We start from the raw sequence: 576716 nt of genomic DNA, 5'->3' as shown, positions 1-576716 counted from the left end.
ACCTTTTGTCCATAAGGACCTATATTTCATTTTTGTCAGGTATTCCTTCTTATTATGAAGACTTATCTTCATATGCATGTCTTGTGATGACTTGATTAAGTTGTTTTGATCTTAATTGAGCATTTTCTAACACAATGTATCTCTTGCTCTGATCTTGCACCTATTGTCGGTCATCCCTCTTAGAACTATGCAATTCATTGTCTTTGGAAAATGCACTAGCCCTTGAGGATCAAAACTACACATTCCTTGAAGATAGGCAGCTCTTGAGCATAGAAACTGCGTTGACCCTTCTCTCTCAGGTAGAAACTGTGAAATTCACTGAGGCAGTCAACTGTGCAATACCTTGTTATTGGGAGTTGTGCAATCCTTTCTGCCAGGTGTGAATGGCTAGTTTCCTGGAAAAATCTAAGTTGTCATCCCTAGAAAATAGGGAATGCACAATTAATGTTTGACAAGTCGCACAAAGTTGCTTTTTTCGATCTTAAGACAAGTGTCAATTTTTCCTTGATTTTAACCATGCACATCATAAACCCTAACCCAACTAAATATATATAGTAGATGCCTCTAAATCTCATTTTCACATTCGATTTTAGAGCTCTCGCCTTCTCGGTGAGATCAAGGAGCTTTCAAGTTAGTTTGTGACGCTTTTCTGGGTAAGTTTTGCACGTGTCACTTTTTGTTGTTTTTGTCGCTTTTGCTTTTTTGAGTGTTATTTTTCCTGTTTCATTTCATAGTAGTTGGGATTTTAACTGTTATTAGCTTGTAAAATTGTTGTTTTGGTCCGCAACTCACATTTTACATGTGTCGCATCAAATTCTTTCTTTTTTCCTACTAGGAGTTGCACTGTTGGGTCATTTTGTGCATGTATGTTTTTCCTTTTGTGTTTTGTTTTTGGAACTTAGTGTTCACTAATATAACTTCCCATAAGGTCAATCTACATTCATTCTTTCCCCAACACTCAGATCTGATGATTTTCTCTCTCCTTCCCAGGCAGATCTGCGCAATCATGACCAACTGCTACCCCTTACCAAATACGAAATTTGCATTCTAAAGGCTCAAGATTCATAATTGGCATCTGAGATTTTGCAATGTGCAATCATTGGCTTGCCCAACTACCCATTGTGCAGTGTCAGGCCTCAAGCCTAAGGCTTGGCCACTGAGACTACGCAATGCACAGTCTCCTCTAGTTTGTCCAACTGAGACTGTGCATTATGCAGTCTCAAGCCTCAAACTCCTCCCTTATCTACTAATACTGCGTAATGTGCAATTGATGAGCCCAATCTACCTCGTTGGGCCCAGAAATTGTGCAGTCCTTCCCCCTAGTGACTGAGTTGCTGCTATATTCTTGATGAATGAATTGATTTGCTAGATTTGGTTTGTCTTTGCCATGAGTGCATATTATGACATAGGTATTGCAAATTTTTGAGCTTATCTCTCTTTTTTCAGTTTTCGTCATCATACCTTCAAAGAGATTAGCCTCAAAGGACACCACAAAGAGTAGCACCGATGAAGTAGTTGAGAGTACCCCTATCACCATGCCTATTTTATCAGATGCTCAACTCTTCGTTGAGAAAGATACAAATGTCACATGGAACAAAGTAAAAGATGCATTCATAGCCACCAATTACAAAGAAGATCTAGGAGATAGACATGTTTACAAAAATGTCTAGAAGTTAGGATTTCATAAGGTTACATACATGTGTCTAGCCTTCCCTTGAACAAATATCATCAAGTGGATCTTATTGCACATCAACACAAAGATCACGATCCTCAATAGTGTTAGTGGACAATAAATTACTTCATATCTGGCCCATGACATTCATCTCATGTACCAATTTCCCAAACTGGAAAAATACATGGATTCTCATTTCTATGTTGTCACGAGTTACTTGAGCACCAAGGCTGTTGTCAAATCCCGGGTGAAAGAGCCATCCAAGTTCTGCCAAACACCCAACAAGACGTACAATACCAAATCTCTGAGACCTTGATTTTACTTGATTGTTTTATGTTTCCGAATCTATGGTCAAAAGAGTATTAATACCTTTCCCAAAGGTTAGGCATATCTTTTGCATCAAATTGTCAATGAAGGAAAGATATTCAACTAGTTAGATTTGTTTGCCCAACAATTTTTTATCAACGTGACTAATGCAAAGAATCCTCCCAAGGAAAAGCAAGACAGATTCTGTATGTTTTCATACTTTTTGGACGGGATATGTGCTCAGAATTATTTCCCTGGCATGAGCTGGACTTGGACACAAAAGGAGCCTGTTGTGCATATTTATTGCAAGTTGCAGCTATAGAGGAGTCATGAAGAAGTTGATTGATAACTTCCTCATAGTATTGTACCAAATTATCTTCAAGGAAGAGCCACCTTACATATCTCGTGAGGCAATGGAAGTAATATGAGAACTTGTGGATTGGTTTTCTCAATTGATGACACCTACCTCAAGGTGTTTGGTTTTCAGAAGTCATTACATCTATTGTCGAGGTATGTCACTGAAAAATTGGTCATGCAGCGGGTCGCTTATCATTTTTCCATAGGCTTATCAAGAGTCTTGCAAAGGAAAAAGAAAGCACCTTAGCCCACTCTTCCTTTGCAGATCAAATCATACAAAATTATGAATCTGAAAGTTGCAAAGGTCGAATGTAATGAGTTGAATAACTTCGAGTTTGACCTTATGGAGTACCACACATATGATCCCAAAAGTGTTTGAAAGTAGCATTGTGCAAAGATACACTTTAATTGTCGAAGCGTGACTTATTCTAGGCTAGAGGAGGAAAAATCAAGAATTGTTATATTGCCTCTAAGCCTCGTGCACTAGTTAGCTTTGCAGGTCCATCGCATGTGACTCTAGAGTTGGAAGCTACTCCAGAAGCAAGACCATTAGAGAAGCACAACTTAATAAGCATGAATTATAAAAGGAAGGTTGCACACAATCCAACAGAGGATCAAAGCTGCATATTTAAAGCATATCTAGTTATCCTAAAATTGGCCATGGAAGCAAAGAGAAAGAGGAAATGGAAGAGGCAAGAGGAATAGTTAAGGCGGAAGGAAGAACAGGAGAAAAAAGAGAAAGAAGAGAGGAAGAGGGAAGAGGAATAAATAAGGAGAAAAGAAGAGGAAGAAACAATGTTGAAGCACACTGAAGAAGAAGATCAGAATCAAATACTAGAAGAAGAAAGAAAACAACAACAGGATAAAGGACTTGCCTTCGAAATTGAAGACTTGATAGTGATTCAAGACATGGAGATCGAGTCAAAGCAGTAGAATCAGGATGTCGATCTCTTGCCTTATACACAGAAGATCACCACTCAGTCTCCCCCTCCTCCTACAGAAGGGCAAGCCCCTCTTAATGAAGGTCCGGTTATGGATATTTTTAGTTTAACTTATGATGAGCTTTAGAAGAAAAATTTTCAAGCTAGAAAGAATCACTTTCCAGACGATCTCACACATCCTTCTTTTATCAAGGAGAAGGTGATCATAATGGACACCAGGAAGAATCTCAAATTTATTGTCATGGCCAACTTGAACTTCAAAGGAGCCTCTAAGTCAAACAAAAAATATTTGATGGCCAAGATTAGATAAATGGTGAAGAACTTAGAAGCTGCAAGGCAACAAATTGAATAACTCTAGGCAAAGGTTCAAAAATCAGCTGCCACACAATTGTACTTAGAAGAACATAAGGTAGTTATACTTGGTGAAGTATTGGCATTGGGAGAAACCATGAGGAACCTCTATGAGAAGTTAGTCACCGTGCACAAAGTAGTTTTCCCCTTGCACGACATGCAACAGAAATCAAGAGAAAATGCAAAATCTCTAAAGTTTGTTCACACATCTATCATCACAGTGAATGAGTGGGGAATGAAGTATAGAGGTGCACCACTTGAGTTGGTAAAGAATATAAGACAATAAGCTGGGTTGGAAAAAGCTGAAGTCTGGATGGTTATACAAAGAAACAAACAACTTGGCACCTTCATTACTGACATTTTGTCCTCTTATGCACAGTTATCCAGCAGTGTGGATTCCATGGTGAAATATCTCAAGATCCCTTCAGTTGGCACACTCACAGAAGCTAAAGGAAAGAATAAGGTCACACAGGAAGTTGAAGAATGCTTGGACCAGTTCAAGAAGGTTGCTACTAGAGGGGACTTGGAGGTCAACATACATGATATGAAAAAGTATATTGGTGGCCTTGCCAAGATCAACACATGTTTTTCTTGTTGAAGAAGGAAACAAAAAATGTCTCTAAGATAGTATACCCATATGCAATGGAGGCTAGAGTCCTCTTTCAGCCTGATCCCATCGCAAAGTTTGAGGGAATCATTGTACAGTACAAAACTTGGCATTAGTATGTGACCGAAGATCTACTTGTTGAAGTCGTTGAGTTAGAGTTTCCCAAAACTCAAACTTCGTTTGTTGTTTTGTCTTATTAGGCTTGTTTTATTAGACTCTACCCAAATTTTTCCTACATGGGTATTTGTACTTGTATTTGAAATAAATTTGTAAGTGGAATTCCAAGTGTCAATTGTGGAATATGAAACGTCACTAGTTAGGAAAAAGGCAAAATAAGTCAAAGAGTCATGAGGGAATTGCAAGGGTCACAAAGGAAGATGAATAGTCATCTCATATGTTATAAATATACCTTCATAACTCATGTAAAGGGCTTGTGGCTTAGGATCAAAAACTTTGGCGTATTTTTGAGAGCCTTGGATTCTCCTTTAACATACAAGGATTATCTTCCTTTGAAGAGGTAAGTGTTGGTTTCATGTTCCACTATTGGGGCTAGTGTCCTGTCAATTGTAAATGTATGTCTAGATCTTTCACTTTTAATAAAAGGTCAGAGTCGGCATGTCTTCACGTGTATGTCATGGATGTATTAAGAATGAATATTCTTGTTATGTTTGTGATATGTATTATTTCATTTACACTAACACTTATGACCTATTTCGTTTTCCTTAGTATGAATCTTTTTGAATGTGTGTTGTTGTGTTATTCCATTCATGGTTATCTTGTGAACTATTTTGCAGGTTAGATTATGATTCTTTTACCGCTTGTGTGTCCTATTTAAGCTAAGTACTATTACATGCTTCTAAGGGACCAATATTTTTCCCTTTGATATGATGTAACTTATCTTGCTTTACACTTGAAACTTCACAAAGTTTATATACTTGTTTCCGCCAAAGTCATGTATACATCATTCTATGCATTTATTGTAGCGAAGGAACACTATTAAAACCCAACATTTTGGAAATCGAACATATTCTGGTCAGGGCTCCTACTCCAAACAGTGTGGTGTCTAATCGGAACTTCACATAGAGGAGACCCACTGCCCAATTGACAGCTTCCAACACTGTCAATAGGAAGCTAAAGAATTCCTAAGAGAGACCTAGGAAGAAGTGAAGACCTAGGGCTTGATATATGGAGTGGTAATATATATTTCTTAGGTAAAGAATCTAGAAGATGAGATAAGACCTCTCAAGAAGCCTTATGTGATGATTTGACACTTTAAAAGGCTCTTCTCTCTTCTTAAGAGACCTAATAAGTACTTACACTAGACCTAGGGTTTAATGAATAAGTGTGGGAAGGAGTACTTCCAAATTATTCACTAGGTCAAGGCAAGGGAAAATAAAGGGTCTCTTGTATTTATTCCACTGAATAAAAATCTCACACAACCCTCAATAAAGCCACCTATACAAGGAAAAACTAGCTAGGTTTCCCTTATAGGGCACACCTAGGGCATAAGGATTTATGGATAAACCATATGAGAAATCAACCAAACTTGGAGATCCTCTATACAAGACTTCAAAGAAGAGTTCTATCTGGATGAAACCAAAAAATTCCTTCTCTAGAGGATTTAAATTGGTGCCCTATCTAGCCATCCTATGAAAGAGGGGCCAAAAATTTAAAGGATATAAAATATGGAGAGAAGAAGGATTGATCATAAAAATTCTTGGACCAATGCTTAGTCCCATGGGATATGGAGTCTAAGATGATTCAAAATTGGCCAAAACCATCCTTACTGGGGCTAAATATTGATGCCCTAGCAACTAACTTTTAACATTTACCCACTCAAGATCTATGGAGTTTCATGGAAGAAAAATGAAATCTCATCCACTGGGAACATTCATTAATTGTCATGCATTGAGTAACATATGTAATTGCCATCAAAGTATCTTTTGAAAATGATATTCAACAAAATTAGGGCACAAAATCATTAACTAGTTGCAACAATTCCATACATTAGACATTATTCCACAAAAAATATTCAACAAGTAGCACTTGCAAAATGACAATATGATATATCCCTCCACAAATCATGAATTAGCTCGAAAGAAGATCAAAATTCTAGCTCCAAATCACAAAATGCATCAAAATGTCTCCACTAGTGTCCAAGAGAAAAAGGTGCAAAGTATTTTTACAAGAGAATAATCCAAGTCATGATGACGAGTTCTCACAAATGAGACTCCTCTCTATTATATGAGTCTCTCCTAAATCAAATTAGCCTAATGATCCCTAAAATATTTAAAATAATGTGCTAGAAACAAGTCTCGGTCACAAGTCGACCAAGTAGCTATAATAAGTTATGAAAAAGCCATCCATAAGTGTGTTGAATTGAGGGCATCATGATGTAGAATGATTTTTGGAGGGCCTCGTTGAATCCTCTAAGTGCCATGACAAGAGATAGGGCTCCAATAATGATGAATAAGGGGATGGCCCCTAATTTTTGATGTAATTCATCATGTGGGGTCCCAAAGTGTGTTCGAGGCACATCTGTTGGTCTCGTGGGTCTCCAAGTGAAAGAATAGCCTGTATAATGCCCCAAATTAGAGATCTGATGATGGTGCATGCCCTCCCATGTATCAAGAGTGAGAAAAACCTCCTATGGGCCTTGGATTAGTTGCCCTAATCATGTTAATCCAACTGGGTCATGCTGGTCCAAGTGCATCATCTCATAAATAATGCAGGACAATGAATAAAATGTTGAAGGTGATGAGAATTCCCATGGCATGAAATGATTCTAATACACATGATGGAGTCCCATGGCTCTCAATGCATCCCCTAAAAATGTCAATATAATCCTTAGGTGGGCTTGGGCCCCAGTTAAGTTGCCCAACCCATGATGAAACCACCTACCAATTACATATAATATCCAATGAGATTTCTCACCATCAGGTACAATAATTCATTAGTGCATCTAAGTGTACCAAGCTTGTTAATCAAGGGCACAAATGAGACTTCATAATGGGTTTCCTTTCCAAATTTAGAGCTTTGAGCATGAAATAATGTTACATCCCTAGGTAGGAGTGGCTAATAAACAACCCTATTAGGTGTTCCTAGCCCCTAAGGGGAAAAACGGGTCTGAGCTACATCCTTCAAGTGATATGGATCATGTGAATAATGATGATGTGGATAGGGACACAGGGGTCTCAAAGGCCAAATGCCATGATTTCAAGGGTGGTAATGATGAGGGATTTCCACATACTTGGGTGTATAGATGGAGGGAGAAATTGTGGTACATGATTTAACCCGACCTTTGTTATTCCATCCTTCTTCATTTTCCTTTTTCCTATTCTTGATTTTTCTTTGTTATTACTGCTTAGGGCTCTAGGTGATGAGAGCATGTTGTGTAAGATATAAGCAATTATTACCCCCTTAAGGTGGGGTAGTTCATCACTCACTAGGGGCTGGGACATGCATGGGTTCCTTAATGATGTGAGGGAACTCATGGGGAGCCTAGGAACCAGGGTGATGGCCATAATAAAGGGGTGCAACTCATGTTTGACTTTTTCCCCTGCTCTAATATAATGTCTTGGCCATCTTTTGCATTTTATAATACCCTTTTTTTGTTTCTTGCTTGTGGCCATGATATGCTTTTAACCTTTTTTTTAGCTGCATCAACCTTCAGGGAAACATTTCCACGCCTGAAATAAACATGAGGACAAGGGGAGGTGGCGTACTAGAGCCTTGTGGACCCAAAGAGGGAAAATGATGAAATAGAGCTTGAAATGTGTGGAGGGAAGTGAAAAATATGAAACAGGAAAGTGGGATTGGGCTACCAAGATTAAGGTTTCCCATGTAGTGCCCTTCCTAAAGCTATAAACCAATAGAGGAGATACCACGAGACTAGGATTGAAGATTAAAATCCCATTTAAGGTGAGGGAACAAGACTACAGTCAGAACCATTCCTTCTTCCAAGTCACCCAATAATCCATGGCCAATGTGCCCAAGGAAAAACAAGCATAAGCACCTAATGTTGGAAATAATACTGAGAGGGGGGGGTGAATCGGTATTATCAGATCAATAATTTAATTTCCCAAATAGATTTGTATACACTAGTTCAGCTAAGTGAACTAGCATGTATACACAATTGTACTTAAACCAACCATCGTATATGAAGAGAACTTTTCATTTACCCAATTTATCATGCATTGAACTTTAACCAGTATATCAGAGATTTAGTAGATAATGCAGTAAAAGCAGAATAAAGCATCACACATAAGCAACACACATGAAAGCCAAGATATAAGGTGGAAACCCAATGTGGGTGAAAACCACCTGCTGCTGTCATCTCTGTCTTCTTTTAATAATAAGAAAATATGTTTACAATCTTGTACTAGTGCAGACTTATACCAATACGCAGGCTTCTACCTGCAGAAGATTACAACCTTCTCTCGTTCTCCATCTTCTACTAGAAGGGAGCTACAACCCCCTAACTCTTGTACTAGATGATATGTTTACTAGGACGTAGGCAACGACCTACAGAAGGCTACGACCTTCTATCTTCCTCCTAAGGACCACATTTCATAAATTTTTAGACTTGATCCATCAACAACATCATAACTGCAATTCAATCATCAAATACATCTGCATCAACCAATCACTGAGACTCAATCATCACTTTCTGAATCGACCACAACTGAATCAATCAATCACTTTGACAACCCATCAATCTAATCATTCAGAATATTGTCACCAGAATACATTAACCAGAACCTAGAACTCTGCAACAGCAAATAGAAACAATTGAAACATACTTTATAAGGTATACACTACTTCCATGTGTCGAACCTGTGTGTATATGCGCTTTTCTCTAAGCCAACCAGTGTATACATCTGCAAGTATTAATTAATAATTCTTTAGCTATTCCAGACTTTAGTTATACCCAAATCATAATATTTACAGAATGACACATGCGTTAGTATTCAGATCTAGAATATACATGATCAAACCACATAATGACAATTCATTAAGCCTTAAGATCTTGATCCATCATTAGACCTTATCCTTCATCAATCGTTAAAGTTCATCCTTGGTTCAGATCAAGCACAACACCATAAGCCAATAACCTGCATACTAGATTTCACACTTCATCAGATATTCGATACTTGCACACGTGGCCTAATGATATTCTCCTCCTTTTATAGTTTTAGGCCTTTCTCAATACCATGGACCAAAACCACTTAGGACCAATACCTTGGACCAAATACCTAAGGTCAATACCTCGGACCAGATACCTTGGACCAATATCATGGATCAAAATACCATGGACCAAATACCTCGAACCAAAAAATTATTTTTCCAAGGTATACGCGCTTTTCCTTCTGTGTAAGTGCATGTGTACATATACACTACTTGTGGTCAGTGAACTTGCGTGTATACGCAACTTGGTCAAGGTGAACTTGCGTATACCTCTCTTTCTTCATTCTGTGTAGTCTGATATGTAATTCTTTGTTGTTAACCTGATGTACTGTGATTTGTCATCTGAGTGAGTTGCCATCAAGGACAACACCTGTATCATAATGCCAACAATCTCCCCCTTTGGACTTGATGGCAACAACAACACCAAGTCACTCTTCCCCTTTGACATCAAGGGCAAAGGGTCATGCTCCCCCTTAGTACATGTTGAATTCTCTGATATGCTGAAGTGTACTGATTGAGCTCCCATGATTGAGTCCATGCTCCCCGTGAGCACAAGCAAAGTCTGCAAAAATATTTTCTAAAAAAATAATATGACTCTATACATACGTCACCAATGACCTTCTTATCACCAATGACTCATACATACATCCATCTCCCAACCAAGTGGGGATATACCAAATTTGACTCATCCACCCAACCAAGTGGGGATATACCAATTGTTTATACATGAAAAAAACAAGAAACATTACATCATCCATCCCATCTAAAGTCGGGATATAAATTACATCATTTGTCCAAGAGAACCCATTCAAATGTATGAGAAGACATATCACACCCTAGACTTTTACATGACTTGAGCAGCCAATGATATAAATATCTGAAGCCATAGCTGGACTCAGCAACCATAATGCCAACAATGTTGAATGTACGTGAAGGCTAATTCTCCAACTGAACCGGTGCTACCTGTGCATTGTTAAAAGGTCAAATATTAAGGTATATTTGTTAGTCAGATAAAATTAATGAACAGAGCATATCATCAATATCAGTCAGAGCACCCATATCAGAACCTGCCCCACTTTTTTTCTTTCCTGAAAACAAATACGCTCCTTGACCCACAGAAACTTGCGTGTGTACGCGACTTCACTTTAGGAAACACGCGTATAACCACCTTTCTCTGAAAAGTTTGATTTAACAACAGGATGATGCAACAACTACCAACTTTTGTCTGAGATATTCAAATGTCTCTCTGGGCAGTGGTTTAGTGAATATATCAGTGACCTGTTCTTTGGAGGGAACATATTCCAATTTGACCTTTTTTTCAAGCACTTGTTCAAGTAGAAAATGGTATTTGATGGGTATGTGCTTGGTCTTGGAGTGCATGACTGGATTCTTTGAAATACTAATAGCACTTGTATTATCACATAGAATGGAGATGGGTGGAGTGCATGTGATCTGAATGTTTTGCAATGTTTGCATCATCCAAAGAAGTTGTGTGCAGCAGGATGCAACAACCACATATTCTGCTTCAGCTGTATATAACACAATGGAACTTTGTTTCTTGCTGAACCAAGACACTAACCTGAAACCCATATAGAATGCACCACCACTAATTCTTTTTTTGTCATCAACACTTCCTGCCCAATCTGCATCTATATATGCATGAAGAGTAAGATCTGTATCTCTAGGATACCATAAACCAAAGTTCTGTGTTCCTTGAAGATATTTGAAAATCCTTTTGACTGCCTGAAGGTGTGATTCCTTTGGATCTGCTTGGAATCTTCCAACTATTCCTACTGCATGCATGATGTCAAGTCAGGTACCTTTTAGATAAAGTAGACTAGGGAAAATTTTAATAACCCCCCCAAATTTACATTTATAATAAATGGGTGAATCTCCATGGTATATAGGAAAAATGGAAGGCGATTTTATCAATAATATGATATGTATATATAATTTTTTGGCGAATCTCTCACCAGGCATGGCGAATATTTTACTCAATTATAAAATATTGTGTTTATTGAATACACAAATGAAATCATTGCATTTCTTTAAAATATATTTTGAAATCAAAATTACCGAAATTACATATCGATAACCTAGTGGGTGTAAGATAAAATTCAACCGTGCCATTCACAGAAAGCATGAGAAAAAACCTAATACTATATATAAAACCAAGAAAAATTCAAATTCATCACTTCTAGGGACCTCGTAACCACCCTGCCAATACACAAGTATGTTCCTATTTGCAATTAGAAAAATTACCCAAATTACAATCTGTTTACTCCAGCATATGTTGGAAAGTTATAGAAGGATTACTAGTACAATCAATCCATTCCTTTTAGCCCTAGATTTGTTTCAGTTTAAAATGGGGGATGAAATCTATTTATCCTTTTGAGCACTTGGTAGACCCAGAATTAAGATGGATCTAAGATGATAGAATTTCCCCTTTAAATAGTCTATGCTCACATGAATACCATGGTATTACCATGGGTCAATACCATGGGTTATCATAAACCTGGAGCTTAAAAATTACTATTAGTAATTTATAAAAATTAACAAAATTAATAGTTGATTTTTATTTTATTTTTTATTTTAATCAAGCTAAAATGCTTAACATACATTAAATTACAACATCCATTTTTACTCTTGATCGGATCAAATATTTTTCACTCTATGCTAGTTTGCATATCACGATATTTGATACCTCTCGGGGGTTAGTAGATCCAGAGTAAAGATGGATCTATGTTGGTTTAATTCCCCCATTTAAATAGGCTACATTCCAGGTGAATACCATGGGTCAATACCATGTGCCATTTTGGTGAATACCATGTGCCATTTTTATTTTTATTAATACTAATATTAGGGTTAATAATGTTTTTTTGCATGGTATTAATAACAATCTAGTCCATGGTATTTGTCCCATAGTATTTTGCCCATAGGTTTCACCTAAATATAACACATTTTTTTAGTGTTCGTAAATATAAGGTGACTTATGGAGTAAATATAAAAAAAATGTTTTATTTGTTTACCATACCTCTCATTTATTTATATTTTTATTAATTTACCATACCTCTTTTACAAATATGGTATTTGGCCCATAGGATTCACTTAAATAAAACCTCTTTCTTGAGCCTTCATAAATAGAATGAGAGTTATGGACTAAATATAAAAAGAAATTTATTTATTTACCATGCGTCTAGCTTATTTATATTTTTATTTATTTACCATACCTTTTGAGTAAGTATAAAAAGACGTTTTATTTATTTACCATACCTCCACTTTACTTATATTTTTATTTGTTTACACCCTTGCATGTATATAAGGTGACTTATGGAGTAAATATAAAAAACGTTTTATTTATTTACCATACCTCACATTTATTTATATTTTTATTAATTTACCATTGGGCCTTTGGCCCATAGGATTCACTTAAATAAAACCTATTCTTGAAAATGGGCGAATGGATTCACTTGAATAAAACCTATTCTTGAAAATGGGCGAATGGAAGGTTGTAACTCCTAATTTCAAGGGCTAAATTTACCTTTTTTACCCTCTCCCTTAAAATAAGGTGGGCTATTTGAGGTGATTTGTAAAAATGTACTATGATACAAAATATTCGCCCACTAAAAATTTAAAACCCCTTAATTTCGCCAAAGGGCGAACATTTGCCCCTAAAATTTTCTATGAAGCAGACTGCCAATCACGGATCTATAATTTGGTTGATGTACTGCTGCTGATTCATCATTTGAGCTGAGACTGCATCCTGTTACCATTGGGGTACATACAGGTTTAGAATCTTCCATGCCATACCTTTTCAAGATTTGTTTGAGATATTTGGTTTGGGAAAGAAAAATACCATCTTTATTTTGTTGAACTTGTAGACCAAGAAAATAGGTAAGTTCACCAAGCAATGACATTTCAAATTCTTGCTGCATTACTGAAGCAAAATTCTGACTCATGGATTCTTCATTGCTACCAAAAATGATATCATCAACATAAGCAAAAATTATTATCAATTTATCAGTGTCAATCTTTGTATATAGATTGCTATCTGCTGACCCTTTTGAGAAACCCTGTTGGTGTAGATATTTGTCAAGGAGGTAATACCAGACCCTTGGAGCCTGTTTTAGACCATAGAGAGCCTTTATGAGTCTGCATACAAGTTTTGCATCATTTCTAAGAATGAATCCTTCTGGTTGTTCAATATAGAATTCTTCTTCTAAATCTCCATTAAGGAAAGCATATTTTACATCCATTTGGTATACTTTGAATTTTTGAAAGCTAGAAAGAGAAAGAAACATCCTTATGGCTTCAAGCCTAGCAACAGGGGCAAAATTTTATTCAAAATCTATACCTTCTTGTTCAGCATACCCTTTACAAACAAGTCTAGACTTGTTTCTAATAACTTCTCCATTTTCATTCAGCTTGTTTTTGAATATCCATTTAGTTCCTATGATATTTTTATCATGAGGTCTAGGAACTAATTCCCAAGTATTATTCTTTTCAATTTGCTCAAGTTCTTCATTCATGGCCTTGACCCAACATTCATCTTTGCATGCTTCATTTACATTTTGAGGTTCGGTGGAGGATAGTAATGCTAGATAGCTTGAGGTTTCTGTAATAGTTCTTCTTGTCTATACACCTTTTCCCCAAAATTTGAGTTTTTGGATGATTTTTCTGAACATACCTGGACGGAGTCTTTTATTCTACCGTTATCTCTTCTTCTGGTGCTTCATTGGTTTCTTCTTCAGAATCATTGTGATTTGATGTCAGAAAATAATCCCCATCTTCTTCATTGTCATAATCTTCGATTTTTATTTGTTTTGGATTTTTGCATGCTTCATCAACTACAACATCAATACTTTCAACAATTTTCCCAAGTCTTTTATTATAACATTTATATCCTTTACTTCGGGAAGAGTAACCAAGAAGAATACCTTCATCTGCTCTGGGCTCAAACTTACCAAGTTTTTCATCAGTCCTTTTGATATAACATTTTCTTCCAAAAACTTTAAAGTATTTTACAGTAGGAGTCTTACCATACCAAAGTTCATGTGGAGTTTGAGTGCTGTTTACCCAAACATTTGCTTGGCTGAGAATAGTTACAGCGGCGAATGTAGCTTCACCCCATAAGGTTGTAGGAGTTCCAGATTCATCTAGCATAGCTCAAGCCATTTGTTGAATAGTTCTGTTCATTCTTTCTACCACTCCATTTTGTTGTGGAGTCCTTGTGGTGGATAACTGCCTTTTTATTCCATGTTGTTCACAAAAGTCAAAGAATTCATTCGAGGTAAATTCCCCTCCTCGATCAGATCTGAGGCATTTGATTTTTCGATCCAATTCATTTTCAATCAAGGCTTTGAAGGCTTTGAACTTTTCAAATGCTTCATCTTTATGCTTTAGAATACTTATCCAACACATTCTGAAAAAATCATCAATGAACAAAATAAAGTATTCTTCTCCATGAGGTGACTTTTTCTTTGATGGTCCACATAAATCAGTATGAACAAGTTCAAGAGGCTTATTAGCTTACCCTTATTTTTCAATGAAGTGAGATCTGGTTTGCTTACCAAATTGAAATGGTTTGCATATTGTATTTTCAGGAATGCTTATATCTGGAAGATCACGAACAACCTAGAATTTGCATGCTTTTCTTATTTGAGAAAAGCTTAGATGTCCCAATCTTCTATGCCATAGCTAGTTTTCATCATTTTTTCTTAGATAGCACTGTTGTTGTCCTCCCTTGAGTATGTATAAGTTTTTTTGAGTTCTTGTACCTCTGATCACAGTTTCTCCTGTATCAAGCTCACGAACAACACATTCATTTAATCGAAACACCACTTCATTTCCTTGATCACACATTTGATTGACACTCAACAGGTTATGCTTTAGACCATCTACATACATAACATTCCCATATTTAACCTTTTCTTTTAAGAAAATAGAGCCTTTACCTTTTATGACAACAAGAGTGTCATTTCCAAATGATACATTCTTTTCCTTTTCTAAGGCATTATATGAGTGAAGTTTTTCTTTGTCACCTGTCATGTGTTTTGAGCATCCACTGTCGATGTACCACTGATTTTCCTGTCCTTTTGCATAGAAGGCTATACCACATCTTTCTGTTTGAGTTTCTTTCCTTCTCCATATCTTGGGATTTAATGGAGTTTGCTCCTTTTGAGATGTTTGCCGAAATTTTCTCCTGCATTCAGATTCCTCATGGCCAAAGTTGTTACAGATTGAGCATTCTATTTCATTTTCAAGAAGAGAAAAGTTATTATAGGAACATTTCTTGATCCTTGTCACATTCTTTTGATTTCGTGCTTCTCTAGTCATGATGGTTTTGTAAGCAACACACTCAGCAGCTTTGTGCCCAAAATTATGACATGAGAAACATTGACCATTAAAGAAGTTCCTGCGATTATCGAATCTATTGACTTGGTGATTGTAGTTTCTATTGATATTCATCTTTGAAGCAAATTGAGTATGATTTACCTGAGGTTGGTTGTGGCTTATTTTCATCCTTGAAGCAAATTGAGCCTGATTTACCTGGTGATCTGCTTTATGCCTTTGCTGACAATTGTCATACTGTTCACTGTTCTTTGCTGCATCGAGATAGCTTTTAGTAGAGGTTGACGACTTCTGTGATTGAGATGCTTCTTTAGTATATCCAAGACCTATCTTTATCAGAGGAGAACGTTGCACTTTGATAATTTCATTTAAGGTTTATGGTCCTTTAGCAAATCTAATATTGATAGATTTTGTTTTCTCAAGATCCTTTCTTAGACCCACAATTTCACATTCTAGTTTTTCATTGTGTTTTTCTTTTTCAGCAAGTTGGTATGTCAAGGTATCTATAATCATATTCTTTTCTTCTAAACAGATTTTGAGTTTAGAGATTTCTTCATGAAGGTCATCTTCTTCTAAAGCATCCCAAAAATTATCATTGTCATAAGCCATTAGAAGTCTATAGTCATTACTATTTTCATCTTCATCATTATTTGATAAACCATTGCTATCTTCATGAGTATAGTAACTCTTTTTACTTACACTTTGTTTTCTATTCTATTTTGTAGATTCCTTCCCTTTATCATATTTATCTTTATGAGGACATTTGGCAGCACAATGACCGACTCTACCACGGGAAAAACATTTGAAGGGTAGTTTACCTCTAAATCTTACGGAACCTCATTGAAGCTTCTTGACAAAGTTTACTTCATCTTCTTCTTCTGAAATATGTCTTGATTCATTGAGTTCTTCCTTTCATTTTTCTGAAGCTTTAAATGTGGCTTCTCTCATATTCGATGGGCCTCCTTTTCTCATCTCAAAGGCAGTTAGGATTCCGCGTATCTTTGTCATAATGATAGCCTGTAGATCTTGTTTTTCTTCTATGGCAGATACTTTTGATTCAAATTTAGCAAACAAGGATCTTAAAACTTTCTCAACTAAGGTAACTTCCTTTATCTCTTCACCCAAATTCTTCATACAATTAAAAACCTCATCTATACGTAAGAAGTAACTAGCTATACTTTCATCATTGTGCATCTTAAGAGTTTCATATTGAATTCTGAGAGTTTGCAGTTTAGCATGTTTTAACTGAGAGTCTCCCTCATAGCTTAGAATGATTTTGTCCCATATTTCTTTGGCTAATTTGAGTTGCATAACTTTGAAAAACTCTAATTGTGACAGACTTCCCAATAATGTATTGACAGACCTAGAATTGGTCTCATAGTGCCCTTTACCTACCATATCTGTAGGAATTGCTGATGGAAATGTATATCCTCCTTCCACAATTTCCCAAACATCCATTCCAAGTGATTGTAGATAGGTTGTGGTTCTTATCTTCTAATAAACAAAATTGCTCCCATCAAAGATTGGTGGTCTGATGGATCCCACGCTTTCTTGATTATTCATGATGATGGATCTTCCTTCAAGTGATCAAGCTTCTTTTGAAGGACCTACTCTGATACCAATTGTTGGAAATAATACTGAGAGGGGGGGTGAATCAGTATTATCAGATCAATAATTTAATTTCCCAAATAGATTTGTATACACTACTTCATGTAATTGAACTAGCATGTATACGCGACTGTACTTAAAACAACCAGCATATATGAAGAGAACTTTTGATTTACCCAATTTATCATGCATTGAACTTTAACATGTATATCAGAGATTTATTAGACAGTGCAATTAAATCAGAATAAAGCATCACACATAAGCAACACACATGAACACCAAGATATAAGGTCGAAACCCAATGTGCGTGAAAACCACCTGTTGTTGTCGTCTCTATCTTCTTGTAATAATAAGAAAATTTGTTTACCATCTTGTATTGGTGCAGACTTATACCAGTATGCAGGCTTCTACCTGTAGAAGATTATAACCTTCTCTTGTTCTCCAACTTCTACTAGAAGGGAGATACAACCCCCTAAATTTTGTACTAGCCAATATGTTTACTAGTACGTAGGCAGTGACCTACAGAAGGCTACAACCTTCTTTATTCCTCCTAAGGACAACGTTTCATAAATTTTCAGACTGGATCCATCAACAACATCATAACTGCAATTCAATCATCAAACACATCTGCATCAACCAATCACTGAGACTCAATCATCACTTTTTGAATCAACCACAACTGAATCAATCAATCACTTTGACAACCCATCAATCTAATCATTCAGAATAATGTCACCAGAATACAGTAACCAAAACCCAAAGAAAAACCCAAAACTCTGCAACAACAAACAGAAACAACTGAAACATACTTTATAAGGTATACGCTACTTCCATGTGTAGAACTTGCATGTATACGTGCTTTTCTCTAAGCCAACCAACGTATACATCTGTAAATATTAATTAATAAGTCTGCAGCTATTCCAGACTTCAGTTATACCCAAATCATAATATTTACAGAATGAAACATGCGTCAGTATTCAGATCTAGAATATACATGATCAAACCACATAATGATAATTCATTTCAAGCCTTAAGATCCCAATCCATCATTAGATCTTATCCTTCATCAATCGCTAAAGTTCATCCTTGGTTTAGATCAAGCACAACACCATAAGCCAATAACCTACATACTAGATCTCACACTTAATCAGATATTCGATACTTGCATACCTAGCCTAATGATCTTCTCCTCCTTTTATAGTTTTAGGCCTTTCTCAATACCATGGACCAAAACCACTTAGGACCAATACCTTGGAACAAATACCTAGGGTCAATACCTCATACTAGATACCTTGGACCAATACCATGGATCAAAATGCCATGGACCAAATACCTCAGACCAAAAACTTATGTGTATACACAGCTTGGTCAAGGTGAACCTGCATATACCTCTCTTTCTTCATTCTGTGTAGTCTGATCTGTAATTCTTTGTTGTAAACATGTTGTACTGTGATTTGTCATCTAAGTGAGTTGACATCAAGGACAACACCTTTTTTTTTAGATACATCAACCTTTAGGGAAACATTTCCACACCTAAACTAAACATGTGGACAAGGGGAGGTGGCGTACCAGAGCCTTATGGACACAAAGAGGGAAAATGATGAAATAGGGCTTGAAATGTGCAGAGGGGAGTGAAAAATATGAAACGGGAAAGTGGGATTGGGATACCAAGATCAAGGTTTCCCATGTAGTGCCCTTCCTAAAGCTATAAACCAATAAAGGAGATACCACGAGACTAGGATTGAAGATTAAAATCCCATTTAAGTTGAGGGAACAAGACTACAGTCAGAACCCTTTCTTCTTCCAAGTCACCCAATAATCCATGGCCAATGTGCCCAAGGAAAAACAAGCATAAGCATCTAATTGCACAATGAAAAACACACCTTTAGGATTGGATGAACCACCTTTAAGTATACGCCCTCGACAGATGGGTGAGGGGACACATGACTGGCTGAGGGAGTGAATATCAAATGGCACAATATATCAACTACACTAGTGGATATTAGGGATTATTGGATGTTGGCTGGAGACAATTCTTGGAGAAAATTTCTCTTATGGGGTCACCCACTTTTGGTTGGTAACAAGGTTGAACAGGAAGATGAAAATCTCAAGAAAATTTGAAGAATAATGTAAATGAAAATAGCAAGCTCAGAAATAAAAATAGAGAATTGAAAAGTTTTCTTGAAAAATGAGATCAAGAACTTGTCTCCTTGAAGGTCCAACTTGAAGAAGCAAATAGAGTCGAGGAATTAATAAAGAAAAAAACTATGAAGAAAGAAGAAAATTGTAGGAAGTTGGAAGAGGAAATTATGACATTGAGGGTTGAAGTTGATAAACTCAAAAGGAACTTGAATATATTGCTAGTATTGGATAATATTCTCAAATGTTAAGGATCACCAGATAATAAAATAGGTCTTAGCTAGTGCATATTCAAGTAATGAGGACAAAATTCAAGGAAGAAACTAAAGGAATTCATGCTGATGATTCCAAGAACATCCATCACAAGGATCAGCAAAGGAATGAACCTCCTCCAAGGAAAAACAACTTCAAAAGATCATCCTACTCTCCCGAGTATGAAAATATATTTCTTGATCATTGTTATTCTCACGGAAATTTTTGGCATAAAGAAATTCATTGTAAAATAAATAAAATATGTGATTATGCAAGGAGCAGGAATGATTATGGATTCAGATTTAGAAATGTCCATGGATCTACCAACAAAAAATACAATCCATTTTAACCATTAATGAATCAAAACAATGTATGCTATAAGTGTAATAATATTGGTCACAAGACACAAGATTGCAATATTGTGAAAGAGAATTCTCTAGTGGTGCAAAAAGAGAAGCCACCTATGACACGGGAGAAGAGAAAGAAAGAAAATTTCAATCTAGAATTGATCATTGAAGATAAAGAAGATGAACGGTACATAAACAGTGGATGTTCAACACAAATGAGTAGAGATAAAAAAAATTGTCATCCTAAAAGGAAAAAGCAATAGTGTTGTGTTTGGAGATAACTATTTTGTCAAGATACTTGGAAAAGGTGTAGAAAGTCTTGGAAGTGAACATATGAAAGCTAAAAAAAATTCTAGTTAAGGATTTGAAGAACAATCCTCTTAGTGTTGGAAAGATGTGTGATAAAGGGTATAATCTCTTGTTTGATTCTTGGAAGTGTGAAATCAGAGAAGAAGAATAAGGAATATTGGTCGTTGCAGCCACAAGAAGACCAAACAACATATAGGTTCTCGGCAAAGAAGAGAAAAAGAAAATTTCAACTAAGAAAAGGAGCCGAAAGCACAACAAAGAAGGAAAGGACAAGAAGACAAAAGTAGTGTTGAGCTCCATATGTTCAAGGGGAGAAAGTCCAAAGAGATAAGTAACCCTTTTCCATTGATGTCAAAGGGGGAGAGAAAAGGAAGTGCAACATGGAGATGAAGGAAGTGAAGCATGAAGACAGGGGAGCATGATGACAAGGGGAGCATGAGTGTTGACATAAATGATAAAGGGGGGGATTGTTGGAAGAATTTTCATTAATGTCAAAGGGTGAATGGGCCAGCATTTGTTTAGTGATTTGCATTCACAAATTAGGGAATTTGGGTGCAAAGACCTTCTAGATTGGTAGCCTCTCACGCTTTTTCATTTGATAGGTGGGTCCCCTTGGTTGGAGAGATATTGATTTTCGAAGTTTGATTCCCCCGAGATGGGTTTAGCACCAACCCCTTTGCCCCAAAATTCTATGACCTTAACACTTCATTGCAACTCCTAAAAGAAGGTAGAAACTATGATTTGATTTAGCCCATGTCTATGTTTCCAAGTCAACCATGAAAGAGGGCACATTAAATACAAAAGAATTATATTTTAAAGTGGCTTAAGACTCCTTGTTCAAGTCAAATTTCCTCTCTTAGGTCGGCTCCAAAATAGACGTGGCTTTTCAAAATAAAAATAAAAAATATTTTGCTCAGGCCAACCCCAATATAGGGCCCCCTCCGAGTCAAAATATGATTTTATGCTTCAAATTGATGCTTGAATTCATCCACTTTGATGCTCAAAAAATAAATAAATAAATAATATGTATATGTATATGTATATGTATATGTATATGTATATGTATATATGTATATATAGATATACATATACATATTATTTATTTATTTATTTGTTGAGCATCAAAGTGGATGAATTCTGGCACCAATTTGAAGCATAAAAGCATCTTCTAATCGCCGAGTTGGTCTAAAGGCATAGAGCTTGTTGAATACTTGAAGAAGAAGGTCAAGCTACTAAAGTGTTTGAGTCAAATATTTTCATAGTTTTTGTGGGACTCTTGCTAAGAAAAATTTGAAGCTCATGAGGCAACTCGTATTTGAAGTTTGTCTAAGATTTAAGGCCATGTTTTCTAGGAAAAAAGAGGTCTGATTTGAGTTCTGTTTGTGGCAGAAAAGTTTAGCCTCCCTAAGGCCCCATCTGAGGCTCTTCTCGGCCTATCTGAGGCAAAAAAAATTGGCACCATTTGAGGCCTATTCAGCCATGCACCTAAGACCCAATTTGGATTTCTTGAGGTCCATTTTGGACATATACCTGAGGTAGAGTTCAAACTATGTCTTAGGGAAATTTTATGAGTTCAAAATAGACCTATTTAAAGACAAATTTTGGATGATTAACTCGTTGTACAATGCACTAATTTGAGACCTAGTTCCATTGATATGAGGCACACCTTCTTTGGATGATCCAAAATTTTATAAGGAAAAATTCAAGGTTTTGTGTAATATGTCCTATTCTAAGAAAGGTTAGAATATGTGAGGCATAGTAATCATAAGAAGGATTGAGGGATGTTTGTATCTTCTTTTGCTAGTTAAGTAAGTCCTATTGAAGCAAAGCCAAGGCTCCCTTTTTGTGACTTATTTCAAGCCTATCTGAAGTAACTTTTGGCCTTGGTTAGGGAAGTCCTGAAGCCACCTTTAGAGATCATCTTGAGATCATTCCTTGTGCTTGTATGAAGAATAATTTGTGGCAAATCAATTTACTGGTAAGGGAAAGTCATAGGCATCTCCTTGAATCAGGGATTGGTGCATGTCGTGATACTTGTAGAAGTCTTAAAGCAGAAGCCTTGAAGCAACCCTCTGATGAAGTTGTGGAGCAACGCTTCGAGCAAACCTTTAAGAACTTGTGAGGCAAATAAAAGGCAAAGTAAGGGAACTCGTATTGATGATATAATGTATGCATTTTATTGTTGAATTTTCTACAAAATGAGTTAATGCAACATGAAAGTTGGACACGGCAAAGGGGCAATACTAAAGTTGTAATATCTAGTGTTTGAATGTTTTTATAATTGGGTCATCATCCCTGTTACCAAAGCCCAAGAATTTTTTGTTTTATCTTTTATTCTATAGGGTGGCAAGGTGATGCTAGGCAAGGAAATTGTATGTTCCTTTAGGAGGTTGTTTCCTCCTTCTAGTGGGAGCTGGAAAACATAGCATTGTATCCATTTCAGCTGTAGCTGGTAAATCCAAAAGTTGTAGCTTCCCTTGCAACATAAATAAATTATTTATATATATCTTGTGTCTCTTTGATGTAATGTTATTCGTTAATGCTTTTGATACTAAATTGTAATAGAAAGTGAAATATTAATTCACCCCCCCTTTGAGTATTTCCAAGAGATTTTGCATACATATTTTAATTGGCATCTCTATTTGCTTTGTCATAAAGCTTCTAATAGTTTTTTTGTGGATGTTTTAATGAAGTGAAATTTAAGCATAATTTTTGCTTAGAAAACACTAGAAGACCACTATGAAAAGAGGAAAATTAGGGAAGCCTTAAAAATAATGAAGCATTCGCATAATCTGAACATATTTGATGGTGATATCAAAATTAGTAGAAATTGGTTTCCTCTAATTTGAAAGATTGGTGATTCTCCTTCCTCTCAAATACAACTCTCTTTCCCTAGCTTGAATTTATATAATGCTAGTTTACTATTTTTTCTAAGATACATTGTTGGGAATGGGTTCCCCCAAGAGCCAGTTTTGAGGCTAGAAGCCCACATGTTGGGGCAAAAGGCCCAAATTTTGTAATAAAGATGTAAAGTCTCCACATTTTGTGGTCGCGAAGCACTAAGATGTCAAAGGGTTGTCCACCCTTATTTTGTAAAATCTCATGTCAGCTGTAAAGATCTACCCATGGTCCGCGAACCATGGGATTGTATAAAAAGGGAGTCTTAGAAGAGTCTAAGAAGGGAATGGTAGTAGTGAAAAGAAGAGTTTTTAGGTAAGAAGTTCTACGTGTTCTCAGGTCTTATCGTAGGTAGAGGCTCTGTAGCTGAGTGCGCAGAGGCCTAGGGTGGAAGTTTGCAGATGAGTGCGCGAACCCCTGCAGCTGTGTGTGCAGGGTGGATAGAGTCTGTATTGAACTTGAGATATCAATAAAGAGAAGTATTATGCAAATCACTCTATATTTTGTCTCTGTTTAATGCATCTAATTATATTTTGATATGATATGTGTTTACATTATAATGCTTATTTAATGCACGGATGTATTCAATTATATCTGTTAATTGAACGCGAGCAATAATATAGGATTACGCGAAGATAAATATAAATGCATGGTAGATTAGGTAACACTTAAGATAACTTGGGAACTTATACAGTAACGTAGCCAAATAGTTGCGTAAGTGCATGGACCTCGGGTTAGGGCTGCACGAAGATCAGTTGGGTACCCTTGTGGAGGTACTGTAGGGTGGAAGAGAAGGAACATCGATAAGCTCTAAAAGCCTATCAATCTGCATGAAGGAAGGATTAGGAATTATAGATCAAAATCACGACCACCTCAGGGTGCGAAAACTTGGTTCCTACATCCCCCCATACTACTTCGGGTGAGACTTCAGTCCGCGCTCCGCGGGCTGATGCCGAAAGGGCCAGTAGTGTAGGGATTTGCTTGGCCGACTAACGTTGAACCTAGGTCAGGGCCCATCAAGACAACAAATGGTTTCATTGTCGGGATCGGGATCTGCATGAGAGATGTGTGATGTCGTATCATTGGAATCCAACTAAGAAAGAAATTGAAACCTGGTTGGATAGAAAGATCCACAAATTCACGGTGCAAGTAAACAAGAATCCATGATTGATGAAAGAACAGTGGTTGGATAGATACCTGTGTCGGTCCTTACAATCTCCTAGGATGAAAATGAAATCGAGAAGGGTAACCTCAAACCACTTCAGCTTAGTAGCTAGCCCTACTCAGCATGAGAGGGATCTCTCTAACTCTCTTATCAGTGATATGAATTTAAAGCAAATGAGTTTTAGGCTAGATATATGTATTTGTTTGTTTGTTTGTGAAAATTTCGGTTTTAGGGTTTGCTGAACTTAGGGTTTGGAGCCACAAATAGGTCTAGGTTGTAGGAGTGTAGGAGAAAATATGAGAAGGAGCTAGATATCAAAAGCCATGGTGTATTTAGAATATTATCAGAGTAGTATAGAAGATAAAGTGTAGAAGAAACTAATGAGCATAAGTAAACATGATTTCATTAGCTTAGGAAGACATAAACATAACTATGAAAACTAGATAACAAAGCTTGAGAAACAAAAATTCTGTATAGTTCATTGTAAGGCATCTATAGAAAGAAGAGATATCATGTAGAGAAAGATGTTTTAACCATTAGAAAACAAATAGAATGAAGAAAAAACACCATGAATTCACTGGGCTAGAGTTCCTTGAAAATACCTACAACCTGTCTCGGTATTAGCTAAAAAGATGATTACATGCAAGCCTCCTTCACAAACTCAAACACTGCATGGAGAGTTTGTTTAGGAGTTTGCTTCCTTTATGAAGCCTAATAAACATAAAAAATAACCTATGATGTACATTTATTCATGCCTACATCACCTGGCGTCGAAAATAGTGCCATTACATAGAGAATCTTGACTTTGACTGAGTCAAACTATAAACTAGAAATTTTACACAGTGAAATTTACAAATTAAAACACAAAAAGTGCACAAGCGCAACGTTGACTTTGAGCTGATTTGAGGTAACTTCCAGGGTTCAAAATACAAAACTGAGAGAATGGTCAACTAGACCTTCAAGTTGAGTTTCCAAAATAGTTTTAATTTTTGAATTTCGACCATGGGAAGGCCTTCAAAAAGCCATTCTCCCAAGGTCGCTCCATGTGCGCAGTGCCAGTCAAAAAAGGGTCCAGAATGCTAGTTTTTTGCCACTTTTTTGCATTTTTCTCCAAAACTAAGCCACCTATGAAAAATATGAGCAAATGGGTTTTTAGAGGATGGAAAGATCTTTCCAAAAATGTAGACCTTTCCTGAAATAGACGTCTAAGGAAAAAGCACAGCGCCAAGGCGTTGCGTTTCTGGAGCTGTTGATTTCTGAATTTCGCTCAAACATTTTCAAAAAACAAAAAGTGCTCAGAATTTACTCAAAATTGGTTGGAAGTTGTAATAATATGTTTTTTAAACCTTCATAGATGCTTCAACAAGCATCTCCAAATTTCCCTCATCCTTTTGGTCTTTTTTCGCTTCTTTGAGCTTGTTTTTAAGTTGCTTTACCTTGACATTGACGATCATGTTTTGAGCTTGATAGTGGTGTGCCATATGTCCAAGCAACTGATTATCTCTGTTTGCCTTCTCAAGGAGATTCTCCAAGTGTTCATTCACCCTGTTGAGCCAATAATTGTTGTCTTGACTGACCTCAAGAGCAATTCTATCCTCTAGGTCCATGTGTTCATTCAATAGGATGTGTTTTTCCTCTTCTTGCAAAGCTTTCTTCAGGCCCTTTCTTATTGGCCTTTTCCTCTTTCCTTTCCCTTTTGATCCTTAAGTATCGCTTGATTCTATGATTTCTTTTCCTTTGCCAACCTGTTGCAATAACTTGGCTTGTTCCTTTTTCATGATCAATTCCTTTGCTTTGAGCTGACTATTCTCCTGTTCAAGGAACGAAATGACATATTTTTCTCTTTCCATATTGATTGTAAGCTCCTTGATTTGATAGTCTTTATCTCTGATTGTCTATTGCATGCTTGAAGTTTGATGATTTTCCTATGAATCAACTAGCTCAAACTCATGCTCAACTGTGTCTTTATCTTTTGTTGCTGGTCCCTGCTTTGTCGATGAAGAAGGCTTGGCCCCTTTCTCTCCACGAGAAGAAAACATAAGCCTTTGTCCTCTCTTGTACACTTTAGTGACCTCAAGCTTAGGTACTTGAGTTTTCTCAACTGATTTTCTAGAGGACCCCACTTCCATTTGTTGTTTTGGTGTGTTAAAGGTTTGAGCTGCTACATTGGCCTCATGTCATTTTAGGGCAGTTTCCAAAAAGGTTTCCAAGTCATGCCTTTCTGTGCAAGCTGGTGAAGGACTATAGTCTTAATTAGACTATGATGAAGCAGGTTTGCGTAGTGCTCCTTGTTCTTAATTTGTATTTTCTCTGACATTTTGGAAATGCTCCTGAATAGTTAATTACACATGTTGAGTGGATTTTGAGAGGTGAAGTGCATTAGGAGATGGAAGTGATAAGCATACAACCTGGAGAATCTCCCTTCACATGTAAAGAACTTCATGATAATCTTCATCAAAGGGGCATATTTCTCCAATAAGTATCTGAAAGGCATAGTGTGATCATGTTTCTCCCTGTATTCTGTTTTTAAGAAAGGCTTGTAGTATTCAAGATCTAGGCTCATTCCCTTGAACCGATATTCACCATCGTTTGGTAGCCCTTTTGCAAGTGAGATGGAGGCCACTGAAAAATGAACTCAACCCCAGCGATGACAACACTTTCACCCTTCAATTGAGTTGCCACACAATTTGTTAACTGTTCCTGAAAACCCACCTCACTCGCCCTTTTTAAAAACTCCAAGCAATGTACATCTTTGAAGCACTGTTTGATGAAAGGATAGTAGTTGATTTCATTGCTTTTTGATGGCTCATATCTGAGGATCTTCCCTCCCTTATGATGTCTTTAAGTTCAGAGTTAAGTTAGCCAAACAAATTCCAGTACTACTGGCCCTTTTGGCAACAGTCCACGGAGCGCGGACTGAGGTCTCACCCGAAGTAGTATGGGAGGGTGCTAGAACCAGGTTTCTGCACCCTGGAGATGTCTGATGAGTTCAAGTGGTCTGCGGTTTGACCCTGCACGCAGGTTGCTTCACGCACTTTCCCGTACTTCGCAACCCGATATACTGCCTTCGCACAACCCTACCCAGGGGCTAAGTGTCGCGCTCTGCATTATTAACCAAGATCTTATTGGTATTCCAATGTTAGTTGATTATTTTAGCCTACTTGCGTGCTTTAAGTTATACTTAACATAAACCATTCATACAGGTGCGTGTAGTAAATAAACAATATATTTGCAAATTATATCAATCATTCATTAACCCAAGAACAGATACACAAAATGATAACAGACTTCTCTTCATTAATTCCTTCCTCGGTTAGAGACTTGACTCCACCTTGCACACTCAACTGCAAGGGTCCGCACACTCAGCTGCGGACTACTAGGCCTCTGCGCACTCAATTGTAGATCCTTCTCTACTCTATGACCTAAAGACACACTTCACTTAGCTACTTAGACTCTTCCTTCTCTACTCTCCTCTATCTACTTAGAGCCTCACTCTACTTATACAATCCCATGGTCCGCGGAACATGAGTAAGTCTATCAAGCTGACATTACATTACAAAACTAGGGCGGACAACCTTGTGACTCTATCATACTTTTGCGCCCCACGCCTACAATTCACGGAGATTTACAACAAGATTCGGTCAAAACTTGGGCTTTGAGCCCCAAAACATGCCTTGGGGGGGATTCCATTCCCAACAGGCCCCCAACACTAGCATCGTGACTTGCCCTCGAGTCATTCTATCAGCGCGATGATATTTGCATGGAGTCCCTCCAATTGTTCGCGAACTACACGGAGGTCAGCAGCACACTGAGCTGTTGCTTACTGGATCTGCTGCATACGTTGTTTCGAGACCTCTGTGTCCGAACTACTTCTCTACATCTATATCGGTATCTCCTACATATGTTTATAGTCCTGTGCCTTTGTCCGGATCCTTGGAGCACGAAGACTGTGCTTCTGTCGGTTAGTTAGATAGCCAGGCCACCCGTGTAGGGCTTCAAGTGACTGCCATTCACCTTGCCTGGGAAAGGCTCTCCATTTAGTTTGACTAGCTATACTGCGCCTCCATCTGTGACCTCCTTAACCACGTATTGTCCTAGCCAATGCATTATGAAATTTCCTGGGAATTTTTCAAACTTACTGTCATACAACAACATTAAGTCATTTACCTTGAAAGTGCGCAACTTAATATGGTGATTGTGCCATGCCTTTTCACGCTGCTTTTATACCTGCTAATGAAAACCAGCCAGGAACTGTTCCTCCTCAAGTTCTTCCAATTATGCGAGCCTTTCTTCCAGAGCTTCGCGGTTCGTGATACATGTGAGTGCTGCTATGCGCAGACTAGGTACAATATACCCCATCAACATGACAACTTCCATGCCAAAAACTAACCGGAAAGGTGTTTGTCCCATCATTTTATTGCACGTTGTCTGATATGCTGATAATACTGTGGGTACACACAGGTCCCAATCGCTTCGCTGCGCATTGCACACTTTGGTTAGCACAGTCTCTAGTATTTTGTTGAACGCTTCTACTATCCCATTGGCTTGTGGGTGATACGATGTGCTTTTCTGATGATACACCTGTAACTCTTCTGTGAACACGCTGATGGTTTCATTCAGGAAATGTGTACCGCGATAACTCATTAAAATTTTCATACAGCCAAATTGGGTCAACACGTGTTCAAACAAAAACTTTTCCACCGTAGAGGTTGTGCAGTCTTTGACCGGTTGCGCTTCTGCCCAGCGCGTCAGGTACTCCGTCGTAGTGATGATGTTTCGTGTGCCCATTTTTCCCTAGGGTTTGATAGGTCCCACAAATTTGATTGCCCACTTTTCGAAGGGCTGCAGCGTCATTTGTGGATTAAAAGGCATCTCATCCCTTTGTGATGGTTTACTAATCCTTTGACATATATCACAGGCCTTACAGTGTGCTTTTGAATCTTGATGAAGGGTTGGCCACCACAACCCTGCGCAGAGAATATTTTGTGCGGTTTCTTATCTTGCATAGTGTCCTCCTGCAGTGCCCCCATGTGCTTCCGTGAGGATCTAACTTCATTCAAATTCAGGTATGTACCTTCGCAATACCTCATCATTTCCCATTTTGTATAGGTGCCTCGCGATGACAAAAAAATCTGCCGCGCGCACCACCAATTCCTTCTTTTGTTGGATAGAGTATTCCTTCGGTACAGTCCCTATTGTCAGAAAGTGGATTATATCTTTGAAGTGTCCTTCCACGACGCGCACAGTAAAGAGTTGTGCGTCATGTAATACTTCCTCCAAACTAGTAGGTTCCTCACATGTCTCAATACGTGACAAGTGATCCGGTCCTGCGTTCAGCCATCTAGGCTTTACCACGACCTCAAAGTCATATTCTTGGAACAATAAGAGCCACCTACAGATGCGCCCCCCCAACACAGGCTTATTGACCAAGTATTTTAGCGTGGAATGGTTTGAATACATCTTGAAATGTCCTCCCAGTAAATAGTGCCGATATTTTTAGAGCGCGTACACCATAGCAAACCCCTAGCGTTTGGTTATGGAATAGTTCTTTTCCGCTTTGGACAACTTGCGACTTGCGAACGCGATAGGGTGATCCAGGCCCTCTCCACCCTCTTGTGTTAGCACCGCTCCCAACGCTATGCATGATGCGTCAACATGGACATGAAACTCCACATCCCATTTTGGGAAGACCAGGATTGGGGCGAAGGCCAATTTCCCCTTTAGGACATCCAGGCTCTTCATGCAATCATCGTTCCAACAGAATGTGACATCCTTTTTCAATAGTTTCTCCATCGACGCGGTGATCTGGGCATAGCTTTTGATGAACTTCCTGTAGTACCCTGTGTGTCCCAAGGTAGCGCGCAACTATTTAACACTTCGTGGTGCTTCCAAATTCAGAATTACTGCAATCTTTGTGGGGTCTACCATTAGTCCCTGTTTGCATACCACATGTCCTAGTAGGTTCCCAAAGGGAACGAGGAATGTACACTTCTTAAGGTTCAACGCAATCTGGTGTCATCGGCAAGTATCCAACATCAAGTGTAAGCTTTCTACGTGGTGCTTAACCAATCCAAAGACAGTGCAATCATCTAGATATACCTCTAGGAATTTGTGGATATATTCTTTGAAGGTGGCAACAACTATGCGCGAAAAGATGGCTAGTGCATTTTTTAACCCAAACAGCATGACGGTGTATTGAAAGTAGCCCCATTCAATGGCGAAGGTGGTCTTGCTCCTGTCATCCGGCGTGATTTTGATCTGGTGGTACCTTGAGAACCCATTGGTGAAATAATATGCTTCTTGCCCACCAACATTTTATAATACTTCATCTGTGAATGGGGTCGGGAACGGATCATGTACGCAGGCGTCATTCAACTTCTTGAGGTCCATGCATATTCTTATCTCGCCCTTCTGCTTTTTCTCCTGCACTACCATAGGGTTTACCCAGTCAGATTCTTCCACCGGTTCAATAATTCTGGTTGCGAGCATTTTGTCTAGTTCTACACGGACCTTTTCCTTATACTTCGGATTCAAGCGGTAAGATCTCTGCTTAAACGGTTTCGTGTCAGGTTTTAGGGTGATCTTCATCATCCCTAAATCGCCAACGATCTCCTTTAAGTCCGTAATTTTGGTCGGGAATAAGCCTTGGTACTCGCGGAGTAGCTCAACGACCTTATCCACCGTGGAATCATCCCAATAGTCACCGAGCATTGTAGACTTAGGTTCAGCCTCCATCCCAATGTTTACCTGCTTTGTTTTTAGCGGCACGGTGATGTCAGGATATTTAATCAATGGTCCTTGAACCTCGCAATAGCCTTCAGTTTCTAGAATATTAATTTTTCGTGGATCTTCATCATCCTCCTCAATGTTTACATTGTAACACTCCAGCGTGCAGCTCAACTGGGTCACCCATTCCAGCTGAAGCACTTTCACTGGCTCCTAAGGTATTTTGAAGATAGATGCTTTTACTGCTTGTAGCGCATCATCCACAGTAACCCACCAATGATATTTAAACGTGAAGGTTAACAAGAATCCTTCGTACAAGATATCCCATTCACTCGTGCCATGGCGGAGCTCCGTCTCAGTATACTAATTAATGGGTATGATATCCAAGGCATGACAGAATAGATGGACCCACTCAGGTTGTGGCTCTTCCCCGTAGACCTTGGTCCATTTCGCAAGGTGTGCACGTGGATCATCCCATACATCATACTTGTCTATTAGCCATATCTAAGGCTTTCCAAACCACATGTGCATCATCCTTCTGCATTTGCGCTAGTCCTCAAAATTCTGCTGGTGCGTACCCAACCACCTTACGAGTGTAGCGCGCAATACCCATTTCAGAGCATCGAACCGTTGTTGCTTCAGCACTTATTTTTCAAAATTTTTTAGGAAATCATCCACCTCACTCAACCCATCATACATAGGCAGACCTCTTACCTCTGTTGCCATGCAGCGCAGTGGCCTTGTCATCATGTTACAGTTGAGCAAGGTTACCTCGTGTAACCGATTTTGCCATCGCTCTATTTCCTCATCCGAATCTGAGGTGAAGCATCTTTCGCGCTCCCACGAGAGTCTTTTGTCCGCTGTTGGATTTACCCAGTCCTTCTCCCATGCAGTTATCTTGTAAATACAGTCTAGATCGTCGTCACTATTGTAGTCGCACACCGACTCTATGTAGTGCGATCCTTTCGTAGGGTCTAAAGGTACCACTACACACAGTGACTTTTTCTCAAAAATCATCTTGCACTTCTTTAGAGTTATCACTCCATTCATTTCAATGACCCAATCTATTCCCAATAGCACAGGATAGGGATTTTTGTCATCAACAATCTCTATCACTTCAAAATCTGCAAGCGTGCTCGCACCTTCGATATCTACCAGTATTCCCTGCAATATTCCCATATGTAGGATCTTTTGTTGGTTCGCCATTCGCAATTGAATAGGAGACCATTGCAACACAGGCCTGCCCATGCGCTCCCATGTTTGCTTTGGTAGGATGTTTGTGTCTGATCCTAGATCCAAAATCACTTGATCCATTTCACATTCCCCTATTTACGTGGTCAATCTCATCTCCCTTCCTGTTTGCGTTGTGTGCTTCCCGAGCTTCCAGACTATGCGCGGTTCTCCTGGCACGGTCCCAGCACATCTAGTGATGAGTTCTTGCAGTCCCTTCACAGCATTGTTGTCGCGCAACAGCTTCATGCATGTCTCCAAAAATGTAGTGAGCATTGATGGGTCCATTTCCAGTTCCAGTTTGTCTTTACTTCCTGAAGTAGAAGACTCAAGAAAGCTCTTCTTAGCTTCCATGAATGTCTCCTTAGCACACTCCAAAGAAAATTTTGGTGCCTTTGTTGGAGCCTTGCAAACCCAGGCACTCTCCTCGGGCTACTTTCCTTTGTCATCTCCTGTCGTAATACCACTTCGGAGCACGATATTTACATTCGGGTCTTCCTCACACGGCTAAGACCTCATCATTTGCAGGTTCTGAGTCGGGGGAGGTTGGAGTGCTCCTTTATCGCGTAACCTCGCTGTCGACATGGGACAGTCCTCTGTCTCATGATCAAACTAGGTACAATATAAGCATGATGCTCTCATTAGATTTGTACAATCGCAGGCATAATGCCCCGGTCCTCTGCAATTGTAACATATCAATTGTTCGCGTCCTCTTCCTGGTCCCATTCCATCTCTACCTCGTCCGCACCCCTGAAATCCAATGCACGCCATCCTTGCATTTTTATCAAGGGCCCGTTTTTCAGTCTAAACTCTGTAGGTAGGAGTGCAATCCATCATTAGTTCATAACTTCTACAGGTGCGCTCATCGTGGCCTACTAACCTGTAGAAATTACAGAGCAATAGTTGGGAACTCTGCGTATACCTGTAATAGATGGCAGTTATCTGTAGCATGCTTCCCTCCTATCTAACAAATCACACACCATAATTCAGGCATTGCGCTTGGTCCTGCTTGTGCCTCCGGTCTCAATGGCATTGGTACTCATCCCGCTAGGTAGTTCGTGAAGACTGGACAATGGTCCTTGTCATGTCCCTGGCCTTTGCACTTTATGCACCATACCTCCTCGCGCGATTTTAGGCGAGTTGTCCTGTCTTGTTTCAAACCCTGCATCTAAAGGCACAAGTTTTTCAACTGCACGTGGATCTGTTGAACTCCCAAGTTAGGATCTTGTATCGGGGTCTCGTGCAGTCTCATTGCAATCTCCAAGGCCTCGGCCTGAGTGGATAGCTTATGCTGTGACAACGTGTTCCTTAGATGTGGCGTTAGAAATGCTAAAAACCATGCACAGTGTTTCCCATCCGTCAAGGTCATGTTGGCTTCACGAATCATACACTTCAGTCTCTGATCCAGCTCCCAGGGGGTCTCGCCTGGAAGCATCACGATTTCCTTAAATCTGATGATCGTCTATGTCTCTGAGTTTGACCTGCTAAATTCCTTGTTTATCATATCTTGGATATCCTCTATCCCTGCATTCGGATTGTCATTCGAGTTCTTAATGTACCAAGTTAGTGTGCGATCCTGCAAAGCACTAAACAGTGTTGCTTTCTTTATATTGTCATCCATGAGTCCCTGCGCTTCCCATACACCTTTACCACGAACCAAAACTAGTCCAAATCTTCATTCCCTACTCCTTTGAACACCAACAATTTTATCGTGCTTACCATATTGAATTGTGGTGGTGGCAGAGCTGGTGTGGGCGAAGACGGGGGTGAAGATGGTGAAACTGGCAGTGGTGTAGGTGGAAGTGGTATGCGCGGAATTCACTACTTTATCAAACTGATCGCACTTCTTGGTGAGACCTTCACGAGTTCTTCCTCACTTTCTTGCAGAGGTGAAATCAAATGGCTAGTTTCTAGTTCTGCGCTACCTACATTTCTGTAGATCCTCCCACTTTGCATAGCCCAAAACATCAATTTATTCACATAACAACATTTTATTCCAAGTGTTCAAATATTTAATGTACTTACCTCGTGGTCCTTTGACGAAGCGTTGTTCCGCCTTGCTATAGCTGACTGAAGTATCTATGGCAAACTCGATGATAAATCCTCCTATAATTTGATCGAGTAGTGATCCACAACACACGCGAGCTTATCTTCTGATGCTTCCAGTCTGCACACCAACTCTGGAGTCCACACAATATATTTGTCGAGCCTACACCTTCCTTGACTGTCTGCTATCTTCACGATCCACTCATACAACTCAGAGGGAAAGGATGCAAAGAAAATTTTGTGGATTTCCGTATATAAGTAGCAATCTAACCACTCTTCCTTTGATAATCGCAGATTCCTATTTTCCTGCGTTGCGAATTTGTGAATCTTTCTGTCCAACCACTCTTCAATTCCTTTCTTTGTCGGATTCCAGTGATACGACATCAGACATCTCTTATGCAGAGCCTAGTCCCGACAACAGAACCATTTGTTGGCTTATTGGGGCCTAACCTAGGTTCATAGTTAAGTTAGCCAAACAAATCCCAATACTACTAGCCCTTTCGGCAATAGTCCACGGAGCACAGATTGAGGTCTCACCCGAAGTAGTATGGGAGGGTGCTAGAACTAGGTTTCTACACCCTGGATATGTCTGATGAGTTCAAGTGGTCCGTGGTTTGACCGTGCGCATAGGTTGCTTTGTGCACTTTCCCATACTTCGCAACCCAATATACTACCTTCACGCAACCCTACCTAGGGGCTTAGCTTCACGCTTTGTGTTATTACCCAAGGTCTTACTGGTATTCCAATGTTAGTTGATTATTTTAGCCTACTTGCGTGATTTAAGTTATACTTAACAACATAAACCATTCATACAGTTGCGCACAGTAAATAAACAATATATTTGCAAATTATACCAATCATTCATTAACCCAAGAATAGATACACAAAATGATAAAAAAATTCTCTTTATTAATTCCTTCCTTGGTTACAGACTCGACTCTGCCCTGCGCACTCAGTGGCAGGAGTCAGTGCACTCAGCTGCGGACTACTAGGCCTCTGCGCACTCAGCTACAAAGCCTTCTCCTACTCTACGACCTAAAGACACACTTCACTTAGTTACTTAGACTCTTCCTTCTCTACTCTCCTCTATCTACTTAGAGTCTCGCTCTATTTATGCAATCTCATGGTCCGCAGACCATGGGTAGGTCTATCCAGCTGACATTACATTACAAAACTAGGGCGGACAACCCTATGACTATCATACTTTCGCACCTTGCGCCCGCAATTCGCAGAGCTTTACAACAAGATTCGGTCAAAACTTGGGCTTTGAGCCCCAAAACATGCCTTGGGGGGGATTCCATGTCCAAAAAAAAACCCTAGCAGCAGGCAATGAAAAAAAGTGTGAGGTATGAATGAAAATGAAGTGATGTGAAGGTGGATTTTGACAAAATGATAGAGGAGGTTTGAAAGAGGTGGATATGAACTTTGGAAGCTGATGAAAATGAGTGAAGAAATAGTGGAAGAGTGATCTTCTTACAAGGAGGAAACACAGAGTTTGTAATGAAAAATGCCCAAAAACCTCTAGGAATGAGCTAGGGTTTTACTTTTGGAGAGGTAAAAATTTGCTTTTAGGTTGATTGAATAGTTAAAATGGTTTATTAAACGTGTATACATGTGTAGGGAAACATTTACATGTTTAGAAACCAAAAAATAAAAGTGGCCATTATCACTCTATCATTTCCCATGAAAAAGTTCACTACAAACCCTAATTTGAAGAATCATTGGCATGAGATGATTTTGAAAAGAAAATGAGGCAGAATTATGGTGTACTTACTTGTTACTTGGCTTAGAAATCAATGAAATTAAGTGCGCAAGCCCAAAAAATGGAATTTGGGAGAGATTTGGGCGTTTTCTGGACACTTTGTCCCATGTGCAACGCTTTGTTCCTGTGCGCAATGTCGACCCTATGTGTGTAGCACCTTGTTCTTGTAAGCAATGCCTCAAGGTTTTCTTCAAATTTTCCTAAGAAATTGAATTTTCCTCTCTTTTGGATGGGAGAGATCAATTCTCAAGAGTGAATAAGAGGAAAATGAACCAAGTTTGGGGGATTTTGAGTTTATATAGGCAAAATTATTTCTCTTTTTGAAAAAGAAATGGGACCCACAAACCTTTAAAAACTGTTTTTTTCACTTTTGAAAACAAAGTTACCTTTACAACTGAAACCTGAGCTACCTTTTCACTTTCCTGAGTGCTGGAACTTCTTTTATATGGAACTTTTTTACCATGAGAACATGATGAATGTGTGATAGCTCACAAATCAATACACAAGAGCTTTGTCATTCTCTATTCACTGCTGGATTTATTCATAAAAATGGTGGACCTTGGAAACCCTAGCGAACTAATGGATGACCTGAAACTAAATGGGATGATGTTGATGACTGACATGTTTTTATTATGACACCTCCATAAAAATGTGATAATTGACCAGCATGAGTGAATTTCCAAAAGATTGACCTCATTTCTAGACTGACCAAACAGTGACCAAATTTTGTTGCGTAAACCTAGTGACATAAAAATTTTGATTTTGATAATTTTGACAAGCATAGTAAAATCACATTTGATCCAGGTGGCAGGGTAACAAGACTGACACTAACATTGGCTCCAACTGGGGATGGTAGCTCCTTGGAGGTGTCAAGAACACCGTAGACCAAGTAGCCTTATCCATTGGTCAATGGAGTCAACATGCATGAAAACAGACTTTTGACTTAAAACTGATTGACCTTCTCGCATGACAAAGAATGAAAAGTGAAATAAAAAACAAAACAATAGTTGACCCAAGAATCCTTAGGGCCTTCACTTCGGGATTCAAACTCTTATGACAGCCACCTAAATTGCTGGAAATAAAATACACACCAGTATTTACAATGACGATGAATTTTCAAGACTTTTTTCAAACATAGTAGTGCTTGAGAAGCCTACCATTGATCACTCTTCCTGAATAATCTCCTCCATCCATTTCTTCGAATAAGAAAGCATTCTTCCCTCTAAAAAAAGAAATTTTGTAAGGTCCCTTCCATATGTTTTCAAACTTGCCATGTTTTCCATTTTCTTCATTTCTAGCATCCCACCGAAGAACCACATCCCTTAGATTGAAATTGTCTTATTTGGTCTTGCGATCATAAATCTTTTTAATCTTCTCCTAAAGTTTGGATATGTTCTTAAGAAGCTCTTCCCTTTTCTGCTATAAATGAATCATATGATTTATCCTTCTTTGCATGTCATTAGTCTCACTATCCAATTCCTGCAAAATTTTCATGATCGAGACAAAAAGAGATGAAGGAAACATTGTATCAATTCCATATACCAGCTGAAAAGGGGACATACCTATTTATTGTTTAGTGTTGACCCTGTCCGCCCATAAGGCATTGATGAGATTTTATGCCAGTTCATCTTGTTCACCTCTAGAACCTTCTTAATGATGTTAACCAAGGATTTATTAGAAGATTCAATAAGACCATTCCCTTGTGGATGTGTTTTGGGAAGTTTTAGTGTCTTTGGATAAACACCTAAACCCCTATACTAGTAGCTAAGTCTAGAACAACAATGCAAAGAATTCTCTACTTTTTCTATAAACAATAGATTAAATAAGACAATAAAGAAGCCTACCTGAAGCTTTTGCTTACTCCTTATCTCCCTTAACCAATTCTGTCACTCATTTCCGTACTTAATCCGCTTGAAAATTACATGCACACAGACAGAAGACAAAAACCGATCAAAGCATATGATAATGATCTATTGATTAAACATAAAATGGAATCAAGTACATAATACACATACGAAAGCATCAATAAACAATACAAACACATGGAAAAAACTTTGAACACTTTATTAGTAAAAGGAACAATTACAACCCAATTTGCTTGATTCAATGCCACTCCTCCAGTTCAATCCCATCCTCTCCTCATAACAAGTAAGACATTTTGACATCATTACAATACTTGAAACCAACTCAAGTCTCATACTAACAGCATCTCCCTATAATTCAATGATTTCCAGCCCCTGATCACTTAGATGAGTGGTGTTTTTATAGGTGAATGAAGGAAGTTATGCCATAAATGGTGACAATGAATGCCCTCCCAAACTTAGGATTTAGTTCGATGGAGGAAGGAATAAAGGGATAGATGTTCCTTAACTTCCTTCCTCATCCAATTTCGAGCCCAAAGGAGTGGATAGCCTTGGGAAACTTCTATAAGCATCCTATGGATAAGAATATTCCAAACTCTAATGAATATTTCTCTCAAATTTGCCCAGTGTAGGCCAAAGAGGGTTCAAGTGCACTGCAATGCACCCAGGCAGTGTACTGGACTGCACTACAGTGCACCCTGATAAAGGCTTTCCTGCGCTAATCTTCTTAGAGGCAGTTTTTGGATGATTTCAGTCATGGAATCTCTTGGGAAGGAGGCATTCTAATGGTTGAATTCATTAGGGCATGTAGCAACTAAATTAGGGTTTTATGGGCCCTAATAGTACTGATCTATAAGTCGGGGTTGATGTGCCCAAATGGATCTGTAACAGTTGCCCCCTAAAGCATGAAGTCGTAAATATGTATGTCGAGTGAAATACTTTACTATTTGGAGAGGAGGTTTCGAAGTGGAAGGTGACCTACATCAATTACAATACATATATCATGATAAATTGATTTTTTTCTCACGAATTTGCTGAGGGAAGGCATACCCATGCTCAGCTTATAAACTTTCACTACATGTACAAATATAGTCGTCTACAGATATAGACCCATGAATGGATGACCATGAATGTAAGGCCATTGTATATTTGATTAAGTACTCTTGAAAATATCGCAGCCCGGATGGATGAAACTAGATCCGGGGTTTTTAATCTCGTTCAATCTTTCACTCAAGTACAAGTCTAACCATGTGAATAGATGATCTGAAGTCGAACATCGGAAGACATCGTCTGATTACCAGTCAATGATGTAAGCCGTTAACAGATGCGAGAGGAATCACCGATAATGATAATGACCCCCAAGGTACTATAGTACGTTTCGCATGGTGTGAATAAATGATTTGACGTCAAACACCATACAAAGTCCTTCAGTCGAAGGCCAGTGGTGTCAACCTATTGCCAGAAGCGAGAAATCTGCCATTAATGTATGCAAGCCTCAAGGTACTAAAGGGGTGTTTCTAAGTCAACTTCTTGGATAATGTGCTGATGTCGACAAGAAGTGACTCGTCGCAAGAGGGCCTTGATGTATCCCATATCAATGACATGAAATAAGGTAAATGATTTTGGATATGAAAATCGACTAATGACAGAAGGTTCAGGAATGGTGGTCATGAAAATGAAGGTTTACGGTATTGCAAAGGATGAAGTTTGAACTTAATGACTTCTGTTGAACATGTCGGTGACACTAAAATGAATTGGTAGCATTGACCCAAAACAAAGTAATGGATGGTATGATAGACCAACGGTGTGATAACCATCAAGTTGAATGACCCAACCCACATAGTCATGGTGATGAGGTGAAAGTGTCATGTTCAAGAGCAACTTGCTACCATAAAGTGTTCTCCCCTTTTTCCAATTTTTCCCAGTCATTGCTTACCAAGACCTCTTTATTTTTATCAAGCTTGAGGAGGATAACATATTCTTGTTGTATAATTCCACCCTTCGGGCGAATCCATCACTATTCGATGTTTTAATGAGTCTAGTGAGGGTGAAACTCAGTCTTGTCTAGATGGACAAGTTTGTCGCTATTCGATGGTTTTGACGAGTTTAACGACAAAGATAACTCGGTCCTTTTCATGTTTAGAGAGTTTGAAAAGGTACAAAAGGAAAACTCCACAAGTTCCTTTTTGTAAATTAATCTCTCAAGCCCGAAAAAGCATAAAACTATACAAGGGATACATTGTTTCCAATCCCATAATGAGCTGAAAAGGACAAGTGCTTGACAATCTTTTCATATTTAGAGAGTCTGAAAATAGCTTAAAGAGAACTCCACTTTAAGGAACGAGTGGTTTCTAGGGTAGCAACTGGTTCCAGTGATGTGGGAACTTCTCAATACATGTTGATTTATGTGAAGAGGCTGGCTAATAAGACCACTCATTGCAACTGTTCCTCAAAAAGGGTAAAACAACCAAGTGAAAGCATATGATTGGCCAAAGGGATGGTGGCGATGGGATGAAAACAACCAAGGCTTACCTGATGAAAGAGGCTGATAGAATGGCAATCACGAGGGTTAAAAATGGAAATGGGTTCATTTTTACACAAGCTTGAACTATAGGGAACTATGCTCAGGTTCAGTTTCATGTTTACACAAGCTTGAAATGAAAAGCTATGCTTGGATTCAGTTTCATTTTTATACAAGCCTAAAATGAAAAACTATGCTTGGATTCAGTTTCATTTTTATACAAGCTCAAAACAAAAAACTATGCTTGGATTCAATTTCATTTTTACACAAGCTCGAAATGAAAAACTACGCTTGAGATTGGTTTACATGCCCCCAGCATGATGAAAGGGAGAGTCTCCAGTAACCAAATGGAAGTCGTTGTGGTGAAGCAGGATGGTTATCCAACACCTTTTTGGCTTTGTCCAGATAGGGACAAAGGTGAATGGGGTGATTCTCTTCACATAACCTATAGGAAAACCTAACTTTACCATTAGGTGCATGACCCCCAAGCTTCATTACATTCACCTAAGTAGACTACTCATGGCTATCAGGTGGATGGAATGAAGGTTCTTTTACGAGATCAAGGGAAAGACTCGATTGGGATTTTACGAGATCTACTCAAAGACTCGACTTGGAAATTTTCTCCAGGGGTCCTTGTTTCATTTGTTAACGAGCTTGACACAAGACAAGGAACTCTGCTCATACCCTTTGTTTCATTTTTTAACGAGGTTGACATAAAACTAGGAACTGTCCTCATATCCTTGGTTTCATTTTTTACCGAGGTTGACACAAGACAAGGAACTATCCTCATAGATCATTGTTTCATTTTTTAATGAGGTTGATACAAGACAAGGAACTATCCTCGTATTCCTTGTTTCATTTTTTAATGAGGTTAACATAGGACCAGGAGCTATCCTCATACTCCTTGAATCACAACTCATAAGAGGTCATGAAGGAGAGATATGGTTCCAATGCTCCTAGAACATGATGTACAACATCACTGAATTGATCGTCAGTTGATGTAGGTATGGAACAGGTTGCCACATAATTAACCCGTGGTGGGGATGATACCATTGTTACAAAAGGACCAATTAGGGAAGATGGTTGATTGGGAGCCATATTTGGATTGGGAAATGAAAGCTAGTCAACGGTGACAATTCTGCCTTCATGCAGGAAACAAATCACTCAAAAGAGGGTTGAAACAATAGCTCCCATGTCATAAACATAGCCGCACCCTAGAAGTAAATTGTAATCTAAATGGCATGGGACTACCATCACATTCAAATAAATGATTTTTCCTCCCAAAGTAATAGGTAACTGAGGGAGGATCCCTAATGATTGATTGGTTCCTCTGTTAAAACCAAATAGATTCTGTGTTACAGGCACAAGAGATGGCAAACCAAGTGCTTGCCAAGTAGTTGAGGAAAGGATACTCACTGACGCATCTTCATCTATAATAGTGCCAGATACAATCATATTACAAACTTGTACGATGGTCTGGAAAGGCACATAAGAAGGAAGGCGAAATACTACCAGTCGATTCCAATCAAAGGAAGTGACTAGACTACTTGGAGGGGGTACCGTAGAAACGAGAGAATTAACCCCTTGAGTTACGAGAACTGGAGGATTTTCCTCCTATCTTGATGGAACAGGAGGACTGCCCCCAAGCTCGTTAGAATCTGAAGATACAAAAAGAACTTGAGTGGTATCATGTTCACTCTCTTCGGGAAAGGTACGATTAACTGAAGGTGAAATCGGGTCAACTGTTACCTCGACCTATTGATTTGGGTCGGGTATAGACTCATAGGATTCACTTTCAGAGAGAGTGGTTTCGACTAGCGGTTGATTTTGGTTAGTCAATTAATCAACTAGTGAAAGATTTAGGGAGAGTTTCCTGTAGCTAGATGGAAGTCGCTGCGGTGAAGCAAGACGATTATCCAACACTTTTTTGGCTTTGTCTAGATAGGGACAAAGGTGAATGGGGTGATGCCCTTCACATAAACTACAAGGAAACTTAACTTTACCCTTCTTTCCATGAACTTTACTACCACTAGTTGATGGTGTGTCACCAACATGATCTCCAGAAGTTGATGACACAGGATGATGTGAACAAGAAGACCATTCTTCTAAGATCTGAGGAATATCGGGACAATTTCGAAAAAGATGGTCTCTTGCACAAAGTTTTCATGGATATCAAACTTTGTGAGGCTTTATGGATGGTTTCTCATCAGATGTTGCATTCAAAGAAATGGTTTCCTGGTTGCCCCTCTACTGAATTTGCTTCTTCTTCTTCTTCTTCTTCTCAGCCACCTAGTTACTGGTACCAATACTTTCACTAGGCAAATAGGAAGAAGGGGAGGAAGAAACAACCGAGGAAGAAGGCAAAGGGTCAACTTTAGGATCAACTGGAGGTTGATTTTGTCCAGTTGGAAGTATACTCAATTGCAGAGAAATCACGACATTTTGAACCAAGGAGGTTGAAAACAACCATACTAGTAATCCAATGGTAAATCCCAAAAGGCACAATGTAGCCATATAAGGAACACCAATATTTCCGAAAGGAGGAAAAGGACTAGGATTCCCATCAAAAGGAATTCCTTGATCGGTGGATTCCGGATTTGTCACCATATGTTTCAACCTAAGATCAATTAAGGAGCGAGCATGGAGGATGTTATCTGCGTTCAATTAATTTTATTTTAACCAAAATAACAAAACAAAAGAGGGATAATCTAGGTAAAAGGTTTACCAAGCAACTGTGAACTGCAGAATACCTCCTGGTGAACCAAGAAGTATGGGCAGGCAATCTCCCCGAATGTTGTGTTCGATGTATCATAGTGTACTAGGTGGCCGACTTGGTTACTAAAGGATGGATAGCAACCTAGTGTTGTCCTCCCATATATACCTGAAAGTACGTGGAGGCCCAATTCGTATAAGCATTGTCTAATGCAAAACCGCACAGTGAGAGCATTCCCATATACTTTACGTACTGTAACATTGCCCTATATACCCAAAGGTATGTGGATGAGCTATGATATACTCACATACGTGGAATGAGGTATCACACTTGGGATGTATTGTAGACAAGTTAGTGACAACTGCTTTGTTTTACGATGCCAAAACACGTCTCTGGCCTAGACCTCTAAATGTTTTTCGTTAGGTGACAATGCTCCATTAGGTAAATTCAGATAAATTTTAAGTTGATATTCTTTAGAATTTGCCTTGCAAGGTTCACAACGTGATGTATGTTTGCAATTCCTAAAATGAAACTAATATGATAATCATTCTTTCCATTCAATTTAACAATGAAAATCCTTAGCTAGTAGGGATAGAGCAATCAAATTCCTTTTTATCAAAGAGAAAAGAGCACAATCTAAATGCAATTTCCCTAGCTATTCCTTTCAAGCATTCACAAACTACAATAAAAATGATGCAATATGCATGTATTTCTTTTCGATTTCCCTTAATGTGAATGAAAAAAAGGAAAACTAATGCACAATCATTCAATAAACTCTTCATAAAAATGACGATTTTGCGACAATTTATTTTCAAGGAAAGGAAGACTTTACGACACTTTCATTTTCAAAGAAATGAGGAATTACGACACTTTCAACGAAAGGACTAATCATGTGCACACATCAATCAATCTATCTTTCATGAATGAAGACTTTATGACAATTCAATTTTCGAAGGAAAAGATGATTTTACAACACTTTCTTTCAACAAAAATAAATCGACCAAAAAACTAAATTTCAACTATAGATTGAAAATGACAAAGTAAATACATAGGAAACAATTATCAATCCTAGTCTAAGTAGGGCCAACTAAGGAGATGAAAAAATATTTTCAGAGACAAGACATCATTGACATTCAGCAAATCATTCAAACAGGAGAAAATTGGCAAAAAACTTCAGCTCCTAGATGGGAAACTGACCCTCAAGGGATCAACGCAGGCTGCAGTGAGAGACAGTGTGCTTTAGTGCACTGGCTCTATGCGGGAAGTGCATTGCAGTGCACTGTGTCCTTCACTGGGTTGCGCTAGTGACAATAAGCCATTTTTTAAGGCAATTTGACACAGTTTTGACTCAAGTTTTAATGAAATAAGACTGAAATTCAATCAACGACTACAATTACAATATGTAAAAATGTCTTAAGAGGTTGATAAGATACTAAGATGGATAATCGCTCCCCATCGGAGTCGCCAATTTGTTTTGGGAAGTTTTAGTGTCTTTGGACAAATGCCTAAACCCCTAGACTAGTAGCTAAGTCTAGAACAACAGTGCAAAGCATTCTCTACTTTTTCTATAACCAATAGATTAAATAAGATAGTAAAGAAGCCTACCTGAAGCTTTTCCTTACTCCTTATCTCCCTTGACCAATTCTATCGCTCCTTTCTGTACTTAATCCGCTTGAAAAGTACATGCACACAGACAGAAGAAAAAAACTAATCAAAGCATATGATAATGATCTATTGATTAAACATAAAATGGAATCAAGTACATAATACACATATGAAAGAATCAATAAACAATACAAACATATGGAAAAAGCTTTGAACACTTTATTAGTAAAAGGAAGAGTTACAACCCAATTTGCTTGATTCAGTGCCACTCCTCCAATTCAATCCCATCCTCTCCTCCTAACAAGCAAGACATTTTGACATCATTACAATACTTGAAACCAACTCAAGTCTCATACTAACAACATCTCACTATAATTCAATGATTTCCAACCCCTGATCACTTAGATGAGTGGTCTTTTTATAGGTGAATAAAAGAAGTTATGCCATAAATGGTGACAATGAATGCCCTCCCAAACTTAGGATTTAGTTCCATGGAGGAAGGAATAAAGGGATTGATGTTCCCTAACTTTCTCCCTCATCCAATTTCGAGCCTAGAGGAGTGGATAGCCTTGGGAAACTTCTAGAATCATCCTATGGATAAGAATATTGCAAAACCCAATGCATATTTTGCTCAAATTCACCCAGCGCAGGCTAAAGAGGGTTCAAGTGCGCTGCAATGCACCCTGGCAGTGTACTGGACTGCACTGCAGTGCACCCTAATAAAGGCCTGCCTGCGCTAATCTTCTTAGATACAGTTTTTGGATGGTTTCAATCATGGAATCTCTTGGGAAGGAGGAATTTTGATGGTTGACTTCATTAGGGCATGTAGCAACTGAATTAGGGTTTGATGGGCCCTAATAGTACTGATCTGTAAGTCGAGGTTGATGAGCCCAAATGGATCTGTACTAGGATGATAAGCAGTAGAATGTCCTAGCACAGTGTGGTATTTGGCACAAAAGTCCACCATTCTTTTTGACTTGAAAGCAGCAGCATTGTCAGTAATTATTTTCTGTGGGTAGCCAAATCTAGACAAAATATTAGACTCAATGAATTGAATGATGACAACATCAGTAGCTTGCCTAGCTGGGATTGCTTCAATCCACTTTGTGACGTAGTCGGTGGCTGTCAATATGCATTTATGCTGTGCTGAAGATGAAGGATGGATTTCGCCAATGAAATCAAGACCCCACTGCTAGAAAGGAGCTGAAATTAAAATGAGTTGTAATGGTAATGGAAAAAGCTTTCTCTTTCCTTGAAAAATCTGACATTCATGGCAGCTCATGATTGTTTTGTATACATCAAAAAAGAGGGTGGGCCAATAGAAGCCAACTCTTAAAATCTTGTTTGCTGTAGTTTTCCAAAAGTGATGACCACCACAGTCTCCTTTATGGAAATCCTTCATGACATCGTTAGCTTCATTTCCTACCAAACAATTCAGCAGCACACCACCAAGATCTTTCCAAAATAAAACACCATCTAGAATACAATATTTTGAAGCCTTTAGTTTCAGTGATCTAGCTTTACCTTTGGGGACTTCTAGTGGAGGATTCAAGTGTAGCAAAACATAGACAATATCGGAATACCAAGGTGAGGACATAAACATATCTTACACTTGTAGGAAATGATCGTCTTCTTCTGGTTCTTCAAAAAGTGAGGCAATCAAATCGATGTCTAGTGCATGTAGATTTGATTTAGCCAAGACTTTAGCTAAACCTTGTCCTTTTATGAGCTTTGTAGGCTTTATTTCCAAGTCATATTCTAGCATGGATACAATCCACTTTCCTCTTCTGCCTTTAGGATCTGTCTGCACAAGAATTTCTTTAACTGCTGCAGTAGGAACGTAAGCAATGGTGTGAGAATGAAAAATATAAACTCGGAAATCCTTAAGAGCCTTCACCAAAGCCAAGGCCTTATTTTCAATGATATTGTATCTTAGTGCTACATCTCTTATAGTGCAACTGAAAAACGCTATAGGCTGCTCATTTTTCTGATCTTTCTCATGCATTAGGACCACTACTAATGTATGCTCAGATGCAAAAGAAAAGATGATGAAATCTGAAGTGTAATCTGGACTAATCAAATTAGGAGCAGTAGATAATGAGAAATTCACTGCATGAAATGATTTCTTAGCCTCCAAAGACCACTTTACCTCACTGTCCTTCTTTGGCATGTTTGTCATTTCTTTTAAATGCTTCGCTAGATTAGGAATGAATCTTCTCAAAAAATTGATTTTGACATTGAAAGACTGAATCTCTTTCTTGTTCCTTGGGAGGTCTAATTGTTGAATGGCCTCCACTCTTGCAGGATCAATGCGGATGCCATATTTAGAGATGATGTGTCCCAATATCTTACCTTCTTCCATGGCGAACAAACTCTTCTTTGGGTTAAGTGAGATGCCAAATTTTTTGCATTTCTTAAAAACAATTCTTAAATGATGTAAATGATCTTCATCAGACTTTGAAAACACTCTAAGATCATCTAAATAGATAACCAGGAATACATATTTTTCATTTGCAAAAGATATGCCCATAGCCTACTAAAAATTAACACCTGCATTCTTCAACCCAAAAGGCATCTTGGCATACAAGAATGCACCCCATGGTGTTGTGAAGTATGTCTTGCGTTGATCATCCTTGTGTACCATAATTTGGTTGTATTTGGAGTATCTATCTAGCAATGACATCCTAGAGGACCCAACTACCCTCTGGAGTATGTGATCCATCTTGGGTAGGGGATAATTGTCTTTCAAGGACACCTTGTTCAGATTTCTGAAATCAATACATAGACGAATTTCCCCAGTCTTCTTTCTTACAGGCACTAGATTAGACATCCATTCAGAAAATCGAATAGGGACTATGATTCCAGACTTATAAAGCCTATTTACCTCTTTCTCAATCGATGGTAGCAACTTGGGATTGATCCTCCTTAATTTATGGCGAAATGGCTTCTGATCGGGCTTAATAGGAATGGTGTGCTGAATGATACTTTTGTCATAAACCTTCAGATCTGAATAGTCCCAAGAAAATACATCAGAAAATTCTTTCATTAAAGACATGTACTTAATTTTTGTTTAAGGAGATAAGGACTTTGATAACTTGACCATTTTAGGATTATCAACTGTGACAATGTTTACATCTTCAACTCCTTTTTCTGTAGGAACCATGGTGGGCTTCTTGTCGACATCATCTCAATCAAATAAATCTTCCAAAGGCACCAAGCCTCTTGGAATGTTGTTTTCCTTGAGCTATAATACTTTAGTCTCAGCTGAGTGGATGTCTGGATCATTCAAATTGGATGCATCATCAATGTGAGAATTCTGAAATTCTCCTTCCAATTGCAGAAAATTGTCTATTTGTTTATCATCTCCAAACACTTGCCAAATTCTCATGTTATCTAGAACAAATGGGCGATGTTTAACATGGATAGAGTACTTCTGACTAGGATGAATAGGAATCTTCACCATACTTGTTGCAGTGGCGAGTGAGTCAGCTATGACATTCTGAGCTCTAGGAATAAGAGATAAAGTGTATTCTGAAAAAGTCTTGAGGATGTCAAGTACAACATTGCAATAAGCTCTCATTCTTGGGTGCTTGGCCTAATATTCCCCTTTGACTTGTTTGATTACTAATTCGGAGTCACCATAAACATAAATATTTTTTGCTCCCAACTTTTCATAATTTTGAGACCAGCAATCAATGCCTCATACTCTGCTTCATTGTTTGAACACAAAAAAGCCAACTTGTAAGAACTCATTCTCACATTTCGAGGGATTTTATTTGACTGATGTAATGGACCATGTATCTAGACACGAATCCCTGCTCCTCTTCCCGATGCACCATTGAACTCCATGGTCCAAAGACCATTTTCTTCTTCTAGAAAAAGGATTTTTCAAGACTGAACTGTTTGCTCTTTAGGAATTTGACTAGCTATCTCAAAACTCTTTGTTTTTTGCACTATTCTTTCAATTTCCTCAATAGGATTTGCTGGCTACAAACACTCTTCACTAACCTCTTTACCTTCTGCTGTAATAACTTCATGCATGCTGCTCATGACCTTGGGAACTTCTGAAATTTCCACTAGCTGACTTTCATCATCAACAAAATTTATATCGCTAAATAAAATGAAAGAATCAAAATCAGTATGGACAATATGTATAGGATGATTGACTAGCTTCTCCTTATTGCTAATCATGAATTTCATTTTCTTTTCTCTATAAAGTTTCCAGAGCTGCCCAAAAATAGGGATAGTGACATATGAAAAGTCAAGTTGTAGAGTGCCTTTTAGTTTTTCTCCCCAAGATCTTGAAAGAAACATGCCAAACCTAAGAGGAATATCACCAACTACTACATCCATGAGTACATTTTTTGCCAGGATTTGGTCCAAGGATACTACCAAGTCTTTAATGAGGCTAAGGCATTTCACTCTCCCAGAATCAAAGGAATAAAGATCATGGTAGGGTCAGGTGATACTCAGTCCTAGTTTATCCATGATGGCTTTAGGCATAAGATTATGTGAGGCACCAGAATCTAGCATGGCATTATGAATGATAAAATCATGAAGTTTAAGACTCAGATAAAAAGGAGGGATTTCACTATCTTCAGGAGTTCCTTCTAAGGCTGGACCAAAAAGGATTGTTGGCTCATCATCAGCTACATTAATTGTATTAGACATCTGGTCAACCTTAAGCATCTTTTCAATCTGAAATTTTTATTTGTCATTCCTCACTAATTCAGTGAGGGGAATAGCAATCTTCAATTTAGAAATTTCATTTTCCAAACTAAAAAGATTAGATTGCTTTTCTACCTATTTTGCAGCGATCTCCTTCTTTTCTGTTTTCCCTTTAGCTTGTAACTCCTTCTTGTGGCTTTCAGTTTGCAACTCTTTGTACTTCCTCACATTGTTGGTAGAGGCTTCATTTTTTTTGTCCCAGTTTAGTATGACAATGTCCTTTTCTTTATTCTAACCTGCAGGAGCAGTTACCTTGCTTGGTGTGTCTTTTTGTACATTTTTCTTTTCTAAGTTAGAGTAATAAGTACATTTCTATTCCTCAAATTGTACTTCTTTTGAAGATGACTAAGGGCGTTTTGATATCCTCTTTGGTACTCTTCAGTTTGAACATCCCACAGATCGTCACTTGCAAGCTCAAATTGTTGATCACTTGGTATGAGAGAATCTTCGGAAAATTGATCTTCTTCTATTAGGAAAGTACTTAGTTCATCTTCTTGAAAGAAGGGATTTGCTTCTACAATCTCTTCTTCATCTTCTTCCTGGCCTTCAGTATAATTTTGTTGAAATGGAGCTCTTACTTGACCTTGAGGATCTTGGTTTCGCTACTCTTTCTGTCGATTCCTAAACTGTTGTTGTTGCTGACTGCGAAAGTTAGGATTCCTCACTGAAGGTTTTGCTTGTCAATTAGTTATGGATATTATATCCATCATCCTCTCCATAGTTTTTATCAGATTGTCAAGATTTACATTAAAAGATGATGTAAGCTCTTCTTTAAAGACAACTTTCTTCTCAGTCCTCTCTGGCTTTGATTTTGACTTCTTGACAATTAAATTGGCTTTGAAATTGACTGCATTCTGCTGCATCTCTTCAAGAGTAGTAGGATCTCTCTCTCTCAGCTGGTATGCCATGTTTGGATCGAAAGCATCAGGATAATGAAGAAGAGCCAGACCAGGAGGAGGCTTCATATCATCAGGTATGGAATTGTATACTGTGTTGAATCTCGCTGTAAATTCTTGAACTATTTCATTTGAGTTCCTTTTCATTGAATTATACTTGGCCAATATCTGCAATGGATTTTTCTTCTGTTCCCAACGAGCTAAGAATAATTCAATCAATCTTTGAGAACTATTAACAAAATTAGTAGCCATGCTTCGAAACCATTTCTTAACATCTCTCGAGAAACTTTGGGCTATAATCCTCATCTTGGCATTATCTTCATCAATTTCTTCTAAATCAATGAAATCTATTAACTTGTCAACATGTTGCTGAGCTGTAATTTCTACACTTCCATCAAAAAAAGGGAGCCTTTGATCATAATTGTCAGTCAAAGCAACAAGTTGAACAAGCAGTAAGAGAGGTGCAAATCGCGCCATGACTACTGGAGATAGTGGAGGTACTACATTGGGCTATGTAGGTAAGGATGATGATACTGATGGGGGTGGCGGAGCTACTACAATTGGTTGTACAGGCAAAGATGGAACAAATGGAGGTGGTATGAAAGATGATGACATTGAAGTCTTGGTAGATGTAACATATGTGTTTGGACGTGAAACAGAAGATGAAGCAGTGGCAAAGTATTCAAGTTAATATTGGACAAAAACTTTTTCAGTAGTGATCTAGAGTTGGTTAGCAAGGCTTTGAATCTTGTCAAAATTCAACCATAGTTCATGGTCAGTTTTAGCAGACAAAGATTATGAAGAAATAAAGTGAGTTTAAACCTTTAAAGGCTCTATTGTCACTTCAGAAATACAGGACTTAGACTTCGACCTAGAAAGACATAATTATATCTACTCATCAAAAGGAATTTGCTCAAAGGCAAACAGATTTTTAGGAAGAGAGGTTGTACTTTTAATTTCTCGAGCTGCACTTTTAGTGATGGGTAATATAATTTTTCTTAGTAGTATTTTTGGATTTTGAACAATAAAGGGTGGATTTGGGTCAGGGTTTGACCTGGTATGCCTTTTAGAAGCCAGAATGTATACACCCTAAACTGATGAAATTTATGAATTCAGCCTATCTTTGTTTACTGGAAGCTGTGAACTACGAAACCAGTTCTTTGAAAGCTCTTAGATATTTCCCAGGAATGATTTAAGAGTCGTTCCTCGGCAACGACGCCAAAAATGTTAGTCCTTATAATCTCCTAGGCTGAAAACGAAATCAAGAAGGGTAACCTCAAACCACTTTAGCTCAGTAGCTAGCCCTACTGAGCATGAGAGGGATCTCTCTTAGTCTCTTATTAGTGATATGACTTTAAATAAAATTAGTTTTAGGCTAGATATATGTATTTGTTTGTTTGTTTGTGAAATTTTCGTTTTTAGGGTTTATTGAACTTAGGGTTTGGAACCACAAATAGGTCTAGGCTATAGGAGTGCAAAAGAAAATATGAGAAGGATCTATATATCAAAATCCATGGTGTATTTAGAATATTGTCAATGTAGTGTAGAAGAAACTAATGAGCATAAGTAAACATGATTTCATTAGCTTAGGAAGACATAAACATAACTATGAAAACCAGATAACAGAGCTTGAGAAACAACAATTTTGTATATTTCACTGTAAGGCATCCATATAAAGAAGAGATATCATGTAGATAAAGATGTTTTAACCATTAGAAAGCAAATAGAATGACGAACAAGCACCATGAACTCACTCAGCTAGAGTTCCTTGAAAATAGCTGCAACCTGTCTCTGTATTAGCTGAAAAGATGATTACATGAAAGCCTCCTTCACAAAAAATTCAACCCTCTTCTTCTGAAGAGAAATGATACATATAGACTCTCCTAGACCACTTTCCCACCTTCAGGAGTTGAATTCCTTGCTGGAGAAACTGACTCCAAGATTCTCCCAACCAACAGGTGAGAGTGAGAAGGTGAAACTCAAACACTTCATGGAGAGTTTGCTTAGGAGTTTGCTTCCTTTATGAGGCCTAATAAACATAAAAACAACCTATGATGTAAATATATTCATGCCTACATCACCTAGCCTCGAAACTAGTGCCATTACATAGAGAATATTTACTTTTACTGAGTCAAACTAGAAACTAGAAACTTTACACAGTGAAATTTACAAATTAAAACACAGAAAAGTGCAGAAGCGCAGTGCCAAATTTGAGATGATTTTGAGGTGCCTTCTAGGGGTCAAAATGAAAAACTAAGAGAACGGTCAACTAGAGCTTCAAGGATATTTTGCACAACATTTTGAATTTTTGAATTTGGACCATGGGAAGGCCTTCAAAAATCCATTCTCCCAAGGTCACGCCCTGTGCGCAGCGCCTCTCAAAAAAGGGTCCAAAATGCTAGTTTTTCGCCACTTTTTTGCATTTTTCTCCAAAACTAAGCCACCTCTGCAAGATTTGAGAAAATGGGGTTTTAGAGGATGGAAAGAGATTTCCAAAAATGTAGACCTTTTCCTGAAATAGATGCCTAAGGAAAAAGTTGCTAATTTTCTGAATTTACCTCAAAAATACTCAAAAAACAAAAAGTGCTCAGAATTTGCTCAAAATTGGCTGGAAGTTGTAAGAAATATGTTTGTTAAGCCTTCATAGATTCTTCAGAAAGCATCTCCAAATTTCCCTCATCCTTTTGGTCTTTTTACACTTCCTTGAGCTTGTTTTTAAGTTGCTTTACCTTGACATTGGCGATAATTTTTTTAGCCTAAATAGTGGTGTGCCATATGTCTAAGCAACTGATTATCTCTGTTTACCTTCTCAAGGAGATTCTACAAGTGTTCATTCACCCTATTGAGCCAATACTCCTTGGCTTTACTAACCTTAAGAGCAATTCTATCCTCTAGGTCCATGTCTTCATTCAATAGGATGTGTTTTTCCTCTTCTTACAAAGCTTTCTTCAGGCCCTTTTTTCTTGGCCTTTTCCTCTTTCCTTTCCCTTTTGATCCTTCAGGCTCGCTTGATTCTATGATTTCTTTGCCTTTGCCAACGTGCTGCAATAACTTGGCTTGTTCTTTTTCTATGATCAATTCCTTTGCTTTGAGCTAACTATTCTCCTATTCAAGGAATGAAATGACATATTTTTCTCTTTCCATATTGATTGCAAACTCCTTGACTTAATAGTTTTTATCTCTGATTCTCTGTTACATGCTCGAAGTCTGATCCTCTGCCTCTAAATCAACTAGCTCAATCTCATGCTCAACCGTGTCTTTATCTTTCATTGTCGATCCCTGCTTTGTTGAATAAGTCTTAGCCCCTTTTTCTCCATGAGAAGAAAACACAAGCCTTTATCCTCTCTTGTACAAATTAGTCACCTCAGGATTAGGTACTTGAGTTTTCTCAACAGATTTGCTAGAGGACCCCACTTCCATTTGTTGTTTTGGTGTGTTAGAGGTTTGAGCTACTACATTGGCCTCATGCCATTTCAGGGCGGTTTCCAAAAAGGTTTCCCAAGTCATGCCTTTCTCTGCGAGCTGGTGAAGGACTATAGTCTTAATTAGACTATGATGAAATAGGCTTGGGTAGTGCTCCTTGTTCTTAATTTGTATTTTCTCTGACATTTTGGAAATGCTCCTGAATAGGTAGTTATACATGTTGAGTGGACCCTGAGAGGTGAAGTGCATTAGGAGGTGGAAATGATAAGCATACAACCTGGAGAATCTCCCTTCACATGTAAAGAACTTCATAATAATCTTCATCAAAGGGGCATATTTCTCCAATAAGTATCTAAAAAGCATAATGTGATCATGTTTCTCCCTGTATGGTGTTTTTAAGAAAGGCTTGTAGTATTCAAGATCTAGGCTCATTCCCTTGAACCAATATTCACCATTGTTTGGTATCCCTGTTGCAAGTGAGATGGAGGCCATTGAAAAAATGAACTCAACACTAGTGATGACAACACTTTCACCCTTCAATTGAGTTGCCACCCAATCTATTAACTGTTCCTGAAAACCCACCTCACTCACCCTTTTGTAAAACTCCAAGTATTGTACATCTTCGAAGCACTGTTTGATGAAAGGATAGGAGTTGATTTCATTACAATCTGATGGCTCATATGTGAAGATATTCCCTCCCTTATGATGTCTTTTCCTCTCTAGTGAAGATTCTTCCTCCATGATGACAAAAAACCCTAGCAATAGGCAATGAAAAAAAGTGTGAGGTATGAATGAAAATGAAGTGATGCGAAGGTGGATTTTGAAAAAATGATAGAGGAGGTTTGAAAGAGGTGGATATGAACTTTAGAAGCTGATGAAAATGAGTGAAGAAACAGTGGAAGAGTGATTTGCTTGCAAGGAGGAAAAATAGAGTTTGTAATGAAAAATGCCGAAAAACCTCTAGGAATGAGCTATGGTTTTAATTTTGGAGAGGTAAAACTTTGCTTTGAGGTTGATTGAATGGTTAAAATGGTTTATTAAACATGTATACAGGTGTAGGGAAACATTTTACATGTTTAGAAACCAAAAAATAAAAGGCCATTATCACTTTATCATTTCCCATGAAAAAGTTCACTACAAACCCTAATTTGAAGAATCATTGGCATGAGAAGATTTTGAAAAGAAAATGAGGGAGAATGACGGTGTACTTACTTGTTACTTGGCTTAGAAATCAATGAAATTAATTTTTCAAGCCAAAAAATGGAATTTGGGAGAGATTTGGGTGTTTTCTGGACACTTTGTCCCATGCACAACGCTTTGTTCCTATGTGCAGCGCAGTTTCTCTGTGCGCAGCGCCGACCCTATGTGCATAGCACCTTGTTCTTATGCGCACCGCCTCAAATTTTTCTTCAAATTTGCCTAAGAAATCGACCTTTCCTCCCGTTTGGATGGGAGATCTCGATTCTCAAGAGTAATAAGAGGCAAATGAACCAAGTTTGGGGGATTTTGAGTTTATATAGGAAAAATTATTTCTCTTTTTGAAAAAGAAATGAGACCCACAAACCTTTAAAAACTGATTTTTCACTTTTGAAAATAGAGTTACCTTTACAACTAAAACCTGAGTTTCCTTTTCACTTTCCTGAGTGCTCAAACTTCTTTTTCTGGAACTTTTTGACCATGAGAACATGATGAATGTGTGATAACTCACAAATCAATACACAAGAGCTTCTTGTCATGCTCTATTCACTGCTGGATTTATTCATGAAAATGATGGACCTTGGAAACCCTAGCGACCTAATGGATGACCTGAAACTAAATGGGATGATGTTGGTGACTGACATGTTTGTATTATGACACCTCCATAAAAATGTGATAGTTGATCAGCATGAGTGAATTTCCAAAAGATTGACCTCATTTCTAGACTGACCAAACAGTGACCAAATTTTTTTGTGTAAACCTAGTGACATAAAACATTTGATTTTGATATTCTTGACAAGCATTGTAAAAGCACACTTGATCCAGGTAACAGGCTAACAAGACTGACACTAACATTGGCTCCAACTAGGGATGAAAACTCCTTGGAGGTGTCAAGGACATCGTAGACCAAGTAACCTTATCCATTGGGCAATGGAGTCAACATGCATGAAAACAGGATTTTGACTTAAAACTCACTGGAATTATGACATGACAAAGACTGAAAAGTGAAATAAAAACCAAAATAGTAGCTAACCCAAGAAGCCTTAAGGCCTTCACTTTGAGCTTCAAACTCCTATGATAGCCACCTAAATTGTTGGAAATAAAATACACACTGGTATATACAATGATGATGAATTTTCAGGACTTTTTCAGACATAGTAGTGCTTGAGAAGCCTACCATTGATTGCTCCTCCTGAATAATCTCCTCCATCCATTTCTTCCAATAAGAAATCATTCTTCCCTCTGAAAGAAGAAATTTTGTAAGGTCCCTTCCATAATTTTTCAAACTTGCCATGTTTGCCCTTTTCTTCATTTCTAGCATCCCACCAAAGAACCACATCCCCTAGATTGAAATTGTCTTCCTTGGTCTTGCGATCATAAATATTTTTAATCTTCTCCTAGAGTTTGGATGTGTTCTGAAGAACCTCTTCCCTTGTCTGTTGTAAATGAATCATCTGATTTATCCTTCTTTGCATGTCATTAGTCTCACTATCCAATTCCTGCAGAATTTTCATGACCGGGACAACAAGAGATGAAGGAAACACTGTATCAATTCCATACACCAGCTGAAAAGGGGACATACCTATTGATTTTTTAGTGCTAACCCTGTCCACCCACAAGGCATTGATGAGCTTTTTATGCCAGTTCTTCTTGTTCACCTCTAGAACCTTCTTGATGATGTTAACCAAGGATTTATTGGAAGATTCAACAAGACCATTCCCTTGCGGATGATAAGCAGTAGAATGTCCTAGCACAATATGGTATTTGGCACAGAAGTCCACCATTATTTTTGACTTGAAAGCAGTAGCATTGTCAGTAATTATTTTCTGTGGGCAGCCAAATCTAGACAAAATATTAGACTCAATGAATTGAATGATGACAGAATCAGTAGCTTGCCTGGTTGGGATTGCTTCAATCCACTTTGTGAAGTAGTTGGTGGCTGTCAATATCCATTTATGTTGTGCTGAAGATGAAGGATGGATTTCGCCAATGAAATCAAGACCCCATTGCTGAAAAGGAGCTGAAATTAAAATGGGTTGTAATGGTAATGGAAAAAGATTTCTCTTTCCTTGAAAAATCTGACATTCATGGCAGCTCATGACTGTTTTGTATACATCAGAAAAGAGGGTGGGTCAATGGAAACCAACTCTTAAGATCTTGTTTGTTGTAGGTTTCCAAAAGTGATGACTGCCACAGTCTCCTTTATGCAAATCCTTCATGACATCCTTAGCTTCATTTTCTACCAAACAATTTAGCAGCACACCACCATGATCTTTCCAAAATAAAACACCATCTAGAATACAATATTTTGAAGCCTTCCGTTTCAGTAATATAGCTTTACCTTTGGGGACTTCCAGTCGAGGATTCAAGTGCTGCAAGACATAGACAATGTTGGAATACCAAGGTGAGGACATAAACATATCTGACACCTATAGGAAAGGATCATCTTCTTCTTGTTCTTTAGAAAGTGCAACAATCAAATTGATGTCTAGTGCATGTAGATTTGATTCAGCCATGAGTTTAGCTAAACCTTGTCCTTTTATGAGCTTTGTAGGCTTTATCTCCAAGTCATATGCTAGCAAGGCTACAAACCACTTTCCTCTTCTTCCTTCAGGATCTGTCCACACAAGAATTTGTTTCACTGCTGCAATAGGAACATAAGCAATAGTGTGAGAATGCAGAATATAAACTCAGAAATCCTTGAGAGCCTTCACCAAATCCAAGGCCTACTTTTCAATGATATTGTATCTTAGTGCTGCATCTCTTATAGTGCAACTGAAAAACGCTATGGGCTGCTCATTTTTGTGATCTTTCTTCTACATTAGGACCGTTGCTAATGTATGCTCAAATCCAAAACAAAAGATGATGAAATCTGAAGTGTAATCTGGACTAATCAAAATAGGAGCAGTAGATAATGCGAACTTCACTGCACGAAATGATTTCTTAGCCTCTAAATACCACTTTACCTCATTGTCCTTCTTCAGCATGTTTGTCATTTCTTTTAAATGCAAAGCTAGATTAGGAATGAATCTGCTCAGAAAATTGATTTTCCCATTGAAAGACTGAATCTCTTTCTTGTTCCTTGGGAAGTCTAATTGTTGAATGGCCTCCACTCTTGCATGATCAATGCAGATGCCATATTTAGAGATGAAGTGTCCCAATAGCTTACCTTCTTCCATGGCGAACAAACTCTTCTTTGGGTTAAGTGAGCTGCCAAATTTTCTGCATTTCTGAAAACAATTCTTAAATGATGAAATGATCTTCATCAGACTTTAAAAAAAATGTATGATCATCTAAATAGATAGCCAAAAATACATCTTTTTTGTTTGCAAAAGCTATGTCCATAGCTTGCTGAAAAGTAGCACCTGCATTCTTCAACCCAAAAGGCATCTTGGCATATAAGAATGGACCCCATGGCATTGTGAACGATGTCTTGAGATGATCAGCCTTATGTACCAGAATTTGGTTGTATCCTAAGTATCCATCTAGAAATGACATCCTAATGGACCAAACTACCCTCTGGAGTATGTGATCCATATTGGGCAGGGGATAATTGTCTTTCAAGGACACCTTGTTCAGATTTCTGAAATCAATACATAGACGAATTTCCCCAGTCTTCTTTCTTATAGGAACTAGATTAGACATCCATTCAGAAAATCGAATAGGGACTATGATTCCAGACTTATAAAACCTATTTACCTCTTTCTCAATCGATGGCAATAACTTGGGATTGATCCTCCTTAATTCCTAGCGAAATGGCTTCTTATTGGGCTTAATAGGAATGGTGTGCTAAATGATACTTTTGTCATAAACCTTCATATCTGAATAGTCCCAAGAAAATACATTAGCGAATTCTTTCATTAAAGACATGTACTTACTTTTTGTTTCGTACTTTGATAACTTGACCATTTTAGGATTATCAACTATGCCAATGTTTACATCTTCAACTCCTTTTTCTATAGGAACCATGGTGGGCTTCTTGTCAACATCATCTCGATCAAATAAATCTTCCAAAGGTACCAAGCCTCTTGGAATGTTGTTGTCCTTGAGCTGTAATATTTCAATCTCAGCTGAGTGGATGTTCGGATCATTCAAATTGGATGCATCATTAATGTGAGAATTTTGAAATTCTCCTTCCAATTGTAGAAAATTGTCTATATGTTTATATCCCAAAACACTTGCCAAAATCTCATGTTATCTGGAACATATGGGCGATGTTTGACATGGATAGAGTAATTCTGACTAGGATGAATAGGAATCTTCACCATACTTGTTGTAGTGGTGAGTGAGTCAGCTATGACATTCTGAGCTCTAGGAATAAGAGAAAAAGTGTATTCTGAAAAAGTCTTGAGGATATCAAGTACAACATTGCGATAAGTTCTCATTCTTGGGTGCTTGGCCTGGTATTCCCCTTTGACTTGTTTGGTTACTAATTCAAAGTCGCCATAAACATAAATATTTTTTGCTCCCAACTTTTTCATAATTTTGAGGCCAGCAATCAATGCCTCATACTCCACCTCATTGTTTGAACACTCAAAATCCAACTTGTAAGAACTCATTCTCACATTTTGAGGGATTTTATTTGACTAATGTAATGGACCATGTATCCAGACACCAATCCCTGCTCCTTCTCTTCCCGATGCACCATCAAACTCCATGGTCCAAAGACCATTTTCTTCATCCAGAAAAAGGATTTCTGAAGACTGAACTATTTTCTCTTTAGGAATTTGACCAACTATCTCAAAACTCTCTGTTTTATGCACTATTCTTTCAATTTCCTCAAGAGGATTTGTTGGCTACAAACACTCTTCACTAACCTCTTTAACTTCTGCTGTAATAACTTCATGGATGTTGCTCATGACCTTGGGAACTTCTGAAATTTCCACTAGCTAACTTTCATCATCAACAAAATTTATATCGCTAAATAAAATGCAAGAATCAAAATCAGTATGGACAACATGTATATGATGATTGACTGGATTCTCCTTACTGTTGATCATGAATTTCATTTTCTTTTCTCTATAAAGTTTCCAGCGCTGACAAAAATAGGGATAGTGGCATATGAAGAGTCAATTTGTAGAGTGCCTTTTAGTTTTTCTCCCCAAGAACTTGAAAGCAACATGCCAAACCTAGGAGGAATATTAACAACTACTACATCTATGAGTACATTTTTGGTAGGGATTTGGTCCAAGGATACTACCAAGTCTTTAATGAGGCTAAGGTATTTCACTCTCCCAGAATCAAAGGAATAAAGACCATGGTAGGTTCAGGTGATACTCAGTATTAGTTTATCCATGATGGCTTTAGGCATAAGATTATGTGAGGCACCAGAATCTAGCATGGCATTATGAAGGATAAAATCATGAAGTTTAAGACTCAAATAAAAAGGTGGGATTTCACTATCTTCAGGAGTTCCTTCTAAGGCTACACCAAAAAGGATTGCTAGCTCATCATCAGCTACATTAAATGTATCAGACATCTGGTCAACCTTAAGCATCTTTGCAATCTGAAATTTATGTTTGTCATTCCTCACTAACACATTGAGGGGAATAGCAATTTTCAATTTAGAAATTTCATTTTCCAAACTAAAAAGATTAGTTTTCTTTTCTACCTCTTTTGCAGCAATGTCCTTCTTTTCTGTTTTCTCTTTAGCTTGTGACTCCTTCTTGTGGATTTTTGTTTGCAACTCTTTGTCCTTCCTCACATTGCTGATATAGACTTCATTATTTTTGTCCCAATTTAGTATGACAATGTCTTTTTCTTTATTCTGACCTGCAGGAGCACTTTCCTTGCTTAGTGTGTCTTTTTGTTTCCTCAAATTGTACTGCTTTTGAAGATGACTAAGGGCATTTTGATATCCTCCTTGGTACTCTTCAATTTGAACACCCCACAGATCATCACTTGCAAGCACAAATTGTTGATCACTTGGTATGAGAGAATCTTCGGAAAACCGATCTTCTTCTGTTAGGAAAGTAGGTAGTTCATATTCTTGAAAGAAGTGATTTTCGTTTATAATCTCTTCTTCATCTTCTTCCAAGCCTTCAGTATAATTTTGCTGAAATGGAGCTCTTACTTGACCTTGAGGATCTTGGTTTCGCTGCTCTTTTTGTCGATTTCTGAACTGTTGTTGTTGCTGTCTGCAAAAGTTAGGATTCCTCACTGAAGGTTCTACTTGTCGATCAGTTATGGATATTCTATCCATCATCCTCTCCATAGTTTTTATTAGATTGTCAAGCTTTACATCAGAAGATGATGTAGGCTCTTCTTTAAAGACAACTTTCTTCTCAGTCCTCTCTAGCTTTTATTTTGACTTCTTGATGAGAAAATTGGCTTCGACATTGACTGCATTCCGCTGCATCTCTTCAAGAGTAGTAGGATCTCTCTCTCTTAGCTAGTATGCCATGTCTAGATCGAAAGCATCAGGATAATGAAGAAGAGCGAGGAGGAGGCTTCATATCATCAGGTATGGAATTGCACACTATGTTGAATCTCGCTGTAAATTCTTGAACTGTTTCATTTGAGTTCCTTTTCATTGAATTATAGTTGGCCAATATCTGCAATGGATTTTTCTTCTCTTGCCAACGAGCTAAGAATAATTCAATCAATCTTTGAGAACTGTTAATAGAATTAGTAGCCATACTTCAAAACCATTTCTTAACATCTCTTGAGAAACTTTGAGCTATAATCCTCATCTTGGCATTATCTTCATCAATTTCTTCTAAATCAATGAAATCTATTAACTTGTCAACATGTTGCTGAGCTATAATTTCTGCACTTCCATCAAAAAAAGGGAGTCTTTGACCATAATTCTGAGGCAAAGTAGCAAGTTGAGCAGGCAGTAAGAGAGGTGCAAATCGCGCCATGACTACTGGAGATAGTGGAGGTACTACAATGGGTTGTGTAGGTAAGGATGATGATACTAATGGGGGTGGCAAAGCTACTACAATTGGTTGTACATGAAAAGATGGAACAAATGGAGGTGGTATGAAAGATGATGAAACTAAAGTCTTGGGAGATGTAACAGATGTGCTTGGAGGTGAAACAAAAGATGAAGCAGTGGCTAGGTATTCAAGTTGATATTGGACAAAAGCTTTTTCAGTAGTGATCTGGAGTTGGTCAGCAAGGCTTTGAAGCTTGTCAAAATTCAACCATAGTTCATGATCAATTTTAGTAGACAAAGATTCTAAAGAAATAGAATGAGTTTCAACCTTTAAAGGCTCTAATGTCACTTCAAAAATACAAGACTCAAACTTCGACCTGGAAAGAGATAATTCTATCTACTCATCAAAAGGAATTTGCTCAAAGGCAAACATATTTTTAGGAAGAGAGGTTGTTCTTTTAATTTTTCAAACTACACTTTTAGTGATGGGTAATCTAAGTTTTCTGAGCAGTCTTTCTGGATTTTCAACAATGAAGGGTGGATTTGGGTCAGGGTTTGACCTGGTATGCCTTTTAGAAGCCAGAATGTATACACCCTAAACTGATGAAATTTATGAATTCAACCTATCCTTGAATAATTGAAGCTGTGAACTATAGAACCAGTTCTTTGAAAGCTCTTAGATATTTCCAAAGAACGATTTAACAGCCGTTCCCCGGCAACGACGCCAAAAATCTTAGTCCTTACAATCTCCTAGGTTGAAAAGGAAATCAAGTGTAACCTCAAACCACTTCAGCTCAGTGCCCTAATGAGCATGAGAGGGATCTCTCGAAGTCTCTTATCAGTGATATGACTTTAAAGCAAATGAGTTTTAGAATAGATATATGTATTTGTTTGTTTGTTTGTGAAAATTTCGATTTTAGGGTTTGCTAAACTTAGGGTTTGGAGCCAAAAATAGGTCTAGGCTGTAGGAGTGAAGCAGCAAATATGAGAAGGAGCTAGATATCAGAAGCCATGGTGTATTTACAATATTGTCAGTGTAGTATAGAAGAGAAAGTGTAGAAGAAACTAATAAGCATAAGTAAACATGCTTTCATTAGCTTAGGAAGACATAAACATAACTATGAAAACCAAATAACAGAGCTTGAGAAACGAGAATTCTTTATATTTCACTATAAGGCGTCCATAGAAAGAAGAGATATCATGTAGATAAAAATGTTTTAACCATTAGAAAACAAATAGAATGAAGAACAAACACCATGAACTCACTGGGCTAGGGTTCCTTGAAAATAGCTGCAATCTGTCTCTGTATTAGTTGAAAAGATGATTACATGCAAGCCTCCTTCACAAAAATTTCAACCCTCTTCTCCTAAAGAGAAATGATACATAAACATATCTGACAAATTCTGACCTGCAGGAGTCGAATTCCTTGGTGGAGGAACTGACTCCAAGATTCTCTCAACCAACAGGTGAGAGTGAGAAGGTGAAACTCAAATACTTCATGGACAGTTTGTTTAGGAGTTTTCTTCCTTTATGAGGCCTAATAAACATAAAAAAACAACCTATGATGTACATTTATTCATGCCTACATCACCTAGCCTTGAAACTAGTGCCATTACATAGAGAATCTTGACTTTCACTTAGTCAAACTAGAAACTAGAAATTTTACATTGTGAAATTTACAAATTAAAACACAGAAAAGTGCAGAAGGAGCTGATTTTGAGGTGCCTTCCAGGGGTCAAAATGCAAAACTAAGAAAACGGTCAACTAGTGCTTCAAGTCTAGTTTCCATAATAGTTTGAATTTTTGAATTTGGACTATGGGAAGGCCTTCAAAAATCCATTCTCCCAAGGTCGTGCCCTGTGCGAAGTGCCTCTCAAAAAAGGGTCCAAAATGCTATTTTTTGCCACTTTTTTGCATTTTTCTCCAAAACTAAGCCACCTCTTCAAAATCTAAGAAAATTGGTTTTTAGAGGATGGAAAGATTTCCAAAAATGTAGACCTTTCCTGAAATAGATGCCTGAGGAAAAAGCTGCTAATTTTCTGAATTTAGCTCAAAAATTCTCAAAAAACAAAAAGTGCTCCGAATTTGCTCAAAATTGGCTGGAAGTTGTAAAAAATATGTTTGTTAAACCTTCATAGATGCTTCAAAAAGCATCTCCAAATTTCCCTCATCATTTTGGTCTTTTTGCGCTTCCTTGAGCTTGTTTTTAAGCTACTTTACCTTGACATTAGCGATCATGTTTTGAGCCTAATAGTGGTGTGCCATATGTCTAAGCAATTGATTATCTCTGTTTGCCTTCTCAAGGAGCTTCTCCAAGTGTTAATTCATCTTGTTGAGCCAATACTCCTTGTCTTGACTGCCCTCAAGAGAAATTCTATCCTCTAGGTCCATGTCTTCATTCAATAAGATGTGTTTTTCATCTTCTTGCAAAGCTTTCTTAAGGCCCTTTGTTCTTGGCCTTTTCCTCTTTGCTTTCCCTTTTGATCCTTCAGGCTTGCTTGATTCTATGATTTCTTTGCCTTTGCCAACCTGCTGCAATAACTTGGCTTGTTCTTTTTCCATGATCAATTCCTTTTCTTTGAGCTGACTATTCTCCTGTTCAAGGAATGAAATGACATATTTTGCTCTTTCCATATTGATTGCAAGCTCCTTGATTTGATAGTCTTTATCTTTGATTGTCTGTTGCATGCTTGAATTCTGATCCTGTTAGGAAACCAACTCACTTAAATATAGAAACGAAAGATAAACGCATTATAATTCAGCGTCTTCGAGGGGGAAACCTCCTTTACATTACACAAATGAATAATTCTTGGATGATACAAATGGCAAGACCTCCTTTCTATACATAGGAGTCTATGGGGTCACACTATAATTAGAGCCGACATAATAATAATAATGTAAGGGCACAATAATAAAAATATTGGGATTCTATGGGGCACAATAATAATAATATGGGGACCACATGGGCACAACAATATAATAAGGGGGTTGTACTAATAATAATAAGTGGTTACACTAGTAGTATAGGTACCTAACATGCCCCTCCTTCAAAAAGTGTTGTCCTCAACACTTGAGTAGTTCTTCATGCTTCTGTATAAAATTCTTGTCCTCCCTTGATGAGATACTCTGAAATTGATCGATTCCATAGCTGTCGGGTTCCTGTTTCTGTGACTGGTCTAGATTCTAATGTGACTTTTCCTTCGTCGTCAAGTTTTGGCAATATTGTTTGAACTGGGATCTTTTGCAACTTTTGAATGAGTGGCCACACTTCTTCGTCCTTCTTCCATTCATCCCTTACTTCATTTATCCAATCTGGTTGGATAGAAATAGCACAAAACAATGCTTCCACATCCTCATCCTTTCTTGAGAGTGAATCTACAACAACATTTTTCTTGAAGTGTCTTCCCATTAGGTAAAGTCGCCATTTCTTAAGTGCATGTAGTATTTCCAACATTTCCTTCTCATAAATAGCTTGCTTGAGATGTAGCCGTAAAAATACCCAATCGCCTACATCAAAACTTCTTTCACTACGATGTTGATCTACCCGTTGTTTCATTCGATTCTGCACCAAAGTGGCATTATCCTTTAAAAGTTGGAGAACTTGTTGTTGATGTTTGATGTGATCTTTCAATGATTGAATCTTTTTCTTCTTGATATGTCCTTCTATCTTCAGAGTTTGAGGAGTCGTAATTTCTTCCAATGCATTACAAGATATGGTTGGATTCATTTCTTTATGCTCGATGTGATCTTTCACTTCTTAAACATTTTTCTTTTTGATATGTCCTTCTATCTTGATAGCTAGAGGAGTGGTAATTCCAGCCAATGCATTACAAAATATGGTCGGATTCATTTCTTCTTTCTCGATGTGATCTTTCACTTCTTTAACCTTTTTCTTCTTGATATGTCCTTCTATCTTGGGATTTTGAGGAGTGGTAATTCTTGCCAATTCTTTACAAGATATGGTCGGATTCATTTCTTCTTTCTTTGGGTTTGGTCCCTGGTGTATATCCTCTTCCTTTGATGTTTCTTAATCCTTTTCTTCCTCCTCTTCATAATCTATGTAAAATATTTTCTTCTCAACACACTTATGACCTTTAGTGTATTTGCTATCACAATTGTAACAAAGCCCTTTTTCTCTTTGTTAGCACTTGAAATTTCACCTCAGGCTGAAAAGGCAAATCTCAAAGCTACATCAAACCATTCAGCCTCGTAGCTAGCCCTACGGGGCAGGAGAAGGCTCTCTCCGGTCAATCTCGGTAGATTTTCAATAGGATGAGATGACCAACAATGTAACACTGATATTAGGCTAGTAAACTGGTTATAAAGGTTGATTTTGGGGGTTTTTGGGGTTTTTGGTGGCAAATTGAGGAGCTGCAATTTAGGGTGCGGGGATTGGACACAGTTTCTGCAGGGGGCGAGGTAGGAGCCTGTATTGATGTCTTTAGCTGAAATGAATGATTAGGAAAGAAAGATAAGAAGGCTAAAGAGAGCAAACAATGAATTTGAATTCTCTTTAGACAGAAGAAAACATTGAAATTAAACAAATTTAAAAGCAGAGCATGGCTAACATGAATTCATACTTTATCACTTCATTTGTTTAATGTGCAGCAGTAAAGAAAGGAAATGAATCACATAACAAAGCTTACAAGAACATGGAGAAACACACCATCAACACATGAGTCCACAAGAATCCCAAAGATGACTGCAAAACCCTGGTCTTCCTTAGCCAAAAATTGCAGAGATACAGTGAAAATATACAATGATAGCTGCTCCCTCAAGAGTCCAACCATGAAAATGAGCAAGAAAGTACATAATATAGATGATCTAACCTCTTTCCCTGCCTCCATGGGTCGACCTCACTATCCTAGGAGCTGTTTGAACCACTTCTAAACTAAGCACTAGAAAATAGGCAGTCAAAACAACTTGCCTCTATAAACTTGGAAACCAGTTCATACATTCAATTTTTACCCTTTACATGCAAGAATCTTCTAGAAGAGTTAAACAAGAGTAAAAATATCCAAAAAGTGTCACAATTACATCCAAGAGGACCACCATCCACCTCAAAAAGTCAAACTGGAGCCAAACTGCGTTTTCTGGGCTGAACTGGTCAAATCTGGCAAAGTTTCCTCAACGGGTCGCGCACATTTCCTCAACGGGTCGCGCACTTTGGAGCTATGTTTGGAGGCCTTCCCGGTGTCAGAATTAGGTGCAGGATAGCTCGTTGGAAAGGTCTCAGAGTCTAATTTCCAACCCAACTGGAATTTTTGGATTTGGAGGTCATTTGCCCAGTCAAAAGTCAATTCTCCCAAGACTGCTTCTGCAACTCAAAAAAGGGGCAGAAAGTCAAAATTTGCATGTATTTTGACCTTTTGGAGGCCCAAAACTCCATAAAAACTCAAGTCCATCCATAGGCATATGTAACTTTGCATGAAAAATCTAGAAATGTTGAGTTTTTGCAAAACGGAGCTACGATGACAAAGGGTCTCACCAGGGGTGAGACCCATTGAGGAGCCAAAACCTGTAAATTTCCAAAAAATGCCAAAATTACCCAAAATTCTCAAAAAATTTTGGGATTTGTGCTGTGGCTGAGCTAGTGAGTGCCATGATCTTTGAGGGATGCCTCAGCCAAGATATGGAGGGGATCGGGCCTCTTTCTCCCTTTTTGTGCCTTGGCCAACCGCCTTGGATCCGGCGATTGTAATTTTTACATTTCTCTAAAACCATGACACCTGTGCAAAAAGTGAAGGAGGTTTTTCTTCTTTGGCATGTTGTGGACAAAAACCTCTCTCAGTTTTCCAAAATTCATCTTTTATTGCTCTGGAACATCATTTGAGTGCGACTTGTCCCGATGTGTGAAACAAGGAATTTTGTCGAAATGGAGCGAAATGAAGGGGATAGGGGGCTTCTAAATTCTTGGGGAAATTTTTGGAAGTAGCGAGGGATGTTAGGAAGCAGGGGAAAGTGGAATCTCAGTGATTGAGTGAGGGGAAGGGGTCCAAAAGGGAAAAACACAGGCCCAACCTAGAAAATTGCCAGGTTGTAGCTAGAAACTGGGGTTTGTGCAAAAATGAGGAATTTGGCGGATCTAAGGGATGGGAAGTGTTTGATAAGGTACTTTAAGGATAGGGGAAGGTGTATGAACATCAGGAAACAAGTTTTGCCGATGATTTGACCGTCCAAGAGAAATTGGCTTTCAAAACCCTAGGAGAGGGAAATGACCTTGCCAAGGCACAACTGACGCATGAACAAGATGTAAAATGACTCATTAGACACTGACATGACAATGAAAACCCTATGAATGATGATAGACTCAGTTGAATGGTGACATGGGCCAACATTTTGACAACTTTAGAAGGAGTTAAGGCAAACCCTAGACCTAATGCCTAGTGACCAAATTTTGCTTGAAAACTCTTTGAAATGACAAAATTTGACTTGGAAACTCTGAGACCACTTTGTAAGAGCATATTTGATCATTGGAGGAAGGCTGGGAAGACTGACACTAACACTCTTTTTTCTTAAAATTGTTGTCGTGTAAACCTTGTAGGTTGTGGAAGGCTAGGAGAAAAAACACTTCCATAATTATAATCGTGAGTGGTGGGATTCCTTGTTTCCATAATTTCACTTTCAATTTTTCTTGCCCACCTGAAAGCCTTCTCCAATGAATCAGGTTCCCAAAGACGAACCTCATGTTGAATGTTATCCTTTAAATTCCCTATGAAGACATCAATCCTTTGCTTCCCTAGAATATCATTTACCCTTATATTCAAATTTTGAAAGTCCTCAATGTGCTCTGCCATTGAACCCTTTTGTTTGAGATTTATCAATTGGCTAAAGAAGGTGTTATTCTTTGTATCCTCATAATGTGCTATCATTTATTCATTGAAAATTGATAAAGTGACAAGTGATTTACAAGAACAAAGCCCTTTATACCATAAAAATTTATTTGGTTCTAAATGTAAAGATGCAATACGTACCTCTTGTAACAGTTGAACCTCATGTAGATCAAAATATTGCTCCATCTATGATATCCTATTTACCGGATCCTTGCCATCAAACTTCCTCATATCGCCTTTTCTTGATTTTAGGAACTTAATCTTGAAACGGTTGTAACTCGGCAATTTCAGATATCCAAGTTCTGAAATTGCATCCTGCAATAGCCCTCTGAGTCCTCTTTCTAACCCCACAAGTCTGATCAGAATTTGATTCTCCAAGAAAGAGTTATGCCCAATCTCCTAAGATGACCTAATTATATAATGTTTCAGTAGAGCAAACTTGTACGATGTGCCACATGTCACTATTTCGACCTTAGTACCTGAATATGAGATACAGAAAACTACAGGTTGTCGTCTTTCTGAAACTTCTTATGAAATTTCATTTGATGCTTAGAATATAAGTTATGAATATTTTCCCCAGGTCACCTGTTTGGAATGTAATTCTGGAGTCTGCAAAAACCCTAACTTCCTCAGATCATATCTCCGAAAATATAGCGAGACAAGCTCTAAAATTCAGACCCGAGCTTCACCAACATTTTGGCTCAAATGGGACCTAACATATCCTCTGCCTCTGAATCAAATAGCTCAAACTCATGCTCAACTGTGTCTTTATATTTCGCTGTCGGTCCCTGCTTTATCAATGAAGAAGGCTTGGCCCCTTTCTCTCCATGAGAAGAAAACACAAGCCTCTGTCCTCTCTTGTACACTTTAGTCACCTCAGGCTTATGTACTTGAGTTTTTTCAATTGATTTGCTAGAGGACCCCACTTCCATTTTTTGTTTTGGTGTGTTAGAGGTTTGAGCTGCTACATTTGCCTCATGCCATTTCAAGGCGGTTTCCAAAAAGGTTTCCCAAGTCATGCCTTTCTCTGCAAGATGGTGAAGGACTATAGTCTTAATTAGGCTATGATGAAACATGCTTGGGTAGTGATCCTTGTCCTTAATTTGTATTCTCTCTGACATTTTGGAAATGCTCCTAAATAGGTAGTTACACATGTTGAGTGATTTCTGAGAGGTGAAGTGCATTAGGAGGCAGAAATGATAAGCATACAACCTAGAGAATCTCCCTTCACATGTAAAGAACTTCATGATAATCTTCATCAAAGGGGCTTATTTCTCCAATAAGTATCTGAAAGGCATAGTGTGATCATGTTTCTCCCTGTATGGTGTTTTAAGAAAGGCTTGTAGTATTCAAGATCTAGACTCATTCCCTTGAACCAATATTCACCATTGTTCGATAGCCCTGTTGCAAGTGAGATGGAGACCACTGAAAAAATGAACTCAACACTATCGATGACAACACTTTCACCCTTCAACTGAGTTGCCACCCAATCTATTAACTGTTCCTAAAAACCCACCTCACTCACCCTTTTGCAAAACTCCAAGCAATGTACATCTTTGAAGCACTGTTTAATGAAAGGATAGGAGTTGATTTCATTACAATTTTATGGTTCATATCTGAGGATATTCCATCCCTTATGATTTCTTTTCCTCTCTGGTGAAGATTCTACCTCCATGATGACAAAAAACCCTAGCAACAGGCAATGAAAAAAAGTGTGAGGTGTGAATGAAAATGAAGTGATGTGAAGATGGATTTTGAAAAAATGATAGAGGAGGTTTGAAAGAGGTGGATATGAAATTTGGAAACTGATGAAAATAAGTGAATAAACAGTGGAAGAGCGATCTACTTGCACGGAGGAAAAATAGAGTTTGTAATGAAAAATGACCAAAAACCTCTAGGAATTAGCTATAGTTTTACTTTTGGAGAGGTAAAACTTTGCTTTGAGGTTGATTGAATGGTTAAAATGGTTTATTAAACATGTATACAAGTGTAGGGCAACATTTTACATGTTTAGAAACCAAAAAATAAAAATGATCAATATCACTCTATCATTTCCCATGAAAAATTTCACTACAAACCCTAATTTGAAGAATCATTGGCATGAGATGATTTCGAAAAGAAAATGAGGGAGAATGATGGTGTACTTACTTGTTACTTGGCTTAGAAATCAATGAAATTAAGTTTGCAAGCCAAGAAATGGAATTTGGGAGAGATTTGGGCATTTTTTGGACACTCTGTCCCGTGCGCAGTGCTTTGTTCTTGTGTGCAACGCAGTTTCTCTGTGCGCAACACCGACCCTCTATGCGTAGTAGCACCTTGTTCCTGTGTGCAGCGCCTCAAGGTTTTTTCAAATTTTCCTAAGAAATCGACTTTTCCTCTCTTTTGGATGGAAGAGCTTGATTCTCAAGAGTGAATAAGAGGCAAATGAACCAAGTTTGGGGGATTTTGGATTTATATAGGCAAAATTATTTCTCTTTTTGAAAAGGAAATAGGACCCACAAACCTTTAAAAACTAATTTTTCACTTTTGAAAATAGAGTTATCTTTACAACTGAAAACTGAGCTGCCTTTTCACTTTCCTGAGTGCTGAAACTTCTTTTTCTGGAACATTTTGACCATGAGAACATGATGAATGTGTGATAACTCACAAATCAATACACAAGACCTTCTTGTCATGATCTATTCACTGCTGGATTTATTCATGAAAATGGTGGACCTTGGCAATCCTAATTACCTAATGGATGACCTAAAACTAAATGGGATGATGTTGATGACTGCCATGTTTTTATTATGACACCTCCATAAAAATGTGATAGTTGACTAGCATGAGTGAATTTCCAAAAGACTAACCTCATTTCTAGACTGACCAAATAGCGACCAAATTTTGTTGTGTAAACCTAGTGACATAAAAAAATTGATTTTGATAATCTTGACAAGCATAGTAAAATCACATTTGATCCAGGTGACAAGCTAACAAGACCGACACTAACAACCTGTACACAGAAATACACAAAATCTTCTTATGTTCCTTCCCGATTGAGTTATACGAGTGGATCGTGAAGTTGGCAGACGGTCAAGGAAGGTGGAGGCTTGACACGCTGATTGTTTGGACACTGGAGCTAGTAAGGAGGTTGGAAGCTTCTAAATATAAGATCGCATGCACTGTCAACTATTGGCTCGACCGCATCATAGGAGGATTTGTGACAATGTTCGCGATTGATACCTCTGTTAGTTAGAGCGAAGCAGAGTGCCGCTTCTTCAAAGGACCGCGATGTAAGTATTTAAAATCACTAAATACTTGGATTAAGATGCTCTTGTGTGAACAACGGGTTATGTGGTTACCTTGATGTTTGGAGCTACAAGAAGTGGAAAACCTTTCAGGAACAGAGGAAGAAAAGGTCTTGAGTATAGCCCACTAATCAGACCTCCTTTAAGTGATGACAAAGGAACACCGCAAATTTATCCCTTGAGCGCTAGTAAGTTGATAAGACAAGGGTTCCCGCGAATACCTACACCTCCTCCACCCTCATCACATCCATCCACACCACCTCCATCCTCGCCTACATTGCTCACCCCATCACCCACACCATCGCCACTATTCAATATGGTGAAATCCGTAAAACTACCTTTATTCAAGGGTGTAGGGAATGAGGACCCGGACCAATTTTGGTTCATCATAAAGACTGTATGGGAATTTCAGGGCGTTCCAGATGATCACATGAAGAAGGCGACATTGGTTAGTTCTTTACAGGATCGCGTGCTAACCTGGTATATAAAGTACTCTAATGATAACCAAGCAGCTATGCTGGCAGAGATCCAGACCGCGCTGAATAAAGAATTCATTAGGCCTAATTCTGAAGCGCAGTCGATTGTGGGATTCGAGGAAATCATGATGAAACCAGGTGAGACCCCTTGGGAGTTAGATTAGAGATTGAAGTGTAAAATCCACAAAGCTAATATGAATGTGACAGATGGGTAGCACCGCGAAGGGTTTGTGGCTTTGCTCCTACCTCACCTAAGGGTTACGCTATCACAACAAAGGATTACAACTCAGGCAGAAGCCTTGGAGATTGCAATGAGACTGCATGAAACGCCGATGCAAGATCCGAATCTGGGGGTTCAGTAGATTCATGCACAGTTGCAAAACCTTTGTTCCGAAATGTAAAGTTTAAAGCAGGATAGAAATGCTCGACCAGAGGCGCGCGAAGAAGTTTGGTGCGTAAAATGCAAGGGTCAAGGGCATGACAAGGATCACTGCCCAATTTTTGCAAACTATGTTGCAACAGGAGGACCAATGCCACTACGACCGAAAGCCGCGACAGGTCCAAGTGCAGGGCCTGCACTATGGTGTGCTATATGTTAGGTAAAAAGGAAACACACGACTGATAATTGCCATTTGCTACAAAAATCTGTACAAACACCGCAACAACTATTATGCAATTTCTGTCAATCGGTAGGCCATGACGAGTGCAATTGTTAAAGTTATGAATTGATGATGGATAGGACACTTGCATACAGAGTGCAGACAGAAGCACAGCCTCCAGACCAAAGCTTTGGGGGAATGTGAGGTGAGTATCAAGGGCGCGACCGAGGCTGAGGTGGAGGAGGGCCTGGGAGAGGCCAAGGACAACTAATTTGTTACAATTGCAGAGGCCAGGGACATTATGCGAGGGACTGCCCGAATCCGATGCAATTATCATGTCGCTACTATACTCAGTTCGACCATGTGACTGAAGATTTTCCCAATATTGTTGGCTAATATTTGCGAAAAGGGGGTGCAGCTGACGCAGAACCTCTAGATGATGAGGGTTGAGCCTCACGAGGAAGACCTTAAGGTAAACATTATGTTGTGGAGTGGAACCACGACTGGGGAGGATAAAGGGAAGCAACCTGCAGAAGGTGAATGGGTCCGCAAAGCACCAAAAAAGGAGACTGGGTTTGATTTTGAGTGCGCAAAAGAAACATTTATGGAAGCAAAGAAAAGCTTCGCTGAGGCCTCTACCTCCGGAAGTCAGGAGAAACTAGTTGAAGAAATGGACCCATCCATGATTACCACATTCTTGGAGACTTGCATGAAGCTACTTCATGACAGTAAGGCTATGAAGGGCCAGCAGGAACTGATCAATCGGTGCGCTAGTAAGGATGGCGCTACTGGTGAACCGTGCATGGTTAGCAAGATTGGCAAGCACAAGGCAAGGACCGGGTGGAAGATGAGACTCACCGTGCAGATAGGGGAATACGAGATAGACCAAGTTATCCTAGATCTGGGGTCTGACGCAAATGTTTTGCCAAAACATACCTAGGAAAGAATGGGGAGAATTGTGCTCCAGTGGTCTCCGATACAGTTAAGAATGGTGAATCAACAGAAAATTTTCCCCATGGGGAGGCTGCAAGGAGTCACAATTGACATCGAGGGTGCAAGTGCACTGATGAATTTTGAGGTAATAGAGATTGTGGATGATAGCAATCCCTACCTTGCGCTCCTTGGAATCGATTGGGCCACTGACATGAATGGGGTAATCAACCTAAAGAAGCGAAAGATGATATTTGAAAACAAGTCGCTCTACGTAGTGGTACCACTGGATCCCGCGGAGGGACCGCGCTATACAGAACCAGTCCGAGATTATGAAAGCAATGACGATCTGGACCAGATTTACAAGATAACGACACGATACCAAGATTGGGTGAATCCAACAACGGACAGACGCATTGCATGGGATAACGAAAGCTCCTGCATGTCAGACTCAGATGAAGAATTAGAGCATTGGCAGAATTGACCACATGAAGTTTCGACGCTGCATTATAATATGATGACCAAGTCATTGTGCTGTGTGTCATCCGAAGTCAGGGATCTGCCTCATTATGATGGGCTAAATGATGTTGATTGCTTTTTGGATGCATTTGAAAGAGAAGTACCAAAGACACATTGCTTCCAAGCCTTGGACTGGGTACTGCACACTACGCTTGCAAGATGGTGGAGTACGCACAAAGATAGTTTCAGTGATTGGCGCGACTATAGGAGGATGATGAGAATACGTTTTGGGCAGCCAAAAGTGAGGATGATAGATAAGTATGATGGAAGAGACGACCTGCGCAATCAATTGGCTAAATGGAATAAGGCTTATGGCGCGAAGCCCCAGCATGAATGGGTGCATCTGTTTTTTCATACCCTAGGCATCATACCAATGAATTGGTATTTGGAAATCGAGATCCGCCGTGGCATTGAAGAATGGGACATCCTGCGCCAGGGATTCTTAATGAAATTCAACTTTGAGGATGGGTTTGATTATATTGACGTGGTGCTAGAGGAGGTTAAAGAACGATATTTAGGATACCACGAGATCCTTTGGACCTGATCCAACAATATTGGACTACCCAATTGAGCCATGCATTGGAATGCCATAACATGACCATTGAAGAAGAATATGAGGATCCCTGAAAAGTTAATATTCTAGAAACTGAAGGTCACCGTGAGGTTGAAGGTTTGCAAATAGAGGATCCTGATGTAACCGCGCCACTGAAAACTAGGCAGGTCAACATTGGCACAGAGGCGGAACCAAAATTTGCAAATATTGGGGACTATTGGGATGATGCGACAGTAGACAAGGTCATTGAGCTCCTCTGCGAATATCAAGATTTGTTCCCCACAATTTTTTCTGATCTAAAAGGGATAATAGGAGACCTGGGTGTCATGAAGATCACCCTAAAACCGAACGTGAAGCCTGTAAAACAAAGACCTTACCACCTTAATCCTAAGTATAAGGAAAGGGTTCGCGCTAAGTTGGATAAGATGCTCGCGGCAGGAATTATTGAACCAGTAGAAGAATCTAATTGGGTAAGCCCGATAGTGGTTCAGGAAAAGAAACAAAAAGAAGAAATAAGGATATGCATGGATCTCCAGAAGCTGAATGATGCTTGCGTGCATGACCCCTTCCCGACCCTGTTCACTAATGAAGTCCTGGATAATGTAGGTGGCCAAGAAGCATACTCTTTCACTGATGGGTTCTCTAGGTATCATCAGATCAAAATTGCGGCTGAAGATAGAAGCAAGATGACCTGTGTGACGGAGTGAGGATGTTTTCAGTATATTATAATGCTTTTTGGGTTGAAGAATGCGCCAGCAATATTTTCGCTCATAGTCATTGTGGCATTCAAAGACTTCATTCATAAGTTCCTGAAGGTGTACTTTGACGATTGGACAATGTTTGGATTGGTCAAGCATCATGTGGCAAGTCTGTGCTTAATGTTAGATATGTGTCAAAGATACCAAATCACGCTCAATCTAAAGAAGTGTCTGTTTTGTGTCCCTTTTGGGATCCTGCTAGGGCATGTGGTGTGCAGACAGGGATTGATGGTAGACCCCGCGAAGATCGCGGTGATAATCAACTTGGAGGCACCAAGGAATGTGAAACAGCGCCACGCAACCCTGGGGAATACCAGATACTATAGGAAGTTCATCAAGAGCTATGCCTAGATCATCGCACCCATGGAGAAGTTGTTGAAAAAGGATGCTACGTTTTGTTGGAGTGATGAATGCTAGAAGAGCTTGGACATGCTGAAAGAGAAAATGGTCACCACGCCAATCCTAGTCTTTTCAGACTGGAAGAAGGAATTTCATGTGCACGTGGATGCCTCATGTATCGCGTTGGGTGTTGTGCTAACATAGGCGAGCGAGGGGGAATTGGACCATCCTATAGCATTCGCGAGTAGGAAGTTGTCCAAGGCTGAGAATAACTATTCCACTACAGAGCGCGAAGGACTAGACATGGTATACACGCTCCAAAAGTTCAAGCACTATTTGTTGGGTGGACATTTTAAGACGTCTACAAATCATTTTGCATTAAATTACCTGGTTAATAAGCCTGTGTTAGGGGGGAAGATCTGCAGGTGGTTGTTATTATTCCAGCAGTAGGATTTTGAAGTTATTGTGAAGCCCGGACGATTGAACGTGGGACCAGATCATCAGTCGTGCATCGAAATCGGAGAGGAGCCCACTAATTTGGAGGAAGGAGTCCCTGACACGCAGCTCTTTGCAGTACGCGTCGTGGACAATCACTTTGAAGATATCATACAATTCTTGACAACAGGGGCTGCTCCAGAAGGGTATACAAGCTAGCAGGAGGAATTAGTAGTGCACGTAGCAGACTTCTCCATCATTGCAGGAGATTTGTACAAAATGTGGTCGAATGAAATATTGCAACACTGTGTACTTGACTTTGAGCAAAGCAGCATCCTCGCGGAGGTTCATTAAGGAGCTACAGGAGGGCATTATGCAAGTAAAATGATAGTGCAGAAGGTTCTGCGTGTTGGATTGTGGTGGCAAACTCTGTATAAGGACGCGAAAGCATATTGTAGGGCTTGTGACTCATGTCAACATACTAGAAGGCCATCACAGAGGGATGAACTGCCATTGATACCGCATGTGACATTACAATTGTTCAAGAAATGGATGATTGACTTTGTGGGACCAATTCAGCCTTTGACTGCGATATAGTACTTGACCAAGTGGGTAAAGGCGTAGCCTGTGAAGCACTGTACTGGAGAGATAGCAGCGAAGTTTCTTTTTGAATACATATTGACGAGATTTGGATGTCCAAAGGTCTTGATTAGCGATCGCGGTATGCACTTCCTTAATGAAACAATCAATGCGTTGACAAAAGAATTTCAGGTGTATCATCAGAAGAGAACGCCTTATCACCAGCCGGGCAATGGGACGGTGGAAGCATTCAATAAAATACTAGATAACACACTAACAAAGGTTTGCAATGCTCAGAGAAGTGACTGGGATGTGTGCGTACTAGCAGTGCTATGGGCCTACAGAAAAACTTGCAAGAAGTTGATTGGGAAAATGCCTTTCAGACTTGTGTACGGCGTAGAAGCTGTGATGCTAATGGAATACATTGTACCTAGTCTGCACATAGCGACACTCACAAGAATGGCAGACTGCAGAGCCTTGGAAGAGAGGCTTGCGCAACTAGTAGAGCTTGAGGAGGACCGATTTCTAGCTGGATTTCATCAACAAGTTCAAAAGGAGCACGAAAAGGCATGGCATGATCGGCACATTAAACTGCGCACCTTCAAGGTAAATGATCTGGTTTTTCTATATGATAGCAAGTTTGATAAATTTCTAGGGAAATTTAGGATGCACTGACTGGGGCCCTATGTCATCAAAGAGATTATCGACGGTGGAGCAGTTCAGTTGATTAAGTTAAATGGGGAGACCTTCCCAGGAAAGGTGAATGGTAGCCGATTGAAGCCATACACTGGTGATCCGGCTAGGTGACTATATGAAGGAAGCATAGTCTTAGCACTTCGGATAGCTGAAAGGAGGCACGGGACTATAATCTACACTGCCCGGGTTGGGGAACTGCGCGGAATGTGGAGATGTCACAGAGACCACACAAGCACGCAAAAGGCTGCGCTACCTGGGATAAAACTGCATAGGTCAGCCGGAAAGTGACCGTTAAAGTCATTGTTCATGATTTTATGATGAAAAAATGGCCAAATGGAGCGGGGGGGACATTTAAGAAGAAATTTATGGGCGAGAGCCTTGAAAATCTGCTGCTAATCTAGCATTAATGAACTGATTTTGGGGGGAACGATCCGATTTGAATTCAAAATGGCATATAAATTACATGTGGCTGCCCAACAAAGAACACTTGGCATTTTGAGCTTTGAGTTGTCGAGCTCTCATATGTGTATGAACCATGAATTCTTTGAAGCTCTGGTAGCGAGTTCAGCGTTTGAGCAATTGCCAAACGAGACACAAGAAATGTTGAATAGCGTTATGTTGACACCGACAGAAACCGTAGATATTGGGGAAGCAGTGACAATCGAAGGGGCTGTGCCAGAGGTTGCTATGGAAGCAGAGGGAACTACTCTGGAGGTTGCAGAGATACCCACGTTGCCACTGTCGCCTAGACCAACACCTACCTAGACCCAAGAAGGCATGAAAGGCAAGAAAGGAAAGTAGGCCGCGACACCACCGGTGCGCACGTCACCTAGGAGAAACCCACCGAAGGACAAGCCCACTGCTCAAGAAAAGGGAAAAACCATTAACCTAGACTAGAGGAGGAAGAAATTGTGGATATCCGAATGGATGATGAGGATCTTGGGATATAAACGGATGATGTTGAAGTTGAGGGGTCTGATCCCATTATTAAATTGCCTGAGTACGTCCCTCCGCGTAGGGGCAAGGCCAAGGTGCCTAAGGACATTGATGAGAGCAGGGTCACCTTGTACATGCCTCTTCTGCCGGACAAGATTGTTTTTGAAGGACCGCACTTAGGGCGGATTCCAATGTTGAAATTGGAGGACTAGGACTTAGCTGACACCGAGCGATTCCCTCACTTGGCGACAGACCAACGGATGCACTGTGTCCTCCATAAGACCACCGGAGTGCCTCAAAGGAGTGGATAAGGCAGGCATTCTCAACCTGCTATGGGTGCCACACTACAATCGCACACCCATTACCTTGCTGGTAATCAAGCTGTTGTTGTGCTTGGTACATGATGGGTGTTTGTGGCTGGATGAGCCAATACCCATCATTGATATACTAATCCATAGGATCATGAGGCTACCATATTCAGGGGAGAATCCATCTATGATGTTTGGTGGAAATGCGGGTGAGCTGGCCCTCGCGGAGGCCATGAAGAAGTTTGGATTAGTAAAGAAGTTGCATGGCTATGCGATTACAAGTATTTCCGACCCTGCGGTCAAAGTGGCCACACAGATATTTGCAGGGAAGGTCATGCGGAAGTGTCGCTACGATGAAGTATTGGTGCCTGTCGTGGCTCTAGTGGCCCAATGTGCAGAGGGGGTTCAGTTTAATTGGGCGCGCTACCTCTACAGTGAGTTCCTCACGAACTGCCGCGAGGCATAGGATCTCAACAATACCTTCCAGTATGTGTGGCTCTTGTTGTCCATCATGCTGGTAGCCTGGGAGCTACCTGAAGACAGCCAATTTCCCTCGGTCGTGTTGGACCTTCCTGAGGCCGTGAGATATGCTTCGCTATGGGCGACTAAGGATCCTCAGTGGATTAAGGACAACAAGATCTTTTGGATCTTGATGGAGATGAACCTGCACATGAACATCAACCGCAAGTTGCAGTTGTCGCCTATTGTCTTTGATAAATTATAGCCGTACACGGAATTGAAGGTTGATTTCCACCATGTATCCATAAGGGCGCGGAAGGACCCTGAGCAGAAGTGGCATGACTTTCCCTACTTGGCGACAGATGATGCCATTCAAGTGGTTATTGACAGTTGGCCGAAAGAATGGCACACTGCCTCGGACTTAATGGTGGGATCCAGCAAGACAACCGGGCAACAGAAGAAGGATGAAGCCAAGCTCAAGATGGAAAAGTTGGTTGAGAAAAGGAGAAAGGAGGTTGAGGATAAGGCTAAGGCAAACCGCACTGCCACACAAGAGACAGACGGACAGACAGGAAGAGAGGAGCGCAGCTCCAACAAAGAGAAGTTTCCCTCCCCAGAAGAAGAGGAAGAAGAGGATGATTAAATAGAGTAAGGAGGAGCGGACCCAAAAACGCCTCCATTCTGTATCAAGCATCCAAGGGGACAAGGAAAAGTACGGTCGCAGAAGAAGTCCAAGGCCAGCAAGATGTCCATGGACCCGATCACCCTAACAAAGGGGGATCTAAACGACATTGGAGATACAGTGCGGGATGCCACCTTGGAATTGTTGCAGCAGTTTGAGTAGCAGCAGTAGTAGCAGGCGTTAGGGGCCATTCAGGCGATTCTGCGAGAGCTGTAGATTCGGGCATCACAAACCGGCATGACATCCACTAGTTTGGCCATTGGTACTTCAAAAGCCGTCAGGATGCTTTGTGCGAAGGACTCCCAAACCATAGTGCTGCCAGATGGAGCATTGATGACAGAGACCAACGCTGACAGGCCCGCTGTTAGCGCACTCAAGGGAGTAGGGCTGAACTTGGTAGTGCTTCCTAGCAAGGCACTCCACCTGTTGTAGGATGGGGTGATCGTGGAACTAAGGGCCCACGAATAGCGCGATTTGCAGATGATGTAGAAATTTTGAATAATATGACACTTATTCACAGAGATTATCCCGATTATACACTATTACAGAATACATATATAATACATAACCTCCTCTACGTTGATCATCAATTTAGCAGCATTAAAAACAATGAAACATCAATCGCATGCACACATTAACACAATATGTAACCTGGGGAAAGCTTACAGCTGAAAACCCCACACTATCTATATATTAATGATTGAGAACGTGTAACAATACATAATACAATACTCCTCACAAGTACTCAGTACTATCTCCACCTGTTACACACAAAACTAGCTCAGATCCGAACAAGTCACAGGTTCAAATCTCCTCCGCTGCTTTGACTGCCTCCACTGCACAATGCTTGAGAATCACTCACTCTGGAAATCACGTGAGCATAGGATATAATACTTCATATTGGCCGCATTGCGCAGTACTCATTGGCATAACTCAATCCCTATGATTGTGCAAGATCTCATGCACAACTATAGTCACAACTGATAGCAATCTCAACCTCTGATACCTGTCTCCACTGAACTGTACATGCAATGACATGCAACTGAGTTAACTGATGTATTATTTAGTTGCTTTATGATTTAATAATTAGTGAAACAACTCATCATTATTCTATTTGTAGTTAGACTAATTACAACTAGTTTAACCAAGTCAAACTGAACACAACTCCACATCCAACTCCACCAAACTCAACTGCTTGAGTTCTAACTGAAGTCCTGCATGCAATAGCTCAATTGACCCACAAAGAAAGCGTATTTCCTTCTGACAGTTGCATGTGCCACATCTGTAGCTCAAACTGAAGTGCTCCAAGAGAATAAGATAATGTTTAGAGTCCAAATATTACTAAGGGCTAATAATATTTAATTGTTTCTATTTTTAGCCTGGTAGTCTAAAACTAGATTCTGATCCCTCCGCTGTGAACCAAAAATAGAAGTCACTCTATTTTTCCCAACATGACCAATCATCCATAAACAACATCCTGCAACTCATAGACCATGATCCATATGTCTAAAAATAGACATAGTCTAAAAATAGACTTTGCGCCAAAAATAGCCTGCGGGCCCACTTAGTGAAGGCGACTCCTTTTCACTAAGCTCCATCATCTTGTTGCATTATCAACACTCCCTCTCAACAAGATATGGATTATCTGCAACCCCTATCCTGCCTCTAGAACATTATGCATGCAACACATTTGCCCGGTCCACTTTGCTCCAACAACACTTGGAACAAAAACACTCCCAATTGACCACTCTGTTGGGCTAGGAACATACTTTGATGCTGAAGCTCTACCTGCTGCTGAAAAGTGCTTCCTCTATGACATCTGCGCTACTGCAACATCTCCATGCATCTCGCACCATTGCACACTTCTCTGTGCCACCTAGCACTATGCAAAACACTTGTGCCTCTCGCATTGCTGCAGCCTGCTAGATATGCGTTGTCCTGGGATTCCCTACACTGTCGCTCTCTCTGCTACTCCATCTGCATCTGTCTCTACCCAATCAGTCAGTTCCTGCTACTCCACATCGGGGCTCCCGTAGCAAGGTCTCATCCATGAGTTTGGGCACCTCAAGGATCCTCCCCCTCCTCCTTGGGACAATCAATCCACATCACCCCACCTCCTACCTGGAGGTATGGCTGCATGTGATCCCTCTACCCACCTGGCTCGAAGTTTCCCCTACTGGAGGTCTCTGCATGAGTAGATGTCTCTACTTGATCTCCTCTCAGCTTCCCATGTTGTGGCTACTCCACAACCTCCTGAAGCTGTTGCACCAATCGTGGCTCCTCCACAATCGTCTGAGACTTCTTCTGGCTCTGTATGTTGAGAGGTAATATACGCTCCCTCTCAACCACCAAGTCTCCACCAGTTGCCTCGCTGCTCAAGGCTTTGCATGCATCTTGAACCTCAAGAGCATACAGGTTCTTGACCCATGAACCAATCTGCTTCACCTGTCTAGTGATGATGTGTCTAAGGAAAACATTTCCCTTACTGAAGACTACATCATAGACTTTGTCTTCCAGCGTTGCAATCGACACCAAGTTTCTCTTCAGTCCTGGTACACACTTGACATTGGTCAAGGTAAGGCAAGCTCCATGCTCCCTTTGAAAAATAACCATGCCTACACCTGAGACACTATACTTCTCATCATTACCCATCACTATGAGTATCTGGAGATCTTTCTCCTCCAAAGTACTGAACAAACTCTTGTCACCGGTCATGTGGAAAGAAGCTCCACTGTCAAGAAACCAACCACTTCCCACCATGGATGAAACCATGCATGCAAAGAGTGTGAAATCCAACTCAAACTATGAAGCAAGTGCCTCACCTTTAGATCCTTCCCCGAATCCCTTCTTGGATTTCTTCTTTGGGCAATTAGTAGCATAATGGCCCAACTCATGACAACGAAAGCATCACACTTTCGATTTGTCAACCTTCTTCCCATCATTGGAAGAACTGGATTTGGAAAGAGAACCCTTCTCCTTCCCCTTCTTCACCTTACTCGCTAAGGCACAGTTCTCCTCATCATGTATGGATGAAGAACTGACTCTGGTGCTTCGTCTGATCTCCTCCTGCACAAAATCTGACCAAAGTCTCTCCCATCCTGGCAATTTCTCCCGACCATTGACGGATTCCTGATGGGAATGCCAACTCTTCGGAAGACCAAGGAGAGCCAAGCTCACCAATTCCTCATCATCGACAGTCACTCCCACACTTTCCAGCTCATCCCGACATTGGGTGAACCTCATGAGATACTCGGGCATACTATCTCCATTCTCACACTTAATGTTTCTGAGTTTATCCTTGAGCGCCAACTTCCTCTGGTCGCTCTTGCTTCGGAATAGATCTGTCAATGCTTTCCACATCAAGTATGGAGAAAACTTTCCATGCAGGCTGGACACAATGTGATCCTTCACGCCCTCCAATAGAATCCTTCGACACTTTGCTTTCTTCTTTTGCCAAGCATCAACTTGCGCAGTATCCGTAGGCTTTGGGACCTCAGCCTATATGAACTCCTTTAGCCCATTATCATCTAACACTGCCTCCATCCTGTCCTTCCATGCAATATAGTTCGAGCTGCCCTCAAGAGCATACTCCAATTGCAATCCGTTGAAAGACATTGCCTCGTTGATACCAATAAGACACTGTTGCAAATTCGAATTCCACCAGCTCCAAACTCAACCGCCTTCGATCTAAAATTCGTGAGAACAAAGTATTTCTCGTACATAGATTAACTGTATGGGCTTTTACTCGATATCTCACCTTCCAAAGGAAGGATGAATCCAGAGGCTACCTGGCCCGATTACAGACTCTGCCTGAAGAAATAGAATGTAAACACTTTCTGAATAATAGATCTGATGATCAACAGCTCTGATACCATGTAGAAATTTTGAATAATATGACACTTGTTCACAGAGATTATCCTGATTATACACTATTGCGGAATACATGCATAATACATAACCTCCTCTATGTTGATCATCAATTTAGCAGCATTAAAAACAATGAAACATCAATCGCATGCACACATTAACACAGTATGTAACCCGGGGAAAGCTTACAGCTGAAAACCCCACACTATCTATATATTAATGATTGAGAACATGTAACAATACATAGTACAATACTCCTCACAAGTAATCAGTACTATCTCCACCTGTTACACACAAAACTAGCTCAGATCCGAACAAGTCACAGGTTCAAATCTCCTCTGCTGCTTTGCCTGCCTCCACTGCATAATGCTTGAGAATCACTCACTCTGGAAATCACGTGAGCATAGGCTATAATACTTGGTATTGGCCACATTGCGCAGTACTCATTGGCATAACTCAATCCCTATGATTGTGCAAGATCTCATGCACAACTATAGTCACAACTGATAGCAATCTCAACCTCTAACACCTGTCTCCACTGAACTGTACATGCACTAACATGCAATTGAGTTAACTGACATATTCTTTAGTTGCTTTATGAGTTAATAATTAGTGAAACAACTCATCATTAGTCTATTTGCAATTAGACTAGTTACAACTAGTTTAACCAAGTCAAACTGAACACAACTCCATCAACTCCACATCCAACTCCACCAAACTCAACTGCTTGAGTTCTAAATGAAGTCCTGCATGCAATAGCTCAATTGACCCACAAAGAAAGCATATTTCCTTCTGACAGCTACATGTGCCACATCTGTAGCTCAAACTGAAGTGCTCCAAGAGAATAAGATAATGTTTAGAGTCCAAATATTACTAAGGGCTAATAATATTTGACTCTGATCACTCCGCTGTGAATCAAAAATAGAAGTCCATCTATTTTTCCCAATCATCCATAAACAACATCCTGCAACTCATAGACCATGATCCATATGTCTAAAAATAGGCTTTGCGCCAAAAATAGCCTGCGGGCCCACTTAGTGAAGGCGACTCCTTTTCATTAAGCTCCATCATCTTGTTGCATTCTCAACAGATGATCAGCGAGTAGAAGATCACAATACTCATATGGGTATATAGCGAGACTTCGCCATCGCCTCCATGATGACACTCATTGACACGAATCAGCGCATGATTAAGGCCGTGGAAGAAGCATGCCGAATGGTCTCGGAGTTGGCCATTTCGACGGATGAGCAAGTAGATGTGCGCGTTCGCAAACTCGCTATGGGGGTGCGCGACACCCGCAAGTGGAAACATACCTAAGGCAGAGTTCAAACCATGTCTTAGGGAAATTTTATGAGTTCAAAACAGACCTATTTAAAGACAAATTTTGGATGATTAACTCGTTGTACAATGCACTAATTTGAGACCTAGTTCCATTCATATGAGGCACACCTTCTTTGGATCCAAAATTTTCTAAGGCAAAATTCAAGGTTTTGTGTAATATGTCATATTCTAAGAAAGGTTAGACTCTGTGAGGCATACTAATAATATGAAGGATTGAGGTGTGTTTGTATCTTCCTTTTCTAGCTAAGTAAGTCCTACTAAAGCAAAGCGAAGGCTCCCTTTATGTGACTTATTTCAAGCCTATATGAAGTAACTTTTGGCCTTGGTTCCACCTTTAGAGATCATATTGAGATCATTCCTTGTGCTTGTATGAAGAATACTTTATGGCAAATCAATTTACTAGTAAGGGAAAGTCATAGGAATCTCCTTGAATCAGGGATTGGTGCATGTCTTGATACTTGTAGAAGTCTTAAAGCAGAAGCCTTGAAGCAACCCTTTGATGAAGTTGTGGAGCAATTCTTTGAGAAAACCTTGAAGAACTTGTGAGGCAAATAAAAGGCAAAGTAAGGGAACTTGTATTGATGATATGATGTATGCATTTTATTGTTGAATTGTCTACATAATGATTTAATGCAACATGAAAGTTGGACATGGCAAAGGGGAAATACTAAAGTTGTAAATAACTAGTGTTTGAATGTTGTTATAATTGGGTCATTATCCCTGTTACCGAAGCCCAAGAATTTTTGGTTTTATCTTTTATTCTATAGGGTGGCAAGGTGATGCTAGGCAAGGAAATTGTATCTTCCTTTAGGAGGTTGTTTCCTCCTTCTAGTGGGAGTTGGAAAACATAGCATTGTATCCATTTTAGTTGTAGTTGGTAAATCCAAAAGTTGTAGCTTCCCTTGTAACATAAATAAATTATTTATATATATCTTGTGTTCCTTTGATGTAATGTTATTCGTTAATGATTTTGATACTAAATTATAATAAAAAGTGGAATAGTGATTCACCCCCCCTTTGAGTATTTCCAAGAGATTTTGCATACATATTTTAATTGGCATCTCTATTTGCTTTATCAAAAGCTTCAACTAGTTTTTTTGTGGATGTTTTTTAATGAAGTGAAATTTAAGCATCATTTTTTCTTAGAAAACACTAAAATCATCACTAGAGAAGACCACTATGAAAAGAGGAAAATTAGGGAAGCCTTAATAATAATGAAGCATTCGCATAATCTGAACATATTTGATGGTGGTATAAAAATTAGTAGCAATTGGTTTCCTCTAATTCGAAAGATTGGTGATTCTCCTTCCTCTCAGATACAACTCTCTTTCCCTAGCTTGAATTTATATAATGCTAGTTTACTATTTTTTTCTAAGATACATTGTTGGGAACAGGTTCCCCCAAGAGCCAATTTTGGAGCTAAAAGCCCATGTTTTGGGGCAAAAGACCAAAATTTTGTAATAAAGATGTAAAGTCTCCAAATTTTGTGGTCGTGAAGCGCAAATATGTCAAAGAGTTGCCACCCTTGTTTTGTAAAGTCTTATGTTGGTTGTAAATATCTACTTATGGTCCATAGACCATGGGATTGTATAAAAAGGGAGTCTTAGAAGAGTCTAAGAGGGGAATGGTACTAGTGAAAAGAAGAGTTTTTGGGTAAGTTCTAAGTGTTCTTGAGTCTTAGTGTAGGTAAAGGCTCTGCAACTAAGTGCGCAGAGGCCTAGGGTGGAAGTCTACAGCTGAGTGCGTGGACCCCTGCAGCTGTGTGCACAGGGTGGATAGAGTTTGTATTGAACTTGAGATATCAATAAAGAGAAGTATTCTACAAATCGTTGTGTATTTTGCCTTTGTTTAATGCATCTGATTATATTATGATATGACCTGGGTTTACATTATAATACTTATTTAATGCACAAATGTATTTGATTATATCTGTTAATTGAACATGAGCAAGAATATAGGATTACGTGAAGATAACTATAAATGCATGGTAGATTAGGTAACACTTAAGATAACTTGGGAAATTATACAGTAACGTAGCCACAGAGGCACATAAATGCTTGGACCTTGGGTTAGGGTTGCGTGAAGATCAGTTGGGTACCCTCGCAGAGGTACTGAAGGGAAAAAGAGAAGGAACATTGATAAGCCCTAAAAGCTTATCGATATGCATAAAGACAAGATCAGGAAGTATAGATTGACATCACAACCACCTTAGGGTGCGAAAACTTGGTTCCTACGTCCCCCCATACTGCTTTGGGTGAGACTTCGATCCGCACTCCACGGGCTGATGCCGAAAGGGCCAGTAGTGTAGGGATGTGCTTGGCTGACTAATGTTGAACCTGGGTCAGGGCCCATCAAGCCAATATACATTAATCTTAATAATAATTGTAACATTATTTGTTATAATTAATTTACCATAATCATAACCATAAAATTATTTTAATAAATGTTATTCCTTATATTATTAAGTGACATTATTTATAATTAATATACCTTGATTTTAATAATTAACATTATGTATTATAATTAAGATTCCTTAATCATAACCATGATATATTAGATTATTCTAATTAATTATTTAATTTAATTGATTGATTTAATTAATTAATATGTTACTTATTAATTTACCTTAATATTAATAGGTAACATTATTAATTAATAATGTATTATATTATTCTAATTAATTAATTATTCTTTACTCATATCGTTAATCATTAATATATTATTTATAATTTACATTATATCATGATATTATATATTATAAAATATATTTTTATTAATATATTTATTAGCTTAATATTAAAAATATATAATGAATCTTAATATTCAAATTATTAATTCTTTTTATAGGTATTTGATTATTATCTTATTCATTAGGATTTATTTATTTTGTTTTTCTAGTCGACTTTTTAGGTTTGAGTGATTTCTTCCTTTTGTTTATTTGTTTATTTATTTCCTTGCTTGCATTATTTTTCTTCAATCTTTGCCCTGAAGATGGATCTACTTATGGATTTGAAACGTCAACAACCCTTCAATATCTTTCTGGTAAATCTGAAATCTCTATCTACAAAAACAAACCACAAGAGTCTAAAATCTGCCAAGTCAAATTTTGTTTTTCCATAAATTTGGACACTAAATACTTAAATGAGAGAAACCAAGAACTTAGAAAATATTAGTTTTAATAGTCTATTTTCATACTTAACATGATGTTTTAAATTAGTGGAAATGTTATCCTAGTTGCATGTCGAATGGTACTTGTCTCTTGTTCATAATTGTAAACCAAAAAATTAAACATGTTATTTTTTCTTTGGAATAGATTTCTAGGTAAAGGAGAGAAACCCTTAGAAAATATTGTTACAACTTGGATTGCGTGAGCCATTCAAGGGTTATGAGGGTAATGTGAATTAGAGTCAAGTTATAGCTTAGTAATGGACTAAGTTATTTGGACTCATAGGTATCACTAGGTGTTAAGGATGAATTTGTATTTATCTTCAAATTGTTGAAGGAAAACTTGGTTATGGCACAAAATACGATGAAACAATAAGCATATCAACATCACATGGAAAGGGAATTTGAAGTGGGGCATTGCGTATTTCTGAGACTACAACCATATAAATAGATGTCCCTAAAGCAACAAAAGATGGACAATAAATTATCTCCAAACTATTATGGCCCCTATAAGGTGTTACAGAGGATTGGAAGTATGGCCTACAAATTAGAGTTGCTTCCATATTCACATGTACATCCAATATTCGATGTTTTTTACTTAAATAAGGTCATGGGTGATAAGATACCAATCCAAACTCTTCTACCATATATTAATGAAAAAAGAGAAAATAATGCTAGAACCAAAGATTTTTTGGAAACAAGGACTAAATAGCTGAGAAATCGAGCAATTACTGAGTACCTAAACAAATGGAAGACCCTACCAATAGAGAAGTGAAATAGGAAGAGGAGTGTTTCATGCAAAAACATCCACAGATAGTCAAGTGTTGAGGACAACACTTCTTTGAAGGGGTGAGGCATGTTGAGCCGTATATAAGCCCCATATTAACCCAAAAGTCCCTTATTAAGCCCTAAATATTGAGTGATTACATTTCTAATGCTATATTGTTATGTAGGCTAGAACCCCTTATTGTCCCATTTTATTATAATTGTATCCTTTGTCTATATATATATATATATATATATATATATATATATATATATATATATATATATATATATATATATATATATATATATATATATATATATATATATATATATATATATATATATATATATAGATATATATATATATATATAGATATATATATATATATACACACACACACACACACACACACACACACACACACACATAATAAAGAGACCTAGTCTTAATATCATCAAATATTGTCTTGTTCATTGTATTATTTGTAAAAGGAGGTTCCCCCCCAAAGTGGACTGCAATTATTGGTTTATTATCATTTCCAAGGTGCAAGTATCATAACATGATTACATTAAATATAACATTGTGAGAATGTCACTTCCCCCTTAGTCTCTATAAAATAAATGACTCGATGTAGACTAAGATCATAACTTGGGAAGGGTCAAGTGACCAATGACACGAAAAATGTTCTCATCATGGTAAACCTTTCATCAAAGCTATATGCCTACTTATGACCCTTTGAAGCTGAATTCATATATGTATTTGTGAGATATATGTTTATGTGGTGTGATACATTGCGACCAACTTTCTAGGGCATGCAATATGAGGAAATGTGCCCATGGGTTAATTTTGCATTAATCAAAGTTGGGAGGACACAAAACACTCTCATTGGTTGAAAATTCTAGGTAAAGTGATGTATCACATCAAATTTTTTAATCAACGTGATACATCACATACTAATAAAACAAATTAATGTGATAAACGTTCAACCTTGTTGAAATGTTTCCAAGTGACAACATATTGCAAGATGTAAAAGTGGCACATGTGGCGAAATTATTGCAAGGGTAAAATGTCTAAATTTGATAAGTATCATAGAAACATTGGGATGCGATAAGCACATTCACATATAATGAAAAGTTGGAAAGATGCAACATGAGGGAAAAGGGGGATATCACACAAAAGAAATAAAAGGCAAGGATAAAACAATAAAAATATGGAGACAAGGAAGAATGAAGATGAGGAAGAAGAGGTGTTTTATGAAGGCAACAAATCACAAGAAAAATATTTTGTTGTTAAATACCAAAAGTAAGGAAGTTTTAGTTGATTGTGAAATGGGAGAATACCACCATTGCAAAATGAATATTTTGGAGGTGTAATGAAGAAAGGAAGAGACATATGACAATCCAAGAAGTTTTCCCAGATATGATATGTCACATAAAAGGTATATTGGGATGATAAATGATGCTAAAAATGAAGTTTGTATAGATATGCTAAGGAGAGAGGGACACATTTTTTCAAAGATAAGAGTCTTCCACTTGTGATAGGGTGTGGAGATAAGAAGTCTGAACACAATATAATGTTCCAAGGCATGATAAGCAAAGGTAAATATAAATTGCTTCAGTAAGTGCGAAATCTAAGGGGTGACCATACAAGATATGATATAGAACTATAAGAACACCACATAGGTAAGGATAACATGTCACTTGTATAGAAAATGATGTAACATGAGAGAGAAAGGTGATTCTTAAACCTTTAACAACTATATATTTAGGCTCATACTTCAAAATCAAGCATGAGTATAGTCATTGGAAAGCACTCAATGAGTGTAATGCATCTGTGACTTTAGATGTAACCTTAAAATAATATTTTAGAGGAAACATTTCAAAATATCCCACCTCCTTAATAGTAAATAAGGGGTTGGATATGTTACATTTTAATTTACTAGTATTTTTGTTTATATGTGCACTTTTAGCATATGATTTAAGGGTTGGACCTTTTTAATGAGGTAGCATATCTCTAACTTCATTATTTTTTCATTTTTTACTTTCATGCTCTTCAGCTTTGTTGAAAAATGTGTAACTAGGTTTGGTCTTCATAAATATGAACTATACTTTTGATTCTTGTATTTTGTAAAATGAAAGAAAAAATATTATTGTTATTGGAGCATGGGTTTCATGTTCAAGGTCTTTTATTTTAGAGGTCAACCACCCATTCAGTGCTTCTAGGATTTTTCCTAGGTCAAGAAGTCAAAAGACTCATTGTCATAAGTTGAAGAACCAATCGGGCACATTGTAACTTGTAAAGAAAATTATTTTTGTAATTAAATGTGTCAAAATACCCTTCAAGACCAAGTCGGCCTGGCAGTTGAGAAGTCAACCTAATTTGAGGAGCCATGTCACCCTTGAGAAGCCTATATAAAGGATGGAACTCGACCTCCTTGAGATACATTTACCTCACATCTCATTCAAGTTAAGGGGGGGAATAAAATGGCTAGCGAAGAAGGAAGAGGATGAAGGAAGAAGTTTATGGGCTAATTCTATCTCACACGTGTGAATAAGGAATGTTAGGGTTCGTTGCTTCAAGGTCGAGATTCTCTATCTGTTGACAGAGGGTCAAAATTGCTGGAAGAAAGACCTACTAGGTCACATTCTAGCCCTAAACAAGGAAGCAAAGAAAGCGAAGCTGATGGGAGGCCTTGGAAGGCTAAATTGAGCTCACATGTGTGGATGTAATAGTAGTTGTTGGGGGCTGAAAATTTCAGACTTGCAGTAGAGGCCAAAATTCTGAAGCTGTGGGGTCGAAGTTGTGTTGCTAGAATAGATTTGACTGGGTTTGACTTGGACAAAGGAAGAACATTATCAAGAGAGGTTGGAATTGGTCTTGAAGGGTATTGGTCTTGGTCTAGAGGTCTTGGAATTTTTGAATTAAAGATTCTATCAAAAGAGAATAGATTTACAGATTTTCCTCTCAAATTGAGAGGTTTTGGCCTTAGATTGCAACCTATATTTGTTGTACTTGTGTACTATTGTTCTTCCTGGTTTTGGTAGTATTTTTATGATAAACAAACTTAACAATAAGAGAAGAAGTTAATAAGTAAGAAAGAGTGAAAAGATATCACAAGAAATTATCAGATAAAGAGAAATCATCCTATCTACTACCCTATATATTTATCAACATGGTATCAGAGCTAAGGTTGGTTAAGGGCATAATGAATATCTCCTCTACACTAAAGAAGTTCCTAAAAAAGTGTACGAAGGTGACAAGTCAACTCAAGAAGGGCATCAAAGAAGTATGGGATCTCCTTTTTTCTTCTAAGAAGGAAGTGGCCAGGACATCTGCAAAGGATGAAAGTCTATTCTCAGCACTCACTTGCACATTTCAAGATGAGAGTATTTGGGTGATCAACAATGAAGCATCAAGACATATGACTGGTCATCACAAGCAATTAAAGACATTATCAAAAGGAAAATCCTCTTACTTTGTAGAGCTTGGTGACAATAAAAGCTACCCTATGAGAAGAATTGGATCAACTTCACTTGAGCTAAAGAATGGAGGAAACATTCATCTCAAAAATATCTTATTTGTTCTAGGTTTACACAAGAATCTACTCTCCATTTCAAGTCTAGATTACAAGGGTGATAGAGTTGCTTTCATTGATGGAAATTTTGTAGTATGGGGTAAAAACTAAAGCATATAGGATGCAATAATTATTGGGATTTGTGAAGGAAGACTTTACAGATTATTAACTCCCTCACTCAAGCTTTGGTTTACATCTATGTGAACTTTGGCATAGAAGATTCAGTCATCTTCACTACAAAATCCTACCAACCATAAGTTCAATAGTAAATGGAATCCCTAATCTAAAACAAGATCATGAAGGAGTATGCAAGGGGTGTGCATTGGGTAAGAAAAACAACAGACCATTTGGAAGCAGTGCTTCAGTGTCAAAAGAAATATTGGATCTTGTTAAAATTGGAAACTAGGGCCAAACTTCATGTGGGTCATCTTATTCATGGTTGATAATATTTTTATTAGATTCCTCTCGTCGAGAGGTGTAGGATTGATATAAAGATCATCTGATTCTGATAAGTATTCATGGAGATATGAATTTATTTTGATTATGGATTTATTATCAAGCCGACCTACAACTCATGTAGGCTCAGAAGCCCAACAGTCACATCTATTCAAACACCAACGTTGTGTATAAATAGAAGATGACTTTTCCTCATTTGGACTCACTCATCTCATCACATCTCTCTCTCTCTACTGCGCAGAAAAGAGTCTCTTTTCTACTGTGTAGAAAAGGGTCTCTCCCTCACACATGTGAAGTCAGAAGCTGCTGAAACTGAGCTGCAACTGCAGAAGTAAAGATTGACCTACGTGGACTAGAAGATATCCTCATCTGAACCTCATCTGAAAGCCACAACTTTTGGTGGTGGAATCAAGTCAATCCGACGGACGGCTTGCAAGATATCAACTGCCCTAGTTTGAAGACAGAAGCCGCTGGAACTGAAACTGCAACTGCAGAAGTAAAGTTTGACATGCATGGACTGGAAGATCTCGTGATCTGAACTGGGCTGTAGGTTCATTTGAACCTCCTCTGGAAGCCACAACTTTTGGTGGTGGAATCAAACCGATCCGACGGTCGGTTTGTGAGATATCGTCTGCCCTAGTTTGATGATGAAGCCACTAATGCTGATGTTGCTGATCTAGGGTTTGCTACTGCTGATATGAATCAGATTTATTGTACTATTTCTCTCTGCTGAATTATTGAAAATAAAAGAAGATTTGATCAAAGGGTTTCCCCACACATTGTGGGGTTTGTCCCTAGCTAGCCGCCACATCTTGTGTCTCTTGTCTTGGCTTGTTTTATGTCGATCGTTTAATGTTATACCTACACTTTATGTACATGTGATTGCTAATCTATGGAATATAATAAGGAAAAGAAGTAAATTGTTATAACCATAGAACATACCATAACTTAACAGATCTTATTCATTTTGATGTTTGTGTTCCTATGACTCCAAACTCACTTGGAGTTCATCTATATTATGTCACATTCATAGATGATCATTCAAGGAAAACTTGGGTTTACTTAATGAAATCCAAGGATGAAGTATTTATCAAATTTCAAGAATTCAAGAATCAAGATATTAAGATCTGATAATGGAGGAGAAAACACATCCAAGGAAATTATAGCCTTTTGTAAGGAGTCTAGGATTAAGAGGGAGTCGATTGTCCCATACAATCTCAAACAAAATGGAGTTGAAGAATGAAAGAATTGGTCCATTGAAGAAAGTGTAAATTCTATGTTACATGATCAAGATTTGCCAAAATTTATGTGGGGTGAAGCTACGAAGACAGTTGTATACATACAAAATCGAAGTCCCCATAGGTCACTAAATAAATTGACCGAAGAAACCAAGTGTCGATCATCTCCAAATTTATGGTTGTTATGTCTATATTCATATACCAAAGGACAACAGATAGAATTTGGATCCATCCTATGGACTCCAATGATGAATAACTTACAGTATTTGAAGAGGAAGTTGCTAGGGAGGAAGAAGAATCAAATCATGAAGATGAAGGTCCCAGTGAACCTATACAACCTGTGGTAATCCCCGAAACTAGAAAGAGACCTAACTGATTGAAATATACACTATTAGATGCAAAAGATCATGGAGCAGCTAAAGGCACACTTTGAGAAAGAAAGAAGCCCAAAAGATATTCAAGGTATGCAACATATATGACAAAGTTAATAGAAGCAGAGCCATCCACCTTTGAAGAGGCTATCAAACATCAAGAATGGAAGGATGCCATGAATGAATAATATCAATCAATAATGAAAAATGGAGTTTGGGAGATCATACCTAGGCCTGAAGACAAATATGTGGTAACTTCCAAGTGGCTTTACAAGATTAAACATGCGGCAGATGGAAGTATTGACAAGTATAAGGTAAGATTTGTGTCTAGGGGCTTCTCTCAACAAGAAGGCATCGATTATGAAGAGACATTTGCTCCAACAACAAGGTATACAACTATACGTTCACTAGTCTCTTTGGCAACATTGATGGGATGGAATATACATCAAATGGATATCAATACTGCATTCCTGAATGACACAAATGATGAGGAAGTCTATATAGAGCAACCCTTGGGATTTGAAGTCAAATATAAAGAGACTTATGTTTGCATGTTAAAGAAGGCATTATATGGCCTTAAGCAAGAACCTAGGGCATGGTATGATAGGATGGATGCATACCTACAAAGATTGGGCTTCACAAAGATTTATGTTGATTTAAATCTCCACATCAAGGTTGTAAAAGGTGAGCCTATGATTATTCTCCTATATGTGGATGACTTTCTCTTGACAGGTGTGGAAGGTCAAATACAAGAATGCAAGAAGCAACTAGCAACATAATTCAATATGAAGGATCTTGGATTGATACACTACTATTTGGGACTAGAAGTCTGGTAGGGACTAGATAAGATCTATCTAGGTCAAGGGAAGTATGTGATCGAGATGTTGAAAAGGTTTTACATGATGGATTGCAAACTAATGATAGGTTTCGACTAGGGAGGTGGTGAGCGAGATGGAAGGAGCACTACAGGAGGATGTTTTAGTTTGGGATCCTCCATTGTCTCATGGATGAGCAGAAAGAAATAATTTGTTGCTTTAAGTAGTGTTGAGGCTGAATATATTACAGTTTGTGAAGTAAGTAGAGAAGTTTTCTGGTTGAGGAAGTAGTTTTCCGACTCGTTTGAAGGACCAATGGACCCTATAGTGATACATTGTGATAACACCGATTGTGTAATATTTTTTGAAGACCCAATATTTCAGGGAAAGACAAAGCATATAAACAATAAGTATCACTACATTCAAAAGCTATTACAAGATGGTGTGTTGCAACTACAATATATCTCCACCGATGAGTAGGTAGCTGACATATTGACAACATATATTCCTAATAAGAAGCTTGTATATTTGAGAGACAAGCTTGGTCTAGTTGATAAATCCTCCCTAGTTGAGAGGGAGAGATAGACACATCATTTTTGTCTTCACTTGGGAAGACAGAATGGAGGATTGGGTAAACATTTGTCATATGATACTCTTTGAGGATGAGGTAGGGCAGGAAAGATAAGATTAGTTAAGGACCGATATTCTTTGAGGACTGGTTATCCAAGATAAGATAGTCCAAGAAGGCATACTCTGTGAACACCTAGGTGGAGTATGATCCTTGAGAGACAATGATGATGGTGTCTATAAATCATTGGGATCACCAACATTATGCTCTAATATTGTGGAGAGATAGAGCTATTAGTCAAGGCCTTGTTATTTGACAATGTTCGTTGCTATGATGCTAAATAGATGGGTTACCAATCTGACTCTTCTTATGAGATATCTTTAGATTGAGAATGTCCATGTACCATTTATGAATACCTCCCTTGTTAAGAGGGAGTGTTGAAAAATGTGTAACTAGGTTCGGTCTTCATAAATATGAAATGTACTTTTGATTCTTGTATTTTGTAAAATGAAAGAAAAATTATTATTGTGATTGGAGCATGGGTTTCATGCTCAAGGTCTTTTATTCTAGAGGTCAATCACCCAATGAGTGCTTCTAGGGTTTGTCCTAGGTCAAGAAGTCAAAAGATTCATTGTCATAAGTTGAAGATCCCATCAGGCACATTGTAACTTGTAAAGAAAATTATTTTGTAATTCAATGTGTCAAAATACCCTTCAAGGCCAAGTTAGTCTGGTAGCTCATAAGTCACCCTATTTTGAGGAGCCATGTCCACCTTGAGAAGCCTATATAAAGGAGGCAACTCGACCTCCTTGAGACACATTCATCTCACATCTCATTCAAGCAAAGGAGGAGCATAACAGGGCTAGTGAATAAGGAAGAGGATGAAGGAAGAAGTTTTTGGGCTAATTCTATCTCACACGTGCGAAGAAGGAAGGCTAGGGTTTGCTGCTTCAAGGTCGAGATTCTCTATCTATTGAAACAGGGTCAAAATTGTTGGAAGGACCTACTAGGTCACATTCTATCCCTAAACAAGGAATCAAAGCAAGACAAATTTTTGGGAGGCCTTGGAAGGCTAAATCGAGCTCACACATGTGGATGCAATAACAGTTGCTAGGGGTCGAAAATTTTAGACCTGTAGTAGAGGTCGAAATTCTAAAGCTGGGGGGGTTGAAGTTTTACTGCTAGAAGAGATTTGATTGGGTTTGACTTGGACAAAGGAAGCACATCATCAGGAGAGGTTGGACTTGGTCTTGAAAGGTATTGTTATTGGTCTAGAGGTCTTGGAATTTTTCAATTGAAGAATCTATAAGAAGAGAAGAGATTTACAGGTTTTCCTCTCAAGTGGAGAGGTTTTGGCCCTGGCTTGTAGCCTATATGGGGTGTACTTGTGTACTATTGTTCTTCTTGGTTTTAGTAGTTGTTTGATGACAAACAAACTTAACAATAAGAGAATAATTCAATAAGTAATAAAAAGTAAAAATATATCACAAGCAGTTATCATATAAAGAGAAATCATCATATCCACTGCCCTATAGGTTTCTCAACAACCTCTAGGCATTTTTGGCTTTATTTGACTTTGGTTTACATTGTTCTTCAAATTTCTTAAGCAGGCCTTGTTGGATGGCATGTGATAAGTCAAATATGAGTAGGATTAATATTTTTTTATGAAAAGGGATGTGAGTGAAAGGGAAATATGGGAATTGTTAAGTATGGTTAGGATATGTAATCCACTAACCCAACTAGATTTCCATTATTACGTCTTTTCCTAAGACTCAACAACACTTATATGAGACAATTATTTCCTTGATAGTAAAATGAGGTTAAATAATAAAATATTTATTGTTAAGACATGTTATTAGATCATGCCCATAATCTGCTACATTCAAAACTTAATAAAGAAATTTTCATCACCATGTTGAAGTAGAACACTGACATATGAGAACATAACACATCAACCTAAATGAAGATCATGCGTAAAATGTTGAGAAATCTAGGGCATCAAGATTAAGTAATTTCTCTACTTTAGATAACTACTTGTGAATGCTTTTTACTTCTTATATTAGGATCTTATTTTACTTAAGTTAGTATAGTGTTATTCTTCATCAAACAACTGCCAATGCATAAACCATAAAGAGACAAGAGACACACAATACAAGCTATCATCCAGGGCCAAAACCTTTCCCACTTGAGAGAAAAACCCGAACAAATTCTTCTTCTTATAGAGACTTCAATTAACGAATAGCAAGACAAATACCCTTGATCTACTTGCCACTAGAAGACCAAGACATAAGGTTTCCTTAATGAGATCCTTATTCAACTATTCTTTTGCTCCTTCCTCCTTCTCAACTTCTTCTTCAACCTCAGCCTCCTAGTTCAGACCTTCGGCCTCCTTGAATTAGGCATGCAATCCTAATTAAAAAACCCTAGCTCATGCACAAGACCTTATCTTATGCCTTGATTTAAGTCGCATTGAATAAGGTCTTCTTCTAGCTTGACTCGGCTTCCTTCTTGACTTGACCTTCTTCCAACTTGGCTACCCAAGAGGACTAAAATTCCTCTCGGATTCTTCTGTTGCAATTGATCTCTTGCTTCCTCACACATGTAGAGAAAATCAACCCAAAAATAGACCAGAAAAGAGTTCCGTTTATACTCTTCCCTCCTTCGCTTGATAATAGGCTTCCTTAATGAACTTCACACCTCTTATTGCAGAATTGATGTTGACCGAAATTCTGATCCTGAATGAGGTCGAGCTGCCCTATTTATAGTTGTTTCCCCATCAAATAAGTCGACTTGTTGGAGTGTGAGTTGACGTGTCATTTGGAGGAGATCATTTATTCTATTTTGAAGCTAACTTGATAGGAGATGCTTGTGCTTATTTTGGAAAGTATTTTTAATCTTTCAATGACTTATAAAAATATGTAACATGCCCAAGAAGGGTCCTTCTTACATGACATAGATTCAATTTGACTTTTATGACTAGATGACAAATCCTAAAGGCTCGCAATGGGAGCCAATAAAATTCCTTGCTCATGAAACCCATGAGACAAGCATTACAATAATAATTTTATTTTTTCTTATTTTCATCAATTACAAAAAGTCACAATTACACATGTCATTATGAAGACCGAACCTAGTTACACTTTTCAACACTCCCTCTTAACTAGGGAGGTATTCATAATAGTACTTGTTCATTCTCAATCTGAAGAATTTTCATAAGAAGAGTCGGATTTGTAACCCATCTATATGGCATCATATCAAACAAAATTGTCACATAGCAAAGCCTTGACTAACAATTCAATCTCTCCATAATATTAGAGCAAAATGCTGGTGAAATCAATGATGTATAGACACCCACATCATTGTCTCTCTTGGAATATACCCCACCCGGGTTCTCAGGGTGTGTTCCACTAGGACTATTCTTATCTTGGATTCCCAATCCTCAAAGAATATCATTCCTCTACGACTACTCTTTATCTTGGATGCCCTAAGTCATCCTCAAAGAGCATTAGATGCCATATGTTTACCCAATCCTCCATTCTGTCTTCCCAAGTGAAGACAATAATGATGTGTCTGTCTCTCCCTCTTAATTAGGGAGGACATATCTTTTCCAATAAAGGAATGTACCTAAGCTCTGTCTTGGCTTAGGAATTTTTGCTTCCAAGTTTCTTCCAAGTAAGAAACTTGTTTCCAGGCTCCCTCTTAATCAGGGACCTACAACAGCTCCTCAGGCGGAGATGATGGGACAATCAACTGCTTGAAGAACTCCTCCTCACGATGTCATGAAATTCTTTTCATGTATTTAGGAATCTTCATGTTTGGGACTTCTTCATAGGACATAGACCATCCATCACTTTCATCCATGAGTCATTCATGTCATCATCGGAAAGTGATCAATCAGTTCATATTTGGCCTTCCTTCATGCCATGTTGCCTTCTTCATGCCATGTTTTCTCAAGGATATTTCATCCTACTACATGGGCATCAGTGGTGAAAGCTATTCATAGTTCTTCCCTCGGTAGTCCTGCATAAACCCACCCAATTATTTGTTCAAAAAATAAGAAATTAATACTTAAATCAAAATTACCTTTGTGATGGTATTTCATCATGACATCTTCTAGTTTGCATCAGCATCCTGCATACATATCGACACATCTCCCAAAGATATATATGTTGTCAAGGGTCTCTTTTTTTTTTCAGACTCCATTAGAGTCTTCATATCTTTCATGGAGACATCTTAGTCAAATCTTCTTGGTATTTGTATGTTGATTTCCTTTTCCATGGTTGCATATCCCACGATCTCTTCCTTCCTTTCTTCACACATTTCATTCCCAGTTACTTCTAATCAAAGTTCCTATAATTAATGTCAACCACCTCATATTTCATATGAGGACATATTATATTGGTTTCATCTAGTGAATGTGCGACCCATGCATTCCTGCATCCCTTCAAAGGAGGAGATCCTTTTTTTTTTATCATGCTCTCAATATAGAGCATTGATCCATGTTACCTGCAGCCATATCACATGACTCTTCAATATTGAATATAAGCATACATACATCATTTTCCTTTGGGTCATCCAAACTTCCTACAACAACTTCCTTGATTGAAAGAGATTCAATCCCTTGATTTGATTCACCTTTTTTGTCATCATACCATCATCCCATTAAATCCACAAGTTTGGAATTCTTGGTGAAACACTTGCTTTCCCTCTTGATCGATGAACCTTTCAATGAAGATTCCATCAAAGAATCTTGAGGATCTAAAGTATCCCATCAACAGATATTTCCTTCTGACAGATGTATGATGAACCTTGTACTAGATGACCCTTTTCTTTATTTTCCACAAGTTCCACTTATGTTTCTAATGAGGTTCCCAAGAGCTATATCCTTCATTTTTAACTTCCGTAGATTCCAACCATATTTCATGATTCTATATGATGATGTCTTGAGATCTTTCTTTCAATGCTTATGTGATGCCTTGATGCATCCCATTATTTTACTTAGTGAATCATGATATCCATATCTTACAAGATAAGACTTAGGAACTTGAAAATAACTTATGTGAGGAAGACTATCTTAGTTATAATAGAGATATCTTACTTCTTTCTTGGAGTTCTTCTTTTCAGCTTCCTCTACTTCTTCGGTGATATGGGCATCTTCTCTTCATCTTTTGTTATTGTCCTTCTTGATCTTAGGAAAATATCTTTTGTAGTGCCCATATTCTTGACACCCATAACATTGAATCTTAGCCATGTCCTTCTTCTTTTTCCGAGAGCCAGAATTCCCAAATTTTCCCTTTCTTCTTGTCATTGTAGCATAAGCTTGATTTTTCTCACCTGCTCCCACATTAGATTTGGCCTTTAGTCTAGATTTTTCAATCTTTCACAATGACCATAGCTCTTGGAATGGAGTACCTTCTTTCTTCCCATACACATTTAGTACAACTATAGTCATTTCTCTATCAGACATGACTTCTCATAGATCTTGTAGTTGATCCCGAATTTCAGATATCCTCATAAAGTATGAGGTTATTCCATCTTCCCTTGACATATTCATCTTGCAGAGTTCTTTCCTTAAGAGATGACTTCTCCAACAGTGCTAACAGAATACAACTTTACCAGTTTGTCATAGATTTCTTTTGAAGTTTCGGATTTGGATACATATGGGATGAGGGGATCCTTGATGGATTCTATGAGAATCCTTTCAGCCCTAACTTCCCCTTTCATATACTTTGAAAGAGCTTGAGCATTTTCCTTTCCTGGTTTAGTGATAGATCCTTTGACATGTTCCATAACCTCATTTTCAATGAGATTCAGATCTGTCCTTTTCTTCCATACAAGATAGTTTGAAGCCCCAACCAATTTGTTGCTTTCCTTACAAAAGGACATTTTCACAGATTTAGATGTGGACATAAACATACTTACTTGATAGGATACCCCTTATCCTTGTTGCTTCCTTGATGTTGATGATGATATAGAGACTAGAAAACTTCTCCTTGATGAAGATAGTTTTCTTCAATAATGATCCTTGATCTCACAGAGAGTGAGATCTCTTTCAATCCTTTGATGGTGATTTCTTTGTTGATGAATATCAATGATGACTTCTTGGTGATGTCTTCAATGGTAAGGTCCTTGCTTCAATGAGAGAGAGATTGCCTTAGACTCTTGATGACAACGTTCTTGGTCTTGCTTGATGTAAAAGTCCTTTAACTTGATAAGGGTATTTGAGGTCTCTTGAGATGACTTGAGGGTTCCAAAACTTCTTTGTAGACTTATTTTTTTTAATCTAGGGTAAGAGGCTTCCTCTGTAGATCTTGACTTCAAGATGATCTTTGCTTTGATGCCTTCCTTGATATTTTATCCTTGAGTGTCCCTTGATAAGATTCCCTTCTTTGACTTAGTCACCTTAGCTCTGATACCATGTTAAGAAATCTAGGGTATCGAGATTAAGTAATTTCTCTAATTTAGATAATTGCTTGTGAATTCTTTTTACTTCTTAGATTAGGATCTTCTTTTAATTAATTTAGTATAGTGTTATTCTTGATCAAACAACTACCAATGCATAAACCATAAAGAGATAAGAGACACATAATATAGGCTATTAGCTAGGGCCAAAACCTCTCCCACTTGAGAAGAACACCCAAACAAATTCTTCTACTTATAGAGACTTCAATTGACGAATACCAAGACCAAGACCCTTGACCTACTTGCCAATCCAACACCAAGACACAAGGTTTCTTTGATGAGATCCTTAGTCAACTATTCTTTTGCACCTTCCTATTCAACTATTCTTGAAAGCATCATCTGCAACATTGAGAATGGGACTCAAGGCCTTTCATCAAACAATAAAGAGATATTAAGACAGGAATGTTCTATAGCTATGTTGAGGTCTAAGCGCCCGAAGAGTAACTTGAATAAAGAGGAGCGAGAGGCTCTTAGATCTCTCCGAAACAATGATAAGATAGTTGTTCTTAAAGATGATAAAGGAGGGGCCACTGTTGTGTTAAATAAGGAAGATTACATTCATAAAATGAATGAGCATTTAAATTGTGGGAGTTATAGAAGAGTCAACTCCAACCCTATTCCCAAGGTGATAAAACAAGTCAAGAAAGCCATCATGGAAACTAACCTGGAAGATAAAATAAAAAAGAAGCTGATTCCCTCCTGTGAGGTTATTCCTAGAATCTATGGATTACCAAAAATCCATAAGGAAGGGGTCCCTCTTAGACCAATTGTTAACACCATTGATTCCCCTACCTATGAATTGGCTAAGTATGTAGCTAAGATCCTAAAACCTCTGGTTGGTAACACGAACTCTTTTATAAAAGACTCAAATGATTTTGTAAAGCTTATTAAGAATAAAAAGGTGGATAAAGATGATATTCTAGTAAGTTTTGATGTGGTTTCTTTGTTTACAAAGATTCCTCTAGATGAAGCTATTCATGTTATAAAGATGGCCACCGATCCTGAAACAGCAAAGCTTGCAGAGATTTGTTTAAGGTCCACTTTTTTCATTTTTCAAGATCACTATTATGAACAAATATCTGGAGTCGCCATGGGTTCCCCACTCTCACCTATTGTCGCCAACTTATACATGGAGTACTTCAAAAGAAAAGCCCTTGACTCATACCCTTTGAAGCCAGCGTGGTGGAAAAGATTTGTTGACGACACTAACCTGAATTGGACTCATGGTAAGGCGGAACTGGAGAGGTTTTTCAATCATCTTAACTCTATATCTTCCGAAATCAAATTTACTATGGAGCTTGAAGAGAACGGTAAGATCCCCTTTCTTGATGTTCTGATCAGTAGAAAAGAGGATGGTACTTTGGGAACCAGGTCTATAGAAAGAAAACTCATACTGATAGCTATCTTCATGCTGACTCTTACCATCATCCTTCCCAAAAATCTGGCGTCTTAAACACTCAAGCTGTTAGGGCTTTCAGAATTTCTGACCCGGATCACCTAAAAGAAGAGATTGAACACTTAACCTCTATCTTCAAAAGCCTTGGATACAAGGAGTGGAGTATCAAGAAAGCTATAAGAAGAGCTCAAGATAAGGTCCTCTCTAAGCGTCCTCCTGAAGACAAGAAAGAAAATCATGGGAAAGTTTACCTTCCATTCATCCAAGGGATTACAGATAAGATTGCAAAATTTTTAAGGAAGAATAACATAAACACTTTATTTACAACATGTGGAACTATAAGGCAAATGATGAGGTCGGTTAAGGATAACATTGATCGTCAACAACTCAAGGGTGTGTACAAGATTGATTGCTCTTGTGGAAAGAGTTATATTGGGGAAACAGGTCGGTCTCTGAAGATAAGACTAAAAGAGCACGCAGCTAATATAAAGAATGAGAGGTCCCGTACATCAGCCCTTGCAGAACACTCGTCCAAAACCAAACATCATATGTGTTTGGAAGATGCTAAAATTATTGCAAGAGAGGATAATTATCATAAAAGAAAAATCAGAGAGGCCATCGAAATCATGAAATTTCCTCAGAACCTCAACAGGGACAATGGGAGTGAAATCAGTGGAAATTGGCTTCCCCCAATCAGACAAATAAACCCCTCCATGGAGTATCAGGGGTTTTCTTATTAATAAATTTATTGAATTAATTTAATTAATTAAATCAAAATTAATTAAATTAAATTAAGATTAAATTAATTAAATCAAAATTAATTAAATTAAATTAAAATTAAATTAATTTTAATTTCATTAATTATATTAATTTTAATTAATTCTAAATAAAAATAGAAATTAAATAAAATTACTCAAATAAATAATAATAACCTAGAAAATTAACTGAAATAAAATTAATTAATTAATTGATTGATTAATTAGACAATTAGGGCTTTATAAGTTAAACAATGAAAAATGATAAATAACAATAACAAAATAAAAATTAAATAAAATTAATTAATTAATCAATTAAATTTTAAATTAATTAATAAAAAGAAAACAATAGAAAGAATTATAAATTTATTACTTAATTAATTTTAAAATAAAAATAAAAAATTTAATTTAATTTAATTAGATTAATTAAATCAAAATTAATTTAATTAATTTAATTATTTAATTATATTGATTTTAATTAATTCTAAATAAAAATTAATAAAATTAGTCAATTTATAAACTAAAACAATTAATAAATACCAAAGATTAACATTTGATTAATAAATAAATAAAAGATTAATAAATTAATTAAAAATTAGGGCTAGATAGAAAAATTGGTAAATAACAATAAATAAAGTTAATAATAAAGAAATTTGGATAGAATTAATTAAAATTAAATTAATTAATTAATCAATTAATTTCAAATTAATTAAATAAAAAGAATTATAAAATAAATAAATTAAACCTATTTATGAATTAAACTTATCAATTAAAATATTCTTAGGTTCTAGGTAAAACAATAGGAATAAATAAATTAATTAATAAAATTTTTATAGAACTATTATATAAAAATAAAATAATAATAAATAAAAATAAAATAAATAAGAAATCATATATAAATGTCTGCTTCTTTATAAAAATTAGGGATCTAGGTTTATTTATACCTAGGTCAGAAGACTCTTCTCTCAATAAGCTTTCATTCATATTTTATCTAATTTGGTCCTGATGATGGACCCCCTTTGGGGTTTGAAACGTCGACAGAATGAGCACCAAACTGTGGATAATCCGGATCATGCCACTGCAAAAAACTACCACAGAAGCTTAAAATCTAACATACCTTCCTCCTTCTTGGCTTCTTCTTCAACCTCAGCCTCCTTCTACTTCAGACCTTCGGCCTACTTGAATTAGGTCTACAATATTAATTCAGAAACCCTAGCTCATGCACAAAACCTTATCTTATGCCTTGATTTCCTTCGCTTTGAATAGGGTCGTCTTCTAGCTTGACCCGGCTTCCTGCTTGACTTGACCTTCTTCCAACTTAACTACCCAAGAGGATTGCAATTCCTCTCAACTTGTTTTGTTGCAACTGGTCTCTTACTTCCTCACACATGTAGAGAAACTCAACCCAGAAACAGACCAAAAAAGAGCTTGATTTATACTCTTCCCTCCTTCGCTTGATAATAAGCTTCCTTTATGAACTTCACACCTCTTATTGTAGACTTGATGATGACCGAAATTTTGATCCTAAAATGAGGTCGAGCTACCCTATTTATAGTTGTTTCCCCATCAAATAAGCCAACTTGTTGGAGGGTGAGACGTCATGTCATTTGGAGGAGATCCAAAAAACATCATCACACCCACATGAGAGTTTCTCTGGAAGTTGTTACCATGGAGGGGAAATACACTCAGTTCATTTCAAGTCAAGTGAGTGTGACTTAGATAATTGAGCCTTTCAATTAGAAGGCATGCAATGATTGTAGCATTCATCACCAAGTTAGTGTGTGGGTGATCATGTGACTTGAAGTTTCTTCAATAAGTTCAAAGGTCCAATAATAGGTTTTAGAAAAGGAGTCAAATGGAAGACTTGACCCTAGTGAGGAATTGATTTTGGAGAAAGCATTTAAGTGGAAAATTCTAAGTGGTGGAAGTATGTAAGGGGGATGAATGGCTAAGGTAGAATTGGCATGTCATAGGGCATATCATTCCAATAGAGAAGTGGGGGATTTTTAGGATAAACAACAATTTTGTCGACTAAAGGCTTGCTTGAAGGAGGTCGAGGCTACAATTGGCAAGCTCACAAGTTTTGCAAGGGTAATTTATAGTGGAGTGGCCACAAGTCCTTTCTTAAAGGAGATTGAAACTACAATTGGCAATCTCACATGCTTTGCAAGGGTAATCTTGTAGTATCGTGGCCATAGGTCCACAAGGGACTTGTGCCATTTGCATGTATGTAGAATCATGGTGGTTGGAAAAAGTCACCTTTGTAAAGACTTGGTTGTATCATCTTCTATTAAAAGTTTAAGGTGATTGGCTTAGGGATCGCCTAGATGTTAATGTATTGATGTGTTGCATTTATGTGATGGATCTGGAAGAGATATCTTTGAATAACTCTACTCACAAAATCCTCCATTAAAATAATGTGGAACATGTACTATTAATAGGGTTTAGCAATTCATCTAATTTGTTTTTCTATAGAAAAATGGGAAAAATGCAATCAAGGTTATGAAAGTTCCCCTTGACCAAATGATGTACACAAGGGAATTTAATTGGAAAACAATTATTGTGAACAAGAAGTTATATCAAAGAACTTATTATGTTGCTTTAATAAATTTAAAATGTAGGTAATCTTTTTCAACTTCCAATTATGTTGAACTTCACATCCATTCAGTTGTCCATAATGCATTCATTTTAAGTTGAAGTTGAACTTTCATTTCTAGAAAAGTGCTCAATATTTATATAGGATGAAATACATCCTCAATTGAAAAACTAAAATTATATTAGCATACAATTTTGCTAGAATTATTAGTGGTTTGGTGCACAAATGTTATTATGCCACTTTGGATAGCATGTTTTAGGGCAAAATCTGTGACAACTTTAGAATAATCTTTCCAATCTTCCAAGTTAGACATTTTAGAACGAGACAACAAATCGTATGTGTCACAATATGTATCCTACAAAAACAAAAAAACATATATTCAGTATCTTGTTATGCAATCTAAGCAACCCAAGTTGAAGGCCCTAAGAAAAAAAATGATAATTTACTAAAATAATTCTTACCAAACGTAGAGTGAACAACTCTTGCAATTCTTCACGACTAAAATGTTGACCACCTTTCTTACTTAGGAACCTAGCTTCACCATGCCCTTCAATAGTAGCTGCAAATTCTCCTTTCATTACTTGGCGCTGATATATTTTCTCTTCAATGCTAAAAGTAAGAATTTTAAATGTCAAAAAGATATAAAATAGAAAATCACCCATGTAGATTTCCCACTACATGTAGTTCCACTTGATTATTACAAATTCACACATTTCAAACAATGAATTGTTAAGAAAATCTTGACAAATTTAAAAAATAATAAAATATTCAATCTTTTTCATTTGAGAAAAAAATTGAAGCAAAACCCTCCCTCTAACTCTTTTATAGAAAAGGGAATGGTGAGTAATCTCGTGTTTTCTTCTTCATAATGAGAAAAAATCATCCCCAACAAATAAAAGACCTAACCCAACTATTTTTTCCATTATATTTGCAATATTTCAATTATATATAGCGATATTTTCATACCCCACACAATATTACAGTCTTTTAAATGAATGAGATCAATGACCTAAAAAAAACTCGCAATATATTGTTAATAATTGCATCTATGCTTGCAACAACCATTACAGTTTAATTCACACTACTATTGAACTTTGTATTTAGCTTTGGAGGATCCTATAGTTGTAGAGATATTATTATAATGTATATTCTACACCTAAAATTGTTTTCTTGTTTTAAGAGGCCACTGCCTTAATTTGTTTACAATGGTATGTCCCACACACTTGATATGATATATACCATGTTTCATACTCTTCTACCACTAGAACTATTCAAAATTTTCTATCACTACGCATGTTTTACATAGTCATATTCATTTGATATTGATATAATATTTATATTTAGCTAGTGCACACACTCTTTTCATATGATAGTATTATAAAAAAAGTTGGGAATTGAAATGCATGCCATGCCCTAATATGTGACTTAACTCGTAGAAACCAACCAAGGAAATATTTTTGAAATGATGGAAAAAAACAAATTTTGTAAAATGCACCAAGTGTCATCTTAATTGTGTTGAAAATGTAATGATCATGGTTGAAAATTGGCAGCTCAGGGAGGAATTTCCTTAAATAAAATATCATTTTTGACAATTATGGAGTGACTTTTTAAAAATAGAAATTCATGTTTAGCATCTCAATTATGGCTTTCCAAAAATAGTAAATCACCTTGCATCAATTGGTAATCAAGTATAGATAAAGGAAAATCACTTAACTTATCATTAATCAATCCTAATAGTTCAATTTTGACTTAATCATCAATATTATTATTATTATTATTATTATTATTATTATACTTGATGATATTATGACATTATTATTAAAATGAATTACAAGTCACCTTACCTTCATCACCTCAATCATGTTGTACCTCTCTCCTTGGTGACTCACATGGTACTACGTAACTCTCTCTATCTCTTAATGACACGGTACACTCTCTTTTACGCACAAATTAAAGACAAGGCATATTCCTATTACACTCATTAAAGGCATGTCATAAAAGATTTATCTTACGCTCTCTTTAATGCATATGTTACACTCTCCTTAACTAAGGCATGTGTACCTCTGTTAATGGCATAAGTTACTAAGGCATGTGTTCCTCTCTTAATGGCATAAGTTACTTAGGCATGCATACATCTCCCTAATGGCATAAGTTTCTAAGGCATGTTTTCTGTCCTTAATGGCATGAGTTACACTCCCCTAAATGGCATATATTACTCTTCCTCAAGGCATGCGTATTACTCCTCCTTTATGACAAGAATTCATTTCTCCTCCTATATATGTGTCTCGTGTATTCTCAGCTGACTACTACTACTTTGTGCATTGTGAAAGAATAATTTGAACTTGAGAGAGAGAGTTGAAGAGACTTAGAAGAAGATTGTGAGAGAGAGACTTGGAGAGTAAGAGAAAAACTTGGTGAGCCAAGGTTGATTCAGTGCTTCAGTGTTGATTCAGTTGAAGGAAAGGTTGATTTAGTGTTTGTATCACCCACTGCTACTAGTGATCTTCATGCTACAACTTGTTTGGATTTGGGTGAATTTACTCATTCTCTTGATCTCTCATTGTACTTCGTATCTATGTTGAACAATTGATATCTAATAGAAGAAGAATTTGGTTGGGTTTTCCCCTTGTGGGTTTTCCCTGGTCAATGGACCTAAATTCTCTATGTCTCATTTTTGTCTTGTCTATCTTCTATTGTGCATTTGGTTTATGTTCTATCTACAGTTGCTTAACTAATGTTGTAGCAAAAATAAGTTTCTGGAATAAGTAATTGTTTCAACATAGAACATCACAATTTCAACATGGTATTAGAGTGTTGGTGAAGACAAGCCCAAGAATATAAGAGCTTTCACTCCTTTGCATAAATTTTACTTCAAAGAGATCTTACTTGCTGTTGAATTTTTTTTTGACCTACTCAAGATGTCTTCTTCTTACTTTAAGAATGAAGAGAAGATGAATGACGCTTAGAATTTTGGTCCATGGAAGGCAAGATTGGATATTACTCTTTAATAACATGATGTACTGGAATCTGTGGAAAGCAAAGTAGCAGAACCACCAAAAAATTCGAATGTTGTTCTGTAGGCCAGATTCAAGAATGGAGAAGTCAAGACTAAGAAGATTACCCTTGATTCTCTTGGAGACCATCTCATCACCTATGTCTCCAAGTTGAAGAAATCTAAGGAAATGTATGACAAGCTAATTAAAATGTATCAAGCAAACAACTTGATTCAAATCATTGTTTTGAAGAATCAACTCAAGGACATTAAGATGAATAGAGGAGACCATTCAAGCATATTTCATGAGGATATCAAAAATCAAGGATCGACTGTTAACTGTTGGTGAAATTGTATCTAATAAAAAGATGGTGTTGATTACGCTTGGAGATCTTTCTCCAACTTGGGGACCTTTTATTACTACCATCAACAACAATGATAAGTTTCCCACATTTGATGACCTCCTGAGAAAGCTCAGTCAAGAAGAGACCAGAATGATTTCCAAAGGAAGAATTCCTAAGCATGAAGAGGGATAACTTATTGCCTTTGTTGTCCAAGGAAAGAAGCAGAAAGGAAAAAGCGATCATCACTTTTTAAGAAAGTTTTCTCCTAGATACAAAAATACCTATATATGGAACATGGACTTATCAAAATTTCAATGCTACAATTGCCATCAACATGGCCACTTTGCTGGCGATTGTCGAGAAAATAGAAGAGCGCCAAGATCCAACTACAACGATCATAGCGACAACTTCAAATTTTATTATAGAAGAAGGGAAGCTCATGTTGTTCATAAAGAAAGATATTGTTCTTGTTAAAATTGGCAACCAGGGAAAAACTTCATGTGGGTCATCTTATTCATGGTTGATAATATTTTTATTAGATTCCTCTCGTCAGGAGGTGTAGGATTGATATAAAGATCATCCGATTCCGATAAGTATTCATGGAGATATGAATTTATTTTGATTATGGAATTATTATCAAGCCGACCTACAACTCATGTAAGCTCAGAAGCCCAACAGTCGCATCTATTCAAACACCAACGTTGTGTATAAATATAAGAGGACTTTTCCTCATTTTCACTCACACTTCTCATCACATCTCTCTCTCTCTCTACTGTGTAGAAATGAGTCTCTTCTCTACTGCACAGAAATGGGTCTCTCTCTCACACATGTGAAGCCGGACGCTGTTGAACCTGAAGCTGCAACTGCAGATCCAAAGATTGACCTTTGTGGCCTAGAAGATCTCCTCTTTGGAACTACGCTATAGGTCTATCTAGATCTCCTCTGAAAGCCGCAACTTTTGGTGGTGGAATGAAGTCAATCCGACGAACGATTTGCAAGATATCGACTACCCTAGTTTGAAGCCGAAAACTGCTGAAACTGAAGCTGCAGCTGCAAAAGTAAAGATTGACCTGTGTGGCCTAGAAGATCTCCTCATTGAAACTGTGTTATAGGTTCATCTAAACCTCCTCTAAAAGCCACAACTTTTGGTGGTGGAATGAAGTCAATCTAACGAACGGTTTGCAAGATATCGACTGCCCTAGTTTGAAGCCAGAAGCTGCCGGAACTGAAACTGCAACTGCAGAAGTAAAGTTTGGCCTGCGTGGACCAGAAGATCTCCTCATCTGAACTGGGCTGTAGGTTCATCTGAACCTCCTCTGGAAGCCACAACTTTTGGTGGTGGAATCAAACCGATCCGACGGTCGGTTTGTGAGATATCGTCTGCCCTAGTTTGATGATGAAGCCACTAATGCTGATGTTGCTGATCTAGGGTTTGCTACCGCTGATATGAATCAGATTTATTGTACTATTTCTCTTTGCTGAATTATTGAAGATAAAAGAAGATTTGATCAAAGGGTTTCCGCACACATTGTGGGGTTTGTCCCTGGCTAGCCGCCACATCTTGTGTCTCTTGTCTTGGCTTGTTTTCTGTCGATTATTTAATGTTCTATCTGCACTTTACGTTATGTACATGTGATTGCTAATCTGTGGAATATAATAAGAAAAAGAAGTAAACTGTTATATGCATAGAACATACCATAACTTAACATGGTATCAGAGCTGAGGTGAAGACAAAGCCCGAACAAGAGCAAGAGCAATCACTGAAGAGAAGATTGGCAAGGCTATCCTACAAGAACTATGGGGTTCTCAACACTCTTTCCTGCCAAAGACAAGCTCCGTGAGAAAGATGACTATCACGAATGGAAGATGTCTATCGATCTAACCCTAGAAGATCAAGGAGTGCTGGACCATGTAAGAGGCAATATTGTTGAGCCTCCATCAAATGCATTCGTTGTTGTCTGGGACAAATGGAAAAATGGAGAAATCAAAACAAAGAAGATCATCCGGGACTCTATCGACAAGCACTTGGTGGCCTGCATCTCTAAACTGGACACCTCCAAGGAAGCCTACGATAGACTGGTGAGTTTATTTAAAGTAAATGATGCAAATCAAGTTTTGTTTCTTAGAAATAAGCTGAAGGAAATTAAGAAGGGTAAAGATGAGAATATGCAAGCATACTTCTTAAAGATCACCAAAATCAGGAACGATCTCCTATCTATTGGGGAGGCTATCACTGACAGGGGAATGGCACTGACAACTCTTGGAGGATTACCATCTGAACGGTACGTGTTCAGGACTACTCTTCTGAACAATAATCTAATTCCTGGTTTCGAGGAGTTAATGGCTAGATGCATTCAAGAAGAAACAAGGGTAGAAGAGCAAGAAATGCCCATGCCTAAAGGTCCTCCTGCTGCCTTTTCTTCTCATGCTAAGAAAAGAAATAATTCCGGGACTAAATCAAAAGGAAAGGCTGGACCTAAGGGTGTAAGAAAAGGACGATGTTACATCTGCGATAAAGCAGGTCACTATGCAAGGGAGTGCCCTGATAGAAAGGACTCACACCGAGACGATGATCAAAATCCCTTTGATGGAAAATCAAAGGAATGAAAAATTCAACAGCAAAGGTAAGAGGAGAGTTGGGGATCGAGGAAGAGGACAACCATTCAAGAAGGCTAGAAAGTCCAGGTTGTATTAAATGCCCCTGACCTCAAAAAGAACCTAGTGTCCATCTCGGCAATGGAAGACAAAGGCTACAAGGTAACCTTCAGCAATGGCAAGGTATGTATATGGAAAAATAATGTTAAAGATGCCTTTACTCTTGGGTTTAGTATTGATTCATTATATCAGGTCGATGGAAGTCCGCTAGGTGTCATGTCTTGTGACACAACTCTTCAGTCTGAACTTTGGCATCGGAGGTTTGCCCACCTTCATTACAAAGCTCTACTCGATGTAAGAAAAATGGTAATAGGGATGCCCGAATTCCAAGTAGAGAAAGGTGTATGTCTGGGATGTACCGAAGGAAAGCTCAAAAGGGGACCATTCCCCTCAAGCCAAAGCAAGACCTCTGATATATTACAGTTGGTTCACTCAGGCATATCTGAGGCTGGCATTAAGAGGGAGACTACTACACCACGTACTCCTGAGCAGAATGGTGTGGCGGGAAGGAAGAACCGCATGATTGTGGAAGCTGTCTGGGCCATGCTACATGATCAAAGACTTCCGAAGTTTCTATGGGCTGAAACTACAAACACTGTTGTATATGTACAAAATCGATGCCCTCATCAAGCATTGGGTTCCAAGACTCTTGAAGAAAAGTTCACCGGTAAGAAACCTGACGTTTCTCATTTTAGAATTTTTGGAAGCCCTGTATATTTTCATGTGCCGAAAGAGAAAAGAAATAAATTGGGTGCATCTGGAAAGAAGGGAATTTTCATGGGCTATGGTGAAAATAATAAAGGCTATAAAATCTATGTAGCTGGTCAAAGGGAAGTCATAATTAGTCATGATGTCACCTTTGACGAAGATATGGCTCCCAACAAGGTGAACAATCTTCCAACTTTGAGGAGCTCTCAAGAAGCCGACACCAGGGAACCGAAAGAAAAGGATGATGAATCAATGCCTGATGTAGAAGAACTCATGGATCCGATTGATCATCCTCCACATGAGCCTTCCTCTTCTAGGAAGAAGCCTTCATGGCTTAGGGGGCTACTTGATGATGCTGAAGGACATGCTGCACTTCGAGGAACCTTCCGTGAAAGTAAGAAACCTAACAGGTATCAGGGATACCTGACCATCATGAGCACGATCATACAAAATGAGCCTCCATCATTCTCAGATGTCGTCAAGCATCAAGTATGGAAGGATGCTATGACCAAAGAATATGAGTCTATTATGGAGAATGATGTCTGGGAAGTAGTTCCCAGACCCCAGGACAAGACAATTTTTACTTCTAAATGGCTTTACAAAATAAAACATGCAGCAAATGAAAGTACGGAAAAGTATAAGGCTCGTTTTGTTGCTCGTGGTTTCTCCCAGAAGGAAGGTATAGACTATGATGTGATATTTGCACCTATTGCCAGATATACGACCATCTGCTCGATCATAGCCGTTGCGGCTTCACAAGGATGGAACCTACATTAGATGGATGTCAAGACTACGTTCTTGCACGGTTCTATCAAAGAAGAGGTCTACGTGGAGTAACCCGAAGGATTTGAGATTTATGATTGAAAATCTCATGTATGCAGGTTGAAGAAGGCTCTCTATGGGCTGAAGCATGGTATGAGAGGATTAACAGCTACTTGATGAAGCTGGGATTCACTAGGAGTGAAGCCAATCCTAAACTTTACTTTAAGGTTGAAGATGACAAGCCTCTCATACTGGTACTGTATGTGGATGACCTCTTTCTAACAGGTGCAGACCCTCTCATTCACAAATGTAAGAGGGAGTTGGCTTCTGAATTTGAAATGAAGGACCAAGGACTTGAAGTATGGCAGAAGCCAAGGGAAATTTTCCTATCTCAAGGAAAATATGTGGTAAAGATATTGGAAAGATTTGGTATGATGGACTGCAAGTCTATGACTACCTCGAGGATCTTAACTTTTAGAAGTTATATGGTAGTGATGTCGGACCAAATTTGGGAAATGCCTCTGAGTTTCAAAAACTCATTCGCATTGATGTTCTTAGTGAACCTCTGTCTGAACATATGTTTTGCAGTTAGCACTGTGAGCTCATATTTGGTTGAGCCTCACTGCATTGATACCAAGAATCTTCTAAGATATCTTCATGGCACAATTACTAATGGATTGAGATACACTACCAGAAATATGAAACTGCATGATTATTCAAATGCTGATTAGGCAGGTAGTGTGGAGGATCATTGGAGCACTTTTTAGTGTTGTTTCTCTTTAGATTCTGCTTCGATATAATGGATGCGCAGGAAGCAGAAGTCAGTTGCCATAAGCACCACTGAGACCGGATACATATCTACGAGTATGATCTCTGTTAAAATTGGCAACCAGGGCAAAACTTCATGTGGGTCATCTTATTCATGGCTAATAATATTTTTATTAGATTCCTCTCGTCGAGAGGTGTAGGATTGATATAAAGATCATCCAATTCCGATAAGTATTCATGAAGATATGAATTTATTTTGATTATGGAATTATTATCAAGCCGACCTACAACTCATGTAGGCTCAGAAGCCCAACAGTCGCATCTATTCACCCACCAATGTTGTGTATAAATATAAGAGGACTTTTCCTCATTTGGACTCACTCATATCATCACATCTCTCTCTCTCTACTGCACAGATATGAGTCTCTTCTCTACTGCGCTGAAATGGGTCTCTCTCTCTCACACATGTGAAGCCGGAAGCTGTTGAATTTGAAGCTGCAACTGCAGAAGTAAAGATTGACTTGCGTGGCCTAGAAGATCTCATCTTTGGAATTGCGTTGTAGGTTCATCTGAACCTCCTTTGAAAGCCACAACTTTTGGTGGTGGAATGAAGTCAATCCGACGAACGATTTGCAAGATATCGACTGCCCTAGTTTGAAGCCGGAAACTGCTGAAACTGAAGCTGCAACTGCAGAAGTAAAGATTGACTTGCGTGGCCTAGAAGATCTCCTCTTTGGAACTGCGCTGTAGGTTCATCTGAACCTCCTTTGAAAGCCACAACTTTTGGTGGTGGAATGAAGTCAATTCGACGAACGGTTTGCAAGATATCGACTGCCCTAGTTTGAAGCCGGAAACTGCTGAAACTGAAGCTGCAACTGCAGAAGTAAAGATTGACTTGCATGGCCTAGAAGATCTCCTCATCTGAACTGCGCTGTAGGTTCATCTGAACCTCCTCTGGAAGCCGAAACTTTTGGTGGTGGAATGAAGTCAATCCGACTGTCGGTTTGTGAGATATGGTCTGCCCTAGTTTGATAATGAAGCCGCTAATGATGATGCTACTGATCTAGGGTTTGCTACTGCTGATATGAATCAGATTTATTGTACTATTTCTCTCTGCTGAATTATTGAAGATAAAAGAAGATTTGATCAAAGGGTTTCCCCACACATTGTGGGGTTTGTCCCGGCTAGCCGCCACATCTTGTGTCTCGTCTTGGCTTGTTTTCTGTCGATCGTTTAATGTTCTATCTGCACTTTACTTTATGTACATGTGATTGCTAATCGGTGGAATATAATAAGAAAAAGAAGTAAATTGTTATAAGCATAGAACATACCATAACTTAACATGGCATCAGAGCTGAGGTGAAGACAAAGCCCGAGCAAGAGCAAGAGCAATCATTGAAGAGAAGATTGGCAAGGCTATCCTAAAAGAACTATGGGGTCCTCAACACTCTTTCCTGCCGAAGACAAGCTCTGTGAGAAAGCTGACTATCACGGATGGAAGATGTCTATCGATCTAACCCTTGAAGATCAAGGAGTGTTGGACCATGTAAGAGGCAATATTGTTGAGCCTTCATCAAATGCATCTGCTACTGCCTGGAACAAATGGAAAAATGGAGAAGTCAAAACAAAGAAGATCATCCAGGACTCTATCGACAAGCGCTTGGTGGCCTACATCTCTGATCTAGACACCTCCAAGGAAATCTACGACAGATTGGTGAGTTTATTTAAAGTTAATGATGCAAATCAAGTTTTGTTTCTTAGAAATAAGTTGAGGGAAATCAAGAAGGGTAAAGATGAAAGTATGCAAGCATACTTCTTAAGAATCACCGAGATCAAGAATGATCTCCTATCTATTGGGGAAACCATTACTGACAAAGAAATGGCACTCACAACTCTCGGAGGATTACCATCTGAATGGTATGTGTTCAGGACTACTCTTCTGAACAATAATGGAATTCCTAGTTTCAAGGAATTAATGGCTAGATGCATTCAAGAACAAACAAGGGTAGAAGAGCAGGAAATGCCCTTGCCTAAAGGTCCTCCTGCTGTTTTTTCTTCTCATGCAGAGAAAAGAAATAATTCCGAGACTAAATCAAAAGGAAAGGCTGGACCTAAGGCTAGAAGAAAATGACGATGTTACAAAGCAAGTCACTATGTATGAGGTCATGAGCATCATGGTAAATGAGATCATGGACATAAAGGGCAACATGAGATCATGGACATATAGGATAGCATGATGATGATGCACACTAGTTTGAGCAGCATTGTGATGGATAAAATCATGGACATGGGCAGCATGATGATAATCATGATTAGAGAAGCATGGTACAATATGCAGTGGTGCAACTCGAAATCCTTCTGATGGCAATCAAAGGAATGACAAATTCAACAGCAAAGGTAAGAGGAGAGCTGGGAATCAAGGAAGAGGACAAGCATTCAAGAAGGCTAGAAATTCCAGGATGTATGAAATGCACCTAACCTCAAAAAGAACCTAGTGTCCATCTCCGCAACGGAAGACAAAGGCTACAAGGTAACCTTCAGCGATGGCAAGGTACGTATATGGAAAAATAATGTTAAATATGCCTTTACACTTGGGTTTAGTTTTGATTCATTATATCAAGTTGAAAGAAGTCTACTAGGTGTCATGTCTTATGATACATCTCTTCAGTCCGAACTTTGGCATCGGAGGTTTACCCACCTTCATTACAAAGCTCTACCTGATGTAAGACAGATGGTAACAGGGATGTCCGAATTCCAAGTAGAGAAAGAAGGTGTATGTACGGGATGTGCCAAAGGAAAGCTCAAAAGGGGACCATTCCCCTCAAGCCAAAGCAAGACCTCCGATATATTACAATTGGTTTACTCAGGCATACCTGAGGTTGGCATTAAGAGGGAGACTACTACACCACATACTCCTGAGCAGAATGGTGTGGTGCGAAGGAAGAACCACACGATGATGGAAGCTGTCCGGGCCATGCTACATGCTCAAAGACTTCCAAAGTTTCTGTGGGCTGAAACTACAATCACCGCCGTATATGTACAAAATCGATGCCCTCATCAAGCATTGGGTTCCTAAACTCCTGAAGAAATGTTCACCACCGGTCAAAGGGAAGTCGTGATTAGTGATGATGTCACCTTTGACAAAGATATGGCTCTCAGCAAGGTGGACAATCTGCTGACTTTGAGTAGCTCTCAAGAAGTCGACACCAAGGAACTGAAAGAAAAGGATGATGAATCAATGCCTGATGTAGAAGAACCCATGGATCCGATTGATCCTCATCCACATGGGCCTTCCTCTTCTAGGAAGAGGCCTTCATGGCTTAGGGGGATACTTGATGATGCTGAAGGACATGCTGCACCCTGAGGAACCTTCCATCAAAGTAAGAAACTTAACAGGTATCAGGGATACCTGACCATCATGAGCACGATCATACAAAATGAACCTTCATCATTCTCAAATGTCATCAAGCATTAACTATGGAAGGATGCTATGACCATAGAATATGAGTCTATTATGGAGAATGATGTCTGGGAAGTAGTTCCCAGACCCTGGACAAGACAATTGTTACTTCAAAATGGCTTTACAAGATAAAGCATGCAGCAAATGGAAGTATGGAAAAGTATAAGGTTCATTTTGTTCCTCGTGGTTTATCCTAGAAGGGAGGTGTAGACTATGATATTTGCACCTGTTGCCAGATATACGACCATCCGCTTGATCATAGCCCTTGTGGCTTCACAAGGATAGAACCTACATCAGATGGATGTTAAGACCGCGTTCTTGCATGGTTCTATCAAAGAAGAGGTCTATGTGGAGCAACCTGAAGGATTTGAGATTTATGATTGAAAATCTCATGTATGCAGGTTGAAGAAGGCTCTCTATGGGCTGAAGCAAGCATCCCGAGCATGGTATGAGAGGATCGATAGCTACTTGATGAAGCTGGGATTCACTAGGAGTGAAGCTGATCCTAACCTTTACTTTAAGGTTGAAGATGACAAGCTGATGAGCCCCAAAAATGGATAATTATTTGGGCTCATTCAACCTCCTAATTCGACTTAATCCACCATTCTCATTAGTTTATTGCATGTTTTTTATTATATTTATGCTAATAGGGTGAATTGGGTTAGTCATTATGCCAACAAGTCTAATGGGTGCTTTGTGTAGCCTTTTTGGTCAATTTGGAGACAAAATTGAAGGTCTTAATGAGCACTTGGCAGCCAAATTCGTGGGAGAACAAGGGAGAGGATTTGTAGGAAGGTGTCCCCTTCATTTATGGGCCCTTACCTCGAATTCTCCACCATCAGCTCGGAGTTCAAGGGCCACCAAATCAATTAGCACAAGGGCAGCCAAACAAGTAAAGTAGGACTGCTGTTAACTACAAGTTTTGGGCAGCCGAGTCCCTAAAGTTTAGGAGGACTATTGGGGTCCTCAATTTGTATAAATAAGAAGGCTTAGGGCCTCATTTGGGTTAGCTGGTAGTTAGCCAATGGCTAGTCATTTTGTAGGCAGAAGTTAGCTAGTTTGTATTTCGATTTTGAGGCAATAGATTAGCTTTGCTTTCAACTCATTTTCAAGTTCTTCTTGTGGACAGTTTTGATGTAACTCTTCTTTTCTTGCTCAATAAAGATGAATCCAGCTTTGCACCAGCTCTAAATCTCTCTAAGGAGGCTATAGCTCTTGGGGTTGGGCCCATCTCAAGCGCCCAATACCTCCTTTGTTTATCTTTATGTGTTTTTGCTGCATTCCTAGAATAAAATCTGCCTTTCAGATTTAAATATTGTGTTGTTATTTAGGTTGCTTTCGATGATTAAAAAGGTTCTTCATGTTCAGATTTACTTGATAGGTTAATCACATGGAGTATATTCAGAAAAAGGCTACCAAGTACTTTGGATCTCACCTCCCCTTCAGTGGAATCATGAGCTGGGACCAATGTAACCTTGCTGCCCACAAAACCACATTCTTTGCTTCACCATGCAATTATTAGTATTCGAATCTCATTTGCAGAACTTGATATCAGTTTTGGATGCATGTTTAGGTTTATGATTGCTTAGTTGCATAGTTGTTTCACATGGTTTCATTGCAAATAAACTTCTGTCCATTTCCTTTGCTGTTATCTAGGTCAGATTAGGTCAAAGTAATTAGGTTCTTGATTTTCCAAGTCTTCATTTGTCAAATGTGAAAAACCACTTGCAGAGTACCTGTTATCCTTCCTTACCTGCTCATACTCCATCCAACCTACCTGCTTCACCCTTCACTTAGAACCCTTACCTTACATTTGCCTCATTCGCTTACTTTGCCATGATTCTCATATTCTTGTGCAACATCGTTTCATCCCTCCTTGAACAGATCTCACCATCTATGCCACTCCTCAACTCCATCCTCCAAGTCTTGAACTCCCCTACACCCCTATTTCACCTCCATACTCATTCCTCCACCTTTTTTTCCTCCATCCATGCTTCAAAACCCCATTTCTAAACATCCTGTAGAAAAATTATAGAACATCCTGTAGAAATCCTAAACATCCTGTAGAATCCCTGCAGACTTCCTGTAAAAGCTCATGAATGAGGTTTCTTGATAGCCAAACTCTGTGAAACTCTCTGGAAGGGTGTTGGGGACTCCTTAGACCCTCTCTGAACCTTCCCGACCTCTTCCAAGCATTTCTCCTCCTCGATCCACCTCTGCACAGTCAAAAATAGTTAAAAGCACATGCATGATAATTCCAACAACTTAATCAAAAATACAAAAAGATGTTTTCTTCAGATAGAGGTAGTCTAGACACATGTATTTCACCTTCATAGAAGTAATGGCATCTCTTTCAGTAGTTTGCATGCTCTTCTTTGCGTCAGTAGGACTAGCTGGTAGAATTAGGGTTTGCTAGGGTTTGTGTTTCTTTTTGGCTTTCAGTTTCTTGTTGCAATTAGATTAGCTTCCTTCGAGTTAGCTTTCATCCATCAATTAAAAAGCTTCTTCTAAGAGCTCATAGAAGTTGGCTTAAGCTCCTAGTGGACTTGTGCCAGCTGACCAAGTGATAGCTGCGGCAAGAGCTAGTACTTGTGCATACAGCACCGTCGCTTCCAAGTTTGTTACGAACTACCGGGTTGATAAAATTAAAGAAGGGAGTTCCAGGAGTTGTAAGCATTATTGCTACAATACTGGAGCCCACCACAAGCCTCTCATACTGGTGTTGTATGTGGATGACCTCTTTCTAACAGGTGCAAATCCTCTCATTCACAAATGTAAGAAGGAGATGGCTTCTGAATTTGAAATGAAGGACCAAGGACTTGAAGTGTGGCAGAAGCTAAGGGAAACTTTCGTATCTCAAGGAAAATATGTGGTAAATATATTGGAAAGATTCGGTATGATGGACTGCAAGCCTGTGACTACCTCGAGGATCTTAACTTTTAGAAGTTATATGGTAGTTATGTCAGACCAGACTTGGGAAATGCCTCTGAGTTAAAAAAAAACTCATTTGCATTGATGTTCTTGGTGAACCTCCGTCCGAACATATGTTTTGCAGTTAGCATTGTAAGCTCATATTTGGTTGAGCCTCACTGGATTGAAGAATCTTCTGAGATGTCTTCAGGACACAATCTCTCATGGATTAAGATACACTGCCGGAGATGTGAGACTACTTGGATATACTGATGTTGATTGGGCAGACAGTGTGGTGGACCGTAAGAGCACTTCCGGTACTGTTTCACCTTGGGATCTGCTTCGATATCCTGGATGAGCAGGAAGCAGAAGTCGGTGGCTTTGAGCACCGCCGAAGCAGGATATATTGTTGCTAGCATAACGTTGTGTGAGGCAGTCTGGTTGCGAAAGCTCTTCAGTGAGCTGTTTGGATTTACATTGGATACCACTGTGATTCTCCGTAACAACCAGAGATGGGATTCGATTATTGAGGAATCCCGTATTTGTCAATTGCTCCAACAGATAGAAATCATCTGGGATATGGTAAGTCGATGAACACGGAAGCTCCATCACATTAAGATGATGTACAGGTCGATACACCTTGTCAAAGCCCCGAGGAAAGATCTAATCTGTGATTTTCCCAAACGACTTGGAGTCGGAAAGAAACCCTTGTACAAGGGTCCTGCATGTTGCATACATTGAGCTCTGGGAGCTCTAAGGGCTTGCAGTTCCTACTGGAGCAACATATGACCACAGGGTGACTCACCCTCCCCTGGTGGTGCACACTGGAACAAGATGATTCGCTCTCTTGTGGGACAAGATGATTCGCTCTCTTGTGGAACAGGATGATTCGCTCTCCTATGTAGCAGGATGATTAGTTCTCCTGTGAGGCTTGGATTGATGTGTTCTCCATGGCAGCCTGGATTGATGTGTTCTCCACGGCGATTGTAGCAGGATTGATGTGTTCTCCTGTGAGGCCTGGATTGATGTGTTCTCCATGGCAATTGTAGCAGGATTGATGTGTTCTCCTGTGAGGACAGGATTGATTAGTTCTCCTGTCGAGGCATCCTACCCATGCAGTCTGGGACTCATGGGAAGTACCTCTCATCTGATCAATGAGCAGGGAAATGAAGTTAGGGACCATAGTAATACCGATGGACGCATCGTTGTAACTACCGTACTCCCTACACTAGGATGACCTCCATTGATCTGGGATCAATGATACTGGTCTGGGACCAGTGGTAGGAGTTGTACCATATTATGACGCTGACTTCGGGTCGGTTGAGACTGGTCTGGGATCAGTGGTACATACTCTGAGACTGACTTTGAGTCAGTGGAGGATGATATTGGTCTGGGACCATTGGAGTTGTACTCACTATGACGCTGACTTTGGGTTGGTTGAGACTGGTCTGGGACCAGTGGTACATACTCTGAGACTGACTTTGAGTCAGTATGATACATCCTCGATCATTTCTTCTTCTTCATAATTCGGACAAAAGCAGAGCAGAACAGAACAATGCAAGAGCAGAGTAGAACAGAACAAAACAATACAGATCAGTGCAGGGCAGAACAAGACAAAGCAGAATAGGCAAAATAGAGCAGAGTAGGGCAAGGGTCAGGCTGTACAAGGCAGTGCATTTGATGGATGAATAGTAACGACCGATAGACAGATTGCAGATGAAGTTCTCCATGGTTGAGAGGGAGTGTTAAAATTGGCAACCAGGGCAAAACTTCATGTGGGTCATCTTATTCATGGCTAATAATATTTTTATTAGATTCCTCTCGTCGAGAGGTGTAAGATTGATATTAAGATCATCCAATTCTGATAAGTATTCATGAAGATATGAATTTATTTTGATTATGGAATTATTATCAAGCCGACCTACAACTCATGTAGGCTCAGAAGCACAACAGTCGCATCTATTCACCCACCAACGTTGTGTATAAATATAAGAGGACTTTTCCTCATTTGGACTCGCTCATCTCATCACATCTCTCTCTCTACTGTGCAGATATGAGTCTCTTCTCTACTGCGCTGAAATGGGTCTCTCTCTCTCACACATGTGAAGTCGGAAGCTGTTGAATTTGAAGCTGCAACTGCAGAAGTAAAGATTGACTTGCGTGGCCTAGAAGATCTCCTCTTTGGAACTGCGCTGTAGGTTCATCTGAACCTTCTTTGAAAGCCGCAACTTTTGGTGGTGGAATGAAGTCAATCTGACAAACGGTTTGCAAGATATCGACTGCCTAGTTTGAAGCCGGAAACAGCTGAAACTGAAGCTGCAACTGCAGAAGTAAAGATTGACTTGCGTGGCCTAGAAGATCTCCTCTTTGGAACTGCACTATAGGTTCATCTGAACCTCCTTTGAAAGCCGCAACTTTTGGTGGTGGAATGAAGTCAATCCGATGAACGGTTTGCAAGATATCGACTGCCCTAGTTTGAAGCCGGAAACTGCTGAAACTGAAGCTGCAACTGCAGAAGTAAAGATTGACTTGCGTGGCCTAGAAGATCTCCTCATCTGAACTGCGCTGTAGGTTCATCTGTACCTCCTCTGGAAGCCGAAACTTTTGGTGGTGGAATGAAGTCAATCCGACTGTCGGTTTGTGAGATATGGTCTGCCCTAGTTTGATAATGAAGCCGCTAATGCTGATGCTACTGATCTAGGGTTTGCTACTGCTGATATGAATCAGATTTATTGTACTATTTCTCTCTGCTGAATTATTGAAGATAAAAGAAGATTTGATCAAAGGGTTTCCCCACACATTGTGGGGTTTGTCCCTGGCTAGCCGCCACATCTTGTGTCTCTTGTCTTGGCTTGTTTTCTGTCGATCGTTTAATATTCTATCTGCACTTTACTTTATGTACATGTGATTGCTAATCGGTGGAATATAATAAGAAAAAGAAGTAAACTGTTATAAGCATAGAACATACCATAACTTAACAATCTCGTATGAAGCTGCCTGGTTGGGGAAGTTCTTCAGTGAGCTGTTTGAACACATACCATTGTGATTCTCTGTAACAACCAAAGGTGAGATTCGATTATTGAGGAAACCTGTATTCGTCGATTGCTCCAGTAGATAGACATCATCTGGGATATGGTAAGTTGATGAGCAAGGAGGCTCCATCGCATTAAGATGATGTACTGGTCGATACACCTTGTCAAAGCCCCGAGGAAAGATCCAATCTGTGATTTTCCCAAACGACTTGGAGTCATCAAGAAACCCTTGTACAAGGGTCCTGCATGCTGCATACATTGAGCTCTGGGAGCTCTAAGGGCTTGTAGTTCTTACTGGAGCAACATACGACCACAGGGTGACTCACCCTCCCCTGGTGGTGCGCACTGGAACAAGATGACTCATTCTCTTGTGGGACAATATGATTCGCTCTCTTGTGGAACAGGATGATTCGCTCTCCTGTGTAGCAGGATTGATGTGTTCTCCTGTGAGGCCTGGATTGATGTTTCTCCATGGTGGCCTGGATTGATGTGTTCTCCATGGCAATTGTAGCAAGATTGATGTGTTCTCCTGTGAGAACAGGATTGATTAGTTCTCCTGTCGAGGCATCCTACCCATGCAGTCTGGGACTCATGGGAAGTACCTCTCATCTGATCAATGAGCATGGAAATGAAGTTAGGGACCATAGTAGTACCGATGGACGCATCGCTGTATCTATAGTACTCCCTACGCTAGGATGACCTCCATTGATCTGGGATCAATGATACTGGTTTGGGACCAGTGGTAGGAGTTGTACCATACTATGATGCTGACTTCGGGTCGGTTGAGACTGGTCTGGGACCAGTGCTACATACTCCGAGACTGACTTCGTGTCAGTGTAGTACTGGTCTGGGACCAGTGAGAGTGGTACATACTATGATGCTGACTTCGGGTCGGTTGAGACTGGTCTGGGACCAATGGTACGCTCTCTGAGATTGGGATGCTGGTCTGGGACTAGTGGTAGGAGTGGTACTTACTATGAAGCTGACTTCGGGTCGGCTGAGACTTGTCTGGGACCAGTGGTACGCACTCTGAGACTGACTTTGAGTCAGTGGAGGATGATACTGGTCTAGGACCAGTGGAGTTGTACTCACTATGACGCTGACTTCGGGTTGGTTGAGACTAGTCTGGGACCAGTGGTACATACTCTGAGACTGACTTTGAGTCAGTATGATACATCCTCAATCATTTCTTCTTCTTCATAATTCGGACAAAAGCAGAGCAGAACAGAACAATGCAAGAGCAAAGCAGAACAGAGCAAAACAGTACCGATCAGTACAGGGCAGAATAAGACAAAGAAAAACAGGTAGAATAAAGTAGAGCAGGGCAAGGGTCAGGCTATACAGGGCAGTGCATTTGATGGATGAATAGTAACGACCGATAGACAGATTGCAGATGAAGTTCTCCTTGGTTGAGAGGGAGTGTTAAAATTGGCAACCAGGGAAAAACTTCATGTGGGTCATCTTATTCATGGCTGATAATATTTTTATTACATGCCTCTCGTCAAGAGGTGTAGGATTGATATAAAGATCATCCGATCCCGATAAGTATTCATGGAGATATGAATTTATTTTGATTATGGAATTATTATCAAGCTGACCTACAACTCATGTAGGCTCAGAAGCCCAACAGTTGCATCTATTCAAACACCAACGTTGTGTATAAATATAAGAGAACTTTTCCTCATTTGCACTTACAGTTCTCATCACATCTCTCTCTCTCTCTACTGCGTAGAAATGAGTCTCTTCTCTACTGCGCAAAAATGGGTCTCTCTCTCACACATATGAAGCAGAAGCTGTTGAACTTGAAGCTGCAACTGCAGATCCAAAGATTAACCTATGTGGCCTAGAAGATATCCTCTTTCGAACTGCGCTGTAGGTCCATCTAGATCTCCTCTGAAAGCTGCAACTTTTGGTGGTGGAATGAAGTCAATCGGACGAACGGTTTGCAAGATTTCGACTGCCCTAGTTTGAAGCCGGAAACTACTGAAACTGACGCTGCAACTGCAAAAGTAAAGATTGCCCTGCGTGGCCTAGAAGATCTCCTCATCTGAACTGTGCTGTAGGTTCATCTAAACCTCCTTTGAAAGCCGCAACTTTTGGTGGTGGAATGAAGTCAATCCGACGAACGATTTGCAAGATATCGACTGCCAGTTTGAAGCCAGAAACTGCTGAAACTAAAGCTGCAACTGCAGAAGTAAATATTGAACTGTGTGACCTAGAAGATCTCCTCATCTGAACTGAGCTGTAGGTTCATCTAAACCTCCTCTGGAAGCCACAACTTTTGGTGGTGGAATGAAGTCAATCCGACGATCGGTTTGTGAGATATCGTCTGCGCTAGTTTGATAATGACGCCGCTAATGCTAATGCTGCTGATCTACGGTTTGCTACTGCTGATATGAATCAGATTTATTGTATTATTTCTCTTCGTTGAATTATTGAAGATAAAAGAAGATTTGATCAAAGGGTTTCCCCACACATTGTGGAGTTTGTCCCTGGCTAGCCACCACATCTTGTGTCTCTTGTCTTGGCTTGTTTTCTGTCGATCATTTAATGTTCTATCTGCACTTTACTTTATGTACATGTGATTGCTAATCTGTGGAATATAATAAGAAAAAGAAGTACACTGTTATATGCATAGAACATACCATAACTTAACAGTTCTTAAAAGAGTTCAAGGAACCCAAGGTATGATAATAATGCAGTTGAAACACAATCACAGTAATTTCTTGTTTCTACTCTTTCTAGTTCCTCTCCTGTAGATTCTTGTGACAACTGGTTAGTTGATAGTGGTGCTTCAAGACACTTTACTGGTTATAAAGAAGTTCTCGCAAATTTGGTTGAGAGGGAGACGGATCTGAAAATCATTCTTAGAGATAACTCTACAAATCCTATAAAAGGATCTAGTTATGTTTATTTTCATTTCGATCAAGGTAAAACTATATCTCTTCAAGAATTTTTGTATGTACCTGGTTTGAAAAAGAATCTTGTATCTATAACTTCCTTAGAAGGCAAAGGAATGAAAGTTTCTTTCATTAATGGAAAACTTATCACTTGAACAATGAGATTTAGCATGAGATATGCATTCACTTTGGGATCGAGATTTGAAGGTCTTTATAAAGTCAATGGAAGACAAATCCATGCATTGATTCATGACAACAATCATCAATGTTAACTTTGGCATCAAAGGATATCTCACCTTCATTATAAAGCATTGCCTCATGTGAGAAAGATGGTTTCTGGAATGCCTGAAATTAGAATGGCTCATGATGGGGTCTTCCAAGGGTCTGGAGTAAAAACTCAAGCATAAAAAATGCTACAAGTAATTGGGATTCGTGAAGGAAGACTCTATAGGTTGTTATCCCGTCTTGCTCAAGCTTTAGTTTACATTTATATCAGCCCATGTGAACTTTGGCATAGGATATTTGGTCATATCCATTTCAAAATTCTTCCAACTCTAAGCTCTATAATAGATGGAGTCCCTGAACTAAAAGAAGATCATGAAGGAGAATGTGCATTGGGTAAGAACACCAAGAGATCATTTGGAAGCAGTGCTTCATAGTCAAAATAAATCTTGGATCTTATTCATTTTGATGTTTTTGGTCCTATGACTCCTAAATCACTTGGAGATCATCTATATTATGTCACATTTATAGATGATCATTCAAGGAAGACTTGGGTTTAATTAATGAAATCCAAGGATGAAGTACTTACAAAATTTCAAGAATTCAAAGCTAAATTAGAGAACCTTACAAAAAGAAGAATCAAGATATTAAGAATCAAGATCAGATAATGGAGGACAATATACATCCAAGGAAATCATAGCTTTTTATTAGGAATCTGGGATTAAGAGGGAGATGATAGTCCCATGTAATCCTAAACAAAATGGATTTGCATAACGAAAGAATCGATCCATTGAAGAAAGTGTAAAAGAAATGTTAGATGATCAAGACTTCCCGAACTTTCTTTGGGGTGATGCTACAAAGACAACTGTATACATACAAAATTGAAGTCCCCACAGTTCCATAGATAACAAGACTCTCGAAGGGGTTTTCCCTAGGAAGAATCCAACCATAGATCATCTAGTAATTTTTGGTTGTCCTATGTATATACATATTCCTAAGGACGAAAGAAGGAAGCTAGATCCATCTGGCATGAAGGGAACCTTTGTGGGCTACAATAATTATTCTAAGGCCTATAAGATCTACATAAAGGAAGGACACCAAATAGAAGTTTGTTGAGATGTGATATTTGACAAAAGTATTTCATTCAATAAATCAAAGGATCTCACTATGTACTCTGATGATGAAGAACTTTCGGTATTTGAAGAAGAAGTTACTAGGGAAGAAGAAGAATCAAACCATGAAAATGAAGGTCCCTGTGAACCAATACAACCTATGGTAATTCTCAAAACCAGAAAAATACCTAGCTGTTTGAAGTCTACACTTCTAGATGTAGAAGGTCATGGAGAAGCTCAAGGTACATTCAAGGAAAGCAAGAAGCCCAAACGATATTCTAAGTATGCAACCTACATGACAAAACTAATTGAAGCAGAGCCATCCACCTTTGTGTTGATTTGGGGTAGCATCGGATGTTCTCTAAGCCTCATATTTTGCAAGGAGGCTTGGGCAAATGTATTCCAAAGAACTCAGAAAGCATTCTGGGAAATTCCACCCAGAAACAATTTTATTAAAATAATTAATATTTTTTAATGGGCCCCTAAGTCTAAACATAGGAAAATTAAAAATATTAATTGGTATTAATCTAATTGTTGGTGTAATTTCTAGAAGAAGACGATGATCAAGCTAAAATGATCTTAGACATTGATTAGATTTTAATCTGGGTCATTGAATGTCAACGAGAAGATTATTTAAGGAAGCTTGAGGGTCATTTGGAAAATACACTGAGAGATCAAGAGATCGAACTTTTGAAGTGAGAAGTTCTTAGGAGGAAATTTTGATCGAGTAGATTTCTTGCAGTTGAGGGGCATAGATAGCATCCGGAGAGAGAGATTTTTTCAGCTGGAGAATCATCAACAGAGAGAGGTAGAGAGTGATCCAGCATCTCTCACACAGAGGCTGACGCAGGGCCATGTAGAGGCAGCGTAGAAGGTGAGAGAGAGTCTGAAATTATGCAATAGAATCAGTTTCAGAAGCCGGGAGCCGGGGTGTGAGACGGGAGGTTGAGAGCAGTGACTCTGGGCATTACATCGATCAATTGGCTGGGTGATGCAGTGCCTAGAGTGGTTGACGCAAGGACTGTGTGAGGATTGTGCAGAGGCAGCTCAAGGCCTGCTAGAGGCACCTTATCTAGTGACCGGATCAACTGGGATTTTTCTCAGTGATTATATGAGGTAATCTCACAAATATTTCTGCCAGTATTCTCTCTTTGTAACTAAATAAACCCTTGAGGTATTCAAATATGTATTCAAAATTTTCTACTGCATAATAATAATAAACCCTCAAATCTATTGCACCGGTTTTCCCGCATTGGGTTTTTTCGGGGACTTTTGTCCAAAAATAATGGTGTTATTGTGTTGTATTTTCTTTCTTGTTTAGTCTCTTATTTTTGCATATAAATTAATTAAGTGAAGGCTGCAGTGTATGTATTTCAATATTTGCCGTAGGAAACTGCAAATAACTTGTTCATGTAAATCTAACAAGTAGGAGAAATATCATCAGTTGCAGCAGTAGGGATTCTGGTTTAGGAATTTTCGCATGGTATCAAAGCTGCAGGTGGAACAAGAAGAGCAATGCCAGAGAACCCAACGTTGAGTAGAAGAGGGAGATCGAAAAGCTACAAGAGGCAACAACGCGAAACCCAGAGGGTTTGCGCAGTTCTTAGCCGGAGGGCTAAAATTTTGAGGCAGTCTCTCTCCGAGTGAGTCAACAAAGAGAAGGGCTTCCAGATCGAGCTTTTGTTGGGGCAGAGGGAGAAGCGCAAAAGCCTCAGCATGAGGACAGCTGGTGGGACACAGATTTTTCTATAAGCAGTTGCTAAGCAGAAAATCGTCATAAGAGATAGAAGAAACACGATTGTGGGAATTTCTTCCTCAAAGAATTGCTAACCAAGGAATTCAAACTCTCTAGAGCTGAGCAGCAGCAAGAGGCATCAGTTTTAATAGCTCCAGCAGGGAGTGCGTAAGCTAGCCCAACAAACAGCACAAAGGGAAGAGGATATTTTCGACATTTGTGGAAGAAATGGAAACCAGTGGCTTAAGGGATCAGGATAGGTTGGATGGGGCATCCAACTACGTCATTTGGAAGGCGAGAATGTTGTTCCTTCTAGATGAGCATGCCCTCAAGACATACATCTACAACGTGGTGGTTATCCCTACAGATGCAGATCCGTTGAAGAAATACAAGGCTAAGATGGCAAAGGCGAAAAGAATGATCCTAAATGGAGTGAAGGATCATGTGGTCTGTCATATCGCTAGCAGAGGGACTGCTAAGGAGATGTGGGACGCTTTGTCTACGTTATATCAGGGATCTTCCGAGCAACGAAAGATGTACCTTGAACAAAAGCTAAGATCTTCTCAGATGCAGAAGGGGGAGCGTGTGGATCCATTCCTTACGAAGCTTTAGGAGACCCGTGATGAATTATCTATTGTGGCGCATACACATCAAGATTCAGAGTTGGTTAGACTAGCCCTCAATTCCGTCTCAGATGAGTGGCAAGTCTTTGTCCAGAGTATCCTGGGCAGAGCAATATTGTCGAATTGGGATGAGATGTGGGCAGCTCTAAAACAAGAGGAGCTGAGGAGAGACTTAGTCAAGGTTAAACTTGATGGAAGTAGTAGCAGTGGGTCGAAGCCCAAGGAGGAGGATGAGAATGCAGCCCTTGCATTGAAGGGACAGTAGGAGCAATGGAGACGTAAGAAGGAAGTCTCGAAGATCAAGTGTTTTAGGTGTGGTGAGATGGGTCACTACGCTACTCAGTGTCCTTTGAAGAAGAAGGACAAGGATGAGAAGCATGATCCGAAAGTTGCGCTCGTGAAGATTGAAAAGGAGTAGTTCGCCATGACAACCAAGATACCTCCAGGAGGGAGGTGGGCTGATTTGGAACTGTAGTTCGAAAGAGCTACAAATGGGCAGGATCCTTGAGAATCCCACCTCTATGATCGTTTCCTTGCTACAGGAGCCCAGATCAGAAGTATCAAGATGGACTAGTGTCAGATGGTACCAAGGAGTGTCGAGAACGCAATTCCAGTGGCTAGGAGCACCATAGACTGAGCAAAGTAGTGCCATATGGGTAGCAGTGCAGATGGCAAAGAGCAGAGGTCAGTTGCAGCGCAGCAAATTCAGAGGGTCAGTGCAGAGACTGGCAGCAATCAGGCTCTAGCATCCACGTGGTATCATACTAAACACAGTTAGTTCAGTAATTATGGATGTCTTTCCGTTGTGATGGAGTAGCAACAAAAATTTGCAGTGCAATGGTAGTTGGCAGTGGCAGTGCTAGCAACAAAGATGCAGCACTTGAGAAGGAGTTGTAGTACAGATGCAGTGTTGACAGTGGCAGTGTTAACAACAGTGCAGTTGCAGTGACAACGTTGTAGTTGGTGGACAACATGTCAGACATCAACAGCGTAGAGGACGGTGCTTCAGAGTCGGAGCAGTATGCAGTAGCATATATTGCTAGAGCACATTCTTTGCTAAGAGGGAGTGTTGATTTGGGGTAGCATCAAATGCGCTCTCGGCCTCATATTTTGCAAGGAGGCTTTGGCACATTTATTCCAAAGAACCCATTTGGGAAATTCCACCCAGAAACAATTTTATTAAAATAATTAATATTTTTTAATGGGCCCCTAAGTCTAAACTTAGGAAATTAAGAATATTAATGGGTATTAATCTAATTGTGGGTGTAACTTCTAAAAGAAGATGAGGATCAAGCTAAAATGATCTTATCCATTGATTAACTTTTAATCTGGGTCGTTGAATATCAATGAGAAGATTATTTAAAGAATCTTAAGGGTCATTTGGAAGTGAGAAGTTCTCAAGAGGAAATTTTGATCAATTAGATTTCTTGTAGTTGAGGGGCAAAGATAGCATCAGGAGAGAGAGATTTTCTTAACCAAATAATCATCAGCAGAGAGAGGCAGAGAGTGATCCAGTAGATCTCATGCAGAGGCTGACGCAGGGCCATGCAGAGGCAGCACAAAGGGTGAGAGAGAATCCAGAATTTTGTAGCAGAGTTAGTTTCAGAAGCCGAGAGTCGAGGTGTGATACCGAGAGGTTGAGAGCAGTGACTTCGGGCATCAAATCAATCAATTGGCTGGGTGACACAGTGCCTAGAGTGGCTGATGTAGGGACTGCGTCAGGACTTCGTAGAGGCAACATAGGGCCTGCCATAGGCACCTCATCCAGTGATTGGATTAGCTGGGATTTTTCTCAATGATTGCGTGAGGTAATCTCACAAATATTTCTGCAAGTATTTCTCTCTCTGTAACTGAATAACCCTTGAGGTATTCAAAGATGTATTCAGAATTTTCTACTGCTTCATAATAATAAACCCTCAGATCTATTACACTGGTTTTCCCGCATTGGGTTTTTCTAGGGACATTTGCCCAAAAATAATGGTGTTATTATGTTGTATTTTCTTTCTTGCTCAGTCTCTTGTTTCTGCATATAAATTAATTAAGTGAAGGTTGCAGTGTATGTATTTCAATATTTTCCATAGGACACTGCAAATAACATGTTCATGTAAATCTAACAAGTAGGAGAAATATCATCGGTTGCTGCAATAGGGATTCTGGTTTAGGAATTTTCACACTTTGAAGAAGTTGTCAATTACCAAGAATGGAAGGATGCTATGAATGAATAATATCAATCTATAATGAAGAATGGAGTCTAGGAAATCGTACCTAAGCCTGAAGACAGAGATGTGGTAACTTACAAGTGGCTCTACAAGATCAAACATGCAACAGATGGAAGTATTGATAAATATAAGGCAACCTTTGGGGGTAGGGGCTTCTCTAAACAAGAAGGCATCGATTATGAAGAGACATTTGCTCCAACAACAAGGTATACAACTATTCATTCATTGCTCTCTTTGGCAGCATCAATGGATGGAGTGTCCACCAAATGGATGTCAAGACTACATTCCTAAATGGCACAATTGATGAAGAAGTCTATATAGAGGAACCCTTGGGATTTGAAGTTAAAGACAGTGTTGTAGCGGCTACAACCACCCTCCAAAATTTTTCCTTAGCCTGTTTTGGAGCCTGCCTACCAACCTTACATAGCACTTTGTCTTGCTTTGTCAAGTACTCAAGCTTCAGCATTTTCCTCACACAAAGGTAGTCTGTCGATCACAGTGGATCCATTCTCCTCATAGGCTCCTCACCCGGACTTGGTCCAGATGCAGGCTGAGCAACTTCCCCTTGAAAATTGCACATTTCTGGAGGGAAACCAGCCTTCCCTCCAGGAATTGCGCAATCCTCTCTAACAGCCTGCTGGGCTCCAGGATTGCACAATCTTGCCAGCCAACCCTCCCAGCAGGATTTGCGAAATTTTCCCAGCAGCAGGTTGTTCAGCTCAGGATTTGTGCAAATCTAGGCAGCAGTCAGTTGCTCTACCCAAAAAGTGCGCAAATCTCCTAGGCAGCGAGCCCAACTCTTAGCCAGAAATGCACATTTTTCTCCAGCAGTTGAGCAATGTCTTGCATGTGTAGCTAAGTTGATTGGTTTCCTCCGAGACTAAGCAAAATAGACTTACATGCATGGGCTGCTTCTCCCAAGGCAGCATGCAAAGGCATCCCTTGTTTCAGGGATCTATGTTTAGCAGTTGGAGGTTACATGCAAGGAACAATTCTGAAACCTCCCACCAAGTGTCACTTCCCCTAGATTCATGGCATCCGCGCCACAACCTCGATGGTATAAAAACTCATCAACCAATCGCTGGAAAGTTCATTCCTCACATCAACCTTGCAGCTCTGACATCCCACATCACATCTAGGAGCATTTGGCACATTTAGCTCAGTTGTTTTGGGGTAAGCCCGCTTCCCATGCCTTGTGTTGCATTTTTGTCACTTTTTGTGTTTTCTCTTGTGGGAGTACTGTTTGATTGATTTCTTTGAACGCTTGTTGTTGTTTACATATATACTAGCTTGTCCTATCTCTGTTTCAATTTTCGTTGCTATCTCACTATTGTCGCATGCATGAAAATGTTTTTGCACAGACGTTCGCCCAACCGGCGAACTGCCTCACCCACATGCATGTTGATATGTTTGTTGAATCTTTCATTCATGTTTTGCATGCATTGTTAATCACTTCTGTTATCACTTAGTGTCGCCATGCATTCACTGACTTACTTGCTTTCAGTTGCCCGTCGACGAGTCGAACCAACCTTGGCCTGGGCTCTGTCTTCACCAAGGCTGCATTGTGCAATCTGGGAAAGGAAAGCTCACCTTCATCTCTAGATTTGCGCATTCCTTCCCAGCATTGGGCTCCAGGACTGTTTTGCACATTTCTAGAGGACAGTGGCTGCTTGGCCCCAGAAATTACGCAAATTTGTCCCTAGGCCAGTAGTTCTTCCCAGCTGGAATTGTGCATTGCACAATCCCAGTAGTCAGCAGCCAGACTGGACTGTGCATTGTGCAGTTCCAGCAGTCAGTCAGTATCCCAGCAACCCAGACTATACCTTGTGCAATCATGGCAGTCGGTCTCTCGACCTCCCGGCTGAAATTGTGCAACCTTCACGATCATTCACCCAGGTATGTTGCAAGTCAATTCTCATGTTCATTTTGGTTTTTGACTGACAGATTGCTTGCCATGAGTGTTTCCATGTCTCCAGGTATCACAGGTGTTCATCTGCCTCTCGGCAATAAACGTACAATGGTTTCCAGGAGAGCAGAGACGAAGACAACATTCCTATTACACCTAGAGATGCAGTCGATCGAGTGTCTATGAGCTTGCCTACTTGTGAAGACATCAAATTGTTCGTAAACAAGGACATCAAGCATCAGCGTCATAGAAAGCAGCGTCATGAACAACAGCTGAAGGTAGCATACCGAATGCGGCGAATGCAGCGAACGCAACGAATGCAAGAGGAAGGTTTTTGACAACACAAAGGCGAAACAAAGTTGCAAGATGAAGATCCACTGATAATGAAAGAAACTTTGGAGACTCAGGCTATGAAGTGACGACGCAACATGAAGGTCGCGCGAAGATAGAGAATGGACGAAGAAGGAGTTGCATGTGCTGAAGCAGCAACTCAGGAAGAACATGAAGCTGCACAGATAGACGAATGAGTTGCAATATGAATAGGAATAGCAGCAGGCGCAACATGCAATCACGGAGGAAACTGTGCCTCTACAAGTTAAGGATCCATCCTAGCAGCTGACACAGAGCAGACATGGTAAGCAGTCTTGTTGATCGCATGCAAGGGATTCAGCAACATGCATATGGTTGAGCGCACGCATGCAATCCAACCCATTCAACACACTCACCAAGGTGAAGACAAGAAGCAAGTCCAACTGGAGCTGAACATGCACCTCGGCAAGTTGATGCGCATGATCACCAACACACACTTCAAGATCATCACAGACACTATGCATCAATGTGTTGCCGGTTCAACCATACCCAAGAAGACCATGCGCATGTTAGCAGATGAGTTGGATGAAGGGGTTGAACTAATGCACCATTGCAACAGAGGCAAGATTTCTCTTCAGCAAGATGTCACCATGAGGTACATGCACACCATCACGGACGACCAAGCTTGGCATCAGCTCACCAGTTTCACTGTCACAAGCATGTCAAAGATTTGGTCTCACCACAGCGGACCGAGTGTCAATGATGTCTTGCAAGGCTTACTCAAGCCATGTTGTCTCACACAAGTACATGTGCATTGTAATATTGAGTCATGTCAAGTGTAAGTCGAGTGTCAACAATTGGATGTAATAGTCATAGAGTAGGTGAAGAGTCATGAGGGTAGTTGAACTGTCACAAAGGGGGAATGTCAAGGGTCACCCCACCCTTTGCTATAAATAGTCCCTCATAACTCATTGTATGGGCTTTTGGTCAGCTAAGCTTCCACTTAGACTATTTTGAAGAAGGCTTGGACAGTATTGTAACGCGCCTTGGCTTTTCCACTGCACGAAGCTAGTACATCTCTTTGGAGGAGCAGACGGATGTGACTGTAATGTTCCATTGTTGGGGCTAGCAGGTTTACATGGATGTATTGTATGATTGTGACTTACACTTCTTATATAATAAGAGCCATCACATTTTCATGCATATGTTGTTACTGTAGTTGGACTGCTCCGGTTGCTTTAATGATATGTGTTGTTTAACATACGTACTTGTGTATGAATTGATTCACATGAAATTATATGAATCTTGTTGTTAATGTGTTGCATATTTTGTTAATGTTGTCACCGTCCGTGTCGACTACTCTGCTGGACATCAGACAAACCTTTCACTTCAACCTTGCTATAACAACCGTCACACTCGTCTCAGACTGATCGGTGAATGTTGTACGTGTTATCTTACCTTGTATGATGTGACTACCACATCTGAGTGGATTGCTCCGCCGGAAGCTATGCATGTCCTTTGTGTTGTGTATTCCTAGCCAAGTTGGGACTGATCCCTTTCAACTTGGAACTCACCTCACCTCCTTCCCCCCTTCAAAGTGTTGAAACCTCTCATACACCTTCCTTGCCTCACTACATTAGTCACACCCTTGCTGCTGACAGACTTATTCAACTTTCCTTTGTGTGACACCGCGGTCAATGCATTACCTTACGACCCACTGTTGGGACTCCTACACCAAATAGTCTAAGGTCTAATTGGGACTTCTTACCGAGGAGATTCCCTTGACATTTCGGCAGGTCCAGCACCGTCAACATACAAAAAGGCATATGTTTGCAGGTTGAAAAAGGCACTATACAGCCTCAAGCAAGCACCAAGGGCATGGTATGCTAGGATGGATGCATACCTTCAAAGATTAGGTTTCTTAAAGAGTTTTGTTGATCAAAACCTTTATATTAAGGTTGTGAAGGAAGAGCCATTAATCATTCTTTTGTATGTGGATGATCTTCTCATGACAGGTGTGGATGGTTAAATTGAAGAATGTAAGAAACATCTAGCAGCAGAATTTCACATGAAGGATCTAGGGTTGATGCACTACTATTTGGGACTGGAAGTCTGGCAAGGACCCGGTGAAATCTATCTAGGTCAAGGAAAGTATGTGATGAAGATGTTGAAGAGATTTGACATGATGGATTGCAAACCAATGACAACCCCAATGATCACAAAATTGAAAAGACTGAGTTCTAAATCAAGCCCTATGGAGAGATTGAGTTGTTAGTCAAGTCCTTTCTATATGACAATGTTGGTTCTTATCATGCTAAATAGATGGGTTACCAATCCGACTCTTCTTGTGAGATCTCTTCAAATTGAGAATGTCCATGTACCATTTATGAATACCTCCCTAGTTAAGAGGGAGTGTTGAAAAATGTGTAACTAGGTTTGGTCTTCATAAATAAGAAATGTACTTTTGATTCTTGTAAATTGTACAATGAAATAAAAATATTATTATTAATTTTGGAGCATGGGTTTCATGCTCAGGGCCTTTTATTTTATAGGTCAAGCACCCATTGAGTGCTTCTAGGGTTGTTCCTAGGTAAAGAAGTCAAAAGATTCATTGTCATAAGCTGAAGACCCCATCAGACACATTGTAACTTGTAAAGAAAATTATTTTTTCCTACAAGTGTCAATCCTTCAAGGCCAAGTCAAACTCGAAGCTGGCAAGTTGGCCTAATTTGATGGGCCACGTCCACCTTGAGAAGCCTATATAAAGGAGGAAACTCGACCTCTTTGAAGCACATTCATCACTCTCTCATCCAATAAAAGGAGGAACAAGAAGAAGGCAAACGAAGGAAGAGGACAAAGGAGACTTGTTTTGGGCTATTTCTCTCTCACACGTGTGAAAAAAGGCTAGGGTTTCTGTAGCAGATCTAGGGTTTTCTTCTACAAGTTCGATCTTGAAGAAGGGAAGGAAAGAAGGTTAGATGAAGGTTGCAAGAAGCAATCCTCAAGCTCGAAAAGGAAGAGAAATCCAAGAGAAGGTCTAAATGTTGACAGTGCTGGACCCGCCAACATGTCAAGGGATCTCCCCGGTAAGAAGTCCCAACTAGACCTCAAACCATTTGGTGTAGGAGTCCCAACAGTGGGTCGTACGATATAGCCTTGACCGTGGTTGTGCAAAAAGGCAAGTGAGATGTCCTTGTTGGTAGCAAGGGTGTGACATGTGCAGCAAGCCAAGGAATGTGCACGAATGGTTCTAATCACAAGGAAGGTGGAATGAGTGCGCCCCTTGGAAACCTGTGTGAACGCATAGCTTGGAAGGGAACACATGAGAAAAGATGCATCACAAGATGGAAGGAAGGTGAACCAACAATCCAAAGTGACGGTTAAACCAACAACACATTTCAGTAAGGTTCATACATACATATACAAAAAAAGTCTATACATACATACGTAAGCAAACAAATACATATATCGTTAGAGTAAAAGAGTTCACTGAAATATAATAACAACATATGCATGAAACGTGATGGCTCTGTTATATTAAGAAGTGAAAGTTCCAATCATACAGTACAACCATGACCAACCACTAGTCTTGATAACGGAACGTTATAGTCACCGCCGCTTGCTCCTCCAAAGAGATGTACTAGCGCTGCACTATGGAGAAGCCAAGGCTCGTTACAATACTCTTCAAGGTTTTTCTAAGATACTCCTATTGGAATCTTGGCTAACCAAAAACCTCTACAATGAGTTATGAGGTTCTATAAATAGCAAAGGGTGGAGTGACCCTTGACATTCCCCTTTGTCACTATTCACCTACCCTCATGACTCTTCAACTACTCTATGACTGTTACATTCAACTATCGACACTTGGACTTTCACTTTACAAGACGTTACATACAATCTGCACATGTAAGACAACTTGAGCAAGTCATGCAAGACATCACTAACACTTGGACAGTTGTGGTAATAACAACTCTTCGACATCCTTGTGATGATCGACGATGGCGAACTGATGCCAAGCCTAGTCGTTCGTGATGGTGTCTGTGCGCTCAATGGTGACATCCTGCTGAAAGCGAACTCTTGCTTTCATTGCGTCCGGGTACACTAATATGGCTCCTCTGTCCAACTCGTCTGATAACATGTGCATCATTGTCTTGAGTGTCGCTGGACCAACAACATACTGATGCATAGTGTCTGTGTTGATCTCCAAGTGTGTGTTGGTGACCATGCACATCAACTTGTCGAAATACATGTTCATCTCCAGTCGGATTTGCTTCTTGTCTTCGCCTTGATGAGTGTGAAAAATGGGTGGGATTGCATGCATGCGCACAATGACATCCATGCTCCAGGACACCCTTGCATGTGATCGACAACACTGCTCACCCAGTCTACTCCATGCCAGCTGTTGGACGGGTCTATAACCTATATGGGTGCAGTTTCATCAATCTGTGCATGTTGTGCCTCCTGTTGTACCTGTTCCCACTGCAACTCCTTCTCTTGTCTATGAAGCTCATGTTCTTCTTTGAGTTGTCACTTCAGCACCTACAACTCCTTCTCTGTTTCTCTCTTTGCCTTCATGCGATCCTCTCGTCACGTCACCGCCTCATGGCCACAATCTCCAAAGCTACTTTCATCACAAGTGGATCTGCTTGAGATTTCAACTTTGTTTCACCTCTGCGCTGTCAACAACCTTCCTATTGCATTTGTCACATGCATGTGTGCTACCTTCTGTTGCTGCTGATGGTGCTGCTTGTTGTGATGCCGCTACCATTCCATCTTGATATCCTTGTCCATGAACAACTTGATGTCTTCATAGATAGGCAAGTTCATAGACACTTGATCGATTGCATTCCCGATTGCGCTCTCAAAGGTGTCCTTGACTCTACTCTCCTGGAAGCCATTGTATCTGTGCCACTGAGAGGCAAACGAACACCTATGATACCTAGAGACATAACAACACTCATGAAAAGCAATATGTGTGACTGTTTGTGAAGATTTCACAATTTTCACGGGAGGTTGGGAGACTGACTGCGAAAACTGCGCAAGGCACAGTCTGGGCTATCAGGAGGCTGACTAACTGCTGCAACTGCGCAATGCATAGTCCAAACTAGCCTACTGAGGACTGAAACTGCGCAATGAGCAATTTCAATGAGTAGTGGCATACAAACCAGCAAACTACATTGCATAATTTTTGGGGCTAGCAAGGCACTACCTCCAAGAATTTTGCAATGCAAGCCTGGAGGTTAGTGTTGGACCAAACATGCACAATTTCTGGAGGGAAGGCATAGCCTTCACTTCTAGAAATCAAGGCAAGGTTTGAGCCAAGGCAACCCAAACCCGCCAATGGGCGACTGAAAACATGAGAAGTCTGAATGCATGGTGAAACTAAGTGTAAACAAGAGTGAATGGTCATGCATGCAAACAGTAAGTGCAGGATTCAGAGAATGAAAAAGCATGCATCTGTGTGAAGCGGGTCACCGCAACGACAACCGTCGGTGCAAAAACAGTGTCATGCATACGACAAGAGTGAGATGCAAATGAAAACTGAAACGGTGCTTCTACAAGATAACATACATCAAAATGATAGCAAGCGCTCATCAAAATCAAGAAACCAACACTCACACAAAGCGAAACACAAAAAGCGACAGAAACACAGTGCAAGACATGAAAAGCAGACTTATCCTAAAACAACTAAGTTGAAAGTGTCGAAGACTCCTGGATCCGATGTGGGATGTCGAAGCTACAAGATCAATGTGAGGAAGGAGCTCTGCAGCATCTGGTTCATAAGTTTTGACAAAATCAAGGTTATGACGCGCATGCCACAAATCTAGCAAAAATCGACACTTGGCGATAGGTTTCTAAAATGGTCTTTGCATGTAACCTCCAATTGCTAAAAACAGATTCCTCAGATCTAGGGATGCCTTTGCATGCTGTCTTTTTCTATTTCGGGAAAAGCAACCCATACATGCAAATCAGTTTTGCTCGGTCTGGGAGGGAACTGGTCAACCTGAAGGCAAATGCATCGGTCCGTGAGCCTGAGATGAAAATTTGCATAGTTTTTGAGCTGAGCTGGGCTGGTTGTCCCTGAGGGATTGTGCAATTTCTGGGGTTAGTAGGTGACTACTTCCCAGAATTGTGCAATTTCTGGGTTGAGCTGGGCTAGCTGTCCTAGAGGGATTGCGCAATTTCTGGGGTCAATAGGTGATTGCTTCCCAGAATTGCGCAATTTCTGGGCTGAGTTGCAGTGCTAGGCCATATTGCGCAGTTTTCTTAATGAAACCTGTCTGACTGCATTGTGCAATTTTTGAGCCCAATATATTTGCACAATTTCTAGAGGGAAGGGTGGTTCCCTCCAGAATTGCGCAAATTTCTGGGGGAGTGTCTCAGCCAGCAAATGATATAAGTTTGGAATGTCGGCCTGCAGGAGGGAGACAAACAAGCTGACATGCACAGGCCAACAAGCCACTAAAATTCAGCTGAAGCCTATGTACTTGACAGTGCAAGACATGCTACTAAGGATGGTTGGTAGGGAGGCTCCAAAACGAAGCTAAGGAAAAATTTTGGAGGGTGTTTGTAGTCGCTGCAACACTAAGGAAGCCTTGGAAGCCTAAACAAAACTCACATGTGTGGCAACAACAACTGCTGGAGGGCCGAAAATTTCAGGACTGTAGTGGAGGCCAAAATTCTACAGCTAGGGGTCGAAGTTGTGCTACTAGAAGAGATTTGACTGGGTTTGACTTGTTCAAGGAAAGCACATCATCTGGAAAGGTTGGACTTGGTCTTGGAGGGTATTGGTCTTGGTCTGGAGGTCTTTGAATTCGTCAATTGAAGAACCTATAAGGAAAATAAGAGATTTGCGGGTTTTCCTCTCAATTGGAGAGATTTTGGCCCTGACTTGCAACCTATATTCTGTGTTCTTGTTCTTCTTGTTTTGGTAGTTGTTTGATTATATACAAACATAATAATAAGTAAAGAAGTTAATAAGTAAGAAAAAGTTAAAATACATCACAAGTAGTTATCAAGGAAAGAGAAAACACTCTAATCATTTCCCTATAGATTTCTCAACACATATGATAGGGGTTAGAGAATATTTCTCTAGCTACAATGAGGAGTAGATGGATTTCTAGATTACAATGAGAAACATAACGAAATGTACTCCAGTAGGGAGAGGTACCATTGATTTTCAAAGGGATTTAGGAGCAAGTACCAGGGCTACAAATGTATTTCATGTGTCAAGATTGGGTATGACCTTGACTTTAGTATTCCAGCTACAAGATAAGGGATATGATGTCCACTTCGTATGGAAAAAGGTGTTTTTCAAACACCCAAGCTAGAAGAGGGTAAGATAGATTGGAGTTCAGAGCAACAGGTTATACAAGTTGCAGCGCGATTCTCCAATGGCACTAATAGGTAGTGACAGTAGTAGTGGGAAGGAACTGAATGAGCTATGGCATAGGAGAATGGGACATTTACATCATGGAGAACTCAAGATGCTCAGAGAAACAGTAATAGGGGTTCTAGAACTTGGCACAGAACATGATGATGTGTGCAGAGGGTGCGTGCTTTGGAAATATACTAAGGCAACGTTCCCAAGAAGTGACAGCAAAGTAGAGGGAATGTTAGGCTTTATACACTCAGATATTTGTGACCCGATGTCCACTACAGCTCTCAATGGGGCCAAATATTTCGTCACCTTTACTGATGACCATTCTAGGAAAACCTGGATCTACTTCTTGAAGACCAAGGATGAGGTCTTCGATCGTTTTAGAGAGTTTAAGGCTCTCATGGAGAATGCGACATGGAAAAAGATCAAGGTGCTTCGCTTAGATAATGGTGGAGAGTCTATTGATAAAGACCACAAATTTTTGTGCGAAGGAAGGCATCAGAAGAGAGTAGATAGTTCCATAAAATCCACAACAGAATGGAGTAGCGGAGTGGAAAAACAAAGCTATAGTCAGGGTTGAAAAAGCGATGTTATATGACTAGGATTTGCCCAGGTTTCTATGGGCAGAGGCATGTACCACAACAGCGTATATTCAAAACAGGACTCCTCATAAAGCATTGGGGAAGGAGTCTTCACAGGGAAGAAGCCAAACGTTAGTCACTTCAGGATCTTCAGCAGCATTGCTTATTGTCATGTGCCAGATGAGAAGCGCGCCAAATTGGATCAAACTGCAGAGAAGAGATTTCTTGTTGGGTATAGCGAAACCTCAAAGGCATATTGGGTCTACATTACTAGCAATAGAAAGATTGTAGTAGGATGAGACGTAAAGTTCATGGACGACCGAGCTTTCAAGAGATCTCGTAAGATGCCTGCAAGAGATTAGAATCAGCAAGCAAAAGCTCCAGTGGTCCAACAACAGGGGAAACCAGTGGGACTACTAGTAGGACAACCATAGGGATCTAGTACAGTGACTAGTACCATCATTTCTTTAGGTGTAGGAGATCCAGTGAATTCACAGTGGATGAAGTAGCAGAGGTAGGATGAGGAGGAGCTGGTTGAACCTCCCACCACTAGTGGTCGAGCCAACAAAGAGGTTTGTCGGACATTGAGACATGCAGAGGAGTTTATTGGAACTCCTAGGACAAATCAGAGAGAGCACAGAAAACCTAACAGATACCAAACATTGGTGGCTCAGGTTACAGAACCTTCTAGCTTTCAGAACGTCGCACAGTGTCAGGTGTGGGTAGATGCCATGGTGGAATAATAAAACTCTATCATGACAAATGATGTGTGGGAGGTGGTGCCAAGGCCTGAGGAAAAATCAGTTGTAAGTTCTCATTGGATCTACAAGATCAAATATGCTACAGACATTCGACTCAGTTGCCAGATCTAGTAGTTGAGAGAAGCCCACGCAGTAACTACGTCAGCTATCCAGGCTAGCGCAGAAGCAGAGAGGGGCAGATCAGGGTCACACAGAGCCATGTCATCTTTCTAAGCCTGGAAGGAGTGATGCAGTGGCCAAGAGGCGCTGATCTAGCTCACGCAGTGACTGCACAGAGCCTGAGGAGCTCGGATTCCTCAGTTGCTGGCGCAGAGGGAGAAATGCAAATCGAATCTGAGGTGTTGGTGCGACGTTGTTGTTGCTGGTGCAGAACAGTGTCTGAGGAGACTAAACCAAGGTAGGGGGAATCACTGACTTAACAAATTTCTTTCCAAAGAAATCTAAGTCCGGGTTGTTGAGCAGTAGCAAAGGAGGATTGGAGAAGGGGTGATTCAACACTATTTGGCGGGAGGATTCCCGTGAAGCAAATCAGGACTCAGAGGGAGTCTAGAAGGAACATGTTCCTTAGAGGATTTCTAGCACTGAAGAAATCCAGATCCAAGTCTTGCTGGCGCAGCAACGAGAGAGGGAGAAGAGAACTTATTCTATACTTGTTTAAGCAGAGATGGCAGTTAATGGACTAGGGGATTAGGACAGATTGGATGGAGCATCCAACTTTTTCATCTGGAAGGCCAAGATCTTGGCAAGCTTGGACAAGAATCGCATCAAGGATTATGCCTTGAAAGTGGTGGTTGTCCCGATCGATGTTGATCCTCTCAAGAAATACGAGCAGGCTCAAGCAAAGGCGAAATGCATGATCTTGGATAGGGTCAAGGATCATGTGGTCCCACATATTGCTGAAAAGGAAACATCAAGGGAGATGTGGAAGGCCTTGACCACCTTGTATGAGGGAACATCTGTCCAATGGAAGAAGTTGCTTGAGAACTAGCTAAGACAATATCAGATGCAGAAGGGAGAAGAAATTGATCCCTTCCTTCTTAGGTTGCAAGGGATTTGAGACCAGCTGACTTCTGTGGGATCTACACCAGATCCTGAGTTCATGGTTAGAACTGCCCTGAATGCAATCACTGAAGACTGGGAGACCTTTGTGTTGATTTGGGGTAGCATTGGATGTGTTCTAGCCATGAAAATTGGTGGAGAGGCTAAAGCACATGAGATCTCCAAGACCCATAAATGGTTTGGAAAGATTCTAACCAGTTTGGAAGATATTAAAATAATTAATAATTTTAATGGAGTTCCTAAGTCTAAACTTAGGAAAAATAAAATACTAATGGGTATTAATATAAAACTGGATTAGAAGGGTCCAAAAGTCATGGATCAAGACAAATATAATCTTAGCTATTGATTAGAGATTTAATCTCGGTCATTGATGGACCAACGAGAAAAGTATAAGAGGAGGCTTGAGGGTTAGTTGGAGGATACACCAAGAGAGATCAAGAATTCGATTTTCTGGGGCAGGGTTTGCTGAGGAAATCGAGTGAGTGATCTGAGTTGTAGCGGAGGGGCAGTGAATACATAACAGAGAGACAAAGTTAGTACTAGGAGGATCAACACAGAGCTGGGAGAGGTTGACACAGAGCCAGCTAGAGGCCTAGCAGAGGCAGCCAGGAGCTGCACAGAGCCAGAGAAGCCAACATGTGAGATGCAGAGGGTCTAGGGGTTTGACGCAGAGGCTCTAGAAGTTGACATAGAGGCTGACACAGGGCCTAGAGGCAGCACTAGAGGATTTCGTGGGACAGACTAGGAGCTAGAGATCCGGATAGGGTGACGCAATCCCTATCAGAGTGACGTAGAGCATTGTTGTTATGGGATCGCTCATCTGGTGATTTAGTCGGAATATCTGTCTCCGACTGAGAGGTACTACTACCGAGGGAATTCTCTATTGGGTGAGCCATTTCTGGCACCCAGGTTGTATTCTGAAACTGCATAATAATAAAACCCTCTGAATAGCTGCACCGGTTTTCCTGCATTGGGTTTTTCCGGAGACATTAGTCCAAAAACAACAGTGTCACTTGTGTGCTTGTTTACTTTCAGTTGACGATCTGTATGTGTTGATACTATACTTGTATTTATTTTCAGTATTTACATGGTAAATAATCTGTTAAGTAATTGAACAAGTAGGAAGAAATAAATCAGATAGTACATGAATAATTTCTAACGGGTTAAACTTAGAAATTCCAACACGGTATCAGATCGTGGTTGCAAATCACAGGATAACTGAAGGCATTAGCCGAGCAGAGCAGTAAATTGTAATAGCAGAAACAGTTGTCCCAAGTGATAGTTGTTCCTAGCAGAAAGTAGCAAGGAAGGGGTGACACAGAGGGTCTGCGTCATCAGTTCAAGCCAGGAGGAGGAGCAAACCTGACCTACGCAGTGCCCAGTCATCTTTCTCAGTCCGGAAGGATCGACTCTATGGCCAGGAGGTGCAGATTTTTCCGGTGTCGAGATTGCGCAGAGCCTAGAGGCTCAATCCTTCAAGTTGCTAGGGTATAGGAGGCTGCGGATAATTTGCGAAGCGAAGCTGGTGGGTTACTGTGGTCAGAACAATACCTAACAGAGAAAGACCAAGGAGGAGGGATTTCCATAAAGGAAATCGAGACTCAGAGGGAGTCGAACCGAGGACTTCTAGGAGGGAAGTAAAGAGACTCAGAAGAGTCGGAAGAAGAGCAACATAATGGCTGTGAATGGACTGAGAGATCAGGATAGGTTGGATGGAGCATCAAACTTCGTGGTCTAGAAGGCCAAGATCTTATCCATTCTAGACAGATATCACATCAAGGACTTTGTCTTGAAAATAATAGTGATCCCAGATGACCCAGCTGAAAATGAGAAGTACGAGGAGGCAATGGCTAGGGCGAAGTGCATCATCCTTGATGGGATCAAGGATCATGTGGTGTCGCATATTGCCGAGAAGTACACGAAAAATGAGATGTGGGATGCCCTAAAGAAATTGTACCAGCATACTTCCGTGCAGAGGAAGATGTTACTTGAAAATCAACTGCGTTCATACCAGATGCAGAAGGGAGAGCAAATAGATGTCTTCCTCGATGGATTGAAGGAGATCTGTGACCAGCTAACTTCCATAGGGGCCATGCCAGATCAGGAACAGATGGTGAGGACCGCATTGAACGCAGTATTAGAGGATTGGGAGGTATTTGTCCAAAGCATACTGGGCAGGTCGAGCCTTCCAGATTGGGAGGAACTGTGGGTGGCTCTTCCTCAAGAAGAGATCAGATGGGTGACCAAGGTAGGGAGTAGCAGAAAAGGGATCAGAATCAAGAAGGAGGAAGAAGAAGATACAGCTCTCACATTTGTGGGAAAGTAGGAGAAGAGAAAGAAGAAGGACCTCTCCAAGGTCAAGTGCTCCCATTATGGGGAACTAAGGCATTTTGCGAACCAGTGTCCTAGGAAGAAGAGTAAGGGAGAGGCTTCTGAGACCAAGGCAACGCCAGAGAGGGCGGAAAAAGAAATCGAGGAGGATGACGATTGTGCCATGAGTGCTCATGCGCCACGTGAGAGGAAGTGGGGTGACATCAAGCTGTAGTCAGATGGACTACAGGCGATGAGCGGCAGGATCCTTGAGGTATCCAACCTCTTGGATTATACCTTTCTACGGGAGCCTCGAAGAGGAGTAGCAGGACTGGCAGATGTTGGTGGAGATGGATGCAAATGGAGCGACAGAGAGTGCTACAGTGCAGGAGTCCTAGGAAGCAGGCTGCAACAGTGCGAGAAGCACGGGAGTGTTGCACCAGTGCAGGATGGCACGGACAGGTGGGAAACGGTGTGAGATGCATGAGTTGTTGCAGGAGCGCAGAGGTCAGTAGAGGGAGCACTTGTTAGTGGCAGAGGGAGCTTCAGCATCGGGAGAGTCTCTAGCCGGACAGGAATGTCAGAGTTGGGTGGATCAGTTACTTCCTTCTCAGTAATTGGGTTGCAGTGTAGCAGTTAGCAGTGGCTGTGCTATGGGCAACACGATGCAACACGAGGAGAAGAGGATGCAGTGTAGAGGCAGTGCTAGGTATATGGAACAACAGCAGCACAAATGCAGAAGGAACTGTCGTACGTATGTAGGAGTGGTAGTGGCAGGGTCATGCGCAGCAGTACATGATGCAGCAGTGCAGAGGATGTTGGGTGGGGAGGCTTAGCATCAGCACAGGGATCGATGTTGGATGATCAGGGTGGTACTCAGTGAGGAGCATTACTAGAGCAAAGTTCTCGCTAAGAGGGAGTGTTGATTTGGGGTAGCATCGAATGTGCTCTAGCCATGAAAATTGGTGGAGAGGCTAAAGCACATGAGATCTCCAAGACCTAGAAATGGTTTGGAAAGATTCTAACTGGTTTGGGGGATATTAAAATAATTAATATTTTTAATGGAGTTCCTAAGTCTAAACTTAGGAAAAATAAAATATTAACGGATATTAAAGTAATTAATATTTTTAATGGAGTTCCTAAGTCTAAACTTAGGAAAAATAAAATATTAATGGGTATTAATATAAAACTGGGTTAGAAGGGTCCAAAAGTCATGGATCAAGCCAAATCTAATCTTAGTTGTTGATTAGAGATTTAATCTCGACCGTTGATGGACCAATGAGAAAAGTAAAAGAGGAGGATTAAGGGTCAGTTGGAGGATATACCAAGAGAGATCAAGAATTCGATTTTCTGGGGCAGGGTTTGCTGAGGAAATCGAGTGAGTGATATGAGTTGCAGCTGAGGGACAATGAATACATAGCATATAAGTAGAGTTAGTACTAGGAGGATAAGCACAGAGCGGGAGAGGTTGATGCAGAGCCAACTAAAGGCCTCGCAAAGGTAGCCAGGAGCTGCGCAGAGCCAAAGAGGCCAGTGTGTGAGACGTAGAGGGTGTAGGGGCTGACGCAGAGGCTCTAGAAGCTGATGTAGAGGCTAGAGAGGCTGACGCAAGGCCTAGAGGCAGCGCTGGAGGATTTTGTGGGACAAACTGGGAAATGGAGAGACGGATAGGGTGATGTAGTCGCTATCAGAGTGGCATAGAACAGTAGAAGCTGCATTGTTGCTGTGGGATCGTTCATCTAGTGATTTAGCCGACATATATGTCTCCGACTGAGAGGTACTACTGCCGAGGGCATTCTCTATTGGGTGAGCCATTTCTGGCACCTAGGTTGTATTATGAAACTGCAAAATAATAAAACCCTCTGAATAGCTGCACCAGCGTTCCTACATTGGGTTTTTCTAGGGACATTAGTCCATAAACAACAGTGTCACTTGTGTGCTTGTTTACTTTCAGTTAATGATCTATATGTGTTGATACTGTACTTGTATTTATTTTCAGTATTTACATGGTAAATAACTTATTAAGTAATTGAACAAGTAGGAAGAAATAAATCAGATAGTACATGAAGAATTTCTAACGGGTTAAACTTATAAATTCCAACACTTTGTCTAGAGCATCTTGGGCAGGGCTTCTCTCCCCAGTTGGGAGGAGATGTGGGCAGCTCTTCGACATGAATAGATCAGGCGATTAATCAAGGCAAGAAGTAGTAGAAAAGGAGTCAGAGTCAAGAAAGAGGAAGAGGAGGATGCAAATCTTGCATCAGCGGGACAACCAGGGCAACATAAGAGGAAAAAGAAAGACATAACCAAAGTCAGATGCTTCAGATGTGGGGAACTGGGACATTTCTCCACTCAATGCCCTCGGAAGAAGGGCAAGGAAGATAAGTCTGACTCGAAGGCTGCTCCAGCAAAAGCTAACAAGGAGGACGATGACGAGGATTGTGCCATGAGTGCTTATGCACCTCTGGAGAAGAGGTGGGGTGATATTGAGTTGTAGTTGGGAGGACTACACAAAGGGGCAGGATCCTTAAGGTACCCAAACTCTTGGATCACATATGGCTACAGGAGCCGTTAACAAAAGTAGCAGATTGATGAGAGCCAGTTGGTGTGAGGGATGATGGAGCGACAGTGGCAGAGCTAGACTGCCAAAGTCTGAAGCAGCGCAGTAGAGTGTTGAGTAGTGCAAGAGGCACAAAGCAGATACAACAACAACGCAGTAGCATTAGAGGGTCAACACAGATTAGCAACAAAGGTAGCTTTAGCATCACAAGGTATCCAGATTGACCAACATGTCAGTTTTTTGGAGACTTATTTTAGTTGCTTAGTTCTCAACAGCTAAGTTGTAGTGCAGCAGTTAGTAGTGACAGTGCTATGGGCAACATGATGCAGCATATTGAGAGGGAGTTGCAGTACAGATGTAGCAGTGACAATGGCAATGTCATGGGCAGCAGTACAGGTTGCAGCAACGCAGTAGATGAGAGGCAGCAGGCCGAGCATCAACAGCGCAAAGGATCGGTATCATGGATCAGTGTGATGTTTCTATTGGGAAGTATTACTAGAACACATTCCTCGCTAAGAGGGAGTGTTGATTTTGGGTAGCATCGGATGTGATATAGCTCTGAAATTTTGTGGAGGGGCTAGAACACATGAGATCTCCAAGACCCATAAATCGTTTATAGAAATTCCACCCAGATTGTGAGTTATTAAAATAATTAATATTTTTAATGGGGTTCCTAAGTCTAAACTTAGGAAAATAAAAATATTAATGGGTATTAATAAAAATATGGGTGAGAAGCTTCTAAGCGGCGAGGATCAAGTCTGTTTTAATCTTAGCCATTGATTAGGGACTTAATCTCTGCTATTGACTCTCTTGCAGCGGCAGTGCAGGATATTCATCAGAAGTTTGAGATTTTGCTAGAGAAACGAGGTTCTGATTTGGGAGGGCTAAATAACAGTCTTCATCCAAAAAATCGATCCAGTAGAAGGGGTGACGCAGTCTCCTAGAGGCAAGACGCTAGCCCAAGCAGTGATTGCGCTGGGATTTCGCAGTGTTTGCCGAAGTCAGGACACTCAGTGGATCAATTGTGACTTAGAGAACGAGGTAAACCCTCATATGTATTTCTTGCTGCCGTGATTTCTCTGAAAGGTTAGCCGGTGTGAGAGGCAACCTGTTGTACTCAGATTTTGCTTGCTTAATACTACAAACCCTATATCTACTACATCTGTTTTCTCGCATTGGGGTTTTCCAGGGAAGTGTTGTCCAAAAATAATGGTATCCCTTGTGTGTTTGTCTCATCTATTGTTTCAGTCTATTATATGTATGTCAATGTAGTCTGCAGTAGTGTTTTTCATCACTATTTATAAATTAAATAACTTGTTGAATGAAATAACAAGTAGGAGAAGCTAAACCAATAACTGCAGTAGGATTTTTGTATCTAGATTTAGAAATTTTCACATGGTATCAGAGCATTGCGAATCATAGGGCATTGAAGCCATCAGTCGAGTGATTCAACAAATTTTTTGTAGAGAGGCAGTTGTCCCAAGTGACAACGTTGTTCGAGAGCCAGAGACACAAAAGGGAGAGTGACGTAGTGCATAAGAGGTTCACGCAGTACCTGCGTCAGCTTTCTGAGCCAGGTTAGGGTGATGCAGTAGCTTAGAGAAGCCGACGTAGTAACTACATTAGGTATCTAGGCCATCGCAAAAGAAGAGGGGTAGATCAGGCTCACGCAGAGCCACATCATCTTTCTGAGCCTAGAAGGAGTGACGCAGTGGCCAGGACGAGTTGATCTAGATCACGCAGTGACTGCACAAAGCCTGAGGAGCTCAAATTCTTCAATTGTTGGGGCAGAGGAAGCAGTGCAAATCGAATCTGAGCACTGTTGCTGCTAGTTCAGAACAGTGTCTGAGGACACTGAACCAAGGTAGGGGGAATTGCTTCCTTAACAGATTTCTTGCTAAAGAAATCTAGGCCTGGGTTGCTAAGCAGCAGCAAATGAGGATTGGAGGAGGGGTGATTCGACATTATTTGGCAGGAGGATTTCCGTGAAGGAAATCAGGACTCAGAGGGAGTCTAGAAGGAACCTGTTCCTTAGAGGATTTATAGCGCCAAAGAAATCCAGATCCAAATCTTGCTGGGGCAGCAGCGAGAGAGGGAGAAGAGAACCTATTCTATACTTGTTTGAGCAAAGATGGCAGTTAATGAACTAAGAGATCAAGACAGATTGGATGGAGCATCCAACTTTGTCATCTGGAAGGCCAGGATCCTGGGAGTCTTGGACAAGAATTGCATGAAGGATTATACCTTGAAAGTAGTGGTTGTACCGGTCGATGTTGATCCTCTCAAGAAATACGAGGAGGCGCAAGCAAAGGCAAAATGCATGATCTTGGACGGGGTCAAGGATCATGTGGTCCCACATATTGCTGAAAAGGAAACAACAAGGGAGATGTGGGAGGCCTTGATCACCTTGTATGTGGGAACTTCCGTCCAACGGAAGATGTTGCTTGAGGACCAGCTAAGACAGTATCAGATGCAGAAGGGAGAAGAAATTGATCCCTTCCTTCTCAGGTTGAAAGGGATTCGAGACCAACTAACTTTCGTGGGGTCTACACCAGATCCTGAGTTCATGGTTAGAACTACCCTAAATGCAATCAATGAAGACTGGGAGACCTTTGTCCAAAACATCTTGGGCAGGGCTTCTCTCCCCAGTTGGGAGGAGATGTGGGCGACTCTTCGACAAGAAGAGATTAGGCGGTTAACCAAGGAAAGAAGTAGCGGAAAAGGAATTAGAGTCAAGAAGGAGGAAGAGGAGGACGCAGCTCTCACATCAGCAGGACAGTTAGGGCAGCAGAAGAGGAAAAAGAAATACATAACCAAATTCAGATGCTTCAGATGTGGGGAACTGGGACATTACGCCACTCAGTGCTATCGAAAGAAGGGCAAGGAAGAGAAGTCTAACTCGAACGGTGCTCCAGTGAAAGCTGACAAGGAGGACGATGACGAGGATTGTGCCACGAGTGCTCATGCACCTCTAGAGAAGAGGTGGGATGATATTGAGCTGTACTCGGGAGACTACACAAAGGGGCAAGATCCTTGAGTTACCCAAATTCTTGGATCAGATACGGATAGGGAGCCCTTAATGATAGTAGTAGATTGACAGAAGCCATTTAGTACGAGGGATGATGGAGCGATAGTGGCAAAGCTAGAGTGCCAAAGCCTGAAGCAGCGAAGTAGAGTGTTGAGAAATGCGGGAGGCACATAGCAGATACAATAGTAGTGCAATAGCATCAGAGGGTCAGAACAAATTAGCAACAGAGGTAGCTTCAGCATCACAGGGTATCCATACTGACCAACATGTCAGTTTTTGGGTGACTTATTTCAGTTGCTTACTTCTCAATAGCTGATTTGTAGTGGAGCAGTTAGTAGTGACAGTGCTATGGCTAGCATGATGCAACATATTGAGAGGGAGTTGCAGTACAGATGTAGTAGTGACAATGGAAATGTCATGGGCAGCAGTACAGGTTGCAGCAGCGCAGTAGATGAGAGGCAACATGTTGAGCATCCCCAGCGTAGAGGACCGATGTCGTGGATCAGTGTGATGCTTCTATTGGGAAGTATTGCTAGAACACATTCCTCGCAAAGAGGGAGTGTTGATTTTGGTTAACATCGAATGTGCTCTAGCTCCGAAATTTTGTTGAGGGGCTAGAACACATGAGATTTCCAAGACCCAGAAATCGTTTGGAGAAATTCCACCCAGATTGTGAGTTATTAAAATAATTAATATTTTTAATTTTCTCAATTCTAAACTTAGGAAAATAAAACTATTAATGGGTATTAATAAAAATATGGGTGAGAAGCTTCTAAGAGGCGAGGATCAAGTCTGTTTTAATCTTAGCCGTTGATTAGGCACTTAATCTCGGCCGTTGATTCATCAACAAGAAAAGTATAAGAGGAAGCTTGAGGGTCAGTTGGAGATACAACAAGTGATCAATTAGTTCGATTTTTCTGGCGCGTGGTTTGCTGAGAAAATCGAATAGGTGATCTAAGTTGCAGTGAGGGGTAGAAGCATAGATTTGGATCAGAAAGGAGTTCTGAGCCAAAGAGTACCAGGTGGAGAGGCAACAATAGCATCAAAGAGGTAGCACAGAGGCCTACGCAGCCCTAAAAGGGACTCACGTAGTGTTGACGCAGGCCAAGAGGGTCTCTTGCAGTGACAGTGCAGGATATTCATTAGAAGTTTGAGATTTTGCTGGAGAAGTGAGGTTCTGAGCCGGGAGGGCTCAACAATAGTCTTCCTCCAGCAAATTGATCCAACAGAAGGGGTGACACAATCTCCTAGAGGCAAGACGCTGGCCCAAGCAGTGCTTGCGCTGGGATTTTGTAGTGTTTGCCAGAGTCAGGACACTCAATGGATCAGTTGTGACTTAGAGAACGAGGTAAACCCTCATATGTATTTCTTGCTATTGTGATTTCTCTGAAAGGTTAGCCGGTGTGAGAGGCAACCTGTTGTACCCAGATTCTGCTTACTTAACAATACAAACCCTCTATCTGTTGCATCGGTTTTCCTACATTGGGTTTTTCCGAGGACGCGTTGTCAAAAAATAATGGTGTCCCTTGTGTGTTTGTCTCATCTATTGTTTCAGTCTATGATCTGTATGTTAGTGTAGTCTGCAGTAGTGTTTTTCATCACTGTTTATAAATTAAATAACTTGTTGAATGAAATAACAAGTATGAGATGCTAAACTAGTAACTGCAGTAGGATTTATGTATATAGATTCAGAAATTTTCACAATGACTCTTTGCCGACCTCTGGAACTAAAGACGTCTCTCCCTCTCAACAAATAAAACTTTCCTCTAGAAGTTGTTGCGCTGCCCCTGCGTCAGCTTCTCTATGGCTCTTCTGCCTCTCTGCAAATGCACTCACTAGATGTGGAATCAGTGTTGCACGAAGCGCCCCCCCCCCCCCCCCCCGGTTCCAAGCCCCGAAGCGCGTCCCGTACGGAAGCGCCTAGGAAGCTTGGCCGGAAGCGCGCTTCCGGATTTTTTAGCCGCTTCCTGGAAATTTGGAAGCGCTGGCGCTTCCCAGACGCTTCCCAGACGCTTCCTAGGCGCTTCCCAGACGCTTCCCAAACGCTTCCCAGACGCTTCCGTACGCTTCCAGAAAAGCTTCCGAAAAAGCATTTAGAAAATTTTTTTTTTTTCAATTTTTTTTTAAATTTTAGGTGAGTTTGCTTGTTGGGGGTGGGTCCACCTTGGGTTAGGGTGACAAATGAAAGCAAAAAGAAATATAAATATAGCAGATGCTCCCTCATGGTAATGTTAAATTCTTAAAGTAAAAGTGACATTCTCCTTTATTTTTCATTTTCATCCTTTTACTTAAATTTTTAACATTACCATGAAATGACTCAGAATGTTTGAGAGTGGTTCCAGCCTCATTGGACTTCATATGGAGAAAATAGAATTTCATATCCTATTCAAAATTCAGCAGACTTAACAGTTTTCAGGTATTCAAGATCAATGGGATTGTGGCATTTCATTAGATTATATCAAGTATGAAGGTATGCGATTAGCATTTAATCAAGCGCACCAAGCCCTATATGTACCCTGGTGTTGGTGGTGTTAATTGTTGAACTCCTTTGTCACGCGGCACGCCCTTAGCAAAAAATTACCTTTCAATCAAGTCAAAATCATCGATCAAACGTGTTAAGCTTTTTCTACCATATTTTAAGTCTTGAATTAGGTAGTTTGATCAAAATTGGGCAATGTTGACTAATATCCCTAGACAATCGAGGTAGAGGCAAAGGCTAGACAAGAGGAGAAGAATCTAGATTCTAGATCATTAATGTACAATGGATGTTTATATCTATCTTGTTTTATGCAAAAATATGCATGTTTTCATGTCTTCTACAATTAATTTGGTATTTGGGATGTTTGTTTTGAGTATAAATGCAAAAAAATATAAATACATATATATATAGCAGACGCTTCCGCGGACGCTTCGCTTCCTAGATTTTTGGAAAATGACGCTTCGGCGTCCCTGCTTCCAAAAAACGCTTCCGCTTCACTCCCGCTTCGTGCAACATTGTGTGGAATACTTCCACCAACCTCAGTGTCTCTGCCCCTCTCACACCACTTTGATCTCTAGCTCTCATTGGCAACTGACTACTACTACTCTCGAAATAGATCTATCAATAAATCAAACTGCTCAAGTGTCACAAGTGATTTCTCCATCACCACATTGACCTCCTCTTATAATCCTTTGTTGGAGCACCAACCACCAAGATTAAAACTTAATCAATGGCTAGGATCATCTCTGGATCGATCCATGTGAGTTTCTATATGATTCTCGACTTGACTTAATTAATATTGATTAATTAACGATATTCCCTAAGTTTAGACTTAGGAAATATTTAAAAATTGGTTCATAATCTAATTAAGTCATTTCTAGGTGGAATTTCCATAAACCATTTCTAGGTTTTGGAGATCTCTTGTATTCTAGCCTCTCCACCAAATTTCGTGGCTAGAGCACATCCGATGATACAAAAACTAACACTCGCTCTTAGCGAGGAACGTGTTCTAGTGCTGCACATCCTGCCACAACACCCTGTCTCTACATCATCTCCTGTCATGCTGCTGATGTCTAGCTGCTGCTGCCAACCAATCATTGCACAACTCTGATATACGCTACATCTGTGTTGTTGTTGACCCTGTTGTACTGCTGCCAGCACTGCATTTGCACTACAACTCCCTCTCATCTATTGTTGCTACAACTGAAAAGTATCCAAAATACTGAATCAATTTTGTGCAGTATGATGCATTTGTCTCCCGAGTCTCTGACTTCTACTAGCATCTACACTGTCACTGAAAGATCTGCGTTGCTGCCAACTCTACACTGAGACACCTACTCTGTTGTCAACACTGCACTGTCACTGAAAGATTTGCGTTGTTGCCAACTCTGCACTGAGACACCTACTCTATTATCAACACTGCACTAAACTCCCTAGTATCTGACTGCAACTAGTCTACAACTATCACTATGGAACTGAGTACACCCACTACCACTAATCCAACCTGTTACCAAATACTCTGGGCCCCTGTAGCAAGGTATTGATCCATGAGGTGGACTCCTCAAGGGCCCTGCCCAATCTTTGTAGCTCTCTAGGGCTACAACACCAAAATCCCCACCTCACTCCTGGAGGTATATCTGCAAACATAGCGAAGTCTTCCTCAGGTTTGGAGGAAAGCTTATCAATCTCTGTTGAATCTGCCTGCTAGTCCTAATTCTCCTCCTTGTCCTTCTTCCTAAGAAGGTATTGGGTATTGTAGTGATCGAGCTCACCACACCTGAATCACTTAACCTTTTATAGGTCCTTCTTCTTCTTTCTCTGCTCCCCCTATCCCTGACTGGGACCCTTTGATGCGAGGGCCACATTCTCCTCCTCCTTCACCGTCTTCGATTTGATGCTACCACTAATGGAACTCTTTACCAAAGCTCGTCTCAACTCCTCGTACTGCAAATGAGCCCACATTATATCGCCATCTGGTAGCCTATCTCTACCCAATATGCTTTGTACAAAGACCTGCCATTCCTCTGAGACACTGTTGAGTGCCAATCGCACTAGCTCTGTGGGTTGAGGCGCTGCCCCAACAACTGACAATTGGTCTCGAACATCCTAAATCCTGGTAAGGGATCCACCCTGATATAACGTGGAGAGAGCATCCCACATCTGCTTGGCAGTATCTTTGCCAGCTATATGTGAGACAACATGATCACTGACTCCATCTAAGATCAACCGCTTTACCTGCACCATCTCTTTTTTGTATTCTTTTTTCTAATCTACATTATGAGGAACCGCGACTACGTCATCAATATAGGCTTTCGGGCCATATTGATCTAGAAGAAAGGACATCCTTGTCTTCTAGATGACGTAGTTGGAAGCTCCATCCAACCTGTCCTAATCACGAAGCCCTGCAGTGGCCATCTCAACGAACTGTCGAAAAATTTCTCTTCCTTCTGCTCGGTTGCTACTTTGCTACTTGCACTCCCTTCTGGAGTGAGAAGATTTGCTCACAACTACTGCCAATCTGCAAGGAAAATAAAACTTCTTGAGACTAGAAGTTCCCTGAGGAAAATTTTCCCTATGTGTGCGCTCTTCTCTCTTCCACCCCGACGCTCGCTCTACTCTAGCAAACTACTGCAAAAACCTTTGCATCCATCTAGAGATATGCCCAATGAAAAAAAAAATATGAGTTGCTCCCTTTGCCTCTAGAATCACTCAATCTACAAGGGTCAAATTTTTCTACCCCTCTCAGAAAAATCGGTTTTCCTCAAGCAACTCAGCCTCCTGGCAAAAAATTGCGCTGGTCTTGGGAATTTTGGCCTGCTACCCACACAAAGCAATGAAATTCCTTCTTTTCGCCTCTGAGCTCTCCGGTTGATCAATTGCACTCTAATACCATGTGAAAATTCTGAAAACCAAAATCCTATTGCAACAACTGATATTATTTCTCATAATTGTTAATTAATTAACAATTTATTTGCTACGACAAATATCGAAATAAATGCATTGCAACCTTCACAAATAAAATTCTATGGAAAAATAAAATGTTGGAAGCTGAGAAATGCTAGCACACACACATAAAATTAACACAATTATTTTTGGACAAATGTCCCCAAAAAACTTGATGCGGAAAAACCGGTGCAACAACTAAGGGTTTTATTAGTAAACAACAGTGAGAAATTCTGAGTACAACTAGATGTCAAAATCTAGCAATCCTACAGAGAAAAATAATGGCAAAAATCTAGTGAGGAATTTTCTCACCCCACTGGCAATCCTTAGCACAACTTGCCTTCAGAAACTCGACCCTTTGACCCTCTAAGTCAGCCTATGCACAATCTGCTTGATGTCAAGCCTCTGACTGGTCTCTGATGAATTTGTTCTGCCTTCTGTTGACTGGAAAGATGCTTCTTCAACACTCTGGGACTCCTTCTTGGCCTTTGGAACTGAAGATGTCTTTCCCTCTTAACAAATCGAACTTGCCTATAGAAGTTGTTGTGTTGCCCTTGCATCAACTTCTCTATGGATCTTTTGTCTCTCTACAAATGCACTCACTAGATCTGGAATATTTCCTCCAACCTCATTTTCTTTGCCCCTCACACTGCTTCGATCTCTATCTCTCTCCAACAACTGACTGCTGCTATTCTGGAAATCGATCTGCCAAGAATTCGAACTACTCAAGTGTCACAAGTGATTTCTCCATCACCACATCGACCTCCTCTTATAGTCCTTTGTTGGAGCACCAACGACCAAAGATTAAAACTTAATCAATGGCTAGGATCATCCGTGGAACGATCTGTGTAAGTTTCTAGATGATTCTCACCTTGACTTAATTAATATTGATTAATTAACCATATTCCCTAAGTTTAGACTTGGGAAATATTTAAAAACTGGTTAATAATCTAATTAAGTCATTTCTAGGCAGAATTTACAAAAATTATTTCTAGGTTTTGGAGACCTCATGTATTCTAGCCTTTCCACCAAATTTCGTGGCTAGAACACATCCGATGCTACAAAAACTAACAACTATTTGATGGTAGAGGATGAGCAACTCATCCTAGTATTATATGTGGATGATCTCTTCTTGACAGGGTCATCAGGGCTCATAGAGGACTGTAAGAGGAACTTGGCAGCAAAGTTTGATATGAAGGACTTGGGGTTGATGCACTATTTCCTAGGATTGGAAGTGTGGCAAAAGGAAGGGGAGATCTTCCTTGGTCAAGGAAGATATGCTACAGATATTCTGAAGAGGTTCAGAATGCAAGATTGTAGACCCATGTCTATGCCCATGATCACCAACTAGAAGAAGATAGATGCGTCAGACGACAAGGATGTTGAACCCACCTTGTATAGATAGCTCATCAGTTCTCTCATGTATCTAGTCAACACTAGGCCCAATATCTGCTTCACAGTCAATACCCTCAGTCAGTTTATGGTGGAACCGAAGAGCGTACATTGGACAACAATGAGGCACATTTTGAGGTATGTGCGTGCATAATTAAGTATGGATTGAGATATACCCGGAGAGATGACGTCATACTATGTGGGTTCACAGATGCAGAATGGGCAGGCAGTTCAGTGGACAGGAAAAGTACCTCTAGGTACTGCTTCAGCGTTGGATTAGGGATGATCTCTTGGTACAGCAGGAAGCAGAAGTCAATAGCACTGAGCTCTATAAAAGCAGAGTATATGGCACCAAGCACAGCTATGTGTGAAGCTATATGGCTCTGGAAGCTGCTAGTAAGCTTGTTCATGCAAAGGATGTAAGCGACCAGTGTCTACTATGATAATCAAAGTTGCATCAAGCTCTCTGAGAATCCAATGCTTCATACCAGGTCGAAACACATAGATACTCAAAGTTCATCAAAGATTGTGTGTAGGTTAGAGTGGTCTAGCTACAGCGTATTCCCACAGATGAGCAAGTTGCAGACATACTCATGAAAGCTATAGGGAGAGCTAAGTTTGTCTATTTCAAAGAACATATGGGTATGGTGGAGAACCCATTTCAGTAGTAGGGACAGAATATTTCAAATGCTTCTCAGTGGCAGTTGCAGCAACAACAAATGAAACAGAGTTGCAGTGCAGATGTAGAGTTAGCAGTAGTATGGTAGTGTCAGCAGCAACACAGATGCAACATCATAGTTGCACAATGGTTGGTGGGAAGTATAGCCAGACATCAACAACATGACAGAGGGTGGTACAGAGATAGGGTGTTGTGGCAGAATATGAAGCACTAGACAGAACACCTTCCTAGCTAAGAGGGAGTATTAGTTTCTATAGCATCGGAGGTGTTATAGTCTCCAAACTTTTTGGACAGGCTAAAACACAGTGGTTCTCCATAACCCAAAAATCATTTCTGTAAATTCCACCTAGAAGTGTCTCAATTAGATTATTAACCTATTTTTTTAATGTTTCCTAAGTCTAAACTTAGGAAAACTGGTTAATTAATCATAATTTATTGAGATAAGGTGTGAATCATCTAAAAACTCATACGAATCGATCCACAGATGATCTTAGCCATCGATTATGTTTTAATCTTGGCCATTAAAGTCTCAACTGGAGATTATAAGAGGAGGTCAATGGGTAGATGGAGAACACACCAATGTAGATACTCAGTTGCCCAGGCAGTTCAATTTTCTCCGTAGCAGAGATCTAGTAGAGGCGATTGAGCCAGAGGGTGAGTAGCAAGTGGCAGAGGAAGTCAGCAGCATTTTCCAGACGAATTCTTCCAATTCCATAAGAGGCAATGAGAGGAAGTGCAAGTTTGCACAGAGGGACTGCATAAGGACTGTGCAGGCAGCAACACCAAAGCAATTCGATCTAGCTGGAGGAGCAGTCAATTCAGTAGCTGGTGGCTGGGATTTTGATCAGGACGACCAATGAATCAAATCCAGAGCCAGAGAGAAGAAGAGTTGCAAATTTCAGGAGTTTCTAGAGGCAGCAGCAACAAGCACTGCAGAGAGGCTGACGCAAAAGGAATTGCAAATTCTAGAGGGGCTAGTTTCGGGAGCTAAGATCAATTGTGGGGTGAGGAAAAATCCTCACAAGAATTTTGCCAGTGATTCTCTCAGATTGGATTGTCAGTTTGACATCCAAATTATTATGCTCAGATTTGTCGTTGAAGAATAGTAATAAAACCCTCATTTGCTGCACCAGTTTTCCTGCATTGGGTTTTTCCAGGGACATTTGTCCAAAAATAACTGTGTTAATTTTGATGTGTGTGTGCTAGAATATTTCTCAATTTCCAACACTATTATATTCCACAATTTTATTTGTGATGGTTGCAGTGTGATTTATTCAGTATTTTCCATAGCAAATAAATTGTTAAATTAATTAACAATTAGAAGAATAATTTCCAATTGTTGCAATAGGATTTTAGACTTGAAATTTTCACATACACGACATTCTTTTCTATAAGTAAGTAATTTAATTCACCTTGTTTTAGCTCAGATTAGTTTTGCAAGTTCATATATTTAATATGTAGTTTAAATTTAGTTATTTAAGCACTTAACAAAATTGTATTATTCGCTGAAGTAATTTTTTGGGTTGTGGACCCAGGGGGTTTTGACCCCAAGAACTCCAAAAGCGAAATTCCATTTTATTGAATTTTGTTGCAAGTCCAAGGCTTAAAAATGGGCTAACTTGACCAATCTTTTATCTTCTATTCTCCCCACCATTAGATTTAAGTTCTGGAAGTGTTTATGCATTTTTGGGTGATTTTTCAAGGCGTTTATCTTGTTGTTTTCTTCATATTTTGCAGAAATTATAGACTCGTAAAAACAAGACAAGTTGATTTACACTATATCCCCCCTAACCAAGGCTTTGATTACTGAAATATTTATATTTTTTGTTAGTATCTTTTGTGTACACTTGATTTGACTAGTCACATGCTATATCTTGTTAGATTAGAGTGCATTTCTTGTTGGTTAGTATAATTTTACTGCAGTATTTATACAACAAACTAGCAGGGCAATGGCATAAACTCCTCCATTTCAGTCATTTGACCACATTACAAGGCACTGGTCTTGTATAGATTGGTTGCAGTGTTGAATTTTCTAAGTCTATCCGTTAGAAAATTAATTTGTATTTTGCTGGTTTATTTCTTCTACTTGTTTAAATTCGAACAAGTTATTTAAAACATTTAAATAGCGAAATAAACACAATACAGTCACAACATCTACAGATCATCAACTAAAAGAAAACAAGCACATAACTGACACCATTATTTTTGGACAAATGTCCCCTGAAAAACCCAATGCAAGAAAAACAATGCAAATATTCAAAGGGTTATATTATTATGTAGTCTTTCTGAGTACAACTGGGTGCCTAACCGACTCACCCGACAGAGAAAAATACATGATAGAAATACCTCTATATTTGGAAACAGGTATTCAGAAAACCTGTCCCACGAAACCCTCTCTGGCACAACTGAAGCTCAGCGCTGGCCCTTTTGGCCTCTACGTCAGCCCTCTGAGGCACTGCGCAGCCTCTGGGACACTCTGCTTCACTCTAGCAGCCTCTGTGTGGATGACACGGTCCCTCTGGCCTCTGTGTTGTCTCTGCTGGGCTCTGCGTGGCCTAGACTAGCTGCTGCTCTCGCTCTCCCTACTTCTACGTTGGTCTCTCAGTACTGTCTTGTACTCACTGCCCCTCGCTGCTGATCACTGATTCAACTTTTCTTAGCAAACCTGCTCTAGCGAAATGAATGACTGATCACTCTGGTGTGTTCTCCAACTGACCCTCAAGCCTCCTCTTATACTTTTCTTGTTAGTCCTTCAACAGTCGAGATTAAATCTCTAATCAACGGCTAAGATTAGATTTGGCTTGATCCATGACTTTTGGAACCTTCTAACCCAGTTTTATATTAATACCCATTAATATTTTATTTTTCCTAAGTTTAGATAGAGGAACTCCATTAAAAATATCAATTATTTTAATATCTCCCAAACCAGGTACAATCTGTCCAAACTATTTTTAGGTCTTGGAGATCTCATGTTTTTTAGCCTCTCCACCAATTTTCATGGCTAGAGCACATCCGATGCTACCCCAAATCAACATGCAGTCATCCAAGGGAAGCCTCCCATAGCCATTTTAACAAGACTTGGCTTAAAGAGTAGGAATTTAGGCCGAGGTGACAATGGGCCTTTGCCCTGTTTGACAACCCTACTAAAAGGAGCATTAAAACAAACCATCAAGCCTAGAGTCACATTTGGTTTATTAAACCTCCTCATAATGGATTCTTTAGTAAAATAGCCCAATCTAAAATGCTACCATTATTTGCGAGTAGGCAATCAAGCAAATAGAAGCAATGCTAGTAGAAGGATGATAAGAAAAGAAAAGACAAGAATATGGACAAAAAAAAATTAATGTGATTAAGGAGTTTTTTGGCTGGCCATGTTGTTTAATGAAAAACTGACAAGTAATGTATTTGATTTCCATTCTGTTAAAATTGGCAACTAGGGCCAAAATCCATGTGGATCATCTTATTAATGGCAGCTAATATTTTTCTTGGATCCCTCTCATCGAGAGGTGTAGGATTGATCTAAAGATCATCTGATTCTGATAAGTATTCATGGAGATATGAATTTATTTGTGTTATGGGACAATTCGTCAAGGTCGGCCAGCAACCAAATAAACCCCACTTGTGCTCAACGTTTTAGTATAAATAGAGGTTCCTTGAAAGTCATTTTGACACACATCCTCTTGGTGATGTCTTCCTCTCCACTTGTCTTTGGGTTTTGGTGGGAGGAGAGATCTAAATAGGATACGCTGCCCTAGAGGATGCCCTAGATCCTAATGCTATCATGGAGGAGATTTTAACGCAGTGAAGGAAGCCTACATAATGCAGCAAGGAGAGATCTAATTAATGGTCTAAAAGAGAAGCCCTACACTGCCCTATACATAGCTCTATTAGAGAGCCCTATGCTGCCCTATACAAAGCTGTATTGGAGAGCCCTATGCTGCCCTATACATAGCTCTATTGGAGAGCCCTACACTGTCTTATACACAGCTCTATGGAGAGCTCTACGCTGCCCTATACGCAGCTCTATTGGAGAGCCCAACGCTGCCCTATACGCAGCCCTATGGAGAAGCTCTATGCTGCCCTAACTGCAGTCCTCCAAGTGATATAAAGGAAGACTATTCAAGCATGCCCCAGTCACAGCCATGGAGGAAGGAAGGTCTGAAAGTGGCTTGTATGACATGGAGAAGAGTGTTGAAGGGTATACATTGAAGTCTGTCCAACAAGGCAACATATGTTAGGATTGTGATGATAATAGTATAGTCACTTGGATGGAGAAAACAATGGTGATACATTGAAGCAACATGATGGTGCAAGCAGCAGATATATTGCAGCAGCATGTTGATGAATGTTGCAGCATGATGGGTACAGTGATGAAGTGTATCATAGCATAATGAGGGGCAGCACAATGGTGAGGTACAACAATATGATATAGCAAGTTCATAGTGCTGCTAGTATAACACATTGGGACATCAGCATGATACTTAGTGCAACAAGTACAACTAGCATGCCAAGGACAGTAAGCATGCTAGGGACAACAAGCATGCTAAGGACAACAAGCAAGCAAGGGACAACAAGCTAGCTAGGTGCAGCAAACACATAGGTCAATATGGAAACAGGGTGCAGCAATGGCACATGATGCAGTACAATGATGGGTACCGTCATGATTGATGAAGCATGATGAGATGCAACATTGTGCTGATGGGTGCAGCACGGTGAGGCGCAACATGATGACGAGATGCAACGCGATGATAGGTGAAGGAGTCACCTTGGAGAATCAGTTGAAGCAACATGTCTTCAACTGATCTCATGTATCATCCTCTTAGAGATGATCTGTGCTCTCATCTAGATAAGTCAAAGTGTTGACTTCAGTTGTAAATGTACTATCTCTCTCTCTCTCTCTCTCTCTTGAACTATTGAAGAACATATAAGAAGAATTGATCAAGGGTTTCCCCACATTAGGGTTTGCTCCTGGCTAGCACCACATCTTGTGTCATCTTGTCTTGGCTTGTCTTCTGCGATTTATGTTTATGTTCTATCTGCAGTTTACTTTAATGTTGATGTGATTTTTAATCTGGAAAATATATTGAGCTATCTATGAAAATTGAAATAAATTGCTCTAAGCATAGAACATACCTAAACTTAACATGGTATCGGAGCTGAGGTGAAGACAAAGCCCAAGCAAGAGTGAAAGAGCAATCACCGAAGACAGTTCAAAAAGGACAAAAGGTTCAATGGATTCCTTATCCCTCTTCAAATTCACCAAGGGTGAAATAGAAGCAGAGAATATTATCAGAATAGCGCAGTGGAAGCTTCTGATGGCCTACCTAAAGATCACTTCATTGGGAAGTCCAGATCTAAGGGTGGAAGGAAAGGCAGATGCCTTGGTTGCAATAAGTTCGGCCATTATGCGAAGGAGTGTCTGAATGGCAGGGACACTGATTCGGACATAAACAGGAACGCAACAAATTATAGATATAACCATAAACACAGATATGTAGCGGAAATAATACTTCATTTCATTAATGTAAAATACTGAAATATGCTTACAAACAGTAATGGAAATAAACTAGCTAGGGCGATGGTAGCTTATCTCTGAGAAGAGATGTGGTGGCCACATGCCTCTAAACTGTGTTACAATGAGGCTCGAAGGCCTATTTATTGTTGAGAAACAATGGAAAACCATTAACATTCCAAAACCTAACCCTAGAAGATGAAATGCCAAACTGTGGGCCCCGTTTGGGTAAATTGGTACATCAACTTCCTGGGGTCATAACTTTGGTATACGATCTCCGTTTGACACGTACAATAGCTCGTTAGAAAGATCTATCCGAGCACTACCACTTTGGGAAGGGCAACATCAATCCATGGACCCATGTTGGCCCCAGATTTCCCAAAAAAAATGTCGTTTAGGGCCTCAAAACGGCTCCGGAAGTTCAGGACCCGAAAAACTGCTAAAAATAGTAAGTTGTGCTACAATTAAGGAAACCGAAAATGTTGAGAGAAACAATGGTGGGGGTCCAGGTGGACTTGGTAGGTGGCCACCAATATCCACCTGGATCATTCCTCCCCCCTTAGGAAGCAATGGTCCCCATTGCATTGAGTTCCTCCATGATATGAGGAAACTTTTGCTAAACTTGGTCCCTGGTGAGCCACTTGCCCTGGTTAAGGAGTTGGCCTGCTTTGACAACTCGATATAGTGGGACATTCTGTTGGCGAGTGTTCTTGATCTATGTGTCCATGATCCGATCAGTTGCATCTTGTTCCATGCAATCTGGATTTAATTCTGTGGGTGTGAGTTGTTCTGCAATGTCGGATGTGTCTAGCAATGGTGGAAAGTATGGCCGAAGGCAGTCCACATTGAACACTGGGTGCAGGCCAAGGAATGGGGGAATGCTGAGCTCAAATGCATTGTCTCCCACAACCTTAGTAATGGTGTAAGGACCATATCGGAGTGGTCTCAGTTTCCTATAGGCTCCAGTAAGGCGTTCCTTTTGCAAATGCAACCAGACTTTGTCGCCCACCTAAAACTTGTGTGGCACCCGATGTTGATCATGTCGCTGCTTGTACTTGGCATTTGATTTCTCCAAAATGTCATGGACCTGCTGACAAATATGTTGGATGTGCTCAATGAAGCTGATTGCCTTGTTTGTTTCGGATTGGACATGAGCCGAATCTGTGTGAGTAGCTGCAAGTGGCATGGCCACATCAATGGGGCATAGTGGCTGGAATCCCAAGCCCACCTGAAAAGGGTTGTGGCTAGTCGAGCTATGAAGAGCTCGGTTGTAGCTGTGCTGAACATAGGTGAGGCCCTCGTCCCATGTGTGTGGATGCTTTGAGTTGTACATGCGCAGAATGTGTACAATCATCCTATTGACAACCTCTATTTGGCCATTAGTTTGAGGATGGAAGGCTATGGACTTAGTGAGTTTGGTGTCCAACATTGACCAGAGACTGGACCAAAATGTACTGAGGAACCGACTGTCCCGATCCGAGATGATAGACTGTGGGATCCCAAAGTGCACCCACACTCGTTCAAAGAAGAGTTTAGCAGTGGCTTCTGTTGTGATATTCTTCTTGTAGGCCGCCATAATGGCCATCTTCGAGAACCTGTCGACAACCACAAAAACATAGTCATTCCCATGCTTAGTGGAAGGAAGACCTGACAAGTAATCCATGGAGATAGATTCCCAAGGTCGACTAGGGGTAGCCAGCGGGGTATAGAGGCCTTGCTTCTTGATGGTTGGTTTGGCAATGGCACAGGCAGTACATGATATGATGTACTTCCCGACATCCTGTCGAAGATTCGGCCAATAGAAATACTTTTGTAGTACTGCCACCATCTTCTCGACCCCAAAATGCCCAGCAGCCCAACTGTAGTGTGCTTCCCAAATCATCTTGGCACGCTCGCTTGAAGGAACACAAAGGTGACCCACGAGGCATAACAGGGCATCCTAGAGGTGAAAATCTAGAACATGCCAACCCTCCAAGAGTGTTTGGTATGTGTGGCCGAATTCTGGGTCGTAATTGTAGAGAAGTGGCCAATCAGAAGTCTCGTGCCCACAAGAGTTGAGCACGGTGGTTAACGCCATGATCAGTGGTCGATTGAGGCAATCTGCAACATTATTGGTGCTGCCCTTCTTATACTTGATATTCAAATGGAATTGTTGCAGGTATGTAGACCACTTTTGATGGCGATCATTTTGCAATTTCCCTTAGGTCTGTATGAACTGCAAGGGTCGGTGGTCTATGTGGATGACCATTTCCTTCCCCAAAATGTAATGCTTCCATTGTCGGCAGGCCTGCACAATGGAATACATCTCTTTATCATAAGTGGGATACTTCTGGACTGTGTCTGAAAGTGTTTCACTATGATATGCCACTGGATGCCCGTGTTGAGTAAGGACTGCCCCAATAGAATAGTCATAGGCATCTGTCTCGACCTCAAATGGTTGTTGTAAATCTGGTAATGCGAGCACTGGTGCCGTGCAAAGGCGACATTTCAACTCTATGAATGCCTTCTGTTGAGATTCAGACCAAAAGAATTTTACTTTCGCTCCACCCTTGGTGACTTGACTCAAGGGCCAAGTGATATGAGAAAACCCCAATAGGAACCTGCAGTAGAAGTTGGCAAGACCTAGAAAGTTGCGGAGCTCTATCAGAGTGGTTGGAGATGGCCAATCCCGAACGACTTGGATCTTGGTTGGATCCACATGCACCCCCTGTTCATCAATAATGTATCGTAGATACTGAACCTGGGTCATGCCAAAAGTGCATTTCTCCAAATTGGCACATAGCTTGTGTTGCCGCAGTGTTTGGAGAACCTGTCGGATGTGGTGGAGGTGCTCTTCCCAACTCTGGCTGAAGATCAGAATATCATCCAAGTATACCACTACAAATGAGTTGGTGAATGGCCGCAAGATGTCATTCATTAGCCTCATGAAGGTTGCAGGAGCATTCGTCAACCCAAAAGGCATAACCAACCATTCGAAAAGGCCCTCCTTTGCTTTGAAGGCAGTCTTCCACACATCAGAGGGTTCGATTGATACCTGGTGATATCCTGACTTTAGATCGATCTTGCTGAAATATTTTGCCCCCTTTAGTTGGTCCAGGAGGTCATCAATCTGCGGGATCGGGTACCTATTACGGACAGTGATCTTGTTCAGCGCCCGATAGTTAATACAGAGTCTCCAAGTCCCATCCTTCTTCTGTAACAACACGATCGGGCTCCCACAAGGCGATGAACTCGGATGGATGTGACCTTTCTGCAGCAGCTCCTGAATCTGCCTCTTGATTTCTTCGTTCTCCAGAACGGAGCGTCGATAAATTGGTCCATTGGGTAGCGGCGCACTTGGGGTCAGATCGATGGAGTGCTTGACCTGACAGTGCAGAGGAACCCCTGCGGGGGAGGTGAAGATGTCCTTGTACTCCTCCACGACCTTGTCCATCTGTAGTTGTCATGCAGAGGGGCCCTGTCTAGAGGCCGTGGCCATCGTCTTCTTCTTTCCTTGAGGGCGTATCATCAGGAAAACAAATTTCCCAGTTTTGGAAATGAGCTTATTGCATTGTTTTGCAGTAATCAAAGAGATGGCGGTAGGCGGTGCTACCTCTGGTATCCTGTACAACTTATTTCCCAATGTAATAATAACAGCAAGGGGCCTTGATTCATACACAACATGTCGCTTCGACAAGTATGGTTGTCCTAATAATATATCACAAACTTCCAGGGGAGCAATGTCACACAATACCTCATCCGTGAAGGGCTTGATGTTGTATGGAAGGCGACACTGTTGGCTCACGCAAAGATCTCGTCCTTGGTGAAGCCACTCGATGGTGTACGGTTGTGGATGCGTTGTGGTCGGTAAGAACAACCGCTTCACGACCTCTACCGAAATGAGGTTCTTTTGGCTCCCGCTATCGACAATGAACTGTAGCAGGAAGCCCTTTACCCACATCTGGGAGTGGAAGAGACGCTCCTCCTCCTCTGGATCTTCGGGTTCATTGTTCTGGATCTTGGCGGTAGCAACAGTGGTGTTGGGATCCACATCAATTATGCGCTTCCCTTTGTCGTTACCCTTGTCGGGTTTTGACTCAAAGTCAGAACATGCATCTGATTCTGAGACCTTTAGCTCAGCCACCAATGACTGCTTGGCCCGACACTCACTTGTGTTGTGAGTGGAGCTCTTATGGAACTCACACCATTTTCCCGTGTCCTCTTTCGGCTTCGCGGGTCTGCTCTTTGCTTGCAGCTTTGGCGAGTTGTCTTGCGCTGCCCCGCCTTGGCTTTGTCCTTTGTTCTGTGGTTTAGGGGCACCTTTCCCTTGCTTCAAATTCGCAGATCCAAAGTCTCGCTTCTTTTGTTTAAACTTCTGCTCGACCTTGACGGCACATCGGTATGCTGTGCCGAGCGAGGAGATGTTTAGGAATTCTATTTCTTCCTGGATGTACATGTGCAGGCGACCGCAGTATTTGAGTATCAAATGCTGCTTCGAATCCTTGATACCCAACTTTGTGCGAAGGGTATGGAAAAGATTGGTGAACTCTGGCACGTCTTGGTCCCTTCCCTGCCGCAGCGTGGTCCACTTTATGTATTCATCCTCATAGCTTCTGAGAGGGTAATATTGCTCCTTGATGGCATCCCGGAATGAATTCCAGGTGGGTGCAGCTGAAAATAGTGAGCCGGTATTTTCATCCTTCTGCTCGCAGTAGGTTTCCCACCAGTCCTTGACATGGGGGGCTGCTTTGAGAAGAGCGAAAACAATCTTTTCCCGACTCGAAAATTCATGAACAGAAAAATAACCCTCTAGCAGATTTAACCATTTATCTACAGCATCTGCGTCTATCTGACCCTCGAATATGGGGATTTCAAAATTAACTTGTACCTTAAAGGGCGTGGCGTTTCTAGAGTAGCTGCTGGAAGCCGATGCGTCGCTTCTAGGTAGCTGCTGAACGATCTGGGCAAAGCTGTCCATCATCGCATTCCGTTGTCACTCAAGGGCTTCTTCAAGCAAGATTTTGAAAGTATCTCCTGCCCCCTCGTCTTTCTTCTCATCCGCCATGGGAGGCCGTCGAGATTTGCAAGGCTGGTCTTGCAAAGGTTCGACCAGTTCAAGCCCTAACTCCTTATATCCCGACCTCGTTGGGGACATGAAAAGAAAAACAAAGAAAAAGCAGACCTCTCTGATACCACTGATCCGAAATTAAACAAGAACGCAACAAATTACAGATATAACCATAAACACAGATATGCAGCGGAAATAATACTTCATTTCATTAATGTAAAATACTGAAATATGCTTACAAACAGTAATGGAAATAAATCAGCTAGGGCGATGGTAGCTTATGTTTGAGAAGAGATGTGGTGGCTACATGCCTCTGAACTATGTTACAATGAGGCTCGAAGGCCTATTTATTGTTGAGAAACAATGGAAAACCCTTAACATTCCAAAACCTAACCCTAGAAGATGAAACGCCAAACTATGGGCCTCGTTTGGGTAAATTGGTACATCAACTTCCTGGGGTCATAACTTTGGCATACGATCTCCATTTGACGCGTACAATAGCTCATTAGAAAGATATATCCGAGCACTACCACTTTGGGAGAGGCAACATGGGTCTGTGGACCCCTGTTGCCCCCAGATTTCCCAAAAAAACATCGTTTAGGGCCTCAAAACGACTTCGGAAGTTCAGGACCCGAAAAACTATTAAAAATAGTAAGTTGTGCTACAATTAAGGAAACTGAAAATGCTGAGAGAAACAATGGTGGGGGTCCAAGTGGACTTGGCAGGTGGCCACCAATATCCACCTGGATTAGACATCACTTGATGATGATAACAATCATTCCAGGGACATCTTCAATGGTCAGAGGAATGACAGGTAATGCAGGTCATCAAGGAAATGACCGACTCTTCAGAGAAAGCAAGGAACAAATGTTGTTTCTGATAAGATAAAGAAGCATTATCTTGTATTGGCCCTCTCTTTCAGATTCTTTGGGAATCTGGCTTATTGATTGTAGTGCTTCAAGCATCGCATCGGATAGAAGTGTGCTCTCTCAAATTTGGTAGAGATGGAAACAACCATGGGATTATACTTAGAGTCGATGCCACCTATCCCGAAAAGGGTGTAGGGAATGTTACCCCTCAATTGAATGTGGGTAACTCGATTCGTTTACAAGAATCTCTTTTATGTACCTGATCGCAAGAAGAACCTGGTGTCCATTTCGGCAATGGAAGTCAAAAGGTTTCAGGGTGGCATTCATCGATGGAAAGGTACGTGTTTGGAAATAGAATTTTCAAAGATGCTTTTATCTTTGAGTTCAGGGTTGGCAAGAAGTCCATTGGGGACCATGTCAGTTGACACATAGCACCAGAGGTCTATAAGTCAGATGATGACAAGGATGCCTAAATTCAAAAGGAGCATGAAGGTACATGTCTAAGACGTACCGAAGGGAAAACCTTACAAGGGGACCATTCGCCTCATGTAGCAGGTCCACAGGTTTGGAACAACCCGAGGGGTTTGAGATTCATGATCGGGAATCTCATGTTTGCTGGTGGGAGAAAGCCCTCTATGGCTTGAAGCAAATCACCCTGGGTTTGATATGAGAGGATTGATAGCTGTCAGATGAAGCTGAGATTCACTAACAGTGAAGTCGATCCAAACCATTGTTTGAAGGTTGTGGATGATAGACCTCTCGTACCGGCACCATCTGAGGACGACCTATTTCAAACAGGTGCAGACCCTCTCACTTGCAGAAGTAAGAGGGAGTTGGATTTTGGATGTGGAATGGTAAACTGCAAGTCTGTGACTTCCTCAAGGATCTTAACTTTCAAAAGTTATATGGTGATGATGCCGAACCAGATTTGGGAAATGCGTCTGAGTTTTATAAACTCATTTGCAATGATGTTCTTGGTGAACTTCCGTCAGGACATATGTTTTGCAGTTAGCATGGTGAGCTCATATTTGGTTGAGCCTCACTGGATTGGTTCCAAGAATCTTCTGAGATATCTTCGGGGCACAATCTCTCATGGATTGAGATGCACGGACGGAAATATGAAGCTGCATAATTATTCGAATGTTGACTAGGCAGGCAGTGTGGAGGATCACTAGAGCACTTCTCAATGATGGTTCTCTTTGGGTTCTACTTCGATATCATGGATGAGCAGGAAGCAGAAGTCGGTTGCTATAAGCGCCGCCGAGAACAAATACATAGCTATGAGTATAATCTCGTATGAAGCTGCCTAGTTGTGGAAGCTCTTCAGTGAGCTGTTTGTACATATGATGAATACCACCATGATCCTCTGTGACAACCAGGGGGGATTCGATTATTGAGGAATCTCGTATTCGATGATTGCTCCAGCAGATAGACATCAGATACTAACTTATCTGGGATATGGTAAGTCGATGAGCGAGGAGGCTCCATCAGATTGAAATTGATGTACAGGTCGCAGACATTTTGTCAAAGCCCCTGGGAAAGGTCAAATCTGTGACTTTCCCGAACAAGTTGGAGTCGTTGAGAGACCTTCTTATAAGGGTCTTGCATGTTGCATGCATTGAGCTCTGGGAGCTCTGGGGGGCTTGGGGTACTTACTAGAGTGACATATGATCACAAGACGACTCGCCCTCCCCTGGTGGTGCGCTATGTACAGGGTGAAAGGTTCAACATTCCCTTGTGATACCCCGTGACGACTTTGGGACGGGATGATTAGTTCTCCTATGGGCCAGGATGATTAGTTCTCCTATGGCGATTGTTGGACAGGATGATTCATTCTCCTGTAGGATAGGATGATTAGTTCTCTTGTCGAGGCATCCTACCTATGCAGTCAGAGACTCATGGGAAGTACCTCTCATCTGATCAATGAGCAGGGAAATGGGGTTAGGGACCATAGTAGTACTATCAATGGATGCATCATTGTATCTATTGTACTCCCTATGCTAGGATGACCTCCATTGATTTGGGATCAATGAAACTGATCTGGGATCAGTATGAGTGGTTTGAGACACTCTCTTGTGATATTGATCTAGGATCAATAAAACTAACTTCGGGTCAGTAGGAGTGATATGACACACTCTCTTCAGATGAAACTGACTTCGGGTCAATAGAGAATGGTATTAGACATTCTCGATCAATTCTTCTTCTTCATGGTTCAATAGAGCAGAGCTCAGCAGAGTAGAGCAATGCAGGGCACTGATGGCAGAGATAGTACAGTCAGACATATGGATCAGTGGATGGAGTTCTCCCTAGTTGACAGGGAGTGTTAAAATTGGCAACTAGGGCCAAACTCCATGTGGGTCATCTTATTAATGGCAGCTGATATTTTTCTTGGATCCCTCTCATTGACAGGTTTAGGATTGATCTAAAGATCATCCGATTCCGATAAGTATTCATGGAGATATGAATTTATTTGTGTTATGGGACAATTCGTCAAGGTCGGCCAGCAACCAAATAAACCCCACTTATGCTCAACGTTTTAGTATAAATAGAGGTGCCTTGAAAGTCATTTGGACACACATCCTCTTGGTGATGTCTTCCTCTCCACTTGTCTTTGGGTTTTGGTGGGAGGAGAGATCTAAAGAGGATACGCTGCCCTAGAGGATGCCCTAGATCCTAACGCTATCATGGAGGAGATTTTAATGCAGTGAAGGAAGCCTACATAACGCAGCAATGAGAGATCTAATTGCTGGTCTAAAAGAGAAGCCCTACACTGCCCTATACACAGCTCTATTGGAAAGCCCTACGCAGCCCTATGGAGAAGCTCTATACTGCCCTAAATGCAGTCCTCCAGGTGATATAAAGGAAGACTATTCAAGCATGCCCCAGTCACAGCCATGGAGGAAGGAAGGTCTGAAAGCGGCTTGTATGACATGGAGAAGAGTGCTGAAGGGTATACATTGAAGTCTGTCCAGCAAGGCAGCATATGTTAGGACTGTGTTGATAATAGTACAATCACTTGGATGGAGAAAACAGTGATGATACATTGAAGCAGCATGATGTTGCAAGCAGCAGATATATTGCAGCAGCATGTTGATGAATGCTGCAGCATGATGGGTACAGCGATGAAGTGTATCATAGCATAATGAGGGGCAGCACAATGGTGAGGTACAGCAGTATGATATAGCAAGTTCATAGTGCTGCTAGTATAACACATTGGGACAACAGCATGATACTTAGTGCAGCAAGTACAGCTAGCATGCCAAGGACAGCAAGCATGCTAGGGACAACAAGCATGCTCGGGACAACAAGCTAGCTAGGTGCAGCAAACACATAGGTCAGCATGGCAACATGGTGCAACAATGGCACATGATGCAGTACAGTGATGGGTACCATCATGATTAATGAAGCATGATGAGATGCAGCATTGTGATGGTGGGTGCAGCACGGTGAGGCACAGCATGATGACGAGATGAAGCACAATGATAGGTGAAGGAGTCACCTTGGAGAATCAGTTGAAGAAGCATGTCTTCAACTGAGCTCGTGTATCATCTTCTTAGAGATGATCTATGCTCTCATCTAGATAAGTCAAAGTGTTGACTTCAGTTGTAAATGTACTATCTCTCTCTCTCTCTCTGCTGAACTATTGAAGAACATATAAGAAGAATTGATCAAGGGTTTCCCCACATTGGGGTTTGTCCCCAGCTAGCGTCACATCTTGTGTCCGCTTGTCTTGGCTTGTCTTCTGTGATTTATGTTTATGTTCTATCTGCAGTTTACTTTAATGTTGATGTGATTGCTAATCTGAAAAAGATATTGAGCTAACTATGAAAATTGAAATAAATTGCTCTAAGCATAGAACATACCTAAACTTAACACATGCACCCTACATTCTTTCAATATTTCAAAATAATGTCATTTCAGAGAAGAAAAGAATAAGCCTGCAATTGTAAACAATTTAAATTCAATTCTAAAACTAACAAAGACTGTACATGCTAGGGAAAATAATACCTCCCAGTTGTAAGAAGCCTGTAGATGATAACAGGTTTTGGCTGTCCCTCTCTCCATATTCGAGCCATAGCCTTCAAACAACAATCATGCCATTAAGAAAGTTCAATCACTATTATATGTGTACACATCCCAATTTTAGAGTCTTCCAATATGTCAGAAAAATACATTGTTTTTCTTCATATAGAAGAGAAGCCCAACAGTTGAAAATAGACCTTGACTTGTGTTATTACCTACCTGAGCATCAATTGCTGGATTCCAGTCGGGATCAAAAAGAACCAACCTGAAAAAAAGCATAGATTGTTAGTATACTGAGAAATGTGAGTTGAGAACATATGAAAATATATCTTTCCATCTTGTCAGAAACCAACAATACCAAGAGGCTAATCTTATCAGTAAGTAAACATACTGTATGTATTGGTATAAGCCAACACCATTATGAGAAGAGAAACAAAGGCTACAGCTGCATCAAGGATAAAAATTCCAGGGAATTTGGTAGCTTCTACATAAGTTGACAAACAGGATCAGGTAAGTAATAATTACTGTTAACAGAGAATAAATGGATTTTTTCAACACTAACATGCACCCAGGAGTGAAAATGTTATAATAGGAAGTTGTTTTGGGATAATTTCAGGTCTATGAAAATTCAGCATGTATCGCCACCCTCCATGTACTAGTCAAAGACATTGTAGTGCAGTTGATCATGAATATGGAATGTCACCCTGTAATGCAAAGAAATGAGAGGCTTTAATGAGAAAATGAATCAACCAACAATTCGTGAATGCCTTCGGAAAGGAAGTTACAGCTGTGCATTTCCGCAGATTAAACTGTAAGTTAAGGAATACATAGAATCATTGTCATTATGAACCCATATACAGAGTAAGCCAATAGGGCATCAGTAAACAGGCATGGAAAGGTAAACTGAGTGTATCAGAGTCACCATAATAGACCATGGGATATATGCAGCTACCTTCCCATGGTTTATTTTCAGATTTTTAATGATCTATCATTCCATGTAATATATTTGGATACCCAAGGCCAAGGATTCTATAAGAAAAGGAATATTCACCTTTCAATGTCAAATGTAATTATCGCTATGGAATTTTGAATATGTTATTGTCTTTATTAGATTGCCATCGATATTCTGGATTTCACAAGGAAGGACTTGCAGTCAGAAAGAAAAGATTTGAAGTGACACGAAGAAAAGATTTGCAGGTTTCACATAATCCAAAAATAGAATGCATTATTCTTGGCATTGGTTGCATCTTTGACATGACGAGTTGCAATGACAATAAATTGGTGTTTACAGCAAGCATTGTACCTTTTGGTATCAAGATTATTCTAGAAAGTCGAGGATCACTTATTCCAGAATGGAATGTATTTTTCATGTGTTACTTTAGGAGGATAAGAACATATATGAAAAGCATGAGGATGATTATGGTAGCAAAATTTTAGTAGCGTGAATACGTTATTCACAAAACAAGCTGCCTTCAAACTCCACAAAATCCTACAAAATCCATCAGGGACTAAGAATGGTCATCAGTTCAGTATTTGTATAAAACAGTGGAAGAAGGGATGAATGGGTGTTCGAATTTTTAAGGAAAAACACTTAAAGGGAATTACAAGGAAACATGCAAGGAATAATTGAAGAAATGGAAGCTTTGAAAGTTCTCGTTTATCCGGGAGCACAATAGTACATAGATTATAAATTAAAGTGGCACTAATTGAGCTTGAGACAAAACTACACGCACAGGGACACTCTCCTTCTAAACAACAAAAGACCTCCACAATTTGTTCCTAAACTGGATAGAGGGTGACAGTGATGCTTCAGCCACTTACTAGTACTACTAGCTCATATGGTGCATAAAAGTCCCTATGTTTTGTGATAGAAATACTAAAGCACAAATAAGACACTAGAGGCACTAAAGAAGAGCTACCCATGGTGACCTTGGTAGCTTTTTCATACACTTATGGTCAGCTTTTTTGGTAGCATTTAAACTGAATGCTATCCCTAGAAGGTCCTATGATTGCATCATTTCAGCACTTTACTCTATCTTGGCTCACACGTGTGGAGGATTTTTATGTTTTCACATTAGCTACTAGGTTGGCTTGTGACGTAGCTTGTAGAGGGACATGATTTTATGATTTTCTTAGGGGCATTGTTACCACTCAATCTAGCAGGGGTACCTAAAGGACAACTACTAGACCAAAAAGAACAATGGGACAAAGACCCACTGTCACCTCAGTCAATGTCCCCTACTTTTTATGGACTTTCACAGATGGGAGGAGTCCCGATATGAAGGAAATCACCTAAAGGATAAGGTCAATAACAATGTGGAATGTGATTTCCAAAGCCCATTCAAATGAGAGACTCAAATGATGGCTTGCTTGCTTCAAAAGCAAGAGGAAGGCTATCCAAGAAAGACCTATGGGTAAGAGGCCTAGACCTAGGTGAAAGAGTATTCGATAGCAGCGTTATGCCTAGATCAAGACTTCCTAGACAAGAAAAAGGATCTCTCTTGGGGTTTTGTGAGATAACAAGCCTGCAGATTTATGTGTCACACCCTTTGGGGACAACATCACCCCTTCAACTAATCGATTTGTTGCCCGGGAACTTCGATTTGCACCTCCCAGTCTCACGTCCTAGCTTCCGGCTTTTGCAATCAATTCCTTCAGCAAATTTTCAGATTCTCTCCTGGCTTCTGCGTTACCTCTACATGGCTCTGCGTCAACCTCTCTAGCTTTGCGCTGCCTTTCCTAGATCTCTCTCTCTCTTCTCTAGGGAGTATTCTCCGACCGAGAGAGATTTCCCTTCGGATACTATCCCTGCCCCTCACTGCAAAAGATCACTATTGAAAATCTCTCCAACAGCTGCTCTGCTTCAGAAAATCGAACTTCTGATCTCCCCTCTGTGTGTTCTCCAAGTGCCCATTAATGTCCTTCTTATAATCCTCTAGTTGAGAACCAACGGCCCAGATTAGGTTCTAATCAATGGCTCAGATCATTTGGACTCGATCTTCATCTTATTCTAGAAGTTTCACCCATAGTTTAGATTAATACCCATTAATTATTTTAATTTCCTAAGTTTAGACATAGGGTCCCATTAAAAATAATTTATTATTTGAATAAAACTATCTCTGGGTGGAATCTCCCAAAACATTTTATGGGTATTGGAGAATGCATGTGTCTAAGCCTCCCTACAAATTTTGAGACTTAGAGCACATCCGATGCTACCAAAAATCAACACTCCCTCTTAGCGAGGAATGTGCTCTAGCAATGCACCTCGCTGAAGCATCACTATGTTTTGTAACATCTCCTTCTGTGCCACTGATATCTGTCATCCTGTCCACCAACCCCTACTCAAATGTTGCATCTGTACTACTGTTGACCTAGCCACTGTCAACACTGCATCCATACTCCAGCTCCCTCTCAATTTTGCATCCGTGCTGTTGCTGGCGCTGTCACTGCTAATACTGCATCTGTACTGCAACCTTCTCCAACTATTGCTGCTACTAAATTAGTAATGAAAAAGCATCCCAAATTATTGAACAAGTGTTCAGTATGATGCATCTAGTTGTTGGAGTCTGGCTGCTGCTAGTCACCACGCTGATCCTCCAAAGCCTCTGCACTGCTACTAACCTCTGCTTTGTGCCAACTGCACTGCTGCCTATGAAAATTCCTAATCCTCAAGGAACACCTACTGCAGTAAATTTAAATCTACTTCTCCTACTTGATTTTAATATACATTATCAAGTTGTTTTATGAATAACACTAAAGCAAATTAACTCTGCAGCCTACACTTCTTTATATTTGAATACATAAAACAGAAACCTGAGCAAAGAACAAGATACATAGGACACACTTATTTTTGGATAAAATAGTCCCCAAAAAAACCCAGTGCGGGAAAACCAGTGCAACAGCTCTGAGGATTTTCTATTATTAAGCAGTATTCTAAATACAAATGTTGGATGCCCTCCCAACAATCCAATGACAGAGAAATACAATGGTGGAAAAACTAAGTGAGTTTTACCTCACTTCACCCAGTTGATCTAGCAGCGAAACTGGCTAACCCCAGCTATCTCTGCGCTGGCCCTGCGTAGGTCCTGCGTGAGCTCTGAGTTGTCTCTTCTGCCTACTGCATCAACCTTCTTGGTTGTTCTTGCAGTGCCCTGGTAGTTCCGTTCCAGCTTTCTGGATGGAGGACAGCTTCTGCTTCTGCACTAGCCCTTCTGGCTCTTCGTTAGGTCTGCGTGGGCCTAGATTGGCCCAACGTCAATCCTCCTGGCTGTTGCGCTACCTGCACAAGCTTCTCTCTGCCTCTTTGTCAGTACTCCTGAACTATCCTTGCCCCTTTGTTGCAACAGATCACTCAGTTCGAATTCTCAACTTCCTAGCCCCAGAAATCGAACTCCACATCAATTCTTTCTCTCTGTGTGTGTTTCTAAATGAACCCCAAGCCTCCTTCTTATACTTATCACATTGAGACTTCAACGACCGAGATTAAGTCTCTAATCAACGGCTAAGATTAAAACATGACTTGATCCGCCTTCTAGATCATTCTCACCCATATTTTGATTAATACCCATTAATATTTTAATTTTCCTAAGTTAGACTTAGGAACCCCATTAAAAATATTAATTATTTTAATAAAATACAATTTGGGTGGAATTTCACCAAATAGTTTCTGGGTTCTTTAGAACTCATGTGCCTTGGCCTCTCGACCAATTTTCATGGCTAGAGCACATCCGATGCTACCAAAAACTAACACTGCCAACTCTAGCTCTCCGTTGCTCAGACTCTGGTGCTCCTAGCCACTGCAACTGTCACCCCGACACTCCTCTGCATCAACTAACCCAGTCCATCCTGGTACTATTGATATGGGCTACCATAGCAAGGAATTGATCCGCGGGGTGGGCTCCTCAAGGATCATGCCCAACTGCAATCCTTTTGAACTACAACTCTAGATCTCCCCATCTCCCTCCTGGAGATGCCAAGGTTGTCACGACGAACTCCTATTCCTTGATCTTCGTGACTGTAACCTTCGGATCATGCTTTTTATCTTTGTCCTTCTTCCTGAGAGGACACTATGTTGCGTAGTGACCGAATTTACCACACCCGAAGCATTTGATCTTTAAAACATCTTTCTTCTTCCTTCGTTGCTCCTGTTGCCCCTTGGATGCAAGGGCTGCATTCTCTTCCTCCTCCTTGGGCTTCGACCCACTGCTGCTGCTTCCATCAAGTTTACACTTGACCAAGTCTCTCCTCAGCCCCTCTTGCTTAAGAGCTGCCCACATTTCATCCCAGTTTGCAAAGTTGCCCTGTCCAGGATGCTCTGGACAAAGACTTGCCACTCCTCAAATTTTGAATTTAGGATCGGTCTTACCATCTAGGAACCTTGAGGTGTTGACCCCACAATTGCTAGCTCATCTCGGGTCTCCTAAAGTTTAGTGAGGAATGGATCAATGTATTCCCCCTTCTGCATCTGCATGGATCTCATCTTCTGCTCGGAAGATCCCTCATATAACATCGACAAATCATCCCACATCTCCTTGGCAGTGTCTTTGCCAAGGATGTGATAGACTATATGATCCTTCACTCCGTCGAGGACCATTCTCTTGGTATTCGCAATTTCTCCCTTGTACTTCTTGAGCAGATCTGGATCCGCAAGCTCAGCTACCACGTTGTTGACGTAGATCTTGAGAAAATGCTCATCCAGAAGGCACGACATCCTTGCCTTTCAGATCACATAGTTGGATGCACCATCCAACCGATCCTCATCTCTCAATCCACTGGCTACCATCTCTGCCAATCGAAAAATTCGAATGACCTCCTCTTTCCTGCTGTTGGTTAGCAAATGAGAATTCGAATTCCCTGGCTAGGAATTCTCTGAAGAAGAAATTCCCTCTAGTGTCTCTCTTCTTTCTTCTGACGTCTTTTTGCCTAGCAACTGCCTGTAGAAACTATGTCACACCAGGAACCCCTCTTCATTGAAGCTACTGTTGTGTTGCTCCTTCTGTCGCTAATAGATTTCGATCTAGAAATCCTAGCTCTTTCTCGACTCACTCAGAGAGAGATTTACCATGAAAATCTAACCCTCCTGGCTTGAACTGCGCAATCCCTCCGGGGATTTGAATTGCTACCTCTGCAAGAATTTCAAACTCCCTTTCTCCTTTAGCGCTGGGCTCTCAAGGCACTGCTTTGCTTTTTCACCTGCAGCTCTGATACCGTATTAAAATCTGGATGCCCAAATTTCTCCTACAACAACTGATTTGTTGGAATTTCTAATTCTAACTGTTAGAAACCCTTCATGTACTTTTTTTATTTATTTCTGCCTACTTGTTCTGATTAATTAACAAGTTATTTACCATGTAAATACTAAAAATAAATACAAGTACATGCTCAACACGTTACAAATCATCAACTGAAGGAAACAAAACAAGCACACAAGTGACACCATTGTTTTTGGACCAATGTCCCCGGAGAAACCCTATGCGGGAAATGCAGTGCAGCTATCTGAGGGTTTTAATTATTAAGCAATTTCAAAATACAATCTGGGTGCCCAAACCGGCTCACCCAACAGAGAATAATCTCGGCAATAGTACCTCTCAGTCGGAGACAAATGTTCCGGTTGAAACCCTGGATAAACACTCCAACAATTCCCAACTCCAATCTACCCCACGAAAACCCCAACGTCAGCCTTTAGGGACTGCGTCAACCCTTCCTGGCCCAGCATCACCCTAGCTCACCCTGCATCAGCCTCTGGAGGCACTGCATTAGCCCTTAGAGCCTCTATGTCACCCACACTGGCTCTCTCAGGCACTGCGTAGCTCCTAGCTGCCTCTACGTGAGCCTTGGCTGGCTCTGCATGAACCTCTGGCTAGCTCTGCGTCCCTCTCTTCCGGCTTCTGCGCTGATCCTCCTGGTACTATCTCTGCCTCTCTGCTTCTGTATTCACTGCCCCTCAGCTGCGACTTTGATCACTCTTTCGACTTCCTCAGCAAACCTTGCCCTAGAAAAATCGAAATCTTGATCAACTCGATGTGTTCTCCAAGTGACCCTCAAGCCTCCTCTTATACTTTTCTCATTGAAAAATCAACGGCCGAGATTACGTCCCTAATCAATGACTAAGATTAAATCTGGCTTGATCCATGACTTTTAGACCATTCTAACACAGTTTTATATTAATTCACATTAATATTTTATTTTCCCTAAGTTTAGACTTAGGGACTCCATTAAAAATATTAATTATTTTAATATCTCCCAAACTGTTTAGAATCTGCCCAAACCCTTTCTGGGTATTGGAGATCTCATGTGCCTTAGCCTCTCCACCAATTTGCATGGCTAGAGCACATTCGATGCTACCCCAAATCAACGCTCCCTCTTAGTGAGGACTATGCTCTAGTAATACTCCTCATTGAGCATCACTCTGATCATCTGGCATCAGTCCTTGTGCTAATGCTAGGCCTACTGCCCAACATCCCCTGCACTGTTGCATCTTGTATTGCTACCCATGGCCTTGCCACTGCCACTGTTGCATCCGTACTACAACTCCCTCCGCATCCGTGTTGCTGCCCATGGCCCTGCCACTGCCACTATTGCATCTGTACTGCAACCCCTCTAATCATGTTGCATTGTGCTGCCCATAGCACTACCAATGCTAACTGTTGCACTACAACTCAATTACTGAGAAGTAAGTAACTGATCTCCCAACTCTAACATCTCTGTCAAGCTAGAAACACTCTTGATGTTGAAGCTCCCTCTGTCACTAACAAGTGCTCCCTCTCTAACCTCTGCACTGCTGCAACAACGCCATGCATCTCGCACCGTTGCACACCTTTTTGTGCCATCCTGCACTGGTGCAACACTCCCGTGCCTCTTGCACTGTTGCAGCCTGCTAGCCTCGCGTTGTCCTAGGAATCCTACATTGTAGCTCCCTCTGTCGCTCCATCCGCATCCGTCTCTACTGACATCGCCAGTACTACTACTCCTCTTCGGGGCTCCCGTAGCAAGGTCTAATACAAGAGGCTGGGTAATTCGAGGATCCTACCCCTCATCGCCTGTAGTCCGCCTAACTACAACTCAATGTCTCCCCACTTCTTTTGAAGTGGCACATGAGCACTCATGGCACAATCATCATCTGTCTCCACTTCCTTCTCTGCCCTTGTTGGCACTACCATGGTCTCGGAGGCCTCTCCCTTACTCTTCTTCCTTGGACACAACGTCGCATAATGACCCAACTCCCCATAGTGGAAGCATTTGACCTTGGAGTGGTCCTTTTTCTTCCTTTTCTCCTACTTTCCCTCAGATGCTAGGGCAACATCTTCCTCCTCCTCCTTCTTGATTCTGATCCCCTTGCTGCTGCTTCCCGCCTTGCTCAGCCTTCTAATCTCTTCTTGGTGAAGAGTAGCCCACATTTCCTCCTAATTTGGAAGGGTCGCCCTACCCAATATGCTCTGGACAAACACCTCCCAGTTTTTTGAGACTGTGTTCAGGACTATTCTCACCATCAATTCTGGATCCGACATTGCCCCTATGGAAGTCAGCTGATCCCGGATCTCCTTCAATCGACCGTCGATCTGTTCTCCCTTTTGCATCTCGTATGATCGCAACTGATTTTCTAGTAACATCTTCCTCTGCATGGAAGTATGCTGATACAACTTGCTCAAGGCCTCCCACATCTCCTATGCCGTGTTCTTCTTGGCAATATGTGGTACTATATGATCCTTGACCCCGTCAAAGATGATACTCTTAGCCCTCACCATTGCATCCTCGTACCTGTCGTTATCAACCAGGTCAACTGGGATAGCTATCGTCCTCAAGGCAAATTGCTTGACACAATTCCTATCTAGAACAGACAAGATTCTGGCCTTCCAGACTACGAAGTTCAAGGCTCCGTCCAGTCTGTGCTGGTCTCTTACCTCGTTCACTGCCATCTCACTGCTCCTCTAATTCCCTCCTGGAAGTTCTTGGTGTGACTCCCTCTGAGCCTCGATTTCCCTCCTGGAAACCTTTCCGCCAATGTCAAGATGCCCCCACTCCGATCGTTAGTGCAGCTGCACCACTGATCCGGATTTCTTTGCTAGAAATCCTTGGCAACAACTCTGTTAAGTTATGGTATGTTCTATGCTTATAACAATTTAATACTTTTTCTTATTATATTCCACAGATTAGCAATCACATGTACATAAAGTAAAGTGCAGATAGAACATTAAACGATTGATAGAAAACAAGCCAAGACAAGAGACACAAGATGTGGCGGCTAGCCAGGGACAAACCCCACGATGTGTGGGGAAACCGTTTGATCAAATCTTCTTTTATATCCAATAATTCAGCAGAGATAAATAGTACAATAAATTTGATTTATATCAACAGTAGCAAACCCTAGATCAGCAACATCAACATTAACAGTTTCATCATCAAAACTAGGGCAGTCGATATCTCACAAACCGACCGTCAGATCGGCTTGATTCCACCACCAAAAGTTGCAGCCTTCAGAGAAGGTTCAGATGAACCTACAATGCAGTTTAGATGAGGAGATCTTCTAGTCCACGCAGGTCAAACTTCACTTCTGCAGTTGCAGCTTCCTTCAAACTAGGGTAGTCGATATCTCGCAAACCATCCGTCAAATCGACTTGATTCCACTACCAAAAGTTGCAGCCTTCAGAGGAGGTTCAGATGAACCTACAACACAATTTAGATGAGGAGATCTTTTGGTCCACGCAAGTCAAACTTCACTTATGCAGTTGCAGCTTCCTTCAAACTAGGGCAGTCGATATCTCGCAAACCATCCGTCAAATCGACTTGATTCCACCACCAAAAGTTGTAGCCTTCAGAGGAGTTTTAGATGAACCTACAGCACAAATCAGAAGAGGAGGTTTGATGGTCCATGCTCGTCAAAGTTTGGATCTGCAGTGGCACTTCAGTTTCAGCAACTTCTAGCTTCACATGTGTGAGAGAGAGACCCTTTTCTGCGCAGTAGAGAAAAGACTCTTTTCTGCGTAGTAGAGAGAGAGAGATTTGATGAGATGAGTGAGTGCGAATGAGGAAAAGTCCTCCTGTATTTATACACAACTGTTGATGTTTGAATAGATGCGATTGTTGGGCTTCTGAGCCTACATGAGTTGTAGGTCAGCTTGATAATAATTCCATAATCAAAATAAATTCATATCTCCATGAATACTTATCAAAATCGGATGATCTTTAGATCAACCCTACGCCTTTCGACGAGAGGAATCTAATGAACATATTATCAGCCATGAATAAGATGACCCACATGAAGTTTGGCCCTAGTTGCCAATTTTAACACTCCCTGTCAACTAGGGAGAACTTCATCTACAATCTTTTTGTCGGTCACTACTATTCATCCATCAAATGCACTGCCCTGTACAGCCTAACCCTTGCCCTGCTCTGCTCTATTCTACCTATTCTGCTTTGTCTTGTTCTACCATGTATTGATCTGTACGGCTTTGTGTTGTTATGCTCTGTTCTACTTTGTTCTGTTCTGCTCTTCTTTTGTCCGAATTATGAAGAAGAAATGATCGAGGATGTATCATACTGACTCAAAGTCAGTCTCAAAGTATGTACCACTGGTCCTAGACCAGTCTCAACCAACCCAAAGTCAGTGTCATAATGAGTACAACTCCTACCGCTGGTCCCAGACCAGTAACATCCTCCACTGACTCAAAGTCAGTCTCAGAGTGCATACCACTGGTCCCAGACCAGTAACAACCGACCTGAAGTCAGTGTCATAGAATGCACCACTCCTACCACTGGTCCCAGACCAGTATCATTGATCCCAAATCAATGGAGGTCATCCTAGTGTAGGGAGTACGGTAGATACAACGATGCGTCCATCGGTACTACTATGGTCCCTAACTTCATTTCCCTACTCATTGATCAGATAGGAGGTACTTCCAATGAGTCCCAGACTGCATGGGTAGGATGTCTCGACAGGAGAACTTAATCAATCCTATCCTCACAGGAGAACACATCAATCCTGGTACAGTCGCCATGGAGAACACATCAATCCAGGCCTCACAGGAGAACACATCAATCCTGCTACAATCGCCATGGAAAACACATCAATCCACGCCTCACAGGAGAACACATCAATCTTGCTACAATCGCCATGGAAAACACATCAATCCAGGCCTCACAGGAGAACACATCAATCCTGCTACAATCACCATGGAGAACACATCAATCCAGGCCTCATAGGAGAACTAATCATCCTGCTACACAGGAGAGCGAATCATCCTGTTCCACAAGAGAGCGAGTCATCCTGTCCCACAAGAGAGTGAATCATCTTGTTCCAGTACGCACCACCAGGGGAGGGCGAGTCACCCTGTGGTGGTATGTTGCTCCAGTAAGAACCGCAAGCCCTCAGAGCTCCTAGAGCTTAATGTATACAACATGCAGGACCCTTGTACAAGGGTTTCTTGACGACTCCAAGTCGTTTGGGAAAATCACAGATTAGATATTTCCTCAGGGCTTTGACAAGGTGTATCGACTTGTACATCATCTTAATGCAATGGAGCCTCCTTGCTTATTGACTTACTATATACCAGATGATGTCTATCTGCTGGAGCAATCGACGAATATGGGATTCCTCAATAATCAAATCCCACCTCTGGTTGTTATAGAGAATCACAGTGGTATGTGTTCAAACAGCTCACTGAAGAGCTTCCCCAACCAGGCAACTTCATACGAGATCATACTCGTATATATGTATCTAGTCTCCGTGGTTCTTATGGCAACTAACTTCTGCTTCCTGCTCATCCATTATATCGAAGCAGAATCCAAAGAGAAACAGCACTATAAGTTCTCTAGTGATCCTCCACACTACCTGCCTAATAAGCATTCGAATAATCATGCAATTTCATATTTCCGGCAGTGTATCTCAATCCATGAGAGATTGTGTCCTGAAGACATCTCAGAAGATTCATGGCACCAATCTAGTGAGGCTCAACCAAATATGAGCTCACAATGCTAACTGCAAAACATATGTTCGGACAGAGGTTCACCAAGAACATCAACGCGAATGAGTTTTTGAAACTCAGAGGCATTTCCCAAATTTGGTCTGACATCACTACCATATAATTTCTGAAAGTTAAGATCCTCGAGGTAGTCACAGGCTTGCAGTCCATCATACCAAATCTTTTCAGAATCTTCACCACATATTTTCCTTGAGATATGAAAATTTCCCTTGGCTTTTGCCACACTTCAAGTCCTTGGTTCTTCATTTCAAATTCAACTCCCTCTTACATTTGTGAATGAGAGGGTATGCACCTATGAGGAGGTCATCCACATACAACACCAATATGAGAGGCTTGTCATCTTCAACCTTAAGGTAAAGGTTAGGATCAACTTCACTCCTAGTGAATCCCAGCTTCATCAAGTAGCTATCGATCCTCTCATACCATGCTCTGGGTGCTTGCTTCAGCCCATAGAGAGCCTTCTTCAACCTGCATACATGAGATTTTCAATCATAAATCTCAAATCCTTCAGGTTGCTCCACATAGACCTCTTCTTTGATTGAACCATGCAAGAATGCGGTCTTGACATCCATCTAATGTAGGTTCCATCCTTGTGAAGCCACAAGGGCTATGATCAAGCGGATGGTTGTATATCTGGAAACAGGTGCAACGATCACATCATAGTCTATACCTTCCTTCTAGGAGAAACCACGAGCAACAAAACGAGCCTTATACTATTCCGTACTTCCATCTGCTGCAGCTTTATCTTGTAAAGCCATTTTGAAGTAACAATTGTCTTGTCCTGGGGTCTGGGAACTACTTCCCAGACATCATTCTCCATAATGGTCATAGCATCCTTCCATACTTGATGCTTGACGGCATCTGAGAATGATGAAGGCTCATTTTGTATGATTGTGCTCATACTAGTCAAGTATCCCTGATACTTGTTGGGTTTCTTACTTTCATGGAAGGTTCCTCGGGGTGCAGCATGTCTTTCAACATCATCAAGTATCCCCCTAAGCCATGAAGGCCTCTTCCTAGAAGAGGAAAGCTCGGGTGGATAAATAGGATCCATCGGTTCTTCCACATCAGGCATTGTTACATAATCTACCCATAGAGACAGCTTCCACAATCGTACGGTGCCACACCATTTTGCTCTAGAGTATGTGGTGTAGTAGTCTCCCTCTTAATGCCAACCTCAGGTATGCCTGAGTGAACCAATTGTAATATATCAAAGGTCTTGCTTAGGCTTGAGGGGAATGGTCCCCTTTTGAGCTTTCCTTCGACACATCCCGAACATACACCTTCTTTTTCTACTCGGAATTCGGGCATCCCTGTTACCATATGTCTTACATCGGGTAGATCTTTGTAATGAAGATGGGCAAACCTCCAATGCCAAAGTTCGGACTTAAGAGATGTGTCATAAGACATGACACCTACCTGACTTTCATTGACCTGATATAATGAATCAACATGAAACCCAAGAGTAAAGGCATCTTTAACATTATTTTTCGATACACGTACCTTGCCATCACTGAAGGTTACCTTGTAGCCTTTGTCTTCCATTGCCAAGATGGACACCAGGTTCTTTCGAAGGTCAGGTGCATTTAATACATCCTAGAATTTCTAGCCTTCTTGAATGGTTGTCCTCTTCCTTGATTTCCAACATTCCTTTTACCTTTGCTGTTGAATTTTCCATCCCTTCGATTACCATGAGAGGGATTTTGATCATCGTTACAGTGAGAGTCCTTTCTATCAGGGCATTCCCTTACATAGGGACTTGCTTTATTGCAAAAGTAACATCGTCCTTTTCTTCCACCCTTAGGTCCAGCCTTTCTTTTCAATTTAGACTCAGAATTATTTCCTTTCTTAGCATGAGAAGAAAAGGCAGCAGGAGGACCTTTAGGCATGGGCATTTCTTGCTCTTCTACCCTTGTTTCTTCTTGAATGCATCTAGCCATTAATTTCTCGAAACTAGAAATTACATTATTGTTCAGAAGAATAGTCCTGAACACATACCATTCAGATGGTAATCCTCCAAGAGTTGTGAGTGCCATTTCTCTGTCAGTAATAGTCTCCCCAATAGATAGGAGATCGTTCTTGATCTCGGTGATTCTTAAGAAGTATGCTTGCATACTCTCATTTGTACCCTTCTTAATTTCATTCAGCTTATTTCTAAGAAACAAGACTTGATTTGCATCATTTACTTTAAATAAACTCACCAGTCTATCGTAGATCTCCTTGGAGGTGTTCAGATCGGAGATGTAGGCCACCAAGCATTTTTCAATAGCGTCCCTCATGATCTTCTTCACTTTAACTTCTCCGGTTTTCCATTTGTACCTGGCAGCAATGGATGCATTTAATGGAGGCTCAACAATATTGCCTCTTACATGGTCCAGCACTCCTTGATCTTCTAGGTTAGATCGATAGACATCTTCCATCCGTGATAGTCAGCTTTCTCACGAAACTTGTCTTCGGCAAGAAAGAGTGTTGAGGACCCCATAGTTCTTTTAGGATAGCCTTGCCAATCTTCTCTTTGGTGATTGCTCTTGCTCTTGCTCGGGCTTTGTCTTCACCTCAACTCCGATCCCATGTTAAGTTATGGTATGTTCTATGCTTATAACAGTTTACTTATTTTTCTTATTATATTCCAGAGATTAGCAATCACATGTACATAAAGTATAGTGCAGATAGAACATTAAACAATCGACAGAAAACAAGCCAAGACAAGAGACACAAGATGTGGCGGCTAGCCAGGGACAAACCCCACAATGTGTGGGGAAACCCTTTGATCAAATATTCTTTTATCTTCAATAATTCAGCAGAGAGAAATAGTACAATAAATCTGATTTATATCAACAGTAGCAAACCCTAGATTAGCAGCATCAGCATTAGCGGCTTCATCATCAAAACTAGGGCAGTCGATATCTCATAAACCAACTGTCGGATCGGCTTGATTCCACCAACAAAAGTTGCAGCCTTCAGAGGAGGTCAAGATGAACTTATAGCGCAGTTCAGATGAGATCTTCTAGTCCATGCAAGTCAAACTTCACTTCTGCAGTTGCAGCTTCAGTTTCAGTAGCGTCCTTCAAACTAGGGCAGTGGATATCTCACAATCCGTCTCCCAGATCGACTTGATTCCACCACCAAAAGTTGCAGCCTTCAGAGGAGATTCAGATGAACGTACAGCGCAGTTTAGATGAGGAGATCTTCTGGTCCACGGAAGTCAAACTTCACTTCTGCAGTTGCAGCTTCAGTTTCAACAGCTTCCTTCAAACTAGGGCAGTCGATATCTCGCAAACCGTCTATCGGATCGACTTGATTCCACCACCAAAAGTTGCAGCCTTCAGAGGTGGTTCAGACGAACCTAAAATGCAGATTAGAAGAGGAGGTTTGATGGTCCACGCTGGTCAAAGTTTGGATCTGCAGTTGCAGCTTCAGTTTCAGGAGCTTCCGGCTTCACATGTGTGAGAGAGACCATTTTCTGCGCAGTAGAGGAGAGACTCTTTTCTGCACAGTAGAGAGAGAGAGATGTGATGAGATGAGTGAGTGCAAATGAGGAAAAGTCCTCCTGTATTTATACACAACTGTTGATGTTTGAACAGATGCAACTATTGGGCTTCTGAGTCTACATGAGTTGTAGGTCGGCTTGATAATAATTCCATAATCAAAATAAATTCATATCTCCATGAATACTTATCAGAAGCGGATGATCTTTAGATCAATCCTACACCTCTCGACGAGAGGAATCTACTGAACATATTATTAGCCATGAATAAGATGAACCACATGAAGTTTGGCCCTAGTTGCCAATTTTAACAAACTCCCTCCTCCTTGGTCTTGCACTGTTAGGTATTGTTCTGACTATAGTGCCCCACCAGCTTCACTCTGCAACTTACCCACAACCTTCTAAGCTCCAGAAAATTGAAAGTTAGAGCTTCTAGGCTCTGCACAATCCCAGCACCAACGAAATTCACACCTCCTGGCCATGGGCGTCAATCCTTCCTGACTGAGAAAGATGATCGGGCACTGCGTAGGTCGAGTCTACTCCCCTCTGCCACTGCATTGATCCTCTTCCCAGCTCAAACTTGATGACGCAGGCACTGCGTCACCCCTTCCTTGCTGCTTCTCTGCTAGGACCAACTTTTGTCACTCAGGACAGTTGTTTTCTACTATTGCTGCTCTGCTCAGCTGATGTCCTCAGTTCTCTTGTGATCTGCAACCATCCTCTGATACCATGTTGGAATTTCTAGGTCTAACTGTTAGAAACCCTTCATGTACTTTTCTGATTTATTTCTGCCTCCTTGTTCTGAATAATTAACAAGTTATTTACCATGTAAATACTAAAAATAAATACAAGCACATGCTCAACACATTACAGATCATCAACTGAAGGAAACAAAATAAGCACACAAGTGACACCGTTGTGTTTGGAATAATTTCCTGGGAAAAACCTAATGCGGGAAAACCGGTGTAGCTATCTGAGGGTTTTAATTATTAAGCAGTTTCAGAATACAATCTGGGTGCCAAAACTGGCTCACCCAACAAAGAATAATCTCGGTAGTAGTACTTCTCAATCAGAGACAGATATTCTGACTGAAACCCCAGATAAACACTCCGACAGTTCCCAGCTCCAATCTGCCCCACGAAAACCCCAGCATCAACCTCTAGGGATTGCGTCAGTCCTTTCTGGCCCAGCGTCACCCTACCTCTCCCTGCATCAGCCTTTGGAGGCACTGCGTCAGCCCTTAGAGCCTTTGTGTCACCCACGCTGGTTCTCTGAGGCACTACGCAGCTCCTGGCTACCTCTGCGTGAGCCCTGGCTGGCTCTGCGTGAACCTCTAGTTGGCTCTGCGTCCCTCTCTCCTGGCTTCTGCATTGATCCTCTTGGTACTATCTCTGCCTCTCTGCTTATGTATTCATTGCCCCTCAGCTGCAACTCTGATCACTCTTTTGACTTCCACAACAAACCTTGCCCTAGAAAAATCAAAATCTTGATCAACTCGGTGTGTTCTCCAAGTGACCCTCAAGCCTCCTCTTATACTTTTCTCGTTGACAAATCAACAACCGACATTAAGACCTAATCAACGACTAAGATTAGATCTGGCTTGATCCATGACTTTTGGACCATTCTAACTCAGTTTTATATTAATTCACATGAATATTTTATTTTCCCTAAGCTTAGACTTAGGGATTCCATTAAAAATTTTAATTTTAATATCTCCCAAACTGTTTAGAATCTACCCAAACCCTTTCTGGGTATTGGAGATCTCATGTGCCTTAGACTCTCCACCAATTTTCGTGGCTAGAGCACATCCGATGTTACCCCAAATCAACATGATTATGTTTCTTCTATTTGTTAATTACTGAACAAAATTATTTTTAGTTTCCTATAGTAACCGAAACTAATACACTGCAGCCTTCACATTTTAAATGAAATGTGGAAATAAGAAACTGAACAAGAAAGAAATACACAACACATCTACACAGTTATTTTTGGACAAATGTCCCCAGAAAAACCCAATGCGGGAAAACCGGTGCAACAACTCTGAGGGTTTTATTATTATGGAGTAGTGATTTCCGAATACAATTTCTCAATGCCTTCCCGACAATCCAGTTACAGAGAATATCATTGACAGAGAGATTAGTGAGGTTACCTCACACTATCACTAGAAATCCTAGCTGATCCAACCACCGAATGAATTGCCCTTGGCTGCTCTGCGTAGTCACTATATCAACCCAGCATCACACTCTCTGGGGACAACATGACCCCTTCAACTGATCAATTTTCTGCCCAAGAACTTCCATTTGCACCTCCCAGTCTCACACCCCGTCTTCCAGCTTCTGTAATCGATTCCTTCAATAAATTTTCGGATTCCTTCTTTGCTTCTGCGCTACCTCTGCGTGGCCCTGCGTGGCTCTGCGTCAACCTCTCTCACTCTACACTGCCTCTACTAGATCTCTCTCTCTCTCTCTTCTCTGCTGAGTATTATCTGACTGGGAGAGATTTCCCTTCAGATACTATCCCTGCCCCTCACTGCAAAAGATCACTATCAAAAATCTCCCTGGCAGCTGCTCTGCTTCAAAAAATGTAACTTTTTGATCTTTCCACTGTGTGTTCTCCAAGTGCCCATTGATGTCCTTAGAATCCTCTAGTTGAGAACGAAAGGCCCATATTAGATTCTAATCAATGGCTCAGATCATTTGGACTCAATTTCTGTCTTATTCTAGAAGTTTCACCCACGGTTTAGATTAATACCCATTAATTATTTTAATTTCCTAAATTTAGACATAGGGTCCCATTAAAAATAATTGATTATTTTAATAAAACTATCTCCGGGTGGAATTTCCCAAAATGATTTTTAGGTATTGGAGAATGCATGTATCTAAGCCTCCTTGCAAATTTTGAGACTTAGAGCACATCCGATGCTACTAGAAATCAATAGAAGGGACAAATCTGCTACAGGAGCAACAAGGAATGCTACAGGAAAAGGCAACCACATCAAAAAGGGAAGAAGAAGGTCTCCAAGAACTCCAAGAGTCTGAACCACAACCTAACCTTGGATCCTACTACAAATTTTTTGAGGGAGGTAGGATTATACTCGAGAAATTTGTAGTCCCCCTTTCGTTCAAATTGGAAAGAGAAAGGGGCAGAACTCACAGAAGGATGCAAATTGCAAAATCAAAGAAGGTAGAAGATGTGGGTCTTATGGAGGAGAAACTAGAACAAATGGGCAAAGAAATGACTGACCTAAGATTGAGGGAGTCAAGCATGAGAGAACAACTACAATTAGAAAATCAAAGACTAAGGGAGAAGTTGCAGGAAAAGGAGGTACAACTTGCCACCATGGCAAGTTTTTCCATGGAAGCCATACAATGCAGACAACCATCCAAGTCTTATGCCATCTTCCTCAAGGAGCAGTGGTTGTAGTTCCAGATAAAAACATTAGCACAGTATGGCTCTCTACCATTCCAAGCCTACAGAAAATTCATTGACTTTTGTTAGAAGGTAAGTACTGAGGACAGAGCCAAAATAGTTGAGTTCTATATGCATAATATGATCCTCACAGACATGAACTTTTGGGACCCCAACTCAAGATTGGGGGACATGCAACTAATGGCGCTAGCCTCTTGGTTGACCCATGAAGAAACAAGGGTTGAGGAAGTGAAGAGGGCGGTGACCATAGAAGAAAATGAGCCTTTGTACATCAGAGTAGAGTTAGTGAGCCCCAAGGCTATCATCAGTAACCACAACATCATCTCCAATGATCCCAAATTGGCCCCTCAGTACATGACAACACAAGAACAAGCTATCATCCATTTTGAGGACACCTTTAGGTTAGGAGCTTGCAAGGAGATGGCATGCCCTGCCTCACAATTTACAAATCAGAGTATATCACTCTCATGAAAGACTAAGGAATTCCCTAGAGAAAACCCCACTTTACAAGAGGATCATTCAAAGATTAAAGATCAATTGGATAGGGCTCAAACTCAATCCTCCCTTACTGTTGGGCCTACAGAAGAGAAGAGACCAGGCAAAAGAAAGAAAGGAATGGGCAGACATAGAAGCAACAACATGGTTCTATCCACAAGAAGGCACATCATCTAAGGTGCCTTGGGATGTCAAAGAGGCCACCAGGGCCATGAATGAACTTCACATCAGTGAGTGAGTTGCTTAGAGGGTGAGAAACACCTTTAGCAGGGGGGTGATGATGGGTCCCATCAATAGGTATATTTTGAGGCCCATTGTGCTATCCTCCAGCCCTTAAACTCTCTTTTTCTCACATTAATTTACATTTTGTAACCATAATGTGCTTAGTAGGAAGACTAAAGGGTGCTTGTCATATTTCATGGCCTAATGTGGTTAATATGCAGGCAAAAGAAGCATTTTTGGAGATATTTACTATGCAGGGGCACATTGGAGGCATCTAGAGAGAATATAGGAGGATTGTCCACTACATTAACTCTCCAACTTGGCTTGAGTCCCAAGATTCCTCACCAACAGCTCGAAGTCCATTGACAGCCGAGGAACTCAAGTGCATGTGAAGATCCAAGGGAACCAGATCCACCAATTTCGATATTTTGGAGGGAAGCAATCCTCCTCTCAAGGGAGCTGCCCCTCAGTCACTTTTTGTATAAATAAACAAGCCTAAGGGCTCATTAGGATTCAAACTTTGTTGGAGATAGAGATATCTATCACGAGCCAAGAGCTTGACATTGTTATTTTCATCTTTGATATGATGTATGCGACTCTTATTTGTTGTTATTGGAAAGCTTATAGTTGATCAACATCTTAGTTAACTTTGGAGGGCTGAAACCTGTGGGTTTGGGCCCAACCCAAAGGATTTAGTCCTTCTCATGTATTCTTTCCTTTTTCTTGTTCAAGTCATTATGTTTCTTTCCTTGTTTAGGTAGGAATTATATTGCAAAAATTGTAGTTGCAAGTTGGACCACCACCTCTCTTGTGGGAAGTGTGGTTGAAGAATCTACAACAACAAGCCAAAAACATGTGTTTATGATTTCTTGGAAATTACTAAGTTTTGGATTGAGATTCGTTTGCATGCTTGGTTTCTACAACTTAGAAATTAGCAGCATTGATTTGGCAATTAGATTAGATGCATGTTGTAGGACAGAGTAGATCTTGAAGAAATAAAATTCAACTCATCCTTTCCACTTTGATTAATTTCAATACAATATTGATGTATGTCCTTGATTGCTAATCTGCAGGAGCTGCCAGTGATTTGCAAGAGTTGGTACACTCATTCACATTCACTTAGACAATCCTATCTTCCTCCTGGACACATCATACTGCTCTCAAGCTCTGCCACCAAAATCTTCTTTTCAAGACTAATGAGGGACACCATGGGCATAAACTTTTGTGCAAGATAGGCCTCTGAGGGGTGTTAGGCTTGGAAAAAGACCTCATACATCCTTCATCAACCCGTCCTCACCTTCATAACACCATCCTTGTCCCCAGAAAGCTCTCAGACCTACTCATGTAGCAAAACAGCACAGTCTTGTAGCAAAATAGGGCTTCCTGTAGCAGTAGCACTGCCTAAATTCAACCATATTCACCCTAGGACCCTAACTCTTGCATTGTGAAGTTCAATAACAACCCCCATGCTTCGATTCCATGATTAGGGAGACCCTAGGACCACTCCAAACCTATCCTTCATCCTCTGTAAACACAAAACAACAAGTGGATTAGACTTAGTTTTGTAATTCCATAGTTATGTTGAAGATTGAATTCCTTCTTCTCAAGCAAGTTGCAATTAGATTAATGATTCCTGCAAGTAGAATATTGATTTGAATAGTGTGCAAATAGAGTAGCATAAGTTTACTTCTACAACTAGTATAGTTTGTCCCTTTCATGAAGTTACAATTAGTCTTTACATTTAATGAATGGTATTTTCATCTCTACATATAGAATAATGTTCATTCCCTTGCAACCATGATATGCTTTCATAGAAATTATCTTTGTAGTTAGCTGAAGGAGTGGTCTCTGTATGCCTTGATTTGATCTAATGACTGAGGGTGGCATGAGTAGAACTTAGCATGTTGTGCATATAGCACTGTCACCTCTAAGTTTGTACGAACCCCGAGTTGATAATTTTAAGTTGAGAGCCTTGGGAGTGCAACATCCTTGATGCAACACCAAGGCTCATCAGCTAGATTACATCATCAGGGGTTTTATGGGATCCGACAAATTTTGTTTGGCATGTTCCATCATAAAGGGCAGTTCTGCACAACTTGCTTTTGGTTCCGTTGCATTATGATAATTCCCATATAACGGAGTTCTTATTGATCCTAACATAATTAATTACACTTAAGGTAGCATTCTGGGAGGAATATTTGATGGAACACCTTAGTGCAATAGCTTGTTGGAAATGAAAAGAGGAAATATACAAGATGGAATGATGAGGAGTGACTTCCAGCGGCCAGAGAAAGTATGATGGGCGATTTACCATTTTTTCGGATTAACAGTGACTTTAATTAGTCATTTAATTAAATAAAAGAAGGGGAAAATGATTAATTGAAGGAAAAAGGCCAAAAGTGACTCAAGTAAAATTAAATTAAATTGAAAGTCACTTAGATGAAGTCAAGGAGGAGCTTCTAAAATAATATTAAAATAATCAAAATAAAATACTTCTAGAAGATTAGAGATCTATCTATCAATTCTTTAAAAGGAGGAGGGGTAGATCATTTGGGACATCTTGGATTTGGAGTGTTTGTCTTTTGTGAGGTTGGGAGAACTTAGTTCTCAGCTTGAGTCAATGCCAGGATCAAAACCCTTTGGGTGATTCGATTAGATGGATGAAACCCTATGTCATCCCTTGGTGAATTCATTCAGAATTCACAGGTGCGGTCATCAAATAAGTTTATTTTGGAGGCTTGATGTGGCATTGTGGTAGATCTTTTTGAGGCCATCGCATAAGCCATTTCCAATTTCTTGTATCGGCATATTTCAGATTAATAAAAATAAGGTTGAGTTTCACTGCATGTGCATCTTGTCAATTTTCAGTTGCAATTTATATTTCCCAGTTATCCCATTTAATTTCATGGTTCAATTTGTGAAATTTGTTTATCGAATTGACAGCATAAATTTCTGAAGCAATACTCTGTGAAATTTGTTAAAATTAATATTCTGAATATTAAAAACTCAGCTCATCAATCAAACCCCAGGTCTTGTGCCTCATCAAACAGGCCTCTATCAAGAAAGCAAATTGCCTCGAATTGGAGCCTTGAACCTAAATTGTGTCTTTCTTGTAGAAAGCCTTATTGTGTCACGTTATACCATAACCTAGAATACACATTAGGTGACCTTCTCACATACCGGGATTCCTCCCATCAGTGAAAATCCATAAAGAGTGAAGGTTTTGGCTGTGGTAACAGTGGTCCACTACCCCATTGTTGTCTCTTGGTCTAGTGTTAGCCTTGTAGGGTGTCCCTCTCCAAGGCCTACTAGATTTTGCGGCAACAAGTCCAAATTCCTATCCTCACTATTAAGTTCAACCTTTTGAAAGCAGTGATGCATGAATATTTTTAATTATATACACTCTATTAGACATTCAACATCCTATTCCAATAAAAATGATGCACTTTACAATAGAATAATTCAAGGGGAAGAAAATTAAAGTTTATGATGTAAATTTGTACCGATTAGCTCCAATAAGATTGAGGCCTGTGCCTCCTGCCTTGGATGATAGAAGGAATATTAATTCATCCCCAAAACCTTTGTTGAAATGATCAACCAATTGTTGCCTGGATGAACTGTCTGTTGTACCATCAAGGCGTAGCCATTTCCAACAGTGATGGTCACACAATCCCTAAATTTTTCCAACATTAGAATCACTACAGCAATTTTACTTCATCTACTATATTTCAAACAAATTTAGAAGTAAAATTCAAAATCCCAACCTGGATCATGTCAAGGCACTGAGTGAAATTGGAAACTATGACCACCCTATCCATTGTATTAGAAGATGGATTAAACACAGCAGAGAGCAATGAATCTAGACATTGAAGCTTTCCTGACAATCCATTTTCTGCAGGTTCAAACCTGCAGGTGAATGATGTAACTGGATGAAATAAGATAGAAAGAATATAACACTGAGAAAAAGGTAAATGCACAAGTGTGGGTGTGTGACAGTGAGAGATAGAGAGTACTAAAACACCTGTATTGAAGTGGCTGCTTCTGGCTTCCTTCTTTTCCATCAATGTCAACCAAGCTTTCCACAAAACCAGAAGTCAGGCCTGTATCCGTTGCTTCAGAAAAAGTATTATCCACAAATTTAGGATGATTGCACAACTTCCTTAGCATACATATTGCTAGCAGAACCTTGGCAGAGGGACTAGTTGATTGTATTGCATGACTTATAACCTGAAATGCAAAGTCTTAGGCATCATTCAAAGAATTATTTCTCTATTTGCTTGTTGCACTTCAGCTAATATGTGCTCAAAAGAAAGAAAATGCAGAGAATAATATTAAATAAATAGGTGAACAAAACACCAATGATATTCTAGTCAAAGAGTGCTAGGTACTGAAAAGGGCCCTAGTGAAACTCCCCACAAAAACATAAATACTCAAGTCTGACAGTTCTTAAATACCTCTTCAAAATTTGTCAACATTTAGAACATAAATTTCATGGATTCTGATTATCAGAAATCTTAATGCCTTCTCATAGCAACCATTACATCATGAAACAACTGAAGCAAAAGGAAAACAACACAATATTCATAGATACACCATACAGAAAAGCAAATGATGAAAATCTTTGTAAAGGAAAAGGAATTAAGAAAACATTCAAGGATTGGCTTTGACAGTCAACATTATTTTCTCCTCATTATTGTGACTCAAATATGATATGCACTTTTGAAATCAACCATTGTATACTATCCAATAAATGATCATCCCTTGAAAGAGGACACTCCACTTTTATAGTTACCTTGTCTAATACCTTTAGTCCGCATGATGCAATAGTTCTCTTTGTATGTCCATACGAAGTTAGCTTACATTTCCTATACCATAGCTTCCTAAATTTCTAGCTAGATTTGACCACTGGAAAATGTCTGCAGACACCAAGTTGGACGGATTTCAATAACCTAACACATAAGTAAGGATTTTTCTGCTTCAATATTGTTCTTGTCATTACAACTATATGTGGCATCACAGATATTTGTGTCTAACTAGAGAGCTACGATTTCATTTTTTGAGTGGGTGCCTAATCAAATAAAGGACTTGAGAAAAATTATGACTGTTTCTAGTGGTCAACATTATTTTCCTGTCATTATTGTGACTCATCTCTCATGATATGCACTTTTTAAATCGATCACTAAGAAGATAAGCTATCACATATAATGCAATACAACACTTAAAGGAGTGATGAGCTATCACATAGAATCCAATACAACACTTAAAAGAGGGCACTCTTTTTTTATAATTACCATGTTCTATGCCCTTAGTTGTAATGTTCCTAATCAGAAATATAAGTGATATGTAAAGCATGCAAACAGTCCAGCAATCAGAAAAACGAAATAGACATTAAGCACCCATGGAAACACTGAAAATAAAGAACTGCTGAGCCATTTTATTACTTCTTCAGGAGAAAAATACAATTGTAAATAGAATGGTGCACCTGGGCTTGTCTCAACAAACAAGCATGACCAAACCCAGGTGAGAAAATGCTGAACTGAAGGCTGCTATAAATGCTGCACCAAACTGCACTGCGCTGCCCAAAAAACTGCTCTGTCTGCTGACTTCAAAGGGCTGGAATCACTGCTTCCCGTGCTTATAAAAATATGATATTTAGCTCCTTAATCCTTGCCCTAAACCAGAAAAACCCACGAAGGAATTTAGCTAGTTCAAAGTTCTGAAATTTGACCCCGAAGGAGCCCAACCTCAGCTGCAACTGCAAAACTTGGCCTGCTGGATTAAGGCTGTAAAACCTCCTCAAAAGTGTCCAAAAGCCCTGAGATGATCCCTCTGTGCTGTCTCCCAGGACTGGAATTCGAACTGCTGGGTTGTTGGATTCTTTGGCTCCAAAACTCCGATTGAATGCTGGCCCAATGTTGTCCTTCAGGTTCCTTGGCTCCTCCGGCAATTGGCTGATCCAAGGTGGCTCTATCTCCCTCTGTGTGTTCTCACTGTGGCCCAGAAATACACATTTCCTGAGTGTAGCTAAGTGACTGTGTTATAGATACTCCCCGGAACTCCTGAAAATGCTTGTGGAACTACCTTCCTAGGGTGGCACTCGAAGTCCCCTGAAGGTAAGGTTGAATCTCCGGCTTGAGAGATTCGTGGCTGAACAGGCAATTGACTTAGCTAAGCAGCTAGAGCAAATAGTCAAGTAAATTCAATGTACAAGGATGAATGAATGAACCAAATGAGAGCCTCCTCCTCCTTATGACTTCGTGGGCCTTCCTTGCCTCATTTGGGCCCCTCCAATCAGCTATTCGAATTCCCTCAAAGCCATTCAAATCGCCTAGTTCGAATTCCAATGTGGGTGGCCCCCATCTTCCACTAGCAATCTAATTTAGCCGAAATTTCTCCTAAGTCCCTAAGTCAAAACTGCTAGGTCATTTTCCTTAGCCAAAAATGTGCAAAAATGTGCAGAGATAAACATGTTACAAATGTATTTGGGAAGGGACATGACATTAGTCCACATGATGTAGTAGTTCTCTTTTGTAATTCGTATCAAATTAACCCATATAATGCCTTCTTAAATTTGCAAACGAAATTTTTATCATTGCCAAGTATGAATCCTTCAGGTTGTTCAATATAAACTTCTTCTAGGTCCCCATTTAAAAATGCAAATTTAACATCCATTTGATATACCTTAAAGTTATGAAAGCTGGAAAATGCAAGAAACATTCTTATGGCTTCAAGTCTAGCTATAGGCGCAAATGTTTCTTCAAATTCTATCCCTTCCTATTGAGCATAGCATTTGCATACAAGTCTTGCTTTGTTTCGAATTACTTCTCCATTTTCATTCAGTTTGTTCTTAAACACCCACTTTGTCCCAATTACATTTTTATTATGAGGCCTTGGTACAAGTTCCCATGTATGGTTCTTTTCTATTTGATCAAGTTCTTCATGCATTGCCTTAACCCAACATTCATCTTTTCTTGCTTGATTCACATTTTGAGGTTCAATTGTGGATAGTAAGGCTAAGTGACTAGATGATCCAACAAAAGTTCTTCTAGTTTGTATTCCTGCTTCCTTATCACCTAGAATTTGAGATTCAGGATGATTTTTTTGAACATACCTTGATGGGGTATTTTCTGCCATACATGTATTTTCATTTCCTTCTTCTAATGCTTCTCTTTCTTCTTCACCTACAACTTTTTGGATTTTAATAGGGAGTGGTTCGTCATCTGTTTGTGCTTTCTTTTTGGTACCTATGGATGCTTCATCAATCACGTCTATACTTTCAACAATATTTTGTAGTCTTTTATTATAACATTTATATCCTTTTCTTATGGAAGAGTATCCAAGAAGGATTCCTTCATCAGATCTGGATTCAAACTTTCCAAGCTTATCATCATTTTTCTTTATGAAACATTTGCTTCCAAAGATTCTAAAGTGTTTGATAGTTGTAGGCTTACCATACCAGAGTTCATATGGAGTTTTATCACTGTTTACTCGAACATGGGCTTTGTTAAGTATATCCATGGTTGTATGTACTACTTCTCCCCAGAAGGTGTGAGGTGTTCCTGACTCATCAAGCATGGCACGTGCCATTTGTTGAATTGTTCTATTCATTTTTTCTGCCACTCCATTTTGTTGTGGAGTTTTAGCTATGGAAAATTGTCTTTTGATGCCGTGTTGTTCACAAAAATTGAAAAATTCATCTGATATAAACTCTCCTCTATCAGATATAAGACATTTGATTTTTAGTTTAAATTCATTTTCTAGCATAGCTTTAAAAATTTTAAACTTTTCAAATGCCTCATATTTATACTTTAGTAAACCAACCTGTTGTCACCCAGATTGTACAGGCACCTACGACAACCGCTCAGGGCGGGGTCTGTCACTTTGATCCTTGCCCACTTCATTCTAGCTGTCTCCCAACAGCAGGCTACGCGGGGTAGTCCCTATGGAATGAGATGAAGGAAAACAAGTTGGAAACCAACTTGTTTGCGAGACACATATGAGTGGCATAGCCACTTGGTTGAATTTAAGCAAGATTATTAATTACATTGGATTCTAAAGTATGAGACCAGTGCCTTAATGGAGTCACAATTCTTGCTTATGGTAAATTGGAATCAAATGACCAGATGGACACTCGCTACTTGAATGGTTACTAACCTATATGATATGCAAATACTAGGACCTATGTGAGATATAGTGATCTTGGTTAATTTTAACTATATGCCTAGTCTAAATGTAACCTTCCCTTAACTATTTTGAAGTTGGGCTCTGTTACCCACCATTTTGTGGGTGATATCCCTAGGAGAATTTTTTTCTCCAAGATAGTCCTCAGCCAGCAACAAGTAGCCCCTTGCAACCACCAACTAGCTCCTTGTGCCATTTCTCTGTCACCTAAACCAACCATGTGGTCCCTCACCCATCTGCGATGATCGTATGTTTGAAGGTGGGCCTCCCGAACCTAAAGGTATGCCTTGTCATTTGGTAATTGAGTATTGTAGTTTGCTTATCATGGAGACTTCTAAGCATCAATTGATGGGAGGATTCGATAGAAGAGTGGGCTAGGTCTGTGCTCTTGCCCTTAGACCCTTTCAGATGTTAACCTTGAATTCTAGTCTCGCGGGATCTCTTTTACTGACCATTTGGCTTTAGGGATGGTATTTCATAGGAAATCCTGAATTTTGGTTGTGTGGTCCCACTTCTCCATCCGCATATTTTAGCCCATTTCCACTCATTATTACCTTATTCATCATTTCTCCCACCTCGGTCCACATTCCTCCACTGGGTCCACATAGGGTTAGCTCTCCCCTTCCCCTTGCCCACACCTTGGGTCAAGCCTGGAATGACACCCCGAACATTGATGCAGCTAAAAAGAAAAGTAAAAGCATAATTGGCCACATTCAACAAGAATTGTACCACAAAATGCAAAAGATGGTCGAGACAAACACATTTAGTACGTAGGCAAAAGCCAATACATGAGGTCTACCCCATCATCATGGCCATCACCCTGGTTATTACAGGTTCTATGAGCCTCCTTCATCATATAGGAACCCATGATTGTCCCAAGTCTTGGTTGGCAATGAACTATCCTACCTTTAAAAGGGGTCTCCACTGCTACATCTTACACATCATGTTCTTACCCCTTGAGCCCCGAGCTGTTAATTAAAAAAAAATCATAAAAGGGCAAAAGGCATATAAAGAAGGATGGAAAAATCAAGGTCGGGGCACCTCATGTACCATGATTGCTCCCTCCTATATATTATATACCCAAGTGTGGGCTTCCCTTTTATTAGATACCCTTGTACCCCAGCATGTGGCCCAGGGATACCTCTTCTCATCCCCTACTTCATTCACATCTCTATCACATAGCACCACCATTTAAAGGATGTAGCTTGAACATATTATCCCCTTTAGAAGTAGAAACCACCTAATACGATACTTGGTTAACCCCATTTGGAGTTTGGAGACATTAGCACATGCCAAATCCCATTATGGAAGGGCAGGCCATTATGAAGTCCCCACCTGTGGTCCATGGTTTGTAAGCTCGTTTACTTGATTTCTCTAATGACTTGTTGTACTAGAAGGCTACGAGACACATTAGATCTTATGCAAGATTGCAAATGGTCTCCATCTTGGGTTTGGTCTCCCTATACAAGGTTCTAACCTTCCAAAGGGCTACATTTGCACATGTAGGGTGCGTGTTGAGAGCCATGGCCTCCACAGTAGTAGACAACACTCCATGGATACCCGAGGATGTTCATAGATTGCTCAAGATTTACCTATTGGACGAGGAAGATGCACCTGGTTCACCATTGCCCAGCCAACCCCACAGATGTACCATGCACTTGGCAGCTGACCCAAGACTTGTAGGATGATGTGGCATCACCTACACCATCATCGGAGACCTTACAGTCTTTGATTTATTTTAAATAAAAAATATAACAAAAAGGGTTAGATTTGAGTTTCCTTTTCATTTGTTTTATTTAGATTTTCATTTGATTTGGATTTAGTTTTGAGTTTTATTTAGTTAAGATTTAGACTTCATATTTTTTTATTTTTTTCTGTTTTTGTTATATATATAGATTAGGTGTTAGTTTTTGTTTTTTATATCTTTTAGCTTAGCTTTTAGTCTTTAGTTTTAGTTTAGTTTAGTTTCATTTCAAATCAAATATAAAAATAAAATAAAATAAAAAAATTTAAAAAATCCTAAAAATGCAAATCATTAAAAAATTAAAAAAAATTAAAAAAAAAAAACTTAAAATTTTTGAAAAAGACTAATTAAAAATTGGAAATTCCTTTTGATGTCCTTTATCTGTTATGGTATTAGTATTCATCATTTTACTATAGTTAAATGTGCTTAAATTTTTATTTGGAGTTTAACTATTGGAAAATGATAAATTTCCTAGATTTGGAATTTCAAGCATAATCATTTTAATTTCTAGGTGGTTAGCTTTTAAGTTTCGTGGTTATTTAAAGTATTCGATCATTTTGAAATTTAATTGTTGGAACTTTGTGCATCTTTCGAATATCTTGCATCTGGTGAAATTAATCATTGCTTGGATTGTATAATGCTCGTTACATGTTGGATATTTTGTAAATGTTTTCAAGCAATCGTTAAATTACTTCATAAGCAGCAGCGGCTAATTAATTACTTGGTTTTCATTAACTCCATACGGCACTGGTATTAATCATTTTTAATCAAATTATAATCTTTGTTGAGTCTTAATCAAGTATTTGATTTCCTCACTGTGTCTCTCGACCTGGTTGATTCCCAGCTGGTTCTCCTTCATCCAAATTATCCATAGGGTCTACCCCCCTTAGCCTACTATAGGGAGACAGCTTAAATGGAGAGATCGGGGATTAGAGTGACAGCCCTCAGTCTGAGCATTGTCGTGTTGCCTAGACACCCTGCGCGACAACAGGCTGAAAAAGGATGATGCATGAGGGAAGAAGGCTGATGCAGGCCTTAAAGAGGTTGAATCCGATCCCGGGGAGGCCAAACACTGAAAACCCTTGTCTCAAAAAAAAATCTTTTCCGGATCTGAATTTTGCCGCAAATCTTTATTGAATAGCCCTACAATCTTTTCAAGAGGCTAGATCTTACCTTCAAGGACCTAGATCTAGCTCTTCCTTCACTTGATCCCTTGATCCAACCTGTAAAAAATAAAATTGCAACACCCAAACCCCAAATATATACAAAATAAATCTAAAAACCTCAACCCAAGCTAGAAAAATAATTTTAAAATTTTCTTTTACAAATTATACAAGGGTTTTTAAATGAATATTGAGAAAATATTTTTTATAATATTTTTCCTTTAATGAATGGCTAAAAATGCTTCAAAAAATTTATGCTCACTACAGCTTTAGGAAAGATTTAATCCACCATATAAAAACTAAGGATCCAAGCAAAATGATCCTTGCCCACAGTCTGTGAACTTGGAGCCCAAGGATTGAGTACTTGCAAACACTATGTATTATCTCAAAATAATCACATAAAGCACAACATAGGAAGCCCGTAGTCAATACATGCCACAGATCAACTATAAAATTCCAAATGAAAAATAAACAGATATATTCAAGCAAATGCAACAAATTCAACAGAATAAAAATGTACACAGATTAGAGAACCAAAAATGAACAAGAAACACACCAAAATGACCCAATTTTATTATATATTTGAAGGAGTACAAAATACATTGGAGTGAGTGCACCTGGGCTTGCTTAGAGCAAGCTACAAGCCCTAGGTGGATGAATATCAGTTGCCCAAACGATGTAGGAAGCTCCCCAACAAATGATTGTGTTGGCCCTTAAAGAAGTACATTGTTGGTTGAGTTGGGACCCCTGTTTGATACCTCAAATCTGCCAAGAAAATTCTGCCAAATTATATTTGAGATCCTTGTGAAAACCCAGAAAAAGTTTTGGAAAATTCTACCAACCATCTGGGACCCAAAATTTCATCTCTCCTCCCCACTGGCTGCCATATAATTCTAATGTTTGGAGCACCAAAACTTACCCAAAAATTCTGCAAAATTAGGAGCCAACTCCTTGACCCGTGACCGACAAAACCCAGAAAGGTTTTGGGCTAATTCTAACCTCCAGGAATTACCCAAAATTGGTACTGTGCCCTCCTCAGTAGAGACTGCGTCCCCTTGGCTCTATCTACTGCAGACTCTCCTTATTTCTCCTCAATCTTCAATAAGAAATATATAGGAAATTTTCCCAGATGTAGGGGAGAGGTTTTACATCAAGTCATGGCACAAGATAGTTAAACCCATCTAAACAAACACTCTATCCAGTGCCCCCTGTGTTGACTTTTCTAAGTCTACCAATTAGAAATCCTCCATGCACTTTACTGATTTATTCCTACCTACTTGTTCCATTACTTAACAAGCTATTTACAATGTAAATACTGAAAATAAACACTAGTGCATGCTCAACATATTATAGATCATCAACTGAAGGAAATAGAAACAAGCACACAAAATGACACCGTTATTTTTGGACCAATGTCCCTGGAAAAAACCCAATGCGGGAAAACCGATGCAACTATCTGAGGGTTTTCTTATTAAGCAATTTCTGAGTACAATCTGGGTGCCAAATCCGGCTTACACAATAGGGAATTTCCTTGGCAGTAGTACCTCTCAATTTGAGACAAATGTCCCAGCTGAAACCCCGGATAAACCCTCCGGCAGCTCCTCAACTCCAATCTTCCCCAGAAACCCCAACATCTGCCTTTCTGGACTGCGTCAGCCTCTCTCTGCCCAGCGCTATCCCTGCATCACCCTGAATGGGCCTGCGTCAGACTCAGGAGACCCTACATCAACCTTATGGCCCTCTGCGTCAGCTATGTTGGCCTAATGAAGCACTGCGCAGCTACTTGCTGCCTCTGCGTGGCCCTGCGTGAGCCCTGGCTGCTACTACGTCACTCTCTCTGGCTCCTGCGCTGATCTCCCAGCACTATCTCTACCCCTCAGTTGCAACTCCGATCACTGATTCTATCTCTCTTAGCAAACCCCGCTCTAGAGAATAGAATGACTGATCATCTTGTGTGTTCTCCAAGTGATCCTTAAGCCCCCTCTTATACTTTTTTCGTTAACATATAAATGGCCGAGTTTAAGTCCCTAATCAACGGCTAAGATTAGATCCGGGTTGATCCATGTCTTTTGGACCATTCTAACACAGTTTTATGTTAATCCACATTAATATTTTAATTTCCCTAAGTTTAGACTTAGGGACTCCATTAAAAAGATTAATTATTTTAATGTCTCCTGAACTGTTTAGAAACTACCCAAACCCTTTCTAGGTATTGGAGATCTCATGTGCTCCAACCTCTCTACCAAATTTCGTGGCTAGAGCACATTCGATGCTACCAAAAATCAACACTCCCTCTTAGTGAGGACTGTGCTCTAGCAATACTTTTCACTGAGTATTACTCTGATCATCTGGCATTGGTCCCTGTGCTGATGCTAGGCCTGCTGGCCACCATCCTCTACACTTGTCGTATCCTGTGTTGCTGCCCATGGTTCTGCCACTGCCATTGATGCATCTGTATGACAGCTCCCTCTTCATCCGTGCTGTTGTTGGTCCTTTCTCCCAACACTGCATCTACACTGCAACTCTCTCTCATCATGCTGCATCGTGCTGCCCACTGCTTCCCTGCAACTCAGTTACTGAGAAGTAACTGATCTCCCAACTCTGACCTCATTGTTGGGCTAGAGACTCTCCTAATGCTGAAGCTCCCTCTACCCCTAACAAGTGCTCCCTCTCTGACCTTTGCGCTGCTACAACAACTCCATGCATCTCGCACCGTTGCACACCTCTCTGTGCCTACCTGTACTGGTGCAACACTCCCGTGCCTCTCGCGTTGTTGCAGCCTGCTAGCCTCGTGTTGTCCTGGGAATTCTGCACTATATCTCTCTCTTCCACTTCATCCGCAACTGTCTCTGCCCACATCCGCCAGTCTTGCTACTCCACTTCGGGGCTTGTTAATCTAGGTTGTCATTGATGTCAATATAGCAGTGTTTGTGATGGAAAATTCCTTAATACATGATGTTGCCTATTGATGCCCATTGATCTTAATATTTCTCATGAAGAATCCAAGGATTGAATACAGATGTAATAGAAATAGTGGAACCAATGAGGAAGGCTATTGGAAGCCGAGGAAAGCCAAAGAGTAAGAGGAAGAAGTCATTGAAAGCCAACCCAAAGAGTAAGAGGAAGAAGTCATTGAAAGCCAGCAAGAGAAGAGAAGCAATTTATCGGAAGCAGTTTATAGGGAGGAGTTAAGATATCAGCGCTTTATCAGAGAAATTATATTGTCACGTTATCGGCAGTTCTATTATATTAAGTTATGTAAACACTGCTCAAACCCCCAATTGCAATATAATGGAGTCAAGAAATGAACGGCGGGGATCAAACCCAAGTGCTTGCGGAAGAAGAATGGCAGAGGAATAGATCTGGATCATCAAATCGACAGATCTGTTAGATCAACGGTGATTAGCAAATGCGGGGGTAGAAAAGTACAGATTTCCTTAATCATGGCTGAAGTCCCGCACTCAATCCTAGCCGTCGATCTCATATTCAACTCTTCGATCATAGTCAACTGCAGGGGTTAAGGCCGTTTTAATCTGTGTGCCAGTCGAAGTCCCGCAAACCATAGATTGTGATATAATACGCAGACCCGATAGCTCCATTAGAACATACCTTTATGTAGTATCGCATCCAGATATCGGGGAAGTTATGCAAATCATAAGAGTTGTCACTGTCAGACCGCCGATTGCAATAAGACTTGTGAACCCAACCACCGATTGTGATAATATTGTGGACCCAATGGATTCATTCAAAACAGTTCATTGAATATTGCATCCGCTCCATCAGAAGATAGAGCATGTGCACACTTATAAAACCTCCGATTTTTATGAAGTTGTGATTGCGGGATTAAAGGAATGACTCCGATTCTCATGAAATTGTGATTGCGGGATTAAAGATGATGACGTGGCATGTGGGACCTCCATGTGGGTATAGTAGATCTTATATGGTTTCCTTGAATAAGCAAGTCTATGGATAAAAGACTCTTTGATATATATTTTTAATAGACAAGTCGACCTCCCTCCAATAGACGTATCCTTTGGTCATTGGTGAAACTCGTATAAAAACGAGTTAAAATGCTTCAGTTCTACATATCTATCTCGACAATAAAAATAGAGCACAAAGAATTTCACAACTCGTGAACTTGAAGAGAAAGAGGAAGCCGAAGATCAAACGAGAAAGAAGGAAGCCAAAGGTCAAGCGACTCTGCTGAATGGGTTAATCTTTAAAAGGCTTGAACCTGTGATGAATTAATAGAAGAAGTACAGATCGTAACTCCAAGAACAATTCAGTGAAGCGAAATAAGGTTTGATCTACCATCGTTTGAAGGGAGCAATAGACTACACCAGTATTGAAGTATTTGTGAGTATGATCCTTGGAAGTAAGATATCACGACACTAAGAACAGTGAGAAGCAGTCACTCCTGAAGCACTTACCGCAGTAGATAGAACAATGGGTTGAAACAGAGAATTTTTTTTGTGCAAACATTGAGGCTTAGCGAAACTTATCAAAGATATCTTGTTGAAAAGCATCAGCAGATCTTGGAGACATTATTGGAGATCATGATGGCTATTTGAAATCATCATGAGGTAACTTTGCAGACTCTGTGTGGGCAATATGAAGAGTTGTGAAGACTCCTTCATATGAAGACAGGTTGTCATTGATGATGTAGCATGGAGACTACAGTGAAGCTGTAGATTGACAAAACATAGTGAAGAAGATTTTGAGAGTAGTGTAATACAATCAAAACAATTCTTGACAAGATAGGGTCGGAGCCCTTGGGGTTGCTGCCTCAAAATTGCAAGAATTGGTGTCCTTGGAGTTGGTGCTCCTAAATCCAAGGTTGGTGCCTTGGCAAGATAGGGTTGATGCCTTATAGAGGTTGGAGCCTCACAAAAAGTCCAAGTTGGTGCTTGGCAACAGGTTGGAGCTCTATATATATTGTACCTCGTTTATTGTAAAAATTATATTAATAAAAGCATTTATTCCTATTGTTCATTTTGTGTTCTAAACAATGTTTTACAACTCGGACTCGGACTCGGACTCGGCCGAGGATCGACTCGGACTCGGACTCGGACTCGGTAATGACTCGGCCGGCTCGATTTCAATGACTCGGTCGTTGTAAAAAATACATTAAATATTTATTTTTTTTATAAAAAAACATAATTTTAAATATTTTAAACATAATTTTAAAGATTTTCATTCAAGTTTCCAAACACACAACATTATAATATACATGGAAGACAACATATGATCAAAGTAGGCTCATGAACCAATCCATTATATCAAAATGGTACGGTGTACCCAATGGCAATAGTAAATACATAGTCAACTGTAGTCTGTCATACATGATCAAAGACTCAAGAGTCAAAACAAAATACAAATAACCAAGGAGGCTAGTCGCTACTGCCAGAGGAGCCAAGATCATCTCGACCAATCTCTGGATCATCATCATCAGAGTCAGACAAGGGGCCCCATGGCTCCTCCTCATCATCATCGTCTCCAACTGCAACTGTAGAAGTGGTGCCAGTACCACTAGGCTGTGCAGCAGATGCAAGCTGAGATAGAGTACAAATGCGGCTGCGCTTCTGTCGTGGCTGAGCAGAGGAAGCACCTACAACTGGAGTCCTACTAGCTGGCTGTGAGACTGAGGCTGGTGGATTGGGATCTGCATTCAACTGAACACGCTGCAGTGGATCTCCAACATCAATTTCATCAAGATCCTCATCAGGATCAAACTCTGGTAGACGACTCTCCACTACCCAATCTGATGTTGGGTCAATGTCTTCCAACACAATGGGATCTGAATCAGGTCTTTTGTTCAGCGATTGGTTCCGTCTGAGCCGAAGGTTGTATTGGACAAAAACTAGATCATTCAACCGTTTTTGCTCCAAACGGTTTCTCTTCTTTGTGTGAATCCTCTCAAAGACAGACCAATTGCGCTCACACCCAGATGCACTGCAAGTTTGACTCAAAATACGAATTGCAAACCTTTGCAATTCAGGGCACTGGCCACCAAAGGCCTCCCACCATTGTGCTGCAAAAAACATAGGAGTGTAATGAATTATGAGTTAGATGAAGGCTGAAGCTCAACAAAATTACAAATTATATCTAACTTTCAAATTATAAATGATTTAACAAACTTTAATAAAAAAAGTAAAACCATTAAGAAATTGAAAATTGAAATTTTTGTTTACCTGGCTCATCTGCTTCTCTTGCAATCTTTGCTAGGTTCTTCCCAAAGGTACCTGTTGCATTGCTGAAGGATGTGACCTGCTGATGTATCAGCAGCTGATCAGACTCCGATGGGACCATGCGCTCAATGCAATCAACCAGTCCATCTCTGACCTCCCCCCTCAAAGCTCCTGACTCCTTAGCTTTATAATGATACCGTGGGTTCAAAAAATACCTAGCTGCATGTATAGGGCGATGGAGTTGATTGTTCCATCTTTCATCAATGATTGCCCAAATGGGCCCATACTTTGCCACTCTATCCTTGTATGTTGTCTTTATTTGCTCCTTTGCTTGATCCATAACCTCATAAATGAAGCCCATAGCCAACCTTTCCCCATCCACCAACCGCAACACCTTAACTAGTGGGTCAGCAAGCTTCACAATCTCTGCTGCCTTTCTCCAAAAAGTTTCATCATGGACTTTCCTTTTCAATTCTCTGCCTTCTGGTTTGTTAGACCAACTGCTTTGATTCCATTCATCACTGGAAAACATCTTTTGCAAGTTTCTATGTTGGGAAAGCATAGATTGCAATGTCAAAAAATGTGTAGCAAATCTAGTGATGGCAGGCCTAATGATATCCTTGCCTCCAGTGTGTTTCCTCATGAGACTCAAAACCAGTGTATGATTGTAGATAAATTTTGTTATGCTTTTGGCATTATCTACAGTGTTTCTGACCCAATCTAATTTTCCAATATCCTCAAGCATGAGGTCTATGCAATGTGCAGCGCATGGGGTCCAAAAGATGGTCTTGTGTTTTTCCTCTAACAGTCTACCAGCAAGAACATAGTTAGAGGCATTGTCTGTGATGATTTGAACAACATTAGCCACCCCCACATCCTGAATAACCTCATCCAATAGCTGAAACAACAAGTGGCCATCTTTTACCTTATCAGATGCATCAACTGATTTTAAAAACATGGTTCCCTGTGGGTAGAAGGCAAGAAAGTTTATGATGGTACGGTTTCTTTGATCAGTCCATCCATCTGACATGATGGTACACCCTGTTCTTGCCCATGATTCCTTGAAATCTTGCAAATACTCATTAATTGATTGAATTTCTTTCTGCAAACGAAACCCCCTTAGCTCTTGCATAGTAGGGCCTTTGAAGCCTTTTCTAGCAGCATGTATGGCCTCAAACATAGGCTCATAATATGGTGAACGAGCAGCATTAAAGGGGATATCAGCATCATACCACCATCTAGCTATGTAGTCACAAGCAGTCTCCCTCAATTCTTTCTTCCAATGGTCATCTAAAGTGGGCTGAGCAAGACCTTTACTAATACTAACTTCAGGACCATGTGCATCTGATGGAGAGGAGCCTGAGTGAGTGAAAAAACTTTTGATAGTCCCATCACCCTTCATTCTACCCTTTCCCTTATCTTGAACAGAAGCAAAAGAGGGAGGAACATAACGGAAAGGGTTTGATGCATCAGTTTGAGGGATAGAGGAAGAACCCTCAAACTCATAGTGGGGGTTGGCAGCCATCATTCTTTGTATCTCCCTCTTCCTCCCAATTTCAGCCTGTATCTCTTTTTGCCTATTCTTTTCTTCTTTAAATTTTTCAAAGCTTTCCAACAAATTCTTTCTAATCTCCTCAATTTGATCAGATTGACATGCAGTAATATTGCCTTTAATCCCTGCCAAGTGTTGTTTCAGCCTATTAATCCCCCCAGGACCTTCCTTAATTTTCCTATGGCAAAACTTGCAACACATCTGACTATCAACCATTTCAACATATGCCCAAGCAGGATCTTTTGCTCTAGGTGCCATTTTTTGACTAGGAAAACAATCTGAAAATGAAAAAAAAAAAAAAAAATTGATTCAATGTTCATTTATTTGACAAAAAACACTCTCTAAGCTTTCTTGATATGCAACTAAAATTTACTAAGCAAAAACAGATTTGTAAGGGTGGAAAAAAATACCTCCAGGCACAAACTGCCTCCTCAAGCTTGCTCCAAAAATCAGCTCCTCAATGCTGCTCCAAATGGCTGCCCAAGAAGCTCCTCACTCCAGCTACAATGCTCCTCCAAGACTCCTCACTGCTGCTCCAAAACAAGCTCAAGAACTGCTCACTAACTCTCAAAGAAGACTCTCACTCAAATGCATAACACTGCTGTGAGTGAAATGAGAGCATTTGGCTGTCTTAAATAGAGTTTGGGAGGGGGAAATGGACCCCAAAAGCATTAAACAAATCACAATAACCCTTTCAGCTCCACAAACCCTAACTAACTTTATCAAAAATCAGCAAAAAATTCATTTTTTTTTTGGTAAATACGCTGCCCAGCCGGACTTTATTGAAACGGCCGAGTCATTACGGGACCCGGCCGGGTTGACCGGGTCAGCTATGACTCGGCCGAGTCATTGGCTGACTCGGCCGAGTCATAGCTGACTTGGCCAGCCGAACCGGGTCATGGTCTGGGTCATCAAATTTGGCAATGAAACGGTCAGAAACGGCCGTTTCCGTTTCGGTACGGCCGTTTCGTAAAACACTGGTTCTAAATATAAATGATTTAACTAGTAAAAATAACAATTGAAAAGGAATATTGATTCGCCCCCCCCCAGTATTCCCAACAGGGCTCTCGTAGCATGGTCTAATCCAAGAGGCTAGGTACCTTGAGGATCCTGCCCCTTGTTGTCGCGCGGATTGGCACGACAACGCTCAGACCGGGGGCTGTCACTCTGATCCCCGATCCCTCCATTTAAGCCTGTCTCCCGCGGCTAAGGGGGGTAGTCCCTGTGAGATGATGAGACCAACTGTCGACCAGTTGGTTGGGAGACACGAGACACGATATGAAAAGCACTAGATGGATTTGATTAATTGAGCAGACCAGTGCCTTAAGAGATTATGGTTAAAATGATTACTTGTTAGGTATAGAAAAATAAACCGAAAACAGCAATCATTTGTCATCAAAAGGTATCAGCGAAATCACATAACCAAACGATATCCAGCGACTGAGAATTTTGAAAAAAGATAAATGCTTTAAACCACCACGAGAATTCTAGACCATTAACTAGATATCATATTCGCATCTTGACTTGAAAAATTCAGATCTTAAGATATAACATGAAAAACAACTGAAACTGGCAAAAATGATTTTCCAAATTTTTTATGTGATAAAATGAAACCTAAAAACCCTAAACCCTGATAAAAACTGCATAAAGCAAAAAATTTGAAACCCTAGATCAGAGAAAATTGAAACCCTAAGACAACTGATTAATTTACAGATTTGGCCCCTTAACAGCCAGATTCAGCAATAAGAACGGAAATATTTTAACGAAACGAAAATTTCAGATTTGTCACTGTGAAGAACTTCAGAAAATTTCTCATGCAAATCAAATAAATAAACCGAATGATAGACCCAGGATCAAATCCAACTGGGCTCAGCAAAAAATGCTTGCGGGAGTTGGCTGGTTCAGCCGAAAACTTCCCCGAACGCCCACAAAATTCCTTCAGAAAATGTTTTCTGCACAGCTCAAAACAACCGTCAACAAAGAGGGCAAAAATGCTGCTAGATCTCAAACAGTAATGGAGATACCTGCCATTATTTCAGAAACCCTAACAGCACCCAAACCCCAGCAAGTGAACAAGATACCTGTGCTCACAATACTCTACGAAAAGCTATTATTAATGGCTGAAAATAACATATGCAGAAAATGAAATGATCTCACAGCATTCCAAGAGAGTAACACCAGCAAGATATGGACCCCAAAGTCTTCCTTTATTAACCAGAAACAGATTTACAAGAGAGCTTCTTCAGTATCTGACTCACAGATCGAATGAATCTGAAATGACCACCTAAGACCCTATATAAAGGAAATGATCCCAACGGCTAGTTCGAATGATCCATGTAGAAATGATCTCGACCGTTGATGAAGATCAAGACATCTCTTGATCTCATCCGTCGATTTATTCAATTAATTTTTTATTATTATTTTTAAATTTTTAAAATTTCTTATTATTTATTATTTTATTATTATTTTTTAAATTTTTAAATTTTTTTTATTATTTTTTATTTATTTCATTTTTTTAAATTTTTAATTTTTTATTATTTATTATTTTTTAAATTTTTAAATTTTTTTATTATTTTTTATTTATTTCATTTTTTAAAATTTTTAAATTTTTAAATTTTTTTATTATTTATTATTTTATTATTATTTTTTAAATTTTTAAAATTTTAATTTTTTTTTATTATTTTTTATTTATTTCATTTTTTTAAATTTTTAAATTTTTTTATTATTTATTATTTTATTATTATTTTTTAAAGTTTTAAATTTTTAAATTTTTTTTATTATTTTTTATTTATTTCATTTTTTAAAATTTTAATTTTTAAAATTTTAATTTTTTAAATTTTTTACTTATTTTATTATTTTATTTCATTTTTTAAATGGATCATCGAACTAAACCTTTGGAAACATCACCCAGGACCTAGGACTTAGGACTCACGAGGGGATTTAAAACATTTTTCGACCCTCAAGACACATTACATCATGACTTTTACAACTTACATCTCAAGGGGACAAGCCCACTTAACACAGACCCTCATAAATCACCCAGTTCTGCGACACAACTATAATCTAGCATATTAACACACTAGGATTCTCCTAAAGTTCTAATGACAAAATCCATCCCGGCTTTGGGGTCAGGTTTGAAGGAAAACTCTGCCGATCCATGGATCGGTGAGACGAAAAACCTTCCGGGACATAGATTATCATAGAAAGTTAGGTCCACCTAGGCAATTTTACATACATGACTCTGATCTGCTTAGATTATTTACAATTCATACATGCAGACTGGGTTTACAATTGAAATGATCAAGCTGCTGATGACTGTAGGCTGGCACGGACACGTCGTTCAGGTGCTACCCCTTTCTGCCAAGAAAAGAGGGTGCACTGCATGGGAAGCTGACCAGTAGAGGTCAACACCCCTCATCGCCTGTAGTTCGTGTGACTATAGCTCAATGTCTCCCCACTTCCACTCAAGTGGCATGTGAGCGCTCATGGCACATAGAACAGACAGGATCCTGGCCTTACAGATGACAAAGTTGGATGCCCCATCCAACCTGTCCTAATCTCTCAACCCATTCATGGCCATCTCTCTGCTCTTCTTCTTGACTCCTCCGAGTCTCTCTACTTCCCGCCAAGAAGTTCTTTGTTCAACTCCCGCTGAGTCTACTTCCCGCCTGGAAGTTCTCGACTCCTACTAAGTCGACTTCCCGTCTAGAAGTTCTCTGTTCAACCCCTACTGAGTCTACTTCCCATCTGGAAGTTCTATGTTCGACTCTAGTTGAGTCTCTCTACTTCCCGTCTGGAAGTTCTCGGTTCAACTCCTGCTGAGTCTCTCTACTTATCGTCTGGAAGTTCTCTTATGGACTCCCTCTAAGTCCCGATTTCCCTCCTAGAAATCCTTCTATCAATGTCAAGATGCTCCCTACTATGATCGTCTGTGCAACCGCACTACTGATCCGGGTTTCTCGGCTAGAAACGCTCATTAGCAACTCCCTCCTCTTGGCCTCGCCCTGTTAGGTATTGTTCTGACTACAGTATCTCACCAGCTCCACTCTGCAACTTTCCCACAGCCTCCTAAACCCCGTCAACCTGAAGATGAGAGCTCCTAGGCTCTGCGCAATCCTGGCACCAAGACCTGGCCTCCTCAGCCAACTGCGTCAGCCCTCCTAGCTTCTGCGTGAGTCTCCCTTTGCCTCCCTTAGCCTCTGCGCTACCTCTTCCTGGCTCACCCTTGATAACACAGGCACTACGTCACCCTTCCCTTGTTGCTGCTCTGCTAGAAACAACTTTTTTCACTCGGGACATCTGTTTTCTGTTGCTATTGCTCCGTTCGGCTGATGTCCTCAGTTCTCCTGTGATCTGCAACTACGCTCTAATACCATGTTGAAGTTTCTAAGTCTACCAGTTAGAAACCCTCCATGCACTTTATTGATTTATTCCTAACTACTTGTTCTGTTACTTAAGTTATTTACAATGTAAATACTGAAAATAAACACTAGTGCATGCTAAACATATTACAGATCATCAACTGAAGGAAACAGAAACAAGCACACAAAATGACACCGTTATTTTTGGACCAATGTCCCTAGAAAAACCCAATCCGGGAAAATCGGTGTAGCTATCTGAGGGTTTTCTTACTAAGCAATTTCTGAGTACAATCTAGGTGCCAAATCTGGCTTACCCAATAGAGAATTTCCTTGGCAGTAGTACCTCTCAGTCTGAGACAAATATCCCGGCTGAAACCCTGGATAAACCCTCCGGCAGATCCTCAACTCCAATCTGCCCCAAAAACCCTAGTGTCTGCCTTTCTGGACTGCGTCAGCCTCTCTCTGCCCAGCGATGGCCCTGCGCTATGTTACTTGGGAGCGGGAGCAGAAGCGGGGAGCAGGAGCGGAAACGGGAGCAGGAGCGACCATTTTCAGAAGCTCATAGTTTGGGAGCGAATCCCGAAGCGATTTTTTAAAAATATATATATATTTTATATTTTTTAATTTTTGATACATATATGTCAACAAAAACATGTAGAATGATGAATTAGACATAAAAAACATAAAAAAACATAGATTGATCATTGATCATTGAACCATATCACATCAATGATCAATCATCTAGAAATTATAATCTTCATCAACCATGTCCACAAGTTAGTAACATACATATTACAACTGCAACATATTGAGTCTCATGAATCATGATTCATCAAATTCAATCTTAAAGTTTCAACTTCAAGATTTCAAAATTGAAAATTCAATATATAACATTTATCATCATTGATCACCAAAGTTGTACTTGCAAGCTAAGTTTAACCATTACAAGAAGTAATATCTTAGATATTTCTAAGTCCTAACTTCTAACTGTTAACGTGAAATGAAATGTTATAAAATGAAACATGAATAATGAAATGAAATGAAACAACTTTAGTCTTTCACGAAGCATCATATTCATAATGCACAATCATTACCAATGAGTTATAATTGCCAACTTCAAACTTCAAATTTTCATTGTCACAGTCATATATTGTTTACAAAAAATATCATTATGATATGAAAGAGTCAAGAGTCAAGAGTCAAGGACTCAAAACTCAGCAGTTATGACTATTTGCCACTGAAGTATTTTCCTATTTCAATGCGCACAGTTGCACATTCCTCCCTGTCAAGTATCAACTTTTCTAATGCTTGCAAATATCCACTAGTTACCTCTGGATCTAAATGGGGTTTGGTCCTAATCCCACCCCCTGGTGCAGGTTGGCCCAACCAAGATGTAGAGTAGTATTTTGGCGTAAGGATATATGCCAAGTAATGTAGTGGAAGATTAAATCTATTCCACCGTTTACACACAAAATCATGAATCAGTTTGTACAAGTTGGGATCTCTTTTATGAACACTATCTTTTATTTGCCCCAACATGGTATCCATTTGCTCATACACCTCGCCAATCACTGGTTTGTCTGTATCTGCAAACCGAATCGTGTGATAAATCGGCTTGGTGAAATCCAATACTTGCCTCACACTTGTCCAAAACTGACCATCAAGAGCGACCTCCTCCACCAGTTCAAAACCTTCCCTGTCAGCTTCATTTATAGCGCTTTCCTTTAATACCTGCCAATGTGGACTTGATACCATGCTAGCCAATGACTCTCTTACCTTCAAAAGGTGCCTGAAGGTGAGGTAATAGCTACTAAATCTGGTCTTCGCAATCTTCAACAACTCCAATCTCGAGTGATTGCAGAAAAGGCCATGGGTATTGCTATGATTTTGTAATAAATTTTATCATTTGTTTGACTTTCTTGTACAAATCACCAATCCATCGGTATTGTGCATTTTTGTTCTTGACAACATCATGCATCAGAAGGTTCAATGTGTGAACCAAACATCGAGACCAAAATATGTTGGGGTATTTATCCTCAATAATTGCTCCTACTGCCTTACAATTAGCAGCATTATCAATGATGACTTGGATGACATTGTATGGCCCAATACGGTCAATTGTTTCAAGTAATTCTTTTGCAATGTTGATGGCGGTCCTGAACTTGTCTGAGTAGTCATGTGCAGTTAGAAAGATGGCACCACTAATAGACACAGCAAGAACATTTATCAATGGCTTGCCTTTTACATTTGTCCATCCATCAGATACAATGGACACCCCATGGTTAGTCCAAGAACTTGTCATTCTATTCAAAGAATGTGATATTTTTGCTTTTTCATGATCAAGTCCAACGGTTCTTGCCTTGTCATACCCAGGGCTCTTGTATCCTTTAGGCGCATCATTTATGGCAGAAACCATTTCGTGCCAATAAGGTGAGCGAAGAACATTGAATGGTATCCCACATGCATAGAGAAACCTGTAAACCTTTGAATCCACATCATTCCTACACCCCTCATCAAGGAAATCCGATATGGTTCTACGCCTTAAAGATGATGACCCTGTGCCTCCATATCCACTGCCTTGGGAGGATGCTAAAGGAGTTCTTTATGCTTGTGGTTGTGAGCTTGGTTCAAAGAAACCCCTTGATTTTTTTTATTTGTATTGGGCTTCCTCCTCTTCCCTTATGTATTTGGCTCTATCCACTGCTGACACCGCTGGACAAGTTTTGATTCCTATTTGTTTGTCTCCATCCCATGGCCTTTTCCCACATAGGTGTTTTCTGGCACGGGTGTATGAACCTGTGTAATCATTGTTGCAATGGGGGCAATGAAATTTAGTGGTTCCACCCCCTCTCCCTATTTCAGCCCTGTTAACATATTTCCACAATGGGGTTTGGTCTTGTTTAGTCTTTTGAGAGTCATGTTCACCCTCCTCCAGCTCCTCCTCACCGGGGCTTTCATCAATGCGACTTTCTCCAGCTTCTTCATCCCCCTCTTCATTTTGGCCCCTTCGTTTCCTACTCTCTAGCACCATAATAACCATAAAAGGGAATAAGAAGAGGAAAATGTCAATAAATATAGCCAGGTCCATGGTGTTTGATATTTGCAAGCTTTTGAATCTGCAAATTAATTTAATTTATTAATTTAATTTAAATTCGTGATTTTTTTACTAAATAAACTAAATTAACTATATTAAACTAACTAATTACTACCTAACTAAATTAAACTAACTAAATTACTAAGTTACTTACCTCTTTGCAGGCTTGCTCCTTGCTCCTCGCTTCTCCTCGCTCCTTTGCTCTTGCTCTCCAAGAAACTCAACTCATTAAAGTGATAATGAAATTTTTTTAGGCCCATTGGGCTTTTAAAACAATTTTTTTTTAAAATTTGAATTTTTTTTCACGTCTGCAGAATTTTTTTCCGCCGGATCGCTCCCGGCGCCGCCCAAAACGCTCCCGGAGCGAAATTTTAAAGCTCGGGAGCGATCGGGAGCGATTGCTCCCCAATCACTCCCGAGCTTTAAAATTTCGCTCCAGGAGCGACGCTTCCGACAACGCTCCTGAAAATGGCAGGGAGCACAAATTTTTTTATCAGGAGCGCGCTCCTGACCCGCTCCTGCCCGGAGCGCGGATTGGGAGCGGGTTCGAGTTCGGGAGCGGTTTCGGGAGCGTGCTCCCGAGCCGCTCCCGCCCGGAGCGCGGATTGGGAGCGGGGGGGGGGGGGCGCTCCCCCGCAACATAGTTCGGACTGAAGAGATGTGTCATAAGATATGACACCTAGCGGACTTCCATCGACCTGATATAATGAATCAACACAAAACCCAAGAGTAAAGGCAACTTTAACATTATTTTTCCATATACGTACCTTGCGATCGCTAAAGGTTACCTTGTATCCTTTGTCTTCCATTGCCGAGATGGACACTAGGTTCTTTTTGAGGTTAGGTGCATTTAATACATCTTGGAATTTCTAGCCTTCTTGAATGGTTGTCCTCTTCTTGATTCCCAGCTCCCCTCTTACCTTTGCTATTGAATTTGTCATTCCTTTGATTACCATTAGAGGGATTTTGATCATCGTCCCGGTGTGAGTCTTTTCTCTCAGGGCACTCTCTTGCATAGTGACCTGCTTTATCGCAGATGTAACATCGTCCTGTTCTTCCATCCTTAGGTCCAGCATTTCCTTTTGATTTAGTCCCAGAATTATTTATTTTCTTAGCATGAGAAGAAGAGGCAAGGCATTTCTTGCTCTTCTACCCTTGTTTCTTCTTGAATGCATCTAGCCATTAATTCCTCGAAACCAGGAATTACATTATTGTTCAGAAGAGTAGTGCTGAACACGTACCATTCGGATGGTAATCCTCCAAGAGTTGTGAGTGCCATTTCTCTGTCAGTAATAGTCTCTCCAATAGATAGGAGATCGTTCTTGATCTCGATGATTCTTAAGAAGTATGCTTGCATACTCTCATCTTTACCCTTCTTGATCTCCCTTAGTTTATTTCTAAGAAACAAAACTTGATTTGCATCATTAACTTTAAATAAACTCACCAGTCTATCATAGATTTCCTTGGAAGTGTCCAGATTAGAGATGTAGGCCACCAAGTGCTTGTCGATAGAGTATCGGATGATCTTCTTTGTTTAGACTTCACCAGTTTTCCATTTGTTCCTGTCAGCAATGGATGCATTTGATGGAGGCTCAACAATATTGCCTCTCACATGGTACAACACTCTTTGATCCTCAAGGGTTAGATCGATAGACATCTTCCATCCGTGATAGTCAGCTTTCTCACGGAGCTTGTCTTCGGCAGGAAAGAGTGTTGAGGACCCCATCGTTCTTTTAGGATAGCCTTGCCAATCTTCTCTTCGGTGATTGCTCTTGCTCTTGCTTGGGCTTTGTCTTCACCTCAGCTCTGATACCATGTTAAGTTATGGTATGTTCTATGTTTATAACAGTTTACTTCTTTTCCTTATTATATTCCACTGATTAGCAATCACATGTACATAAAGTAAAGTGCAGATAGAACATTAAACGATCGACAGAAAACAAGCCAAGACAAGAGACACAAGATGTGGCAGCTAGCCAGGGACAAACCCCACAATGTGTGGGGAAACCCTTTGATCAAATCTTCTTTTATCTTCAATAATTCAACAGAGAGAAATAGTACAATAAATCTGATTCATATCAGCAGTAGCAAACCCTAGATCAACAGCATCAGCATTAGCAGCTCCATCATCAAACTAGGGCAGACGATATCTCACAAACCGACCATCGGATTGGTTTGATTCCACCACCAAAAGTTGCGGCTTCCAGAGGAGGTTCATATGAACCTACAGCACAGTTCAGATAAGGAGATCTTCTAGTCCACATAGGTCAAACTTTACTTCTGCAGTTGCAGCTTCAGTTTCAGCAGCTTCCGGCTTCAAACTAGGGCAGTCGATATCTTGCAAACCATCTGTCGGATTGACTTGATTCCACCACCAAAAGTTGTGGCTTTCAGAGGAGGTTCAGATGAACCTACATCACAGTTCAGATGAGGAGATGTTCTAGTCCATGCAGGTCAAACTTTATCTGCAGTTGCAACTTCAGTTTCAGCAGCTTCCGACTTCACATGTGTGAGGGAGAGACCCTTTTCTACACAGTAGAGAGAGAGAGATGTGATGAGATGAGTGAGTCCAAATGAGGAAAAGTCCTCCTGTATTTATACACAACGTTGGTGTTTGAATAGATGTGAGTGTTGGGCTTCTGAGCCTACATGAGTTGTAGGTCGGCTTGATAATAATTCCATAATCAAAATAAATTCATATCTCCATGAATACTTATCGGAATCAAATGATCTTTATATCAATCATACACCTCTCGATGAGAGGAATCTAATAAAAATATTATTAGCCATGAATAAGATGACCCACATGAATTTTTGCCCTAGTTGCCAATTTTAACAAAGAAACGTAAGAATGAAGAAGCAAAAAGATCTCTACTATGACTGAGATGATCTTCTTCATTAAAAGGTACCTTTCACTTGTAATTTATAGATAAGAAACAATGTAAATAAGTTAGGATGCAGCAGATTAGAAAATAGCTTTCTGATAGAAGCATTAGAAGTAAGAACTCGTGACATGAGTAGCAGAAAAAATGTTTGAAAGAAATTCTATTGAGTACAAAGATTAAGAGTTCTTGGAAACCTCACTATACTTATAGAAAGAAGTAGAGGTCATCATTGACTAAGATCATCATACTATAGTCAACATATTCCAGGTGAGGATATGAAAGATCGTCAAATTTCTCTAATGGAATCCTTATCAAAGGATTCACCAGTTTAGAAAAGGAAGCAAGAATTCATCAGGAATTCCAACTCGTGGGATTCAATGGATGATGGTATGATGACACAACAAGAAAGCATGTCTAAAGGATAAAGTTTTTTCGTTCAAATGAAGCTACTATAGGAAGTATGGATGACGGAAGGAAAGATAAGGTGTGTATGCTTAGATATTATGAAAGTCATGTCACATGGTTGTAGATAATATGGATCACTATTTCCATCTTGGGAAATATGATCAAGAAAAGAAGGGATCTCCTCCTCTGAAAGATTGCAGAAAAGCATAAAATCACACTAGATGAAATCAACATAATATGTTCTCATATGAATCATGAGGACACTAATTACAATTAAAGAACTCTGACTGGAAGCTCCTGGGAATGAAGTATGAAAAGAAAGGAAGAGATAGTAAAATATGTAACAAAGGCAGAAGGCATTCAACATCCAAAGTCCAAGAAGATTTGACTAGAATATCTCCTGGAAAGATATGAAGACTCTAACGGAATTCAAAGAAAGATAGAGACCGAGGACCCTTGATAATGGATATTTGTGGGAGATGTGTTAATCTGCATGCAGGATGCTAATACCTACAGGGAGATTTCATGATGAAAGACCATCACAAAGGTAATTTTGATTTAAGTGTTCATCTCTTATTTTTGAAAAAATATCTGGATGGACTTATGTAGGACTGCCAAAGAGAAGATTTGTGTATGACTTCCAAGAGGTCCATATTGAAGGATGTAAGATCCTTCTAAAAAATATGGCATGAAAAGCAGAATGACATAAAGCAAAGCCAAATGAAAAATGGATGGATCACTTTCTAATGAAATGAGGACATGACTACCTCATGGATGAAAGTGATGGAGTGTCTGTGCCCTATGAAGGAGACCCAAAAGATGAAGACTGCATGACAAAAGAAATTGATGACATTGAAGAAGAGAGGAGTTCTTCAGGCAATTGTTTGTTCCACATGAGGAGTTGTTGTAGGTACCTAGTTAAGAGGGAGCCTAAAAAAGAATTTTCTTATTGGAGGAAACCTGGAAATTCCTAAGCCAAGAGGGAGCTTAGGTACATTCCTTTTTGGTAGGAATGAGTACATTCGTTTATTGGAATATGGCCTCCCTATTTGAGAGGGAGAGATAAACATGACATTCTATTCTTCACGTGGGAAGACAGAATGGAGGATTGGGTAATCATTTGGCATCCGATGCTCTTTGAGGATGAGATAGGGCATCCAACAGAAAGAGTAGTCGTGGAGGACCGATATTCTTTGAGGGCTAGGGAGTCCAAGATAAGAATAGTCCTCATGGAACACACCCTGAGTACCCTAGTAGGGATGCTCTGAGAGAGACAATGATGAGGGTGTCTATAAATCATTGGTCTCGCCAGCATTTAGCTCAGAGCTTGTGGAGATAAGGAGTTCTTAGTCAAGGCCTTGCTATGTAACAATGTTGGTTAATATGATGCTATACAAATGAGTTACCAATCTGAATTCTTCTTATGAGAAATTCTTCAGATTGAAAAAGTCCAAGTATTGTTATGAATACCCCCGTAGTTAAGAGGGAGTGTTGAAAAGCGTAACTAGGTTCGGTCTTCATAATGATATGTAATTATGATTTTATGTAATGAGATGTAAAGAAGAAACATAAAATTATTGTATTAACTTGATTCATGGGTTTCATGAGTAAGAGATTTTATTTTTGAGTCAAGAATCTCATTGAGAGTCTCTAGGATTTATTTGTCATCTAGTCATAAGTCATTGTCATGTAATGAAATCATATTCCACTTTGTAAAAGGTCAATCTTGTCTATGTAAAGTATCCTCCAAGACCTTGTCACTTATCCTCTTCAAGTCGGCCTAAAACGATGAAAGAACATGCTAGAAGAAGTCGGCCTAACACTTGGGATAATGCCGGCCTAAAGGACATGGAAAGAAGTGTATATATAGCCACACTCGGCCTCACTTAGAGGCAAGTAACTCAACTTGCATTCTATCAAGAGAAGTGTGAAGGAAGAGGCTACGAAGGGAAGTGTGAAGGAGTTTCTTCTAGGGCAGCGAAAGACTTTCTTCTAGGGCAGCGAAAGAGTTTCTTCTGGGGCAGTGAAAGAGTTCCTTATGGAGTAGCAAAAGGTATTCTTCTGGGGCAACAAAGAAGGTATTCTTTTGGGCAAGCAAAGGAGAGATTTCTTCTAGGCAAGCGAAGGAAAGTTTTTCATCTGGGGAAACAAAGAAAGGATTCTTCTAGGTAATCGAGATAGAGATCTAGAGACCGAGTTTCTTTAGAGGAGACTAGTGAAAGCCTAGAGACTGAGTTTCTCTAGGAGAAGTCGAGAGGAAGCAATATGAAGAATAGAGACCAAATTTCTCTAGAAGGAGCCGAGGAGAGTAGTTCTAGATCAAGAAGGAAGTCGAAGGGAAGAAGCAGAGCATCAAGGATAGTGACAAGGTTCTTGGGAGGATACTAGAGTCAAGGGTCTGTGTCATGGTCTTGGTACTCGTTAATTGAAGATCTAGAAGAAGAATTTTGATCGGGTTTTCCTCTCAAGAGGTGAGAGGTTTTGGCCCTAGCTGACAAGCCTACATACTGTGCTACTTGTCTTTTATTATGCATATTGGTAATGGTCTTGATGAAAAGAACACAATAATAACATAACGAAGAAAAGATCATAAGATAAGAAGTAAAAGTATGTCACAAACAATTATCAAGTAGAGAAAAAATCAACTATCCATGCCCTAGATTTCTCAACAGTGACAAACCCGAATACAAAATGATCAAAGTACTTCTTGATTTGCAGCCCACCTTCATCTAAGAAGAAATTCAATATGGTGAGAGGTGTATGGTTGATGTTGAAGGGGGAGGCACATCGCATATCATCATTAAGAAGTGAATGTTAGGGGTTGCTGGCTAGCTAGATGTCAAATGTAGGAGAAAAGTTTTCTCCTATGGGGTTACCCATTTTGGTAAGTAATAAGACACATCTTTTGAGGTGGACTAGTCGATAGACCAATTGTCCAACAGGTGTGAAAATTGAAGTTGGTCAACAGGGAAGTTCAATGGCATGAAAGATGCATGAGTGTTTATCCAAATGGATGAGACGATGTTAACAGGGTATGTGGCATTATTCATGTTCACTCTGCCTTGAGAAAGATATTTATAGCCTAACGAACTACCATAATGGTGTTTTGACTGTTGTTTAGGTGTCTTGACTATTGGTTAGTCTTCCACCTACCAAAAGGAGAAATTATATAACGAGCAATCAAAGGAGGACAAGAACTAGAGATTCATAACAATTCCGAAAGGTGAAGTGCGAGAATTTTTGAATCTACACATCAGAAATCCTACTACAATCATTGGTTTACCATCTCCTACTTGTTTTTACATTCAACAAGTTGTTTAATTATTTAAACAGCGATGAAAACACTATTGCAGACTACACATACATATAGATCATGAACTGAAATAAACTGAGACAATCACACAAGGGACACCGTTATTTTTGGACAATCGTCCCCGGAAAAACCCAATTCGGGAAAACCAGTGCAGCATATAGAGGGTTTGTATTATTAAGAAGATTTCTGAATACAACTAGGGTGCCAAATCCAGCTCACCCAACAAAGAATAAACCTGGCAGAAGTACCTCTATCCAGAGACATATATTTTGGCAAATCCAGCAACTGGATGATCAAACCCCACAGATGACAATGTTGTTCCCAGTGCTGGGCAACGATGGTTGCTCCAAGCTCTGCACTGGAACTGCATCACCTCCTCTAGGAGTTGTCACCCTCCCAGTGAGCCTTCCTTGCTCAGAAATCGATATGTTTAACTGCTTCTCTCTTTGCCTCACAGAAACCCCAGCGTTGCCTCTAAATGACTGTGTCAGCCCCTCTGGCTTTCGCATCACCCTCTCTGGAGCTGCGCTGTCTCTCCTGGTGTTGTTTTGCCTCTCTGCTATGTATCCTCCGCGTTGGACTGAAGTCCCTCTCCCTTGTCACTGCAACTCAGATCACTAGCTCGATTTTCTCAGCAAACCTCGCCCCAGAAAAATCGAACTCTTTGATCTCCAGGTGTATCTCCAACTGACCCTCACGCCTCCTCTTATACTTTTCCTGTTGATGAATCAACAGCCGAGATTAAGTCCATAATCAATGGCTAAGATTAAAATAGACTTTATCCACATCTCTTAGAAGCTTCTCACCCATATTTTTATTAATACCCATTAATATTTGTATTTTCCTATGTTTAGACTTATGAACCCATTAAAAATATTAATTATTTTAATAAATCCTCATCCAGGTGGAATTTATCCAAACGATTTCTGGGTTCTGGAGATCTCATGCATTTTAGCCCCCCCAAAAAATTTTGGAGCTAGAACACATCTGATGCTACCCAAAATAAACACTCCCTCTTAGCGAGGAATGTGCTCCAGTACCACTTCTCAACATAAGTACTACACTGATCCACTGCATCGATCCTCTGTGCTGCTAATGCTTGGCCCGTTGCCCTTCATACACTGCATTGTTGCTTCATGTACTGCTACCCATGACTTTGCCACTACCACTACTACATTTGTACTACAACTCCCTCTCAAAATGCTGCATCATGCTGCCCATAGCACTGCCACTGCTAACTGCTGCACTGCAACTCAGTTAATGAGAAGTAACTAAAACCTCACCCAAAAACTGACATGTTGGTCAGTATGGATGCCTCATGATGCTGAAGCTACCTCTGCTACTAATTTGTGCTCCCTCTCTGTTGCGACTGCGCTACTGCAAACTACTTTGTGCCTCTCGCACCGCTACAACATCCACTACGCTGCCTCAGACTTTGGCACTCTAGCAATGCCACTATTGCTCCATCACACCTCACTCCAACCGACACCCGTAATTATGCTATTGTTATTAAGGGCTCCGTAGCCATATGTGGTCCAAGAGTTTGGGCACCTCAAGGATCCTGCCCCTCATGTAGTCCTCTCGACTACACCCCCATATCGCCCCACCTCTTCTTTATAGGTACATGAGCATTCATGGTCCAATCGTCATCCTCGCCTTCCTTGTCAAATTTCGCTAGAGAAGTCTTTGAATCAAAAACCTCCCCCTTGCCCTTCTTTCGAGGACACTAAGTAGCATAATGTCCCAGTTCCCCACAATTCAAGAATCTGACCTTGGTTATGTCCTTCTTCTTTCTCTTCTACTGCCCTTGCTGTCTCGATGATGTGAGAGCTGCATCCTCCTCCTCCTCCTTGACCCAGGCTCCCTTGCTGCTACTTCCTACCTTGGTCAACCTCCTGAGCTCTTCTTGTCGAAGCACTGCCCACATCTCCTCCCAACTGGGGAGAGTCGCTCTGCCCAAGATACTTTGGACAAAAGTCTCCCAGTCCTCGGTGACTGCATTTAGGGTAGTCCTGACCATGAACTCAGGATCTAGTGTAGACCCCACATAAGTCAACTGGTCGTGAATCCCTTGCAACTTGAGAAGGAAGGGATTGATCTATTCTCCCTTCTGCATCTGGTATTGTCTCAGATGATTTTCTAATAGCATCTTCCGTTGGACGGAAGAGCCCTGATACAAGGTGTCAATGTAATATCCCTTATCAGAGATATCCTTCAAACACAAGCAAACCCCAATCAGAGAAATAACAATAGTGCAACATACAATAATGTATACATGGAATATAAGCAAGCACTCAAGAAATGCAGAGAGAAATGCTAAGCCATTTTATTATACTGAGTAATGGAAAGAGTACAAGAGGTGATCAGAAAGATAGCACCTCGACTTGCATAAGGCAAGTGAAGAAATACACTCAGAATGGTAAGGAAATGGCCTCTCTGAACTACGTCCAAACTGTCGGAGAACTGCTGTGCTGCTACTGTAACTGCTGGAATCAAATGAGGATTTGGAGTTGTTCCCCTCCTCAGAAAATACTGAAACTCTGGAATCAGCCTCTGCTCAATACACCCAGAAAATCCCAGAAAGCTTTTCTAAAATAGTTGACCCCCGAAAATCACCCCCCTTGGGGATCTACGCAATCCCTCAAGGCTCTGCGCTGCCCCTGAAGAGAATCCTCCAAAACTCTACCCAAAACTCTGCCAAAATCCTCCAATATGCAAGGGTTGATCCCTTGCTCAATCTCCAAGCTCAAATCCTCCACACAAACTCAGTCCGGAGCTCCTACCAAAAGAGACTGTGTCCTCCCCTCTCAAGACTGCACAGTCATCAAAATGCTCAGTTCCTCCTCAACTCCAGAAATCACTCCTCCTGCAAAATACTGCTGAAACTATCTTGCCCAAGCAGGCACTCAAAGTCCCCCGAGGCTAAGGGTGAGATCTCTTAATGGAGACACTCGATGCACTAAACAGTGCTGCAGATAGGCTAAAAAACCAGCGTGCTCTAAGTCAAAGTGACTAGCTCAAATGCAACATAATCGAATGATCAAAATGAAGAGGCTCCTCTCTGCTTTATAGCGTTGGCCTCTCTCCAAACCCTAATGCCCACCTCCTCCAACGTAGCCTCTCTCTTGCCACGTGTTCCTTCTCCATCTGCACAGTCCCTCCAAGTGTCTACGTGGGCCCCTTCTCTACGTGGTCCTTGGGCCCCCTTGGCTCCCCTTTTAAGTTACAATGTTGTGCTACTAGGGAGTGACTCTATTCATAAAGTGAGTTATGTCCTGTTAAAATTGGCAACCAGGGAAAAACTTCATGTGGGTCATCTTATTCATGGCTAATAATATTTTTATTAGATTCCTCTCGTCGAGAGGTGTAGGATTGATATAAAGATCATCCAATTCCGATAAGTATTCATGGAGATATGAATTTATTTTGATTATGGAATTATTGTCAAGCAGACCTACAACTCATGTAGGCTCAGAAGCCCAACAGTCGCATCTATTCACCCACCAACGTTGTGTATAAATATAAGAGGACTTTTCCTCATTTGGACTCACTCATCTCATCACATCTCTCTCTCTCTACTGCGCAGATATGAGTCTCTTCTCTACTGCGCTGAAATGGGTCTCTCTCTCTCACACATGTGAAGCCAGAAGCTGTTGAATTTGAAGCTGCAACTGCAGAAGTAAAGATTGACTTGCGTGGCCTAGAAGATCTCCTCCTTGGAACTGCGCTGTAGGTTCATCTGAACCTCCTTTGAAAGCCGCAACTTTTGGTGGTGGAATGAAGTCAATCCGACGAACGGTTTGCAAGATATCGACTGCCCTAGTTTGAAGCCGGAAACTGCTGAAACTGAAGCTGCAACTGCAGAAGTAAAGATTGACTTGCGTGGCCTAGAATATCTCCTCCTTGGAACTGCGTTGTAGGTTCATCTGAACCTCCCTTGAAAGCCGCAACTTTTGGTGGTGGAATGAAGTCAATCCGACGAACGGTTTGCAAGATATCGACTGCCCTAGTTTGAAGCCGGAAACTGCTGAAACTGAAGCTGCAACTGCAAAAGTAAAGATTGACTTGTGTGGCCTAGAAGATCTCCTCATCTGAACTGCGCTGTAGGTTCATCTGAACCTCCTCTGGAAGCCGAAACTTTTGGTGGTGGAATGAAGTCAATCCCACTGTCGGTTTGTGAGATATCGTCTGCCCTAGTTTGGTAATGAAGCCGCTAATGCTGATGCCACTGATCTAGGGTTTGCTACTGCTGATATGAATCAAATTTATTGTACTATTTCTCTCTGCTGAATTATTGAAGATAAAAGAAGATTTGATCAAAGGGTTTCCCCACACATTGTGGGGTTTGTCCCTGGCTAGCCGCCACATCTTGTGTCTCTTATCTTGGCTTGTTTTCTGTCGATCGTTTAATGTTCTATCTGCACTTTACTTTATGTACATGTGATTGCTAATCGGTGGAATATAATAAGAAAAAGAAGTAAACTGTTATAAGCATAGAACTTACCATAAATTAACATGGTATCAAAACTGAGGTGAAGACAAAGCCCGAGCAAGAGCAAGAGCAATCATTGAAGAGAAGATTGGCAAGGCTATCCTAAAAGAACTATGGGGTCCTCAACACTCTTTCCTGTCGAAGACAAGCTCTATGAGAAAGCTGACTATCACGGATGAAAGATGTCTATCGATCTAACCCTTGAAGATCAAGTAGTGCTGGACCATGTAAGAGGCAATATTGTTGAGCCTTCATCAAATGCATCTGCTGCTGCCTGGAACAAATGGAAAAATGGAGAAGTCAAAACAAAGAAGATCATCCGGGACTCTATCGACAAGCGCTTGGTGGCCTACATCTCTGATCTAGATACCTCCAAGGAAATCTACGACAGACTGATGAGTTTATTTAAAGTTAATGATGCAAATCAAGTTTTGTTTCTTAGAAATAAGCTGAGGGAAATCAAGAAGGGTAAAGATGAAAGTATGCAAGCATACTTCTTAAGAATCATCGAGATCAAGAACGATCTCCTATCTATTGGGGAAACTATTACTGACAGAGAAATGGCACTCACAACTCTTGAAGGATTACCATTTGAATGGTATGTGTTCAGGACTACTCTTATGAAGTATAATGTAATTCCTGGTTTCGAGGAATTAATGACTAGATGCATTCAAGAAGAAACAAGGGAAGAAGTGTAAGAAATGCCCATGCGTAAAGGTCCTCCTGCTGCCTTTTCTTTTCATTCAAAGAAAAGAAATAATTCCGGGACTAAATCAAAAGGAAAGGCTGGACCTAAGGCTAGAAGAAAATGACGATGTTACATTTGCGATAAAGCAAGTCACTATGCAAGGGAGTGCCCTGATAGAAAGGACTCACTCTAGGACGATGATCAAAATCCCTCTGATGGCAATCAAAGGAATGACAAATTCAACAGCAAAGGTAAGAGGAGAGCTGGGAATCAAGGAAGAGGACAAGCATTCAAGAAGGCCAGAAATTCCATGATGTATTAAATGCACCTGACCTCAAAAAGAACCTAGTGTCCATCTCGGGAACAGAAAACAAAGGCTACAAGGTAACCTTCAGCGATGGCAAGGTATGTATATGGAAAAATAATGTTAAAGATGCCTTTACTCTTGGGTTTAGTGTTGATTCATTATATCAGGTCGATGGAAGTCTGCTAGGTGTCATGTCTTATGACACATCTCTTCAGTCCGAACTTTGGCATTAGAGGTTTTCCCCCCTTCATTATAAAGCTATACTCGGTGTAAGACAAATGGTGATAGGGATGCCCGAATTCTGAATAGAGAATGAAGGTGTATGTCCAGGATGTGCTGAAGGAAAGCTCAAAAGGGGACCATTCCCCTCAAGCCAAAGCAAGACCTCTGATATATTACAATTGGTTCACTCAGGCATACCTGAGGTTGGCGTTAAGAGGGAGACTACTACACCACATACTCCTGAGCAGAATGGTGTGGTGGGAAGGAAGAACCGCACGATGATGGAAGCTGTCTGGGCCATGCTACATGATCAAAGACTTCTGATGTTTCTATGGGCTGAAACTACAATCACCGTCGTATATGTACAAAATTGATGCCCTCATCAAGCATTGGGTTCCAAGACTCCTAAAGAAAAGTTCACCGCAAGGTGAACAATCTTTCGACTTTGAGGAGCTCTCAAGAAGCCAACACCAGGGAAACGAAAGAAAAGGATGATGAATCAATGCCTGATGTAGAAGAACCCATGGATCTAATAGATTCTCATCCACATGAGCCTTCCTCTTCTAGGAAGAGGCCTTCATGGCTTAGGGGGATACTTGATGATGCTAAAGGACATGCTGCACCCTGAGGAACCTTCCGTCAAAGTGAGAAACTTAATAGGTATCAAGGATACCTGACCATCATGAGCACGATCATACAAAATGAGCCTTCGTCATTCTCAGATGCCGTCAAGCATCAAGTATGGAAGGATGCTATGACCGTAGAATATGAGTCTATTATGGAGAATGATGTCTGGGAAGTAGTTCCCAGACTCTGGACAAGACAATTGTTACTTCAAAATGGCTTTACAAGATAAAGCATGCAGCAGATGGAAGCACGGAAAAGTATAAGGCTCGTTTTGTTGCTCGAGGTTTCTCCCAAAAGGAAGGTATAGACTATGATGAGATATTTGCACCTGTTGCCAGATATACGACCATCCACTCGATCATAGCCCTTGCCGCTTCACAAGGATGGAACCTACATCAGATGGATGTCAAGACTACGTTCTTGCATGGCTTGATCAAAGAAGAGGTCTACGTGGAGCAACCCGAAGGATTTGAGATTTATGATCGAAAATCTCATGTATGCAGATTGAAGAAAGCTCTCTATGGGCTGAAGCAAGCACCCCGAGCATGGTATGAGAGGATCGATAGCTACTTGATGAAGCTAGGATTCACTAGGAGTGAAGCCGATCCTAACCTTTACTTTAAGGTTGAAGATGACAAGCCTCTCATACTGGTATTGTATGTGGATGACCTCTTTCTAACAGGTGCAAACCCTCTCATTCACAAATGTAAGAGGGAGCTGGCCTCTGAATTTGAAATGAAAGACCTAGGACTGATGCACTACTTCCTTGGACTTGAAGTATGGCAGAAGCTAAGGGAAATTTTCCTATCTCAAGGGAAATATGTGGTAAAGATATTGGAAAGATTTGGTATGATGGACTGCAAGCCTGTGACTACCTCGAGGATCTTAACTTTTAGAAGTTATAAGGTAGTGATGTCGGACCAGATTTGGGAAATGCCTCTGAGTTTCATAAACTCATTCGCATTGATGTTCTTGGTGAACCTCCGTCCGAACATATTTTTTGCAGTTAGCATTGTGAGCTCATATTTGGTTGAGCCTCACTGGATTGATGCCAGGAATCTTCTGAGATGTCTTCAGGACACAATCTCTCATGGATTAAGATACACTGCCAGAGATGTGAGACTACTTGGATATACTGATGTTGATTGGGCAGGCAGTGTGGTGGACCGTAAGAGCACTTCCGGGTGCTGTTTCACCTTGGGATCTGATTCGATATCCTGGATGAGCAAGAAGCAGAAGTCGGTGGCTTTGAGCACCGCCGAAGCAGGATATATTGTTGAGAGCATAACCTCGTGTGAGGTAGTCTAGTTGCGAAAGCTCTTCAGTGAGCTGTTTGGATTTACATTGGATACCACTGTGATTCTCTATAACAACCTGAGGTGGGATTCGATTATTGAGGAATCCCGTATTCGTCGATTGCTCCAGCAGATAGACATCATCTTGGATATGGTAAGTTGATGAGCAAGGAGGCTCCATCGCATTAAGATGATGTACAGGTTGATACACCTTGTCAAAGCCCCGAGGAAAGATCTAATCTGTGATTTTCCCAAACGACTTGGAGTCGATAAGAAACCCTTGTACAAGGGTCCTGCATGTTGCATACATTGAGCTCTGGGAGCTCTGAGGGCTTGCGGTTATTACTGGAAAAACATACGACCACAGAGTGACTCACCCTCCCCTGGTGGTGCACACTAGAACAAGATGATTCGCTCTCTTGTGGGACAAGATGATTCGCTCTCTTGTGGAACAGGATGATTCGCTCTCCTGTGTAGCAGGATGATTAGTTCTCCTGCGAGGCCTGGATTGATGTGTTCTCCATGGCGATTGTAGCAGGATTGATGTGTTCTCCTGTGAGGCCTGGATTGATGTGTTCTCCATGGCAGCCTGGATTGATGTGTTCTCCATGGCAATTGTAGCAGGATTGATTTGTTCTCCTGTGAGGCCTGGATTGATGTGTTCTCCATGGCAATTGTAGCAGGATTGATGTGTTCTCCTGTGAGGACAGGATTGATTAGTTCTCCTGTCGAGGCATCCTACCCATGCAGTCTGGGACTCATGGGAAGTACCTCTCATCTGATCAATGAGCAGCGAAATGAAGTTAGGGACCATAGTAGTACCGATGGACGCATCGTTGTAACTACCGTACTCCCTACGCTAGGATGACCTCCATTGATCTGGGATCAATGATACTAGTCCGGGACCAGTGGTAGGAGTTGTACCATACTATGACGCTGACTTCGGGTCTGTTGAGACTGGTCTGGGATCAGTGGTACATACTCTGAGACTGACTTTGAGTCAGTGGAGGATGATATTGGTCTGGGACCATTGGAGTTGTACTCACTATGACGCTGACTTTCGGTTGGTTAAGACTGGTCTGGGACCAGTGGTACATACTCTGAGACTGACTTTGAGTCAGTATGATACATCCTCGATCATTTCTTCTTCTTCATAATTCGGACAAAAGCAGAGTAGAACAGAACAATGCAAGAGCAGAGCAGAACAAAACAAAATAGTACAGATCAGTGCAGGGCAGAACAAGACAAAGCAAAACAGGCAAAATAGAGCAAAGCAGGGCAAGGGTCAGGCTATACAAGGCAATGCATTTGATGGATGAATAGTAACGACCGATAGACAGATTGCAGATGAAGTTCTCCATGGTTGAGAGGGAGTGTTAAAATTGGCAACCAGGGCAAAACTTCATGTGGGTCATCTTATTCATGGCTAATAATATTTTTATTAGATTCCTCTCGTCGAGAGGTGTAGGATTGATATAAAGATCATCCAATTCCGATAAGTATTCATGGAGATATGAATTTATTTTGATTATGGAATTATTATCAAGCCGACCTACAACTCATGTAGGCTCAGAAGCCCAACAGTCGCATCTATTCACCCACCAACGTTGTGTATAAATATAAGAGGACTTTTCCTCATTTGGACTCACTCATCTCATCACATCTCTCTCTCTCTACTGCGCAGATATGAGTCTCTTCTCTACTGCGCTGAAATGGGTCTCTCTCTCTCACACATGTGAAGCCGGAAACTGTTGAATTTGAAGCTGCAACTACAGAAGTAAAGATTGACTTGTGTGGCCTAGAAGATCTCCTCCTTGGAACTGCGTTGTAGGTTCATCTGAACCTCCTTTGAAAGCCACAACTTTTGGTGGTGGAATGAAGTCAATCCGACGAACAGTTTGCAAGATATCGACTGCCCTAGTTTGAAGTCGGAAACTGCTGAAACTGAAGCTGCAACTTCAGAAGTAAAGATTGACTTGCGTGGCCTAGAAGATCTCCTCCTTGGAACTACGCTGTAGGTTCATCTGAACCTCCTTTGAAAGCCGCAACTTTTGGTGGTGGAATGAAGTCAATCTGACAAACGGTTTGCATGATATCGATTGCCCTAGTTTGAAGCCGGAAACTGCTGAAACTGAAGCTGCAACTGCAGAAGTAAAGATTGACTTGCGTTGCCTAGAAGATCTCCTCATCTGAACTGCGCTGTAGGTTCATCTGAACCTCCTCTGGAAGCCGAAACTTTTGGTGGTGGAATGAAGTCAATCCGACTGTCGGTTTGTGAGATATGGTCTGCCCTAGTTTGATAATGAAGCCGCTAATGCTGATGCTACTGATCTAGGGTTTGCTACTGCTGATATGAATCAAATTTATTGTACTATTTCTCTCTGCTGAATTATTGAAGATAAAAGAAGATTTGATCAAAGGGTTCCCCACACATTGTGGGGTTTGTCCCTGGCTAGCCGCCACATCTTGTGTCTCTTATCTTGGCTTGTTTTCTGTCGATCGTTTAATGTTCTATCTGCACTTTACTTTATGTTCATGTGATTGCTAATCGGTGGAATATAATAAGAAAAAGAAGTAAACTGTTATAAGCATAGAACATACCATAAATTAACATGTCCCCCCTTCCTCACCTTTTTATTTATAAATAACTAAAGAAGGCAAAATTGAGCAAAATCAAATATTCCAATTAGCCATGGCTAATTAGGAATATTATAGTCTCCCCCGACAAAATGTTGCTTGTCCTCAAGCAACTGAAGTGATGGATGCAGCAAAATTTTCTCACTCTCCCAAGTGGCATCCTCATCTGGTAAATTCTTCCACCTCACCAAGAATTCCCAGACCACCCTGCTCCGTAGTTGCCTCTCCCTGGTATCAATAATAGCCTCTTGCTGCAACACCAAATGCCCCTCATTATCCGTGGGTGGTAGCTCATCTATCACTATCACCTATTGCCCCAATGCCTTCTTCAGGCATGATACATGAAAAACGTTATGAATCTTGCTGCCTTGGGGTAGCTCCAATTCATACACAACCTGTCGAATCCTGCGTATCACCCTATATAGCCCATAAATCGGGGCTTGAGCTTATCAACTCCTTTCTGCTTCAGTGACGATTGTCGGTATGGCTGTAATCGTAGGTAGACCAAGTCCCGTACCTCAAATTGTCTCTCTACCTGACCCCTGTTAGCATACAGCTTCTACTGGTTCTGTGCTATAGCCATATTATCCTTAAGAGCTCAGAGGATATCCTAACTCTCTTGGATCCAAATCTCGGCTCTCGAAGCCTTGCTAGCACCAAACATCACGTCAGCAAAAGATAAAGGATGATATCCATACAAAGCATAGAATGGTGACATACCAATGGTCATGTGATGTGTAGTGTTGTAGCAGTACTCCCCCAGATGCAGCCACTTCAGCCATGCTCGCTATTGCCCACTGACATAGTTACGCAAGTAGCCCTCCAGCCACTTTTTAACTATCTCCGTCTACCCGTCCGTCTGTGGGTGATCACTGGTACTCGATGTCAACTCCGTCCCCACCAACCAGAAAAGCTCCTACCAAAACCCGCCCATGAAACGGTTGTCCCTGTCACTAATGATGGTCTCAGGAAGACCATGTAGCCTAAAGACCTCTTTGAAGAACAACTCGGCCACCTGCGCTGCTGTGTAGTGTGCGGATATGGCGAAAAAATGTGCGTACTTTGTCAGTCGATCAACGACAACAAAGATACAATCCTTACCCTGCACCATGGGCAACCCTATGATGAAACCCATTGAAATACTCTCCCATTTCCCCTCCGGAATGGGAAGAGGCTGCAATAATCCTGCGGGATGGCTCATCTCCCCCTTGTTCCTTTAGCAAATATCGCACTCCCGGATATGCTGAGTACATCCTCCTTGAGGCCCTTCCATGAGAACCTCTCTCAAATGGCCCTGTAAGTTTTGGTAAACCCCTGATGGTCGGCCAATGGTGAATCATGTGATGCCTGAAGTCAGTGTTGCACGAAACGCCCCCCCTGGTTCCAAGCCCCGAAGTGTGTCCCGTACGGAAGCGCCTAGGAAGCTTGGCCGGAAGCGGCGCTTCCGAATTTGGAAAGCCGCTTCGGCTTTTTTAGCCGCTTCCTGGAAATTTGGAAGCGTTGTACGGAAGCGTCGGAAGCGTGGCGCTTTGGAGGAGGAAGCATACGCTTCCGTACGCTTCCAGAGAAGCTTTCGTACGCTTCCAGAGAAGCTTCTGAAAAAGCGTTTAGAAAATCGTTTTTTTTTCATTTTTTTTTTTTAATTTTAGGTGAGTTTGCTTGTTGGGGGTGGGTCCACCTTGGGTTAGGGTGACGAATGAAGGCAAAAAAAAAAATATAGCAGATGCTCCCTCATGGTAATGTTAAATTCTTAAAGTAAAAGTGACATTCTCCTTTATTTTTCATTTTCATCCTTTTACTTAAATTTTTAACATTACCATGAAATGACTCAGGATGTTTGAGAGTGGTTCTAGCCTCATTGGACTTCATATGGAGAAAATAGAATTTCATATCCAATTCAAAATTCATCAGACTTAACAGTTTTCAGGAATTCAGGATCAATGGGATTGTGGCATTTCATTAGATTATATCAAGTATGAAGGTATGCGATTAGCATCTAATCAAGAGCACCAAGCCCTATATGTACCCTAGTGTTGGTGGTGTTAATTGTTGAACTCCTTTGTCACACGGCACGCCCTTAGCAAAAAATTACCTTTCAATCAAGTCAAAATCATCGATCAAACATGTTAAGCTTTTTCTACCATATTTTAAGTCTTGAATTAGGTAGTTTGATCAAAATTGGGCAATGTTGACTAATATCCCTAGACAATCGAGGTAGAGGCAAAGGCTAGACAAGAGGAGAAGAATCTAGATTCTAGATCATTAATGTACAATGGATGTTATATCTATCTTGATTTATGCAAAATATGCATGTTTTCATGTCTTCTACAATTAATTTGGTATTTCGGATGTTTGTTTTGAGTATAAATGCAAAAAAATATAAAAATATATATATATATAGCAGACGCTTCCGCGGACGCTTCGCTTCCTAGATTTTTGGAAAATGACGCTTTGGCGTTCCCGCTTCCAAAAAACGCTTCTGCTTCGCTTCCACTTCGTGCAACATTGCCTGAAGTATCTTCTTCTTGAGCTGAGATCCCTCAGTCAAGAAAATTCGGTCCCTATAGTAGATGATCTCATCGATTACCCTATACCTGTCATCCGCCACCTGCCCATCCAAAACCTCACATGCAAATCTGTCCTTGGAGTACTCTACTAAGAGTTGAGCCCTCCAGTCTGTGTCCAAGCTCATAAGAGACAACGTGGCTAGTCTACGTGAAAGGGCATCTGCTACCACGTTGTCCTTACCCTTGACATACTCAATGTCAAAGTCATACGCTTGGATCTTACTGATCCACTTCTGTTGCCTCTCCTATAGCTGTTTCTGCTCCAAAAAGAACCTAAGGCTGTTGTGATCAGTCCTCACCTTGAACCTGTTACCCACTAAATACTACCGGAATTTGGCCAATGCATGCATAATGGCCAGCATCTCCTTGTCGTATATAGAATACAACCTCTCATGCGAAAGGAGCTTCCGGCTCTCAAAGGCTATAGGGTGACCTCCCTGTATCAACACTGCGTTGATCCCTTCTCCCGTGCATCACACTCCAAAACAAATGGCTGTGAAAAATCCAGCAATACAAGCACTAGCAGCTGCTCATAACCTCCTTGAGCCTGTTAAAGGCTCGCTGCGCTGTATCCGACCAACTGAATGTCCCCTTCCTCATCAAATCTGTCAGGGGTGCAGAAAGCTGTGAGAAACTCTTGACAAACTTTTGGTAGTAAGTACAAATGCCAATGAATCCCTGGAGTTCTGTCACGTTCCTCGACTGCGGCCAATCTCTGATGGCCCTGATCTTCTCCTCATGGACTCTCACTCCGTCCACCCTTATGATGTGTCCCAAGTACAACATCTCCATCAAGCCAAACTCACACTTGGAGAGCTTGGCATAGAACTGCTGCTCCTCCAAAATGCGCAACACTGTCTCAATGTGCTGGAGATGCTCCTCCCAAGTCCTGCTGTAAATGAGAATATCATCAAAGAACACCAACATAAACTTCCTCAAGTGTCTGCGGAAGATGTGATTCATACAGGACTGGAATGTAGCTGGGGTGTTGGTTAGCCCGAAGGGCATCACCAAAAACTCAAAACGCCCATAGTGACACCTGAAGGCGGTCTTGAGAATGTCCTGCTCCCTCATGCGAATCTAATGGTACCGAAATCTCAAATCAATCTTTGAGAAGAACCGTGCTCCTCTCAACTCATCCATCAACTCATTAATCCTGGGTATTGGGTACCTGTTCTTCAGGGTCTTCTTGTTTAAGGCTCTGTAGTCAACGCACATCCTCAATGTACCGTCCTTCTTCTTCACCAACACCACGGAAGAAGCAAAAGGACTCGTGCTCGGCCGAATGTGCCCAAGAGCCAGCAACTCCTGAATGGCCTGCTCAATCTCATCCCGATAGGCCTTGGGATGCCTATAGGGGGTAGTAATCACTGCCTGTATGCCCTGCTCAAGCTCAATGGTGTGCTCAAACCCGCGGTCCGGTTGCTGACCCGGCAGAATCTCCCCAAACACTGTGGCATACTGGTCAAGGATGGACTGTATCTCTGGGTGCATCGTCTACCCTGTGATCCCTGCCTCTGATGCACGCAGCTGCACTGTCCACTCTACGTCTCCCTTCCAGAAGACTGCCTCCATCTGATGAGCCGAAATAGTCTGAGGTGGATATGTGTGCTATCCCCGTATCTTCTCATGCCTCCCTGTCCCCTCATCATCCTCTCCATCTCTAGGGCCTTCCAATTTGTCGTGACCTTCCCTAAAGTGATAAGCCACTGAACACCCAGTATCATGTTGGTGTCCAGAATATCGACCACGAAAAGTGGTCAGTCAATGTGTAGGTGCCCATCGTCACTGATAACTATGGAACATAACGAGCACACACCATGGTCTGATCTCCTGAGAACCAAAACTGAAGAGCCATCGAAGCTCTCTGTCTGTATACCTCTCCGCTCAACCATTTGTGCATCGATGAAGTTGTGGGTTGCACACTGTCAACAAAAACTAATATTCGTTGGCCACGTACCGTCCCCCGTACGCGCAGCGTCAAATACTTGGGAACTCCTCACAATGCCGCAAGGGCCCCTTTGGTAGGTGCAAAAGCTGCACCGCCTGCTACTGCTGGTGGAGGTGGCAAAGGATCCTGCACAGCATGACCATATCCTACCTCCACATCATCATCCTCATCCTCTTCCCCGCTACTCTCGGAGAAGACCTCAATAAAATGTGCTTTGCCAGCAGCACATCTATGTCCTGGTGCCCACGGCTCCTGACAGGTAAAGCACAATCGCTTCTTCTTCAGCTCCCTCCTGGCATCATCATCAATCTATGCTCATCTTGGATTCCCCTTTGGAGGCGGAAACCTCACATCCTTCCCCTTAGGTTGGAAAGCTTGTCTCTGGGGGTAAGGTGTTCGGGTCTTAGGTAAGGCATCCTGTAAGTCCCGGGTCCTGCTAATAGCATCTTGGAGTGTGGCTGGTCTAGTGAATCTGACTAGACCCCAAAGTGGCTCTACTAACCCCTCAACAAACATGTAGATCCTCTGTGCCGCGGATAGATCTGGCACCATCACTGAAACCCTCAAGAAGTCTACAATGTAGGTCTCTGGGTTCCCGGTCTGTTTGAGCCTCGGCAGCTCAACAAAGTGTTGTTTCGGATCCCTTTGGTCAAACCTCTCTATCAGTCTCCTGGTGAACTCGGCATATGTCGTCACTGTGGAGTGTTCGAGTGTAACCAACCCAAGGAACCACCAGTCCTGGGCCTCACCATCCAAATGTAATGTTGCCACCTTGATGGCCTCTATCTCCGACATCTAGTTAAGCTGGAAATAGATGTCCAGCTTCTCCACCCAAGACTTTGTCAAACTATTTGATGAGCCATCAAACGTAGGCAAGTGGAATCGACTAGCTGTGCGGTGGGTGTCTCCATCATGATAATGCCGATATCCTCTGTGACGGTCGCGGGGTCTACTATCTCGCTAGAGCTGAACAAAGTCTCTGAATGAGAGAGCATCCCTGAACTCATGCCCATAGGCCTGGTACTCCGCAAAATAATCGCCCATATGATCAAGCTCTGCCTCCTGCTGTGCTCCGACCCCCATGTCTGCTCTTAGGAAAGTGGGCATAGTAGAGCGTGTAGGGGCGTGTGAGGCCATCTGCTAAGTAGTATCACGCTGAGTGGCACCTTGCTATGGCAAATGGTGGGATGTACCCTATCCCTCACCAACTTGGAAAACCCATGGGTTTTCACGCTGTCTAGCCTCCATTGTCGTGAATCTCTGCCCCATCACCTCGATCTGCCTCGAAATATCCTGCACTGACTTGAGGAGCATGTCCGCAAATCTCTTCCCGTCCTCATCTGCCATCGAATCCTCCTGCTCTACGTCCACCACAGGCTCCTCCTGTTCTGTGTTCACCACAGGCTCCTCCTATTCTGTGTCCACCACCCGAACACAGTCTCCCTCTCCGTAGGTGTTCTCCAACCTACACCCAATATCTCTGTACTTCCTACCTCTGTAACAGATGTAGGGCTTCTCCCTCTGTGTCATAGACTGCTAGCTCCACAAGCTGAGCCAAATCTATGCTCTGATACCACTATAATATCCCTTATCAGAGATATCCTTCAAACACAAGCAAACCCCAACCAAAGAAATAACAATAGTGCAACGTACAATAATGTATACATGGAATATAAGTAGACACTCAAGAAATGCAGAGAGAAATGCTAAGCCATTTTATTATACTAAGTAATGGAAAGAGTACAAGAGGCGATCAGAAAGATAGCACCTCGACTTGCATAAGGCAAGTGAAGAAATACACTCAGAATGGTAAGGAAATGGCCTCTCTCTGAACTACGTCCAAACTGTCGGAGAACTGTTGTGTTGCTGCTACTGCTAGAATCAAAGGAGGATTTGGGGCTGTTCCCCTCCTCAGAAAATGTTGAAACTCTGGAATAAGCCTCTGCTCAATAAACCCAGAAAAGTCCAGAAAGCTTTTCTAAAATAGCTAACCCCCGAAAATCACCCCCTTGGGGATCTACGCAATCCCTCAAGGCTTTGCGCTGCCCCTAAAGAGAATCCTCCAAAACTCTACCCGAAACTCTGCCAAAATCATCCAATATGCAAGGGTTGATCCTTTGCTCAATCTCCAAGCTCAAATCCTCCACACAAACCCAGTCCGGAGCTCCTACCAAAAGAGACTGCGTCGTCCCCTCTCAAGACTGCGCAGTCATCAAAATTCTCAGTGCCTCCTCAACTCCAAAAATCACTCCTCCTGCAAAATACTACTAAAACTACCTTGCTCGAGCAGGCACTCGAAGTCCCCCGAGACTAAGGGTGAGATCTCCAAACGGAGACACTCGATGCACTAAACAATGCTGCAAACAGGCTAAATAGCCAACGTGCTCTAAGTCGAAGTGACTAGCTCAAATGCAACATAATCGAATGATAAAAATGAGGAGGCTCCTCTCTCCTTTATAGCATTGGCCTCTCTCCAAACCCTAAGGCCCACCTCCTCCAACGTAGCCTCTCTCTTGCCACGTGTTCCTTCTCCATCTACGCAATCCCTCCAAGTGTCTGCGTGGGCCCCTTCTCTACGCGGTCCTTGGTCCACCTTGGCTCCCCTTTTAAGTTACAATGTTGTGCTACTAGGGAGTGACTTTATTCATAAAGTGAGTTATGTCCCCCTTTCCTCACCTTTTTATTTATAAATAACTATAGAAGGCAAAATTGAGCAAAATCAAATATTCCAATTAGCCATGGCTAATTAGGAATATTACAGTCAGCACCTCCCACATCTCCTTTGTTGTGTCCTTCTCAGCAATATGTGGTACTACATGATCTTTGACCCTGTCTAGGATCATGCACTTGTTCTTAGCCTGGGCCTCTTCATACTTCTTCATCAGATCAGCGTCAACCAACACAACAACTACCTTCAACGCTATTCCTTGATGCGATGTTTGTCTACGATTGCCAGGATCCTGGCCTTCCAAATGACAAAATTGAGTGCACCATCCAATCTTTCCTGATCCCTCAACCCATTCACTTCCATCTCTGCTCCAAAATAGGACTAGTTCTCTTCTCCCTCTCCTGCTGTCAATGATCTTTGACCCCGTCTAGGATCATGCACTTGTTCTTAGCCTGGGCCTCCTCGTACTTCTTCATCGGATCAGCATCGACCGACACAGCAACTACCTTCAAGGTGTAGTCCTTGATGCGATGTTCATCTAGGATTGCCAAGATCCTTGCCTTCCAGATGACAAAATTGGATGCTCCATCCAATCTGTCCTAATCCCTCAACCCATTCACTTCCATCTCTACTCCAAAATAGGACTAGTTCTCTTCTCCCTCTCCTGCTATCAATCTAGTAAGACTTGGATCTAGATTTCTTTGGCGCAAGAAACCCTCTAAGGAACAAGCTACTCTACACTCCCTTTGAGTCCTGATTTCCTTCACGGAAATCCTCTGGCCAAATGTCGAATCACTCCTTTCCAATCCTCCTTTGTTGTTGCAACCCGGATCTAGATTTCTTTTGCTAGAAATCTATCAAGGTAGTGAATCCCTCTACCTTGGCTCTGTCTCCACAGACATTGTTCTGCACCAACAACAACAACGTACCCACCAGCGCCTCTGATCGAATTTTCTCTACTCCCCCAACCTCGACAACTGAAGAATCTGAGCTCCTCTGGCTCTGTGCAAACACTGTGTGAGCTAGATCAGCTCCTTCTGGCCACTGCGTCACTTCTTCCTGGACCAGAAAGATGACGTCGCTCTGCGTGATCCTGATCTGCCCCTCTCTACTTCTGCATTGGCCTAGACAGCTAAAGCAGTTACTGCATGGGCTCCTCCCAGCTATTGTGTCACCCTCACTTGTCTCAGAATGTTGACACAAGCATTGCATGAGCCTCTGCGTCACCTCTTCTGCACTGCGCCACTCTCCCTCTGCATCTCTTGATCTGGAACAACACTGTCACTCGAGACAGGTGCCTTTTTGCAGCAAATTTTCTGGATCTCCCAGCTAGTGTCTTCAGTCTCCTATGATCTAGAATCCTCTGATACCATGTGAGAATTTCTAAATCTACACATCAGAAATCTTACTACAATCACTGGTTTACCATCTCCTACTTGCTTTTACATTCAACAAGTTGTTTAATTATTTAAACAGCAACGAAAACACTATTATAGACTACACATACATACAAACATGAACTGAAATAAACTAAGACAATCACACAAGGGATGCCATTATTTTTGGATAATCGTCCCGAAAAAACTGAATTCGGGAAAACCAGTGCAGCATATAGAGGGTTTGTATAATTAAGCAGATTTCTGAATACAACTATGGTGCCAAACCCAGCTCACCCAACAGAGAACAAACCTAGCAGAAGTACCTCTATCCGAAGACATATATTTTGGCAAATCCAACAACTAGATGATCAAATCCCACAGATGACAATGTTGTTCCCAGTGTTGGGTAGTGATGGTCGCTCCAAGCTCTGCGCTGGAACTGTGTCACCTCCTCTAGGAGTTGCGTCACCCTCCCAGTGAGCCTTCCTTGCTCAAAACCGATATGATGAACTGTTGCTCTCTTTGCCTCACAGAAAACCCAGCGTTGTATCTAAATGACTATGTCAGCCCCTCTGGCTTTTGCATCACCCTCTCTAGAACTACGTTGTCTCTCTTGGTGTTGCTCTGCCTCTCTGCTATGTATCCTCGGCGTTGAACTGAAGTCCCTCTGCCGAACTGCCCCTCTCACTGCAACTCTAATCACTAGCTTGATTTTCTCAGCAAACCTCGCCCCAGAAAAATCGAACTCTTTGATCTCTTAGTGTATCTCCAATTAACCCTCAAACCTCCTCTTATACTTTTCCTGTTGATGAATCAATGGCTAAGATTAAGTCCCTAATCAACGGCTAAGATTAAAACAGACTTGATCCACGTCTGTTAGAAGCTTCTCACCCATATTTTTATTAATACCCATTAATATTTTTATTTTCTGAAGTTTAAACTTAGGAACCCATTAAAAATATTAATTATTTTAATAACTCTTCATCCGGGTGGAATTTCTCCAAACAATTTCTGGGTTCTGAAGGTCTCATGTATTCTATCCCTTCCATAAAATTTCGGAGCTAGAGCACATTTGATGCTACCCAAAATCAATATTAAGAACATATTTGAAAGATCTGTAGCAAAAAGGAGAAGATGCCCACACCAAACATCTTTTCTAGTAAAGGAAACCACTATAAAAACACTGTTAATTTTTGTAGCATCGGATGTGTTCTAGCATTGAAATTTTGTGTAGAGGCTAGAATACATGAGATCTCCAAAACACAGAAACCATTTCTGGAAATTCCGCCTAGAAATGACTTAATTAGATTATTAGTCTGTTTTTAAATATTTCCTAAGTCTAAACTTAGGGAATATGACTAATTAATAAGAATTAATTAAGTCATGGTGTGAATGTTCTAGAAACTCACATAGATCGACTTCAAGTAAATCCTAGCCATCGATTAAGATCTAATCTTAGTCATTGAAATCTCAACAGAGGATTATAAGAAGAAGTCAATGGGGCTTGGAGAAATCACTTCAGCAGTTCGATTTCATGAGCAGATCGATTTCCTGAGTAGCAACATTCAGTTTCCGGAGAGAGAGCCAGAGAAATCGAAGCAGTGAGAGAGGGGCAAGGACAGTGAAGCTGGAGGAAGGATTCCAATTCCGATGAGTGCATTTGAGGAGAGGCAGAGGAGCCACAGTGACATTGACGCAGAGCAACGTAGTAACCTCTAGAGGCAATTTTGAAATTGCTAGGGAGAAGCAGAGTTTCAGTGCCAGAAGCTAGGTAGAGGTTCCAGAGGGCAGGAGAGACATTTTCCCAGACAACACCAAAATAGACGGCTTGAGGAGAAGTTGTTTCGAGCTAAGTGGAAAAGTGACTGCGCAGAACCAGTTTGGCGGCTCAATTTGAGTTGAGGTCAGAGCCTGGATTTTCCTATGGAGTGAGGAAATTACTCACTAGATTTTTCTTGCCAGTTTTTTCTCTGTAGGATTGCTAGTTTCGACATCCAGTTGTACTCAGATTATTTCACTGTTGCATGATAATAAAACCTTCAGTTGTTGCACCAGCTTTCCCAAGTTGGAATTTTCCAGGGACATTGGTCCAAAAATAACTGTCATTTTATGTTTGTGTGCAAGTATTTCTTCCATCATTTATATCTTCTACCGTTAATTTGTGTAGGTTACAGTGTGATTGATTCAGTATTTGTTGTAGCAAACAGTAAATAAATTGTTAAGAATTAATTTAGCAATTAGGAGAATTATTTCCGATTGCTACAATAGGATTCCAGGTTTCAGAATTTTCACATGGTATTAGAGCGCAGATGATCAGCCAAAGAGCTCAGTAGTGAAGGAAGAGGGAGTTTCCCTATTCATTAAGGGGCAGTAGGTCGAGACTCGAAACCCCAAAGGTAGCGCAGTCACCTTGGCCAAGAGGTTGAATTTCTTGAGGAGAATCGAATTTTTTTGAGAGGGACAGAAAAATTTGATCTCTCTAGATCGAGGAATTACAGAGGTAGAGGGAGCAACCATTGGTTTTCGCAGAGAAGATCTCAAGCTGAACGCAATATTTTTGCAACAGTATGCTAGAGCAGAACTAGCGCCAGGTGGAAGAAGAGAACACACTAAGGGAAATCTTTCCTTAGGGAACTTCTAGTCTCAAGAAGTTCGATTTCCCTTGCAGATCAGCAGTCTTGTGAGCACATTTTCTCACTCTAGAAGGAAGTGCGAATAGCCTAGCGACAGCTGAGCAGAAGGGAAGAGGAGATTTTCGACATTGTTTGAGATGGCCACTGATAGACTTCGAGATCAGGACAGGTTGGATGGTGCTTCCAACTATGTCATCTGAAAGTCAAGGATGTCCTTTCTGGATGAATATAGCATGAAACCATTCATAGATGCAGTGGTATCTATCCGCACAAATGCAGATTAGCTGAAGGAGTATAGAAAAGAGATGGCATTGGTGAAGAGGTTCATCCTTGATGGTGTTCAAGATCACATAGTTTCTCACATACCTAGCAAAGGGACTGCGAGAGAGATGTGGAAGACTCTCACCATGCTGTACCAAGGCAATTTTGAGCAACAGAAGATGTACTTAGAGGAGAAGCTGAGATGCACCAGGATGCAAAAAGCGGAACGCATAGACTCCTTCCTCACCAAGATTCAGGAGATCTAGGACCAACTTTCAGCTGTTGGGACCGCTCCTCAACCCACAGAGCTAGTGCGATTGGCACTCAATAGTGTCTCAGAGGAATGGCAGGTATTTTTCCAAAGTATCTTGGGCAAAGACACCTTTCCAAGGTGGGATAGGATGTGGGCCGATTTGCAGTAGGAGGAGTTGAGACGAGATCTAGTGAAGAACTCCATCAGTGGCAACAACAATGGATCGAAGCAAGTGAAGGAGGAGGAGAGTGTGGCCCTCACATCGAAGGGTCCCAGTCAAGGACAGGGGGAGAAACAAAAGAAGAAGAAGGACCTATCGAAGTTCAAGTGCTTCAGATGTGGTGAGCTTGGTCACTACAGTACCTAGTGTCCTCTCAGGAAGAAGGACAAGGAAGACAAGCAGGACCAGCAGGCAACATCAGCAGAGATTGATAGGCTTTCCTCTGGGCTAGAGGAAGACTTCGCCATGTTTCTTGACATACCCCCAGGAGTGAAATGGGGTGACTTGGTTTTGTAGCCTCAGAGTGCTACAAATGGACAGGATTCTTGAGGAGGTCCACCTCTTGGATCAATGCCTTGCTACAGGAGCCCACAATTTTCAGTAGCAGGATGGATCAATAGCAATAGATGCAGTGAGATTCTAGAGTGACAGATGTAGAGTCTAGTAGCAATTAGATGCTAGGGAGCGCAGTGTAGAGTAGGAAGCAATGCAAGTGGCACAGTGCAGAGTCAGCAGCAGCGCAGATTCCTCAGTGACAGCGCAGATACTAGCAGCAGTTAGAGACTCGGGTGACAAATGCCTTATACTGATCATAGTTGATTCAGTACTTAGGATTCTTTTCAGTTGCAGATGTTGCAGTTGCAACGACAACAGATGGAGAGGGAGTTGCAGTGCAGATGCAATTTTGGCAGCGATTCAGTAGAGTTAGCAGCAACACGACTGTGGCACATATCAGAGTTGTGCAGTAATCAGTGGGTTGCAGCAACCAAACATCATCAGCGTAATAGGAGATGATGCAAAGACAGAGTGTTTCTATAGGGAGCAACAACGCTAGAACACATTCATCGCTAAGAGGGAGTGCTAGTTTTAACTTTTTGTAGCATTGTATGTGTTCTAGCCTTGAAATTTTGTGTAGAGGCTAGAATACATGAGATCTCCAAAACCCAAAAATCGTTTCTAGAAATTCTGCCTAGAAATGACTTAATTAGATTATTAGTCAGTTTTTAAATATTTTATAAGTCTAAACTTAGGGAATATGACTAATTAATCACAATTAACTAAGTTATGGTGTGAATGTTCTATAAACTCACACGAATCGACTTCAAGTTAATCCTAGCCATTGATTAAGATATAATCTTGGTCATTGAAGTCTCAATAGAGAAATATAAGAAGAAATCGATGGGGCTTGGAGAAATCACTTCAGCAGTTCGATTTCATGAGTAGATCGATTTCCTGGGTAGCAGCATTCAGTTTCCGGAGAGAGAACCAGAGAAATCGAAACAGTGAGAGAGGGGCAAGGACAGTGAAGCCGGAGGAAGGATTACAGTTCTGATGAGTGCATTTGTAGAGAGGCAGAGGAGCCAAAGTGAGGTTGACACAAAGCAGCACAGTAGCCTCTAGAGGCAATTTCAAAATTGTTGGGGAGAAGCAGAGTTTCAGTGCCAGAAGGTGGGCAGAGGTTCCAGAGGGCAGGAGAGACATTTTCCCAGACAGCAGCAAACCAGACAGCTTGAGGAGAAGTTGTTCTGATCTAAGTGCAATAGTGACTGCACTAGGGTGACGCAGTGACCGCGTAGAGCCAATTTGGATGGCTCAATTATTAGCTGAGGTCAGAGCCCGGATTTGCCTGTGGAGTGAGGAAATTCCTCACTAGATTTTTCTTGCATTGTCAGTGTCGACATCTAGTTGTACTCAGATTATCTCACTAATGCATAATAATAAAACCCTCAGCCGCTGCACCAGTTTTCCCAAGTTGGGTTTTTCTGAGGACATTGGTCCAAAAAAACTGTCATTTTATGTGTGTGTGCTAGTATTTCTTTCAGAGTTAAAGAATTAATATAACAATTAGGAGAATTATTTCCAGTTGTTGCAATAGGATTCTGTGTTTCAGAATTTTCACAAAGACAAGAAACTCTCTCATTGAAAGGCATGATTAATATGATAGAATAGATATATCAGAATAAAAACTATATTATTTAAATAAACAAGAAAGCACTCTAATATGGAAAGTGTGGGAAACCTTACACTTGAGCAAAATTCCAAATAAAGTGAAATCTGAAATGGTTGAGGTCTGCAGAATACAATATACCTGCAAACACAATAACTGTTGATATGAACGGACATAATGAACATTTAATTGTATTTGCATCATATTTGAAAATAAAACATAGAAAGATAAAAGATACCCAAAGGATGAATAAGAAAAACTATGACGTACTCTGTTTTTGGTGGTAGATATTTATTGTTTATTGAAGCACTTCGACGTAGGATACAAAATTGTGTCCTCTTTTGCAATCCCATAGATCTTTCTTGTCCAATATCCTTTTCCTCCGTACTTCAATAAAGTAGTACATGCACCATAAATAGTCCATATTACATAAGCTATAATGAAGATGTAATTAAAAAATATGTTCATAAATCAAAGCAATATTGACAATGTAAAAAAATATACGGAAGATATTACAAGTAAGGATGTATTTAGATTCAAGAAAGATAAACTCAAAATATAGAAAATTTGTTTCATCTAAGGCCTTTTCAAAATAACCAAGTTGACTGTTGGTTAATTTCAGTTGCTTCAGAGTGATTTTTATTTGCTGGCCTGAGTCTTTTGCCCGGAGCAATTATTGTCTCAATGTCATTTCACAAAAATGAAAGTTCCCAGGCATGGCTAAAGGGAGATTATTATTTTGGTAATTGGAAACTTATTCAGCTTGACCTCACTGGCAATATTAATGGGTAATGGCTCTATGTGAACTCTAGGACATAGAATAATATTTTAAACAAGTCTCAAGGTTATACTTTCCATTTTATTGAAGTTACAGCTCAGATGAGAGAGTTATGAATAAAGTAATAGGATTTCTCAATGAAAATTTGTGGTTTTCCAACAGTTTGGCATTCATTCCCTGTTAACCCTCAAATTGTATGAGGTAAATTTGTGATTTTCATCACAAGACAGGACTTACAATATGAGCACCATTCTTCCAGTGGCATGATGTTTCTGTTCACGCTTGATGTGACCACTTGAGATTGGTCATTCAGAGCATATATGTCAGATTTTCCCATGTGATGGTCTTGCTTGCATAGTGGATATGTCTATCCTTAATGATTTCATGATGGATATTAGCATGGCTCAGTTGATTTGGGCACAATGATGATTTTGTACACATGATGAGAATGCTTCAGCATTCCAGTTGTCAATGGCGATATAATAATGATGCTTGATGCATTGGATATTGGCATATCGTGTATTCTTGCTCACATATGGTGATATTGGTTAATGTATTGGTCATGACCATGGTGAACATTATGCTGATTTGGGGTAGTATTGGATGTGCTCTAGCCAAGAAAATTGGTGGAGAGGCTAAAGCACATGAGATCTCTAAGACCCAAAAATAATTTGGACAGATTGTACCCGGTTTGGGAGATATTAAAATAATTAATATTTTTAATGGAATTCCTAAGTCTAAACTTAGGAAAAATAAAATATTAATGGGCATTAACATAAAATTGGGTTAAAAGATTCCAAAAGTCATGCATCAAGCCAAATCTAATAGTATCCGTTGATTAGAGATTTAATCTCGGTCGTTGAAGGACCAACGAGAAAAGTATAAGAAGAGGCTTGAGAGTCAGTTGAAAGACACACCAAAGTGGTCAGTCATTCGAATTGCTAGAGCGGGGTTGCTCAGAAAAGTCGAAACAGTGATCAGCAGCGAGGGACAATGAGTAGTGGAGAGAGAGGCAAAGACAGTGCCGAGAGACCAGCGCAGAGGCAGAGAGCGAGAGCAGTAGCCAAAGCAGGCCACGTAGAGCCCAACAGAGACAGTGCAGAGGCTAGAGGGACTGCATCATCCACGCAGAGAGCAGTTGGAGCGACAGAGTGTTCCAGAGGCTGCACAGTGCCTCAAAGGGTTGATGCAGAGGGGTTTGGGACTGATGCAAAGGCCAGAAGGGCCAGCGGAGAGCTTCAGAGTCGCTGGAGAGGCTTTCGTGGGACAATTTTTCTAAATACCTATTTACGAATAGAGAGGTATTGCTACCAGTTATTTTTCTCTATCGGGTGAGCCAGTTTGGCACCCAGTTTTACTCAAGGAAATACTGCATAATAATAAACCCTCAAAGTAGCTGCAATAGTTTTTCCCACATTGGGTTTTTGTAGGGACATTTATCTAAAAATAACGATGTCACTTTCAGCTGTTGATTCGTAGATGTTGTCACTGTATTGTGTTTATTTCCGTATTTAAATGATTTAAATAACTTGTTTGAATTTAACAAGTAGAAGAAATAAACCAAAATAATACAGATTAAATTTCTAACGGATAGACTTAGAAACATCAACATGGTATCAGAGCTTGGTTGCAAATCACAGGAAAGTTGAAAGCATCAACTAAGCAGAGCATTTGCAGCAAAATCAACTGTCCCGAGTGACAAAAGCTAATCCTTGTAGAAGCGACAGAGGAAGGGTTGACACAAAGGGACGATGTCATTAGTCTGGCCTAGAGAGAGGCCAGCGCAGAGGCTGAGGAGGGAAGAAAGAGGCTCACGCAAAGGCCAGGAGGGTTGATGCAGTGGCTAAGGTAGTTGTTTTTGCCAGTGTCGGGATTACACAGAGCTTAGAGGCTCAATCCTTCAATTGCTAGGGCATAGGAAGCTATGGGCAGTTTGCGGGAGCGAAGTTAGTGGGATATTGTGGTCAGAACAGTACCTAACAGGGAAAAACCAAGGTAGAGGGAGTTGCTACCAAGGTGGATTTCTAGCGAAGGAATCCGGATCGATGTGGGTGCACAAATGATCGAAGAGGAACGACTTGACGATTGGCAAAAGGATTTCCAGGAGGGAAATCGAGACTCAGAGGGAGTCCAGCAGAGAACTTCCAGGCGGGAAGTAGAGAGACTCAACGGGATTCGAAAGGAGAACTTCCAGAGAGAAGTAGAGGGACTTGGAGGAGTCGACAGAAGAGCAGCAAGATGGTCATGAATGGACTGAGTGTAAGAATTTACAGGGTAAGTTCCTCAGACAGAACACCAAAGGACACCGCTCACAACCAGATCGCAGATCAATATACCAGTATTTTTGACGTGGTTAAAACCCTCAAAGAGGGAAACAGTCCACGGCCTGAGCCAACGCGGCCACTTCAGGCAATTTATTAATAAAAGAATGAAAATTTACATAAGCTTCTCTCATAGACGGATTACCCCACAAATGACCCTCCATGCGCTTTAAATAGAAATCATGGACCAATCGGGTGTCAAGCCACTGATCAAGTGTCGGTAATACCGAAGAGAAAATGAACCGTCGGATCACTACATATCGTGACCATCGAATTGTAAGTTACAAAATGTACAAGGTAAAGAAACACACTTTACCTAACTCTATACCTAACTCTATACTAGACCAAGTTGTACTTAACTATTTCCTATGTGTCGGAATATCCTAACATCCCCCCTTAAGAACAACTTGGGATAGGATTGAAGGATTTACAAATATGACACAATAGGAGAAGGAAGGAGGCACTAGAGCCTATCCCCCCTTAGTGACAACTTCCTGAACTCCAACCATAAATTGAAGTTTAGTGAACTTCGCTTCTATGAGAGCCTTTGTAAAGATGTCTGCAACTTGATCATCTGTTGAACAATATTGCACTTCAAGAACATGGTCGTGAATGAGCTTTCTGATGAAATGCATGTGCAGTTCAATGTGTTTGCTGCGCTGATGTTGGATTGGATCTTTGCATAGCTGAATGGCACTTTGATTATCACACCAAAGTGTAGTCGGATGTGGCTGTTGAAAGCCAAACTCTGACAGGATCTGACGAAGCAACAAGGCTTCCTTACTAGCTTCTACGGCACCACGATACTCTGCTTCTGCTGAAGAAAGAGAAATGGCACCTTGTTTCTTGCAAGCCCATGTAATAGGTCCTGAACCAAGAGTGAACACATAACCTGCAGTAGACTTCCGATCATCAGGGTCACCAGCCCAATCGGAATCAGTGAAACCAACCAATAGAGGAGCTTCTTCGGCACTGTAATGAATCCCAAACTGAACTGTACCTCGAACATAACGAAGTATTCTTTTAGTTGCTTTCCAATGACTTTCACGTGGGTTTTGCATAAACCGAGCAACAAGGCCAACAGCAAAGGAAAGGTCAGGACGAGTATGGGTTAGATACAAAAGTTTTCCTACAAATTGACGGTATAAGGTAGCAATGAGCATCAACTTCAGGAGAAGTACAAGTGACTGAAATTTTGACTCCAGACTGAAAGGAAGAAGGGGCTGGCTTATAGTCTTCCATGTGAAAATGGCATAGAATATCACAGGCATACTTGGACTGGGAAAGGGAAATACCCTCCTTGGATTGCAAGACTTGAAGACCGAGAAAATAATGTAAGTGTCCTAAGTCTGTCATTTCAAATTTCTTTTTAAGGCTGGACTTCACATGGTTTATAAGGTTGGGATCACTACCGATAAGGATAAGATCATCAACATAAAGAACAAGAATGATAAGAGACTTGCCCACTTTCTTGGTGTAGACAGTATTGTCAGAATGACACCTAGAAAAGCTAGATTCTAAAAGAAAGCTATCCATTTTGGCATACCAAGCTCGAGGAGCTTGCTTGAGACCATAAAGGGATTTCTTAAGCTGACATACAAGGCTGGAGTCTGTTTTTATGAAGCCAATGGGTTGTTCCATGTAGATTTCTTCATGCAAGTCCCCATGCAAGAAGGCAGATTTAACATCCATCTGATGGACTTCCCATTTGAACGAGGCAGCAAGGGAAAGAACAAGGCGGATAGAGTTCATTTTGGCAACAGGGGAGAAGATTTCAGTGTAGTCAATGCCTTCAACCTGTGAAAAACCTTTAGCAACAAGACGAGCTTTATGTTTATCAACTTTCCCATCTGGTCCATACTTGGTTCTGTAAACCCATTTGCATCTAACAAGTTTTCGTCCCTTTGGTAGAGGAACAAGATCCCATGTATCATTTGCCAATAATGAATGATATTCTTCATTCATAGCTGCTTCCCAATCTGGATGGTCTGAAGCTTCTGCAAAGGTGTCAGGATCATAATTTACTGGAGCTTGAGCTAGTAAAGAAGAGGCTCTGTCAAACTGAGAACGTGTGCATCGCTGATCTGTAGGATCACCGACAAGATCACCTGCTGTATCTCGAGTAGTACGAACCCATTTTGGAAGCTCAGGAGCTGAAGGAGGATCCTGAGATGGTGGGGGAGAATTGTCATCCTCACTTTCATCATCTGAAGAAGAAATGTTTTCAAAAGTAGAAGAGATAGGGAGAGGGGGCACATCCGTCGGACTAGGCTCGCAGGCCAATATATTTTCATCAAATTTTACATCTCTTCTAATGATAACATTTTTGGACTTAGATGGAATAAGTCTATAGCCTTTGACATCTTCAGAATATCCAACAAAAGTACATTTTTCACTCTTAAGTTCTAAAACTTTATGCTTTTCATCTGGAATATGGGCCCACGCTTCACTTCCAAAAACACGAAAGTGACTTACAGCTGGTTTGATTGAGCTCCATGCTTCTTCTGGAGTGATATTCTTTAAAGCCTTAGTAGGAATGCGATTTATTATGTAATTTGCACAGTTAATTGCTTCTGCCCAAAAACTAAGACCAAGTCCTTTAGATTGTAGCATACAATTATCCATTTCCTTTAAGGTGCGATTCTTCCTTTCAGCTACACCATTTTGTTGTGGAGTATATGGAACAGTATGTTGCATTTGAATTCCATTCTCGGTGCAAAAGTTGATGAATATGTTTTTAACATATTCTCCGCCATTATCAGATCTTAGCTTAAGAATTTGATGTCCAGATTGTTTTTCAACAAAGGCCTTGAAGGCCAAAAATGTGTTAAATACTTCACTCTTGAATTTTAAGAAGTATACCCAAGTGTGTCTGGAGAAATCACCAATGAAAGTTAAGAAATACTTGCAGCCAGAGAATGAAACAACTGGAAGTGGACCACATAAATCACTATGCATAAGCTGTAAAGGGGCTGAGGCGTGCCAAGAGGCACGTTTTTCAAAACTGTCCCGATGATGTTTTCCGAGTACACATCCGGAACAAACACCATCTCTGCAAGATACCATAGGAAGACCTGTCACCATATTTTCTTTACATAGATGCTGAAGGGAGCGATAGTTTAAGTGACCAAGTCGCTCATGCCAAAGTTTGCTCACTTCATCGTTATGAGCAACAAATACTGAGGGAAGATTTGATGACCCAAAGTTGTGAAACTTATACAACCTTGTAGAATCATCAGCAATGCCAGTAGCTAAAATCTGTTTAGGATCTCTTAGGTCCTTGATTACAACATCATGAGGTGAAAATTCAACAATTTTACCTTCACCTGAATGGGTTATCTGATATACAGATAGAAGGTTGCAGGATAAGGTTGGAACACATAATACATCATTAAACTAACCATTGTCTAGATGAACAGTTCCAGTCCCTACAACACTAAGAGATCTATCATCACCAACATATATATTTTTGGTGTTACAATCATTTAAAGAAGAAAACATGGCTTTGTTTTTGGCCACGTGAGAAGAAGCTCCAGAATCAATGAGCCATTCATGAGAATGAGAAGAAGAAGATACATTTAGTGCATAGCCAGACCGAGATGCTTGACAACCACATGCAGAAAGTGTCGTTCCTGAAGATGAAGTTGAAGTTGAAGATTGCTCCAAATGGATGGTATGCTTCTTCATTGCTGCTTCCAAGGCTTCCATCTTCTTAAAGCATTTAGATTCTAAGTGGCCATCTCGATTACAAAAGTTGCAATGTCTATCAGTCTTCTTCCCTTTGTTTTTATTTGTCTTATCATTTTGTTGAAATGATTTTTCATTTTGAGGCTAAAATTGCTTAGGACCCTTGTTTGGTTTAGGACCATTCTTTTTAGGATATGACTTCTTAGGATTCTTTGAATTTGGTTGCTGCTGGGCGGATAACGCTTTCTTGGAAGAGTTTCCAAGATTAAAAAGACCAAGGTGTAAGAGTTTTTCTTGTTCTCTTATTAAAGAATCACAAAAAGAGTCAAAGGAAGGGGACTTGTAGTCTGTTCCTTGAGAAATGAAGGCTTCTCTTGTAGAATGGAAGGTGGAAACAAACACAGAGTAGGCTGGTCCCAACTTAGTAAGAATGGAATAGATAAGGTTACTATCTTCTTTCTTAACCTTAACAACTTCCAAGAGATATCTAAGGGTCTTGAACTTGGACAAGAAATCTTCAATGCAAGAAAAATTATTAGGGTCCAATGTAAGCAACTCATTTTCAAGTTGATGGGCTCTAAGTTCATTTTTAATCCCAAAAACTTTATTGATTTGTTTCATTGCTTCATCAGGAGTATCAAGTTCTACAATATGGAATCTAAGATCTGGAGAAATAGACATCCCTATCAAACCACGTGCTTGATCTTACCTATTTTCCCATTTAGCAGGCTTATCTTCATCCTTCGGTTTCTTTTCTTGGCCTGAGGCTATTCTGTAGAGACCTTTACTTCTAAGTAAATCCTCAATGTAGGACAACCATTGGAAGTAGTTGGTCCTGTCAAGGGTAACTTGGTATTGACTTTCCATTTCAATGGAAACTGAAGCTAAAGATGCTGAAACTAAGTGTTCCAATGGATAAATCTCGAAAAATTAGGCTAGTTTAAAAAAAATGGCTCTGAAAATGACTTCCGGATGAAGAAGTCAATGTTGTGAAAAGCGCGAGCGGGATTAAATCGGCACCGGGAATGAAGCGGAAAAAATCGGAATAATCGGGAAAAAAGCGGAAAAAAGCGGGAAAAAAGCGTTTGGTACAAAAATATTCATTTTTTTTTCATTTTTTTTCAATTTCTTTAATATCTAAACCATCTACAACATAAAATAAATACATTGGCACATAAATATGATAAGAAAACTAACATATAAGGTGTTTAATATCATTTCTAGCGCTAAAATCACACATAACATTGAATCATGTCCTGAATAGTAAGTCCTGACTCCTGAGTCCCAGATCAGCCTCAAAATATCAACAAAAAATATGATAATGTATCTCATCATGTCATAATGTCATAGACTCATATACAATAAAATGAAAGTCTAATCCTATTGATTTCCTCTGCCCCTCTTGCGAGAAAATGTCACAGCTTTCCCTTTCCCTCTAGATGTAGATGCTGGTGCCTGTGCTGGTGGAAATGGCAGTGGAATCTGATGTGCTCTAGAAGCTGAAGAACTAGAAGTATGAGCTACAGGAGGTAGACCACGTCCTCTACTGGTGGTAGTGGTAGCCCGGGTAGGCGGTGTCACCTCCTCCTACTGCTCCTCCTCCTGCTCCTCCTCCTACTCCCCCTCCACTACATCCTGCACTAACCAATCATCAGCAGAATCCATGAGAGGCCTCTCGGCCTCAACCCTCCATGCAGCAGTGGTGTCAATCCCATCCAATGAGATGGCATCCACATCAGGTGTCCTCTCAAGTTGCCTCACCCACAATCGAAGATTGTAGTAGACGTAGACCATGTCATTAAGTCACTGGGACTCCAACCTGTACAAAGATCATGAAATAATAATTAATAATTAATATTATAAAAAAAAATATTGTTTAATGAATTCAAAAATTTATTTGGAAATTTGCAATATTTTAAATGTTTAAGTGTTAACCTGTTGCGCTTCTTGTTGTGTATTTTTTCAAATACACTCCAGTTGCACTCACATCCTGAAGAGCTACATGTTTGGCTGAGGATGCGTACGGCAAGCTTTTGCAAAAGGGGTACTCTGCCACCATACATCTTCCACCATGCATCTACAACAAAATTACAAATAAAATTTTAAATAAACATAAGAAAAAAATGGAATTTGAAGAGACAATGAAATTTGAAACAAAGTTACAAACTAAAAAATACCTGGCATTTTAATCGTCCTATCAGTGACAACCATCTCAAAGCCAAATGTGCCACCTGCCATCTTATATGTCTCAATTTGTTTAGAGATCTCTATACGTTGTTCTGGAGATCGCACCATCTTCTGGACACAGGATAAGAATCCATCCATGATCTCAGCATCAAAATCAAACCCACATGCATAAGAAAATGCAGGGTTCAGGAAAAGCCCAGTAGCATGAATGGGACGATGGAGTGTGTTGTTCCATCGCTCATCAATCACTCCCCATAGAAGGAGTTGTTTTTGAAACCCATCATCTCCCTTATCATCATAGTAGGCCCGAATGGCTTCTTTGGCCCTGTCCATGGCTTCATACAAATAGCCCATTGCAGGCTTCTCACCATCAACCAACCGAAGAACCTTTACCAAAGGTTCAGTAACGGCGCACACCTCCTGCACTCCCGCCCAAAAGTCTTCCTGGTATGAAACTAGTCTGCATACAGCCTCTCCTTCTGGTTTGCGGCTCATTGACATAGCACGCCACTCCTCTGAAAGAAACATTCTCTTCACATCCCACATAGAATTCACGAGGGATTGAAGAGATATGAAACTCGTGGCAAACCGTGTAATGGCGGGGCGCACCAACTCTTTGTTGTTGGTGAATCTTCTCATCAAGCTAAGCACAGATGTATGATTATATATAAATTTTGTGATGCTTTTTGATGAGTCAACAATACCTTTGACAAAGGGAATTTTCCCTATGTCCTCTAACATCAAATCAATACAATGGGCAGCACAAGGTGTCCAAAATAAAGTAGGATGCCTGTCCATAAGCATTCTACCAGCAGCAACATAATTTGCAGCATTGTCCGTTATGACTTGGACAACATGTTGTTCACCCACCTCCAAAATAAACACATCCAGCAAATCACATAAAGTTCTTGCATCTTTGATTTGATGAGATGCATCAACAAATTTGATAAACATAGTCCCCTTGGGACAACTAACCAAGAAGTTTATAAGGGTTCTCCCCTTTTGGTCAGTCCAACCATCTGACATAACAGTGCATCCTGTTTGTGCCCATGATGCCCTAAAATCCTCCAATCTTTGGGTGCAGTCACGCTTTTCATCTTGAAGAATCCGGCCTCTGAAATCATGATAAGAAGGGATTTTGTACCCCGGGCCAACACTGGCAATAGCATCAACAGTAGGTTGGAAAAATGGATTATTCCTTACAATGCTGAAAGGAATATCACTCCAGAGGAGAAATTTTGCCATCAACCTGTCAGCTTGTTCTTTTTCAGTTCTTTTTAGCATTGAACCGATAGATGGTTGCGAACCAGGTGTGGTTCGAGGAACAAAAAATGATGATGCAGCTACCGGATTGACTGATGCTGCAGTAGAACCAGTGCCACTTGGCCCACTTCCTTCAGCTGACCTTTTAGTTGCCTTTTGAGTTCTTCTTTGGTCTCTCTAGTGTGCTATAATTCTCCCAATGCTCTCATGGCTCTTTGGATAAGTTCAGGATTTGTATTTATACAGGGCCCCACATCATGTCCAGGGATTTGTGCAAGGTGAAACTTCAACCTGTACACCCCCCCGCGTATCTCCTTTCCACACAACTTGCAATTCAAGTTTTGTCTATCATTCGGAGCTTTAGGTTCACCATATTCCCAGAAAGGATCCAATTTCCTTGGCATGTTTGTTTTTGAATTTTGAATGTGCAAACCTATGGGAAAATAAGGATTAGGAAATAGGAATTTAGGATTACAATTTAGCATTTACAAAATTACAAGTTACAAATTTCCAGAATCCAAAGTTCCAAACCGAAGTTACCCAACCAAATGGCAAATGCCAAAAACAATGAAAAAACATAAACAATGTTTAAAAAAAATGAAAAAAAAATAAAAAATTGGTTCCCATAGTCATACCAATTTACCCATCCCAAATCAATGAAAAAATACAAAAAATTCTTTAAAAACAATGAAAACAAAAGGAAAATGGTGCCCATATGAAGTTTCCCAACCAAAAACAATGAAAAACAATGTTTTTAAACAAGGAAAACAAAAAAAATTAATCCACATACCCTTTTTATGGAGAAATTGGTGGTCTCCTCTTGAATTTGTCCTACAAGCACTTAGATTTGCTCACAAACCCTCCAGCTCCTCTCTCCAACACGTTCTCCTCCTCCTACGCGCGCCCACAGTCCAAATGAACCAAAAAAAATCAAAAATCGAATTATAAAACCCACTGCCCTGACACCCCACGCGTTTTTCTGAAAAAAAGCGCGATTTTTTCGAAAAAAGCGCGCTTTTTTGAAAAAAGCACACTTTTTTAGGAAAAAATCGCCAAAAAAAATTAGTCGCTTTTTTTCCCATAAAACGCGCGATTAAATCGCCTTAGGGAAAAAAGCGCGCTTTTAACAGCACTGGAAGAAGTTATGGCTTTTTGAAAAAAAAGTTGTTGAAGTCGCCGACGAAGTGCGGGAATGTGCGGAAATGAAAAAATCTGCCCCCAAAAAAATGGAGACTTGAACCCAAGACCTCTACTCTCTTAAAATAGCTTTGAACCAATTGAGCTATACAAAACATTTGAGAGAGAGAGAGAGGGGGGGTTGATGCTTTGGGTTGCGTGCTTGCTTTGAGAAGGCTCTTTTTCTCTACAAAACAAAAAACACAAAACCCAACACGGACATACAAAAAAACGAACCTTGCGGCTCGAAGTTAGCTTTAGTCGAAAAACTAAATATTTTCAAAAATTAACCTTGCGGCTCAAAGTTAGCTTTAGCCGGAAACTAAATATTTTCCTCAATGTTTCTAATTTTCCGAAATCACACTAAGGCGCAGGGAAAAGAGCATACGCATGAGAAAAATCCTTCCTTTCTGTTTCTGATTTGCCCAGATCGCATAGAGTCGCAGGGCAAAGAGCATACGCAGAAATGAAAGGTATAGATCCGGTAATAAAAAAAGCTAAACAAACCGAAACCGAAATAAACAGAGAGAAAATAACTGTAAACTGCAAATAAACACTGTATACCTCCAGATCTTAAAAATGACACAGCTAGGGCTACCGGAAACCTTATCGCATGAAACGAAAGGGGTTCCTCACTGGAACAGATGCTCCCAACACAACAGAGTAGTCCTCTCGGCCCGAAAGCAGTCAGAAACAGTAGATCTAGGAAATGGCAGTCGGATGCAGTTCTACTGGCTTCAGATTTGGATCAGCAACGGACGCGGCCCTAAAATAGCTCTGATACCATGTAAGAATTTACAGGGTAAGTTCCTCAAACAGAACACCAAAGGACACCGCTCACAACCAGATCGCAGATCAATACACCAGTATTTTTGACGTGGTTAAAACCCTCAAAGAGGGAAACAGTCCACGGCCTGAGCCAACGCGGCCACTTCAGGCAATTTATTAATAAAAGAATGAAAATTTACATAAGCTTCTCTCATAGATGGATTACCCTACAAATGACCCTCCATGCGCTTTAAATAGAAATCATGGACCAATCGGGTGTCAAGCCACGGATCAAGTGTCGGTAATACCGAGGAGAGAATGAACCGTCGGATCACTACATATCGTGACCGTCGGATTGTAAGTTACAAAATGTACAAGGTAAATAAACACACTTTACCTAACTCTATACTAGACCAAGTTTTACTTAAGTATTTCCTATGTGTCGGAATATCCTAACACTGAGAGATCAAGACAAGCTAGACAGGGCGTCCAACTTTCTGGTCTGGAAGGCTAGGATCTTGTCCATTCTAGATAGACATCACATCAAGGGCTTTGCCTCGAGAGTAATGGCTATGCCAGTTGACCTGGTAGCTAATGAAAAGTACAAGGAGGCAATGGCCAAGGCAAAATGCATCATCCTTGATGGGGTCAAGGATCATGTGGTCCAACATATTGCCGAGAAGGAGACGGCAAAGGAAATGTGGAACACCTTGAAGATGTTGTAACAACCTACTTCCATTCAGAAGAAGATGTTACTTGAGAATCAGCTACGATCATACCAAATGCAGAAGGGAGAGCAGATAGATCTCTTCCTTGGTCGCTTGAAGGAGATCTGGGACCAATTGACTTCCATAAGGGCCACGCCAAATGAGGAGATGATGGTAAGGACCGCACTTATCGCAGTCTCCAAGAATTGGGAGACATTTGTCTAGAGTATACTAGGCAGGGCGGATCTTCCAAATTGGGAAGAATTGTGGGCGTCTCTTCGTCAAGAGAAGATCAGGCGGTTGAAAAAGGTGGGAAGTAATAGCAAAAGAGTCCGGATCAAGAAGGAAGAGGAAGAGGATGCAACTATGGCATCTGCGGGAAAGCAGGAGAAGAGGAAGAAGAAGCACCTCTCCAAGGTCAAGTGCTTCCACTGTGGGGAACTCGGTCATTATATGAATCAGTGTCCGAGGAAGAAGACTAAGGGAGAGGCATCTGACTCTAAGGCAGCACCAGCAAAGGCGAAGAAGGAGGTGGAGGAGGATGACGATTGTGCCATGAGTGCTCATGTACCTCTAGAGAAGAGGTGGGAAGACATCGAGCTGTGTTCAGGAGGACTACAGGCAATGAGGGGCAGGATCCTTGAAGTACACACTTCTTGGATTATACCTTCCTACGGGAGCCTCGAAGAAAGAGTAGCAGCACTGGCAGATGTCGGTAGAGACGGATGCAGATGAAGCGGCAGGGAATGCTACAGTGCAGGAGTCCCCGGGCAGCGCAAGGCTAGCAGGCTGCAACAGTACGAGAGGCACGAAGAGTGTTGCACCAGTGCAAGATGGCACAGAGAGGTGTGCAACGGTGCGAGATGCAAGGAGTTGTTGCAGCAACGTAGAGGTCAGTAGAGGGAGCACTTGTTAGCAACAGAGGGAGCTTCAGCATCGGGAGTGTTTCTAGCTTGACAAGGATGTCAGAAGTTGGATACATCAGTTACGTACTTCGAAGTAACTGAGTTGCAGTGCAAATGCAGTGTTGGGAGAATGGACCAGCAGCAGCACGAATGTAGAGGGAGTTGCCATACGGATGAAGTAGTGCCAGTGGCAGGGCCATGGGTAGCAGTGCAGAGGATGTTGGGCAAGGAGGGCTAGCATCAGCACAGGTACCGGTACCAGATAATCAGAGTGATGCTTAGTGAGGAGTATTACTAGAGTATAGTCCTCGCTAAGAGGGAGTGTTGATTTGGAGTAGCATCAAATGTGATTTATACATAAAAATTGGTGGAGAAGCTAAAGCATGTGAGATCTCCAAGACTGAGAAATGGCTTGGACAGATTTTACCTGGTTTGAGAGATATTAAAAAAATTAATATTTTTAATGGAGTTCCTAAGTCAACTTAGGAAAAATAAAATATTAATGGGTATTAATATAAAACTAGGTTAGAAGGTTCCAAAAGTCATGGATCAAGCCAAATCGAATCTTAGCCGTTGATTAGAGATTTAATCTCATCCGTTGAAGGACCAATGAGAAAAGTATAAAAAGAGGCTTGAGGGTCAGTTGGAAGACACATTGTTGGAATTTCTAAATTTAACCCGTTAGAAATTCTTCATGTACTCTCTGGTTTATTTCTTCCTACTTGTTTAATTACTTAACAAGTTATTTACCATGTAAACACTGAAAATAAACACAAGTACAGTATCAACATCTACAGATCATCAACTGAAAGAAAACAAGCACACAAGCGACACCAATACTTTTGGACCAATGTCCCCGGGAAAAACCCAATGCGGGAAAACCGGTTCAGCTATTCAGAGGGTTTTATTATTATGCAGTTTTCAGGATACAACTAGGGTGCCACAAAATGGCTCACCCAATAGAGAATTCCCTCGGCAGTAGTACCTCTCCTCAAAGACAAATACTCCGGCTGAGTAATTACCGAATGAACGATCCCACAGCAACAATCGCAGCTTCCACTGCTCTACATCACTCTGATAGGGACTGCATCACCCTTCCCGGCTCACCAGCACCCAATCTACCCCACGAATCTCCTCCTAGCACTGCCTCTTGGCCTTGCATCAGCGTTGCTAACCATTGCGCAGCTACTGAACCCTCTGCATCAACCCTTAGACCCTCTGTGTCATCAACGCTAACCTCTCCTAGCTCTGCGCAGCTCCCAGTTGCTTCTGCGTAGCACCCAGCTAACTCTGCATCAACCTCTCCAAGCTCTGCATTGTCTTTCTGGTACTAACTCTGCCTCTCTGCTATGTATTCACTACCCCTCGCTGTGCTTGTTTTCTTTTAGTTGATGATCTGTAGATGTTGATATTGTACTTGTGTTTATTTTCAGTATTTACATGGTAAATAACTTGTTAAGTAATTAAACAAGTTGGAAGAAATAAACCAGAGAGTACAGGAAGAATTTTTAACGGGTTAAAATTAGAAATTCCAACAGTGTGTCTTCCAACTAACCCTCAAGCCTCCTCTTATACTTTTCTCGTTTGTCCATCAACGACCGAGACTAAATCTCTAATCAATGGCTAAGATTAGATTTGGCTTGATCCATGACTTTTGGAACCTTCTAACCCAGTTTTATATTAATACACATTAATATTTTATTTTTCCTAAGTTTAGACTTAGGAACTCCATTAAAAATATTAATTATTTTAATATCTCCCAAATCGGTTAGAATCTACCCAAACCATTTATGGGTCTTGGAGATCTCATGTGCTTTAGCCTCTCCACCAATTTTCATGGCTAGAGCACATCTGATGCTACCCCAAATCAACACACACCAGAGTGATTAGTCATTTGAATTGCTAGAGAGGGGTTGCTAAGCAAAGTCGAATCAGTGATCTACAATGAGGGGCAGTGAGTACTGGATAAAGAGGCAGAGACAGTGCCGAGAGACCAGCGCAAAAGCAGAGAGCGAGAGCAACAACCAAAGTAGGCTATGCAGAGCCCAGCAAAGACAGTGCACAGGCCAGACGGACTATGTCATCCATGCAGAGAGCAGCTAGATTGATGCAGATGGTCCCAGAGGCTGCGCAGTGCCTCAGAGGGCTGATGCGAGGGGTTTGGGGCTGACGCAGAGGCCAGAAGGGCCAGCACAGAGCTTCAGAGTCGCTGGAGAGGGTTTCGTGGGACAGGTTTTCTAAATACCTGTTTCCGAATAGAGAGGTATTGTTGCCAGTTATTTTTCTTTGTCAGGTGAGTTAGTTTGGCAACCAGTTGTACACAAGGAAATACTGCATAATAATAAACCCTCAGAATAGGTGCACTGGTTTTTCCCGCATTAGGTTTTTCCGAGGACATTCGTCCAAAAATTACGGTGTCACTTGTGTGTTTCTTTTCTTTCAGTTGTTGATCTGTAGATGTTGTGACTGTATTGTGTTTATTTCGATATTTAAATGTTTTAAATAGCTTGTTCAAATTTAACAAGTAAAAGAAATAAACCAGAAGAATACATATTAAATTTCTAACGGATAGACTTAGAAACATCAACACATTAATTCAAGATGATAATGAACCATTACACTCTAAAAACTTGTCTTTTGTTTAGTTGTACCATGCTGGGTCATAATTTCCTTTAGATAAGTGTTCCACTTTTAACAAGCTGTACTACCACAAACTTAGGTTGGGGTAGTGTGCCATTCCTACCTAGCCATCTTTCACACCTTGTCGTCTTCTTGTCACTTCCATGCCCTCTGTCATTTTCCTGCTCATGGTTTACTTATCATATGTCATGTAGCAAAGTCCAAAGCAAAGAAATCCCATGCATAAAAAGCCCAAATAAAGTAAAAAGATATAAAATCTCAAGACTATTGGTACTAAAAGAAAATCTAATTTGTAAAGCTTTTGCAAAAAGCGCAATTTCCCCAACTTCCATGCTTAATGAATGATAAATCTAAAGAAAGGGACCAACCAAATATAATTGTAACCAAATTGTAACCGCTCCCTCTCTAAAGGCACACATGGAATGAAAATCATAACCCCTAGCTCTTGGAAACTAGAAAGGAAAGACCTTTACATCATCCTATGTGGCTTTGAGGGTCAACTCATGAAAATATCTACATGATGGAACTCAAGTTGTCGAGGTACAGGATCACAACTATGTGGAGAGAAGGGAAGTTGGTAGTTATTAGAGATCTCAAAGTTGTCATTCTTGATGCATCCCCTCTAGAATACTCCCACCCTTGGGCCATGTTACCACTAAAATTATATGTTAGAATGGTGAAAGCTCCAATCCACACCGTATGATCCGAGTGATAGCTTGATATGGCACCCACTATCATCTCAACAACCTACCTTTTCCTCTTTAGGTCGGCTCTCCTCCAGCTCTAAGGAGGGATTCTCTAAAAAAATCATTAGGGATAAGTTTAAGGTGAAAAGTGACATTACAATTGACCTCAATAATCAAGTTGAGTTTAAGAGAGAAAACATACATGTGATGGAAGGATGTGGAGACCAATGCCAATATTCAAGGGTGATGGAGTCAAGGGAATATTAAAGACAAGAGGATATCAATAAGAATGACCCTCCTAAGGATGGATAATCTCTCATCCAATCAGGGTAAATTGTAAGGTCAAAAACCCACCACAGAGGATTTCTCAATAAAATTGCCCTCAACCCCAGTGATTGACTATGGCATGAAACAAATCATTTGTTTACTAAGGAAACCCCCACGAGGGTTTTCCTAGCAAACATGCACAACGATTACTTCACACCAAAAATAATGAGATGAGGTCTAGCATCTTGATCTCTCCTTCCATGTGACTCATTTGTTAAATTATGAAACTACGGTCAAATTCCACTTTGGACAACATATTTTATGAAATGATGATTGCATTGAATTCCTATTTTCGAGAGGATGAAAATCGACCTAAAGATCATCAAATTTGGAGAAGGGAAAGTGTACTTGTGAAAACAAACCCACATATGAACATTTGGACAAGATCGGCCCTAAAGCAAATTGGTCACCCATGGAAGCCTATAAATCCAAGTGACCTAAAGCTCATTCGCACACCACCAATCATATTCTTCTTCTCTTCTTCATTGATTGTCTTGCACAGGTCTGAGGCATGGACAACAACAGAAGTTCGCAAAGGTCTGAAATTACAGGGTCCAAGGCTCGCATTTGTTTTAGGGTTTTTTTTGGGTTACAGTCGCAAGAACGTCACAAGGAAAATTTGACCACAAACGCTGGCTTACAGGCATCAAGGGTGCGATTGGAAGCCTCTAGTCACTCGCATAGCTCCTCCTACATGCGACCAGGAAGTTTGACTCAGATTTGACCAAAGACTGAAGTCGACCGCAGTTGACAGCGAAAAGGAAAAGTTTTCTCTGATATATTCTAATGTTGGAAACTTTATTCTAAATGTTGTTGGGTTGTTTTGTTGATGATATTGTATTGGGCTCATTGTACTCTCTGCTGAACATTTTATGACAATCTAATAGAAGAATAATTTCAAAGGGTTTGCCCCCTACTAGGGTTTTTCCTTGGTCTTTGACCAAACCTAGTGTCTCTTGTTGATGTGTTGATTGTCTACTTTGTCATTGCATTTATTGTTCTATCTTCAATTACTGTTGATGAATGGAAAGACTAATTGTAATTGGAAAGATTTCTAATTGAAGTATTGAATTGGACTAAAGTAATTGATACATCATAGAACAATCTGAAAATTTAACATGGTATCAGAGCCAAGGTGAAGGACAAGCCCAAAAGGAGACAAGAATTGAAGCAATAGTGGTAAAGTCGACCTCGTCATGACGGACCGGTCTTGTGTTCGATCCCGAGCAAGGTCGTAGCTCGTCGTGCGAGTAGTAACCGAACCGGGCCAAGCCCACTACCTTTTAAGGTCGTGGAGGCGGCGTAGTGGTAAAGTCGACCTCGTCATGACGGACCGGTCTTGTGTTCGATCCCGAGCAAGGTCGTAGCTCGTCGTGCGAGTAGTAACCGAACTGGGCCAAGCCCACTACCTTTAAAGGTCGTGGAGTTGGCGTAGTGGTAAAGTCGACCTCGTCATGACGGACCGATCTTGTGTTCGATCCCGAGCAAGGTCGTAGCTCGTCGTGCGAGTAGTAACCGAACCGGGCCAAGCCCACTACCTTTGCGTACAGTGATGTGTGGTTTAACGGTAAGTCAAACGGGCGAAGCCCGGGAGACCAAAGTTCAAATCTCATTGAGTACAGTGACCTGCTGTGGTGGCGGCTAGAGGGGCGGACCCCCCTCCCGCGGGTCTGCTCTTGCTAAAATCATAGGATCTTAGCATACCCGACTTGCAGGTGGTTGGTTATGCTCTTGGTGTTATAGTGGCAGCCATGAGGTTTGATCCTGGGTCTCCCGTGGATTAAACTTGATAGTTACCGATTCACCATGTGGTAAAAAAAAAAAAAATCTTTGGAAAGTTGAAAGAGCCGATCTAGCGAAGTCAAGATGACTTCCTTCTTCAATGAAAATGAGAAGTTGGGTGACTCATCCAATTTTGCTGCATGGAAAGTCAAGTTGGAGATCATAGCTGATAACGATGATGTTTTGGACTACACTCAAGGAAAAGTACCTAAGCCTCCAGAGAATGCTTCCGCTACTATCAAGAACAAGCACAAGAAAGGTGAGTTAAAAGAAAAGCAAATAATAGTTGTCTAAGGACATGTATGATAAGTTAGTTGGCATGTATGAAGTCAACACTTTGAATGAAATCATCTCCTTGAAAGATCAACTCGAAAACACAAAGATGAACAAAGGAGAGTGTGCAATCCTACATAATGAGGATATCTTGTCTTAGAGATCAATTGCAAAGAGTTGGGGAATCTGTGCCTAACAGGGAATTGGTAATTGTGACTCTAAGAGGTCTCCCTCCTATTTGGGAAACGTTTATTACTGCTATAAGCAACAACAATGTCCTCCCATCATTCGATGAAACTATTGGAAATCTAACTCAAGAAGAATCAAGGATGATATCAAGAGGAAGGATTCAAAAGCATGAAGAAGGAGAGCCTATTGCATTCATCACTCATGATAAGAAGAAGAAGAAGAAAGGGAAAAGAGGTCCATCAAATTCAAGAAAGCCTCCTCCTCGAAATCCAAATAGAAGGAAGGTATTCATGCACATTGAATTCTACAATTGTCATAAGAAAGGCCACTATGCTTGAGATTGCCCAGAGAAGAACAATGGACCATGATACAATAATAAAAGAAACAACAACAAGTTCAATGATCAAAGAAGGAGAGATGGCCAAAAGAATGATCGCAATGGAAGAGATGAAAGAAGAAGAGATGATCCCAAGTGATCATGAAGAAGATCATCGTCCACAAAAGAAGTCAAAATTCTCTGGGTATGAAAGAAATGTTGCGAATCAATTTCACTATATTCTTATTTCTGCCCTTACTAGTTCATCTACTCTGGATTCGTGCAATAGTTGGTTGGTTGATAGTAGGGCCACTCATCACTTCTCTAGTTATAAGGAAGTTCTCTCTAATTTGGTAGAGAGGGAGTCAAATTTGAAAATCATTCTTGGAGACAACTCAACTCATCCCGTTAAAGGTTTTGGGTCCATCAAATTTCATTTGAATTCCATGGAATCTATTTTGCTCCATGATGTGATGTATGTGTCGGAAGAAGAATTTGGTATCAATATATGCTTTGGAAGACAAAGGGATGAGTGTTGCCTTCATCAGGGGAAAGGTTTTTACTTGGCATGTTGGATCACCTATAAGAGATGCATTCACATTGGGATCAAGATATGAATGACTCTACAATATTACTGGAAGACCACTTCTAGCATTGGTCCATGATACTAATCATCTAAGCGAGCTATGGCACTGAAGATTGGACCATCTACATTATGACGCTCTTCTGAAATTGGAGAAATTGGTCTTGGGGATTCCTAAGGTTCAAGCCCATCATGAGGGAGTATGTCCAAGTTGTGCCAATGGAAAGAAGACAAGGGGACCATTCCCCTCTAGCGAGAATAAAGACAAATGACATCCTCCATCTCATCGATTCTGACATATGTGGTATGATGCCTGTGCATTCTATTGGTGGCCATCCCTACTATATCACCTTCATTGACGACTTCTCAAGTAATACATGGATATATTACTTGAAGCATAAGGATGAAGCCTTCGAAATGTTCAAGGAGTTCAAAGCTTTGATCGAAAATCAAACAGGGAAGAAAATCAAAATATTTAGGTCCAACAATGGTGGAGAGTACACATCAAAGGAGTTCATTGATTTTTGCAAGAAGGAAGGTATCAAGAAAGAGACAATTGTGCCCTATACTCCCAAACAAAATGGAGTGGCTGAAAGAAAGAACAGGTCCATTATAGAAGTTTCCCGTGCCATGCTCCATGATCAAAAGTTGTTGAATTTCCTTTGGGGAGAAGCAACAAATGTTGTTGTATATGTTCAAAATAGGGTACCTCATCAAGCATTGGACAACAAGACCCTCGAAGAAGTATTCATAGGTGTCAAGCCTGATGTTGGTCATCTCTGTATCTTTGGCTGCCTCATATACTTTCATATGTCGAAGGACAAAAGGAACAAGTTAGAAGCCTCAAGAAGAAAAGGTATGTTTGTTGGATATTGTGAAAATTCTAAAGCATTTAGAATATATATTCTTGGTCAAAGGAAGGTTGAAATTAACAGGGATGTTACATTCGATGAAGATGCCGCCCTTGGAAAAGAAAGGGACCTTCCTTTGCCTCCTCCTCTTGAGAAGAATGATGATATGGATATTTTAGATGGTCCTTCTGTGCCTGAATCTAAGACAGATATTGTTGATGATCCCATGGAGCCCGTGGATCCCTTAGATCCTACTCCATGTGATCCTCCTGCCAGGAAGTGGCCACTTTGGCTTTGAGACACATTACAGGATGATGAGAGACGTGTTCCCGTTCAAAGATCAATTAGAGGAAGGAAGAAGCCACGCAGGTACAAGGGATATGTTGCAGCCATGAGCACTACTATTCAAGCCAAACCTCCCACATTTGAAGAAGTCGTGAAGGAACAAGTTTGGAAAGATGCTATGCCGAAGAATATGAATAGATTATGAAGAATAATGTATGGGATGTTGTGCCGAGACCAAAAGAGAAATCCGTGGTGACTTCAAAGTGGCTATTCAAGATCAAGCATGGAGTTGATGGTAGAAATGAAAATTACAAGGCAAGGTTCATGGCTCAAGGATTCTCCCAGAAAGAGGGAGAAGATTATGATGATATATTTGCACTTATGGCTCGATATACAACCACTCATTCGATAGTTGTTCTTGCCGCAAGTCAAGGATGGACCCTTCATCAGATGGATGTGAAGACTGCATTCCTCCATGGCATGTTACAAGAAGAAGTGTACGTTGAGCAACCACAAGGATTTGAAGTAGAGGATCGAAAGACACATGTTTGTAGGTTGAAGAAGGCATTGTATGGTTTGAAGCAATCCCCCAGAGCATGGTACGCCTGCATAGACAATTATTTGGTGAAGTTGGGATTCACAAGAAGCAATGTCGATCCCAACCTCTACTTCAAGGTAGTCCAAGGTATGTTGTTGATTTTGGTTTTATATGTTGACGATCTATTCTTGATAGGTAGTGAGCCCCTGATGATCGAGTGTAAGAGGGAGCTAGCCTATGAATTCGAGATGAAGGACCTTGGACTCATGCACTACTTTCTAGGCCTTGAGGTGTGGCAAAGGCCCAGTGATATTTTCCTTTCACAAGGAAAATATGTTGTGAAGTTGTTGGAAATATTTGGCATGTAACAATGCAAGTCTCTACCCACACCAATCAAAATGAACTTCAAAAAATTATGTGGAGAAGCTACAAGACACGATTTGGCGAATCCATCTAAGTATAAACAGTTGATTGGGTATCTGATATTCCTAGTGAACACCCATCCGGACATATGCTATGCAGTGAATACATTGATTCAATTCATGATTGAGACTCTCCATGCACATTGGATCGTTGCCAAACACATTTTGAGATATTTGCATGGGACAATCACACTTGTTCTGAGATATTCTGCCAGATATGCTCGACTTCATGGATACACCGATGTTGACTGGGCATGAAACATTGTCAACAAGAAGAGTACATATGGATGTTGTTTTAGCCTTGGATATGTCATGATATCTTGGATGAGCAGGAAGCAAAATTTCGTAGCATTGAGTATTGTTGAAGAAAAGTATATTGTTGCTAGCATTGCTAGCTGCAAACTAGTTTGGTTGAGGAAGTTCTTTGGAGAGCTATTTGAGCAGGTCCTAGATACTACAATGACATATTGTGACAACAAGAGTGGGATCCGTTTGGCAGAGAATCTTGTATTTCATGATAAGTCCAACCACATAGAGATCCGATATCACTTCATTCGAGACATGGTGCAGAGAGTAGCCATTAGACTGCATCACATATCAACAGATGAGAAAATTGCAGATATTCTCACTAAGGCTTTGCCAAAAGGGAAGTTATTTGTCTTCAGAGAGCAGCTTGGACTGATGGATGTGACCTGATAAGGGGCATTGCTAATCGAGGACATTGAGCCAGCTCTGCCCCCCTGTTTGAGCTCCCAAGGTGTGGAATTGAGATAAAGGGCTCCTAGGGTTGAGGGATCTCTGAACAATAGGGTATCACCCCTATCTGTTACCCACGGGGTTGGAGATGTTGCTCCCCTATCTTGGTCTTTGCAGAGTATACCCCAGTTGGCATCATACCCATAAGTCGAGCTTCTTGGGATTGTCCCTCTACGTCTAGCCAACGGATTGAGGAGGCTTAGAGGCATGTGATCCTTACCTTTTGGTGAGTCGGGTATCACGCCCAAGCTCGGATTATGATGCAGGTGTTCTACCACATGACTCTTGATGGTCATTGTTGGAAAGATCGGTAGGCAATAGGATGGGTTGATATGTGCTCCCGTATATCACCTATTGCTTGATATGGGGTCAGAGATATTTAGCTCTCCCATGAGATTCTAGGTTGAGATGTACTCCCAGATGAGGTTTCAAATTGATATATGCTCTCTGACGATGTATAGGGTGGTAGTGTTAGCTCCCCGATGATTCTTCTTCTTTAGATTCGAGAATGTTTCAAAAGATAAAGGTGAGCAGAGATGGGACATGATATGACGACAGGATATACATGACATATTGATCGATAGTTAGGTATAGACAGGTGGAATTCTCCCTAGTTGAGAGGGATTGTTAAATTATGCAACTACGGTCAAATTCCACTTTGGAAAACTTATTTGATGGAGATGATGATTACATTAAATTCCTCTTTTCGAGAGGACCAAAATCGACCTAAATATCATCAAATTTGGACAAGTGTACTTATGAAGAAAAGCCCACATATGCACATTTGGACAAGGTCAACCCTAAAGCAAATTGGTCACCCATGGAAGCCTATAAATACAAGTGAACTCAAGCTCATTTGGACACCACCAAGCATCTTCTTCTTCTCTTCTTCATTGATTGGCTCGCACAGATCTGAGGCATGGACTACAATAGAAGTTTGCAAAGGTTCGAAACTACAGGGTCTGAGGCTCGCATCTATTTTAGGGTTGTTTTGGGGTTACAGTTGCAGGCACGTCACAGGGAAAATTCGACCACAGTTGCTGGCTTACAGGAATCAAGGGTGTGACTGGAAGCCTCCAGTCGCTCACACAGCTCCTCCTGCATGCGATCGAGAAGTTTGACTCAAATTTGACCGAAGACTGAAGTTGACCGCTGAGAGGAAAAGTCATCTCTGATATATTCTGATGTTGGAAACTTATTTATGAATATTGTTGGGTTGTTTTGCTGATGATATTGTATTGGGCTCATTGTACTCTCTGTTGAACATTTTATGACAATCTAATAAAAGAAGAATTTCAAAGGGTTTTCCCCCTAGTCTTTAACCAAACCTGGTGTCTCTTATTGATGTATTGATTGTTTACTTTTTCATTGCATTTATTGTTCTATCTTCAATTATTGTTGATAAATGGAAAGACTAATTGTAATTGGAAAAATTGCTAATTGAAGTATTAAATTGGGCTAAAGTAATTGATACAACATAGAACAATCTGAAAATTTAACATCGATGTCCCACAGTGAATCATCTCACTACACCTTATGGTGGTCTTGACTAACTTACAAATTCAAACTCGCTAAGATCACCCACTCCACAGGAACCCAAGCCCTACCAAGAGGTTGATGACTTATCAGATGTAATGTTGTCCACTTACATCAAAGCATTGGGCAATATGATGACTTGAGCAACTAAAGCACACATCCCAGAGTAAGCCTAGGACCTTGGATGTTGATCTTCTTTTGCCTCGAACAGAAGATTCTTGATGATTGCACCATTGGACCTAGCGTGCCCCAAGGTTGACCTTAACACCACTTGTTGGACAAGCCATGATTCAAAGCAAGGATGAGGATGGTCTTTTATGACATGACTAGGGATGGTTGGTTGCACCTAATGGAGCCTTAACGTTGGACAAAGAAGGCACTACATTGGCCATTGGAGACCCATGGATATGATGTGGGTGGCACCCCAGCTTGACTTGGGATTTTTGGAGCTGCTTTGAGGAGACTGCTCAAGTGATGGATGATCATGATACTTGGAGACACAATTAGCCTTCTTTTCACCATCACTCAACATTTCAATCCCAAAAAGGGCATGATGTCATCATTTTAGAGGCTTATGGCTCACACATGTGGATCAATTTTGGTATAATTTCATGTTGAGCTAGTGGGTTGGCTTGTAACCAAAGGTTTTCATGTGTTCACTCATTGTCAAACTTGTTTTAGGAGCTTCTTAGCTAAAATTAGGTAAGGTAGACATCATATAAAAAAAGTCACCTCACACTTCATTTCATCATCAATTATGGACTACTTTAGCCTTCTTAGATATTTCGGCGTAGCTCTTGTAACTTGCTACTCTTATGGAGATGTGATCTTTGTGGATATTTTTGCTTTTGGAGAGTAGTCCCTTTTGTGGAGATGCCATTTTGGGATAAAGAAGGATTGTCCATTGATATCTTGTGAGTCTTTTTCTTGTTAAATATCTTGTATGTTTATTGTATGCAATGTATCTTGCTATGGTTTCTAACTTCCCTTAAGAACCTCCTAGAGAGATTTTTCTCTTGTTTTTATCCCCATATTGAATGATAAGTAGGGTTTTAAAGTTAAAACCTAGGGTTTTCCCCCTTTCTCCCTTCCAGGGTTTGGTATTTCCATGGTAAAATTTCCTTTAGACTCCATCACCCAAGTAATTAGCAGGGACAGGTATCCAGATTGATGGTCAAAAATCAAAAACTTCAAAATCTCTTCTTTTTATTCTTTTCCCAAAATTTTGGACTTGAGATTTTCAACCCTAAAATTTCGACCCCTAAAATTTCAGCCCTTAAAATTTCAAGCACCAAAAATTTTGGCCCTTCAAGGAAAGCCATTATGGTTAGGCTTTCAAGCCAAATTCAACTAGGGCATGAGCATTGAGCTGGTTGGAGTACATTCTACCTCGTTGAGCCTTAAAACATCAAAATCTAGCAATTTGCATGGTTGGAAATCCCTCCCTAGGGCTGACATCATCAACCCTAGGAAATTCTAGGGCTAGAAAGCCCTAATTTTGCATTAAGGCTTCAACTTAGGGTTAATTGAAGGTTTGTGGATCTTGTTGTTGGGTATATCCTTATAAAAAACATCTTCTCTCTCCTTGTATGTCTAGTTGTGCTACCTTTTGTGAAAATTCTATTGCAGTTACCAATTATTAATATTCTATCTTTGCAAATTATGTCTTTTGAAAAATAATTTACAGTGAATACTGAAAATAACACAATTGCAATTTCACAAATAAATAATCACAGGAATTGAGAAAATATCACACACAAAATTTGACACTGACATTTTTTGAACAAATTGTCCCTGGAAAAACCCCAAAGGGAAAACTAGTTTTATAGATGAGGGTTCATATTATTTCTTCAGCAAATCAAGGATTACATCAACTGCTTGCTTGACACTAGAAAAACTCTAATAAATTATTTTCTCCACTTCCACAAACCAAATCAAACTGGGATATTAGGAGTTTCCCTTTGCAAACAAACTCAGCATCTCCTAAGCAATTCACACTTCCTCCTGCAAGTCACACTGTCTAGATGGAAATAGGAACTAGCCACCAGAAACTAGCACTGTCTTTGGAAATCAATCTCGTGTGTAAACACTGCCTCCAACAACTCAATAAAACAACTTGCGCTACCTCCAGGAAATTGTTCCAGCAACTGGCAACTAAAACAAGCCTCTCACTAGTCGCATTGGATAAACTGGCTAATTGCACTACTTGTTTCGGCCTTCCTTTTGGAGAATAATTTGGTCACTTCCTTGCTCTCAAAAAATTGGAATCATTGTGAAGAATTTATCTAGAAATTCTATCCTCAATCTCTCCTGCAGAAAACCCTGTTGTTGATGTCTCGCATGCTATCACTACACCCTTGTTGTCACTGCAAATCTGCTTGTTCAAATTCATCTCCAAAGGTCCCATCAATCTCCTCTTATAATATCTCGTTAATGAATCAATGACCATGATCTAATTCCAAATTATGGCTAAGATCATATCGAGTTCTAAAAATTACTTTTCTAGAAGTCTCTAGAGCAAAATCGATTTGTCTCATTTAATCTTGATTAATTAATCCATTTCAGTAAGTTAGACTAGGGAAAATAATTAAAACTATCTAATTAAATCTAGTTAAGACATTTCGCTTAGAAACTTTTCCTAAGTATTGGAGATAATGAATCCACCTATGCTCCTAGCCTCATAGACATCATCTAAGACTGAACACTTGTCCGAGCTACAAAAACTAACACTCCAGCTTAGCGAGGAAGGTGTTCTCCATTACTCCCAACTTGTCCCTCAAGAAGACAAACTTAGCTTTATGCAAGGCCTTCGTCAAAATATTTGCAATTAGTTGATATGTGGAAGCATACTATAGCCGAATTGATCCATGCTATACACAATCCCCGATGAAGTGGAATCTGATGTCGATGTGCTTCGACCTATCATGAAACACTGGATTCTCAGAGAGCTTGATGCAACTCTGATTATCACAATAGATACTGGTCGACTCCAACCTCTGACCAAATAGTGCCACTAGCAGCTTTCGAAGCCATATAGCCTCACATGTAGCCATGCTCGTTGCCATGTATTCTACTTCTACAGAACTCAGTGCCACAGACTTCTGCTTCTTGTTCTACCAAGAGACAACCCCTAATCCAATACTGAAGCAGCATCGCTTTTCTAATCAACTGCAATACATCCCAGTCAGCATCTGTATACCCCATCAAACTGGCACCATCACCTCGAGTAAACCTCAAGCCATACTCGATTGTACCTTGAAGATATCATAGCACATGTTTCGTTGTTTGTAATATTCCTAGGGAAAATTTATAGTAAATATGTAAAGAAAACATAGACAAAAGCCATAAAACAGTAAGCACACAATCAGACGAAGAAACTGCACCAAAAATTGCATTGCTGAGCCATTTTATTGATAAATAAAGGGTGTACAATATGGTGTTGGAAGGAATGCACCTGGGCTTGCTCAAGGCAAGCTAGCAAAGCCCTAAGTGATAAGTCACCCCTCTCCAATCTGTGGTTGCGCTGCTCTAGCTTTGCGCTGAATATGCCCAAAAATACGTTGTTGTCTGAATAGAAATACTGCTAGGGCCCTCTCCGGTGCTTAGAAAATTCTGGGAAATTAATCTCGGCCTCTCCACCAAATACCCAAAATAACCCACAAAAGATTTGGCCAATGGTTGACCACGGAAATTCAGCCTTATTTTCCCTTAATGGATCAACTGCAAGGTGATTTGACCCACCTGTAAATCCTGCTACAAATGGCCTCCAAAATAGCTGCAATCCTCACCAAAATACTTCCCCGACCTTCTCCCCAAGTTTCAGCCTCAACCACACCTCACTCCTCAACCTCCCGGAGTGCCTCCACCATGAACTATGCAATCCTTGCACTACTGTAGCTAAACTTCTCACTGCAATCGGACTCCCTACTACTCGTAAAAATTGATAAGGGTAGAACTCCCTCCTTGGGCTGGCACTCAAAGTCCAAAGAAGCAAGGGTTGAGATCTCCGATCGGAGACACTCGTGTGCTAAACAACACTTGCAGACATAGCTTCAGCTCAAGCATGCTATTGTCAAAAGACAAAATTGCAAATGGTGAATGAATGATGAATTGAGTGTCTCTTCCTCTTTTTGTCAAGGAGCCTCCAAAATTCCCATGTGGTCCCAGCTCGAATTCCCCACACCAAATCCCCTCCAATGAGAGCGTATTCCTCATGTGGGTAGTAATTTCCATGAGTTGGCCTCGACGCTGCACTAAGGTCACAATATTTCCTCCGACTCTAATGTTTGGGTGTGCTCTAAGCCAAAAATCGTGTGGGGTACCTCTAAACTCACATTTCCTAAGTGTAACCGTGCATTATAGCAAAAATGATCAAAATTGATATTTCACTTAGCAAAATCACAGCCCTCCCCATTAAATCGTTGCTTGTCCTCAAGGAACTGCAACGAAGTGCAAAAAATTCTAAAATGGAAATCCTACTGCAGTGATTAATATGACTTCTTCTACTTATTACTTCAGAGATAAGTTATCTACTATATTCTTACGACGATATTGAAACATATTCTACTGCAGCCTTCATAATTAATACATTGCAGAAATTAAATGAAAGTAAAATGCCAGCACATATACAAGCACAATAACACAGTTAGTTTTGGACAATTGTCTCCAGAAAAAGCCAAAGCGGGAAACCCGGTGCAGTGGATGAGGGTTTTATTATTCTTCAGCAAAAATCAACATGTACAAAATTTCACCCAGCAGTATAGAACTGAGAAATATTTGCAGATGTTCCTGAACAACTGTCTGACCCAAGAGAGAAGTTCCTTGACCCTCTGCATTTCTCTAGCTTTCCCAACGTCAATTTCTCTTGCCTCTAGACTAGCCTGTGCAATGCCTGCATCACTTAGGCTAGCGCTGCCTCTCCCATCGTCAATCTGCCTAGCGTTGTTCCTTTTGCTCTCTATGTCTTTGTCCCTGTCTCCCTGACTGATGTTGAACCCTCTCTATCTCTCCTCCACCTACAACTATCCCTCTGAATTGATTTTCTCTTGCCGAATTTCGACCAATGAGAAAATCAATTTCTCTTAGGCAACTGAGTATCTGCCTCGTGTGTTTTCGAAATGACCCTCAAGTCCCTTCTTATATCTTCCTGATGAGAAATCAACGGCCTAGATTAAGACATAATCAAAGGCTCAGATCATTTTGACTTGATCCATGGCTTTTTCTAGAAGTTTCACACGTGATTAGATTAATACCCATTAATATTTTAATTTTCCTTAAGTTTAGACTTACGAACTCCATTAAAAATATTAATTATTTTAATACAATCACTTCTGGGTGGAATTTCCCAAAACGCTTTCTGGGTTCTTTGGAATACTTGTGCTCAAGCCTCCCTGCAAAATTTGAGGCTTAGAGAACATCCGATGCTACCCCAAATCAACACGAAGAATGCTGAAGTATGTACACCCCCTCCCAGGTGGCATCCTAATCTGGCAGATTCCTCCGTTTGATCAAAAACTCCTTGATGACCCGTTTCTCAAGTGCCTCCCCCGAGTATCCAAAATGGCCTCTAGCTCCAACACTAAATGCCCCTCATCGTGCATAGGGAGTAGTTTTGTAGTTGTTGTCACCTGTTGCCCCAGCGCCTTTTTCAGGCAAGACACATGAAAGATGTTGTGCACCCGACTCCCCGGGGATAGCTCCAGCTCATATGCTACCTCCCCAACCCTCTGAATGACACGATACGGTCCATAGAAGCGAGGTTTGAGCTTCTCGGCCCCCTTCTGCTTGAGCGATGACTATCAGTACAGTTAAAGCCTCAAGAAGAAAAAGTCCCCTACTTCGAACTGCCTCTCAACTTTGCCCTTGTCTGCATAAAACTTCTATTGGTTTTGGGCCATCTGCATGTTGTCTTTAAGAGACCGCAAAATGTCTTGGCTCTCTTGTATCCAATCCTTTGCCGTTGGGCCTTGCTGTCTCCAAACATAACGTTCGCAAAAGACAATGCATCGTAACCATACAAAGCTCGGAATGGAGACATACCTATGGACATGTGGTATGTGGTGTTGTAGCAGTATTCACCCAAGTGCAACCACCATATCCATGCTCATTGTTAACCTGTCACATAGTTACGTAAGTAACCCTCCAGCCACTTGTTAACTATCTCAAGTCTGAGGGTGATAACTAGTACTCGGAGTGAGCTCTGTGCCCACCAACCAAAATAGCTCCTGCGAGAATCCACCCATGAACCAACTATCCCAGTCACTAACAATGGTATTTGGGAGACCAGGTAGTTGAAACACCTCCCTGAAGAACAATTCAGCCACCTGTGAGGCCGTGTACCAGGCTGAGATGATGAAGAATGTAAAAATTCCTTAAACCCAAAATCCCTACTGCAACAATTGATGATATTTCTCCTACTTGTCAGATTTACATGAACAAGTTATTTGCAATTTTCTACAGCAAGCATTGAAATACATACACTGCAACCTACACCATTTAAAATAATATGCCGAAACAAGAAACTGAACATGAGAAAGATACAACACAAATGACACAGTTACTTTTGGACAAATGTCCCCAGAAAAATCCAATGCGGGAAAACCGGTGTAGTAGATCTGAGGGTTTTTATTATTAAGTAGAAGTTATTTCTGAATACAACCTCTGGATGCCTCGCTAGCAATCCAATACCGAGAATATCACTTGGCAGAAGAAATTAGTGAGATTACCTCACTCTACACTGCAGGTCTCTATTGATCCGACAGCTGAACCAATGAGTCCCCGGTTACTTTTACACTGCCCCTGCGTAGTCACTGCATCAGCCTCTAAGGCACTGTGTCACCTATTTGCTGGATTGATTTTCTCTCAGGAGCTGACTCTAGCCCTCCCGGCTCAGAATGTCAACCTCCTCACCTAATTTCAGACTGTGTGTGGAAGGCTTCTACGCTTCTCTGTGTGGGCCCTGCGTGAGCCCTTCCTGGCTCTGTGTCACCCTCTCTGGGCTTTGCACTGCCTTCTTTGTGTGTCTCTCTACCTCTCCGCTAAGTATTCTTAGCTCTGGAGAAGATGCTTCAGCCAAAACTCTCGCTGCCCCTCTCTGCGGCATCACTATGAAATCATTATGCTGCCTCTAGCTTCAGCAATTCGATCTCACTGATCAACTCTCTGTGTGTCTTCCAAATGATCATCAATCCCCCTTAAATAATCTTCTTGTTGACATTCAACGACCCAGATTAGAAGCTAATCAATGGCTAAGATCATTTTTGCTTGATCCTTTTCTTCTTCTAGAAGTTACACCCACAGTTAGATTAATACCCATTAATTATTTTAATTTTCTAAGTTTAGACTTAGGGACCCATTAAAAATAATTAATTATTTTAATAAAACTGTCACCGGGACGAATTTCACAAAACGCTTTATGTGTTCTTTGGAATACATGTGCCCAAGCCTTCCTGCAAAATTTGAGTCTTAGAGCACATCCGATGCTACCAGAAATCAACACTGCCTCTTAGCGAGGAATGTGCTCTAGCAGTGCCTCCCATTGAAGCATCACCCTGACTTCATAACATCATCCTTTATGTTGTTGATGTCTGACATGTTGTCCACCAATTACTGTGTTGCTGTTGCAACTGTACTAATGCTGACACTGCCACTGTCAACACTGCATCCATACTACAACTCCCTCTAAATTTCTGCATCCATGTTGCTACTAGCACTGCCACTGCCAACTGCCCCCGCACTATAAACTGTTGCTGCTACTGCATCAGCAACAAAAGCACATCCCAAATTAATGAATAGGTGTTCAGTATGATGCATCTCACTGTTGGAGTCTGACTGCTGTTAGTCCCATGCTATCCCTCTGAAGCCATTGTGTTGTTGCTGCTACTGCAACTCTGCACTACGCTGCTCAAACTTGGCATTCTAGCCATTGCATCTGTCATTCCAACACTCCTCTGCACCAACTGACACTGGTCCATCCTGCTACCTTTGATCTGGGCTCCCGTAACAAGGAATTGATCCAAGAGGTGGGCTCCTCAAGGATCTTGCCCATCTGTAGCTCTTTCGAACTATGGGGCTAAATCAACTCACCTCCCTCCTAGAGATACCTCGGTTGTCATGGAAAACTCCTCCTTCTCGATCTTCGTGGGTGCAGCCTTCAGATCATGCTTCTCATCTTTTTCCTTCTTCCTGAGAGGACACTGTGTTGCGTAGTGACCCATTTCACCACACCTGAAGCATTTGATCTTTGAGACGTCCTTCTTCCGCCTCCGCTGCCCTTGGATGCAAGGGTTGCATTCTCTTCCTCCTCCTTGGGCTTCGACCCACTGCTGTTGCTTTCGTCAAGCTTACACTTGACTAGATCTCTCCTCAGCTCTTCCTGCTTGAGAGCTGCCCACATACTATCACACTTCAGCAAAGTTGCCATGCCCAGGATGCTCTGGACAAAGACTTGCCACTCTTCTGAGACTGAGTTTAGGGCCAGTCTCACCATCTCGAAACCTTGAGGTGTAGACCCCACAGCTGCTAACTCGTCCCGGGTCTCCTGAAGTTTTGTGATGAACGGATCTATGCGCTCCCCCTTATGCATATGTGCAAATCTAAATTTTTGCTCTAACTACATCTTCCACTACTCAGAAGATCCTTGATACAACACCACCAAGGCATCCCACATCTCCTTAGCAGTCCCTCTACTAGTGATGAGACAGACCACATGATCCTTCACTCCATCAAGGATCATCCTCTTGGCCTTTGCTATTTCTCCCTTGTACTTCTTCATCCAATCTGGATCCGCGGGCTCAGCGACCACGCTATCCACATAGACCTTGAGAAAATGCTCATCTAGAAGGCATGACATCCTCGCCTTCCAGATCACATATTTGGATGCACCATCCAACTGGTCTTGATCTCTCAGTCCACTGGCTCCCATCTTTGCCACGAAAGTGTCGAACTGCTCCTCTCTGTTTCTTACTGTTGTTGCTCAAGCAATAAGAAAATGGACTTCTTAGCGAGAATTCTACTGAGGAAAAATTCCCTCATTGTGCTTCTCGTCTCTCTTCTAATGATTTTTTGCCTAGCAAACTGCCTGCAGAAAAACGACGTCCCACCAGCTCTTTCCTCGCGTTGAATCTGTTGTGCTTCTCCCTCTGTCACGGCAGAATTTCAATCTGGAAGCCCTTCCTCTTTGTCAACTCACTCAGAGAGAGACTTTCCTCAAAAATTCAACCCTCCTGGTGTGCACTGCGCAAGCCCTCTGGCGATTCAAACTGCTACCTCCTGCAGCTATTCGACCTCCTTCTCTGCTCAGCGTTGGGTTCTCTGGCACTGTTCTTCTTGCTTCACCTGCACTGCTCTGATACCATGTGAAAATTTCTTAATCTTGGAATGTAGCAATTGATGATATTTCTCCCACTTATTAGATTTACATGAACAAGTTATTTGTAGTTTTCTATGGCAAACATTGAAATACATACACTGTAGCCTACACCATTTAAAATAATATGTCGAAACAAGAAACTGAACAAGATAAAGATACAACACAAATGACACGGTTATTTTTGGACAAATGTCCTCGAAAAAACCCAATGCAGGAAAACCGGTGCAACAGATCTGAGGGTTTTTATTATTAAGCAGAAGTTAGTTTTGAATAAAACCTCTAGATGCCTTGTTGGCAATCTAGTACAGAGAATATCACTCAGCAAAAGAAATTAGTGAGATTACCTCACTCTACACTGCAAGTCCCGTCTGATCCGACAACTAAACCAACGAGTCCCCAACTACTTCTGCACTGCCCCTCTGCAGTCACTGCGTGGGCCCGCGTCAACCTCTAAGGCACTGCATCACCTCTTTCTTGGATCAATTTTCTCTCAAGAGCTGACTCCAGGCCTCCCGGCTCGGAACATCAAACTCCTCAGCAAATTTCAAACCTCTACGTGGAAGGCTTCTGCATTGCTTTGCGTGGGCCCTACGTGAGCCCTTCTTGGCTCTGCGTCACCCTCTCTGGGCTTTGTGTTGCCTCCTTTGTATATCTCTCTGCCTGTCTGCTAAGTATTTTTGGCTCCAGAGAAGATCCTCTAGCCAAAACTCTCTCTGCCCCTCTCTGCGTGATCACTACGAAATCACTACGCTGCCTCTAGCTTCAACAATTCGATCTAACTAATCAACTCTTTGTGTGTCTTCCAAATGACCCTCAAGCCTCCTTAAATAATCTTCTCGTTGAAATTCAACAACCCAGATTAGAAGCTAATCAATGGCTAAGATCAATTTTTCTTGATCCTTGTCTTCTTCTAGAAGTTACACCCATAGTTAGATTAATACCCATTAATTATTTTAATTTCCTAAGTTTAGACTTAGGGACCCATTGAAAATAATTAATTATTTTAATAAAACTGTCTCCAGGTGGAATTTCCCAAAATGCTTTCTGGGTTCTTTGGAATACATGTGCCCAAGCCTTCCTGCAAAATTTGAGACTTAGAGCACATTTGATGCTACCAGAAATCAACAAATAAATGGGAAAACTTCGTGAGGCGATCCACCACCACGTAAATGCAGTCCTTGCCCTGTTCTGTGGGCAGCCCAGTAATGCATTCCATCAATATGATCTCCCATTTCCCGTCAGGGATTGGTAGCGGCTGCAATAGGTCTACAGGGTGTGACTACTCACCCTTGTTCCGTTGGCATGTGTCACACTCCCTGATATGCCTCAGATCATCATCCTTGAGGCCCTTCCATGCAAAATGCTCTCTAATGGCCCTGTATGTCTTCGTGAACCCTTGGTGCCCTGCTAGTGGTGAGTCATGGGTGGCCTGTAAAATTTTCTCCCTCAGTCGAGAGTTGGGTACCAAATAAATCTGGTCTCAAAAGTAGATCACCTTGTTCATCACCCTGTATTGACCATCTGCCACCATCCCATCAAGGACCTCACACGCGAACTGATCCTTGGAGTATTCCACTAGTAGTTGCACCCTCCAATCCGGGGCAATACTCATCAGAGAGAGAGCGGTTGGCCTCCTAGACAACGCATCAGCCACCACGTTGTGTTTCCCCTTGACATACTCAATGTCAAAGTCATATGCTTGGAGCTTGCTCACCCACTTTTGCTGCCTCTCCTGCAATTGTTTCTGCTCCAAGAAAAACCTGAGGTTGTTGTGGTCTATCTTGACTTTGAACCTGTTCCCCACCAAATACTGTCTGAACTTAGCTAGCGCATGCATGATGGCCAACATCTCCTTGTCATATATCGAGTACAGTAGCTCATGGGGCAGTAGCTTCCGACTCTCAAAAGCGATGGGGTGCCCTTCCTGCATCAACACAGCCCCAACACCCGCTCCATATGCATCACACTCCAACACAAAGGGCTAGGTGAAGTTAGGGAGTGCCAATACCAGATAGCTACTCATGACTTGTTTAGGGCGCTCAAAATCATCTCGCGTTGTAGTGGTCCACTCAAATGCCCCTTTCTTCATCAAATCAGTGAGGGGTGTTGCTAGGTAGGAGAAGCCCTTCACGAACTTCCTGTAATAGGTGCAGATGCCCATGAATCCCCTTAGCTCTGTCACATTCCAAGGCTCTAGCCTATCCTGGATAGCTCGAATCTTCTCCTCATGGACTCTCACACTGTCCACCCGAATGATATGCCCTCGATAGAGCATCTCAATCAACTCAAACTCGCACTTGGAAAGTTTAGCATAAAGTTGTTGCTCCTCCAGAATACGCAACATTGTCTCAATGTGTTGCAAGTGCTCCTCCCATGTCTGGCTATAGTTCAGTATGCCATCGAAGAACACTAGCAAGAACTTCCTCAACTGCCCATGAAATACGTGGTTCATGCATGACTGGAAGGTAGTTGGTGCATTGGTCAGCCCGAATGACATAACCAAGAACTTGAAGTGCCCATAATGGCACCAGAATGTTGTCTTTGGGACATTTTGGTCCCTCACCCAAAATCTAATGGTATCCTGACCACATCAATCTTCGAAAAGAACTTAGCCCCCCCTAAACTCATCCATCATCTCATCTATACGTGGGATGGGGTAGCATTCTTCAGTTTCTTTTTGTTGAGGGCTCAGTAATCTATGCACATGCACAAGGACCCATCGTTTTTCTTCACGAGGACAACCGATGAAGCAAAAGGGCTGAAACTAGGCCTAATGTGCCCAAGTGCCAACAACTCATGGATAGCCCTCTCTATCTCAGCTTGATATGCCTTGGGATGTCGGTAAGGAGTGGTGATCACGGCCTGTACTCCCAGCTCCAGCTCATTAGTATGCTCAAACCCTCGGTCAAGTGGTTGACCCAGTGGTATGTCTCCAAACACTACTTGGTGCCTATCCAGAATGGACTGTATCTCCGAGAGTGGTGGCTTGGGCTTGCCCCCAGCCTCTGAGATCCTCAACTCCACATCCCACTCAATGTCCCCATATCTCAAATCAGCCTCCATCCAATGGGCCAAAACAGCGTATGGTGCATATGAGTGCATTCCCCGTAGCAACATTGGCTTGCCATCTGGCCCTACAAACTCCATCTCCAACTTCCTCCAATCGGTCGTGACTTTGCCAAGTGAATAGAGCCACTGGACCCCAACCACCATGTTGGTCTCCGATACGTCCACCATAAAGAAGTGATCTTTCATGGAGTAGTTCCCCATGGTCACTATTAAGGCTAGCACGTAGTGTGTACACTACATGGTCCTGTCCCCAGGCACAAGAACTGAGAATCCCTCAAACCCCTCAGTTGTGATGCCCCTCCTCTGAACTAACTAGGCATCAATGAAATTGTGTGTAGCCCCATTGTCCACCAGAACTGATACGCGCTATTTCTGTAAAAATTTCTGAATCTACACATCAAAAATCCTACTGCAATCACTGGTTTATCATCTCCTACTTGTTTTTACATTCAACAAGTTATTTAATTATTTAAACACTGATGAAAAACACTACTGCAGACTACACTAACATACAGATCATAAACTAAAATAGATATGAGACAAACACACAAGGGACACCGTTATTTTTGGACAAACGTCCCTGGAAAAACCAATGTAGGAAAACCGGTGCAGCAGCTCTGAGGGTTTTCTATTATTAAGCAGTAGTTTTGAATACAACTCTGGATGCCCTCTCAACTATCCAGTTACAGAGATAAAATATACTGGCAGAAACCTAAGTGAGATTACCTCACTTCACCCAGCAAAATCCCTCCAATCCGGCAACTGGACTGACTATCCCTGGCTACAACTGCGCTGCCCCTTCACAGTAGCTACATGGGCCTGCGTGGAGCACTCTAAGACACTATGTCAACTCTGCACTGCTTCCTCTGCCTTTTGGAGCTCTGACGTCAGCCTTCTCGGTTGATCTTGTTGCTCCCCAGCTGAATTCAGACTTTTGCAGGAGGGCAACTCTTCCCCTACGTTGGCACTGCGTCAAGCAATGCGTGGGCCTTCCTGGCCCAACGTCAACCTCCCTTGGTCTGTGTTGCCTCCTCTAGCATATCTTTGCCTCTCTCTATTGTATATTCGGAGTCTCGGAGAAGATCCTCCAACCCCAACTATCATTGCCCCTCTGTTGCAACTCAGATCACTTGTTCGACTTTCTCAGCAAACCTCACCCTAGAAAAATCGAACTGACTGATCAATATGGTGTGTCTCCAACTAACCCTCAAGCCTCTTATACTTTTCCTATTGATGAATCAACGACCGAGATTAAATCCCTAATCAACAACTAAGATTAAAACAAACTTGATCATTGCCTCTTCGAAGCTTCTCACCCATATTTTTATTAATACACATTAATATTTTTATTTTCTTAAGTGTAGACTTAGGAACCCATTAAAAATATTAATTATTTTAATAACTCACAATCCAGGCGGAATTTCTCCAAATGATTTCTGGGTCTTGGAGATATTATGTATTCTAGCCCCTCCACAAAATTTCTGAGCTAGAGCACATCTGACGCTACCCAAAATCAACACTCCCTCTTAGCGAGGAATGTGCTCTAACAATACTTCCCAATAGAAGCATCACATTGAGCCATGGCATCGTTCATCTGTGTTGCTGATGCTTGGCCTTATGCCCTTCATCCAATGTCGTGTTGCATCGTGTACTGCTACCCATGACACTGCCACTGTCACTGCTACATCTGTACTACAACTCGTACTCAATATGCTGCATCACGCTGCCCATAGCACTAACACTGCTAACTGCTGCACTGCAACTCAATTGTTAAGAATGTTAAATTATGGTATGTTCTATGCTTATAACAGTTTACTTCTTTTTCTTATTATATTCCACCGATTAGCAATCACATGTACATAAAGTAAAGTGCAGATAGAACATTAAACGATCGACAGAAAACAAGCCAAGACAAGAGACACAAGATGTGGCGGCTAGCCAGGGACAAACCCCACAATGTGTGGGGAAACCCTTTGATCAAATCTTCTTTTATCTTCAATAATTCAGCAGAGAGAAATAGTACAATAAATCTGATTCATATCAGCAGTAGCAAACCCTCGATCAGTAGCATCAGCATTAGCGGCTTCATTATCAAACTAGGGCAGACGATATCTTGCAAACCGTTCGTCGGATTGACTTCATTCCACCACCAAAAGTTGCGGCTTTCAAAGGAGGTTCAGATGAACCTACAGCGCAGTTCCAAAGAGGAGATCTTCTAGGCCACGCAAGTCAATCTTTACTTCTGCAGTTGCAGCTTCAGTTTCAGCAGTTTCCGGCTTCAAACTAGGGTAGTTGATATCTTGCAAACCGTTCGTCGGATTGACTTCATTCCACCACCAAAAGTTGCGGCTTTCAAAGGAGGTTCAGATGAACCTACAACGCAGTTCCAAAGAGGAGATCTTCTAGGCCACGCAAGTCAATCTTTACTTCTGCAGTTGCAGCTTCAAATTCAACAGCTTCCGGCTTCACATGTGTGAGAGAGAGAGACCCATTTCAGCGCAGTAGAGAAGAGACTCATATTTGCGCAGTAAAGAGAGAGAGTTGTGATGAGATGAGTGAGTCCAAATGAGGAAAAGTCCTCTTATATTTATACACAACGTTGGTGGGTGAATAGATGCGACTGTTGGGCTTCTGAGCCTACATGAGTTGTAGGTCGGCTTGATAATAATTCCATAATCAAAATAAATTCATATCTCCATGAATACTTATCGGAATTGGATGATCTTTATATCAATCCTACACCTCTCGACGAGAGGAATCTAATAAAAATATTATTAGCCATGAATAAGATGACCCACATGAAGTTTTGCCCTGGTTGCCAATTTTAACACTCCCTCTCAACCATGGAGGATTTCATCTGCAATCTGTCTATCGGTCGTTACTATTCATCCATCAAATGCACTGCCTTTTACAGCCTGACCCTTGCCCTGCTCTGCTCTATTTTGCCTGTTCTGCTTTGTCTTGTTCTGCCCTACACTGATCTGTATTGTTTTGTTCTGTTCTACTCTACTCTTGCATTGTTCTGTTCTACTCTGCTTTTGTCCAAATTATGAAGAAGAAGAAATGATCGAGGATGTATCATACTGACTCAAAGTCAGTCTCAGAGTATGTACCACTGGTCCCAGACCAGTCTCAACCAACTCAAAGTCAGCGTCATAGTGAGTACAACTCCAATGGTCCTAGACCAATATCATCCTCCACTGACTCAAAGTCAGTCTCAGATTATGTACCACTGATCCCAGACCAGTCTCAACCGACCCGAAGTCAGCGTCATAGTATGGTACAACTCCTACCACTGGTCCCAAACCAGTATCATTGATCCCAGATCAATGGAGGTCATCCTAGCGTAGGGAGTACGGTAGTTACAACGATGCGTCCAACAGTACTACTATGGTCCCTAACTTCATTCCCCTGCTCATTGATCAGATGAGAGGTACTTCCCATGAGTCCCAGACTGCATGGGTAGGATGCCTCGACAGGAGAACTAATCAATCCTGTCCTCACAGGAGAACACATCAATCCTGCTACAATTGCCATGGAGAACACATCAATCCAGGCCTCACAAGAGAACACATCAATCCTACTACAATTGCCATGGAGAACACATCAATCCAGGCCTCACAGGAGAACACATCAATCTTGCTACAATGTCGCCACGGGGTGTACATGTATACCACCAGGGGATAGTGAATAATCCTGTGGTCATATGCTGCTCCAAGAAGCACCCCACACCCCCCTGGAGCTCTCAGAGCTCAATGCATCATACATGACCCTCATTGGAGGGTCTTTGAACAACTCCAAGTTGTTCACGGAAAGTCAGAAATTTTACTTTCCCAAGGGGTTTTGTCAGAATGTCGGCGACCTGTTCATTTGTACCGATATGATGGAGCCTTATAGCTCCCCGTTGCACCATATCTCGAATATAATGGTATCTGATATCAATATGCTTGGAGCGATCATGGAATACGGGATTCTCTGACAAATGAATCCCACTTTGGTTGTCACAAGGGATCACAGTGGTATCCAATGTGAATCCAAACAACTCACTGAAGAGCTTTCGCAACCATACTGCCTCACAAGAAGCCATGCTAGCAGCAATATACTCTGTTTCGGCGGTGCTCAAAGCCACCGACATTTGTTTCCTGCTTATCCAGGATATCGAAGCAGATCCCAAGGAGAAACAACACCCGGAAGTGCTCTTACGGTCCTCCACATTGCCTGCCTAGTCAGCATCTGTGTATCCAAATAGTCTCACATCTCTGGCAATGTATCTTAACCCATAAGTGATAGTGCCACGAATATATCTCAGCAGATTCTTGGCACCAATCCAGTGTATGTGGTGGGGTTCAACCATATGCTGGCTCAACGTGTTGACTGCAAAGCATATATCTGGACGGGAGTTCACTAAGAACATTAATGCTCCGACGAGTTGCCGATACTCGGTAGCATTTCTTAAAACAGGTCTAGCAGCACTATCGCTTAACTTCTTGAAGTCAAGCTCCATCGGAGTAGTTACAGGCTTGCAGTCCACCATTCCGAATCTTTCCAATATCTTCACCACATATTTTCCTTGAGATAGGAAAATTTCTCCTGGCTTTTGCCACACTTCAAGTCCTAGGAAGTAGTGCATCAGTCCTAGGTCTTTCATTTCAAATTCAGAGGCCAGCTCCCTCTTACATTTGTGAATAAGAGGGTCTGCACCTGTTAAAAAGAGGTCATCCACATACAACACCAGTATGAGAGGCTTGTCATCTTCAACCTTAAAGTAAAGGTTAGGATCAGCTTCACTCCTAGTGAATCCCAGCTTCATCAAGTAGCTATCGATCCTCTCATACCATGCTCAGGGTGCTTGCTTCAGCCCATAGAGAGCTTTCTTCAACCTGCATACATGAGATTTTCGATCATAAATCTCAAATCCTTCGGGTTGCTCCACGTAGACCTCTTCTTTGATCAAGCCATGCAAGAACGCAGTCTTGACATCCATCTGATGTAGGTTCCATCCTTATGAAGCGGCAAGGGCTATGATCGAGCAGATGGTCGTATATCTGGAAACAGGTGCAAATATCTCATCATAGTCTATACCTTCCTTTTGGGAGAAACCTCGAGCAACAAAACGAGCCTTATACTTTTCCGTGCTTCCATCTGTTGCATGCTTTATCTTGTAAAGCCATTTGGAAGTAACAACAGTCTTGTCCTGGGGTCTAGGAACTACTTCCCTCAACATCATTCTTTATGATAGACTCATATTCTTCGGTCATAGCATCCTTCCATACTTGATGCTTGACGGCATCTGAGAATGACGAAGGCTCATTTTGTATGATCGTGCACATGATGGTCAGGTATCCTTGAGACCTATAGGTTTCTTACTTTCACGAAAGGTTCCTCGGGGTGCAGCATGTCCTTCAGCATCATCAAGTAACCCCTTAAGCCATGAAGGCCTCTTCCTAGAAGAGGAAGGCTCATCTGGAGGAGGATCAATCGGATCCATGGGTTCTTCTACATCAGGCATTGATTCATCATCCTTTTCTTTCGGTTCCCTGGTGTCGGCTTCTTGAGAGCTCCTCAAAGTCGGAAGATTGATCACCTTGCTGAGAGCCATATCTTCGTCAAAGGTGACATCATGACTAATTATGACTTCCCTTTGACCGGCTACATAGATTTTATAGCCTTTAGTATTTTCACCATAGCCCACGAAAATTCCCTTCTTTCCAGATGCTCCCAATTTATTTCTTTTCTCTTTCGGCACATGAAAGTATACAGGGCTTCCAAAAATTTTAAAATGAGAAACATCAGGTTTCTTACCGGTGAGTTTTTCTGCAGGAGTCTTGGAACCCAATGCTTGATGAGGGCATCGATTTTGTACATATACGGCAGTGTTTGCAGCTTCAGCCCATAAAACTTAGGAAGACTTTGATCATGTAGCATGGCCCGGACAGCTTCCATAATTGTGCGGTTCTTCCTTTCTGCCACACCATTTTGTTCAGGAGTATATGGTGTAGTAGTCTCCCTCTTGATGCCAGCCTCTTTACAAAAATCATGGAACTCATTAGATTCGTATTCAGTCCCATTGTCAATTCTTAAGATCTTCATCTTCTTTACGGTTTGATTCTCGATTAGGGCTTTGAAGTGTCGGAACCAAGGGAACACTTCATCCTTCTTTTTCAAGAAGTATATCCAGGTCTTTCGAGAATGGTCATCTGTAAAAGTGAGATAATATGAGTATCCTCCCAAGGAGTTCACAGGCATCATACCTGATATGTCTGAGTGAACTAGTTGTAATATATCGGAGGTCTTGCTTTGACTTGAAGGGAATGGTCCCCTTTTGAGCTTTCCTTCGGCACATCCCGGACATACACCTCCTTTCTCTACTTGGAATTCAGGCATCCCTATTACCATCTGTCTTACATCGGGTAGAGCTTTGTAATGAAGGTGGGCAAACCTCCGATGCCAAATTTCGGACTGAAGCGTTGTGTCACAAGACATGACACCTAGCGGACTTCCACCGACTTGATATAAAGAATCAACCCGAAACCCAAGAGTGAAAGCATATTTAACATTATTTTTCCATATGCGTACCTTACCATCGCTGAAGGTTACCTTATAGCCTTTGTCTTCCATTGCCGAGATGGATACCAGGTTCTTTTTGAGATCAGGTACATATAATACATCTTGTAAGTGAATCGTATTACCTTGATTCAGTTTAAGAGAAACATTGCCTACACCTTTCACTGGGTATTTCATGTCATCTCCAAGGACAATTTCCAGGTTAGTTTCTTTCTCTACCAGATTATAGAGTACTTCTTTGTAACCAGTGAAGTGTCTTGAGGCACCACTATCAATGAGCCAAATTCCCATTGAGTCCGAAGGAGCGGAGGTAGATAGAGCAGCTGGTAGATAATATTCAGCCTGCTTATCGTCAACAGTGTTAGATTCATACCTGGAATTTCTAGCCTTCTTGAATGGTTGCCCTCTTCCTTGATTTCCCGCATTCCTTTTTCCTTTGTTATTGAATTTTCCATTCTTTCGATTACCATGAGAGGGATTTTGATCATCGTCACGGTGAGAGTCCTTTCTATCAGGGCATTCCCTTGCATAGTGACCTGCTTTATTGCAAATGAAACATCGTCCTTTTCTTCCACCCTTAAATCCAGCCTTTCTTTTCGATTTAGACCCAGAATTATTTCTTTTCTTAGCATGAGAAGAAAAAGCAGCAGGAGGACCTTTAGGCAAGGGCATTTCCTGCTCTTCTACCCTTGTTTGTTCTTGAATGCATCTAGCCATTAATTCCTCAAAACTAGGAATTACATTATTGTTCAGAAGAGTAGTCCTGAACACATACCATTCAGATGGTAATCCTCCGAGAGTTGTGAGTGCCATTTATCTGTCAGTAATGGTTTCCCCAATAGATAGGAGAAGTTCTTGATCTCGGTGATTCTTAAGAAGTATGCTTGCATACTTTCATCTTTACCCTTCTTGATTTCCCTCAACTTATTTCTAAGAAACAAAACTTGATTTGCATCATTAACTTTAAATAAACTCACCAGTCTGTCGTAGATTTCCTTGGAGGTGTCTAGATCAGAGATGTAGGCCACCAAGCGCTTGTCGATAGAGTCCCGGATGATCTTCTTTGTTTTGACTTCTCCATTTTTCCATTTGTTCTAGGCAGTAGCAGATGCATTTGATGAAGGCTCAACCATATTGCCTCTTACATGGTCCAGCACTCCTTGATCTTCAAGGGTTAGATCGATAGACATCTTCCATCCGTGATAGTCAGCTTTCTCACGGAGCTTGTCTTCGGCAGGAAAGAGTGTTGAGGACCCCATAGTTCTTTTAGGATAGCCTTGCCAATCTTCTCTTCAATGATTGCTCTTGCTCTTGCTCGGGCTTTGTCTTCACCTCAGCTCTGATACCATGTTAAATTATGGTATGTTCTATGCTTATAACAGTTTACTTCTTTTTCTTATTATATTCCACCGATTAGCAATCACATGTACATAAAGTAAAGTGCAGATAGAACATTAAACGATCGACAGAAAACAAGCCAAGACAAGAGACACAAGATGTGGCGGCTAGCCAGGGACAAACCCCACAATGTGTGGGGAAACCCTTTGATCAAATCTTCTTTTATCTTCAATAATTCAGCAGAGAGAAATAGTACAATAAATCTGATTCATATCAGCAGTAGCAAACCCTAGATCAGTAGCATCAGCATTAGCGGCTTCATTATCAAACTAGGGCAGACGATATCTTGCAAACCGTTCGTCGGATTGACTTCATTCCACCACCAAAAGTTGCGGCTTTCAAAGGAGGTTCAGATGAACCTACAGCGCAGTTCCAAAGAGGAGATCCTCTAGGCCACGCAAGTCAATCTTTACTTCTGTAGTTGCAGCTTCAGTTTCAGCAGTTTCCGGCTTCAAACTAGGGCAGTCGATATCTTGCAAACCGTTCGTCGGATTGACTTCATTCCACCACCAAAAGTTGCGGCTTTCAAAGGAGGTTCAGATGAACCTACAGCGCAGTTCCAAAGAGGAGATCTTCTAGGCCACGCAAGTCAATCTTTACTTCTGCAGTTGCAGCTTCAAATTCAACAGCTTCCGGCTTCACATGTGTGAGAGAGAGAGACCCATTTCAGCGCAGTAGAGAAGAGACTCATATCTGCGCAGTAGAGAGAGAGAGTTGTGATGAGATGAGTGAGTCCAAATGAGGAAAAGTCCTCTTATATTTATACACAATGTTGGTGGGTGAATAGATGCGACTGTTGGGCTTCTGAGCCTACATGAGTTGTAGGTCGGCTTGATAATAATTCCATAATCAAAATAAATTCATATCTCCATGAATACTTATCGGAATTGGATGATCTTTATATCAATCCTACACCTCTCGACGAGAGGAATCTAATAAAAATATTATTAGCCATGAATAAGATGACCCACATGAAGTTTTGCCCTAGTTGCCAATTTTAACAGTAAGCAACTAAAATAAGTCACCCAAAAGCTGACATGCTGGTCAGTCTGAATACCCCGTGATGTTGAAGCTACCTCCACTGCTAATCTGTGCTAACCCTCTGGTACTACTACGCTGCTGCAATCCGCTCTTTGCCTCCTGCACTGCTGCAACGTTGATTTGTGGTAGCATCAGATTTTCTCTAGCCATGAAAATTGGTGGAGAGGCTAAAGCACATGAGATCTCCAAAACCCAAAAATCGTTTGGAGAAATTCTACCAAGATGAGGAGATATTAAAATAATTAATATTTTTAATGGAGTCCTAAGTATAAACTTAGGAAAATTAAAATATTAATGTGTATTAATATAATTTTGGGTTAGAAGGTTCCAAGAGACTAGGATCGAGCCAAATCTAATCTTAGTTGTTGATTAGAGACTTAATCTCGGTCGTTGAAGACTCAACAGGAAAAGTATAAGAGGAGGCTTAAGGGTCAATTGGAGATACACCAAATTGATCAATCAGTTCGATTTTCTGGAGCGGGGTTTGCTGGAGAATTGAACCAGTGATCTATTGCGGCGAAGGGCAGTTCGACAAAAGGTCAAGAATACATAGAAGAGAGGCAGAGATAGTGCTAGAGAGACAGCGCAGAGCCTCGGAAGGCTGACGCAGAGGCAGCTGGGACTGACGCAAAGGTTGAGGAAGCCAGCGTGGGTGACGCAGAGGGGCAGAGGGTTGACGCAGAGGCTAGCAGAGCTGACGCAGGGGCAAGAGGCAACGTTGGATATTTTTGTGGGGCAGACTGGAGCTGAAAGGGTGACGCAGTCCCTGGAGAGTGACACGGAGCAGTGGAGAAGCTGGAGTATCTTTCCCTGTCTTGCTAAGGAGCTACCATAGTTGTTGTGGGATCGATCATCTGGTGGCTGATCAGCCAGAATATCTGTCTCCGAGGAGAGGTGCTTCTGCCAAAAGAATTCTCTGAAGGGTGAGCCATTTCTATCGCCCAAGTTGTATTCAAAAACTGCAAAATAATAAAACCCTCATATCTGCTACACCGGTTTTCTCGCATCGGGTTTTTCCAGGGACGATTGTCCACAAATAACGATGTCCCTTGTGTGATTGTCTCAGTTAGTTTAGTTGTTGATCTGTATATGTGTTAAGGCTACATTTTTGTTTATTTCGGTATTTTTATTTATAAATAACTTGTTAATGGAAAGAACAAGTAGGAGACAATAAACCAGATAATGCAATAGGAACTTCTGATGTGTTATAGTTAGAAACTTCAACATGGTATCAGAGCATTGCAGATCATAGGAGAACTGAAGGCACCAATAGTAATCTGAAGAATTTGTAGCAGTCACAGCAGTCTCAAGAGAACGTTGTTCCGAGCAGAAGCAGCTAGAGAGGAAGTGACGGAGAGCCTGTGTCATCATTTCGAGCCAGGAGGAGGGTCAGCGCATTCACAGAGGGGCAGATCAGACCTACGCAGTGCTCGGTCACCTTTCTCAGCCAACAAGGATCAATGTTGTGGCGAGAAGGTGCAGATTCAGTCGTTGTCAGGATTGCGCAGAGCCTGAAAGGCTTAGTTTCCTCGGTTGTTGGGGCTTGGGGAGCTGTGGGCAGATTGTGATTTGAGGAGCTGGTGGGACGTTGTTTATATCAAAGCAAAACAGTGTCAAAGGAGGTGGGACCAAGGTAGAGGGAGTCACTACCTTCATGGATTTCTAGCCAAGAAATCCATATCTGAGTTGCAATTGCAAGGAGGATTAGAGAGGAGCGGTTCGACAACTACCTAGAGGATTTCCAGGAGTGAAATCAGGACTTAGACGAAGATTTCCAGAAGGGAAGTCGAGACTCAGAGGGAGTCCAGAAGAGGAGCTAAAATGGCACTGAACAGATTGAGGTATCAGGACAGGTTGTACGAGGCCTCCAACTTTGTCATCTAGAAGGCTAGGATCCTGGCAGTCGTGGACCGAAATCGCATCAAGGACTTTGCCTTGAGAACCGTGGCTATCCCAGTTGACCCAGCTAAGAACGAGAAGTATGAGGATGCAATGGCGAGGGCGAAGTGCATGATTCTAAATGGGGTCAAAGATCATGTCATACCACATATTGCTGGAAAGAACACTGTAAAGGAGATGTGGGACACCCTGACCACGCTATACTAGGGCTCTTTTGTGCAGCGGAAGATGCTATTGGAGAATCAACAGCAATCGTATCAGATGCAGAAGGGAGAGCAGATAGATCCATTCCTTCTCAGGTTGCAGGAGATTCGCAACCAGCTTACTTCCGTGGGGTCTACACCGGATCCAGAATTTATGGTCAGGACTACCTTGAATGCAGTCTCCGAGGAGTGGGAGAAATTTTTCCTAAGTATTTTGGGCAAGGCTGCTCTTCTTGGTTGGGAGGAGATGTGGGCAGCTCTTCGCCGGGAAGAGATTCGGAGGATGACTAAGGCAGGGAGTAGTGGTAAGGGAGGTCGAATCAAGAAAGAGGAGGAGGAGGATGCGGCTCTAGCATCTACGGGACAACAAGGGAAGAGGAAGAAGAAAGACATCTCCAAGGTGAAGTGTGTAATATTCCTAATTAGCCATGGCTAATTGGAATATTCGATTTTGCTCAATTTTGCCTTCTATAGTTAGTTATAAATAAAAAAGTGAGAAAGGGGGGGACATAACTCACTTTATGAATAAAGTCACGCCCTAGTACCACAATGTTGTAACTTAAAAGGGGAGCCAAGGGGGCCCAAGGACCACATAGAGAAGGGGCCCACGCAGACACTTGGAGGGACTACGCAAATGGAGAAGGGACACGTGGCAAGAGAGAGGCTACGTTGGAGGAGGTGGGCCTTAGGGTTTTGAGAAAGGCCAATGATATAAAGGAGAAAGGAGCCTTCTCATTTTGATCATTGGATTATGTTGCATTTGAGCTAGTCACTTCGACTTAGAACACGCTGGCTGTTTAGCCTGTCTGCGGCACTGTTTAGTGCTTCGAATGTCTCCATTCGGAGATCTCACCCTTAGCCCCGGGGGACTTCGAGTGCCTGCTCGGGCAAGGTAGTTCCATCAGTATTTTGCAGGAGGAGGGATTTCTGGAGTTGAGGAGGAGATGAGTATTTTGGATAACTGCGCAGTCTTGAGAGAGGGAAGCAGTTCATTTGGTGGGAGTTCCGAATTGAGGGTTTTGCGGAGGATTTGAGCTGGGAGATTGAGCAAGGGATCAACTCTTGCATATTGGAGGATTTTGGCAAAGTTTCGGGCTGAGTTGTGGTGGATTCTATTCAGTGGCAGCGCAAAGCCTTGGGGGACAACGTAGATCCCCAAGGGGGGTGATTTTTGGGGGTCAACTATTTCAGAAAATCTTTCTGGGTTTTTTTGGGTTTCTTGAGTAGAGTCTGATTCCAGAGTTTCAGCGTTTTCTGAGGAAGGGAACAGCCCCAAATCCTCATTTGATTTCCAGCAGTAGCAGCAGCACGACAGTTCTCCAGCAGCTTGGACGCAGTTCAGAGACAGGCCATTCCTTTGCTATCCTGAGTGTATTTCTTCACTTGCCTTGTGAAAGTCGAGGTGCCATCTTTCTAATCACCTCCTGTACTCATTCCATTGCTCAGTATAATAAAATGGCTTAGCATTTCTCTCTGCATTTCTTGAGTATCTGCTTGTATTTTGTGTTTATATTATTTGCATCATTGTTATTTTCTTTCCCCGGTTACTGTATCATTTATACGTATTGGGTTGGAGTTGCTTAGGTATGAGGGATATCCCTAAAACAGGATATTACAATGGTATCAGAGCATAGATCTGGCTCAGCCTATGGAGCTAGCAATCAATGACACCGGGGGAAAAGCCCTACATCTGTTACAGAGATAGGAGATACAGAGACACTAGGCGTAGGTTGGAGAACACCTACGAAGAGGGAGACTGTGTTCCAGTGGTGGACGCAGAGCAGGAGGAGCCTATGGTGGACACAGGACAGGAGGAGCCTATGGTGGACGCAGAGCAGGAGGAACCGATGGGAGATGATGACAAGAAGAAATTTGCGGACATGCTCCTCAAATCAGTGCAGGATCTATCGAGGCAGATCGAGGTGATGGGGCAGAGATTCACAACAGTGGAGGCTAGACAGCGTGAGAGCCCATGAGTTTTCCAGGTTGGAGAGGGATCGGGTGCATCTCACCATTTGCCAGAGCAGGGTGCCACTCAGCGTGATACTACTCAGCAGGTGGCCTCACATGCCCCTATACGCTCTACCATGCCCACTTTCCTAGGAGCAAATACGGGGGCCGGAGCACAACAGGAGGCAGAGCCTGGTCATATGGGCGATTATTTTGCAAAGTATCAGGCCTATGGGCAGGAGTTCAGGGATTCTCTCTCATTCAGAGACTTTGTTCAGCTCCAGCGGGATAGTAGACCCCGCGACCATCACAGAGGACACCGAAATTATCACGATGGAGACACCCACCACACAGCTAGTAGCTAAGTCACCTAACACGAGGATTCGGGACACGTAGGATTTGGGATTCGTGGTGTCGGATTCGGGACACGCTGACCCCCCGGAACAGGACACGTTATATATTATTTTATTAAATATATATATATAATATATATTTAAAAATATATATATATATATATTAAAAATTAGATATTATCATATTTCTTACACAAATTTTAATTAATGATACAAATTTATTGATTTCAAACATAGATCTTCATCTATAGCTATTAGCATGCATAATACATACAAAATTCAAATAAATGTCAGTGGCACTGGTCACATAAATGATAAATCTATTAAAAATTTAAATCATGATTCATAATTCATAACTGAAAGACAACTTACAACTACAAGATAGTAAGATAAACACACTGACAACTGCAGTTTTCTCATTAAGTCATCAAATCAAAATCTGTTACATAGGTAGTGTTGGTGCAATGCTAATGGCAAATAGAAATAGAAAATATAAAACAACTACAGCCTACAGGTATACAAGCCTCAAGGCGTCAATCAGCATCATAATCAGCATCACTGTCCCCATCATCATGGTCCCCACTGCTCTCCTCTGCATCCTCCTCCTCCCCTGTATCCATAGTCGCCTCTGCATCTGTCGGTATGGAGGTTGACCCCTCTAAGTCATCAAAACTAACAGGGTCTAGCACTGGATCATTGAGATCCATGTTGGCCAATGCCAACTCAACAGTGGTGTCCAGACACATATCATCAGGAAAGACATCCCACATCTTTGTCTTTCCCCTCAACCACTCTTCCCTCTGCCTATAAATAAGACGAAGGTTGGTGTGCACATACACCATTGTCTCTGCCCTGGACTGCTCAAGCCTGCTCTTCTTCGCATTATGGAAATTCCCATATGTGCTCCAATTCCTCTCGCAACAAGAGGATGAAGTCATCTGAGAGAGGAGCCTCATGGCTAACTGCTGAAGAGGATGGCTTGTTGCCCCATGATTTGCCCACCAAGAATAGGCCTTCTTAACCCCCCTGTCTCTAATCACATCATAACCTCCAAATCGACCAGTGCCAGTGGAAAACTCTGCAAAGGCATCCTCCACCTCAGCAAGCAATGCACTATCCTGATAAATCCGCCTCAATTCCTCTTTCCTCCCCTGTGAGATTTCACCATCCATGTGAGGAGGGAATCTGCGGGAAGGTCCACCATTCAGCCACTCATGGCTGTAGTATTTGGGGTTCAATGAGTGCAAACAATGTAAAGGTGTACAATTCTTGTCCCATCTGCTGACAAGAATATCATGTATGGTATCGCAGAAGGCCTCTGGTGATGTCTCATACTGGGGGCACTCACTCTGTAGAATAATGCTCCTCACAGACTCAATCATGGAATCCCATCCCTCATAAACCTCTCCTAGGATGGGTTTGTCTGTATCTTGCAACTCGAAGCAAAGAGATGATAGGGCCCATGATCCGAATAATTAGATTTACCCTCTCCCACCAAGCATCATCTAGTACCGTGTCCTTCACTCTTTTAGAGGCTGCCTGATCTGTCTTTCTCCAAAAAGACCAAAACTTAGAAATAACCATGGACCCAAGAGCAGTCTTGACCTCCCTCAACCTCTTCAACATCATGAATGAAGATGCAAACCGTGTATCAACAATCTTCAACAATGATAGATTGTTGTACTCCTTGTAGATAGTGAGGGCATTTGTATGATTTTGCACAAAGTTACGGATATGTCTTGCATCCTCAATAATGCTTCCAATCCAAAGCACATCAGAAGCAATGGATTTCAGTGCTAAGTTCAATGAATGGACAATGCAAGGTGTCCAAAACACTTGTGGATATTTAGCTTCCACAATCATGCCAGCCGCCTTGCAAACAGGTGCATTATCTGTAATGATTTGCACACAAGATTCAACACCTACATCTTCAACAACTTCAATAAATAACTCACCCATAAATTGTGCATCCTTGTATTCGCCAAGTGTATCCACTACTTTCATGAAAACTGGACCATTCAAGGAAGACACCATGAAGTTGATGATTGGGTGTCGTGCTGGATCTGTCCATCCATCAGAAACAATGCTAACCCCATATGTTGGCCATGATGCCATAATAGGCTCAAGCATTTTTTGCACCTCTTTTTTTGCCTTCGTCAACAATGTGGTTCTCAGCTTCTCTGACCCAGGAGGCACATACCCTGCTGGAGCCCCTTGAGTTAGAGCTCGGCACATCTTAACAAATAAAGGTGAACGTGCAACATTAAATGATATGAAGTTTTGATAGAAGAAGATGGCAATGGTGAGATCAAGCTCTTCCCGTCTCTCTTTTTGGAAAATCTTGTCCATTGGACCAAGTGATCTTCTTTTTTATGCTTGTCCCCCAGTAGAAGTAGAACTCTCAAATGGAAATTTGGTGGTGGCTTTCCTCAAAAATGGAAGGGGGTCTTCATTCTTGGGGGTTTTTGATTTTAAAGCCAGTGCCACATGTTCCATACCAACATTGGCCTCCTTTTCCAATTCTTTTCTCTTTTGTGAAGTAATAGCTCTACAAGATCCAATCCCACAACCAGGTAAAGTCAACAAATGTGATTTCACACGGTAATATGTGCTTTTGAAAGAAATGTTACAAAAGTTGTAGTTCCATTGCACATTGCCTCCTCCCTTTCCCTTGTTGTTTGGCCCATCCTCTCTTGTGACATATTTCCACAATGGATATTTATCATTGTCTTCAAGTCCTCTTCCCTCAACATTACTTGCAGCAAACTCTGATGATATTGGGGGAGGAAGGGCATCTCTACCCATGACATTCCTGCCCTTCCTTTGCCCCCTAACTGCTGCCTTTGATTGAGCCATGAACATTGTTACCTCAACCTGTAAAAAAAATGAACAAACTGCTGTAAAAAATTTAAAAATGCAAAAAAAATGAACAAACTGCTGTAAAAAATGAACAAACTGCTAAAATGCCAGTCTTAGAAGAGAGACAATACACTATTACACATAAATTCAAGGTTACAAATTTACAATACACATAAATTATAATTATAATTAAATTATTAAATAGATTCCTCATTTAAGTCATCCTCTAGTGAACTGTGAAACTGAAATAGCTTCCACTTCCACGGTTTCTCCAACCTTCAACACTAATTTGAATTGTAATTTGTTACCAATTTATTGCATAGATGATGTGCAACTGAGTTTTCAGTGGCACATTTCATCAAACAGTTTATAAACACACTGTTGTAGGTGCTCTTCTTGTATTTATTTCAATGTATTATACACAGTACCACAAGAATGCTTATAACTTAATATTAAATAATATGTTCACTAAATAAATTTGGGATGTGACCAATTTAAGGTAACATTTGAATGCTGAGGCTAGGGTTATATCAATATGGTTGATCCACCATAACCACTTGTGTTATAAATTGCACTAAGATATGTTGTAAAGGAGTGAGAGAGATGTGTTGACTGCAACAGTTTTAACTTTTAACGGAAGTCTATTCCTTATCATATTTCCACCGTCTAACGAAAGTCTATTCCTTATGATTATGTGCACCTTAAATTTCTGCACGGTATGAGTAATACCAGAATCTATGAACCTGTAACAAAGTTATAACTATAAGTTACGTAATAGGTAGGCTCAGGCTGTAGCGTAATAGGTACATCCTTCAAGAACTGCAGCGTAATAGGTAGGTTTACTAGGTTACGTAGGTAGGATTCAACAAGCTGAAGCACGCTAAGGTTTCCGGTGGCATGAAATAAAGTTTTACCAAAGAAGAATATAAATCTTCCACTAATTTGAATCTCAATTCCATTCAATACACGCTACCTCTTTTATCTGGTGGACTACTTACCTGGTGGACTGTGGACGTTTGGTGGTCGATTCTCCTTGCTGAGAGTCTGCTCCTTGCTGCAATAGCACAATCACTTGCCAAATCACTTGCAAAATGAACCTGTCAACGAGCAAACACGCCCTTTTAACCCGTGCTGGAAACGAGTCCCAGAAACAGGACACGTTCTTAAAATTGCGACACGCTGTGCCAAATCGTGACACGTTCTAGGACACGACGTGTCATAAAGTTTGGACATGAATCCGTAGCGAATCATGTCGGATTCGCTGGATTCGCAATTCGAGAGGGCTTTTGGACGAATCCAGTGATCTAGGATAGTAGATTCCACTTGCCTACGTTTGATGGTTCATCAAACAGTTCGGCAAGGCCTTGGGTGGAGAAGCTGGACATCTATTTCCAGCTTAACCAGATGTCAAAGGCAGAGGCCATCAAGGTGGCGACATTACATTTGGTTGGTGAGGCCCAAGATTGGTGGTTCCATGGGATGGTTACACTCGGACATTCCACAGTGACGACATATGCCGAGTTTACCAAGAGATTGATGGAGAGGTTTGACTGGAGGGATCCGAAACAGCAACTTCGTTGAGTTGACGAGGCTCAAGCAGACAGGGAACCCAGAGACCTACATTGCAGACTTCTTGAGGATCTCAGTGATGGTGCCAGATCTATCCACGGCACGGAGGATCTACATGTATGTTGAGGGGTTAGCAGAGCCACTTCGAGGTCTAGTTAGGTCCACTAGACCAACCATACTCCAAGATACTATTAGCAGGACCCGAGACTTACAAGATGCCTTACCCAGGACCCGGACACCTTACCCCCACAGACAGGTTTTCCAGCCTAAGGGGAAGGATGTGAGGATTCCGCCTCCAAAGGGGAATCCAAGACGAACACAAATTGATGATGATTCCAGGAGGGAGTTGAAGAAGAAGCGATTGTGCTTCACCTGTCAGGAGCCATGGGCACTGGGGCATAGATGTGCTGCTGGCAAAGCACATTTCATTGAGATCTTCTCCGAGAGCAGCGGGGAAGAGGATGAGGAGGATGATGTGGAGGCAAGAGGTAGTCATGCCGCGCAGGATCGTTTGCCACCTCCACCACCAGCAGCAGGTGGTGCAGCTTTTGCACCTGTTGACCACTACCGGTCAACCGCCCATAGAAGTAAACCCCCTTTTTCTTTGCAAAAAGGGTAGCACTTGATCGACATGTCCGTGCCATTCTTCAGTCATCGACAGCTTGATCAATTTATGTTGTAAACCCAGTCTGCATGTATAAATTGTAAATAATCATAGCAGATATGAGTCATGTCTGTAAATTGCCTAGGTGGACCTAATTTTCTAAGTGATAATCTACGTTTCAGAAGGTTTTTCGTCTCACCGATCCATGATCGGCAGAGTTTTCCTTCAGCCTAACCCCAAAGCCGGGATGGATTTTGTCACTAGAATCTTAGGAGAATCCTAGTGTGTTAATCTGCTAGATTATAGTTGTGTTGCAAAACTGGGTGGTTTATGAGAGTCTATGTTAAATGGGTTTTTCCCCTTAAGATGCAAAGTTGTAAAAGTCATGATGTAAAGTGTCTTGAGGGTTGGAAAATGTTTTATCCCCTCATGAGTCCTAAGTCCTAGGTCCTAGGTGATTTTTCCAAAGGCTAAGTTCGAGGATCCAATAAAAATTAAAAAAATTAAAAAATAAATAAATAAATAACTGAAAAATAAAATAATAAATAAAAAACAAAAAAATAAAAAAATTATAAAATAAAGCAAAAACCCTAAAAAATAATAAAATAATAATATTTTGAGTAAATACATGCAAAATTTCATTTTTTTAATGAATTATCAAATTCGACGGATGAGATTAAGAGATGTCTTGATCCTCATCGACGGTCGAGATCATTTCGACATGGATCACTCGAACTAGCCGTTGGGATCATTTCCTTTAAATAGGGTGCTAGGGGTCATTTGAGATCAGAAGATCTGTGAGTCTTGTGCTGAAGAAGCTCTCTTGTAGTTCATTTTTTTTGTGCAATAAAGAAGACTTTGGGGTTAAAAATCTTGCTGGTGTTACTCTTCTGAAAATGCTGTAAGATTGTTCTATTTTTTCTGCATAATTTTATTTTCAGCCATTGATGATAGCTTAATGAAGATTGATCTAGGCACAGGTATCTTGTCTGATCTTTGGGGTTTGAATAATAGTTTAGATTCTGAAATATAGTGGCAGGTATCTCCATTTGATCGGGGTTTCACTATTGTTTTATCCTTCTATGTTGATGGTTAATTTTAAGCTGTGCAGGAAATCATTTTTTCAGATTACCGGGCGTTAGGGGAAGTTCTCGGCTGAACCAGCCAACTCCCAGGTTGTGTTTTCTGAAGGAGCCCAGCCAGTTCTTGATCCCGAGCTTATCATTCGAAATATATTTTTTATGAATGCATGCAGGGTTTTCTGAAGCGTTTTATATTAAAATTAAATTCTGAAAATATTTCTGCCGTTATTGCTAAATCTGGCATTTTAGGGGCCAAAATCTGTAAATTACTCGGTTGATCTAGGGCTTCATTTTTGCTTATACATAATATAGGGATTTGCCCTTTTCTTCAGCAGGTTGCAGGGTGTTCTTTGAAAGTTTCAAAGGGTTTTACTTTAAAACTTTGCATATATCTGCCGGGCTTTTGTTTTCTATTTTGCAGGTTACAGGCCTGAGATAAGCTCTGGAGGAAAAATTAAGTTCTGCAGGGTTGTCATTTTGCTGTCAGGGTTTTGCAGATCTAAAAAAATTTCACATCAATTCCATTCGCTACAAAATCTGCCATTTAGACTCTCTCTACAGTCATCTCAGCTCCATCTGGGCTCCATCCACCCCACGCAGTAGCAGTTTTCTCAATCGTTTCCAAACCCTCATGAAGACATTTTCTCTGTCGGCAGTTGCAGCGCACCCCTGCAGTCGTTACACCAACCTGTATAGATTACGCACAGCAAATTCATTTAAAATTTGTTGATCTGCCCATCAGCCTTTCATTGGTCTCAAACTGCACATTCGTTACAACTCCAAACTGCAGGGAATAAAACGTTTTTGGGCAATATACACTGTCCAGGTGATATGTGTTGTGTTGAAAAGCTGCATGTTCACCCAGCTATCATCTAAAAACCTGAAAATTCCCACGCTTTTATTTAATCATCGCCATCTGATCGTTGGAGGCTACACGCTTCAAGCAATGGCGTAAGATAAATTTGGATGTGTACGCTTTAAACAGTGGCGGATATACTGTGTGAAAGCATCAGATCATTGTTCTTCCACCATCACCTGCAAAGACTAACGCATATATAAGGGGAGGTAGAAGAGGAAAATCGGATTCAAAGCGTTTGGATTATCAGTGTGCAGCTCGATCCCTTCAAACGAAATCACCTTCATCGCTCCTGTCTGAGGCTGAACGCACGTGCTGAGGTCTTCTGGGCAAAACGCTTCAGATATCAGTGTGTCGGCTGGGTAAAAATTCCTCTCTGCAGCGGCTTTCCAAAACGTAAATCGTTTCTATCCATCGAACGCCAGGTAAGAGAATTCGATCCAAATCCGATCTCAGTCAAAAAATCGTCCATCAGAAATTGCTCAGGTAAGCTTCAAACCGATACATTTTTTTTTGCCCGCCGCCGTCGAACTGTGCTCTCAAAATTTCTTTCTACGTGTTCAATCTTTTCGTCGGGGTCGCGATTTCTTCGTTAACGCAGACATTAGTATCAGCATTTGATCTTTGTTTGCTTTAAGTTTAATGTCATGATATATGTTAGGTTTTATTAGTTTTGAGTTTAGCATGTTCTCGTCATATTTTTAGGGTTTAAGCTTAGGTTTCGATTTAGGTATATTTTTTTTGTTAAAGTTCTAATTTAATTTTAGATTTATTTCAATAGTTTCTCTTTTTTTTTTTTTCTTAGATTTTTATTAAATATAAAATCATAAATAAAAAAAAGGGGGATTTTCTTTTAAAGTGTAGAACTGGATTTTATTTTATTTTTAAGCTTTAAATTTTTTCCATAATTCGAAAAGCATAAAAAGGCATTTTTTGAAAATTTTCGCCAGTTTTAGTCTCAGCTCGTCGCATTTTTATTTTTCCTGCTGAGATTCAAATTTATTGATGTGAAAAAAATGTTCATCATTTTAGACAAGTCTGCACATGAATGATCATCTTAAAGATTAGCTGCATATGATATCTGGTTAATGATTCATAATTGCATGACTGTTTAGAGCATTTGATCTTTTTTCGAAATTTTTAATAGCTGGAATCTTGCATCGTTCAAGTTACTGGATGGTAAATGATTGTTAATGATTTCATCTCTCCGCAGCATTTGATAGATAATTGTTCAGCCATCAATCCCACAAGGCACTGGTCTTTTAACTTCTAAATCCATTTAGTGCTTATCATATCGTGTCTCCCAACCAACTGGTCGACAGTTGGTCTTCGTCATTTCATAGGGTCTACCCCCCTTAGCCGCGGGAGACAGGCTTAAAAGGAGAGATCGGGGATCAGAGTGACAGCCCCTGGCCTGAGCGTTGTCGTGTCAATCTGTGCAACAACAGCACCTACTGGAGGGGCCCTTGCAACATTGCGAGGAGTTCCCAAGTATTTGACGCTGCGCGTACGGGGGACAGTACGTGGCCAGCGGGTATCAATTTTGGTTGACAGTGGGGCAACCCACAACTTCATCGATGCACAGATGGTTGAGCGAAGAGTATACAGACAGAGAGCTTCGATGTCTTTTCAGTTTTGGTCTCAGAAGATTAGACCATGATGTGTGCTCGTTATGTTCCAGAGTAATCAGTGACAATGGGCACCTACACACTGACTAACCACTTTTTCATGGTCGATATTCTGGACACCAACATGATATTGGGTGTTCAGTGGCTTACCACTCTAGGGAAGGTCACGATAGATTGGAAGACCCTAGAGATGGAGTGCGATGATGAGAAAACAGGGAAGCATGAGAAGATGCAGGGACAGCACACATATCCGCCTCAGACTGTTTCGGCTCATCAGACGGAGGCAGTCTTCCGAAAAGGAGACGTAGAATGGGCAGTGGAGCTGCGCGCATCAGAGGTAGGGACTACAGGGCAGACGGTGCACCCAGAGATACAGTCCATCCTTGACCAGTATGCCACAGTGTTTGGGGAGATTCCGTTGGGATAGCCACCAAACTAGGGGTTTGAGCACACCATTGAGCTTGAGTAGGGCATACAAGCAGTGATTACTACGCCCTACAGGCATCCCAAGGCCTATCGGGATGAGATTGAGCGGGCCACTCAGGAGTTGCTGGCTCTTGGGCACATTCGGCCGAGCATGAGTCCTTTTGCTTCTTCCGTGGTGTTGGTGAAGAAGAAGGACGGCACATTGAGGATGTGCATTGACTATAGGGCCCTGAACAAGAAAACCCTGAAGAAGAGGTACCCCATACCCAGGATCGATGAGTTGATGGATGAGATGAGAGAGGCACGGTTCTTCTCAAAGATTGATTTGAGATCTAGGTACAATCAGATTCGCGTGAGGGAGCAGGACATTCCCCAAGACCGCCTTCAGGTGTCACTATGGGCACTTTGAGTTTTTGGTGATGCCCTTCAGGCTAACCAACGCCCCAGTGACATTCCAGTTCTACATGAATCACGTCATCACAGGGTTGCCCATGGTACAGGGCAAGGATTGCATCTTTGTCGTCGTTGATCAACTGACGAGGTACTCACACTTTTTCGCCATATCCGCACACTACACAGCAGCACAGGTGGCCGAGTTGTTCTTCAGAGAGATCTTCAGGTTACATAGTCTTCCCAAGACCATCACCAGTGACAGGGACAGCCGTTTCATGGTCGGATTTTGGCAGGAGCTTTTCCGTTTGGTGGGGGCGGAGTTGACACCGAGTACCAGTTATCACCCACAGACGGACGGGCAGACGAAGATAGTTAACAAGTGGCTGAAGGGCTACTTGCGTAACTATGTCAGTGGGTAGCAGCGAGCATGGCTGAAGTGGCTTCATCTGGGGGAGTACTGCTACAACACTACACATCACATGTCCATTGGTATGTCACCATTCTATGCTTTGTATGGATATCATCCTTTATCTTTTGTTGACGTGATGTTTGGTGCTAGCAAGGCTCCGAGAGCCAAGATTTGGATCCAAGAGAGTCAGGATATCCTCCAAGCTCTCAAGGATAATATGGCTACAGCGCAGAACCAACAGAAGTTGTATGCTGACAGGGGTCGAGTGGAGAGACAGTTTGAGGTAGGGGACTTAGTCTACCTACGATTACAGCCATACTGACAGTCGTCACTGAAGCAGAAGGGAGCTGATAAGCTCAAGCCCCACTTTTATGGGCCATACAGGGTGATACGTAGGATTGGACAGGTTGCGTATGAATTAGAGCTACCCCAGGGCAGCAAGATTCATAACGTTTTTCATGTATCATGCCTGAAGAAGGCATTGGGGAAGCAAGTGACAGTGACAGATGAGCTACCACCCATGGATGATGAGGGGCATTTGGTGTTGCAGCCAGAGGCTATTATTGATACCAAGGAGAGGCATCTATGGAGCAGGACGGTCTAGGAATTCTTGGTGAGGTGGAAGAATTTACCTGATGAGGATGCCACTTGGGAGAGTGAGAAAATTTTGCAGCATCCATCACTTTAGTTGCTTGAGGACAAGCAACATTTTGCCAGGGGAGACTGTAATATTCCTAATTAGCCATGGCTAATTAGAATATTCGATTTTGCTCAATTTTGCCTTCTTTAGTTAGTTATAAATAAAAAAGTGAGGAAGGGGGGAACATAACTCACTTTATGAATAAAGTCACTCCCTAGTAGCACAACGTTGTAACTTAAAAGGGGAGCCAAGGGGGCCCAAGGACCACGTAGAGAAGGGGCCCACGTAGACACTTCGAGGGACTGCGCAGATGGAGAAGGGACATGTGGCAACAGAGAGGCTAGTTTGGAGGAGGTGGGCCTTAGGGTTTTGAGAGAGGCCAATGCTATAAAGGAGAGAAGAGCCTTCTCATTTTGATCATTCGATTATGTTGCATTTAAGCTAGTCACTTCGACTTAGAGCACGCTGGTTGTTTAGCCTGTCTGCAGCACTGTTTAGTGCATCAAGTGTCTCCGTTCGGAGATCTCACCCTTAGTCTCGGGGGACTTTGAGTGCCTGCTCGGGCAAGGCAGTTCCATCAGTATTTTGCAGGAGGAGCGCTTTCTGGAGTTGAGGAGGAGCTGAGTATTTTGGATAACTACGCAGTCTTGAGAGGGACGCAGTTCATTTGGTGGGGGTTCCGGATTGAGGGTTTTGCGGAGGATTTGAGCTGGGAGATTGAGCAAGGGATCAGCTCTTGCATATGGGAGGATTTTGGCAGAGTTTCGGGCTGAGTTGTGGTGGATTCTATTCAGTCGCAGCACAAAGCCTTGGGGGACAGCGTAGATCACCAAGGGGGGTGATTTTCGGGGGTCTACTATTTCAGAAAAGTTTTCTGGGTTTTTCTAGGTTTCTTGAGTAGAGTCTGATTTCAGAGTTTCAGCATTTTCTTAGGAGGGGAACAACCCCAAATCCTCATTTGATTTCCAGCAGTAGCAGCAACATGTAATATTCCTAATTACCCATGGCTAATTGAAATATTCGATTTTGCTCAATTTTTGCCTTCTATATTTATTTATAGATAAAAAGGTGAGGAAGGGGGACATAACTCACTTTAAGAATAAAAGTCACTTCCTAGTAGCACAACGTTGTGACTTAAATGGGAGCCAAGGGGGCCAAAGGGGGACACAGAGATGGAGCCCACGCAGACACTTGGAGGGACTACGCAGAAGGGAAGAAACACGTGGCAAGAGGGGAATTACGTTGGAGGAGGTGAGCCTTGGGATTGAGAGAGGCAAAGGCTATAAAGGAGAGAGAAGCCCCCTCATTTTGATCATTCAATTATGAGCATTTGTGATAGTCATTTCGACTTAGAGCACGCTGGCTGTTTAGCTAGTCTGCAGCACTGTTTAGTGCATTGAGTGTCTCCGTTCGGAGATCTCACCCTTAGCCCCGGGGGACTTCAAGTGCCTGCTCGGGCAAGGTATTTCCATTGGCATTTTAGCAGTAGTTTCATCAGCATTTCAGTAGCAGTTTCATTAGCGTTTTGGAGGACTGCGCAGCACTGAGAGGGGTGACGCAGTTCTTTCTGGCAGGAGTTTTGGGTTGAGGGTTTGCAGTAGGATTTACGCTGAGAGATAGAGCAGGGGATCAGCCCTTGCATATTGGAGAGCTTTGGCAAACGTTTCAGGCAGATTTCTGGAGGGTTTCATTCAGTGGCAGCGCAGAGCATTGAGGGACTGCGCAGAACCCCAAGGGGGCCGATTTTCGGGGGTCGGCCATTTCAGAAAAGCTTTCTGCGTTTTCTGGGTTTCTTGAGTAGAGTCCGATTCCAGAGTTTCAGCATTTTCTGAGGAGGGGAGCAGCCCCAAATCCTCATTTGATTTCTAGCAGCAGCAGCAGCATGACAGTTCTCTAGCAGCTTGGACGCAATTCAGAGAGGGGCCATTCCTTTGCAATTCTGAGTGTGTTCCTTCACTTGCCTTGTGCAAGTCGAGGTGCCATCTTTCTGATCACCTCATGTACTCATTCTATTACTCAGTATAATAAAATGGCTTAGCATTTCTCTCTGCATTTCTTGAGTATCTGCTTATAGTTATATTGTTATATGCTGCACCACTGTTATTTTTATCTCTTTGAGCATTCTCGGTTATTATACCACGTGTGTTTTCTCCTATACTCTTAGACAGAGTCTAGAAAGGGCCAGGTAGCCTCCGATCTCGTCCTCTTTTAAGAGGTAACATATCTGGTAAATGCCCTCCCAGTCCATCTCTGGTTGGAGATTGCTTGTGTTTGAGGAATATTCCTGATAAGGGATATTACACAGCACGACAGTTCTCCAGCAGCTTGGACGCAGTTCAGAGAGAGGCCATTCCTTTACTATCCTGAGTGTATTTCTTCACTTGCTTTGTGCAAGTCGAGGTGCCATCTTTCTAATCACCTCCTGTACTCATTCCATTGCTCAGTATAATAAAATGGCTTAGCATTTCTCTCTGCATTTCTTGAGTATCTGCTTGTATTCCGTGTTTATATTATTTGCATCACTATTATTTTCTTTCCCTGGTTACTGTATCATTTGCACATATTGGGTTGGAGTTGCTTGGGTTTGAGGGATATCCCTGAAACGGGATATTACAAAGTGCTTCCATTGTGGGGAGCTGGGACATTATGCATCCCAGTGTCCCACGAAGAAAAACAAGGGAGAGACTTCCGATTCAAAGGCAACTCCAGCTAAGGCAGAGAAAGAGGTCGAGACTGGTGACGATTGTGCCATGAGTGCTCATGCACCTGTAGAGAAGAGGTGGGCAGACATCGAGTTGTAGTCAGGAGGACTACATACTAGGGGCAGGATCCTTGAGGTGCCCAAACTCTTGGATCATATCCAGCTACGGGAGCCCTTAACGACAGTAGCAGGATGACAGGGGTCAAGTGGAGCAAAGTGTAATGGAGCAAAAAGGCAGTGCTTGGGTGCAGAAATCTGAGGCAGCGCAGTATTGGTTGCAGCAGTGCAAGAGGCACAGAGGTGTATGCAGTAGCGTAGTGGCAGCAGATGATCTGAAAATGGAATGTACTTGTTTAAGGGTGCAAGGTATCCATTTCCAATAATTTCAACTGTGAGCTAGACACTCCAAATGACCTCTAAAAATGTATAAATTTCTTATTTCTTATACAGAGATAGACTGTAGGGGCATTCACCGGACATGTCACCTCTAAAAAGAGGATGAGTTCCAGAGGCTACCTGGCCCTCTACAGGCTCTGCCTAAAGAAATAACCAAGTAAACACTTAGAAGTCTTTGACATACACATACTTGAAGTTTAAGGTCTTGCGGAATGAGACAAGTAACTTTCTGTAGCTGAACAGGTGATTATGTGTGTATGCAAGTTATATTTATTTGCTGTTTAATACTTTATATCAGTTTTGTTTAGCATATCATCTTCAGCAAATAAAGACATCAAAATGATAAAGCAGTTCACCCCCTCCTGGGCTACATCTGCTGGACCAAGCCTCTCCAACTAGGCTTGTCCTCTTGTATTAAAATTGCTACAAAGGCTAATACAAGAATATGGGTGTCTCAAAGGACAGATCTGACTGTAAATACAGAATCAGAAGATAGGAATTAGCTAAACATGCTCTTTCCCAAACACTAAACAGTGAATTTTGTACCTTACACAGTACTTTCCCCAATTGGCCCTGGTGGCCCTTTAAACTTGCATGGAGAATTTCGAGGTGAAGATGACCTCAATTGGTTCTGAAACCTCTGCCATTAGACTCAGAAGGTCGAAAATAGCAGACATAGGCTTTTGAATCACCAAAAACGGATGAACAGAGCCCCCAAACAGCTCAATCCCTGAAATGGCCCTGGTGGCCCTGAAAGCTTCCCTGAAGCTAAACAGTGAGAAGAATGTCTCAGAAGGAAAAACGAGCTGTAGAAATGGATTCAGAATGCTGAAAACCTTCAGGAATGACCTTCGTTCCACATTCACTGACTGCACAATTCCCAATGCAGCTCCCAAACTGATTTGGCCCTAGTGGCTCCTGGAACTTCCACGAAGCTAAAACACCTGCAAATGACCTCAGATGGCTGTGAAACCTGTGCCAATGGCTTCAGAAGGTCGAAAATACCCAAAATCAAAAAAAAATCGTCCAAAACCGACTTTCCTAGCCAAAGTTATGGCCATTTAATGTTTCTCCAGTCTGTCCCTAGAAAAACTCCAGCTAACTGTAGTGGAGGTCCAGATAAGTCCGCCAATTATGGCGGGTCCGCCAAGAATCCCGCCAACTTAACTGCAGTTATATTAAATGCTGGCCTCGGATTTCGTGCTGACCGTTTGGGCTGGCGGTTGGGGCTTAAGCCCGTGGTTCTGGGTCGTGGTCATATGGAAGGCGAGGCTGGCCCCCTTTGTTTTCTGCCCACATAAATTTAAACCTTAAAAAGTGTTTGTGCCGCCAACCTGTCACATGTGCTGCCATTGGTGTAACGGTAAGATTGTTTGCTTGTAATATGGAGGTCGTGGGTTCGAACCCCCATCCGACCAAAAACATTTTGATTATATCCGCCCAGCCATTAGCTTGCTGACGTCATCTGGGGGCCACGTGGCGGCCTCCGGGCCTGCCACGTGGCGGCTTCTGATTGGCTGCCAAAAAAGAATATTCCCCAAAATATTCCAAGGAATATTCCATGGAATATTTTTTTTTTTTTTTTTTTGAAAATTCAAATTTTTAATGTTATAGACAAATTCTTCTTTTTGCCATAACTTCCTCATACGGCGACCGTTTTTCGAACCGTTTGCGGCGCTGGAATCAGGAAGATGAGCACTTTCCAGTCGTTCAGGTTCCAATCTGTTCTGAGCACTTTCATTTTTGACCATTTTACGACACTTGGTACTGAGCCCCTGATCACACCTCCCAAATGAGAAGGCTTTTGGTCTCCAAAAGCTCACTGAATCTTTGAACTGAACTGTACAGCACTTGAGGAACAGAAATATCCTCTCCCTTTCAGCCAAAAGAGCATACTGATGCCAAAATGTCCTGCCTTGCCAACTGTCGTCATGGCAACTTTTCGCTGCATAAGCCAAACTCTTGTCGAATCTCGACCAAGCTTGTTCGCCAGACAAACTGAAAGTTTGCAGAAACCAGCAATGAAACTTGCTGATATATGAGCTGAAATCTTTCTCTAAACATGTGGGCTTGCCACTGTCACGATGCCCATCCATGGCACCTCCGCTCCAGAAGAAGAGTTGCCTCCCAAATGAGAAGGCTCTTACAAAGATGAAACACTTTATCATTTCTCCTCTTTCAATCTTGGAGATCAAATTAACTTTTTCCAAGTCAATATTACATTACATGCATGGCTAAAGACAAAGTAATCAACCCTTCAAGTTAATCACACATACATGTTTAAAAAAACAAGGAAATCACCATGATCCCTGTGCACATGCATATCATTCTCATGCATGCAGTTTATCCTTCAACTTTCTCTTAAGTACAATCATAAGTACAAGATCCTCGATCACATATACATGTACTTTCAAAGCTAAAATGAATATAACTTTCGCTGCCATAGAGTGAGTCTCATACTCAGCTTTTCCATCCTGCAACTTGCATTCCCTTAACAAAGAAATGCATTCAATCAAAGACATGCCACTTTAATTGGATAAGAATTCTAACCATTTCTTACCAATCCATTTCAAAGGCGATTCCTTTAACTGCACATCGATCTCAACATGTGTATCATCCTGACGCATATCAATGATGGAAACTTCCTTCCCATTCTTTCCATACTCTTGCTCCAATTTCTTTAACTTTTGTGGAAGCATTGTTGGATTTAGAGTCCAACACCTTTCAGCAGTATGTCCATGCTTATGGCAATAAGTGCAACACATGTTCATCTTCTTGACAGCATGATTTTCATTGTTCATTGGAACTTTGGCTTCTTGCCTCCTTTCCTTCAAAAATTTCCTGCATGTTGCCATTCTTTTCCAACATCTAGAAACACTATGGTTAAACAAACCACAAAAAGAACATGCAATTCTTTTCCAATGCTTGTGTGGAAATTTTCCATGCTTTACATTATCAAAGAACTATGATTGAAATCAGATTTATACCTTTCTCTTTCACCTTCGTTACCTTCATGAGGAGGTGAATCAAATGAAGAAAAAGCTCCTTTTGGAACACCATGAATCCTTGCAATGGCTTTAGAGCTTTCACCACTTCCTGGTTCAAGTGCATGCTTATGCACACCTTCTTCCTGCAAGGTCTGTTTCAAACTATTGCATTCCTCAAGGATACAACCTTTACAACCTTGAGATAAAGAACCTGAAATGAAACTCCTTCTAGGAACTGTTTCAATTGCCTTCATGGCTGCTTTGGAACTTTCTCCACAAGATTGTCCACAGCCAAGACCCAAATTGTTAGGCCTTACCTCAACCATTATTGGCTCAACTATACCCTGTGCATGTTTGCCCAATCCTTTTCCTTCATATCCCATTTTGGACATCAACTTGGACCCTATGCCTCTAGTATGTTTCTCAAAAGAACCAACATAAACATTCTTATCAGAATTTGAAGACAAACTAGAATTGTTTACCTCTTCTTCCAGCTGATACTTGGCTAAGGCTTCTTTGGCAACAAGGAGTTGTGTCTCCAACTCATGCATCCTTTTCAGCTTCATGTTTGCAATATGAAGTTGGCCTTCCATTTCCTGCAATTGGTTAGAAAGCAACTGATTCTCTTCCCTCATGGAATTCAACTGCTCTTGAAGTCTAGAGCTCTTTCTTTCATCCTCATACATTTCTCTCACCATATTCATCATGATGAAAAATTCTTGCTTCAAGCCTTCATCAAAGAATCTTGTGAAGGAGGACGATTTTGAGAACTCACTTATGGAAGTTGTCATTGTAAAAATGAACAAAAGAGCTTCAGCAACTCAAACAACAAGTAGTTTGCAGAATAATGAAGCAGTCAATCTCCAACACTGCTTAAGACACCTTTCAAGCTACACAATCAAGCTAGTGATGTCAGTCAAGCAAACCTAGTGCTCTGATACCATCTGATCTGAAAATGGAATGTACTTGTTTAAGGGTGCAAGGTATCCATTTCCAATAATTTCAACTGTGAGCTAGACACTCCAAATGACCTCTAAAAATGTATAAATTTATTATTTCTTATACAGAGATAGACTGTAGGGGCATTCACCGGACATGTCACCTCTAAAAAGACGATGAGTTCCATAGGCTACCTGGCCCTCTACAGGCTCTGCCTAAAGAAATAACCAAGTAAACACTTAGAAGTCTTTGACATACACATACTTGAAGTTTAAGGTCTTGCGGAATGAGACAAGTAACTTTCTGTAGCTGAACAGGTGATTATGTGTGTATGCAAGTTATATTTATTTGTTGTTTAATACTTTATATCAGTTTTGTTTAGCATATCATCTTCAGCAAATAAAGACATCAAAATGATAAAGCAGTTCACCCCCTCCTGGGCTACATCTGCTGGACCAAGCCTCTCCAACTAGGCTTGTCCTCTTGTATTAAAATTGCTACAAAGGCTAATACAAGAATATGGGTGTCTCAAAGGACAGATCTGACTGTAAATACAGAATCATAAGATAGGAATTAGCTAAACATGCTCTTTTCCAAACACTAAACAGTGAATTTTGTACCTTACACAGTACTTTCCCCAATTGGCCCTGGTGTCCCTTTAAACTTGCATGGAGAATTTCGAGGTGAAGATGACCTCAATTGGTTCTGAAACCTCTGCCATTAGACTCAGAAGGTCGAAAATAGCAGACATAGGCTTTTGAATCACCAAAAACGGATGAACAGAGCCCCCAAACAGCTCAATCCCTAAAATGGCCCTGGTGGCCCTGAAAGCGTCCCTGAAGCTAAACAATGAGAAGAATGTCTCAGAAGGAAAAACGAGCTGTAGAAATGGATTCAGAATGCTGAAAACATTCAGGAATGACCTTCGTTCCACATTCACTGGCTGCACAATTCCCAATGCAGCTCCCAAACTGATTTGGCCCTGGTGGCTCCTGGAACTTCCACGAAGCTAAAACACCTGCAAATGACCTCAGATGGTTGTGAAACCTGTGCCAATGGCTTCAGAAGGTCGAAAATACCCAAAATAAAAAAAAAAAAATCGTCCAAAACCGACTTTCCTAGCCAAAGTTATGGCCATTTAATGTTTCTCCAGTCTGTCCCTAGAAAAACTCCAGCTAACTGTAGTGGAGGTCCAGATAAGTCCGCCAATTATGGCGGGTCCGCCAAATTTGGCGGTCCGCCAAGAATCCCGCCAACTTAACTGCAGTTATATTAAATGCTGGCCTCGGATTTCGTGCTGACCGTTTGGGCTGGCGGTTGGGGCTTAAGCCCGTGGTTCTGGGTCGTGGTCATATGGAAGGCGGGGCTGGCCCCCTTTGTTTTCCGCCCACATAAATTTAAACCTTAAAACGTGTTTGTGCCGCCAACCTGTCACATGTGCTGGCATTGGTGTAACGGTAAGATTGTTTGCTTGTAATATGGAGGTCGTGGGTTCGAACCCCCATCCGACCAAAAACATTTTGATTATATCCGCCCAGCCATTAGCTTGCTGACGTCATCTGGGGGCCACGTGGCGGCCTCCGGGCCTGCCACGTGGCGGCTTCTGATTGGCTGCCAAAAAGGAATATTCCCCAAAATATTCCATGGAATATTCTTTTTTTATTTTTTTTTTTGAAAATTCAAATTTCTAATGTTATAGACAAATTCTTTTTTTTGCCATAACTTCCTCATACGGCGACTGTTTTTCGAACCGTTTGCGGCGCCAGAATCGGGAAGATGAGCACTTTCCAGTCGTTTAGGTTCCAATCTGTTCTGAGCACTTTCATTTTTGACCATTTTACGACACTTGGTACTGAGCCCCTGATCAGCAGAGGGAGCACAGGATAGAAGCGAAGGTAGCTTCAGTTTCACAAGGCTTCTAGACTGACGGGGATGTCAGTATTTGGGAGAAGTCAGTTACTTACTTCTCAGTAACTGAGTTGCAGTGCAACAGTTAGCAGTGGCAGTGCTAGGGGCAGCATATTGAGAGGGAGCTGCAGTACAGATGTAGCAGTGGCAGTGGCAGTGTCATGGGCAGCAGTATAGGAAGCAGCAGTGCAAATGATGTGAGGCAACAGACCAAGCATCAGCACAGGTACCGGTGCGGAGGATCAGTGTGATGTTTCCATGGTGAAACATTACAAGAGCACATTCCTCGCTAAGAGAGATTGTTGATTTATGGTAGCATCGGATGTGCTCTAGCCATGAAAATTGGTGGAGAGGCTAAAGCACATGAGATCTCCAAAACCCAGAAATCGTTTGGAGAAATTCTACCCGGATGAGGAGATATTAAAATAATTTATATTTTTATGGGGTCTTAAGTATAAACTTAGGAAAATTAAAATATTAATGTGTATTAATATAATTTTGGTTTAGAAGGTTCCAAGAGACGAGGATCAAGCTAAATCTAATCTTAGTTGTTGATTAGGGACTTAATCTTGGTCGTTGAAGACTCAATAGGAAAGTATAAGAGGAGGCTTGAGGGTCAGTTGGAAATACACCATATTGATCAGTCAGTTCGATTTTCTGGAGTGGGGTTTGCTGAGATAATCGAACCAATGATATGTTGCAGCGAGGGGCAATTCGACAAAAGGCCAAAAATACATAGTAGAGAGGTAGAGATAGTCCCAGAGAGACAGCGCAGAGCCTGGGAAGGTTGATGCAACGACTGAGGAAGCCAGCATGGGTGACGTAGAGGGCCAGAGGGCTGATGCATAGAGACAAGTCGCTGACGTAGAGTCAGCAGTAGCTGTGCAGAGGCTAGCAGAGCTAACGCAGGGCCAAGAGGCAACATTGGAGATTTTCGTGGGGAAAACTAGAGCTGAGAGGGTGACGCGGTCCCTGGAGAGTGACGCAAAGCAGTGGAGAAGCTTGGAGCAGCTTTCATTGTCCAGCTAAGGAGTTGTCATAGTTGTTGTGGGATTGATCATCCGGTGGCTGATCAGCCAGAATATCTGTCTCCGAGGAGAGGTACTTCTGCCAAGGAAATTCTCTGAAGGGTGAGCCATTTCTGGCACCCTAGTTGTATTCAAAAACTGCATAATAATAAAACCCTCATATCTGCTGCACTGGTTTTCCCGCATTGGGTTTTCCCAGGGATGATTGTCCAAAAATAACGGTGTCCCTTGTGTGATTGTGATCTAAAATGGATCCTAAAACCCTCTAAGTCTTCATATACTTAAACACTATCGCAAGGGAAAAACATTAGCAAATGGCGGAAAACACTATCGCACGAGAAAAACATGAAGAAATGGCGAAAACAGAGTTAAGCGGAGGCTAAAGCAACATTGCACGGGAGCCGTTGGATCGGACCGATCAACGGTCCAGATCTAATGGACATATCGCAATCGAAGGTGACCAGCAGAGTACATTGGAGGCATCCCTATGGAAATCGTGATAGCGATCAACGCGATTTAACGAGGACCGTTCATCAAGCACACAGATTAACGACCTAGATTACATCGCAATATCACATCGCTAAAACACAAGGGAAGACTTATCGGGGGCCCGAAGACCATGCGATATGCGATTGCAACATATCGCATCGCAGTGATACAAAGGAGCAGGGTCGATACAAACATGCGACTTGCGATAACCGGACCTGACGGGTTTTATGGATGCGAACTTATATATTTTGAGTTCCAGTAAAAAGGGTTTTTCTGTATTTTCGCATTTTCGTTAAATAAATGAAATACAAAGGAAATGCACCCGGAGTGATAAAACGGACCCGAAAGGTTTATACATGCAGCATTATATATTTTGAGTTCCATAATGAGCGGGATTTCGAGCGAGCCTCAGGCGGTAGGTGGTATTGGACGGGCTGCACCCAATCCCATACACTGGCCGACATGTGGCTTGGCGCCGGAGAGAGAAAACCGCCTTTTCAGGCGGGTAATCTCTGTGCACATATGCCATCCGAAATGAATATCAACCGTTGGCTCAGAGATCACCCAGATCAACGGTGGGCTTGCGATAGCGACCAAAGGCGGATCTGAAAGGATTATAGGGCAGATTCAATGATTTTTGAAGTCTGATAGAAAGAGTTTTCTAGGTTTTTTAGTGTTTTTAGTGTATTTCTATGTGTAAACAGAGAAACGTGTTCCCAGGGATTTTAACCACGCTAATGGTCCTTTCTGTTTAAAAACAGGTGGCCACCATACCTGAAGGCGTTTCACAATGATTGTTTAACGCTTAGAGGGGATTTGAACGGACAGAGGCCAGAAGCCAGAGAGCCCGAAAGGGGAGACGAACAGACAAGCGCCGATAGGTTTAAAAGCCAGTCAGTGGCAGAGACAGGGCAGGCAGTTGCTGAGACAGAGAAAACAGAAGACAGAGAGCGAGAGGGAGAGTCTGTGTACTCAGAAAGACTTAAGGGATTCAAGTAAAACCCTGTTGTTTGTCCCTGTTGTGTTGAGACTCGATTTGAGCTCACACTTGTAAAAATATGCTCTTGAAGACATAATAGAGAGGTCACCACTGAAAGTTGGACCAGGAGACGTAGCCCAAGAGTTTTGGGTGAACTCCTTGATTATTTACTATGTTGATGTGTGTGTGTCTATTATGTTTCTCTAACTGCTCATTGTCTATATTATTTGCAACCTTTTCGATCCATTGCACTAAGTAATATGGGAATTCCTGCACGAGTCTGTAATAACTTAATATTGTTTTAAGATCTCATTTTCAGATCAAGAGGTATCAGAACGTTAGGTTTTGCTAAGGTTAGACAAGCTTGTGTTGGATTTTGAATGCTAACTAGGTCAAAGCTCAAACTAGGAGAAGGAGAACTTGTTGAGACTAATCCAGAGATTGGAAGAGTCTATCCTCAGAGGAGAATGGCAGAAGAAACTCCATTGGAATCAGAATCTCAGTTCATGGACAGTTTTATGGCCATGCGAGCCATGGTGGAAGAGATGTATCGGGAATTTAAGAAGGGTCGAGGTGAAAGCACTTCAATACCCAAACTAGACAAAGGATCAAAGGAACCTTCTCTAGTTGCCCCTCCAGAGAGCAAAGGGAAAGGGGAAAAGCCTCCTCCCTCATCTCCTCCACCATCACCTTCATCATCCTCATCTCCTAGCCCTGATAAGAAAAAGAAGAAAACTTCTTTGATTAAATTAGATGTGAAGTTTGATTTGCCAATTTATGATGGAGAACTAAATGCAGAAAAGCTAGATAACTGGATAAGACAGATTGATGTATATTGCAGGGTGCAGAACATTGATTCAGAAAGGAGAAAGATTTAGCTGGCTAGCCTTTGACTTGGAGGAACTGCACTAGTGTGGTGGGAAGGCAAGACACAAGCTGATCTAAAAAGACATGGTAAAATTCTTTCTACCTGGAATGAATTTGTTTCTGCCATCAAAAAACAATTATATCCTTTAGTTTATATGCAGCAGGCAATGATGAGTTGGCAAACTCTTCGCCAATTAAAGGGTCAAAGTGTACAAAGTTATACCCAGGAATTTAGAAAAAGAGCTTTAACTCTAGGCATATCTCTAGACTCACCAGAAACTTTGTTGAAGTATAGAGGTGGTTTGCATAGCTATCTGAAGCATACCATTCTCATGTTTAATCCCACTAGCTTAGATGATGTATCAGTTCAGGCTACACATCTAGAACCTATAGGCAAGAATGTGAACCCAGAGGTTGGGGGATCATCTAAACACTCTGTAAGCAAGAACAAGGAAAAGAGAAACTGAAATGGAAGGAGAGGAAGACAAACATTGTACAGAAGGACAAACCCTCCTGCACTCATTGCAAGAAGGATGGACACAATGATGCACACTACTGGTCTTTGCATCCAGAGCTAAAACCTAAGAAGTTCGGTGGTAAGAAGAAAAAGACTGTTGCTGCTATTCAGAAAGACTTGGGGTCAGACTCAGGTGATGAAACGAGAGTCACAGCCACAGGTATAAAATGTAATAATTCTAAAGCATCCACAAGTAATTCTACACAATCTATTGATAATGAAGATAATGAGAGGAAAAGACATGAGCTTTTTCGTATTAGAGTCATTTCCAAGCACCAAAAGATTGATACTTTATTTGATAGTGGATCACAAGTAAACTTGATTTCTGAAACAATCGGAAAGAAGTTGGGATTACTAACAAAACCTCACGAGAAGCCATATCCATTAGGTTGGGTGTGTGATAAAACAAAGCTACAAGTGACAAGACAATGTAAACTTAGGTTTGCTATTGGGTCAACATTTGTAGATGAGGTTGAGTTAGATATAGTTCCATTGGATATATGTGGTATTGTTTTGGGAAGTCCTTACTTGTATGATAGGAAAGCTATTTCTATAGAGCTGAAAATGAGTATCAACTCACTAAAGATGGAATAGAATATATTGTAGGAGCTCATAAACTCAAAAGTAACTATTCTCTCATAAACTCGGGGCAGATGAAAAGAATTGTGAATTCATGTAAGCAATTTTTACTAATGGTTGTAAAGGAAAAGAACCCTGATAAAACCAATGTATTTGAAGGCTGTGATACTAAACAGAAAGATGATTTAGTTAAAATTGTTTCAGAATATGATATCCTATTTCAAGAACCTAAGGGTCTGCCACCCAAAAGGGAAATAGTACATGATATTTATTCGCAGCAAGATGCTCCATTACCTAACATCGAAATGTACAGGTTATCCGCTTTAGAGAATGCAGAGATAAATAAGCAGGTACAGGAGTTGCTCGAAAAAGAGTTCATAAGACCAAGCACATCACCATGTGGATCTCCAATTGTGCTCATGAGAAAGAAAGATGGTTTGTGGAGAATGTGCATTAATTATAGAGCACTGAATAAAATAACGATCAAGAATCGTTATCCTCTTCCTCGTATTGATGATCTATTAGATCAATTGAAAGAAGCAGTTTACTTTTCCAAGTTAGACTTGCATAGTGGCTATCATCAGGTCAGAGTTGCAAAACAAGATGCATGGAACACTGCTTTCAAGACAAAGCAAGGATTGTATGAATGGCTGGTTATACCTTTTGGCTTAACTAATGCTCCTGCCACTTTCATGAGAGTTATGAATGATGTACTCAAACCTTTTATTGATGATTTTGTAATTGTATATTTAGATGACATCTTGTTTTCAGTAAGACATGGGAAGACCATGTAAAGCATGTAAAGCAGACTTTAGATGTTTTAAAAAGAGAAATTCTCTATGTGAAGCTGTCAAAATGCGAATTTGGCAAAACATCTTTAAATTATTTGGGTCATATTGTAGGGGGTGGTGAATTGAAGATAGATCCCTCTAAGGTTGAAGTCATTGTGAACTGGCCTAAACCCAAATCTGCTACAAAAGTTAGGAGTTTCCTAGGAGCAGCACAATATTGGAGAAAGTTTATTGCTAACTTTTCTTTGATTTCAGCTCCATTACATGCTTTCACAAGATTGAAAAAGGTGTTTCAGTGGGGAGGTAAACAGCGGAAAACCTTCGACACTTTAAAAGAAAAAATTAGTACCGCACCAGTACTAGCACTGCCAGATCTTCAACATCCATTTGAGATTGAAACAGATGCCAGTGACTATGCCATGGGAGCAGTGTTGATGCAACACGGTAAACCCATATGTTATCATTCTGAGACATTTACTTCTGCGGTAGTTAATTATCCCACATATGATAAAGAATTGTATGCATTAGTACAGAGTGTGAAAAAGTGGAAACATTACCTAATGGGTAAAGAAACAATCATACATACAGATCATCAACCACTTTAATATTTGCACTCAAAAACTAAATTGCAGCAATCCAGACATTATAGGTGGATGGGTTTTCTACAGCAATTTCATCTTGTCATCAGATATAAGAAGGGCATACACAATAAGATTGCAGATATGTTATCAAAACCAATCATAAATGCATCTACTATACTTAAGCATAACTCAATAATGCATGAAAGTTACATTGAACAATATGCTCAAGATATAGATTTTAAAGATGTATATGCAACTTTAAGTCATGGCAAGCAAGTAGAAGAATTGGATTATTATGTTAAGGACCAACTCTTATATCATTTGGGAAAGTTATGCATTCCACAAACTAAAAGAGTAAACATAATCCAAGAAGCACATACTTCTCTCATATCAGGTCATTTTGGTGTAAGTAAAACAGTTGCAAAGGTTATGTTATTAGCCAAGAATGCATGAAACAGTTTCTAAATATATTAAAGGGTGTACTATGTGTGCTACAAGCAAGCCCAACAATAGAAAATTAGGCTTGTACACTCCACTCCCAGTTCCTTCTCGTCTTTGGGAAAGTGTTTCCACGGACTTTGTTGGGGGATTGCCAAAATCTAAAAAAGGTCATGATTATTTGTATGTTGTTGTGGATAGGTTCAGCAAAATGTGTATTTTGATACCTTGTAACAAGCAGGTTATAGCTGAACAAACAACGAAGTTGTTCTTTCAGCATGTATGGGTTCATTTTGAGTTACCCATTTCTATTGTATATGATTGAGATTCCCAATTTGTTGGGAAGTTTTGGTCAAGTCTATGGGAGTTGATGGACACCAGATTGAAGAAGAGCACAACATTTCATCCACAAACAGATGGTCAAACAGAGGTGGTTAACAGGATAGTGATCCAGTTGCTCAGAGGCTATTGTAGCAAGCATCCCAAGCTTTGGGACGAGCATTTGTGTTATGTTCAACATGCTTACAACCGTGCCAAACACTCTTCTACTCAGAGATCTCCTTTTGAGACTTGTTTTGGTTTTATATCAAAGTCTCCCTTGGATTTTGTCTTTGGTAAAGACATAGCAGTTGATGGACACAGTGATGTGGACAAAGAAACCAAGTTCATTGAACAAATCCAAGAAATTCACCAGGCAGTGCAAGAACAGCTAGAAAGAAGTCAGGCCAAGTACAAGGCAAGGCATGACAAGCATCGAGTTGAGCATAGTTTCCAAGTCGGTGATCAAGTTTATCTGTACATCAGCAAAGACAAAATGCAAGGTGAAGGCAAGAAGCTAAAACCAATAAGGTATGGGCCTTTCAAGATACTTGAGAAAATTGGTGAAAATGTTTTTCGCCTTGATTTGCCAACTTATATGCATATCTATTCGGTCGTTAATGCAGAAAACTTGAGACCGTATGAACCTTCATTGATTGAAGATCCCGAAGAGCAAAGTCAGTTGCCTTCTATTGATGATTTGTTGCCTGAATATCTTAATGAGTTGTAGGAAGACACAGTTCTGGACAGGAAGGTGAGAACTACACGACGAGGGGATGTTGAGTACCTGAGAATCGGACTCAAAGGTTCAAAACCAAGTAGTGCACGATGGATAGAAATTGGACAAGTGAGGAAGCTGTATCCTCACTTGATCGATGCCTAAAAACCAATTTATGGTGGTCCAAAAGCTTCTCAGTGGGAAGGCGTGATACAAAATGGATCCTAAAACCCTCTAAGTCTTTATATACTTAGACACTATCGCAAGGGAAAAACATTAGCAAATGGCAGAAAACACTATCGCACAGGACAAACATGAAAAAATGGCAAAAACAGAGTTAAGTGGAGGCTAAAGCAACATTGCATAGGAGCCGTCGAATCAGACCGATCAACGGTCCAAATCTAATTGACATATCACAATTGGAGGTGACCAGCGGAGTACATCGGAGGCATCCCTATGGAAATCGTGATAGCGATCAGCGTGATTTAACGAGGACTGTTGATCAAGTGCACAGATCAACGGCCCAGATTACATTGCAATATTGCATCGCTAAAACACAAGGGAAGACTTACCAAGGGCCCAAAGACCATGCGATATGCGATCGCGATATATTACATCGCAGCGATACAAAGGAGCGGGGCCGATACAAACATGCGACTTGCGATAACCGGACCCGACGGGTTTTATGGAGACGAACTTATATATTTTGTGTTCCGGTAAAAAGGGTTTTTTTATGTATTTTCGCATTTTTGTTAAATAAACGAAATACAAAGGAAATGCACCCGAAGCAATAAAACGAACCCGAAAGGTTTATACATGCAGCTTTATATATTTTGAGTTCCATACTGAGCGGGATTTCAAGCGGGCCTCAGGCAGTAGGTGGTATTGGACGGGCTCCGCCCGCTCCCATACACTGGCCGACACGTGGCTTAGCGCCGGAGAGAGAAAACTGTCTTTTCAGGCAAGTAATTTCCGTGCGCTTAAACCGCCCGAAATGAATATCAACAGTTGGATCAGAGATCACCCAGATCAATGGTGGGCTTGCAATAGCAACCAAAGGCGGATCCGAAAGGATTATAGGGCGGATTTGATGATTTTTGAAGTCCGATAGAAAGAGTTTTCCGGGTTTTTCAGTTTTTTTAGTGTATTTCTCTGTGTAAACAGAGAAATGTGTTCCCGGGGATTTCAACCGCGCCAATGGTCCTTTATGTTTAAAAACAGGTGGCCACCATACCTGAAGGCATTTCACAATGATTGTTTAACGCTCAGAGGGGATTTGAATGGACAGAGGCCGGAATCCAGAGATCCTGAAAGGGGACACGAACAGACAAGCGCTGATAGGTTTAAAAGCCAGTCAGTGGGTGCCAAACTGGCTCACCCAACAGAGAAAAATAACCGGCAGTAATACCTCTCTATTCAGAAGCAGATATTCAGAAAATCTACCCCATGAAACTCTCTCCAGCACCACTGAAGCACTACGTCAGCCCTCTTGGCATCTGCATCATCCTCAAACCCCTCTGCGTCAGCCCTCTGAGGCATTACACAACCTCTAGGGCCTTCTGTGTCACTCCTATTGCCCTCTGCATGGATGACGCAGGCCCTTCTAGTTTTGCGTTGTCTCTGTTGGGATCTGTGTGGCTTGCTTTGGCTTTTGCATCTGCTTCTCTGCGCTGGTCTCTCAGCACTATTTCTGCCTCTGTCCAGTACTCACTGCCCATCGTTGCAAACTGATCACTAATTCGACTTCACTTAGCAAACCCTGCTCTAGTAAATCGAATGACTGATCACTCTGGTATATTCTCCAACTGACCCTCAAGCCTCCTCTTATACCTTTCCTGTTGGTCCTTCAACGGCCGAGATTACATCTCTAATCAATGGCTAAGATTAGATTTGGCTTGATCCATGTCTTTTGGAACCTTCTAACCTAGTTTTATATTAATACTACCCAGGGACTCCTGCACTGTAGCACTCTTTGTCGCTTCATCTGCATCCGTCTGTACCTACATCCACCAATCCTACTACTCTCTCTTCGGGGCTCCCATAGCAAGGTATAATCTAAGAGGTTGGGCACCTCAAGGATCTTGCCCCTCATTGCATGTAGTCCTCCTAAGTACAGCTAGATGTCTCCCCACCTCTTCTCTAGGGGCACATGAGAACTCATGGCACAATCGTCATCCTCCTTGACCTCCTTCTCTGCCTTTGCTAGCGTTGCCTTAGAGTCAGACACCTCTCCCTTAATCTTCTTCTTCAGACACTGGTTCGCATAATGACCCAGTTCCCCACAGTTGAAGCACTTGACCTTGGAGAGGTCCTTTTTCTTCCTCTTCTCTAGCTTTCCCGCAAATACCAGAGCTACATCCTCTTCCTCTTCCTTCTTGATCCGGACTGCTTTGTTGCTACTTCCCGTTTTGCTCAGTCGTTTGATCTCCTCTTGGCGAAGAGCCGCCCACAATTCTTCCCAATCTAGAAGATTCGCACTAGCCAGTATGCTTTGGACAAACCTCTCCCACTCCTCAGAGACTGCATTTAGAGCGGTCCTCACCAACATCTCCTCATACGGCGTGGCCCCTGTGGAAGTCAGTTGGTCCCGGATCTCCTTCAACCGACCAAGGAAATGATCTATCTACTCCCCCTTCTGCATCTGGTATGACCGCAGCTGATTCTCAATTAACATCTTCCTCTACACGGAAGTATGTTGGTACAATTTCTTCAAGGTGTCCCACATTTCATTTGCCATTTCCTTCTCGACAATATGTTGGACCACATGATCATTGACCCCATCAAGGATGATGCATTTCGCCTTGGCCATTACCTCCTCGTACTTCTCATTTTCAGTCGGGTCAACTAGGATCAACACTATTCTCAAGGAAAAGGCCTTGATGCGATGTCTATCCAGAATGGACAGGATTTTGGCCTTCCAAACCACAGAGTTGGACGCCCCGTCCAGCCTGTCTAGATCCCTCAGCCCATTCATGGCCATCTCTCTGCTCTTCTCGTCGACTCCTCTGAGTCTCTCTACTTCCCTTTGGAGGTTCTCTCTTCAACTCCTATTGAGTCTTCCTACTTCCCGCCTGGAAGTTCTCTGCTAGACTCTCTCTAATTCTCGATTTCCCTTCTAGAAATCCTTCTGCCAATCGTCAAGTTGCACCTCTCCAATCTTATGTGCACTTGCAACACTAATCCAGATTCCTTGGCTAGAAATCCACCTCGGTAGCAACTCCATTTACCTTGGTTTTTCCCTGTTAGGTATTATTCTACCCACAGTACCCAACCAGCTTTGCTCCCGCAAACTACCCATAGCTTCCTATGCCCCAGTAACTGAAGGAATGAGCCTCTAGGCTCTGCGCAATCCTGGCACTGGCAAAAATGCTCCCTCAGCCAACTATGTCAACCCTCCTGGTCTCAGCGTGAGCCCTTTTCTGCCCTCCTCAACCTCTACGTTGGCCTCTTTCTGGCTCGGACTGATGACGCAATCCCTCTGCGTCAACCCTTCTTCTGTCGCTTTCTGCAAGGATCAACTTCTATCACTCGGGAGAGCTGATTCTGTTGCAAATGCTCTGCTCCAGCTAATGCCTTCAACTCTCTTGTGATCTGCAACCACGCTCCGATACCATGTTGAAATTTCTAAGTCTATCTGTTAGAAATTTTATTTGTATTCTTCTGGTTTATTTCTCCCACTCATTAATTACAAACAAGTTATTTAAAACATATAAATAATGAAATAAACACAATATAGTCTCAACCATCTACAGATCAATAGCTGAAATAAAAAAAACACACAAGTGACACCGTTATTTTTGGACAACTCATCCCCAGAAAAACTCAATGCAGGAAAATCGGTGAAGCAATTCTGAGGGCTAATTATTATGCAGTATTTCCTTGAGTACAATTGGGTGCCAAACTAGCTCACCTGACAGAGAAAAACAATCGGCAGTAATACCTCTCTATTTGGAAGTAGGTATTCAGAAAACTTGCCCAACGAAACCCTCTCCGGCAACACTGAAGCACTGTGCCAGCCCTCCTAGCCTCTGCATCAGCCCTCTGAGGCACCGCGCAGCCTCTCGGACCCTCTGTGTCACTCCTGCTGCCCTCTGCGTGGATGGCGCAGGCCCTCTGGCCTCTGCGCTATCTCTGTTGGGCTCTGTGTGGCTTGCTTTGGCTTTTACGTCTGCCTCTCTGCCTCTACGCTGGTCTCTCGGCACTATCCCTGCCTCTCTGTCCAATACTCACTGCCCCTCACTGTTGATCGCGGATTCGACTTTACTTAGCATACCCCGCTCTAGTAAATTGAATGATTGATCACTCTGGTGTGTCTTCCAACTGACCCTCAAGCCTCCTCGTATACTTTTCCTGTTGGTCCTTCAACAAACAAGAATAAATCTCTAATCAACGACTAAGAATATATGTGGCTTGATCCATGACTTTTGGAACCTTCTAACCCAGTTTTATATTAATACCCATTAATATTTTATTTTTCCTAAGTTTAGACTTAGGAACTCCATTAAAAATATTAATTATTTTAATCAGTGTTGATAATATCGGTATCGGGAAAATATCGACGAGCGTCCAGAAAATATCTTATCGGCAATATCGGCGAAAATATCGGCAAAATATCGGTAAATATCGGCAAGCATAAAAAAGGCATAATATATTCATTTTTTTCATATTTTTAAACATATAAAGCAATAACAACATGAAATAAACACATTGGCACATAAATATGAGGAAAACACTGATATATATGATGTCAAATAGAAATGATACATCAAAGGCGATACCAAATCATGCTGATCCCTGATAATTGTCCATTCAAGGACTCAAATGTGGAGAACCAATACAAAATAACATCACATATATAAAAGTATCTCATCATCATGAGTTATATGTAGCACAACAAATAAAACTAGCAGCTATCTATCTGAAATCACTGCCCTCTCCCCCTTTTACGGGAAAACACGATGGGTTGTTTTCCAGGCCTGCCCCTAGTAGTAGGAGGCCCTGACCCTGCCTCTGCACCTAATGTCAAATAATGAGTGCTAGGTATGGGCTATGCTCTCCTATATCTATAGCAGATGGTGTTGATGCTGATGCTCCCGCAGTGTCCTCCTCCTCCTCCTCCTGCTCCTCCTCTAAGTGCTGCTGCTCCTCTGACTCCGAGTCCTCGTCTTGCTGCCCCTGCTCTAATGGATCATCTGCCACTGGCTCTAACCATGAAGGTGACTCCTCAGACTCCACCCTCCACGGAGACAACACATCAATATTGTCTAAGCTAAGTCACATGACACGAGACACAGAGGACACGTAAATACGAGTATTCAATACGAAACACAACGACTTGGAAACAAGACACGGGGGACACGTTTTTTATATATATATATATATATATATATATACCAAAATATAGTTTTTTATCCATATTAAATTGCAGGTTGCAGCTTATCTAATCAAATTAAAATATAATTACTTCTCAAAGTTTATAGTTCACTTTAAAAAAAAAAATAGAATCAAAATTTACTATTTAGAAATTAGAATGTGATATGCTTGGTCTTGATTCTTGAATATTCAATGTTCATTGTTCATGTACAACTTACAAGCACATAAGAAAATAACTAAAGTCTAATCCTATTGATTTCCTCTGCCCCTCTTGCGAGAAAATGCCACAGCTTTCCCTTTCCCTCTAGATGTAGATGCTGGTGCTGGTGGAGTTGGCAGTGGAGTTTGCTATGCTCTAGAAGTAGGAGCTATAGGAGGTAGACCACGTCCTCTACTGGTGGCAGGGGTAGCCCGGGCAGGTGGTGTCACCTAGAAACATTACATTCTCCCATCCTGAAATCCTAAAAAACTAATAAGTCTGCTACATTTTGAATAAAATCTAAAATTCCACTTTCTCCATATGAAATCCAATGAGGCCGGAACCACTCTCAAACATCCTGAGTCATTTCATGGTAATGTTAAAAAATTAAGTAAAAGGATGAAAATGAAGATTAAGGAGAATGTCACTTTTACTTTAAGAATTTAACATTACCATGAATAGCATATCAATACTAGGGCCTAGAACGCTCAAACCCTCCTTGGCAGCAACCACATAGCTCTCCCCTTCCTTCTCCAGCAATCAGAAATGAAAATGATATGAAAAAAAACCAAAATCGGAATTTTATAGGTAGTGCAGAAATTTTTTACAATCACCGGGCGATATTTTCGATTGTCACGCGATATTTTCCGAAATATCGGCGATATTTTGTTGGCGATATATCGGCTCGCCAAAAATATCGCAATATTTCCGAATATCAACACTGATTTTAATATCTCCCAAATCGGTTAGAATCTGCCCAAACCATTTCTAGGTCTTGGAGATCTTCATGTGCTTTAGCCTCTCCACCAATTTTCATGGCTAGAACACATCCGATGCTACCCCAAATCAACACAATCCTGTTAAGCAGTGGTAGTGTTATGGGCAGCATGATGCAACAAGTTGAGAGGGAGTCGCAGTACAGATGTAGCAGTGGCAGTGGCAGAGCCATGGGCAGCAGTACAGGAAACAGCAGTGCAATGGATGCTGGGCAGCAGGCCAAGCATTAGCACAGGTACCGGTGCGGAAGGATCAGTGTGATGCTCAATGGTAGAGCATTACTAGAGCACATTCCTCGCTAAGAGGGACTGTTGATTTATGGTAGCATCGAATGTGCTCTAGCCATGAAATTGGAGGCTAAAGCACATGATATCTCCAAGACCCATAAATGGTTTGGGGAAATTCCACCCGGTTAGAGAGATATTAAAATAATTAATATTTTTAATGGATTTCCTGAGTCTAAACTTAAGAAAATTAAAATATTAATAGGTATTAATATAAAACTGGGTGAAAATGCTCTAAATGACATGGATCAAGCCAAATCTAATCTTAGTCATTGATTAGAGACTTAATCTCAGTCGTTGAATACTCAACAAAAAAAGTATAAGACGAGGCTTGAGGGTCAGTTGGAGATACACCAAGATTGATCAGTCAGTTCGATTTTCTAGAGCGGGGCTTGTTGAGAAAATTCGAACAAGTGATTTGTTGCAGCGAGGGGCAGTGAGTACATAGTAGAGAGGTAGAGATAGTGCCATAGGGTCAACGCAGTGACTAAAGAGGCTGACGCAGAGGCAGCTAGAGCTATGCAGAGGCAGCAAGAGCCATGCAAAGGCAACTAGAGACTGCGCAGAGGCTAGGGGCCTGCGTGGGTGACGCAGAAGGCTAGAGAGCTCACGCAGAGAGGCAGAAGGCTGACGTATAGGGTTCTAGAGCTATGCTACGGCTAGCAGGTCTGACACAGAACCTTGGAGAAGCGCCAGAAGGATTTTCATGGGGAAGACTTGCTGAATCACAGAACACTTCTTCGTGGTGGATGTGCCAAACACCAATGTGGTGATGGGTGTCCAGTGGCTCTACTCGCTTGGCAGAGTAACTACTGATTGGAGGAAGTTGGAGATGGAGTTTATAGGGCCAGATGGAAAACCAGTTTTGCTATGGAATATGCACTCTTACCCTCCACAGACTGTTTTGGCCCACAGGATGCAGGCAGATCTAAGACACGGGGGCATTGAGTGGGTTATGGAGTTGAAGATTTCAGAGGCTGGGGGTCAACCCAAGCCATCGCACCTGGATATACAGGCCATTTTGGACAGGTACCCAGTAGTCTTTGGAGACATACCGTCGGGTTAGCCACCTGACTGAGGGTTTGAGCATACCATTGGGCTAGAGTCAAGGTTACAGGCCATGATTACTACTCCTTATCGACATCCCAAGGCATACCAGGATGAGATAAAGAGGGTTATTCATGAGTTGTTGGCACTTGGGCACATCAGGCCTAGCTCCAACCCTTTTGCTTCATCAATTGTTTCAGTGAAGAAGAAGCACAGGTCCCTACAGATGTGCATTGACTAAAGGGCCCTTAACAAGAAGACCATGAAGAACCGCTACCTTATCCCATGCATATATGAGCTGATGGACGAGCTGAGGGGGGCGAAATTATTCACCAAGATTGATCTACGCCCAGGGTACTACCAGATTAGTATGAGGGACCAGGATGTCCCTAAGACCGTTTTCAAGTGCTAATATGGGCACTTCGAATTCCTAGTTATGTCTTTTGGTCTAACCAATGCACCAACCACTTTCTAGTCCTGCATGAACCACATGATTCGTGGACAGCTGCAGAAGTTTGTGTTGGTGTTCTTTGATGACATCTTGATTTACAGCCAAACATGGGAGGATCACCTACAGCACTTAAAGACAAAGTTGCGCATTTTGGAGGAGGAGAAGTCCTATGCAAAATTGTCTAAGTGTGAGTTCGTCTTGATAGAGATGCTCTACCTGGGGCACATCATTAGGGAGGACGATGTGAGAATCCATGAGGAGAAGCTCAGGGCCATCCGGGATTGGCCAGAACCTCTAAATGTGATAGAGTTCAGGGGATTTGTGGGCATCTATTACTACAAGAAGTTCATAAAGGGATTCTCTTAGTTGGCAGTTGCCCTCACTTCGCATCTCCCCTCATAGATCTAACGAAGAAGGGGGCCTTTGAGTGGACAGCTACAGCCCAGGAGGCTTTTGATTGCCTCAAACAGGTCATGAGCAGTTGTCCTATATTCGCACTTCCCAATTTCACCTAGCCTTTTATGCTGGAGTGTGATGCATTTGGAGAGGGTGTAGGCACAATTTTGACACAAGGAGGGCACCCCATAGCCTTTGAGGGTTGGAAACTATTGCCCCACGAGAGATTGTACTCTATCTATGACAAGGAGATTCTATCCATCATGCATGAGCTAGCCAAGTTCAGATAGTACTTGGTGGGGAGTTGGTTCAAGGTCAAGACAGACCACAACAGCCTCAAATTTCTCTTGGAGCAGAAGCAGTTGCAGGAGAGGAAGCAGAAGTGGGTGAGCAAGCTCTAAGCGTATGACTTTGACATTGAGTATGTCAAAGGGAAACACAACCTGATGGCAGATGCGTTGTCCAGGAGACCGACTTCCCTTTCGCTAATGAGAATTTCCCTGGACCGGAAGGCGCAATCACTGGTGGAGTATTCCAAGGACCGATTTGCATGTGAGATCCTTGATGGGGCAATGACGGATGACGGGTACAGGGTGATGAACGAGGTGATTTACTTCAGAGACCGGATTTACTTGGTTCCCAACTCCCAATTAAGGGAGAAGATTTTACAGACTGTCCATGACTCACCACTAGTAGGGCACTAGGGGTTCACAAAGATATATAGGGCCATCAGAGAGCATTTTGCATGGAGGGGCCAGAAGGATGACATTCCTAGGCATGCCAGGGAGTGTGACACATGTCATAGGAACAAGGGTGAGCAGTCACACGCTACAAGGTTGCTACAGCCTCTTCCTATCCCTCAGGGGAAATGGGAGAGTGTGTCGATGGACTTCATTACCGGGTTGCCCATAGTACAGAGCAAAGACTGCATTTACATGGTGGTTGATCGGTTGACGAAGTTTGTGTTGATTTTTGGGGTAGCATCGGATGTGCTCTAGCTCCGAAATTTTGTGGAGGGGCTAGAACACATGAGATCTCCAAGACCCAGAAATTGTTTGGTGAAATTCCAATCGAATTGTATTTTATTAAAATAATTAATATTTTTAATGGGGTTCTAAGTCTAAACTTAGGAAAATTAAAATATTAATGGGTATTAATGAAAATATGGGTGAGAAGCTTCTGAGGGACGAGCATCAAGTCTAATTTAATCTTAGTCATTGATTGAGATTAGATCACGGTCATTGATTTCTCAACAGGAAAAGTATAAAAGGAGGTTTGGGATCAGTTGGAGAAACACACAGAGAGAGCAGCACTTGAGCTAGTTCGAAATTTTGGGGCATGGTTTGCTGAGAATTTCGAAGTAAGTTTCTAGTGCAGAGAAGGGAAGTTCAGTAGAGGGACTTCAGTCCAAGGTCGAGAATACATAACAAAGAGACAGCATAGCACCAAGGAGAGACAACGCAACTCAAGAAGGGTGACAGAGAGGCTAGAGGAGTTGATGCAGTCACTTAGAGGTAGCGCTGGGGTTTCTGTGAGGCAGATTGAGCAGCAGTTCAGCAAATCAATTTCTGAGTCGGGAAGGTTCACTGGGAGGGTGGCACAACTCCTAGAGGAGGTGACACAGTTCCAGCGCAAAGCTTGGAGTAGCCACCGCTGCACAGCACTGGGGACAGCGCAGTCACTTGTGGAGTTTGTTCATCCAGTTGTTGGATCCGCCAAAATATCTGTCTCCGAATAGAGGTACTTCTTCCGGGTTTATTCTCTATTGGGTGAGCCGGATTTGACACCCTAGTTGTATTCAGAAATCTTCTTAATAATAAAACCCTCATATCTGTTTCACCGGTTTTCCCACACTAGGTTTTTCCAGGGACGTTTAGTCCAAAAATAAGTGTGTCATTTGTGTGATTGTCTCATTTATTTTTTCCATACTTGATCTATATATTGGTGTAGGTTGTAGTGTATTTTCATTAATATTTTCTGAATATTTCCGAAAATAGCTTGTTAAACTGAAGAACACAAGTAGGTAATGCAAATCAGTTTACTGCAGTAGGATTTCTGGTTGTTAGATTCATAAATTTTCACATGGTATCAGAGCGATTGCAGATCAAGGAGGATTGAAGCCATCAGCGAAAGCACAGAGGAAAAATTTGTGCATGAAGACAACTGTCCCGAGAGACAGCACACTTTCAGGCCAAGAGAGCAGAGGAGGGGTGATGCAGTCACCAAGGGAGGCTCACGCAGAGCCTACATCAACCTGATTGGGTGACGTTGTTGCTGCAGAGGGCAGCGCAATGGTTACTGGGCCAACCCGGAGACTGTTGAGTCGCATTTTTCCAGTTGTCATGGCTAGAGGTGCAGCGCATTTTTCATTTGGAGTTGCTGGTGGGGTGTTGATTCTGTTGGTGTGGAACAATACCTAGTGGGGCAAAAGCAAAGTAGAGGGAATCAGTTCCTCAGAATATTTCTTGCCAAGAAATCTAGATCCGATGTTGAGCAGTAGCAAAGGGAGATCAGAGAGGGGTGATTAGACAATGGTTGGCAGAAGGATTTCCGTGAAGGAAATCGAAATTCAGAGGGAGCTTGTTCCTTAGAGGATTTCTAGCACCAAAGAAATCCAAATCCGAGTTTTGTTGGGGCAGCAGCAAAAGAGGGAGAAGAGAACCAGTTCGACATTTATTTGAGCAGAGATGGTCGTTAACGGACTGAGGGATCAGGACAAGTTGGATGGAGCATCCAGCTTCGTCATCTGGAAGGCCAGGATCCTGCCAATTTTGGATAAAATTTGCATCAAGGATTATGCCTTGAAGACCGTTGTTGTTTCAGTTGATATTGATCCTCTCAAGAAGTACGAGGAGGCTCAGCCAAAAGCGAAGTGCATGATCTTAGACGGGGTCAAGGATCATGTGATCCCACATGTTGCTAAGAAGAACACAGCAAGGGAAATGTGGGAGGCCTTGACCACATTGTACGAGGGAACTCCTGTTCAGCCAAAGATGTTACTTGAGAGTCAGCTGAGACAGTTTTAGATGCAGAAGGGAGAAGAAATCTATCCTTTCCTTCTCAAGTTACAAAGGATCCATGACCAGCTAACTTCCATAGGGTCTACACCAGATGCTAAATTTATGGTCAGGACTACCCTGAATGCAATCACTGAAGACTGGGAAACCTTTGTCGTAAGCATCTTGGGTAGGGCTTCTCTTCCTAGTTGGGAGGAGATGTGGGCATCTCTTCAACATGAAGAGATCAGACGGTTGACCAAGGCGGGAAGCAACGGCAAAGTGATCAGAATCAAGGAGGAAGAAGAGGATGCATCTCTTGCATCAGCGGGACAACAAGGGTAGCATAAATGAAAGAAGAAGGACATATTCGAAGTCAAATGCTTCAGATGTGGAGAAATGGGTCATTTCGCCATGCAGTGCCCTTGGAAGAGGGCAAAGAAGAGAAGTCTGACTCAAAGGTTGCTCCAGTGCAAGCTGACAAGGAGGATGATGATGATTGCGCCATGAGTTCTCATGCACCTCTAAAGAAGAGGTGGGGCGATTTTGAACTGTAGTTGGAGCCACAGTGGAAAAAGGGTAGGATCCTTGAGGTGCCCAAACTCTTGGATCACATACGGCTACGGGAGCCATTAATGACAGTAGTAGAATGATGGGAGTCAGTTGCTGCGAGGGATGATGGAGCAACAGTGGTAGAGCTAGAGTGCCAAAGTCTGAAGCAACGCAATGGAGTGTCATTGTACTGCGGAAGCCACAGAGTAGATACAACAGCAGCGCAGTAGCATCAAAGGGTCATCACAGATTAGCAGCAGAGGTAGCTTCAGCGTCAAGGGGCATCCAGACTGACTAGCATGTCAGCTTTTGGGTAGCTTTTTAGTTGCTTACTTCTCAGCAGCTGAGTTGCAGTGCAACAGTTAGCAATCACAGTGTTATGGGCAGCATGATGTAGCATATTGAAAGGGAGCTGCAGTACAGATGTAGCAATGACAGTGGCAGTGTCATGGGCAGCAGTACAGATTGCAGCAGCGCAGTGGATGAAGGGTAGCAGGCCGAGCATCAACAGTGCAAAGGACCGATGTCATGGATCAATGTGATACTTTTGCTGGGAAGTATTGCTAGAGCACATTCCTTGCTAAGAGGGAGTGTTGATTTTTTGGGTAGCATCAGATGTGCTCTAGCTCCGAAATTTTATGGAGGGGCTAGAACACATGAGATCTCCAAGACCCAAAAATCGTTTGGTGAAATTCCACCCGGATTATATTTTATTAAAATAACTAATATTTTTATGGGGTTTCTAACTAGTATTTTTAATGGGGTTCCTAAGTCTAAACTTAGGGAAATTAAAATATTAATGGGTATTAATGAAAATATGGGTGAGAAGCTTCTAGGAGACGAGGACCAAGTCTAATTTAATCTTAGCCATTGATTAGAGATTAGATCATGACCATTGATTTCTCAATAGGAAAAGTATAAAAGGAGGCTTGGGGTCAGTTGGAGAACACACACACAAAGAGCAGCACTTGAGCTAGTTCGAAATTATGGGGCGTGATTTGCTGAGAATTTCAAAGTTTCTAGTGCAGAGAGGGACAGTTCGACAGAGGGACTTCAGTCCAAGGCTAAGAATACATAGCAGAGAGGCAGCACAACACCAAGGAGAGACAATGCAGCTCTAGAAGGGTGACGCAGAGGCTAGAGGAGATGACACAGTCACTTAGAGGCAGCACTGGGGTTTCTATGAGGCAGATCGAGCAGCATTTCAACAAATCGATTTCTGATTCGGGAAGGCTCATTGGGAGGGTGACATAGCTCCTAGAGGAGGTGACGGAGTTCTAGTGCAGATCTTAGAGCAACCATCACTGCACAGCACTGGGGACAACGCAGTCACCTGTGGGGCTTGTTCATCCAGTGGTTGGATCCGTCAAAATATCTGCTTCTGGATAGAGGTACTTCTGTCGAGTTTATTCTCTGTTGGGTGAGCTAGATTTGGCACCCTAGTTGTATTCAGAAATCTGCTTAATAATAAAACCCTCATATTTGTTGCACCGATTTTCCCACACTGAGTTTTTCCATGGACATTTAGTCCAAAAATAAGTGTGTCATTTGTGTGATTGTATCATTTATTTTTTCAATACTTGATCTATATATTGGCGTAGGCTGCAGTGTATTTGCATTAATATTTTCTAAATATTTCGGAAAATAACTTGTTAAACTAAAGAACACAAGTAGGTAATGCAAATCAATTTACTGCAATAGGATTTCTGGTTGTTAGATTCATAAATTTTCACATGGTATTAGAGCGATTGCAGATCAAGGAGGACTGAAGCCATCAGCAAAAGGACAGAGGAAAAATTTGTGCATGAAGACAATTGTCCCGAGAGACAGCGCAATTTCAGGCCAAGAGAGCAGAGGAGGGGTGACGTAGTCACCAAGGGAGGCTCACGCAGAGCCTGCGTCAGCCTGATTGGGTGACGTTGTTGCTACAGAGGGCAGCGCAGTGGTTACTGGGCCAGTGCGGAGACTGTTGAGTCTCGTTTTTCCAGTTGTTGTGGCTAGAGGTGCAGTGCAGATTTCATCTGGAGTTGTTGGTGGGGTGTTGATTCTGTTGGTGCAGAACAGTACCTAGTGGGACAAAAGCAAAGTAGAGGGAATTAGTTCCTCAGAAGATTTCTTGCCAAGAAATCTAGATCCAGTGTTGAGCTACTAGCAGCAAAGGGAGATCAGATAGGGGTGGTTCGACAATGGTTGGCAGAAGGATTTTCATGAAGGAAATCGAAATTCAGAGGGAGCTTGTTCCTTGGAGGATTTCTAGCTCTATAGAAATCCAGATCCGAGTTTTACTGGGGCAGCAGCGAAAGAGGGAAAAGAGAACTAGTTCGACATTTATTTGAGCAGAGATGGTCGTTAATGGACTAAGGAATCGGGACAGGTTGGATGGAGCATCCAACTTCATCAACTGGAAGGCCAGGATCCTGGAAATTTTGGATAAAAATCACATCAAGGATTATGCCTTGAAGACGGTTGTTGTTCTGGTTAATGTTGATCATCTGAAGAAGTACGAGGAGGCTCAGGCAAAAGCAAGGTGCATGATCTTGGACGGGGTCAAGGATCATGTGATCCCACATATTGCTAAGAAGGACACAGCAAGGGAAATGTGGGAGGCCTTGACAGCAAGGCACTCATTTGGTCATTCATTCATCTTTGAGAAACCTTGTCTTTGATATAGCATGCTTGAGCTGAACCCAAGTCTGCAAGTGTTGTTTAGCACACGAGTGTTTCCGAGCGGAAATCTCAACCCTTGCTTTGGTGGAATTCAAGTGACAGCCCAAGGAGGGAGTTCCATCCAATTCAGTTTGTCCCAGCATTCACATTAGATAGATCCTGCATTTCACATTAGATAGATCTTGCATTCATCCATCATCATTGATCATTATAATTGGAATTGTGAGCTCAATTTGTAATTGCAAGTTTTACAATGTTGTACTTGTCATTTCAAGCTTATTGTCTTTTGAATATCATCTTTACTTGAAATCACAAGTCTCTTTTCCTTGCTATTGTTCTCTAAAAGTTTATTGCCCATATATCTGATTATCTTGATCTATTGATCTTTCTTATACTAACATTATTTTGCAGCATTGCTTATCTTGTAGCTTGAAATATCATTTATTATCATGCAAGTACTTTAACTTTGTTTGAGCATTGTTACTAAGGCACTGGTCTCTCACTGTTTCATCTTGAGTGTCATATTAATCTACTTGAATCTATCATTTATCTTGCATTGCTCAATAATTATAATCTCACTTGAAATCTAATCTTAATTCAAGTTGCTAAAAGAAGTATTTGCCTTCTCCTTAAATCTCCTAGACTTGTTCCAACAAGTCTGTCCTTAGTTTTTCTATCTTTAGGGACCACCCCCTTTAGCTTGCCTAGGAGAGAGCTTAAACAGAGACAGTAGAGAATAGGTGACAGCCCCTACTCTGAGTGTTGCACCATAAAGACTATAGCTTGTGGGGTTGGAAACTTTTCCCACACTTAGGTGTACATCTTAGGCAACAACATACCCTATTGAAGCTCTCTCCTTCCCATGCATGGGCCAAGTATTGCCTGTATGAGAAACCTACTAAATTTGTGAAAATGACAAAAAACTGTCATAGTATGATTGCAGAACGAATCCTTCAAGAAAATTAATATGGAGATCTTATGCAAGAATAAAAATAAGTGACAATGTGCTATTCTAGCTAAAGAACTTGTGAACTATTAATGAGGAACAAACCTACAGACATTCAATTCTGAATCAATCTCTAGTGCATCCACAAACCATAAATCCTGAATCAATCAAGATGAACTTTTCAGAATCCCAGTCTAAGTGATAACATGAAGCATTGGATTTCACTGAAATTTTTCATATGAATATGAGCACTGAAGAACATGAAACAACTTAAATCACAATCATGAATTACAAAAAACATGTTTCTCTATGTACAACATATTTCCCGACACTTCACTATAGATGTCCAAAAAGGATGAAGGGCAAGTACTCACTTAAATTACTATAAACACCAAGTTATTAAATATTGTACTATAGCACAGTTTTGATATGTAAATTTCTTCTTAGTTGACAACAAAGTGATTAAATACGATTATATGGACCATGATTACTTAGTAAAAGTAGCAAAGATTATATCCAGTGAGTGAAGCATTTTTATGCCATTCATCACAACAAATTGTACAAAACACATAAGGTTTAACTACCAACCTTGCACTCCTATCACGACTCCTTTCAATGGGATCAGCGTACAGTCTTTTGAATGCAGATAAAGGACCAAGAAGATTGGGGTTGGCAAATTCCATCATTGCATAAAACTCATTCAAATCATTCTGAACTGGAGTTCCAGTCTGTCACAAACACAACAGCAAAACACTCTTTTTTAAGAAATCACTGTTATTTGAAACTCACCAATTTTTATAGTCTTTAAAAATCTGTGATTTGTAGTCTGTAAATTAAGTAGCTATAAAGAAGCTTAAATAACAAAGCTACCAGGATCAGTATACATATAAATATCTCCCAGGTTTGGAAAGCCAAGATCCAAGTATGGTAGGGAGATGAGAAGTACAAAATGTAATATCTCCAATTTTGATTTTTCATTTAATGAGATTAATGGAGTTTATTGGGGAAGTGCTAAGCCTAGCACACTTTTGTAATCTGGGCATTGGAGACATTTTGGGTACGTGGGACTTGGGAGAAATCCAAAATTCCAACCTTAGTGGAATGTAGGGGCCACCCCTCATGGAATATGCACCCCATGGAGGAAAAGTCAATTGTGTGGGAAGGGGGTCGAATTAGTTAGCTAAGGGACCCACAAGGAAAAGGAGGCAACAATTAGCTAAGTCACAGGTGCTCTTTAGCACCAGAGGTTTCCAAGGGGAAATCTCACCCTCTTCTTCCATGGACCACGAGTGCCACCCTAGGGAGGCAAATTCTACTCTTCTTTGGTAGTTGGGAGGATACCACGCAATAGCATGAATTCCTGGCACCAGTGGGACACAGAAAAAAGAGCTACGAAGGCTTGGAGAGGTATTGGGCCGAAGAGAAGAGATTTGTTGTTGCTGGGTTGTTTTCTCACACAAATACTTGCTGGAAGGAGTAAATTTCCAGGAGCAGAGGTGTTTTTCTCAGCAGAACTAATTGGTGTGGCTGGGCCAGCGTCTTTTTCCCCATGACTGCGTAGAGGGTGGTGGAGCTATTTGTGGGGAGGCTCGATGAGTGGGATTGAGGAGATGGAATTGCTTGAGATTTGATTGGAGGGGAATTGGAGGAGAGTTCTTATCCTTTGAGGAGCAGAAAACGCTCCCACTATCACAAATGACATTTTCCAACAACAGAGGAGGGCCAAGCATTTTTAGGTCAATTTTTGAAGCATCAAAACTAGGGCAAACCCTTTCTGGATTTCTTTGGGTTTATTAAGGAGAGGCCAAGATTAAATTGGCATAATTTTTTTGGCAGATTTGAAGGGTCAAACAGGGATCCTAACTCAGCCAACAACTGGAGGAGCTAGGGGAAATTGGGCCGAAATTCCGAGGTCAACATTTGGCCAATTCCTTCATGGGTTTTTGTGGGTTATTGGAGGAGAGCCCGAGGTTAATTTCCCAGAATTTTTTGAGCACCGGAGGAGGCCCTAGCAACCATTTCTTTCTAGCCAACAATGCAAATTTCAAGGGCAGCACAGAGCATAGAGGAGAAGTCACTTCCCATCATCCGGGCACCTTGTTTTCTCACCTGGGATTTGTCTAGCTTGCCTTTGGCAAGCCCAGGTGCACTTGTTCTTGCCTATTGTACTCCTACCATGAAATATAATAAATGGCTCAGCTTCTTTGGGGATGAATTGTTAATGTGTTGTTATTTTCTGGTGTTTTGATCTTTGGTTGCATTTAAGAAATTTATGGTTGTTATTACTTAATATTTCCATTAGGAATATTACACAAAAGTATAGACATATTATTACCTCCAAAAAAATGAAAATTCATAGTTAAAAATTAAAAATCAAAACCATTTTATAATCACGACATTAAACCTATAAGATTTTAAAATTACAAAACATCTTTAATAACTTTGAAATCATGGTGAGGATAATTTCAGGTGTTACACCTTATATTGAATGGAATTTCACATTGTGATTTTCATCACAATGATGAAATTTATAGCTGGTACCTTTGGACCTTTTGATGCCCTTGGGCGCATACACTTCACGGAGGCTCTTCTTTTCATGATGGTGGATTATTCATTGGAGATATATTGGTGGAAGAGCTCCACTTTTCCATTGTGGATGTTCATCTCATGGTTTTGGTGCTACTTTCATGCCTTCACTTTATGTGTAATATCTTGAAAATTAAAATTGACTAAAATTTCAGGAATTTTGCTTAAGAAAAAAAACCTATAAATTTCTTCATTTAAAACCCAATCAAATTGCACAACTTGCACCATTAAATTATCGGCACAACAAATAACTTTTTGCAATATGAAAACCTAGAAATGTTGTAACTCAAAATAAACATGAGACATATGCAACAAAACTCAACGTTATTATATTAAATATGGACCTGGAAATACATGCCAAATATGGTTCTAAGAACCTGTTAAAAACACCAGTGAGATCTTTGTATGACTAGCAATGACTCCTCCAACGTTATGCACCTGTGAGAGATCTGATTGACCTCTCCTCACAATCTCCATGTTCAGCCTAGTGAGCAGATCTAATTTGATCCCTCCTCTTCCAAGTGGCTAGGATATATGTCTCAATACTGAAACCCCTTCTCACTAGATCAGCTAGGGTGGACTACTGACCCCCAAAACTGACCCTCTACATAATCTGAGCTCTCACCCAAACAAGCTCTGAGCGATAAACTCCATCAACAAGAAAACAATAATCCCAAATGCATGCCTAAGGAGTGAGCTCTCATCTCCTTTAATAGTGATGGACTATCAAAATTGTGAAAATTTCACCATTGAAATGCTATTGCAGCAACTGGGATTACTTCTTCTAATTGTCAGTTAATTAACAATTTATTTGCTATGACAAATATCGAATAAACCACACTGCAACCTTGACAAATAAAGCTACGAAAAATAATAGCGCTAGAAATTGAGAACTATGCTAGCACACACATAAAATTTGACACACTTATTTTTGGAACAAAAGTCCCTAGAAAAACCCAACTTGGGAAAACTGGTGCAACAACTAAGGGTTTTTATTATTATGCAGTAGTGAAATAATTTGAGTACAATATGGATGCCAAACACTGGCTATCCTATAGAGAAAATACTGGCAAAAATTATCTAAGGGAAAATACCCTCACTCCGAGCAATGTCAACACTTGACTGCCTCTGAAAAGCAAGTCGTACACCTAGCTATTGCAGTCCCTCAAATGCTTCAGCTCGAAACTTCTGCAAATCAAGCCATCTTGCCTGCTGTTGACTAGGAAACTGTCTCTCTGGCTTTCTGGAAATCTCTTCCATCCTCTCGAACTGATAACCAACTTCACCCCAGCAAAGTCGAACTGCCCTTTGAATCTTCTGTGTTGCCTCCAGGAGAAATTTCGGCCTCTCTACAATGTACTCGCTGGATCTGAAAAATCTTCCTTCGGCCTCACTGTCCTTGCCCCTCTCTATCTCTTCTTCCCTTCTAAAGCTCAAACTCTTCCTGCAACTGACTACTTCTCTCTGGAAAATTGAACTCTCCAAGGAAGTCAATCTCTATGTGTATGTTCTCCATCAACCTATCGACTTCTTATAATCTTTTGTTGGGCCTCCAACCACAAAGATTAAATCTTAATCGATGGCTAAGATTATTTCCCTATCGATCTGTGTGAGTTTCTATATGATTCACAACTTATCTCAATCAATTCTGATTAATTAACCAGATTTCCTAAGTTTAGACCTAGGAAATATCAAAAATAGGCTAATAATCTAATTGAAACACTTCTAGGTGGAATTTCCATTAACAATTTATGGTTTATGGAGAACTATTGTGTTTTAGCCTCTCCACAAAGTTTTGAGACTAGAACACCTCCAATGCTACAAAAAGTAACACTCCCTCTTAGCGAGGAAGGTGTTCTAGTGTTGCACTATTGCTATAACACCCTGTCTCTGTATCACCTTCTATCACGCTGCTTATGTCTGGCCACTGTGACTACCTGCCACTTCCCACCAACCACTGCGCAACTTTGATGTTGCATCTGTGTTGTTTTTGGCGTTGCTACGCTGCTTCCAAATCTGCATCTGTACCACAACTCCCTCTAGTTTGTTGTTGTTGCTACGACAACTAGAACTGAGAAGCGTCCTAAATACTGAATCAACTGTTTTTGTTTCATCTATCTCCTGAGCATTTGACTACTACTAGCCTTTGCACTGTCTACTGAAGAATCTGCGTTGTTGACTCCGCATTGTGCTACTTTGCACTGTTGCCAACCCTGCACTGCGCTCCTTAGCATCTGACTGCTACTAGTCTGCAACTGTCGCCTTGAAATCTGACTGCATCACTGACACTGATCCATGCTACTACTGAATACTATGGGCCCTTGTAGAAAGGTAATGATCCATGAGGAGGACACCTCAATGGACCCTGCCCAAACCTATGCAACTTTGGGACTATAACTCCATATCGCCCCACCTCACTCCTGTAGATATAGTTGCAAACATGGTGAAATCTTCCTACAACCTAGAGGACAATTTATCTATCTCAATGGATGTTGTCGCCTAGTCCTACTTCTCCTGCTTTTCCTTCTTCTTGAGAGGACATTGGGTACTGTAGTGACCGAACTCACCACATCTAAAGCACTTGACCTTAGATAGGTCCTTCTTCTTCTTCTTCTCCCCTTGTCGCTGACTAGGACTCTTTGATGCTAGTGCCACATTATCCTCTTCCTTCTCACCCTTCACGGCCTTCTTGTTGCATCTGCTAATGGTGCTCTTTGCTAGAGCCCGCCTCAATTCCTCCTATTATAGGTCGAACCACATCCTGTCCCATCCAGGCAATGTGTCTTTGCCCAAGATACTTTGGACAAACACTTGCCACACCTCTAAGACGGTGTTCAGTGGCAACCATAAAAGCTTTGTCGGTTGAGGTGCCTCTCCAACTGCGGAAAGCTAATCACAGACCTCCTAAATCCTGATGAGGAAGGGATCTATGTCTTCACCCTTTTGCATCCTGATGCTTCTCAACTTCTCCTAAACAAACATCTTTCACTACTCGAAAGAACTCTGATATAGCTGGGAGATATCATCTCACATTTCCTTGGCAGTGTTCTTGCCACATATATGTGAGACTATATGATCTCAGACTCCATCCAAGATCATCCACTTTACTTTTGCCATTTCCTTCCCATACTCCTTCAATTCCTCTGCATCCTAGGGTACTGCTACCACATTGTCCACATAAGCTTTCAGGCCATATTCTTCTTGAAGGAAGGACATCCTAGCCTTCTATATGACATAGTTGGAGGCTCCCTCCAACCTATCATGATCTCTAAGCCCCGTTGTGTGCATATCTAAATCTAGTCGAAAATCTCCTCTTTCCCTTTGCTCGATTGTTGGATCTGCTACATGCACTCCCTTTTGGAGTGAGGAATTTTACTTGTTGACCACCACATGTCAACTACCCATAGCAGTACACCCCCTTTTTCGCATAAGGGATAGCACTTGATTGACGTGTCCATGCCATTCGACTGTCATCATCAGCCCAATCATGTTATGTTGTAAACCCAGTCTGCATGTGTAAATTGTAAATAATTTTAGCAGATCTGAGTCATGTATGTAAATTGCCTAGGCAAACCTAATTTTCTAGTGATAATCTACGTTCCGGAAGGTTTTTTGTCTCACCGATCCATGATCGGCAGAGTTTTCCTTAAGCCTAACCCCAAAGCCGGGATGGATTTTGTCATTAGAATCTTAGGCGAATCCTAGTGTGCTTCGAGTCTATGTAAAAGTAATTTGGAAATAATTCTAACTATTTGGTTAGGTTATTACAAATTACTTGATTTGCTAGATTATGTTTATCTCGCAGAACTGGGTGGTCCATGAGGGTCTATGTCAAATGGGTTTACCCCCTTGAGATGTAAAATTGTAAAAGTCATGATGTAAAGTGTCTTGAGGGTTAGAAAATGTTTTATCCCCTCATAAGTCCTAAGTCCTAAGTCCTAGGTCCTAGGTGATTTTTCCAAAGGCTAAGTTCGAGGATTCAAAAATAAAAAATTAAATTAATAAAAAATTAAATTAAAATATATATATATATATATATATATATAAATAATAAATTTAAAAAATAAAAAAATAACTAAAAATATAATAAAAAGTAAAATAAAATAAAATTTAAAAAATAAATTAAAAATAAATAAAAATTTGAGAAAATAAATGCAAAATTTAAAATTTTAATATATTAAAATGCATTTAAAAATTTTCGACGGATGAGATTAAAAGGGATTTTGATCCTCATCGACGGTCGAGATCATTTTGACATGGATCACTCGAACTAGCCGTTGGGAAATTTTCCTTTAAATAGGGTGTCAGGGGTCGTTTGAGATAGATTCGATCTGAGAGTCTAGTGCTAAAGAAAGCTCTCTTATAGTCATTTTTTGTGCAATAAAGAAAGACTTTGGGGTTGAAAATCTTGTTGGTGTTACTCTTCTGGAAATGCTGTAAAATGTTTTATTTTTCTGTATAATTTTATTTTCAGCCATTGATGATAACTTGATGAAGATTGATTTAGCCACAGGTATCTTGTCTGATCTCTGGGGTTTGAATGATAGTTTAATTTCTGAAATATAATGGCAGGTATCTCCATTTGATCTGAAATTTCACTGTTCTTTTCTCCCTCTATGTTAATGGTTGATTTAAGTTGTGCAGGATATCCTTAATTTTAAGTTTACCGGGCGTTAGGGGAAGTTCTCGGCTGAACCAGCCAACTCCCGGGTTGCATTTTCTGAGAGAGCCTAGCCAGTTTTAATCTCGGGCTTATCATTAGAATTTTTTGGCTGCAGATGCATGAAGGGTTTTCTGAAGCACCTAACATTAAATTTAAAATTCTGAAAATATTTATGTGGCATATTAACAAATCTGGCTATTTAGAGCACCTGAGCTGTAATTACTTAGCTGGTTTTAGGGTTTTTAGTTTTGTTTCTTGCACATTTTACTTCTGGGTTTTCTGTTTTTTCCATTGCAGGTTGCAGGTACAGATCTTGAAAAATTTTCGAGGTTTTCATTAGACAAATCTAAATGCAGGGCAATTTAAAAATTTACCAGAGAATTTGGAGAGTTTTTTGATCTATCTGTCTGCTGTTCCTGGGGTTTCATTTCGCAAGAAAAAATTCTTTTTTTTTTGGGCATACGCTAGTCTCAGGCTTAGAAAATTAAAAGAAAAATTTGAGATTATACAGCTGCATCCATCATCGATTTCCTTTCCTACATATTGGCTCCCTCACATGCAACACAGTTCCCTCCGTCCATATACGCTGCCTCTCCTTGCTGCATGGTCCCCTTCCTTCCCTCACGCAATTTTTTCTTTCCATTCACGCAACCCTCACCACCATCGCTGCAGCACTCGTCCAAGCAGCTGTACCCACACACACCTCACCTATACGCACCTCCCTCCAAATCGGCGGCCATTTCATCACCTTTCTCTGCGATTTCAAACCTGCAAGCACACATTGATTTCCCTATCCGTCAAGCAGCATTCAGCTTCTCGCAGCCAGCTCTCTCAGCCTCTCACATGCTTCCTTTACCTGCGTTAAAGCCCTCAATCTGCAGCTCCTCTGCCCGACGTCGAGCATTCCTCACGTATTTCTTCATCTGCTGCAATCCATTCCATCTTCACGCAGCCAGCTCCATAACCTGCATATTTTCCCTTGCTGTCATCAAAAACCCTTTAGCGTACCTGCTAGCAAACCAAACAAACATTAAACGTAGACAAATTTTTGATTTTGGTTTGATACGATGCAGGTTAATGTATATATGTTATTCTAAAATAGTTAGGGTTAGCATAGTCTGTTGATATATGTGTTTTAGTTTTCTTTTCATGTTATTTAATTTTCATTTCATTTAAATTTATAGTTAGTATAGCTTCAGGTTAATTTTATAATTTATGTATATATGCTAGTTAAGTTAGCGTACTTTCTTTTTTTCTTAAGTTCTAGAATTAGATTATTATTAGTTTTAGATACATTAGATTTTAGTTCTTCTTTTTAGAATTTTAAAATCATAAAAATTAAAAAATATAAAAAGGTATCTTAAAGTTCTTTTTAGATTTTAGATTAGACTTTAGTTTAGATTAGATTTTATTTTTTATTTAGAATTTTAGTTTTGTTTTATTTTTAGACTTAAAATTTTATAGAAAAATAAAAAATACATATATATAAATATTCTTTTAGGATATAGTTTAGTTTAGTTTTAAAATAAAATAAAATTAAATCATAAAAATTAAAAAAATTGAAAATGCATAAAGAGTGTTTTTTAGTTTTCTTTTATTTAGTTTTAGAATTAATTTTAGTTAAGATTAAAGTTTTAGTTTAGTTTAGGACTTTGATTTTAGAATTAGATTTTAATAATCTTAAGTTTTATTTACTTTAGTTTTTTCTTAGTTTAATTTCGTTTCATTTAAAAAAATATAAAAACATATAAAAATTAAAAAAAATAATAATAAAAAATAAATAAAAATTAATTTGAAAAGCTTAGCTAAAAAATTGAAAATTCATTTTTGGGTGTTTATTGTGGTATCAATGTTCCACTTTTCTATAGTTAAATGCACTTAAAAGTTTATTTAAAGTTAGCTATTTGAAAGTGGTAATTGGTTAGCATTTAAATTGTATGGTTGTTTAAAGCATTCAATCTTTAGAAATTTAATTGTTGGATCATTATTAAAGCGTTGAGTTTATTGAATAGCTTGTATCGCTTGGGTTATTTGATGATAAATGATTGTTTTAGATGGTTCATATTTCTGCAACATTTAATAAATAATCATTTAATCATTAACTCCATAAGGCACTGGTACATTAATTTCTAAGATCAATCAAGTGCTAGGTTGCCTTGTTGTGTCTCCCAACCCAACTGGTCCACAGTTGGTCTTGTTTTATCCCATAGGGTCTACCCCCCTTAGCCTCGGGAGACGGCTTAAATAGAGAGATCGGGGATCAGGGTGACAGCACCCGGTCTAAGCATTGTCGTGACAATCTGTGTGACAACATTACCCACAACTCCTGCCAATCTGCAACAAGGAAATTGAATTACCTAAAATCGAAATCCCTTGAGAGAAATTTCCCTCAGTGTGTGCTATTTCTCTTCCACCGGCGCCAATTTTGCTTTTGCAAACTGCTGCAAAATCTTCTGCGCCCAAACAAGGAATCTACTCAGCAAAAATCTAAGTTGTTGTTGCTCCCTCTACTTGCTGGAATCACTCAACTAGCAAGTCACATTTTTCTGCCAACCTGCACTGAAAAATCAAACTTCCCCAAGCAATTTGATCTGCCTGGATTAGCCTCTGCGCCGCCCCCAAAAAAATTGTCATGTTGCTCCCTCTGAACAGCGAATTCTTCTGTCTCTACTTCTAAGCTTCCCCGTTTGATCAATCACGCTCCGATACCATGTGAAAATTTTCACCACTAAAATCCTATTGCAGCAATTGGGATTAATTCCTCTAATTGTTAGTTAATTAACAATTTATTTGCTACGGCAAATATCGAATAAAACGCACTGCAACCATCACAAATAAAATTGCGGAAAATAATAGCACTGGAGACTAAGAAATATGCTAGCGCACACAAAAATTTGACACGCTTATTTTTGGACAAAAGTCCCTGGAAAAACCCAATTTGGGAAAACCGGTGTAGCAGCCAAGGGTTTTTATTATTATGCAATAGTGAAATAATCTGAGTACAATCTGGATGCCAAATACTAGCTATCCTACAAAGAAAATACTATCAAAAATTATCTGAGGGAAAGTACCCTCACTCTGAGCAATCCTGACACTTGACTGCCTCTGCAAAGCAAGTCGTCCACCTAGCTCTACGTAGGCCTTGGATCACCTCTATGCAGTCCCTCAAACGCTTCAGCGCGAAACTTCTGCAAATCAAGTCGTCCTGCATGTTACTGACTGGGAAACTGTGTCTCCGGCACTCTGGAAATGTCTTCCGGCCTTTGGAATTGATAACCAGCTTCACCCCAACAAAATTGAACTTCCCTCTTAAGCTTCCGCGTTACCTCTGCACAGCCTCCTGGAGAAATTTCAGCCTCTCTAAAATGTACTCGCCGGATTTGGTAAATCTTCCTTCGGCCTCACTGCCCTTGCCCCTCTTTGTCTCTGCTTCCCTTCTGAAGCTCGAACTCTTCCAGCAACTGGCTCCTACTCTCTGGAAAATCAAACTCTCCAAGGAAATCGATCTTTGTGTATATGTTCTCCATCTACCCATCGACTTCTTGGTATAATCTTTTGTTGGGACTCCAACGGCCAAGATTAAATCTTAATCGATGGCTAAGATTATTTCGTTGTTGATCTGTGTGAGTTTCTATATGATTTGCACCTTATCAATTAATTCTGATTAATTAACCAGATTTCGTAAGTTTAGACATAGGAGATATTAAAAAATAGGCTAATAATCTAATGGAGACACTTCTAGGTGGAATTTCCATAAACGATTTCTGGGTTATGGAGAACTCCTGTGTTTTAACGTCTCCACAAGGTTTCGAGACTAGAACACTTTTGATGCTACAAAAACTAACACCATGGGTCTTTTCCTTCTTTTATTAAAGTGACTTATATATTTCTTTTTCTTTAGTCACTTTTAATTAATTAATTCTCCCATAGCCCATAATTAATGTTATTTTGTAATCCAAGCAACTAAGATTATTTCCTTTCCCAATGTTTGGAAAAAGGGACATTATAGTCCTCTCTTTCCGAAATTGCTTGACCCCAAGTAATTCTAACCACAATACCAGGATCCCAAATGAACCTGAAGAATCCCTATTGCATCACTAAGAAGGCAAGAAAGATTAACATCCCAACCTTCAGATTAATATCCCTATTGAATCCCTTTGGTTTGATTAAGAATATTGATTTCACTTGACTGATCACAAAGAACAACAAACTCTCCGTTGATCACGGGTACAGAAACATCGTCTTGACATAGTGGAATTTGGAAGATGGAAGAGAGATGAGACATGTCTTCATCCTTTTTCTCCTCTATGTGAGATGTTATTACCTTGTACCTGATCACTATTTGGCCCCACAGAGAGAAATTGAAGCAACTACTGGTACAGCAGATTGATTAAACGAGTCAAGGCAAAAGGAATTATGAGGTGTGAGTGAGAGTATGAAAGGAATCCCTTGAAGAGACAATATTGGCAATCAAATCTGATTCAAGATTTAGATCACTCCCAATGATCTCATTTCGAGGAATCGGTAGAACAGCATTCACATTATGCTCCACTAAATTATTTGAGCAATCATTGTCATTCCAGACAAGATATTGATCATTGCAATTCGATAAAGGTGGGAGCATATTACGAAGAGATTCATGAATGGATTCTGGAAGGTGTTCAAGAAGAATAGGTTGAATCTCATCAGTAGGGAAAGATGATTCATCGATTTGATTTTCAGATTGCCCTACCTTTGAGGAAATTATAACAGGTTGCACAGTAGGGTAATTCTGCTCCCTTTTATCCAAGATCTTTTGATCACTGATATTATTGATAAAAGGAATTTCAATATCGACACAAGGGACCATTCCATCTGGTAATGAAACTGAGATTTGGGGCACCTCATGACTCAGAAAGGTTAGAAAAACAAAATTCAGGATAAGATATGGCTGCATTGGGATTTCAAGATTGCCAGCATCATGGAATGGTTGATTATCAATGTACATTTCAGATTAATCTTAAGGTCAGGATATTGATATTTTCTTCCTTCTTCGGGACATCGTTGTTCATCCACCACTTGTTATAATCCATTGATTTATTCCTATGTTTGATGGCGCAGTAATCTTGGAGTGACATTTGTGCGTGGAACTCTATCCCCGGTGCCTTGTACTCCCTCATATAGTCCAAGAAAATTTCATCTCGCCATTGCTAGTTATCTGTTGGTTCCTCCAAGAATTTGGGCAACAGTGGCCTTGATGTAGCATTGCTTGCTGGTGGGGGAACCAGATTGGATGTATTACTAGCCTCAAGATGATGATCGTCATTTCCTCTGAAAAAATGTAGTTCCCATGTGAGCCTTCTGCTCCATTGTTGGGCTAGCTCCCATGAAGGCTGACCATAGACTGAGCAATGCTTTTCATGGTATGGACCCTAAAGTGCAGCTCCAGATTTCTCTTGTCAAATCTTTGGATCAGTCTATCTATAAAATCCAAATAGGAAGTGATGTTGGCGTGCCCAAGTGTGGACAACTTGTGATACCACTACTTATGTGCTTCGCCCTCTAAATGTAGCATGGCATACTATTTGTAATGTCCCCCATCTCTTCAGCACGAAACTATTATTCCTGCTTGCCTAACTGTTTCCTTTAGGCTAGCAAGAGGGAAAAATTATTAAGGAGACCATGGGAAATTTGCCCAATTTTGATATTATTATAAAGAAGTGGCAAATTATTATTAATAAAAAAGGGTCAAAATTATTATTATTAAAAGGGGGAAAAAGTCACTTATAGGGAAAGTGACTTCTTCAATAGAATAATAAAAATGGGATTCTAGAAGCTTGGAGAAGATTTGGAGAACGCTTATAAAAGGAGATCAGTGACCATTCCTCATTCATTCTAATTTGGTATCTTTTCTCTTGTATTTGGATTTTGGATCATGGGAGTCAATATTTGAGGGTTTCAGGCAGAGTTCTCTCACAAGTTTCAGTGGACATCATTGCCACCCTAGCTAGTTTATTCAATTTCATTGGAAATCATTACCACCCTAGTTGGGAATTTCTCATTGATCAGTAATTGCAGGTTATTGGAGAAAATTCTTCAGGAGATCAAGGGCTTGCAAGAGAATTATTTCCTACAAGGCCGAGTGCTTCAGTGATTGCAGTCACCACAGGAGGTTAAGTTACCATCCTTCAAGAGTATTGTTCAAGGGAAAATTATCACTGTGACAAGGGCCAAATTTCTCTCTATTGTAGACCAAATTGCTTTAGCATTTATTCTTATCTCAAGAGGCTGGATTTTATCCCATCTCTGGACATTTTTCTGAGGGTGAAGTTGCTATGAAGAGAGGGCGAATTCATTTATGAGTTGGGGCCGAATTGCACGAGTATTCATGGGAATTGAATTTACTATTGGAGGCAGGATTTCTTTCTCTATTGATCAGGCCAAGTTCACTTCAATTCTGGGCATGTTTATTTCTCTTTGGTGGGCCGAGATCTATGGTATTTCTAAGCAAGTTGATCCTTGTTTAGCAGGCGAGATTCATCATATTTCTGTAGCAAGATCCATCATATGACTGGGCGTGATTCTCATTTATTGGCAAATTGAGATTGCTTGTTCTCCTAAGCGGAATCATCAATTATTTTGGGTAGGTCGAGATCCTAATATCCCTGGGCAAGACTTTAATCAATTGGCAAGCCGAATTCAATATTTTTGAAGCAGATCGAGAGCCATTCTCAGAGGAACTGATAGAAGCTCGTTAAGGTCAAGAACATTCTCCTGTAGCTAGATGATGTTAGTTTTTGTAGCATCAGATGTGTTCTAGCTTTGAAATTTTGTGGAGAGGCTAGAATACATGAGATCTCTAAAATACAGAAATCATTTCTGGAAATTTCGCCTAGAAATGACTTAATTAGATTATTAACCAGTTTTTGAATATTTCTTAAGTCTAAACTTATGGAATATGGTTAATTAATCATTATTAATTAAATCAAAGCGTGAGTGATCTAGAAACTCATATAGATCGATCCAGAAATGAGCCTAGCCATTGATTTTGTTTTAATCTTGGTCGTTGGTGCTCCAATAGAGGATTATAAGAGGAGATCGATGTGGTGATGTAGAAGACACTTCAGAGGTTCGATTTCATGAGTAGATCGATTTCCAGAGTAGCAACAGTCAGTTGCCGGAGAGAGATCTAGAGATCAAAGCAGTGAGAGAGGGGAAAAGACAGTTAAGCCGGAGGAAGGATTCCAAATCGGGTGACTGCATTTGCAGAGAGGAAGAAGAGCCACAGAGAGGCTGACGCTAGGGCAGCGCAGTAGCCTCTAGAGGTAAAGTTGATCTGTTGAGAGAGACTGACATTTTCAGTTCTATATGTTGATTTTGGGTAGCATCGAATGTGCTTTAGCTCCGTAATTTTGTGGAGGGGCTAGAACACATGAGATCTCAAAGACCCAGAAATCACTTGGTAAAATTCCACCCGGATTGTATTTTATTAAAATAATTAATAATTTTAATGGGTTTCCTAAGTCTAAACTTAGGAAAATAAAAATATTATTGGGTATTAATGAAAATATGGGTGAGAAGCTTCTAACAGACGAGGATCAAGTCTAATTTAATCTTAGCCGTTGATTAGATAGTTAGTCTCTATCGTTGATTCATCAACAAGAAAAGTATAAGAGGAGGCTTGAGGGTCAGTTGGAGATACACCAAGTGAGCATATTGATCAATTAGTTCGATTTTTTGGGGCGCAGTTTGCTGAGAGAATCGAACTAGTGATCTGTTACAGTGAGAGGGGCAGAAGCAAATATTTGGATTGGAAAGTAAGTTTCGATCCAAAGAGTACATGACAGAGAGGCAGCTTGAGCAACAGGAAGATAGCACAGAGGCCTACGCAGCCCAAGAGGGGCTCATGCAGAGCTTACGCAGTCCATGAGGGGCTCATGCAGTGGCAGTGCAGAGTGTCATCTATAGTTCGAGATTTTGCTGGAGAAGTGAAGTTCTGAGCTGGGAGGGCTGAACGACAATCTTCATCCAACAGATCAATCCAACAGTTGGGGTGACGCAGTCCTCTAGAGGCAGGACGCAGGCCCACGCAGTGATTGCGTAGGGACTGCGCAGTATTTGCTGGGAGGGTGCCAGATCGCTCATCGGATCAACCGGGGCTTGGGGACGAGGTAAACCCTCGTATGTATTTCTTGATGTCGTGATTTCTCTGTAAGGTTTTTCGGTGTGAGAGACAACCTGTTGTACTCAGATTCTTCTTGCTTAATAATACAAAACCCTCTATCTGTTGCACCGGTTTTCCCGCATTGGGTTTTTCCGGGGACGTGTTGTCCAAAAATAACGATTTCCCTTGTGTGTGTGTGTCTCAATTATTGCTTCAATTTATGATACGTATATCAGTGTAGATTGTAGTAGTGTTTACATCAATGTTTATGTAGTTAAATAACTTGTTGAATGAAATAACAAGTAGGAGAAGTTAAACCAATCACTGGAATAGGATTCCTGTTTCTAGATTCAAAAATTTTCACATGGTATGAGAGCGATTGCATATCATCGGACACTGAAGCCATCAGCCGAGAAGATCTAGCAAATCTACTGCAATACAAAACCCTCTATCTGTTGCACCGGTTTTCCCGCATTGGGTTTTTCCGGGGACGTGTTGTCCAAAAATAACGATTTCCCTTGTGTGTGTGTGTCTCAATTATTGCTTCAATTTATGATACGTATATCAGTGTAGATTGTAGTAGTGTTTACATCAATGTTTATGTAGTTAAATAACTTGTTGAATGAAATAACAAGTAGGAGATGTTAAACCAGTCACTGCAATAGGATTTCTGTTTCTAGATTCAAAAATTTTCACATGGTATCAGAGCGATTGCAGATCATAGGACACTGAAGCCATCAGCCGAGAAGATCTAGCAAATCTGCTGCAGAGAGGCAGTTGTCCCGAGTGACAACGTTGTTTTAGAGCCAAAGAAACAGTTGAAGGGGTGACGCAGTGCAGGAGGAGTGATGCAGAAGCTCACGCAGTACCTGCATCAGCTTTCTGAGCCAGGAGGAGGTGACGCAGTAGCCGAGAGGAGCCCACGCAGTGACTGCGTCAGCTCTTTGGGCCAGCGCAGAGACTGAGAGGGGCAGATCAGGCTCACGCAGAGCCACGTCAGCTTTTTGGACCGAGAAGCAGTGACGCAGTGGCTGGAAGGAGCTGATCTAGCTCACATAGTGACTACGCAGAGCCTGAGGGGCTCAGATCCATCAGTTGTTGGGGCAATAGGAGCAGTGCAGATCAGATATGTGGTGTTGGTGGGACGTTGTTACTGTTGTTGCATAACAGTGTCTGAGGAGACGAACCAAGGTAGAGGGAGTCACTGCCTTAATAGATTTCTTGCCAAAGAAATCTAGATCTGAGTTGTTGAGCAGCAGCAAAGGAGGATTGAAGAGGGGTGATTCGGCAGTATTTGGTGGAAGAATTTTCGTGAAGGAAATCGAAACTCAGAGGGAGCTTGTTCCTTAGAGGATTTCTAGCGCCAAAGAAATCCAGATCCGAGTTTTGCTGGGGTAGTAGCGAAAGAGGGAGAAGGGAACCAATTCAACATTTTTTGGCAGAGATGACAACCGCATCTCAAGGAGGGAGATGGGGTGATCTAGAGATGTAGTTCGAAAGGAATACACTAGGGCAAGATCCTTGAGGTGCCCAAACTCTTGGATCACATACGGCTACGGGAGCCCTTAATGACAGTAGTAGAATGACGACAATCAGTTGGTGTGAGCGATGATGGAGCAACAATGGTATAGCTAGAGTGTCAAAGTCTGAAGCAATGCAGTAGAGTGTTGCAGCAGTGTGGAAGGCACAGAGCAGATACAACAGCAGCGAAGTAGCATCAAAGGGTCATCACAGATTAGCAGCAGAGGTAGCTTCAGCATCCAAGGACATCCAGAATTACCAACATGTCAGCTTTTGGGTAGCTCTTCAGTTGCTTACTTCTCAGCAACTAAGTTGCAGTGCAGCAGTTAGTAGTGGCAGTGCTATGGGCACCATGATGCAGCATATTGAGAGGGAGCTGTAGTACAGATGTAGCAATGACAAAGATAGTTTCATGGGCAGCAGTACAAGTTGCAGTAGCGCAGTGGATGAAGGGCAGCAAGCCGAGCATCAGCAGCGCAGAGGACCGATGTCGTGGATCAGTGTGATACTTCCGCTATGAAGTATTGCTAGAGCACATTCCTCGCTAAGAGGGACTATTGATTTTTGGGTAGCATCGGATGTGCTCTAGCTCCGAAATTTTGTGGACAACTAAAACACATGAGATCTCCATGACCCAGAAACCGTTTGGAGAAATTCCACCCAAATGGTATTTTATTAAAATAATTAATATTTTTAATGGAGTTCCTAAGTCTAAACTTAGGAAAATAAAAATATTAATGGGTATTAATGAAAATATGGGTGAGAAGCTTCTAACAGACGAGAATCAAGTCTAATTTAATCTTAGCCATTGATTAGAGATTAGATCACGACCGTCGATTGCTCAACAGGAAAAGTATAAGAGGAGGCTTGAGGGTCCATTAGAGATACACCAAGTGAGCATATTGATTAGTCAGTTCGATTTTCTAGGCCGCGGTTTGTTGAGAGAATCGAACTAGAGATTTGTTGCAGTGAGAGGGGCAAAAGAAGAGATTTGGATTGGAAAGTAAGTTCTAAGCCAAAGAGTACGTGGCAGAGAGGCAGCTTGAGCAACAGGAAGACAGTGTAGAGGCCTACTCAGCCCAAGAGGGGCTCACGCAGAGCTTACGCAGTCCAAGAGGGACTCACGCAGTGGTAGTGCAAAGTGTCATCTATAGTTCGAGATTTTGTTGGAAAAGTGAAGTTCTGAGCCGGGAGGGCTGAACGATAGTCTTCATCCAGCAGATTGATCCAGTAGTTGGGGTGACGCAGTCCTCTACAAGCAGGACGCAGGCCCACGCAGTGATTGCGTAGGGACTACGTAGTATTTGCTAGGAGGGTGCCAGATCGCTCATCGGATCAGCTGGGGCTTGGGGATGAGATAAACCCTTGTATGTATTTATTGTTGTCGTGATTTCTCTGTAAGGTTTTTCGATGTGAGACACAACCTGTTGTACTCAAATTTTGCTTGCTTAATAATACAGAACCCTCTATCTGCTGCACCGGTTTTCCCGCATTAGGTTTTTCCAAGGACGTATTGTCCAAAGATAACGGTGTCCCTTGTGTGCGTGTGTGTCTCAATTATTGCTTTAGTTTATTATTTGTATATCACTGTAGATTGCAGTAGTGTTGACATCAATGTTTATGTAATTAAATAACTTGTTGAATGAAATAACAAGTAGGAGAAGTTAAACTAGTTACTGCAATAGGATTTATATTTCTAGATTCATAAATTTTCACACGAAGTCGGGAAGGAGTCCAAGAGTGCCGAAGAAGCAACTTTCCAGTTAGCGGAAGGCAAACCGACTTCATCAAAGTCCAGTCTGAGGCTAGATGTCTAGCCAGCTACGCAGAGGCTCAAAGGGCCGAAATTCTGAAGGCAAGTTGTGCTAGGAGATTGCCTCTGGAGTGAGGAAAATTCCTCACTAGATTTTTTCCAGTATTTTCTCTGCAGGATTGCCAATATTCGGCATCCAAATTGAACTCAGATTATTTCACTCCTACTTAATAATAAAACCCTCAACTATTGCACCAGTTTTCCCAATTTGGGTTTTTTCGGGGACATTGCCCAAAAATAATTGTGTTATTTTTATGTGTGTGCTAGAATTTCTTCCAACGTTTATCTTCTGTAGTTTTATTTGTGTAGATTGCAGTGTGATTTATTCAGTATTTAATGTAGCAAACAGTAAATAAATTGTTAAATTAAATTAACAATTAGGAGAATAATTTCTAGTCGTTGAAATAGGATTCAAGTTTGGAATTTTCAGATGGTATCAAAGCGCAATTGATCAGCCGGAGAGCTCAGAGGCAAAGAGAGAAGGAATGTTGCTTCTCATTGTGGGCAGCAGGCCGAAATTCCCAAGGGCAGCGCAGTCATTCTACCAGGAGGATGAATTACTTGTGGAGGTTTGATTTTTTTGAGTGAGGCAGAAAAATTTGATCTTTCCAAATCGAGTGATTCCAAAGGCAGAGGGAGCAGCTCAAATTTTGCATTGAGCAGATCTCTAGTTGGATGCAGTGGATTTTGCAACAGTTTGCTAGAGCAGAGCCAACATTAGGGTGGAAGAGGGAAGAGCACACACAAAGGGAAAATTTTCCTAAGGGAACTTCCAGTTTCAAGAAGTTTGGTTTTCCTTGCAGATCGGTAGTCATTGTGAGCACATCTTCTCAGTCCAAAAGGGAGTGCGAGTAGCAGATCCAATAGCGGAGCAGTGGGAAAGAGGGAGATTTTTCGGGTTTATTTTCTCCAGTTTTGAGTCTCGCAGATTTTGCAACTTTGGAGGGATGATCGTACAAGATTGCCAGAGGAGGTCGTGCGAGTTAGTCAAAATGTATATCTAGGCAGCAAGTTGACTTCCAGATGCCGAAGGTAGATACCAGAGGAAGTGCAATTTTTCTAGAGCAAGTTACAAAGAAAAGAAGAATCCCAGCCAGGGACTAGGCTCAAAAGGAGATAGTGGGGCACCAAATCCAAGAGGAGGAGTATGAGACTCCAGTATGTCAGATGGGCAAGATCCTTGAAGAAGTCCACTTCATGGATCAGTGCCTTGCTACTAGGGCCCACAATATTTAGTAGCGGGATGGATTAGTGACAGTTGATGCAATCAGATTCCAAAATGACAATTGCAATGCAGAGTTGGCACAGTGCAGAGTTAGCAACAACACAAATTCTTCAGTGACAATACAGATACTAGCAGCAGTCAGAAACTCGGGTGACAAATGTATTATACTAGTCACAATTGATTCAGTATTTTGGATGCTTTTCAGTTGCAGATGTTACAGTTGCAGCAACAACAGATGTGAGGGAGTTGTAGTGCAAATGCAGAGTTGGCAGCAGTATGGCAGTGTCAGCAACAACACAAATGCAGCGTATATCAAAGTTGTGCAATGGTTGGAGAGCAGTATGGCCAGACATCAGCGGCATGATAGGATATGATGCAAAGACAGGGTGTGCAGTAGCACTAGAACACATTCCTCGCTAAGAGGGAGTGTTAGTTTTTGTACCATCATATGTGTTCCAGCCTTGAAATTTTGTGGAGAGGCTATAATACATGAGATCTCCAAAACCCGGAAATCGTTTCTAGAATTTCGCCTAGAAATGACTTAATTAGTTATTAACCAATTTTTAAATATTTTCTATGTCTAAACTTAGGGAATATGGTTAATTAATCTGTATTAATTAAGTCAAGGCGTGAATGATCTAGAAACTCACATGGATCGATCCGAAATGATCCTAGCCATTGATTAAGTTTTAATCTTGGCCATTGGTGCTCCAACAGAGGATTATAAAAGGAGATCGATGTGGTGATGGAGAAGACACTTGAGAGGTTCGATTTCATGAGCATATCAATTTCCAGAGTACCAGTAGTCAGTTGCCGGAGAGAGATCCAGAGATTGAAGCAGTGAGAGAGGGGCAGAGGCAGTGAAGCCGAAGGAAGGATTCCAGATCTGGTAAGTGCATTTGCAAAGAGGCAGAACAGCCACAGAGAAGCTGACGCTGAGGCAACGCAGTAGCCTCTAGAGGCAAAGTCGATTTGCTAAGAGAGATTGACGTTTTCAGTTCCATAGGTCGAGAAGGACTCCTAGAGTGTCGAATAACCATCTTTCTAGTCAGTAGAAGGCAAACCAACTTCATCAGAGTCCAGTCCGAGGCTAGACGTCTAGCCAGGTACGCAGAGTAGCGCAAAGGCTGATGCAAAGGCTTAGAGAGCCAAAATTCTTAAGGCAAGTTGTGCCAGGAGATTGCATGTGGGGTGAGGAAAATTCCTCACTAGATTTTTGCAAGTATTTTCTTTGCAGGATTGTCAATATTCGACATCCAAATTGTACTCAGATTATTTCACTGTTGCTTAATAATAAACCCCTCAGCTGCTACAGTGGTTTTCCCAAGTTGGGTTTTTCCAGGGACATTTGTCCAAAAATAACTGTGTTATTTTTATGTGTGTGTGCTAGCATTTCTTCCAACGTTTATCTTCTGCAGTTTTATTTGTGGAGATTGCAGTGTGATTTATTCAGTATTTTTTGTAGCGAACAGTAAATAAATTGTTAAATTAAATTAACAATTAGGAGAATAATTTCCAGTTGTTGCAATAGGATTCTAGTTTGGAATTTTCACGGATGAGAGCATTCAAATTAAGGAAGCAGAGGTTTTTCCTTCCTGAGCTGGAGCATATTGATCTTAAAAACCAAAGGAATCCTTCTGGAGCTAAGTTTTATCATTCATTTACAGGGGTTGAATTCCAATATTCTTCAGGAGCATGATCTAATATTTTTATTAGAGGCCAAGCTCTATGTTGTGAAAGGCCAACAGAGTACCTTGTGTCACATACAGTGGACTTGATTTTTTTCTTATTATTGGAGCTGAGTTGTCATATAAAGTGTAACCAGTTTCTTGGATGTTATTGCATTGTATTCCTCCTCGCTAAATTAATAGAATCAATGATTTGCCTCTTATATTCATTGTTGCTCAAATGCTTCTAGGTTGTCTATAGTTTGACGATAGTTCTGAGTGTTAATTGTTTGTAGAAAGTCATCAATGAAGGCTTAAAATTTGCTGAAAATTTTTGGGGTATAATTATTTTGGCATAGTTTCACTTTGGGCACATTGCAGTGGTATCAAAGCATAGTCTTGGCTAGCTATGGTATCAATGGATATGGCCCCTGAAAACTTTTAGAACGTTATATATAGAAGAGAGAGGTATAGGATCAAGGAAAGGGAGCTACAAATTGATCCAGAACCAGACTCCCAACATAAAGAGGAAAACATTACTACACCAAAAAGGGTCGGCATGGGAGGTTAAGACAAGGAAGAAACTGCATTTCAGAGCCTCTTACAAGCTCTGAATGATTTGGAAAAAGGCCAAAAATAAATGGTTGAAGAAATGAGGCAGCAAAATCATAACAAATACAACAATGGAGAATCATATGTTGGTGAAGGGATAGGAATGTTAGTTTTTGGTAGCATCAGATATGCTCTAGCCATTAAAATTGGTGGAGAGGCTAAGGCACATGAGTTCTAAAGAACCCAGAAATTGTTTGGTGAAATTCCACCGAGATTGTATTTTATTAAAATAATTAATATTTGTAATAGGGTTCCTAAGTCTAAACTTAGGAAAATTAAAGTATTAATGGGTATTAATCAAAATATGGGTGAGAATGTTCTAGAAAGCAGATCAATTCAAGTTTTAATCTTAGCCATTTATTATAGACTTAATCTCAGTTGTTGAAGTCTCAACGAGAAAAGTATAAGAAAGAGGCTTGGGGTTCATTTAAAAAGACACACGAAGAGAACGAATTGATCTAGAGTTCGAAATTTTTGGGGCTAGGAAGCTGAGAAATTCGAACTAAGTGATCATTCTGCAACAGAGGGGCAAGGATAATTTGGGAATACTGGGTAGAGAGGCGGAGAGCCACTAGTGGAGGCAGTGCAACACCTAGAGGGACTGACGCTGGGCCTGTCTGGGCCCAAGCAAGCCTGATGCTAAACCAGGGAGAGCTAGCGCAGAGGAGAAGTTGACCTCACGCAAAAATCAAGAATTTTGTCGGGGGGGGCTGCCAAAACAGTCAGGGAAGGTTGATGCAGAAGCTCCTGGAAGGAGAAGAGGCAGCGCAGAGCTGATGCAGGGCCAGCATAGAGATAATCAGGGTTAGCCAGTTCTGCTGCTAGATCAGCCGAAAACTACCGGGTGAAGTGAGGTAATCTCACTTAGTTTTCCGCCATTATAACTTTCTCTGTAACTGGATTGTCGGGAGGGCATCCAACAATGTATTCAAAACTACTGCTTAATAATATAAAACCCTCAGAGTTGTTGCATCGGTTTTCTTGCATTGGGTTTTTCCGGGGACTATTTTGTCCAAAAATAACGGTGTCCTATGTATCTAGTTCTTTGCTCAATTTCTTGTATCATGTAATCAAATTAAATTGGTGTAGGCTTCAAAAGTAATTTACTTTAGTATTTTTCAGAAAATAACTTGATAATGTATATTAAAATCAAGTAGGAGAAGTAAATTCAGTTATTCTACAATAGGCGTTCCTTGAGTGTAGCAATTTTCACATGGTATTAGAGCATTGATTTTGAAACACGAAGAGTAGATCTAGCGTTGAGCAAAGAGGCCAATAGCTGCATTTGGCAGCAATTCAAATCCCCTTGAAGGGGTTGCGCAGTCCTTGTTGGGGAAGCAGAGATTCCGAGGAATTCTCTCTCTAAGAGAGTTGACAAAGAGGTACAATTTCTGGTTCATGAGTTTGTTGAGGCAGAGGGAGTGATGCAGAGCCTCAGTGCAGTGCTTGAAGGGCACAGTTTCTGCGCAGGCATAAATCCGTCGGAAAAGAGCGAAGACACATAGTAGAAGAATTTTCTCCTCAAAGGACTTTTCTCACAAACAGTCCGAATTTTTCACTTGCCCAACAGCAGACCAGTGTTGCGCAGTGACTAGAGTTTGGGTGAGATGGCATCACATGGGCTCAGAGATCAGGACAGGTTGGAAGGAGCTTCCAACTATGTCATATGGAAGACCAAAATCTTAGTTGTTCTGGAGGAGTACGATCTCGAAGCTTATGTCAAGAGTGTTGTGGTTGTTCCCACGGACAATGATCAGAAGAAGAAGTACAAGGTTGAGCAGGGAAAGGCGAAGAGGTTCATACTCGATGGAGTTCGAGATCATGTGGTCTCACACTTGCAGGGCAAAGATACAGCCCGAGAAATGTGGGAAGCTTTGTCTTCACTATATGAAGGTTCTTTTGAACCACAAAAGATGTACTTAGAACAAAAGTTGCAGCGGACATTGATGCAGAAGGGAGTGTTGATTTTTGGGTAGAGCATTGGATGTGCTCTAGCTCCAAATTTTTGTGGACAGCTAGAACACATGAGATCTCCAAGACCCAGAAATCGTTTGGAGAAATTCCACCCAGATTGTATTTTGTTAAAATAATTAATATTTTTAATGGGGTTCCTAAGTCTAAACTTAGGAAATTTAAAATATTAATGGGTATTAAAGAAAATATGGGTGAGAAGCTTCTAAGAGACGAGGATCAAGTCTAATTTAATCATAGTTCTTGATTAGAGATTAGATCACGGCTGTTGATTTCTCAATAGGAAAAGTATAAAGGAAGGCTTGGGGTCAATTGGAGAACACACAGAAAGAGCAGCACTTGAGCTAATTCGAAATTATGGAGCGTGGTTTGCTGAGAATTTTAGAGTAAGATTCTAGTGCAAAGAGGGGCAATTCGGCAGAGGGACTTTAGTCCAAGGCAGAGAATACATAGCAAAGAGGCAGCACAGCACCAAAGAGAGACAACGTAGCTCCAAAAAGCTGACGCAGAGGCTAGAGGAGCTGACGCAGTCACTTAGAGGCAACGCTGGGGTTTCTGTGAGGTAAATCGAGCAGCAACTCAGTAGATCGATTTTTGAGCCGAGAAGGCTCACTGGGAAGGTGACACAGCTCCTAGAGGAGGTGACACAGTTCTAGTGCAAAGCTTGGAGCAGCCATCGCTACCCAGCACTGGGGACAGCACAGTCACTTGTGGGGTTTGTTCATCCAGTTGCTGGATTCGCCAAAATATCTGTCTCCAAATAGAGGTACTTCTGTCGGGTTTATTCTCTGTTGGGTGAGCCAGTTTTGGCACCCAGGTTGTATTCAGAAATCTGTTTAATAATAAAACCCTCATATCTGTTGCACTGGTTTTCCCACACTGGGTTTTTCCGGGGATGTTTAGTACAAAAAGAAGTGTGTCCTTTGTGTGGGTGTCTCATTTATTTTTCAGTACTTGATCTGTATATTGGTGTAGGTTGCAGTTTATTTGCATTAATATTTTCTAAATAAATCTGAAAATAACTTGTTCAATGAAGAACACAAATAGGTAATACAAATCCGCTTACTGCAGTAGGATTTTTGGTTTATTAGATTTAGAAATTTTCATATGGTATCAGAGCGATTGTAGATCAAGGAAAACTGAAGCCATCAGTGAAAGGACAGAGGAAAATCTGTGTGAAGACAGCGCGGTTTCAGGCCAAGAGAGCAGAGGAGGGGTGAAGCAGTCACCAAGGGAGGCTCACGCAGAGCTTGCATTAGCCTAATTGAGTGACGTTGTTGCTACAGATCACAGCACGGTGGTTACTAGGCCAACGCAAAGACTGTCGAGTCTCGATTTTCCAGTTGTCGTGGCTAGAGGTGTAGTGCAGGTTTCATCTGGAGTCACTGGTGGGGTGCTCATTCTGTTGGTGCAGAACAATACCTAGTGGGGCAGAATCAAAGTAGAGGGAATCAGTTCCTCAGAAGATTTCTTGCAAAGAAATCTAGATCCAGTGCTGAGCAGCAGCAAAGAGAGATCAGAGGGGTGGTTCGACAGTGGTTGGCAAAAAGATTTCCGTGAAGGAAATTGAAATTCAGAGGGAACTTGTTCCTTAGAGGATTTCTAGCACCAAGGAAATCCAGGTTCAAGTTTTGTTGGGGAGCCAGCAAAAGAGGGAGAAGAGAACCAGTTTGACATTCATTTGGCAAAGATGGCAGCCACATCTTCAGGAGGGAGGTGGGCTGATTTGGAGTTGTAGTTCGAAAGAGCTACTAAAGGGCAAGATCCTTGAGGTGCCCAAACACTTGGATCACATACAACCACAGGAGACCTTAATGACAGTAGCAAAATGACGAGAGTCAGTTAGTGCGAGGGATGATGGAGCAACAGTAGCAGAGCTAGAGCGCCAAAGTCTGAAGTAGCGCAGTGGAGTGTTGCAGTAGTGCAAAAGGCACAAAGCAGATACAACAACAATGCAATAGCATTAGAGGGTCAGCACAGATTAGCAGCAGAGGTAGCTTCAGCGTCAAGGGACATCCAAACTGACCAACATGTTAGCTTTTGGGTAGCTTTTCAGTTGCTTACTTCTCAGCTACTGAGTTGTAGCGCAGCAGTTAGCAGTGGCAGTGCTATGGGCAGCATGATGCAGCATAATGAGAGGGAGATGCAGTACATATGCAACAGTGACAGTGGCAGTGTCATGGTCAACAGTACAGATAGTAGCAGCGCAGTGGATGAAGGGCAGCAAGCCGAGCATCAACAGCGCAGAGGACCGATGTCGTGGATCAGTGTGATAATTCTACTGGGAAGTATTGCTAGAGCACATTCCTCGCTAAGAGGGACTGTTGATTTTTGGGAAGCATCGGATGTGTTCTAGCTCCGAAATTTTGTGGACAGCTAGAACACATGAGATCTCCATGACCCAGAAATCGTTTGGAGAAATTCCACCCAAATTGTATTTTATTAAAATAAGTAATATTTTTAATGGGGTTCCTAAGTCTAAACTTAGGAAAATTAAAATATTAATGGGTATTAATGAAAATATGGGTGAGAAGCTTCTAAGAGACGAGGATGAAGTCTAATTTAATCTTAGCCATTGATTAGAGATTAGATCACGACCGTTGATTTCTCAACAGGAAAAGTATAAAGGAAGGCTCGGGGTCAGTTGGAGAACACAAACACAGAGAACAACACTTGAGCTAATTCGAAATTCTAGAGCATGGTTTGCTGAGAATTTCAAAGTAAGCTTCTAGTGCAGAGAGGGGCAATTCAGCAGAGGGACTTCAGTCCAAGGCCGAGAATACATAGCAGAGAGGCAGCACAACACCAGGGAGAGACAACACAGCTCCAGAAGGTTGACGTAGAGGTTGGAGGAGCTGACGCAGTCACTTAGAGGCAGCATTGGGGTTTCTGTGAGGCAGATCGAGCAACAGTTCAGCAGATCGATTTTTGAGCCAAGAAGGCTCTCTGGGAGGGTGACACAATTCCAGTGCAGAGCTTGGAGCATCCATCGTTGCTGAGCACTGGGGACAATGAAGTCACCTGTGGGGTTTGTTCATCCAGTTGCTGGATTCGCCAAAATATCTGTCTCCGAATAGAGGTACTTTCACCGGGTTTATTCTTTGTTAGGTGAGCCGGTTTTGGCACCCTAGTTGTATTTAGAAATCTACTTAATAATAAAACCCTCATATTTGTTGCACCGCTTTTCCCACACTGGGATTTTCCGGGGACGTTTAGTCCAAAAATAAGTTTCTCCTTTGTGTGGGTGTCTCAGTTATTTTCAGTACTTTATCTGTAGATTGGTGTAGGTTGCAATGTATTTGCATTAATATTTTGGTAGTAAATCTGAAAATAACTTGTTAAATGAAGAACACAAGTAGGTAATGCAAATCAACTTACTGTAGCAGGATTTTTGGTTTATTAGATTTAGAAATTTTCATAGGGAGAAGAGGTTAACTCCTATTTTCAATGCCTTCAGGACACCAGAGACCAGCTTGCTGCAGTGGGGCTACTCCTTAGTCTACCGTGATGGTAAGGACGACCCTGAATGGAGTCTTAGATGAATGGCAAGCCTTCGTCCAAAGTATATTGGGCAAGGAAAGACTACCTTCACAGGAGGAGATGTGGGCAACCCTTCAATGGGAAGAATTAAGGAGGAATCTGGTTAAGGTCAACCTCAATGGCAGCAGTGGGAGTGGCACAAATATCAAGGAGGAGGAGAATGAAACTCTAGCATCAAAGGGACAGCAAAAGCAAAAGTGGAAGAAGGACATTTCGAAGGTGAAATGTTTCAGATGTGGCAAGATGGGCCACTTTGCATCCCAGTGCCCTTTGAAGCAAAAAGATAAGGATTAGAACATGATCCTAAGGTTGCTCTAGCAAAAATTGACGAGATGAGTTTGCCATGAGTGCCCACGCATCTCCAAAATGGAAATGGGCGATATAGAACTGTAGTCAGGAGGACTACATGTGGGCAGGATCCTTTAGGAACCCACCCCTTGGATCAATTCCTTGCTACGGGAGCCCGAGATCCAGGAGTAGCGAGATGGACTTAGTGTCAGATGATGCAGTGGACTAGTTGGAGAGACAAATGTAGTAGCCTGAGACCAGAGACTGATCAACGCAGAGCAAGGTTGGAAGCGATGCAGATGGCACCATGCAGAAGTTAACAACAGCGCAAAAGATTCAGAGGGTCAGAGACTAGTAGCATTCAGATTCCAAACATTCACATGGTATTATGCTGAACACAGTTAGTTCAGTAATTTTGAGTGTTTTTCAGTTGTTTCTCTCAGCAACTGAGTTGCAGTACAAATGCAGTGTTAGCCTCAGTGCTAGCAACATAGCAGATGCAACATTTGACAGGGAGTTGTAGTACAGATGCAGCAATGGCAGTGTCATAGGCAGCAGTACAGTAGCAGCAACAGCATAGTGTTGGTGGCAGCAACAGTGTGGAAAGGAGATGCTTCAGAGATAGAGCAGCATGCAGTTGGAGATTGTTGCTAGAGCACATTCCTCGCTAATAGGGAGTGTATTTTTGGTAGCATCATATGTGCTCTAGCCATGAAAATTGGTGGAGAGGCTAAGGCACATGAGTTCTAAAGAACCCAGAAATCGTTTGGTGAAATTCCACTTGGATTTTATTCTATTAAAATATTTAATATTTTGAATGGGGTTCCTAAGTCTAAACTTAAGAAAATTAAAGTATTAAGGGGTATTAATCAAAATATGGGTAAGAATGTTTTATAAAGCGGATCAAGTCAAGTTTTAATCTTAGCCGTTGATTAGAGACTTAATCTCGATTGTTGAAGTCTCAATGAAAAAGGTATAAGAAGGAGGCTTGGGGTTCATTTAAAAAGACACACGGAGAGAACGAATTGATCTAGAGTTCGAAATTTTTGGGGCTAGGAAGCTGAGAAATTCAAACTAAGTGATCATTCTGTAGCAGAGGGGCAGGGATAGTTCGGGAATACTAGGCAAAGAGGTGGAAAGCCACTAGTGGACGCAGCGCAACACTTAGATGGACTAACGCTGGGCCAGTTTGGGCCCTCGTAGACCTGACGCTGAACTAGGGAGAGCCAGCGCATAGGAGAAGCTGCCCTCACGCAGAAATCCAGAATTTTTCCAGGGAGCTGCCGGAACAGCAGGGGAAGATTGACGCAGAAGCTCCAGGAGGCAGAAGAGACAGCACAGAGCTGACGCAGATCCTGTAAGGCTAACGCAGGGCCCACGCAGGGCCAACGCAAAGATAGTCAGGGTTAGCCAGTTCTGTTGCCGAATCAACTGGAAAATGCCCAGTGAAGTGAGGTAATCTCACTCAATTTTCCGCCATTATATTTTTCTCTGTAACTGGATTGTCGGGAGGGCATCCAACATTATATTCAAAACTACTACTTAATAATATAAAACCCTCAAAGCTGTTGCACCAGTTTTCCCGGATTGGGTTTTTTCGGGGACTATTTTGTCTAAAAATAATAGTGTCCTATGTATCTGGTTCTTTGTTGAGTTTTTTGTTTCATGTAATCAAATTAAATTGGTGTAGGTTGCAAAAGTAATTTACTTTAGTATTTTTCATAAAATAACTTAATAATGTGTCTTAAAATCAAGCAGGAGAAGTAAATTCAGTTTTGCTGCAGTAAGGGTTCCTTGAGTGTAGCAATTTTCACAAGGAACATCCTAGAATATTGCCATAACATATGCCCAAAGTCACCCTCATATCTACAGTGGGATATGTCGACCCACTAAGCCCAAGTTTTTGCCTACCAGTCCAGCGCAGCCAACAAATCAAGAAGAAATACCATTCAGAGATTATTTTCGAGAGTATCAGCCAATGGGAGATGGATTTCAAGGTGTAATCACTTTCAAATATTTTTATATTTTGAAGAGTGGTCACAAAAACAAGGGCTCTGGTGGAACACCCACACAAAGCACATAATTCCAACGCATTGTTGGGAAGTTGACTCTCCCAAACTTTGATGGTTCTATTAAATGCACAATGAGCAAATGGATCCAAAAGCTTGACACCTATTTTCAGTTAAACCAAATGACAAACGCTGATGTTATTAAATTGGCCACTCTACACCTAGAAGGAGAAGCACATGACTAGTGGTGTTGTCGACTAAGATGCACACATAGATTAATGTGGAAAAAGTCTTCAACCCCACAAAGTGTGGTCTTTAAGGTGCAATGCTCAGAGAAGGAGTTGTCACCTATTCCCAACTCTCTCTGTTTAGGTTCTCTCCTAGCTAAACCAAGGGAGGTGGTCCCTAAAGATGATTCTAAGAAGAAAACGTGCTAAGGATAACAAGCTCTAGGAGATTAACGATGTTAATTGAATTAGTTAAGGCTTCACCAGTTTAGCAACTTGAATTAGATCTTAAGATTAGATTGATTATCAAGTATAAACAATTAAGAGCATATATAAATCAACAATTTATATAAATCAATTATGTTCAATAGATATCTTGCAAGACAAATACGGTTAGACTGGTGCCAAATTCTTGCAAGAAATATGTGCTCATAATGAATCAACAATACTTGCAAATGAGAGAAGTTGCACAATTGGATAAGCTACAAAGCAAGGGGTTAGTGAAATAAAAACACAATAGATTATGCACAACTTGAGATATGAGCAATAGACATAAAACAAGGCTTGCAAAATAAATAGAACGTATACTTGTATTAAAGATAAATGCTCCAAAATATAGAATGATATCAAAGGACAATGAGCATGTAATTGAAATTGACAAGTACAAGAACAATAAAATGCAATGCTTGCAAGTAGAATGAAATGCTCACAATTCAACTTGTACAATAACCAATTGATGTTGAAGTTTCTAAGTCTACCATTTAGAAAACCTCCATGCACTTTACTAATTTCTTCCTACCTACTTGTTCCATTACTTAACAAGTTATTTACAATGTAAATACTGAAAATCAACACTCGTACATGCTCAACATATTACAAATCATCAATTGAAGGAAATAGAAACAAGCACAAAAAACGACATCATTATTTTTGGACCAATGTCCCCGGAAAAACCCAATGCGGGGAAACCCGGTGCAACTATCTAAGGGTTTTCCTATTAAGCAATTTCACAGTACAATTTGGGTGCCAAAACCGGCTTACCCAATAGAGAATGCCCTTGGCAATAGTACCTCTCAGTCTAAGACAAATGTCCCGGCTGAAACCCCGATAAACCCTCCGGTAGCTCCTCAGCTCCAATCTTCCCCAGAAACCCCATCGTCAGCCTTTCGGGACTGCGTCAACCTCTCTCTGCCTAGTGCTGGCCCTGCATCACCCTGAATGGGTCTGCGTCAACCTCAGAATGGGTCTGTGTCAGCCTCAGGAGGCCCTGCGTCAACCTTCTGGCCCTCTGCGTAAGCAATGTTGGCCTCTCTGAAGCACTGTGCAGCTCCTGGCTGCCTCTGCGTGGCCCTAGATGCTACTGCGTCACTCTCTCTGGCTCCTATGTTGATCTCCTAGCACTATCTCTGCCTCTCTATCTCTCTGTACTCATTGCCCGTCAGCTGCAACTTCGATCACTGATTCTATCCCTCTTAACAAACCCCACTCTAGAGAATAGAATGACTAATCATCTGGTGTCCCCTCCAAGTGACCCTCAAATCCCCTCTTATACTTTTCTCGTTGACATATCAGCGACCGAGATTAAGTCCCTAATCAACGGCTAAGATTAGATCTGGCTTGATCCATGTCTTTTGGACCATTCTAACAGAGTTTTATATTAATCCACATTAATATTTTAATTTCCCTATGTTTAGACTTAGAGACTCCATTAAAAATATTAATTATTTTAATATCTCCTAAACTGTTTAGAATCTGCCCAAACCCTTTCTGAGTATTGGAGATCTCATGTGCCCCAACCTCTCGACCAAATTTCATGGCTAGAGCACATCCAATGCTACCAAAAATCAACAATTGCAAGATGAAAGAAAGTTATGTGAGTGTGTGATAGCAAAGTGGTCTTGGTAAATTTTAGTTAAAGCCTATTCTACAGTGAGACTTCCCCTCAATTCCTCAAAACTTGGTAAGGACTAAGTTGAATTCCAAGAGGGCTAAGATGAGGAGGCACTAGTCCTTCATTAACGATACCCACCTAGACTTCAAGACAACTCACGTGCCTTCATTCCTACAAGGGCTCAACCATAAGAAAACTGTGAGGTCACATGTTTTAACCTTTGCTCCCAACTCAAATTTATAGAATTGAATGAAAGTTAGGGAAGGTTGTCCTAAAATTCCTATCAACCAAGCTTATGTTTGGAGGAAAATTTTAGAGAATGCAAACTAGATCTAAAATACAATTAGTAATGAGATATTAATCAAATGCTTCAAGTGAGATTATAGATCTAACGAAAATGCTTCAAAATGTGAAATGCTTTAGATATGCCAATAGTAGATACCACTTCACTTAAATGATAAAATTAGATGTGTTTTGTGTTCTTAGACCAGAGAAGCAAATTCAATTTAATTTAATGAAGCAAATGACAATTGATTAAGAAAATAAAAATACTTAAATGAAGAATGTGAATTAGAGAAGGTACTTCAATGCAAATGAGATCAAAACAAGAGCTACTCAAATGAAAATTCAAGCAAGTTAGATTTAGAATCAAACTAATTAGTTGAAAAGTGATTAGAAGATTAGTAACTAGATCTACTAATTAGATAATGCAAGAAACTAAACTACTCTAATAAGTTAGTGATCAATCAATCAAGAAGATCTCCTACCAAATGAGGAGAAGGGATACCATGGGGGAAAACCCCAACCTCCCTCAAGAAAAATCCTTTTATTATATTACAAATTTGAAACCATCTTAGACAATAGTGAGGGCTTAGATCTTAGTGGAGGGTTTACAAAATGGCTTCAATGAGCTTGATACCCCTTCCTGAAAGAGCAAATTTTTTTATGAAAATTATTTACAAATTTTATAGTTAAATTACAATGTGAATTTATCCAAAATAAAATTGATTTCCCTCCAAGAAAATTCTGCTTCAGCTGCAAGACATCCAACCCTCAAGGGATTTTCACACTAGAAGAGATGAGAGGCCTCTCTAGGCTTGCGGCCAAGAGAAAAATGCCTATAAAACCTAACGGCTACCACCAAATCTTCAATCTGAATTTGTCTTCAAAAAATTTTAAATTTTTCTCAAAACCCTCAATGGATTTTTGCTCAAGATGCAAGGAGAAATCCTCCTATGCTTGCGTCTACGAGAGATGAGCCTAAAAACAAAGACGACTTGCTCAAGAAATTCAATTGCTTCAAGAATGAAGACGACCTCAACAAAGTTTGGTCTCTTTGAAGCCCTAGCCGTCTAGGAGAGAGGAGAGGGTTTGACCAATCGAACAAGTGTTGGCTTCAAAAAAGAAAATATTTGCCTTTGATCCTCAAGCTTTCACCTGCAAGAAAAAATTTATGAAGGTTTTCCAAGACAAACCCTTGCTCCTTATTTCAGATCTGTAAAAAATAGAAAGGAGATCCAAGAAATATATACAAGATTTATACAAGAAAAATATATATACAAGAGGATTAGAAAATATATACAAAATTTATAGATTTGCAAGCCAAAAGAGTGTGAGTACAACTCCGTTCTTGTGTAGCAAAATATAAGCTCTAAAATAGTTAGATTATTCAGTGAAAGTTCATTAGAAAAGAGAAATAGATCTTGAAATATAGAATATTTACAAGAAATGGAAAGGAAACTCCCTTCAAAAAAATTTCTGATTGATAAGTCTCTGGAAGAGATTAATGTGGGTTCATTCACTTCTATGCTTGAGAGTTTGTTGGTTCAACTGAAAATGTCCCCAAACGCTCAAGATCTGATTCAAAAAATAATAATTTCTACACACTTCCAAAAATATATTGTTAGATCCAAATAGGATTGGATAGTACAATGAAGAGGAAGACTAGGGGTTCAACCGAAAACCCACTAGCACTTCTAGATCTAGAGTATTTCCCTAATCCAAGTATCAATGCAAGATAAATAAACACCAACAAATCCACAATGGCAAATGGAAATCAATTAATAGCACAAGTAGAATATTAAGCACAATCAATCAATAAAATGTTACCATAGTCATGGAAGAATAACACCACAAAAATTTTATCCCCAAAGACTTCCTTTATTATTCAAAAAATATCCAGTCCATAGTCCAACAGAGCTTCTAGAGCCAAGATCTTCATTACATCATGCTTACAATGAGAGAAAAAGAGCTCAATTTATAGAAAATATGAGAGAGAGGAGCCTCTCCAAGTGAAAACGACAAGATCTCTTGAGCAAACGGCTAGATCCATGTAGAGAATGGCTTGATCGATGTCAAAAAATTACGATCCCTTGATGAGTTGCACAAATCTCTACGAGGAGAGACATTTGCCTTGAAAGAGGAACTGGATTGACCCAAATTTTGATCCCAGAGTGTCATGTCCCCATTTTTATCCTTCTTCATAGTGCAACCAGGGTGGATTTCCAGGGTAGGAGATGGCCAGGTTAGTGAAGCAGGTTTATGTCATCAAGGGTTCTGATGGAGTTTTGCAGAGTTTTTATGGGATTTGATGGCATTCGCTTGGCATATTCCATCATCCGCACAGTTTGCCTTTCGTTCCATCTCATTCCGACAACTTTCAGAAATCAACATTATTATTGGGCATAACTTAATTAATTATGCTCGAGGTGGCATTCTGAGGAGATTAATTGGTGGAACACCTCAATGTAATAGCTCGTTGGAACCAAAACAGGAAGATCTACAGGATGGGATGGTTAGATATGAGTTTCAGTGGCCTGAGGAGACATGGTGGCCAATTTACCCTTTTCTTGCATTAAAATAATATTTTAATTGAAATAAAAGAGGGAAAAGTGCTCCATGATTAAAATAATAATAAAATAGAAGGTTCTAGAAGAGTCCAACAAATCTATAAAAGAGGAGGAGGATACCATTGGAGGACATCTTGGATTGAGTATTGTTTTTTTGTGTGAGAGGTTGAGAACCCAGTTCTCTACTCCATTGGTAGCCCCAAGACGAAAACCCTTGGGTGATTTAGAGAGGTTGGGCAAGCACCCAACTCCCCTTGGTGGATTCATTCAGAATCCACAGGTGTAGAGATTGTTTCTTTGTTTCAGTTTGGAGATCGGAGGGTCATACCCAGCTACTGTATTGGCATCTATCTATATATAATAAAGCTGAATTTTGATTGTTGCATTTCACATTGTTTCTCATGTTGTGATCTTTTAATGAGATTTTGTACAATTTATAGATATGGTTCTGGTTTTACATGGAAATCTTCTGAAAAATACATGATAGTTTAATATGAAGTGCATGTTCCAAATTTTTTGCATTTGGGACATTACAGTGGTACCAGAGCTTTGGTCTTGGCTCAGCCTGCAGGTTTCAATAGCAGTTTCAGAAATTGATCAAGGGTTTAATTTTGAAGGTGCCAAATTCACCTTGTTTGCGATTTCTAGCAATTTGTCGAATGCTTAATAATCATTCAACAAATCTAGGTAAATCCTCATGAGCCACTAATATGTTAGCCATGTACATTCAATTACCATTGTGGCAAAGGGGGTGTTCTGGAGCAAGACTGGTGGGCACCAATTGGAGGATTGAACTCAAATGAAACCAACTCTAATCGGGTACCCTACGCATAGAATTGAGCCTTGGCACTTGTCATCTCACACGTTGTTACATTTGAGCACAACTTCCCAATTCAAAGGCAGACAAGAGGGTAAAGTGAGAAGCCACGTTTGAAATATTAACAAGGTCGTCGGTAGACACGCTAGGGATAGAGTAAAGGAATCTACAAAGGCAAGTTCTTCCAACATACCAAGAACTCCCTAATGGTCCTGCTCCTCAGTCTCCTTTCCTTACTCTCCAAAATGGCCTCTGGTTCTAACACCAAGTGTCCTTCATCATCCAGTGGGGGCAGATCAGCTGCTGCCATCACTTGTTGTCCCAACACCTTCTTCAGGCATGAGACAAGAAATACATTGTGGATTCTACTCCCTGGAGGCAGCTCCAGCTCATAAGCCACCTCCCCAACTCGCCTAGTCACGCGATAGGGACCATAGAAGCGTGGTTGTAGCTTCTCGGCCCCCTTTTGTTTCAGCGTATACTACCTGTAAGGTTGCAACTGAAGGTATTCTAAATCCCCCTCCTCAAAGTGTCTCTCTGTCCTGTGCTAGTCTGCATAAAGTTTTTTCTGATTTTGGGTTGTCACCAAATTATCCTTGAGGGCCTTAAGGATATCTTGGCTCTCTTGGACCCAGTCTTTGGCCTTTGGGGCCCGGCTGTTTCCAAAAACAATATCAACAAAAGTCAGTGCATCATATCCATAAAGGGCACGGAAAGGAGTCATACCAATAGACATGTGGTGCATAGTGTTGTAGCAGTACTCGCCCAGATGCAACCACAAAATCCACGTCCTCTGCTGACTTGTCACATAGTTCCTCAGGTACCCCTCCAACCACTAATTAACCCTCTCCGTCTGGCCATCAATCCGAGGGTGATAACTAGTGCTAGGAGTGAGCTCCGTCCCAACCAACTTGAAGAGTTCCTGCCAAAAGCCACCCATGAATCTATTGTCTCTGTCGCTCACTATGTTCTTGGGGAGCCCATGCAGCCTGAAAACCTCCTGGAAGAACAACTCGACAACCTGTGCAGCCGTGTACCTAGTGGGGATGGCAAAGAAGTGGGCAAATTTGGTCAACCTGTCGACCACTACGTATATGCAATCCTTCCCCTATACTGTGGGGAGCCCAGTGATGAAATCCATCGAAATACTTTCCCATTTCCCCTCCGAAATGGGAAGTGGTTGTAGTAGTCCTGCAAGGTGGGTCAGCTCCCCCTTGTTCCGCTGACAAGCCTCACACTCCCGTACGTGTTGCAGCACGTCCTCCTTGAGGCCCTTCCACGTGAATCTCTCCCGAACAGCCATATAAGTCTTCCAGAACCCCTGGTGTCCGGACAATGGTGAATCATAAGCTGCCTGGAGTATCCTCTCCCTCAACTGCGAGTTGGGCACTAAGTAAATGCGCCCCTTGTAATAGATGACCTCATCCATCACACGGTAACGCTCATCTGCATGTGTCCCCTCCAATACCTCGCATGCCCTCCTGTCCTTGGAGTACTCCACCAACAACTGAGCCCTCCAATCCTGGCAGATGCTCATGAGAGATAACCTAGTTGGTCTCCGAGATAGAGCATCGGCCACCACATTGTGCTTCCCCCGCACATACTCGATGTCGAAATCATAGGCCTGCACCTTGTTGACCCATCTCTATTGTCTATCTTTGAGGCCCTACTGCCCCATGAAATGTTGAAGACTGTTGTGATCAGTCTTCACTCGAAACCGATTGCCCACCAAGTACTGGAGGAACTTGGCCAATGCATGCATAATGGCCAGCATCTCCTTGTCATATATGGAATATGAAAGCTCATGCGGTAGGAGCTTTCAACTCTAGAAAGTTATGGGATTCCCCCCCTATGACAATACTGCTCCAACTCCTACCCCAAATGCATCACACTCCACTGTGAATGGCTGGGAAAAGTCTGGAAGTGCCAAGACAGGGCAACTTCTCATCACCTCCTTGAGGTGATCAAAGGCAACATGTGCTCCATCAATCCATGTGAAGGCCCCCTTCTTGGTCAAGTCAATCAAAGGTGTTGCCAGCTACGAGAACCCTTTGACAAACTTCCTGTAATAGGTGCAAATGCCCAAGAAGCCCCTCAGCGTAGTCTCGTCTCGAGGTACTGGCCAATCCCAGATGACCCGAATCTTCTCCTCGTGAACTTTCACCCCATCTGCTCCAATGATATGCCCTAGGTGGAGCATCTCTGTCAACCCAAAATCACACTTGAAGAGTTTGACATAGAACTGCTACTCCTCCAGAATGCGCAATAACTCCTCCAAGTGTTGGAGGTGCTCCTTCCACATCTAGCTATAGATCAGGATGCCATCAAAGATCACTAGCACAAACCTCCTCAGTTGTCCCCGGAAGACATGGTTCATCCATGTGGCAGGAGCGTTGGTCAGCCCAAACAGCATGAACAGAAACTCAAAGTGCCCATAGTGGCACTGAAAAGTTGTCTTCGGGATGTCCTAATCCCTCACCCTGATCTGGTGGTACCCTAAAAGCAGATCAATCTTAGAGAAGTACTAGGCTCCTCTAAGCTCATCCATCAGCTTGTCAATGCGAGGAATAGGGTACCGGTTCTTAAAAGTCTTTCAGTTGAGGGCCCAATAGTCAATACACATCCGAAGGGTTCCATCCTTCTTCTTCACCAGCACTATTGAAGAAGCGAAAGGACTGGAACTTGGCCTGATATGGCCCAATGCAAGCAGCTCCTAGATGGCCTTCTCTATCTCGTCCTTATAGGCTTTGGGATGCCTGTAAGGAGTAGTGATCACTGCCTGTACACCCAGCTCCAACTCAATGGTGTGCTCAAATCCTCTATCTAGTGGCTACCCTAGTGGAATGTCCCCAAACACTACTGCATACCTGTCCAGTAAAGCCTGTATGTCTGCTGGTGGTGGTTGCGCCTGTCCCCCAGCCTCTGAGATCCTTAACTCAACTGCCCATGCAATGTCCCCATGTCGTAGATTTGCCTCCATCCTGTGAGCCGAAACTGTCTGAGGTGGGTAAGACTGCATGCCTCTCAAGACCACCAGTTTGCCATCTAGCTCAATGAACTCCATCTCTGGTTTCCTCCAATCTATCGTGACTCGCCCAAGGGAATACAACCACTGGACACCCATCACCACGTTGGTGTCTGGCACATCGACCACAAAGAAGTGGTCCGTCATCGAGTAGTTCCCCATAACTACTATCAAGGAGGGCACATATCTGGTGCACTGGATGGTACGGTCACCTGGCACGAGGACTGAGAAACCCTCAAACTTTGTTGTGGTGAGGCCCCTCCTCTGGACCAGCTGTGCATCTATGAAATTGTGGGTAGCCCCATTGTCCACCAGCACTGACACCCTCTGTCCCTATACAATGCCTCTGATCCTCAGTGTCAAAAACTTAGGAATCCTGCATAAAGGAGCAAGGACTCCTCCTGCTAGGGCAAGAGATGCCCCTCCCTGTGGAGGTGGTGGTGGTGACCCTCTATCTGCCACTCTCTCCATCTGTCCCACCAAAATCCTGCTCCACCTCATCCTCCTAGTCAATATTAGAAAAGACCTCAATGTAGTGTGCTCTACCTACAGTGCACCTATGGCTAGGTGCCCAAGGCTCTCTGCATGTGAAGCACAGCTTCCTCCTCCGGAGGTCCTTCCATGTCTCCTCATCTAACTGCCCCCTCCCCAGTGTGGTCCTCGATGGTGGGGGTCTAGTCTCATGCCCCTTCTGTGGGAAAGGGGTCTGTGCAGGAAATGATGCACTAGTGTTGGGGATGGCCCCTTGTAGATCTCTGGCACACAAGACTGCTTCCTACAGCGTGGAGGGTCTGCGTGACTTCACCAATCCATGCAGGGGCTCAAGCAAGCCCTCAATGAACGTATATACCCTCCTTGCCTCGGATAGATCCAGGACCATCAATAACACACACAGAAAATCTGAAAAGTACTACTATGGGTTGCCAGTTTGGCGAAGTTGTGTCAGCTCCCTGTGACTAATGTCTTTGAGAAGGGGCATGATAGAGGAAACACAACACCTAGAGGGACTAATGCTGGGCCTGTCTGGGCCCACACAGGCCTGACGCTAAAGCAAGGAGAGCTAAAGCAGAGGAGAAGCTGCCCTCACGCAAAAATCCGAAATTTTGTGAAGGAGCTGCCGGAATAGCCAGGGAAGGTTGACGCAAAAGCTCCGGGAGGCAGAAGAGACAACGCAAAGCCTATAAGGCTAACGCAAGGCCTACGCAGGGCCAACGCAGAGATAGTCGAGGTTAGCCAGTTCTGCTACCGGATCTTCAAAAACTGCCTGGTGAAGTGAGGTAATCTCACTCAGTTTTCCGCCATTATATTTTTCTCTATAACTGGATTGTCTGGCGGGCATCCAACATTGTATTCAAAAATACTGCTTAATAATATAGAACCCTCAGAGTTGTTGCACCGGTTTTTCCGCATTGGGTTTTTCCGGGGACTATTTTGTCCAAAAATAACGGTGTCCTATGTATCTTGTTCTTTGCTCAATTTCTTGTTTCATGTAATCAAATTAAATTGGTGTAGGCTGCAAAAGTAATTTACTGCAGTATTTTTCAGAAAAAAACTTGATAATGTATCTTAAAATCAAGTAGGAGAATTAAATTCAGTTTTGCTGCAGTAGGGGTTCCTTGAGTGTATGAATTTTCACAACGTCAACCTCGCTAGACGTATTTCTGCCCTCTCTACCTTGTAATCTCTGGATCAGGGAAACTTCCTTCAAAAACTATCCCTAACCCTCAGTACAAAAAATCACCTCAATCACTTCTCCGGCACTGTTGCGCTACGATCTTGAGAAAATTGATCTTTGATCTCTCACTCGATGTGTTTTTAAATGCCCATAAAGGTTCTTCTTATAATCCTCTTGTTGATCAATCAACGGCCCAGATTAAATTCTAATCAATGGCTCAGATCATTTTGGCTTGATCCTCGTCTTCTTCTAGAACCTCCACACCCAGTTTAATTAATACCCTTTAATTATTTTAATCAAAACGATTTCTGGGTATTCTGGAATACATGTGTCCTAGCTTCGCTGCAAATTTTGAGGCTTAAAGCACATCCGATGCTACCAGAAATCAACACTATTCACACTCCCTTCTGGAGTGAGAAACTCTGCTCACAACGACTGCTGCTCTGCAAGGAAAATTGAACTTCTTGAGATTAGAAGTTCCTTAAGAAAAAATTTCCCTCAATGTGTGCTCTTCTTCCCTCCACACAACGCCAACTCTGCTCTAGCAAACTGTGTTATGAAACCAGCTCAAGAAAAGATAGATCAACGCCTTAGAATTCAGCCTCTTCGAGGGGGCAACCTCCTTTACATTACATGAATGAGCAATTCTTGGATGATACAAATGACAAAACCTCCTTTCTATATATAGGAGTCTAAGGAGTCACAATATAATCCAGCCGACCTAACAATAATAATATAAAGCCACAAAAATAACAATAGAGGGATTCTATGGGGCACAGAAATAACAATATGGGGGTAATAGGGGCACAACAATATAAATAAGGGGTATAACTACAATAGTAATGGGTAATCACTAGTATTATAGGGACCCAACATGCCCCTCTCCTTCAAAAAAGTGTTGTCCTCAACGCTTGAGCAATTCTGGATACTTCTGCATAAAATTCTCATCCTCCCATGTGGAATCTTCAGCGGATAAGTTCTTCCACTTGATAAGATACTCTGAAATTGATCGATTTCGTAGCTGTCAAGTTCTTGTTTCTGTGACTGCTTCCGGTTCCAATATAATTTTTCCTTCCTCGTCAAGTTCTGGCAATATTGTTTGAACTGGGAGCTTGTCGCCTATAACCTTCTTTAAACATGAAACATGGAAAACTGGGTGCAATCGAGAAGCTGCAGGAAGCTCCAATTTGTATGCCATAGTACCAATCTTTTCCAACACCTTGTATGGACCATAATACTTTGGTGATAATTTATTATCCTTCTTAGCTTGCTTTAGGGACATTTGCTTATATGGTTGTAGCCGTAGGAATACCCAATCACCTACATCAAAACTTCTTTCACTGCGATGTTGATCTGCCTGTTGTTTCATTCTATTTTGTGCCAACACGAGGTTATCCTTTAAGAGTTGTAGGACTTGTTGTTGATGTTCGATGTGATGTTCCACTGCCTGAACCTTAGAATTTTCTCTTAAATATGATGTGATTGATGGTGGTTGGTACCCATAAAGTGCCATAAATGGGGTCATTTTTGTTGCTGTATGGAAGGAAGTGTTATACCACCATTCAGCCAGAGGCAACCATTTGACCCATTGTGTCTGTTTATCAGATACAAAGCAACGAAGATATCCTTCCAAACATTTGTTTACTATCTCAGTTTGCCCATCAGATTGAGGATGATAAGATGAGCTATGAGCTAACTGAGTACCAAGACAAGAAAATAATTCTGTCCAAAAATTTCCAGTGAAAATGGGATCTCTGTCACTTACAATAATCTTTGGGTTTCCATGTAGCTTTTGAACTGTTTCCATAAATGCAGTAGAAACTGTACTGGCTTTAAATGGATGTGATAATGCACAAAAATGTGCATACTTGGTAAGTCTGTCAACTACCACCATGATGACACTCTTTCCCTCAGACTTGGGTAAACCTGTGATAAAATCCATTGAAACCTCCTCCCAACGTTGGCTTGGAATGGATAAAGGTTGTAATAGACCCGGTGTCTTAATTGTTTCAACTTTATTTTGTTGGCAAACCAAACATTCCGCCACAAACTTTTGAATATCTGATTTAAGGCCATCCCAAAAAAATTCCTTCTTAACCCTGTGGTAAGTTTTTAAAAATCCTGAGTGCCCTCCTAAGGGAGAAGTGTGCAATTCCATAAGAATCTTTTGTTTTAGCTGGGAATTCTTACAGAGGTATAAGTGATCTTTGTACCATAACGAATCATTTTTCCAGCTAAATGTATCAGAAGTACTGGAATCTTGTTGTAGCTTTCGAATAAGTGCCCACACTTCTTCGTCATTCTTCCATTCCTCCTTTGCTTCGTTTATCCAATCTGGTTGGATAATAGAAATGGCACACAACAATGCTTCCATATCCTCATCCTTTCTTGAGAGTGCATCTGCCACCACATTTTGCTTCCCTTTTTTGTAGATGATTTCAAAGTCATAACCCAACATCTTTGTGACCCACTTTTGTTGCTCTTCAGAGGATAATCTTTGTTCTAAAAAGTATTTAAGGCTATCATGATCCGTTTTTACCTTGAAGTGTCTTCCCATTAGGTAGGGTCGCCATTTCTTAAGTGCATGGAGTATTGCCAACATTTCCTTCTCATAAATAGCTTTGCTTAAAAACTTTCCCTTGATTGGACGACTTTCAAAAGCAATGGGTCTTTCATCTTGCATTAGAACAGCACCAATTCCATTTCCTGAAGCATCACATTCCACAATAAAGGTTTTTGTGAAGTCCGGTGTAGCTAAGACCGGTGCTTGGCACATTGCCTCTTTAAGATGTTTAAAGGCCTTTGTTGCTTCCAGAGTCCATGAAAATGAATCTTTCTTCAATAATGTTGTTAGAGGTGCTGCTATTCTCCCATAATTCTTAACGAACTTGCGATAATACCCTGTCAACCCAAGAAATCCTCGCAGATGCTTTATGGATGTGGGGATTTTCCATTCCTTAATGGCTTTAATTTTGCTAGGGTCTACCTTAACTCCTTCATGAGATACAATATGACCCAAATATTCCACCTCCTGGACTCCAAAGAAACATTTGGATCTTTTTGCATATAATTGTTTCTCCTCCAATAGTTGTAGCACCTTGTCAACATGTTCAACATGATCCTTCCAAGACTTGTTGTAGATTAGTATATCATCAAAAAATACCAACACAAATTTTCTAAGGAATGGTTTGAAAATTGAATTCATCAAACCTTGAAATGTTGAAGGTGCATTGGTAAGGCCAAAAGGCATGACCAAAAATTCATAATGACCCTCATGAGTTCTAAATGTCGTTTTCGGAATGTCTTCAATCTTCATTCTGATTTGATGATATCCCGAACGAAGATCCAACTTGGTGAAGTAAATTGATCCATGCAATTCATCCAGTAATTCATCAATGACAGGAATGGGGAACTTATCTTTAATAGTGAGCTTGTTGAGCTCCCTATAATCTGGACACATGCGCCATGATCCATCCTTCTTGTGCACCAATACTACTGGAGCTGAGAAAGAACTTTGACTCGGTTGAATTATACCAGCCTCTAGCATTTCTGCAACCATACGTTCAATTTCACTTTTTTGGACATATGGATATTGTACGGCCTGATGTTTGGAGGAACACTTCCTGGAATCAGATGAATAGCATGATCATGGTCACGCATAGGTGGGAGACCTTTGGGAGTCTCAAATACCTTGGAATGATTGTCCAGGACTTTTTGGAGATCTGGAGAAATAGATGATTCCAATGTGGAAACATCTAGCGAACATAATTGTGCAATTACACCTCTTTGCTCCTTTTTTAGAAGCTTTGTCATGCCATTAGAGCTGATTATCTTTCCTGGTTTCCCTGCAATACCCCTTAATTCAACTTCCTTTCCTTCCACAGAAAATTTCATGAAAAGTTCTTGAAAATTAAAAGCTATTGTACCCAAGGATTGTAGCCATTGGACTCCTAGTACAACATCAGCACCTCCCATTGGAATGGAAAGCATTGGGCTAGTCAATACATATTCTCCCATGGATAGCTTGATATTATGGCACTTTCCAGAACAATTTATTGTTCCTCCATTTGCAATCATCACTTGACACTCTGGTGCTGGATATAGGAAGCAATTCAATTCTTTTGCTACCCTACAATGAATAAAATTGTGGGTGCTTCCTGAATCAATCAACACTATTACCTTTTTCTTCTTGATTTGTCCTTCTATCTTGATGGTTTGAGGAGTGGTAATTCCCGCCAATGCATTACAAGATATGGTCGGATTTATTTGTTCTTCATCTAGGCTTTGTTCCTGGAATATATCCTCTTCTTTTGACCTTTCTTGCTCCTTTTCTTCTTCCTCTTCACAATCTATGTAGAATAATTTCTTCTCAGCACACTTATGACCTTTTGTGTATTTGCTATCACAATTGTAACAAAGCCCTTTTGCTCTTTTTTCTTCCAATTGTTGTGGTGTCAACCTTGTAGGTTGTGGAAGACTATGGGCAACAACACTTCCGTCTTTATAGTTGTGAATGGTATGCTTCCTAGTTGCCATAATTTTGCTTTCCATTTTTCTTGCTAACCTGAATGCCTTCTCTAATGAATCAGGTTCCCAAAGGCGCACATCATGTTGGATATTATCCTTTAAAGACCCTATGAACACATCAATCCTATGCTCCTCTGGAATATCTTTTACCCTTATGTTCAATTTTTGGAACTCCTCAATGTGCTCCATTATTGAACCCTTTTGTTTGAGACTTATCAATTGGCTAAAAAAAGTGTTGCTTTTTGTATCCTCATAATGTGCTATCAATTCTTCCGTAAAAATTGCCCAAGTGATAAATTGTTTACGAGAACAAAGCCATTGATACCATACAAACTGATTTGGTTCCAAATATAAAGTTGCCATACGTACCTTTTGTGTGTTTTGCACATTATTGAGATCGAAGAATTGCTCCATCTGTAATATCCATGTGGCGGGATCCTTGCCATCAAACTTCCTCATATCAATTTTTGGAATATGGTGGGTCTTCGATCCAACATTAGAGTCTATGGAATCATGATTAACATTTCTTTTGTTCACATCATGAGTTTCCTTTACAACCTTTTCACCATTAGTAAGTATTTCTTGTAGAAAATTTGTCAAATTTGTCTTCAAATCTGCCATGTCTGTCTTCAAATCTGTCTTCAGATCATCCATCTTAGCTTCCATGCCCTTTATCTTAGATTCCACACCATTTATCTTAGCATCTGTTAGCTTTTGTGAGCGTGACATTTGTTGCACTTGTTCTTGTAATTTTGATATATCATGTAGTATTTCTTCCTCTTCTTCATGAGTCATGCTAGAGCTTTCAGGTTCCTTACTAGGTGTTTGCATTTTCTTTCCTCGGGGCATCAGTTACCGATAATAATGCTTTACTATGCTCTTTGAATTCCTTCAAACCAAGCTTATGCAAAAATTAAAAAAAAAAAACTACACACCTTTTTTTACTTTGTAGAAGCCTGATATTGAATCTGATGTATCTCTGTAATTTCGAATCATCCAGTTCTGAAATTGTGACCTGTAGTAGCCTTGTACGTCCTCTTTCCAATGCCACTAGTCTGATCCAAATTGGATTCTCCAAGAAAGAGTTATGCACAATCTCCCGCAGTGGCCTGATTATAGACTATTTCAGTAGAGCGAACTTGTATGAAGTGACACGTGTCACTGCTTCAACCTTTGACTATGAAAAATAATAAAAGAAAACTAAAGTCCGTCCTCTTTCTGTACCTTCTTACAAAATTTCAATCCGATGCTCAGAAAGAAAGTTATGACAATTTTCCCCAGGTCACCTGTTTTGAGTGTAATTCAGGAGTCTGCAAAAAGGCCAACTTCCTCAGATCATATCTCCGAAAATATCGCGCAAAAAGCTCTAAAATTCGGACCCAAGGTTCAGCGCGATTTCTTCTCAAATGGGTTTTTTTTGCGACTTCTGAAACGTCATAGAAAAAAAGTTATAGCGAAAATGCCACGAGACCTGTTTGGAACAGCGAAACCCTAGAATCCAAAGCTCTGATACCAAATGTTATGAAACCAGCTCAAGAAAAGATAGAAAAGATAGATCAACACCTTAGAATTCAGCCTCTTCGAGGGGGCAACGTCCTTTACATTACATGAATGAGCAATTCTTGGATGATACAAATGACAAAACCTCCTTTCTATATATAGGAGTCTAAGGAGTCACAATATAATCCAGCCGACCTAACAATAATAATATAAAGCCACAAAAATAACAATAGAGGGATTCTATGGGGCACAGAAATAACAATATGGGGGTAATAGGGGCACAACAATATAAATAAGGGGTATAACTACAATAGTAATGGGGTAATCACTAGTATTATAGGGACCCAACAAACTGCTGCAAAACTATTGCATCCAACTAGAGATCTCCTTTGCGAAAATACTGGGTTGCTCCCTCTACCTCTGGAATCACTCGATTTGGAGAGATCGAATTTTTCTGTACCTCTCAGAAAAATTGAATCTGCTTAAGTAACTTGGTCTCTCGGCAAAGGACTGTGTTGCTTCTAGGGTTTTGATCTGCTGCCCACACTTAACAGTAAACTCCTTTCTTCGCTACTAAGCTCTACGGCTGATCAACTACGCTCTAGTAACATGTGAAAATTCCGAAACTCGAAATCCTATTGCAACAACTGGAAATTATTCTCCTAACTATTAATTAAATTTAACAATTTATTTATTGTTTGCTATAGCAAATATTGAATAAATCGCACTGGAACCTACACAAATAAAATTGCGGAAGAATAAATGCTGGAAGAAATGCTAGCATGCACACACATAAAAATAACATAGTTATTTTGGACAAATGTCCCCGGAAAAACACAACTTGGGAAAGCTGGTGCAGCAGCCGAGGGTTTTAATATTAAGTAGCCGTGAATTAATCTAAGTACAACTGGATGCCGAAACTAGCAATCCTACAGAGAAATACTGGCAAGAAAAATCTAGCAAGGAAATCTCCTCACTCCACAGGCAAACCCAAGCTCTGACATGAGCTCTAGGTGAGTAGTCCAAACTGGCTCTGTGCAGCTACTGCATCACACTAGCTCGATCCTTTTTGCACTCAGTTTGAACCAGCTTCTCCTCAAGTCGCCCGGTCTACTGCTGTCTAGGAAAATGACTCTCCTAGCCTCCAGAACTTCTATCCAGCTTCTGGCACTGAAACTCGACTTTCCTAGACCGATTTGAAATTGCCTTTAGAGGCCACTGCGTTGCTCTGCTTCAGCGTCACTCTGGCTCACTTTCCTCTCTGCAAATGCACTCACCGGATCTGGAATACTTCCTCTGGGTTCATTGTCTATGCCCCTCACTTACTGCTTCGATCTCTTGCTCTCTCCGACAACTGACTGCTACTACTCAGGAAATAGATCTGACAAGAAATCGAACTATTCAAGTGTCTTCTCCAAGTGCTCAACGACTTCTTCTTATAATCCTCTGTTGGGACTCAACAACCAAGATTAAATCTTAATTGATGGCTAGGACCATCTTGAAGTCGATTCGTGTGAGTTTCTAGATGATTCACACCTTGACTTAATTAATTTTGATTAATTAACCATATTCCCTAAGTTTAAACTTAAGAAATATTTAAAAACTGGTTAATAATCTAATTAAGTCATTTCTAGGTGGAATTTTCAGAAATGATTTATGGGTTTTGGACATCTCATGTATTCTAACCTCTCCACAAAATTTCATGGCTAGAACACATCTGATGCTACAAAAAATAACAGAAGCATTGTACTAATATTTGCATCTCATTGCATATTAGATCTAGGCTTGCATCCTTAAAATTTACCTCCAAGCTTAAGCTTCGTTGATAGAAAATTTTGGGACCACCTTCTCTCTCTTGAATTTAAGGAACTGACCCTTAAACAATGGTTAAAACAAGGTGACCTTGCAATTCTCTTGTGGCCGAGCCCTTGTAGGAATGGAGGCACATAGGTTGCTAAAAGCCTTGGGTAGGTATCGTTAATGAGGTCTTATCCTCCTTCCTCAGCACTTCTCCCAACAGCCTTGTTCTAAGACACAAGGAGAAGACTCTCACTTTCGTCTAGGCATATAACTAAAATTAACCAAGATCTTGCATCTCACATAGATTAGTCTTGCTCGCATTCATCTAACACTTCAATTGGTTATTCATAATTGGAATTATGGGCTAAATCAATTATTTTCTTGCAAAATTTTCCTTATATTCTTGTACTTATCAATTTCATGCCCATTGTTTTTGGATATCATATCATCTTTATTGAAAGTATAAGTTTTCTTTCCTTGCAATTTACATTTAAAGTCTTAATGATCATAGTTTCAACTGTTTATAATCTCTTGATCTCTTGTACTAACCTTCTCTTGCAGCATTTTTGATCTTGTAGCTATTAGGGGAGTTTTGAGGTCTAAAATGGGCCTCCTAAGGAAATTATAAAAGAATAGTGGAAATAATAAAATAAGATTAGATTACATCATCAAATTTTAGAAGAAAAAAATAAAAAACTATTTTTTTCAACTCGTATTTTCAACTTATCTCCCTATCGGTTTAATCAAATTTTGAGAAGAAACACTCGTTGGATGCAGAATTTGATTCCTTATCCAAGGAGTACCCATGTTGCATACTTTCGATGGACCCTGCTACACGAAAAATGACAAATACATGAAAAAACTTGATTGCAATCACGTTTTTTCATGTATTTCTCATTTTTCGTGTAACAGGGTCCATCGAAAGTATGCAACATGGGTACTCCTTGGATGAGGAATTAATTTTGCATCCAACGAGTACTCCTGCTCAAAATTTGAGTAAAACCTTTGGGAGATAAGTTGAAAATACGAGTTGAAAAAGTTATTTTATTATTTTATTATTTTTTAATCTTTTACTTTTTTACTCCAAAAATGGTGAATCACCCCCCATGGTTGACATCATGATCTTGAATACTATTGGATTTTATAAAGTTTGTTTTGGTTGTAAAATTTTCTTAGGAGGCCCATTTTAGACCTTAAAAATCCCCTAATGCTTGATATCATTTCTTTATTTGCAAGTACTATAATTCATCTTTGAGCATTCTTATAAGGCACTGGTCTCTTATCTCTATATCTTATTGAGTGTCACATTGATCTTATCGAATCTATCTGTTGATAACTACATTGCTCAATATCTTACTTGTTGATTCATTTTAAAACAAGTTATCTAGAGAAGCAATTACCTTGCTTTAGATCTCTTAGAGCTTGTTGTTTCAACAAGATTTCCTTTTCCATCCATCTTTTGTGATATTCCCGCTTAGTGTTTCACTAAGGGAATATCGAAATTTTGATCAATTTTGGCACTCACATTATCTCACTTAGGAAAAAGGGGTCCTAAGGGACCCATATGTGATTTTTGGCCTAAAGAGGCACTCCAACTATAGGCTCAGTGAAAAAATTACGACTTTGGTTGAACATGGGGACCACCACAAAGGCATTTTCGGCCCACAAGAAAAATATGCTTTCATTGGCTCGAAGAAGGTGGGTGGAAGTCGATGTGGGCCCACATGGGCAGCCTTGGAGGCAATTCGATAAAAGAGGGAGGAGCTCTCATTTTTGGTCATCATTCATCATTTTTGAATTTGTCTTTGACAAGAGCACGCTTGAGCAGTGAGCCAAGTCTGCATGTGTTGTTCAGCACACTGGGTGTTTCCGAGTGGAAATCCCAACCCTTGCTTTGGTGGACTTCGAGTGCCAGCCCAAGGAGGGAGTTCTTCTTCAGCATAATCCACACCAACAACAGGAGGTCGATTTGCAGTAGCAGAGAGAGCCACAGCAGCACAGGGACTGCGCAGTCATTGATAGAGGCATTCCGGGAGTGTGGGGAGATAAGGGAATTTGAGTTGGAGAATTGGTGGGAAGGCTTGGGAAGCCTTCTAACAAGGTTTGCAAGTATTTTGGAGGAATTTCAACAGCATATCATTCAGGAGGCTGAATTTCCCAGCTGGAGAGCTAGTCAAGCTCAAGGGGGTCGAAATTATGGGATCAAGCTTTGGCCAAACCCTTCGTGGGTTATTCTGGGTTTCTTGAAAAGAGGCCAGGATTAAATTCCCGAAATTTTCTGAACAGTAGAGAGGGCTCTAGCAGTTCTTCATTTCCAACAGGAGCACACTTTTCTAGGTTTTACAACGCAGCAGTTGGGCCAAATTGACAGGGCTTGAAGGAGGGTGATCTAGGGATCATTGAGGGCTTTGCTAGCTTGCTAAAAGCAAGCCCAGGTGCACACATTCCAACGCCTTAATTGTACACCTTTCCCATTTAATAAAATGAGTAGACAGCACTGTTATGGAGGCATTTTCGTGTTCTAATTGTCTGTTTCGATTTTTGTGATGTGTTATATATTTTGCTTTGATTATTCACTGTTAATTTTCCCTTGTGGATATTATAGTTGTATCAGAGCTATAGACTTGGCACAACCTATGGGAGAAGCACAGTCTATGACACCAGAAGATAGGCAAAACATGACATACCAGAGACAGAGGTACAAGAGCAAAGAACGACAACTAGAGATCACCCCTGATCCCATGGCGACAAAACCAAAGGTAGAGGAACCCAACATGGGGGATAACAAGGGAGACAAAAAGGATGAGGAGAAGGAGTTTGCCCAACTCCTGCTGAAGGCAGTGCAAGATTTGTCTTGGAACATTGAAGGGATGGGGCAGAGAAATAGCAATGGCAACAAGAGCAAAGGAGTCCAAGGGGATTTCCACTATGGAGAAGGTTCCGACACATCACACCACCATGCATCTCTCTATGCCAACATGCCATTGGTCCAAAACACACCACATAGATCCACCATTCCCATGTTCCTACAATTTGGAGCAAGAGGGCAACCAAAGCAGGAGGAAGCACCCTATGGAGACTACTTCCTAGAGTATTTGTCTTATGGGCCTGAATTTGGGAGGGCCATTACTTTCGAAGACTTCTGCTAGTTGAAAGGCAACAAGTCCAAGGGACAAAATGGGGGAAGTTATGTGCGGGGGTGTTAAAATTGGCAACCAGGGAAAAACTTCATGTGGGTCATCTTATTCATGGCTGATAATATTTTTATTAGATTCCTCTCGTCGAGAGGTGTAGGATTGATATAAAGATCATCCGATTCCGATAAGTATTCATGGAGATATGAATTTATTTTGATTATGGAATTATTATCAAGCCGACCTACAACTCATGTAGGCTCAGAAGCCCAACAGTCGCATCTATTCACCCACCAACATTGTGTATAAATATAAGAGGACATTTCCTCATTTGGACTCACTCATCTCATCACATCTCTCTCTCTCTCTACTGCGCAGAAATGAGTCTCTTCTCTACTGCGCTGAAGTGGGTCTCTCTCTCACACATGTGAAGCCGAAAGTTGTTGTATTTGAAGCTGTAACTGCAGAAGTAAAGATTGACTTGCGTGGCCTAGAAGATCTCCTCATCTGAACTGCATTGTAGGTTCATCTGAACCTCCTCTGAAAGCTGCAACTTTTGGTGGTGGAATGAAGTCAATCCGATGAACGGTTTGCAAGATATCGACTGCCCTAGTTTGAAGCCAGAAACTGCTGAAACTGAAGCTACAACTGCAGAAGTAAAGATTGACTTGCGTGGCCTAGAAGATCTCCTCATCTGAACTACGCTGTAGGTTCATCTGAACCTCCTCTGGAAGCCGAAACTTTTGGTGGTGGAATGAAGTCAACCCAACTATCAGTTTGTGAGATATGGTCTGCCCTAGTTTGATAATGAAGCCGCTAATGCTGATGCTACTGATCTAGGGTTTGCTACTGTTGATATGAATCAGATTTATTGTACTATTTCTCTCTGCTGAATTATTGAAGATAAAAGAAGATTTGATCAAAGGGTTTCCCCACACATTGTGGGGTTTGTCCCTGGCTAGCCGCCACATCTTGTGTCTCTTGTCTTGGCTTGTTTTCTGTCGATCGTTTAATGTTCTATCTGCACTTTACTTTATGTACATGTGATTGCTAATTGGTGGAATATAATAAGAAAAAGAAGTAAACTGTTATAAGCATAGAACATACCATAACTTAACATGGTATCATAGCTGAGGTGAAGACAAAGCCCGAGCAAGAGCAAGAGCAATCATTGAAGAGAAGATTGGCAAGGCTATCCTATGGGGTCCTCAACACTCTTTCCTGCCGAAGACAAGCTCCATGAGAAAGCTGACTATCACGGATGGAAGATGTCTATCGATCTAACCCTTGAAGATCAAGGAGTGCTGGACCATGTAAGAGGCAATATTGTTGAGCCTTCATCAAATGCATCTGCTGCTGCCTGGAACAAATGGAAAAATGGAGAAGTCAAAACAAAGAAGATCATCCGGGACTCTATCGACAAGTGCTTGGTGGCCTACATCTCTGATCTAGACACCTCCAAGGAAATCTACGACATACTGGTGAGTTTATTTAAAGTTAATGATGCAAATCAAGTTTTGTTTCTTAGAAATAAGTTGAGGGAAATCAAGAAGGGTAAAGATGAAAGTATGCAAGCATACTTCTTAAGAATCACCGAGATGAAGAACGATCTCCTATCTATTGGGGAAACCATTACTGACAGAGAAATGGCACTCACAACTCTCGGAGGATTACCATCTGAATGGTATGTGTTCAGGACTACTCTTCTGAACAATAATGTAATTCCTAGTTTCGAGGAATTAATGGCTAGATGCATTCAAGAACAAACAAGGGTAGAAGTGCAAGAAATGCCCATGCCTAAAGGTCCTCCTGCTGCCTTTTCTTCTCATGCAAAGAGAAGAAAGGACTCACACCGGGACGATGATCAAAATCCCTCTGATGGCAAATCAAAGGAATGACAAATTCAACAGCAAAGGTAAGAGGAGAGCTGGAGATCGAGGAAGAGGACAACCATTCAGGAAGGCTAGAAAGTCCAGGATGTATTAAATGCACGTGACCTCAAAAGAAACCTAGTGTCCATCTTGGCAATGGAAGACAGAGGCTACAAGGTAACCTTCAGCAATGGCAAGGTATGTATATGGAAAAATAATGATAAAGATTCCTTTACTCTTGGGTTTAGTGTTGATTCATTATATCAGGTCGATGGAAGTCCGCTAGGTGTCATGTCTTGTGACACAACTCTTTAGTCCGAACTTTGGCATCGGAGGTTTAACCACCTTCATTACAAAGCTCTACCCGATGTAAGACAGATGGTAACAGGGATGCCCGAATTCCAAGTAGAGAAAGAAGGTGTATGTCGGGGATGTGCCGAAGGAAAGCTCAAAAGGGGACCATTCCCCTCAAGCCAAAGCAAGACCTCTGATATATTACAATTGGTTTACTCAGGCATACCTGAGGTTGGCATTAAGAGGGAGACTACTACACCACATACTCCTGAGCAGAATGGTGTGGTGGGAAGGAAGAACTGCACGATGATGGAAGTTGTCCAGGCCATGCTACATGATAAAAGACTTCTGAAGTTTCTATGGGCTGAAACTTCAATCACCGCCGTATATGTACAAAATCGATGCCCTCATCAAGCATTGGGTTCCAAGACTCTTGAAGAAAAGTTCACCGCAAGGTGAACAATCTTCTGACTTTGAGGAGCTCTCAAGAAGCCGACACCAGGGAATCGAAAGAAAAGGATGATGAATCAATGCCTGATGTAGAAGAACCCATGGATCCGATTGATCCTCCTCCATATGAGCCTTCCTCTTCTAGGAAGAGGCCTTCATGGCTTAAGGGGTTACTTGATGATGCTGAAGGACATGCTGCACCCTGAGGAACCTTCCGTCAAATTAAGAAACTTAACAAGTATCAGGGATACCTGACCATCATGAGCACGATCATACAAAATGAGCCTTCATCATTCTCAGATGTCGTCAAGCATTAACTATGGAAGGGTGCTATGACCATAGAATATGAGTCTATTATGGAGAATGATGTCTGGGAAGTAGTTCCTAGACCCTGGACAAGACAATTGTTACTTCAAAATGGCTTTACAAGATAAAGCATGCAGCAAATGGAAGTATGGAAAAGTATAAGGTTCATTTTGTTGCTCGTGGTTTATCCCAGAAGGAAGGTATAGACTATGATGAGATATTTGCACCTGTTGCCAGATATACAACCATCCGCTCGATCATAGCCCTTGCCGCTTCACAAGGATGGAACCTACATCAGATGGATGTTAAGACCGCGTTCTTGCATGGTTCTATCAAAGAAGAGGTCTATGTGGAGCAACCTGAAGGATTTGAGATTTATGATTGAAAATCTCATGTATGCAGGTTGAAGAAGGCTCTCTATGGGCTGAAGCAAGCACCCCGAGCATGGTATGAGAGGATCGATAGCTACTTGATGAAGCTGGGATTCACTAGGAGTGAAGCCGATCCTAACCTTTACTTTAAGGTTGAAGATGACAAGCCTCTCATACTGGTGTTGTATGTGGATGACCTCTTTCTAACAGGTGCAGACCCTCTCATTCACAAATGTAAGAGGGAGCTGGCCTCTGAATTTGAAATGAAAGACCTAGGACTAATGCACTACTTCCTAGGACTTGAAGTGTGGCAAAAGCCAGGAGAAATTTTCCTATCTCAAGGAAAATATGTGGTGAAGATATTGGAAAGATTCAGAATGGTGGACTGCAAGCCTATAACTACTCCGATGGAGCTTGACTTCAAGAAGTTAAGCGGTAGTGCTGCTGGACCTCTTTTACGAAATGCTACCGAGTATCGGCAACTCATCGAAGCATTAATGTTCTTAGTGAACTCCCGTCCAGATATATGCTTTGCAGTCAACACATTGAGCCAGCATATGGTTGAACCCCACCACATACACTGGATTGGTGCCAAGAATCTGCTGAGATATCTTCGTGGCACTATCACTTATGGGTTAAGATACATTGCCAGAGATGTGAGACTATTTGGATACACAGATGCTGACTGGGCAGGCAATGTGGAGGACCGTAAGAGCACTTCCGGGTACTGTTTCACCTTGGGATCTGCTTCGTATCCTGGATGAGCAAGAAGCAGAAGTCGGTGGCTTTGAGCACCGCCGAAGCAGGATATATTGTTGCTAGCATAACCTCGTGTGAGGCACTCTGGTTGCGAAAGCTCTTCAGTGAGCTATTTGGATTTACATTGGATACCACTGTGATTCTCTGTAACAACCAGAGGTGGGATTCGATTATTGAGGAATCCCGTATTCGTCAATTGCTCCAACAGATAGACATCATCTGGGATATGGTAAGTTGATGAGCAAGGAAGCTCCATCACATTAAGATGATGTACAAGTTGATACACCTTGTCAAAGCCCCGAGGAAAGATCTAATCTGTGATTTTCCCAAACGACTTGGAGTCGGCAAGAAACCTTTGTACAAGGGTCCTGCATGTTGCATACATTGAGCTCTGGGAGCTCTGAGGGCTTGCGGTTCCTACTGGAGAAACATATGACCACAGGGTGACTCACCCTCCCCTGGTGGTGAACACTGGAACAAGATGATTCGCTCTCTTGTGGGACAAGATGATTCGCTCTCTTGTGGAACAGGATGATTCGCTCTCCTGTGTAGCAGGATGATTAGTTCTCCTGTGAGGCCTGGATTGATGTGTTCTCCATGGCAGCCTGGATTGATGTGTTCTCCACGGCGATTGTAGCAGGATTGATGTGTTCTCCTGTGAGGCCTGGATTGATGTGTTCTCCATGGCAATTGTAGCAGCATTGATGTGTTCTCCTGTGAGGACAGGATTGATTAGTTCTCCTGTCGAGGCATCCTACCCATGCAGTCTGGGACTCATGGGAAGTACCTCTCATCTGATCAATGAGCAGGGAAATGAAATTAGGGACCATAGTAGTACCGATGGAAGCATCGTTGTAACTACCGTACTCCCTACACTAGGATGACCTCCATTGATCTGGGATCAATGATACTAGTCTGGGACAAGTGGTAGGAGTTGTACCATACTATGACGCTGACTTCGGGTCGGCTAAGACTGGTCTGGGACCAGTGGTACGTACTCTGAGACTGACTTTGAGTCAGTGGAGGATGATACTGGTCTAGGACCAGTGGAGTTGTACTCACTATGACGCTGACTTCGGGTTGGTTGAGACTGGTCTGGGACCAGTGGTACATACTCTGAGACTGACTTTGAGTCAGTATGATACATCCTCGATCATTTCTTCTTCTTCATAATTCGGACAAAAGCAGAGCAAAACAGAACAATGCAAGAGCAGAGCAGAACAGGCAAAATAGAGCAGAGTAGGGCAAGGGTCAGGCTGTACAGGGCAGTGAATTTGATGGATGAATAGTAACGACCGATAGACAGATTGCAGATGAAGTTCTCCATGGTTGAGAGGGAGTGTTAAAATTCGCAACCAGAGCAAAACTTCATGTGGGTCATCTTATTCATGGCTGATAATATTTTTATTAGATTCCTCTCGTCGAGAGGTGTAGGATTGATATAAAGATCATCCGATTCCGATAAGTATTCATGGAGATATGAATTTATTTTGATTATGGAATTATTATCAAGCCGACCTACAACTCATGTAGGCTCAGAAGCCCAACAGTCGCATCTATTCACCCACCAACGTTGTGTATAAATATAAGAGGACTTTTCCTCATTTGGACTCACTCATCTCATCACATCTCTCTCTCTCTCTACTGCGCAGAAATGAGTCTCTTCTCTACTGCGCTGAAGTGGGTCTCTCTCTCACACATCTGAAGCCGGAAGCTGTTGTATTTGAAGCTGTAACTGCAGAAGTAAATATTGACTTGCGTGGCCTAGAAGATCTCCTCATCTGAACTACGCTGTAGGTTCATCTGAACCTCCTCTGAAAGCTGCAACTTTTGGTGGTGGAATGAAGTCAATCCGATGAACGGTTTGCAAGATATCGACTGCCCTAGTTTGAAGCCAGAAACTGCTGAAAGTGAAGCTGCAACTGCAGAAGTAAAGATTGACTTGCATGGCCTAGAGGATCTCCTCATCTGAACTACGTTGTAGGTTCATCTGAACCTCCTCTGGAAGCCGAAACTTTTGGTGGTGGAATGAAGTCAATCCGACTGTCGGTTTGTGAGATATGGTCTGCCCTAGTTTGATAATAAAGCCGCTAATGTTGATGCTACTGATCTAGGGTTTGCTACTGCTGATATGAATCAGATTTATTGTACTATTTCTCTCTGCTGAATTATTGAAGATAAAAGAAGATTTGATCAAAGGGTTTCCCCACACATTGTGGGGTTTGTCCCTGGCTAGCCGCCACATCTTGTGTCTCTTGTCTTGGCTTGTTTTCTGTCGATCGTTTAATGTTCTATCTGCACTTTACTTTATGTACATGTGATTGCTAATCGGTGGAATATAATAAGAAAAAGAAGTAAACTGTTATAAGCATAGAACATACCATAACTTAACAGGGGGGCAGACTTGCAACACACAGTGGGGAGGTTATTTCTCCCAACTTTCGATGGGTCCTCCAAGAGCTCGGCCAAGGCCTGGGTCAAGAAGCTGGATGTCTATTTCCAGCTAAACCAAATGACAGAGGATGAGGCAATCAAGATTGCAACGTTGCATTTGGAAGGGGAAGCACATGACTGGAGGTTCCACGAATTGACCACGTTGGGGGATGCTAGAGTGACTGCCTATGATGAGTTCACAAGGAGGGTGTTACAGCGGTTTGAGAGGAAGGATCCAGAGGAGTATTTTGGGGAGTTGACTATGCTCAGGCAGACTGGGAGTGCAGACACCTACATCTTAGGGTTTTTGCGTTTGTCGGTGATGGTCCCAAACTTGTCAGAGTCTAGGAGGATTTTCATGTTTATGATGGGCTAACAAAGCCAATGCGTGGGTTGGTGAGGTCCAACAAGCCCACAACATTGCAGGATGCCGTAGGGATAGCTCGAGACCTACAAGATGCCCTACCCAGCACAAGGGCAACATTTCCCCCCAGACAGGGCTTCCAGCAGAAGGGGAAGGACAGTAGGGCCCCACCAACAAGGGCCAATCAAGGGCATGCACAGTTGGATGATGAGACCAGAAGAGACCTCAGGTGGACGAAGCTATGCTTCACTTGTCAGGAGCCATGGGTACCTAGTCACAGGTGTGCAGCAAGCAAGGCTCACTATATAGAGGTATTCTCTGATAGTGATGTAGAGGAGGATACTTATTTTGAGATTTCGGGAGAGGACAGCGCAACACCACAAGGAGGAGGAGGACCACCACCACCACCAGGGGGAGTTTCTTTCACACCTACTGGAGGGGTTCTTGAATCGCTGTGAGGGGTACCCAAATTTTTTACTATGAGGATCTGAGGCACTGTTCAGGGGCAGTGTGTCCTAGTACTGGTGGACAGTGGGGCTACCCACAACTTCATTGATGCGCAGCTGGTTCAAAGGAGGGGCATCACAACTGAGGAGTTCGAGGGATTCTCAGTTCTTGTGCCTGGGGACAGGACCATGCAGTGCACCCGCTATGTGCCAACTTTGACAGTGACCATGGGGAATTACTCCATGACAGATCATTTCTTTGTGGTGGATGTATCGGACACCAACGTTGTGTTGGGAGTCCAGTGGCTCTATACATTGGGCAGAGTCACGACAGATTGGCAAAAGCTGGAGATGGAGTTCGTAGGGCCAGATGGCAAGACCGTGCTGCTTCGGGGGATGCACTCATACCCCCCACAGACTATCTCGGCCCACAGGATGGAGGCTCACTTGAGACATGGAGACATCGAGCGGGCTGTGGAGTTGAGGATATCAGAGGCTAGGGGAAAGCCCAAGCCACCAAATTTGGAGATATAAGCTATTCTTGACAGGTATCCAGTGGTGTTTGGGGACATACCACTGAGACAACCTCCTGACAGGGGATTTGAGCACACCATCTAGTTGGAGCTAGGGGTGTAGGCCGTCATCACCACCCCTTATCGACATCTTAAGGCTTATCAGGATGAGATTGAGAGGGCCATCCATGAGCTATTAGCACTAGGGCACATTAGACCCAGCTCTAGCCCTTTTGCTTCATCAGTTGTGCTGATGAAAAAGAAGGACAGGTCCTTACGGATGTGCATTAATTACAAGGCTCTCAATAAGAAAATGTTGAAGAACCGCTATCCTATTCCCTGTATAGATGAGTTGATGGAAGATTTAAGGGGAGCGAAATTATTCTCGAAGATTGATTTGAGGTCAAGGTACCGTCAAATCCGGGTGAGGGACCAAGATGTCCCAAAGACATCATTCGGGTGCCACAATGGGCACTTTGAGTTCTTGGTTATACCCTTTGGCTGACCAATGCACCTGCCAATTCCAGTCGTGCATGAACCACGTATTTCGTGGGCAATTGAGGAAGTTCGTGTTGGTGTTCTTTGACAACATACTGATCTACAGTCGGACGTGGAAGTAACATTTACAGCACCTTGAGACAGTACTACGCATACTAGAGGAGCAACAATTCTATGCCAAACTATCCAAGTGCAAGTTTGGGCTAATTGAGATGCTCTACCTTGGGCATATCATTGGAGAGGATGGTGTCAAATTGCGTGATGAGAAGATCAGAGCTATTCGGGATTGGCCAGAGCCACGAAATGTGACCGAGTTGAGGGGGTTCGTGGGTAGTTGCACCTATTACAAGAAATTTGTGAAGAGTTTCTCACAGCGGGCTACACCCCTCACAGATTTGACGAAGAAGGGAGCTTTCAATTGGACCACTATAGTGCAGGAGGCATTTGATCGCCTCAAGGAGGTCATTAGTAGTTGTCCAGTGTTGCCACCCCTTATTTCACTCAGCCTTTCATGTTGGAGTGTGATGCATCAGGAGTGGGCGTGGGGGTCGTATTGATGCAGGGGGTGCCCCATAGCGTTTGAGAGCAGGAAGCTACTACCCCATGAGCTGCTCTACTCCGTCTATGACAAGGAGATGATGGCCATCATGCATGCGTTGGCCAAGTTCAAGCAGTGTTTGGTGGGGAACAGGTTCAAGGTCAAGAGCGACCACAATAGCCTTGGGTTCTTTTTGGAGCAGAAACAGCTACAAGAGAGGCAGCAAAAGTGGTGAACAAGCTACAGGCATATGACTTTGACATCAAATATGTCAAAGGGAAGCACAACGTAGTTGCTGATGCGTTGTCCAAGAGACCAACCACCTTGTCCTTAATTAACATTGCCCCGGCCTAGAGGGCGCAGTTGCTCGTTGAGTATTCCAAGGACAAGTTTGCAGGTGAGATCCTTGATGGGTTGGTGATGGATGACTAGTATCGGGTGATGAACGAGGTGATCTACTACCGAGACCGGATTTACTTGGTACCCAACTCCCCACTGAGGGAGAAGATTCTGCAGGCTGCCCATGATTCACCACTAGCAGGGCACCAAGGGTTTACAAAGACATACTGGACCATTAGGGAGCGCTTTCCATGGAAGGCCCTCAAGGAGGACATTCTGAGGCATATACGAGAGTGTGATACATGCCAACGGAACAAGGGAGAGCAGACACACCCCGTTGGTCTACTACAGCCACTTCCCATTCTGGAGGGAAAATGGGAAAGCATATCGATGGATTTCATCACTGGGTTGCCCACAGTACAGGGCAAGGACTGCATATATGTGGTGGTGGATCGCTTGACAAAGTACACTCATTTCTTTGCCATTCCAGCCCGGAAATCGACTTCACAGGTGGCCGAATTGTTTTTCAGGGAGGTATTTTAGCTACATGGTCTCCTGAAGACCATTGTCAGCGACCCGGATAGCAGGTTCATGGGTGGGTTTTGGCAGGAGTTATTTAGATTGGTGGTTATGGAACTCACCCTAAGTACTAGTTACCACCTATTGTCGCATAGAATGTCTAGGCACCACGACAACAATTCAGATCGGGGATTGTCACCCTGATCCCCAATCTCTCCGTTTAGGTTATCTCCCTACAGCAGGCTAGAGGGGGTAGACCCTATGGAAAAATGGAATGAAGATGAACTAGTCGGGAACCAACCAGTTCGGGGAGACACTGTGAAGCAACCAAGTACTTGATTAAGATTTAGCAAGATTTATAGGATTTGATTTGATTTTAAACAATTGATACCAGTGCCTTATGGAGTCAACGATCTTGCCAGGGAAATTAAGACCAAGTAATCGATTAACAACTGCTGCTTAGATGAATGACTATCTTATATGAAATGTAGATCCTAGAACTAATGTGATATGCAATAATCTTGGTTAATTTTAGTTAAATGCCTATCTAAATGTGAATTCTTCGATCCTTTGTGTGTTGAGCCTGATTTCGTAGTAATTGGCAGAGAGAAGATAAGGTTAAGCACACTAAGGTGTGATTAACGATACCTCTCCTGAAAATCTAACATACCCGATGCCTCCAGCGCTGAAGAGAGTTGTGTCTCTGACGACTGCAAGGTCACCGTTTTAAGTACTATTAAAAGCAGGCTTCTCAAGCAAATATGGATGAATACCTATCTCTCTATCGACCAAGCTTATACTTGGAAGTAAATTTTATTTATGCAAAGCTACATTATATGCGAATGCACCAGATGATGGGATGAAGTTAGACTCGAGGATGGGAAACACTTGTGTCGTAGAAGCCCTCAATCACCAAAATTAAATGTTTGCTTTATGGATGAAGACTTAAAAGTAAACTCCTGAAAATATTACAATTAAACCACAAGCTTATTTCAAATCTTTCTGATACAATTATAGCTCAAAGAGAACAAAAACTTCTTTGCAATTAATATCAATGTCAACAAATGCTCAAAAGTATACTCAGCTTAGGAAACAAAGATATGCAATCTATTATAATTCCACGACAGAGCACTTTAACAATTACTTGAAAATATTCGCAATATATCTAACATGTAACACACATCAAATAATTCAAGCAATGAAAATCAATTTCAATAGATGCAAGATATTCTAGCAGTTAAATTTCTCAAGATACAACTACTTTAAACAACCATGAAATTTAAATGCTAATCAATTCCAATCCTAGAATTAAAATGATTTATGCTTAGTGACCCAAATCTAGGAAAATTTACCACTTTCCTATAGTTAGCCTTTAGATGTAAAAAATTCAAGTGCGTATAACTATAGAAAAATAAAAATGTTGATACCACAAAAGTTCTCTTTTAGATTTTATCCTTAGCACAAAAACACAGCAAGAAGGAATTTTAAAAATTGACAAATTTTATTAGTCATTAGGAAAAATTTTCGATGTGCTAAGTTTTATGAAGCAAGACTTAATGCGGTAAATGATCAATTTAGATTTTTTAATAAAATAAATCAAAAAGATTTAATAATTTTTTAAATTTTTTATGGGCCAGAGGCCACATAAAAAATTTAAAATCTTTAAATGCGAAAAATGGCTTTCGATTTAAAAATTTGTAGGATATCTCAATGTCATGTAAAAAAATGAAGCCCTTTCCATTTTTTATTTTTTTTTAGGGTTTTTTGAAATGTTTATAAATTTTTTAGAATTTTTATATTTTAATTTATTTTTTTTTAGATTTTTTATATCTTAAATCAAAACCATGAAAAAAAGTAAATGAAATTAAATAAAAAAATAAAAAAAACAATGCCAAAACAAACAAACAAACAAACAAAAATCAAAAGTTAAAAAATTGAATCTAAAGCTTTATTTGACAAAATTGGAAAAAAATAAAAATAAAAACCTAAACTAAATGAAATAGAAATAAATTAAAAATACACAAAACAAAAGGTAAGTCGACTATCGCTTTGTAGGTTTGATGGCTTATGGAGTTCCACACTTCGACGGCGACAACGAGGAAAGGAGCAAGTCTGCGAAGGGATGGAGCACGGACGCAAGATGGGGCTCGACGGACAGCGGGTGATCAGGCAACGATGGTGAATGGGCAACGGACAGCACAGGAATAGGCTGCGGAAATAGAGAAGTTCACGCAGGTTTTGGCAGGTGTGGACGTCCAAATCGAATGAAGACTTGTGCAGACAGAGAGGAGGGTGAGCTGAGGGTTTAGGTAGCGTGATGGCTACATATTGAATGAGAATAGCAGAAAAAGGATAGCGGCGAGGAGGGGTTGCCCAGCACGCAAAGTATGGAGGACAGAGGATCTGTTGCAGGTTAATGGAATGGACGCAGATGGGAGATTGCGAAGGTTAAGGAGAGGGTTAAGAATTTGAAGAGGAGGCGTGAGACAAAATCGAGACAGCAGAATGTAATGAGGGCCTCGAATTTAAGATGAAAGCAGCAGATGGAAAGATGCAGAGTTGTAGCTATGGGCCTCTCCAAAAACAAATTCGAAATTTCTTCAGCAAATCTGCAAAACGAAAACCCCAGGCAACAAACAAAAAGGAAGGTCGTGGCCCAATAAAACCCAGAAATTTCCAGATTAAGTTGATATGTTTTGATTAAAATTTATAAATGAAACCCCTGTAAAATAATCTCTAGATTAAAAAAATTAAAACCCTTAGCCTTCAAAAACTCTGGATAGTATCCCTGGAAAATGATTCTGAGGCCAGATATTTACCCTCTAGGGCCTAAATATGGCCTCAAATCAAACTTCACCTTCAGATTTGCAACCTATACCTGAAAATAAAAGCACCCAGAACCCAGATATACAAAAAGAAATAAAACCCAAAAAACCCAAGTCAGAAAACACAAAAAAAACTTTACAGATCTATGCACAGGAATGGCAAATCTATCAGATCTGACGAGTGTGAGTCCAACTCCACTCCCAGATCGATGATCTAAGCCTCTTAACAACCATATTTATCAATTTAGCACAAAAAAATTTAAATTTTTAAATTTCAAAGGAGGTGCTTAGCCCAAAACACTTCATGCATTACCAAAAAATCTTATGATAAGCCCGGGATCAAATCAAGCTAGGCTCTTTAGAAAATACGAATCGGAAGTTGGCTAGTCCAACTAAAAACTTCCCCGAATGCCCGATTATCTAAAAAATCAAGAATTTCCTGCAAAACTCAATCCAACCACTAAAATAGAGCGAGAAAATGATAATAAAATGCCAAATAAATAGAGATACCTGCTATTACATTCAAAATTTAGACTATCACTTAAACCCTAACGACTAAGCAAGATACATGTACTCAAATCACTCTTCAGAAAGCTATCATCAATGGCTAAAAAAATCTATGCATGAAAATGACACATCTTACAATATTTCCATGAAGAATAACACTAGCGAAAATTAACCCTAAAGTCTTTCTTTATTGTTCATAAAAAAATTACAAGAGAGCTTTTCACTTAGCACACGACTCAAAGATCAAATGGATCAACTGACAAATTACCTCCTATTTAAAGATAAATCTCCCAACGGCTAGTTTGAGTGATCATTGTCAAAGCAATCTCGACCGTCGATGAGAATTAAAATTTCTTTTAATCTCATCTGTCGAAATACTAAATTCTTGAGGAAATTCGAATTTTTCAATTAAATGCATTTTAATTAACTCAAAAATAAAAAAATTTGAGTTAATTTCCTCAAATTTGACTTTGACTTAACCCCCAGGGAATAAAGGCTTAAAATTTAGAAAAATAATTAATTTACCTTAGTCCCGGGGCTTTTTAAAATTTGAATTTTAAGGACCAAATTTTGCTTTTGGAAAATTTAAATTTACCTAGGACCTAGAATTAATTAAATTTCTGGCTTAGGATTTTAATTAATTTTTGGCCAGAAAATTTAATCAATTAACCTTTGAGGATATAAATTATTTTTCCAACCCTCAAAACACTTTATATCATAATTTTCATATCTTTTACATTATAAGGGGGAAAACCCATCTGAAATAGACCCTCATAGACTACCCATTTTTGCCACACATATAATCCAGCAGACGAAGAAATTTGTAAAAAAATAACCTAACCAAATAGTTAGGATTATTCCCAAATTACTTTTACATAGACTCGATCTATAACACTAGGACTCGTCTAAGATCCCAGTGACAAAATACATTCCGGCTCTGGGTTAAGACTGAAAGAAAACTCTGCCGACCATCCAAGAATGGATCGGTGAGACAAAAAACCTCCCAGAATGTAGGTCATCACCAGAAAAGTAGGTTTACCTAGGAAATTACATACATGACACAGATCTATCGAGATTATTTACATCATATACATGCAGAATGGGTTTACATTATAACATGATTATCAGGCTAATGATGATAGCTAGACGAGATGGACATATCAATCAGGTGCTATCCCTTTTGCGAAAAAAAGGGGTGTACTGCTATGGGTTGTTGACACGTAGTGGTCAACATCTGGCTCTACTTGGGGACACGCTGCTGCAACAGAGGAATGTGAGAATCCAGAATCTACATCCACACAGCACATAATATAACATAAGTAGCATCCATCCAAAAATCATCATATAACATTAAGCACCGGAAAGATATAAGCTCTTCATTTATTAATTATCTAGTAACATGAAAAGTAAATCTAATCCTAAAGCAGAAACGAAATGCTAAAATGACAAGGTGCAGGGTTAGAAATACAATACAAAGGATGCCCTATGGCATCAAATGTCATCTTTGAAGAATAGCTTGAGCATTTGGCCATTTGCAGGTAAGTCAAGTGGTTCGTCATCCAATCTGCTCAAGTGGAATGAATTTGGCCCAGCGATGTCTCGGATAATGTATGGTCCCAGCCACAAACTGTCAAATTTCTTATGTTTTCCTGGTTTTTCATTCTTGCGATCCCAAAGGAGTACCATATCTCCAACCTACAAAGATCTAGATCGAGATGATTTATCAAAACTTTTCTTAATGTTAGATTGACTTTTACATATATTATCAAAAGCTGTCCTACGAGTTTCATCCAACTCCACAATCTGATCAATTCTATTTTGAACAACATCTTTATTAGTGGAAAAATGTTGAAGGAGTTGATAAGTTGGCAATTTAAGGTGCACAGGTAAAGTTACATCCAAGCCGTAAACTAATTCAAAGGGACTTTTACCAGTAACTTTCTTTTTAGTAATCCTATCTGCCCATAAAGCATACTTGATTTTGCTATCCCAAGATCACTTATTATCTCCTACTATCTTCTTGATAATAGTTATGAGATTTTTATTACTTGATTCAACAAGTGCATTACCCTGAGGATGGTAATTTGATGAATGATATAAGACAATGCCATACTTGAAACAAAAAGATGAAAATTCTGAAGAACTAAAAGCCTTGGCATTATCAGTAGTGATCTTAGCAGGGACACCAAATCTAGTAATAATATTATTTCCAATGAAATCCATAATGACCTTTTCAGTGGCATTCTTAGCAAGGATGGCTTCGACCCATTTAGTGAAATAATCAATAGCAGTCAAAATCCATGAGTAGCCATTGCTAGAATTTTCATTGAACTTCCCAATCAGTGATGCGGGGGAGCGCCCCCCCCCCCTTCGAACCCGCTCCCGAAGCGCGCTCCGGGCGGGAGCGGCTCGGGAGCGCGCTCCCCAAATCGCTCCCGGACGGGAGCGATTTTCGGGAGCGCGCTCCCGTAAAAAAATTTGCGCTCCCTGGTCTGTGAGGGAGCGCTTCAGGGAGCGATCGCTCCCGCGCTCCCGGAGCGCTTTTTAATGCCCGGGAGCGATCGGGGAGCGATCGTTCCCTGATCGCTCCCGGGCATTAAAAAACGCTCCGAGAGCGAATTTTAAAATTCCGGGAGCGGTTCGGCGGAAAAAAATTCCGCGGACCCGAAAAAAACAAAAAAATTAACTAATTTTTTTGGGTTTATAAGCCCAATGGGCCAAAACAAAATCATTTCAATGAGATTGAGCTTGAGTTTGAGAGCAAAAGAGCAAGGAGCAAGAGCTGAGGAGCAAGGAGCCAGAGCTGAGGAGCGAGGAGCAAGTGCCAAGGAGCGAGGAGCAAGCTTGCAGAGGTAAGTAACTTAATGATTTAGTTAGTTTAGTTGGTTAGGTAGTTAGTTTGTTTAGTTTAATTTACCTGTTTGAGTTTAAAGATCATTAATTTAAATTAAATTAATAAATTAAATGAATTAATCCCAATAAACTAAATTAATTTGCAGATTCAAGACTCAAACCCTACAAACATCAAACACGATGGACCTGGGGATTTTTATTGGCATTTTCCTCTTCCTGGTCCCTTTTCTGGTTATTATGGTGGTGGAGAGTAGGAAACGGAGGGGGCCTGAAACTGAAGAGGTGGATGAAGAAGCCGGAGGAAGTCAAATAGGTGAAAACCCCAGTGAGGAGGATGTGGAGGGTGAACATGAGGGTCAAAAAACTAAACAAGACCAAACTCCATTGTGGAAATATGTTCACAGGCCTGAAACAGGGAGAGGGGGTGGAACCACTAAATTTCATTGCCCCCATTGCAACAATGATTTCACAGGCTCATACACCCGTTTGAGAAGACACCTTTGCGGGAAAAGGGCATGGGATGGAGAGAAACAAATAGGAATCAGAACTTGCGACGCGGTGTCAACAGCAGATAGAGCCAAATACATAAAGGAAGAGGAGGACGCCCAATACAAAGCAAAAAGATCAAGGGGTTTCTTTGAAAGCTCACAAAGAACTCCTTCAGCATCCTCCCAAGGTAGTGGATATGGACATGGAGGCTCAGGGTCATCATCTTTACGCCGTAGAACCATATCAGATTTCCTTGATGAGGGGTGTAGGAATGATGTGGATTCAAAAATTTACAGGTTCCTCTATGCAAATGGGATACCATTCAATGTTCTACGCTCACCTTATTGGCACGAAATGGTTTCTGCCATAAATGATGCCCCTAAAGGATACAAGAGCCCTGGGTATGACAAGGCAAGAACAGTTGGCCTTGATCATGAAAAAGCAAAAATATCACATTCTTTGAATAAAATGACAAGTTCTTGGACTGACAATGGGGTGTCCATTGTATCTGATGGATGGACAAATGTAAAAGGCAAGCCATTGATAAGTGTTCTTGCTGTGTCCCGAAGTGGTCCCATTTTTCTAGCTGCACATGATTACTCAGACAAGTTCAAGACCGCTATCAACATTGCAGAAGCATTGCTTGAAACAATTGAGCGTATTGGCCCATACAATGTCATCCAAGTCATCACTGATAATGCTCCTAATTGTAAGGCAGCGGGAGCAATTATTGAGGATAGATACCCGAACATATTTTGGTCTGGATGTTTGGTTCACACATTGAACCTTCTGTTGCATGATATTGTCAAAAACAAAAATGAACAATACCAATGGATTGGTGATTTGTACAAGAGAGGAAAAAAAATGATAAAATTTATTACAAATCATAGCAATACCCATGGCCTTTTCCGCAGTCACTCGAGATTGGAGTTGCTGAAGATTGCGAGGACTAGATTTGGTAGCTATTACCTCACCTTCAGGCGCCTTTTGAAGGTAAGAGAGGGTTTAGCTAGCATGGTATCAAGTCCAAATTGGCAGGTGTTAAAGGAAAGGGCTACAAATGTAGCTGACATTGCAGGTTTTGAAACGGTGGAGGAGGCCGCTCTTGATGGGCAGTTTTGGACAACTGTGAGACAGGTATTGGATTTCACCAAGCCAATTTATAACATGATTCGGTTTGCAGATACAGACAAACCAGTGATTGGCGAGGTGTATGAGCAAATGGATACCATGTTGGGGGAAATAAAAGACATTGTTAATAACAGAGATCCCGACTTGTACAATCTGATTCACGATTGTGTGTGTGAACGGTGGAAAAGGCTTAACCTTCCACTACATTGCTTGGCGTATATCCTTACGCCAAAATACTACTCAGATTCTTGGTTGGGCAAACCTGCAGCAGGGGGTGGTGTTAGGACCAAACCCCATTTAGATCGAGAGGTAACTAAAGGATATCTGGATGCATTAGAAAAGTTGGTGCCTGACAGGGAGGAATGTGCAGCTGTGCGCCTTGAAATAGGCAGATACTTCACTGGCAGTGGTTTGTATGGTAACTTCCATGCAATGGACGACAAAGATAAATTTGATTCTCTCACATGGTGGGAAACATATGGCGGCGACGGACTTTTGCGAAAATTGGCATTGAAAGTTCTTGCATAGGTTGTAAATTCTTCTTCTGCAGAGAGGTGTTGGAGCACCTACAGTTATATACATAATGTGAAAAGAAACAGGCTCAACGAAAACCGAGCAGAAAGCTTGGTTTATGTGCACTACAATTTGAGGTTGTTGAGCCATTACTGTGATCGGGCTAATGAAGATCCCACATATAAAATTTGGGACAATCACCCTGAGGACGACAATTTGGAGGATGGCATTGTACATATGGAAGAACTAGAAGATGAGCTTGTACGGGATGAAGTTGAAGCAGCTGCAGCAGCCATGCCACCTCCACCTCCACCATCCAGTAGCAGTTCTCGGGGCCCGAGTCTTGTTCCATTGCTGTCGCCACCTCCATCGACACCCTCGCGTGGAGGCTCTAGTTCTGGTCGTCGGTCTGGGCAGGAGACTCCTAGAAGACCGCCAAGACCTACTTATACTCCTGGAGACTCTCGTGGCAAGGGCCACTTGTAGATTTACAGTTTACTTGTCTTTTTTAGTTTCTATTAGACTTGTCACTTTAGTTTTCATAACTGTTCAGTGTTGAGTTTTGAGTCCTTGACTCTTGACTCTTGACTCTTTCATATCATTATGACATTATGATATTTTTTGTAAACATTATATCACTGTGACAATGAAAATTTGAAGTTTGAAGTTGGGCCTTGGCAATTATAACTCATTGGTAATGATTGTGAATTATGAATATGATGCTTTGTGAAAGACTAAAGTTGTTTCATTTCATCTCATTATTCATGTTTCATTTTATAAATTTTTAACATTTCATATCATGTTAACAGTTAGAAGTTAGGACTTAGAAATATCTTCGATATTACTTCTTGTAATGGTTAAACTTGGCTTACAAGTACAACTTGTTACTTTGGTGATCAATGATGATAAATGTTATTGAATTGAATGTTATTTTAATTTATTATTTTACTAAGGTTGATGACGATTATAATTTCTAGATGATTGATGTGATATGGTTCAATGATCAATTTATGTTTTTTTATGTTTTTTATGTCTATTTCATCATTCTACATGTTTTTGTTGACATATATGTATCAAAAATTAAAAAATATAAAAAAATATATATTTTTAAAAAATCGCTCCGGGATTCGCTCCCAAACCGGGAGCTTCTGAAAATGGTCGCTCCCGCTCCCCGCTCCCGCTCCCGCTCCCAAGTAACACTGTTCCCAATGAAGTCCAGACCCCAATGCTGAAAAGGTGCCTCCACAACCACAGGTTGTAAGGGCAGGGCAGCAAGCTTCTGTTTCCCAGTGAACAGTTGGCAGGCTTGACAACTTCTAACAAACTTATGCACATCAGGAAAAATGGAGATAATAACCAGCTCTCAGAATTTTGTGGGCAGTAGTTCTAGCAGCGTAGTGACCACCACAAAATCCCAAATGAAACTCAGAAATTAACTTCTTGGACTCAATTTCATCAACACACCTAAGTATTATGCCCTCAAGATTTCTCCATCCAAGGCCATCCTTCATGAGGCAATACTTAGTGGCTTTTAATCTAAGAGCCCTTCTCTTATGAGTGACTAAATGGTTAGGACATGTAAGATTTAACAAGTAATAAATAATGTCCTTGTACCACTCATGCTCTCCTAATCTTTGCAGCTCAGGTGAAGATGAATCGTTAAAACAAACCAAACCAAGATCTTTCTCATTACCTTCGGTCATCATTTGAGCCAAGCCTTGACCTTTGACTAACTTGGTGGGTCTAATCTCTAAATCATATTCTTGTATTTTAGTAACCCACCTAGCACGAGTCCCTAAGCAATCAGTTTGAGTTAATATATCTTTAACCGCAGAATGTGGGACAAAAGTGATGATTTTGGAATAGCCCACATAAGTTCTGAAATGCTTAAGAGATTTGACTAAGGCATAGGCTTTCTTTTCCATGGTATTGTAATTTAATTTAGAATTTTGAAGCGCTCTACTCATGAAAGCAATAGGTTGCTCGTGACCATCCTTATTTTTCTGCAATAAGACACCAACAATGCTATCTTCAAAAGTGAGAGAAAATCATGAAATCCTTCGAGTAATCAGGACTAACTAAAACAGGGGCTTTTGGAATAGCACCTTTGATTTCTTGAAAAGCCTTTTTCCATCTTCTTTCCATACAAATTTTACATCTTTTTTTAGAAGACTTTGAATAGGCTTAGCTACTTCTGCGTAATTTGGAATAAATCTTCTAAGAAAATTTGTTTTCCCAAGAAAAGACTGAAGGGATTTAAGATTATGGGGGAGAGGAATCTTTTGGCTTGCCTCAACTCTTTCAGAATCAATCTTGATTCCATCTTTAGAAATGATGTGACCAAGTAATTTGCCTTCAGTTACTCCAAAAACAGAGTTAGTCGGGTTTAAAGAAATCCCATACTCTACATTTATCAAACACTTGCCTAAGATGACTTATATGACTAATACCATCCTTAGAAAAAACAATAAGATCATCCTAATAAATTTCAATAAACTTCCCAATTAAACTCTTGAAGGCATAATCCATAGCCCTTTGAAACGTAGCCCCAGCATTGGTTAATCCAAACGGCATTCTAATATATTCGAAAGTACCCCATGGTGTGGTGAATGTAGTTTTGTGACGATCCTCCTTCTTAACCCATACTTGATTATATCCAGAAAAACCATCTAGTAATGACATCATTCCAAAACCAGTTACTCTTTGCAACATAGTCTCCTTGTTTGGCATAGGGTAATTATCTTTCTTACATGCTAGATTAAGGTTTCGAAAATCAACACAAAGTCTAATAGTGCCATTCTTTTTTCTAACAATCAACAGGTTGGAACACCATGTTGAATGCCTCGTTTGAGCAATAACTCTTGCCGCAAGCATCTTTGAAAGCTCCTTTTGAACCAAAGGGGCTAACATAGGATTTATTTGCCTAAGCTTTTGACGGAAGGGTTTAGCATTTTCATCTTTCAAGGGGATAGTGTGCTCCATGACATCTTCCCTATAACCTTTTAATTCATCATAAGAAAATGCTAAAACATCCTGATATTCACAGAGTAAATTGGTTAACTTTTTCCTTTCTTCATCACTAGTATCCTTACCAATTTTGATAATCTTGGGATCCCTAGAGGTACCAATGTTTACCTCGATGAATTCGCCTATATCCATTTTATTTTCCTCTTTCATCTTTGTGGCATCACGCCAATCAAAGTGCTGCTCTAAAGAAACCACATTCCTAGGAGTCGGATTTTTAAGATCTTCATGATCATTAGATCCATCCTCCTTAGAATCTATCTGAAAATTTTCAAACTCATCCAAATTATCAAGAAAATGAATCACTTGTTTCTCGTCATCAAAAACTTGCCAATGCTCTGAGTTATCTGGAACAGAAGGCCTAAATATAACTTCCATTTTTATCTTATCCTTGATCAACCCATCAGATAACTGCAAAGTAGAAGCAGCTACGGCAAGCTCATCTGCCGAACTATTTTGTTCTCTCGGAATAGCTTCAAGGTCAAGGGCATCAAAATATTCCATAATATCCCATACAGCATTTCGATAATTCCTTAAACCTTGATTTTACATGTAAATTTATTTTTAATTTGCATGATAATTAAGTCAAAATCCCCCTTAATGCTAAGCAAATTAACTCTTAAACCTTTGCCAACTCAAGACCCAACAACAAATCTTCATATTCAGCAACGTTGTTGGTTGCTTCAAATTCCAATCGATAGGCAAACTTGAAAATAGGACCAAGGGGAGATTTTAGTATAATTCTTGCACCTTTACGATGCTTAGACGATGCACCATCAAAATACATGTACCAAACCTTATCCTTTAGATCCCCAATCTTTTTATCAACCTTATCATCGGGAAGAACTATGGAATTAGACAAAACAGCATAATTCCCGCTGTCAGAATGTTCTTTCATTATCTCATTATGAGGTCTCTTAGGATCTTCAACATGGAATCTTCTCTCAGGCTCTCTATTAAGTCCTACAAACCCATCACCTCTAGGAGAAGGAATCGTAGCATATGACCAGTTCATTTGAATGCTCCCTCCAAGACTAGAGGCCCATTTTTTAGATAAAAGCATACCCCAAGCATTAGGCACATCAACAACAACAATGTCCATAACAATCATAATGTCAGGGTAAACCGATAAATGAACTTGTAAATCCTCGATTAAACCATGAACTTCAATCTTCTTAGAATCCATGGCACATATATTGTAGTAAGGCCTAGAAACTCTTAAATTAAGTTGTTCATGACCCTCTTGGTCATGACACAAGCTGATGCGCCAAAATCCATCATACAATTATTTAATTTATACCCATTAACCATCGAAGTAATAAAGAATGGCTGATGATCCTTGTTATCAGAATCCAAACTTTGCAAATATATAGGAGCATCCTGGTAATCAACTCCAGGTACCTTCTGTTTAGAAACATTCACTTGAGGAGCTTCAATGACTTTTAGTAACTTAGCCCTTTGGGAAGGAATCTTAGCAATCTTGGCGACATGAACCCATCTTTTTGCATTATTAAACCAACTTCCCAAATCGATATCTAATCTAGAGTTCGAACCCGGGTTAAAAATTCGAGGGGGAATTTGATTCCCACTTTGATCTTTATCCCTTCTTTGATAAGTTAAACCCTTATCTTTAGCAATTTCCATGACTCGCTCTGGAGAAGGATTTTCACCAAATAATTCAACCATCCTATTATTTTCATGCTCGAAATTATTTATACTAAAAGTTGATGTGGAAGGCATAACATCTCAACTGTTTTCCTTAACTTCCATCCAGTCTTCCATAGACAGAAAACTCTTTACCCACTACATTTATTTGATTGCTTGCCCCAAACATTCCATTATCCAAAATCCTTCTAACCGTGGGGCAAGTAGCCTCCTCGTGAAGAGCATCACAAGCCTGACAATAAGGCGGAGCATCATCGACCAAATTAGTAGATTCAAAAAGATTGGGCCAGAGGCCACATAAAAAATTTAAAATCTTTAAATTCGAAAAATTTCTTTTGATTTAAATTTTTTTAGGATATCTCAAAGTCACATTAAAAAAAAAATGAAGCCCCTTCATTTTTTATTTTTTAGTTGTTTATTTTTAGGGTTTTTTGAAATGTTTAGAAATTTTTTAGAATTTGTATATTTTAATTTTATTTTTTTTAGATTTTTTATATCTTAAATCAAAATCATAAAAAAATAATGAATGAAATTAAATAAAAAAAAAAATTAAAAAAAAACAATGCCAAAACAAACAAAAAATTGAATCTAAAGCTTTATTTGACAAAATCGTAAAAAAATAAAAATAAAAACCTAAACTAAATGAAATAAAAATAAATCAAAACTACACAAAACAAAAGGTAAGTCGACTATCGCTTTGTAGGTTTGATGTCTTATGGAGTTCCACACTTCGATGGCGGCGGCGAGGAAAGGAGCAAGTCTACGAGGGGATGGAGCCTGGACACAGGATGGGGCTCGACGGACAGCGGATTAGATATCAGGCAGCGATGGTGAAATGGGCAGTAGACAGCACGGGAATAGGTTGCGTAAATAGAGAAGTTCATGTAGGTCTTGGCAGGTGTGGACGTCCAAATCGAATGAAGACTTGCGCAGACAGAGAAGAGGGCGGGTTGAGGGTTTAGGGAGCGTGATGGATGTAGATTGAATGAGAACAATGGAAAAAGGGCAGCGTCGAGGAGGGGTTGGCCAGCACGCAGAGTATGGAGGACTGTGGATTTGTTGTAGGTTAATGGAATGGACGTAGATGGGAGACTGCAAAGGTTAAGGAGAGGGTTAAGATTTTGAAGAGGAAGCGTGAGGCAAAATCGAGACAGCAGAAAGTAATGAGGGTCATGGATTTAAGAAGAAAGGAGCAACTGGAAAGATGCAGAGCTGTAGCTGTGGGCCTTTCCAAAAACAAATTCGAAATTTATTTAGCAAATCTGCAAAATGAAAACCCAAGACAACAGACAAAATGGAAGGTCGCGGCCCAATAAAACCCATAAATATCCAGATTAAGTTGATATGTTTAGATTCAGATTTATATATGAAACCCCTGTAGAATCGTCTCCAGATTAAAAAAAAAAATTAAAACTCAAAAACTCTGTATAATATCCCTAGAAAAATGATTCTGAGGCCAGATCTTACCCTCCAGGGCCTAGATCTGGCTTCAAATCAAACTTCACCTTCAGATCTGCAACCTGTACGTGAAAATAAAAATACCCAAAACCCAGATATATAAAAAGAAATAAAACCCCAGAAACCCAAGCCAGAAAACGCAAAAAAAAACTTTACAGATCTATGCACAGGAATGGTAGATCTATCAGATCTAGCGAGTGTGAGTCCAACTCTGCTCCCAGATCAATGATCTAAGGCTCTTAAGAGCCAGATTTATCAATTTAGCAAAGAAAAAAAAAAAAAAATTTTAAATTTCGCAGGAGGTGCTTAGCCCAAAACCCTTCATGCATCACCAAAAACCTTATGATAAGCCCGGGATCAAATCAAGTCGGGCTCTTCAGAAAATATGAATCGAGAGTTGGCTGGTCCAACTAAAAACTTCTCTGGACGCCGATAATCTAAAAAATCAAGAATTTCCTGCAAAACTCAATCCAACCATTAAAATAGAGTGAGAAAATGATAATACAATTCCAGATAAACAGAGATACCTGCTATTACATTCAAAATTTAGATTATCACTTAAACCCTAGCGACTGAGCAAGATACCTGTACTCAAATCACTCCTTAGAAAGCTATTATCAATGGCTAAAAAGAAATCTATGCATGAAAATGACACATCTTACAGTATTTCCATGAAGAGTAACACCAGCAAAAATTAACCCCAAAGTCTTTCTTTATTGATCATAAAAATATTACAAGAGAGCTTTTCACTTAGCACACGACTCAAAGATCAGATGGATCCACTGACAAATGACTTCCCTTTTAAAGATAAATCTTCCAATGGCTAGTTCGAGTGATCCTTGTCAAAGCAATCTCGACAGTCGATGAGAATTAAAATTTCTTTTAATCTCATCCATCGAAATCTTAAATTCTTGAAGAAATTTTTCAATTAAATGCATTTTAATTAACTCAAAAATAAAAATTTTGAGTTAATTTCCTCAAAAATTTGACTTTGACCTAACCCCCAGGGATTAAAGACTTAAAATTTAGCAAAATAATTAATTTACCTTAGTCTCGGGGCCTTTTAAAATTTGAATTTTAAGGACCAACGAATTTTGCTTTTGGAAAATTTAAATTTATCTAGGACCTAGAATTAATTAAATTTCTGGCTTAGGATTTTAATTAATTTTTTGCCAAAAAATTTAATTAATTAACCTATGAGGGGATAAATTATTTTTCCAACCCTCAAAACACTTTACATCATAATTTTCATATCTTTTACATTATAAGGGGGAAAACCCATCTGAAATAGACCCTCACATACTACCCATTTCTGCGACACAAATATAATCCAGCAAACCAAGCAATTTGTAATAAAATAACCTAACCAAATAGTTAGGATTATTCCCAAATTACTTTTACATGGACTCGATCTATAACACTATGACTCATCTAAGATCCTAGTGACAAAATACATTCCGACTCTGGGGTAAGACTGAAGGAAAAATCTGTCGACCATCCAAGAATGGATCAGTGAGACAAAAAACCTCCTAGAATGTAGATCGTCACCAAGAAAGTAGGTTTACCTAGACAATTACATACATGACACAGATCTGCTGAGATTATTTACATCATATACATGTAGAATGGGTTTACATTATAACATGATTATCAGGCTGATGATGATAGCTAGACGAGATGGACACATCGATCAGGCGCTATCCCTTTTGCAAAAAAAGGGGGTGTACTGCTATGGGTTGTTGACGCGTAGTGGTCAACACCACCCACAGACAGATGGCCAAACAGAGATAGTTAACTAGTGGCTGGAGGGCTACTTGTGTAACTATGTGACAGGGAAGCAAAAGGCATGGATATAATGACTGCATTTGGGGGAATACTACTACAACACTATGCATCACATGTCTATAGGTATGTCACCATTTCGAGCCCTATATGGTTATGATGCATTGTCTTTTGCTGACGTTATGTTTGGAGATAGCAGGGCCCCAAGGGCCAAGGACTGGATACAGGAGAGCCAAGACATCTTGAGGGCTCTAAAAGACAATCTGCAAATGGCCCAGAATCAGCAGAAGCTTTATGCAGACAGGGGCAGAGTTGAGAGGCAGTTCGAAGTTGGGGACTTGGTCTTTTTGAGGCTCCAACCATACCGGCAGTCTACACTCAAGCAGAAGGGGGCTGAAAAACTCAAACCCCGCTTCTATGGGCCCTATCATGTTGCTCAGAAGGTGGGGGAGGTAGCATATGAGTTGGAGCTACCATTGGGGAGCCGGGTGCACAACATTTTTCATGTGTCTTGCCTCAAGAAGGCACTAGGCAAGCAAGTCACCGCTACTACAGAGTTACCCCCTATGGACGATGAAGGCCATTTGGTGCTGGAACCAAAGGCCATTTTGGATTCTAGAGAGAGGCACCTGTGTAACAGGGTCATCAGAGAATTTCTGATTTGATGGAGGAATCTACCGGATGAGGATGCCACCTGGGAGGGGGAAAAAATACTACAACATCCTTCTTTGCAGTTGCTTGAGGACAAGCAATGTTTTGGCGGGGAGGACTGTGATATTCTTGCTTAGTGTTTCACTAAGGGAATATCGAAATTTTGATCAATTTTGGCACTTGCATTATCTCACTTAGGAAAAAGGGGGCCTAGAGGACCCATATGTGATTTTTGGCCTAAATAGGCACTCCAACTATAGGCTCAACGAAAAAATTGCAGCTTTAGTGAAACATGGGGGCCACCACGAAGGCATTTTTGGCCCACAAGAAGAATACGCTTTCATTAGCTCAAAGAAGGTGGGTGGAAGTCGATGTGGGCCCACATGGGCAACCTTGGAGGCAACTCGATAAAAGAGAGAGGAGCTCTCATTTTTGGTCGTCATTCATCATTTTTGAATTTGTCTTTGACAAGAGCACACTTGAGCAGTGAGCTAAGTCTGCATGTGTTGTTCAGCACACCGGGTATTTCCGAGCGGAAATCCCAACCCTTGCTTCGGTGGACTTCGAGTGCCAACCCAAGGAGGGAGTGCTTCCTCAGCATAATCCACATCAGCAACAGGAGGTCAATTTGCAGCAGGAGTGAGAGCCATAGCAGCGCAGGGACTACGTCATCATTGATAGAGGCATTCCGGGAGTGTGGGGAGATAAGGGAATTTGAGGTGGAGAATTGGTGGGAAGGTCTGGGAAGCTTTCTAATAGGGTTTTCATGTATTTTAGAGGCATTTTAGAAGCAGATCATTCAGGAGGCCAAATTTCCCAGTTGGAGAGCTAGTCAAGCTCAAGGGGGTCGAAATTCCGGGGTCAAGCTTTGGCCAAACCCTTCGTGGGTTATTCTGAGTTTCTTGAGTAGAGGCCAAGATTAAATTCCCGGAATTTTCTGAGCAGTAGAGAGGGCTCTAGCAGCTCTTCATTTCAGGCAGTAACACCATTTTCTAGGTTTTACAGCGGAGCAGTTGGGCCGAATTTACAGGACTTGAAGGAGGGTGATTCAAGGATCATTGAGGGCTTTGCTAGCTTGCTAAAAGCAAGCCTAGGTGCACACATTCTAGCACCTTGATTGTACACCTTTCCCATTTAATAAAATGAGTAGACAACGTTGTTGTGAAAGCATTTTCGTGGTCTGATTGTCTATTTCGATTTTTGTGATGTATTGTCTATTACGCTTTGATTATTAACTGTTAATTTTCCCTTAGGGATATTACATCTTTAGGGACCACACCCCTTGATTTAACTAGGAGAGAGTCTAAATGGAAACACTGAGGAATAGGTGAGAGCCCCTACTTTGAACATTGTGCCTCAAAAACTATACCTTTTGGGGTTGGAAACATTTCCCACATTTAGGTGTACATATTAGGCGACAACAGGAAATTCAGTGCCCATTGTTGTATTGTAGACGTCTCCAACTTTATACTTCACCAACTATTAGTGTACAAGAGATAGAAGGCAATAAGAGTATAATTAGGAAAGAGGCAAAGCTGCCTTCACACAAAATGGGTATCTGATCTATAGACACTTATAGTTTCTTTTGTGTTGATAATATATAAATGGTGAATTCCATGGAAAACATTTTCATATTCAGGCCTACTACGTTCTCACTACTTTGTAGTCTTGCTTCAAGAAAAATGACAAATAAAAAATATCAAAACCTAAAAGCAATATTAGGTTGTAATGATTAATATTTGCTTCACCTTATTGTTTCCATAGTGCAATTAGACTTTAACGAAATGAAAATGTGATGTCAACGTAACACCTCTATACCACTTACCAATAGAATCCTCTGAGGACAATTTAATGCTAATAGAGCATCAATAGTTTTGTTCCCTGCACTGCACTCACCACAGAAACGTATTTTCACTATCTAAGATATGCCCCTTAACAATGTGAGATTGTTATCATATTGAAATGAATAAAACAAGTGAAATGCATACCAATTTTTAAGTCTGTGTGCCTCGTCGCATATTAGAAGGCCAGGTTTTGCAGACGCTATTATATCAGCATATTTCCTTATTAGTTCATAAGATGTGATTAAGAGAGGATGCACATTGCTGCTTTTGAAATCAGCATAATGCTGCTTCGCCTGCAACTTGAAATGGACAAGATATCTGACATACAAATCTTGAAATCCAATTCATAACTTAGCATGAAGTTAGAATAAAAATCCAAGTTCAAATATTTTCTCCCCTTGTCAGCAGGAAAATTTACCTCTTTTCCTGGGATTCCTCCATTTACCACTATGGCTCTAAGCCTCTCCGATCCAAGCCACTTTCGAACCTAAATAGAACCAAATTAACCCTAATAGATTTTGAATAAATACGAATAGACCAACATCAAATAACATTTTGAGACATAGAAAAAGTGATGGAAGGTCTGCACCAATGAATTTTTCATATAATGTACCTCATTCCCCCAGTTCTGCACCAATGAAGTCGGGCATACAACTAAAGCTCGTTTGAACTCAGGACGAATCCTTGATACCTAATCAAGGAGCAAAATGTCATAAGCAATGTGGATTCTTTAGTAGCTGGTACAAAATGAAAAAAAAAAAATATTCTTCCGTGTTATGTGACCTGTTGAAGTAATGTCCATATCAATGTTATCACCTGCAGAGTTTTACCAAGGCCTGAATTGCAATAGTTAAAAAAGGGATATTAATATATTACAATATCAAAAATCCTGTAGTTTATTGGATGTAAACTTAGACCTCTCAATCTGTAATTGACAACTTACCCATCTCATCAGCCAAAAGGCATCCTGTAAAAGTCTGGTCCCTCAAGCCCATGACACACTCAAACATAAACTTCACACCCTCTCTTTGATGTGGTCGGAGTTTAGTATTAATATACTATAGTAAACAGAAAAACCATTAAAACAGAAAGTAAAGGGTGTTGAAACTTGACAGATATTTTATTTGGATACAGTTATCTTACAAGCCCTGAGCTATCAGGAAAAACTTGAATATCATATGTTTTACGATCTCATGATCCTCAAAATCATATAGCTTAGATAGTGCATGACACATCTATCACTAGAGAACTGAAAAAATCCCAAGACAAAACTGTAAAAGAGAGATGTGGAAATGTATATAAAGATCTTAAACATACTAAACTATAATCCTAGAGGAAAAGGGATATCTTCAAAAGAAGAGTACCAACTTACCGGGTCAATAAAAATTGGTGTACCTCCTTCCTGAACAGTTTTTGTGAGAATATATGCATCCTGTAAGAAATGAAACGGATATTTCAGACTAGCAATACAGCAATTCACAACTACTGCTGGATAGAATATAGATCAGGCAACTGATTTTCAGCTGCTCAGTACTGGTGGTGCTGGTAAAACTTGAATAATTACATTTAATCAAGGTTGCACAGAGCGGGAGCATTGACAGCACCATTTTCAAAAAATCCTCTGGAGTAGAGCATCCCGGGAGCATAAATCTATATATATATATATATATATATATATATTCAAAAAAGCATCTAGAATTCCAAATTAGTTTCAAAATATATGAAAACATGCATATTTGTACATCAATGGAGATTAAAATGGCATCCATAATACATTAATGATTAATAATTCAAACATCAACCATCTAGAATGTAGATTCTATCAATTACAAACAAACATACAAATTTTTAATCCGTATAATATGTTAGTTTTTGTAGCATTGGATGTGTTCCGTTGATTTGTGGTAGCATCGGATGTGCTCTAGCCACGAAAATTGGTGGAGAGGTTGGGGCACATGAGATCTCCAATACCCAAAAAGGGTTTGGGCAGATTCTAAATAGTTCAGGAGATATTAAAATAATTAATATTTTTAATGGTGTCCCTAAGTCTAAACTTAGGGAAATTAAAATATTAATGTGGATTAATATAAAACTGTGCTAGAATGGTCCAAAAGACCAATGTTACCAGACTCGGAATCGGCAATTAATCGGCGAGGCAAAAGAGCAAAGAGTTTTAATCGGATTGGGAAAACATCGGCAAAAATTCGCTGAATTCATTAAATAAAAATATACACATATATTGAATTAAAAGAAAAAACATTTTTCATTAATATTCGGTAAAGGCATGTCCAAACAATGCATAATATCAATTGATGTCCAAAATATCATGAATGAATAAGTATCTCATATATGTTATGAGTCCAAACATGATCCAAAGCACTGAGTCTTGACTCCTGAGTCCAATGTTCTAACCAGTGACTACATACTACATAGAACCAGAACTTAGAAGCATATGCTTCTAAAAGTTTACAAAAAACTGCATACTAATCAGAAAAAAATCGGCGACTAAGAGTATATGTCTATTACTGGATAATGTAATTAGTTAAATCTATCAGTGAATAGTGAGTATAACTTATAGTGAATATTACTGGATAATGTATTTAGTTAAATCTATTAGTGAATAGTGAATAGTGAGTATAACTCATAGCCAATAGCGAGTATAACTCATATATTAATAGGTCAATAACACAGTAAATATTGATTGCTATGCTATGGAAACTAATGTCTTGACTCACTGAACAATAATGTTGTTCCCATATAAATCAATAACACAGTAAATATTGATTTCCATGCCATCTAAACTAATGCTTAACTGTAATTATACACTGAACGATAATGTTGTTTACAAGATAAGATTAAATGAACAGTAATGTCATTTACAAGATAATAATAAATGACAGGCATAAGAAAGTGGTATTGTTTGCGGAGGCAACAATTTTGCCTAAACTATCATTTTTGGTAGGAAATCTGTTTTTTTTTTTCAAAATATAATTATGGAATGTTTTAATAATTTTTTAATAGTGGAAATAGATTCAGTACTATAAAAAAATAGTGGATCCCCAAAATTACTAAAACTTCACATCTATAATTAAGAATCAATTTTTTTGCTAAACTCTATCAAAATTTTACCAAATTTTTTTATTGTTTCCCAAACAAAATTGGAAGTGAAATTGTTAACTGATTAGACTATGCGGTAAGAAAGCGAGCAAGGTAGACAAGAAGAAGCAAACCGAAACACATGTGGCCGACAATGCCGTTACCATTCGTTAAGGGCAGTGCTCCGAGGTTCAATCCTTGAGACTCAATGAATCTACATAAGAAATATGAGTTCCGTGTTACGAAGTATTTTATTTTACGGCGCAGATCCTTCATGGCCCAGCGAACGTGGTAAACCCGACATCATGCCGCGTTGTCATGTCCGCAAGAACCCACACTTTAGCGTTACTGGACCAAATCCCTTGAATTAATGTTTACCCTTCGTTCTGATAAGATCCATAGGTGGTCTGCTTCGTCACGTCACTGTCATTCGATAAGGATCGTAGTTTTCTCCTGGTTTTTGTTGTCAAACTCAGTCAACGCGATTTGACTCGCGGAGTTTCACTAGTGATCTGATTGGGAATCGCGAGTACTCGTCGATTCCTGCTACACTGCAAAAGACATGGATCAAGCCAGATCTAATCTTAGCCGTTGATTAGGGACTTAATCTCGGCCATTGATATGTCAACGAGAAAAGTATAAGAGGAGGCTTGAGGGTCACTTGGAGAGCACACCAGATGATCAGTCATTCTATTCTTTAGAGCGGGGTTTGCTAAGAGAGATAGAATCAGTGATTGGAGTTGCAGCTAAGGGGCATTGAGTACAGAGAGACAGAGAGGCAGAGATAGTGCGAGGAGATCAGCGCAATAGCCAGAGAGAGTGATGCAGTAGCAGCCAGGGCTCACGCAGGGCCATGCAGAGGTAGCCAGGAGCTACGCAATGCTTCAGAGAGGCCAGTGTTGCTGATGCAGAGGGCCAGAAGGCTGACGCAGGGCCTCCTGAGGCTGACGCAGACCCATTCAAGGTGACGCAGGGCCAACGCTGGGCAGAGAGAGGCTAACGCAATCCAGAAAGGCAGACGCTGGGGTTTCTGGGGCAGATTGGAGCTGAGGAGCTGCCGAAAGGTTTATCAGGGGTTTCAACCGGAACATTTGTCTCAGACTGAGAGGTACTACTGCTAAGAAAATTCTCTGTTGGGTAAGCCGGATTTGGCACCCAGATTGTACTCTGAAATTGCTTAATAAGAAAACCCTCAGATCGCTGCACTGGTTTTCCCGCATTGGGTTTTTCCGAGGACATTGGTCCAAAAATAAGGGTGTCATTGTGTGTACTTGTTTTTGTTTCCTTTAGTTGATGATCTGTAATATGTTGAGCATGCACTAGTGTTTATTTTCAGTATTTACATTGTAAATAACTTGTTAAGTAACGGAACAGTAGGTAGGAATAAATCAGTGAAGTGCATGGAGTGTTTCTAACTGGTAGACTTAGAAACTTCAACATGGTATCAAAGGGTGGTTGCAGATCACAGGAGAACTGAGGACATCAACCGAGCGGAGCAATAGCAGCAGAAAACAGTTGTCCCGAGTGACAGAATTTGTTTCTAATAGAGCAGCAGCAAGGGAAGGGTGACGTAATGGCTACGTCATCAAGGGTGAGCCAGGAAGAGGCAGCGCAGAGGCTAAGGGAGGCAAAGGGAGACTCACGCAGAGCCACGCAGAAGCTAGGAGGGCTGACGCAATTGGCTGAGGAGGCCGGGTTGCTGGTGTCGGGATTGCGCAGAGCCTAGGAGCTCTCACCTTCAAGTTGTTGGGGTTTAGGAGGCTGTGGGAAAGTTGTAGAGTGGAGCTGGTGAGGTACTATAGTCAAAACAATACCTAATAGGGCAAGGCCAAGAGGAGGGAGTTGCTACCGAGGGTTTCTAGCCGAGAAATCCAGATCAGTGGTGCGGTTGCATAGACGATCAGAGTAGGGGGCATCTCGACATCGGCAAAAGGATTTCCAAGAGGGAAATCGAGACTCAAAGGGAGTCACATCGAGAACTTCCAAGCGGGAAGTAGAAGAGAAACATGGCACTACACGGAGTAAGAGACCAGGACAGGCTGGACGTAGCGTCAAACTTCGCAGTCTGGAAGGCCAAAATCTTATCCGTACTTGACAAAAATTGTGTCAAGCAATTCGCCTTGAAAACGATAGCTATCCTAGTCGACCTAGCTAAGAACGACAAGTACAAGGAGGCAATGGCGAGGGCCAAGAGCATCATCCTTGACGGGGTCAAGGACCATGTAGTACCACACATTGCCGAGAAGAAAACGGCAAATGAGATGTGGGAGGCCCTAAAGAAATTGTACTAGCATACTTCTGTGCAGAGAAGAATGTTACTAGAAAATCAGTTGAGGTCATATTAGATGAAGAAGGGAGAATCAGTTGACACCTTCCTCGAAGGACTGAATGAGATCTGAGATCAATTGACTGCGATAGAAGCCACACCGGATCAGGAATTGATGGTGAGGACAACCCTGAATGCTGTCTCAGAAGACTGGGAGGTATTTGTTCAGAGTATACTGGGCAAAGGGACACTTCCACCTTGGGACAAGATGTGGGCAGCTCTTCACCAAGAAGAGATCAGACAGCAGTCAAAGGTGGGAAGCAGCGACAAGGGCATCAGAGTCAAGCAAGAGGAGGAGGATGTTGCCCTAGCATCAGAGGGAAAGCAAAAAAAGTAGAAGAAAAAGGATCTCTCCAAGATCAAGTGCTTCCACTGTGGCGAGTTGGGTCATTATGCGACCCAGTGTCCAAGGAAGAAGAGTAAGGGAGAGTCTTCCGAGACTAAGGCAGCGCCAGCAAGGGGAGAGAAGGAAGTGGAGACAGACGATGACTATGTCATGAGTGCACACGCACCACTTGAGCAGAAGTGGGGAAACATTGAGTTGTAGTCAAGCGGACTTCAGGAGATGAGGGGCAGAATCTTTGAAGTACCCAGCCTCTTGGATTAGACCTTGCTACGGGAGCCCCGAAGAGGAGTAGCAGGACTGGCTGATGTCGGTAGAGTTGGATGCAGATGGAGCGACAGAGAGAGCTAGAGTGTAGGATTCCCAGGATAGTGCGAGGCTAGCAAGCTGCAGCAGTGCAAGAGGCACGGAAGTGTTGCACCAGTGCAGGATGGCACAGAGAGGGGTGCAATGGTGCGAGATGCAGGGAGTTGTTGCAGCAACGTAGAGGTCAGAGAGGGAGCACTTGTCAGCGGCAAAGGGAGCTTCAGCATCAAGAAGGTCTCTAGCCCAACAAAGAGGTCAAAGTTGGGAGATCACTTACTTACTTCTCCGTAACTGTGTTACAGTGCAGCAATGGGCAGCACGATGTAGCATGATGAGAGGAGTTGCAATGCGGATGCAGTGTTGGGGAAAAGGACCAGCAGCAGCACGATGCAGAGGGAGTCGTCGTACAGATGCAGTAATGGCAATGGCAAAACCATGGGAAGCAGTACAGGATACAGCAGTGCAGAGGATGGTGGGCAGCAAGCTTAGCATCAGCACAAGGACCGATGTCGGATGATTGGAGTAATACTCAGTGAGGAGTATTGCTAGAACACAGTCCTCGCTAAGAGGGAGTGTTGATTTGGGGTAGCATCGGATGTGCTCTAGCCACGAAAAGTGGTGGAGAGTTTGGGGCACATGAGATCTTCAATACCCAGAAAGGGTTTGGGCAGATTCTAAACAATTCAGGAGATATTAAAATAATTAATATTTTTAATGGAGTCCCTAAGTCTAAACTTAGGGAAATTAAAATATTAATGTGGATTAATATAAAATTGTGTTAGAATGGTCCAAAAAACATGGATCAAGCTAGATCTAATCTTAGCCGTTGATTAGGGACTTAATCTCGGCCATTGATATGTCGACGAGAAAATAATAAGAGGAGGCTTGAGGGTCACTTGGAGAGCACACCAAATGATTAGTCATTCGATTCTCTAGAGCAGGCTTTGCTAAGAGAGATAGAATCAGTGATCAGAGTTGCAACTGAAGGGCATTGAGTACAAAGAAACAGAGAGGCAAAGATAGTGTCGGAAGATCAGCGCAGAAGCCAAAGAGAGTGACGCAGTCGCAGCCAGGGCTCACGTAAGGCCACGTAGAGGCAGCCAGGAGCTGCGCAGTGCTTCAGAGAGGCCAGCGTTGCTGATGCAAAGGGCCAGAAGGCTGACGCAGGGCCTCTTGAGGCTGACGCAGACCCATTCAAGGTGACGCAGGGCCAGCGCTGGGCAGAGAGAGGCTAACGCAATCCAAAAAGGCAGATGCTGGGGTTTCTGGGGCAGATTGGAGCTAAGGCGCTGCCGGAAGGTTTATCAGGGGTTTCAACCAGAACATTTGTCTCAGACTGAGAGGTGCTACTGCCAAGAAAATTCTCTATTGGGTAAGCCGGATTTGGCACCCAAATTGTACTCTGAAATTGCTTAATAATAAAACCCTCAGATAGCTTCACCGGTTTTCCCGCATTGGGTTTTTCTGGGGACATTGGTCCAAAAATAACGGTGTCATTATGTGTGCTTGTTTCTATCTCCTTCAGATGATGTTCTATAATATGTTGAGTCTGCACTAGTGTTTATTTTCAGTATTTACAAATAACTTGTTAAGTAACAGAACAAGTAGGTAGGAATAAATCAGTAAAGTGCATGGAGGGTTTCTAACTGGTAGACTTAGAAACTTCAACATGTTCTAGCCTTGAAATTTGTTGGAGAGGCTAGAATACATGAGATCTCCAAAACCCAGAAATCGTTTCTAGAAATTCCACCTAGAAATGACTTAATTAAATTATTAACAAGTTTTTTAAATATTTCCTAAGTCTAAACTTAGGGAATATTATTATGTCATGTCCCCATTTTTATTCTTCTTCATAGTACAGCCAGGGTGGATTTCCAGGGCAGGGGATGGCCAGGTCAGTGCAGTGGATTTATGTCATCAAGGGTCCCGATGGAGTTTTTGGGAGTTTTTATGGGATTTGATGGCATTCGCTTGGCATATTCCATCATCCGCACAGTTTGCCTTTCATTCCATCGCATTCTAATAACTTTCAAAAATCAGCATTATTATTGGGCATAACTTAAGTAATTATGGTCGAGGTGGCATTCCGAGGAGATTAATTGATGGAACACCTCAGTGTAATATCTCGCTGGAACCGGAACAAGAAGATCTACAGGATGGGATGTTGAGAAGAGACTTCCAATGGCCGAAGAGAGTATGGTGGGCGATTTTCCATTTTCCTTAGTTAAAAATGACTTTAATTAGTTATTTAATTAAAGAAAAATAATTAATTGGAGAAAAAGGGCCAAAGTGACTTAAGTGAAATTAAATAAATTTAAAGGTCACTTAAGATAAAGTCAATGGAGGAGCTTCTTGAATAATAATAAAATAATAAAATAAGATGCTTCTAGAGGCTTGGAGATCTATCCATTAGATCTATAAAAGGGGAGGAGGAGATCATTTGGAGACATCTTGGATCTGATATTGTTTCTTGTATAAGAGGTTGAGAACCTAGTTCTCTACTCCAACAGTAGCCCCAGGACAGAAACCCTAGGGTGATTCAGTGAGAGTGAGGAGCACCCATCTTTTTCCTTGGTGAATCCATTCAGGATTCACAGGTTGTAGTTTATTGGTTTTCAGTTTGTTTTGGAGGTTGATTGTGGCATTATTGTAGATCTGTTTGAGACAACTTTATCTCAGCTATATGGGTTATATGTGCAGGTAAACCCCTATTTATCTAATATAATAAAGTTGAGGTTGTTCCTGTTCATTGTGTTATGGGATTGCAGTGCTTTTTCTGTTTAATTTTACATGGCAATCTTTCGTTAAATGTATAATATTTTTATGTGAAGTGCATGTTCCAAATTTTCTTCATTTGGAACAACACATTAATTAATCAGTGTTAGCTAAGTCAAGGCGAGAATCATCTAGAAACTCACACAGATCGATCCAAAGATGATCCTAGCCATTGATTAAGTTTTAATCTTGGTCGTTGGTGCTCCAACAGAGGATTATAAGAGGAGGTCGATGTGGTGATGGAGAATACACTTGAGCAGTTCGATTTCTTGGCAAATCAATTTCCAGAGTAGCAGCAGTCAGTTGTCGGAGAAAGCTAGAGATCGAAGCAGTGAGTGAGGGGCAGAGATAGTGAGGCTCGAGGAAGTATTCCAGATCCAATGAATGCATTTGCAGAGAGGCAGAAGATCCACAGAGAAGTTGGAGGGGCAACGCAGTAGCTTCTAGAGGCAAGTTCGATTTGCTGAGAGGGAAAGACGTCTTCAGTTCCATAGGCCGGGAAGGAGACTCAGAGTGTCGAATAGGCATTTTTCCCAGCCATCATTGGCATATCGACTTCATCAAAGACCAGTCAGAGGCTTGACGTCAAGCAAACTGCGCAAGGCAGTGCAGAAGCTAATGCAGAGGGCCAGAGGGCTGAGTTTTTGAAGGCAAGTTGTTGTTGAGGTTTTCCTGTGGGGTGAGGAAATTCCTCACTATATTTTTGCCAGTATTTTTCTTTGTAGGATTGCCAGATTTCAGCATCCAATTGTACTCAAAATTTCTCACTGTTGCATCACAATAAAACCATCAACAGCTGCACCGATTTTCCCGCATTGGGTTTTTCCAGGGACTTTTGTCCAAATATAATTGTGTTAATTTTAGGTGTGTTGCTAGCATTTCTTAGCTTCTAGCATTTTATTTTTCCATGGTATTTTATTTGTGAAGGTTGCAATGTGATTTATTCAGTATTTGCAATAACAAAACAACAAATAAACTGTTAAATAAAATTAACAATTAGGAGAATAATTTCTAGTTGCTGCAATAGGATTCCAGTATTGGAATTTTTCCATGGTATCAAAGGGCAGTTGATCAGTTGGAGAGCTCAGAGGCGAAAAGAAGGAATTCCGCTGCTCATTGTGGGCAGCAGGCCGAAATTCGTAAGGGAAACACAGTCTTTTGCCAAGAGGTCGAGTTGCTTGAGGAAGACCGATTTTTCTGAGAGGGGCAGAAAAATTTGATCCTTCCATATTGAGTGATTCCAAAGGCAAAGGGAGCAGCTCAGGTTTTTCATTGGGCAAATCTCTCACTGGACACCGAGTTTTTTGCAGCAATTCGCTAAGCAAAGCCAACGTCGGGTGGAAGAGAGAAAAGCACACGCAAAGGAAAAATTTTCCTCGGGGAACTTCTAGTCTCAAGATGTTCGAATTTCCTTGCAGATCGACAGTAGTTGTGAGCAAAACTTCTCACTCCAGAAGGGAGTGCGAATAGCAGAGTAGCAATCGAGTAGAAGGAAAGAGGAATTTTTCGACAATTCGTTGAGATGGCCACTGTTGGGCTTCGTGATCAGGACAGGTTGGACGGAGCTTCCAACTACGTCATCTGGAAGGAAAGGATGTCCTTCCTTTTAGATGAATATGGCCTGAAAGCCTACATTGATGTTGTAGCGATGGTTCCTCAAGATGAAGATCAACAAAAAGAATACAAGAAAAAGATGGCGGGAGCGAAGCGGTTGATCCTAGATGGAGTCAGGGATCATGTTGTCTCACATATAGCTAGCAAAGATATTGCCAAACAGATGTGGAACGCTCTCTCCACGTTATACCAGGGTACTTCTAAGCAGCAAAAAATGTACCTAGAGGAGAAGCTGAGACTCATCTGAATGCAGAAAGGGCAAGGCATAGATCCCTTCCATACCAGGATTCAAGAGGTTTGAGGCCAGCTGTCAACTGTGTTGACCACTACGTGTCAACTACCCATAGTAGTACACCCCCTTTTTTCACAAAAGGGATAGCGCTTGATCGACATGTCCATGCCATTCAACTATCATCATCAGCCTGATCATATTGTTTTATAAACCCAGTCTGCATGTGTAAATTTGTAAATAATCTTAGCAGATCTGTGTCATGTATGTATTTGCCTAGGTAAACCTAATTTATTAGTGATAATCTACGTTTTGGAAGGTTTTTTGTCTCATCGATCCATGATCGACAGAGTTTTCCTTCACCCTAACCCCAAAGCCGGAATGGATTTTGTCATTAGAATCTTAGGGGAATCCTAGTGTGCTTTGAGTCTATGTAAAAGTAATTTGGAAATAATTCTAACTATTCGGTTAGGTTATTACAAATTGCTTGATCTGCTAGATTATATTTGTGTCGCAGAACCGGGTGGTCTATGAGGGTCTATGTCAAATGGGTTTCCCCCCCTTGAGATGTAAAATTGTTAAAGTCATGATGTAAAGAGTCTTGAGGGTTAGAAAATGTTTTAATCCCCTCATAAGTCCTAGGTCCTAGGTGTTTTTTCCCAAAGGCTAAGTTCAAGGGTCCAATATAAATAATAAAATATTTAAAATTTGAAAAAAAAAATAAAAAAAAAAATAACTAAAAAATAATAAAATAAAATTTAAAAACAAATAAATTTAAAATTTAAAATTTAAAAAAAAATAATAATAATAATAAAATAATAATAAGTCAAAGTTTTGAGAAAATAAATGCAAAATTTTAATTTTTAATATATTAAAATGCATTTGAAATTTCAACGGATGAGATTTAAAGGGATTTTGATCCTCATCGACGGTGGAGATCATTTTGACATGGATCACTCGAACTAGCCGTTGGGAATTTTTCCTTTAAATAGGGTGTTAGGGGTCATTTCAGATCATTCGATCTTAGAGTCGTGTGCTAAAGAAAGCTCTCTTGTAGTCATTTTTTGTGCAATAAAGAAAGACTTTGGGGTTGAAATCTTGCTGGTGTTACTCTTCTGGAATTGTTGTAAGATGTTTTATTTTTCTGCATAAATTTATTTTCAGCCATTGATGATAGCTTGATGAAGAGTGATTTTAAACACAGGTATCTTGTTTAGTTGCTAGGGTTTGAATGGTAGTTAAATTTCTGGATATGATGGCAGGTATCTCCATTACATTTGGATTTTAGTATCATTTTCTCCTTCTTCGTTAATGGTTGATTTAAGCTGTGCAAGAAATCCTTTTTTTGAGATTACTGGGCGTTCGGGGAAGTTCTCGGCTGAACCAGCCAACTCCCAGATTGCATTTTCTGAAGAGCCCAACCAGTTTTGATCCCGGGCTTATCATTTGAAATTTTCTGGTGAATGCATGAAGGGTTTTCTGAAGCACTTCTTATTAAATTTAAAATTTTGAAAATATTTTTGTGGCATAACGATAAATCTCGCTTCTTAGAACCTTCAGTTTGTAATTACTGTAATCATTTAGTTGGTTTTTGGTTTTTAGGGTTTAATCCTTGCACCTATTGTTTCTGGGTATTCTGTTTTGCCATTGCAGGTTGCAAGTCTGAGAAGAAATTTTTGTTTGAAGCCAGATCTAGGCCCTGGAAGGTAAGATCTAGCCTCAGGATCAGTTCTTGCAGGGTTTTTCTGAAGGAATTTGAGGGTTTTTTCAGGCTATTTGTTGTTGCCCAGGGTTTCATTTTTGCAAGAAAAGTTTTGAATTTTTTTTAAGGGTGTTCACTGCCATGGGCCTGCAACAGGCTCCCCATAGATTTCCCACGCTGCCATCTCTACGCCATTGGCCATCCGCTGCCCATACTCCTTCAACGCTGCCATCTCACCTTTTTTCTCCCCCCACTCTGCAGTCTTCTAAACCTGCATGCTGTCACGCAGTCCATCATTGCCCAAACGTGGATTATTTCTCCAGCATCCTCACGCGGTCCGTCGCTGCTTTACACCGCTATTCTTTCATGCCCCTCTCCACGCCATCCCCTCCGTTGAGTTGCTCTTACCTCTACTACCCAAACCTGCGTGATCTCCATTACCTGCAAACAAGCAAAATAGCAGCTACTTTCTCCCTACGCAGCTCCCATCGTTATCCTCTCCTTAATTCTCACACAGCCCCTTCTCCTACCACAAACCCTCGCTCTTTTCCTCCATTGCTCTCGCCAACCTATCCAAATCTGCACGTTGTTTCCCTTTTCGCTGCTGCCATCCAACGCTCAGCTCATACCCACGCAGCTTTCTTCGAGCCTGCAAGAAACCTCAGCGTCAACAAGCGTAGCCCTCTTTCCCTTGACTGGCACGCATTTACGCTGCCATATGCCGTCAGCGCTATCCCTTCATCCGTCCAGCGCATTATCACCTCTACGCAACTCCCATCACACTCCTCTCCTCACGCTGCCAGCCTCAGCGTATTTCCCTCTCCAGCTTTCCGCAATACACTGGCCATCCTCAAGCTCTATACTCATCGCATCTCTGTGCGTTCCTTCCCTTAGTCTCTTCATCTGTCGTCCAAATCTCTGTCGACCTGCACACGCACTTCTTCCCTCGTCGAGTTCCTACACAAAACAACAAGCAACCTAACATTTACGATTTTCATCTTTTTATCACTATGTATGTGCTTAGTTTGGTTAGGGTTAGCATTTATTTTTCGATTTCGAATTTTTTTTTTATATCTCTAACGTTTGCAGCTAGGGTTAGTTGTATGTATTCATTTGTATATATGATAAGTTCAATTTTAGATTAGATTTGGAATTAGATTTTAATTATTTATTTTTTGATTATATTTGAATTGGGTTTTAGATTAGATTTTGATTTTTAAGTTAGAGTTTCTTTTTCATTTAGTTTAGATTTCATAAAAAATTTCAAATTTCTGTTTTCATTTAGATTTAGAGTTTTGTTTATTTTGATTTTAATAATAAAAAAAAAAAAATTAAAAAAAAAACTTTAAAAATCCTAAAAAAATTTAAATTTTCAAAATTAAAAAATCTAAAAATATATAAAAAAATCCTAAACATTTAAAAATCATAAAAAAATTTGTGATTAAATATTTTAAAAACTAAACAAAAGGGATTTGCGCTTTAATGTTAAAAAAAAATTTAAATGTGGCCTATGGCCCATTAAATTTATTTTTTTTTTAACCCTTTTAATTCATCGCTTTAAAAGATTTTAAATTTTTCAGTTACTCTTAAGCATTATTGCCTAAGCAATAATTAAAATTTTAAATTTAAAGCTCCTTTGGTCATTAAATGCATGATTTTCCTATGGTCAAATTACGATAAATGTTTTAACGGAAAAAAATTATTAGTTCTAGATCTTGGTCATTAATGATAATTGTTTTAAATCTGGAATCTTTTGCATGTGACAGTGTTGGGCATTTATGTGGATTATCGTCACTTTTTCATCACATATTGAAAATCGATCAAGATAGCTTGTTTTATTGATGGTTGATTTAAATATTGAAGGCATTGGTCTGAAATTATTTCTATCTTGTGGTCATGTCTTGTTTTGGCATTTACTCTATCTAACTTAATCATTTATCCATCATTTAAATCTCCAGGTGCTTGTTTGCCTCGTTGTGTCTCCCAACCCAGCTGGTTCCCAGTTGGTCTTCCTTTATCCCATAGGGTCTACCCCCCTTAGCCTAGGGAGACAGCTTAAACGGAGAGATCAGGGATCAGGCTGACAGCCCCCGGTCTGAGCGTTGTTGCGCTGCCTAAACAGTCTGTGCAAAAACAAGCTGCTAGGGTAGCGCCTCAACCCATGAAGCTAGTGCAATTGACACTCAATAGCGTCTTAGAGGATTGGCAAGTCTTTTTCCAAAGCATATTGGGCAGAGACAGGTTACCATACTAGGATAGAAAGTGGACCAATTTGCAAAAGGAGGAGTTGAGACGAGCTCTGCTAAAGTGCTCCATCAATGGCAGCAGTAGCAGATCGAAAACGGTAAAGGAGAATGTATCCCCCGCATCTAAGTCAACGATAGGGGGAACAGAGGAATAAGAAGAAAGACCTATCAAAGGTCAAGTGCTTCAAGTGTGGTGAGTTCAGTCACTATAGTACCCAGTGTCCTCCCACGAAGAAGGACAATGAGGAGAAGAAGCATCAACAGGCAGCTTCAGAAGAGATCGATAGGCTTTCCTCTGGAGGAAGACTTCGCTATGTTTGTCGATATACCTCCAGGAGTGAGATGGGGTGACTTGGTTTTGTTGCCCGAGAGCACTACAGTTGGGAAAGATCCTTGACGAGTCCACCTCATGGATCATTACCTGGATATAGGGGCCCACAGTATTTAGTAGCAATATGGATCAGTGGCAGTAGATGCAGTCAATACCAGAGTTACAGTTGCAGACTAGTAGCAGTCAGATGTTGTGGAGCGCAGTGCAGAGTTGGCAACAATGTAGTTGGCACAGTGCAGATCCTTAAGTCACAGTGCAAATGCTAGTAGCAATCAGAGACTCAGGAGACAGATGCATCATACTGATCACAATTGATTTAGTGTTTTTTATGCTTTTCAATTGCATATGTTGCAATTACAGCAGCAACAGATGAGAGGGAGTTGCAGTGCAGATGCAGTGTTGGCAACAGTATGGCAGTGTCAGCAACAACACAAATGCAGCGTATATCAGATTTGCACAGTGGTTGGTGGGAAGTATGTCCAGACATCAGTAGCGTGACAGGAGATGATGCAGAGACAGGTTGTTCTGACAGGGTGTGCAGCACTAAAACACATTCCTCGCTAAGAGGGAGTGTTAGTTTTTGTAGCACCAGATGTGTTCTAGCATGGAAATTTGGTGGAGAGGCTAGAATACATAAGATCTTCAAAACCCAGAAATCGTTTCTAGAAATTCCGCCTAGAAATTACTTAATTAGATTATTAACCAGTTTTTAAATATTTCTTAAGTCTAAACTTACCGAATATGGTTAATTAATTAGTATTAATTAAGTCAAGGCGAGAATAATCTAGAAACTCACACAGATCGATCCAGAGATGATCCTAGCCATTGATTAAGTTTTAATATTGGTCATTGGTGCTCCAACAGAGGATTATACGAGGAGGTTGATGTGGTGATGGAGAATACACTTGAGCAGTTTGATTTCTTGGCAGATCGATTTCCAGAGTAGCAGCAATCAGGTGTCGGAGAGAGCTAGAGATCGAAGCAGTGAGTGAGGGGTGTTATCAACTTATCGCTCAAACTAGCAGGGGATCCCGAAAGGGAAAATGCTAGACCAAGGGCAACAAATGGAGACTTAGCCCACTGTCACCTCAGCTAATGCCCCCTTCTATTTACGGACTTTCACCAATGGGAGGAGACCTGGTATGTTATGGAGTCGCTAATGAGGGATAAATCAATGAATGGATGTGAGGTGACCCAAATGATCCTTCTCTAGAAGAGGTTGAAGGATAGAGCTTGCTTGCTTTCTAAGCAAGGTACAATGTCTTCTAGGGAAAGGAAGAGAAGATTTGAGGGTTAGGTTTATAGGATAGGACTTGTGAAGGAGTTTCCCAATCCCTAAAATCCTTATTTGAAATTGGTATCCTGGATGCTTCTTAAAGAATTGTCCTTTCAAAGGAAAGGGACCACACGGGACCAAGTGGACCCAGCCTAAGGTATGAGGAAAGAGTATGGTAACCAATGATGTTCTTGCCCTAGACAAGATGGGGAAAGGATCAAAGGAAGAATTTTCACTTGAAGGAGTTGAATTGATCCTATAAGGTACTAGCCTGAGGGATGCTAGGGCAAATATTGATCTCGGAGCTGGGGCTCGACTTTTCTCCCTGTTGTCGCACAAAGTGTTTAGGCACCATGACAATGCTCAGAGTAAGGGTTATCACTCTAATCCTATTAAGTTTAGCTATGTTCTATGCTAGAGAAATTTATTTAAATTTTCACAGTTAGCAATCACATCAGCATTAAGATAAACTGCAGATAGAACATAAATATAAATCGCAGAAGACAAGCCAAGACAAGAGGACACAAGATGTGGCACTAGCCAAGGACAAACCCCACAATGTGAGGAAACCATTGATCAATTCTTCTTTTATGTTCTTCAAAGTTCAGCAGAGAAAGAGAGAGAGAGACATAGTACATTTACAACAGAAGTCAACACTTTGACTTATCTAGATCTAGCATAGATCATTTCGTATAACGATGAGATCAGTTGAAGACATTCTGCTTCAACTGATTCTCCAAGGTGACTCCACCTATCATCGTGTTGCATCTGTTTCTCTTGTTGTACCACTACTGCACCATGCTGCACTAATCATGATTATCATCATGCTGCCCATGTCCATGATCTCATTCAACATCATGCTGCCCATACTAATGTGCATCATCATCATGCTGATGTCCTAACAAATGGCATTATATCACTTTTGTTCATTGTGATAGGGCTGCTACAGATATGCCATTCTATCACTGTTGTTCATCATTTATGCCTCCTAGTTACCACTGTACCTCAGAGACATCTCTATGCTTGCTGCTCTCTATCACCCTTGAATGTTGGTCCCTGTACCCGAGTTCAGTTCACTTCTTGACTGCAGCTATTATACTAGGAGGCCAAGTGTTACATGTCTCCTTTAACTACGTTTTACTTCTGGACAGCGTAGTGTATAAGGCTTCTGTATAGTGTGTTAGGGCCTGTTCATAAGGCTTCTTGACAGCGTGTTAGGGCCTATTCATAAGGCTTCTTGAACAACGTATTAGGGCCAGTTCATAAGGCTTCTTAACAGCATGTATTAGGCCTCTCCTTAACCACGTTGACAGTGTATAGGAGCTCCCTTGACTGCAGCTAGGGCATGGCTTGACTGCAACAAGAATACTCCTTGTTGGACTGCGGATGAGGGCTCTTCAAGAGCAACAGGTTAGGCCTGCAGTTAGGGTACTTAGGACTGTGGACAAGGCCTCCCCTTTACAGCGTGTAAGAGCCTCCTTTAGCTGCATAAGGAACCCTCCTAGACTGCAACTTTGGACAGCGTATGAATCTCCTTAGACAGTGTATAGGTGTCTCTGTTTGCTGCGTAGATCGACCTGCGGCTAGGGCATCACCATTAGGCCAGTGTATTACTCTTGGTGTCTCACTCCTTCTCCAAAAACCCAAGACATGGAGAGGAGGAGATCACCTCAAGAATGTGTGTTGCAAATGACATCAAATCCTCTTCTATTTATACCAAAAACGTATAGGTTGAATAGACATGACGTTTGGGCTTCTTGAGCCTACATAAGTTGCTGGTCGGCTTGATAATAATTCCATAATCAAAATAAATTCATATCTCCATAAATACTTATCGGAATCGGATGATCTTTAGATCAATCCTACACCTCTCGACGAGAGGGATCCAATAAAAATATTAGCTGCCATAAATGAGCTGACCCACATGGAGTTTGGCCCTAATTGCCAATTTTAACAAATCCTTACCCACTTTGTTTAGACTCTCTCCTAGACAAGTCAAGGAGGGTAGTCCCTAGGATGAATGAATGAGGGTAACCAATGGAACACAGGCTCTAGGAGACTTAAGGATGAACAACTTGTAGAATATAGAACAAGTCTTGGTTAACCGAGATGGATAGATCAAACAATTAAGACAAATACAACCTCAAGATAGAAATGATTTTAGACCAGTGCCTTAATATTCAATTAACCATAAACTAAATGAAAACAAGTTATCCAGAGAAATTTATAAATGTGATGAAAGTGACGATCATGAACGATTAAATGTAAATGCTCAAAACTTTATCATGCAAGATATTCTAGCAATTAAATACCATGAAGAGCTATGAAATTTAACTGCTAAGCAATATATGATTCTAGAATTAAAATGATTTTCTTCAATAACCCAGATCTAGAATTTATCTTTTTTCCTATAGTCAATATTTAGATATGATTCTAAAACATTAATCACGCTTGACAATAGAGAAATCAATACCACAAAATTCTCCCTTTAAAATTTTACACTTAACACAAAAAGACACCAAGGAACTTTAGATTAGAATTTAATTATCCCTTAGGTAAATTTTTAATGTGCTAAGCTTATGAAGCAAATTTAATGTGGCAAATGTTTTAAATAATTTTTTAATGTGATCAAAGATAAAAATCAAAAGACCTTAATTAAATTTAAATTTTTAATGGGTCGTAGGCCACATAATTTTTTTTTTTTAAATGTGAAAGCTTAGATCTTATTTTGATTTATTTCATTCGCAATTTCAAAATCACCAAATGAATTTTTTAAAAAAATTTAGTTTTTTAGTTTTTTAAATGTTTTTAAATGAAAAAAAATCAAAACCTAAAAACAAAAAAGGAAATCACAACATAGAAGAAAAAACAAAAGTCATAAGTTAAGAAAACAATTTTTTTTTTTTTAGATTTGTTTTAAGAAAAGAAAACCAAAAAAAAAAGTCATGAAATATAAATAAAACAAATGAGGCAAAAATGAAACAAACAAAAAAAATAACCTAAGCTAAATGAAGCTAAAACATAAAATAAAATAAAAACAAAAGAAAGGTCAAATTGTTTTGTTGTGTGTGCAGGTGTGGAGGGACTCGACGGCGGCAAGACAAGCTCGACGGACGAGCTAGGACAGGTGACACAGGTAAGGGAGATGCAGCAGCAGGTCGACGACAAGATGCGGGCAGCTGCGAAAAGGGTTGCTCACGGACAAGAGGAGCGAGATCGTGCAGATGAAATGGATGGCGGTGAGGGTTTGCAGCAATGAAGTTGCGAGTTGAGAAGGGCGAATGGATTAGACGCATGTAGAGGACGTGGGTTTGGATGCAGGCTTGAGGAAAATAGAGACGGCGGTGGCAGGAAGGGAGCCTTGGATAGAAGAGGAGATGCGAGCAAAGGAGAACAGAGGAATACGGTTTTTTTTTTTTAATACGAAATTTTGCAGCAAACCGAAAACCCCAAGCAGTAAAAAAAAATCAAAATTTTCCAGAGAAAGAAAAACGCAACCCAAAGCTGGTACCTCAAACCCTTAAAAAAATGTCTCAAATATTTGTGATTAAAGTGATATTCTTATACTTCAAATTTATCCTTGAAACCCTTATAAAATCTCAGATTTAGATTTTGAAACCCTTAGACTGTAAAATTTTCAAAAAAAATGTCCCTACAAAATGATATATTGGCCAGATTGTACCCTTCAAGGCCTAGATCTGGCTTCAAACAAAATTTCTCCTTCATATTTGTACTTGCAATGACAAAAACAAAACACCTAGAAACGATATATACAATGATGAAATTAAAAACCCCAAAAACTCAGTTAAATAATTACAATAATTACAAGCTGAAGGCTCTAAGTAGCCAAATTTATCATTATGTCGCACATAAATAATAATATTTAAAAAAAAAAAACCAAATTAAAGGAGGTATTAAATCGAAACCCTTCGTGCATCACCAACAAAAATCTTATGATAAGTGTAATATTCCTAATTAGCCATGGCTAATTGGAATATTCGATTTTGTTCAATTTTTGCCTTCTATAGTTATTTGTAAATAAAAAAAGTGAGGAAGGGGGACATAACACACTTTTAGAATAAAAAGTCACTTCCTAGTAGCACAACGTTGTGACTTAAAGGGGAGCCAAGGGGGCCAAAGGGGGGCACAGAAATGGAGCCCATGCAGAGACATGGAGGGACTGCGCAGAAGGGAAGAAACACGTGGCAAGAGGGTAATCACGCAGGAGGAGGTGAGCTGTGGGGATTGGGAGAGGCAAGGATAATAAAAGAGAGAGGAGCCCCCTCATTTTGATCATTCAGTTATGTGCATTTTTGAGCTAGTCATTTCGACTTCTAAGCACGTTGGTTGTTTAGCTAGTCTGCAGCACTGTTTAGTGCATTGAGTGTCTCCGTTCGGAGATCTCACCCTTAGCCCCGGGGGACATCGAGTGCATGCTCGGGCAAGGTATTTCCATTGGCATTTCAGCAGTAGTTTACCAACATTCCAGCAGCAGTTCATCGGCGTTTTGGAGGATTGCGCAGCACTGGGAGAGGGACGCAGTTCTTTCTGGCAATAGTATTGGATTGGGGTTTTTGCTGGAGGATTTATGCTGGGTGATTGAGCAGGGGACCAGCCCTTGTCTACTGGAGGATTTTTGGCATAGTTTCAGGCAGAGTTTAGGGGAGTTTCCTTCAGTGGCAGCGCAGAGCTTTGGGGAACTGCGTAGAACCCCAAGGGGGTGATTTTCGGAGGTCGGCTATTCCAGGAGAGCTTTCTGGGTTATTCTAGGTTTCTTGAGTAGAGCCTGAATCCAGAGTTTCAGCTTTTTTTCGAGGAGTGGAGCAGCCCCAAATCATGATTTGTTTTCTAGCAGCAGCATCCACGCAGAGAGGCCATTCTTTGTTATTATGTGAGTTTTTCTTCACTTGCCTTGTGCAAGTCGAGGTGCCATCTTTCTGATTGCCTCCTATACTTATCTTATTGCTCAGTATAATAAAATGGCTTAGCATTTTACGCTACATTTCTTGAGTATCTACTTATATTTCCTGTTTACATTATTATATGTTGTACCACAGTTATTTTGTCATTTTTGGGTTATTATATCAATTGCACGTATTTGGTTGGAGTCTTGCTGGGGTTTGAGGGATATTCCAGGTTAGGGATATTACAGTGGTATCAGAGCATAGATCTGGCTCAGCTTGTGGAGCTAGCAATCTATGACACCGAGGGAAAAACCCTATATCTGTTATAGAGGTCGGAGATACAGAGACACTGGGCATAGGTTGGAGAACACTTACAGACAGGGAAACTGTGTTCCGATGGTGGATGCAGAACAGGAGGAGCCTGTGGTGGACGCAGAGCGGGAAGTTCCGATGGCAGATGATGACGGGAAGAGATTTGCGGATATGCTCCTCAAATCAATGCAAGATCTGTCAAGGCAGATTGAGGTGATGGGGCAGAGATTCACAGCAGTAGAGGCCAGACAGCATGAGAGCCCAGGGGTTTTCCAGGTTGGTGAGGGATCCGGCGCATCCCACCATTTGCCAGAGCAGCTGATACTACGCAACAGGTGGCCTCACATGCCCCTACACGTTCTACCATGCCCACATTCTTAGGAGCAGACATAGGTGTTGTAGCCCAGCAGGAGGCAGAGCCCGGACATATGGGCGATTATTTTGCAGACTATCATGCCTATGGGCAGGAGTTCAAGGAAGCCCTCTCATTCAGAGATTTTGTTCAGCTCTAGCGGGATAGTAGACCCCGCGACCATCACAGAGGGTACCGGCATTACCATGATGGTGACACCCACCATGCAGTGAGTAGATTCCACTTGCCTACGTTTGATGGTTCATCAAACAGTTCGGCAAAGTCTTGGGTGGAGAAGCTGGACATTTATTTCCAGCTTAACCAGATGTCGGAGACAGAGGCCATCAAAGTCACAACATTGCATTTGGATGTGAGGCCCAGGATTGGTGGTTTCATGGGATGGTTACACTCTGGCACTCTACAGTGACGACATATGTTGAGTTTACCAGGAGATTGATGGAGCGATTTGATTGGAGGGATCCAGAGCAGCATTTTGTTGAGTTGAGGAGGCTCAAACAGACAGGGAGCCCAGAGACCTACATTGCAGATTTCTTGAGGGTCTCTGTGATGGTGCCAGACCTATCCACGGCGCGAAGGGTCTATATGTATGTTGAGGGGTTAGCAGAGCCACTTCAGGGTCTAGTCCGATCCACTAGACTAGCCACACTCCAGGACGCTATCAGCAGGACCCGAGATTTACAGGATGTCTTACCCAGGACCCGGACACCTTACCCCCAGAGACAGACTTTCCAATCTAAGGGGAAGAATGTGAGGATTCCACCTCCAAACGGGAATCTAGGACGAGTACATCTTGATGATGATGCCAGGAGGGAGCTGAAGAAGAAGCGGTTGTGCTTCACATGTCAGGAGCTGTGGGCACTGGGACATAGATGTGCTGCTGGCAAAGCACATTTTATTGAGGTCTTCTCCCAGAGCAGTGGAGAAGAGGATGACGAAGATGATGTGGAGGCAGGAGATAGCCATGCCGTACAGGGACCTTTACCACCTCCACCACCAGCAGTAGGTGGTGCATCTTTTGCAGCCATTGGAGGGGCCCTTGCCGCATTTCGAGGAGTTCCCAAGTATCTAACGCTACGCGTACGAGGGACAGTATGTGGCCAGCGAGTATCATTTTTGGTTGACAGTGGGGCGACCCACAACTTCATTGATGCATAGATGGTTGAGCGGAGAGGTATACAGACAGAGAGCTTCGATGGGTTTTTAGTCTTGGTCCCAGGAGATCAGACCATGACGTGTGCTTGTTATGTTCCAGAGCTTTCAGTGACGATGGGCACCTACACATTGACTGACCACTTTTTCGTGGTCGATATTCCAGACACCAACATAATACTGGGTGTTCAATGGCTTATCACTCTAGGGACGGATTGGAAGACCCTAGAGATGGAGTGGGATGATGAGAAGACAGGGAGGCATGAGAAGATACGGGGACAACACACATATCTGCCTCAAACTGTGTTGGCTCATCGGATGGAGGCAGTCTTCCAGAAGGGAGACAGAGTGGGCAGTGGAGCTGCGTGCATCAAAGGCAGGGACTACAGGACAGACGGTACATCCAGAGATTCAGTCCATCCTTGATCGTTATGCCATGGTGTTTGGGGAGATTCCACCAGGACAACCACCGGATCAGGGGTCTGAGCACACCATCGAGCTTGAGCAAGGCATTCAGGCAGTGATTACCACCCCCTATAGGCACCCCAAGGCCTATTGGGATGAGATAGAGCGGCCTATCCAGGAGTTGCTGGCTCTTGGGCACATTCGACCAAGCACGAGTCCTTTTGCTTCTTCCATGGTGTTGGTGAAGAAGGACGGTACATTGAGGATGTGCATTGATTACAGAGCCCTGAACAAGAAGACCCTAAAGAACAGGTACCCCATACCCAGGATCGATGAGTTGATGGACGAGTTGAGAGGAGCGTGGTTCTTCTCAAATATTGATTTGAGATCTGGGTACCATCAGATTCGCGTGAGGGAGCAGGACATTCCCAAGACCGCCTTCAAGTGTCACTATGGGCACTTTGAGTTTTTGGTGATGCCCTATGGGCTAACCAACACCCCCGCTACATTTCAGTCCTGCATGAATCACATCTTCCACAGTCACTTAAGGAAGTTTGTGTTGGTATTCTTTGACGATATTCTCATTTACAGCAGGACTTGGGAGGAGCATCTCCAGCACGTTGAGACAGTATTGCGTATCTTACAGGAGCAACAGTTCTATGCCAAACTCTCCAAGTGTGAGTTTGGGATGACGGAGATGTTGTATCTGGGACACATCATAGGGATGGACGGAGTGAGAGTCCACGAGGAGAAGATCAGGGCCATCAGAGAATGGCCGGAGCCAAGAAACGTGACAGAACTCCAGGGATTCATTGGCATTTGTACTTACTACCGGAAGTTCGTCAAGGGTTTCTCCCAGCTTGCTGCACCCCTGACAGATTTGATGAGGAAAGGGGCTTTCAGTTGGTCGGATATAGCACAGCGAGCCTTTGACAAGCTCAAGGAGGTTATGAGCAGCTGCCCAGTGCTTGCATTGCCAGATTTCACGCAGCCATTAATTTTGGAGTGTGACGCATCGGGAGAGGGGATCGGCGCAGTATTGATGCAGGGAGGTCACCCTATAGCCTATGAGAGCCGAAGCTCCTTCTGCATGAGAGGTTGTATCCCATATACGACAAGGAGATGCTGGCCATCATGCATGCATTGGCCAAGTTCCGACAGTATTTGGTAGGTAACAGGTTCACGGTGAGGACATATCACAACAGCCTCAGATTCTTTTTGGAGCAGAAGTAGCTATAGGAGAGGCAGCAGAAGTGGATCAGTAAGATCCAAGCATATGACTTTGACATTGAGTATGTCAAGGGTAAGAACAACATAGTAGCAGATGCCCTTTCACGTAGACTAGCCACGTTGTCTCTTGTGAGCTTGGATACAGACTGGAGGGCTCGACTTTTAGTAGAGTACTCCAAGGACAGGTTTGCATGTGAGGTGCTAGATGGGCAGGTGGCAGATGACAAGTACAGGGTGACCGATGAGATCATCTATTACAGGGATCGGATCTTCTTGACTGAGGGGTCTCAGCTCAAGAAGAAGATACTCTAGTGATCACATGATTCGCCATTGGCAGGCCATCAGGGGTTTACCAAAATCTACAAGGCCATTAGAGAGAGGTTCTCATGGAAGGGCCTCAAGGAGGACGTACTCCAGCATATCAGGGAGTGCGATGTTTGCCAAAGGAACAAGGGAGAGATGAGCCATCCCGCGGGATTATTGTAGCCTCTTCCCATTCTGGAGGGAAAGTGGGAGAGTATTTCGATGGACTTCATCACAGGGTTGCCCATGGTATAGGGCAAGGATTGTATCTTTGTCGTCGTTGATCAACTGACAAAGTACACACATTTTTTTGCCATATCCGCACACTATACAGCAGCGCAGGTGGCCGAGATGTTCTTCAGAGAGATCTTCAGGCTACATGGTCTTCCTAAGACCATCGTCAGTGATAGGGACAACCGCTTCATGGGCGGGTTTTGGTAGGAGCTTTTCCGGTTGGTGGGGACGGAGTTGACACTGAGTACCAATTATCACCCACAGACGGACGGGCAGACAGAGATAGTTAACAACTGGCTGGAGGGCTACTTGCGTAACTATGTCAGTGGGCAGCAGCGAGCATGGCTGAAGTGGCTGCATCTGGGGGAGTATTACTAAAACACTTCACATCACATGTCCATTGGTATGTCACCATTCTATGCCTTATACGGATATCATCCTTTATCTTTTGTTGACGTGATGTTTGGTGATAGCAAGGCTCCTAGAGCCAAGATTTGGATCCAAAAGAGTCAAGATATCCTCCGAGCTCTCAAGGATAACATGGCTACAGCATAGAACCAGCAGAAGTTGTATGCCGACAAGGGTCGGGTACAGAGACAGTTCGAGGCAGGGGACATAGTCTACCTACGATTACAGCCATACCGAAAGTCGTCACTGAAGCAAAAGGGGGCTGAGAAGCTCAAGCCCTGCTTTTATGGGCCATACAGGGTGATACGCAGGGTTGGACAGGTTGCATATGAGTTGGAGCTGCCCCAATGCAGCAAGATTCATAACGTTTTTCATGTAACATGCTTGAAAAAGGCATTGGGACAGCAGGTGACAATGACAGATGAGCTACCACCCATGGATGATGAGGGGCATTCGGTATTGCAACCGAAGGCTATCATTGATACCAGGGAAAGGCAGCTGCGGAGCAGGACGGTCCGGGAATTCTTGGTGAGGTGGAAGAATTTGTCGGATGAGGATGCCACTTGGGAGAGTGAGAAGATCTTATAGCTTCCATCACTTCAGTGGCTTGAGGACAAGCAACATTTTGCCGGCGAAGACTATAATATTCCTAATTAGCAATGGCTAATTGGAATATTCGATTTTGTTCAATTTTTGCCTTCTATAGTTATTTGTAAATAAAAAAAGTGAGGAAGGGGGACATAACTCACTTTTAGAATAAAAAATCACTTCCTAGTAGCACAACGTTGTGACTTAAAGGGGAGCCAAGGGGGCCAAAGGGGGACACAGAAATGGAGCCCACGCAGACACATGGAGGGACTGCGCAGGAGGGAAGAAACATGTGGCAAGAGGGGAATCACGCAGGAGGAGGTGAGCCTTGGGATTGAGAGAGGCAAGGGCTATAAAAGAGAGAGGAGCCCCCTCATTTTGATCATTCAGTTATGCGCATTTTTGAGCTAGTCATTTCGACTTCTGAACATGCTCGCTATTTAGCTAGTCTGCAGCACTGTTTAGTGCATTGAGTGTCTCCGTTCGGAGATCTCACCCTTAGCCCCAGGAGACTTCGAGTGCCTGCTTAGGCAAGGTATTTCCAATGGCATTTCAGCAGTAGTTTACCAGCATTGCAGTAGCAGTTTCATCAGCGTTTTGGAGGACTGCGCAGCACTAGGAGAGGGACGCAGTTCTTTCTGGCAGTAGTGTTGGATTGGGGTTTTTGCTGGAGGATTTATGCTGGGTGATTGAGCAGGGGACCAGCCGTTGTCTATTGGATGATTTTTGGCAAAGTTTCAGGCAAAGTTTAGGGGGGTTTCCTTCAGTGACAGTGCAGAGCTTTGGGGAACTACGCAGAACCTCAAGGGGGTGATTTTCGAGGGTCGGCTATTCCAAGAGAGCTTTCTGGGTTTTCTGGGTTTCTTGAGTAGAACCCGAATCCAGAGTTTCAACTTTTTTTGAGGAGGGGAGCAGCCCCAAATCATCATTTGTTTTCTAGCAGTAGCAGCAGCACAACAGCAACATCCACGCAGAGAGGCCATTCTTTGTTATTTTGAGAGTTTTTCTTCACTTGCCTTGTGCAAGTCGAGGTGTCATCTTTCTGATCACCTCCTGTACTTATCTTATTCCTCAGTATAATAAAATGGCTTAGCATTTTACGCTGCATTTCTTGAGTATCTGCTTATATTTCCTGTTTACATTATTATATGCGGTACCACAGTTATTTTGTCATTTTTGGGTTATTATATCAATTGCACGTATTTGGTTGGATTCTTGTTGGGGTTTGAGGGATATTCCGAGTTAAGGATATTATAATAAGCCCGAAACTCATTTAGCTAGGCTCTTTAGAAAATACAGATCGGGAGTTCGCTGGTCGGACTGAAAACTTCCGCTAACGCCCGAGGATCTAAATCAAGATTTCCCTGCAAAACTCAACCCACCCATCAAAAATAGAGCGAGAAAATAATAATAAAATTCAGACAAATAGAGATACCTGCTATTACGTTCAAAATTTAGATTATTATTCAAACCCCAACGACTGAGCAAGATACCTATACTCAAATCACTCTTCAAAATCTATCATCAATGGCTTTAGAAAAAAATCATGCATGAAAATAAAACATCTTACAGTATTCTCATGAAGAGTAACACCAACAGAATTTAACCCCAAAGTCTTTCTTTATTATCAAAAAAAAATTACACCAGAGCTTCTTGTTAAGCACGTAGCTCAGAGATCGGATAGATCAACTGAGAAATGACCTCCTATTTAATGATAAATCCTCCAATGGCTAGTTCGAGTGATGCTCATCAAAGCAATCTCGGCCATTGATGAAGATCAAAATTTCTTTTAATCTCATCCGTCGAAATATTTAATTTTTGAGAAAATTTGAAATTTTCATTTAAATGCATTTTAATTAACTCAAAAAATAAATTTTTGAGTTAATTTCCCCAAAAATTTGACTTTGACTTGACCCCAGGGATCAAAGGTTTAAAATTTATCAAAATAATTAATTTACCTTATTCCCTGGATCTCTTAAAATTTAATTTTTTAGGGCAGACGAATTTTGCCTTTGAAGAATTTAAATTTACCTAGGACCTAGAATTAATTAAATTTCTAGCTTAGGATTTTAATTAATTTTGGACCAGAAAATTTAATTAATTAACCTATGAGGGGATGAATTATTTTTCCAACCATCAAAGCACTTTACATCATGATTTTCATTATTTTTTACATCATAAGGGGGAAAACCCATTTGTAATAGACCCTTATAGATTACTCATTTCTACAACACAAGTATAATCTAGCAGACCAAGTAATTTGTAATAAAATAATCTAACCAAATAGTTAGGATTATTCCCAAAGTACTTTTACATAGACTCAATCTAGAACACTAGAACTCGCCTAAGATCCTAGTGACAAAATCCATTCCAGCTTTGGGGTAATACTGGAGGGAAAAACTCTGCCGATTATTCGAAAATGAATTGGTGAGACAAAAAACCTCCTAGAATGGAGATCATCACTAGAAAGGTAGGTTTACCCAAGTCATTACATACATGACACAAGTCTACTGAGATTATTTAAATTATACACATGCAGAATGACTTTACATAACATCTTGGAAGTCAGGCTGATGATGATCGCTAGTAGGGCATAGACACATCGATCAGGGGCTATCCCTTTTGCATAAAAAAGGTTGTACTGCTATGGGGTCTTTGACACGAAGTGGTCAACACTCCCAACTCTACCGTCGGAATGGCTTCAAAATTAGAGGAGGCCTTAAGGAGACACCAGCACAGGAGACCCTAGGAGATCGAACTTTTTGGAAAGATAGTTTGTCGGGAAAATGATGCCCTAGGTGACCCAACTTGGCTAGACCTGGGAAAAGGTGAAAAAAATGTGATTTTAGGTGACCGCCTCTTAGTAGATCAATGTCTTAGTCTTGGGATAATGGATTCTATGATGTAATATCCCTAACCCGGAATATCCCTCAAACCCCAGCAAAACTCCAACCAAATACGTGCAAATGATATAATAACCCAAAAATGACAAAATAACTGTGGTACAACATATAATAATGTAAACAGGAAATATAAGCAGATACTCAAGAAATGCAGCGTAAAATGCTAAGCCATTTTATTATACTGAGCAATAAGATAAGTACAAGAGGTGATCAGAAAGATGGCACCTCGACTTGCACAAGGCAAGTGAAGAAATACTCTCAGAATAACAAAGAATGGCCTCTCTGCGTGGATGTTGCTGCTATGCTGCTGCTGCTGCTACTGCTAGAAAACAAATTATGATTTGGGGTTGCTACCCTCCTCGAAAAAAAGCTAAAACTTTGGATTCGGGCTCTACTCAAGAAACCCAGAAAAACTCAGAAAGCTCTCCTAGAATAGCCAACCCCCGAAAATCACCCCCTTGGGGTTCTATGCAGTTCCCCAAAGCTCTGCGCTGCCACTGAAGGAAACCCCCCTAAACTCTGACTGAAACTCTGCCAAAAATCCTCCAGTAAACAAGGGCTAGTCCCCTGCCCAATCACCCAGCATAAATCCTCCCGCAAAAACCCCAATCCAACACTACTGCTAGAAAGAACTGGGTCTCTCCCCCAGTGTTGCGCAGTCCTCCAAAATGATGATGAAACTGTTGTTGGAATTTTGGTAAACTACTGCTGAAGTGCCAATGAAAATACCTTGCCCGAGCAGGCACTCGAAGTCCCCTAGGGCTAAGGGTGAGATCTCTGAATGGAGACACTCAATGCACTAAACAGTGCTGCAGACTAACTAAACAGCCAACATGCTCAGAAGTCGAAACGACTAGCTCAAAAATACACATAATTGAATGATCAAAATGAGGGAGCTCCTCTCTCTTTTATAGCCCTTGCCTCTCTCAATCCCCACCTCCTCCTGCGTGATTCCCCTCTTGCCATGTGTTTCTTCCCTCCTGCACAGTCCCTCCATGTGTCTGCGTGGGCTCTATTTCTGCGTCCCCCTTTGGCCCCCTTGGCTCCCCTTTAAGTCACAACGTTGTGCTACTAGGAAGTGACTTTTTATTCTAAAAGTGAGTTATGTCCCCCTTCCTCACTTTTTTTATTTACAAATAATTATATAAGGCAAAAATTGAACAAAATCGAATATTCCAATTAGCCATGGCTAATTAGGAATATTACATATGATGAATATGAGTGAGGACCTTTGTTTCTTGGTCAAGGAGGCCTCAAGACTGCTTCGCAAGCCTTCTAGGTCAAAGAGAAGCAATCTTGCAGCTTTTATACTTCGATGCACAAAGGAGATGGCTTATCAAGTTCAATTCGTTGTTAGAATTACCCCTAGGAGATTTCGTTCACATTACATGGCCCATACATTGAGAGATGCTATAATAGAAACAAAATTCCACAATTTAAAGCAATAAATGCATGCAACAATTAGCCCTAAAAATAGCGAAAATCCCAGTCCAATGTACATGACAAAGTAAAACAAGAATAACATTAAAAGCATGTACTTACATGTAACAGAATATATCCAACCATCCACAATTGACAAGAGAGAAGCTTCAAGATAAGATAAACCAATATCCACACATCAAAATTCATCCATAAAGCTCCAATTCATCCTCTAGAAAAAGTGTGAAATTCTCAAGAGAGAGAAAAGATCCAATCCAAAGTGATGATGAGAAAATGAACTCATCTCACTTGTATTTATACACTAATGAGGAGTTCGAATTAGCCTCCTTGGCCAACATAAGTCCCAAAAATAAAGTAATGTTCTAATAATCCAACTTTTGTTGACAAGCCCACCAAACTTGCTCATAAATGAAAGAATAAGCCTCTCAAGAAGTCAAATAATAATTTATGCATGTCGTAGGGCCCTTTAAGAGGCCTAATGAGGTCCATGGGTTTCATAATGAAGAGTAGGACCCTCAAAAGCAGTGGACAAAGGGTTAGCCCTTGTAATAACTTGTGGTTCTCCAAATGACATGTGAGGGCACACAAGTGTCCTCATGGGTCTCCAAACAAATCGAAGATGCCTATAGATTGCCTGCAAGGGCTAAGATGATGGTGTAGGGGATGCGACATCACCGTGCAAGTCTTGGATCATCTGCCAAGTGTATGGTGCAAATCTGAGGCCAGTTGGATATGATGGATCAGGTGCATCTTCCTCTTCCAATAAGTGAACCACGAGTAATCTCTGAATGGATGTGGGGATCCATGGAATGTTGTCCGCTGCTATGGAAGCCCATGGTTTCAACACACACCCTACATGTGCCAACGTAACCCTCTGGAGGGTTAGGACCCCGTATAGGGAGACCAAACCCAAGATGGAGACCATCTGCAATCCTGCATAAGATCTAATGTGTCCCCTAGCCTTCTAGCGCAACAGGTCATTAGAGAAATCGCGTAAATGAGCTTACCAATCATGGACCACAAGTGGGGAATTTATAATGGCCTGCACTTCCATAATGGGCTTCAAGATGTGCCAATGTCTTCTAAACTCCAAATGGCGTTAACCAAGAATCTTATTAGGTGGTTTCTACTTCTAAAGGGGATAATATATTCAAGATACATCCTTCAAAATGTGGTGGCATGTGACAGATAGGTGAATGAAGTAGGGGGATGATAAGGGGTATCCCTGGGTCACATACTAGGGTACAAGGGTAGCTAATAAGAGGAAATCCCACACTTGGGTTTATAATGTATAGGAGGGAGCAATCATGGTACATGAGGTGCCCCGACCTTGATTTTTCCACCTTTCTTTATGTCTTTTACCTTTTTATGATTTTCTTTGATTAACTGCTTGGGGTTCAAGGGTTAAGAGCATGATATATAAGATATAACAGTGAATACCCCCTTTAAAGGTAGGGAAGTTCATTGCCCACCAGGGGTTGGGACAATCATGGGTTCCTATATGATGGAGGTTCATAGAACCTGTAGAAACCAGGGTGATGACCATGATGATGGGGTAGAGCTCATGTATTGGATTTTTCCACGTGCTAAATGTGTTTGTCCCGGCCATATTTTGCATTTTGTGGTACATTTTCCTGTTGAATGTGGCCAAATATGCTTTTATCTTTCTTTTTAGTTGCATCAATCTTTGGGCTTCATTCCAGGCCATGACCCAAGGTGTGGGCAAGGGGAAGGGGCATGCTGACCCTATGTGGACCCAGTGGAGGAATGTGGACCCAGGTGGGAGAAATGATGAATGGGATAGTATTTAGTGGAAAAAGGGTAATATAAGCAAATAAGGGAGTTGGACCACACAACCAAAATTGGGGTTTCTCATGAAATACCATCCCTAAAGCCAAATGGTCAGTAAAAGAGATCCCACAGGACTAGGATGCAAGGTTAATATCCAAAAGGGGGCTAGGGGACAAGGGCACAGACCTAACCCATTCTTTCCGCTAAATCCCTCAATTAATCCATGCCCATAAGTGTCCATGATAAGCAAACTACAATACTCAATTACCAAATGACAAGGCAAACCTTTAGGTTCGGGAAGCCCACCTTCAAACATATGATCATGGCAGATGGGCGGGGGAGCACATGGCTTGCTCAAGTGGCGGAGAAAAGGCATAATGAGCTAGTTGGCGGCTACAAGGGGTTGCTAACTGCCAGCTGAGGGTCGTCTTGGAGAAAAAAATATATCCTGGGATATCACCCACAAAATGGTGGGTAACAAGGGGTAGAGATAGTGATGCTGGAGGAAGTATTGCAGATCCATTGAGTGCATTTGCTGAGAGGCAAAAGAGCCACAGAGAAGCTGACGCAGGGGCAGCGCAATAGCTTCTAGAGGCAAGTTTGATTCGCTGAAAGGGAAAGGCGTCTTCAGTTCCAGAGGTTGGGACGGAGTCCCAGAGTGCCGAAGAAGCATTTTTTCCAACTAGTAGGTGGCAGAACGACTTCATCAGAGACCAGTCAGAGGCTTGACATCAAGCAGACTGTGCAAGGCAACACAGAGGGTTAGAGGGCCGATTTTCCGAAGGCAAGTTGTGCCGAGGTTTGCCTGTGGGGTGATGAAATTCCTCACTAGATTTTTGCCAGTGTTTTTCTCTGTAGGATTGCCAGATTTCAGCATCTAGTTGTACTCAGAATTTCTCACTGCTGCATAATAATAAAACCCTCAGCTGTTGCACCGGTTTTCCTGCATTGGGTTTTTCCAGGGACTTTTGTCCAAAAATAATTGTGTTAATTTTATGTGTGTGTGCTAGCATTTCTCAGCTTCCAGCATTTTATTTTTCCGCAGTATTTTATTTGTGAAGGTTGCAGTGTGATTTATTCAGTATTTGCCATAGCAAACAACAAATAAATTGTTAAATAAAATTAACAATTAGGAGAATAATTTCCAGTTGCTGCAATAGGATTTCAGTATTGAAATTTTCACATAATAGAAAGTAGACCATTAACTTATGGAATGAGATAGATTATTTAATAAATGTCAACAATAACATGACCAAATATTTATGTTCAGAAAATAGGCCATCTACACACCGAAATATGAAGACCAAAATGTCCAAAACAATAAACTGAGCTAATCACTAAACACCTTTCTACAGAAGAAGTGTTCACCAAAAGCACACATGTTGCCAAATGTTGTTACTATGGGGTAGCACCACCATGCATGTTCTACCACTCCTTGACAAGAAATGTTCCACCATCACTTATATCGGGATCCTCATCATCAATATCATCCTTCATTATTTTACTATAATATACCCTCCCTCTCAACTAAGGAGATATACTCTTTTTTGGGCTCCTTCTTAACTTAGGGAGATCAACTTCTTTTCTATGACATTGGAGAATCTTTCATGGCTTCCATCCTTCTTGATCATCATCATTTATAAAACTTTCTTTATCATGCTTATCAATCAAAAATTACTTACGAACATCTTCATCATTATGTGCCTGCACAACTTAGATAGCAATTACAACCAAATATATGTAGAAGCATGAACTTTAACTTTATCATAATCATACAATAATGGAAGCCTTTGAAATTCCCTTGACCCTTCTTAGAGAGCCTTGCACCTTGCTTCTCGAGCAAGCAAACCACAAAATTGAGTCTCTATTATGAATAGGGCTTAGGAATCACTCCTTATCTCTTCATTGTCTCATTCATCTAGTGATTCCCTTTTATACCGGGTCTCCTCCCATCGGTGAAAGTCCATAAAGAGCAAGGAGATTTAGCTGAGGTGACAGTGGGCTATTGCTCCATTGTTGCCCTTTACGATCCCCTCCTAGGACCCCTGCTAGTTTGAGCGGTAACAGGTCACTACCACATTGGTGTCTCTTGGTCTAGTTTATGCCTTGCATGGTTTCCCTCTCCAAGGCTTGCTAGATTTTGCGGCAACACATCCCATGTATCTCCTACTAATAGATTCACATTTATTATATAAACTTATTCTTAGGCATATACTATTTGTTGAATCTATGATTTATTATCACTGTGTTCATTGAAAGGAACAAACCAGAAAATTTCTTGCCATAATATTTTAGATCTAAATTCGATAGCAGTGTGATGTATGTACAATTTCTTCAGCTCAGATGGCCTATGGTTGGTTGGGGTATATACCTAACAAAAAATACCAAGCATTGTTTAAAAAGAGTATGAATTCTACTAGGATTGATCTTTAAACATTTGCTTTGCCATCTTTAGGAAATCCAAGCAGCCTCAAGAACAGAAAAAATATAACCTGAATGATATCATACCGGATGCAAAACAGCAGATGAAGTTGATGAAGCGTCATATCTGAGATCCAAACAGTAAAACAGAGAAAGATGTTAGTAACATTTCCATTTAAAAGTAACTTCTATAGCTCTTCATTATGTTATATCACCTGGTATATTTTCAGAGTTATACAACTTGTACAGAAGCAAAAGAAAAAACAACTGATGTCAAGGTACATATAATATTGCATAAGGGTTTAAGTCTGTACATTTGCACTGGGATCAAACTTTTATGTGAATAAAGGTGCAGAGATGGACAGTAATGCTTGTAAATTTCCATAAAAATTGATATTAAACTCAAGCCTGGAATATTGCAGTTTATCTCCACATTGGCCAGAGTTGCTTCTGAAACAGTAAAGACATGTAGAGACATGATACTTCTACTCAATCCTGCATGTAGTATTACAGCATGGATAGATGTATCTGACAATCACAAACGAAGGCCTGTATTTCTTGGCAGCTCAGCATAACACAGTCGCCTATAAGACTTATATACTATGAGAAACAGGTGAATTTTGTGAATTCAAAAATCTGAACTACCTATACAGTTTGATTACATATCTATGTCCGTTAACCCCACAATTGAAAATTATCATATATCTGGAAAAGCAAGGGAGCCCTTTGGCACTATCACCCAGTATGATGTATGAGTATGATTCTGCACACCTTATCGTATGTGGATATTTGCAAATATTCCAAACATATGATTGGTGTGATCTAGGGAAATTTTATATACACGTGCGCTTTTCCTGGTGTTGCAATTCAAACTCTCACCTAAAGCAAAAATACCTAACCCTAGCGAGAGAGTCAAGACTCAACTCTCAGGCAAGCCACTCACTGTCACCTCATTGGCCTTGCCTTTTGTTGCCGCCTAAAATGTACACCTCAATGTGGGAAAAATCTCAATCCCACCAGGTGTAATTTTAGAGGCACAACCCTTAGAGTAGGTGTTGTCACTCTGATCCCTACTCACTCAGTTTAAGCTCTCCCCTAGACAAGCTAAGGGAGGTAGTCTCTAAAATGGAAGGAAAAGAGGAAACTTGTTGGAACAAGTTCTAGGAGATCTAAGGGCAAGGCAATCAATTCTCTTGGTAACTTGATTTAAGATTAAATGGAAAGTTAAGTTATTAAATCGAGCAATGTGAGATAGATAGATTCAATGACACTTAAGAAGAAACATTGAGAGACCAGTGCCTTTATAACAGTGCTCAAATAAATTTAAAGTACTTGCACAACAGTAAATTTCAAGCTACAAGATAAGCAATGGTGCAAGAAGATATTAGTACCAAATCAAGACAATTGAAAATTGAGCGATAAACTTTAAAGGACAAGAAGGAAAAGATACTTGTTCTTCCAAATTAAGATGATGTTAATAAGTTTGAAAGGACAATGTAATATCCCAAATGGTATATTTTGCTAATTATGCAGAAATTTAACTCAACCAAAATTTCACCATAAAAATACTATTCAATCAACAAAAGATTGCCATGTAAAATATAACAAGTAATGTGCATGCAAGATCCTTGAGGAGTCCACCTCTTGGATCAATTCCTTGCTACGGGAGCCCGAGATTCAGCAATAGCAAGATGGACTTAGTGTCAGAGGATGCAATGGTGTAATGTTCCAAACTTAAAAAAACAGTGATATACAAAAGCCAATTCGATTTTTGCATAGAAAAATTAATCTATCAGCAAATAGTCAATACACAACAGAAATAGGATCCAGCTGAGCTATTTTATTTATTAATGGAGCAATGTACAATAGTATGAAAAGAGCACCTAGGCTTGCCTCAACAACAAGCTAGACAGAACCCAGGGTGTCGACAGTAATCCCAAATGCTAGAAAACAATGGCTCCTCTAAAGCTCTGTGTTGTCTCCTAGTTATGGCAACTACTGGCTGGAAAGGAGCTACAAGAAACCCTGCCTCCGGTGCTCGGAAAATGATGAAACTTCAGCCACAAACTCCTTGGCCAAAACCCAGAAAAAACCCAAAAAGAGTTTGGCCTGGAACCAACCACCCAAATTCGACCTCCTCTATGGCCTACGCCCTCCAAGCAGCTTCAGCAAAACGGCCTGCAAGAAATGGCCACAAAGTCTTCCTCCCAGCTCTGGAAAGGAAGCAAACTTCACTCTGAATGGCTCCTTCAACCTCCACGACAAAGCTCAGCCTCAAGGGCTGATACTCTACCCACCAAATGAGCTCCCCAAACACTGCCTCTGCGCTGGCCCAGGTAGTGCGAAAGTCACACTGCCAAGCCTGAAGCTCAATCAACTCCCAAACTCCCCCAAAGGCTGAAAATCCTCCTTAGCCTCTCCTCTGGAAAATCTCACAGCAAAACTCCACTGCTCAACTCCACAAACAACTCGGCCTCCTCTCTCACTGCATCCTCCAGAAATATGCACCCCCTAGAAGGAAATGCTACTGCTGGAAATCACAATGTGAATCTCCTCGAAGTCCCCCGAGGAAAGGATGATGAGCTTTTCGCCTGAAGAACTCATGCTAAACAGCCAGTGACTCGGCTAAGCAGCTTGAGCAACCAAGAAAAATCAATATACACTCATGAATGAATGAGAAGAGGAGAGTTGCCCTCCTTATATAGTTTTCGTGGGGGAATTTTCCCTCCATTTTGTCCTCCACCATGGGCCCCGCTTAACCAACACCATGCAAAAGTTATCTCCCCTCTATGCATATCGAACTAGGGAATGCATAATTCCCTAGTGAGGGTGGCCCCCATGTGTAACTTAACTTTAAAACAAAACATCTTCTCCTAGTCTAATCTCCTAATAACATCGAATGGGGCCCACTAACTCCAAAATTGGCCCCATAATACAAAATTAAATCTTGTTCCAAAATTATTTAGGAAGGGACATTACAAATGGGTTGATTGGAGAGACAAATGCAGTATCCTATGACCAAAGACTGATCAACGCAGAGCAAGGTTGGCAGCAGTGCAGAAGTCAGCAGCAGCGCAAAAGATTCAGAGGGTCAGAGACTAGTAGCAGTCAGATTCCAACATGCACATGGTATTATGTTGAACACAGTTAGCAAAAATTTTGGATGTTGTTTCGTTGTTGAGTAGCAGCAATTGGAAAATGACGCAGTGCAGAGCTAGTAGTGGCAGTGTTAGTAGCAGATGCAAAGGGAATTGTAGTATAGATGCAGCAGTGGCAGTGTCATGGGCAGTAGTACAGTAGCAGCAGCAAAACAGTGTTGGTGGCAGCAATAGTGCAGAAAGGAGATGCTTCAGAAACAGAGCAACATGCAGTTGGACATTGTTGCTAGAGCACTTTCCTCGCTAAGAGGGAGTGTTAGTTTTTGGTAACATCGGATATGCTCTAGCCATGAAAATTGGTGGAGAGGGTAAGGCACATGAGTTTTAAAGAACCCAGTAATCGTTTGGTGAAATTCCACCCGAATTGTATTTTATTAATTTAATTAATATTTTTAAAGGGGTTCCTAAGTCTAAACTTACGAAAATTAAAGTATTAATGGCTATTAATCAAAATATGGGTGAGAATATTCTAGAAAGCGGATCAAGTCAAGTTTTAATCTTAGCCGTTGATTAGAGACTTAATCTCGACCATTGAAGTCTCAACGAGAAAACTATAAGAAGGAGACTTGGGGTTCATTTAAAAACACACATGAAGAGAACGTATTGATCTAGAGTTCGATTTATGGGGCTAGGAAGCTGAGAAATTCAAACTAGGTGATCATTCTGCAGCAGAGGGGCAGGGATAGTTCAGGAATACTGGACACAGAGGCAGAGAGCCACTAGTGGAGGCAACGCAACATCTAGAGGGACTGACGTTGGGCCAATTTGGGCCCACGCAATCTTGACGCAGAACCAGAAGGGCCATTGCAAAGGAGAAAGTTGCCCTCACGCAGAAATCTAGAACTGTCGAGGAGCTGTCGAAACAGCTGGGAGAGGTTGATGCAAAAGCTCCAGGAGGCAGAAGAGAGCGTAGGGCCTATGCAGGGCCAGCGCAAAGATATCTGGAGTTAGCCAGTTCTACTACCGAATCAGCTAGAAACTATCGGGTGAAGTGAAGTAATCTCACTCAGTTTTCCGGCATTATATTTTTTTCTTTGTCACTAGATTGTCGGGAGGGTATCCAACGTTGTATTCAGAACTACTGCTTAATAATAGAAAACCCTCAGAGTTGGTGCACCGGTTTTCCCACATTGGGTTTTTTCGGGGACTATTTTGTCCAAAAATAACTGTGTCCTATGTATCTTGTTCTTTGCTTAGTTTTTTGTTTCATGTAATCAAATTTAAAGTAGTGTAGGTTACATAAGTAATTTACTTCAATATTCAGAAAATAACTTGATAATATATTAAAATCAAGTAGGAGAAGTAAATTCATTTTTTATCACTCTGATCCCTACTCACTCAGTTTAAACTCTCTCCTAGACAAGCTAACGGGGGTAGTCTCTAAAATGGATGGAAAAGAGGGAACTTGTTGGAACAACAAGTTCTAGGAGATCTAAGGGCAAGGCAATCAATTCTCTTGGTAACTTGATTTAAGATTAAATGGAAAGTTAAGTTATTAAATCAAGCAATGTGAGATAGATAGATTCAATGACACTTAAGAAGAAATAATGAGAGACCAGTGCCTTTATAACAGTGATCAAATAAATTTAAAGTACTTGCAAAATAGTAAATTTCAAGCTACAAGATAAGCAATGGTGCAAGAATATATTAGTACCAAATCAAGACAATTGAAAATATGAAGGATAAACTTTAAAGGACAACAAGGAAAAGATACTTGTTCTTCCAAATTAAGATGATGTTAATAAGTTTGAAAGGACAATGTAATATCCCAAATGGGATATTTTGCTAATTATGCAGAAATTTAACTCAACCAAAATTTCACCATAAAATTACCATTCAATCAATAGAAGATTGCCATGTAAAATATAACGAGTGCATGCAATTCAATAACACAATGAGCAAAAATAATCTCAGCTTTCATTATAATAAATAACTGGAAGAGTGTACACGATGATATAACTGAAATAGCTAAGATGGATAATCTGGTCTCCAAAGCTTATCTGCTCCACTGTGTAGGAATTTACAGGTTAAGTTCCTTAGATAGAACACCAAAGGACACTGCTCACAAACAGATCACAGATCAATACATCAGTGTTCTAAAAATGGTTAAGACCCTCAAAGAAGGAAATAGTCCACGGCCTGAGCCAATGTGGCCACTTCAAGCAATTTATTAATGTAAAAGAAAGAAAATTTACATAAGCTTCTCTCATGAACGGTCACCTAACAAATGACCCTCCATGCTCTTTAAATAGAGATCATGGACCAATCGGGTGTTAAGCCACAGATCAAGTGTCGGTAATACCGAGGAGAGAATGAACCATCGGATCACTTCATGTCTAGAACATATTGTGACCATCAGATTGTAAGTTACAAAAAGTACATACTAAAGAAACACACTTTACCTAAATATACACTAGACCAAGTTATACTTAATTATTTTCTATGTGTCAAAATATCCTAACATCCCCCCTCAAGAACAACTTGGGATAGGATTGAAGGATGTACAAAGACGACACAACAGGAGAAGGAAGGAGGCATTAGAGCCTATCCCCCCTTAGTGACGACTTCCTGAATTCCAACCATAAATCGAAGTTTAGTAAGCTTCGCCTCTGTGAGAGCCTTTGTAAAGATGTATGCAACTTGATCATCGGTTGAACAATATTGCACTTCAAGAACATGGTCATGAATGAGCTTTCCGATGAAGTGCATGTGTAGTTCAATGTGTTTGTTGCGCTGATGTTGGACTGCATCTTTACATAGTTGAATGGCACTTTGATTATCACACCAAAGTGTAGACGGATGTTGCTGGTGAAAACCAAACTCTGACAAGATATGACGAAGCCACAGGGCTTCCTTACTAGCTTCAACGACGCCATGATACTTTGCTTCTGTTGAAGAAAGAGAAATGGCACTTTGTTTCTTCCAAGCCCATATAATAGGTCCAAAACCAAGAGTGAAGACATGACCTGCAGTAGACTTCCAATCATCAGGGTCACCAGCCCAATCAAAATCAGTGAAACCAACCAATAGAGGAGATGCTTCTGCACTATAATGAATCCCAAACTAAACAGTACCTCGAACATAACGAAGTATTCTTTTAGCTGCTTTCCAATGACTTTCATGTGGGTTTTGCATAAACCGAGCAACAAGGCCAACAACAAAGGAAAGGTCAGGATGGGTGTGTTAGTTTTTGGTAGCATCGGATGTGCTCTAGCCATGAAAATTGCTGGAGAGGCTAAGGCACATGAATTCTAAAGAACCCATAATCGTTTGGTGAAATTCCACCCGAAATGTATTTTATTAAAATAATTAATATTTTTAATGGGGTTCCTAAGTCTAAACTTAGGAAAATTAAATTATTAATGGATATTAATCAAAATATGGGTGCTAATGTTCTAGAAAGCGGATCAAGTCAAGTTTTAATCTTAGCCATTGATTAGAGACTTAATCTCGACAGTTGAAGTCTCAACAAGAAAAGTATAAGAAGGAAGCTTGGGGTTTGTTGTCGCATAGATTGTCACGACAACGCTCAGATCGGGGGCTGTCACCCTGATCCCCTATCTCTCCGTTTAAGCCTGTCTCCCGCGGCTAAGGGGGGTAGACCCTATGAGGTGAAGGAGACCAACTATTGACCAGTTGGATTGGGAGACACGAAGGAAAAAGCACTTAATGGATTAATTTAATGGACCAGTGCCTTGTGGAGTTAATGTTTAAATGATTGATTATCAGATGCTGCAGAAAAGTAAACCATGTAGAGCAATCATTTATCATCAAATAACTTTGAACAATGCAAGATATCCAGTAAACTCACGATGTTTTTAACGATGACCTTGCAATTTAAAAAAAAAGAATAAAAAAAATCTATTTTCAATCTATACCTAAACTATAGAAAAAAAAATCTAAATTTAGAAAGCCAAAACCCTAAGAATTTTATTTTTTTTTAATTTTTATATAAAACTAAACTCAAAAATTCAAATCTATAACGCATATACATTTACAAACTAAAACTAAAAAAAATCGAATACGTAATTAAACCTAAACAAAAGAAAGGAAAAATCGATTTTTTAAACTTTATCAAACCTACGCTATGAAACTATACCAAAAGCCCACGCACTATATCAAAACGTGAAATCGTTGTGTTTGCAGGTCCGCGTGGATATGGAAGGACGCAGCTAGCAGGCGGAGAGGGTTACGCACGCAGGTGTAGTTTTGAGGTTTGACGGCGGAAGAGAAATACCCACGCTGGATGGCAGACATACGCCCCTCAACACACGTTGCTTGAACTGGAGCTGATGGCGGGTCAGCGATGCGGACTGGCAGTGCAATACCCACGTCCTTGCTGCTCTAACGTGCCTGAACTTAAACATCAATACGCATCACGCAGGCAGACTTACGCTGAACAGCTAGAAAATACACCTGTCCCAAAAAAACGTGATTTCTTACAGTTTGCTTGCATATCTTCTTTGACGGCGGACAAGGAACGGATTTGCAATTTGCATTGATTTTTAATGGCGCAGATTTTGAACCCAGGATTGTATTTAAAACTGAGAAACTTCCCTGATGCCCACGCTGTGACAATTTCTTGGTCCGTGAAGTAAAACGTGATTCTTTTACCCACGCATACAGTTCATGGCTTTTTATGTGTGCAGGTGAGGAACAGTGTGGAAGCTTGCGTGTGGAGGAAGTAGAGCGATAGACAGCGTTTATTTTGCAAATCGGTTTGCTGACGGAAAGCAAAACGGAGGGGATAGCTGGGTAGAAAAATGCCTGAAGCAACAAATGTAATGCTGGCTGCGTGGGAGGGAGGAACAGCAGCAACGAGCATATGGGAAACTATTTTGAAGTGGGAGAATACGCTGGGGTAGTGGGTTGAAGGAGAACTGGGTAAGGGCTTTAGTGAGAAGATTTGATACCAGGACAGAGAAATGACTGCGTGAATGGAAGTTTCTCAGTGTGCCGTGCTGCAACTTGAAGGATTCAGACCTACAGTCCAGAAACCTGATCAAAATTTTAAATCTTTCCTGCTCCAAGTTCCCTGATAAAACCCTAAAAATTTCTTGCACCTGCAACCTGTAATGGAACATGCAACCAGAACCTGGAAACAATAAAAATAAATAAAACCCTAAAAACCAGCAAAAATTATTTACAGTTTTTACAGATCTAAGGCTCTTTAGTAGCCAGATTTATCAATAATCACAGTAATACTATCATAAATTAATTTAAATGTAAAACGCTTCAGAAAACCCTGCATGCATTCATAAAAAATATATTTCGAATGATAAGCTCGGGATCAAGAACTGGCTGGGCTCTTTCAGAAAACACAACCCGGGAGTTGGCTAGTTCAGCCGAGAACTTCCCTTAATGCCCGGTAATCTGAAAAAAAAGGATTTCCTGCACAGCTTAAAATCAACCATCAATGTAGAAGGAGAAAACAATAGTGAAACCTCGATCAAGTGGAGATACCTGCCAATATATTTCAGAATCTAAACTATCATTCAAACCCCAAAGATCAGACAAGATACCTGTGCCTAGATCAATCTTCATTAAGCTATCATCAATGGCTGAAAATGAAATTATGCAGAAAAAATAGAACAATCTTACAGCATTTTCAGAAGAGTAACACCAACAAGATTTTTAACCCCAAAGTCTTCTTTATTGCACAAAAAAAATGAACTACAAGAGAGCTTCTTCAGCACCAGACTCACAGATCCTATTTTCTCAAATGACCCCTAGCACCCTATTTAAAGGAAAAGATCTCAACGGCTAGTTCGAGTGATCCATGTCGAAATGATCTCGACCGTCGATGAGAATCAAGATATCTCTTAATCTCATCCGTCGAATTAGTTAATTCATTAAAAAATGAAAATTTGCATTTATTTCCTCAAAAATATTATTATTTTATTATTTTTAGGGTTTTTGCTTTATTTTATTGTTTTTATTTTTATTTAAATTATTATTTTTTTTTTTTTTTTTTTTTTTTTTTTTTTTAAATGGATCCTCAAACTTAGCCTTTGGAAAAATCACCTAGGACCTAGGACTTAGGACTTATGAAGGGATTAAAACATTTTCTAACCCTCAAGACACTTTAGATCATGACTTTTACAAATTTACATCTTAAGGGGGAAAACCCATTTAACATAGACCCTCATAAACCACCCAATTCTGCGACACAACTATAATCTAGCAGATTAACACACTAGGATTCTCCTAAAATTCTAATGACAAAATCCATCCCGGCTTTGGGGTTAAGTTGAAGGAAAACTCTGCCGATCATGGACCGGTGAGACGAAAAACCTTCCAGGACATAGATTATCACTTAGAAACTTAGGTCCACCTAGGTAATTTACAGACATGACTCATATCTGCTAAGATTTTTTACAATTTATACATGCAGACTGGGTTTACAACATAAATTGATCAAGCTGTCGATGACTGAAGGATGGCACGGACATGTCGATCAAGCGCTACCCTTTTTGCAAAGAAAAAAGGGGGTGTACTGCTATGGGCGGTTGACCGGTAGTGGTCAACAGGGTTCATTTAGAAACACACACGAAGAGAACAAATTGATCTAGAGTTCGATTTTTGGGGTTAGGAAGATGAGAAATTCGAACTAGGTGATAATTTTGTAGCAAAGGGGTATAGTTCGGTAATACTATACATAGACGCAAAGAGCCACTGATGGAGGTAGTGCAGCATCTATAGGGACTGACATTGGGCCAATATGGGCCCACACAATCTTGACGCAGAGCCAAAAGAGCAAGCGTAGAGAAGAAAGGTGCCCTCACGCAAAAATCTGGAACTGCCGGAACAACTGGGAGAGGTTGACGCAAAAGCTCCAAGAGGAAGAAGAGACAGCACAGAGCTGACGCAGAGCCTGTAAGGCTAACGTAGGGCCAGCGCAGAGATAGTCGGGGTTAGCCAGTTCTACTGTTAGATCAAACAGAAACCGCCGGGTGAAGTGAAGTAATCTCACTCAGTTTTCCACCATTATATTTTTTTCTCTGTCACTGGATTGTCGGGAGGGCATCCAACATTGTATTTAGAACTACTGCTTAATAATAGAAAACCCTTAGAGTTTCTGCACCGGTTTTCCTGCATTGGGTTTTTCCATGGACTATTTTGTCCAAAAACAACTGTGTCCTACGTATCTTGTTCTTTGTTCAATTTTCTGTTTCATGTAATGAAATTTAAAGTACTATAGGCTGCAGAAGTAATTTACTTCAATATTACGAAAATAACTTGGTAATATATTAAAATCAAGTAGGAAAAGTAAATTCAGTTTTTGCTACGGTAGGGGTTCCTTGAGGATAGGAATTTGTCATGTACCTTCTCAAAAACATTAGTAACAGGGTGCAGCTACACAATTTTGGCACATTTTTGACCTAGGAAGAGGGCCCCACACTTCAACTTAGGGACTTTGGGGCTAATTCGACTTCATTTAGCAACTAGTGGAATGTGGGGACCATGCACATGAGGAATTCGAACTATCCATTCAATAAGCTTGGAGGGAAATCGAATTGGATGGATGGATGGAGATATAAGGAGAGATCAGCTCTCATTTTGGATCATCTTTGACATTTGCAAACAAACACACATCTGTTCACTCTGTTGTTTAGCGAGTCTACCGATTGTTTAGCCACGAATCTCACACACGGGAGATTCAACCTCTACTTCGGGGGACCATCTGTGCCTGCCCTAGGGAAGTTGTTCTACAGGAGATTTCAGGAGTTCCGGGGCAGCAACACATATCAGTAACCAGCGTAGAGAGGGGAGTGCATATTTCTGGGTAGCCAGGAATCACGCAAAGGGAGTTTGAGACCAACAAGGATCTCATTGCTTGTCGGGAGGTTAAGGAGCTGAGGTAGCAGCATTGGGCGGGCATTTTCATTGGAGCTTTCAGCTAGCTGAGCCAACATACCAACAATTCACATTTCTGGGCAGAGGGACAACGCAAAGACCACTCAACAAAATTTCGTGGTGTTTGGGAGCAGCTGATATGGGACAAGATTTCATCCGGGAAGTTAGGAGTTGGATAGCAGGGGTGAACCCAGCATTTTGGAGGAGTTTCCAGAGGGATTTGCAGGCATTTTCCAGCAGGTCGAATTTGGGAGCCATAACTGGGGTGAGGCTCCAAGGGGGTCGAAAAACAAAAGTCAAAACTAGCCAAATTACCTTCTGGATTTTTCTGGGTTTTGGCAAAGGAGTTCGAGGTTCAAAGCATTTAAATTTCTAGGTGGTTTTAGTGTACTTTCCAGCCATTCGAAATTCAACAATGCAACAGTTTTTTGGGTAGCGCAGTGCAGATTGGTGCAGCAATTGGGCAGCCTTCAGCTCAACCATTTTCCTACCTGGGTTTGGTCCTACTTATCCATTGAGACAAGCCCAAGTGCACCATTCCACTATCTATTGTATTTGGTTTGCAGAAATATAATAAAATGGGTCAAAAGTTCTTCATTTTCAGTTTTTCTGTGGGTGCTTGATGAATATTTCGTTTTTGTATTTTGTTGCATAGAATATTTGTTGTTATCACTTGTATTTCCTATTTAGGATCATTACATTGGTATCAGAGCCTTGTTCTTGGCTCAATTGTGAGGATTGTCTCCTATGAGAGAAGAGGACCAGTAGAACATCACCTACTGTAGATAGAGGTACAGGACTAGAGAAAGGGAGTTAGAGATTACTCCAGACACAGAAGACAGGGGGAAAGCAGTGGCAGAAGAGGAGGAAATGAGTGAGCCCAAGAGCATGGAGGAGATGGTTTTCGACAACCTCTTGAGGCCTTGAGTGACTTGGCCAAGGAGCAAAAAGACATGCTGGAGGAGATCAAGTCACAGAACAGAGAGAGGACCATGCCTAGAGGGTTTCTATGTGGGGAAACTTCTGGGGCCTCTCAGCCATTCGATCATCCCTCACCAGTAGCGCAACGCCCTTCAATCAGTGTGCCAACTCGGGCTACACTACCTTCCTTCGTGCCAGTGGCACAAATCGAGCCTGCAAGGGAGGAAGACCCTCCTCCGATGGGAGATTACTTCAGAGAGTGGAAATCTACGGATGAAGACTTCAAAGAAGCCTTCTCCTTCATAGATTACTGCAATCTCAAGTAGGGTGAGAAGAACAAGGAGTACAGAGGACAAGGGACCCAGAACTACAAGCTACAAAGAACCATAGGGAGGATGTATTTCCCTACTTTTTATGGCACTGCCAAGTGCACTACCAGGGCTTGGGTTGAAAAGATGGACATATACTTCCAACTCAATCGGATGATAGAGCAGGAAGCCATTAAGATGGCCATGCTACACATGGAAGGGGAAGCCCATGATTGGTGGTTTTATGGCTTGACCACCCTAGGGCATGCCCACATAGTTTCTTATGAGGACTTCACCAAGAGGGTAGTGGAGCGATTTGATTAGAGGGATCCAGAGGCTCATTTCAGAGAGTTGACCCAACTGCGCCAAACAGGCAACCCGAAGCAGTATTTTTCAGATTTTCTATGGATGTCAGTGATGGTCCCGGATCTATCCGAGGCAAGGAGGGTGTACACCTTCATTGAGGGGGTACTTGAACCCCTGCATGGATTGGTGAAGTCACGCAAACCTTCCACCCTGCAGGAAGCAGTCTTGTGTGCCAGAGATTTGCAAGGGGCCATCCCCAAGACTAGAGCATTGTTTCCTACACAGGCCCCTTTTCCACAGAAGGGGCATGAGACTAGACCTCCACCTCAGAGGACCACACAGGGGAGGGGGCAGCTAGATGAGGAGACACGGAAGGACCTTCGGAGGAGGAAGTTGTGCTTCACATTTAGAGAGCCCTGGGAACTAGGTCATCGGTGCACTGCTAGGAGAGCACACTACATTGAGTTTTTTTTTATAGTGACCAGGAGGATGAGGTGGAGCAGGATGACGATGGGGCAGATGGCAGGAGTCCAACAGACAGAGCGCCACCACCACCACCTCCACAGGGTGGGGCATCCCTAGCCCCATCAGGGGGAGTTCTCACTTCCTTATGCGAGATTCCCAAATTTTTGACACTGAGGATCAGAGGCACTATACAGGGACAGAGGGTGTCAGTGCTGGTGGATATTGGGGCTACCCACAATTTCATAGATGCCTAGTTGGTCTAGAGGAGGGCCTCACCACAGCAGAGTTCGAGGGCTTCTCAGTCCTAGTACCAGGTGACTGTACCATCTAGTGCACTAGATATGTGCCCTCCTTGACAGTAGTTGTGGGGAACTACTCGATGACAGACCACTTCTTTGTGGTCAATGTGCTAGATACCAATGTGGTGATGGGTGTCCAGTAGTTGTATTCCCTTGGACGAGTCACGACGGACTAGAGGAAACCAGAGATGGAATTCATTGGGCCAAATGGCAAACTAGTAATCTTGGGAGGCATGCAGTCTTATCCACCTCAGACAGTTTCAGCCCACAGGATGGAGGCAAACTTACGACATGGGGACATTGCATGGGCAGTTGAGCTGAGGATCTCAAAGGCCGGGGGACAGGTGCAGCCACCACCAGCAAACATACAGGCTTTGTTGGACAGGTATGCAGTAGTGTTTGGGGACATTACACCAGGGTAGCCACCAGACAAAGGGTTTGAGCACACCATTGAGTTGGAGCCGAGTGTACAGGGAGTGATCACTACTCCTTACAGGCATCCCAAAGCCTATAAGGACGAGATAGAGAAGGGCATCCAAGAGCTGCTTGCATTGGGCCATATCAGGCCAAGTTCCAGTCCTTTTGCTTCCTCAGTGGTGCTGGTGAAGAAGAAGGATGGAACCCTTTTGATGTGCATTGACTACCGGGCCCTCAATCGAAAGACTCTAAAGAACTAGTACCCTATTGCGCGCATTGACGAGCTAATGGATGAGCTTAGAGGATCCAAGTACTTCTCTAAGATTGATCTACATTCAGGGTACCACCAAATCAGGGTGAGGGATCAGGATATCCCTAAGACAGCTTTTTGATGCCACTATGGGCACTTTGAGTTTCTGGTCATGCCATTTGGGCTGACCAACACTCCGGCCACATTCCAATCATGCATGAACCATGTCTTCTGGGGACAATCGAGGAGGTTTGTGCTAGTGTTCTTCAATGACATTTTGATCTATAGCCGAACATGGGAGGAGCACCTCAAACACTTATAGGAGGTATTGCGCATTTTAGAGGAGCAGCAATTTTATGCCAAGCTCTCCAAATGCGAGTTTGGGTTCACAGAGATGCTCTACCTAGGGCATATCATTGGAGCAGATGGGGTTAAGGTACACGAGGAGAAGATTCGGGCCATCTGGGATTGGTCAGTACCCCGAGACGTGACTAGGCTAAGGGGCTTCTTGGGTATTTGCACCTACTACAGGAAGTTTGTCAAGGGGTTCTCGCAGCTGGCAGCGCCTTTGACCGACTTGACCAAGAAGGGGGCCTTCACATGGACTGATGGAGCATAGGTCGCCTTTGATCGCCTTAAGGAGGTGATGAGAAGTTGTCCTGCTTTAGCACTTCCGGACTTTTCCCGGCCATTCACAGTGGAGTGTGATGCATCTGGGGTAGGAGTTGGAGCAGTATTGTCACAAGAGGGGCATCTGATAGCTTTCGAGAGTCGAAAGCTCCTACCGCATGAGCCGTAATATTCCATATATGACAAGGAGATGCTGGAAATTATGCATGCATTGGCCAAGCTCCGCCAGTACTTGGTGGGCAACCAGTTCCGAGTGAAGACTGATCACAACAATCTTCGACATTTCATGGGGCAGCAAGGCCTCAATGACAAGAAGCAACGATGGGTCCGCAAGGTGCAGACCTACGACTTTGATATAGAGTATGTGCAGGGAAAGCACAATGTGGTGGTCGATGCTCTATCTCAAAGGCCAGTTGGGTTATCTCTCATGAGCATCTGCCATGATTGGAAGGCTTAGTTGTTGGTGGAGTACTCGAAAGATAGGCAGGCATGCGAGGTATTGGAGGGTACACATGCAGATGAGCATTATCGTGTGATGGATGAGGTCATCTATTACAAGGGGCGCACTTAGTTGGTGCCCAACTCGCAATTGAGGGAGAGGGTACTCCAGGCAGCCCATGATTCACCATTGTCCAGACACTAGGGGTTCCAGAAGACTTATATGGTTGTCCGAGATAGATTCACGTGGAAGGGCCTCAAGGAGGACATGCTGCAGCACATACAAGAGTGTGAGGCTTGTAAGAGGAATAAGGGGGAGCTGACCTACCCTGTAGGATTGCTACAACCACTTCCCATTCCAAGGGGGAAATGGGAAAGTATTTCGATGGATTTCATCACAAGGCTTCCCACAGTGCAAGGGAAAGATTGCATATACGTAGTGGTCGACAGATTTACCAAATTTTCCCACTTCTTCGCCATCCACACCAGGTACACAGCTACATAAGTTGCCGAGTTGTTCTTCAGAGAGATTTTCATATTGCATGGGCTCCCCAAGAACATTGTGAGCGACAGGGACAACAGATTCATGGGAGGCTTTTAGCAGGAACTCTTTAGGTTGGTTGGAATGGAGTTCACTCCTAGCACCAATTATCACCCCCAGACAGATGGCCAGACGGAGAGAGTTAATCAGTTGTTGGAGGGGTACCTGAGGAACTACATGACAGGTCAGCAGAGGACGTGGGTTCGGTGTTTGCATCTGGGCGAGTACTGCTACAACAATACACACCACATGTCCATCGTTATGACTCGTTTCCGTGCCCTTTATGGATATGATGCATTGACTTTTGCTAATATTGTTTCTGGAGACAGTCGGGCCCCAAAGGCCAAGGACTAGGTCCAAGAGAGCCAAGATATCCTCAAGGCTCTTAGGGATAATTTGGTGACAGCCCAAAATCAGCAAAAACTTTACGTAGACAGACACAGGACAAAGAGACACTTTGAGGAGGGGGACTTGGTATACCTCCAACTGCAGCCTTACAGGTAGTCCACACTGAAATAGAAGGGGGCCGAGAAGCTACAGCCACGCTTCTATCGGCCCTACCGGGTGATCAGGCAATTTGGGGAGGTGGCTTATGCGCTGGAGCTGCCTCAGGAGAGTAGGATCCACAATGTTTTTCATGTATCATGCCTTAAGAAGGTGTTGGGACAACAAGTGACAGCAGCAGCTGATCTACCCCCACTAGATGATGAGGGCCACTTGGTGTTGGAACCAGAGGCCATTTTGGAGAGCAAGGAGAGGAGACTGAGGAGCAGGACCAGGGATTTCTTGGTGCGCTGGAAGAACTTGCCGAATCAGGATGCCACCTGGGAAGGTGAGCACATATTGGAGCACCCAACTTTGAGGTTGCTTGAGGGCAAGCAACATTTGGGAGTGGAGGATTGTCATGTCCCTTCTCAAAAACGTTAGTAACATGGTGCAGCTACACAATTTTGGCACATTTTTAACTTAGGAAGAGGGCCCCACACTTCAACTTAGGGACTTTAGGGCTAATTCGACTTTATTTAGCAACTAGTGGAATGTGGGGGCCACCAACATGAGGAATTCGAACTAGCGATTCGATATGATTGGAGGGAAATCGAATGCGTGGATGGAGGGGCCCACATGAGGCTAAGGAGGCCCAAGGAGGTATAAGGAGAGATCAGCACTTATTTTGGATCATCTTTGACATTTGCAAACAAACACACATCTATTCACTATGTTGTTTAGCGAGTCTACTGGCTGTTTAGCCACGAGTCTCTCATGCGAGAGATTCAACCTCTACTTCGGGGGACCATCTGTGCCCGCCCTAGGGAGGATGTTCTACAGGAGATTTCAGGAGTTTCGGGTAGCAACAAACATCAATAACCAGCGTAGAGAGGGGAGTGCGTATTTCTGGGCGGTCAGGAATCACACAGATGGAGTTTGACACCAGCAGGGATCTCATTGTTTGTCGGGAGGTCAGGGAGCTGAGGTAGCAACATTGGGCAGGAATTTTCATTGGAGCTTTCAGCTAGCTAAGGCAGCATACCAGCAATTCGCATTTCTAGGCAAAGGGATAGCGCAGAGGACACTCAGCGAAATTTCGTGGTGTTTGGGAGCAGTTGATCTGGGCCAAGAGTTCATCCGGGAAGTTAGGAGTTGGATAGCAGGGGTGAACCCAGCATTTTGGAGGAGTTTGCAGAGGGATTTGTAGGCAATTTCCAGTAGGTCGAATTTGGCAGCCATAGCTGGGGTGAGGCTCCAAGGGGGTCGAAAAACAAAAGTCAAAACCAGCCAAATTCCCTTCTGGGTTTTTCTAGGTTTCATCCAAGGAGTCCGGGGTTAAAAAAATATAAATTTCTGGGCATTTTTAGTGCACTTTCCAGCCATTTGAAATTCAATAGTTCAATAGTTTTTTGGGCAGCGCAGTGCAGATTGGTGCAGCAACTGGGCAGCCTTCAGCTCAGCCATTTTCCTATCTGGGTTTGGTCCTTCTTGTCCATTGATACAAGCCCAGGTGCACCATTCCACTATCTATTGTATTTGGCTTGCAGAAATATAATAAGATGGCTCAAAAGTTCTTCATTTTCAGTTTTTCTATGGGTGCTTGATGAATATTTCGTTTTTGTATTTTGCTGCGTAGAATATTTGTTGTTATCATTTGTATTTCCTATTTAGGATCATTATAGAATTTTCACATGGTATCAGAGCATTGATTTTGAAACAGGAAGAGCAGATCCAGCACTAAGCAGAGAGGCCAATAGCTGCATTTGGTAGCAATTGGAATCCCCTTGAAGGGATTGCGCAGTCCTTGCCAGGAAAGCAGAGATTCGGAGGAAATCTCTCTCTACGAGAGACGATAGAGGTATGATTTCCGGTTCATGAGCTTGCAAAGGCAGAGGGACTGACATAGAGCCTCAGCACAGTGCTTGAAGGGCGCAGTTTCTGTCGGGGTAGAAATCTGTCAGAAAAGAGCGAAGACACATAGAAGGGGAATTTTCTCCTCATAGGACTTTTCTCGCCAAAAGTTATAATTTTTCACTTGTCGGGCAGCAGACCAGTGTTGAGCAGTGACTAGAGGAGTCAATTTGACAGTTCGGGTGAGATGGCATCACATGGGCTCAGAGATCAGGATAGGTTGGACGGATCTTCCAACTATGTCATATGGAAGACCGTCATCAATGAAAGTTAAGAAATACATGTAGCTAGAGAATGAAACAACTGGAAGTGGACCACATAAATCACTATGCACAAGCTATAAAGGCATTAAGGCATGCCAAGAGGCACGTTTTACAAAACTATCTCGATGATGTTTTCCGAGTACACATCCAGAACAAACATTATCTCTACAAGATACCATAAGAAGACCTGTCACCATATTTTCTTTACATAGATTTTGAAGGGAGCGATTAAGTGACCAAATCGCACATGCCAAAGTTTGTTCACTTCATCATTATGAGCAACAAATACCGAGGGAAGAGTTGATGACCCAAAGTTGTTAAACTTATACAACCTTGTAGAATCATCAACAATGCCAGTATCTAAAATCTGTCTATGATCTCTTAGGTCCTTAATTACAACATCATGAGGTGAAAATTCAATGGTTTTACCTTCGCCTGAATGAGTTATTTGATATACAGATAGAAGGTTGCAGGATAAGGTAGGAACACATAATACATCATTAAATTGACCATTGTCTAGATGAATAGTTCCAATCCCTACAACACTTGGAGATCTATCATCACCAACATATATATTTTTGGTGTTACAATCATTTAAAGAAGAAAACATGGCTTTGTTTTTGGCCATGTGATAAGAAGCTCCAGAATCAATGAGCCACTCATGAGAATGAGAAGAAAAAGATACATTTAGTGCATAACCAGACAGAGGTGCTTGACAACCACATGCAGAAAGTGTTATTCCTGAAGATGAAGTTAAAGTTGAAGAGTGCTCCAAATGGATGTTATGCTTCTTCATTGTTGCTTCCAAGGCTTCCATCTTTTTAAAGCATTTGGATTCTAAGTGGCCATCACGATTACAAAAGTTGCAATGTTTATCAGTCTTCTCCCCTTTGTTTTTGGTTGCCTTATCATTTTGTTGAGTTGATTTTCATTGTAAGACTGAAATTGCTTAGGACCACTCTTTTTAGGATGGTGCTTCTTAGGATTCTTTGAACTTGGTTGCTACTAGGCTACTAAGGCTTTCTTAGAAGAGTTTCCAGTATTAAGAAGACCAAGATGTAAGAGTTTTTCTTGCTCTCTTATTAAAGAATCACAAAAGGCATCAAAAGAGGGGGACTTGTAGGCTTGTCCTTGAGAATCAAAGGCTTCTCTAGAAGAATTGAAGGTGGAAACAGACACAGAGTAGGCTGATCCTAACTTAGTAAGAATGGAATAGATAAGGCTACCATTTTCTTTCTTAACCTTAACACCTTCCAAGAGAAATCTATGGGTCTTGAACTTGGACAAAAAATCTTCAATGGAAGAAAAATTATTAGGGTCCAACATAAGCAACTCATTTTCGAGTTGATGGGCTCTAATTTCATTTTTAATTCCAAAAACATTACTGAGCTTTTTCATTGCTTCATCGAGGATATCAATTTCTGCAATATGGAATCTAAGGTCTAGAGAAATAGACATCCCTATCAACCCACGTGCTTGATCTTGCTTATTTTCCCATTTGGCTTGCTTATCTTCATCTTGAGGTTTAGACTCTTGGACTGAGGCTATTCTATAAAGACTTTTACTTCTAAGTAAATCCACCATGTAGGATAGCCATTGGAAGTAGTTGGTGCTGTCAAGAATAATTAGGCATGGACTTTCCATTTTAAAAGAAACTGAAGTTGTATATGCTGAAACTAAGTGTTCCAATGGAAAGATCTCAAAAAATTAGGCCGATTAAAAAAAAAGTTTTTGGATGAAGAAGTTATGACTTTTTGAAGAAAAGTTGTTGAAGATGCCAACGAACCACATGAATGTTGGGAAGTTGATGATAATGTTATATTTAAAAAAAATCCCCCTCCTCCAAACTTAATCTAATTAGCTCACCTTTAAAAAAATATTATTTTATGTGACCCACTTTTATAAATAAGTGAAAGTCACTTTTACAATGGTATTTTATGAACTATCCACTAAATTGTAACTTAAATAAAAGATAAAGTGACTTTAGAATTATAAGTGACTCACTTTTTATAATGGGTGAGAACACTTTTACATAAAGTAACTTTAAATCATAAGCTACATGTGCTTTTTGAAAAAGTAACTCAACAAAAAGAAAGACTTGAACCCAATACCTCTATTCTCATAAAGTAACTTTAGACCAATGTGGAAAAAGTCGAAGTCAGGAATAAATCAGCAAGGGTCCAAAAGTTGAAAAACCCGTTAAAGTCAGGGGTTTTTTGAAAAAGTTGGCAAAATTATAAATACACAAAAATATTCATTTTTTATATTTTTTTTAACATCTAGAGTATCCACAACATCAAATAAATGCATTTCCACATAATCATATAAAGAAATCTAATATATAATATGTATATGAAGCCCATAATAATGCAATTTTTTTAAAGTTGTCAAAATGCAATGGAATGAAAGGAAAATTGTGTGGGTGATGGAATATGTGAAGCGAATGCCATCGGACCCCATAAAAACTCCTCAAAACTCGCTCGGAACCCCTGATGACATAAACTTGCTCCTATGATCTTCCCATCCCGTGCCCTAGAAATCCACCCTGGTTGTACTATGGAGGAAAATAAAAATGGGGATATGATAAACAAATTAAGTGATGTAAAACTTGCAATTATAGATTGATCTCACAATTTAAATTATAATGACCAATAATGATGAATGCAAGACCTATCTAATGTGAAATGCAGGATCATGGTAGATTTTAGTTATATGCCTAATCTAGATGAGATCCTTCTCCTCAATTGTTTTGAAGCAAGTCTTAAACAAGGTTGTAGAAAGAAGGTCCAAGGAAGAAGGCTAAGGCCTTATTAACGATACCTCCTCTTGCTTCTAAAGAACCAAGTGCCTTCGTTCCTACAAGGGATTTCCCACAAGAGAACTGCAAGGTCACCTGTTTTAATCGTTGAATAAGGGTTTGGCTTCTCAAATTGAATAGTGGATAAGGTTTGCCTAAATTCTATACAACCAAGCTTATGCTTAGAGGTAAATTTTAGAATGCAAATCTAACTCTAAAATGCAAGATGAGAATGCAATGTTCAAATGAGAGACAATAATATCAAGATTACTTTAAGGAAAGTAAATGCCAATATCCTTATAATTCAAGATGAAATAAATATTTCAAAGCACAAGATTGCCAGCTTATGACAATAACCAATGAAGCAATAATTACTCAATGAAACAAATATATGCAATGGATTAAATTAGATGAGTTAGAGCAGAATCCCACACTGCCTTTAAATGATAGTGTTCTTTACTTATTTAGATAGTTGCAATAAGCAAGAATTATAGAGAAATCACAAGATGGCAAATGAGATTGCTAAAGAAATCTAATTGATATAGAAATAATACTTCAATCTAAAAACACGAGAGAAATAGACAAGAATTTCTCAAATGTGAATTTAGACCAAGTAGCTCACAAAACCACAATAACAATTAGATCCAAGCAATTGACTAGATGAAAGAGGTGAGATGCATGAAAATGAAACCAAAGCTGAACAAATTAGAAATTAAATCTAGTCTAAGTTAGTAAGTTAGAAGGTCCTCCCTTTTAAATAAGCAGGAGGGATACCATGTGATTGAGATCCCAACCTCCCTCTAGAGAAAATTATTTTATTAAGGTTACAAAGAGAAACCCCTTATACAAATGTGAGGTTTTAAGTAATCTCAAGGGGGATTTACAAATGGATTCTTTTAATATTCCTCCTCAAGTCACCGATGAAAGAAAATTTTAATAATAATTCTACAAAATTTAAAGGGATAAAATTTCTTCCAAAGGAAAATGATTTTTCCCAAATGAGATAAGCAGCTAGGGATCTGAGGAAAACAAATCCTAGGAAAAAAAATTAAATGTAAAATACCGAAGCTTAAAATCTCTCCTTCATAAAAATATTAATTCACTTTCTTTGTAAAGGTGCAAGTGTTTCCGTTCAAACTGAAGGACGCCCAAGGAAAAAAGGGCATGAGAAAGAGAGCAACCTCTCTAGGCTTGCGGCTCACAGAATGTAGATGGTTTCCACAAAATATTAAATATGAAACTTTTCCAGCCTGAAGTGATAAATGGATATGGAATTATCCCTGAAAAACGATTTTCGTTCAAGCTATCTTTCGTGCAGGTAAGAAGAGATTTGCAACTGATAGATAGCGAGCTCCAAAAATAATCGACTCCCCAAATTTATTTGTTCAGATCGATACATGAAATATGGCTAGAGAAGATTTGTTTAAAAACCCTCAAATGCAATTCTTTCTCTTTTGCGATTTCTTCAATCAATGCTAGATCAAGAAATTTCAGAAATTAAATCAAGCCCACAAGCAGTGGATTCCTGCACAAAAAATAATGTAAATCCCCTTCAAAGAAAAAAAATTGCCTTTCTCTGCAAAATAGCAAAGGTTAAATGCCTTGACACCAAGCGGATCAAAGAATAGATGGCGAAAATTTAGTTTACAACCTCAAAAATCTACTTTTAGATCTACCCAAAAAGAACTCATTAAAGGAACCAAGCAATTTTCCACAAATTGATGCAAAAATTGTACAATTTTTTGATATAAAAATCCTTGAAGATATTTACTTTGGATAAACAAGAATAAGCCTGTAAAGGCACTCGGCCTAAAAAAATTTAGAAATTATGCAGGCCTCCAAATATTATTAGAAAATTAGAAAATTAAATCCTTCAAAATATCGGCTTTATCCCTTGATCTTGAGATGATTCACTTGCAACACGAATTCAAGGAGAAAAACCTAGTTGTCCCCTTCAAATCCACAAGAAAAAATCAAAACCCCAAATGGCTATATATACAAAGAAGAAAATATATACAAGGGATAGAGGAATTATTTACAATTTATCTACAAAATTTTACAATAATTTACAACTCTAATTAGCAGATCTATCCTTTTATATCTCTTTAATTTAGATAAGTAAATAAAGTAAATGATTTTCATCAAGCCCACATCTAGAAATCCTGCAATAAAAATTGTTAGATAAATCTTCAAGGAAAATAGAGTGGGTTCTTCCACTTCAATGCTCAAGAGTGGGATGGTTTAGCCGAAAACATCTCCTCACACTTGAGATCTATTTCAATCAAATACTTTCTACACGATTTAAAATAATTTTGTTAGATCTATATGAGATAAGAAAAATACAATGGAAGGAAGTTTTAGTAGTTTAGCAAAAAACGACGCCATGGCAAATCCTATAGTATTCTTCAGATCCAACCACCAGTGCAAGATATCTATACACTAGTGGTTCTATAAAAGCAAATGGGCATACCAAATATAAGCACAAATAGAAATTTAAAGCTCAATGAAACAATATTACCATATCCATGGAAGAAAAAATCCACAGTAGTAACCCCAAAAACTTTTGTTTTATTGTTCCAAAATAGAGAGCTTCAATGTAATATTCCTAGTGGAAAATTACAATGATAAACAAAGAAAACATAGCAAAGACACACACACAAATTTACAGCACATTAAACACCTAGAAATCTCCATAAACTGCATTGAGTTGAGCCATTTTATTGATTTAATTGATGGGTACAAAGGTAAGATCAAAAAGCATGCACCTGGGCTTGCCCAGGGAAGGCTAACAATGTCCAGGTGATGGAATCAGCTTCTCTAACATGCAATGTGGCTGTCCCTAACTATCTCTGCATTGCCCCAGTGAAAACTACACTGCTCGCTGCAAACAATGGTTGCTAGGGCCTTCTCCGGCGCTCAAAAATTCCAGAAAATTAACCCCGGGCTCTCCATCAATAACCCACAAAGGAATTGGCCAAATGTTTATCTTGGAATTTTGGCCCAATTTCCCCTAGCTCCTCCAACTGCTGGGTATTTCGACCCACCTGCAAATAAGGCTACCAAATGCTCCCAAAATGGTTGACAAACTCAGTAAAACTCCCTTCCAGGTTGCTCCCACAATCTCAGCCCCAAAATCAACCTCCTCTATGTGTCCCACGTGTGGCAAGGAAAGGGACTGCGCAAGCCTACACTGTCTCTACTGAAGCTGCTCCAAGAACACGCTGAAATGCCCCTGGATCGATCTGAAACTGATGGAATTCCCTCCTAGGGCTGGCACTCGAAGTCCACTGAAGCAAGGGGTGAGATTCTCGCTTGAAAATCTCTTGTGCTCAACAGCACATGCAGACTTGGCCTCCAACTCAAGCGTGCTAGTCAAGGTAAATGCTCAAATGATCAAGAATCCCAAAAATGAGTGCCTTCTCCTCTTTTGTCAATGTGCCTCCCAATTTCCCATGTGGGCCCAGCCATCGAACTCCCCATCATTTTCCCTCCAAGGAGTGTGTATTTCCTAGGGGGGTCGTATTTCTCCATGAGTGGTCCCCACCTTCCACTAGCACTTCGATTTTCTTCCCTTTCTCTAATGTTTGGGCCTTTCCTTAGCTTCAAAATTAAAGTGGGGCTCCATAACCCACTTTTCCTAAGTACAAATGAAAAATAAGACAAAATGGTCAAATTGATATTTCCCCTTAGCAATATTGCTAAGTGGGAATATCACAGTCCTCCCCACCAAAATGTTGCTTGTCCTCTTCAGGTAAATACCTCCATCTGATAAAAAATTCTTTGATGACCTTGTTCCGCAAGTGTCTCTCATAGGTGTCCAAAATAGCCTCTGGATCCAGAACCAAGTGCCCCTCATCATCCATGGGTGGCAGCGTTGTAGTTGTCGTCAGTTGCTAACCCAATGCCCTTTTCAGGCAAGACACATGGAAAATGTTATGAACTTGGCTTCCCAAGGGTAGCTCCAGCTCATATGCCACCTCATATGAAGAGTCAAGAAGACCAAATCCCCAACCTCAAATTGCCTTTCTACTCGGCCCTTGTATGCAAAGAGTTTTCGTTGGTTTTGCGCAGTCTGTAGGTTATCTTTGAGAGCCCCCAAGATATCTTGGCTCTCCTGAATCCAATCCTTGGCCCTAGGGGCCTTGCTGTCTCCAAACATCACATCAGCGAAAGATAATGCATCATAACCATATAAATCTCTGAATGGGGACATACCTATGGACATGTGGTACGTTGTGTTGTAGCAGTACTCGCCCAAAAGCAACCATTGTATCCATGCACGTTGACGGACCATCACATAGTTGTGTAGGTAGCCCTCCAGCCATTTGTTGACTATCTCCATCTGCCCATCAGTCTGGGGATGGTAACCTGTACTCGGGGTGAGCTCTGTGCCCACCAGTCGAAACAACTCTTGCGAAAATCCCCCCCATGAACCTGTTGTCCCGATCACTAACAATGGTCTTCAGAAGACCATGAAGCTGAAATACCTCCTTGAAAAATAGTTCAGCCACCTGTGAGGCTGAAGACTAGGATAAAATAGCAAGGAAGTGGGCAAACTTCATCAATCTGTCTACCACCACATATATGCAGTACTTGCCCTAGATTGTGAGCAACCCAGTGATAAAATCCATCAATATGCTCTCTCATTTCCCCTAAGGGATAGGAAGAGGCTGTAGAAACCCAACAGGGTGTGTCTACTCACCCTTGTTTCTTTGGCACGTATCACACTCCCAGACATGCCTCGAAACGTCATCCTTAAGGCCCCTTCATGCAAAGCGCTCCCTTATAGCCCTGTATGTCTTGGTAAACCCCTAATGCCCTGCTAACGGTGAGTCATGGGCAGCCTGCATGATCTTCTCCCTCAACTAGGAGTTGGGCGCTAAATAAATCCAATCCAAAATTAAATCACCTCGTTCATCACCCTGTCCCGATCATCCGTCACTACACAATCAAGAACCTCACATGCAAATCAGTTCTTGGAATACTCCACTAGCAATTGCGCCCTCCAATCTAGCGTAATGCTCATCAATGAATTGTTGGTCGACCTCCTGGACAATGTATCAGCTTACCACATCATGTTTACGCTTGACATACTCAATGTCAAAGTCATATGCCTTAAGCTTGCTCACCCACTTCTGTTGCCTCTCTTGTAGTTGCTTCTGCTCCAAGAGGAATCTAAGGTTGTTGTGGTTTGTCCTCACCCGAAACCTGTTTTCCACCAAGTGTTGCCTGAACTTGGCTAGCGCATGCATGATGGCTAACATCTCTTTGTTGTAGATGGAGTACAACCTCTCGTGGAGCAGTAGCTTCCGACTCTCGAAAGCTATCGGGTGTACCCCCTACATCAAGACTGCTCCTACACCCTCCCAGGATGCATCGCACTCAAGTATAAAGGGTTGTGCAAAATCTAGGAGTGCCAACACCGGGCAACTGCTCATAACTTATTTGAGGCGCTCAAAAGCCTCTTGTGCCCCATCTGTCCACTCAAACGCCCCCTTCTTCATCAAATTAGTGAGGGGAGTTGCTAACTGAGAGAAGCCCTTCACGAACTTCCTATAGTAGGTACAGATACCCACGAAACCCCTCAACTCTGTCACATTCCGGGGCACTGGCCAGTCCCGGATGGCCCTGATCTTCTCCTCATGTACTCTCACGCCATCCTCCCCAATAATATGCCCCAAATAGAGCATCTCTGTCAACCCGAACTCACACTTGGACAACTTGGCGTAAAATTGTTGCTCCTCCAAAATACGCAACACCGTCTCCAAGTGCTGCAAGTGCTCCTCCCAGGTCTGGCTATAGATCAAAATATCATCGAAGAACACCAACACGAATTTTCGCAACTGCCCATGAAACATGTGGTTCATGCAGGACTGGAAAGTGGTTGGTGCGTTGGTTAGCCCGAAGGGCATAACCAAGAACTCAAAGTGCCCATAGTGACACCTGAAGGCAGTCTTAGGGACGTCCTGCTCCCTCACTCTGATTTGGTGGTACATCGAACGCAAGTCGATCTTAGAGAGGAACTTAGCCCCTCTCAACTCATCTATGTGTGGGATGGGGTAGCAGTTCTTCAGGGTCTATGCACATGCGTAAGGTCCCATCCTTCTTCTTCACTAGGATAATTGATAAAGCAAAAGGGTTAGAGGTAGGCCTAATATGCCCAAGTGCCAACAGCTCATGAATGACCCTCTCAATCTCATCCCTGTAAGCCTTGGGATGTTTGTACGGGGTGGTAATCACGACTTGTACCCTTGGCTCTAACTCAATCGTGTGCTCAAACCCCCAGTCAGGTGGCTGCCCTGGCAGTATGTCTCCAAACACCACTGGGTACCTATCTAAGATGGCTTGTACGTCAGGGTGTGGTGGCCTGGGCTGACCCCCAGCCTCAGAAATCCTCAACTCCACCGCCCACTCAATGTCACCATGCCTCAGGTCAGCCTCCATCCTGTGTGTTGAAACAGTCTGTGGTGGGTAAGAGTGCATGCCCCTAAGGACAACCAAGTTGCCATCTGGCCCTGTAAACTCCATCTCCAATTTCCTCCAATCAGTAGTGACCCGACCAAGAGAATAGAGCCACTGGACACCCATCACCACATTGGTGTCTGGTACATCCACCACGAAGAAATGATCCATGACTGAATAGTTCCCCATAGTCACTGTCAAAGTGGGAACATAGCGTGTACACTACATGGTCCTGTCCCCCGGCACAAGGACTGAGAACCCCTCAAACTCCTCGATGGTGATCCCTCTCCTCTACACTATCTATGCATCAATGAAGTTGTGGGTGGCCCCACTGTCCACCAAAATTGAGACACATTGCCCCTACACTGCGCCTTTCATCATCAACATTAAAAACTTAGGTACCCCATGCAAGGACGCAAGGACCCCTCCTCTAGTGTGAAAGGGGCTCCCCCTGGTGATGGTGGTGGTGGTCCCCTCTCCACGTGTTCCACACTATCATCTCCACCTGCCTCCAACTCTACATCGTCCTCATGGTCACTGTCAGAGTAGACCTCAATGTAGTGGGTCTTGCCTGATGTGCATTTATGCCCAGGTGCCCACGGTTCCTGATAGGTGAAGCATAGCTTCCTCCTCTGGAGATCTCTCTGCGTCTCCTCATCCAAATGTCCTCGCCCCTGTTTGGCTCTCGGTGGTGGAGCCCTAGTGTCTCTCCCCCTCTATTATAACCCCTGTCTGGGTGGTACTAGCGCTCTGGTCCTGGGTAGGGCATCCTGCAAGTCTCACGCTCTCCCAACTGTGTCCTGCAAGGTGGTGGGCCTATTGAAATTCACTAATCCCCTCAGTGACTCTGCTAACCCCTCTACGAACATGAAAATCCTTCTAGCCTCTAATAGGTCAGGTACCATCACTTACAACCTCAGGAACTCGGAGATGTAGGCCTCAGCACTCCATGTCTGCTTGAGCCTTATCAACTCCCCAAAATGCTCCTCTAGGTCTCTCCTCTCAAACCACTCCAACACCCTCCTAGTGAAATCCTCATAGGTTGTAACCCCTGCATGCCCCATCGTGGTTAGCCCATGGAACCACCAGTCGTGGGCTTCTCCCTCTAAATGCAACATGGCAATCTTAATTGCCTCCCCCTCCATCATCTAGTTGAGTTGGAAGTAGACATCTAACTTCTCAACCCATGCTTTCGCTGAGCTCTTGGACAAACCATCAAAAGTTGGGAGGAACAATCTTCCCATGGTGCGCTGCAAATCAATACCATGTGTGTAGCTTCCTCCGCCTTGCCCTTTTCCCCTGTTGTTACCTTTCAACTGAAAAAAGTCCCTGAAGGTAATGGCCTCTCTAAAGTCAGGCCCATAGGACTGATACTCCACAAAATAGTCCCCCATGGGCATCTCCTCTTGCCCTTGAGGCCCTCTAGCATCGAATGCTATAAATGTGGGAATAGTTGACCTAGGTGGTGTATTGGGAATGAGGGGTGTGTTCGGGCCATGAACCCCGTGGTGATACGAAGTGTCGGAGCCCTCGCCAATTTGAAATTCCCCTTGAATCCATTTGCCCTTGTTGTTGTTGCAAGTTTGCTGCCTCAGCTCCTCAATACCCTTAGACAAATCCTAAACGACCATGAATATGCACCACGAACTACGTTGCTGAGCCAATTTATTATATATCATGGTAGAAGTACAATAGGCAAGAACAAGTGCACCTGAGCTTGCCAAATGCAAGCTAAACAAATCCCAGGTGAGAAAACAAGGTGTTCGGATTATGGGAAGTAGCTCCTCCTCTATGCTCTGTGCTCCCCTGGAAAATTTGCACTACTAGTGGGAAAGGTATCCATGTTTGAGCCCTCTAGGCTGATCAGAAAATTCTGCCAAATTAATCTTGGCCTCTCCTCAATAAACCCAGGAAGATCCAAAAAGGATTGGGCCTAGTTTTACCGACCACCCCCCAAAATTTGAGCTCACTCCTTCCAACTAGCTGCCAAATAACTCCTCACGTTTGGGGCACCGAAACTCCTCCAAAAATTTTGCAAAATTAGGAGCAGAGTCCTTGAGGTTAGTCCGGCAAAACCCAAAAATGATTTGGACTAATTCCAACCTCTCGGAATTACCCAAATTTGGTGCTTCTCCTCCAACTGCTGGCCCAACACCCAGTTCAGAAATCTCTGCTAAATCCCTGCTCCAAAACTCCTCCACTAAGTTGGAAATCTCAACAATATTTCTCCGGGAAGAGAGGTGAGAGTCTAACCTTCAAATCACGCTAACTCTATGTGATTTTATTGCCGCAAGCTAGCCCAGAAAATGCCTGCACACGCCCTAGGAAGGCAAATTCGTCCCATACTGAAGCATGTACCTCTGGCCCTGAAAATCACTCCATAGTTTCGTACTCCCCCAAGGAAATTTCCTGTAAATTCCCGAAGGGCAATTCTCCGAGAACATCCTCCCCTAAGCACCATGAATTGGCTTTTGCATCCCTGTCAAGAGGTAGGAATATCAATCCAAATAATAGCCTCCAATCCAGCTCGAAAATCCCTATCCAAACTCTAGTCTAACAATAAGAAAATCTCCTGCAAACCCCAGAGTCTCTAATCCACGCTTGCTCCCACAATGTGCTTCCCAAAAATACCTTTGTGCCCAAGAAATGTGTACTTCTAAACAAACTCCTACAATGATGCCCAAAGGAAACTCTGAATTGAGCTCCCCAAATTACCTCACTAGGGAGACACTCGAAGTTCTCTGAAATGAGGGTGGAATTCCCACTCAAAAATTCCTTGTGCTAAACAGCACAGTTGTCTTGGCTAAGCAGCTCAAGAGAACAATTGTTAGATTGTCAAATGATCAAAGATGCCCAAAAGTGAGACCCCCAAGCTCTATTTATAATTCGTGGCCCCTTCTCTCCTTGTGGTCCCCACTCTCTCTCTCTCCCCTAATTCGCACTCCCTTCTCTTTCCTCTCTCCTCCAAGAGTGTGAGTTCCTTCCTTGGGTCGAATTTCTTTTCTTGTGGACCCCACATTCCACTAGAGCCGCAATATTCCCTTTTCCTCCTAAGAACCGGTGCCAGAATTGCGTACTCTCCCCAAACTCATCTCTAATGCTAAAAATCAAAATTGGGAATATTACAGTTGGGCAAACTCCTCCTCTTTACTCCTTTTGTTTCCCTGATTATCCCCCATGTTTGACCTTTTGACCTCTGGTTCAACTGTCACCGGATCTGGTGTAATTTGTAACTGCCTCTCTCTGCTCCTATACCTCTGCCTCCAGTAAGTTGCATTTTGTTGGTATTCTGGTGTCATAGACTAATGCTTCTGCCACAAGTTGAGCGAAGACTATGAGCTTTTATACCACTGTAATATTCCTAGTGGAAATTTACAATGATAAACAAAGCAAACATAGCAAAAGCACACGTGCAAATTTACGGCACATTAAACACCCAAAATCTCCATAAACTACATTGAGTTGAGCCATTTTATTGATATAATTGATGGGTATGTCACTGCTCAAACTAGCAGGGGACCTAAAGGGAAAATGCTAGACCAAGGGCAACAAATGGAGACTTAGCCCATTGTCACCTTAGCTAAGGCTCCATACTATGTACGGACTTTCACCGATGGGAGGAGACCCAGTATATTATGGAGTCACCAATGAAGGATAAATCAATAGGTGGATATGGAGTGACCCAAATAATCCCTTTCCAGAAGAGGTTGAAGAATAGAGCTTGCTTGCTTTCTAAGCAAGGTACAATGTCTTCTAGAAGAAGGATGGGAGGATGTGAGGGTTAGGTTTAGGGAATATAACTTGTGAAAGAGTTTCCTAATCCCTAAAATCCTTATTGAAATTGGTATTCCGGATGGTTCTTGAAGAATTGTCTTTTCAAAGAAACAAGACCATATGGGACCAAGTGGACCCAGCCTAGGTTAGGAGATAAGAGTTTAGCAACCAATGATATTCTTAACCTAGACAAGAAGGGGGAAAGGATCAAAGAAAGGATTTTCACTTAAAGGTGTTGATTTGATCTTATGAGGCATTGGCCTTGGGGATACCAAGGCAGAGTTTGATCTCGGAGCTAGGGCTCGGCTTTTCTCACAACTCCACCGTCATAATGGCTTCAAAATTGGAGGAGGCCTTAAGGAGACAACAGAACAGGGGATACTAGGACATCGAACATTTTGGAAGGCTATTTTATCAGGAAAATGATGCCCTAGGTGACCCAACCTAGCTAGACGTAGGAAAAGGTGAAAAAGAATTGATTTAGAGTAACCACCTCTTGGTAAATTAGTGCCTTAGTCTTGGGAGAATGGGTTCTATGATAAATATGAAAGAGGACTTTGTTTCTTAGTCAAGGAGGCCTTAAGATTACCTCACTAGCCTTCTAGGGCAAAGGGAAGCAACCTTACAGCTTTTATACTTCGACTTGCAAAAGGAGATGGCTTATCAAGATGAATCTGTTGATAGAATTATCCCTAGGAAATTTGATTCAAATTACGTGGCCCATACATCGAGAGATGCTATATAGAGACAAACAATTTAAGCAGTAAATGCATGCAGCAGTTAGCCCTAAACATAGCGAAAATCCCAATCCAATGTATATGACAAAGTAAAACAAGAATAGTCTTAAAAGCATGTACTTACATGTAATAGAACATATCCATCCATCCACATTTTGAAAATAGAGAAGCTCCAAGACAAGATAAACCAAATCCACACATTAAAATTCATCCATAAAGCTCCAATTCACCCTCCAAGAAAAAGTATGAAATTCTCAAGAGAGAGAAGATATCCAATCCAAAGTGATGATGAGCAAATGAACTCATCTCACTTGTATTTATACACTAATGAGGAGTCTGAATTAGTCTCCTTGGCCTACATAAGCCCCAAAAATAAAATAATGTGCTAATAATCTAACCTTCGGTGACAAGCCCACTAAACTAGCTCACAAATGAAAGAATAAGCCTCTTAAGAGGTCAGATGATGAATAATACAAGTCATAGGGCCCTCCAAGAGGCCTGATGAGGTCCATGGGTTCCATAATGAAGAGTAGGACCCTCAAAAGTGATGGACAAGGGGTCGGCCCCCTGTTCTCCAAGCAATAAACTTGTGGTGCTCCCAATGGGTGTGGGAGCACAATAATAACCTCATGGGTCTCCAAATGAGTCGAGGATTCCTGTAGATCGTCTGAAAGGGCTCTGATGATGGTGTAGGGGATGCCACATCATCCTACAAGTCTTGGGTCAGCTGCCAAGTGCATGGTACATCTGTGGGGCCAGTTAGGAAAAGGTGAACCAGGTGCATCTTCCTCGTCCAATAAGAGTATCTCGAGCATCTCTGACCATCCTCAGGGATCCATGGAATGTTGTCTACTGTTGTGGAGGCCCATGGCTCTCGACACACACCCTACATGTGCCAATGTAGCCCTCTGGAGGATTAGGACCCCATATAGGGAGACCAAACCCAAGATGAAGACCATCTGCAATCCTGCATAAGATCCAATGCATCCCCTAGCCTTCCAGTACAACAAGTCATTAGAGAAATCAGGTAAATGAGCTTACCAATCCTCGACCACAAGTAGGGACTTCATAATGGACTGCCCTACCATAATGGGCTTTGGGATGTGCCAATGTCTCCTAAACTCCAAATGGGGTTAACCAAGTATCCTATTAGGTGGTTTCTACTTCTAAAGGGGATGATATATTCAAGGTACATCCTTCAAAAGGTGGTGGCATGTGACAAATAGGCGAATGAAATAGGGGATGAGAGGGGGAAGCCTTGGGCCACATGCTGGGGTACAATGGTAGATAATAAAAGGGAAGCCCGCACTTGGATTTATAATGTATAGGAGGGAGAAATTGTGGTACATGAGGTTCCCCGACCTTGATTTTTCCACCCTTCTTTATATTCCTTTTGCCTTTTTATGGTTTTCTTTGATTAACTACTCGGGGCTCAAGGGGTAAGAGCATGATGCATAAGATATAGCAGTGAATACCCCCCTTTAATGGTAGGGTAGTTGATTGCCCACCAAGGGTTGGGACAATCATGGATTCTTATATGATAAGAGAGGTTCATAGAACCTGTAGGAACCAGGGTGATGGCCATGATGAAGGGGGAGAGCTCATGTATTGGTTTTTGCCCACGTGCTAAATGTGTTTGTCCCAGCCATCTTTTGCATTTTGTGGTACATTTTCTTGTTGAATGTGGCCAAATATGATTTTTTCTTTTTAGCTGCATCAACCTCCGGGGTATCATTCCAGGGCTGACCCAAGGTGAAGGCAAGGGGAAGGGACGAGCTAACCCTCTGTGGACCCAATGGAGGAATGTGTGTTAGTTTTTGTAGTATAGGATGTGTTCTAGCCATGAAATTTTATCGAGAGGCTAGAATACATGAGATCTCCAAAACCCAGAAATCGTTTCTGGAAATTCTGCCTAGAAGTGTCTCAATTAGATTATTAACCAATTTTTAAATATTTGATTTTTAATGTACCTTGGACAAGTGGTTTCCCATGGGTTAGTCTCTACCTAGGGAAAAGTGTCCAAAATAATTCTTTTCCTAAGTGTGACTTTATAAAGTGAAAGTGAATTTATAAGAGGTGAAGTCAATGTTAAATTATAAAGTGAAAAGTGACTTTAGAAATAAAGTTCAATGTGGGTACTTCATTTATTGGGTAAATTAAAAAATAGAAAGTGAAAATTAAATGCAAATTTATTCTCATTCCTTGATCTAAATGAATCTGGGCCATTAGATCTTACAGTTGCCCAAAAGTCATTTAGGGAAATAAAAGGGGGAAAATAAAAGAGAGATTGCATTCATTCTTCAATGAAATGAAATGAAATGAAATGATATTTTTAAGGTTCATGAGCAGATTGGAGAAAGCAGGCTGAGAGCTAGAGAAAAGTTCTTAAGGAGAAATTTGTTGCAGCAAGCTAAATGAGTGATTTTTGGGCAAAGCTGGGCACGGAAATCAAGGCATAGAAGACAACAGAAGGTACAGTACGAACAACATTTAATGTTGTGAGTTGTATGCCATTCGAGAGAAGTTTTTGAAAAATAAAAAATAATAAATAAAATATAAATATAATAAAAAAATACGTACAATCCGTACAACAGTACGGAAATCCATACAGTACAGTCGTATTTGTACAATACATATTTTTAGCTTCAAGTGAGCACAAAAATCGAGGAAAAGTGGGCACGCTTTTCAAGGAGTTTTGGGCTAAAGAGATTAGTTGCATTTTGCTGTTTTTTTTTGTCTACAAATGTATTTTTCCTGAAATTGAAAGATAAATAAATTTGAAGAGCTCTCTAACAAGTTTTCCTCGGAGAAGATTGAAGGGGTTTTCCCTGGGTCTAAGTTGACCAAAAATCTGTGTATTTTATGTGTGTTGCTGGTCTGTTTATGTCCATATTTATTTTCAGCATGTGTTGACAGTCCCATGTGTTTTAATCTCAAAAATTCATTTCCAGAATTCTATATGTTGAATGTATGTTTATGGGAAAGGGCATTTAACTGAATGGGAGTGATAAGGTGAAATTAAAACCGGGTTGGAATTGCAAGAAACTTTTTTTAGTCATCAAATTTCAACATTTTACAGCCTCTTGAAAACCTTGACCCTCGGCACTCATGAGAATAATCTGGATGGCTTTCACAATTTTGCAATTATTTGGTCCTGGCAGAACTTGGTCGCTTCCACCCTAATCTCGAGTTGATAATATTATTTGCCCCTTTTTAAAATTAACTTGATACGACTTTTTTGTAATAAGGAGGCCTTTGAAATAATTATTCTCAATAATAAACTTGGTCACTTTATTGATGCGATGGCCATTTGAAAATTTGGATATGTGTGCCATTTTAATAAAAAAAATTGTTGAAGAATTAATATTTAAATGACAATTTCCCCATTACCTTGTCGAACAGTTATTATCCAGAAGACAAATTGACGAATTAGCTTGAAATGATTCACATGGCCTGCAAAATAAATTAATCGTCAACGGATTTGACCTTTGGCTTCTCTAGCAAGACATATTTTATTGCAACTGAACCACGTCTTCAAAAAATAGAATAATTTGATCTTTCTTTCTCTAGAAATAATTTCCTTTTGACACCTCCAATATAAACCCTTGAACAATCTGCAATTAAAATCCTCAGGCTGGTAGGAAAAGCCAGCTCTAAACCACTGTAATGTCCCGTTTAGAAAATTGTATAGATTTTTCAACTCAAATTTATGGCATAAACTTCCTTCATTAAACCCAATTAAAATTTCACATTTATACCATAAATATTAGCAGCACATGAAGTAAAATTTGCAATAAACTCATAAATAACACGAGATAGAAATAATGCAACTTTATTTATTTACTGGCAAAGATTACACCCGACTCTCCATAAGAAATAGTTGCAGTAATGGCTGGTAGAAAATATGCTATAATGTTGGATCGGCCTCCAAAATCAAACTAGAATCAATAATCACGCCTATGAATTCTGAATGAATTCACCAAGGGGAGAGATGGTTACTCACCCCTCTCACTAAATCACCTGAGGCTTTTCGTCCTGGGGCTACTGCTGAAGTTGGGAACCCTCGGTTCTCCAAACCTCTCCAACAAGAAAATATCACAACTCCAAGATGTCCGAAATGATCTCTTCCTCCTTTTAAAGACTCCATAGGTAGATCTCCAAGCCTCTAGAAGCATCTTATTTTATTATTTTATTATTCTTCTAGAAGCTCCTCCCTTGACTTTATCTTAGGTGACTTTTTAATTTTATTTTACTCACTTAAATCACTTTTTTCCTTTTTCCTCCTTTTAATTATTTTCCCCTTTTTAATTAACTGACTAATTAAAGTCATTTTTAATCTGGGAAAATGGTAAATCGCCCACCATACTCTCCCTGACCACTCAAAGTCACTTCTCAATATCCCATCTTATAGATCTTCTCGTTCGGTTCCAACAAGCTATTACACTGAGGCATTTCATCAAATGATCCTCGCGGAATGCCACCTCAAGCGTAATTAATTAAGTCAGGCCTAGTAATAACCCCGCTTTTTTTTTAAGTTGTCAGAATGCAACGGAACAAAAGGCAAGTTGTGTGGATGATGGAATATGCCAAGCGAATGCCATCAGATCCCATAAAAAGTCTCAAAACCCCTCCGCAACCCTTGATGATGTAATCCTGCTCCTGCAGCCTGGCCATCACATACCCTGGAAGCCCATCCTAGTTGTATTATAGAGGAAAATAAAAATGGGCACATGACACGTGGTTGATATTGGTAAGGATCATAGACACTACTTGGGTGTTGTGGTTGGTTGTATATCCGGTTAGGCATATGGGGATTGCCACTGAACTCGTGGGGCAAAGAAAGAAAGCGAGGAACAAGTATTTTCATTGGAGCGGGACCATGCTAAGTAGCATGGTTGAAGAGAAGAAGCAGGTGTAGACATTGTGCATTCAGGAATCTTGCAAGACGGAGCAAGTGGAACACAATGTGCTTTGGATTCCTGGTTAGCAAAGGGAAGACTCAGTGCATTTCTGATATATGCAAGATTAGCAAATGGACATTAGAGTGCTCTGGATTCTTGGTTGAACAAGTGGAGAAAATGGGGAATATAATCCTGAACTAAGTGGGTGGAGACAAGGTCGTATTTGGATTCCTGTGTAATCAAATTAATTGGCATCGACTCAAATTCCTTTGGCACTTACTCCTCGGACTTTGAATCTGGCTCGTGGGTGGTTAGCTGCAAGAAAGATCGTAGTGCAGTTGACCTATATTTGGGTGGAGAGTGGAATTCCTCCCTCAACTGCCAACCATTAAGCTATATAGATAAGTCCATTCACTTGTATTTTTTTTGTATTACGTATGTTCATTGTTGAATGATGTTGTTATGGGCTATAACAATGGTTGTATCAGCATTTTTTATGTAGGAATTGTGTTATCCCTAGTTGTCTCTAATGAGATGTATGTGTGACTATTCTCATGGTTTGAGGAGCTTGGAGACCCTTGGGTTTGCTAATATTTTCTTGGTTATAGAGCTAAATTATGATGTGTGTATATCATTGTTGGCAACTTGGCATGGCCAAGGTTTTTTATTGGTTTAGATCCATTCATTTCTTTATGTTGCATTGCATGTTTTATCATCGGGTCTGATGGTGTTGTGTTGCACCCATTTTGAAGTGTGGTATGTTGTTGTTGTGCTTAATATGCGAAGTAATGTTAGCCACTATTTGGCTTGTCAAGTGCCTCGTAAAAGGCATGATTATGGACTGAATTATGTCCATGGCAATGGTTGAGTGCTGATATGGAAATGGGGAACTCATTTCTATCAGTAGTGTTCTGAGCAACACTGGGCTCCAAGGAAGCTTGGGAATGTCCCTAGAATCCTTAAGTTCCTAAGCCACATGTCGCAAGGAGATGGGATTGTGTTTGAGCCAAATGGGCCTGATAAAATTACAAAGGAGAAATTGGGGAATTCGCAAAGGGCGCAGAGTTAACAAGAGAGTGGGAAAGGAAAATCCCCGATCCTTGTCGTGGATTATTCACATCGCATAGCACAAAAATCCTTGTGTGGTCTAGCTAGAGGATAGTGCTATTGACGGAAGGGGCGCGACACGTCAGGAAATATTTCTATCAATAAACAGGAACATATACGTCCTAGGAAACGGTCATGTGTATATCCCGGGGGACGAGAAAAAGTATGCCCTGGGTAACAGGAAAAAGTACGTTCCGGGGAAGGGATGGGGATGCATTAATTAGCGTGGAAATGTCACTAGTTGACCATAAGACTTATAATGTGAATTCATTGATTTACAGGAAGGTTCGGGACTCAGTGGAACCCTTGATTTACATTGAGGTGGTGGACGCCACGTGGGACTCGAATGACGTGTACCCGTGACATGGCGGAGTTGCTAATGTGGCATGTTGATGGTGTGCCACGTGATAGGCGGAAATGGCCATTTTGGACAGCCAAATGGTTGATTTCCAAGTGACACATGCCATTGTGAAGGGATGCCACCTTGATATCATCAGGCCAGCAGAAGCAGATGGCATGGAATCTTGTGTTAACATGGCACTTAGGTGACACGTGGAGGTGGTTAGTGGTGCCACCTAGTGTGGGGATGCTATGTGGTGTTGATGGGGAAGTTGACGTGGCCCAGAGCCGCGTCACTGCAGAGCTCTAGTCCCTGAAGATGGGTTGCAGTGCATTTCATACATGGGGCACGGTTGATGGATGTTGCGGAGGAGATAGAAGTCGTGAGACGGAACCTTCAATGTACAGCCTCATCTCTAAAGGCTAATTTAATCATGTAATCATTTATGAAAATTAATATAGTCTTGGTTTTCCTTCTAAAATGTCATTTATGTGTCTCATTCTTTCTTTTCTTGCAAGATAATGTGTTATTAACTTAATTGTAATTTGTAACATATATATGATGTTTCATTGGACAATTTCAGGCAACATTTCCATTTTCAGGGAGTGACGTTTCCAGCCATCCCCATTTCAGAAATTTCTAGACATTTTGGCATTTCGTGCAACTTAGGTCAAAATGCATGACATGGGCTGGTGGCTGGTAAAACACTTACCAGCCACATGTGAGGTAAAAGACAGTCACTTGGGTTGAAAAAAGTAGCTATTGGCCCCCTTGAATGGAACATTGGAGACATTAAGTAAAGGCAGGTAACTGTAACGTTGTTAAAGTGGGGCAGGCCCCCCCAAAGCAAGTCGTCAAATTGTGGAGGCAGCCATAGCACTAATTAACTGACATCACCCCCATGTCAGAGATTTGAGATAGTTTTTTTTTTTGAAGTGAGGATTAAAATCCTTTCAGATATCTGATGGTGTAAGAGCACATGAGAAGTGTAATTTCCTCTCTTCTTGAAATGAAATGACAATTTTTTTCTTGGAAAAAAAGGTTAACATCTTCACAGCTGTTGCTGTCGTTGGATGACTTCTGATATCACAATTTGGGTCAATTTTGAAGCTAGCTTATTGATATTAGTGTAAATTTCTTGCAAGCATATTCAACATGCAAAAATTGACCCATATCTAGGCTTGAAGAGAGATTCAACCGGAGAATCTACTCTATGATTTTAGGGTATTTACTGCTAGGTCTTTTACCAAGAAAAGCAATATTATGGCTGACTGATACAAGTATCATGTTCTTGATGAGGGTTGACAATCTAAAAAATCCAAGAGCATTGAGATATCTTTGCACTTAGGACTGACACATATGCCTTGTGCTCGAGTGTTTGGAGTATCGGTCACTATTTTTGATTGAAAATGGATGATTGCAAAAAGAGAACTCTAATATAAAACAAAATTAAGTATTACTGGTGAATCCAAGCATATCAGTTGTGAATGCTAGACACAAACCCACAATAGGTTCCCCTTGCCAACAAGGGAAAAATTATACCTGCATAATGCTACAGTTCTTAGATTAATAGGGCTTGAAACTAGTGTCGAAACCTGATGATCATAATTCCTCTCTCCCAGGTTAGGAATGCATTTTTGTGTGTTTATGTTCCTTAAGATGATTATTTAAGTGATTGTGCTATGCAGCATACAAGTGCTAGTAAATTCCATTAGAAATTATAGTTGTCTCTGTCATCAAATTTTCCTTCCAAAAGGAACAACATAAATACTGAGCTCTTCGTCTGTCTAAGGAGATTGAAAAATGACTAAAATAATTAAAAGGAACAATATAATGATATTGAGAAAAAAATTGTGTTTATCATGCGCTCCATACCATGGGATGAAGTGAAATTTACTGTATAGAATTTATTATTCTGTTTCAATTTGAAGTCCACCTTCTCTCTTGTATATTCGTGCCTCATCTTATATCAGAATTGAAGGTTGACAAATAGATAAAACATGCAGCTCCTCAGAACTTGGTTACGGCATAAATGATGCCAGTTCCAGCTAAAAGTACATCATTGGACTGTTACTTGTAAAATTAAGAATCCAGCCAGAAGGAACTTTTTCTTCATCTTTTAGGGAAAGAAAAAAAATATGGTTAAGAAGAACAAACAACTTAACAAGACCCTGTGAACTTCATAGCCTCCAGTTTCCTCAATTTCTTGCAAAATTGCAAATACATATATTTACGATTCATGGGTGCTTTGAGAGTTTTCTAATTTTGTGATTCAGGTCCTTCTATGGTTTTAAGATAAATGGTAATTTGACATGGGGTTAACAGGTAGAAAATGCTTACATGAAAACAATTTCTCACGGGTTTATACTAAAATAATGTTTGAATGCTATCATATTTAACCATCAAACTATTTTCACTTGACAACATATCAATCAGTTTACTTTGCTCACCAAAGCCTAGTAGTGCAATCTATGGTTCATCTTCTTCTCATCCTGTCAGATATTTGCAACATTGAACACACAAAGTTTAAGCTAAAATAACGAACGGGTTCATCCAGTAACTACATGTGCCTATACAGTATTAAAAAAAAGACAACAGAAAATGGGCATCCCACCTTGCAGCCTTAAACTGAGAATGTTGAGAAAAGGGCCTTTTACTGCCTCTCTGCACTGAAGCCAGGCAATTTGAACTTGAAGACATACTCTTCATGAAGAGTGCCCCACTATTATATTCACTGCTCAATTCTTCCCCAACCACTTCCAGATGAAACATGCCGATCTGGACCAAACACAAAATCCTAAGTGATTCCTTTATTTATTAAAGCAGACATTTGTTAAACTGCCTATATGTAACATGTACAGATAAAGATAACAAAACATCATTCATATACACCATTTGTAGAGGAAAAATGAAAAAATGAGGGGATCATAAATAGAAAATATGAAAAGTAAATAATCATCCAGCAAGCAACACAATAACTCATCAGAACAACATTGAATATCGGTTTCAATGTAATTTTATTGCCTATTAACCTTAAAATAGCATACATACATATCTATTCTCTACTACAAAATTTCAGCCTAGTCTCTTAACCAAACATAGAAAAGTCTGCAAAGTGCTCTTTTATCTATAATATATTGACAACTATGTTGCACAAGTTTTCCAGAATAGAGGGATGTCTACTAGTATGTCAAGAGATCCCCTCAAAAAAACAAAAAAAATTCAAAGAATGGCAGGGTATGTCGAGGGTAGGACATAGAGGACATTGCCCCAAATGTATAAATATTAAAAATATATTTATGTTTGAAGTTTTAAAATAATAAAAATAACCATTACTAATACATGCAAAAATGATGATACATACCAAGAATTGTTTAGTGTCAAATCCAATTAAACATGTTGCAAATCCACTGTTTTACTTCTGGAACCTGCACTCAAAATGGTAAAAACCTAAAACACAAAGTGCAACACTAGGGGAACTCAGTGAAGCCAACCACTATCACCACAACTACTCTTCGCCTCACTTTAGGCCGGCTCTCCTCCACCACAAGAGGAGCTTCCCTAAGTTATGAATACTAAATCTATAACAAAAGGCTCGAAGTGAATATGAATAGTCAGCTTTAGCAAAACAATACATTGTAGCATAGTAAGATGAGATGATGGGGGACTAGGATTAGTGCCTATCCAATCTAGAGCAAATGTAGTCAAGAGGTTAAACTAAGAAAGCAATTTTATGAATAAATAAGACAAATAGAGCTGTTATATATAACACAATAATCCTTAGCTTGTTGAATAATGAAGAAATGTACTCGGAACCCCCTAAAGGTGCCACTCTGAAACAAAGCAATGACAGTGTGTGCTGTAATGAAGTATTAAACTAGCAACAACTCTTTGATAGAAGCAATCTTATGCTTTCAATAGCAAAACAGAAAATGGAATAAGAGGGAAAATCCTTACATCAAACCCTTCCAACATGGTAAATATGCCCTTCCCCTTGGCCTCTCAAGCATGTTCTATGTAAGCGACTTCTAGCATACATCAACAAAAATTAGAAAGAAGAACATGAGCTTCACATATAATTAGAAATACTCAAATAATCTCCACAAGTTTTCAATTAGATATCAATAGAGCTCCAAGTGGAGAGATCCTCATAAATCCAACCCCCATGTGTCCTAGTAGATCCATCGTAAGGCCTCTAATCCTATCCACAACAAAAGGAATTGAGAGTGGTGTTGGAAAATCTAACTATGTTCAGTCTTCATTAATGTACTTGTCAAAAGAATAAAGAAAAGAATTTTTATTATTATTATTGTGACTTATTAAAGCATGGGTTTCATGCTTGGGTCATCATGTTTTAGGTCTAAGTCCCCATTGAGGACTTCTAGATTTATTCTGAGTCAATAAAGTCATTGTACTTTTAAAGAGACCCTTCTTGGGCTTTTGAATCATGTAAAAAGGTTAAGTATTGAGTCAAATATGAATTATGTAACCTCCACACCATGTCAGCCTAGAAGAAGATCAAGTCAGCCCAAGAACCCTATTCGACCTCACATGGAGTCTATGAAATCAAGCTCATCTAATTCATTTAGAGCGTCATTCTCACACACAAGTTCAATATCTATTGTAGCTGGGAAAAAGTGTGAATTCTCTTGTCGCTGGGAAGAAGTGTGAAGTTCTCTTGTAGCTGGGAAAAAGGTGCGAACTCTGTTGTCGGGAAGCAGAAATGAATGCAAGTTTGGGGAGGTATAAGGAGAAAAGGAAAAATAGAAATTTGGGTGGTTCTCTTTCTCTGTTTCGCGCTCTGGATTGGGAGATCCAAGTCTTCCAAGTTTGTCTGCTACCGGAAGCTGCCAGTTGTTGTAAGTTGTTGCCTAGTCGAAGTTGCTGGAAAGAGGTCGAAATTCTGGGAGGCTGACTTGGTGTGGAGGGAAGGTCTTGTATTGGTCTAGGGTGAAGAGTTTCAAAGAATACTATTGAAAGGAAGAATTTCTTGACTGGGTCTTCCCCTCGAGGGGGGTTTTTCCTATTGATTTGGGGTAGCATCGGATGTGCTCTAAGCCTCGAATTTTGCAAGGAGGCTTGGGCACAAGTATTCCAAAGAACCCAGAAAGTGTTTTGGGAAATTCCACCCAAAAGTGATTTTATTAAAATAATTAATATTTTTAATGGGATTCCTAAGTCTAAACTTAGGAAAATTAAAATATTAATGGGTATTAATCTAATCAAGGGTGAAACTTCTAGAAAAAGCCATGGATCAATCCAAAACAATCTGAGCCTTTGATTATGATTTAATCTAGGCCGTTGGTTGTCTAATAGGAATATATAATAAGGGGCTTGAGGGTCATTTGGAAAACACACAGAGAGATCAAGGAAATCGATTGAGGAGATTTCGAGCAGCAGAGGGGCAGTGAGAATTCAGAAGAAGGAATTTACAGAGAGTACGAGGCAGAGGGAGAACAAAAATACATCCAGAGGAAGGCTGATGTTGGCCCATGTAGTGCTAACGTAGAGGCAGTGCAATCCTTGAGGAGAAGTCGAGTTTCCTGCTGAGGGAAGTCGAAATTCAATTGTCGGAAGCCAGGGTGTGAGTCTGGGAGGCAGAAGGTCGATTTCTCATCCAACAGAGGATCCAAAGGAGAGGCAGCGTAATACCCAGGAGGGGTGACGCAGAAACTTCCCAGGGTGATGCAGTTCTGCGCAGAGGGTGACGCAGAGCCTCTAGAGCAGCAGGATCAGTCACTGATTCTCCAGTGACAGGGTGAAATCATTTCACTAGTATTTTGTTCAGTATTCTCTCTGTATCAGTGATCTGGGTTCCTTCAGCTACCAGAATCATCCAAGATCTTTTACTTCTGTGATGTTGTTAGAATTGCATTTAAAAGAGCATAAAAGAACACATATGCATGCTTAAGCAAGAGGAAACATGACAACGATCAGCAAGTCAAAACACAAGACATTTGATAACGGAGTTCGTCCAGTGTGGACTACGTCTCTAGGCCCGGTGTCAAGATGGTGGAGGTCGCTTCATATACTGTTGGAAATGATGATGATGTACATGGAAGACTCTTTGTCATAGCAAGGACATACACCCTCACGAAGAGTGGCTTGTCTCTCCACAAGACATTCCACTTACAGGAATTATCACTCAAGAAGGCTTCCTCTTAGCATGACAACTTAACATGATCTCACGCAATGTGGCTGTAATATCCCTTATCAGGAATATTCCTCAAACACAAGCAAACTCCAACCAGAGATGGACTAGGAGGGCATTTACCAGATATGTCGCGTTTGAAAAGGGGGCGAGATCCAGAAGCTACCTAGCCCTTTCCAGACTCTGTCTAAGAGTATAGGAGAAAACACACAAGTGGTATAATAGCCGAGAATTCTCAAACAGATAAAAATAACAGTGGTGCAGCATATAACAATATAATCATAAGCAGATACTCAAGAAATGTAGAGAGAAATGTTAAGCCATTTTATTATACTGAGTAATAGAATGAGTACAAGAGGTGATCAGAAAGACAACACCTCGACTTGCACAAGGCAAGTGAAAAAATACACTCATAATAGCAAAGGAATGGCCCCACTCTGAACTGCGTCCAAGCTGCTGGAGAACTGTCATGCTATTGCTGCTGCTAGAAATCAAATAAGGATTTGGGGTTGCTCCCCTCCTCAGAAAATGCTGAAACTCTAGAATCGAACTCTACTCAAGAAACCCAGAAAAACCCAGAAAGCTTTTCTGAAATGGCCGACCCCCGAAAATCGCCCCCTTGGGGTTCTGCACAGTCCCTCAAAGCTCTGCGCTGCCACTGAATGAAACCCTCCAACAATCTGCCTGAAACCTCTGCCAAAGCTCTCCAATATGCAAGGGTTGATCCCCTGCTCTATCTCTCAGCAAATCCTACTACAAACCCTCAACCCAGAACTCCTGCCAGAAAGAACTGCATCACCCCTCAGTGTTGCGCAGTCCTCCAAAACGCTGATGAAACTGTTGCTAAAATGTTGATGAAACTACTTCTGAAATGCCAATGGAAATACCTTGCCCGAGCAGGCACTCTAAGTCCCCCGGGGCTAAGGGTGAGATCTCTGAACGAAGACACTCAATGCACTAAATAGTGCTGCAAACTAGCTAAACAGCCAGCATGCTCTAAAGTCGAAATGACTGTCACAAATGCTCATAACTGAATGATCAAAATGAGGGGGCTTCTCTCTCCTTTATAGCCTTTGCCTCTCTCAATCCCAAGGCTCACCTCCTCCAACGTAATTCCCCTCTTGCCACGTGTTTCTTCCCTTTTGCGCAGTCCCTCCAAGTGTTTGCTTGGGCTCCATCTCTGTGTCCCCCTTTAGCCCCCTTGGCTCCCATTTAAGTCACAACGTTGTGCTACTAGGAAGTGACTTATATTCTTAAAGTGAGTTATGTCCCCCTTCCTCACCTTTTTATTTATAAATAACTATAGAAGGCAAAAATTGAGCAAAATCGAATATTCCAATTAGCCATGGCTAATTAGGAATATTACAGTCTCCCCTGGCAAAATGTTGCTTGTCCTCAAGCAACTGAAGTGATGGATGTTGTAAGATTTTCTCACTCTCCCAAGTGGCATCCTCATCTGGCAAATTCTTCCACCTCACCAAGAATTCCCGGACCGTCCTGCTCCGCAGCTGCCTCTCCCTAGTATCAATGATAGCCTCTGGCTGCAACACCAAATGCCCCTCATCATCCATGGGTGGTAGCTCATCTGTCACTATCACCTGCTGCCCTATTTCCTTGTTTAGGCATGATACATGAAAAACGTTATGAATCTTGCTGCCTTGGGGCAGCTCCAACTCATATGCAACATGTCCAATCCTATGTATCACCCTGTATGGCCCATAAAAGCGGGGCTTCAGCTTCTCAGCCCCCTTCTGCTTCAGTGATGACTGTCAGTATGGCTGTAATCGTAGGTAGACCATGTCCCCTACCTTAAACTGTCTCTCCACCCGACCCCTGTCGGCATACAGCTTCTGCTGGTTCTGCGCTGTAGCCATGTTATCTTTGAGAGCTCGGAGGATATCCTGACTCTCTTGGATCCAAATCTTGGCTCTAGGAACCTTGCTATCACCAAACATCACATCAGCAAAAGATAAAAGATGATACCTATATAAGGCATAGAATGGTGACATGCCAATGGACATGTGATGTGAAGTGTTGTAGCAGTACTCCCCCAGATGCAGCCACTTCAGCCATGCTCGCTGCTGCCCACTAACATAGTTACGCAAGTATCCCTCCAGCCACTTGTTAACTATCTCTTTCTGCCCGTCCATCTGTGGGTGATAACTGGTACTCGGTGTCAACTCTGTCCCCACCAACCAAAAGAGCTCCTGCCAAAACCCGCCCATGAAACGGTTGTCCCTATCACTGACGATGGTCTTAGGAAGACCATGGAGCCTGAAGATCTCCCTGAAGAACAGCTCGGCTACCTGCGCTGCTGTATAGTGTGCGGGTATGGCAAAAAAATGTGCATACTTCGTCAGTCGATCAATGACGACAAAGATACAATCCTTGCCCTGTACCATGGGCAACCCTGTGATGAAGTCCATCGAAATACTCTCCCACTTCCCCTCTGGAATGGGAAGAGGCTGCAATAATCCCGCGGGATGGCTCATCTCTCCCTTGTTCCTCTGGCAAACATCGCACTCCCGGATATGCTGGAGTACGTCCTCCTTGAGGCCCTTCCATGAGAACCTCTCTCTAATGGCCCTGTAGGTTTTGGTAAACCCCTGATGGCCTGCCAATGGTGAATCATGTGATGCTTTTAGTATCTTCTTCTTGAGCTGAGACCCCTCAGTCAGGAAGATCCGTTCCCTGTAGTAGATGATCTCATCGACCAGCCTGTACCTGTCATCTGCCCATCCAAAACCTCACATGCAAACCTGTCCTTGGAGTACTCTACTAAGAGTCGAGCCCTCTAGTCTGTATCCAAGCTCATAAGAGACAACGTGGCTTGTCTACGTGAAAGGGCATCTGCTACCACGTTGTTCTTACCCTTGACATAATGTCAAAGTCATATGCTTGGATCTTACTGATCCACTTCTACTGCCTCTCCTGTAGCTGCTTCTGTTCCAAAAAGAATCTGAGGCTGTTGCGATAAGTCCTCACCCTGAACCTGTTACCTACCAAATACTACCGGAACTTGGCCAATGCATGCATGATGGCCAGCATCTCCTTGTCGTATATAGAATACAACCTCTTGTGCGGAAGCAGCTTCCGACTCTCATAGGCTATAGGGTGACCTCCCTGCATCAATACTGCGTCGATCCCCTCTCCCAACGCATCACACTCCAAAACGAATGGCTGCGTGAAATCTGGCAATGCAAGCACTGGGCAGCTGCTCATAACCTCCTTGAGCCTGTCAAAGGCTCATTGCGCTGTATCCGACCAACTAAAAGCCCCTTTCCTCGTCAAATCTCTCAGGGGTGCAACAAGCTGGGAGAAACTCTTGACGAACTTCCGGTAGTAAGTACAAATGCCAATGAATCCCCAGAGTTCTGTCACGTTTCTCGGCTTCGGCCATTCTCTGATGGCCCTGATCTTCTCCTCGTGGACTCTCACTCCGTCCACCCCTATGATGTGTCCCAAATACAACATCTTCGTCAACCCAAATTCACACTTGGAGAGTTTGGCATAGAACTGCTGCTCCTATAAGATATGCAATACTGTCTCAATGTGCTAGAGATGCTCCTCCCAAGTCCTGCTGTAAATGAGAATATCATCAAAGAATACCAACACAAACTTCCTCAAGTGACTACGGAAGATGTGATTCATGCAGGACTGAAATGTAGCGGGGGCGTTGGTTAGCCCAAAGGGCATCACCAAGAACTCAAAGTGCCCATAGTGACACCTGAAGGCGGTCTTGGGAATGTCCTGCTCCCTCACGCGAATCTGATGGTACCCAGATCTCAAATCAATCTTTGAGAAGAACCATGCTCCTCTCAACTCATCCATCAACTCATTGATCCTGGGTATGGGGTACCTGTTCTTCAGGGTCTTCTTGTTCAAGGCCCTGTAGTCAATGCACATCCTCAATGTATCGTCCTTCTTCTTCACCAACACCACGGAAGAAGCAAAAGGACTCGTGCTCGGTCGAATGTGCCCAAGAGCCAGCAACTCCTGGATAGCCCGCTCAATCTCATCCCGATAGGCCTTGGGGTGCCTATAGGGGGTGGTAATCACTGCCTGTATGCCCTGCTCAAGCTCGATGGTGTGCTCAAACCCCCGATCCGGTGGCTGTCCTGGTGGAATCTCCCCAAACACTATGGCATACCGGTCAAGGATGGACTGTATCTCTGGATGTACCATCTGCCTTGTAGTCCCTACCTATGATGCACGCAGCTCCACTACCCACTCTATATCTCCCTTCCAAAAGACTGCCCCCATCCGATGAGTCGAAACAGTCTGAGGCAGATATGTGTGCTGCCCCCATATCTTCTCATGCCTCCCTGTCTCCTCATCATCCCACTCCATCTCTAGGGTCTTCCAATCTGTCGTGACCTTCCCTAGAATGATAAGCCACTGAACACCTAGTATCATGTTGGTGTCCGAAATATCGACCACGAAAAAGTGGTTAGTCAATGTGTAGGTGCCCATCGTCACTAAAAGCTCTAGAACATAACGAGCACACATCATGGTCTGATCTCCTGGGACCAAGACTGAAAACCCATCGAAGCTCTTTGTCTGTATACCTCTCCGCTCAACCATTTGTGCATCAATGAAGTTGTGGGTTGCCCCACTGTCAACCAAAACTGATACTCGCTGGCCACGTACTGTCCCCCATACACGTAGCGTCAAATACTTGGGAACTCGTCGCAATGCTGCAAGGGGCCCTCCGGTGGGTGCAAAAGATGCACCACCTGCTGCTGGAGATGGAGGTGGCGAAGGTCCCTGTACGGCATGGCTATCTCCTGCCTCCACATCATCCTCATCATCCTCTTCTCCACTGCTCTCGAAGAAGACCTTAATAAAGCGTGCTTTGCCAGCAGCACATCTATGTCCTGGTGCCCACGACTCCTGACAGGTGAAGCACAACCGCTTCTTCTTCAGCTCCCTCCTGGCATCGTCGTCAAGCTGTACTCGTCCTGGATTCCCCTTTGGGGGTGGAATCCTCACATCCTTCCTCTTGGACTGAAAAGTCTCTCTGGGGGTAAGGTGTTCGGGTCCTGGGTAAGACATCCTGTAAGTCTCGGGTCCTGCTGATAGCGTCCTGGAGTGTGGCTGGTCTAGTGGATCGGACTAAACCCCGAAGTGGCTCTGCTAACCCCTCAACATACATATAGACCCTCCGCGCCATGGATAGGTCTGGCACCATCACGGAGACCCTTAAGAAATCTGCAATGTAGGTCTCTGGGCTCCCTGTCTGTTTGAGCCTCGTCAGCTCAACAAAATGTTGCTCTGGATCCCTCTGATCAAATCGCTCCATCAATCTCCTGGTAAACTCAGCATATGTCGTCACTGTGGAGTGCCCGAGTGTAACCATCCCATGAAACCACCAATCCTGGGCCTCACCATCCAAATGCAATGTTGCCACCTTGATGGCCTCTGTCTCCGACATCTGGTTAAGCTAGAAATAAATATCCAGCTTCTCCACCCAAGACTTTGCCGAACTGTTTGATGAACCATCAAACGTAGGCAAGTGGAATCTACTCACTGCACGGTGGGTGTCACCATCATGGTAATGCCGGTACCCTCTATGATGGTCACGGGGTCTACTATCCCGCTAAAGCTGAACAAAATCTCTGAATGAGAGGGCTTCCCTGAACTCCTGCCCATAGGCCTGGTACTCTGCAAAATAATCGCCCATATGTCCGGGCTCTGCCTCCTGCTGGGCTATGGCCCCTGTGTTGGCTCCTAAGAAAGTGGGCATAGTAGAGCGTGTAGGGGCATGTTAGGCCACCTGCTGCGCAGTATCACGCTGCTTTAGCAAATGGTGGGATGCGCCCGATCCCTCACCAACCTGGAAAACCCGTGGGCTTTCACGCTGTCTGGCCTCTACTGCCGTGAATCTCTGCCCCATCACCTCAATCTACCTCGACAAATCCTGCACTAATTTGAGGAGCATATCCACAAATCTCTTCCCGTCATCCTCTGCCATTGGATCCTCCTGCTCTGCGTCCACCACAAGCTCCTTTTGTTCTGCGTCCACCACAGGCTCCTCCTGTTTTGCGTCACCACCGGAACACAGTCTCCCTCTCCGTAAGTGTTCTCCAACCTACGCCCAGTGTCTCTGTATCTCCGACCTCTATAACAGATGTAGGGTTTTTCCCCAGGCGTCATAGATTGCTAGCTCCACAGGCTTAGCCAGATCTATGCTCTGATACCACTGTAATATTCCTTATCAGGAATATTCCTCAAACACAAGCAAACTCCAACCAGAGATGGACTAGGAGGGCATTTACCAGATATGTCGCCTCTGAAAAGAGGACGAGATCCGGAGGCTACCTGGCCCTTTCCAGACTCTGTCTAAGAGTATAGGAGAAAACACACAAGTGGTATAATAGCCGAGAATGCTCAAAGAGATAAAAATAATAGCGATGCAACATATAACAATATAACCATAAGCAGATACTCAACAAATGCAGAGAGAAATGCTAAGCCATTTTATTATACTGAGTAATAGAATGAGTACAAGAGATGATCAGAAAGATGGCACCTTGACTTGCACAAGGCAAGTGAAGAAATACACTCAGAATAGCAAAGGAATGGCCCCTCTCTGAACTGCGTCCACGCTGTTGGAGAACTGTCGTGCTGCTGCTGCTGCTAGAAATCAAATGAGGATTTGGGGCTGCTCCCCTCCTCAGAAAATGCTGAAACTCTGGAATCGGACTCTACTCAAGAAACCCAGAAAAACCCAGAAAGATTTTCTGAAATGGCTGACCCCCGAAAATTGCCCCCTTGGGGTTCTGCGCAGTCTCTCAATGCTCTGCGCTGCCACTAAATGAAACCCTCCAGAAATCTGCCTGAAACCTCTGCCAAAGCTCTCCAATATGCAAGGGCTAATCCCCTGCTCTATCTCTCAGCACAAATCCTACTGCAAACCCTCAACCTAGAACTCCTACCAGAAAGAACTACATCACCCCTCAGTGTTGCGCAGTCCTCCAAAACGCTGATGAAACTGCTGCTGAAATGCTAATGAAACTACTGCTGAAATGCCAATGGAAATACCTTGCCCGAGCAGGCACTCGAAGTCCCCCGGGGCTAAGGGTGAGATCTCCGAACGGAGACACTCAATGCACTAAACAGTGCTGCAGACTAGCTAAACAGCCAGTGTGCTCTAAGTCGAAATGACTATCACAAATGCTCATAACTGAATGATCAAAATGAAGGCGCTTCTCTCTCCTTTATAGCCTCTGCCTCTCTCAATCCCAAGGTGCACCTCCTCCAACGTAACTCCCCTCTTGCCACGTGTTTCTTCCCTTTTGCGCAGTCCCTCCAAGTGTCTGCATGGGCTCCATCTCTGCGTCCCCCTTTGGCCCCCTTGGCTCCTCTTTAAGTCACAACGTTGTGCTACTAGGAAGTGACTTTTATTCTTAAAGTGAGTTATGTCCCCCTTCCTCACCTTTTTATTTATAAATAACTATAGAAAGCAAAAATTGAGCAAAATCGAATATTCCAATTAGCCATGGCTAACTAGGAATATTACAATGGCAATGAGTGTCCCTTCAACATAGTTACATGGGGATCTCAACAACAATACATAGCAATACAAGCTAAATACATCTCACATAAGGTGGAAATAATGATCCCGCAACATAACATCAAACAGGGATCTCAAACATGATACATCATCTCAGCAATTATGAAGGAAAACATGACATCACTGATTCATGTACCTTCACCTTTGAAGTTGGCAAAAAATGGAAGGCTCAACTGCAAAAATTCACTGCACCACCGAATTTCTGTCATCGAGAGGTGTAAAATCGACTATCCATTTGTCGAATTCCGACACCATCAAAATCTGGGCCTTTGGGAATCTCTAGAGATTCTACTCCATGGGCTGACTGGTGATCTTCTCCTCAAATGGAAAATCTGATATCACCATTGTGATCCTCGCGGAATTCTAAGACATTTTAGTATAAAGTTGGTTGCATTCTGACTCTGTCAAATTTCAGCGTCCAAGGGAATCTAAAGATTCCTCAAGATTCTTCAAAGATTCTGCTTTGCTGGGCACTCGCAATTATGCTGCTCATACGGCGAATCCGACTTCACCATTGTGCTCCCTATAAAATCCTAAGAAGAATGACTATAAACTTGATAACATTCTAACAACGTGAAATTTTACCTCTCAGGGAAAATTCTCCAGGTTCAGGGTTCCACACCTTCTTTGCTTGGGCAAGGTTCTGCCTCCTGGAACTGCGTCATGGTTCCACCTTGTGTCAAAATTTCGTCGGTCACGGTTCTCCAGCTCCAAGTTCCTTCATGTGCTTTCTCTGATCCACTAGTGTGGTCCCCCCGAGCATCCGCGAACTCTAAGCTTATATAATGAATAGGTGGCGGAGTTTACAAAATTCCCCACCATGGTGCGTTGGTTAGGGCGAAGAGACGGAGGCGAGGAGGTTGCGGGTTCCAACCTTGCCAATCCCCAACCATGGCAAACTTTTATTTTGATTGTTGTTAAAAATTAACATATGGTTTTATATATGGAGCGTCTTTTGTAGTGGAGTTTGACCATTTATCATACCATACGTTTTGTATGGTTTGTTATGTTTTAATATAACCATATATTAACCCATATCCGTTCAACTCACGTTTGTTTCAAAATTTGTTTAATATAGCCATAATTTTGTATATGGTTTCTTTTTCTTAATGATTTTTGTATGATTTTGATAACCATATTTAATATATGGTTTCTTTTTTTAATGATTTTTGTTTAAATTTGGGTTTTGTTTTAATGGAATATATATATATATATATATATATATAGGTGTGTGTGTGTGTGTGTTTTGGTCTTTTTGCAAGTGTAAGAAGCCAATGAGGGAGTGCCATGTGTCAATGGTTGATGGGCTGCCATGTGGGTACCACTTGCTCACTGGGATGCCATGTGGCACACTATGGGTTCCACTTTTTCCTTGTTTTGTCAAACATTAAAGAGCCATAAGTTGGTCATACGGACTTGGATTGGAGTGTCATTCGCACCATTGGAATCAGGGCAAAGAGAAATTATATCTGGTCCTAGTTCGAGAGCAATATGACCACTTTGAATTTTGAGCTACTATAAGCCCTCTTTGACCTCTAGTGTGTCTGAAGCTACCGGATCAATCAGATTGCTAGTTGAGCATCCTAGAATTGTACTCAGAATTTCTCCTGCATAATAATAAAACCCTCGGAGTTGCTGCATCTGTTTTCCCGCATTGGGTTTTTCCGAGGAATTTTGTCCAAAAATAACTGTGTCTATGTGTTTGTATTTTCCTTGCTCAGTTTCTATGTTTAAGAATCATATTTAATTGGTGTAGGATGCTTCAGTGATTCACTGCAATGTTTCATGAAGAAATCTGAAATAAGCTTCTAATGTAATTTACAATCTAGGTGAAGTAGATTCAGCTGGTTGCAGTAGGATTCCTGATATTGTTAGATCTAGGAATTTTCACATGGTATCAAAGTTGTTGATGTGAAACAGGAAGAGCAAATCTAGCTCTGAAGCAAAGGCCAATTTGTTGTAGCAAGCAGCATCTCGAATCCCTTGAGGGATTGCATAGTTCTAGCCAGGAGGGATATACTTTCGTGGGTGTCTCTCTCTAAGTGAGTCGACAAAGAGGTAAGACTGTAGGATCGAAAATTTGTCGAGGCAAAGAGAGCTACGCAAAGCCACGCTGAGCTAGAGGGACGCAGTTTTCTGCAAGCTGAGTGTTGGGCAAAAAAGCCGTCAAAAGGAAGAATCAGATCGCATAGTGAGGGAATAAGTCCTCAGTGATTTCTTGCCAAGAAAATCAATATTTCTCAATTGCAGAACAGCAGAGGAGCAGCATCTTACCAGCTCCATCAGGGACTACGTAAGACAGCCTAGGAGCTACGTAGTGGGAGAAAGAGGGAGCAATTCGACATTTTTCGTAGGATATGGAAACCAGTGGCTTGAGGGATCAGGACAGGTTGGACAAGGCTTCCAACTATGCCATCTGGAAGGCTAGAATGACTTTCCTTCTAGATGAGCATGCCCTCAAGACGTATGTTGATAATGTGGTAGTTGTCCCTGCGGATGCAGATCCGCTGAAGAAGTACAGAGCTGAGATGGCTAAGGCAAAGAGGATGATCCTGGATGGAGTCAAGGATCACGTGGTGTGCCACGTTGCTAGCAAAGGGACTGCTAAGGAGATGTGGGATGCCTTGGCCACATTGTATCAGGGATCTTCCGAGCAGCGGAAGATGTACTTAGAGCAGAAGTTGAGATTTGCTCAGATGCAGAAGGGAGAACGTGTGGATCCGTTCCTCACAAAATTGAAGGAGACCCGTGATGAGTTATCAACCGTGGGACATAGACCTCAGGATTCAGAGTTAGTGAGACTGGCTCTAAATCATGTCTCGGATGAGTGGCAAATCTTTGTCCAGAGTATCCTAGGCAGAGCAGCATTGCCAAATTGGGATGAGATGTGGGCAGCTCTAAACAAGAAGGGCTGAGGAGAGACCTGCTCAAGCTCAAACTTGACGGGAGCAACAGCAGCAATGGGTCGAAGCCCGAAGTAGAGGAGGAGAATAACACAACCCTTGCATCGAAGGGGCAGCAAAGGCAACAGAGACGAAAGAAGGACGTCTCCAAGGTGAAGTGCTTCAGATGTGGCGAGATGGGCCACTATGCATCCCAGTGTCCTTTGAAGAAAAAGGACAAGGATGAGAAGCATGATCCTAAGGTGTCGTTGCAAAGATCGAACAAGAGGAGGAGCTTGCCATGACAACCAAGATACCTCCAGGAGGGAGGTGAGCTGATATAGAACTGTAGTTCGATAGAGCTACAGATGGGCAGGAGCCTTGAGGAGCCCACCTCTTGGATCGTCACCTTGCTGCGAGAGCCCATGATCAGTAGTAGCGGCATGGTGGAGTTTTAGTTGGTGCCATGGAGTGTTGATTCGACAGATGCAGTGGTTCATAGCACCAGAATGTGAGCAGCGCAGAGCAAAGAGGCAGCAGTGAGAGGAGGCACAGTGCAAAGCCTCAGCAGTGATGTGGCTTCAGAGGAGAGCATGGGACTAGCAACAGTCAGGAGTTCAAAACCGAGGAGTATCCACTGGATACCTGTCCAGTTTTGGGTGTTTTCAGTTGCTTCTCTTGGCAACTAAGTTGCAGTACGGATGCAGTGTTAGCAGTGGCAGTGCTAGCAGCATAGCGATGCAACATTTGAGAGGGAGTTGTAGTACGATATAGCATTGGCAGTGGCAATGTCAAAGGCAGCATTACAGTAGCAACAACAGCGTAGTAGTTGGTGGATAGCATGTCAGGCATCAGCAGCGCAGAGACGATGCTTCAGAGTCAGAGCAGTATGCAGTAGCAGTGTATTGCTAGAGCACATTCCTCGCTAAGAGGGAGTGTTGATTTGGGGTAGCATTGAATGTGCTCTAAGCCTCAAATTTTGCAGGGAGGCTTGGGCACAGGTATTCCAAAAAACCTAGAAAGCGTTTTGGGAAATTCCACCCAGAAGTGATTTTATTAAAATAATTAATATTTTTAATAGGATTCTTAAGTCTAAACTTAGAAAAATTAAAATATTAATGGGTATTAATCTAATCAAGGGTGAAACTTCTAGGAAAAACCACAGATCAAGCCAAAACAATCTGAGCCTTTGATATGATTTAATCTAGGTCGTTGGTTGTCCAACAGGAAGATATAAGAAGGGGCCTGAGGGTCATTTGGAGGACACACAGAGAGATCAAGGAAATCGATTTTCTGAAGTGAGAAGTTCTTAGGAAGGAAAATTGATTTAGGAGATTTTGAACAGCAGAGGGGCAATGAGAATCGAAAGAAGGAATTTCCAGAGAGTACGAGGTAGAGGGAGAACAAAAAGACGTCCAAAGGAAGGTTGACATTGGCCCACGCAGTGCTGACGCAGAGGCAACGCAATCCTTGAGGTGAAGTCGGTTTTCTTGCTGAGGGAAGTTGAAATTCAATTGTCAAAAGCCAAGGTGTGAGTCTGGGAAGCAGAAGGTCGATTTATCAGACAACAAAGGATCCAGAGGAGAGGAAGTGTAATACCCAGGAGGGGTGACGTGAAACTGCCTAGGGTGACGCAGTTCTACGCATAGGTCACGCAGAGGGTGACACAGAGCCTCCAGAGCAGCAGGATCAGTCACTGATTCTCCAGTGACAGGGTGAGATCATTTCACCAGTCTTTTGTTCAGTATTCTCTCTGTATCGGATTGCTAGTTGAGCATCCTAGAATTGTACTCAGAATTTCTCCTGCATAATAATAAAACCCTCAGAGTTGTTGCACTGGTTTTCCCGCATTGGGTTTTTCCAAGGACTTTTGTCCAAAAATAACTGTGTCCTATGTGTTTGTATTTTCCTTGCTCAGTTTCTATGTTTCAGAATCATATTTAATTGGTGTAGGTTGCTTCAGTAATTTACTTCAATGTTTCATGAAGAAATATGAAATAAGATTGTAATGTAATTTACAATCTAGGTGAAGTAGATTCAGCGGGTTGTAGTAGGATTCCTGAGATTGTTAGATCTAGGAATTTTCACATTGCCCTGGCATAGTGTCTACATCTGGTGTCTATTGTTTTATGTGCTACTGCTTTGGTAATTGCTTGATGGAATAAAGGAAAGAAGCTATAAAGAATCGTAATAATAAAAAACATCACATGTAATTATCAAAAATAAAATAAAAAATCTTTTTTCCTTTCTGATTTTCCAACATGGTATCAGAGATTTAGTGAAGAAGGAAGAAAAAGGCAGTGTCAAGCACTTCATAAATGAACTAGTCAAAGGGACTATCTCAAGAAAGGAGTCTATTATATTCAAGGAAGATGTCTAACACAATCAAGGGAGAGAAAAAACTTGAAGGGGCCTCTAAATCTAGGTCCTAGAAGAAGAGGATTGATCTAATCCTTGAAGTGAACAAGGTACTGGACTTGGTAAGAGGAAAAGTAAAGAAACCTACAAAGGGTTCCAGTTATGTTGATAAAGTGAAATACAGGGAATTGGAATTGGTGGCCATGACTCTGATGGTAGAAGGAATAAAGGACAACCTTATCCCATTCATAGCTAACATCAATCATGCTCAGGAAATGTATGAAGCCTTGTCGAAATTATTTACTATTAAGAGCATTGGTCAAGTAGCAAGTTTGAAGAATGAGCTAAGGACCACGAAGATGACTAAAGAAGACACTGTGGCAACCTTCTTTGTAAAGATAGCTAGACTCGAGGATGATCTCTTGGCCATTGATGTAATTGTTCCAGACAAAGAACTTGTGATCAATGCTCTATTAGGATTGCCACCCTCTTGGGGTGCATTCGCTGCAGGTCTCAACAGTTGGAAGGTAGTTCCCACCCTTAAAGAACTATGGACCGTCTGTAGTCAAGAAGAACTAAGGATCTCAATGGTTGCCAACCCTGAAGGAGTATCAAATGCTTATGTTGCTCAACATAAAGGAAAGAGATCGTAGGGGCCAAGGAAGAAAGTTGACATGTCCAAGATAGAATGCTATCAATGTTATAAGAAGGGTCACTACAAGAGTGACTGTCCCAACAATCCAAAGAATAAGAAAAGAGGAAGGGATCAAGCCAACTTTGCTGAAGAAGGAGACTCAAAGAAAGTCAAGCCCGAAGAATCCGACATTAGGGACTTACACTACTAAGTCCTTTACTTGAAGCTTTATATATCTTGTTTTATATGTTTTAGAATTTATAGGTTTTTAACATATTTTGGAAAAGACATTTTTTATTGTTTTATAAGTTTGTAGGTATCCCTCAAGCTTTGGACGAAACCCCCAACAACTCCCAAAGATAAGTATCTTATTTCTTTTCAACTTTGGGTTCATGTATTCATTTAGTTTTGATTATATTAAATACTAATCACCATTCTCCCTCTATTGTCTTGATTAGGAAAAACATTTGCAAGGAGTATGAAGGAGGATCTCTCAAGACAAGGTTGGTCAAGGAACTAAGGTATGCTTTAAATACATTGATATTGAAAGGATTATTCATTTGATAATCTACTACTAACATTGTTATGTTTAGCTATATTGAATCATGATGATTCTTGTTTTGGGTGATTCATCTCTTGATAAATCTACCCACCCCACTCATATTCTTAACTGATTATGTAGAACCCTAGATAGGCTCTGGAAAACCCTAACCTAAGGGTATGCTATTGTGAATGTCTGAAACCCTAAATTGATTACAGATATTTTGAAATGTTATTTGAAGTCTGATGATGTCATGTTTGGAATTTTGGTATGATCAGGAAAACCTAACTTGTTAGGGTTGAATGATAAGGTCTAAAATCCCGAACCTTTGAAATTTTGGTAATGTTTCGTTTGCTATGTTTCTACATTGAAACCCTAGCTCATTAGGGTTTGGTAGAATGTGTAAGCAAGACCCTTATAATGTCTTCGAAATGATTCCCTTGGTGTGGGTGTGTTTGTCTGATCAAACCCTAGTCTAATCAAGTTTGTATGTCTACCTCTTATTTGATATTTTGTGAAGTTGGGTTTGACTAACACATGTTATGAAAAGTCTTTGCATGATGATGAAATCTAAGCATATATAGATATATCCTTTTGGTTGAAACCCTAGCTTTGTCTAGGTCAAATGTATTAATGTTGTCAGACATATGATATGATTATGAATTCCTAGATATGTGTGTTGACCTAGTCATTGACGGTCATAAGTCTTAGAATTTAATAGAAGTCCTTGTCTGAAACTCTAGGATGATGATATTTGGAAATCTAGGATTTTGCTGCTAAACCCTGGTGATAGTTAAATTGTCTAGTATGTGTGATATAACAATCTGAGATCTATTTATATAATGATTGTTGAGATTGTGCAAATGGAATTCTAGGGTTTGGGAGTTGAACCTTAGTCGTAGTAAAAATCTCTTATGTATGATAACAATATGATAATTTCATATTTGTGTAATATTGTTAAAATCTGAGTTTTTGGTTGGGATTGATGGTTGATCAGAAATCTAGGGTTTGCAAATAACCTTAATGGAAGCTCGTCATGATTGGTGACTACTCTATGATTGGTTTTGATTGATTCCTTTGTGTGAAATCTAGGATTTGTATGAAACCCTAGTAAGAAGTCTAACATATGAATTTTAAAAAGTTGTCAGATGCTTTATATTTGTTTGAATCGTTTCTAGGGTTTGCTACATGTTGTAGGAAGCTATGTCATACCTTTGGAAGTAACATTGAAACCCTAGATGGAATGAAAATTGTTATGTAGTCTAGGGTTTGTGACTAAGTCCCTAGCAATATGTTGAAGAGTACATGTCTCTTGTTTGTAATTAACTATGGGTGACTGATATGTATAAAGTTGAAATTCCTCCGTGATTCTGATATGGCTAACTTCATGCTTCTATAGACTTGGTTGTACTTGCTATCTAAGTTGTGCAGGTAAACAATCTTCAATATGGTGAAGATACTCGTTGAAAAGCATGATGAGGATGATAATAACTCTAATGAAATGGTTGGAAGCCACGAAAGATTCTCCGATGACGAAAAGAAGTTAATCTCCTTGAGGAAGCATGAATAGAAGAGATCTCCCTAAGATTAAGAGGGAGTCCGGCTGAAGAGATGCTTCCTCGTTGAGAGGGAGGGCATAGCTTAGTGTTAATTGAAGAATGAATTTCGGAGGATATGTTGCTACATGAGAAGTAGGAAAGGAAAGTATATGATTGAGGAATATTCTATAAAAGATTCAGTTGGTAGTCCTATTAAGTTGAAGAGAAACATCGAGTACGACCCTGGAGGTTTGTATTTGATTATGTACATATGAAAGTATATTATTGATTGGGGTTGTGTTTGTACAGGTAAATATCTCGAAGGTTTTGATAGCATGTTGGTTACTGATCAGTTTGATCTGGAGAGATTGGTCATCCTTGATCTACTGGATCAAGGGGTGTTGAGGCTTTGTGAGTGAAGCATTTCCTAGGAGGACATCTGGCCGACACTTTGTGTTGATGTCTGGATCCCGAAGTTGGATAGGTGGTGTTGGTTATTGAGCTCTGTTTTGAATACACACCTGGATTTTTGAGTTGGTGGTTAGCAAGTAAACCTGATGGTATCTAAAGGGGCTAAAAGCTTGAGTCCATATTAGTCTCACCCAAATAGATTCCCCTAGTCAGGAATCTAGTCTGTGGCATTGCGGTGCCTAAAGTTGAGAAACCATTGGATAGATTTCGCTGGTCAAGAATCTAGTCCATGGCATTGCGGTGCCTAAAGTTCTTCATGGTTCATATATATTGAGATCTTCCATTGTATTTGTACATTATGAATACCTCACTAATTAAGAGGGAGTGTTAAAAAAATGTAACTATGTTCGGTCTTCATTAATGTACTTGAGTCATCATGTAATGTACTTGTCAAAAGAATAAAGAAAAGAATTTTTATTCTTATTATTATGACTTATGAAATCATGGGTTTCATGCTTGGGTCACCATGTTTTAGGTCAAAGTCCCCATTGAGGACTTCTAGGATTTATTCTGAGTCAATAGAGTCATTGTACTTTTAAAGAGACCCTTCTTGGGCTTTTGAATCATGTAAAAAGGTTAAGTATTGAGTCAAATATGAATTATGTAACCTCCACACCATGTCAGCCTAGAAGAAGATCAAGTCGGCCTAAGGACCCTATTCGACCTCACATGGAGCCTATAAAAGCAAGCTCATCGAATTCATTTGGAGCATCATTCTCACACACAAGTTCAATTTCTATTGTAGCTGGGAAAAAGTGTGAAATTCTCTTGTAGCTGGGAAGAAGTGTGAAATTCTGTTGTAGCTAGGAAAAGGTGCGAAGTCTGTTTCCGAGAAGCTGGAGTGAATGCGAGTTTGGGGAGGTCTAAGGAGAAAAGGAAAAAATGAAATTTTGGTGGTTCTCTTTCTCTGTTTCGTGCTCTAGATTGGAAGATCAAAGTCTTCCAAGTTTTTATGTTGTCGTAAGATGCTGGCTAGTCAAAGTTATTGGAAAGAGGTTGAAATTTTGGGAGGCTAACATGGTGTGGAGAGAAGGTCTTGTCTTGGTCTAGGGTGAAGACTCTCAAAGAATACTATTGAAAGGAAGAATTTATTGATTGGGTTTTCCCCTCGAGAGGGGGTTTTTCCCTAGCATAGTGCCTACATCTGGTGTCTATTGTTTTATGTGCTATTTCTTTGGTAATTGCTTGATGAACGAAAGGAAAGAAGATATAAAGAATCGTAATAATAAGAAATATCACAAGTAATTATCAAGGATAAGAAAATCTTTCTGCCTTTCTGACTTTCCAACAATTGGAGACTAAAGCAACTGAGAATGGGCAACCATCATGGGCCTAGGATACCATAAACACAATCATCACATGGGCTACATAGTACACGGATTTTGACTTGCATTTCTTTGGTATTACAATGGTGTTGTCATGAAAAGTACTAGGGTTCCTCCCATGAGGTAATATTATCCTTTTACCTCGTCTAACCATAAGGGGACATAATTGTCCTCAGATAAGTGTGACTTGGCCTAGGCCACTCGATACTACTAGGAATCAAGGTTGGTAGTGTCGTTGCACAAACTAGCAGGCCTAGTTTGTAGGCTAAGAGTAGAGGGCACAACAACACTTTGGGACAAAGGCACACTGTCACCACAGCCTATGTCCCCTTCTCTTCTCGGATTTTCACCGACAAGAAGAGTTCCAATAACCCTCACCTTTAATTGATGTGTTTATACTAGGGTTTGACGGGATATGAGTTCATCCAAGGTCAATATAGTCAAGAGAAAAGGTTTTGAACGATATGCCTCAAAGTTGCAAACCTTCAATAAATCCCCAAGTCAAAGCCGCTTCAAGGGTTCCCACTTGGTACGATGGCTAGGGCATCAATGATCTAAAGATTCAATGGTGATAATTGCGTGAAATTGGGAGGAGAGGAAGAGGAGACACCAGCGCAAAAGCCTATCCAATTGGTTTTGCAAGAGCTCACTTCTAAAGAATTTCGTACCAAACCCTAGAGAGGCTACCCTTCCTTGAAAGGAAGAAGAAATAAGAGGAGAGATAAGGTGAGGAGAAGTGATTTTTCAATGAAGATATGATCACCAAGGATCCCAGACCCAATGCCTTATCAATTGGGAGAAATGGAGTCAATAGTTACTTTGATTTAAGAACTTCGCTCTATCAAGGAGACCTATGCAACTTCGCTAGCCCTAAAGGAGGGAGCTACACAGTGACAATAGATGCTTATACTTTGTTGGCAATGATTGATGCAGTTTCAAGGTTGCCATATGAAATACAAACCTCTAGGAACATTCATTCATCATTGTCTATGAGTAATGCATGCAATACATTCAATAATCCTAGTGTTCTCACAAATTCGCATTAAATTAGGGCACATTCAAGACCATGACATGATATTCCATACATTAGACATGTAACATTGTAAAATAAAGCATCAAAAGGCACTTACAAAACAATGAGAGTATATCCATCCATCAACATTGCAAAGAGAAGCTCCAAGAAAAGATAGCGAAAATTTCCACAGATAAAAATGCATCCTAAGACTCTCCCTTACTCCTCTTCCTTGGACACTGGGTCACCCAGCTCCCCACAGTGGAAGCACTTGATCTTGGAGAGATCTTTCTTCTTCCGCTTCTCCTACTTTCCCTCAGATGCTAGGGCCACGTCTTCCTCCTCCTGCTTGACTTTGATCCCCTTGCTACTGCTACCCGTCTTCGATTGCCATCTGATCTCTTCCTCGCGAAGAGCTGCCCACATCTCGTCCCAAGGTGGAAGTGTCCCTCTGCCCAGTATACTCTGGACAAACACTTCCGAGTCTTCTGAGACAGCATTCAGGGTTGTCCTCACCATCAGCTCTTGATCCGGTGTCGCCCCTATAGCAGTCAACTGATCTCATATCTCATTCAGTCCTCTGAGGAAGGTGTCAATCGGTTCTCCCTTCTTCATCTGATACGACCTCAATTGATTCTCAAGCAGCATTCCTCTTTGCATAGAAGTATGCTGGTACAGCTTCTTGAGAGCCTCCCACATCTCAAATGCTGTTTCCTTTTCGGCTATGTGTGGTACTACATGATCCTTGACCCTGTCAAGGATAATGCTCTTGGCCCTCGCCATCGCCTCCTCATACCTGTCATTATCATTGGGGTCGACTGGGACAGCTATTACCTTCAAGGCGAAGTTCTTGACACGATTCTTGTCATGTATGGATAAGATTCTGGCCTTCCAGACTACGAAGTTCGATGCTTCGTCTAGTATATCCTGGTCTCTTACTCCGTGTAGTGCCATGATACTCCTCTACTTCCTTTCTGGAAGTTCTATTCGACTCCTCTGAGTCTCTACTTCTTGTCTGGAAGTTCTTTTCTGGACTCCCTCTAAGTCCTGATTTCCCTCCTGGGAATCCTTCTGCCGCTTGTCGAGATGCCCCCTACTCAGATCGTCTTGTGCAACCGCACCACTGATCCGAGTTCCTCAGCTAGAAACCCTCGGTAGCAACTCCTCTGGCCCTGCTCAATCAGGTACTTTTCTGACTACAGTACCTCACCAGCTCCATTCTGCAATATTCCTGCAGCCTTCTAAACTCTAGCAACTGCCTATCCATGGACTGCGTCAGCCCCTCTCTACATCACGCTAGCCCTGCGTCACCTCGTATGGGTCTGCGTTAGCCCTGGGAAGCCCTGCGTCAGCCCTCTGGCCCTCTGCGTCAGCAACACTGGCCTCTCTGAGGCTCTGCGCAGCTCCTGGCTGCCCCTGCGTGAGCCCTGACTGGCTCTGCATCATTCTCCTTGGCTGCTGCGCTGCTAGAAACAGCTTCTATCACCTCGGGACAGATGTTTTCTGCTGCTATTGCTCTGCTCGGCTGATGTCTTTTAGTCCTCTTGTGATCTGCAATCACACTCTGATACCATGTTGAAGTTTCTAATTTTACTTAGTTAGAAACCCTCCAGTTCTCCAACAGCTTGGACGCAGTTCAGAGAGAGGTCATTCCTTTGCTATTCTGAGTGTATTTCTTCATTTGCCTTGTGCAAGTCGAGGTGCCATCTTTTTTATCACCTCCTGTACTCATTCCATTACTCAGTATAATAAAATGGCTTAGCATTTCTCTCTGCATTTCTTGAGTATCTGCTTATATTTCGTGTTCACATTATTATATGTTGTACCACTGTTATTTTATCACTTTGAGTTTCCTGGTCACTATATCATTTGGACGTGTTTGGTTGGAGTTTACTTGTTTGTTGAGGGATATCCCGGAAATCCGCAATCACTTCCAAATAAAAAGAGTATCTCATACCACTCTTACTGACCCGAAGTCAGTTCCAATAGAGAGTGAGTTATATCACTCTTACTAACCCGAAGTCAGTTCCAATTGATCCTAGATCAATGTCATCCTAGCATAGGGAGTACGGTAGATACATGATGAGTCCATCAATGCTACTATGGTCCCTATCCTCATTTCCCTACTCATTGGCCAGATGAGAGGTACTTTCCATGAGTCCCGGACTGCATGGGTAGGATGTCTCGGCAGGAGAAGGATGAACCACTCATCCTGCCTACATGTCGCCACAGGGTATCACAGGGGAAGGCTGAATCATTCACCGTGTACATAGCGCACCACTAGGGGAGGGTGAGTCACCCTATGGTCACTCATCGCTCCAATAAGTACCCCAAGCCCCCCGGATCTCCCAGAGCTCAATGTATGCATCATACAGGACCCTCATAAGAGGGTCTCTCCACGACTCCTAGTCGTTCTCGAAAAGTCAAGAATTTGACCTTTCCCAGGGGCTTCGTTAGAATGTCGACGACCTGCTCATCAGTCCCAATATGATGGAGCCTTATTGCTCCTCATTGTACCATATCCTCGATAAAGTGGTACCTGATATCGATGTGCTTGGAGCGATTATGAAATACGAGATTCTCTGATAAACAAATCCCACTCTGGTTGTCGCAGAGGATCACGGTAATATCCAGTGTATGTCCAAACAGCTCACTGAAGAGCTTCCTCAACCAGACAGCGTCACAGGAGGCCATACTCAAAAAAAGTACTCTGCCTCAGTAGTGCTCAAAGCCACCTGTTAGCGCTTGAAATTTCACCTCAGGCTGAGAAAGGCAAACCTCAAGGCCACATCAAACCATTTAGCCTCGTAGCTAGCCCTACGGGGCAGGAGAAGGCTCTCTCCGGTCAATCTCGGTAGATCTGCAATGGGATGAGATGACCAACAAGGTAACACTGATATTAGGCTAGTAAACTGATTAAAAAGGTTGATTTGGGTTTTTTTGGGTTTTTTGGTGGCAAATTGAGGAATTGCAATTTTGGGTGCGGGGATTTGACACAGTTTCTGCAGGGGGTTCTTTGGGGCGAGGTAGGAGACCGTATTGATGCCTTTGATTGAGGTGAGTGGATGGAAAAGACCGGTGAGGAGCTAAGGAGAGCAAATAATACTTTGAATTCTCCTTAAACAGTAGAAAACATAGAAATTAAACAAATTTAAAAGCAGAGCATGGCAAGCATGAATTCTTACTTTAACACTTCATTTGTTTAATATGCAGAAGGAAAGAAAGGAGATGAATCACATAACACACTTACAAGAACATTAAGAAGCACTCCATCAATACATGAAACCACAAGAATCCCAAAAAGGACTGCAAAACCCTGGTCTTCCTTAGCCAAAAATTGCAGAGATACAGTGAATAATACAATGATAGCTTCTCCCTCAAGAGTCCAACCATGAAAATGAGCAAGAAAGTACATAATATAGATGATCTAACCTCTTTCCCTACCTCCATGGGTCGAGCTCACTATCCTAGGAGTTGTTTCAACCACTTCTAAACTAAGCACTACAAACTAGGCAGTCAAAACAACTTGCCTCTATAAACTTGGAAACCAATTCATACATTACATATTTACCCATTACATGAATGAATCTTCTAGAAGTGTTAAACAAGAGTAAAAGTGTCTTAGAGTTACAAAAATTACATCAAAGATAATCATCTTCAACCCCAAAAAGTCAAACTGAGTCAAATCTGCGTTTTCTGGGCTGTACAGTGCAATCTGGCAAAAAACTGCCTGACAGGTCGCGCCCCCCTGCCTGACAGGTCGCGCCCCTTTGGAGCTCTGTTTGGGGTACTTGCAGGTGGCCAAATTGAGCAAAAGTGGGCTTGTTGGAAAGGTCTATGAGTCTACTTTCCAACCCAACTGGAATTTTTGAATTTGGAGTTCATTTGCCCTGTCAAAAACCAATTCTCCCAAGACAGCTTTCTGCAGTTCAAAAAAGTGGCAGAAAGTCAAATTTTTCATGTATTTTGACCTTCTGGAGGCCCAAAACTCCATAAAAACTCAAGTCCATCCATGGGCATATGTAACTTTGCATAACAAATCAGGAAATGCTGAGTTTTTGTGAAAAGGAGTTGCCATGACAAAGGGTCTCACCGGGGGTGAGACCCGTTAAAGAGCCAAAACCTGTAAATTACCAAAAAATGCCAAAATTACCCAAAATTCTCAAAAAATTTTGGAATTTGAGCTGTGGCTAGGCTATTGAGTGCCATGATCTTTGAGTGAAGCCTCAGCCAAGATACGGAGTGGATTGGTCTTCTTTTTCCCTTTTAGGGCCTCGGACAACCGCCTTTGAAACATCTTCATTTTGGCCTTGCACACATGCATTCTTGCCCAGTAATGGTTTTTCATGTTCCTCAGCAACTTTTTATCTTGGTTGGCCTTAGCCAACAGCCTCTCCAAGTGTGTGTTCTCCTGAATGACCATAGACTCTCGGTCAGCAGGCAATGGGTCACCGGGTCTTCTACGGTTCAAGGTTCGGTCACTACGAATCCTCCATAACTCATCAAGTGCTTTCTCCTCCTCCAACTGTTTGTTGCGCTGCTCCAGGTAGGTGATGGTCCATTGGGCACCCTCAAATCTCCTTTGCAAAGCATCATTTTCAGCTCTGAGATGCTGAATGATCTCCTTTGCCTCCTGGCTAGGAGAACTAGTCTCGAGATCAACAAACTCAACATCGGGAACTCCTGATGGACCCTCATCAATCATGGGCTCTTTGCCCCTCTCTGGTACCTGTGCTGGTGAAGAAAGCGAGGCCCCTTCCACCTGATGTGGAGATAACACTCGCTGAGCTGAAGATGAAGGCGAGACCCCTTCCACCTGCTGTGGAGATAGTACTCGCCGAGCTGCTGCAAACAAGGCCCTCTGGCCTCTCTGATAAGTAACCAAAGGTGAGGAGCTGACATGTCTAGTGACGGGGATGTCATGCTGCTGTGATGGTCCTTCCTCCTCGTGAACAATCTCAGGATGTGGTGGTGGTGCTGTGCATGACATATACATCATCATACAATTTCATTTGCAAGGATGTTATGGGAGGTAGGTTAGGGTTTAATTTTTTGATTTCTTAGGAAGAGGGGTAGGGTTTAGGGCTCTTAGCAATTGTGGAAGGGAAATTTAAATAAAAATGATAGGGAATATGGAATGGGAGGTGAAAAATAGGGAAGACAAGGGATACCTCAAAACAGCACATAAAACCCTAGCAATTGACAACTTCAAGCCAAAGCACAATGGGGACTTCTACTTGCAAATGGAGACCTCTACAAATATAATCATGATCTTCTTAAACTGTAAGAAGCAACAATTTTTCATGATTTGAGGGCCTACCTTACAAAATTTGGCAATTTGTGGCTCCTTGGCAAGTTCACTGGCAAATTTTTGTGGAGAAATCCCCAACGGGTCGCGCGCCCCTGACAGGTCGCGCCAGTGTAATTTTTTCACTGGCAAAGGTGTCCTGACGGGTCGCGCGCTTTTGCAGGAGGCTTTTGGAGGCCTTCCCAGTGTCAGAATCAGGTGAAGGATAGCTCGTTGGAAAGGTCTTTGAGTCTACTTTCCAACCCAACTGGAATTTTTCAATTTGGAGTTCATTTGACCTGTCAAAAATCAAATCTCCCAAGACTGGTCAAAAAGTGCCAAATGAGGCTACCTCATGGAAGAGTGTTGTTGCAGTCAACTGTTGAATGCCTTCCTCAACCCCAAATTGAGCTCATGATAGCTCATTGAAAATCTCTTTGTGTCTAGTTATCATTTTACCCATCAAGCAAATCATTTGGCCAACCAAGCTAGGAGAAAACTTGATTTTCCCAAGGTCACTTCAGAGGTGTCTTTGATTCTCCTGAGGCAACGATATTTTTGACATTTCTCTCAAACCATGACACCTGTGTAAAAAGTGAAGGAGGTTTTTCTTCCTTGGCATGTTTTAAACAAAAACCTCTCTCAATTTTCCAAAATTCATCTTTGATTGCTCTAAAACATCATTTGAGTGAAACTTGTCTCGATGTGTGAAACAAGGAATTTTGTCGAAATGAAGGGGATAAGGGGCTTCCAAATTCTTGGGGAAATTTTGGGGAGTAGGGAGGGATGTTAGGAAGCAGGGGAAAGTCAAATCTCAGAGATTGAGCAAGGGGAAGGAGTCCAAAAGGGCAAAACACAGGCCAAACCTAGAAAATTGCCAAGTTGTAGCTAGAAACTAGGGTTTGTGCAAAAATGAGGATTTTGGGGAATCTCAGTGATGGGAAGCATTTGATAAGGTATATGAAGGATAGGGGAAGGTGTATGAACATCTGGATACAAGTTTTGCCGATGACTTGACCGTCCAAGAGAAATTAGCTTCAAAACCCTAGGAGAGGGAAATGACCTTGCCTAGGCACAACTGAAGCATGAATAAGGTGTAACATGACCCAATGGAACCTAATATGATGATAGCAACCCTCTGAATGATGATAGGCTCAGCTGAATGATGACATGGACTGACATTTGGACAACTTTGAAAAGTGTGAAAGCAAACCCTAGACCTAATGCCTAGTGACCAAATTTTGCTTGAAGACTTACTGAAATGACAAAATTTGACCTTGACACTTCAAAATCACTTTGTAAGAGCACGCTTGATCACTGGAGGAAGGCTGGAAAGACTGACACTAACACCACCGACTTCTGTTTCCTGCTTATCCAAGATATCGAGGCAGAAACCAAAGAGAAACAACACCTAGAAGTGCTCTTTCGGTCCACCACACTACCTTCTTAATCAGCATCGCAATATCCATGTAGCCTCACATCTCCGGCAGTGTATCTCAACCCATGACTGATTGTGCCCCGAAGATATCTCAAAAGATTCTTGGCACCAATCCAATGTGAGTGATGAGGCTCAACATGTTGACTGCAAAGCATATATCCGGACGGTAGTTAACCAAGAACATTAATGCTCCTATGAGTTGACGATACTCAGAAGCATTTCCCAAAACAGGTCCGGCAGCACTACCGCATAACTTCTTGAAGTTAAGCTCCATCCGGGTAGTCACGAGCTTGCAGCCCACCATACCAAACCTCTCCAATATCTTCACCACGTATTTTCCTTGAGATAGGAAAATTTCTCCTGGCTTTTGCCAGATCTCCAGCCCTAGGAAATAGTGCATCAGTCCTAGGTCCTTCATCTCAAATTTGGAAGCCAACTCCCTCTTACATTTGTGAATGAGAGGGTTTGCACTTGTCAGAAAGAGGTCGTCAACATACAACACCAATATGAGAGGCTTATCATCTTCAACCTTAAAGTAAAGGTTTGGCTCGGCTTCATTCTTAGTGAATCCCAGCTTCATCAAGTAGCTATCGATCCTCTCATACCAAGCTTCGGGTGCTTGCTTCAACCCATAAAGAGCTTTCTTCAAACTGCATACATGAGATTCCCGATTATGAATCTCAAACCCCTCGGGTTGTTCCATATAGACTTCCTCTTTAATCGAACCATGCAAGAACGCGGTCTTGACATCCATCTGATGTAGGTTCCATCCTTGCGAAGTGGAAAGGGCTATGATCAAGCGGATGGTGGTGTATTGGGCAACAGGTGCAAATATCTCATCATAATCTACACCTTCCTTTTGAGAGAAGCCTCGAGCAACAAAGCTAGCCTTATACTTTTCAGCACTCCCATTAGCTCTATGCTTGATTTTGTAAAGCCACTTCGAGGTCACAACTGTTTTGTCCTGGGGTCTGGGGACCACATCCCAAACATCATTCTTCATGATGGACCCATATTCCTCATTCATATCATCCTTCCATACTTGATGCTTCACGACTTCGTCAAACGATGAAGGCTCTTTTTGAATGATGGTGCTCATAATAGTCAAGTATCCTCGATACCTGGTCGACTTCTTACTTTCACGGAAAGTCCCTCTGGGTGCAATGTGTCCCTCGACATCATCAAGAGTCCCCCTAAGCCATGAGGGCCTCTTCCTAGAAGAGTAAGGCTCTTTTGGAGGGGGATCAATGGGATCCATAAATTCTTCCACAACGGGCATCGTCTCATCTTCCTTCTCATCCGACTTCTTGGTGTCAGTTTCTTTATCTTTCCTAAGGATAGGAAGATTGTCAACTTTGCTAAGAGCCATATCTTCGTCAAAGGTGACATCATGACTTATTTCGACTTCCTTTTGACCAGCCACATAGATTCTATAGCCCTTAGAATTTTCGTTGTAGCCCACGAAGATACCCTTCTTACCAGATGCACCCAATTTGCTTCTTTTCTCTTTCGGCACATGAAAATATACGAGACTTCCAAAAATTCTAAAATGAGACACATCAGGTTTCTTACCAATGAACATTTCTTCAGGAGTCTTGGAATCCAATGCTTGAAGAGGGCATCAGTTTTGAACATATACGGCGGTGTTCGCAGCTTCGGCCCATAGAAACTTTGGAAGTCTTTGATCATGGAGCATAGAACGAACATCTTCCAAAAGCGTACGGTTCTTCCTTTCAGCCACACCATTATGCTCAGGAGTGTATGGTGTTGTGATCTCCCTCTTAATGCCAACTTCTTTGCAAAAGTCATGGAACTCATTAGATTCATACTCGGTCCCATTATCAGTCCTTAAAATCTTGATCCTCTTCTCGGTTTGATTCTCGATCAAGGCTTTGAAGTGACGGAACCAGGAGAACACTTCATCCTTCTTTTTCAAGAAGTATATCCAAGTCTTGCGAGAATAATCATCTGTAAAAGTGAGATAATATAGATATCCTCCCAAAGAGTTCACGACATCATACCAAATATGTTGGAGTGAACCAACTGCAAAATGTCAGAGGTCTTGCTATGGCTTGAGGGGAATGGTCCCCTTTTGAGCTTTCCTTCGGCACATCCCGGACATACACCTTCATGCTCTACTTTAAACTTGGGCATCCCTGTCACCATCTATCTCACATCGGGTAGAGCCTTATAATGAAGGTGGGCAAACCTCCAGTGCCATAGTTCAGACTGTAGAGTTGTGTCGCAAGACATGACTCCCAACGGACTTCCTCCAACTTGATATAAAGAGTCAACCCGAAACCCAAGAGTGAAAGCATCTTTAAAATTCTTTTTCCACACATGTACCTTGCCATCGATGAAGGCCACCTTGTAGCCTTTGTCTTCCATTGCCGAAATGGACACCAGGTTCTTCTTGAGATCAGGTACATATAGGACTTCTTGCAAATGAATTGTGTTACCTTAATTTAATTGAAGAGTAACATTCCCTACACCCTTTATAGGATAGGTGGAATTGTCTCCAAGAATAATCTCCAAGTTTGTCTCCCTTCTCTATCAGATTAGAGAGAGCTTCCTTGTAACCAATGAAGTGCCTTGAGGCACCACTATCAATAAGCCAATTGCGCAACGAATCCGGAGATGTAGTGGAGAGGGTCAATATCAGATAATATTCATCTTGCTTATTGTTAACAACATTTGATTCATGCCTGGAGTTCCTTGCTTTCTTGGAGGGTTGACCACTTCCTCGATTTCCCGCATTCCTCTTTCCTTTGCCATTGAACCTACCATTCCTTTGATTATGGTTGGAGTTGCCCCGGGAGTGATTTTGATCATCATCATGTGATGTGTCCTTTCTATTTGGACATTCCCTCGCATAGTGGCCAAATTTATTGCAAACAAAGCATCTTCCCTTCCTTCCACCCTTCGATCCAGTCTTTCCTTTGAAGTGACCTTTAGACCCAGAATTATTTCTCCTTTTGGCATAAGAGGAGAAAGTAGTGGGGTTGCCTTTGCTTGAAGGCATTTCTTGCTCCACCATCCTTGTCTCTTCTTGAATGCATCTTGACATCAATTTTTCAAATCTCGAAATTCAATCATTGACTTCTACAATTGATAGGAGATCATTCTTGATCTCAGTGATCCTTAAGAAGTAGGATTGAATATCTTCATCCTTGCCCTTCTTAATATCCTTCAACTTATTTTTGAGGAACAAAACTTGATTTGCATCACTAACTTTAAACAAGCTTACCAATCTATCATAGATCTCCTTGGAGGTGTAATTCGGAAATGTAGGCCACCAGACGCTTGTCAATTGAGTCTCGGATGATCTTCGCTTTGACTTCACCCTTAGTGTATTTGTTCCTTGTGGCAGCCGGTGCATTTGATGGAGGCTCCGTAATTCTACCCCTCACACAGTCCAACACTTCCTGCTCTTCCAATGTCAGATCAAGAGACATCTTCCATCCGTGATAGTTAAACTTCTCACAAAGCTTGTCTTCAGTCGGGAAGTGTGTTGAGGAACCCATGAAGCCTTTTGACTTTTTCCAACTGTCTTCGGTGATTGCTCTTACTCTTGGTTGGGCTTTGTCTTCACCTCACCTCTGATACCATGTTAATTTACGGTATGTTCTATGGTTAAGAGCAATTTACTTCAAATCTTCTTATTAGCCCAATGTCAATTTCCAGTATAGCAATCACATCAACATGATAGTAAAATGCTAATAGAACATAAATAAAAACAACAGAAGACAAGCCTAGACAAGAGACACAAGATGTGGCACCAGCCAAGGATAAACCCCAATGCGGGGAAACCCTTTAATCAATTCTTCTATATTCTTCAATAATTCAGCAGAGAGCGAGATAGTACAATATCACAAATCTGTGATTTTACAACAGCAGTAGTGTAATCCAAAACAGCAAGGTCAACGCTGGTCAAACAGCTCCTAATTGACCTCAAGACAACCTAGGAGAACTCGGCCTCCAACAACAATAGATAGCAGCCCAAAACAATCCTCAAAACATCATAAAAACCGCAATCAACATATCAGCTCCTGCGGTCAGCCCTAACCAATCAACGCTGTCCCAAAACTGTGGTCAAACAGAGGTCAACAAATGCTGATCTGAACTGCAGCTAGCAAGATAGAGGGTCCCCACACAAATCCGCAGTCAAGGGTGTTTTCACACTGGTCAATGCTGCCCTCTAGCACCTCAGTCAACCCAAGTCTATAATATTCCTAATTAGCCATGGCTAATTGGAATATTCGATTTTGCTCAAATTTTGCTTTCTATAGTTATTTATAAATAAAAAAAAGTGAGGAAGGGGGAAATAACTCACTTTTAGAATAAAAGTCACTTCTTAGTAACACAATGTTGTGACTTAAAGGGGAGCCAAGGGGGCCAAAGGGGGACGCAAAGATGGAGCCCACGCAGACACATGGAGGGACTACGCAGAAGGGAAGAAACACGTGGCAAGAGGGGATTACGTTGGAGAAGGTGAGCCTTGGGATTGAGAGAAGCAAAGGCTATAAAGAAGAGAGAAGCCCCCTCACTTTGATCATTCAATTATGAGGATTTGTGATAGTCATTTCAACTTAGAGTACGATGGTTGTTTAGCTAGTCTGCAGCACTGTTTCGTGCATTGAGTGTCTCCGTTCGGAGATCTCACCCTTAGCCCCAGGGGATTTCGAGTGCCTACTCGAGCAAGGTATTTCCATTGGCATTTCAGCAGTAGTTTCATCAGCATTTCAGCAGCAGTTTCATTAGCGTTTTTGAGGACTGCGCAGCACTGAGAGGGGTGACGCAGTACTTTCTAGTAGGAGTTCTCGGTGAGGGTTTGCAGTTGGATTTGTGCTAAGAGATAGAGCAGGGGATCAGCCCTTGCATATTGGACAGCTTTGGCAGGGGTTTTCAGCCAGATTTCTGGAGGGTTTCATTCAGTGGCAGCGCAGAGCATTGAGGGACTGCGCATAACCCCAAGGGGGTGATTTTCAGGGGTCGACCATTTTAGAAAAACTCTCTGGGTTTTTCTGGGTTTCTTGAGTAGAGTCCAATTCCAGAGTTTTAGCTTTTTCTGAGGAGGGGAGTAGCCCCAAATCCTCATTTGATTTCTAGCAGCAGCACGACAGTTCTCCAACAGCTGGGACGCAGTTCAGAGAGGGGCCATTCCTTGCTATTTTAAGTATATTTCTTCACTTGCCTTGTGCAAGTCGAGGTGCCATCTTTCTGATCACCTCTTGTACTCATTCTATTACTCAGTATAATAAAATGGCTTAGCATTTCTCTCTGCATTTCTTGCGTATCTGCTTATGGTTATATTGTGATATGTTGCACCATTGTTATTTTTATCTCTTTGAGCATTATCGGCTATTATACCACTTGTGTGTTTTCTCCTATACTCTCAGACAGAGTCTGGAAAGGGCCAGGTAGCCTCCGAATCTCGTCCTCTTTTCAGAGGCGACATATCTGGTAAATGCCCTCCCAGTCCATCTCTGGTTGGATTTTTCTTGTGTTTGAGGAATATTCCTTATAAGGGATATTACAGTGGTATCAGAGCATAGATCTAGCTCAGCCTGTGGAGCTAGCAATCTATGACACCAGGGGAAAAACCCTACATCTGTTATAGAGGTCGGAGATACAGAGACATTGGGCGTAGGTTGGAGAACACTTACGGAGAGGGAGACTGTGTTCCAGTGGTGGATGCAGAACAGGAGGAGCTTGTGGTGGACGCAAAACAGAGGGAGCCTGTGGTGGACGCAAAGCAGAAGGATCTGATGGCAGATGATGACGGGAATAGATTTGCGGATATGCTCCTCAAATCAGTGCAGGATCTGTCGAGACAGATTGAGGTGATGGGGCAGAGATTCACGGCAGTAGAGGCCAGACAGCGTGAGAGCCCATGGATTTTCCAGGTTGGTGAGGGATCGGGCGCATCCCACGATTTGCCAGAGCAGCGTGATACTGCGTAGCAGATGACCTCACATGCCCCTACACGCTCTACCATGCCCACCTTCTTAGGAGCCGACACGGGGGCCGTAGCCTAGCAGGAGGCATAGTTCGGACATATGGGCGATTATTTTGTAGAGTACCACGCATATGGGCAGGAGTTCAGGGAAGCCCTCTCATTCAGAGATTTTGTTCAGCTCTAGTGGGATAATAGACCCCGCGACCATCACAGAGGGTACCGACATTACCATGATGGTGACACCCACCATAAAGCGAGTAGATTCCACTTGCCTAAGTTTGATGGTCCATCAAACAGTTCGGCAAAGTCTTGGGTGGAGAAGCTGGATATTTTATTTCCAGCTTAACCAGATGTCAGAACAGAGTCCATCAAGGTGGCACATTGCATATGGATGGTGAGGCCCAGGATTGGTGGTTTCATGGGATGGTTACACTCGGGCACTCCACAGTGACGACATCTGCTGAGTTTACCAGGAGATTGATAGAGCGATTTGATCGGAGGGATCCAGAGCAGCATTTTGTTGAGATGACGAGGCTCAAACAGACAGGGAGCCCAGAGACCTACATTGCAGATTTCTTGAGGGTCTCCGTGATGGTGCCAGACCTATCCACGGCGCGGAGGGTCTATATGTATGTTGAGGGGTTAACAGAGCCGCTTCGGGGTTTAGTCCGATCCAATAGACCAGCCACACTCCAGGACGCTATCAGCAGGACCCGGACACCTTACCCCCAGAGACAGACTTTTCAGTCTAAGGGGAAGGATGTGAGGATTCCACCCCCAAAAGGGAATCCAAGACAAGTACAGCTTGACGACGATGCCAGGAGGGAGCTGAAGAAGAAGCGTTGTGCTTCAACTGTTAGGAGCCGTGGGCACTAGGACATAGATGTGCTGCTGGCAAAGCACACTTTATTGAGGTCTTCTCCAAGAGCAGTGGAGAAGAGGGTGATGAGGATGATGTGGAGGCAGGAGATAGCCATGTCGTATAGGGACTTTTGCCACCTCCACCGCCAGCAGCAGGTGGTGCATCTTTTGCACCCACCGGAGGGGCCCTTGCAGCATTGCGAGGAGTGCCCAAGTTTCTGACGCTACGCGTACCGGGGACAGTACGTGGCCAGCGAGTATCAGTTTTGGTTAACAATGGGGCAACCCACAACTTCATTGATGCACAGATGGTTGAGCGGAGAGGTATACAAACAGAGAGCTTCGATGGGTTTTCAGTCTTGGTCCCAGGAGATTAGACCATGATGTGTGCTCGTTATGTTCCAGAGCTTTCAGTGACGATGAGCACCTACACATCGACTGACCACTTTTTCGTCGTCAATATTCTGGACACCAACATGATATTGGGTGTTCAGTGGCTTATCACTCTAGGGAAGGTCACGACAGATTGGAAGACCCTAGAGATGGAGTGGGATAATAAGAAGATAGGGAGGCATGAGAAGATATGGGGACAGCACACATATCCGCCTCAGACTGTTTCGACTCATTGGATGGAGGCAGTCTTCCGGAAGGGAGACATAGAGTGGGCAGTGGAGCAGCGTGCATCAGAGGCAGGGACTACAGGGCAGACGGTACATCCAAAGATACAGTCCATCCTTGAATGGTATGCCATAGTGTTTGGAGAGATTCCACCCAGACAGCCATCGGATCGGGGGTTTGAGCACACCATCGAGCTTGAACACGGCATACAGGCAGTAATTACCACCCCCTATAGGCACCCCAAGACCTATCGAGATGAGATTGAGCGGGCTATCCAAGAGTTGCTGGCTCTTTGGCACATTCGACCGAGCACGAGTCCTTTTGCTTCTTCCGTGGTGTTGGTGAAGAAGAAGGACGATACATTGAGGATGTGCATTGACTACAGGGCCCTGAACAAGAAGACCCTGAAGAACAGGTACCCCATACCCAGGATCGATGAGTTGATGGACGAGTTGAGAGGAGCACGGTGCTTCTCAAAGATTGATTTGAGATCTGGGTACCATCAGATTCGCATGAGGGAGCAGGGCATTCCCAAGACCGCCTTCAGGTGTCACTATGGGCACTTTGAGTTCTTGGTGATGCCCTTTGGGCTAACCAACGCCCCCGCTACATTTCAGTCTTGCATGAATCACATCTTCCACAATCACTTGAGGAAGTGTGTTGGTATTCTTTGATGATATTCTCATTACAGCAAGACTTGGGAGGAGCATCTCTAGCACATTGAGACAGTATTGCATATCTTACAGGAGCAGCAGTTCTATGCCAAACTCTCCAAGTGTGAGTTTGGGTTGACGGAGATGTTGTATCTGGGACACATCATAGGGGTGAACGGAGTGAGAGTCCACGAGGAGAAGATCAGGGCCATCAAAGAATGGCCAGAGCCGAGAAACGTGACAAAACTCCGGGGGTTCATTGGCATTTGTACTTACTACCGGAAGTTCGTCAAGAGTTTCTCCCAGCTTGCTGCACCCCTGACAGATTTGACGAGGAAAGGGGCTTTTAGTTGGTCGGATACAGCGCAGCGAACCTTTGACAGGCTCGAGGTTATGAGCAGTTGCCCACTGCTTGCATTGCCAGATTTCATGTAGCCATTCGTTTTGGAGTGTGACGCGTCGGGAGAGGGGATCGGCGCAGTATTGATGCAGGGAGGTCACCCTATAGCCTATGACAGCCGGAATCTCCTTCTGCACGAGAGGTTGTATTCTATATACAACAAGGAGATGCTGGCCATCATGCATGAATTGGCCAAGTTCCGGCAGTATTTGGTAGCTAACAGGTTCAGGGTGAGGACTGATCACAACAGCCTCAGATTCTTCTTGGAGCAGAAGCAGCTACAGGAGAGGCAGCAGAAGTGGATCAGTAAGATCCAAGCCTATGACTTTGACATTGAGTATGTCAAGGGTAAGAATAATGTGGTAGCAGATGCCCTTTCACGTAGACCAACCACGTTGTCTTTTATGAGCTTGGATACAGACTAGAGGGCTCGACTCTTAGTAGAGTATTCCAAGGACAGGTTTGCATGTGAGGTTCTGGATGGATAGGTGGCAGATGACAGGTACAGGGTGGTCGATGAGATCATCTACTATGCGGACCGGATCTTCTTGAGTGAGGGGTCTCAGCTCAAGAAGAAGATACTACAGGCATCGCATGATTCACCATTGGCAGACCATCAAGGGTTTACCAAAACCTATAAGGCCATTAGGGAGAGGTTCTCATGGAAGGGCCTCAAGGAGGACGTACTCCAGCATATCCGGGAGTGCGATGTTTGCCAGAGGAACAAGGGAGAGATGAGCCATCCCGCAGGATTATTGTAGCTTCTTCCCATTCCGGAGGGGAAGTGGGAGAGTATTTCGATGGACTTCATCACAGGGTTGCCCATGGTACAGGGCAAGGATTGTATCTTTGTCGTCGTTGATCGACTGACGAAGTACGCACATTTTTTGCCATATCCGCACACTATACAGCAGCACAGGTGGCCGAGTTGTTCTTCAGAGAGATCTTCAGGCTACATGGTCTTCCTAAAACCATCGTCAGTGATAGGGACAGCCATTTCATGGGCGGGTTTTGGCAGGAGCTTTTCCGGTTGGTGGGGACGGAGTTGACACCGAGTACCAATTATCACCCACAGACGGACGGACAGACAGAGATAGTTAACAAGTGGCTGGAGGGCTACTTGCGTAACTATGTCAGTGGGCAGCAGCGAGCATGGCTGAAGTGGTTGCATCTGGGGGAGTACTGCTACAACACTTCTCATCGCATGTCCATTGGTATGTCACCATTCTATGCCTTATATGGGTATCATCCTTTATCTTTTGCTGACGTGATGTTTGGTGATAGCAAGGTTCCTAGAGCCAAGACTTGGATCCAAGAGAGTCAAGATATCCTTTGAGCTCTCAAGGATAACATGGCTATAGCGCAGAACCAGCAGAAGCTGTATGACGACAGGGGTCGAGTGGAGAGACAGTTTGAGGTAGGGGACATGGTCTACCTACAATTACAGCCATATCGACAGTCGTCACTGAAACAGAAGGGGGCTAAAAAGCTCAAGCCCCGCTTTTATGGGCCATACAGGGTGATACTCAGGATTGGACAGGTTGCATATGAGTTGGAGCTGCCCCAAGGCAGCAAGATTCATAACGTTTTTCATGTATCATGCCTGAAGAAGGCATTGGGGCAGCAGGTGACAGTGACAGATGAGCTACCACCCATGGATGATGAGGGGCATTTGGTGTTGCAGCCGGAGGCTATCATTGATACCAGGGAGAGGCAGCTACGAAGCAGGACGATCCGGGAATTCTTGGTGAGGTGGAAGAATTTGCCGGATGAGGATGCCACTTGGGAGAGTGAGAAAATCTTGCAGCATCCATCACTTTAGTTGCTTGAGGACAAGCAACATTTTGCCGGGGGAGACTGTAATATTCCTAATTAGCCATGGCTAATTGGAATATTCGATTTTGCTCAATTTTTGCTTTCTATAGTTATTTATAAATAAAAAAAGTGAGGAAGGGGGACATAACTCACTTTTAGAATAAAAGTCACTTCCTAGTAGCACAACGTTGTGACTTAAAGGGGAGCCAAGGGGGCCAAAGGGGGACGCAGAGATGGAGCCCACGCAGACACATGGAGGGACTGCGCAGAAGGGAAGAAACACATGGCAAGAGGGGAATTACGTTGGAAAAGGTGAGCCTTGGGATTGAGAGAGGCAAAGGCTATAAAGAAGAGAGAAGCCCCCTCATTTTGATCATTCAGTTATGAGCATTTGTGATAGTCATTTCGACTTAGAGCACGCTGGCTGTTTAGCTAGTCTGCAACACTGTTTAGTGCATTGAGTGTCTCCGTTTGGAGATCTCACCCTTAGCCCCGGGGGACTTTGAGTGCCTGCTCGGGCAAGGTATTTCCATTGGCATTTCAGCAGTAGTTTCACCAGCATTTCAGCAACAGTTTCATCAGCGTTTTTGAGGACTGCGCAGCACTGAGAGGGGTGACGCAGTTCTTTCTGGCAGGAGTTCTGGGTGAGGGTTTGCAGTTGGATTTGTGCTGAGAGATAGAGCAGGGGATCAGCCCTTGCATATTGGAGAGCTTTGGCAAGGGTTTTCAAGCAGATTTCTGGAGGGTTTCATTCAGTGGCAGCATAGAGCATTGAGGGACTGCGCATAACCCCGAGGGGGTGATTTTCGGGGGTCGACCATTTCAGAAAAGCTCTCTGGGTTTTTCTGAGTTTCTTGAGTAGAGTCCGATTCCAGAGTTTCAGCTTTTTCTGAGGAGGGGAGAAGCCCCAAATCCTCATTTGATTTCTAGCAGCAGCAGCAGCACGGCAGTTCTCCAGTCGCTGGGACGCAGTTCAGAGAGGGGCCATTCCTTGTTATTCTGAGTATAATTCTTCACTTGCCTTGTGCAAGTCGAGGTGCCATCTTTCTGATCACCTCCTGTACTCATTCTATTACTCAGTATAATAAAATGGCTTAGCATTTCTCTCTGCATTTCTTGGGTATCTGCTTATGGTTATATTGTGATATGTTGCACCATTGTTATTTTTATCTCTTTGAGCATTATCGGCTATTATACCACTTGTGTGTTTTCTCCTATACTCTTAGATAGAGTTTGGAAAGGGCGAGGTAGCCTCCGGATCTCGTCCTCTTTTCAGAGGCGACATATCTGGTAAATGCCCTCCCAGTCCATCTCTGGTTGGAGTTTGCTTGTGTTTGAGGAATATTCTTGATAAGGGATATTACAAAATCAATGTTGTTGTACCTTCCTTCGTCCTCCTGCACTTAGGTCAATGCTGCTGCTCCTAACTGCGTACTCCTTTTTCCCACGTGAGAGAGAGAAGCTCCTCCTTCGCATACCCAAACAAGCTAGGAGAGAGAAGAGATGTGGAGATGAGATGAGTGTCATAATGTCGCAAGGTCTCCTCTACTTATATGCCACATCAACGTATAGCTGGGGGTGTGAAACACAATTTTACTTGCTGGTCGACCTTGATAAATTGTCAAGAAATAAAAATAAATTCATATCTCCATGAATACATGTCAGAATCGGATGATCGTTAGATCAATCCTACACCTCTCGATAAGAGGAATCCAAGAAAAATATCAGCTGCCATAAATAAGATGACCCACATGGAGTTTGTCCCTAGTTTCCAATTTTAACAAAGAGGCATGCAGTCTTATCCACCTTAGACAATTTCAGACCACGGGATGGAGGCAGACCTGCGACATGGGGACATTGCATGGGCAGTTGAGCTGAAGATCTCAGAGGTTGGGGGACAGGCTTAGCCACCACCAGAAGACATACAGGATTTGCTAGACAGATACGCAGTGGTGTTTGGGGACATTCCACCAAGGCAGCGACTAGACAGGGGATTTGAGCACACTATTGAGTTGGAGCCGGGTGTGCAAGCAGTGATCACCACCCCTTATAGGCATCCCAAGGCCTATAAGGACGAGATAGAGAAGGCCATCCAGGAGCTGCTAGCATTGGGCCATATCAGGGCAAGTTCCAGTCCCTTCACGTCTTTAGTGATACTGGTGAAGAAGAAGGATGGAACCCTTCGGATGTGTATTGACTACCGGGCCCTCAACCAGAAGACACTGAAGAACCGGTACCCCATTCCCCACATACATGAGCAGATGGACGAGCTTAGAGGAGCCAAGTACTTCTCTAAGATAGATCTGCGTTCAGGGCTAAGTCACCAGGTTCGAGTTCGAGTTCGAGTTCGAGGACCTTGAAATTCGAATAAAGTTCGGCAACTCAAATTTTGTCGATAAAATTCGACATATAGAAATTCGAAGAAAAAAAAATGTATATTAAAGATAGAGGGCAGATTTATACACTTATAAAGACTATCTTATTGTTAGAAATTATATTAATAATGGAGTCAAAGCATAATTCGATGAAAAGCTTGAAATGTATAGGAAAAATCAGCAAGTTATGTAGCACATGAAAATTGCTAATGAGTCAACCATATTGACAAAGAAATAATGAAAATTTCTAAAAGATACCATTTGATCACCAACCAAAATATGATGTACCATGTAACCATCAAAGCGAATAGAACAGTAAACAGTCATCAAATAAGAGTGAACAGCTTCCACATTAGATAAAAAGAGAGTTTAAACTTTAAACTTTAAAGTAGCAGCTAGCTTGGCAGTTTTAGGCTCTAGCAAATTGTTCATGCAAAAACTAAACTAGAACTCTAAAACAGGAACACAAGTTTTATTCTTGACGTTCCTGTTGCCCACTTGTTATATCAAAAAGTTCTATGTCATCAAGAGTAGTATGAGATATGGATCCGCTAGATGCTTCAGCACCAGATTCATCAGCGAATTCCCTGTCACTATCAATGTACAAATCAGCATCATCCATTGTTGCATTTGGAACAGGATCGATCCACGGAGTAGAAGAATTGGATGACTCTTTAGCCACATTCTTCAATGCCAACTGCAAATTACTACGAACATAAACAAGATCTTCTAATTTTTGAGATGACAGTCTATATCTTTTTTTGGAATGAATGTGGTCAAAGGAACTCCAATTCCTTTCACATGTTGATGCACTTGCTCCTTGGCTTAAGATACGCATTGCAAAATTTTGCAATTCTGGTGCCCCTGAACCATACCATTCCCACCATAGTGTTGGATCACTTTTGCTCCTATCATACTTTGCTGATACTGTTCCAAATAATCCTTCTTCTAACCTGTATGCATTCAAGTTGAGAGTCTCAATCAGTTCATATACAACAAGATTCATATAATTGCAAGACATTAACAACAAGATTCATATAATTGCATGCAAAGGAATATAATTCAATAGACATTTACCTGTATGCTCTCAACTGACTTCTGATCAAACCTGCAATCTCTGGATCTGGATTTAGCTTCTCAATAGATTGGATAAGTCCATTCATGATTTCTTCGTCCCTATGTCTTGGCAACCCAAACAATCTAGGGTCCAAATAGCATGCTGCTGCGTGTAATGGACTATGCATCATCTTCCATCTATGATCAATTAAATCCCATATCTCCTTGTAATCAGCTTCCACATTATCAAAAGCAGTTGCAATGGCCTCTTTGCAACGATCAAGGCTTTCATAAACAAAACCCATACAAGGTTTATCACCATCAACCATGCGGAGCACATTAACAATTGGGCCACAAATTTTTAAAACCTTGTTTGCATTTTCCCAAAAGCCATTATTGAGCACTATTTGTTCAACATTTTTCCCCTTAGTTTCTTTTGAGAGAGTAGATCTCTCCCACTCAGTGCTGCAAAAAACAGCTCTTAGGCTCGCTTTTTCCTCAACAACTCTTTTCAGAGTAATATAAAAAGTGGCAAACCTTGTATCACAAGGCCTCAACAACTCTTTTGATGCATTCTTCCTGTATATGCTCAAAGTGAGACGATGGTTGATGATGAAGTTTGAAATTGATTTGGCTCTTCGGATTGTTTCATTGACCCAAGGAAATTTGGCTAAGTCATGCAACATTAAATCCAAGCAATGAGCTGCACAAGGGGTCCAATAAATCTGCCCATATTTTTCCATAATCAGCTTCCCTGCACCAACACAATTTGATGCATTATCTGTAACAACATGGACAACATTTTCCACCCCAACTTTTTGAATCGCTTCATCCAAAATTCCAAAAATGAATTCTGATGTCTTCACTTGATCCATTGCATTCACTGCCTTCAAGAAAACTACCCCTTGAGGACAATAAACAAGCACATTGATCAATGGGCGATGACACAAATCTGACCAACCATCACTCAAAATTGTGCATCCTGTAAGCTTCCAGGACTCTTTAATATCAGCCAACTTTTCTGTCACTCTGTCTTTCGCTCTGTTTAGCAAAGTTGTCCTTAAAGCTTCAGATCCAGGAGGAACATAGCCCTTCCCAAAATCAATGGCCTTTTTAATTACATTTTTAAAATATGGACTCCTCGCCACATTAAAGGGAATTGCACATGCATAAAAATACTCAGCAACAGCGTCATCAACTTCCTGTTTCTCAACAGGTTTCCAGAATTGATTTAATGTTTTCGGCCCACCTGTTTTTGCTTGAGGAGCTGTAGAACTAGATCCACCAATGTTTGAAACTGAATTAATGGTGGAGGAAGACATGGCAATCTCCCTCTCAATTCGCTGCGTCTTATTCACCTTTTTCTGCCTTTGCATCTGTGAACTGGAATGGTCTTTATCCACTTTGGCTTTTTGTTCATCAGTGATCTTAGTGCAGGCTTCAACACCACCTCCACTTCCATTGGTAATACCGAGAAGGTGATCCACTGCTCTAGTCAAAGTGCCCTTGAAATTATGTCCACACAGCTGACATGAAAGATTAGAACCATCTTTTTGGATAAAATTCCAAGCTACAGCAGTTGACTTTGGGGGTGCCATTGGAATTTAGAAGTCTGAAATGTCTGACACTTCAATGTCTGAAATGCCTGCAATTTTTTTTGAAATTACATTTTCGTTAGTCATCTTCAACACAGTCAAATCAGGCTTTAGCCTTCAACACAGTGAGAACATAATTAGAGCCTAGAGCCTAGAAAAAGTGGAGCATATGATCCAAAAGAAATTGTCCTTTGGGTACTCTCAGGCTTCAGCCCACTAAAACATTTTGTTAACTGCAGACTCAAGTTTCAACTGGGCTGATATCATTATAATTTATTACAGTGGCTTGACATAAAATTACAGAGGTTTGATCTTGTTATGACTGTTGAAATAACAATGAAAGACACTACCTTTCTGTTCAGCTTGTTTCTGGCTTACCTTTCTGTATAGAATACATTGCAATTCCATTATGATTGGTCTAATACCAACGAAAGAGACTATCTTTCTGTTCAACTTGTTTCAAATGGTTTTACATGGTATATTATCTTCCAATGTTTGATCAAACAAAGAATCATGGTATGTGAAAATTTCGAGTTTAGTATCTTTTACATGGTATTCTAGACCAGAATATTTTTCTGTTGAAGTTTTGGTGGAGAGATCTACCAGTTTCTTAACATCTGTGGTATTAAAATCAATATAATTCACATAGAATTTTACACTTGTGTTTATCTATGTTCAATTTACAGAAGCTATTTCCCTTTCTGGGGGTTAATATTGATTTGTTTGCCTGCAGCTTTCATCACGAAATTCATGAGCATATATAAGAAATTTTTAATTGCAACCTTTGGCTGAGAACATAGCATGAACATAGCATGATATAGTCTCGGCATTCTTGTGAAGAGGAGGATCTTAAAGTGTCACTCTCTGTCTCAGCATACATTTAAGATGCAGCTATAATTTGAGCATAGAACTTAGAAGTAACATAAAGACACAGTCATAAGTTTTAGTTACAAGCCTACAACCATATGATATATCTGCTGGACGGTGGACCATGGTTCGTAACTTCGTTGACGTTCCATTACTAATAACTAATAAGTAATAACTATGACGGAATTTGGAAACCGAAAAACTTACAAGTTACAGCCTACAGCCTACAGGCACAGCTGAAGCCTGACAGCACGCGGCAGGAAAAACCCGAGCCCGTCAAGCGTTCAAGGTGTAGAGTTAGACTGTAGTGACTAGTCTATGGCGTCTGCGGGCCTGCGGCGGCAATGAAACCCTAGCCCGAGCCCGTCAAGGTGTCGTGTAGTCGTGTAGTCTCTGTCTCTGTCGTGCGTCTGCGGCGGCAATGAAAACAACAATGAAACCTAAGCTAAAGCCTAAAACAGCAACACGCATACCCGAAAAAAACGAATTTGAACGCATATAAACGAATTTAATCGATTTTAATGTCGAATTTATTCGACAAAAATTCGAATACGCCATTAAATACGGCGAACTGAAACGAACAAATTCGAATGACCATTAAATACGCCGAATTTCGAATTTTTTGGATTAAATACGGCGAATCCGGTGACTTAGGTTCAGGGTACCACCAGATCAGGGTGAGGGATCAGGATATCCCTAAGACAGCTTTTTCGGTGCCACTATGGGCACTTTGAGTTCCTAGTCATGCCATTTGGGCTGACCAATGCTCCGGCCACCTTCTAGTCATGCATGAACCATGTCTTCCGGGGACAGTTGAGGAGGTTTGTGCTAGTTTTCTTCGATGACATTCTGATTTACAGCCGGACATGGGAGGAGCACCTCCAACACTTGGAGGAGGTACTGCGCATTCTGGAAGAGCAACAGTTTTATGCCAAGCTCTCCAAGTGCGAGTTTGGTTTGACAGAGATGCTCTACCTAGGGCATATCATTGGTGTTGATGGGGTGAAGGTCCATGAGGAGAAGATTCGGGCCATCCGAGATTTGCCAGTACCCCGAGATGTGACTGCGCTGAGGGGCTTCTTGGGCATTTGCACCTACTACAGGAAGTTTGTCAAGGGGTTCTCACAGCTGACAACACCCTTGAGTGACTTGACCAAGAGAGGGGCTTTTCCCTGGACTGATGGGACACAGGTTGCCTTCGACCGCCTCAAGGAGGTGATGAGCAACTGTTCGGTCTTGGCACTTCCGAATTTTTCCCAACCATTCACCATGGAGTGTGATGCATCCGAGGTAGGAGTTGGAGCAATATTGTCACAGGAAGGGCATCCCATTGCTTTCGAGAGTCGGAAGCTCCTACCACATGAGCTGTCATATTCCATATATGACAAAGAGACGTTGGCCATCATGCATGCATTGGCCAAATTCCGTCAGTACGTGGTGGGCAACAGGTTTCGAGTGAACACTGATCACAACAATCTTCGGCACTTCATGGGGCAGTAGGGCCTCAATGACAGGCAACAGAGATAGGTCAGCAAGGTGCAGGCCTATGACTTCGATATAGAGTATGTGCGGGGGAAGCACAATGTGGTGGCAGATGCTCTATCTCGAAGACCAGCTGGGTTATCCCTCATGAGAATCTGTCATAATTGGAAGGCTCGGCTATTGGTGGAGTACTCCAAGGACAAAAGGGCAAGCGAGGTATTGGAGGGTACCCATGCAGATGATCGTTACTGAGCGATGGATGAGATCATCTATTACAAGGGGCGCATTTTCTTAGAACCCAACCTGCAGTTGAGGGAGAGGGTGCTCCTGGTAGCACATGATTCACCATTATCCGGGCCCCAGGGGTTCTAGAAAACTTATATGGCAGTCGGGGAGAGATTCATGTGGAAGGGCCTCAAGGGGGACGTGCTGCAGCACGTACGAGAGTGTGAGGCATGCTAGAGGAACAAGGGGGAACTAATCCACCCCACAGGATTGCTACAACTACTTCCTATCCCTGAGGGGAAATGGGAAAGTATCTCTATGGATTTCATCATAGGGCTCCCCACAGTGTAGGGGAAGGACTGCATCTACGTAGTGGTCGACAGGTTGACCAAATTTGCCCACTTTTTCGCCATCCCCACCAAATACACGACTGCACAGGTTGTAGAACTGTTCTTTTAGGAGATTTTCAGATTGCATGGGATCCCCAAGAACATTGTGAGTGACAGGGACAGCAGGTTCATGGGAGGCTTCTAGCAGGAGCTTTTCAGATTGGTCAGGACCAAGCTCACTCCTAGCACTAGCTATCATCCTCAGATAGGTGGCCAGACCAGAGGGTTAATCAGTGGTTGGAGCGGTACCTGAGGAATTACGTGACCGATCAGCAGAGGGCTTGGATTCGGTGGTTACATCTGGGCGAGTACTGCTACAACACCACGCACCACATGTCCATTGGTATGACTCCTTTCCGTGCTTTATATGGATATGATGCAATATCTTTTGCTGACATTATTTTTGGAGACAGTCAGGCCCCAAAGGCCAAAGATTGGGTCCAAGAGAGCCAAGACATCCTCAAGGCTCTCAAGGATAACTTGGTGACAGCCCAAAATCAACAGAGGGTATACGCAGATCGGCACAAGATGGAGAGGCATTTCAACGAGGGGGACTTGGTGTACCTCCGGCTACAACCTTACAGGCAGTCCATGCTGAAATAGAAGGGGGCGAGAAGCTACAACCACGCTTCTATGGGCCCTACCGGGTGGTTAGACGAGTTGGGGAGGTGGCCTATGAGTTAGAGTTGCCTCAAGGGAGCAGGATCCACAATGTTTTTCATGTCTCATGCCTTAAAAAGGTGTTGGGACAACAGGTGACAGCAGCAGCTAATCTACCCCCACTGGATGATGAGGGCCACTTGGTTTTGGAACCTGAGGCCCTTTTGGAGAGCAGGGAAAGGAAACTGAGGAGCAGGACCATCAAAGAGCTCTTGGTGCGTTAGAAGAACTTGTCGGATGAGGATGCCACCTGGGAAGGTGAGCACATGTTGGACCATTCAGCTCTGAGGTTTCTTGAGGGCAAGCAACATTTGGGAGGGGAGCACTGTCATGTCCCTTCTCAAACACATTTGTAACAGGGTGTTACTACACAATTTTGGCTAAGGAAGAGAAGTTAGAACCCATCATTTTCGACTTAGGGACTTAGGAGGCAATTCGATTTAATTTGGTTGCTAGTGGAATGTGGGGGCCACCCACATGAGAATTCGAATTACCCATTCGAATAGCTTGGAGGGAAAGTTGAATAGGTGGATGCGGGGGCCCACATGAGGCAAGGGGGGCCCAAGGAGTTATAAGAAGGAGGGAAACGCTCTCATTTTGGGTTTCATTCTTACATCTTGCAAACAAAACTACTTGATTGTTTGCTCTGTTGTTTAGCTGAGTCAACCAACTGCATGAATCTCTCAAGTGGGAGATTCGACCTCTAATTCAGGGGACCTTCCGTGCCCGCCCTAGAGAGGCAGTTCCACAAGTTTTTCAGGAGTTCCGGGGTTGTGAGACAACACCATTATTCAGCGCAGAGCAGGGAGTGCGTATTTCTGCGCAGCAAGGGAATACGCGAGGGAGATAGGAGCCATCAGAGATCAGGTGTTTGCGGGGAGAGTTAGAGGGCTGAGAGAGCAGCCATAGGCTAGCATTCTTGTTGAGTTTTATAGCGAGCAAAGCCAGCATTCCAGCAATTCAAATTGTTGGGCTAGGGGACAACGCGGAGGCCATTCCAACAGTTTTCGTGGAGCTTGGGAGCATGTACCATAGGCCGGAATCCCATCCAGGAAGTCAGGGATTTGATAGCAGGGGTCAGCCCAACACTTTGGGATCATTTCCGGGAGGATTTACAGGCAGTTTCCAGCAGGCCAAGTTTTGCAGTTGCAGCTGAAGTTGGGCTCCAAGGGGGTCAAATTTCAGAAGTCTAAACCAGCCAAAATCTTTCATGGGTTTTTCTGGGTTTAGGCCAAGGAGTCCGGGTAAAAGCGCATAATTTTCTGGGCAGTAAAAGTGCACCTTCCTACCATTCGAACTTCAACAGAAAGGTAATTTTTTGGGGTAGCGCAGTGCAGATTGGTGCAGCAGTTGGACAACCTTCAGTTCCACCATTTTCTCACCTGGGTTTGGTCATGCTTGTCCATTGAGACAAGCCCATGTGCACCATCTTGTTACCCATTGTATTTAGCCTTCAGAAAAGTAATAAAATGGCTCAGTTGTTCCATATTTGCAGCTTTTCTATGGATGTTTAATGTGTATTTCGTTTTTATAATTTGTTGCGCAGATTATTTGCTTTATCTCACTTGTATTCCTATTTAGGATCATTACAAAACCCCATGAATCTCAATTATGTCCCAAGCGCATAGATTTTGTATCCCAACTCATGCTCTTTTTGTGGCTGCTCTTGCTGTAGCAAAGAAAGTATCCCCTTGGAAAGAAATTTGTTGGTTGTTGTTGCTAGTTTTTGAAGGGAGTTTAGGAAGGTTTGATCCATGTTTTTGTTAAATGATGGCAAACACCTCAAGCTATTTGATGCATGACTTTGATTGATAGACTTTCCAACAGAATTCAACACTTAGCAATGTTATACAAGGCTGCCTCACTCCTTGAGATTATGACAATACTCTGATGATTTTGTATCCCATCTCATGCTCTTTTTGTGGCTGCTCTTGTTGTAGTAAAGTAAGTATCCCCTTGGAAAGAGATTTTTTTTATTGTTGTTGCTAGTTTTTGAAGGGAGTTTAGGAAGGTTTGATCCATGTTTTCGTTAACGATGGCAAACACCTCAAGCTATTTGATGCATGACTTTGACTGATAGACTTTCCAACAGAATTCAACACTTAGCAATGTTATACAAGGCTGCCTCACTCCTTGAGATTATGACAATACTCTGACTTTTGAGGACTTAGTCATAAATATATGACAGATGAACAAAAATAGTACAAGGCATCTTTATAACAATATCTATAGACTCACAGTCAAAAGCACTCTCCCTTACATTCAGGCGAACCAGACATTCACACCATAAACCAGCATACAAGCCAAGCATACAAATGGATCTCTGAAAACCATATTGTTGTCTCAACAATGCTTTAAAGCAAAAATAAAATTTGAAATTTAAAAAATACGAAGTGGTAGTGGAACCTAGAACTTGCCTTCATCAACAAATTTACCACTAGAAGAAGTCTTTTGTCAAATATTTAGTTGAGAGCCGAATATTGAATCTTCAGAGAAAGCATAAGCGACATAACATGAACCTGGTTACAAGGTGTAGTTGGTCCTGTTACTGCTCAAACTAGCATGGGACCTAAAAGGAGCTCCTATGAGGACGACTGCTAGATCAAGGGCAACTATGGAGACTTAGCCCACTGTCACCACAGCTAAGACTCCCTACTCTTTACGGACTTTCATCAATGGGAGGAGACCTGGGAGTTGAGAGGTCACTTATGAAGTATAGATCAATGAACAGGCAGAGTGACCCAAATGATTTCCTTTCCAGAAGATTTTGAGGGATAGGGCTCGCTTGCTCCTTAAGCAAGGGACTTGATCTTCTACGAAAAGGGGATAAGGATGGGAGGGTTGAGATACAAGTATAAGACCTATAAAAGATGTTCTCAATCCCTAAAATCCTTTGAGAACTTGGATTCTTGAGTAGTCCTTGCTAAATAGGCTTTGGTGAAGAATGGGACCACACAAGGCCAAGTGGATCCAGCCCAGGTTAGGGGATGGATTTTGGCAACCAATGATGTTCTTAACTTGGTCAATGTGAGGGGAAAGGATCAAACAAGAATTTTCTCCTAAAGATGTCAATTTGATTCTACTAGGTTCTAGCCTTGGGAAAACCTAGGCAAAACTTAATCCTAGAGCTAGGGCTTGGGGTATCCGGAGAAACCACCATCAGAATTGCTTCTAGTTTGGAGGGTAGCAAGGGGATCCACCAGTGCAATTATATCTAGGAGATCAAAGTTTTCTTGTGGTTGGTTTCCTGGTAAATTGATGCCCTAGGTGACCTAATGAGGCTAGACCTAGGAAAAAGGGTAAAAAAGGATTAGAATGATCACCCTTTTGAGGGACTAGTGCCTAATTCTCTTGGGAATATGGAATCAAGGATAATAATGAAGAAGGATTTAGTTTATTGTTCAAGGAGGCTCCAAAAGTCAACTTTGTCCAATGTTAGAGGAAAGAGAAGAAAAGTGACTTCCAAGCATTTATAATTCATACAAATGGTGAGGTCTTATCAAGATAAAATTATCTCTAGGACATTTCATTCATCTAATAATGGCCCATACAAATAATAAGCTAAATAGACACATAATTCCACATTTCGTACATGCAGCAATTAGCCCTTATTATAGCAAAATTCAAATACATGCAGCAACAAGAAAATAGCGTTAAATTTGCATTTACAATGTTAGAGATTATATCCAACCAGCATGACATTTGCAAATAAGAAGCTCCAAGAAACAAATAACCCAATTCCACACATCGAAATTCATCCATCATCCAAAATAATCCTCCAACGAAAAAGTGTGAAATTCTCTAAGGATAGAGAGATCCCAAGTGAAGCGATGATACAAATGAATCCAACTGACTCCTATTTATACACCAATTAGGATTTCAATTTAGCTAATGAGCTTATATTAGCCCCTAAAAATAAAATAATGTGGAAAATGACCTAACTTTGGTGACAAGCCCACCAAACTAGCTCACGAATGAAAAGGTAAACCTGTCAAGAAGAAAAATATTAATCTATGCATGTCGTAGGGCCCTCTAGGAGTCCTGATGAGGTCCATAGGTGCCACAACGAAGAATAGGACCCACAAAGGCAATGGACAAGGGGTTGGCCCCTTGTAATAACCTATGGTGGTCCAAATGATTGTGGGGGTACACAAGTGTCCTCATGGGTCTCCAAACAAATCGAAGATGCTTGTAGGTTGCCCTCAAGGGCTAGGATGATAATGTAGGAAATGCCACATCATCATAGAAGTCCTGGATCATCTGCCAAGTGTTTGGTATAGATTTGGGGCCAGCTGGGCATGATGGGTCAGGTGCATCCTTCTCGGCCAATAAGTGAACCACGAGCAATCTCTGAATGGCTATGGGGATCCATGAAATGCAATCTGCTGTTGTGGAGGCAAATGGCTCTCAACACTCACCCTATATGTGCCAATGTATCCCTCTAGAGGATTAGGACCCCGTATAGGGAGACCAAACCCCAAATGGAAACCATTTGCAATCCGGCATAAGATCCAATGCATCCCCTAGGATTCCAGTACAACAAGCCATTAGAGAAATCGAGTAGATGAGCTTACCTAATCATGGACCACATGTGGGGACTTCATAATGGCCTGTCCTTCCATAATGGGCTTCGAGATGTGCCAATGTCTCCTAAGCTCCTAATGGGGTTAGCCAGGTAACCTGTTAGAGGTGGTTTCTGCTTCTAATATAATCAACGTACATCCGTCAAAAGGTGGTGGCATGTGACAAATAGCTGAATGAATTAGGGAATTAGAAGGGGCAACCCTAGGTCACATACTGGGGTATAAGGGAAACTATCAAGAGGGAAGCCCACACTTGGGGTTATAATGTGTAGGAGGGAGAAATCGCGGTACATGAGGTGCCCCAACCTTGATTTTTCCACCCCTCTTTATATGCCATTTGCCTTTCAATGATTTTCTTTGATTAACTACTTGGGGCTCAAGGGGTTAGAGCATGATGTACAAGATATAGCAGTGAATTCCCCCTTTTAAGGTGGGGCGGTTCATTGCCCACCAAGGGTTGGGACAATCATGGGTTCCTATATGACGAAGAAGGCCCATAGAACCTATTGGAACCAAGGTGATGGCCATGATGATGGGGTAGAGATCATGTGTTGGCTTTTGCCCACTTGCTAAATGTTTTTGTCCCGGCCATCTTTTGCATTTTGTAGTACTTTTCCTATTGAATGTGGCCATATATGCTTTTAACTTTGTTTTTTAGATGCATCAACCTCTAGGCTTCATTCCAGGCCATGACCCAAGGTGTGGGCAAGGGGAAGGGGTGAGTTGACCCTATGTGGACCCGATGGAGGAATGTGGACCCAGGTGGGAGAAATGATGGATGGGGTAATAATGAACGGAAAGAGGGTAATATGAGCAGAGAAGGGAGCGGGACCACGCAACCAAAATCAAGGTTTCTTGTGAACTACCACCCCTGGTCAGTGAAAGAGATCCCACGGGACTAGAATCCCAGGTTAATGCCTAAAAGGGGTCTAGGGGACAGAAGCACAGACCTATCCAATTCTTTCTGTTGAATCCCCCCATTAATCCATATCAAGAAGTGTCCATGATAAGCAAACTACAATACTCAATTTCAAAATGACAAGGCATACCTTTAGATTCAGGAGGCCCACATTCAAACATACGATCATGGCAGATGGGCGAGGGACCACATGGCTGGCTCAGGTGGCGGAGAAAATGGCACAATGAGCTAGCTGATGGCAGCAAGGTGCTGTTGGCTGCCGGCTAAGGACCATCTTGAAGAAAAAAAATTCTCCTATGGATATTACCCACAAAATGGTGGATAACATCTGGCTCCAATTGGGACGTGATCTTTCGAAGAAGTGAGAGAAGCTACTCGAACGGGAGGTCACGAGAACTCCAACAATCTCTTGGTTACCTAGGCCGGTCACCTGCACATATAATAGATGGAAAAACACAGGGCGACATGCTTTCTCGGCGTCTGATGATCGCACATGCCAATATGTTAGGCCATAAAATCAACAGAAAATAAAATATGCAAATTTTAATTCAGATGCATCTAATCTACCATGAGAAATATCATATGATGTTAGTTCTAATGAGAAAATGAACATGCAATGCATCCTACCCTAACATGCATATAGTAAGGCTAATACTAAGTATAATCATAAAGTCAGTGCAACCAACATATCATCACATCAATATACATATGCCTGCCAGTATGATTACTCATGTAGCAACCCCCAAATCGAATGTGGACATAGTCACATAGCAGATGAAGCAAGTGGGAGGCGAGAAAATATGATCTCCACTCGAGGTAGAGGGAGGTCCTAGGAGAAAGAAAATTGGTCATTCTAGAGGTCTAGGGCTCTCCTTCTCGGTTTAAAATTGACCTGCTATGGATGTGAGATGATTATCGTGTCTTGTCCCACGGAAGCTACAAATTTGATTCTTCTAGAATCTAGAGTAGCCTGTGACACGACACAATTTATTCTTCAGATACGAATACATTGTCCCTTGGCTAGTAGAATCTTGGCTTCATTGGCACGACCTTCACAACCCACCTTAATCTCTCCATTTAATTTCTCTGTAACATGTATCACGAGCTAAGGAGATGTTTGGAGTGTTAAAACAGAACATGCAGCCTCCTCCTTTGGACGAGAAATTTAATCCTTTAGATTTCACCTCTAATGGCTCAAAGGGATCGAACCCTTGCCCACAATCACATTCAACCTTGATGAAAGAATTCCTAGGCAAATAAAGGCAATGGTATTGAACCCCAGGTGAAGAACAAACTTGATATACCAATGCTACTCGAACTCCATAACAATAATCGGTTCCCCAAAAAAATTATGAAGATAGTGTGAAGCTTGATTTCTTGGAAATTGGCACTGTAATGTCCCATTGCTAGTCATTTTCAGGAAAGACTACCCAACATATCAGTCCCTCTTTGTCATGTCTCTAATTAATAATCTTGCTAAAGAAATTCTCAATTTTGCAATTTTGGGGATTAATATAATATTTGATAAATAAAACTTAGGAGAAATAAGTTGTGGAGGCTCAAATCTAATTTTGATAAGAAATAAGGTTGCACTTAGGAAAAAATGGAAAAATTAAAGTGAAATTAAGGTTGGGGGTCACTTAAGAAGGAAATCGAACTCCCTAGGAGAAATCAAACCACATGAAAGAGGGGTCAAGCAAAGGGGTCAAATTGGTGGAGCCCATAAGGATGGTTGAGTAGCAATTATAAAAGGAAGGGCAGAGCCTCATTTTTGGATCATTTGGCATTTCATTTTCAGAATTGGAGAGTTTGCTTGAGCTGCTTAGCGAAGTCAACCAATGTTGTTTAGCACAAGGGATTTCCAAGCGGAAATTCAAGCTCTTCTTCAGGGGACTTCGAGTGCCAATAAAGGAGAGATTTTGTGGGGAGATTTCAATATTTCGGGTGGGATTTTGCAGTATTTTTGTCAACCTGTGTGACTCTCTGGAGGATGCAGTGGAGGATTTCGCTGGGGTTTGAGGATCTACCAATTGTTGTCTTCTGGGCTGACTATTATGTGGAGATTTTCCTTTGATAAGGACCAGTTGATTTTGGGAAATTTATGGGCCGGAAGTGTTGGAGATTTGTGGGCCAAATTTCTTCTTCTTTGGGCCTGCACTGGGGTTTACTAGCTATTTTCTATGCAGGGGTTGAGCAGCATTGTTGTGCCGGATATTGGAGCTAATTTTGGCTGGGAGTTTGAGGAAGGAATTTCGTGGGGTTTTGGAGGAGTTTCCCTTTGGGAAAATTGTGCATTTTACTGTGGATAGGTTTGTGTAGCTCACTGACAGATTGAGAGGGGCTACACACAATTTTTGGGGCTTTAGTGACAGGTGGATTCAGCGTGAGATTTTTCTGTGTTTTGTTGGATTGGGTGAGAGGATCTTCTCCTAATTTTTCAGAACTTTTGGAACATTATTGAGGGATCATTTTAGAGTTTGTCTCCAGCAGAAGCAGCAACGGCAGAAATTTTCTGGGCAGAATTTCGGACAGATTGGTCTTATTCCAGTTGGAGTTTGCTTAGATATTCACCTGGGTATAGCATGCTTGCAGTAGCAAGCCCAAGTTCTATCATTCTACTCCATTGTATTCATCTCCAAGAAATATTTAATAAAATGGCCCAGATTTGTTGTTGTTATTCTATTTGTGTACAATTGTGCTCACATGGTTGGATTTTCTTGTTGTAGCCTAGTGCATGTTTTTTATAATCATTGTATTTCCTAGTTGGGATATTAATTTTTTTATGAGTCATGTCCAGCAACCTTCCTCCTTATAAATACAACCCAGTCACTAAGAATTTGTGTTATTAACCTCTACGTGTCACCAGCTAGGGAGTATGCACAAATATGCAATTCGAACCAACTTTAGGACTTGATCTTATACAGCGAATACACCCAGCAACAAACTTAGGTTTGGCCCACAAGAGATGTATGGTAATATGTTGCCAAGACAGATTTCCGTGCTCCTCTAATACAAGGGATTTGAACCTCCTCACAGCAAAAGTAAACTTGGCTTTAGACCAGCAAGACTCCAAGGTACCACAAACTCAGTCTTCCTCATTCAACGGAAACCAATTCCTCTGTTTGCAATAGAACTCGACCTTTTAACCACAGTGAACTCGGCTCACCAAAATGAGAAACACGTCCCTTTGAATATACAACAGTTCGATTTTCTTATGGTCAAACTCGTCCAATTGCAGGAATGAGGGATTCGACTTCAAATCGATCTTTGAATCTGTGCAGATTCATCCCAAGCAATGTCACAAGAAGAATTTAATCTGGAAATTTGTGGTCCAATGGTAGAGGAATCGATTTCCCAGTCTCCATAGTTGAAAATTTTCGCCCTTCTACTTAGAAGGAAACTTGCGCAGCAAATTCACATTATCGTCACAAATTATTCAAATAATTTGCAGCTCGTCCCTTGTATGGAGAACATTTGGCCTTCAATAAAATTTGGATGGCTTTCCCCTTTTGATTTTGTTAAAAATTTGCTCACAACTTTACAAAACAACATAAATTTGGCCTTAAAAATTTGATTTTCAAAGCGGCCCCTAACATAAAAACAATTGATTCGGCCCTTCACGTAAAAACAATAAACATTGGCTTTAAAAAAAAATCTTGGCTCCTAAGAAATAATTGTCATCTACCCCTTTTTAATCAAAATTAATTCTTGGCCCTTTAGAGCCTTTGGCCAAATAATTCAACAATTTGAAATAGAAATTGTTGAATACTTAATAAATTTCTGACGATTTCACATGGCTTGCAAGAAAAATATCTTCAAATAATTCGATCGCGATCTTTCTTCGAAATTGATTTGCAACAAACCCTCAGGAAAGCAGGAACACCAGCTCTGATACCGCTATAATGTCCCAAATGATAAATTTGTTGGATATTGCTACATAAATTCTTTCGTTAATTTAAATAAACAATGTGCACAACTTTGAACCACAAATCAACACCAAAAACTGAAAATATAAACTGCAACTGAAGAATGAACAAGATAAAACTTAAAAGTGCAGAAGAATTCAGCCTTATTTCATTATATGCAACAAATATCATCTTCTAGTACAGTAATATGGAAATGGCTGAAATAATGGCCACTCAAGAAATCTGCAACAATATTGTACTAGCCTTAAATTGATCACTGCTCATGTGAATTCTGGATGAATCCACCAAGGGGAGAAATGGGTTCTTTCCCACTCACACTAAATCACCCGAGAGTTCCCGTCCTGGGGCTATTGTTGAAGCTAGGAACTCCTTGTTCTCCAAACCTCTCCACAAGAAAAATACTCAACTCCAAGATGTCCCAAATGATCTTCTCATCCTCCTTTTAAAGACTCCATAGATAGATCTCCAAGCCTCTAGAAGCATCTTATTTTATATTTTATTATTATTCTAAAAGCTCCTCCATTGACTTTATCTTAAGTGACTTTTTAATTTTATTTTATTTCGCTTAAGTCTCTTTTGGCATTTTTCCTTCAATTAATTATTTTTCCCCTTTTTAATAAAATGACTAATTAAAGTCATTTTTAAGCTGGGAAAATAGTAATTCGTCCACCATACTCTCTCCGGCCACTGGAAATCACTTCTTAGTAACCCATCTTGTAGATCTTCTCTTCTAGTTCCAACAACCTATTACACTAAGGTGTTTCGTCAAATATTCTTCTCGAAATGCCACCTTGAGTGTAACTAATTAAGTTACGGCCCATAATAACTTTGTTTTATGAAAGTTGTTCGAACGCAAACGAACAAAAGGAAAACTATGCGAATGATGGAATAAGCCAAGCGAATGCCATCAGATCCCACAAAAACTCCTTAAAGCTCCCCCCGGAACCCCTGAAGACATAAACCTACTCCCATGACCTGGCCATCCAATGCGCTGGAAATCCACCTTGGTTGTACTATAGAGGACAATAAAAATGGGGACATGACATCATGGGTGTTGGTTTTCCAACAAGAGATTAGAAGAGAAACTCGATGGGTAGAGGGGAAGACACACCAAAGACACTAGTGAGGTCAAGTTCCTTGGCAGATCAAGCTATCCAGTAGCAACAACTGAGCAAGGAAGAAGAGTTTGAGCCAAAAGGGATGCTGAGACAGAGAGGGAGCAAAGATAGTGATTCCGGAGGAGTTTCCAATTCCAGAGAGGCTACAGCAAAGAGGCTGAGTTATTCCACTAGAGGCTACACAAGAAGATTCAGTGAGGCAGTTCAATTTGGTTGAGCACGGGGTCAATTCAGTTGCCAGAGGCTAGGAAAATTTTCCAGGGGACCAAAGGATCCCTTCCAGTAGTAGCAGTAGGAAAAACAACTTGATCAAAGGCAAATGCAGATTGTACGTGTGAGGGTTTGCGCAAGCACTGCGCAAGGGTTCTTGAGGGTCAGTTTTATGAGGCAAGATGTGCCAAGATTTCTTGTGGAGAGAGAGAAAATTCTCTCTAATAATTCTGGCCAAATTATTTGTAGAGGATTGCCAGTTTTGGGCATCCAGATTGTACCTAGATTTTCATTGTTCCATAATAATAATAATAATAAAACCCTCATCTGTTGCACCAATTTCCCACATTGGGTTTTTCCAGGGACATTTGTCCAAAAATAACAGTGTTAATTTTATTGTGTGCTCTATATTTCTCAGTTCCAGATTTATTTTTGTAGTGTATTTTATTTTTGGTGTTGCAGTTGTGATTTTATTCGTTGTTTGTCGTAGAAAATAAACTGCACTTAATAATAATCAATTAGAAGAATAATTTCCAGTTGTTGCAATAGACTTGAAAATTTTCACATGGTATCAAAGAAAGTTTGAAGACAGATCAAAAGCGAAGAAGTGAAGAAGAAATTTGTGCAGGTTCAGAGGGAGTTCTGCAGCACAATTCAAGGGTCCACGCAAAGGACCAGCTGTTGATTTGGGGTAGCATCGGATGTGCTCTAGCCATGAAAATTGGTGGAAGGGCTAAGGCACATGAGATATCCAAGACCCAGAGATGGTTTGGACAGATTGTACCCGGTTTGGGAGATATTAAAATAATTAATATTTTTAATGGAGTTCCTAAGTCTAAATTAGGAAAAATAAAATATTAATGGGTATTAATATAAAACTATGTTAGAAGGGCCTAAAAATCATGGATCAGGCCAAATCTAATCTTAGCCATTGATTAGAGATTTAATCTCGGTTGTTGATGGACCAACGAGAAAAGTATAAGAAGAGGCTTGAGGGTCAGTTGGAGACTACAGCAAGAGAGATCAAGAATTCGATTTTCTGGGGCAGGGTTTGCTGAGGAAATCGAGTGAGTGATCTGAGTTACAGCTGAAGGGCAATGAATAGATAGTAGAGAGGCAAAGTTGGTACCAAAAAGGCATCACAGAGCCTAGTGAGGTTGACGCAGAGGCAGCTGGAGGCTACGCAGAGGGGCCATATCGGATCAGGAACTGATGGTGAGGACCGCATTGAACGCAGTCTCAGAGGATTGGGAGGTATTTGTCCAGAGCATACTGGGCAGGTCGAGCCTTCAAAATTGGAAGGAACTGTGGGCGGCTCTTCATCAAGAAGAGATCAGACGGGTGACCAAGGCAGGGAGTAGCGGAAAAGGGGTCAAAATCAAGAAGGAGGAAGAAGAAGATGCGACTCTCGCATCTGCGAGAAAGCAGGAGAAGAGAAAGAAGAAGGACCTCTCCAAGGTCAAGTGCTTCCATTGTGGGGAACTAGCTCATTTTGTGAACCAGTGTCCTAGGAAGAAGAGCAAGGGAGAGGCTTCTAAGACCAAGGCAACGCCAGTGAGGGCGGAAAAATAAGTAGAGGAGGATGACGACCGTGCCATGAGTGCTCATGCGCCACTTGAGAGGAAGTGGGGTGACATCGAGCTATAGTCAGACAGACTACAGGCGATGAGGGGTAGGATCCTTGAGGTACCCAACCTCTTGGATTATACCTTGCTACAGGAGCCCCGAAGAGGAGTAGAAGGACTGGCAGATGTTGGTAGAGACGGATGCAATGGAGCAACAGAGAGTGCTACAGTGCAGGAGTCCCGGGACAACAGGTTGCAATAGTGAGAGAAGCACGGGAGTGTTGCACCAGTGCAGGATGGCACAGAGAAGTGTTCAACGGTGCGAGATGCGTGGAGTTGTTGCAACAACACAGAGGTCAGTAGAGGGAGCACTTATTAGCAGCAAAGGGAGCTTCAGCATCAGGAGTGTCTCTAGCCTGACAGGGATGTCAGAGTTGGGTGGATCAGTTACTTACTTCTCGGTAACTGAGTTGCAGTGCAGCAGTTAGCAATGGCAGTGCTATGGGCAACATGATGCAACATGAGGACAACGGGATACAGTGTTGGGTATATGGACCAGCAACAGCACAGATGCAGAGGGAGCTGCCGTACGGATGAAGCAGTGGCAGTGGCAAGGCCATGGGCAATAGTACAGGATGAAGTAGTGCAGAGGATGTTGGGCGAGGAGGCCCAGCATCAGCACAGGGACCGATGCTGGATGATCAGGGTGATACTCAGTGAGGAGTATTACTAGAGCACAGTCCTTGCTAAGAGGGAGTGTTGATTTGGGGTAGCATCTGATGTGCTCTAGCCATGAAAATTGGTGGAGGGGCTAAGGCACATGAGATCTCCAAGACCCAGAAATGGTTTGGACAGATTGTACCCAATTTGGAAGATATTTAAAATAATTAATATTTTTAATAGAGTTCCTAAGTCTCAACTTAGGAAAAATAAAATATTAATGGGTATTAATATAAAACTGGGTTAGAAGGGTCCAAAAGTCATGGATTAAGCCAAATCTAATCTTGGTCGTTGATTAGAGATTAATCTCGGCTGTTGATAGACCAACGAGAAAAGTATAAAAAGAGGCTTGAGGGTTAGTGGGAGACTACACCAAGAGAGATCAAGAATTCGATTTTCTAGGGCAAGGTTTGCTGAGGAAATCAAGTGAGTGATCTGAGTTGCAACTGAGGGGCAGTGAATACATAGCAGAGAGGCAGAACTGGTACCAGAGAGGCAGCACAGAGCCTAGTGAGGTTGACGCAGAGGCAGCCAAGAGCTGCGTAGAGCCAGAGAGGCCAGCTTGTGAGCCACAGAGGGTCTAGGGGCTGACGCAGAGGCTCCAGAAGCTGACGCAGAGGCTAGCAAAGCTGACGCAGGGCCTAGAGGCAGTGCTGGGAGGATTTCATGGGACAGACTGGGCGCTAGTGAGCCAGATAGGGTGACCCAGTCCCTATCAGAGTGACGCAGCAGAAGCTGCAATTGTTGTTATGTGATCGTTCATCCGATGATTTATCATTCAGAATATCTGTCTCTGAGTGAGAGGTACTACTGCCGAAGGCATTCTCTGTTGGGTGAGCCGTTCTGGCACCCTGGTTGTATTCTGAAAACTGCATAATAATAAAACCTTCTGAATAGTTGCACTGATTTTCCCGCATTAGGTTTTTTCAGGGACATTAGTCCAAAAATAACGGTGTCACTTGTGTGCTTGTTTACTTTCAGTTGATGATCTGTAGATGTTGATATTGTACTTGTATTTATTTTCAATATTTACATGGTAAATAACTTGTTAAGTAATTCAACAAGTAGGAATAAATAAATCAAATAGTACAGGAAGAATTTCTAACGGGTTAAACTTAAAAATTCCAACACCAGCCAGGCAGTTCGAATTGTTAGGTAGAAAGGTTCGATTTCCAGTTGCAAGGGCAGGAAAAGTTCAAACAAGCTCAGTAGCAGTTTCAACAGGCAGTGGTGTTACAAGGAAGAAGTTTTAGTGAGCAGATTAGATATTTCATTGAGTAGATCTGGACGCAGTGATTTTGTAGAGCAGATTAGCGTTGGGTGGAAGAAAAATAGCACACACTGAGGGACTTTTCTCCTAGGGTTTCCAAATTCAGTTTTTTGAAGGAAACCCATGATTTTCAGTTGCAGGTAGCAATAGCAGCTAGAAAATTTGAGCATTCCAGAAGGGAGTACGAGTAGCAACAATAAGGCCACAAGAAAGAGGAGATTTCTAGTTTTTATTCTCCAGTTATTTGAGTTTAGCAGATCTTGCAACTTTCCAGAGATGGTCATACAAGATTGCCAGAGGAGGCCGTGCGAGTTAGCCAGAACATAGATCTGGGCAGTAGATCGACTTCTAGTTGCTGGAGATAGGTGCCAGAGGAATTGCGAGTTGCAAAGCGAAGTAGTTTTCCAATAAGGGACAAGGCTCAAAAGGAGATAGCGGGGCACCAGATCTAGGTGGAGTATGAGACTCCAGTGTGCCAAATGGGTAGGGTCCAGCGCAATTGCAATAAGAAGATCAATTAGATCAGTTCTAGTTTGTTTCAGTGGGACAATCACCTTTGCTACAAGAACCCAAAGTATCACAATAGTAGGATTCAGTGTTAGCAGAGCTAGTTGTAGTTAGTACACATGAGATAGTTGCAGTGACACGAGCAGTGTGAATTTCCTAATTGCATTATGCAGGTGAAATTCCAGCCAGAAGATTCCCAGCGCAGAGTTACGCAATCCAGTTTCCAGTGTAGGAGGATAGTGCGAGTTGCCAGGAGGGAGCAGATAGATTTCCCATAAGGAGATCAAGGCTCAGAGGGAGTCTAGTTTCAAAGGGAGCAGCCCTATGGAAGCTAGCGCTTCAGGATCTATGGAGATCAAACTCATTATTGCAACAGTTGCAGCAACAATGCAGAGATTGCAGCAGCAGTATGAGTAAATCAGAGTCCAAAGTTGCAAAGGTTTGGGCAAGATCCTTGGAGGATAGCATCAGACCGATGTTTCCACACGGATCATTACCCTTGCTACAAGGGCCCGAAGTATTCAGTAGCAGATGGATCAGTGTCAAATGGAACAAACAAATCTTGAGGGAGAGTTACAGTACTAGTTACAGTCAGATGTTGAAGGGCGCAGAGCAGTTGCACCACAGAACAGTTACTCAGTAGATAGTGCAAAGGCTAGTAGCATTCAGAGACTTAGGAGACAATTGATGAGGCAGTCCACAGACACAGTTGATTCAGGAGTTTTGTTCTCAGTTGTAGTAGTTGCAGCAGCAGCAACAACATGAGATCAGTTGCAACATAGAGCAGAGTTGGTAGTAGTGCAATGTCAGCAACAACACAAATGCACGGTCATTCAGCTACAGTGACAGATGAATCAAAGTTGCACAGTGGCTTGGTGTGCAGTGGCAAATTGTCACAGTGGTCAGACATCAATAGTAGTATGGGAGGATGTTATGACATAGAGTGAGAGAACACCTTCCTCACTAAGAGGGAGTTTTAGTTTGGCAGCATCAAACAGGTGTTCTAGTCTCAACTTTGGTGAGAGAGGCTAAGGAACACAAGATCTCCAAAACCCAAAAAAAGTATAAGGAGAAAACACTTAGAGACAGCTCAATGAAGTTAATTGATCAATAATCAAATATTTCTTAAGTCTAAATTAGGAAAAGTGATTAATTAACAATAATTAATTGAAAAAGGTGAAAAATTCTCTAGAAACTCACACCGATCGAGTTAGAGATGATCTTAGCCATTGTTGGGGATTTAATCATGGTCGTTGGTTCGCCAACCATAGATTATAAGAGCAACTCGATGGGTAGAGGGGAAGACACACCAGAGACACTAGTGAGGTCAAGTTCCTTGGCAGATCGAGCTATCTAGCAGCAGCAGCTGAGAAGGGAAGAAGAGTTTGAGCCAGAAGGGACATAGAGACCTATTAGAATCTGTGCACGTAGATTAATAGATGTCTTAAACTTATTTCTACCAAGACCCGTAGGACCGTAGAACCATTCTGCTTGGACATTTTCCCTGGGAAATCAGACAACTTATCTAGACTGATGTAAGAGAAATTAGACTTTGAACATTGAGGTTGACGAGGAGTTTCCCTGCTTGAGGATGCCTACCAAAGGAAAATTAAATTATGAATATCGTGGAGGAGGTTGGTCTGTTGCTCCCGCCGATAGATCCAGCTCCTAAAGCCTAGACCTGATTTTGTTTCTTAAGATTCCTTTCTCCCAAACTGAAGCCCATCCGGAGTTAATCACTATTTGCCACCACATCCTGGCGTGCGGGGTGAGTGTGAGGGCTGCAAGGGATTCTCTGGTAGCCCCACTGACATGCACCAACCTGTCTACAGAAATCTCAGAGTACAAACTTCTCCATAAATCTTGAAGAACAAGCATTGAAAACAGGACAGACTGAAAGAGTAACTAAAGTTCTCCTCAAAAATCAGGCACACAACAATCACAGAAGATCCCCTCAGAACCATTAATAGATTATTGTGGTGTACATCTCGTTGGTGTTAATAAGCAGAAAGATGCAAACCATTGCGGAAGTCATGGCACTTGACCATATTTGTGGTCATTATTAGTATTCAGGTTATGTAATTAATAACTAATAACTATCTATTGTAGGAAAATGAAAGATGATAAAATAGAGCTATGACAAAGTAACCGTAAACCTAGTATCTTTTACCACTAGACCAATTTTCAAATTTATTGCTTGTCTTCACAATATATAAATTAAAATAAATAACAGTTGCAATCGGCACACTTGACTGAAGTTGAAGTTTAAGGAAACAATTTAGTAAAGTATACCTGGAGATTAACTCCTTCAATCATCCTATTGTTACACCCCTGGCGATTGTAATCCACTTTTGTTGTTATGACCTTCCCGTCTATATCCTGCAATATGCACTTGCGCCCACTTACCGAAAGAACACCGTCAGACCAAGGACCTTTACCTTTCTGTTCCGTTCCTTTCTTTTTCCTGCAGTACAAAACGCTATAATACTGAGCCTGCTGTTCAGCATCCATATCCATGGCACTACGTTTTGCAGTTTGTTCTCCGCATAACTGTTTGTCATGAAGACTTTTTGCTGGATTTAAAAGGTCTCTAGAAATGCAGGGCTTTCTCGCAGTGGCACCAAACTCGGAAGAGGAAGAAGTTGGAGAAGGTTTGACATCAACTGGTGAGGCGCTCTGCTTCTGATGCACTGATTCTCGCTTTAGAGATGGATTTTGCTTAAGACTGCTTGTAAATGGGGGTCTGAATGCCTGCTGTTTCTTCATCTTAGTTTGCGGAACAATACTTGAATCGTTGTTGTGCGTAAATTCTGCAGAATTCGCTTCTGCTTCTTTGCGTTGCAATCCGAAACACTTGTCCAGGTTTTGCTTTCCTGATCTTGAACTCGACCTCTATTTTACTTAATTCACAACAACCTGAGGAAATATAAATAAATAATTAGAGAATTAAAGCAAAAATTTGCAGACAAGAACAGTTCATGCTTGAAAGCTATTACTGATTAACATGGACTGACTTACTGCGTGTATGTATGAATACTACATAAAAAATTCCGTGACACGCATTTTCTTGAGGGAGTTCAAGATACTCCCTTAGGAACATGCATCAGTAATGACCGGCCTGCTGCTGTTCATAGTGATTCCACGGCTTCTTCCACAAAAGAAGACAAAGCAAGGCACGGGAAAGACAAGGACAAATTTTCCTTTTCTTTAAATATCTAGAAAAAAATTGTCTATGGAACTTCAAAGACGCAGAATGAGAGGAGGAGCTGAGAAAATCTATTTCAGAGTCTTTATTCTTATTTATTTACCTCTATATCTGAAGCAGCCGTCGTTGAATTAAAATCAGCCTATAAAGCGTTTGTTTAGTAAGATAATTTATTTATTTCTGAGAAAGATTTCAATCCAAAGCAAGGAGAGAAGAAAATTGATTTCAAAAATTTGAGCTTATAACACTTCGATTTAATTTGATATCTGCTGGTTCTACCCCCGTGCAGAACTGCTCGTTCAAAAAAATAAAAATGAAAACATTTACTTCTCGTAATTCCTCCTCTGATTTGAGACAGTGCACCAATTCTGGGCCCTAACAAATTGGATTGAGATTCCTTACACCGATTAATCATTCTTTTACAAGGAAAATAATATTTTTTAATTGTAAAAAAATTATAATTGTAAGAAATTTATGTGAATATGCAGTAAATTGTATTAGAAGAAGCGAGAAAGAAATTTAATATAGCAAAATATTTTGAAGGCCTTACTTCTTTGCGTTGAGTTGCTGAATCTTGAAAAAAATGGAGAAAAAATAACTCTAGTTTTTCACTCATTCATGTTGAAGAAATTGCATGGCTGAACCTCGCGGAGAAGTGGCAGCTGAGTTCATATTGTGAACGCAGTCTATGGAATACTACAGGAGAAGCCAAATATTGGCAAAGATTTTGGCTCCGAGGATGGTTATGATATAGAGAGGAGAAGTGAGAGCCCATAATGAGCGTGTTTCTTTGCACACTACGTAAGAAAATACCGAAACATCGGCAAAAGCGTTCCCGCGCTCTTCTGTAATTGAGATAAAGCACCGCTTCTTATTGTCGCTCTTCTTTTCTGCGCTACTATGGTTTGGGTTTAATTATCTCTGCATTATACACTACTTAGATGATGGAGGTCTGTATCTCATTATCCCAGTATCTGCACTAAGGTGACGGAAGATAAAATACAGTGCATTAATGGGATAACACGTTCTTATTTAAATATATTCAAAATGTGCGTTTGGATGGTTAGAATCATCATGTATTTCATTTCTAATATAATATATGAAATTAATAATAATTATATAAAATAATTAAAAATAGAAAAACATTTAATCATAAACGTTTGCACTGTTAAAATCATTTTGTTTTTCATTCTAATATAATATATAGAATTAATAATTATATAACTTAATAAAAATAGAAAAACATTTAACTATAAAATAATTAATTATAGAAATAACTCTCATGTTTCAAAAAAAAATTTAGCTGAACTCCAAGCAAAATATCTAAAGTGGGGCTCAAAAATTCTTGCACCTCATATTACAAAAATTTTCAACATCATACAATAGGGGCTCCCCACAGATTGGACAACTAGTCTGGCAATACCTCTTTTCAAGAGCGGTGAGTCAATAATCCCTCCAATTGTAGGACCATCATGATAAACCCTTTGTTTGCAAAGCTATTTGGAAGCATGCTAGAAAACAAAATTAGCAAGTGGGTAAAAGAAAGAGATAAGTGTGCTAAAGGGCAAGCAAGTTTTAGACCTAAACATTCCATAGTTGATCATTGTATAGCTTTAAGGCACATCATTGAAAAAGTTTGGGAAAAAAAGGAAGAAGTCTTTTGTTGCTTTGTTGATTTCAGAAAAGCGTTTGACTCAGTTCCTAGGGATAAGCTTGGGCACAGAATGGAGGAACTTGGGTTCCTAAACATTTGAGCGTAGTTGTGTGTAGGCTGTATGAAGAGGTGAAAGTCAAAATTAGAACTTCAACAGGCACTTATGAAAGTTTCAGAAGCGATATCGGGGTCAAGCAAGGTTGTCCATTGTCTCCTACCCTTTTTGGCTTATATATCAGCAAGCTTAAGGAGTGGTTAAATTCGCAAGGGGGTGATGGTATCTATTTGGGCAAGTTTGCTATAAGGCTTCTTTTGTATGTAGATGACCTTATTCTGCTTGCTAAATCCGTTCTTGGTTTGTAAGAGCAATTACTATCCCTTGAGTATTTTTGTAGAAGTGTGGGGATGCAAGTCAATATCAGCAAAACGAAAGTAGCGGTTTTCTCTAAGAAAAGAAAACATAACCAACATAAGTTCTAAGTTGAAATGGTTGTAGAAAGAAAAGAACTTTGGGGGGTTGGAAAGCATTTTATGCTTTTCAAAATAAGTGTAGAGACGCAGAGTTATGGGACTAGAAAACCACTCAAACTCTTTTTGGGCTTCTAGTGATTCCAGTGATTCTCTATGGTTGTGAACTATGGGCTAGTAGTAGATCCGACATGCAGTGGAGACAAATTTAGAAAATTCAGAAGCATTTTATTACAAACAAATTCAAGACTAAAAGTGTAATTCCTTATGCTATATTGTTAAGTGAAACAAGGGCTACTCTTATTGAAGCAATTGCTATGGTGCAAGTCATAAGGTATTTAAAAAAAATTGAGCAAATGGAAGAGGGTAGATGGCCTAAGGTTGTCTTTAATGACAGATTGTGCAAGAGAAAAATACTTGGATGTAGCTAAATAACAAATTGTTTAGTAAATGGGGTATTTGCTTGAACGTGTGTCCCATAAACAACAAAGAGATAAAAGCTTTTGTTATGGAAAAGTTCCACAAGCTTACTTGGGAGAAGAAGCTAGGAAGAAAGAAAAAATACTATATTGAAGTGTTTAATCCCACTCATAATCATCAACCAAAAGCATACATAGAGGCCAATATCTCTTGGACAGCCAAAATTCTTATTGCTTAGTTAAGGACTAATTCTCATCAACTCTGTTGTGAAACAGGGCGCTGGAAAAGGCCAAAAGAAGTGTGGGAGGAAAGAATATGCATTTTTTGTTCTTCCGGAAAAGTGGAAACAGAAAAACATTTTATTTTAGAATGTGAGGCCTTCAAAGACAACACAGAAAATTATGCAGATATGCTGGCAGCTAGCTCTTGGGATAATCTATTTAGCGAGGGGTTTGTCAAGAAGCTGGGAGTAGTTATTTTGAAGCTTCACAGAAAAAGGGTCGAATACATCAAGTAGATGAAGAAGCAATCTGTCCCATAGCCTATCTTTACCCTCGTGGACGTTAAAGTAATTTATTTCTTCTTCTTTCTTCTTTCTATACTATTTTCCATGGACTTATCTTCGATGCTTATTCCTTGTATTATTAGAAGACTCTCATATTTATCACTGATTTATTTTATATAGCTTTTATTATGTATTTTATAAAGGAGGAGAATAATATTACGTTAGATTTATTTAAGTTCGAAGAGGGAGAGAGAGCGAGGGGTAATCTGATATTATGTAAAATATATTTATTTTGAGGGGTAATTTAATATTATGTAAAATGATATTTATTTTGATTTTAATTATGTATAATGCTTTTATGTAAAAATAATAATAATAATTAATTAATTAATTAATTAAATTATTGTAATTGGGCTAGTCACTGCAAATAAAATTTTACTTCTTACAGAGTGATAATTCGATGACCATGACCATGTCATTTTTAGGCATTATTAAAGTAAAAAATGTAGAATGTTAAATGGTATTTATTTAGACATTTGATCATATATGACACTTTTGTGTAGGCATAAAACTTTTTGCGTGTATGACCTTTATGTAGAATAAAACTTTGACCAACCTAATATGGTTTCTTTTCCCACCTTGAGCAAAGTTTCATCTTTTACATGGTCAAAGTTCCACAATCTCGTTAGAACTCTTACAAATATCAAAAATATGAATAAAATACAATTGTCTATAATAATTAAAGATTCTTGAAGGAGACAACCTTCCATTACTATATAGAATGGTATTTATTCAAATTTTTGTCATATATGACACCCTTGTGTAGATATAGAAGTTTAGCTATACCAATACAATTAGTTTTGTTATACAAGATGGTTGTTGAGTAAGTTGGCAAGTGGTTGTATTTGATGTCAAGTTCTGAAAGAGCTTCAAAAGCTCTTGCGAAGTCCTTGGTTGGATAGTACTCTTCAAGACCTTTCCAACAATATATGACACTCTATCCATCTCCAAAGGAAGGAGGAGGTATATAGCGTTGAAGCTAAGACAAGGTTCCAAGGTTCATGGTTCCAATGACAGTTGTATTAGTTCATCGAACATTTGAGCCTTTTGAATGCATAACAAAGAGTTACACAGGAAATGCCCCATATACCAACTTTCCTTAGATAGATGGTGATATGGCGGCAGTGATAGGTGGCATGACAGGATTGGTTGACGATGATGACTTGGCAACTAAGTTGGTTAGTTGACGTGGCAAGATATTTGGCCACGAGAGGTGTATCCAGGTCTCCAGGCATACCTGCTTAATTAAGGCTTAAGGTATCATAATTAGGGAATAGCCTTAACCTCGGCCTCGTGGCCTTGGATATATGTGAAGTTTGATTATCGAAATGGCTTGGGGACTCGAGGACTTGTTGAAATTTGAATACAAGGTAGAATTTTTTAAAATGATAATTACTTGTGAATATTTATATATGTTATTCCATTTAGCCATTACTTCACTCATTAGTTCATCAAGAAATTATACAAATGCAATGCACAAAAAGAACAAGAGACACTAGAAATTAGGTCAGAGGCCAAGGGAAAACCCATCAATCCTTTCCTTATAGTTTCTTCGTCAACAAGAGAAATCCAAGTCACGTCTAGAAGATCTAATTCCCAAGTCAGCCCTCCACCAAATATGAACATGAATTCTGCCATAAGATAGTCCATAGGTCTTATTCAAAGGATGTCACTTTGTTTATCTTCAAACTAGCCTCAGAAGCTCAGATCATTACGAAGATAATCATCATGGAAGCTTGTATTAATATGATAGAGAACTTGCATTATCATTCTAGGAAGCTCGCATTATTATCTTAGGAAAGTCGCATCATTATTACAGGAAATACCTCTCTGAAATTCGCATCAGCATATACCTCTGAAACTCGCTCTCAAACCTCAGGAAACTCAGATGTCACAACACTATTTCTTCCTTAGAGAAACTCGGATATTTTATAACTTACTTGCCTCGAAAAACCTAGATATTGCTCCTTTGAACAAATGATCGAATGAATGTCCAATAGTGAATTGAAGGTGCCAATATATAGTTGATTGTTCATGTGAAAACTTGGTGTCTCAAATAGTAGATCCGACTTCGCAACTTGGAGGGACAAATGTTACTTACAAAAATTTAAATTTTCTTATTTTTATAGGGTCATGAAGAACATGCCCTTTGACTTTTTCTTGTGACCAAAATAAAGCATGAAGAACGTGCTACAAAATAATAATTATTCTTTTTTTATTTTTACATTAAAATACATGTTGATATAATGGCATTTATGGAGACAAACCTAGTTACAATACCAACACTCCCTCTTAACTAGGGAGGTATTCATAATGACTTATTGGGATATTCTCAAGTTGAAGACTTCTATAAGAAAGGATTCATATTTATAAGCATTAATGATGATAGCATCATCATAACCAACATTGTCAAAATGTTAATTCCTTGATAAGTAAGCTCTATCTCTTCACTATGTCATAACACAAGGCTAGGAGGAATTAAATTGGAAACCACTACCTATCAACGAACATACCCCACCTAGGTGTTCTGAAGGTGTGTCCTCACAGGACCATTTCCTAATCCCTCGAAAAAGTTCGTCCCCCGTACAATTCTTTATCCAAGTCCATGTATCCAACTTAAGATATTGATCTTAATCAAGCTTAATACATTACTCAACAATGTATGTCCCTCATGCTTATCCAATCCACCATTCTCCCTACCCATGTTCATTGACTAGACTTCTGATGGTTAGTCCTAATCATAGTACATCCCTCTCAACCTGGGAGGCAATAACCACAAGCCCAAGCTTGTCTCGCAATACTCACCCTTTCCCTTGGGAAGATAATTCATCAATACATCGGCTACCTGTTCATTGGTGGAGATATATTGTAGCTTCTTGATTCCATTCTTCGTCATGTCTTAAATCTTTGACCATCTTAGTTTTATGACAATATTCATATATCATTATCATAATCAAATCCATCATGTCATCAAATAGATCATCAAACATATTATGGAGCCAAGCTTCTTCATAGTTGATTTCCATGTCTTCTGTAGTGCAATAGAATCCTACTTCGTGCTCTTCAAGAAAACACACCAAATCTCAACCTTTAGGAGTATCTCTATTCATCATCAACACTTTCAACCCAAATTGATCAAGCCTCAAGTTGTGGTGTAAGATCCTTTATGTCAAATTCTACTTCCATCTTTCACTAAAGTCAAAATTTCTTATTTTGACTCATAAGTCCTTCCTTCCCAAAGTACAGGGTCTTCTAAAATCATGAGGCTCCTTCAAGAATCTAGAGTAACTTGTATATCTAATGTAATTGTCTTAACATGTTCCTCTCCTTGTTTCTAGGAGAACCTTCTTTGTTTTAATGTTTTTATTTGCTATGTTCTATCAAGGCTTACTCCAAGTTTTCCAGCTCCTTGGTTCTCCTTCTAGACTGCATTTGGAAAATTCTCTTATATATCCTTCAATAATTCTTCAAAGCTTAGGTCACCTTAGTTATTTTCTTGCAATCCTCACTCAAAGTATATGAGAGAATAATTATAACCAAGAAGAGAATACATAGACAAGAGATTAGCCAAAACTTAAAGACAATAACAACAGTCTTACTCAAAAAGAAAAGATATAGAATACTTATCTTTTGAGAAGAGATAACTCCTTCTTAATCTTGGACTATTTGTATTATCCTCATGATGTCATTTATGTATTTTCCAAGAACTAGGGCTTCTTTTGTTAGTGGGAACGATTAGTCCTAGGGTTTGTCCCTAGGGTTTTCTAATTCAAAAACTTTGTTAGGGTTTACACACCCTAGATGCTTCAATATCCTGCCATACTACAAAATTGCAAATCCTACAAATATAAAAATGTGTTAGCTACAAACCCTAGGAATGTTATTAACAAGCCTTTTATGAGGTGGAATTTCTTGATATTTTGTTCACTAATTTAGCCTTTATGTGCAGGGAAAGGGTCCAAGCACCTATCATATTGATTGTATCTTTGTCCTCAAGAGAGAAGACATGACACCTTATGTAAAGACCCTTTCATAGCACAACCGGTGTTAGAAATTTCTTTCATAAAATTGGTAGGTCATACTTTATATTGATTATCATCTAAAGTGGTTCCCTCATAACATATTAGATCTAACAATGTGATAAATGAGATTTTCTAGGAGGGGCAAATGTCGCTTACAAAAAATTAAATTTTCTTCTTTTTATAGGGTCACAAAGAACATTCCCTTTGGTTTTTTCTTTTGACCAAAATAAAGCATGAAGAACATGATACAAAATAATAATGATTTTCTTCTTTTCTTTTTACATAAAATACATATTGATACAATGGCATTTATGAAGACCGAACCTAGTTACAATTCCAACAAGACCGATGGGATGTGGCAATCAGATGATGTGGTTAACTACATAGTTGTGACGTGGATGCCATGCAAGAGGTACATATGGCACAAAAGTGACGTGGCAAAGCTGATGATGTGACACACTATCAATGTGACATGTGGCAAGCAGAATCAGCCCTTTTAGTGATTAAGTGGCTTATTTTTGGGTGACATAGCCACCATCTAGAGGACACCATGTGGTAAGATGATGTCGCCGTGATGTCAAATAAAGGTGGCAGTGACATGGTAGGTGAGTTGGTCGAACTTTGACACTCATGCCAAGGATCTAATGTGCAGGTGTCTATAGGGTTAGGTAATTGTGTGGAAACAGGTGGACCCCAAGTGGTAATCTAGTGGACTTTTCGAGCATATGTGGAGACAAGGTGGATTTGTTCGCATACAAAAAAATCCTGGGACCCTTCCCCTGTTAAAAGTTGGGAAAACTGAGGGGGGCAATATGGTCTTTCAACCATTCCATTGGACAAGCCAGTGAGGTGTGTTTGTCATGCTTGGGGAAAGAAGCAGGGAATTAATTTCATAAGCAACAAATCCTAGACCCCCCACCCCTTCGTTAATCGTAAGGTAGGCAGGGGGCCCCGCGATGGTTTTTCAATCATTGATCAAATCTAATCAGTTGAAGTGTCGATGGAAGTCTTTGGCGGTTTAACCATTTAGGAATAAGCATCGAGTGGTTATAAGAACGTGTCTTGGCATTTTGGTTATATGCACCTTGGAGATAGCCAACCAGGACTGAGATAGAAATTTGGCATTCAGGTGCCAAATTTGGTTAAAGATTAAAGTTTGCATGAATGAAAAAAAAAAGTGAAAATTTATCAATAAATAGGATGGCAATGTGAGAAGATAAGATGTTCCAATTCACAGTTGAGAGTGACATCTGCGGATGTGAAAACAAAGAGAGGGAACCACTATACATGTTGAGTCAAATACCTAGTTCGATTTGTACAAGGAAAATATGAGGGGAACCTAGATGTAGATTGGAAATCAGTGAGAAGGTTTATAATTAAAGGAAGAGAGGTTGTTGAAAAAGGGTGTGTAAAATGGC

The 576716-nt window shown here is 41.2% G+C and overlaps 2 protein-coding genes across 2 annotated transcripts; both read right to left on the bottom strand.

Moving 5' to 3' along the window:
• Window positions 1–108003: 108003 nt before the first annotated feature.
• On the bottom strand, window positions 108004–567865 carry LOC149179197 (uncharacterized). The gene is given in 20 exon segments (XM_089423794.1): window positions 108004–108196; window positions 108303–108450; window positions 177108–177178; window positions 177342–177387; window positions 200237–200406; window positions 200498–200639; window positions 200755–200960; window positions 253845–253908; window positions 254038–254154; window positions 347569–347708; window positions 426887–426947; window positions 427050–427198; window positions 427324–427392; window positions 427519–427586; window positions 427589–427741; window positions 427849–427963; window positions 428278–428337; window positions 461698–461737; window positions 502593–502756; window positions 567257–567865. Coding segments are annotated over 20 exon segments (2631 nt in total). The 5' UTR covers window positions 567731–567865; the 3' UTR covers window positions 108004–108022.
• Window positions 544345–546526, bottom strand: LOC149179198 (uncharacterized). The gene is made up of 2 exons (XM_089423886.1): window positions 544950–546526; window positions 544345–544825 (listed from the first exon to the last, which is right to left on the bottom strand). The coding sequence occupies exons 1-2, from the start codon at window positions 546524–546526 to the stop codon at window positions 544345–544347; spliced, it is 2058 nt and encodes a 685-aa protein (XP_089280012.1).
• Window positions 567866–576716: the final 8851 nt, after the last annotated feature.

This window comes from Pinus tabuliformis, chromosome 4_1 (genome assembly GCF_031772625.1).
Source record: "Pinus tabuliformis cultivar Carrire ecotype Pingquan chromosome 4_1, CPIR1, whole genome shotgun sequence".
In the NCBI taxonomy this organism is placed as follows: domain Eukaryota; kingdom Viridiplantae; phylum Streptophyta; class Pinopsida; order Pinales; family Pinaceae; genus Pinus; species Pinus tabuliformis.
This window is presented reverse-complemented; position numbering and strand designations above follow the sequence as displayed.

Coding starts and splice junctions, on each gene's coding strand:
- LOC149179198 (XM_089423886.1), bottom strand. CDS start 546,526: ATGGCACCCCCAAAGTCAACTGCTGTAGCTTGGAATTTTATCCAAAAA. Junction 544,826..544,949: donor AGTCAGTTGAGAGCATACAG/GTAAATGTCTAT, acceptor GAATGCATACAG/GTTAGAAGAAGGATTATTTG.